This window comes from Podospora pseudoanserina, chromosome 4, assembly GCF_035222485.1.
Source record: "Podospora pseudoanserina strain CBS 124.78 chromosome 4, whole genome shotgun sequence".
NCBI lineage: Eukaryota > Fungi > Ascomycota > Sordariomycetes > Sordariales > Podosporaceae > Podospora > Podospora pseudoanserina.
The window spans coordinates 2,216,895-2,743,064 of record NC_085923.1 but is presented as its reverse complement, the minus strand read 5'-3'; the positions used below and the strand labels follow the sequence as shown (position 1 = coordinate 2,743,064).

General features: G+C 52.4%; 161 protein-coding genes and 7 non-coding genes across 168 annotated transcripts in view; 75 read left to right on the top strand and 93 right to left on the bottom strand.

Annotated features, from left to right (window-relative positions):
• The window catches only part of MET22 (3'(2'),5'-bisphosphate nucleotidase), a gene marked incomplete at both ends in the record, with an annotated part of 1,227 nt that extends 401 nt beyond the window's left edge, over positions 1-826 (top strand). Inside the window, one exon of the mRNA XM_062947001.1 lies at positions 1-826. This exon is cut by the window's left edge and continues 401 nt beyond it. Within this exon, the coding sequence (XP_062800701.1) occupies positions 1-826 (826 nt within the window).
• Positions 1-2,047, bottom strand: part of MRPL6 (54S ribosomal protein L6 mitochondrial) — a 2,526-nt gene extending 479 nt beyond the window's left edge. Inside the window, exons 1-3 of the mRNA XM_062947002.1 lie at positions 1,637-2,047; positions 1,427-1,540; positions 1-1,358 (exon numbers count right to left, since the gene is read on the bottom strand). The exon at positions 1-1,358 is cut by the window's left edge and continues 479 nt beyond it. Of these exons, the coding sequence (XP_062800700.1) occupies positions 991-1,358; positions 1,427-1,540; positions 1,637-1,913 (759 nt within the window). The 5' untranslated portion in view covers positions 1,914-2,047 and the 3' untranslated portion in view covers positions 1-990. The remainder of the gene's footprint in view (positions 1,359-1,426; positions 1,541-1,636) is intronic.
• A 976-nt stretch (positions 2,048-3,023) lies between these two features.
• Positions 3,024-5,115, top strand: QC764_407140 (uncharacterized protein). Its single transcript, XM_062947003.1, has 4 exons — positions 3,024-3,268; positions 3,322-3,801; positions 3,854-4,290; positions 4,341-5,115. Exons 1-4 carry the CDS (start codon positions 3,175-3,177, stop codon positions 4,854-4,856), a joined length of 1,527 nt encoding a protein of 508 aa, XP_062800699.1. The 5' UTR covers positions 3,024-3,174; the 3' UTR covers positions 4,857-5,115.
• Positions 5,116-6,374: 1,259 nt separating this feature from the next.
• Positions 6,375-10,290, top strand: QC764_407150 (uncharacterized protein). The gene is given in 5 exon segments (XM_062947005.1): positions 6,375-7,470; positions 7,483-9,002; positions 9,061-9,169; positions 9,241-9,587; positions 9,646-10,290. The coding sequence occupies 4 exon segments, from the start codon at positions 8,856-8,858 to the stop codon at positions 10,141-10,143; spliced, it is 1,101 nt and encodes a 366-aa protein (XP_062800697.1). The 5' UTR covers positions 6,375-7,470; positions 7,483-8,855; the 3' UTR covers positions 10,144-10,290.
• Positions 6,541-7,449, bottom strand: QC764_407145 (uncharacterized protein; the record flags this gene model as incomplete). Its single annotated transcript, XM_062947004.1, has 1 exon — positions 6,541-7,449. The coding sequence occupies one exon, from the start codon at positions 7,447-7,449 to the stop codon at positions 6,541-6,543; it is 909 nt and encodes a 302-aa protein (XP_062800698.1).
• A 1,151-nt stretch (positions 10,291-11,441) lies between the features above and the next one.
• On the bottom strand, positions 11,442-12,587 carry ALI1 (putative NADH-ubiquinone oxidoreductase 30.4 kDa subunit, mitochondrial). Its single transcript, XM_062947006.1, has 2 exons — positions 12,103-12,587; positions 11,442-12,038 (listed from the first exon to the last, which is right to left on the bottom strand). Exons 1-2 carry the CDS (start codon positions 12,455-12,457, stop codon positions 11,533-11,535), a joined length of 861 nt encoding a protein of 286 aa, XP_062800696.1. The 5' UTR covers positions 12,458-12,587; the 3' UTR covers positions 11,442-11,532.
• Positions 12,588-12,678: 91 nt separating this feature from the next.
• NOT4 (General negative regulator of transcription subunit 4) lies at positions 12,679-19,668 on the top strand (the record flags this gene model as incomplete). The annotated part of the gene is made up of 6 exons (XM_062947007.1): positions 12,679-13,299; positions 13,418-13,484; positions 13,549-13,661; positions 13,715-15,858; positions 16,646-19,384; positions 19,433-19,668. Exons 1-6 carry the CDS (start codon positions 13,256-13,258, stop codon positions 19,666-19,668), a joined length of 5,343 nt encoding a protein of 1,780 aa, XP_062800695.1. The 5' UTR covers positions 12,679-13,255.
• A 97-nt stretch (positions 19,669-19,765) lies between these two features.
• Positions 19,766-20,588, bottom strand: QC764_407190 (uncharacterized protein; the record flags this gene model as incomplete). Its single annotated transcript, XM_062947008.1, has 3 exons — positions 19,766-20,003; positions 20,068-20,141; positions 20,222-20,588. The coding sequence occupies 3 exons, from the start codon at positions 20,586-20,588 to the stop codon at positions 19,956-19,958; spliced, it is 489 nt and encodes a 162-aa protein (XP_062800694.1). The 3' UTR covers positions 19,766-19,955.
• A 680-nt stretch (positions 20,589-21,268) lies between these two features.
• QC764_407200 (uncharacterized protein) lies at positions 21,269-22,517 on the bottom strand (the record flags this gene model as incomplete). Its single annotated transcript, XM_062947009.1, has 5 exons — positions 22,415-22,517; positions 21,970-22,246; positions 21,833-21,915; positions 21,406-21,772; positions 21,269-21,349 (listed from the first exon to the last, which is right to left on the bottom strand). Exons 2-5 carry the CDS (start codon positions 21,979-21,981, stop codon positions 21,269-21,271), a joined length of 543 nt encoding a protein of 180 aa, XP_062800693.1. The 5' UTR covers positions 21,982-22,246; positions 22,415-22,517.
• A 703-nt stretch (positions 22,518-23,220) lies between these two features.
• On the top strand, positions 23,221-26,030 carry QC764_407210 (uncharacterized protein; the record flags this gene model as incomplete). Its single annotated transcript, XM_062947010.1, has 2 exons — positions 23,221-24,748; positions 24,806-26,030. The coding sequence occupies exons 1-2, from the start codon at positions 24,132-24,134 to the stop codon at positions 26,028-26,030; spliced, it is 1,842 nt and encodes a 613-aa protein (XP_062800692.1). The 5' UTR covers positions 23,221-24,131.
• A 539-nt stretch (positions 26,031-26,569) lies between these two features.
• KRS1 (lysyl-tRNA synthetase) lies at positions 26,570-28,729 on the top strand (the record flags this gene model as incomplete). The annotated part of the gene is made up of 6 exons (XM_062947011.1): positions 26,570-26,834; positions 26,908-27,087; positions 27,147-27,527; positions 27,580-28,381; positions 28,438-28,658; positions 28,719-28,729. The coding sequence occupies 6 exons, from the start codon at positions 26,570-26,572 to the stop codon at positions 28,727-28,729; spliced, it is 1,860 nt and encodes a 619-aa protein (XP_062800691.1).
• Positions 28,730-29,869: 1,140 nt separating this feature from the next.
• On the top strand, positions 29,870-34,849 carry QC764_407230 (uncharacterized protein; the record flags this gene model as incomplete). Its single annotated transcript, XM_062947012.1, has 1 exon — positions 29,870-34,849. The coding sequence occupies one exon, from the start codon at positions 29,870-29,872 to the stop codon at positions 34,847-34,849; it is 4,980 nt and encodes a 1,659-aa protein (XP_062800690.1).
• A 1,464-nt stretch (positions 34,850-36,313) lies between these two features.
• QC764_407241 (uncharacterized protein) lies at positions 36,314-37,772 on the top strand. Its single transcript, XM_062947013.1, has 2 exons — positions 36,314-36,678; positions 36,744-37,772. The coding sequence occupies exons 1-2, from the start codon at positions 36,615-36,617 to the stop codon at positions 37,640-37,642; spliced, it is 963 nt and encodes a 320-aa protein (XP_062800689.1). The 5' UTR covers positions 36,314-36,614; the 3' UTR covers positions 37,643-37,772.
• Positions 37,773-51,789: 14,017 nt separating this feature from the next.
• QC764_0068510 (uncharacterized protein) lies at positions 51,790-52,337 on the top strand (the record flags this gene model as incomplete). Its single annotated transcript, XM_062940610.1, has 2 exons — positions 51,790-51,969; positions 52,302-52,337. The coding sequence occupies exons 1-2, from the start codon at positions 51,826-51,828 to the stop codon at positions 52,335-52,337; spliced, it is 180 nt and encodes a 59-aa protein (XP_062800688.1). The 5' UTR covers positions 51,790-51,825.
• Positions 52,338-52,445: 108 nt separating this feature from the next.
• Positions 52,446-53,950, top strand: QC764_407250 (uncharacterized protein; the record flags this gene model as incomplete). Its single annotated transcript, XM_062947014.1, has 3 exons — positions 52,446-52,641; positions 52,698-53,188; positions 53,311-53,950. The coding sequence occupies 3 exons, from the start codon at positions 52,446-52,448 to the stop codon at positions 53,431-53,433; spliced, it is 810 nt and encodes a 269-aa protein (XP_062800687.1). The 3' UTR covers positions 53,434-53,950.
• Positions 53,951-62,922: 8,972 nt separating this feature from the next.
• Positions 62,923-63,765, top strand: QC764_407253 (uncharacterized protein). Its single transcript, XM_062947015.1, has 2 exons — positions 62,923-63,072; positions 63,130-63,765. The coding sequence occupies exons 1-2, from the start codon at positions 63,006-63,008 to the stop codon at positions 63,759-63,761; spliced, it is 699 nt and encodes a 232-aa protein (XP_062800686.1). The 5' UTR covers positions 62,923-63,005; the 3' UTR covers positions 63,762-63,765.
• Positions 63,766-65,692: 1,927 nt separating this feature from the next.
• Positions 65,693-66,184, bottom strand: QC764_407255 (uncharacterized protein; the record flags this gene model as incomplete). Its single annotated transcript, XM_062947016.1, has 1 exon — positions 65,693-66,184. One exon carries the CDS (start codon positions 66,182-66,184, stop codon positions 65,693-65,695), a length of 492 nt encoding a protein of 163 aa, XP_062800685.1.
• Positions 66,185-67,605: 1,421 nt separating this feature from the next.
• On the bottom strand, positions 67,606-73,995 carry MLP1 (the record flags this gene model as incomplete). Its single annotated transcript, XM_062947017.1, has 3 exons — positions 73,563-73,995; positions 68,241-73,499; positions 67,606-68,180 (listed from the first exon to the last, which is right to left on the bottom strand). The coding sequence occupies exons 1-3, from the start codon at positions 73,843-73,845 to the stop codon at positions 67,606-67,608; spliced, it is 6,117 nt and encodes a 2,038-aa protein (XP_062800684.1). The 5' UTR covers positions 73,846-73,995.
• A 294-nt stretch (positions 73,996-74,289) lies between these two features.
• On the bottom strand, positions 74,290-76,119 carry QC764_407270 (uncharacterized protein; the record flags this gene model as incomplete). Its single annotated transcript, XM_062947018.1, is given in 4 exon segments — positions 74,290-74,416; positions 74,424-75,705; positions 75,756-75,911; positions 75,964-76,119. Coding segments are annotated over 3 exon segments (1,581 nt in total). The 3' UTR covers positions 74,290-74,416; positions 74,424-74,436.
• A 1,804-nt stretch (positions 76,120-77,923) lies between these two features.
• QC764_407280 (uncharacterized protein) lies at positions 77,924-78,582 on the bottom strand (the record flags this gene model as incomplete). Its single annotated transcript, XM_062947019.1, has 2 exons — positions 77,924-78,323; positions 78,380-78,582. 2 exons carry the CDS (start codon positions 78,580-78,582, stop codon positions 77,924-77,926), a joined length of 603 nt encoding a protein of 200 aa, XP_062800682.1.
• Positions 78,583-79,028: 446 nt separating this feature from the next.
• QC764_0068440 (uncharacterized protein) lies at positions 79,029-79,484 on the bottom strand (the record flags this gene model as incomplete). The annotated part of the gene is made up of 2 exons (XM_062940609.1): positions 79,396-79,484; positions 79,029-79,334 (listed from the first exon to the last, which is right to left on the bottom strand). Exons 1-2 carry the CDS (start codon positions 79,471-79,473, stop codon positions 79,029-79,031), a joined length of 384 nt encoding a protein of 127 aa, XP_062800681.1. The 5' UTR covers positions 79,474-79,484.
• Positions 79,485-80,642: 1,158 nt separating this feature from the next.
• QC764_407290 (uncharacterized protein) lies at positions 80,643-82,883 on the bottom strand. The gene is made up of 2 exons (XM_062947020.1): positions 82,325-82,883; positions 80,643-82,275 (listed from the first exon to the last, which is right to left on the bottom strand). The coding sequence occupies exons 1-2, from the start codon at positions 82,442-82,444 to the stop codon at positions 81,229-81,231; spliced, it is 1,167 nt and encodes a 388-aa protein (XP_062800680.1). The 5' UTR covers positions 82,445-82,883; the 3' UTR covers positions 80,643-81,228.
• Positions 82,884-83,040: 157 nt separating this feature from the next.
• SEC13 (GTPase-activating protein S13) lies at positions 83,041-84,454 on the top strand. Its single transcript, XM_062947021.1, has 4 exons — positions 83,041-83,225; positions 83,335-83,382; positions 83,454-83,569; positions 83,632-84,454. Exons 1-4 carry the CDS (start codon positions 83,223-83,225, stop codon positions 84,377-84,379), a joined length of 915 nt encoding a protein of 304 aa, XP_062800679.1. The 5' UTR covers positions 83,041-83,222; the 3' UTR covers positions 84,380-84,454.
• An 89-nt stretch (positions 84,455-84,543) lies between these two features.
• QC764_407310 (uncharacterized protein) lies at positions 84,544-87,062 on the bottom strand (the record flags this gene model as incomplete). Its single annotated transcript, XM_062947022.1, has 2 exons — positions 85,823-87,062; positions 84,544-85,767 (listed from the first exon to the last, which is right to left on the bottom strand). The coding sequence occupies exons 1-2, from the start codon at positions 86,147-86,149 to the stop codon at positions 84,544-84,546; spliced, it is 1,551 nt and encodes a 516-aa protein (XP_062800678.1). The 5' UTR covers positions 86,150-87,062.
• Positions 87,063-87,438: 376 nt separating this feature from the next.
• Positions 87,439-88,434, bottom strand: QC764_407320 (uncharacterized protein; the record flags this gene model as incomplete). The annotated part of the gene is made up of 1 exon (XM_062947023.1): positions 87,439-88,434. One exon carries the CDS (start codon positions 88,432-88,434, stop codon positions 87,439-87,441), a length of 996 nt encoding a protein of 331 aa, XP_062800677.1.
• A 432-nt stretch (positions 88,435-88,866) lies between these two features.
• Positions 88,867-94,594, bottom strand: QC764_0068390 (uncharacterized protein). The gene is made up of 6 exons (XM_062940608.1): positions 93,922-94,594; positions 91,940-93,861; positions 90,594-91,253; positions 90,497-90,533; positions 89,654-90,439; positions 88,867-89,593 (listed from the first exon to the last, which is right to left on the bottom strand). Exons 1-6 carry the CDS (start codon positions 94,125-94,127, stop codon positions 89,302-89,304), a joined length of 3,903 nt encoding a protein of 1,300 aa, XP_062800676.1. The 5' UTR covers positions 94,128-94,594; the 3' UTR covers positions 88,867-89,301.
• Positions 94,595-95,057: 463 nt separating this feature from the next.
• On the top strand, positions 95,058-99,333 carry KIN2 (Serine/threonine-protein kinase). The gene is made up of 3 exons (XM_062947024.1): positions 95,058-96,740; positions 96,826-97,462; positions 97,519-99,333. Exons 1-3 carry the CDS (start codon positions 96,333-96,335, stop codon positions 98,979-98,981), a joined length of 2,508 nt encoding a protein of 835 aa, XP_062800675.1. The 5' UTR covers positions 95,058-96,332; the 3' UTR covers positions 98,982-99,333.
• Positions 99,334-102,908: 3,575 nt separating this feature from the next.
• On the bottom strand, positions 102,909-105,875 carry srs2 (ATP-dependent DNA helicase srs2; the record flags this gene model as incomplete). Its single annotated transcript, XM_062947025.1, has 1 exon — positions 102,909-105,875. The coding sequence occupies one exon, from the start codon at positions 105,873-105,875 to the stop codon at positions 102,909-102,911; it is 2,967 nt and encodes a 988-aa protein (XP_062800674.1).
• A 1,166-nt stretch (positions 105,876-107,041) lies between these two features.
• On the top strand, positions 107,042-108,799 carry QC764_407370 (uncharacterized protein; the record flags this gene model as incomplete). Its single annotated transcript, XM_062947026.1, has 1 exon — positions 107,042-108,799. The coding sequence occupies one exon, from the start codon at positions 107,042-107,044 to the stop codon at positions 108,797-108,799; it is 1,758 nt and encodes a 585-aa protein (XP_062800673.1).
• Positions 108,800-109,728: 929 nt separating this feature from the next.
• CPH2 (Clr6 histone deacetylase associated PHD protein-2 Cph2) lies at positions 109,729-113,845 on the top strand. The gene is made up of 2 exons (XM_062947027.1): positions 109,729-111,468; positions 111,531-113,845. Exons 1-2 carry the CDS (start codon positions 110,425-110,427, stop codon positions 113,661-113,663), a joined length of 3,177 nt encoding a protein of 1,058 aa, XP_062800672.1. The 5' UTR covers positions 109,729-110,424; the 3' UTR covers positions 113,664-113,845.
• Positions 113,846-114,932: 1,087 nt separating this feature from the next.
• QC764_407385 (uncharacterized protein) lies at positions 114,933-116,659 on the top strand (the record flags this gene model as incomplete). The annotated part of the gene is made up of 5 exons (XM_062947028.1): positions 114,933-114,962; positions 115,217-115,391; positions 115,453-115,756; positions 115,784-115,979; positions 116,030-116,659. The coding sequence occupies 5 exons, from the start codon at positions 114,933-114,935 to the stop codon at positions 116,657-116,659; spliced, it is 1,335 nt and encodes a 444-aa protein (XP_062800671.1).
• A 423-nt stretch (positions 116,660-117,082) lies between these two features.
• QC764_0068330 (uncharacterized protein) lies at positions 117,083-118,352 on the top strand. Its single transcript, XM_062940607.1, has 2 exons — positions 117,083-117,238; positions 117,296-118,352. Exons 1-2 carry the CDS (start codon positions 117,209-117,211, stop codon positions 118,031-118,033), a joined length of 768 nt encoding a protein of 255 aa, XP_062800670.1. The 5' UTR covers positions 117,083-117,208; the 3' UTR covers positions 118,034-118,352.
• Positions 118,353-121,541: 3,189 nt separating this feature from the next.
• On the bottom strand, positions 121,542-122,694 carry QC764_407388 (uncharacterized protein; the record flags this gene model as incomplete). The annotated part of the gene is made up of 3 exons (XM_062947029.1): positions 121,542-121,897; positions 121,974-122,134; positions 122,218-122,694. 3 exons carry the CDS (start codon positions 122,692-122,694, stop codon positions 121,774-121,776), a joined length of 762 nt encoding a protein of 253 aa, XP_062800669.1. The 3' UTR covers positions 121,542-121,773.
• Positions 122,695-123,322: 628 nt separating this feature from the next.
• QC764_407390 (uncharacterized protein) lies at positions 123,323-124,352 on the bottom strand (the record flags this gene model as incomplete). The annotated part of the gene is made up of 3 exons (XM_062947030.1): positions 123,323-123,906; positions 123,959-124,064; positions 124,122-124,352. The coding sequence occupies 3 exons, from the start codon at positions 124,350-124,352 to the stop codon at positions 123,323-123,325; spliced, it is 921 nt and encodes a 306-aa protein (XP_062800668.1).
• Positions 124,353-125,600: 1,248 nt separating this feature from the next.
• On the bottom strand, positions 125,601-128,448 carry QC764_407400 (uncharacterized protein; the record flags this gene model as incomplete). Its single annotated transcript, XM_062947031.1, is given in 4 exon segments — positions 125,601-126,604; positions 126,676-126,846; positions 126,864-127,469; positions 127,744-128,448. The coding sequence occupies 2 exon segments, from the start codon at positions 126,758-126,760 to the stop codon at positions 125,601-125,603; spliced, it is 1,089 nt and encodes a 362-aa protein (XP_062800667.1). The 5' UTR covers positions 126,761-126,846; positions 126,864-127,469; positions 127,744-128,448.
• Positions 128,449-129,424: 976 nt separating this feature from the next.
• On the bottom strand, positions 129,425-129,504 carry QC764_0068290. Its single transcript has one exon. It is a non-coding gene; the product is annotated as a tRNA-Asp (tRNA).
• Positions 129,505-129,656: 152 nt separating this feature from the next.
• On the top strand, positions 129,657-132,780 carry QC764_0068270 (uncharacterized protein). Its single transcript, XM_062940605.1, has 4 exons — positions 129,657-131,097; positions 131,147-131,191; positions 131,244-131,274; positions 131,325-132,780. Exons 1-4 carry the CDS (start codon positions 130,599-130,601, stop codon positions 132,463-132,465), a joined length of 1,716 nt encoding a protein of 571 aa, XP_062800665.1. The 5' UTR covers positions 129,657-130,598; the 3' UTR covers positions 132,466-132,780.
• QC764_0068280 (uncharacterized protein) lies at positions 131,967-132,551 on the bottom strand (the record flags this gene model as incomplete). Its single annotated transcript, XM_062940606.1, has 2 exons — positions 131,967-132,284; positions 132,516-132,551. 2 exons carry the CDS (start codon positions 132,549-132,551, stop codon positions 131,967-131,969), a joined length of 354 nt encoding a protein of 117 aa, XP_062800666.1.
• Positions 132,633-135,725, bottom strand: QC764_407420 (uncharacterized protein; the record flags this gene model as incomplete). The annotated part of the gene is made up of 9 exons (XM_062947032.1): positions 135,601-135,725; positions 134,519-135,504; positions 134,360-134,465; positions 134,158-134,300; positions 133,951-134,096; positions 133,779-133,892; positions 133,491-133,719; positions 132,794-133,422; positions 132,633-132,736 (listed from the first exon to the last, which is right to left on the bottom strand). The coding sequence occupies exons 2-9, from the start codon at positions 134,851-134,853 to the stop codon at positions 132,633-132,635; spliced, it is 1,806 nt and encodes a 601-aa protein (XP_062800664.1). The 5' UTR covers positions 134,854-135,504; positions 135,601-135,725.
• A 640-nt stretch (positions 135,726-136,365) lies between these two features.
• saf4 lies at positions 136,366-137,490 on the top strand (the record flags this gene model as incomplete). Its single annotated transcript, XM_062947033.1, has 1 exon — positions 136,366-137,490. The coding sequence occupies one exon, from the start codon at positions 136,366-136,368 to the stop codon at positions 137,488-137,490; it is 1,125 nt and encodes a 374-aa protein (XP_062800663.1).
• Positions 137,491-137,661: 171 nt separating this feature from the next.
• ubc8 (ubiquitin-conjugating enzyme E2 H) lies at positions 137,662-140,751 on the bottom strand. Its single transcript, XM_062947034.1, has 8 exons — positions 140,411-140,751; positions 139,438-140,338; positions 139,118-139,250; positions 139,016-139,056; positions 138,769-138,931; positions 138,617-138,719; positions 138,367-138,548; positions 137,662-138,263 (listed from the first exon to the last, which is right to left on the bottom strand). Exons 4-8 carry the CDS (start codon positions 139,040-139,042, stop codon positions 138,121-138,123), a joined length of 618 nt encoding a protein of 205 aa, XP_062800662.1. The 5' UTR covers positions 139,043-139,056; positions 139,118-139,250; positions 139,438-140,338; positions 140,411-140,751; the 3' UTR covers positions 137,662-138,120.
• Positions 140,752-140,972: 221 nt separating this feature from the next.
• ECM31 (cell wall biogenesis and architecture protein) lies at positions 140,973-142,614 on the top strand. Its single transcript, XM_062947035.1, has 2 exons — positions 140,973-141,685; positions 141,745-142,614. The coding sequence occupies exons 1-2, from the start codon at positions 141,236-141,238 to the stop codon at positions 142,354-142,356; spliced, it is 1,062 nt and encodes a 353-aa protein (XP_062800661.1). The 5' UTR covers positions 140,973-141,235; the 3' UTR covers positions 142,357-142,614.
• atg12 (Ubiquitin-like protein) lies at positions 141,033-143,509 on the bottom strand. The gene is made up of 2 exons (XM_062947036.1): positions 142,764-143,509; positions 141,033-142,707 (listed from the first exon to the last, which is right to left on the bottom strand). The coding sequence occupies exons 1-2, from the start codon at positions 143,154-143,156 to the stop codon at positions 142,645-142,647; spliced, it is 456 nt and encodes a 151-aa protein (XP_062800660.1). The 5' UTR covers positions 143,157-143,509; the 3' UTR covers positions 141,033-142,644.
• A 561-nt stretch (positions 143,510-144,070) lies between these two features.
• QC764_407470 (uncharacterized protein) lies at positions 144,071-148,208 on the top strand. The gene is made up of 4 exons (XM_062947037.1): positions 144,071-145,923; positions 146,021-146,448; positions 146,507-147,266; positions 147,329-148,208. The coding sequence occupies exons 1-4, from the start codon at positions 145,870-145,872 to the stop codon at positions 147,518-147,520; spliced, it is 1,434 nt and encodes a 477-aa protein (XP_062800659.1). The 5' UTR covers positions 144,071-145,869; the 3' UTR covers positions 147,521-148,208.
• ICP55 (aminopeptidase) lies at positions 148,184-150,141 on the bottom strand. The gene is made up of 2 exons (XM_062947038.1): positions 149,646-150,141; positions 148,184-149,590 (listed from the first exon to the last, which is right to left on the bottom strand). Exons 1-2 carry the CDS (start codon positions 149,860-149,862, stop codon positions 148,296-148,298), a joined length of 1,512 nt encoding a protein of 503 aa, XP_062800658.1. The 5' UTR covers positions 149,863-150,141; the 3' UTR covers positions 148,184-148,295.
• Positions 150,142-150,158: 17 nt separating this feature from the next.
• Positions 150,159-153,608, top strand: DBF4 (Cdc7p-Dbf4p kinase complex regulatory subunit). The gene is made up of 3 exons (XM_062947039.1): positions 150,159-151,164; positions 151,230-152,564; positions 152,620-153,608. The coding sequence occupies exons 1-3, from the start codon at positions 150,700-150,702 to the stop codon at positions 152,746-152,748; spliced, it is 1,929 nt and encodes a 642-aa protein (XP_062800657.1). The 5' UTR covers positions 150,159-150,699; the 3' UTR covers positions 152,749-153,608.
• A 618-nt stretch (positions 153,609-154,226) lies between these two features.
• QC764_0068180 lies at positions 154,227-154,324 on the bottom strand. Its single transcript has one exon. It is a non-coding gene; the product is annotated as a tRNA-His (tRNA).
• Positions 154,325-164,658: 10,334 nt separating this feature from the next.
• On the top strand, positions 164,659-165,774 carry QC764_407500 (uncharacterized protein; the record flags this gene model as incomplete). The annotated part of the gene is made up of 1 exon (XM_062947040.1): positions 164,659-165,774. One exon carries the CDS (start codon positions 164,659-164,661, stop codon positions 165,772-165,774), a length of 1,116 nt encoding a protein of 371 aa, XP_062800656.1.
• A 3,037-nt stretch (positions 165,775-168,811) lies between these two features.
• QC764_407510 (uncharacterized protein) lies at positions 168,812-171,605 on the top strand (the record flags this gene model as incomplete). Its single annotated transcript, XM_062947041.1, has 7 exons — positions 168,812-169,041; positions 169,106-169,182; positions 169,259-169,344; positions 169,545-169,910; positions 169,981-170,123; positions 170,180-170,837; positions 170,917-171,605. The coding sequence occupies 7 exons, from the start codon at positions 168,812-168,814 to the stop codon at positions 171,115-171,117; spliced, it is 1,761 nt and encodes a 586-aa protein (XP_062800655.1). The 3' UTR covers positions 171,118-171,605.
• A 497-nt stretch (positions 171,606-172,102) lies between these two features.
• On the bottom strand, positions 172,103-174,480 carry QC764_407520 (uncharacterized protein). Its single transcript, XM_062947042.1, has 3 exons — positions 173,833-174,480; positions 172,564-173,762; positions 172,103-172,507 (listed from the first exon to the last, which is right to left on the bottom strand). The coding sequence occupies exons 1-3, from the start codon at positions 174,064-174,066 to the stop codon at positions 172,342-172,344; spliced, it is 1,599 nt and encodes a 532-aa protein (XP_062800654.1). The 5' UTR covers positions 174,067-174,480; the 3' UTR covers positions 172,103-172,341.
• Positions 173,837-176,977, top strand: QC764_407530 (uncharacterized protein; the record flags this gene model as incomplete). Its single annotated transcript, XM_062947043.1, has 7 exons — positions 173,837-174,874; positions 174,930-175,056; positions 175,110-175,215; positions 175,268-175,526; positions 175,577-175,622; positions 175,672-176,045; positions 176,095-176,977. The coding sequence occupies exons 1-7, from the start codon at positions 174,723-174,725 to the stop codon at positions 176,975-176,977; spliced, it is 1,947 nt and encodes a 648-aa protein (XP_062800653.1). The 5' UTR covers positions 173,837-174,722.
• A 709-nt stretch (positions 176,978-177,686) lies between these two features.
• On the top strand, positions 177,687-179,083 carry QC764_407540 (uncharacterized protein; the record flags this gene model as incomplete). Its single annotated transcript, XM_062947044.1, has 3 exons — positions 177,687-178,070; positions 178,132-178,320; positions 178,375-179,083. 3 exons carry the CDS (start codon positions 177,687-177,689, stop codon positions 178,882-178,884), a joined length of 1,083 nt encoding a protein of 360 aa, XP_062800652.1. The 3' UTR covers positions 178,885-179,083.
• A 246-nt stretch (positions 179,084-179,329) lies between these two features.
• Positions 179,330-181,783, bottom strand: QC764_407550 (uncharacterized protein; the record flags this gene model as incomplete). Its single annotated transcript, XM_062947045.1, has 2 exons — positions 179,330-181,642; positions 181,696-181,783. The coding sequence occupies 2 exons, from the start codon at positions 181,781-181,783 to the stop codon at positions 180,504-180,506; spliced, it is 1,227 nt and encodes a 408-aa protein (XP_062800651.1). The 3' UTR covers positions 179,330-180,503.
• Positions 181,784-182,041: 258 nt separating this feature from the next.
• Positions 182,042-183,059, bottom strand: QC764_0068110 (uncharacterized protein; the record flags this gene model as incomplete). Its single annotated transcript, XM_062940604.1, has 3 exons — positions 182,042-182,092; positions 182,465-182,671; positions 182,862-183,059. The coding sequence occupies 3 exons, from the start codon at positions 183,057-183,059 to the stop codon at positions 182,042-182,044; spliced, it is 456 nt and encodes a 151-aa protein (XP_062800650.1).
• Positions 183,060-186,105: 3,046 nt separating this feature from the next.
• QC764_0068100 (uncharacterized protein) lies at positions 186,106-186,665 on the bottom strand (the record flags this gene model as incomplete). Its single annotated transcript, XM_062940603.1, has 2 exons — positions 186,372-186,665; positions 186,106-186,292 (listed from the first exon to the last, which is right to left on the bottom strand). The coding sequence occupies exons 1-2, from the start codon at positions 186,404-186,406 to the stop codon at positions 186,106-186,108; spliced, it is 222 nt and encodes a 73-aa protein (XP_062800649.1). The 5' UTR covers positions 186,407-186,665.
• Positions 186,666-198,638: 11,973 nt separating this feature from the next.
• Positions 198,639-201,298, bottom strand: QC764_407560 (uncharacterized protein). Its single transcript, XM_062947046.1, has 3 exons — positions 199,524-201,298; positions 199,356-199,417; positions 198,639-199,296 (listed from the first exon to the last, which is right to left on the bottom strand). Exons 1-3 carry the CDS (start codon positions 200,701-200,703, stop codon positions 198,835-198,837), a joined length of 1,704 nt encoding a protein of 567 aa, XP_062800648.1. The 5' UTR covers positions 200,704-201,298; the 3' UTR covers positions 198,639-198,834.
• A 2,110-nt stretch (positions 201,299-203,408) lies between these two features.
• QC764_407570 (uncharacterized protein) lies at positions 203,409-204,446 on the top strand (the record flags this gene model as incomplete). Its single annotated transcript, XM_062947047.1, has 1 exon — positions 203,409-204,446. The coding sequence occupies one exon, from the start codon at positions 203,409-203,411 to the stop codon at positions 204,444-204,446; it is 1,038 nt and encodes a 345-aa protein (XP_062800647.1).
• A 724-nt stretch (positions 204,447-205,170) lies between these two features.
• QC764_407580 (uncharacterized protein) lies at positions 205,171-207,015 on the top strand. Its single transcript, XM_062947048.1, has 2 exons — positions 205,171-206,216; positions 206,266-207,015. The coding sequence occupies exons 1-2, from the start codon at positions 205,499-205,501 to the stop codon at positions 206,634-206,636; spliced, it is 1,089 nt and encodes a 362-aa protein (XP_062800646.1). The 5' UTR covers positions 205,171-205,498; the 3' UTR covers positions 206,637-207,015.
• A 1,273-nt stretch (positions 207,016-208,288) lies between these two features.
• On the top strand, positions 208,289-209,254 carry QC764_407585 (uncharacterized protein; the record flags this gene model as incomplete). The annotated part of the gene is made up of 1 exon (XM_062947049.1): positions 208,289-209,254. One exon carries the CDS (start codon positions 208,289-208,291, stop codon positions 209,252-209,254), a length of 966 nt encoding a protein of 321 aa, XP_062800645.1.
• On the bottom strand, positions 208,637-212,125 carry GPI18 (ER membrane glycoprotein subunit of the GPI transamidase complex-like protein). The gene is made up of 3 exons (XM_062947050.1): positions 210,794-212,125; positions 210,051-210,660; positions 208,637-209,978 (listed from the first exon to the last, which is right to left on the bottom strand). The coding sequence occupies exons 1-3, from the start codon at positions 211,191-211,193 to the stop codon at positions 209,588-209,590; spliced, it is 1,401 nt and encodes a 466-aa protein (XP_062800644.1). The 5' UTR covers positions 211,194-212,125; the 3' UTR covers positions 208,637-209,587.
• Positions 212,126-213,496: 1,371 nt separating this feature from the next.
• QC764_407600 (uncharacterized protein) lies at positions 213,497-215,659 on the top strand (the record flags this gene model as incomplete). Its single annotated transcript, XM_062947051.1, has 1 exon — positions 213,497-215,659. The coding sequence occupies one exon, from the start codon at positions 213,497-213,499 to the stop codon at positions 215,657-215,659; it is 2,163 nt and encodes a 720-aa protein (XP_062800643.1).
• Positions 215,660-217,278: 1,619 nt separating this feature from the next.
• Positions 217,279-219,663, bottom strand: GUT1 (Glycerol kinase; the record flags this gene model as incomplete). The annotated part of the gene is made up of 3 exons (XM_062947052.1): positions 217,279-218,130; positions 218,190-219,190; positions 219,323-219,663. 3 exons carry the CDS (start codon positions 219,661-219,663, stop codon positions 217,700-217,702), a joined length of 1,773 nt encoding a protein of 590 aa, XP_062800642.1. The 3' UTR covers positions 217,279-217,699.
• A 685-nt stretch (positions 219,664-220,348) lies between these two features.
• QC764_0068020 (uncharacterized protein) lies at positions 220,349-220,678 on the bottom strand (the record flags this gene model as incomplete). Its single annotated transcript, XM_062940602.1, has 2 exons — positions 220,349-220,609; positions 220,670-220,678. The coding sequence occupies 2 exons, from the start codon at positions 220,676-220,678 to the stop codon at positions 220,349-220,351; spliced, it is 270 nt and encodes an 89-aa protein (XP_062800641.1).
• A 636-nt stretch (positions 220,679-221,314) lies between these two features.
• On the bottom strand, positions 221,315-221,401 carry QC764_0068010. Its single transcript has one exon. It is a non-coding gene; the product is annotated as a tRNA-Lys (tRNA).
• A 1,720-nt stretch (positions 221,402-223,121) lies between these two features.
• QC764_407620 (uncharacterized protein) lies at positions 223,122-224,642 on the top strand (the record flags this gene model as incomplete). The annotated part of the gene is made up of 1 exon (XM_062947053.1): positions 223,122-224,642. The coding sequence occupies one exon, from the start codon at positions 223,122-223,124 to the stop codon at positions 224,640-224,642; it is 1,521 nt and encodes a 506-aa protein (XP_062800640.1).
• Positions 224,643-225,638: 996 nt separating this feature from the next.
• TUB2 (beta-tubulin) lies at positions 225,639-228,106 on the bottom strand. Its single transcript, XM_062947054.1, has 7 exons — positions 227,913-228,106; positions 227,684-227,707; positions 227,591-227,616; positions 227,478-227,519; positions 227,367-227,421; positions 226,505-227,295; positions 225,639-226,440 (listed from the first exon to the last, which is right to left on the bottom strand). Exons 1-7 carry the CDS (start codon positions 227,922-227,924, stop codon positions 226,050-226,052), a joined length of 1,341 nt encoding a protein of 446 aa, XP_062800639.1. The 5' UTR covers positions 227,925-228,106; the 3' UTR covers positions 225,639-226,049.
• Positions 228,107-228,569: 463 nt separating this feature from the next.
• On the bottom strand, positions 228,570-231,337 carry GCN20 (ATP-binding cassette, regulator of translational elongation). The gene is made up of 2 exons (XM_062947055.1): positions 230,061-231,337; positions 228,570-230,009 (listed from the first exon to the last, which is right to left on the bottom strand). Exons 1-2 carry the CDS (start codon positions 230,931-230,933, stop codon positions 228,621-228,623), a joined length of 2,262 nt encoding a protein of 753 aa, XP_062800638.1. The 5' UTR covers positions 230,934-231,337; the 3' UTR covers positions 228,570-228,620.
• A 4,935-nt stretch (positions 231,338-236,272) lies between these two features.
• QC764_407650 (uncharacterized protein) lies at positions 236,273-240,977 on the top strand. The gene is made up of 2 exons (XM_062947056.1): positions 236,273-237,085; positions 237,196-240,977. Exons 1-2 carry the CDS (start codon positions 237,068-237,070, stop codon positions 240,607-240,609), a joined length of 3,432 nt encoding a protein of 1,143 aa, XP_062800637.1. The 5' UTR covers positions 236,273-237,067; the 3' UTR covers positions 240,610-240,977.
• A 2,538-nt stretch (positions 240,978-243,515) lies between these two features.
• On the bottom strand, positions 243,516-245,839 carry GCN4 (General control protein; the record flags this gene model as incomplete). Its single annotated transcript, XM_062947057.1, has 2 exons — positions 243,516-244,623; positions 245,766-245,839. The coding sequence occupies 2 exons, from the start codon at positions 245,837-245,839 to the stop codon at positions 243,516-243,518; spliced, it is 1,182 nt and encodes a 393-aa protein (XP_062800636.1).
• Positions 245,840-247,455: 1,616 nt separating this feature from the next.
• On the bottom strand, positions 247,456-249,132 carry QC764_407670 (uncharacterized protein; the record flags this gene model as incomplete). The annotated part of the gene is made up of 2 exons (XM_062947058.1): positions 247,456-249,013; positions 249,077-249,132. 2 exons carry the CDS (start codon positions 249,130-249,132, stop codon positions 247,456-247,458), a joined length of 1,614 nt encoding a protein of 537 aa, XP_062800635.1.
• A 1,738-nt stretch (positions 249,133-250,870) lies between these two features.
• Positions 250,871-253,605, bottom strand: QC764_407680 (uncharacterized protein; the record flags this gene model as incomplete). The annotated part of the gene is given in 4 exon segments (XM_062947059.1): positions 250,871-251,147; positions 251,198-251,968; positions 252,018-253,215; positions 253,228-253,605. 3 exon segments carry the CDS (start codon positions 253,142-253,144, stop codon positions 250,871-250,873), a joined length of 2,175 nt encoding a protein of 724 aa, XP_062800634.1. The 5' UTR covers positions 253,145-253,215; positions 253,228-253,605.
• Positions 253,606-253,809: 204 nt separating this feature from the next.
• QC764_0067930 (uncharacterized protein) lies at positions 253,810-255,814 on the top strand. Its single transcript, XM_062940601.1, has 2 exons — positions 253,810-254,436; positions 254,642-255,814. The coding sequence occupies exons 1-2, from the start codon at positions 254,332-254,334 to the stop codon at positions 254,840-254,842; spliced, it is 306 nt and encodes a 101-aa protein (XP_062800633.1). The 5' UTR covers positions 253,810-254,331; the 3' UTR covers positions 254,843-255,814.
• Positions 255,815-256,952: 1,138 nt separating this feature from the next.
• SRP40 (jun-like transcription factor) lies at positions 256,953-258,254 on the bottom strand (the record flags this gene model as incomplete). Its single annotated transcript, XM_062947060.1, has 1 exon — positions 256,953-258,254. The coding sequence occupies one exon, from the start codon at positions 258,252-258,254 to the stop codon at positions 256,953-256,955; it is 1,302 nt and encodes a 433-aa protein (XP_062800632.1).
• A 104-nt stretch (positions 258,255-258,358) lies between these two features.
• On the top strand, positions 258,359-260,433 carry QC764_407695 (uncharacterized protein; the record flags this gene model as incomplete). Its single annotated transcript, XM_062947061.1, has 3 exons — positions 258,359-258,370; positions 259,708-260,192; positions 260,253-260,433. 3 exons carry the CDS (start codon positions 258,359-258,361, stop codon positions 260,431-260,433), a joined length of 678 nt encoding a protein of 225 aa, XP_062800631.1.
• Positions 260,434-260,750: 317 nt separating this feature from the next.
• SCT1 (Glycerol-3-phosphate/dihydroxyacetone phosphate acyltransferase) lies at positions 260,751-264,236 on the bottom strand. The gene is made up of 2 exons (XM_062947062.1): positions 263,221-264,236; positions 260,751-263,157 (listed from the first exon to the last, which is right to left on the bottom strand). Exons 1-2 carry the CDS (start codon positions 263,449-263,451, stop codon positions 261,010-261,012), a joined length of 2,379 nt encoding a protein of 792 aa, XP_062800630.1. The 5' UTR covers positions 263,452-264,236; the 3' UTR covers positions 260,751-261,009.
• A 1,074-nt stretch (positions 264,237-265,310) lies between these two features.
• Positions 265,311-267,521, bottom strand: QC764_407710 (uncharacterized protein; the record flags this gene model as incomplete). The annotated part of the gene is made up of 1 exon (XM_062947063.1): positions 265,311-267,521. The coding sequence occupies one exon, from the start codon at positions 267,519-267,521 to the stop codon at positions 265,311-265,313; it is 2,211 nt and encodes a 736-aa protein (XP_062800629.1).
• A 728-nt stretch (positions 267,522-268,249) lies between these two features.
• Positions 268,250-271,592, top strand: HIR1 (HIR complex subunit; the record flags this gene model as incomplete). The annotated part of the gene is given in 4 exon segments (XM_062947064.1): positions 268,250-268,286; positions 268,367-269,623; positions 269,642-271,396; positions 271,456-271,592. The coding sequence occupies 4 exon segments, from the start codon at positions 268,250-268,252 to the stop codon at positions 271,590-271,592; spliced, it is 3,186 nt and encodes a 1,061-aa protein (XP_062800628.1).
• A 227-nt stretch (positions 271,593-271,819) lies between these two features.
• Positions 271,820-274,060, bottom strand: MPG1 (mannose-1-phosphate guanyltransferase). Its single transcript, XM_062947065.1, has 4 exons — positions 273,614-274,060; positions 273,503-273,546; positions 273,162-273,308; positions 271,820-273,087 (listed from the first exon to the last, which is right to left on the bottom strand). Exons 1-4 carry the CDS (start codon positions 273,618-273,620, stop codon positions 272,191-272,193), a joined length of 1,095 nt encoding a protein of 364 aa, XP_062800627.1. The 5' UTR covers positions 273,621-274,060; the 3' UTR covers positions 271,820-272,190.
• Positions 274,061-275,126: 1,066 nt separating this feature from the next.
• Positions 275,127-277,211, bottom strand: QC764_407740 (uncharacterized protein; the record flags this gene model as incomplete). Its single annotated transcript, XM_062947066.1, has 2 exons — positions 275,127-276,765; positions 277,181-277,211. 2 exons carry the CDS (start codon positions 277,209-277,211, stop codon positions 276,422-276,424), a joined length of 375 nt encoding a protein of 124 aa, XP_062800626.1. The 3' UTR covers positions 275,127-276,421.
• A 465-nt stretch (positions 277,212-277,676) lies between these two features.
• Positions 277,677-277,922, bottom strand: QC764_407750 (uncharacterized protein; the record flags this gene model as incomplete). Its single annotated transcript, XM_062947067.1, has 1 exon — positions 277,677-277,922. One exon carries the CDS (start codon positions 277,920-277,922, stop codon positions 277,677-277,679), a length of 246 nt encoding a protein of 81 aa, XP_062800625.1.
• Positions 277,923-277,933: 11 nt separating this feature from the next.
• Positions 277,934-278,842, bottom strand: QC764_0067840 (uncharacterized protein; the record flags this gene model as incomplete). The annotated part of the gene is made up of 2 exons (XM_062940600.1): positions 278,741-278,842; positions 277,934-278,658 (listed from the first exon to the last, which is right to left on the bottom strand). The coding sequence occupies exon 2, from the start codon at positions 278,339-278,341 to the stop codon at positions 277,934-277,936; it is 408 nt and encodes a 135-aa protein (XP_062800624.1). The 5' UTR covers positions 278,342-278,658; positions 278,741-278,842.
• A 2,834-nt stretch (positions 278,843-281,676) lies between these two features.
• On the bottom strand, positions 281,677-283,995 carry RAM1 (CAAX farnesyltransferase (FTase) subunit beta). The gene is made up of 4 exons (XM_062947068.1): positions 283,038-283,995; positions 282,871-282,958; positions 282,659-282,775; positions 281,677-282,591 (listed from the first exon to the last, which is right to left on the bottom strand). The coding sequence occupies exons 1-4, from the start codon at positions 283,725-283,727 to the stop codon at positions 281,981-281,983; spliced, it is 1,506 nt and encodes a 501-aa protein (XP_062800623.1). The 5' UTR covers positions 283,728-283,995; the 3' UTR covers positions 281,677-281,980.
• A 2,170-nt stretch (positions 283,996-286,165) lies between these two features.
• QC764_0067820 (uncharacterized protein) lies at positions 286,166-291,473 on the top strand. Its single transcript, XM_062940599.1, has 2 exons — positions 286,166-290,365; positions 290,423-291,473. Exons 1-2 carry the CDS (start codon positions 287,941-287,943, stop codon positions 290,521-290,523), a joined length of 2,526 nt encoding a protein of 841 aa, XP_062800622.1. The 5' UTR covers positions 286,166-287,940; the 3' UTR covers positions 290,524-291,473.
• A 685-nt stretch (positions 291,474-292,158) lies between these two features.
• Positions 292,159-292,746, bottom strand: QC764_407780 (uncharacterized protein; the record flags this gene model as incomplete). The annotated part of the gene is made up of 1 exon (XM_062947069.1): positions 292,159-292,746. One exon carries the CDS (start codon positions 292,744-292,746, stop codon positions 292,159-292,161), a length of 588 nt encoding a protein of 195 aa, XP_062800621.1.
• A 3,907-nt stretch (positions 292,747-296,653) lies between these two features.
• QC764_407810 (uncharacterized protein) lies at positions 296,654-300,442 on the bottom strand. The gene is made up of 4 exons (XM_062947070.1): positions 299,499-300,442; positions 298,411-299,448; positions 298,052-298,355; positions 296,654-298,003 (listed from the first exon to the last, which is right to left on the bottom strand). Exons 1-4 carry the CDS (start codon positions 300,177-300,179, stop codon positions 296,886-296,888), a joined length of 3,141 nt encoding a protein of 1,046 aa, XP_062800620.1. The 5' UTR covers positions 300,180-300,442; the 3' UTR covers positions 296,654-296,885.
• CEL74A (Xyloglucanase) lies at positions 300,422-304,521 on the top strand. The gene is made up of 4 exons (XM_062947071.1): positions 300,422-301,519; positions 301,583-302,456; positions 302,511-302,877; positions 302,927-304,521. The coding sequence occupies exons 1-4, from the start codon at positions 301,281-301,283 to the stop codon at positions 304,141-304,143; spliced, it is 2,697 nt and encodes an 898-aa protein (XP_062800619.1). The 5' UTR covers positions 300,422-301,280; the 3' UTR covers positions 304,144-304,521.
• Positions 304,522-304,945: 424 nt separating this feature from the next.
• On the bottom strand, positions 304,946-306,739 carry QC764_407830 (uncharacterized protein; the record flags this gene model as incomplete). Its single annotated transcript, XM_062947072.1, has 1 exon — positions 304,946-306,739. One exon carries the CDS (start codon positions 306,737-306,739, stop codon positions 304,946-304,948), a length of 1,794 nt encoding a protein of 597 aa, XP_062800618.1.
• A 1,337-nt stretch (positions 306,740-308,076) lies between these two features.
• Positions 308,077-309,216, top strand: QC764_407840 (uncharacterized protein; the record flags this gene model as incomplete). Its single annotated transcript, XM_062947073.1, has 2 exons — positions 308,077-308,826; positions 308,890-309,216. 2 exons carry the CDS (start codon positions 308,077-308,079, stop codon positions 309,214-309,216), a joined length of 1,077 nt encoding a protein of 358 aa, XP_062800617.1.
• A 518-nt stretch (positions 309,217-309,734) lies between these two features.
• Positions 309,735-311,138, top strand: QC764_0067750 (uncharacterized protein; the record flags this gene model as incomplete). The annotated part of the gene is made up of 2 exons (XM_062940597.1): positions 309,735-310,700; positions 310,856-311,138. The coding sequence occupies exons 1-2, from the start codon at positions 310,624-310,626 to the stop codon at positions 311,136-311,138; spliced, it is 360 nt and encodes a 119-aa protein (XP_062800615.1). The 5' UTR covers positions 309,735-310,623.
• On the bottom strand, positions 309,999-311,090 carry QC764_0067760 (uncharacterized protein; the record flags this gene model as incomplete). The annotated part of the gene is made up of 1 exon (XM_062940598.1): positions 309,999-311,090. The coding sequence occupies one exon, from the start codon at positions 311,088-311,090 to the stop codon at positions 309,999-310,001; it is 1,092 nt and encodes a 363-aa protein (XP_062800616.1).
• A 257-nt stretch (positions 311,139-311,395) lies between the features above and the next one.
• Positions 311,396-312,068, top strand: QC764_0067740 (uncharacterized protein; the record flags this gene model as incomplete). The annotated part of the gene is made up of 2 exons (XM_062940596.1): positions 311,396-312,014; positions 312,067-312,068. Coding segments are annotated over 2 exons (621 nt in total).
• A 1,936-nt stretch (positions 312,069-314,004) lies between these two features.
• QC764_407860 (uncharacterized protein) lies at positions 314,005-314,717 on the top strand (the record flags this gene model as incomplete). Its single annotated transcript, XM_062947074.1, has 3 exons — positions 314,005-314,193; positions 314,265-314,402; positions 314,466-314,717. 3 exons carry the CDS (start codon positions 314,005-314,007, stop codon positions 314,508-314,510), a joined length of 372 nt encoding a protein of 123 aa, XP_062800613.1. The 3' UTR covers positions 314,511-314,717.
• Positions 314,718-315,913: 1,196 nt separating this feature from the next.
• On the top strand, positions 315,914-316,132 carry QC764_407870 (uncharacterized protein; the record flags this gene model as incomplete). Its single annotated transcript, XM_062947075.1, has 1 exon — positions 315,914-316,132. The coding sequence occupies one exon, from the start codon at positions 315,914-315,916 to the stop codon at positions 316,130-316,132; it is 219 nt and encodes a 72-aa protein (XP_062800612.1).
• A 581-nt stretch (positions 316,133-316,713) lies between these two features.
• QC764_407880 (uncharacterized protein) lies at positions 316,714-319,653 on the top strand. The gene is made up of 5 exons (XM_062947076.1): positions 316,714-317,313; positions 317,372-317,644; positions 317,712-318,093; positions 318,148-318,805; positions 318,897-319,653. The coding sequence occupies exons 1-4, from the start codon at positions 317,056-317,058 to the stop codon at positions 318,600-318,602; spliced, it is 1,368 nt and encodes a 455-aa protein (XP_062800611.1). The 5' UTR covers positions 316,714-317,055; the 3' UTR covers positions 318,603-318,805; positions 318,897-319,653.
• On the bottom strand, positions 318,462-319,777 carry QC764_407890 (uncharacterized protein). The gene is made up of 2 exons (XM_062947077.1): positions 319,330-319,777; positions 318,462-319,206 (listed from the first exon to the last, which is right to left on the bottom strand). The coding sequence occupies exons 1-2, from the start codon at positions 319,544-319,546 to the stop codon at positions 318,893-318,895; spliced, it is 531 nt and encodes a 176-aa protein (XP_062800610.1). The 5' UTR covers positions 319,547-319,777; the 3' UTR covers positions 318,462-318,892.
• Positions 319,778-320,056: 279 nt separating this feature from the next.
• On the bottom strand, positions 320,057-322,785 carry MAK5 (ATP-dependent RNA helicase; the record flags this gene model as incomplete). The annotated part of the gene is made up of 2 exons (XM_062947078.1): positions 322,198-322,785; positions 320,057-322,135 (listed from the first exon to the last, which is right to left on the bottom strand). The coding sequence occupies exons 1-2, from the start codon at positions 322,435-322,437 to the stop codon at positions 320,057-320,059; spliced, it is 2,319 nt and encodes a 772-aa protein (XP_062800609.1). The 5' UTR covers positions 322,438-322,785.
• TRM7 (tRNA (uridine-2'-O-)-methyltransferase trm7) lies at positions 322,343-324,414 on the top strand. The gene is made up of 2 exons (XM_062947079.1): positions 322,343-323,283; positions 323,333-324,414. Exons 1-2 carry the CDS (start codon positions 323,181-323,183, stop codon positions 324,385-324,387), a joined length of 1,158 nt encoding a protein of 385 aa, XP_062800608.1. The 5' UTR covers positions 322,343-323,180; the 3' UTR covers positions 324,388-324,414.
• A 46-nt stretch (positions 324,415-324,460) lies between these two features.
• On the bottom strand, positions 324,461-326,254 carry QC764_407920 (uncharacterized protein; the record flags this gene model as incomplete). Its single annotated transcript, XM_062947080.1, has 1 exon — positions 324,461-326,254. The coding sequence occupies one exon, from the start codon at positions 326,252-326,254 to the stop codon at positions 324,461-324,463; it is 1,794 nt and encodes a 597-aa protein (XP_062800607.1).
• A 1,428-nt stretch (positions 326,255-327,682) lies between these two features.
• Positions 327,683-329,443, bottom strand: QC764_407930 (uncharacterized protein; the record flags this gene model as incomplete). Its single annotated transcript, XM_062947081.1, has 1 exon — positions 327,683-329,443. The coding sequence occupies one exon, from the start codon at positions 329,441-329,443 to the stop codon at positions 327,683-327,685; it is 1,761 nt and encodes a 586-aa protein (XP_062800606.1).
• A 15-nt stretch (positions 329,444-329,458) lies between these two features.
• On the bottom strand, positions 329,459-333,787 carry QC764_407940 (uncharacterized protein). The gene is made up of 2 exons (XM_062947082.1): positions 331,016-333,787; positions 329,459-330,960 (listed from the first exon to the last, which is right to left on the bottom strand). The coding sequence occupies exons 1-2, from the start codon at positions 331,403-331,405 to the stop codon at positions 330,772-330,774; spliced, it is 579 nt and encodes a 192-aa protein (XP_062800604.1). The 5' UTR covers positions 331,406-333,787; the 3' UTR covers positions 329,459-330,771.
• NDH51 (NADH dehydrogenase [ubiquinone] flavoprotein 1, mitochondrial) lies at positions 331,723-333,643 on the top strand (the record flags this gene model as incomplete). The annotated part of the gene is made up of 3 exons (XM_062947083.1): positions 331,723-332,369; positions 332,426-333,413; positions 333,474-333,643. Exons 1-3 carry the CDS (start codon positions 332,034-332,036, stop codon positions 333,641-333,643), a joined length of 1,494 nt encoding a protein of 497 aa, XP_062800605.1. The 5' UTR covers positions 331,723-332,033.
• Positions 333,788-334,317: 530 nt separating the features above from the next.
• Positions 334,318-335,391, top strand: QC764_407960 (uncharacterized protein; the record flags this gene model as incomplete). Its single annotated transcript, XM_062947084.1, has 1 exon — positions 334,318-335,391. The coding sequence occupies one exon, from the start codon at positions 334,318-334,320 to the stop codon at positions 335,389-335,391; it is 1,074 nt and encodes a 357-aa protein (XP_062800603.1).
• A 155-nt stretch (positions 335,392-335,546) lies between these two features.
• QC764_407970 (uncharacterized protein) lies at positions 335,547-336,419 on the bottom strand (the record flags this gene model as incomplete). Its single annotated transcript, XM_062947085.1, has 1 exon — positions 335,547-336,419. One exon carries the CDS (start codon positions 336,417-336,419, stop codon positions 335,547-335,549), a length of 873 nt encoding a protein of 290 aa, XP_062800602.1.
• Positions 336,420-336,755: 336 nt separating this feature from the next.
• Positions 336,756-338,014, bottom strand: QC764_407975 (uncharacterized protein; the record flags this gene model as incomplete). Its single annotated transcript, XM_062947086.1, has 2 exons — positions 336,756-337,864; positions 337,918-338,014. 2 exons carry the CDS (start codon positions 338,012-338,014, stop codon positions 336,756-336,758), a joined length of 1,206 nt encoding a protein of 401 aa, XP_062800601.1.
• A 330-nt stretch (positions 338,015-338,344) lies between these two features.
• On the bottom strand, positions 338,345-338,848 carry QC764_407980 (uncharacterized protein; the record flags this gene model as incomplete). Its single annotated transcript, XM_062947087.1, has 1 exon — positions 338,345-338,848. The coding sequence occupies one exon, from the start codon at positions 338,846-338,848 to the stop codon at positions 338,345-338,347; it is 504 nt and encodes a 167-aa protein (XP_062800600.1).
• A 318-nt stretch (positions 338,849-339,166) lies between these two features.
• Positions 339,167-340,102, top strand: QC764_407990 (uncharacterized protein; the record flags this gene model as incomplete). The annotated part of the gene is made up of 1 exon (XM_062947088.1): positions 339,167-340,102. One exon carries the CDS (start codon positions 339,167-339,169, stop codon positions 340,100-340,102), a length of 936 nt encoding a protein of 311 aa, XP_062800599.1.
• Positions 340,103-340,519: 417 nt separating this feature from the next.
• Positions 340,520-342,772, top strand: QC764_408000 (uncharacterized protein). Its single transcript, XM_062947089.1, has 2 exons — positions 340,520-340,787; positions 340,862-342,772. The coding sequence occupies exons 1-2, from the start codon at positions 340,649-340,651 to the stop codon at positions 342,586-342,588; spliced, it is 1,866 nt and encodes a 621-aa protein (XP_062800598.1). The 5' UTR covers positions 340,520-340,648; the 3' UTR covers positions 342,589-342,772.
• A 1,253-nt stretch (positions 342,773-344,025) lies between these two features.
• ACF2 (endo-1,3-beta glucanase) lies at positions 344,026-347,007 on the top strand (the record flags this gene model as incomplete). Its single annotated transcript, XM_062947090.1, has 2 exons — positions 344,026-345,933; positions 346,021-347,007. The coding sequence occupies 2 exons, from the start codon at positions 344,026-344,028 to the stop codon at positions 347,005-347,007; spliced, it is 2,895 nt and encodes a 964-aa protein (XP_062800597.1).
• A 166-nt stretch (positions 347,008-347,173) lies between these two features.
• On the bottom strand, positions 347,174-349,451 carry QC764_0067560 (uncharacterized protein; the record flags this gene model as incomplete). The annotated part of the gene is made up of 2 exons (XM_062940595.1): positions 347,174-348,086; positions 348,383-349,451. The coding sequence occupies 2 exons, from the start codon at positions 349,449-349,451 to the stop codon at positions 347,371-347,373; spliced, it is 1,785 nt and encodes a 594-aa protein (XP_062800596.1). The 3' UTR covers positions 347,174-347,370.
• A 1,184-nt stretch (positions 349,452-350,635) lies between these two features.
• On the bottom strand, positions 350,636-352,482 carry QC764_408030 (uncharacterized protein; the record flags this gene model as incomplete). The annotated part of the gene is made up of 3 exons (XM_062947091.1): positions 352,126-352,482; positions 351,934-352,055; positions 350,636-351,883 (listed from the first exon to the last, which is right to left on the bottom strand). Exons 1-3 carry the CDS (start codon positions 352,199-352,201, stop codon positions 350,636-350,638), a joined length of 1,446 nt encoding a protein of 481 aa, XP_062800595.1. The 5' UTR covers positions 352,202-352,482.
• A 531-nt stretch (positions 352,483-353,013) lies between these two features.
• Positions 353,014-354,467, top strand: QC764_408040 (uncharacterized protein; the record flags this gene model as incomplete). Its single annotated transcript, XM_062947092.1, has 2 exons — positions 353,014-353,721; positions 353,775-354,467. 2 exons carry the CDS (start codon positions 353,014-353,016, stop codon positions 354,465-354,467), a joined length of 1,401 nt encoding a protein of 466 aa, XP_062800594.1.
• A 747-nt stretch (positions 354,468-355,214) lies between these two features.
• Positions 355,215-356,417, bottom strand: QC764_408050 (uncharacterized protein; the record flags this gene model as incomplete). Its single annotated transcript, XM_062947093.1, has 1 exon — positions 355,215-356,417. The coding sequence occupies one exon, from the start codon at positions 356,415-356,417 to the stop codon at positions 355,215-355,217; it is 1,203 nt and encodes a 400-aa protein (XP_062800593.1).
• Positions 356,418-356,906: 489 nt separating this feature from the next.
• Positions 356,907-358,449, bottom strand: QC764_408055 (uncharacterized protein). Its single transcript, XM_062947094.1, has 3 exons — positions 358,278-358,449; positions 357,609-358,070; positions 356,907-357,531 (listed from the first exon to the last, which is right to left on the bottom strand). The coding sequence occupies exons 2-3, from the start codon at positions 357,731-357,733 to the stop codon at positions 357,246-357,248; spliced, it is 411 nt and encodes a 136-aa protein (XP_062800592.1). The 5' UTR covers positions 357,734-358,070; positions 358,278-358,449; the 3' UTR covers positions 356,907-357,245.
• Positions 358,450-358,453: 4 nt separating this feature from the next.
• On the bottom strand, positions 358,454-358,525 carry QC764_0067510. The gene has a single exon. It is a non-coding gene; the product is annotated as a tRNA-Arg (tRNA).
• A 219-nt stretch (positions 358,526-358,744) lies between these two features.
• Positions 358,745-359,887, top strand: QC764_408060 (uncharacterized protein; the record flags this gene model as incomplete). Its single annotated transcript, XM_062947095.1, has 1 exon — positions 358,745-359,887. One exon carries the CDS (start codon positions 358,745-358,747, stop codon positions 359,885-359,887), a length of 1,143 nt encoding a protein of 380 aa, XP_062800591.1.
• Positions 359,888-360,637: 750 nt separating this feature from the next.
• QC764_408064 (uncharacterized protein) lies at positions 360,638-361,543 on the top strand (the record flags this gene model as incomplete). Its single annotated transcript, XM_062947096.1, has 1 exon — positions 360,638-361,543. One exon carries the CDS (start codon positions 360,638-360,640, stop codon positions 361,541-361,543), a length of 906 nt encoding a protein of 301 aa, XP_062800590.1.
• Positions 361,544-371,397: 9,854 nt separating this feature from the next.
• On the top strand, positions 371,398-373,747 carry QC764_408067 (uncharacterized protein). Its single transcript, XM_062947097.1, has 3 exons — positions 371,398-372,841; positions 372,925-373,205; positions 373,256-373,747. The coding sequence occupies exons 1-3, from the start codon at positions 371,833-371,835 to the stop codon at positions 373,661-373,663; spliced, it is 1,698 nt and encodes a 565-aa protein (XP_062800589.1). The 5' UTR covers positions 371,398-371,832; the 3' UTR covers positions 373,664-373,747.
• Positions 373,748-373,767: 20 nt separating this feature from the next.
• Positions 373,768-379,268, bottom strand: DAL81_1 (Fungal specific transcription factor). The gene is made up of 4 exons (XM_062940594.1): positions 378,500-379,268; positions 376,929-378,323; positions 375,853-376,666; positions 373,768-375,679 (listed from the first exon to the last, which is right to left on the bottom strand). The coding sequence occupies exons 2-4, from the start codon at positions 377,300-377,302 to the stop codon at positions 374,558-374,560; spliced, it is 2,310 nt and encodes a 769-aa protein (XP_062800588.1). The 5' UTR covers positions 377,303-378,323; positions 378,500-379,268; the 3' UTR covers positions 373,768-374,557.
• A 1,152-nt stretch (positions 379,269-380,420) lies between these two features.
• QC764_408090 (uncharacterized protein) lies at positions 380,421-383,295 on the bottom strand. Its single transcript, XM_062947098.1, is given in 6 exon segments — positions 380,421-380,830; positions 381,058-381,465; positions 381,480-381,529; positions 381,701-381,919; positions 381,967-382,916; positions 382,975-383,295. 6 exon segments carry the CDS (start codon positions 383,038-383,040, stop codon positions 380,571-380,573), a joined length of 1,953 nt encoding a protein of 650 aa, XP_062800587.1. The 5' UTR covers positions 383,041-383,295; the 3' UTR covers positions 380,421-380,570.
• A 124-nt stretch (positions 383,296-383,419) lies between these two features.
• QC764_408100 (uncharacterized protein) lies at positions 383,420-384,550 on the bottom strand (the record flags this gene model as incomplete). The annotated part of the gene is made up of 1 exon (XM_062947099.1): positions 383,420-384,550. One exon carries the CDS (start codon positions 384,548-384,550, stop codon positions 383,420-383,422), a length of 1,131 nt encoding a protein of 376 aa, XP_062800586.1.
• Positions 384,551-384,733: 183 nt separating this feature from the next.
• On the top strand, positions 384,734-386,735 carry ERG27 (3-keto-steroid reductase). The gene is made up of 2 exons (XM_062947100.1): positions 384,734-385,372; positions 385,440-386,735. Exons 1-2 carry the CDS (start codon positions 385,302-385,304, stop codon positions 386,719-386,721), a joined length of 1,353 nt encoding a protein of 450 aa, XP_062800585.1. The 5' UTR covers positions 384,734-385,301; the 3' UTR covers positions 386,722-386,735.
• A 903-nt stretch (positions 386,736-387,638) lies between these two features.
• On the bottom strand, positions 387,639-389,303 carry mns1B_1 (Mannosyl-oligosaccharide alpha-1,2-mannosidase 1B; the record flags this gene model as incomplete). The annotated part of the gene is made up of 1 exon (XM_062947101.1): positions 387,639-389,303. The coding sequence occupies one exon, from the start codon at positions 389,301-389,303 to the stop codon at positions 387,639-387,641; it is 1,665 nt and encodes a 554-aa protein (XP_062800584.1).
• A 1,968-nt stretch (positions 389,304-391,271) lies between these two features.
• Positions 391,272-392,558, bottom strand: RAD10 (ssDNA endonuclease and repair protein rad10; the record flags this gene model as incomplete). The annotated part of the gene is made up of 2 exons (XM_062947102.1): positions 391,272-391,514; positions 391,728-392,558. The coding sequence occupies 2 exons, from the start codon at positions 392,556-392,558 to the stop codon at positions 391,272-391,274; spliced, it is 1,074 nt and encodes a 357-aa protein (XP_062800583.1).
• A 357-nt stretch (positions 392,559-392,915) lies between these two features.
• QC764_408140 (uncharacterized protein) lies at positions 392,916-394,142 on the bottom strand (the record flags this gene model as incomplete). Its single annotated transcript, XM_062947103.1, has 1 exon — positions 392,916-394,142. The coding sequence occupies one exon, from the start codon at positions 394,140-394,142 to the stop codon at positions 392,916-392,918; it is 1,227 nt and encodes a 408-aa protein (XP_062800582.1).
• A 1,493-nt stretch (positions 394,143-395,635) lies between these two features.
• Positions 395,636-396,833, top strand: QC764_408150 (uncharacterized protein). The gene is made up of 2 exons (XM_062947104.1): positions 395,636-395,973; positions 396,041-396,833. Exons 1-2 carry the CDS (start codon positions 395,647-395,649, stop codon positions 396,767-396,769), a joined length of 1,056 nt encoding a protein of 351 aa, XP_062800581.1. The 5' UTR covers positions 395,636-395,646; the 3' UTR covers positions 396,770-396,833.
• Positions 396,834-397,544: 711 nt separating this feature from the next.
• On the top strand, positions 397,545-400,742 carry QC764_408160 (uncharacterized protein; the record flags this gene model as incomplete). The annotated part of the gene is given in 4 exon segments (XM_062947105.1): positions 397,545-398,417; positions 398,428-398,575; positions 398,580-399,594; positions 399,659-400,742. Coding segments are annotated over 4 exon segments (3,120 nt in total).
• A 4,792-nt stretch (positions 400,743-405,534) lies between these two features.
• QC764_408170 (uncharacterized protein) lies at positions 405,535-407,165 on the top strand (the record flags this gene model as incomplete). The annotated part of the gene is given in 4 exon segments (XM_062947106.1): positions 405,535-405,569; positions 405,582-406,154; positions 406,304-406,604; positions 406,680-407,165. 3 exon segments carry the CDS (start codon positions 406,144-406,146, stop codon positions 407,163-407,165), a joined length of 798 nt encoding a protein of 265 aa, XP_062800579.1. The 5' UTR covers positions 405,535-405,569; positions 405,582-406,143.
• Positions 407,166-408,257: 1,092 nt separating this feature from the next.
• Positions 408,258-408,979, top strand: QCR6_2 (Cytochrome b-c1 complex subunit 6, mitochondrial; the record flags this gene model as incomplete). Its single annotated transcript, XM_062940593.1, has 2 exons — positions 408,258-408,344; positions 408,560-408,979. 2 exons carry the CDS (start codon positions 408,258-408,260, stop codon positions 408,977-408,979), a joined length of 507 nt encoding a protein of 168 aa, XP_062800578.1.
• Positions 408,980-409,001: 22 nt separating this feature from the next.
• Positions 409,002-409,456, top strand: QCR6_1 (Cytochrome b-c1 complex subunit 6, mitochondrial; the record flags this gene model as incomplete). The annotated part of the gene is made up of 2 exons (XM_062940592.1): positions 409,002-409,185; positions 409,259-409,456. 2 exons carry the CDS (start codon positions 409,002-409,004, stop codon positions 409,321-409,323), a joined length of 249 nt encoding a protein of 82 aa, XP_062800577.1. The 3' UTR covers positions 409,324-409,456.
• Positions 409,457-411,006: 1,550 nt separating this feature from the next.
• QC764_408180 (uncharacterized protein) lies at positions 411,007-413,265 on the top strand (the record flags this gene model as incomplete). The annotated part of the gene is given in 5 exon segments (XM_062947107.1): positions 411,007-411,052; positions 411,112-411,134; positions 411,152-411,856; positions 411,980-412,441; positions 412,519-413,265. The coding sequence occupies 3 exon segments, from the start codon at positions 411,518-411,520 to the stop codon at positions 413,263-413,265; spliced, it is 1,548 nt and encodes a 515-aa protein (XP_062800576.1). The 5' UTR covers positions 411,007-411,052; positions 411,112-411,134; positions 411,152-411,517.
• Positions 413,266-414,667: 1,402 nt separating this feature from the next.
• Positions 414,668-417,059, bottom strand: DBP9 (ATP-dependent DNA/RNA helicase). The gene is made up of 4 exons (XM_062947108.1): positions 416,600-417,059; positions 415,384-416,527; positions 415,242-415,329; positions 414,668-415,183 (listed from the first exon to the last, which is right to left on the bottom strand). Exons 1-4 carry the CDS (start codon positions 416,927-416,929, stop codon positions 414,892-414,894), a joined length of 1,854 nt encoding a protein of 617 aa, XP_062800575.1. The 5' UTR covers positions 416,930-417,059; the 3' UTR covers positions 414,668-414,891.
• A 226-nt stretch (positions 417,060-417,285) lies between these two features.
• QC764_0067330 (uncharacterized protein) lies at positions 417,286-418,648 on the bottom strand (the record flags this gene model as incomplete). Its single annotated transcript, XM_062940591.1, has 2 exons — positions 417,286-418,474; positions 418,526-418,648. 2 exons carry the CDS (start codon positions 418,646-418,648, stop codon positions 418,058-418,060), a joined length of 540 nt encoding a protein of 179 aa, XP_062800574.1. The 3' UTR covers positions 417,286-418,057.
• A 472-nt stretch (positions 418,649-419,120) lies between these two features.
• Positions 419,121-420,548, bottom strand: QC764_0067320 (uncharacterized protein; the record flags this gene model as incomplete). The annotated part of the gene is made up of 3 exons (XM_062940590.1): positions 419,754-420,548; positions 419,515-419,643; positions 419,121-419,437 (listed from the first exon to the last, which is right to left on the bottom strand). The coding sequence occupies exons 1-3, from the start codon at positions 419,803-419,805 to the stop codon at positions 419,121-419,123; spliced, it is 498 nt and encodes a 165-aa protein (XP_062800573.1). The 5' UTR covers positions 419,806-420,548.
• A 102-nt stretch (positions 420,549-420,650) lies between these two features.
• TRM8_1 (tRNA (guanine-N(7)-)-methyltransferase (tRNA(m7G46)-methyltransferase)) lies at positions 420,651-425,112 on the bottom strand (the record flags this gene model as incomplete). The annotated part of the gene is made up of 2 exons (XM_062947109.1): positions 420,651-421,112; positions 421,217-425,112. The coding sequence occupies 2 exons, from the start codon at positions 425,110-425,112 to the stop codon at positions 421,052-421,054; spliced, it is 3,957 nt and encodes a 1,318-aa protein (XP_062800572.1). The 3' UTR covers positions 420,651-421,051.
• Positions 425,113-425,580: 468 nt separating this feature from the next.
• On the bottom strand, positions 425,581-426,506 carry TRM8_2 (tRNA (guanine-N(7)-)-methyltransferase (tRNA(m7G46)-methyltransferase); the record flags this gene model as incomplete). The annotated part of the gene is made up of 2 exons (XM_062947110.1): positions 425,581-426,292; positions 426,364-426,506. 2 exons carry the CDS (start codon positions 426,504-426,506, stop codon positions 425,581-425,583), a joined length of 855 nt encoding a protein of 284 aa, XP_062800571.1.
• A 215-nt stretch (positions 426,507-426,721) lies between these two features.
• Positions 426,722-428,199, top strand: HOM6 (Homoserine dehydrogenase). The gene is made up of 2 exons (XM_062947111.1): positions 426,722-426,922; positions 426,984-428,199. Exons 1-2 carry the CDS (start codon positions 426,886-426,888, stop codon positions 428,042-428,044), a joined length of 1,098 nt encoding a protein of 365 aa, XP_062800570.1. The 5' UTR covers positions 426,722-426,885; the 3' UTR covers positions 428,045-428,199.
• Positions 428,176-429,080, bottom strand: QC764_0067280 (uncharacterized protein; the record flags this gene model as incomplete). Its single annotated transcript, XM_062940589.1, has 2 exons — positions 428,437-429,080; positions 428,176-428,388 (listed from the first exon to the last, which is right to left on the bottom strand). Exons 1-2 carry the CDS (start codon positions 428,542-428,544, stop codon positions 428,176-428,178), a joined length of 321 nt encoding a protein of 106 aa, XP_062800569.1. The 5' UTR covers positions 428,545-429,080.
• Positions 429,081-429,376: 296 nt separating this feature from the next.
• On the top strand, positions 429,377-430,450 carry QC764_408270 (uncharacterized protein; the record flags this gene model as incomplete). Its single annotated transcript, XM_062947112.1, has 1 exon — positions 429,377-430,450. The coding sequence occupies one exon, from the start codon at positions 429,377-429,379 to the stop codon at positions 430,448-430,450; it is 1,074 nt and encodes a 357-aa protein (XP_062800568.1).
• Positions 430,451-431,544: 1,094 nt separating this feature from the next.
• On the bottom strand, positions 431,545-431,618 carry QC764_0067260. The gene has a single exon. It is a non-coding gene; the product is annotated as a tRNA-Val (tRNA).
• A 208-nt stretch (positions 431,619-431,826) lies between these two features.
• Positions 431,827-433,661, top strand: QC764_408280 (uncharacterized protein). The gene is made up of 2 exons (XM_062947113.1): positions 431,827-432,549; positions 432,603-433,661. Exons 1-2 carry the CDS (start codon positions 432,219-432,221, stop codon positions 433,562-433,564), a joined length of 1,293 nt encoding a protein of 430 aa, XP_062800567.1. The 5' UTR covers positions 431,827-432,218; the 3' UTR covers positions 433,565-433,661.
• A 219-nt stretch (positions 433,662-433,880) lies between these two features.
• Positions 433,881-437,869, bottom strand: ERG13 (3-hydroxy-3-methylglutaryl coenzyme A synthase). Its single transcript, XM_062947114.1, has 5 exons — positions 436,355-437,869; positions 435,827-436,049; positions 435,621-435,723; positions 434,257-435,344; positions 433,881-434,204 (listed from the first exon to the last, which is right to left on the bottom strand). Exons 2-5 carry the CDS (start codon positions 435,884-435,886, stop codon positions 434,067-434,069), a joined length of 1,389 nt encoding a protein of 462 aa, XP_062800566.1. The 5' UTR covers positions 435,887-436,049; positions 436,355-437,869; the 3' UTR covers positions 433,881-434,066.
• Positions 437,870-438,358: 489 nt separating this feature from the next.
• On the bottom strand, positions 438,359-440,578 carry QC764_408300 (uncharacterized protein; the record flags this gene model as incomplete). Its single annotated transcript, XM_062947115.1, has 1 exon — positions 438,359-440,578. The coding sequence occupies one exon, from the start codon at positions 440,576-440,578 to the stop codon at positions 438,359-438,361; it is 2,220 nt and encodes a 739-aa protein (XP_062800565.1).
• Positions 440,579-441,347: 769 nt separating this feature from the next.
• On the bottom strand, positions 441,348-441,730 carry QC764_408310 (uncharacterized protein; the record flags this gene model as incomplete). Its single annotated transcript, XM_062947116.1, has 2 exons — positions 441,348-441,654; positions 441,702-441,730. The coding sequence occupies 2 exons, from the start codon at positions 441,728-441,730 to the stop codon at positions 441,348-441,350; spliced, it is 336 nt and encodes a 111-aa protein (XP_062800564.1).
• Positions 441,731-443,333: 1,603 nt separating this feature from the next.
• QC764_408320 (uncharacterized protein) lies at positions 443,334-444,095 on the bottom strand (the record flags this gene model as incomplete). Its single annotated transcript, XM_062947117.1, has 1 exon — positions 443,334-444,095. The coding sequence occupies one exon, from the start codon at positions 444,093-444,095 to the stop codon at positions 443,334-443,336; it is 762 nt and encodes a 253-aa protein (XP_062800563.1).
• Positions 444,096-445,549: 1,454 nt separating this feature from the next.
• QC764_408330 (uncharacterized protein) lies at positions 445,550-450,311 on the top strand. Its single transcript, XM_062947118.1, has 2 exons — positions 445,550-448,640; positions 448,699-450,311. Exons 1-2 carry the CDS (start codon positions 447,445-447,447, stop codon positions 450,089-450,091), a joined length of 2,589 nt encoding a protein of 862 aa, XP_062800562.1. The 5' UTR covers positions 445,550-447,444; the 3' UTR covers positions 450,092-450,311.
• A 1,008-nt stretch (positions 450,312-451,319) lies between these two features.
• Positions 451,320-453,257, bottom strand: QC764_408340 (uncharacterized protein; the record flags this gene model as incomplete). The annotated part of the gene is made up of 1 exon (XM_062947119.1): positions 451,320-453,257. One exon carries the CDS (start codon positions 453,255-453,257, stop codon positions 451,320-451,322), a length of 1,938 nt encoding a protein of 645 aa, XP_062800561.1.
• Positions 453,258-455,920: 2,663 nt separating this feature from the next.
• Positions 455,921-460,793, bottom strand: QC764_408350 (uncharacterized protein). Its single transcript, XM_062947120.1, has 5 exons — positions 460,387-460,793; positions 459,384-460,365; positions 459,175-459,301; positions 456,607-459,110; positions 455,921-456,547 (listed from the first exon to the last, which is right to left on the bottom strand). The coding sequence occupies exons 2-5, from the start codon at positions 459,981-459,983 to the stop codon at positions 455,999-456,001; spliced, it is 3,780 nt and encodes a 1,259-aa protein (XP_062800560.1). The 5' UTR covers positions 459,984-460,365; positions 460,387-460,793; the 3' UTR covers positions 455,921-455,998.
• Positions 460,794-461,306: 513 nt separating this feature from the next.
• Positions 461,307-469,315, top strand: CDC39 (CCR4-NOT core subunit cdc39). The gene is made up of 3 exons (XM_062947121.1): positions 461,307-462,641; positions 462,704-468,666; positions 468,721-469,315. The coding sequence occupies exons 1-3, from the start codon at positions 462,296-462,298 to the stop codon at positions 468,763-468,765; spliced, it is 6,354 nt and encodes a 2,117-aa protein (XP_062800559.1). The 5' UTR covers positions 461,307-462,295; the 3' UTR covers positions 468,766-469,315.
• Positions 469,316-469,747: 432 nt separating this feature from the next.
• On the top strand, positions 469,748-469,966 carry QC764_0067160 (uncharacterized protein; the record flags this gene model as incomplete). Its single annotated transcript, XM_062940588.1, has 1 exon — positions 469,748-469,966. One exon carries the CDS (start codon positions 469,748-469,750, stop codon positions 469,964-469,966), a length of 219 nt encoding a protein of 72 aa, XP_062800558.1.
• A 177-nt stretch (positions 469,967-470,143) lies between these two features.
• Positions 470,144-471,154, bottom strand: CCC1 (the record flags this gene model as incomplete). The annotated part of the gene is made up of 1 exon (XM_062947122.1): positions 470,144-471,154. One exon carries the CDS (start codon positions 471,152-471,154, stop codon positions 470,144-470,146), a length of 1,011 nt encoding a protein of 336 aa, XP_062800557.1.
• Positions 471,155-472,024: 870 nt separating this feature from the next.
• QC764_408380 (uncharacterized protein) lies at positions 472,025-472,792 on the bottom strand (the record flags this gene model as incomplete). Its single annotated transcript, XM_062947123.1, has 2 exons — positions 472,025-472,670; positions 472,722-472,792. The coding sequence occupies 2 exons, from the start codon at positions 472,790-472,792 to the stop codon at positions 472,025-472,027; spliced, it is 717 nt and encodes a 238-aa protein (XP_062800556.1).
• Positions 472,793-473,376: 584 nt separating this feature from the next.
• LGD1 (L-galactonate dehydratase) lies at positions 473,377-475,115 on the top strand (the record flags this gene model as incomplete). Its single annotated transcript, XM_062947124.1, has 2 exons — positions 473,377-473,849; positions 473,880-475,115. Exons 1-2 carry the CDS (start codon positions 473,688-473,690, stop codon positions 475,113-475,115), a joined length of 1,398 nt encoding a protein of 465 aa, XP_062800555.1. The 5' UTR covers positions 473,377-473,687.
• Positions 475,116-475,260: 145 nt separating this feature from the next.
• On the bottom strand, positions 475,261-475,331 carry QC764_0067120. Its single transcript has one exon. It is a non-coding gene; the product is annotated as a tRNA-Gly (tRNA).
• A 322-nt stretch (positions 475,332-475,653) lies between these two features.
• QC764_408400 (uncharacterized protein) lies at positions 475,654-476,566 on the bottom strand (the record flags this gene model as incomplete). Its single annotated transcript, XM_062947125.1, has 2 exons — positions 475,654-476,011; positions 476,052-476,566. The coding sequence occupies 2 exons, from the start codon at positions 476,564-476,566 to the stop codon at positions 475,654-475,656; spliced, it is 873 nt and encodes a 290-aa protein (XP_062800554.1).
• A 2,337-nt stretch (positions 476,567-478,903) lies between these two features.
• Positions 478,904-482,648, top strand: QC764_408410 (uncharacterized protein). The gene is made up of 2 exons (XM_062947126.1): positions 478,904-480,908; positions 481,000-482,648. The coding sequence occupies exons 1-2, from the start codon at positions 480,394-480,396 to the stop codon at positions 481,817-481,819; spliced, it is 1,335 nt and encodes a 444-aa protein (XP_062800553.1). The 5' UTR covers positions 478,904-480,393; the 3' UTR covers positions 481,820-482,648.
• Positions 482,649-483,801: 1,153 nt separating this feature from the next.
• Positions 483,802-485,181, bottom strand: QC764_408420 (uncharacterized protein; the record flags this gene model as incomplete). The annotated part of the gene is made up of 1 exon (XM_062947127.1): positions 483,802-485,181. One exon carries the CDS (start codon positions 485,179-485,181, stop codon positions 483,802-483,804), a length of 1,380 nt encoding a protein of 459 aa, XP_062800552.1.
• Positions 485,182-485,574: 393 nt separating this feature from the next.
• QC764_408430 (uncharacterized protein) lies at positions 485,575-487,655 on the top strand. Its single transcript, XM_062947128.1, has 2 exons — positions 485,575-485,964; positions 486,070-487,655. The coding sequence occupies exons 1-2, from the start codon at positions 485,849-485,851 to the stop codon at positions 487,625-487,627; spliced, it is 1,674 nt and encodes a 557-aa protein (XP_062800551.1). The 5' UTR covers positions 485,575-485,848; the 3' UTR covers positions 487,628-487,655.
• A 417-nt stretch (positions 487,656-488,072) lies between these two features.
• On the top strand, positions 488,073-492,922 carry HOF1 (formin-binding protein). The gene is made up of 6 exons (XM_062947129.1): positions 488,073-488,622; positions 488,690-489,163; positions 489,232-489,336; positions 489,400-491,395; positions 491,437-492,071; positions 492,127-492,922. The coding sequence occupies exons 2-6, from the start codon at positions 489,121-489,123 to the stop codon at positions 492,297-492,299; spliced, it is 2,952 nt and encodes a 983-aa protein (XP_062800550.1). The 5' UTR covers positions 488,073-488,622; positions 488,690-489,120; the 3' UTR covers positions 492,300-492,922.
• A 203-nt stretch (positions 492,923-493,125) lies between these two features.
• Positions 493,126-495,190, top strand: QC764_408450 (uncharacterized protein). The gene is made up of 3 exons (XM_062947130.1): positions 493,126-493,409; positions 493,479-493,762; positions 493,831-495,190. The coding sequence occupies exons 1-3, from the start codon at positions 493,407-493,409 to the stop codon at positions 494,885-494,887; spliced, it is 1,344 nt and encodes a 447-aa protein (XP_062800549.1). The 5' UTR covers positions 493,126-493,406; the 3' UTR covers positions 494,888-495,190.
• A 422-nt stretch (positions 495,191-495,612) lies between these two features.
• On the top strand, positions 495,613-496,663 carry QC764_408455 (uncharacterized protein; the record flags this gene model as incomplete). Its single annotated transcript, XM_062947131.1, has 2 exons — positions 495,613-495,969; positions 496,160-496,663. The coding sequence occupies 2 exons, from the start codon at positions 495,613-495,615 to the stop codon at positions 496,661-496,663; spliced, it is 861 nt and encodes a 286-aa protein (XP_062800548.1).
• A 3,425-nt stretch (positions 496,664-500,088) lies between these two features.
• On the top strand, positions 500,089-500,679 carry QC764_408458 (uncharacterized protein; the record flags this gene model as incomplete). Its single annotated transcript, XM_062947132.1, has 1 exon — positions 500,089-500,679. The coding sequence occupies one exon, from the start codon at positions 500,089-500,091 to the stop codon at positions 500,677-500,679; it is 591 nt and encodes a 196-aa protein (XP_062800547.1).
• Positions 500,680-503,368: 2,689 nt separating this feature from the next.
• On the top strand, positions 503,369-506,131 carry QC764_408460 (uncharacterized protein; the record flags this gene model as incomplete). Its single annotated transcript, XM_062947133.1, has 1 exon — positions 503,369-506,131. One exon carries the CDS (start codon positions 503,369-503,371, stop codon positions 506,129-506,131), a length of 2,763 nt encoding a protein of 920 aa, XP_062800546.1.
• Positions 506,132-506,964: 833 nt separating this feature from the next.
• On the bottom strand, positions 506,965-507,069 carry QC764_0067020. The gene has a single exon. It is a non-coding gene; the product is annotated as a tRNA-Glu (tRNA).
• Positions 507,070-507,791: 722 nt separating this feature from the next.
• TVP18 (Golgi apparatus membrane protein tvp18) lies at positions 507,792-508,321 on the bottom strand (the record flags this gene model as incomplete). The annotated part of the gene is made up of 2 exons (XM_062947134.1): positions 507,792-508,216; positions 508,285-508,321. The coding sequence occupies 2 exons, from the start codon at positions 508,319-508,321 to the stop codon at positions 507,792-507,794; spliced, it is 462 nt and encodes a 153-aa protein (XP_062800545.1).
• A 1,225-nt stretch (positions 508,322-509,546) lies between these two features.
• On the bottom strand, positions 509,547-510,663 carry NTF2 (Nuclear transport factor 2; the record flags this gene model as incomplete). The annotated part of the gene is made up of 6 exons (XM_062947135.1): positions 510,417-510,663; positions 510,170-510,190; positions 510,006-510,070; positions 509,878-509,949; positions 509,719-509,817; positions 509,547-509,657 (listed from the first exon to the last, which is right to left on the bottom strand). Exons 1-6 carry the CDS (start codon positions 510,421-510,423, stop codon positions 509,547-509,549), a joined length of 375 nt encoding a protein of 124 aa, XP_062800544.1. The 5' UTR covers positions 510,424-510,663.
• A 1,708-nt stretch (positions 510,664-512,371) lies between these two features.
• QC764_408490 (uncharacterized protein) lies at positions 512,372-514,243 on the bottom strand (the record flags this gene model as incomplete). Its single annotated transcript, XM_062947136.1, has 3 exons — positions 512,372-512,731; positions 512,805-513,169; positions 513,223-514,243. The coding sequence occupies 3 exons, from the start codon at positions 514,241-514,243 to the stop codon at positions 512,372-512,374; spliced, it is 1,746 nt and encodes a 581-aa protein (XP_062800543.1).
• Positions 514,244-516,023: 1,780 nt separating this feature from the next.
• Positions 516,024-520,122, bottom strand: QC764_408500 (uncharacterized protein; the record flags this gene model as incomplete). Its single annotated transcript, XM_062947137.1, is given in 4 exon segments — positions 516,024-516,164; positions 516,184-517,934; positions 517,985-519,530; positions 519,602-520,122. 4 exon segments carry the CDS (start codon positions 519,866-519,868, stop codon positions 516,024-516,026), a joined length of 3,705 nt encoding a protein of 1,234 aa, XP_062800542.1. The 5' UTR covers positions 519,869-520,122.
• On the top strand, positions 520,054-525,514 carry dna2 (DNA replication endonuclease-helicase Dna2; the record flags this gene model as incomplete). The annotated part of the gene is made up of 4 exons (XM_062947138.1): positions 520,054-520,548; positions 520,605-521,944; positions 522,004-522,094; positions 522,146-525,514. Exons 1-4 carry the CDS (start codon positions 520,222-520,224, stop codon positions 525,512-525,514), a joined length of 5,127 nt encoding a protein of 1,708 aa, XP_062800541.1. The 5' UTR covers positions 520,054-520,221.
• Between the last annotated feature and the right edge of the window lie 656 nt (positions 525,515-526,170).

Here is a 526,170-nt window from a genome sequence, read left to right as displayed (position 1 = left end):
CCTCCGCGATCAAATCTGGGAGCTTGTCCGCACTACCAGCTTGGATGACGTCGCTGCTGAGGGGCTTTTGGGAGGCGGGATCAAGGATGCGGATGCAATGCTTGATATCATCGACCAAGGAAACAGCAAAGGTGGAAAAGTCGGGAGGGTCTGGACTATTGATCCAATTGATGGCACCAAGGGTTTTTTGAGAGGGGGGCAATACGCCGTTTGCCTTGCCCTGCTAGAGGACGGGGATGTCAAAGTGGGAGCGATTGGGTGTCCTAACTTGCCGGTTGACGATGCGGCACCTTTGACGGCCGATATCGGGGCTAATGCTACCGACGACGAAGGGAGGGGTGTGCTTTTTTCTGCGGTTATTGGACAGGGCGCAACGAGCAGACCTCTCAAGGCCGGTGCCCTGGCTGAGGGGAGGAGCATCTCTATGAAGCCTCTTACCGACATGTCCAACGCAAGCTTTTGCGAGAGCGTCGAGGCGGGGCACTCGAATCAGAGCGAGTCGGCGCAGATTGCGCAGAAGCTGGGGATTACCAAGCAGAGTGTGAGAATGGACTCGCAGGCCAAGTACGGGTCTATTGCCAGAGGCGCGGGAGATATCTACCTGCGTTTGCCGACTTCTAAGACATACCAGGAGAAGATCTGGGATCACGCTGCTGGTGATTTGATTGTGAGGGAAGCTGGCGGCCAGGTAACCGATATCAAGGGTAACCGTCTGAATTTTGGCGTGGGGAGGACGTTGGCCACCAACAGCGGTGTCATTGCTGCGCCAAAGGCTGTTCACAGCCAAGTCCTGAGCGTCGTTCAGGAGGTCCTGGGTGTAAAATAAAGCATGGCAAGGGAAAAAGCAGAAAAAACCGTCTGAAGTAAATGTACAAGTTCTTATGGCACAGATACAGGCCACACGGTCATACAACTCACCAAGAATCCAATGGTGAATACTACTGCTAGATGTACACAGATGCCCCTTTTCTTCTCCTGATGGCGCATCATTTATTTGATCTTCTTTGCCTTGAGCTTGATCGTTTCATCATTAATGAAAATGCCCTTCCCCTTGTACGGCTCCGGCACTCTCCACCTCCTGATTTTGGCGGCAAAGGACATGATTTGCTCCTTGTCGATACCCTCGAGGAGGACGCGGGTTGGTTGGGGCGCACTGGCCTTCATGCCGAGGGGGAGGCCCATCTCGACGGGGTGGGAGAAACCGAGCTTGAGGCAGACGAACTGCTGGCCGGGGTACTCTTCGAGGGCGGGGCGGGGCTCGACTGTGGCTCTGTAACCGATACCGACGAGGCGGAGGACAGCAGTGTGGCCTTCTGATACGCCCATGATGTAGTTGTTGAGGTAGGACCAGGTAGTACCTGTGGATTTTTCGTCCCAAGTCAGCGTTTCTTTTCCCTTTTGAATGGGTAATGGGGGGAAAGCATACCCCACATCTCCATTTGCTTCTTTTGCTCCTTGTCTTCCACGGTCAAGACTGCTTTCCTGCCCTCGGCGTCGTGGTCGAGTTTGACGAAGGAGGGGATGTCGAGCTCCAGTTGGCCTGTTGATTCCCCCACAGATTGACATGTCAGCCCCTCTCCTCCCACTTTGCAAATCCCAATTTCTCTCAATCATTCTTTTTCCAGGTAAATCTCACCCAATGGCCCCTTCACGACCACCTTCCTCTTCTTGGTTTGCAGGTAGGTGGTCACATCCTTCTTGACGAACAGATCCCCCACTTGAAGCTCTACTCCGGGAGGGATAGAGATTGGATTCCTCCCCAACTTTGACGGCCGGTTCGCTGTGGCCGAGAATGTTCGTCGGGGCGCACTGGTCTGGAGGGCTGGTACGAGGAAGCTGGGGAGGACTGCGGTGGCTGTCGAGGAGGAGGAGCACGAGGCGAGTGCTCGTCTGGTGGTGTTGGAGGCGAGCATCTTGGGCGATTGGGAGACCTCGCCGTGGGGGTTCAGGGGGAGGAGGGATGGAAGGAGTGAATGCGCGCGCAAAGTGTCGCGGAGCTCGGAAGCTGGGGGCGGCGTCGGGGAGTGGGCTGGCTGCCGGCGCTGGGAGGTGGAAATCGCTTTTGATAAAAAGATTGGAGCACGGACCGCGGGAGCTTTGGAGAGGTGTGGTGGGGCGGCTGGCAGGTACGGTTGATGAGTCAGCAAGCCAACGACAGGTCAACCTCAGGGGCATCAAAAGTGTAAGCCTTTTATGGAAGAACGAGTAAATTGTTGATGTTTCTTCTCGTTGGAACTCTCCCAATGTCATATGGTCATGATAACTTTAAACCCGGCTTGACTTCATTGTTTTGGTGTCAACTTGGCGTTCTTTTCACCCCGTCTCGGATGAGGACTCACATCGCGTGCTGGCACTCCAACCCTTACAAATGCTGCACCGGGGAAATTATCGGGTCCTTTGGGGGATGTTCTCAATTGAAGGGAGATAAGAATAATGATATGTCTGGGATAGTCGCTTGCTATCAGATAATGGCATGTTGGAGGATGTAGCCCCCTCTGGAACGCCATGGGCATCCGCATACAGGAGAAACAACAAGAGCACTGCCTGTGGCCCCGTCATAATATCATTTGACATGATATATGTTAGGTATCTTGAATAATACTGGAGGCGGGTTGACCAGAAAGTACGGAGCATGTTCGCAAGGCATGTTTCCCATCATGGGCCCTTCCACAAGAGCATATATTTTCATGGTTTGAGGACAAAGAGGATTTCAATCTGATATTCTTACCCAGCTGGCTACCAGTGAGGCAAACGGCCCTATTCTTTGGAGAATACCCTAGAATCTTGCTGATAATGCGGGTAAGACTGCCATAGACAGACCATCCAAGCAGCCTCTGCTCTTGACTCACGAGACAATGGAATTGTACTTGCTCTCAGGAAAATCGGGACCTTTCCGCTTATCTGAATTATCTATAATTACTTAATTACAACCATTACATCATTGCCACTGGAGCAGGAAGGAGGTTGTCTGAAATTATTTCCAGCCTCCCTCGCACCTTCCACTCTTCACTCCTAACATTCAGAATTTCACCCATAACCTCCAACACTTGATGACCATCCTCTTTTCTTTCTCCCGTCAAGCCCGCAGCAGGTAACAGTCTCTGCGCCATTTCTCACGTTCCGTCAATTTGACAACCGATATTCTTTCGCGCATCCCTCAACGCTTTCGATACCATGCTAAAAATGAAGACCGGTCTGGTCGTACTTATGGTGCTCTTACCGTGGGTCGATGGATTTGGATGGAGGGCCGAGAGAAGGCCGAGTGCTCGTAAGTTTACTTTTGGAGACTCGCCTCCATACGGAGGGCCAACAGTGATACAGCAGCAGTTGATACAAATGAACGCCGCTCTGCGCTTTTGCAGCAAGACTCGAGACACTCAGACATTTACACGAGGGCGCTGAACGAGCTCCAAGAGATGGAATCGGAACCGCTATGCCATCGCGTGGCAGCCCGCCTACTCGTCAACAACTGCGAATTGGTGGATGGGAAGAATGAAGCTACAATGCTGACTGACAGTGGCCGGCAACTGCGAGATTTCGTCGATTCTTACGCGGCTAGCTTGGCGATTTGCGATCTAGAGAGGGGCAGCTTCAAGATACCAAACGAATGCGCCAAGTTTCGTGAGCCATCCTTGACCCAAATTGCGATGCGGAGCGAACCTCAGCTTCATGTCACGCCTTCGGAGATTGGACTGTGTTTGTCGGCGCTGGCAGCTTCGGATGCAGCTTGGAGCACGTGGGTGAGCTATCGTCATAAAGCATTGAGGTTCTGCGAGGCGGCAAGGGCGGATAATGAGAAGGGTAAGAAGATATGGAGCAAGTTTGGAGAGTTTTGGCAGCTAACCTCTGGCAGACCAAAACATCTTGCTGTACCAGCGTCTTACCCAGGTCATTGCCAAACTTACCGACGGCGTCGAAGCCGAGCTGCAGAAACGGATGGACGACCTCGATAACCGTGCCCGGCAATCTATGGAGAATCTTGACCGACTCGTGCCCAAGGTAGATGAGTTAGGAGAAGGCCTGTCGAGGCTTGAGAGTTACCTCTCGGGTGATCTCGACTTTGCGATGCGAAAGGCCACCGAATCTATGCAGGACAATCTCGAGAATGCGGAAGGTCTTCAGAAGCTACTGGGTCTTCTCTTCGCAAATGTTCTCGATGGTAGCTCCCGAGCGGCCCATGCTCATGAGACCTCGCTCCAACAGACCAAAAGGGTCAATGACGGCATGGGTGCCTTGATAGACATCGTCTCAACTGCGATGGCCTCATCCGCCTCACTGAGCCAGCAAATTGTGAGGGACCTCCCATTGTGCTACGTTGACTGGATCGCTAACTTTAATAGCAATTCCAAAATCAACAAGCCGCTGCATTGGCCCAGCGTCAGGATGCCCTTGAACAAGGAGTTGATCGCATCCTTGCCGCCACCGAGAAGCTGTCCGACGAGGTTGAGGACCATACATCCATGCTCAAGCAAGCAAAAAACATTACGAACGAAATCTTGGATGCCCTCGAAGAAACCGCCGCTGCCGCCTTGACCGTTAACGAATCAATGTTCAAGACCGCAACGACAAAAAGCTGGTGGCCGTTTCTTGTCTGTCCCTCGGCCTCGCTGGTACTGGGATCATACGGAATGCCACCTTCGATGCTCCGAAACTTTGGGCTGTTGGCTTTTGGTGAGGCCATCGGCTTTTTGGTGTCCTCATATGGCGATTTGACAACGCAGTTCTCTATCACTGTTGATGCCTTCGGGGATTATGTCATGCCGTCAGAGTTGGCATCAAAGTTCGACGCCAACAACACGGATTCCACGGATTTGACAAACCTCACAGACACAGCAACGGAGGCATCCTCACTCTAATGTACATGATGCACATGATTCGTTTCATGATCTTTATTTTTATTTTTGGGTCTCATCGCTGGCGCAGTGGGATGATGATTTTGACGAAGGAAGGAGGATATGGGACACAATGACTGGGGGCTTTGATGATATAAGCCGGGATATGGGACACGTCCGTTTCTTTTCACGTAGATATGAGGAAAGACGATCATGATGATGAATGGAGATGGATCATTAATACAGAGTTATATGGAATGGTTATGTGCAGCCTCCTTCCGGGTGAGAATATTTTGGGTGAGTTCCTGTCATCAAAGTGGTCGGGTCAGCTTCAAAACGCCTGAATGTTCAGTTCAGCTTTAACTTCCTTGAAGTAGTCGGGTCAACTCTTGACACACTTATGTCGAGATGTTCCCCCCAACTCGGCATGTGCACATACAGACTCGATCCTGACAATGATCATTCCCACCATTGATGTCCATTTTGGAGTATCACAAATGGAAGCTTTTGCTGATCATGTTGACATATGACTGTGGTTGTGTTAACAGCCAGGGGGTGGTCAGGTAATGTTGAGTGGAGTGGTCGGGTCAGTTGGAAGGGATCGACCAGGTGACTCTCAAAGCTCCCATTTGGTAAGTAACATGGTCAGGAGAGTATTTGAGAAGGTCAACAGGATTATCACGGATATTGTATTGCGCCTCCCGGTCTCGGACTCTTACATGATGGCTGTTGGTAGTAGGGGGCCGGTGAGGTCAGGTTTTGGGGGGTGGTCAGGTCAACTTTGACATTCCCGAATTGTCATTGTGTGTCATGGCAGGATTTTACTGCCGGGGAGTGGTCGCGGGCATGGGGAAGGAGGTGAGGTTGAGGTCGGAGGTTTGCACTGGGGGTCATGGATAGATGATAGCTTGATTTGACGTCTGATGTTGTGTATGGGGTTTTGTTGCTGAGTGGTGATATCTTGTAAGTGGCCAAGTCAACTTCATCCCCCCTGAATGGTCAGCTCGACTCTTTGCAAGTGGTCAGCTCAGCTCATCATCCCTGAGCGGTCGATTCGACATGCCATGAGGTGCATCATCACAACTTTTCGCTAAAGGCAATGGTCGCAGATGGTGTGTCAAAGGTTCCTTTTGGTTGTGTCAATATTTGACTGTGACATGGTCATGTCGTCTATCGCCTTGTGAGCGGTCGGGTCAACATCTTGTAAGTGGTCAGCTCAACTATTTGCAAGTGGGTCAGCTCAACTTTGGGTCCCCTGAGTGATCGATTCAACTCTGTGTAAGTGATCAGGTTGCATTGATGGTTGAGCACTCCCTGTCTCAAGGGTTGGCTTGATGGTCAAACCTAAATGTCAAAGAAGTTTTGTGTCAAGATATCATAGTCGCATCAGCAAGGCATTCACACCATTCACTTGATTCACAGCAGCAAGAAAGGCACAGTTTGTTTGTTTCATTTCTTTTCATTTTAACCGAAAGAGGAAGAAAAAAAAAGGCTACCAAACCATAACGATAACCGAATGCATGTCCTCCCTTTTTATGCCGCTCGCCTCAACCAGCTGGCCGGCAAGGCTCAAGATACAGGGTATAAATATACGATGTGACATGTGTGTGTGGTGAAAAACATAAAGAAAAAAACTATGTACAGGTTGAAAGTGTTTCTCATCTCATCTTATAATCATCTCATCAGTACCAAACGAGGCATCGACCATTTAGATCTTGCCCTTGTAGCCCTTGGGAGCAAGGTTGACGTTGTACTCGAGCTCGAGGACGGCCTTGGGGTCCTTCTCCTTGATGGGCTGGAAGTCGACAACGAGGTCGTCCTTGACGGCGAAGACGGTGTCGGACTTGACCCAGGGGTCGTCGTTGGGGTAGAGCTGGGTGGTGCAGCCCTGGTAGTCGGGGTGGGTGACCATGATGTGGATGTGGGCGGGGCGCATGGGGTGGCGGTCCATGAGGGAGAGGAGCTGCCACGAGGGGCCGTCGCGGGGGAGGGAGTAGGCGGTGGGGTGGAGGCAGTAGAACCAGTACTCGCCCTTCTCGTTGGCGCGGAACTTGCCACGGAGGTTGTTGGGGGTCTGGTTCTCGGGGTCCTGGAAGTCGTACTTGCCGTTGGCGGAGGCTTGCCAGATGTCGAAGACGGCGCCGGGGATGGGCTGGCCGGTAATGATGTCGCGGATCACACCGTGCATCTTGGTGACGCGGCCGTTGGGGGGAACGCCGTCCTGGAAGATCTCACCACCGAGCTCACGGAAGGGAGCGTTGGGGGACCAGAAGGGGCCGAGAATGGAGGAGGAGGTAGGGTCGAGCTCGCCCTCGGAGATGATCTTGTGGGCGATCTCATCGACGAGGGACTCGAGGCCGAGAACGTCGCAGATGCGGTGGGTCTCGTTGCGGGTCTTGTTGGAGGTGTAGTAGATCTCGCCAAGGGCGTTGACGAACTTGACACCCTCCATCCACTCGTCGACGGTGAGCTCGACCTCACGAGCAAAGTCGTGGATGTGGCGGATCAGAGCACCGAGAACCTCGCGGTTGCGGGGGGTAGTGGCGGGACCCATGCCCTCAATGACATTCTTGGTGAAGTTGGGGTCGAAACGGTGAGCGGGCTTGTCGGAGGCCATTGTGAAGGTTGTGGTTGGTTGGTTGGTTGATTGGTTGGTTGTGGTTGGTGAATTAGATGAAGATCTGGGGATGAGATGTGTGGATGTGATGAGGATGAGGATGGGGAAGAGGAAGTGGCAGAGAGGGAGAGACGGGATGAGGTTAATATACAAATGATCTGGGAAATCTCGCCTCTATGTCAAGCATCCTTTGCCATATTGCATATCCAGGCAATGTGATAGGATGTGAAGCCCCTTGTGGTGTCATTTTCCCCGCCGCTCCTGATCGGACAGCCGTCGCGGCAGCTTCAGCATCTCCAAGTTCCCCCAATTCGGGAGTGGGGTGAAGGAGGACTAAGGTTGTCCCGCAGTCGCTTTCTCCCACGAAGATCCGACAAGCGCCACGGCAGGGCCAGGGGCCCAGGAACGCCCACTCAAAACCCACCGAACCCACCCCCGGTCCGCCCACCAAACCCCAGAGCATCCCGGCCCATGGCAACGGCTTGCCAGTCAAACTGACGGCCGAGAGCTTGGCATCGCGGCTTTCTGGGGGCCGGTCTGGGGCGACATGGAACCGACATGGAACCGACACTGAATCGCGCTCCGTTGTCCAGCCCGAGACCCTTTGACGAAGACAAAGCTCGACAAAGACATGGCGTGAGCTATGGGGAAGCGCAGCTGCGAGCTGGGGCGCATGTGGTCTCGAAAGCGTCGAAAGAGGCCAGGATGAGCCTTCATCCGAGTGCTCCGGCTGACAAGATGTATCGTGCTCCCGAAATCTGGGGGTTTTGGGGGTACAAGTTGGGGAAACAAGCTTGTTTCGGATCAGGGTCTTCGTATCTCAGTCCCATCACGGCGCGTGCCGTCTGTCTGTGCTTAGTTCAACCTCACACATTGACCTCACATTTCCAACTGCATTCTGCGGTGAGAGCGCAGTACAATCTTCAGCCATCGGCTGTCGTCCACTGGCTGGAATCAAAACTGAAAACCCGGCGCTGTGTGGGCCAAACGTCCAGCCGTCCCCCAGTCCATCCATCTCCCGGTAGCGGCATCCGACCCCTGCCGTTTTGGCACCCCCCCACATCGCTAAATCCCGAGCTTGAGGGCAACGAGGGGTAAAACAATTGTCCTGCACACCATTTGCTCGTGGGAGGGGCCGGCAAGCAATCGAGGAGCTGGGAAAAAGTTGATGGTCAAAACATTTTAAGCCAGATGCGCAAAATGAGCCTAGTTTTCCGTAGTTGCTTGAGTTTCATTCCGGCCTGAGCGAACTATTCCGTCATCGTACGATTGAACAGTGCATTGTCGGTTTGAAACTTTTTTTTCGTCGTCGAGGTTTCACTCTCGAGCTGTTTGTTTCTCCCCAAGCTCCCATTTTGCTCAGAAAAAAAAAGTCCCGGCATCTGTAGCCGACGTCATTTTCAGCCATGCCCCTCCACCACTTGATGTGCGGCACCTGGACCCCTCCAGGGGCCATCTTCACCGTTGAGTTTGACGATGAGGCTTTGACTCTGAAGCTCATCAAGCGCACCGAGATTCCTCACGATGAGCCCATCTCGTGGATGACCTTTGACGTACGATTGACCGATAAGCTCAGCTCCAATTACACCAATTGCTCACCATGAAAAACAGCATGCCAAGAAGAACCTCTACGGCGCTGCCATGAAGAAATGGTCCAGCTTCGCCGTCAAGAGCCCGACCGAGATAGTCCACGAGGCGTCCCACCCCATGGGTGGTGATCGTGCGTATTTTCTTGTTCGACATCCTCAAAATCATCCTGAACCCATCACTAACAGACACCCTCTATCCCAGCCCGCGCCAACGACGCAGACACCAACACCCGCGCCATCTTCCTCCTGGCCGCCAAGCAGCCCCCTTACAACGTCTACTGCAATCCCTTCTACAAGCACGCCGGCTACGGTAACGTCTTCAATGTCTCCGACACGGGTGCCCTCAAGGACAATGTCCAGAACTACCCCTACCAAGAAAACACCGGCATCCACGGCATGGTCTTTGACCCAACCGAGACCTACCTGTACTCGGCCGACTTGACCGCCAACAAGCTGTGGACTCACCGCAAGCTCCCCTCGGGAGAGGTCGAGCTTGTCGGCAGCGTCGATGCCCCTGACGCTGGTGACCACCCTAGATGGGTAGCTATGGTATGTCAGCCCCTTTCCTCCCTGTCCCAACAGGTAAACTAACAGAAACTGTGAAAAGCACCCCTCAGGCAACTACCTCTACGCCCTCATGGAAGCCGGCAACCGCCTCTGCGAATACGTCATTGACCCCGCCACCCACCTCCCCGTCTACACCCACCACTCCTTCCCCTTGATCCCCCCCGGAATCCCCCAAAAGGACAAGGAAACCGGCAAGGGCCTCTACCGCGCCGACGTCGTCGCGCTGACCTTTTCCGGCAAGTACATGTTTGCGTCGTCTCGGGCAAACAAGTTTGACCTTCAGGGGTACTGGTCTGCGTTCAAGCTGAGGGACTGCGGCTCGATTGAGAAGCAGCTTGCGCTGAACCCCACGCCGACGAGCGGCGGTCATTCCAACGCGGTGAGCCCGTGTGATTTTAGCGATGAGTGGGTTGCCATCACGGATGATCAGGAGGGGTGGTTGGAGATGTACAGGTGGCAGGATGAGTATTTGCATAGGGTGGCGAGGGTGAGGATTCCGGAGCCGGGGTTTGGGATGAATGCTATTTGGTATGATTAGGCAGGCTGCCTGGGATATGGGGCCTGATTGGATTTGTCGTGGTATATACGCTAGGTAGAAACGCTGGGTATATTGGAGGTTTAAGGATTGGATATGGAAAAGTCAAGTGTATATCAAGTGTATATCAAGTCAAATATGGAAGAGGATTCTTTCACTTTGATTTAACTGGCTCTCTTTAGTGCTGTTTGTCACGGGTGCATGTTTGAAGCTGAGACCGTGAGCCTTGAAGACAGCCTGAATTCATCTAATGCTCGCTTGACCATCTCAGTGCTGACCTGGCCACCTAGTTAGGTGGCGTAGTCACAAGCATTCCAGGGATAAGACTGGTCATGGACAGACCCATATATTCAATATTCGGTCATAGAACCTGATTCAGTGCAACACGTGGTGTCACATGGTGTGACATTATGTGAGGGTAATGGGTGAGGTTGGGAGGAGGGCAGTGTGAGAGAGGTCAGTTTAAAAGAGAACAGTTGAAGAGAGGTCAGCTCATGAGAGACCAGCTTTGGAGATATCGGTTGGAGACAGTCCAGTTTACATGGAAATGAGATGACAGTGAAGGAGAGGTCTGGTGATGACAATGTCAGCCTCTTTACAAAACTATTCAATTTATGGGCATGACTATCATCAAATATCTCATGCCGAAGTACATAGATATTGGTACTGAGCTATACCACGGGCAATTCAGAAAGTAATTGGACCATTTATGGAATATCCAGGGCAAGAGGTGATGAGACAATACAATGACGATATCGATCCATGATGAACATTGATTCCCGAGTCATCTGCAATGCAGTGTGAGATAATTTATGAAAAAAAAAAAAAACCACAGGAAACCGCCTGTCCACTGTGAAGAGACCGAAAAAAATAAGCTTAGTGTAGTGTGAGATATTTCATAGTTGATCTGGCGTTATAGATTTTAAAATTCGATATCTGCACATGAACTGGAGCTTGGTGTTCTTGTCTGTATTTTAAATCATAAAACCTTGAATGCCGACCTAACATCGGCCGTTTGATGATGTGGTGTACAAGTGAGCTAAATCCCAACCACATGCTGCTCCGAAAGCTGTAGGCTGAGGTTAAGGCAGCTATTTAAGACAACTGGAAGGTTATGTTGGCTTCTGGCTTGCAGCCAGGCAAACAAGGGACCGTAGTGATTTTTTCCTGGTTTTCAGCATTCCTTGTCATGTAAATGGCTTACGCCTCCTCCTCATATGGCCCCTTGAACGAAGGATACATACGAATATAATCATGCAGCATGGACGGGCAACACCAGATTGACACCTCACACATTGCATTTGGCACCCCACAGAACTCTTAACAAGACTGCTGTATGAACGCCTTGGTAACACAAAATATTTACAAAGCCCCCCTCCCCCTCGTCTCCATCTATTTCTTCTCCTCTTTAGGAGGCTCTGGCTTTGGTGTCGGCAGCTTGAAGGTCTCGGGCGTAACATCCACGCCAGATCCAACCTGCTCCCAGGCACTGGAGCCTCCCTCAAAGTTGCGGAACGCCTGCGTGAGCTCCAAGGGCTCTGTGACAATGCGCTTCTTCTCCTCGTCATACCTAATCTCAGTGTAGCCGGTAAGGGGAAAGTCCTTGCGCAGGGGGTGACCCTCGAAGCCATAATCTGTCATGATGCGGCGGAGATCGGGGTGGTTGACGAAGAACACACCAAACATGTCATACACCTCGCGCTCATACCAGTTGGCGCCATCATAGAGGGGGGTAAGACTGGGAACGGGAGAGGCCTCGTCGGCGTAGGTCTTGACACGGATGCGGGAGTTGTGGCGGATGCTGAGGAGGTTGTAGACGATCTCGAAGCGCTGGTCACGGGTGGGGAAGTCGACGGCGGTGATGTCGCTGACCATGGTGAACTCGGCAGAGGTGTTGTCTATGATGAATCGAGGTTAGAGACGGTGGATATCACCCAGGGGGCGTAACGGGCTGCGGCTTACACTTGAGGAAAGAGAAGACAGGGATGACGCCAGAGGGGCAGATATAGATGGTCAATTCGTCCTTCCACACAGAGAACTGCTGGATGTATTTGGGAAGACAGCCCATAAGCCAGGCGCCATACTTGTGCATAGCATCCGCCTTGGCCTGGTACTTGTCGGCAGGATTCACGGGGGCGGCCTTGAGGGTACCGATCTGGTCGCGGGGAAGCTCGCGGGGGTTCGGGGCGTCCTTGGGAACGGCGACATTGCTACGGGCAGTGTTGGCAAAACACCGCACCATGGGCGCCGCAATGGAGGAGGTTGTTGGTCGGAAAGCCGAGGCCAAAGCCCTGCTTCTGCAGAGCTTGCTGGCCATGGTTGGAGTCGAGGGGCTGAAGCCAATTGCTGGGAATCAACCAGTGCCCTCAGTCGAATATGGGTGCTTGACGAGGTCGATTTGCAATTGACGTCGAAAGCTTGGAGCTCGAATCCATGGCTGAGTCAGGTGACCCATCACGTGCCTTGAAGCCGAGAGTGAAACAACAGACAAAAGTTGCTCGAGGCGAGCTACCCCACAATTTCTTTCGTACAAATACATTTATCAACGTGGCTTTCGATTTTACTCTACCCTACCTGACTGATCTCAACTACTCTTCCTGATAAAACACCCAATCAAACGACACCAGCTATCCCCCGGTTTGCTGAGACAAATAGTCATTGACGCTTCATCTGTAAAGTGGTGTCGTTGCTTTCGCGGAGAACCGAGCACAACGCGACACGTGCCAGACGAGACTAACCAAAAGCGGATTAGCGACTCCGTGACGCTTTCGAAGGCTCTGCTCGCCGCTGGACAATCGTCTCTTGTTCTTTTCATTCACCTCCACCAGCGAGTTGGTCCAGCATAAATCAATAAATACAGTACCAGGCGCACCCAGTGGTCTCTTCAACCTTGTTCCGAGTATTTTTTTTTTTTCGACTTGTTACCTCGACTCTTCTAATCTCAAGAAACCGAGTGCAACCCCAGCACCAAGTTTAATTCGCCTTGGCCGTTTACATCCAGCATATTGCCCAAAAGCACACCACCACCTCGTCGTTTCGATCTTGCCACTCGAAACCACATCTCGAGTATCGGAACAAACCCCATCTCGACAATACCACCTCCACATAATTCACAATGACGCACCAAGACACATTCATCGACGATGATGAGGACACTTGGTATGTGGTTTCCCTCCTCAGGGGGCTTTCTGTCCCCACCAGCAGTACCGGCATCCGCAGCTCGGCGCCCCCTCTTCTCGCACCTCCAGCGCAAGTTCCATGCTAACCATGCTACTAGCCCCCTCTGCATCGAGGAGTTCGATCTCTCAGACCGAAACTTCCGTCCATGCCCCTGTGGTTATCAGGTATGCTGCCGTCAACACCCTGCGCGATTTGCTCATCAGATTACTGACCGCCCACTCGCTACAGATATGTCAGTTCTGTTTCAACAACATTAGGAACAATATGAACGGGCTATGTCCTGCGTGTCGTCGTCCCTACAACGAAGCCACGATCGAGTACAAAGTTGTCACACCTGAGGAGTAAGTGGAGTTCATAAGATGATGCCTGGCTTTGGATATTGACAGCAGCCCAGATACGCAGCATTCCGAGCCAATGTGGCCAAGAGCCAAAAGAAGCGTGCCGCTGAGCAACGGCAAAAGGAAGCCCAGAAAAGAGAGGCCGAAAACCACAGTCGCAAGAACCTTGTCGGCGTCCGAGTTGTCCAAAAGAACCTGGTTTATGTGACCGGGTTGCAGCCGACAGTTCGTGAAGACGAGTTGCTCAAAACCCTTCGAAAGCCCGAATTCTTTGGCCAGTACGGCAACATCCAGAAAATATCGATTAGTAATCGACGTGGCACTGACGGCCACAACCAATCTCTGGGTGTTTACGTCACCTTTGAAAAACAGGAGGATGCAACCAAGTGCATTCAGGCAGTCAATGGGTCCATGAATGGGGACAGAGTCCTCAGGGCGCAACTAGGAACGACGAAATACTGTTCTGCTTGGTTGCGGCACGAAACATGTACCAACCGCCAGTGCATGTTCTTGCATGAGCTGGCTGAGGAGGAGGACAGCTACACGCGGCAGGATCTATCGTCCATCAACGGCATCAATGCTCAGAAACCGATACCCCACGCCGCTGGTTCTTCCCGCTCTGCATCAAGACAGCAGAGCCATCCTTCGCCTGCACCGGTAGCCGCCCAGCCCATGATTCGCAGTTCTAGCAAAGATGGATCAGACCACGGCGATGGCCCGGCGCTGCCTGCCACCGCGAACTGGGCACGTAACCCACAGGTTCGTAGCAGAAGGGGCAGCCATGCCACTAGTGGTGCCGCACCAAGCCCTGCCATCTCGAATGCGCTGCCAGTTACGACCGAGTCTGCTGTGGAGGACGAGCCAGTTGCCGATGTACCGGCTCCCACGCCAGGGCCTTCCACCGCAGCTCCGGCATCTGCCCCAGTACCTCCCTCGGCGCCAACCCCAACCCCCGCAGCGGCATCGCCGGCTACGCGAACCAAGTCGGCCAAAACTCCTGCTGAAAGAGCCAAGCGCACCACTCAGGACACCCTCAAGTCTCTGCTCAAGTCGCTCGAAGGCTGCGCTCTGGCGTGGCCGAAACCGAGTGCTGAGCAGGATGATCCTTCCAAGTACCCTCCTCTTTTCGATTCTCGTGGAGGCGAGCGTCGCCGGGCGATGAGGGAGTCCGAGGCCGCGAGCACCACTGGTGACCAACTTACTGCGAGTGTTCGTGAGCCCTCAGAGGGCGAGCCTGAAAGCAGTGGCAGTCTCGCACTGGGTGGCGAACCAGAGGACCGGGATCATGTTCGTGACACCCACGGCTTTGACCCACGGCGCACCGCTCAACCACCCATTCAGAGAGGCAGTGCCGATGGCTTCTTTGGTCAAGCTGTGGGCTCTGGCATGACCCAATCGACATCGAATCTTGGGTCTATCGGTACTGCCAGTCGGACAATGACGCCTCAACAGCGAAGCTTCATGCGCCCCCCAACTGGGTTTGTCGAACACTTGACAGCCCAGACCAACACCCTCTTCCAGGGACAGGGCCACAACCGCCAGGGCTCCCGCTTCAGCTTCGCCAACGATAACAGAGACGCTGCGTCCTCTACGTCGGTGAAGCTCACGGGCAACCCCCGCATCATGGCTCAGCAGTCGTCCATGATGCCTTCAACGTTCCACAACCAGGCTGGCAACCAGTACTATGGTTCCTCCATGCCGCCGCCGCCTCCGGGTCTCAAGTCGACTGGCACACCTCCCGGCATGTTTGGGCAGCACGGATTTGGCTTGACGGCGGCGTTCGGCGGGGCGTCAAAGGATAACGAGATTATGCAACAACTTATCAACCGCAACAGGGGCGGAGGTGCCCAGGCTCATGATTCTGGTAAGCGTGAGTACACGTTCTCTTTCAACCCTAACCAGTACCCACCTTCCAACTCCTCGACCCCGGCTCCTGCCTCGAACCACCTCGGTTCGCTCTTTGCCTCGCAGCCTGGAGCATTCCAAGACATGGGTTCAAAGCAGAAGAAGAAGGGGAAGAAGCACAGAAACGCTAACACTTCCTCCTCTGGGGGGAGTGGCATAGTTGATCTTGCAGACCCGAGCATACTTCAGGCGCGAATGCAGTCGCATCAGCAGAGCTTGCAACACCAGCAGCAAACCCTGCAGCAACAGAGCAATGGCGGACTCGGGCCGGGTGTGTTCGGCGGTCAGTCGCAAGGTGGGTACACCAACCAGGGCATGATGTATAACCAGCCATACCGGCAATGGTGATGACGACTCTGATCCGGAAGTGCCGGCCGCGATTTCACGAAAAATTGGCTTTTGCATCGCATTACACACATATCACTATCATTTTTTTGGAGGGAAGGAGGAGCACATGCGTTTTGTTTGGCTTTTTATGTCACTATATATCACGACAGCGTTGGTTTAGGTGGCTCAGCCAGGGGATTGTTTCTGTTTTCTTTTCTTATGGGAGCGGGCTTAAATCACGGTTCTCGAGCATCGCAGGCATTGGTTCCACGAGGGAGGGACCCGCCTAGCACTGGCGTCACTTGCATTTTGTTGGTGGATTAATGGCCTTGGGATACATCCCAAGGGTTGGGGCGGGCGGTCATGGAAAGACAAAAAACAACATCAGACTTTTTGTGGTCACGTCAGGCAAGCTCTCATCGTCTTCCTTTGGGGTTCTCCTTCATGTACGTTAACTTGGGCCCCAGGTTTTAAACACAGCTGGGGCTGAGGTGGCATCGGTGGATAAAATAAAGCGTTTTTTCTCGCACCATTCCGATAGTACACTTTACCAACCGGAAGACGATGATGGTAGTCTTGATGTGACTTAATTCTCCTGTATATAATGGCGCTGCTTGCTTGTGCTCCTTCTTCTTCCTCCTTCCTCCATCCTCTCTGCCCCACAGGCCCAGCGGTCTCTCTCCTGGATGTATCTTTCATCTGAAGCTTTGCACTTTGAGCCATTCAAAAGATATGGAAGCTAACTTGGTTTATAGAGGACGACTTACTCTCACTCGAAGAGTTTAGACCCAGCATCGACGCGCTTGTGGCGGATGAGCCTATCGATGTCAACATTCGACACCCCCCTGGGGGCTTTGAGATTTTTGGTAGGACTGGAACGCCTTCGGCGCCACCCGGACTTCCAATTCCAAGCGTCCAACATTCACCTGCTATCTCACATGCGTCACTCCACACCATGAACTTTGGGCGACAAACCCCATCAGTGGCGTCGCCCAAGGTTTCGTCTAAATCTGCCCCATCAGCTGCCCCAAGCCCGCTGATAGGCAAACGCACAATTACTCCATCAGCCTCTGAAGCGAAAAATATCATCAAGGCACTGGCCGCTGAAAGTGGTTTATCCAAGGAGATTGCCAAAGCCAAGGCCCCAAAGATAGTCACCTTACAGGACGAAGATTTCCCAGCTCTCAACTCACCAAAGGCTTCAGCTGTGGCCACACCTGTTGCTACACCAAAGCCAGCACCAAGTAAGGCAAGCTCTAGCAAGAAGTTGATAGGTGAGGCCGCACCTGAGAAGAGCGCCAAGAAGACCAAGAAGGAGGAGAAGAAGGAGAGGAAGGAAAGGGAGAAGGCCGAGAGAGCGGAAAGGCTTGAGAGAGAGAAGGCCGAGAAGGCGGAAAAAGAGAGGTTGAAGGCCGAAGAGAAGGAAAAGGAGAAAGAAAAGGCTGCTGCTGCGGCTGCTGCTGCGGCTGCGGCTGCGGCACCTGTCAAGGTTTTGGAGGCGTCTTCAACTGTTGCCACATCCAAGGCCGCAGAAAAGTCTACTGCTGCTCCTGCTGATAAGAAGAACGACAAGCGTCCTGTGCCTGGCATTCTCAATATCGCGGCTGCCACCAAGGTCTCCCAGATTCGGAATCTGGAAGCGCCCTCGGCATCGACAAAGTCGACTACCGCAGAGAAGGACTCGGCGTTCCCTGCGCTGCCTGCTCCGACACCGGTTTCCGTTTCGTCACCACTTTCACGGGCTGCACCTAAAACTCTAAGACTGGTGGCCACGCCCAAGACGGAGACGCCATCGACGCCTATCATGGGTGCGGGTCCGTCTCTCACCGCGCCCTCGGCGCGCTCATCTGCCGCGGCATCTGCCCATCGGCCTGAGACACCTGCTAGCGAACTGATCTCCGACAGCGCTTCCATTATTTCCGCTTCCATCTCAGCCTCGCGGACCAACTCGCCTCCTCCCTCTTCCAGGATTGGGTCCGCCCCAACCCGGACCACAACCAAGAGCCAACAGCGAAAGCAGCGCAAGGAATTGACCAAGAAGGAATCGGCCGTCCTCGCTGCGCAGCCTATCAAGCCAGAGTCCGAGGTCGAGATTGGGCCCATCATCGGCCGCAAAAAGAAGCAAAAGAAGGAAAAAGAGAAGCCAGCTGCTACCCCGACCACGGCGAAGAGCACCTCCGAGCCACCGGCTGCTTCCCCTGCTCCCTCAACAAAGGAGACCAAGGAGTCCAAGGAGGTCAAGGAAGTGAAGGAAGAGTCTTCAACCTACCGCTCTACCGCCAATGAAACTACTACTTTGACTGGTGAGCCTACTCACAAGAACAGATATGACTCCAACACCCCCGATGGTGGCAACCAGCAGAACGCCGCCATCCCTCGCGAGGGGCCCTTGCCTCATGAGATCCTTCAAAGCCTCCACGAGGCCGGCCTAGTTCCTGAGAACCTCGAGAAGCTCGCCTTCTTCCAGCCCACCACCATCCCCCTCGACCGGTGGAAAAATGACATCAACGCTGCGGGTCTCTGGGAGCTGGCAGCCAAGAACACCATGACTCCCACCAAGAACATGGTTACCGAAGAGGACCAGGCCATTCTGTTGTCTGGCAAGCCCGTCAGGAAGGTCGTCGACGGTGTCCGGATCCTCATCACCCCCAACGGTGATTGCGTCCGCAACCTCACCGCCGACGAGGAAGACAGATTTTTGGAGCTCCAAAATGCAATCGCGGAGGAGGCAGCCTCCCCGGCGTCATTCATCTCTTCCCGTCACGACACGGGTTCTGGGTTCTCGCTCGTTAAAGGGAGAGCTGTTCCCAATGGACCACCGAGTTACTTCCCCCAGGGCAAGGGAGCTTTTCCTAGCGATCCGGTGAACAAGATCCAGAGGGAAGAGGCGATCTACTACATCAATCAGTATGTCCTCCCGAGACTGAACCTCAACTCTAGGGATATGAGTTTTCCTAAGGCGATTTCCAACTGGACTGGGGGGAGTGGACAAGGAGGGGGACAGCAGCAGCAGCAGCAGCAGCAGCAACAACAACAACAACAACAGGCGCAAGCTAATGCTGCTGCGGCGGCGAATTTGGGGGCGATGGCGCCGTGGTTGTATGGAGCTGGGGGACCGGGGATGGTTGGGCATGGGGGAGGTGATATGGCTGATGCTGTTGCTCCTGAGCTGAATTATCCTGGTCCGGTCGGGGCGTTTGCTGAAGCTGGGGGTAGTAGTCCGGGTGGGTTTGCGAGTTATCTTGAGGGAGGGGTGGATGGTAGTGGTGGTGGTGGTGGTGGTGGTGGTGGTGCGGAGGGGACAGGGACAGGAACAGGGCAGAGACATGTTCCCCCGGGCGCTGGGGGGCCGGCGGGGCCGTTTGGGAATGTGCCGCTTATGAGTTTGGAGGATGCGGAGCAGGCGCTTTCGGCGGCGAGGAAAGAGGCGGAGAAGCTGGAGAGGAGCTTTGTTAGTTTGGTGAAGAAGAATAGGAAGTTGTTGTTGAGCACTAGTGGGACGGGGTTGGGGGGACATCATTGACTCGTTGGTGAGGAGCAAGAGAAGGAGGAGGAGGATATGGGTGTGGTGGTTCATGATGGGGTTGTTTTGATTGGGATGGCGGTTGGGTTGGCGAGGGCGTTGAGGGGGTTAGGGAGGGTGCATGAGGTTGCTTTTGCGGCGGTTTGGATGGCTGTTGTTTTGGTGGAGGGGTTGGTGAGTGCTGTTGTTGGGTGGGGGGTGGGAGTGGTGGAGGGGGTTTGTGGGGTTCTGGATTGGATGGGGGCTGATTATTAATGGGATGGGAGTTGTTATAGCGTGTTAGTGATATCTTGTCAGCGTTGTTTGTATGGATTAGGGGGTTGAGCGCCAGGGGGGAGAATTGATTGCGGGTATGATACCCCGTATTGTATAAGTCAGAATTAAAAATAAATTACAAGATTATTTTTGACCATGCTGCTATCATAAAGCTGTGAATTCATGATCTATCACCCCAACCAGCCAAAGTTATATACCTACCTAACCTTACACACCTTCCCCGCTCACATACAAATCATGATCGCTGCCTCTGTTCATTCCCCAAATCAAGGCTCACTCTCAACATCAGGCGGGAAAGTTCCAAACAGTGCCATCTGCCATCATCAGCTAACCATCCCCATCACATATGAGGTAATCATCAAGAGTAAGAGAACTCACCAAATGCTCCGTCTCCTCCTTGCCCAACTTCCCCCCCACCAACCCAGCAGTAGCCTTGGACAACATTCTGAAATCTGTCACCACCACCTGTTAGGATCCTTTTTCCCTCTAGGCAAGGCAAGAAAACCCAGGTGGGAAGTTCAGGTGAGCTTACAATCAACATAATGCCCCGGCGTAGCCGTCATGTAGCACTCCCCTTCCTCGCTCTCACTCCCATTCCTGAACGTGTGGATCGCACCCGGGGGCACAGTCATGCAGTCGCCCGTTTTGGTGACGACGTCCCCTTCCGGGGTAGAAAAGACGACTGTGCCCTTGGTGACGAAGAAGAGCTCGTCGTGAAACCGATGCCAGTGCATTGGCGGCCCTGACGTTCCCGGGGGGAGGGTGATGGTCACCGCTGAGACTCTGTTCTGGGTGTTTGACCCGTCTTCAAAAACTCTAACAGTCAAGGGGCCGACTTTGAGGGTTTCTGCTTGGGAGGAGGGGACTAGAGAGAGGGGGACGGGGCCGCGGGTTGGCATGGTGATTGAAAGGGTGGGGAATGGGGTAAGTTGGGTAAGGTGAGACAGCGATGGCGAGTTAATAGGTTGGCAAATGTGGGAGCTCTAATACAATGTGTTCATTTCGCACAACACCAACGTAGGTGACAAAGGGCAGGAGCTAGACAGCTGAGGATGACGGTGTTGCTGGTGGCGGTTCTCCGGTGGACGGTTGAATGATTATATAAGCCCGAGCTCTAAAAGTGCCGTGACAGACGAACAGGGGTTGGACCAAAATATACACAAACCGAGGATGGAGGAGTCAGTCCGATTCTAATTGGGTTTGATTACAGCGAGCATGCTTTGGGTGCAGTCAATATGTTTTCTATGACGGACTATCTACCTAGAGAAGAGCGAGTAGCCAAAATGATAGCAGCGCCAACTTCCAACTGTGTGCCATTGACCGAAAATGTGTGTTGATTTGCGAGGGCAGCTCCATCCGATGTCAATATCTCAAAAGTACTAAACACACAAAGTATCAAATTCCGCAATCGTCAGCTAAACAAAATGTTCCCCTGGCAATCATCTGCGCCATCCCTCTGCTCGAAAAGACCCCCTGAACGCCTGTCCTGGCCTGTCAGAGCCTTGGAGAATAAAAAAACAAATTCGACAAGAGTGCTGTTACAACATGGTTTACAGTGAAGAGTCAAAATACAAAGGACTCAGGAGTTGGCAGGGGGTGAGTCGACCGGTGTCTCTTCCCTCTTGATGATGCGTACATGACGCTCGTAAAACTGCAGCATCTAGACGGAAAACGTCAGCACTTCAATACGGCCATGTGCGGGGCTCTAGAACCTACTTTTTGAGGGCATCTCGAGTAGATGACGCTAGTCTCGTGTTGAGTCTTGTGCCCGTTCTTCCATGTTAGGTACACCATGAGCTTGTGGGTCTCCTCGTCCTCGCATGCGTCAAGGTGCGCAATATGATCTTCCCAGCTTCCTGCTGGTGGCTTCCAGACCGCTTGCTTAGCGCTGGCTGGGGGCTCGGAGTCTGCAGGATGGCTGCCATTTCTCTTGGATCGTTTGCTGGTGGTAGATGCTTGCGGGGTTGACGAATCCTTGCGGCCGCGCTTCTTGCTCTGGACGGCGGTGTGGGTTTCGTTAAGGAGCGCTTCTCTGCCACCAATGCTCTTCAGGTATTCGTTGAGAGCCTCGGAGGCGTTCTCACTATGTTTAAGCCCGTTAGCCCTATTGTTCCAGTCCCAAGACAGAACCACAGTTCCTTACGTCAAATTTTCCTCCGGTTCCCACGTGCGGTCCGACTTCTTTTCGTATCCCTCCCATTTGACCTCATATAGTAATTCGCCGCCCTAAAAGCAGTCAGATGAAAGCCAAGTTGCGATCCCATGTTGCGCTCAACCCACCTTTCCAATCATGTGCGAGAGAATCTTCTCAACAACATAACTATTCGCCCTGTCAGCGACTGTCCAATCCACGCATCATCGTCTCTGGCGGGTCCATACACTTCGGCTTCCCCGTCTCCATCCTCTTCTTCAGTATCCTCATCGTCCTCGGCAACATCCCCATTTACAATCTCGGGCTCCTCTTCGTCGACGGGTTCGGAGTAGCGCTGTGCTTTCTTGCCGCTGCGCTTTGGCGGGGGGCTGAGCTCTCGATCCGAGGGCTCGCTATCGCTCATTGCTAAATTCGAGGGTTAGACATGGCTGGTCGCACGACAAAGAACATGACAAGATGCAGCTCAGAAAGCGGGCGGCGACAGGTCGATTTGCGACGACGCGACGCGACGCGCCACCCCCTCGCGCAACCGTAAATGCATCGAGGGGCTTTGCAGCTGGGATGGAAGCATACCTGGTGGCATTGTGACGTTGGAATCAGACGAAAAAACGAGGGGTGGTTTGTTTGGGTGATTATGTGAAGCTATTTACAGCAGGGGGGTTAGCACGGCGCAGGTGTGCGGTTTCAGCGGTTCCAGTCTCGTCTAGCAAACACGCAGCGTTGGTGATGGCTTCTGCGGAAAAAATGGCGGATGGCTTGCCAACGGCAAAATGGCAGGAGGTCAGGTGATCTGGCGATGTTAAGAACGCATTGACCAATCGCTTTATGGAGAGCTTGGTCTCTAGCTGAAGAAACGATGACAGGCAAGCCAAGATCATCTATTCAATACCGCCTGTTTGGGGTTGTGGCCACGGAAATGAAGACAAACCTGATGAACTTCATAATAACCTCCCCTTCGCACATCGGTTCCTCGGAGAACATGGGACCAACACGAACATTCGGATGGCTTCGAGTCGAGATGCCCACTGGAGCCATGTGCCATGCTGTCATGTGGAGTCACTGCAACGCTCAAATTAAGAGTTGGAGGGACGGACAAGCATCTCCAAATTTCTGATGGAAGATGAGGCGAGGAGTGCCTCCCGCTTTGTACAGTAGTAGTCAATGCCAATTGGGAACCAAGATAGTCATCAGTCGTGATACTAGCCAGTCGGGTACAGTTCCAGGACATCCATCAGGTAGGTAGGTAGTGGTGTTGTAAAAGTGTCACCAGAAAGCTTCCTGTTGATTGATTGATCTCAGGGGAATTCCAGAAGCTTGCCCCAGGCGTGACAGCGCAACCTACAGGCACGACCCCGGTCCCGGCTAGGCACCCCTGCAGTCCCAGCCGATGATCAGCGCCAAGCAAGCGGCGGAACAAACAGCAACGTTTGCCGGTTGTTGCGCTTGTCCCGAGAGGGAAATGACCTTGGGTGAACTGCCAGATGTCACCGACCTCCGGCACAACCTGAGAAAAAAAGAATTGACCTTGATGGATCAAACCTCGACTGGAACTGGCTGATCGGGAGAAGGAAGGCTGCTGCTGTTCCTGCCTCTGGATAATGTCAGTTGGGTGCAGATACGACATGCACATGCAACTTTAAATTTCACATCGCACCCATCTTTTCCGCCCGCCGACGCCTTCAGGTCTTGGATGGAACCTGCATCTCCCTGTCTGCAAGCCAACACCGACTGTCTCTGGCTCTTGCTGAGGTGTCGATGTCCCAACCCCTGCCGCGTTACCTGTACTGTACAATAACCCGGGAAAGGGGATCCAAAAAAGAAATGTGTCTGGGCCTCCTCGCTGGCGAGACGAGGCGATCCATTCACCACTCAAAAAGAGGCGGAACATTCCCCATCTGTCATTTTTAAACCCCGAACATCCCAAGCCTCGTTTGCGATCCTTCCCGCCGCTTCTTCTTTTCTGATCTCTTTTGTTTGCTGTTATAAAACACCGACCCCGTCTTCAAACGCCCGTTGCCCAACACCCGTCACCCGTCACCCGTCACCCGTCAATGGTCTTGTGTCTGCACCAGTCCGGCCGAAGGAGCAACAGACGTTGACCAACTAAAGAAGCTTCCGGGTCTTTACCCCCTGGGGCCCCCCCTTGGATCGCCACGGCCCGCCCTTCTCCAGGTTGCTCTAGAGCTCCCGTTGCTCCCCACCGTCTGTGACCGTTCCGCCGAGCGAGTACGAGCAGCCACCCGTCCCTGCGGCTCACCGACAACTGCCCGAGGTCAGCAAAAAGCCCGCCATGTCCGACGAAGCCCCGGCCCAGTCGGCCGAGACCGGTACAACCAAGGCGGTCAAGGACAAGACCTGTACCTATTGCCACCAAGCCTTCACATCGTCTTCGCTCGGCCGCCATCTAGATGTATTCATTAAGGAGAACAACCCCAAGGCCCCCGATGGGATTCACGATGTGGAAGAAATCAGACGAAATCGATCCAATATCACCCGCCGTCGTCCCAAAGCTTCGACCGGAACCCCCGGTGCTCCTGGGGTTAGAAGACGAGACACGTCAGTGTCAGTCGGAACGCCAACGGCTGCGTCGAGAAGGAGTCAGGGGTCTGTTTCGGTAGAGGTCGACTCTGCATCCATCACACCAGTATCACAAACCAAAGGCAAAGGGACTGCTGATAGGAAATATCCGTTCAATACACCATGGGAAGCCACGGGTGTCATCAACGACCTTGGTGGGCGGGATGCCACGGCATACGAGGGTGGGTTCAGGCAACATCAGCGATCAGCCAGTCGCCAGCGTATGAAGCAACAACTGGACGCCAGACACGTATTGCAAGATGCCGAGGATACGAAAAGAGCCGCTGAACTCGCATTGCGGGAAATCATGGGTTCTTGGAGGGCTGCAAAGTAAGCCAGGCTTTCTCGTCGTGCCAAACAGACTTGTATACTGACGCTCTTTGACAGACAACAAATCGACATGCACTCGATGCCTTTCGACTTTGATCCTCTTGCATTGGACTTTCCGGCACTGACGTTGCAGTGTCTCGAGAAACCACCCACGTTATTTGCTTCTACCCAGCACTCGACGTCCACTTCGTGGTCGATAACACCACCCGGCCCAGTTCAGCTGCAAGCCTTGCGAAATTATTTTGGAGAAGAGTTCAGGAGATGGAAGCTGGCTTGCACCGCGGCAACAACGGCGGTGAACGAAGATCTAACATATCCTCCCTCCCTAGTGCCAGTCAAGCCAGATGCTCGAGAAGCAGTGCGTAAGGCTGAAAAGGCAGCCGACAAGATGGAACAGCAAATATCCGATCACATAACAGCGACGTATTCAGTTTGGTGTTCACTTCCAGGGCCTGAGCGTGCCAAGCTGTGGACCCTCGAGCTGGCAAGAGGCTTGGGGCGGAAGCAAGACGAGGGTGCCAAACTCAAGCAGACCCAAAGCCTTCTCAGGCAAGAAAACAATCATCTCAAGTCTCAGATCGAACACTTGAGCCGGCTACAGCAACCTAAAGAGTACAAGATTGTGCAGCCGACAACAGTGTACATGGATGAGAAGCTGGTCAACCACATGCTGGAGCTCGGTTTCAGCGCAGCGAAGGATGGCGGCGGCGTAGGCTTCAACATGGCCGATAGGCATGCGGATCTCGACACGATTGTGGCAAGGGCGATTAATCGCTGGAAGGATGTGATCGTGTCGTCTAGGTCCGCGGCGGCCGGTCTCTCAGCGCAGCGCACCTTGGAAGCTGCGAGTGCCGGAGTGTCGCCAACAACTACTGGTTCTGGGCAGGGTATGCGACAGTTGCAGCCTCAGAGGCACCAATCACAACATTCGGTGCCGAATAACGACGCCCGGGCGTCTCTTCACCCTTCTCCGGCAGCAAGCAATAACGCTGCGAATTATGCACCATCGACGGCATCTACCACTAAAGCCGGTTCGCCCTCGACTGCCGTCGGTACACCCAGCATCATCACGGCGCCGGCCAGTGTTGGTGCCGGGCAAGATTCGGACGAGGAAATGGGCGGGCAGGACGTGCCGGAAATCTCAGAAACTAACACAGCTGAGGAAGACGATGATGTTGATGCGGACGCGGATGCTGACGCGGATGGGGACGTTGATGCCGACGCCGATGTCGATGCCGATGCCGATACCGATGCCGATATGGACGCTGACGCTGACCCTTAGTAGCTGGTTGAAGGATTTTTGCATTGTGTCAGTCTATCATTGCTTCGTATTATTCGAGTCAGAGCACAGCGGGCGACATCTTTATTTGTACCATCATCGGGAAGGGGGGCGCATTGCACTGGAAGGGAAAACAAGGACAGTCCTCAGCACAAGGTCTTATAGATACTGTTTCTTAGCTTTAGTCATATTAATACCCGTATAGAATTTCTCTTCTTGGCACTTATTTGGAGCCAGAAACCAACAGTTGTTCCCATGCTTGAGCGTGCACAGTACAAGTACTTCATGAAGCGTGAGAAGAGTGAAACCCACAAAGGGGGCAGGGTTAGGGTCACCCCTGAGTCACTTCGACTGATAACAACCCTGACGGTTGCGATTGAGTCACCCCGCCAAAAGCTTTCAAAAAAATTACCCCGCTGTGGATAATTTCCAGCATCTGGGCCGACAGCGGGCAACTTGAACCCCCGAACCAGAAAACCTCCCCCCTTCTTCAACGTTGTTGAATCTAGTGGTCCCTGGTACGAGACAGCACCACTTTCAAAATGGCCGACTCAGCTTCTGCCCCTGCGCCCCCCACCGAGGAGGTTGCCAACCTCCATCTCGACGAAGTGACGGGCGAGAAGGTCTCCAAGACGGAGCTCAAGAAGCGCCAGAAGCAGCGCCAGAAGGAGGCCGAGAAGGCCAAAAAGGCTGCTACTGCTCCCCCCAAGGCGTCGTCCGGCAAGCCCAAGAACGCCGCCGGTCAGGAGGAGGCCGACCTCAATCCCAACCAGTACTATGAGATCCGGACGCGCCACGTCAATGAGCGTATGTGATGTGTTTATGTGGTGGCTGTAGAAGCTATGGACTCGGTGCTGACCCAATGCGTCACTGTGTGCAGTCCTCAAGAATCCCGAGACGAACCCTTACCCCCACAAGTTCCAGGTCACCTATGACGACTACAAGTTCCACGACGAGTTCAAGCACCTCAAGTCGGGCGAGGACGACAAGAACACCGAGATTCGCATCGCTGCCCGCATCTACAACAAGCGTGCTAGCGGTTCCAAGCTCATCTTCTACGGTAACTTCCGCTCCAACATGTTTCACCGGCTGGGGACGCCTTGCTCATTTAGCTCCTAGATGTTCGCACCTCTGCCGATACCAAGAGCATCGGCACCCAGATCCAAATTGTGTGCCAGGCCCAGCTCGTCGCCGAGGGAGCCCCTTCGTTTGAGCAGCAACACGAGAACATCCGCCGTGGTGATGTGATTGGTATCATTGGTTATGCTGGCCGTACCAACCCCAAGAACAGGCTCGCCGAGGGCAAGGAGGGCGAGCTGTCCATCTTTGCGACCGAGATCAAGCTTCTCAGCCCTTGCTTACACATGCTTCCCAGCGTGCGCTTCCCCTTCGCCGACGCTGAGCAGCGCGCGCGTATGAGATATCTCGATATGCTGTGGAACGACAGGAGCCGTGAGACCCTCTGGCAGCGCAGCCGGATGGTCAGGTATATCCGTGACTGTAAGTTTGTTTGAGTCAATCCGGAGAAGAGCAGAACTGACAAGTGGTCAAGTCTTCCATGAGCGTCGCTTCATCGAGGTTGAGACGCCCATGATGCACGCCATTGCTGGCGGTGCTACCGCTCTGCCATTCATCACTCATCACAACGATCTCGATATCGACATGTACATGAGAGTCGCCCCTGAGCTGTTCCTCAAGAAGATGATTGTCGGTCAGTTTGGCAAGGTCTTCGAGATGGGCAAGAACTTCCGCAACGAGGGCGTTGATCTCACACACAACCCCGAGTTCACCTCGATTGAGTTCTACTGGGCGTACGCCGATATGTACGACCTCATGAACATCACCGAGGAGCTTGTTTCCTCTCTCGTCAAGCACCTTACCGGCGGTTACGTCACCAAGTTCACCAACCAGCACGGCGAGGAGTACACGGTCAACTGGGAGGCCCCATGGCGCAGGGTCGAGATGATTCCGGCCCTCGAGGAAGCCACCGGCGAGAAGTTCCCTCCCAGCGAGGAGCTCCACACCGACGAGACGAACGCGTTCCTCCAGAGAGTGTGCAAGAAGATGGGTGTTGAGTGCCCACCACCTCTCACCAACGCTCGCATGATTGACAAGCTCACGGGCGAGTTCATCGAGGAGACCTGCGTCAACCCTACCTTCATCTTGGAGCACCCCCAGATGATGAGCCCTCTTGCCAAGTACCATCGTTCCAAGAAGGGTCTCTGCGAGCGTTTTGAGGCTTTCGTGTGCAAGAAGGAGATTGCCAACGCCTACACCGAGTTGAACAACCCCTTCGACCAAAGACTTCGCTTCGAGGAGCAAGCTCGCCAGAAGGACCAGGGTGATGACGAGGCGTAGGTTTCCCGCCAATGTGATGAACGATTCGTATACAAGGCTAACTTTCCTGCAGTCAACTTGTTGATGAGTCCTTCTTAAACGCCCTCGAGTATGGTCTTCCCCCAACCGGTGGCTGGGGTCTCGGTATCGACCGTCTTGCTATGTTCTTGACCAACAACTACTCTATTCGTGAGGTGTTGGCCTTCCCCTTCTTGCGTGAGGAGAAGAACGGTCCCAAGCAGCCTTTTGCGGCTGAGCTCGCAAATGTCGAGCCCATGCCCGAGGAGGGCATCCGTAAGTCTATCCAATCAAGAGTTGCTGACGCGTACATACCCAATGCTAATATAACTACAGCCCACAAATAAACGTATACTACCAAAAAACAACAGAGATAAGTAAAAAGGCCTGGCGGAGCTGTGTAGCCACTAGTTTCTAGATATTTCTCGGTGAAAAGGAAGAAGTGTACTAGGTATGTAGTGAACAGGACAACGCAATGTTGAGCTGAGGCACTGCAAAAGGACTGTTTGATTACCTGATGATCATATAAACATTATGTGGTGTGAAGATGACGACTGAAGTTTTGCCATTCAAGATGATGATGGGCTGTGCATGTGGAATCAGAGACTCGGCGAACGTGGAGGAATTGTCGGTGTTTGTTGTTGTTGGCCAAGGGCTTATCGAAGTCTTGGGTCTTGGAGATGACAAAAAAGGGAGATGCGATCGGGGTGTGTGGCTTGGCGCGCACAGAGATCGTGTAACGATGAAAGTTCTTGGTTGAGATAACCCTTCAGGAGCACTCATTTCCAGCAAGCTGTTTCGAAGCTGTCGAGGGCATTTCAGCTTATGAAGTGTTTCCTGCTGGCATTCTACTGTCTAATCTATTGATGACGCAAACAAAGCCGTTTTATGGTTAAATCAATGTCACCGAGAGATCTTTCCAAATCCCGATCGGGAGAGAGAATTAAAAAACGTGGGGTTCAGCCAAGGCTGTTTAGCGTGGCTCGTAAGGTGCCAGCCAAGGAGTCTAAGCCCCAATTGGTTTACAAGGCTTCCAGCTTTCAGGGATGGGAATGGGACGTCAGTCGGGTTCGGATTCCAAAGGTGTTTGCTTGCGTATTCCGCTCGTACATATTCGAGATGATGCCCCCTTCTTTGTTAAAGGGTGGGCGATGCGCCGAGGCTTGTTGTTGGAATTTTTATCTCTTTCGTTCTATTAATTTGATCGAGATCGACGTTCTTTTATTTGTTTTCTTCAGGTGACAGTTTTGATAGACAGAACCGGCGGGATTGTCAAGTCAACGTTTCACTTTTCCCCGCGCGCGCAATTCTTCAATTGAGTTTAACGCGCGACCAGACTCCCGGGACGTGTGCATGCTGTAGCGCGCGGCGCAAGCCGAGACAGTTCGACAGTAGTAAACGGTTCACGACAATCACCGACCGAACCGGCCGACCGTTGGACACAAGTTCTTCTCTTTTTAGAGGGCGTGTCCATCGCCGCCGCCGCAATGGCGCTCCTCCGCCAAACCTGGACCCTCACCCGCAAAAACTGGCTCATCCTCCTCGGCCGCCATCCGTTGGCTACCGTCGTCCAGGCGTTTGTTCTCCCCATCATTTTGGTGTCCTTCCTCTCGTTCGCACGGAATTTATTCGTCCCCAGCGCAGTCTTTGGCATCTCCCCTGCGCGCCCGATCCGATCTTTCCAGAATGCTCTCGAGGCCTCGACGGGGAGGCCGAATGTTATTTTTGTTAATAACGGCCACACGGGGGGAGAAATTGAGCGTGTGATTGATGAGCTGGCTGGGGTTGCTAAACGAGCGGGGAAGAATATTACCATTTTGGAGAGGGACGAAGATGTCGACGGGATATGCCGGAGCAGTTTGAGGGGCGTGACGGAGTGTTTCGCGGCTGTGAGCTTCAAGGGGAGTCCGGAGGAGGGGGATGGGAACGGGCTGTGGAATTACACCATCAGTCTTGACAGTGCGCTGGGGCAATTTAGGATCAATGCTGAGAGTGATAGGAATGATGGGCAGATTTACATGCTGCCGCTTCAGCGGGCGGTGGATGAGGTTATTTCTAGGGGGAACTCTGGTCGGGGGAATGAGTTGCCTGAGGATGTGGAGGAGTATCAGTTTACCAGCCAGACGACGGAGGAGAGGGCGGAGAGGATTAGGGTGTTTTACCAGAGCGCGATTATCAACTTTTTGGGGGTGACGTTTATTGCTGCGTTGATCGGGGTGGTGTACCAGATGACGGGTTTTATTGCGACGGAGAGGGAGACGGGGATGAGTACGCTTGTGGAGGCGATGATGGCTACCCCCAGAAGGTGGCAGGCGCAGGCGGCGAGGATCTTCTCGTACCATATTGCGTTTTCGCTGCTGTATTTGCCGGGGTGGGTCATCAGTTGTATCATTTTAGGGAGGGGGGTGTTTAGCAACACGAGCATTTTGGTTGTGTTGTTCTTCTTCATCCTGTCGGGGTTGGCACTGGCGTCGTTTTCGGTGCTGGGGGCGAGTTTCTTCAAGAAGTCGCAGTTGAGCGGAGTGTCGGTGACGATTATGGCGATTTTGCTGGCAGTTATTGCTCAGGTTATCACCAGGCCGGGGACGGGGCCGGTGGTTGCCTTGAGCTTGCTGTTTGCGCCTTGCAACTTTACTTACTTTATCACGCTGATGGCGAGGTTTCAGGAGAAGCAGATTTCGACGGATTTGTTGAAGACGGCGCCGGATAGTCCCTGGAATGTTCCCGGTATTGTGCTGTTTATCTTTCTCGCGGTTCAGATCATCGTTTACCCTTTTCTGGGCGCCATGGTGGAAAGATGGCTTCATGGTACCTCTTCGAGTGGGAGGAACATCGTCATTGGAGACAAGAACAGGGGCGATCTCGGTCCCGACTGCGCGGTTCAGCTGGAAGAGTTCACCAAGGTCTACAACCCCGGCCCTCTGCGACGCCTGTTCTCGTTCATCTCCAAGCCCAAGCCGCCAGTCGTCGCAGTCAACAAGCTCTCCCTCTCGGTCAGTCGCGGCCAGATCGTCGCCCTTCTCGGCGCCAACGGCAGTGGCAAGTCTACAACTCTCGACACCATCGCTGGTATCAACAAGGCCACCAGCGGAAAGATCACCATTGACGGCACCGGCGGTCTCGGTATCGCTCCTCAGAAGAACGTGCTCTGGGACGAGCTCACTGTTGAGGAACACATCCGCATCTTCAACCGGCTCAAGTCGCCCAAGAACCACGCCTCAAAGGAAGAAATTCGCCAGCTTGTCATCGGAGTCGATCTCGAACAAAAGATCAAGGCCCAGTCAAAAACTCTGTCCGGTGGTCAGAAACGCAAGTTGCAACTCGGAATGATGCTTACTGGTGGCAGCGCCGTCTGCTGCGTGGATGAAGTCTCTTCCGGTTTGGACCCTCTGTCTCGCAGGAAAATATGGGATATTCTCCTTGCCGAGCGTGGAAGGCGCACCATGATTCTGACGACGCACTTCTTGGATGAAGCTGATTTGCTGGCTGATTACATCGCTGTCATGTCCAAGGGCAACCTCCGCGCAAGTGGCACATCGGTTGAGCTCAAGGATCGCAAGGGTGGCGGCTACAGGATTCATATCAACAACAACAAGCTCATCCCGCTGCTTCCGGAGGTGGAGGGTGTTACCAAGAAGGCCACCCAGGAAGAGGCGGCTTATGTCGCGGCTACTTCGGCTTTGGCGGCCAAGACGATCAAGGAGCTCGAAGCGGCAGGGATTACGGATTATCGGTTTTCTGGGCCCACGATTGAGGATGTGTTTTTGCAGCTTGCGGAGGAGGTTCAGGCTGAGGGCGGTGGGGTGCCGATTGAGAATAGGGGTGTCTTGAGCTCGACGGAAGATGAGAAGTCGGAGACTGTGCCGGTTGGTGATGTCAAGACACCTGTGAAGGGTAACGGGCTGGAGTTGATGGATGGGAAGCCGATTGGGTTCTTGAAGCAGACTTGGGTGTTGTTTTTGAAGAGGTGCACGGTTTTCAAAGGGAATTGGTTCCCTTCGATTGCTGCTTTTATCATTCCGGTTGCTGCGGCTGGGTTAGTTATGTTGTTTGTGAAGGGTCAAGAGCCTGCTGGGTGCAGCGCGGACGAGCTGTCGTCTCGCCAGGAGGCTGTGAATATCTTTGGCAGTGACTTTGACTTTTGGATGGTTGCTGGGCCTTCGGACAAGTTCTCGCAGTCTACGTTGATCAATCTGTTGGCCCCAATCTTTATGGCGTCACAGGGCTTGGAAGGTAATGGCAGCACTGGAAGCAGCGATGGTATCATTGTCAAGAGACAAAACAACCCGATGGATCTTTTCAACAACATTACCTTGGTTGACACTCTTGATGAGTTCAACAATGCGGTGCTTCAGTTCCGCAAGAATATCACGCCTACCGCTATCTGGCTTGGTGACGACAACACTCCTCCAACTCTCGCGTACAAGGGTAACGGTCCTGAGGTGATCAACGCCTGGTTTGGCCAATGGATCATGAACATGCTCCTGACCAACTCGAGCATTGCCTCTTCCTACACCGTCTTCGACCGCCCTTTCACTCCCAGCACCGGAAACTCTCTTCAGGTCTTGGTGTATGTCGGCTTGGCTTTATGCGCCTACCCTGGCTTCTTTGCCCTTTATCCGAATCTTGAGAGACGAAGAAACGTCCGCGGCCTTCAGTACTCCAACGGTGTTAGACCTCTTCCCTTGTGGCTCGCCTACACCGGTTTCGACTTTATCATCGTCATCGCTGGCGCCGTCCTGAGCATCATCTTGTGGGCAGCTCTCGCCAATAGCCTTTGGTATCACCTTGGCTATGTGTTCCTGATCTTCGTTCTGTATGGTCTGGCTTCGATTCTGTTGGCATACAATATCTCGCTCTTCAGCGCCAACCAGCTGTCAGCCTACGCCTTTACCGCCGCTGGCCAGCTCGTGATGTTCATTGTCTACCTGTTTGGTTACATGTCGGTTATCACTTATGCACCGGTTCAACAGGTCGACAAGCTGTTGATCATTGTCCACTTTGCTCTGGCAGTATTGGCACCGATCATATCGCTCACTCGTGCGCTGTTCCTCGCCATGAACCTGTTCTCTACAGCCTGCGATGGTGATGCCCTGGCCTCTTACCCCGGCGGTATCCTTCAATACGGCGGTCCTATCCTCTACCTCGTCATCCAGATTATTGTCCTCTTCCTCATCCTCGTCTGGGCAGACGGTGGCAGCGCTGGGTTCAGCCTCCGCAAGCTCCTCTTCCGTTCCAAGCCCAAGGCCGCCAACCCCGATGAAGCAGCCGCCATGTCGGATGAAGAAGTCGCCAACGAACTCGTCCGTGTCAAGTCCTCGGCCACCGGTGGTAACACCAAGATCACCGACGGCCTCCGTGTCATCAACCTCACCAAGTCCTTCGGCTCCAACACCGCGGTCGACAATGTCACCTTTGGTGTCCCCCACGGCGAAGTCTTTGCTCTCCTTGGCCCCAACGGAGCAGGTAAATCCACCACCATCTCCGTCATCCGCGGTGACATCAAACCCTCCGGCGGTGCTTCCGGCGGCGACGTCTTTGTCGAAGACGCCTCGGTAACGCAGCAACTCTCCGCCGCCCGCCGCCACCTCGGCGTCTGCCCTCAATTCGACGCCATCGACCAAATGACGGTAGCCGAGCACCTCCGCTTCTACGCTCGCGTCCGTGGCATCAGCGACATCGACGCTCAAGTCTCTGCCGTCATCGACGCAGTAGGCCTGCAACTCTTCCGCGACCGCCAAGCCCACGCTTTGTCAGGTGGTAACAAGCGCAAGCTGTCTCTTGGTATTGCTCTCATGGGTAACCCCTCTGTCATCCTCCTCGATGAGCCCTCCTCCGGTCTTGACGCCGCCGCGAAGAGAATCATGTGGCGCACCCTTGCTGCCACCGTCCCGGGCCGTTCGATTTTGTTGACGACCCACTCGATGGAGGAAGCGGACGCTCTAGCCGGGAGGGCGGGGATCCTCGCCAAGAGGATGCTCGCCATGGGAAGCATTGAACATCTCCGGAACAAGTTTGGGGATCTCATCCATGTGCACCTTGTCTGCAAGGGGGCGCCTCACACGCCTGAGTCTCAGATTCTGAAGATTAGACAATGGGTCGTTGAGCAGTTTGGCGAGGGGGCGGAGGTGGAAGAGAAGACATACCACGGACAGATGAGGTTCAAGGTTCCCGCCTCGGCGGTTGTGTCCGGAGAGAAGGACCCCAGGACGGGAGGGGATCTGAGTCAGAACTCGGCCGTGGGGAGGCTGGTGGTGTTGCTGGAGGAGAATAGGGATCTGTTGGGGGTGGAGCACTACAGTGTCAGCCCCACGACGCTGGATCAGGTTTTCTTGACGGTGGTGGGGAGGCATAATGTTAGGGAGGAGGGGTATGAGAATAAGAAGGTGAAGAAGTGGTGGCAGGTGGGGGTGGAGGTGGCCGAAGATACGATATTCTTAGAGAGGTTAAAGAGGTGGGGTAGATGAAGGTGGGGAGTTATTGGACATATGGGCAGGGGGGATTTCTTTTCAATTGTTGTTATATTGTGCTGCAGCCAGATACCATCACGTTTTGGTTTTCTTTTTTCTTTTTCAGTTATATACATTTTCTTTATTTGTTAATATAGGGGCTGGAGTATGAGGGCATAGAAAGCCAGGAAGAGCTTTTTAGAGCTAGCTTTGGGATTTTGATGGCTATGAGTGTGTAGTGTCTCTACGGCATCAGAAGATACATATTCATGAAAGGTATTTCACTCACAAATACTACACGTTTTTGTTCCAAAAGGTTGCAAGCTAGGGTACATCAGACCACTACACCCCTGCCTACCTCAACCTACATGCCCGGATATAGGTAAGGAACTCATGACTTCTAGCCCTTCGACCAGGCAGTACCCCACAATCCTCTGAAGCCCAAAACAAGCCAACTCCTCAAACCAACGCCGTAGCCGGCTCACTGATTGAAGTCGCCGTGCTTCTTACACACGGTAGGCTGTACTTTGGCCGCCGAACCAAAAGAGCAGCAGCAACAGCGCGTTCGAGGGTGTCACTGGCAACTTTCTTACCAACCCCGCACTGTTCACGCCGGGAGATGGATCAGGCTCATAGCTAGAAGGAGACCCGCGTGTCGAGGGTGTGTGGTATGAGTCTGATGCTCGGTCAGTCGGCACACTGGGTATTTGTGGCAAGGGGATACGATAGTCAGACACATTCTACTGAGACAGAGAGGGTGTAAAAAGAGGGAGAGGATGTCATCTTAACGTGTGGCGGAGGGGTGTTGGGTGGGGAGACAACAGTACAATGTTGCTATATAGTTGAGGAATCTGATGAGCACAAGCACATACGACCATAGACAGCTGAAAATACGGCATCCCGTCCGCTCTGCCCGAGTCAAGCAGCTGATCGCCAGATTAGTACTCAGGTGGGTGACCACTGGGGAATCCCTGGTGTTGTATGTGTTCCAGTCTCTTTTGGTGGCTTTTTTTGGGCTGGGCCCACTGTGGGCCTAGGACTCCACCAGAACCTGACTTACACCCAGGCTTTTTCTTTTTTTCCCTGATTGGGACTGCCTCGACTGGTGCACCCGTTGAAATGGAGGTCAGCAGGCATTTGAAGTGTGACTTGACGTGGCTGAAAGGTTAGGATATCTTGTTGAGCTGGTGGTTTGGGGGGGAAAGGAGAGTGGGAAAAGGGGGAGAGGAGAGTGGGAAAGGGGGTATTCCTGTTTTATGGTGCGGTCAGCATCAGGGCACAAAGGACCTCTTCTAGTGTGACTTTCGGATCAGGTAGGGCCTTAAGAATTGCGTTCAGAGGCTTCATTGGCTTGAACTTACTCAAACAGTCAAGACTCGGCCTCTGCAAATCTAGGTAGAGACGTTGGCCTATCTACAACATTCAGTGGTGGATATGCCAGCCCTTGGTCGCCAGGTTGGTTGTTACCTACCTTACGTACTTGCATGAACTAACTTTTTGAGACAGTATCTGTTCCCAGATGTCTAAACGGTTCGTGGTCGTTGGTTTGGCCCCCATCTGTCCCGCTTGACGTGCAGTATCACCCTCGCTGTTTTAGTGGCAGCCTGGGAGCCTTGCTACGAAGACGCTACCTTATTCAGCTGCAAAGTACTTATACATGAACTCACTACTTACTCTAGATTCTCAGCTTCTTCCAAGTGAAGCTATAAAATCCCCAATAGATTCTTCTAAGGACATCTCGGCGGTTGAAAATTGAGTGGTACACCTCTGTGTCGCCCTCAAAATGAGTCGCGGACTCGACCCTGATATCCACGCGATATTCCCTACATCTTGCTGGAAAGAATGCGGTACGTATTTGGTTACCTCTCTGTATCATTCTCTTCAATGTATTTATCCGACTGAAATCAACCAGACACTGCCCATGAGCTCGTCCGAAAAAACAGAAACACTCCTGAACTGTGCAACTCAACCACTCAATTTGAGTTCCATTACAAACAATGTCATGTTTGTGTTTTGGGCCAAGACAGAATATACTGTAACGTCGGAGCCTGCACATATTGTTCAGCCGATGGTTGCTGGGCTGGAACAGCTTTCCAATACAACCTAAATAATCCCGATCCGGGACTGAAGGCAATCTTTGATGAATCATTGACGTACTGCAATCTTTCCCAGCCAGTACTCGACTCGCCCCCATTCATTGTTCAATTACCGACCGAGACAGCTTTGAGCACCACCACGTACCCTGCAACAACATCAACAACAGCAACGACCTCTGGCTGGAAAACAACAAGTGAAGACAACCCCCCTACTCACGCTGTTGATAATGAACAGATCGACAACCATCAAGGGAGAGACGACCAAGATCTTGGTAGCGGTCATCTTTCCTCCCTGCAACTCATAGGAATAATATCTGGTGCCGGAACCGTTTTTGTTCTGTTGCTGGCTGCACTGGCGTGTTGGAAGCTGGCAGGCTACCGTCGACGAGCATCACAGCTCAGCAAGAAAGAGGAGGCTTTGAACGAAATAGAATCACAAGGGACACAGAAACTGAATGGAATCTCGATCAATGAATTAGACGACCCCCCGGCACCTAGAATCGAGATGGATATTGAACCGGGGGTTTGCGAGATGGAGGTGATGTTTCCACGCGCCGAACTGAGTGAAAGGTCTGGATATGAAGAGCTAGAGGTGATTTCTGGACAAGATCGAAGACAAGAAAACCCCAAGCCAGCCAGGGGGAAGAGGCGAGCTCCTGATAAAAGCGAAAGCAAGTTCGTTGAGATGAGCGGGGACCTGGTTATAGGCAGCTAAAGATTTCATCTAGCTAGGCTGGTTCGAAACGAAGCTGCGCAAAGTTTAGAGAGATGGTACGGGAGATAGCGAGGCAGAAGAGACGTGATATTTCCCACCACCACAATGTTAATATAAAGAGTACATGCTGAGCGTCGTTGCTATTGCGATTGTGACCTCAAACTTCCCTAAATAGGTGCCTAACCAGACCACATCAGATGACAGTGTATGACAAATCCCAGACTCAATGGCATTATTATGTTGGGATCAAAAATCTGTTCCCATCATCTCAGTTGTCTCTGCAGTCCTTGCACTTTGCTAAATACTCCAGTAAGGAAGCTATGGCCAAGAGTGCACCCCCTGACAAAGATCATTGCCCATCATGAAGGCCGCGGGAGAAAATGATTTCACCACACATCAACTCAGAGATTCCGAATCTACTCCCATCGGAATGCTGGGCAGTTTGTGGTATGCAAAGACTCGGCCTCTAAGTATCTCCATCGAGTATTATCTAACATTCACGCTTCATAGAAACCGCATTCCAACACTTAACATTGGGGGAGATCGATTGTGCACTTCCGATTTGAGCACTCTCTATCAACTTTACTATTCCAAATGCGACTCGTGCACCTTTGAGTTCGATCCCGGAACCACAGAGAAATCTTTGCAGCATATATTCAGAGACTACTTCCGATACTGTCAATCGACCCCATCCACACAGCCCTGGCCAGCCACAGCTTACAGCTGTTGCATCCGTTTCGTGACAGCCACCTCAAGGCCAGCAAATACAGCCACCGCACCCATTACCACTGCAGCTAGCCCGGATTCTACCAACAAAGAGAGCACCGGCCCACCTGACCTGACTGTTGAGCCTGCGGGCTCAAGTTTAAACACATCACAATTGACAAGCGCCATTCTGGGTTCCGCAGCCGGGGTACTTCTCATCGCCTTCCTAGTCTCACTTCAAATCTTCAAATCGTCACGACAGCAAACAAGAGCATATCTCAAAACTCAAGCGCTAGCAAATTTGGGATATGAGCCTAGATGAATAACCCGAACTAGACTGGAGATCAGCGCGGGCAACTGACGGAAGCTCGATATGGGAGATATCTGGTCAGGCTTCGCCTAGAGTTAAGCTCGATACCGAAGCGCAGGCTAAGGAAATGGATGTGGTTCCAACACACTCAGAAGTGAGTGAAGATTCTGAGTATAGGGAATTGGAGGTATCATCTAGGCTTGACATTATTGAGGAAGATATTAAACCGGGAGTTGGAGGACAACATCATGCTCGCGAGGTTGAGAACAAATATGTGGAAATGAGTGTAGGTTCTGGATATAGGGAACTGGATAGTGTTAAAGGGGGGACTGACACAAAATGGGAGCTAGGTGAAGCCCCAGATGATAGGATCGAGTGAGCATGGTACTGAAGTCCACTATCACTCCTGAGCTCAAATGATCGTAAGTCTCGCAAGCGGTAGAAAGAGCAATATTCACAACCACAGAGAATGGATCATGGAGAGATTAAAGAATAGATACATAACTGAGATACATTACTTCCAACCACTCGACCTAACTTAGGGAAGTATGCCATGTCTTCAACTTGATGACGCGCTCCTCAGAGCCAGGTGCCATATCAGGGGCTCAGGGGCTCAGAACGCTTGACGTAAGCTTACGGCACCAACTTCATACATCAACATCATTCAAGACGTGATGACTTATGAAAGTGCGAGCTAGAGCGTAGAATACAAGGTCGCCTGAATATAATATAATGGTTCCTCCGGCACCTTACCTGCTCGTCAATCTTGTGTCGTGGGATAAAACGGTCTTTGTCTTCTTGCTTTCTTGATAGAATTCATACCACAAGCTTGTGTGGCCTCACCGAACTTGGCCCCCTTATGCACTTTCTTAACAGAGCAACTATACTCCCAACAGCAGCCTTACTCAAATTAACTCCCTATTTTCAGCATCATCCCCACAAGCAAGTAACGTTTCCTCCTGCAAAGCACCCTCCAACCAGTCCGAGACCCTGCGTTGCCTAACCTTCCTTGCCCGAATCTCTAAAGCAATGCCGTTGTCATCTCGAGCCTGGTCACGGACTCATTTCGCCAATCTAGTTACACAACCCCAACCCCGCGTCAAAACACCACAGCCATCTAGCATTCCCGACCTTTACGACACTCCCCAAATGCCAACTTACCAAGCCTTCCCAAACTGCTTCGTAAGAATCTCATCACGCGGCTCTCCTCGCTTCTCCACACAGCCTCATCCAGTCCCCAAACCCCATCGCCAAAACGCCCGCCTCACCGCAACTTGACATTTGCCCATTCCTCCACAAGGGACGCCGTGACTCAACTCGAACCGAACCGTCTCTGTCTGCCCATCAAGCTGGGTTGGTTACATCCCCCACTGAGCCTGTCACAAGACTATAATCACCCACTCCCGGGAAACCAAAGAGCAACAAAACGGTGGGCAGTAACACCGCATATATTAACCTGCAGGCTCCTTACTACCAGCACTTTTATCTCTCTTTCTCCGTAAACCCATGCGGGATCAAAAACTCCCTACCTACCACAACAGCGACTCAGCCCTGTGTCGTGCCCTCCAGCGGGCCAGTTCTCAGTTCTCGTGGCCTGGGTCACTGCAGATTGAAGCTGAGAGAGCAAGTTGTGATGTAATGCTGTTGATGTACCCGAAAACTTGGTCATAACTTCCGAGACTGTCATGAAAAACAACATCTTGACAGCGAGCGGACGAACGAGACAGCCCTGGGAGAACAAGTTGCGAGCCAGCGAACAGGATGCTTGGGAGCTCAGAGTAGGTGCACGGAAGGACGTTGTGTCCATTTGGTTACACTGTTACGGTTGGGGGCTGCGAACCTGCGATCCATCGGCGAATTTTGGGGGCTTCTCCTCCTCTTCTTTCAGCCGCTTTTCCGACCGAACTACACCGTTGCACACCTTACCTTACCCCCATTCCGACTTTGACGTTCTGCCCCCAAATCATTTCTGCTTTGCCTTCTCCAGCTGAGCTGATGGGGAGATCAAGATAAGATTGGGTTCTGACTGTGAGAAAACTTGGGGTTGGCGTTCCACTGCGTTGGGTCTTACGTTATCATCAGATAGATAGATAGATATATGGGATTCTTACCTCATTTTTGTTAAAAGTCCATCTCTGAGGATATATAGAATGTTGTTCTCCTCGTGATGTCCAGCCTCATGTTTCCAGCTCGCGCTGCCAGATCAAGTCATAAAGCACGAATCCAGCGGAATCCGACAAGTCTCCGTGTCAACTTACTCCGAGGTGGGAGCGGAGCTTCTATTCCAGTTGTTCAAGTCCGAGTAGTCCGCACGTGGCGTCACCACCATACCCAAGGGAGCAATGGGAGCGTGAAGGACCAAGAAGGGAGAAGAGGTGTAGGACAAGTGTTCGGAGAAAGGTCCGCTTCGGATCACAAAGCCGTAGCACATGGGCCCTTGGAGCGAGAGTGCCAGTCAATCTGGAGATAACGGTTGCAAAACTCCATGCCGCGTGTGCGCCCTTGGGACCCAACAGCCTGATTCTGTGAGACCGGGCTGCTCATGTGCATGTGTAACACCAGCCTCGACGCCAACTTGTACTTTTGGAACATTGGTCGAAATGTTGTTTTGGAGGAGGGGCATCATGATAATCATCGGCAAAGGGGCCCTGACATCGGAAACTAGTCGCCTGCTTCCGTCCCTCCCTGATGGAAACATCCGGCGGTCTAGGAGCAATTCATCACCAACATCATCATGGTGATGGTGGTGATGGTGGTGATGGTGATAACAACTGGCGGGGGAATACGGCGAAGATGGCATGGATGGGCTCGGAGGGGGTTACACAGAGGTTCCGGTAGCTGCGGGGTGCTCGAATATCAGATTGGTGGCTGTGACTTTGATATCACATCTTTCTCGGCAAACGGGACAGAGCGGGCGCCGCGGGGCCGGGCGAGGGGCAGCAGCCATGTGCACGTAATTCCCGCCAGCCATGTTGACGTGAGGGTGCGTGATCAGCGGGGATAGGACTCCGAAATGGTGGGTGGTCGTCGTCGTCAGGATTGCGCATTCGGAGATGGCTTGGATTGTTGCTTGGTTGTTCGGAGGGTACGGGCTGTGATCCCTGGTGGTCTTCAAAGCGCCCTTGCAGACAGTCCGTTATGGCAACTCTGAACAAGACCCTTTTTGGTGACCGAGGGGTCAAACCGCACTTTGCCTGATTCGAATATGTTTTCCTGATTGGGAAGTTTCAAAAAGACCTCAGGAGATTCCAAGAACACCCAAGAAAGGTGTCGAGGGCCAAGACATTGGGACGCGGGAAGCAGCGGGCCCTTGGCGTGCCCCACCCCGCTGGCGCTGGCACTGGGCGTGCCGCATTCTGCAGCGATGGACAAGGGGGCCTTGGACCCCTGTCTCTCCGCCCCTTCTGCTGGAATCCCGCTCTTTCTTGGTGGACGTTGGTGCTGGTGCACCCAGAACAGGCGGGAATTGCAAAAGATGCTGCGCCCCTCTGGGGAAACGCCAATGCAGACTGCAACCTGCACTGCGACATGCGACGCCCGCTTCTCTGTCTGCGATCTCCCCTCGACATCAACAGAGCCAGAGCTGTGCAGCTCCAGCCCCGTGGTCCGCCTGAGCCTCGCTGTTGCCAAGCAGCCGCCTAACCCTCGGCCTTTGATACAGCTCTGCCCTGTCTCTGTCACAGGTTCAACATCCTCACGAGTACCACCGAGATATTCGCTTGCTAATTTACCCACGAACGACCCTGGACAGCTGTTCGGCCCTACGACTCGTCGAGATACGGGACTACCCTGACTGTCCATCAACACCCCCTTTGGCACGGAAAGCACTCTGCCCTAGGTGCTCGGCCGACTTTCTGCCGGGTGCGTGGCCATCGGGGATTCGGACAAGTTCACCAGCGGCGGGGTAGACGCGGTCCCTCACGGCGCTTGCCTTCAACGAAGGTCACACAAAAACGCCCGCTTGTGCGATGTGTTCAGGCGCTCCAGAATATTGCCAGTTGCCACAGCCAAGGCTCGCATTATTCCGTCCAGAACCATGGCCCATCAAGAACTGCCGACGACACCCTCTCCTGGTATCACGTTTCACAAGCTGTTGCACAGGCACTTCATATCCTGTCCCACGCAATAGACGCCGCGCTCCCCTCTCGTGGCGTTTGAGTTATTAATGCAGCTCTTTGCTTTCTGGGACTCAAAACAAGAACACTGGTCTCCAGTCACCGCAATACCCGGCTCTGGATGGCCAGTCTGTTGCTCTATCACACTACGAAATGCGCTCAAAACTAACGCAACCAGGAGGGTTCTTGGTCCATGGCTTGGAATTAGTGATAACTGCGTCCTGGTGTGCTGCTTCACGGGGAGGTGCGAGGGCCTGACGCCGCCCTTCCGAGGGATCGGGTACGAGAGCTGTGAGGACGGGAAAGCGGGAGAGGCACAGAAGTCGTTCTTTCTCGCCATATGATTGGCCCCAGCGCTCCGGTTCCTCGGTGGTGGAAGCTTCTTAGCATGGTGTTGCGCGCCGGATATGCTCCCAGAGGTCAGTTCAACTGCACCATCACAACCGCCCGACGGTAGACAGGCACACCCACCTTCTAATGACGCTGCCGATGCCATTGACCGCCTCGGGCGTTACTGGATATTTGGGCCTGCATCCAGGCATCAATTCACCAGCTGCACGGGTCTCGAGAAGGTCCTATTGCAGCCCATTTCAAATTCCATCACCAAGTTTGATATGGCCTCTTCATGATGATAAGCATGAACGTGATGATACTAATGATATACGACTGGCTTGCGCTAACAGCCTTACGCAGGAGGATTTCCATTTGAAATGGCAACAAGATACGCTAGAACACGGGATTAAACAGGAGGCAGTCAGGTACGTCTTGGCATCCATCCTCAGCGTATGTGTAAATTGTCTGGAGGTCGGCCCGTTGGCAAGGTCCTCTTGCATCCAGTTCCTGTCATGGGGTACTGGTTACTTCATCTCAACCCTCTCATGCAACTCATGCACGGTTCTTCATGTAACACCACCCTCCATCATGAATATCCGAGTCGTTTGAGGAACACGGTATTCTTCCACACCGCCAAACCATTATCAAGCATGCCAGATCAAGTTGGAAACTGCGCTGTCCAAACGAGATCTGCACCTCGCTGTCTGTAAATTACTGAGCGCTCGACGCCTCCGTCGTTGTTATCGCCAGCCGTTCGCCAATACAGCCCAAACTGGGCATCAGCCCTGGGAGCCTTCTGGGTCGGCGGAGCAGGCGAGCAATGTAACGCCGAAGAACGGTTGTCCTGGCGAGTCAAACCGCACTCGGCCGCCAGAACTCTGTCACCTTGGAGTATCAACAGCCACGGAGTGGATTTCAAATACTGATACTGCTGCCAGACACTTGTTGCGGAAGTGCATCCGCGTCGTGGGGGAGTGCAGAGCTTACACGTCAAGCTTCGTTTTGTGGAGAAGGAAGCAAAGCCACCCAGCCCTATGAAGGTGTGAGCATGGGCATGATGAGCAACCGCTGTCAGTTCCCAGTCGAGGTACCGCTACATTCTCGGTTTTGGGGGTGGGGTGTTGATTGCACGGATGGTGTGTGCTCATCCCCAACCCAATGCTCCCCTCCGTTATTCATACTTGCCATCAAAGTCCTCGGTATGAGGCCATCATTCTCATGTGCTGAGACATCTGCGTTTCCTGTGGGAGGTTCCAACATTTTGGGTTTGTCAAATCTTTTCGAAGCCTTTTAGCAATTCGGAGCCTCCAGTAGGTATTGTTATCTCCCAAAACGGTGGGGCTATCTTTGTTATTGCGGCGTTTCTGCATGTTTGGCTGTGGTTCAAAAGCGGTGAGGTTACCGAAAGCGGCTATTTTGCCCTCTTTTGCTTGACCAAACGGACATGGGACTGGATTCTGGCCCTGGCTCATTCACACGAGCGAGAGGTTCTGATTGGTGGTATCTTTTGATGCGGACGGCCCCATCAAACAAAGTCTATCAGACGACAATCTGAGTTGAGGACTCTAGTTATTGTCGTCTTGCTGACCGATCCCATTACCGATACACCCTTCTAACTAAAACTCTCGACGGTTACTCGTGGATGGCAAGGGAGTGGCGTCTTTGAGTCTGGCTTGATTTCCTTCCGTCAACGCGGGCAGCCGGGTGTCCCCGTGAAGGGTTGCTGCAGTATCATATCACGCCTTCCCCAACCTCAACGGCTTCCTCCAGTCACATGAATAATGAATTGTAGGGTAACTAGCGTCAAGTGACGGCTTTTGGAGGACCACAGTCACTGGGTAGTAGACGAAGAGACGATGCGGGTGCCTGGACAGCGGTGGGTCCCAACATGATGAGGCTCAAGAATAGCAGCGTCGGCGGCCGCAACATCCATCACGGGCTTCGTTGGGTGCTATGTATGGAAATGTATCAGTAATACATAATTCATCTCGATTCACTCACCGGATGACTCGTGGGCCGACCAACTTTGAGCTGTTACTCTGGCACAGCCGGCCCGCGACGGAAATCTTGCCTGACAAGTAGTCAGAGGTTGTTTTCGAGATGGGTTATGACTTCTAGACCTGACAACAAGGCGTTGGAGCTGGCATGAAGCAATGGCCTTGCGGTCAAGTCGATGTCTTGTCCACCCGACAGGATGGTTGTGGCGTTTTCCCGCCAACCATATATCAGAGCAAGGCATAGCCTCTCACATGTAAACAACAGTTCGGCCCAAGATGAACTGGAGCGGCCGCCCAAAGCTGGGACGACAGAAACTTCGGGTCATCCTCTTGTCTTGTCCTGTGTGGTTCGGCCTTGTTACGGTAACGTTCACCGCCGGGACTATGAACTTCCTCTTCTTTCCTCTTCGTATTGTCTATTTCCCCCATGAACCCCAAGGCTGAAAACTGTGCTTCTTTCTTGGGGTTCAATTAAATCTGCATGAGGTCGAGTCCCTGCAGATGCTGACTGATGCCGTCACCAAGCAGCAGGTTCCGGCTGACACGCACTCACCCACCCCTCCCACCCCCCGAGAGAGCCTTAACCGCTGCAGGCAATAAGCATATCCTTTCGGGAACAAGACCTTTGCAGACCTGGGACCTGGAGATGGTTGTGGTGGCGCAACCCCCTTTTCATTGAGCGGGAAACGGGGTGTTGTTACCCCTGACTGCCAGAACCAGTCTGTTGAACAATCCGAAACCGGTCGAGGGCGCCAACATCTATCCACAATGGGGAGGAGGGACGCGTCGAGTGTCAAGTCTTTGGTTGTTGCAGATCATCAGCCGATGCGCCGTGCCTCGGCCGGTCGAGACCCCTATTTCACCGTCAACGAGAGACAAACCCAACTATCCGAACCACCCACCACGGCCTCCTTGAACCCCTGAATAGCTGGCACGTCACCCATCTAGAGGTTTGCCTTACCGCCTATCACGGGAGTTGGTTCTAGCAAAATGCATGCTCCGTGGTTCCCAGTAAGATATCAACACTTTGTGTGTTTTCCATGCATGAGCGGGCAGATTTCATATCACATCTCTCTAGGCATCAACAATCCGGGGATGGCAGCGGCACAGCTGTTATTTTTCTGCAGAAAGTTTCACCACTTGGAAAGCAGATGGAAAGTCGCTATGGTCCCCGAGGGGGTGGTTGAAGATCTTTACCTGAAACTTGGGGGCAAGAAACACCATTCGATAAATGATGGTCAAGATCCGGTGACCTTACACACTAGCCTGATCTAAAGACCGCAGGATACACCCCTAATGAATTCACCTACCCAGTGGTAAACAAAAAACAAAAAAAACCCACCCTCTCCAAAACCCAACGTGACCAGTAGCCTTCCATGAATACTAAGACATTTAGCTACCGAACATAGCCGCATTTTCATATCGCTTTCTCATTGTCTCTGCATAAAGGCGGGATACTACCCTTCTCCCTCCCGCATTCTGATTTGTCGCAATAAGAGAGCTGCGGAGGGTTTGTCGCCAAGATTTTTGCACTGCTACCAATCCAAGGTGGGACCTAGGTGATCCACAGTTAACGGCCGGCGCACGAACCACCGGTTTGAACCTGGCGGCCGTTTCCCGTTTTTTTTTCTCCACATGATTAGTGAACAAACTTGAGTGGGGTCCAGAGTCCAGGAGGTGAAGTGGGCTAATTTCGGGGAGCGACCCTTACCCAAGAACAAGAGCGCCTCGTTTGAGTGGGTAATTCCAGTTGATGATAGGCAACGAAATTTCTTGTTTTAGGACGGCGGTGTTTGAGGGGTTTTTATGTTAGCGAGTCATAATGCCCCTTTTTTCTTGGAGAGATATCAGGAAGTTGATTGAAGCCTGTAGTGTATGTTCAAGTTGATGTTGGTGGTGGTAGCTAACTAGGTATCTATGTGGAAGTTGCCGGCAATGATGGGGGGGTGAGGGGGGAGATAGTGCCAGCGGTTCCAATTACCTTAAGCATGCTTAGCTACCTATTATTTTCCCATCTAAGAAACTGATCGGCACTCCTCTATAACAGAAGCAATGACAGCTAACCTATGCGCGGGCATTTGCTGCCATTGATAGTTTCAAGACATGCCACCTCCATCAGTAACAACCATACTTCCATCAAGAAGAAGCGCCCACGGCGCTACTGCGAGTTTCCGTTCCACCAACCCAACCAACACACCCCCTGCCCTAGCGAAAAATGTCAGCTCCTCCCCATTCCAAATCTAGCCCACATCCCAAGGTTCAAACATGCCGATATGGCTCAGTACTTTTGTCTGTACGAACTCTGGACGCGTCATCCGGCGTTCTTTTGTACACTTTTCCTGATTTGGTGCTTCGAGGTATCCTTTGTCGTTTCGATGGTTGGTAGCAGGTAGGAAGTCGTGTCAACATACGAGGTCAATGATACCATGGCGTGGGGATTGATGAACAAAACGGCTACTCTGCCACACCATCGGTTAGTCCAACTCGTTTCTACCGACCATATATGTCTCCGATATCAGCACTCGTAAAACAACCCCTCCAAACTGCAACCCTAACAATTCAGGTGCCTATCATCAGTGATGCGATCGCCAAAACACCCCCTACCCACAGACCTCCGGCAAATATGGTTCGTCCGTTCGTAAGATTTTCTTGTCCCCTACTAGTGTTGGAGCCGCAAAACCACTTACTACGTTTCCCCATTGCTCCGTACCCCTCCGGACCCAGCAAAGTAGATTCTGACATAAGCACTTCAACAATCAACCCAACGGCAGCTAGCCCCCTCCCCGGGCAAAGTGCTACTTTGTGCGACAGCCAATTGTTGTGCCTGTCCCTCGAAGACATCGCTCTCGGTCCTTCTTTAGGAACAGTTCACATTTCGGGGGCTACGGAGTCCAAGATTTGGAGATTGGGGGCTACCTAGTGGTTGATGTTACACCCGCTCTTGTCCGCTCGCTAATAGTCGCCTAGTGCAACGAAGGGTGTATGTAACCCTTCCCTGGTGGTCGTTCGACCTCGTGAATCTCTTGCGGGGGGGCGGTTGAACCGTCCCCGTTTGTTGTGACGTGCGTGTGCGCTTGTAACCGTGATATCGCCCGAGAAAAAAAAGTCCGCCTCGTTTTGTCAGGCTGGTTTACGAGGCTGTCCGGTCGAGATGGTGGGAATGCCCAGGTTTTATACGATCCAAGTGAAGGCATTGGCTGCTCGTTGACATGATGTGCGAAGGTCCCCATCGTGGTGAGAAAGAAAATGGTCCAAGGCAACGAGTTAGTAAGTCGCCTAGGAGAATAAGAAGATGGCCACGTAACTGGGCTAATTCTCAAACCTGGGATCGCTTTGAGAGAATGCCAAGAATGCCAGTGACTCTTGCCCGCAGCCGCAACTCGAGATATATCAACCGATCTGAGGTTGTGACTGGCCGAAAAGGAACTCGACCGTTGCTCCTGCTTCATCCCAAACAGACGTCCGCAACAAATAGGTTTGCCTCAGACAGATTGATGCCCCTGTGGCTTTCAAGACGAATGGAGGTATTGGTGGGCAGGTGAGAAGGTGCCTGATGCGGTCAGCACTTTATATATCGAGCTGAAACGTGGGAAGGTATCTTCTTAGTATTAAACGGCAGGAAAGCGGTCAAAATGATACACGGACGATACTTTCTCTACTAGCCCTACGAGCTTCCGTTCCAAGCCGGTGGAGAGACCTAACCGCGCCCTTGCACCGCCGTACGGCTACACCCTGAGTGAGATCTGTAACCTGTCAGCACAGAATTACCCCGTGCATGTGTCGTGCCTGCCAATTTTCTTGACTTCATTAGGAGACAGAGAGCCTCTTCATCACTAGCTGGAGATGTTACGACAGCATCGCTGAAGCATTTGCCATAGATCTTGGGAACTTTCGGAAGCTATCTGCTAAAATCATTGAAGCTGCAGTGTCATATGTTGCAGATGGATGTGTTCAAGATTGTCTGAGTTTAGTCATGTCTCGCTGAATGGCTTGATATCTGTTTGCTGTCGCTGAGAATAGGTAGGTAGCTTCGATACCGCCCTCGCATTGGACGGCATCTCCGCAGAACCATACTTCAGGCAAAAGAGATACTACTCGCTAGAGGAGACCCTGCGTAATCCCCGACTGAGGCACAATCATAGTCAAGTCCCCGGAGAAATTAGCGATAGGAATCGGCCGAGTGGACGAGGGTTGCTACCTCTCCCGCGTGGCACAGCTTCAGCATGAGGTTCGAGCGCCCTCCAATCATATCCATCTGTGGCATGCGTTCTGTACGTTCCCGGCCTGCATTTTTCCCCTCAGGAAACAGGGCCGCATGAAGCTGTAACCATCTCATGAACTGTTGAAACAAGCATCCTGTGGCGTTGGAGGGTATCTTGCGGGGACGGCTAGTAACAATTGAAATGCAACGATCGGCAAGCCGGAATGGTCGGCGGCCGACCTGTGATACTTCAACGGGGCTGATCCGAATTCCTAACGTCTGGACTCGAGTTCCCTTTCTGGAAAGTGTTCCACATCTGGACTGAGCAGGATGTCTAGACACTCGGAGCCGGCCAAGAAGCAGTCGAGTCGGTGATCGGCTTGACTTGTCACTCGGGCGTTGGTAAAGGAACCATGTGATGCTATATCGGGAGAGATGAGTTCCTCCCGGAGGGAAATATGGGTGCCTGTGATCTCTAGCGTCAAGGATGAAGCAAAGTCGTCAACCTCGAGGCCCGTCAGCAAGCTGAAGCGAGAGTTGCCGAATCCTATTGTGAATAACATCACATTGAAAATCGTCGCCTTGCAAACAATTGGCCAGCCACTACTCCAAACTGCATAGGGGTTCGGCGACCACAAGGCTGAGGGCCCTGGTTTAAGGTTAGGCATCGAGACAGATGCCAAGATGAAGGTGAAGCCAAGGCTCTGGGAAAAGCGGGAGATTGCGCCGCTAGGGGATGCTCCCGATTTTACGAGCCATTTAACCTGATTGGATAATGGCACAGAAAACAGCGGGTCTCTTCAACGACCTCCCACGCTTAATCTTCCGTAAAGGCGGTTTGATGGAAAACTGCAGGTGAAAGGAGCACCAAACGTGACCCAGACAGCCTTCCAAGTTGTGATGCCGTGTCCAAAACGAAAGATCAAAAGAGTTGTGGACTCGCCGGCCAGCGTAGTGGCCAAGCAGTATGATCGGACGATGGACACGATCTCAAACAAATGGCTGTGAGGACGAAGGTTGAAAGGGCGATGACTGACTGATCATGACCGCACGCGCGGGGGCCGAAGAGGAAAATCACTAATGTACAGTACTTTGTAGCGGGGGTCGATGCGGGTCCTGGTTAGTTCTCTTTAGGAAAATCAATCGTCGACGATGGTTGAATGCGGGGCGACGGGAGAGAGCTTGGTGATGGAGCCAGGGCAAGATTGAAACGATGATACCCGTCTGCCGTCGAGACCATCGACACTTCAAAACCAGGCAGCAGAATTCGGCCGATCAGGACTGGCTGCACGGACGCCACATCCACTAACCTGGATGTGCCAAGAGGCCACCAGACACAAAACCTTAATCCAATTACCCCCAGTCCTCTCAGCCAATCACTGATCGACAAGGTGCTTTGTCAGGACTCTATTTCTGGGCCTGCCTCTTATCAAGCACAGGGAAGCACGTGAGTCCCGCTGAGGCCGTCAACCTCACCCTCCGAATGTAAAATGTAAAACAAGCAGTTGCAACACTGCGATACCGGCCACCTCACCTAGCCCGATGCTCCTCAGATCCTGCGACTTCATTACTGAATGCCATTTCTTGGAAGCTTGTAGAGTCGAGAAACAAGGAAATCGACTAAACCACCCTTCGACACTGGCCCAGAGAATCGGTTCCAATCACGCAACCACCGGGCCCGACATATGCACAGACGGGCCAAGATTTGTTCTCGAAGCTGGCCTGTGTCACCGAGGGTTTGCGCCGCAAAACGACAGTGTGATCTCCAGCTGCACCATGAGGCTGCAAGCCGCCCCCAGAGATGAGTTCGAGAGGAAGCTCCGGGTTGTCGGCGAGGGACTCATGAGAGAACCACCGAGTCTGCGAGCCTAGTTACAAGGCTAGATAGATTTGAATCATCCTCACTTGACATTTCTGTCACTGCCACATCTGAAGTCTCCGGGGAAGGACCGGTGGATGTTGACTGAGATGGCTGTTTCTCTTTAGGATTGCCCTAAAAGAGACTAGCGCATAGCAACCCAGCCCTACGGTGGTGGAGAGATCCGGGGACGTGAGCTTGGGCCAACCGGCGACGGGATCTTGACCAATAGGAACGCGAGTTTGAGGGGAAGCATTTTCGGAAGACAAGGGACAGGGCACTTGGCTTGTCATTGGTGGCCCACTCACCGCCAGGCCCCCGAAAATAACCCTGGACGCTGCTTTTGCGGTCCTTTGCAGCCACCACCCACCACAACTGGGCTAAATGCGCTATCAGGGCTAATTTTACCCACGCCAACCCACGACATAGAGATTCATGGCTGCCTGAAAACGGGGGGGGGGGGGATGATTGCTCAAACTCCACCGTTTCTTCTCTTTTGGTGCCCGTTGCATTCCACCCAGCTGTTGAGGTGCCTCGTAAACTGGAGCGGGCATGCGGACGACCCCGCTGAACCTCTTCTTTCTCCCTTCCAGGTTCTCTTTTCTCTACATGTGAATGTGTTTCTTCAGCTATCGAGTTTGGTCCAGGATCCTTAGGTTGCAAGATGAGCATCAGGCTAGGAACAAACCGCGCTTCTCTGCCCCATGAAGCCTTTCCTCTCCTCAACCTCAGAGCTCAGTACCAGCCCAGTGGACGGAATGGAGGGAAGGGGAGAGGAGGGGGTGTGCAACACTACACCAGGCTTTGGGTACGTACCTCCACGGTCATGAAATGCTCGAAGTACCCAGGTACATCTTCAACAACCAACACGCCCAGTTCCATGCATGGCCCCATATTCACCCTCGGTCCAAGACACGACGACCCATGAACCCAAGAATCCTTGCGGGTGGGTCTGTAGCGGGTACCTCACAACCAGGCTGCAGAATAACCAGCAAGAGTGTCCAAGGATACTTACCAGCCAATTTGCCGTAGACCATCCATGTAATCCCTGCATGTGGGCTTGTGAGTACCTCGACTTGGTGAATCTTCTTGGGCCAGCTCTTAAAGACTGATCTCCCCCTCCCTCCGACGTAGAGATAGACGTTTGACGCCGCACCCACCAACTTGGATATATAGTTCGTCCCATCCTCTCGGATCTGGCACACAGTTCTCATCTCACCTCACCTCACCACCTTACTTCTTCTCATCCCAAACCTTACCTGGCTTTACAAGACGCCGTTCACCATGGCCAGCATGTTCCAGCTCAACCCCCACACATATACCCATTACCAGCAGGCCCCAATGGCGCCCGCAAGACAATTCTCGCACGGCACCAGCAGCGCCTTCAGCCCCTCAGCCAACCCCGACGAGGACTGGACCAAGATCTCAGACCTTGCCGAGAGGAGGAGGATACAGAACCGCATTGCCCAGCGCAACTATCGTACGTAGCCTCATGGGACGACACTCCAAGTGCAAACACTAAACAGCTGGGTACAGGCAAGAAGTTGAAGAAGCGCATGGAAGAGCTGGAGCGCAAGGCCGGAGTATCAGACGAATCCCCCTCTCCCGGCAGTGAGAAGACAAGCCCAGCACCCAAGCCTGCGAAGCGCGCCCCAGCGACCAAGGCACGGAAGCAATCGCCACCTGCCACCGGCAGACAGGTTGTCGCTCCTCACTTCACAACTCCATCCTATGGACAGCACGATCAGTACCTCTTCAGCCACAGCTACGAGGATGACAGAGATCGATCCACCAGCCCAGTGGGCCCCTACTACCAGACTGGCTACTCTGCTCCTCCCAGCGACGAGATGTTCACTCCCTACAACTTCCACCAAATGCCCCAAGATCCAGTCGTAACACTCGCCGAGTACTCAAACACTATTTCTCTGCCATCCATGCAAGCCCTGGATAGCTACAACAACGGCTTCTTCCCAGGGATGCCCATGCACGGAGGCCACCCTCCTCCCTTTGAGCATCTGACCCCGAATGTGAGTGCCTCTCGGAACCAAGCTACTGCACCTCCTCCACATCTTCCTCCTCTTCAAAACCTTCATCGTGGCCCGTAAAAACTCTCAAGAAGATCACCGTTGCTGATGGGTGCCTGACACAGACTCCGCCTCTGTCACACTCTCTCGAACACTCGGCGGCCTGCTCGGACTCTGGTAGCTACACCGAGTACCCGAAGACGCCACTGTCCATGCCTGGCTCGCCTGGTTATGGTCCACAGCAATAAGCATGGATTTTTTGTTTCGCTTGGAGATTGTTTGGACACCAAGGGCAAGGGAAAATAGGGGTACAAGAGAGGGACGCCTCAAGGCAAAGGATATACACAACACATATATACGCAACCGCCAACATAAAAAACAACAATCACCACACAACAACAGATTATCGGTACAACTATGCCAGTACTGGCGTGGTGGGAAAAGGCCACCACTCTCAGGAGGGGTCGGCATCCCATACGCAACGAATTGATCGGCATTTTCACGGGGTTCAGGGACTTGGGGATATCAGGGACAGCATTCGTCAGGGCCAGGCTGGTTGGGAGGGACTCTGCTTTTTGAGGTGTTTTCTGGGAGGAAAGCAGGTGCTTGCCCGCAGCGTTTTTGTAGCAGCGACTTCTACGTTGCTCTTTTCTTGTAGCCTCTTATCAGGATTTTGGATTGCAAGTCCAAGTCTTCTCACATTTTGAAGAATCAACAAAATTGTTAAAATACCACACTTTTTCCCCCCCAATGAGTGATGATGGATCTTGGCGGAGGAGCTAGAAGTCCAAGTTAAACTGCTGACTGTGTCAGCATTCTCTGCATCAGTGCTTACCTCTTTGCCTTGTCGTTGGGGAGCTCAACGGCTACCCGCCCGCGCGGAAAGCGGACACTAGTGTTAAGACGATGACATTTAATGAGACTAGAGTCCGAATTTCTGCCGGATTTGACAAATGGGAGATATCGTGATCATGAACGATGGTGTTGTGTTGATGACAATTCAGTTTCTGACAAATCCAACACTCACCGTTTCTATCCCACATCTGCAATCATTCATCTTTTTCCACCTCGCAAAAGTTTTCGTTCTCCCAACCATGATGCCGACGCCAAAAAGCCTACCAAAACGGCCAACTGTACCAAACAACCCACCGCCCCGGACACCCCAGACTCGTGCTCCCCGCGGCGCACAAACGTCCACTTGGAGAATGCCTCCAAATCCAGTTATATCCCGTCTCTCTCTCTCTCTCAAGCCCCACAACTCAGAACTCCAGGTAGGTATTCGGCTATGCTACGCCTCTCGCACCAGGCCTTCGCCTGATCTCGCAAAGCTACCACCCTCCAGCTCTCCTGCAAAAATCACAACGAGCGTGCGTAAACACCCGGTGCAGAATACCACCCTCAAGTTGTGGGGCGAATGCACCAACCAGCCTTACGAACATTTGCCCATCCAAGCCTAGCCTCGGCCGGCGCCGGCGGCAACGAAAAAGAAGCTGCGGCGCAGGCTTCACCAGTGTAGACAACCCTCAAAAGTGGGGATGGACGTCAAATTCCGAGTTTGATCGGAGAGAGAGTGGGGAGGAATCTGGGTATCTCGTCTCTGCCAGCCAGTCTGCTGCCCGAAGAAGAGAATACCGAGATACACCGGCTCCCTTCTCATCCCCTCCCAATCTCGCAAATATTTCAAAAGCAGCACGACGACCATCTTCGATTCTTGCGGCCCAAAAATACAGGCCAGGGGCTCGCCTCTCTGAGCAGAAACCCATTTGGGAAAGGTATCAAAAAGCACCACCACCCTACGGAGAAAACTCCACACGGAACAGCGAGGCTCGGCCTTCCGCTTAAATAACCCAACGGCACAGCGAGAACGGACGAAGCGGAGCGGTTTTAGGTGAGCGAGTGTGGGGGCCGACGGCGCCGAACCAGAGCTGAAGCCTTGCCGCCCGGCGTACGATTCCAGGGATATTCTATCGGGTCTTCCATTTTCGCCTGTGCCACGCCTGTGCAGTAAGTGGGTGAAAACAGGCCGATCCTGGTTTGGATTAAAAAAGGGCGTGAAGGAAGCTAAGAAAACGGTTCAGTGTTGGGATGGTTTCCTGCTCCTGGAAACGGTGCCTGATAAATGAGATCTAATAGACATCAAGATACTCGTTGGGTAGAAAAGGGCCTTAACACAGTCTGCTATGCTGTGCGACTTGTCAAGTATAGATAATAATATACCTGGGAAAATACCAACAGAATGCAGTTGGTCGAGTCCGAAATGGTTATTGGTCGCAAAAAGAGGTGGAACTGGGCGTTGGGACAGTTGGAGGAGACGTTACCAGGTTCTGGAACACAAGGGACTCACAAGACCCAGAACCACTGCACGATATCTCTGTCCCCCGTGTTCCTCGGAAGTTTGCGGTTAAATTTGAAGGGGGGGAGGGAGGGGGCGGTCCTTTGAACGAGAACTTCTCGGCCTGAATGATACGTTGTCGTCGTCCTTCACCGTGGATTCGGCCGAGTCGAAGTTGATGTGATGTTCAAACATCGAACTTGCTCTCTCTCGCACTGAAGACCCTTGAAGTGAAGATGAACCCTCGGACCTAACAGACACTGGGGGCTCTGATTGGTCAAAGTTTATTCCCGTTTTGACCATCGTTTTTCCGTCGCACCTCCACTCACCAATTACATGCAGCTTCGTGAGCTCAAACAAACCACAAGTTGGGAATGGGATTCTGGTCCTTGAGGATATGGAGATTCCCGGTTGAACCACGTCTTTTCCTGCGCCCCTCTCTCTCCATGGCCAACAACACAGCACATGAACAACACACGGTCCTGATCGCATGGTTAAGTCCGCTCGCATATCCACAGTCCACGGTCCTATCTTTCCGAGTTGATTGGCTGCGTCGTCACCCCCAAACTCCGTGTGTTGCTCCCCGTCTCTGGTGCTCCCAACAACCAACACAACCATGCCCAGAATGTACCCTCTTTCTACCAACGTGCAGGTGATCCGGCACATGTACTCGCCGTAGGTATGTATGTACCGTCGTTGCAGCTTCTGAGTTGCTGGGCGGTAGCGGCACCCGAAAAAGAGTCTCGAATGTTTCAGCCAAAATCCCAACGGCGTTTTCCACTCTGGCTTGATCCACACCGCCAAACACCGTCGGGAATGTCCTCAAACACTTCATTTGAGCAGACCTGGAAATACTCGAATCTTGTATCTGTAACAGGACACCGTCGGCACCTCGTGCCATCCTTCCGACGGCTTGGAGAAGGATTGGCCGCGAGGCCACAGCCAGGGCCAAAGTCCGAGCGAGGTTCTTCTTCGTTCCCCAGAAAGATCTCTGCATCGCCATTTTCACCCCCTGGTATCCCCCTGGTATCCCCCTACTTGCGAAATAAATCCACTTCAGATGGCCCGAATGTGGGGACATGGCCTTCCTTCCGCGGGTCCCCAGCCGCCATTGGTCAAGGGCCTTTTCAGAGTTCTGTGATCATCACTTTATTCCGACCGTCTATGTGTGTCAAGGAGACCAGGGGGTGGTTGTCGTTGGGGGATGAAAGTCGCAATAACAAAAACAACAACAACAACAACAACGACTGTCACATTACACAGCCTGAGGACGACGCGTATAGTACTGTGCAACTCGTGGGGTGAGTGGCATTGACGAAAGGGCAATGCAGATAACCGGATGTTGTCATTTGCCTTGTTTAGGAAGGACTGCCATCGTTCGAAGCGGTGTGTCTACCAATTTCTTCTTCGTGGCCTGTTCCCTTTCAGTTTCGGTTTCCAAGGTCTGAAGCTGCTTTGGCACAACATCTGCACTCCTATTCAGCAGCAATGCTTCGTCAGTCAAAGTCTTGCAACCAGTGGCTCGCTCGTATTGTGCGATCACCTTCATACCTTCCTATTACGGCCAGCTGGATGGCCTCAAATCCCAGCGGAAATCATCGCGAGGGCGGTGTTTCGTGCCTCATCTGATCAGGCACACCTCGAGGTTGTGAGCATTGTTCGGTCCCAATCCTTCATTCACCCAATACCGTAGGAGTCCTCCGATAAGCCACTGCCACAGATCTTATCGACAGTGAGATGTCAGGCCCCACATTTTGCCTGCCAAGTGCTGACATGGAGAAGCCGTTCAACGGTGCAGTCTGACATCTTGGAACATGAGACTCAGCCCTATGAGAAGGAGAATGAGGGAATGATCCAATAGGAGAACGTAGCTGGTCGACATCAGTCAAACTGACAGACGGCAAGCCCCCTGTCCTGCTGAAAGACATGCTGCGGGAAGGTAATGGGGAGACGCATGTCAGACTTTTACAGCCTTGTCACATGATTTTGGCTCTTTCCTGTCTCTGACGTCGGTTACTCTTCTGTTTTGCTCTCCTTGTATGCCCTACCCAATGAAGGCATTTCGCATTTTGGCCTGTAATATCGAGCATCAGTAGAGACCTTGAGACGCTTGCCGTGAAATGACTCGGAGGGAGCTCAAGTAGCAGATACTTCACCGTTCTGGCACCATCATGGAAGGGTTCGGTCGACAAGGCGGATGCTTACCAATGCTGAGTACGCAAAGACACGGATGGAATGGTGGGCAAGTGGAAAGGTAGACCTGGATGGGTGTGAGTGGCCTGGCATGAATGAGGCTCACTATCAACGGGTGGGTGAACAAGCTGGACAAATCATGAACGCGGGCAAATTACATCTGACACGGCATCAGCATCGTCAAGGAATGGAGGTGGGTTCAGCGGATCGAGTGGAAACGGGCGGAAATGGCAAGTCCATGTCACTGAGTCACTCACAAGTCAACCTCATCAGCCCTTCAGGGGTCAAATAAGTTGGACATGGTGACGTGACGTCGGGCGGGTGGGTGGAAATCGTTTATTCGGCCGTGGGATTTGGATGGTCAGTCATGTCCGCAATCTCGGCATCGTCGAATCAGAGCAACCAAAAGAACTATGAAGCAATGCCAGTCGAACAATCTCCACATGTTGCTGTAGGCAGAAATATATCCGGTCGATGGTCATTCGATCTCAAGTCACCGAAACAGAAAGGAAGGTTGTGGGGGCCTTTATGAGATGGGCCGGCAGACAATGGTTCTGGGCTGGATATAGCACGAGAGCTGTTAAGTTGACATACAACTGGGTTTGACCGGTGTCGATCGGATGGAGCATTGTTAGGGCAGGACTGGGCTGGCAAAAATCGTGTTAGGTCTCAATGGTAGGCACCGGCTGGCCTGGAGAACCTGTGGTAAACGCTCGTCGGGGTGGTTGGGATGTTCAAGTTGGGCTTTGGACCGGACTCGTTAGGTCGTGCGTTGACAGTTGAATCTCGATGGGTGGACTCTCGGGATGGGGGCCTTAAAGATTGCAATCTGGGTGAACTTGTTGAGTCGATTCCTGGTCAAATGTTCTTTTGAACGAATGGATTTCTCGGGGTTAGTGGACTCTTCGGAAGGCCTTGGTTTTGGTTCTCATGACTTGGGTATACGCTTGACCCTGATGAATGCCTGGCTTTCTGTGAGACGTGTCGATAAATGGTCGCAGGCGTAGTCACTGGTATCCATCTCGACACATCGTGGGGTGCCAATAGAATCCGGCTGGGCATCCGCGTGGGTGCAGAAATGGACGGCAAAAAAGCGGGAAACTCGCATCTGTCGCTGTATGTCTCGTGGGGGGACAAAATAACCTGGAATTCAGTTGGAAGTTGCTTTGGGCTGTCCGTGACAAGGGAAAGCTGCTCTGAACGTTGCAGGGCATTCAGGGATTGCAATGAATGGAAACACTACAGGTAAGTGCCGCAAGGCTGAAGAATGAAGCTGGCGGGACCCTGTCGTTGAGAGAATCCAGGGCTGGAGAAAGTGTGGTTCCTGGTAGGGAGCAGAAGACTTCTTATACACATGCTCCCCCAATCGAGACCGGAGGTCCATGAAGGCATCATCGATCAGGAGTGCCGAGGTCCGGAGTCTGTGATTGATACGGGTGTAGTTTCAGTGAACATTTGCGCAATCCTCATGCAATATATCGTCAAGGTGGCGCCAGAGGAGATCACGCATACCATGGATGAGTCCTTACCTGTGGAAAGATTAGATAACGAATGACGATGTCAGATGGAATGCGATCTGTTTTGCTTTGGTGGCTGAGAATTAATGGAGCTGAGAGGATGAGGATTGTTAAGATATCAGCTCCGTTCTGATACATCCAGCACATGACACGCATCCCAAGGACCCCATTTCTTTGGGAATGGTTCGTTGACATACCCTCTTCCATCAGCATTCTCTCAACATGTCGACCCCCTTGCAGTGGGCCAGCTTCTCATGAACCCCTTTTGATAGACTCTCATGATGAATTGCTCTGAGGAAAGCTTCCTAATGACAGTAGTTGCGTGTGAGGTCACATAGAATGCCCGAGTCCATCATATCCTCAACGATCTTGAGCCGTCATTTGTTTGTTCTTAGAGAATTGGACCGCCCATCCAACTCATGCACCGAGCCCAAAGCTGACTACCCCTCAACTTCTCTTTGCCCTAGCTCCACCACCTCTCCCTTGTTTGTAACTCGTTGACTTGCGATCTATTCTCGGGTGACAAAAAGGCACCCTCTTTTTGTTTCCGGCGACAATAGAACCAAACCGCGGAAGTGATTGACAGTAAGAGCATGGCACCAAGGATTGAACCCGCTAAACGGCCTGGGTTGGGGATTGGGAGTATGACGTTGCATTTCTCACATAAACCCAGTCAGCAATCGCTCATGATAGGGAATAATGGGGGTTTCTAAGCAAATCTGGCTTGCCTGGAAGGGACGCTGTCGTACTTGTTGGGATCTGTGTGGCCATTGTGAAGTAGGTTAACTGTCGAGAGGTAGTAAATACTGGGGACGATTCCCAAGTCGATGTTGGTGTGATGATGCTGCTGGGGCTGAGAGTAAGAACAGACTGTTTCAGCAATGGAGTACTTGTCCCACGAGCCTCGGTGTTCTGGGCTTGGAGAAGCTGGTCTAGGCATGGTTCAAGGAAAGCCCTAAACTCAACATCAACGATCTCAACGTTTGGGAGAGGATACAGTTTTTGAACGCAGTCCTTGCATGTGAGGTATCCAGGTTGCCAATCCAGGGCTTTCTCACACAACTCTGTCTGGTTGTCTCGAACCATGGAGGCAGTCCTCCATGGCACCCTTGATAGTCGTTTAGCAGCGAAAGCATATCTGCAGAGGGGAAACCAAAGCTATAGAAGTCAAGGGATGGCCAATTCTGACAGAAAAAGGTAGCGGCGCGGTGTCTCTTTCAGCAGAAATACCATTCTTGGTGACCACAAGTCTATAAGGATATAAGAAACATGAGCCCAGAAAAGAAACATGGATCCATCTATCACCTGAGATCAGTTTGATCTACGGGCGTAGCATTAATTGTCGAGGATTGACTAATGTGGAGACTATCACAAGTCCCTGAGGTCACATGGGCAGCCTTCTTTAACGTTCACACTGGTTGGAGAAATTGAAAGAAACAAGGCATCCAGTCTAAGCGACGTAACTGGTCCTCTAAGTCTACCCGATTCCCATCGATACTGCGCCCCCAATACTGGCTTTTGCGGTTACACATAGTGCTTTGAGGCAACCTTGCGCTACTCGACGCGCCTCTCAAGATTCTGTTGAAGCTCAGCAAATTTCATCTGTATCTAATTCTGTTTGTGGTCCTAGAGGAAGCGGGTACTCCTCTGGAACAGTATGATGGCTGACAAATGCGGGCTGAAGTGCAAGGAGCTTAACGGCAAAGTAGGCACCTATGCAAAGATCATGCGTCCTTCTCCTTGTTATTATCTTTTCCTCTTCCAAAAGTCTCAGGGTTTCTAGACCCAAAGCCCTGACTCAACTCCACGTACCCAAACATCACATCCATTTCACTGGCCCCATGTCCAAGATCCATCTCTACCCTAGACCCCGGTTTCCCATCTACCTCACGTATCGGCGTTCCATCCAGCTCATGGATGGCTAGCGAATCTCCACCCATCGTTGTTTCCAGTTTCTTTTCCACGTCTAATCCTATACCGCCTTTCTGTTTTGCTTCAGCATGGTGTGACGATACCGATCGTCTACGCCTGCATTTGCACCACCACACTGCAACCAGACACTGGTTTATGATGACCGCAGCTGACGAGCCAATAATGACACTTATGAGTTGAGAGTTGGAGAGCGTCCCCAAACCGTTCGCTTCGTTTTGGGTGTTAGCATGGGGACTGAGAGTCGTCGAATTTATGTCATAGTTTGGGTGTGTTGTTCGGACTTGACTGAATTCAGAGTTCATTTTGGGCAGGGAACAAGCTTTACTTTTTTTTGCTTTGGGTTTATCAAAGAAGAAAACCAGAAGGCGATTTTAAGGTCGGGGATGTGTAAAGAACCCCACGAAACCGACAATACTAGGGGCATGCTTGAGTAGAAGGTTTGAGAAGAAGGTCAGAAACTCAGCGAAAGCTATTCCGATATATCAGGCTGTAGTTGACAGCCTGCAGGATATATTACACACCAGGCGCCCCGCATCTACAAACACCAATGCTATCCCTTTCATCACTACGGAAACTTAATGATTTAGTGGTAAAATCTCGGTGACTTGATCTGTTCCGCACTTGCCACACTCACGGCAGTTACCTCCGCGTGCTTGATCTAGGTGCAGCGTGTTGTCCTAGCCCCACGCCACATTCCTAACTGTTTAACCTTCAAAACTTCAAACCTACGTATCATCTAGCTCAGCTTTACTAGATATCTAACACAAAGCTTGCAAGCTACAAACATCAGCGGCAGCAGGCACTTGGCGGACAAAGGTCTCCACTTACCAGTACAATGTGGAGCTCTAACCCCTGACCGCCCCTAAAGTGGAGCACAAACACCAAAAAAAATTGCAAAAACATACAACACCAGGGATTCCCCAGTGGTCACCCACCTGAGTACTAGTCTGGCGATCAGTAGCTTATCTAGGGGAGAGCGGACGGGATCCCGAGCTTTCTACTGTCTGTGGTCGTATGTGATAGAGTTTGTTAGAGTTCGTGGCTATTACTTGATCAGAGAACAAACGGCTACGAGATACAGTCAGACCACCGATATTGAGCAGGAAGGAATCAACATCCACCTGCCTGAATAATAGCACCTCGCCCTGAAAACCCTCGGGTATCCCCAGCCTCTTTGTCTGGAAAAGGGACGTGAGGTTTCTCTGTCTCGGTTACTAACCAAGGGTGTAGAGCTGTCTAAGGTATTTCGAAGCTGAACAGATGCATCTGAAGTAACGAGAATTTGGAAGAGAGAAAAGCTGCAGAATCCTCATAGACTCAGTGCTAGACTAATGTATCCAAACTTCCATATACATCGTCATTCCTTTCCTCGTCTGTAGAGTACTCCTGGCTTTTCTCACCCAGTTAACAGTCTTGCAACCAGCAAGTACAATGAAGCACCGGGCACTAAACCCCTGAGAGATTCTACAGCAGCCACAATTGTATATTTCAGTCAGGTACTGACGTCAGCTGCCCTTCGCCCGGCTAAGCACTACCTACCTACTATATATCATTCGCGATGGTGAACTTGGCCCCCAACTCTTAGATTGCAACGCAACGTCGTGCTGTTATCACTGCTACTTACCTTATCATATCTTTCCCACATGTGGCATCTAGCCTTGTCGATGTGTCTTCGGTGAATGCTTCGGGGCTGAGCTTCCTCTGAAGACCGATAGAGGTTGGCTGATTCATGTGAGCTCCATGGTCCATCTGTATCCGTATGTTCAGGATTGTCCACTCGGCTTCCTAACGCCCACTCCCCATCAAATATTCTTCCTCACTCTATCTCCAAAAGCCTTTCGATATCATGAGTGATCCTAACGGTATAACATTGGAGTTCCGAGATTTGCCGCCCCCATGCTGGGAGGTCTGCAGTATGTCTTTATCCGGCAGTCGTGTTCCTCAACCCCAATTGACCAGAAAACCTACAGACAAAGCCTACCAGCAAGTCCGACTCTTCGAGACATTTCCAGAATACTGCAAACCCGAATCTTCCTACCAGATCAATTACTCGAATTGTCTGGTCTGTTGCTCAACAACTCAGACGAACGATATCCATAAAACAGCCAACAGCATAAACGCAACGCTGGTTTCCATATTTGGAGAGTACACCAATCGTTGCAATGACTTCAATGGTGTCTCTGGGACCAATGCCAACAGACCTGAACCACAATCCAGCTCCGGTTTTACTCTCGCGCATATTATTGGCACAGTTCTCGGCGTGGTGGGAGGGATACTGCTTCTCGCTTGCATCGTAACTGCGTATCGAAACCGCTCTGGAGATAAGGTCGAGCGCACCCGCTTGTTGGAGCAAGAGGCCAAGGGCAAACGGCGGGAGTTGAGGAAGAAAGACCTCGAATCGCACTCTACCACCGCAGAGGTTGATAGGCCCTCAGAAATAAAGGCAGAGGTCTCACCTATGATACGGGAAATAGAGGGAAATCCTAGAACTGAGATGGAGGTTGAGGAGAGGGCTTGCGAGTTGGACTTGGGAAGTGGCTACAGCGAGATGGATGTTCAGCCTCCCAATGAGTATTCGAAACTGAACGCGGGAAACCGATGAATCTACCCTACTTTACACTGTTTTTCCTCTTTACTCCGAAAGTCTTTGCCTGTGCTTTCCTCCATTTCCGTGCCAGTCACCCCTGGTTCCACGCCGCCGGCCTCGTTCCATTCAAAGAGCCCTCCAGCTCTCCATACCCACTCTCTGTACTCAATCCTACCCGTAAACTCATCTCAACGATCATCTCGCCATGACCATTATCCAAGTCCAATTCACAGGCCCCAGAGTCAATATCCATTTCTACTCTTGGCGGCGGACTGCCATTTTTCTCTATCCAAGAGCTACCGTCTAACCCAGCCAAGGTGATTGTATCCCTGATGGAACTGTCATTGACATCTACAATGATAGACTGACATTTAAGAGAGCTCTCTAGATCCTTTTATTTTCGTTTTGCTTGGTGCTCCGAGTGTTGCCCTTGGCTTCTTCTCCGACGGCGCTGCCAGTATACCAGACAACCTACAAGAAGCGCTGCTGCTCCAGAACAGAAACCAGTGACGATCATGTGATGTAAACCAAAGCCAGAACTGTTGGCTGGACTATCGCTGCTGTTGAAATCGGTGCCGTTGGATGAAAGATCGGAGTTGGTTGTCTCGGGGAAAATGGAGCTGTCAGAAACTGAAACAGAGACCTAGGCCGTGGTAGAAAATTGACCGGGAAGAACTGGCTCAGTAGATTTGGATGTCGCAGTAGTAATTGTTCTGGAAATTTTCTCGGTGACTGTAACGCCGCTCTGGTAGTCAAGGCAGTGTCTGTTGTAGCAACCGAAAATTTCTTCCAAATACACTTCCACATCCTTCGACTCGGCGATGTCATGGTACCGCTGGTTCATAGCGCAGCAGAGATCGCAGCTCTTGTAGGTGATTTGATATGCTGATTCTGGGTTGCATATGCTGGGGAAGTTGTCGTCGATTGGGCTTCTTTGTATGCGCTTTCTGGAAATCCTGTTATTCAGTATCTTGCTGAAAACCAATGCAATATGGCCATGAACATACCGCAAACTGCCTAACAGCCATATGGTAATTGCTGGAGATAATACCGTGGTATTGTATCTTTTTTCTCTTGCGACAGAGTCATAGTATTAGTGAAGTGTCTCTCAAAAAAATATCTAGTTGGGTTATTTGAGCTATCTTGTTCAGCAATGGAGTTCGGGCGCCGGTCTCTTAAAAGACCGAGCGGAGAGTCAAACACAATATGCCTGAAGCCCATAGTTTGGTAGATCTCGGACTCTACAAAAACAGAACCAATCGACAGACATCTCCAAAACATAGCCTCACAGGCTATGTAAAGTTTAGGAGTAAAAAGAGTGCAGCCATAGCGATAGAACACTAGGATTTAGTCCATAGGGTGGGGTCCAGGTGCCCGCCGCAAATGAAATCCAAGTCTATGTAGTTAGTCTACCTCGTTTCAGTTGTAGGATTGGTTGCAAGGCCAGGCAGATTTATGCCTGCGGTGTTCGGACTCGATCATAGGTCCTGTAAGGTCCGATGTCAAAAGCCTTCTTTGCTTTCTAGATTATTCCCTTTCCTCGATATTCCTTTCTAAGTGCTGATTTCTCTCAGGATGTCTCCTCCAATATAAATGTAAATTTCATGGGGTATATCTGTCTAATGCTACCAGGTACACAACAGTCTCATTTTCACACTGAACCATCACATACGACCATACCTAGCTGAAAATACGGGATCCCGTCCGCTCTCCCCTCATCAAGCAGTTAAGGGTCAGATCAGTACTCAGGTCGGTGACGACTGGGGAATCCCTGTTGTTGTATGTCTTCGTCTTTTGCCAAAATAGATGAAATCATATCTATTTCTTTTTGCTACTTACTTAGGCAGCCTCCCTCCCAGATTATGCTGATTTTGTGTGTTTCTTGGAGGACAGTAAGCCTTATAAATCTCCTTGTCGCCTTTTATCTAATATTGACCTTCATGTTGTCATCTCTCGTGAATAGTCTGATATGTTATTTCTTCCACTTGTGCGATGTCAGCTGATGTCCTTTTGCTCTTCGTTGTTTGTCCTCCATTCTGATCCATCCGCTCTTCTTTCCCAACCATACCGCCCGCATCATCGGCGTTTTCCTCATCTTCCCTTTCAGCTCTCTCTTTGTTACTGCTTTGTTTAATCTCTTCTCTATCCACGCCGTACCTCTCCCCTTTCTCTGACAATCTCTTCTCCATCACGTCCAACTCCCCATACCCAAACTCCACATCCAGCTCCTTATAACCCCCCTCAACATCCATCTCCGCCCTCTTCGCCACCGGCGTCCCATCCAGCTCTGCAATCACCATCTCCTTGTTCTCCACCTCAACAACCCCAACATCATTCCCAATAGTAGTACTACTCCCCCCACTGCTACTCCCGCCCCTATCCTTCCCCAGAGCCTTCACCCGCCGTTTATACCTCCCCCTCAAAAACAGCACCCCCATCACCGCAACCACAATCACCGCTATCACCGCCCCAACAACCACCCCAACAATAACCCCCGTATTAACCTTCTGCCCCCCATCACCCCCCCCTTCAACCACCAACCCCACCCCCGTAGCCCTAACTCCCACAGTCTGAGTAGTAACCGTAAAAGTAGCCGTCACGACCGCCAACTCAGTGGCCGCATACACCCTTCCCGTCGTAGCAGCACTCCCCACCGCCGCCGGATCAGGGGTAAACACCGCAAAGGCGTCCAACGCCTCGCAATAGTCAAGATACGTCCCAAACTTTTCGTACAGCGCTTTATTCGCCCGTTCGAGCGAGTCAACGTTGGACACGTAGCGGGCGCAGCACGTTTTGCAGTTGGAGTGCAGGGCTCTAAAGTCTGAGCCGGGGCTTTGGCAGAGGAGAGGTTGTTTGCCTGTTTGTTGTGTTTTGGTGTAGGCTTGGACTGGGGACAGGGTTAGCGGGGAATGGGGAGGAAGGTCGGGGGTTGACGTTACGGCATGTGTCTTGACAGAGGGAGGGGATGTCTGATGCTGAAAATACTGGTTCTTGTCTTGTGGTGATGTGAGGGGGTTGCTGCTTTGATAGTCTAATAATCCCTTTGCCCAGCCCATGGTGTTGATATATCATAGTGAGCGACAAGAAGTGAGACGCAAGCGAGAGTGAGTGAGAAAAAAACAACAACAACAACAACAACAACAACAACAACGATAAACATGCCCACAATGGAATCCAACACTGGATATATTCCCCTCTTAAGTCAGTCATTCCCCCAAGGTTGCCTCATTAAACCTCGTGTCCAAACCCCCCAAGCCAAGCCTCATGCTGACACCAAGCTTATGTGACCTTCTTACTCAACCCCTGGCATTCATCACAACGTTACGCTGACATTCGCCCGCTCGTAAACTTCTTACTTGACCCAATCATCTCACAAAGCTAATCACTAGCATGAATGAGCGCATCATATCTGGATTTACCTAATCTTCATCAAAACACTGTTGCACAGCCTACCTACGATCCCAATCAGGAAGGCGACTTACATGATGGACTGACTCAGTCGCGGGTTAGGGTTGACATGCTACCCCTGACTCCTTCAACACAACAGAAAAACAAACAAACCATCACTACAGTCATCCAAGTTAAACAATATGCAACTAAAAAAAAAGTTGCTCTTTTCCCTATCCTCATCAATATCACAACATCCCATTTCACAGCAAAACATGCATTAAACCATCATCACACCCCTCCACTCCTCATTCTCCCAAAATTTTCCCTGTGACCCCATTCCCATGTTAAAAAAAAAAGTGCAAAGAAAATAATACAGGTTTCCTCCCCTTCCCTTTCCCAATCCCCAACACAAGTTCCCCAAACCCCTTCGAAGGACTCAATAATACCCCAGCCGCCCACCGCAATAATACTATTGTTGCTGGCCACCAGCGCCAGCACCACCACCAACATTCCCCCCTCCCCTAGGCCTCTTCCCCCCCCGCTCCCCACTCCCAACCTCGCTATCATTCCTCGGTCTCTTGTTACCAGCCGATGGGTTCGGGTTGAACTCTCCCGCAGCAGGGTTCAAGTGGCCAGCATTGCCAGCAGCCGCTGCGCCTCCCCTACCCTGAAACCCACCCCTTCCGCGATGAGCACCTGGTCCACCACGTCCCGGAGCCTGGTAAACACCTCCCCTTCCTCCGCGGCCAGCGGCAGCGCCACCTCTGGGCAATGGGATACCAGTTCTAACTGCTGGCTGTGGGATTTGTTGTTGTTGTTGCTGTTGAGGTTGAACAGGCTGGGCTTGCGCAGCTGGAGCTGGCTGACCGAAGGGGTTGACCACAGGCAAATTGCTCGGCGCTGGGGTGGTGGTAGTTGCTTTTTGGGCAAGGGCGGGACCTGTCGATGGAGCTGGGATTGCTGAGCCAGGTGCTGGGATGCCTGTGGATGCTGGCTTGGGAATCTGAGGAGCTGGAGGTTTAGGTTTCTCCTCCGTTGGGGTGGCTACTGTGGTGTTAGCATCTTGTCTTCGCAAAACGTCGACGGCATCGATAAGAAACATACCAGCAGGAGCAGCTTGTGCCGTCGCAGATGCAGCCGCAGCGGGAGCCGCAGGGGCCGGAGTAGGCGTAGGAGCTGGCGCCGGAGGCTTCGCGTCCTTTGCAATCTCCCAGACTTCCACAACAGGACGCTGAGGTGTCTCCTTCGCAGCCGTCTCAACAATCTGAACCTTGGCCTGCGCAGTCTTGTGTTGCCTGTCGAGCATGTTAAGACGCAGAGCTGATTTCTTCTCGGTCAGCGCAGACGCCTGTTCCTTGGCGGTGGCAATCTTTTGCTCATATTCAGCCTTGAGCGAGGCCTCAGTAGCCTCCTTTGCCTTCTCCACCAATTTCTTCACATTGGACTTGACAATGTTGGCCACAACAGTATTGTTAGCAATAAAGCTGCGGACTTGGCTCTCACTAATGTTCGCAATGTCGAAGCCAGGAGTACCAACGACTGGTGTTGCTGGTGGTAGCTCACCAGCCGGCTTGACCGGTGTAGATGGAACGCCATTTTGGGGCGGTGCCGAGGTAACCTGTTCAGCCTTGACAATAGCGATTTCCTGCTGCAACTTCAATTGGTACTCGGCCTCTAGTTTGGCTTTCTCCTCCTGAGCCTGCTTTTCCAGGTTCTCCTTGGACTCCTGCAGTTTCTTGTTAAGGGCTGTCTTCATCTTTTCGGACCGGGTGCGAACGATGGCGTCGGATTGCTCCTCTAACTCCTTGGCCTTCTGCTCGAATTCAGCAGCCTTGGCCTCGGCGGCAGCGATCTTCTCCTCCAAAGCCTTGCGCTCCTCATCAGTGAGGCTGCCAACAGGGGCCGCAGAAGGGCCGTCTTCCATTGTGACATCACCACCAGAGGCAGCAGCCCTAGCCTGATCGCGCTCAGATACAGCAGTCGCGAGCTCCGTCTGCAGTTGTTGAATTTGAGCATCGGTGGCAGCCTTGTCGGCCTTGACAGCCTCCAGTTCTGACTTGAGGCTCTCGAGCTGCTGATTGAGTTGTGCAACCAGTTCGGAATTGTCGCCGTTTTCGGTTGGCTGCGAGAATACTGAAACCGGGGCAGCAGCCACTGGTGCTGGAGCCACAACCTTTTGCTCAAGCTCCTTCTTCTTCTCTGTCACGCTGGCCAACTCTTGTTTCGTCGTAGTAAGCTCCTGCTCGACGCCCGCCAAGCGTGCGTTGAGGCCGTCAATCGTCTCCTGCAGCACAGCCTTGTCGTTAATAGCCTCATCGCGCGCCGTCTTCATGGCCTTATAGCGTCCCTTGAAGTCCTCTGCAAACTTCTCTCTGAGGGCCTTCCACTCGTTCGACTTGGTTTCCAACGTTTGCTCGGCCTCCTTGAGCCTCTCCTGCAAAGCCTGCCCCGAAGCCTTGAGAGCGTCACGCTCCGTCTCAAGCTCCATGATCGTGGCCTTGAGCTGCTCAACCTCCTGAGGATCAGACTGGCCATACTTGCTGAGAATAGACTCAATTCTCTTCTGCAGGCTATCCCGGGCTTCCTGGAGCTGCTTGATTTCTTGCTCCTTGAAGTTGCGGTCAAAGTCAAGCTCCGAGATGCGAGCCTCAAGAGGCTGGATCTTGGCCTCCAGCTCCTCAATCTTTTGTGTCTTGCGTTCAAGCTGAGCCTGGGTACGTTGGTTCTCGTTGCGCAGGGTGACATTGCTTTCGCGGATCATGTTGAGCTCAGTGAGTTTATCCATAATCTCCTTGTGCGTAGCCGAGTTGCGTGAGCTATCCGAGTTGGATCTACGCTCCTGGTCAAGCTTGAGACGTGTCTCATCGAGTTGCGATTGCGAGTAATCCAGCTGTTGCTGTAAACGTTTGGCCTCCTGCAGCTTAATGTCGTACTGCACTTCCAGAATCTCCTTTTCGCGGCGCAGGTAGTTGTTGAGCTCTCTGAGGCCTTCGGTAGCGGTGTCGGCGATCGCGCCAGCGGAGACATCACCAGCACTGTCCGCGCGGTTCTGCTGAAGGGCGGCAATCTGGGCAGTGACACTGTCGAGTTGCTGGTGTAAAAGCTTGTTCTGCGCCGCGGCGTCTTCTTTTCTAGCCTTGATCTCAGTGATCTCCTGCTCAAGTTGTACCTTGCGTTCCTCCCAGGATTGTTCGCTCTGGCGCAGGGCCAGTTTAGCCGACTCAGCTTCAGCCTTCCACTTGCCAGACTCGATCTTGAGCTCGTTGAACTTTGTCCGAATATCTTGCAGGGCCTTGGCGGCCTCAGCGTGCTTGACCAACTCGTACTCGTACTCTTGTTGAGCCTTGACGGTGATCTCCTGTTGAGTGCGCAGATCCTGTTGATGATACTTGGCGATTTCCCTGTATTTCTCCTCCTCGCTCTTGAGCCGGGCAATCTCACTGTTGAGAATGCGCTCCTTCTCCTCCGATTTCCGCGCGACATCGGCTTGCGAATCGCGAAGCTTGTTAAGCTCGTTATTCGAAGCACCGAGCTCCAACGTGAGAGCCTCCACGCGCTGCTCCAACTCGGTGATTGTGCTCACCTTAGCATTCGCGTCCTTCTCCCACTCCGCCGTGAATTCCTGTTGAGTCTCGAGCAGAGTGTTCAGCTCGTCCTCAAGGGATTGGCCATGTGTCTTGTATCGCTCGGCCTCCTCCTTGGCATTCTCCAACTGCATATTGACCAAATCCAACTGGTTCTTGAGATCCTGAACCTCGTTGTCCAGCTCATCAATGCGCTCCTGAGCCTCGGCACTGATACCGCCCTGGTCGTGTATCGTCCCTGGTCGGGGAGTCGGCAGAGGACGAAGCCTCTCGGCACGCTCTTGGGCGTTCCTGACCTCAATCTCCAGCTCGCTCACACGAGCCTGAAGATGGTCGCGACTTGTCTTGAGTTGGGCATTGTCCTGCTTGACTTGTGAAATGGCGCTTAGGAGTTCGTCGATGCGCTTCTGGGCTTGTTGAGCGTCGTATTCCTTCCGCTGTTGAAGCCTGCGTCCTTCATCTGTCTCTTCTGAAAGCTTTCGCTTGGTTGTGGTAAGTTCGGCATCCAAGGCATCGATTTGGCCCTGAAGCCTGCGCTTGGTTTCCGACTCGCTAAGCTCCCGTTCATTAAGTAGCGATTGCTGGTTTGACAAAAGATTGTTAAGTCTGGTCTTCTCCTGCGCAAGGCTTTCGTTGTCGCCGCTAAGCCTTTCCTGAATTGTCTTCCACAATGTCTTTTCAGCCTTCAGATTGGCGTTCTCGCTCCTCAAGCTTTCGACAAGCCCGCGAGCCTCAACGAGATCCTCAGCCACCTGCTGCGTCCGCAAGTCTTGCTTGGCAGCAGACTCCGACAAAGATTGATTCCTCTTCTGGATCTCCTGCTTCTCGGTTTGAAGGGCCTTGAAGTTAGACTCAAGAATGCTATAGCGTTCGGCAGCAAGAGTAAGCTGGCTGGAGACGCGTGAAATCTCGCTCTGAAGAGAGGCCTTCTCGGAGGAGAGCTTCTGGATCTGATCTTTGAGGGCGTTTCTGTCAGCAGACTGGTCGGCCCGGTATGCGTCGTACTGAGCTTGCAGATCCCTAAAGGCCTGCACAAGATTGTCGTCGGTTTGAGCAGGTTGCTCAATGCTAGCAAGCACCTCACGCCCACCGTCCCCGGCGATACCAAGGGCTTGTCTGATTTCAGCAGAGTCGGCCTTTTGCTGCAGCATCCGACGGAACATGTCACGTTCTTGAACGTAGCTCCTGGACTTGACCAAAAGAGTCTGGATCTCTTCTTGAAGTTGGCGAATGGTATTGTGCAGTTCCTGCGGGTTCTCCAGCTCCAAGGCCTCTTCCCGTGCCTTGGTGTTTGCTTCCTCATCCTCCATCTTGTTGGCGAGCTCGCGAGTAATTCTGAGAAGCTCCTCGTTCTTTTGCTGGAGCTCAGCAATGTTCTTGAAGACCACAAACCTTTCTGTGATAAAGCGGTGAGTGTCGGACATATCCTCAAGTGCGTTCTCGCTGATCTCTCCACGCTGCATCCGTTCAAACTGTTCTTGTTCGTCCGGAGTCAACATATCCATGCCCTTCTCCTGGGCATGGGCGTTGAAGACAAGGACGTGAACCTGGGTGCCGAGGTCACGGACCTGAGCACGGAAGATCTTGTTCTCTGCTTGGATGGATGCGACAGTAGCCTCAGCTTTACGCTGGGCCTTCTTGGCCGCCTCGGCTGTTTCCCATGCTTGTTGCGACAGTTCGGTGTACTTGTCCAAATCGGCCTTGAGCTCCTCATTTTGAGCCAAGGTCTCCTCCAACTCTGGCGCCTTAGCCTCCAGCATACCAAGCACGTCGTCGAGATCCTGCTGAAGCTTTTGGTTCTTGCGCTGTTCAGTCGTGAGTTGAGCCTTGACCTTGAGAAGTTCCTCCAGAGTATCCGTAGCACGCTTGCCGCGAACCGAGAGTGGCGTGCCGAATGGAGATCCAGGCCGAACCATAAAAGAACCATTGGCCCTTGGAGTTTGCGGCGCTTCGCCATGAGACTGTTCGGATTCGACGACGGACACGCGCAAACGATCGATCTCGGCCTGCAGGTTCTGTGTTTGCTGCTCTGCTTGGGTGAGATCTTGTTTCGCCTGCTCAAGTTCCCGGCGCACACGGCGCATCTCCTCAGCATGGTCGTCCTTGACCTGCTCCAGACGATCCGTTACCTCCTTTAGCCTTTCGCGGTGAGTCTCTGATTGTTGATCCTTGAGGTCGACGAGACGCTTCTGGGACTCAAGCTCCTGCCTGAAGCTCTCTTCGGCACGGGAATTGGACTCTTGAAGCTGCTGGACCTTGCTCAAAGCCTCCTCCGCCTTTGATTGAGCTTCATCCAACCTCTTCCGCAGCTGTTGTTCAGACCGAGTGAGCGATTCGATGGTCGAGTTCGCATCCTCGTTCATTCGTTGGAGCTCGGCAATACGAGCGCCCTTCTCCTTTCGGAACTTGAGGCTCTCGGCGGCCTTTGTCTTGAGTTCGGCATCATACCACTCGTTGTTCTTCTTAGCAAGTTCAAGCTCCTGTTTGAGTGCCTCTTCCCGGTATTTGGCCGAGTTCGCGGCTGTCTGAGCCGATTGGACAGACTGATTTAGCGAAGAGATCTCCGAGTTAAGCTTCAGAATCTTCTGATGCTGCTTCTGGAGCTCTTCAGCAAGGGTGGCATTGGCGGTTGTCTTGGAGTCGACGATGGCCAGTGTCTCGCGGTTCGATGTCTCGAGGGAAGCAATACGAGCGCGCAATGTGTCAATTTCGGACTGCGATGCTGATCCGGATGATTTCAGGGCCTGGAGCTCATTTTCGATTGATCGTCTCGAAGATTCTGGTGTTTCAAATTGTCAGCCAAGCTCAGCCTATCTGGCAGCTGAACAGCGCGCAAACAAACCTTCACTCTGCAGCTTCTGTCGAAGCTCTTCCACCTCCTTCAGTGCCTTCTCGGAGGTCGCCTTGAATTGCTCGCAGCGCGATTCCGAACCCCGGATAGCGCCTTCCAGTTCAATCTCGAGCTGGAATTTCTCTTGCTCCAAGTCGCGTAGCTTGGTGAGGACAGCTTGGAGGATGGAGGTGACAAGCTCTGGGGTCGGCGCGGTGACGACTGTGTTGAGGTCGAGCTCTGGGATGCCGGCGTTGGCCGACAAGTACCCTAAGTCCACCTCGGCCGCGGCCATGGTGTTTCCTGCTCGCGTGTTTGCCCTGGTTCTCAGCGCATAGAAGGAGCTTTGTTGGTTTAAATCCGCCCGTGGTTAAGACCGGTCGAGAAAGAGGGGCCAATCGAAGGCGGCGAGTCGTAGTCGATGAAGGTCGCCGGCGGGAGATGGGTGTTGTTGATTCAGATTCCCCGGATATGCAAATGGAAAGGTCGCGGGTTGTGGTTGGTGACTTCTTTTTCGACTGTTTTCGGAGGAAGGCTGCTGCTGCCAGGAACCAGTCGCGCTTTAAAGTGGATACCTAGTGGAGTGTGTGACAGCACAGCGTTTGGTATGAGTGGTCTGTGCATCGCCCGTTCGACCACAGCCAGCCTCGCCAATTCTTTGTTCAAAAACAGCGCCAAGAGCTCGATAAAAGTAGGCCGTCTTTGAATGGTTTCTCAGCAGCACTCACTTTAAAATTCAACAACCACAGTGAACCATCCCAAAATTCATTATAGAATGGAATTCAACTTATCAACCCAGTTCGCTAAATATCACACATTGAAATAGTCAAAGTCTAACCTCGCCTTCCTCGCATAATAACTTATACCTTATACCTGGTAGCCCAGATCACCTCCCCCGATGATAAGCCTCCCCATCCATCTCATACGTCCCCGGCACAGGGCCCGCTTGCCACGACGCCTGCCCAGTCGGCGCCGGCGGTTGCTGTGACTGTGGCGGCACGTACCCAGTCTGATACGGCTGGAACCCTCCTCCTTGCTGCCCTTGAGGCTGCCCATATTGTCCCCCCTGCCCATGCAGCTCCTGCGTCCCCGGCGCCGCAGGAGGAGCAAACATCATCCCCTGACCCTGGAGCTCCGGCCTGTTCATATTCACATTATGCAAATGTGACCCCTGCCCCTGAAGCTCCGACATGTTCTGTGAGTGAGGTTGCCCCGGGTACATCGCCCCTTGGCCTGCAAGTTCAGGTCTATTGGCCATCGGTGCTCCTTGACCATACAGTTCCGGAGCATGTGGTGGAGGCGGCACCATGGCTCCTTGCCCTTGGAGTTCTGGTCTGTTGACTTGGGGGGCTCCCTGGCCGTACAGTTCTGGGGCTCTTGGCTGTGCTGGGGAGTGATATGGGTTTGGCGAAGCGAGAACTGGTTGAGTGTTCTGCGATTGAAGCTCTGATGTGCCCGGCATGGGTGGGTAGAGAGAGGAAGCAGCTGCTTGGCCGTGGAGTTCGGGTGCGTTTGGTGGTGAAATTGAATTGTATGGGCTCGGTGTTTGAGCGTGAAGTTCTGAGGTGCCTGGCGTTGGCGGGAAGAGCGCGCTGTGGACCGCAGATTGGTTCTGCGGGGGTGAGTATGGCCCTGTGGTCGAGATTGGTGATACGTTGTCTGTTCTTCCAGGTGAATTTACTCGCAGTGTCGAGCTCGGAGCTGGTGAGTCCACTGGGGGAGGAGCAGCAACGACGTCAGACGCAAATGTTGGCTTGTTGACGGCGGCAATGGGACTCGCAAAAGGCCGGTATGTTGGGGGAGCAAGCTTGGGTTCGACCGACGGTTGGGGTGGTGGAGCAGCCAGCGCGGCCAAACGCTCTTGTTCTCGACGGTTCCGGGAGGACTTGCAGAGACGCCAGATCAGAGCACCTAGGAGAACTATGCCTCCGATGGCACCTGCCGCAATGCCGATGATCATGCCGAGATTAGTCCTGGAGGAGTTGTTATCTGTGTTCGAATCGCCACCACTACTCCCGCCTCCTGAGCTACCCGGGCCACCTGTTGCTCTGGGGACGCCGCCAGAAACCCCAGTTGCATATGTTTGGTCAACCGAATTCGTGACCCCGGCGGCCGTCACTTTGTTCTCGGCAGCACTGCAATAGTAGTTGTAAACCTACAAATATGTTAGCGGGCTTGTCGTCTATAAGGACTTTGAAAACCTACCGAGATAGCAGAGCTAACATCCTCCGTTGCTGTCGACCTGCAATATGCCTTCACGCTTGAAGTAATCTCCCTTGAGAGCTCCAGTGTCATCCCCTCCTTTAAGCAAGCGCACGAGGCCAATGCTTTGGGGCCAGCAGGACACAGCCCTCGCGTTTGCTACCAGCCATGGTCAGCACCTGTTCTGTCTCGTCCTATCCGATCTACCTACCCCTTGGAGAGCATAGCTTAGTCCTGAGGCGGCACAGGGAGCGAGCGTCTGGAATTGCGGCAAGTCGGTGACATAATATGTCATAGCACCAGGCGGGTCTGTCGGCTTGGGGAAGTTCGAGGTTCCGTTGTTCAGGCCGCAGTAGCCAGCAAACATGGCCTGGGCAGACGACACATCGGCCGCGTTGGAGGAGCACGCTCGCCTGACTGAGGTGTTGATTTCCTGGCTCACCAAGAGTGAGTTCTGGTTCTTGAAGCACGCGCAACTCGCATAGCCTGCGTTATCTGTTGGGCATTTCCCTCTCTATTCACCGGTTATCGTTAGTATCCAACTGCGTTAGAAAGACTGTGCATTTGGCCTACCAGGTCTCTGTTCACAACGACATCAGCAAAGCGTCCTCAAGCAGCACGAGGAAAGTTGAACGTGCGATGAGACTTACCGAACAGCATAGCTTAAGGCCGTCCTTGCGCATGGGGCCAAAAGATCCATCTCAGCGATATCAGTGATTGCCACAGACACGGCAGTTGGAGAAGGGAACGAAACAGGTGTTGCCTGGTTGCAGTAGGCACTCAGGACAGTCGCCGCAGAGGACTGGTCCTCGGTCGCTGTTGATCCGCATGTTAACCTGACACTAGAGGATATATCCGACGCTATAGAGGCGAAGTTGTTGTTCTTGCTGCAAACACACGATTGAAGCTCTGTCACGGCTTGGGGGCAGGCGTTTCGCGTTAGACCCTGGATGTTGTAGCTCACAGCCCATGATGCGCATGGTGCCTGTCGTGAGTCGCAGTTAATCAGATATGGTCCCTATTCATTGGGAGCTGAGATAAGATGCGCATACAAGAGAGTTGAAGATGGTCAAGTCTGTCACGTAGACAACCGACTGTGACACCACGAGCGTGATTGTCTGAGAGAGCAAAAGGGCGAGCAGCATCGAGGCCGGGGGATATCGGCGGCCCATCTTGATAGTCGACAACAAGATAAGACAGTATATTCAAAAAGATGGAAGCTGGAGTCGCTAATGCTCTCCCAACAGAGTGCCACCAAATCCCCTCACATGCAGATGTGACTTCTGCTATGTGTGAACAGCCGAACGGGTACCACGGTTGGTCAGGTCGAAAGAAACAGAGAAAAGGAGACCGTCCAGATTAGAGAACTTTTGCCCCATCCATGTTCATGTCACGAGGGAAGCGAGCAAATGCTACAGGAAGGGGGCCGCGTGGGGACCAGGCTGCTCCCCATCTTTTCTCAAAAGGACTGGACTGGCTTCGCACTGCAGACAACGCAGGTACCGTGAACCGCGGAGAGGGGGCGGTTTGGTGTTGAGACCCCTGCAAGCTGAAAAGCCCAAACCGAACTTCAAGCTCATGCTCTTGAACGAAGCCACCAATGGGAGACGAGGTCCGAAAAGGCGGCAGCCCAATGGGGGATCGGGCGGGAAGCGATAAGACATGGGAAAATGTGTGGCTTGAGCTTTGGGCTCAACTTTTCGATTGCGGATGAAAATAGTCTGTGTTCCAAGAGAAGACATCATGACATCTGGTCTTGGTGATTATTCTGTTCGAAATGAGGTTTCCACTGAGCTGTTGGGAAGGCTGCTGCTGTGTGAGTTGAGATGCCCAAAAGACCCCAGTTTCCCCATGCATGAGCGTGTCGATCTTTGCCTGTCAGCTGCGGGGGAAATTGACGCCGATAGAAGGAATCTTTGAGAAGCCAAAGCTGGTGCAACATCGAGCGGATGGGAACTCTTCAGCAGCTGAAGAGATCGGATTTCTGCAAGAGCACAGTCGGCAATACCCGCGCTTAGAGAAATGGCAGGAGCACCGTATCTGCAAGCCCTCAACCTGCAAGCCATGGTTATTTTTGTCCCATTCCCTAAAACCTAACCCAAGATCATCATAACATAACCAACAGTCGTTCAGTTCGTCAAAATATCCAACCTCGCTCCTTACAACACCGCTTACTCCCCCTTATTACTTTCTGCTCTCTTGAATGCCGCCACCAAACTCTTGAATCTTCCCACGTCAAGCGGAATCCTCTCCCCCAGCCAAATCGCCCTCTCGGTATGATTCTTCAGCTCCCTCTCCAACTCATGTGGTACGTCATCCTCGTGAGTAGTGTTGGGGTGCACCAACACGGACAGAGGCCCTCTCCAAATCGCTAGCCACGGAATGAAGGCTCCAAACTGTGCAGGAGTGAACAAGTTCACCTCAAACATAGCGACCGGATGCGGTCCCACGGGGCGGTCCCAGAAGGTATAGATACGTAGTTCTGGGAATTCATGCCGGATTCTCTGCCAGAGCTCTCTCGCATATTGGGTTTGTTGAGGGTTGTTTTGGAAGTAATAGACATGAATGTCGCTGGGGATAGTGAGTGATGAGGTGGGTCATGGTGAGGGAACAGAAAGAGAACTTACAAACCACCCCGTCGACCGTTATCCAACGGCTCAATGAACCTTTCGTATGCCACGCTCTTCACACCCGTCTGGTTGTTGACATAGCTCTTGCCGTCATCGGTGCGCTCATCGGGAAGAGGAGGGGCGTTCTCATACCCCGCCAAGGGTGATGTGTAGTTCCATTCGAGTGCGTCTGCCATTTTCTGTTCTGATGTCTCTGACATTTGCAATTGAGTGTAGAGAACACGATCGATATTCTAGAAGGTCGGCAGAAGGCGGTTTTATACTGGATTTGTAAGTCGACGGTGAAGCTGAGTGAGGATAATGCGTGGACAATTGTGGAGCCCTTCCCCGTGGGATCCTAGCGAATAATGAAAGTCTGCCATGACGCAATCCGTCCAGATGTTGTGCAACAGCGTGGAGAAGGACAGTTATTTGATGTCAAGGATGCAAATTCTGGCGAGATATGCGTTGGGACCTGATTTTGTTTCTGTTGCAAAAGCCTGATGGTTTGTTTTGTTCTGCGTAGCTGTTTTGATATCTCACAGAAAAGCACCCGATGGTCGGACCGGTCCTCCGTTGCGGAGCGGGAGCAAGCGGAACCGATCCGGCCCGCCGGGTTGGGACCGCCAAGATGCCGGGCCGAGACACTTGTTCTACACTTCACTACCTATAGAGGTATCTCAAAATACCCATCTTCCCTCTGGTACTGTTTTATGCCGTACCTTGGGCTCTGGACCGAAAATTCCAGTATAGCCGTCACAACCGCCTCGTAGGCCTCGATGGTCTTCTCGACCATCTCCATAACCTCATCTCCATGCTCTTCTTTCGCTCTTGCTCGGAAACGAGTAGCGAGATCCCGAAACTCACAGCCCCAATGCCCATAGTCTCCCAAAATCCCCCCCACAGCACCCGCGAGATCACGGTTCCGGTCGTGCATAGCTATCGATACCAAATTCATAGCCGCACCATCTTTCTGCTCAACATCTCATATCAGCAACCTTTTCTCGACCCATCCAAGCACCCTCTCCACTCACCAATTCCTTCTTCAACGAAAACAGCTCATTCACCCTAGCCCCAATCATTAGCCTTCCCACTCTTGATCCATCCCACATCTCAAAACTCACACAACAAAAGACTTGATAACCATCATCTCCATCCCCCTAACCTCCTCCCACCCCCAAACCTCCCCCGATAACCCCTCACCCCCATTCATCACCCGCCCCATCAAACAAAAAGCCCCCACCCCACTCGTCCCCGTCCTCCAAGCCCAAAACTCCTGCTCCCCTACTTCATCCCCCAATAACCTCAACTCGGCAACCGTTGTTCCCGACATCCTAACACGATATTCCACCAAACAACCATCCATATAAAACTCCAACACCCCCCACAGCCTCCTCACATCCCCTCCCCCCACCCATTCACCCCCCTCAACCTCCCCCCAGCACTCTTCATCAACTCACAAACCTTCGTCGGCGCGTCCGGTTCCTCCTCCCCCTCCCGAAGTAAACACCACCTCACATACCGCTTCGACACTTCCACATACTCCCTCGCGTTTATACCCCCAGAAGAGTCAGAATCAATAGCATCATCCCAAAGCACAATCCACACCACCCATACGGCCACAGTTTTCAGCTTTTCAAAATCTTCGGATCCGGCCGCAAGAGAAGGGTACAGGCCACAGACCAACAAAGCGGTGTCATACTCGATAGCCTTTTGCAGCGCTTTTGGCTGGGGGATGAGGGAGGAAAGGATGGGGTTTATGACTTCCTCTGTCAGGCGGTTATGCAAGGGGTGAGGGGCGGGAGGAGGGAATTGGGGAGGTGATGATGATTTCCAGGTGCGGAGGAAGTGGGTTGTGGGAGGGAGGAGGAGTGTTTGACCTGATAGAGATTCCATCTTTGGTAGGTAGTGAGTGGTGGTGAACTGAGACAGGAGCAAGTGTTGATGGAAAGGGGAGAGGGTCTCCACCACAGAGATGTTGGGCTGCAGGTGGGGCCTCAAACAAAAGAGCAGTGGTGAATCCCATTCTCTGTCATTGTTTTCACGGCACATGGGATATAAGGTTTCGAGAACTGTTATATTCAGTCGGCGATGAAGCCTATCATCTATCCCTTTATCCTGTAAGTAGTCCAGGTTCACAATCCACCCTCATTTCTTCCCCTCTTGAGAACAAAACGCCAAAATCCATGCACCCCCCCTTCCCCCCCCCACCCATGCCATTTCGTCTACAACACAATGCGCGCGCGCGAGAGAGAGAAAGAAACCCAGGAGTCAAGAGAGTCGACAACAATAACAACAACATTTATCCTACCGCCATCAGCAACAACCAAACCACCATGACCCTAAAACCACCACCACACCCACGACCATAACAATGCTCCCCATGCTAATGCATACACTTATCAAACCACACCACCACCGCCACCGCCACCTCAAATGCAATATCTAGTACAATACGATGCTAATGCTCTTCTGTAATGATGCTTGCTTGGCTGCTCATCATCATCATCATGATTCCCCATCGTCATCAACAACACATGCTCATCCTCTCATCTCCCATCGTAACGAATACAATAAACAGGAAGAAAAAAATACAAATGTTTGATTTGAAGAACGAAAAAAAGTATCAGGAAACAAACTATGAAAAAAGAAAAAAAGAAGCCAAAAGCATGAACTCGCCTAGAGATAAAAAAAACAAAAACAAAAAAACCATAGGCAAAAACGTAAAATAACACTGCTGTAAGAACTATTGTCGTCAAAAGGTCGTGGGTTGTCGTGGCGGTGGTTGGTCATGGGGTCATGTCGACAGGACGTTGTTGTATGTTGTCAGTAGATCATCAAAGTTGTTGTCGAAAATAAAAAGGAAATCAGGCGCTCGCCGGAGCAGTCGGCGGCGGCGGCGCATCACCACCACCACCCACCGCACCACTCTCCCCCTTCACAGGATTGCCGCCACCGCTGCTGCCGCCGCCATTCACCGGCCCCTCAGCAACCAAATCCCCCGTCTCAATCTTCTCCCCCGTATCCGCATCGATGAAATTCTCCTCATTCACCACAATCTCACTCGCCGCAATCCGTCTCATCAACTCCAAGAAATTCGAGTGCTTGAACTTGTCCGAGTTGTTGCCACTAACAGCCCTCAGGATGTCTTCGGCCGCCCGAGCCAGGTCCGCATTTTCCCTCCGACGGGCGTGTTCCTCCTGCTCGTCGGCAATCCGCTCCATCTCCGAGTTGATCGCCGCCATCTCGGCATCGGTAGGCGGAAGGGCTTTGGGTCCATGCTCGGCCATCCACTTGGCTTGCTCCTGCTCGAATTCCTGCTCCTGACGCTGGTAGTCGGTCAGCTGGTCGGCTTGCTGCTCGTACTGGTCGAATAGATCGGCAAAGGCGTCCTTGACCTCGGCGCTTTCGACTTGTACAGCGGCGGCGGCGGTGGCTTCTTGACCTGGGAGTTGGCTGTGGGTCATGGGGGCGGAGAGAGCAGGTAGGTAGCTCTGAAAGGTCATGCCAGTTTGGTAAGGGGCGAAACTGTTGACACCTGTGGTGGGGAGCATCATAGGCTGCTGAACAACATGCACACCAGGGTGGCTCATCGCCATGCCTGGGGTTTGACCAGCTTGGACCGAACTGCCGTTCGCAATCTTCATGCTGGCAAACTCGTTGATCCAGGCTTGGTTCCCGACTCCACCGGTGGCGGGCGACTCGAGGCGCATAGCTGCATGATGCTCTGCGGCCAGGCGGGCAGCCATCGGAGCAGGAGACATGGCCATAGGAGGGCGATGAAGGGCAGCCGGGTTCATATCAGGGAGCAGAGGGCCGTTCTCAAAGCCAGCGTTGACCGGACCACCCTGCTGGAAACCCTCAAAGGCTCTCTGGGCAGCGTTGCTCGGACCGGCATTCTGCGACCGGAATGACTGTCGAATGGTTAGTAAAATGTCGATAGCCGTTGATGGAGACACTCACAGCTCCGGGACCAGCCTGAGGAGCATTCACGAGCCGATCTTGGTGCAGGGTGCGATCGCGGTCGGTATGCGCGAGCAGGTTCTTAGCCCCGTTGGATGGGCCGCACATGGAGTCAGCCATCTTGACGACTAGAGGGAATAGTCGCTGAGTTGAACGGTCCGGAACTCGGATTTGTTCTGGAGAAGAGCGACTGGCTTGGAGAGAGAGAGAAGGAGAATTGACGATGTGATATGGGAACCCGGGGGGCGAAAAGCAGTGGTGAGGATATTCGCAAGTTACAAAAAGAAGCCGAGGTCCCTGGATGTCTTAGGCAAAAAGGGAACCTCTATTTGAGAGGCGGTTATTACTATTGATGCTGGGATGAATAGGAAAAGAAAAATAAGGCATTATTCTATTGTTGTGGTTGACCAAACCGCCATTGAAAGGGACCCACTTGGTCACGAGACTCCCCTGGGGCTCTGGGAGGATGAGAACAGTGTTTTGGTCCTTCCAAAGTCGGTGTTTCGTGGTGTTGCGAACTCTTCGAAGAGAAAGGTCGGTGGCTCAGTCAGCTTGTGAACGCATGCGGGGAGTGGAGGGCGAATTCCCGGGCCGGGATGTGTGTGGGGTATTTCGGGTGGGGCAAGGCTGCGGTGAGACCAACGCTGAGTCAAGGTCAACAAGGCCATACCGAGCTCACCTTGATTTTCTTTGCCAGCTGGACAGTGGGACACAGGGGTAAGTTCGAGCATTACGCTATACGCAGGGCACCAGCTCCTGGGCCTCCAGCGACCGACCTGTCCTCTCGATCCCATCTGCGACCCCAAAACAACCACAACACCTCCCGCATTCCTCTCATTTAAACAATACCTGATTGGAGAACAATAAATACCCCGACAAACAATAATAAACCTACAAAATGGTTCGCCCGCCCTCTCCTCCGCCCACCGCCCCTCTGCTGTTCGCTTCGCCAGCCAAGGGAGAGACCCCAACCCAGTGGACACATGCTAACCATGGCCGGAGCTATTCAGACAGCGGGCGCCCAACTTATCACCAACACCGGTCACGATGACATGATCGTACGTACCCCGCGATTCCTCGATTAGCTCTACCGACTACCCTAAATTCTGGAATTTGACACGCAAGGCAGCACGATGCAGTCCTGGATTACTACGGCCGGAGGTTAGCGACCTGCTCGTCGGATCGCACCATCAAGATCTTCGAGATTGAGGGCGAGTCACAGCGGTTGATCGAGACACTCAAGGGGTATGTTTCGCGTCACGAGCACGGGCAGTTTCCAATTCCCGATGCTGACAGGTGGTGGTTAGGCACGAGGGCGCAGTGTGGTGCGTGTCCTGGGCGCATCCCAAGTACGGCAACATCCTCGCGAGCGCGGGCTACGACGGCAAGGTGCTCATCTGGCGTGAGCAAAACGGCTCGTGGCAGCGCATCTTCGACTTTGCCCTCCACAAGGCCAGCGTGAACATTGTGTCTTGGTCCCCCCACGAGGCCGGCTGCCTCCTCGCATGCGCTTCCTCCGATGGCAACGTCAGCGTTCTCGAATTCAAGGACAACAGCTGGGAGCACAGCAGCTTCCACGCGCACGGTCTGGGTGTCAACTCAGTTTCTTGGGCGCCTGCCATCACACCCGGCAGCATCGTCAGCAGCAACCCCGGCCCAGGGTCGGCCGGCAACAGACGCTTTGTAACTGGCGGTTCCGACAACCAGCTCATGATCTGGGCGTACGACCCGGCTACGAACAGCTATAAGCAAGAGAGGGAGCCCTTGGTGGGTCATACCGATTGGGTCAGGGATGTGGCATGGAGCCCAACGGTGCTTCAGAAGAGCTATATTGCCTCTGCGTCACAGGACAGGACAGTGCGGATCTGGATGAGTGACTCTGCCAGCCCCGGGCAGTGGAATGTCAAGGTCCTGAACTTTGATGCTGCTGTCTGGCGCGTGAGCTGGTCCCTGAGCGGGAACGTTCTTGCGGCCAGCGGGGCGGATAACAAGGTTACCTTGTGGAAGGAGAACCTTAAGGGCGAGTGGGAGTGCGTCAAGACCATTGAGGAGTAATTTTGCGTGAGATGTAATGATTATGGCGGGCGTTGTGGTGCGTGGTTTAGAAATATTATTATTTACTGGCAGTGCGTTTGAGATGACAGCAAAAGTCAGGCTTGGAACGTCGTGTCGTGTATGTCAACCATCAACAACAGAGAAAAAAGGGGGGTGTCACCCCTCTAAGCAACAATCACAAAGATCCCCCCCACAAGCGACAACACAATTGTCATTCCCATCACCACCCACCCCTCTGTCCTTACTGTTCCAGCCCCCTTCACTGCAGGATTAGAAGTCTCAGCCGGCTCCTCATCATCTGTTCCTGTTCCACCATTCCCACCACCATTCCCCTCTCCATCATCATTGCCATCATCCCCCCCATAATTCACCTCCTCCCAACTTTCCTCCTCCACATCCCCCGTCTGCTCCAAAACCCAAACCTCCCCTCCATAATCATTGCTAACAAACACCCTCCCTCGACCATCCACCTGCAACCCAACAGGCCTCAGACAAATCCCATCCGGCCTGCACCGGTGTATATCCCCCGTATTCAACAAATCCCTCGCGGCGTTCAAACTCTTTGCGCTATGAACTGGCTGCCCCGTCCCGGCATCCCACTCCACCTCTGCGACTTTATACCCCTCCGGCTCATCCCTATTCCAGCTCCCATGAAACGAGACGTAAGCCCTCGTCCCCTCACGGTTGAACTTGATATCCAGCGGTGCCATGTGCGCCTTGAATGTCAGCCGCGGGGGGACATACTCCCGTGCGCAAGTCTCATCGTTCAACTCGGCGGTTTGATTCAGGGAGAATTGATCCCCCGTGGTCAGGGTGTTGAGGTCGGGGAAGTCGGTTCTGTTGTACAACGGGAAACAGAACGGGTAGCCGTGGTGTCGGTTTTCTGGTAGGGACCCGTTGAGGAAGCCGTGAAAGTTGAGTTCTTCGCCTGGGTTTTCGTTGTGGATGTCGGTGCCGAGGCGGGTGGTTTGGTCGATGTTGTTTTCCACGCTGAATACACCCCCGGTGATGGGGTGCTCGGCTATTCCGACTGAGTTGCGCAGGCCGGAGCCGATTAGGAGGCCCTGGGAGGGGTAGCTGTAGGGTGGGCTCGTGGAGGTGAGGTTGGAGATGTTGAAGGCGCGGATTTGGGAGATGCCGTTTTCCAAGGGGATGGATAAGGGGTCGATGTTGGAGGCGCTGCCGCGGGAGACTAAGAGGAGGTCGGGGTGGGAGGGGGAGAGGAAGAGGGTGCGGGAGACGTGGTCGGTGTTGGTCATGTTGGTGATTATCTCGCGGCGGTTGGACACCGAGGCGGTGGAGGGGTCGTAGTCCCATGCCCAGACGCTTTCGCGGGAGGAGGCGTAAAGGGTGCGGCCTGAGGGGGAGAGTTCAATGCCATGGTTGAGCTGGAGGGGCTGTTAGTGATGGTGAGGATGGAATGGGAAAGATAAGGGGGCTTACTCGTTCGTCTTCGATGACGGTGGTGTTGTTGATCACGTAGGGGCAGGTGCTTGCTCTGTCGGTGACGTTGAGGTGGACGATGCCGCTTTGGGCAGAAACAACGAGGAGACCGCCTCTGCCATCAAGCTTGATGCTACGGGCGAAGCCGAGGTTTCGAGCAAGCAGATGCGCTGTCCAGCCCTTTGCTATGGTAACATCATAACTCGGCGTCAAGCTGATGGCGCATGTCTCCGACGATGACGTTTCAGTCGGCGGAGGTGGCAGCGTAGTTTGCGCTTGAACACCGCCCAGCAGCAACAAGGCTGCGGTGGTGGATTGGAAACGCATTGCAAGTGAGTGAGGCTATCACTTGAGGCTCGATTGCAGAAAAGCAAGAGCGTGGGGGAGCAACAAAGATACAAGATCCATAGTTCCAGCCTTGTTCAGCTAGTGCTTATTATACTTATTCCAGGTAGCAATACAAACACAAAGGCAGTGCAAGCCAAGCTGTGTTTGTCTTGGTGGGTGTATGCTGTCGTCGTCAGCCACCTTGCCCATAAAGATATGGATTACCTGCCAAGGACAACATTGTTGGTTGAAATCTCATGGCGCCTTACGCTCCCCTCTTTTCTCGTGCATGATGAAAGGATGTGACTGGAAAGGATCCCGTCTGCCACGACGCCCAGAGTCTTGGGATCTTATAAACGTTTGTTGTTGCCCAGAGTGTCTTTCCACGTCTTGCCTCTCATGTCATCGAGGGAAGCTGCCGCATAGCCGAGGTGGCCACAACTTGTCCTCACGGCCTCCGACAGCTATTTCTTCAGCTTCTCCTTTATGCCACAAGCCAGTATGTGATTCTTTACGAAAGCTCAGTTCTAGAATAGCTGATACGACCTCTAGTCGGCCCATGCTAGTAGTGGAATTAGTGTGGGTTCCTGGGGTAGCTAGATTATTCTTCAGACGGCAAGACAATTGAACAAGAAGTCGGTTTATAGCTCTGATGTCATCGGGTGCTTGGTGGTTGCTCAGCTGCTGGAGTGGAATCTGTCCCGCCTGTACCTTTTTTTTTTATCTCCTAGCCTCCAAGATCCATTCCTGCTAGGCTCATGATAACCTCATTTCCTAGGGGGCCCTGCAACCTCCGAGACTCGACACATCATCTCGATTTGACTCTACCAAAGTTGCGGTCAGCACTACATGCCCAACTGGAGCATGTGACGTTGAATAGTGAAACATGATTAGAACATAGATGAGATGAATAAAATCAGGACTTGGAGTCGCAAGAGATCAAAGACAACAGAGGAAGGGACTGCCCGGGCTGTCAAACTCGGTGTTAAGCCAATGCCGCGGGGTAGCATGCGGGGGAGTTTGGGCTGGCCCACCAAAAATTGGATTTCATTGTCTTGGCATCAAACAGGGGTGTGCTTCCTTTTGACCTTCCGAGAACTGTGCCAGTGTCTGCAGAATCCATCACACTATGTCGACAGCTAGGCGACTCAATTCTTATCTTCCAATTGTAAAGCTAATTTGACCGTTTATCTATATTTCTTCTGGGCATTAAATTCCCACCACGTACTGGTCATTTCCCATCACAAACTCCACCCACCCTCAACACCACCCCAAAATCTCTCGATGTCTCACAACCCCTTCTCAATCTCATCCAACCCCTTCAACCCCTCCCAAATCCTCTCCCTCTCCCCCTTTCCCAAAGCCTCATAGGGCGCCCTCATCTTAAACCTCTCCTCCACCCCCTCCATACCCTCCTGCACAACCCCAGCCCTCACCCCCGTAAACATCCCCGCCGCCAGCTTCGTCCCCGCAACCCCTAGACTCTTCAACACCTGCTCCCCCAACGCCGCCCTCCTATGCAACACCAACGCCTCCTCTCCCCTCCCCTCCTTCCACAACCTATAAACCCGTCCAATAACTTTGGGAAAAACATTCCCAAACGCAGCAACGCACCCCGCACTTCCCACACTGAGCCCCCCAATCAAAAAATCACTCTGCCCCCCAAAAACACTAAACCTCTCCCTCCCAAACTCCGCCGCCAACCTCGTCACCTTAGCCACACTCCCACAAGTCAACTTAACCCCTACCACATTCCCACTCTCCCTCACAACCCGTGATATCATCCCAGAATCCATATCAACCCCATTCGTCACCCCGGGAAAGTTGTACACCACAACCCCCATCTCCCTCCCCCTTTCCCTTCCTAGTGTCCTCACATACTCCCCCACCTCTTTGAAAAACCCTTCCACAACAGCTGGCTTCGCCCCAAAATACGCACACGGCAAGACCAGCACGTAATCTGCCCCTGCGTCCTGAGCGTCGGAGATATACTCCTTTACCTGAGCTAGACTGTGGCCGGAAACGCCAGCCATGATGGGGAATCCCGGGGGGCAGACACTCTTTGCGAGGTGCAACAGCTGGGAGCGTTCCTCCCGGGTGAGGAGGAACGGCTCGGCGTTTGTGCCGAGGACTAAAAGGCCTGTGAGGCCGACGTGGGAAGAGGTGAGGTATTGGAAATAAAGGGATTGGGACTCTAGGTCGAGGGTGTCGTCGTTGGTGAAGATTGTTATCGAGGGGACCCAGAGGCCGGGTGGCGGTGGTGGTGGGACGGTTGCTTCCGCCATCGTGGTCTTGGACAACACACAGGAGATGAGTTGGAAAACGGAACTTGCTGTTGGGGAGGTGCAGAATGACAGTGACATGAAAGAAGGGTCAAGGTTGATGAGAGACAGTGTAGGTTGGAAAGATGTGATGGGTTATCTGTCAATATCAAGAAGTAAGTCAAACGTGTAAGTGAGTGGAGCACAAGCAACTCCAAGTGTCACCCTATCCCATACAGGAAGGTGCCCAATCCTATCAACAAGTTCCCCTCTTCTTGACAGAGAAATTCTATAGCGAGAATACCGACGACACAGGAACAAGTTTGAGCCGTTGGGATATTAGGCAACCCGAACAAACAGCACCGTCCCGATGCCGCATGCCGAGGGTTGTTGTATCACCGGAAACAACTCGGACATCCTCTGTCCTTCCATCCGGGTGCTTCATCCGCTTGCCTACCCTTCACCACTCACCATAATCCCCAAAAGCATTGCGCCATCATAGATATTATTACCAAAAAATACACTATCTTTTTCTCGCTTTATAGGACTCACCCCATCCTCCCCCCAAACTACCTAGGTATACCTCCCATTTTCGCATTCGGGATATAAAAAGGAAAAGGAAAAAAAAAAAACAATTGTGTGTGTGTGCTGTTTCGAATCTGGGGAAAAAGAACGAAGAAAAAGTAAAATAAAAAACCAACAGCAAACTTCATTACAAAAAAAAGAGAAAGAAAACAGAAAACACCACACAGCAACCCGCAACCTACACTCCTCAAGAGACTAACCAAACCCAACCCATGTGTCAGCAAGTTTTTAACAGAATCATCTCCTCATCCCTCCCTGCCTCTCATCAGTTTACTGGGCGAAACACCCTCCTCATACACCCAGGCCTCAACGCAACCCAATCACACTCATCTCCAAAGTCCAAACCCTCCGAATCCAAACCTTCAACTTCTGCCCCTGCGGCACACCCTCCACCCCCTCCAGCTCAACCCCCTCCCACCAACACCTCCTCGCCGGCTTCCGCCAGAAAAGCAGCAGCTTCTGCGCCATCCCCACAGCATTATTCCCCATCTCGTTCCCCCTGATATCCGACCTCAGCCTCGCAAGCGCCAAGCTGCAGATGACCGCCTTGTTGGGCTCGCCAGCCCGATGACCCCAGTGATCATCATGGTTAAAACCACTGTACCTCATCATTAGCATAATTTCTTGATCGCATATCAAAGGGGGGGGGGAAACACACCCGGCAGTCAACATCTCAATCAAATGCGCCTCCGTCGTCCCCGGCTCATCACTCTTCTTCAACCCGCTAAAGATCCCCCCCTGCTCCAGCAACTTCTTCGCCGCCGCCCTCTTGACATCCATCATCTCTTCCTGGCCGATGTCCTGCTTGTGCGGGATCGCATAAAAGTCAAGATCCTCCCTCAAGACAATAATGCCCGCGCGCCTGCTGCTGTCGTCCCTCTGCTCTCGCGCAGCAGGATCAACACCCACCACATCGCTGCCGTCTTCGCTGGTGGTGGCAGGAATCGAAGAAGCGACACCCCGGAAAAAGTCAAGCATGTACTGCAGGGAAGCCGGGTCGTACTGTGTGTGAGTGTAATGGTCAGCTATGTATATTTCTAGATTGCGGAGGACACTGCGGATGTGAGAGGCATTCTGGCTGGTGGGGGTTGCGACGACTGTGACTGCGGCACAGGGAGCGGATGCGCCTATGTGATCGTCGTCCTCGTCGTATGCATTTCCTTGACCCGGCGGTGGTGGCTGTTGATATATCGGAATGGAGAGAGCGCCATCCCCATCACCGCCATCATCACCAACAACACCAGCACCGTTGCCATAATAGCCCTCGTCGTTCCCGTAGTAATAATTGGAATCGGTGGTACCCACATCAACTTGAACGGCGTCGCCGTCTTGGAAGCCGCCGCCCATGTGCCCTTCCGGGAAGAGGCCATTGGGGAAAAGCGAGAGCAGGACGAATTCAGGTAACGTCAAGAGCTCATCTCGGGACAGCGTGAAGCGGGTGCCCCTTCGCAAAAGTTAGTATTCGATGCCCATCACCCCCAATGACCGTGATCAATCTCACCGCAGGTCCATCGTTATCGTCTCATCGGCATTGATGTCTACAATCCCATGTCAGCCTTCATGTTCCATCTCATTTTCTAAACCCCCAAAACACCAACCTGACAGGGTATTAATCGGCGGCCCCCCTTGCTGGACCTGAGTAATAATACTCGACTCTCCTCCTGCGGCAGCCATGAGGTAGGTAAAAGAGTGGAGAGGACTGTATCCCTCCGAATAGGCTGGTGGCGGTTCTGCTTCTTCCTCCTTGCTGCGCGAAGATTCGCCTTTGCTGTCCCGTGGGAGCGCGCGTTTGGTTTCGTCTTGGAAGCGAGAGGCAGCGGACGCGCTGCTGTGGGATGATTGAGCTACCTGGTTGTCGGGCGGCGCATACGCTGGGGCGGCGGCAGTGTTGGGATTGGCTTCCTCTTCGTCGCTGTCGGGGGCGGACTCCTTGTGGTTTGCCGCCTCGGGGTTGGGAAGCGCAAAGAGAGACTGGAACGAAGGTGGCGGTCGAAAGTTGGAGCCGCTGGCCGAAGCCTCTGAAGCTGGGTACTGGGGTGGCGGCGACCGTTGGCCTGATGCTAAAGCTTCGTCGGGTGCCTGTCGGTGGTGGAGGATTTCAACGTTGACTTCGTCGGTGAAGCAAACCAAGTCTGGGTCAGCCACGGCGTCGGATAGCTTGTCAATTGCTGGCGACGGTTGGGTGGGTGAGCGGCTGGACGGCCGTGAGTCGGACGAGGTGGTGCTAGTGTTGGTGTTGACGGGGCGGTCTCGTGTCACTGCCGTGGTGTTTGCTGGCCTCTTGGATATGACTGTGGGGTATTTGTGCTGCGCTCGCGCGGCTCTATGTCTCGACACGGTGCAAGGTGAGGTCCCTGGGGATGTGTGGGCGCGACCTTGATGGAGTTCTGTCGTCGGGAGGTAGCAGTGGTTCGGTTGGGGTACCTGGTCGCCTTGCTCAGGAGAGATGGGCGGATGAATGCTGGAAATTGAATGGATGGTATGCCCAGATTGGTGGCCCGCAACTGTGTAGCTTAACAAACCAGCCGAAAGTCTTATCTAACAAGCAGACGAGAAGGACGACTCATAGGAGAGATCAATACAATGGATCAGCAGAATAATTGTTTCTCTTCGAAGTATAGAACAAAGTAAAAAAGGTCGTTTGGTAGCTGAAAGTCCCCCGTTCCATGTCAGGGATTCCCAACATTAGGCCGCTGGGGCCCCTAAATTGCTGCTAACAAATTTCCTGGCGACTGCATTGAGCATTCACGCTGCAGGTGGGGCCCATAGCCGCCCACCAGCACTGACCAATCAATTTGCATATCTGATCACCTCAACACAGGCGACGTTCCATATTGGACCAGGATCACTGTGAATGCTGGATAGCTTCAGTCCGTAGTGGAACATATAACGTACAAGATTAATAGTAATAGGTCTATCTAGTCATCGTCTTCATCACTGTCACCAAAGATGGCTTTGAACACATCCTCTCCTGCCCTTTTCCCTTCCAGCGCTTCATTTCTGCTGGGATCTATTACCATCGCTGGCTCAGGAGCAGGAGTTGACTTGCCAGAGCCCTCGCCATTGGAACTCTCTCGACTTATCCCCACACCACCACCTGTTGTCAAAATCTCAGGCCTAAAGACCGGTTGATAGGGATATACATCAAACCTTGACCAGCCGCCAGGAGCCTGTTTGGTGGAATGCTCCTCATCTGGCTGGACATGCTCCGGTGGTCTGACGTTGAATCTCTTACACAGAAGGCGTGTAGGATAAAAGTCGGTAACAGACCTCGTCATGGGTCCAAACATACCAAGCTTCGCTGCTTCCTCGGCAGGGTCCTGGGGCTTTGGCGGAGGCTTGGAGAGGATATCCTTCTGACCAGCCTCACCTCTGCTGCCTGGTTTCGTTGTTGAAGATGTGGTAAATCTGCTGGCCATGAAGCCAGTCATCGGCTTGAAGATTCGAGCGCAGTTATAAAACTCGGTCAGCTCTCTCAGCCAGTCCTCGCTGTTCATTTTTGGAGGCTGGGTTCCTGGGGTGGGTTTGAATCCAGCCTGATACTCGAGGAAAGCAATGTATCTCGCTCGTTTCTTCTCGTCGTCCGCATATGGCGCTCCACTGCTGACTCCCCTGGAAATAGCAGCGACAGCTGTCTCCTTGTCGAGTTTCGGAACACGACTCAGCAACTCGTTCATACGCTCCTCTTCATTCAGCGCATATTCCGCTGGGACTTCGCCCTTGGCTTGAGGGAGATCGGCTCGGCCAGTAGCAGCAACCAGCCGTTCTCGAGCGGCAGGAGACAAGAAGTCGAAAACTGACTTTCCAGGTAGTTGTTTCTCTCCGAGAATGGCTGCGCGGGACTTTGGATCAAGCGTCGAGGCCTTTGCGGCATCTGCTGCTGATACAAATTCCGCCGGACCGCCCGCTGGGGATTTGGGTTTCTTCGAAGAGACCCAGCCTGGCGGAACCTGAGGAGGCGGGTACTTGCCTTCGCTGCTGATAGCCGAGGTCAGCGCATCTGGCTCCTTGCCAAACACAAAGCCATCGAGGGGCAGTCGTCCATCGTGACATTTTCGCACACCTAGAGCGATTTTCTCTAAGGCTGTCTTTTTCGACGGCCTAAACAGGGGCGCTTTGACAGCAGGATTGATCGTGGTCGTCGCCTTTTTCTTCTTTTTATCACCCCCTACCACTCGGTTGTAGGATATCTTGGGCCCAATCTCGTAGGGATCCTCATCATCAGAGCCCGTGTCGTTCAGGATGCCTATGCCAATGCCACCTCGCGGCTTGTTGTCCTTCTTCTTCTTGCGGTCTGTCGGCAGTGTAAATCGAGGCTTACCAAAGCCACCCATAGTTTCGTCGTCATCCTCGTCATCTGAATGACTGGCGCCATTGTTTTTGTTGGAAGATTCAATAGGTGTCAGTCTAGCATGGCCTCCATAACCTAATCCCTTGTGGTCTGTTTTGCGCACAAAGGAGATCATCGGCACATTCTCAGGAGCAAACAAATATGTCTCTCCAGGGCCGCTAGAATCGCTACGAAGCTCGAGGCGAGCTTTCCTTCTGATCTTGGGACCTATGCCTTGCCCTTCTTTCCAACCCATTTTCTTCAGTAGCTTTTCGCCCATTGTCTCCCCGGTAGCTCGGAACAGGCCCATAAGCCCTGTGGCTCTTGACGCGTCATTTTCGGTGGAGCCCAGGCCAGCAAAGGCTGCTTTGGTTTGTATTCTCCGATCCTCTTCGGCATCGGCAAGATCTTCTTCGTCCATGAAGTCCTCGGGACGTTGTTGAGCGGATTTCGGGTCATCTTTCCGGCGGTTCGTACGTGAAGATACAAATGTCGAGGGCGTCCACCCTTCTTTGGAGCCAACTGTATTGAAATATCTGAGAAGATGGTCGGTGCCTGTTGGGCATAAGGGAACTGGGTAAGGGCTGGACGCTTACCCTGCACTGAAGCCTCCGGTGAAGGCGCCATGGAGCCTCTTGCGCCCGCGCTCATCCCTCACCTCCTGCTTCCATATTGGCACGTATGAGCCGTCGTCTCGCACATCGGGATCAAGTGGTGGGAGCGGAGTCCCAAAGAAGACGTATGGGGATTGCTGGGTGGTGAGGTCGGCTTCGTAAGCGGCGCGCGAACGCTTGTAGGACATGGGGATGGTGATCCTCGTTTATCGTTAAATGGGGTTGACTGTCGCAATGCTGTGTGTTGTGATGGTCAATGGCTGCCGAATGTTGAATGCTGAAGGATTCGATGGTGCTTGGAGACTGGCAATAATTCGACTGCGAATGAGCACATGCTGGCCGATGCTCTAGGCTGACTCCAAAATGACAGAGGGCCAAATATGGAAGGCGGTGAGAGCTCTCGAATAGAGATTGTGGGGCATTTACCAACTCCAGAACGCGGGAGTTTAGCGCATCCGATCTCTTGGATTCCAGTGGAACACTGATCTCCTTTATTTTTTGGTTTTCTGGAAGCCAAATCACCAAGTTCTTTTGAGTCTTTCGGTGGGGATAATGGCCCGGCCGTCTTACAGTACTTGTGAGAAGTCTTTGAGAATCTCTGACACCAGCCACAGCATGAGCCATCGAGCACTGCTGTACCATTATCTGCATAGCGTGACATCGGCAGATCGCTCTAACTCATATCGAGGGTTCAATATGGGACTTTTTGAACAACGTCACCGCGACAGACTGAAACATGGAACATATTATCGTGACCCCCACAGACTTTGATTGATAACGGGTGGCTCGCTTGAAATGATCGGCCTCATGATATCATCTCAAGCGGGCGTCCTGCTGTGCTCAGGGCCTTCGAGGACTCCTTGCAAGGCCCCGTGTCACCTTGTGCTATCCACACGAAAATTGAAGAATCCCCGACGGAGGACCTGCATCTTATTAGACCCGGGTGATTTCTAGGTTTCACCTGTAGGCCTTGCTGCTCAATAAAAGGCCCAACCGGCCGATTCGGGTCGCCGAACACGTGCAGAAGAAGCTGACGACGGACCCGATAGGACAGGAGAAGAATTGCGTCCCCCGCATATTGGTTTTGGTCTGCTGGCGCCACCGCAGCTGGTGTGCATACGCATAACCAGTTAGAAAGGCCCCCCCCGGCCTTGTGCTCCTGACCAGCGATGGCCCGCAAAGGCTTCGAGAACAACGACTCGAGTGGTACCACCGTTGGCATACGTTCCTTGAGCAGGCCGACGGGGTCTCGCTTTTGCTGGTGACCCGTTGGAGACAGACTACTGGACAAGAGCCGGTCGGCGGAAGGCTGCTTGCTATGAGAATTCCCAAGCGAGCTGTTGGTGCAGCACACACACCATCCCATCTTTGACCTCGCCAATCAGGGCCGGTCGGGCAACCTGAAAGTCAGCCCTGCAAACCAAACTGCTGAGGTGAATTAGGTTGACGGTGAGCGAGCAACCAGTACCATCAGGCTGAGCCGTTTGTTAATACCACTCGCGAGGGTTGCTTTTCGAGGTGAGGGTGGGTTGATGAACATGGAAGTGCTGAGTGGGTCGCCGCTGTCTGCCCAGACATCGCCCAGCCCCCCTCCCCCCCGGAATTGACATTGGCCAGAGCGGGGACCAACAGCAAAAAGCTACCATCCATCTTGACTGTCACGGACGCTGATATCACGGGTGAGGCGAGGATAGTTACCTAGACAGTAATAGAGTAGTCGGGGGATGAGTAAAAGAAAGAAAGGAGCAAACAGAGTAACCCGGATTGTGCATAAACCGGGCTGGAGACGCAATGCAATGCCATCATGGAAATGCCAGTTCACACCTCAGCTAGGTACCCGCTAGAGAAGGGCAGCCAGCCAGTCCAGCCAGTCCAGTCGAGCCCCTGGCTCCAGCCCAAACACCGACTTGTTCCCCTCAACTCACTAAAAAAGCTGCGTCGACTGCCCAACCTTGGAACGACACGCTGCAGGCTGGACACCACGCAGCCCACGCTTCTCCAACCAAATCCCGACCCCCAATTCCCGTCTTTGTCCACCCTCGCCCTCGCCCTCCCACCGCATCTCACGATCAATCCTGTCTGTTGTCTTTTTTTGTGTTGTTTATCTATTTTGCACCGCAACAGCAGACAAGAACCTCCACCGCCCCGCTGCCTGTCTGCCTCCTGACCGATTAATCGACTGACCGAAACCGTTGCCAAATCAACCAACCAAGCAAGGCACCTGAAAGCCAACCACCCACCCTGGACGACTCGACTCGACTGCTTCTCTTTGTGAAATTGTCTTTGCATCATCATCACCGCCTCCACCAGCGCGCCTCCCTTCTACCGACGCCCTTCCTCTTGCAAGACTCTTACTCACCGTGTTCAATTGCCCGGGCTCCGGGAGTCCGACCATGACAACCACAATGCCAGCCGCTGGCACCGAAATGCCAATCCGGTCGCAGTCTGTCCGGACACGGCGCCCGCCCACAGGCACCCGCCCCGACCCTCTGCCACGGTCCGAATCATCTACGAGAGCCGAGGCGTCGCGCCCGTCACGCACGAGAAGCCAGCGCTCGACAAATGCCCCGTCTCCTCGTCACCCCCAGCAGCCTGACGCCTCGGCTGCTCCCCCAAGCCACCACGCCGAAGAGCACCGCGGCGATGGCACTTCAACCGACCCCCGGAGGCACCACACCTCCAAGCACAAATACCGTACCATGATTCCCGCCCCTTCGGGCAATTACACCTTTATCAAAACCATTGGCCAGGGGAGCATGGGCAAAGTCAAGCTGGCCAAAAAGGAGGTCACAGGCGAACTGGTCAGTTATCACGGTTTCCCCACCGCCATCCTCGGCTACATTGTGGGTCAGCCTATCTAACCTTGGATCCTTTACTTGTCAATAGGTTGCTTGCAAGATTATCGAAAGAGTGTCACCCGACGATGGTCGCCAGAGCAGGGAGGAGAGAGAGAAGGCGGATGCTGCCAGGGAAGACCGAAATGCGCGCGAGGCTGCCATCGTCAGCCTGCTCAACCACCAGTACATCTGCGGACTCCGGGACAACCTGCGAACGAGATGGCACTGGTACATGCTGTTTGAATACGTTAATGGCGGTCAAATGCTGGACTACATCATTTCTCATGGAAAGCTCAAAGAAAAGCAGGCTCGGAAATTCGCCCGCCAGATTGCAAGCGCCGTCGACTACTGCCACCGAAACAGCATTGTCCACCGGGACCTGAAGATTGAAAACATCCTCATCAGCAAGACGGGCGACATTAAGATTATTGACTTCGGCCTCAGCAACCTTTTCTCGCCGGACGAGGACAGGAAATTGAAGACCTACTGTGGCAGTCTGTACTTTGCCGCCCCCGAGCTGCTCCAGGCGAAACCCTACACTGGCCCAGAGGTTGATGTCTGGAGTTTCGGTGTCGTGCTTTTCGTGTTGGTGTGCGGAAAGGTGCCCTTTGATGACCAGTACATGCCCGCCCTCCACCAAAAGATCAAGAAGGGTGCTGTTGACTACCCAAGCTGGCTGTCTAGTGGTGCGTTGACCTCTGTGTCTACCATGTTTCACTTATCATGCTGATATTGTTTCTAGAATGCAAGCATCTGATCTCGCGGATGCTGGTGACGGATCCAAGACAACGTGCTACCATGCATGAGGTCATGAACCACCCCTGGATGCTCAAGGGTTACAACGGGCCACCCGAGAATTATCTCCCGCAGCGCGAACCCCTGTCGCTCCCGCTCGACAACGAAGTTATTGCAAACATGACAGGCTTTAAATTTGGCCCTCCAGAATACATCAGGGAGGAGTTGACCAAGAGAATCAAGTCTCCAAAATACCAAGCGGCTGTCAGACGACTCGAAAGGGAGAGGGAGCAACCGCAGCCCACACCCAAGGACGTCGAGAAGAGACGTGGCTTTGGGTTTGACTTTTACAAGAGGAGGAACTCAGTCACCAGCCGGGACACACTGACCACCGCCAGCTCCGAGGGTCTTCCGATTGGTGATGACCCGCTGAACGCTTTTGACCCTCTAATTTCCATCTATTATCTCGTGCGGGAGAAGCTAGAACGCGAGCGTGAGGGCCAGGCCGCCCAGGCTGGTCCACTAGCGGCGCCACCCAAGGTTCAAGTCCCGCCATCACCACAGCAGGCCCAGCCCCCACCGGTGCCCCCATCTCCAATTGTACGACCCAAGGAGAAGCACTCTCTTGCCGAGATCGTACCCCCAGCACCAGCTCACACCGACGGCGGACGTGGAACCCGAACCAGGGCTAGGTCCCACAGCGAGGAGCAAACCAGAGAACCCGTCAAGAATGGGCTCTTGTCGCCTGACATGATCCCCCAAAAGAAGGAGAGCACTGCTGCTGGCATCTTCCGACGACTCAGCACCCGCGACAGAAAGAAGGACGTCGGCGATCCTACTGGCAAGTCTATTCAAAAGTCGGTCTCTATGCGCGCCAAATCGCTCGGCCACGCCCGCAGGGAAAGCATCCAAGCGCGGCGGGCGAAGCGGGAGGCCGAGGCAGCCCGAGGCGATGCGGCGCCTGCCACCGCGCTACCTGTGCGGGAGGAAACCGACGCTGAACTGGGCGAGCTCGACAATGACAACGGCGGCGAGACAAGCGGCGGTTCCCACGAGCGTCTTGAGCCAGAGGATCCCGACCTTGCCAAGCCTGTCTTCCTCAAGGGCATTTTTAGCGTGTCGACTACCTCGACAAAGCCACTGGTGGAGATTAGGGCGGATATCAAGAGGGTCCTGAGGGCGCTTGGGGTGGATTACAAGGAGATCAAGGGTGGGTTTAGATGTGCGCATAGTCCTAGCATTGCCGAGCGTCAGCCTCAGTATGACCGGTCAAGGTACAGCCATCAGAGCAGTGATGAGAGGAGAGGTGGTGGAAGCAGGGGCATGGACGATGGGGAGATTAAGTTTGAGATTTTGATTGTCAAGGTCCCTATCGTGAGCTTGCATGGTGTGCAGTTCAAGAGGGTGGGCGGTGATACTTGGCAGTATAAGGCGATGGCGGAGCATATTGTGAGGGAGCTGAGGTTGTAGATGGGGGAAAACATAACACGGGGTTAGGATAGAGTAGTTTTGGGGGTATATATGGACGCGGGTGGTTTGAATGGTGTAGGAGGAACGAAACAAAGAGGAAGGAGGGGGAAATTGTGTTTGGCTTTTGTTCTCTTCTTTGGCATGGCATACGGTGGCTTGGGGGGAAAGCGGCGGGTAGGGACTTTTTTTCTTGGTGGCTTTTGAGAGAAAGAGAGAGAGAGAGATCCATTTGCAAGTTTTCATGATTTGAGAATTTTTATTATTCTAATTACTTTTTATTAATACGAGACTTTTTTTTTTACGCCTGTATGGGATGTATAGGCATGCATGTAAGGTTTCTGCCCTCACTACACTCTCTTGCCCTGGCCGTCCTACCAGAACGTCACCGCCTGACCGACGTTTCTACTTCTTTCATCAGTGATCTACCATGTGAGGACAGCCATCCGCCTGATGGGATTTGCTGATAGTTACTGATGACATTCCCATCAACAACCTCAACCACAACCACCCCTCTCCTCCACGCTTCACCCAATCCCCAATCCCACTCGCGTGCAACCTCCCTCAGGCATTCCCCCTTCATTTCTGCCAGCTTAAACTCCTTCAGGTCTTTTCACCGCCCGTCCCCCATCCCGCTGATCCGGTCTGTTTGCTCCTTGAGGTTTTTGATCCCTTTTTGCAGTTTGAGGTGTTTGCAGGCACGGGTATATAAAAGATCGCTGGATTGTTGTTGTTGGGTATATTCTATAGCGTAGAGGAAAAGGCCGAGGGGGGTGGGACCGATTGGGAGGGAGACGTCGTTGTTGGTGTTGTAGTTATGGAGGGCTTTGGTGAGGAAGGGGGTGTCTTCAGGGGAGGATGGGAGGGGGGTTTTGGTTTGGGTTTGGGCGGTGAAGCTTCGGCAAAGGATGGCTGGATGTTGTTGTTGTTGTTGTTGTTGTTGTTGTCTGGTAAGGGATGGTGGTGGTGATGGTTGGAGGGTGGTTGGGCGTGGGAGAAGGCGTTGTGAATACCTGGTGATGAGATGGTTGCAGCGGGGCACTGGGGGTGGGAAGACGGGGAGGCATTATGCTGTGATTTATCAAGGTGGTGGAAATAGATGTGCTGGGTAGATAGGTAGGTAGGTAGGTAGGTGGTGAGGAAGAAGTGGAAGTTGGAGGTAAAGTGGTAGATGAGTCCGAGACATCAGGGCGGGTGAGTAAAGGCAATCGATAAAGCTGCGGATGTGGGCTGGTGTCTGCACTGTTTAAAGTACCTTATGTTCCCAATCGTTTCATTAGCGGTGAATATCAAGTATTAAATTGTCATAGAAATCTTTGTTCATGTTCTGGTTCGTCTGGCAGATCGTTTTAAATTACGCAGCTACAGCAGGTTTTACATTATCCCACTTCTCTTCTACCTTCACACCAGTCCCACCCAGCGGCCGCCCCTCCAGCTCCCGCCGCCGTTCCAACTCACGATCCCCTTCAGTCTCAACCAGCAACTTCCTCTCCTTCATCTGCCTCTTCATCCGCTTCTCCCGCCTCTGTCTCCGGGGTGTTTGACAAGCGCGGGCGTAAGTTGGGTCGTAAGAGCGGATGAACTGACGGTATAAGGCGAGGACGAGCAAGAAGGCTAAGATGACGACCAAGTCGAAAATGCTGGGACGCCGTCGTTTGTAGGGCCGGAGGTGGTCATCATTATATTTGGGCGAATTTCCGTGGTTCCGGTCCTCTGCATTTCGGCGGTGATTTTATTGCCCAGCATTGCTTGGTCTTGAAGGCTCTTGGTAATGGGAATGCTGGTCGAAGGGAAGAGGTGGACAAGATGGGGATTTCGAAGCGGTGGGTGAGCCGGTGTAGCATGATTGTCCTTAGAGAAAGTCAAAAGGGAAAATATCCGGGATGATGATGGGGAATCCTGGGTCAGAGCTCTTATCATCAGTCCTTTTTTCTCTTCTCCTTTTCGTTCGACTTGTTGTTGGACTTGTTGTTGCTGGAGGTAGATGAGTCGCCGCCGTTCTTCCGTTGCTCTTGTTGTCGCAGAGTTTGGTAGATAAAGTGTGATTTTGTTTGAGAACGCTGTTTCAGATACGCCCCTCTCTGGGACCCATGCTGTCTTTTCGACGAATATGCCCGTGACAGTGAGAGCGATAGAGCGTTGGATGGTGGTGAGGATACCTGGTAGGAGGAAGTAGAGGGTAGAATGTGGCGAGGATGGAGACGGTGAGGCATGCTCAATGTTGGTCTATTTTGGTAATGTATGAGTCGGTTGGTGTTGAGATGATGTATGCCCTGAGAATCTTGGATCAATGTTAAAAGTCGAAGTGAGGGGAACTATGAGCAATCAACACTCATGTCTCAACTTCCTATCAGGCCCGAGGATAGTTGCTTGTGATAGGCTGATGAAACCTCGAGCGGTGGGCTGGTCTGCAGGATGCCGTATCCGGATGCTCCTTCACACAGTGTCAACTATTAGCGATCACATAAAAAGAAGTTTTACAGATAATGAATGATAGATGGATGCTGGCGACGTGCTTTTCCAGATCTCAGAATATCTACTGTAATGCCAATTCAGACCTGCCAGCAGAGCCCCCTCTTACCCAAACAACATCCAATACAGAAAGCTCAAGACTCCAGCCACCACTTCATAAACAAAGTTCCAAAGCATCCCGAACCTAAAGTTAATAACCTACCAAAGCACTAGGTCCAGAACGACCAAAAAGATTCCTGGGAGCAAAACTCCAACTCCCAAAACGACCCATAAGCAGAGCTCCTTGAATCCCTCCCAGGGTCTCTTCTCTGGCTCTTGCGTTTTCGGATCATTCCTGCGGTAGAGACCCAATTTGATGGCATCCTTGAGTTCTTGGGACTCCTCTGCATCTTCAGTCCTCTTCTTTGGCTTTGGCTCTGGCGTTTTGATTTAGTAGAGACTCTCATCTGCCCTGATTTGAGAGAGTAGGAATCATATGCTTCTTTTTGCTTTCGAGATAGGGGATGCTGCGGTTTCTGCCAGCGGGAACCATATGGCTTGGAGTGCTGACTTGAAAGGTATGACCGTGGTGGTGGTGGTGGTGATGATGGGAATGGGACGCAACAGCGGATATTGTATGCGAGCAACCGGTATGAGAGGGGGCGGGCAAGGATAAACCGTGGGATTGGTTGGTAAGGCATGGTGCGCTTTACTGTTTGCTGTGTTCAGTTGCTCGGTAGGTCATGAGACTGGAATGACCATCCATGAAAAGTTTTGCCAGGTTGCAATCCCCTCTTTGGAATTTCTGCGTATCAGAGGTGGTTTTGGTCGGCACAGTGTTGAAACAGCGTCGTATGCGAGTGCGGTGGCGGGTAGCTCTGCTATTTTTCTCCCCAAGTTGGCTTCAACCTCCATCCGCTTTTTGCTGCCACTTCTCGTTGTTTCAGCTGCCTAATCACCTCCTCGATTTGCTTCTGTAAATGAACGGTATGAACTACTTCGAAACCGCATAACGGGATTCCCAGCATGAGCGCGATTGTAGTGAGCTTTGGATCGAGGGTCTACCTCACGCCCCGGGTCCATTTCGAAGAAGAATAGGCCCATATCGGCGAGGGATTACTTGTGAATAGCGGTGGAAAATCCATGAGGTAACTGGGAAGACATTTTGGGTCACAAGCCTGGTTGGAAATAACCGAGTTGCGGAGGAAATGAGTTGAGAGTGGGAGACGAAACGACGAGCCATGCTTGTTGGGTTTGATGGTAGAGTTGTCTTTCGAAATGGCCCCCGTTCACAGAAAAAAAATGAATTATTTTCAAGAGCGAAAATTCTCTTCTTAGGGCAGAGCATAAAGGGAGCATGCATGTTTCACCTGCCTGATGGAAGCGAACAAATCATGGCAACTTGCACAGTGTCCAGAAACTTCAAGCCAAATTGTGAGCTCAGATCATAAGTCATAATTCATCATTATGTACATGCCCTCAAGGCCGCTTAATCGTCAATGGCTTGAACGGTTTGCGCAGTCTGTCTATCGGTGCAATAGGCGTTCTTCCCACTTTACCCACCGGACTCGGTCGTGTCAGACCTCCTGATCCTCTCCCTGCCGTCAGTAGAGTTGGTCTCGTGAAGGTTGTGCTGTGAAGGCAAGCAGCCACTCTGGTGGGCTCTGGTAGGGGCTCATCATCTTCATCTGGACCCGGTTGGATGGCGTCGGGCTTGACAGGAGAGCTGGAGAAACAGGGATAGGCCGTTCCTTTGGGATTTTCATCAGGGGCTGGAGCAGGCCGGGCAGGACGAGAAAGCAGCGTCCCTTTGGCAGGTTTGTGTGTGGCCAGGCTGGGAGGAATCGCCTGCTGGCCTGGGTTGGCCGTCACTTGCGGAGGAGCAAGACTGGCTTGAGTTAGAAGGCCATTATGAGAGGTTGGCGCTGGACTGGGGTCGATACTCGGTTTAGTTGTAGACTTCACGAAACTTAGAATGCTCTTCTGGTCTGGAGGACGTCGGTTGGCAAGTCTCTTCTCCTGTTCAGCCTTTTGCCTAGTCTCGGCCGCGGCGTTTGCCGCTGTGATAGCGGCCTGGTGCATGCCAGCACTGACGAACCCAGGTAGCGATGAGACTGTAAAAGAAGAAGCCCCCTCCATAGTGGTTGTGTAGTCTCTGTGCCACTGCGCGTCTTCGCCTGAGTTCTTCTGGCCAGACATATTAGAGAGCCTGGGCCGCTTTGCTCGTGGCGCATCATCAGAAGTACGAGCCTCAGTACTGGCAGCTGGGACCTCTTGGGATTCTTCTGGGTCCACCGGAAATATGTTGTCTTCCGGGTTGAACATGGACGGCAAGGCTTTGAAGACAGCATTCTCTGGTGGTAATGTGCGACCGAGCACCTTGGCTATCTCCAGCATGACCGGTCGATCGAAACACGGCCCCTTGGGTGCAAATACTCTGTGCAGAGGCTCCACAAAAGACGATAACTGGTTGCGCTCCCCATTGCCGTTGGTGCTAAACAGGGAGCAACTCAGATAGAGTAGACTTTGGGCTCTTGTCATGGCGACATACAAGAGTCTTCGCTCCTCATCGTTGTCGTCGGACCTCATATGCGGGATCGAGCCGTTATAGACGGCAGGGATAAACACGACGGGCCACTCGAGGCCCTTGGCTGCGTGAATGGTGGATATGGTGACAAGCGGCTTGTTTTCCCCGTCGTCCCCAGTCTGGACATCGGATGCCAAAGAAACATTGGCCAAGAAACGTGGCAGAACCTCGTCCTCTTTTGCCTGCTCGAGCCCCTCGAGTTCTGGAAGGAGCTCCTCATCACTGGACTCTTTCAGATCCCGCACGAAGTCGCCCGCAAGAGTTACGAACTCTTCTACATTGGCCCATCTCCCCTCGTGCTCGTTGGGGTGCGTATCCTTCAGATACTTTTGAAAATTGAGGGCTGCCAGAAGTTGCTCAATCATTTCCACCAGTCCAAAGACCGCACCACCAGACTTAGCAGCCTTCTCCATTTTTCGACGGATATTATCCAGAGGACGAATGAGACCGGCTGCTATTCTTTGCTCCATGGGTTTCGGAATCTTTGTCTTTGCGATACGATCTCCTCGGCAGTGCTTAGTCAATACCGCCCAGACACTCAACGACGAGCTCTCTGCTTCCTCTAGTAAACTCTTTATGGTCACATCTCCGACTCCTCGTTTCGGTACGTTGATGATTCTGGCCAAGGCATCGTTGTTTTCCGGCTGGTAGATGACGCGCAAATAATCCAGGATGGCTTTGATCTCCAGACGCTCGTAAAACTTCTTGCCGCCCACCATCCTGTAAGCGATTCCCGATTTGCCAAGAGCAGTCTCAACATGTCTTGATAGTGAAGCTGAGCGGAGCAAGATGGCAACATCATTGAAGGTCAGCATAGATCCAGACATCATGATGACTCTCCTGATCTCGGAGACGATCCAATCTGCCTCGGCGGAAGCACTTTTCAGCCTCCGCAAAACCGGACGAGGACCTCGGCCATGGACAGGCTTCAGAGCCTTCTGATATCGCTTCTTGTCCTGCTGTATCACCAACAGGGACAATCTGAGGATGGCGTCAAACGATCGATAGTTCTGCTCCAGTGAGATCTCGTCTGTGCCGGGGAAATCCTTCAGCATTCGCCATAGATTCTGAATCTCGGCAGAACGCCATTTGTAAATGCTCTGATCCGGATCCCCCACAATGGTAATTCTCTTGTGTCGTTGAGCGAACAACTTCATGAGCTCATACTGAACCCCGTTGGTGTCCTGATACTCATCGATGAGGACGGTCTGGATGTTGGAGACGCATGACGGAAACTCGCGGAGAAGTTCAACACAACGAACAAGCAAGTCGTCGAAATCCAGCAGGTTTGACTTCTTCAGGTGAGCCTGATACTCCTCATAGCATTCGTCGAGGTCCTTCTCTCCTGACGTTTTTGTGGCCTTCTGACCAAGTGGCTTTGTCACCACTTCATCTCCCTTGGCCTTCTTTTTGCTGATCCAGGAGCGAACGGCCACAGGATCGAGATTGACTTCTCTTCGCTTGCATATCCGAGCAATGATGGAGCGCGAGTCGCCGTCGTCGGCAATGCCAAATTTCTGATTGATTCCGATTTTCCGGCCGTAGGCAGCAAGATAGCGCCGAGCTATGCTGTGGAAGTTGCCCAGAACAATCTTCTTCTCCCTACCATCTCCGAGAGCCTTTCCGATACGCTCCTTCATTTCCCGTGCAGCCTTGACGGTAAAGGTAGCGACGACGACATCCTCGGGTCGGTATCCGACTTGATCAATGAGCCATACCACTCGAGAGGTCAGAGTGTGCGTCTTGCCGCTGCCGGGTCCAGCAAGGATGGCGACAGTAGCGGCATCTGAACTTACGGCTCGGCGTTGGGCATCATTGAGGCTGTTGAGGATGGGGTGGTTTGCTAATGGTGGAGGCATGTGCTGCAGTGGATTTTTGAATGACAAGCAAGGCAATGAAATGTCCTCCAATTGGTGCAATTGATGAGATTTTACAGTTTGGCCATTTGAGGAAAGAAAGTTGGTGCAATTATTAGGCTTCGAGATACAGAAGACGCGTTGATACAAAACAGAGAGCGTGTGTCGAGGTGGGGCAGTCGCGGAAGCACGTGAAGGCAGTCCACCAATCTCTTGCTTACCTAAGGGTGATGGCCTAAAGGGTTAGGGTTAACAGAGCAGGAGTGAAACCTCTCCTCGAAAAGCATTTGGCAGCTGCTAACACGGACAGACTCGTGGCAAGCAATCAATCTGTCGGAAGCGTGGTCGATCCGTTCATGCGCCGAGAGGTGCCCACCGGCGGGCGGCACACTCAGTGACACCTGTTCTGTCACTTTATGCCCCGTGCGTGACGGGATGTGATGTTTATTCAGAGAACGGACCGAATCCACTGCTTTTCAGTGATCAGAGGCTGATCACCGATATCAGAGGTTAATATCACAGCGAGCTAACACAGGCGCAACTTGGCTATCAAGGGGGAAATGTGAAAGTTGACGCTGCAAGTGGTGGCCCATCCTGCATTTTGGGAAACGCTACTGCAGCACCAGTTGAGGTGAACTCGCTCTCGCATGAGAATCACCAAAAAAAACCTCCTATTCTAGCACACACCAGCACTCTCATGGCCTGTGAGGTCTCTCATCACAACCCAATGGCAGTGGGAGGGTGATGGGAGATGCGGGGTGGATCCCTTGACAGCCAATCAGCAGGCCAGACTTAGCGCGAGCGTCGGCTCGCTCATGCAAGTGGTTGGGCAAGACATCAACGGGAATTGAATACAGCAACCAATCGAGGGCCTCACCGTGAGATGGATCCAATGCAGGTCCAGAGTCGGCATGGGCTGCCCCCCCGCCTCCCCATGTCGGTTCCGTCGACTCTCGTCGCAACAGGCGCTGCTATATACCGTGATTGCTGCCATTTGCACCTCCTCTTTGTCCATCTCAATCACAAAGTGTTTCGGCATGGCGGATACTACGAGGCAGCCGTAAGTTAGACAGACCCTTTGGACGACACCACCAACTGTCTATCGCCACCCGTGGCCTCGGATTGGACCTCCCCCGACCCTCCCCCGACCCTCTCCCACCCCCATCATCATGCTGTCAGCTGGTGTGTCTTCATATAACAAAGCTGCCTTCGCTCTTCTCTTTGCGACGACATCTTGGCCTTCTTTTTGCGCTGCCTTGCCTTCTATTCAACAATTGCTTCGTCGAGGTGACCTGTGGCTCGACTATTCCTCACCCACCCCTTCCCCCGAAGACGGACCTCCGCTATCCGCCAACGCCGTCCGGGACCCGGCCTACCTCCCAATCCATATAGGTGCCATTGTGGGAGCGTATGGTTTTTCGTTGGTGATTGTAGCTATCCTGTTGCTGGCTCTCCTCAAGACCAGACGAACACATATCAGGAACGGTGAATTACCCGAGGAGGAGAGGGGACTACTGGCTTTCAACCCGTTCACACAACAATTCCTGTCCGAAGAGGAATACAAGAAACAACTCGAGCAATACCAACTTCAGGCCGAACAATACCAGGCCGGGCAACAACATCCTCAGCAGTTCCAGCAAGAACAATTCCAGCCAGAGCAGCAACAGCAGTACCTTGGTCACAACCTAGGGCAGAAGCTCTCTCTCCAGACAGACCTCCCGGCGCACACAAGAAACTATTCTCTTCCTTCGGCTTCGCCCTTGACAGCAAGAGACAGACTCGGCGGCCCACTCAGCCCAGCCAAGTCACAATTCTCCATCGCAACAGCGCACTCGCCGACTTCGACGATCCTTGCTTGCGGCATCGACCTCTCGGTTGACCAGACAGTCGTCGGTCGGGACAGAGCCATGGCGCAAAATCAGCTAGAAGAGATGTACAGGCATGTGATGGAGCAGGAAAGAGCCAAAGCGGAGGGTAGGGCATATGAGCCTCCTCCAATGCTCACCTCGCCATCCACCAAATCCGTCAACACCATGCCGCCCACCCCCGGAAGCACCAAAAGAGAGAGGAACAAACCTTCCAACCTCAACCTCGCCCAGGACACCAAGAAGGAATCCCGAAGCTCATCACTTCTCAACTTTCTCAAGTCCCCAAGGAAGAACAAAGTCCAAGGTTCAGGAATGGTTATCTCCTCCCCCATCTTGACCCCAATGTCAGGCACCTTCCCTCGCCAAGAGGAGCAAGAATTGAACACCATCCCACCCCGTCACTACGCTCCCCTAGCCCCTCCCCCATTGCCACAAGGAAGCTCCTCCGACCTCCCCTTCCGCCGCAACAACCACGCCGGCTCTTCTAGCCCACATCTCCCCACCCCAGACATCTCCCCCGTCTCCACCCAATCAATCGACTCTCGCATCGACGCCGCCGTCGCCGCCCCCCGTCATCATCAACGCGACAACTCCAACGAAGAACCCCCCTCGGCCACCTCCTCCACCTCGGGCCTGGTTGGCCTCCCCACCTCCCCCAAACCAGGCGTCAACCGCTTCCCCTCAATGGACTCCCTCCCTGCCTCTCCCCGTCCAGGACAAACATCCTTTAACCGACCCAACCCGCCTTCTGCCGTTCGCGCGGGTGGTGCCCTGCCTTTTAGAGCCTACGAGCCAGCAGTGACTAGTCCTTCTGCTGCGTCGTTTGGCACGACGAAGCAGACTGTTTTCACGAGGCCGGACAGGGATAATGGGTTGCCGACGGGGCAGAGGACGCCATGGACGGGGGCGCCGGTGCCTTATACGCCTTATCAGCCGTTTAGCCCGGTGATTCCGGTTACGCCGAGTTTGTTGAGTAAGAAGGAGAGGAAGATGATGAGGAAGTTGGAGCCGAAGACACCGACGCTGGAGATGGTTCGGGATACGGATGATGTTTGGTAAATAGTTGAGGTGACGGTATGATGTTGCGTGATGTGTTGGGTGTTGTTCAATCTTCTTCGTAGATATCCCGTGTTTTGTCTTTTTTTATATTTTTTTTTCAGCTTTGATTGGTGTGTGTACCTGGCTGTTTTCTTTTGTTGCATTGATGGAGTGGATGGGGCGGTTGGCTATAATGGGAGGACGGGTTAGTTAGCCTGGAAAACTCATTTTCTCTTTCTTTTACCGTTGGGTTTGTGTAGGAAGTGATCAGTATTGATATCCATGACGAGCGAGCGAGAATGAATTCAGTTCGTTGGCTTGGGCCCGTCTAGAAACGTTGGACGGCAATTTCTTGTATTGGGAACACCAAATAGCTTCATGCGAGTATCTGGGAAATATGTATGACAGATATGATGAAACCTATCGGCTCCTTGGTGAGTGATGCCTGCGGGCATTGTGTGGTGATGTTTCAGAATGCGGTGAAACTGAAAGGGTTGTGCTGGGCTGCTTCAGATGCTTCGCCGGCAGGCCCCTCGCTCGTTCACGTGCTTCTCCAGTGGATAACAGGGGTCCTTCTCGTCATCAGAAATCCCGTCGTTCAAAGGCAAGCTGGAAGGAGGTAGGGATTCCATATCAAAAAGGCTCAAAGTGCCATCGATCAGACGCAACAGAATTCTGGCGGCAAACCCGACCTTCGGCCGATGCGTTCGGCAATGGTCCTGAGCCTACGGTCACCATTCGCCAGACCCCGCATCCGCCTGCATCTGCATCCGATGAAGACCTTGGGTTGGAAGCTTGGAACCAAGAAAACGGAAAGCTATTGCTATAAGGCCCTCTCCACTTAATCCAAAAGAAACTTGGAAGAAAAACAGGATTCCCGACTCTTTTCTATCCACTCAGGCCAAGTCGATTGAGTGGGATAAATTACTAAGAGTTACGGTTAAGTCTGTGTGCCTCGTCAGTCCCACAGCTGGTGGTCGCACTGATTCAGATAGCGAGAGAGGCAGATGAGAGATGGCAATCGGGCTGCCTCTTTGTCTCGTGTTCGTGATGTCGGTTGAGTCGACTGTGGCTCTTTCTTTGGCCGCCCGAAAGAAACGACGCCTTCCTCTGCATGCTCGTCGAAATAAACTTTTCTTCTCGACGGGTCCGTACAGATATCTGCAAGCTACTGTGCCCGACGAAGAAGTGGTTGAAGATGGCAAATTCAGCTTTCTGAGGCTAGCGAGGTGGGGTGGTTAGTAACATGGCCCGTGCTTCTGTGCTGAAAGGGGGCCGCTGAGTTCCGGGCGGGAATCATTCGATTCTCTCAATCGCATCGTATGTTTTTTAAACCCACATTCCCTTCCCATCGACAATCGAGAACAGCCTCCGCAGCCATCAGCAGACCAGGAACGCGGTCAGCACTCCCCCGATACCGAATTACTCACTCTACGCCGCGCGACACCTCCGCGCGCAATTGGTTGTCGGCATCTGCCCCGGCCGCCCAGTCTCGCCAGTCGGCCCTCGACCCAGACTCGCTGTCACTGACCTGCGGCACACGCACACTGCCGGCCAGAGAGAGAGAGAGAGAGAGAGGTCCCGCATGCAACACCTGATCGCAAGCCCAGGGAGTTTAGGGCTCTGAACCTCGCAAAAAAGGAATAATGGCCGACCCCGACGCCGACTCACCCGTGCTCTTTGCCGACCTGGACACCTTCGACCTCGATGGTAGCCTTACCGGCAACTTGGTGAATAGTGGCCTCGGCACTCCGGATCCCAACAACAACACCACCGCCGCAACCGTTGCCTCCTCCCAACCAGGTGACACGCTCGCTGCCACGCCTGGGTCCGGCCCCAGTGGGACTCCTGTATCAGTCTCGCCTTCCATTACCAACACCCACGCCCACCCACACGCCCACCCACACCACCTCCAAACCACCCAACCCGAACAGCAGCAATTTTTCAACCCAGTGCCCTCCTGGAACTTCCAGGATACACCCCCCTACGACCTCAACGCCGGTGACAATCAGTTTACTGTTCCTCCTGTACCCCATACCTGGGATCTCCCGGTCCACGTCAACCTGGGCCAACCAGTGCTGCATCAGCAGCAGCAGCAGCAGCCACAGCATCAGCCCTTGTATCTCCAGTCTCCCGCTGCCTCCAGCATCGATCCGGCCTTTGATCACACTACCGCCGCCGCCGATCCGGCCAACATCTCGCTATCACAGGCTCAGGCCCACTCCTTCTCGAACGACCAATTTCGACCTGACAATCGCAACATCCAGAATACGCTGACCCCTGCTCAGCAGGAGCGGCTCAAGAGCATCGCCATGCCGCCTCACCTTCAGTATCACTCCCCCAATAGTGCCGGGAGTCCCGACTCGAGCGTCAGCGCCGATAAGAATGCTGGCTCGTCCCCAGATGCCCAAGGCAACTCCAAGTCCAACAGTAGAAAGAGGAAGTCGTCGGCCGAGGTCGACGACGATGACGATGATGATGAACTCGACGGACAGCACCCCGTCAAGAAGACGGCACACAACATGATCGAAAAGCGGTACCGGACCAATCTCAATGACAAGATAGCAGCTCTGCGAGATAGTGTCCCATCACTGAGGATCATGTCGAAAAGTGCTCGTGGTGAAGACACTACTGAAGATAGGGAGGAGCTACACGGCTTGACTCCTGCCCATAAGCTCAACAAGGCCACTGTATGTCCGACCTATGTCGTCGTCCAGAACAAATCTAGACTTTATACTGACTATCAATCTAGGTCCTTGCCAAGGCTACCGAGTATATCAGACACTTGGAAAAGCGGAACAATCGCCTCATTGACGAGAACAGTAGTATGCAGGCGAGGATCGCTGCTTTCGAAAAGTTGTTCATGGCTGGCGCCATGACTGGTCAATTACCCAATCCTCTCCAACAACCGCCCACACCGGTACAGTATCCTCAAGATGCTATGCCCTATATGAATACGCCAGTAGCAACCACAAGAGGACCAGACCCAGCGGGTATGATTCCGATCCCCGACGACATCAAACGCATCTTGGCTTCACAGCAGATGAATGCAGGACGCCCTTATCCAGTGCCAGGTCAACATTTCCAGCAAAACCCTGCCATGATCCGCCAGCAACAGCTTCAGCAGCAGCAACAGCAAACTCAATCCAGCAGATGGAACCCATATCTTGGAAAGTTGATGGTGGGATCACTGGCTGGCTTGATGTTGGTCGAAGCCTACGTTGAAAAGGAACAAAACCCCGAGACCACCGAGGGTCGTGGCTTGATGGGCGTTCCAGTGCATCTCTTGGCATCCTTCATCCGATCAACTCACTTCAGCATTGGGGGCTACTACGTCTCTGCAAGCCAGATTCTATCCCAGCTCAGATTTTTCGGATTGCTGGCGGCTTTCCTCTGGGCTACCTGCGCTTCCTTATTCAATATTGATATCTTCAAGCCATCCGAGAAGCCCAAGCATGCTACCTCGGCTCCTCAAGCGGTGCCATCTCTTGCATCGCCTATTCACGTCAGGAGGCAAGCCTGGCTCACCGCTATCCAGACCGTCTGGGTACCCCAGCACAACTTTGTCCTGGAAGCCGCCGCGCTGGTCCTAAAGTCGTCCAAGTACGCCCTCAGGAATGTGATCGGACCTCGTGGTTATCTCATGCTTGTCGGCCTCAGCGAAGAGCAAGAAGCTGCGCGGGTCAAAGCATGGTCAATTGCGTTGGATGCCCAGCTCGCCGGTGGTGACGTCGAGATTAATAAGAGCCGTCTCACGCTCACCTTGATCGCTTCGGGCACTTTGCCGGATACTCCGCTTCGTCTCATGATGAAGGCGCTGCACATCCGGGTATTGCTTTGGAGACTCAATGGGGCTTCTTGGATCACCAACTTGGTGGCTGCCAAACTTGCCAGGGCGCGTTGGAACGACGCACGGGAACTCAACCGCATTCTCAACTCACTCGGCGAGAACAACAAGTCTGCTGACGAAATGCTCCCTGAGCATCTGGCAGTGCTTCTCGAACAGGACTGTGATGAGGTGCTCAATGACGATATTATCCAGAGAGCCCACAACCTGGCCTGGAACCAGCCCACCACACACAACGTTGATGAAATCATTGATGGTATGGACGCCGTGGTTGAGGATGCTGCCGTTAGGTCGCCCATGGATGCCGTTGCGGCCTGGTACTCCAGCCTGCAGCTTCACCATGTTCTGTGCAACAATCTGCCCAAGACCCGTGATGAGTCCGGAAGACTGGCTCTCGAGACTGAAGACAAGCTTAACCTGGCGACCAAGGTTGCCCCCATTGGTTCCAACGCGCACGTTCGCGTCTTGGTCGCTCGTGCGGTCCTCGGTGAGCAGAAGCGCGGTGCTGCCATCGTCACTGCTATGAATGCCCTCGGCCCGTCTCTGAACCCTGACAAGCACCCCAACTACAGCAGGGGTGTGCCGCCTCTTATCGACTCTCCTGTCACCCCTATCACTCCTGACCCCGACGCTCAGATGGCTCTTCGCTGCGCCATGGGTATTGCTCAGCTGCAAAGGTTCTCCGATCCTCCTCCAGCCGCTTTTACCGTCATCGACTCCATCCTTCCCGCTGGTGCCGACATTGAGGGCATGTCTCTGTTGGGTTACACCGCTGCTTACCACCTAATGGAGCGCCTCCACAGACACGCCGTCGGCCGGGAGACTTGCTCGCGTTCTCTTGAGAGGCTTGCTGGCAGTTTGAGAATATGGATTGGCAGCGAGGCGGGCAACGAGGTGGGCTTTGATGGGCCGATGAGACAAAAGATGATTGATAGGTGCTTGGCTATTACGAAGAGCGTGGTGGGTATGGAGGCTGACCCTGGGTACGCAAGCATGGAAGAAGAGTGCACTGAGGATACGGCGGGTGGTGGATGCTGAATTTTTTGCAAGTGATTGTTTTGGAGTTTTTAGTTTTTGTGACAAAGGTTTTGAGCGATGGGTTGTTTTTTACATGGTCTGTTTTTGCTATGCTATATCATCTCTGACCAGAGGCTCTCAGTTGCCGTATATTCTTCTTTATCTCGATGCGATTGCGTTTGGCGCATGATACCTCTACTCCTTGCTTTTTTCCTTTTCCTTTTATAGGTTTATATAGTGTACGTTGGAAGGGGGTTGGGATGATGGAATGAGTGGAAGTGAAGCGATGATAGCATGGGAAGAGGAGGGATGAATGAATGGATGGGGTGTTTAATGGGGATGGCGTATTAGTGGGGAAGTTATTTTCTTTTGGTTTTTGTTATAGTTTACCGTGGGTGGAGGGAAAAGAATCGGTTATGATTTATATAGTGGCTTTTTTTCATGTCTGTTAGAGACGATTAGCCAAGGGGTAGGGGGTTAAGGGGGGGATTTCGAAGAGAAGAAAGAGAGAGAGGGGTAATATTGATTTGCTCTGATTTTGTCTTGAACTGATGGAAAACTAAGAATTGCTTGCGTGTGATATCCTGATTTTCTTTGATGTGCAAGGTGGTATGTTGCATGGAATATACACTGGTACACCAAAATCTCTCACTGATGCATTTAGTTCATGCCTTGGACCCCTCGTGCTGTGATACAACGGATATTGCATGAGAAGAATGCCCTGGGTGATGTGCCACGGGGGGTAGAATCGATAAGATGGTTTTATCGTTGCAGTTTGTTCATATAAAAGTTCGGTGAAGGCGGTGATCAGTGGGATGGGCAGCCTTGTCCGAGGCCAAACACTAGCCCTGCGATTCGCCTGTTGTCTTCACTGTCGGCTGGCCGCATATTCCTGAGCCCTCTATGATGGCTTCAAAGGCAGTGGTTGGCTTCAGAACGACACTGCCAGGGGCGCAGTACCTGAGCCCTTTTTTTTCTTTATTTTTATTGACGGGCTTGAATACCTAGGTAGGTAGGTAATATATCAGGTATCAAACATGCGGGAGGGAGGACGAAGCTGGGGGTTAGGGGGCCATGAGGTTATCAACGAAAACTGATCAAACATGTGTTTTAACGCAGCCAGATGAGCATACATGGCATCGATCAGAGTATGCATTCAGATATATATATGTTCCTTGAGACAAGGTCCTAAGCATAAGCCGCCTTGATCCTGCTATTCTTTAACCATCACTACCTTGAGCTTTGAAGACTTTTATTGTTCATCGGCCCTTGGACAGCGATCCGGCTGTCATGGCACATCAACAGAGGGCAGAGGTTGCGGTTCGTGCGATTACAGGCACCCCTGGAACCTTCCCTGACGATACACCTGATCGCAGCTCCACCGACAGACCGAGAATTCCCGCCGATGACCTCTCACGATTACCAGATAGCCTCAGAACTCCTTCATGTCCCGGCAGTCTTCTTCAGCCTCGAGTGAGCTCTTGACCCGAGAGGCCGATCCGAGTTTGAGTCCTAACTTGGCGCAAGCTGCTAACCCAACCGAACTGTTGGGTGAAGACGACTCCGGCGATCAGACTTCTGTCCCGGGTCCTGAAAGTAGCGAGACGCTGAGCCCCAGGTCAAGCAGCATTGAAATCGATATTTCCCTTGACGAACCGCCACCGACTGGTCAACATACAAATAGGACCCTTTGGAAAGTCTGGGCCGTTGAGATCGTGTGTATGATTGTCGGCTTTCCGTCATTCATTGGTATGTTGAAGTTCCATATTTATGTGTACCGAGGCAAATGCTAACATGTTAATTCTCTTAGCAATCGTGATTGTCCTTGCCACTTTCGACCAACAACAGCTTCCAAACTGGCCCCTTAAAATCTTACTCAATACGTTCCTAGCATTCCTGACTATTGTCGCGAAAGCAGCCTTTATGTTCCCGGTCTCGGTAGCTATCAGCCAAATCTCATGGAGCTGGTTCTCACACAGTCGACCACTTTACGACTTTCACCTCATTGACCAAGCAAGTAAGGGACCCCTGGGGTCCGCTCAACTTGCCTTTCGAATGCGCCACAAGCATTTCATCACTCTAGGCGCTCTTCTCAGTACAGTCAGCGTCATTACGTCCCCCATTACATAACTTGTCATTAGCTATCCCTTACGAACGGTTGTAGGTACAGAAGAGGCTTTGGTCTCAGCGTTACAAAGTCTGAACCACCTGACGGATGACCCGGGCCACGCAACAAGCAATGCAGTGGTGGAAGCTTCAAATGGATGCCAATACCGTACGGAGGACTTTGCCCGACAAGAAATTGCACCTTTGATCTTTACTCTTCTCTTGTTGTCTGTATGAAAATGGCAGATGTTACTCCACATCTCATCATCCGTGAATTCCAGGCACCAGGACCTGACCAAGCTCCGATGGTGATAGTCAACAGGACGATCGGTTTGGGAATGGGGACTGAAGCGTTTGCGGGAGCTACACTTTGGAATGTATCAATTCCGGACAATCCTACCTCTTTGGTACATCAAAGCCGTTTCGCAGCCGCCGTGGGGTTATTGAACGGCCAATACAGCCTCGCTTTCCGAGATGATAAAAGCCTCATGCAAACCAGAATCGCCAGTTTCGTGCTCATACACACTGCCCCGGTTATTGAGGACGAAAGCCACCGATTAGAAATTCTCCAGGCAACAGATGGCGGGCCGGAGCTTGCAAATACCTTCCGGGACATCGAGCACGAAGCTTTCGAGGTCATATTCCACCTCTGCGTTCAAACATACAACACCGCTGTCCAACACGGTGTGGCAAGCACAGCATTGGTTAATGCACTGGCTAAGCCTGTCCCCAATCAAGATCCGGATTTCTCTGTGCAAATGAACTGCACTACCCCCCTCGAATATATAATTTTCTGTCACCATGGAGATAAAACAAAATGGAATAAAACGATAACCCTTCAACACCCGATAGAAAGACAACGGCTTTACAGCTCAGACCTTGGTTTAATGGAGCGTATTGCAGCGCCATAGTCAGATACTCAACATGTACCACAACCATTGCCTCGGCCATCTCGTACAGGTAAAGGCCAAAGACCTCCCTATATGTCTCCTATCGTTGGTTTTTCTCAAGCTAATGCCTTCGACATACGGGCTCCGCGACGCAACTCCTGACCTCAAAGCCGCCCGAAGTGCCTTCAATATAACGGGCAAGGCCTTCAAGGATGAGTCCTACGTCGACATCACCTGGGGCTGGATTAGCTTTCTCGCTATTGAGCCCCTACTAGCCACAATATTGCTTCTTTTGACAATATACACTCAATTCAGAGAGCGCAGACGGCATGCAAAGGATGATACAGCTACGCCCATGTTCCACGACTACAAAGATGGCAGGCTAATTACCTAGCCTCGGGTTTTGACATCTGTAGTTTCCGCATAATTTAGTTTTGGTGCCTAGAAAAGTGGATCCCACTCGTTTGCTTGTGCTACCTTCTTTTTATAAAAACCTTAAGCTAATTCTACCTCGCTTAATTTTCCTGCGACCATTCTCCTCTATCACTCTACCCTATCAGTTACTTCAAGATGGAAGACGATGAAGACTGCGGAACTAAGGTATATACTTTAACTTCTAAATACTAAAATTTACTATTATTAATCGTAGTTCTATAGGATATACAGTTTGGCTTCCGACGTTTTCGAGCACCTGCAAAACGAATCTACGGAAATCGGAATGTCTTTCTCTTAGATGTCCCGCCGAATCCAATTGCTAGCTGGCTATTATTTTGGATGCCGCAGCTCGTCCGCTGGCTACAGCGATTACTACCAGAGTGGTTCTTGCCGACAACTGTCATTTTAAAGGAGCGAAACCCCACCAAGGCTGATAGCTACGAAAACGAAATCGATACATACCTGCATCTTCGATCTCTCCAGGGTACCCACATCCCGCGTTTGTTTGGTGAAGTAACCGTTAGCGACCCCCACGCGCAGAAATACCAGATCAGTAAGCGACCCACTCCTGCTATCCTCCTGGAAAACATCGAAGGAGTGTCGCTATACAATCTTCCAACTGAAGAGCTAGGGAATCCTCGCCTTCTTGAGGAACTCGAGGATATATATAACCTACTTACGGAAAAAGGGGTTGTTCATGGGGATCCAAAGCTCCACAACTTTCTACGTGTTGATAAGAGGATCGTTGCTATCGACTTTGAGTTGTCCTACCCTCTTCCTAGTGATATAACAAATGAGCATGAATTGGAGGACTTAAAGAGCGAGATTAAGGAACGGGAAGAGCAAGCACAGGAGGCAAAATTGGAACGTCTCGTCCCGGGCCCTGTTATTGTAAATGGTTTACGGGTACGAAGGAGGACGGATTTGCCGCGTTCCGGCACAACGACCTATAACGAGTAGAGGAGTGACGAGGGGCTGTTTACCCTGAGAGCTCAGCTACCTAAGGTGTGTTCTCGGCACGGGCGTGTTAGGCCGCGGCCGGGAACGACATATAGTAGATGAGGTGGAGAGGTGGTGTGGTGAGAAAGAGGGGGGGGAAATAGAGGTTAGCGGAAAGTAAGACGTGGGGGGTGCACTCGGGAAGGATGGATGGGCACTGACGGGAGTAGGAGGGGTTTCTATGTAGGAGCCGGGCGGCCGGGCTTATCTGCCATTTAGCTCTTCTTCCTTAGTCAAATCATATGTTAGGCAAGGCCGAGCTCCGACATGCCGACAAGAGGAGTGTACTCGCGTAGATCTTTAACTATACGTAACTGCTTCTGGCTTTCGTGTTCGACGGGTACTACCAGATTCTATAACACATTAGTAAAATATCTCAGGAAGGAAAGGACCGTCTCACCTCTTAATGTAGTATCCTAACCTTCGGGTATAAGTGAAATTCGGCGTGACCTGATCCCGCTTACTCTTATAACGTGTACTCCCGCGCCCTCGCTCTTCGAACTCGTTCCGCTCGAGGCAGATTACTCTCCATAGGGTTATCGATCTCGTACTTCCTTAAATGCGGCTCGCCAAATATATTTTCGGTAGGGGGTGTAGAGGGTACCCGTTATCGCTTTTAGGCTGGGCGTAGTCTAGGCTCAGACACGTCTAATTGCTTGCGCTCGCGACCTCTACTCTGGACTAGTTAGTATTTAACATAGCTTAGTTTATAATCTATTATAATACAAGGGTAGAAGATTTACTTATTGAGGCCAATTTTTGTTGACTGTAGACGAAAGTGGGCGATTGCGTTCAGTGCGCTTGGCTGCGCGCTGCTCTTGGAGGCGACTACGCTTTTTAGGTGCGCATTAGTGCGACTGGATACTGTGGGGTCGCTTTCCGGTAATTTGTTAGCGGTAGATGTCTTTTTCGCGCTGCGAAGAATAAATACCTTGATATTTTAACACCGGTGATGGGAGCCCCTGTTGGGCCGCCGTCTGAGCTCCAGTGCGGGCCATGGCGCGGATAGACGGAGATCGGGAGGGAATTATAAATGGAGGGAGGGGCAAATAATATATAGAGGGGGGTGGGCGTAAGATTTTTCGAATTATTATTAATTTGTAAGTATCGAATATAAATATATTAACATCTAAAGGAGATAATAGAGCTAGGGCGGAACCTAAATTTTATAAGTAAAAAGACCAAGTAAAATGTAACCTGTTACTTTACAGTATATCGGAAATCTAATAGTTGTATCTAAAGCGTATTTAAAAGGAAAATAATATCGTTAAATATTAAAACTTTTTTTGAATATTTATTTCTTAGATAAGTAAAGTTTATCGCTTAATTTAATTTTAATTTACTATATACATAATTAATATTCGATCGAAAATAAAAAAATATAAAAACCCAATCCTAGATATATCGGCGATAAGTCTAGACCTGAGATTACCCCCGGCTTCTACGTCCGCCTATTTTAACTTCTAGTTATATTTATTGTTAAAATTTAGCTTTTGTTCGCGGATTTTACAGTGTATTTGAGCCCTGTATATTACAGGGCCTTAGAGGCAAAACGATGGCTTGAATCAGCAGTGTTTAGGGACTGCGGTTACCGGAGCGGAGGCTCGGCCCCCGGAAGCAATCCGAGGTCTCGGGAAGCCAAGCGCTAAGGCCGGTGCCCTGCAGTGGTCAAACGGTAGCGGCAACGTGCCCTGCAGTAGTCAAACGGTAGCGGCAACGTGGCCTGTAACGTGGCCCCTAACCTTATATTTGGTTAGCGCACTTAGCGGGCGTTCGGGCCCGGGAAACGCGCGTTCAGGCCCGGGAACGGAGTCACCTTCGGGAAGCAAGTAAAAAGCCAATGGCCTATAAGACCTCTGCCTCACACCCTATCCACTGTGGTATTTTTTAGTCTACAAGGTTCAATCAATATATTGGTTCACCACACTCATCAGTGCCTCACAAGCCTATGTTACAGTGATTCTCTTCTATATATTACAGGGCGCCGCCCCTGTAATCCTCCTTCCTTCAGTGCCACGGCAACTGTCGAATGCTGCAGTCAAAGTCTTCTTCGCTCTTAGTGTACTGCGCCGATAGCTATTTGAGCCTATATTTACAGGCCTCAATAGCACTTATTTTAATAGAAGGCGTAGACGAAGATATGTTTAACGTGATGCTGGTGGATGATGGTTGATGGATGATGATTAATAGATAGTGGGTTAAGTTGGCTAATTAATGTTAACCCGTAACGAAATGATGGCGGGAATCCATATAGATATTATGGATTAAAATTATTTATCCAAAGTAGTGGCGCTGGCATAACGGTGTTTTGGACGTTATGATTACGCCATGTAAAACAGGCACAGCCGTTAATTGCTTAATATGAAGATCTGTCGCGGCCATTTTCAGCCCTCGTTCTGTCACAAATTTGGGTGGTAGATATCTCAAAAGATAAAACTGGTATCGCTAGACTAGTACTCAGGTGGGTGACCACTGGGGAATCCCTGGTGTTGTTTGTTTTTTTGGTGCCTTTTTTCCCCGGGGGGATCCACTGTGAGACTCCAAGCTTGCGACTAGCACCGGCTTTTTTTTCCCGATTAAGGTTGCTTATATTCCCTGATAAGGTTGATGGATATTTGGAAGAGTCGATTTGATCAATATCGGCAGCTTGTTTGCGATCTTTGCTTGTCTTCACGGCTCGAGGGCTTTTCATTTTAGGAAAGTAAGATAACCAGCTGACAACCATCATGCAGCAGAACTTGTTCATTAAAGACCCTCGCGAGGCCCTCTGTGCCCCGCTTTATATGGCTTTGAGATTTGTTTATTGCTAGGGGGGGAGAAAAAAACCCAGGAGTTTCTCCAGCTTGGCATTTCGGCTTTCTGCAGCGGAGTTTTTGTGCTGCTTGGTTCACCTTAAGAAACTCTCAAATAACTACCTTGCTGGTTTTGCTGCAGGTCCAGGGACCCAGGGGTTATAAAAAGATCAACGTCAGTATCTCTCTCCTACATCCCTGCAAGTAACCCGCGAAATCGGGTGATATTGGCAAAAGATAGTTCTTTGTTTACATCAACCCCTGAACCCATGAACAAAGGCCCCGCATAGCAACCGTCACGGAGTCAACAGTGGAACCCAAAAAAAAGCATAAAAACATACAACACCGAGGATTCCCCAGTGGTCACCCACCTGAGTACTAATTCGGCCCTCAGCTGCTTGACTCGGGCAGAGCGGACGGGATGCCGTATTTTCAGCTGGGTATGGTCGTATGTGATAGTTGAGCTTGAATTTCTGGCATATGTTTGAAGCACAATTGAAGTTCCAGAGCGTCTTGACCAGAGACAGATATTCAGAAGAGCACAGTAGCGCATTTGGGAAATACCCTTTCGTGGAGCTTTACGCCTGTGATGTTGATGGGCAGATACTGGGGTTAATGTCCATGGGTACAGTATGATTGTTTCTTGTGACTAGCAGGTTTAATACCCGGGAGGCTTGATGGAAAGTATGGGTTTCTGAGAAACTTTGCAACTTTTGTGGAGGAAAATACCGGTAATCTTTTACAATGTGAGAAGGCTTTGGGGGCACTGCAATCCGTTCCCTTTTCTTTTCTTTTCTTGTGTGCGCGAAAGATTCCTTATTTTTCGAACAATGCTACTTACCTTATACCCTACACCTGGACAACTGTGAACCATCTCCATCCCAGACTTTACGATATTCCTCTAGAGCCTCAGACTCCACTGATATTGATTTGCATCAACCTGTTGGTAATGCAAATCTCGCTGCCCTTGACTGTGTTGTCCGCTCGGAAGCAGCTGTCAAAGATCAACCCGCCCGTGCGAGCGACATCCTGGCTAGATCACACACCATATCAGCCAGCGTCCCAGAAAACAAGGAAACAAAACATCGATAAAAACAGCATGGACATACCAATTGACACTTTGCGCCGCCAAACCGCCCCTGCTGGCAACAATCTGCGCACCACCAATTCGACACATCTCAATTTCGAAGACACGCGTCCCCATAGCACAGTGTTGACCATTAGCGCCCTTGCGAGCGAGATCATTAAGGCAGGCTGCTGCGTCGGGTGCCTATATATGCAGCCAGATCCGTTAGATATCTTGGTTCTTGTGCAAACTAAGTCAAGAAATAGGAGAAGGGAGGGGTATCATACAGGCGCATCTGGAAATGTCGGCTGACAGTTGGCTCTCTTTTGGAGACCGCCTGCCGTGCTGACAACCTCAGTAGCATTCGCTGCCGCGATTGCTTCGGCGGGTGAGAGGGCTGTGTCCGGGTTGGCGATAATATCTTCAACCCATCGAGCGAAGGAGAAGGTGGTTGAAGAAGCGTCAGCTGTGGCTGGGGCCGCTGCCACTGAGGCCACCAGAGCCAAGACGGCGACGTTAAGGGTAAAGTTGACCATTGTTACTGATAAATCGATGCTGAGGTAAATGATGATGATGATGAGATGTGAAGTCGGCCCCCCAAGCTGGTTGACGACCGAGTTTGTAGAGATGTATTGCGATAGCCCTGGACCTTGAATCTCCGAAAGACGGCAAAGGAAAGCAAAGAGGCAAAGTAAATCTATCTGCAACAGAGTCAAGCCGAATTCCAAAGGCGTTGCTCTGAATTGCAACAGCGATTCTGCCATGATGACGTTGTGGCCTTTCCAAGATACCTACCTGCCCTTCCCCAATCCTCTGACCCCGACTTGCCCCAGTATGGCAACCACGATAGATGACCTGTTACCGAGATAGATTTCCACTCTCATGTAATGTCGTACCATCTTGAATCTGGTTTGGGGGTGAAGAAAGAGCCTATGGTAGATACCACGCCTACCTCATTTGGTTGTCGTTGATGGAAGCAGCCGACTGCTGTAGAATGGACAATCGTCCATTCCATTGCAGCCAAGCGGAAAGGGTGCCTCGGTAGGTAGTTTATGCAGTTAAAAAGTTCGAATCAACCAAGACGAGGGTCGGAATGCACTCGAGACTCTCAAATTACGTACATTTGGAGTTTGTCTGGCACCGGGGACTCTCAAAACCGTGATTGAGAGTGACTTCCCTGTATTATTTCTGTTAGTCTGGACTGTCTTTGAAATCCCACAAGTCGCCGATACTCCAAGATGCTAATAGGTCTAAACAGTCTCACCCTCTCTTAGAGTCTGCTTCATTAGGTCGGTGCCAACACTACTGAATATTGGTTCACGAAATAGATTTGAACATGGCAAGTAGACCTTAGTTAGCATTCAACACAGCACCCATATACCCACCCTAAATTTACCCCTCCAGCTCCTCCTCCTCCCCCTTCACCTCCCCAATCACCGGCCTCAACAGTTCCGGCAACAACAAACTCGCATCCCCCTCAAACCCAAAATCCCCCTTCCTCATCCTCCCCCAGTCCTCCTCCGTAATCTCCAAATTAACAGTCACCACACTCGTCCGCCCCTTTGTCCTCGCCCGCTCAGCATACCCCGCCGCAGGATACACCGCCGAGCTCGTCCCCACGACCAAAACCATATCCACCGGCTCTTTCTCAATCCACTCCTCAATATCATCTAACATATCCTCATCTAGCATCTCCCCAAACCACACCACCCCCGGCCTCTGCAGTTCAGTCTTACAATCCGGACAATGCGGTAATTCACTCTCCCTAATCTCGGCCAACGGCTGGGCCGGATCTAGCAAAGGAAGCGGCTTTGTCGGGTCAGGATTGGACTCTGCCGCCGGGGCAAGGGCAGGACATAATGGATCGGCGATATTATAAGGGTCTTTCCAGGAGCAAGTGGTGCACTTGAGCGTGAAAAGCGAGCCGTGAAGCAGAGAGAGCTGATCGCTTGGGTGGTTGGCTCTGACGTGGAGGTCTTGATTGGGGTTAGGAACAGGGGACGGAAAGGGGGGAGATGGCTGACATACTATCTACATTCTGAGAAAGACATTTAAAACCAGGTCTCTTTCTCGCCAGCTCGGCCAGGGAGTAATGAGCCGGGTTGGGCTTGGCTGTCAAGGCCATGTGTCGGCGCTGTTGATAAATATCAGACCTGTACATCAAAGGAAAATGGGGATGGAAATGGAGTACGTAGGCGTAAAACAGCCAGACCAAACCGGGATCGGCGTCAAAGGCTTCGGGGGTGGCGAGGTCGACGGCGTTGTGGTTCCTCCATAGACCTCCGGCACCGCGGAAGGTGGGAAGGCCGGAGGCTGCGCTGAGGCCGGCGCCACAGACGGCGAGGATGCGGTTGGATTTGAGAAGTTTTTCGTGAAAGAGGGGGATGGAGCTAAGGGCTGCTCGCGAGGCGGAGGAGGCCATGGTTCTTGGTTTGGGGTTTGTGTGCTTGAGACTGGTGAGATTTGTTAGCTGGCTGGTCTTTTTCACGTAAGGAGAAAGTATGAGATGGGCAATGTTGGGTAAAGGCTTTGTGTTATAGACGTGTAAGTATGTGAAAAAGCGGCCCCTTTTCCATCAAAGGTTTAGACAAAATAGGAGATCTATTAAATAGTTCTCTACATACCTCTTACAAGCACAACTGGTTTCCGGCTTTCGTGTCTTTGTTTCCGGGAGATGACTCCGATCCAAGCCTCTCGGCTCTGGAGTCACAGTAAAAAGTCGTACACTCCAGTTACTGATATAAACCAACGCCTGACAAGGCAGCCTGTTGCCTTGCTTCCTGGCTCCCAGCCTTCTTTGTCCTGTGTCTGAGCTGAAGGGCTAAGGGGGTTCAGGTTCGGTGAGAGGTTCCCCGCATTTTGGAGCCTCACACCCCCCTTCAATCTGAATGGAGAATAGCTGCACAAGGCCCCCCAAATCGGAAGCGGGATGACCTCATGCATCTCACCGTTTTGCCAGGCATCTCGGATGCATGCAACGCTGATTGGAGATCTTGCATTGCCCCTTTGACCCCTGAAAATATTTTCCGATGAGGAACCCGGAATAGAGCCACCACTTTTACCCCTGCCGTCTTGGGATCATCAACACAAAACACTTGAAAAAGAGCCTCGTCAACTTCAATCCAATATGTCGTCTTTCCAATCGAATACATACGTTGAAGTCTCGGTATCTATTTACAACAAAAACGCTTCCAAGCTATCAAATAACAAGCAGTCATGCCACAACTTCTAAACACGCCAAAAAAAACCATAACAACATGCTCGCTCAGTATACAGACGTGCCCCCAAAAATCTTCATCTAAAAAACATTGCCTTGTCTCATCTAACAGATGCCATGACTGTTTCCTATCCGTGTCGACATATATATCTCCCGGGGACCACCGGTATTAAACTCGTATAAACATTGGGCATCGGTATTTGCTCAGCCAGCAACAAGATCCGTCAGGGCGACCGTTCTCATCACAATGTCGTGCGCACATCTCGGGGGACCACTGCTCCGCAAGGACCCAAGAGAAAGCGCGCAATGGGGGGATTGCGGAAGCGTACCCCTGCTCTTATTGCCAGACGCAAATGTAAGGAGTGTGGCGAAGACGCAAAATAGCTCCGGTGACGGGAGACAAAACTTGAAACAACCTTATATCCTCTTATCGTGTCCAAATGGCGTGTGCGTTTAGAGAACAAGGTAGCCGAGAACAGCGGCGGCACCCATGGCGGCCATGTTGCTGAGGGCAACCTTGCCGGCGGCACCGGTGGGGATGGCAGTCTCGGTCTCGGTGACCTCCTCGGTGGTGCTGGTGGGTGTGGTGGTGGCATCAGTAGTGAGGGTACCATTAGTAGCGCCGAGAGCAGTGCTAGAGGTCACGGTCTGAAGAGTGGTGGCAGAAGTGGCAGTCTTGGTGGTGGCCTTGGAGGTGACGCTGCTGCTGCTGGAAACAACACCGCTGCTCCCAATAACCTTGATGCTCTGCCAGGTGCCAGACTTGTCGCCATACTGGTACTCGGTAGCCTCCTTGTGGCCACCCATGTAGTCGATGATCTTGAGGCTCTGGTAGTACCCGTCAGAGGGTCCGTTAGAGAAGTCGGCAAGACCACCAGCCCACTCGATAGTGCCCTGGGGAGCATCCTTACGACCGGCAACCCAGGTACCGAGCTTGATCTGCATGGGGGACTGAGGATAACCGGCGCAGCCCTCAATGCCGGTGTTCTTGAGCGTGCGGACGACCTGGCCGTCAATGATCCAGTCGAGCTGCTCCGAGGTCCACTTGATGGTGTAGGTGTGGAAAGCGCCAATGGGGTCGGCGACGGGGGAGAATCCACCGCGGTCGTACGTCTCGGTGCAGCCCTTGCTGAAGTAGTTGTGTTGGACCTGGGCATTATCCCCGCCGAGCCACTCCCAGTCGATCTCATCAAGGTCGTCAGACTGGAGCACGAAGCTGGTGACGACACCGGGACCTGGGGCAGCCCTCAGAACAACATCGACCTGGCCGAAGAAGATGTAGGCGTCGCTGCCGACCGTGGGGGCCTGGTTCTCATTGGCAATGGAGAAAACAGCGCCGAGATCCTTATCGTAGGTGAGCTTGGTACCCTCGGCCTCCTTAAAGAACTTGTTCTTGCCCTGACGGAAGTCAATGTTGACGGGCTTGGACCCAACGGCCTTGCGGGCAGGGCAGTCGGCTAGATCGGGGGTGTCAGCGACACGTTCATGGCGAGATGTGGAATGTTGTCTTGAGACAGGAACTACTCACATCTCTTGGTGGGGTCACAGTCAGTGTAAGTCTGGGCAGAGACCATGGAGGCGGCGAGCGCCAGAGCGAGAAACTTGGAAAGCATGGTGTGAGAGTGTTGTGAGTGTAGGTACAGTTGAATATTCCAAGAAAGATGAGTGTGTGTTGTTGTTGTTGTTGTTGTTGTTGTTGTTGTTGTTGTTGATTAGTAGTTGGTGGTGATGTATGCGCTGATGCGGGTCAAGTGATGGCTGATGATTGAAAAAGAGCACGAGGCAAGTGGTGATGATGAGCGAGTGTATAAAAGAGAAAAGTGCCAGTGAGGCTGTGAACGAGAGACTGAAGAAGCGTGGGCAACACGAGCCTTGGTGTTGGCAGTTCGTGTATGCGTGAGTTTGTCTGCTGACGATGGGGGATGGGGATGGGGAAAAACGAGAGAGGTTGACAAACGGGGACCCATCATCGCTTTCAATGTTCCTTCCAGCAGCGCCGAGCCCCTTTCCCACCGGGGTCCCAACCTCTCACGCCTTTGTTGGCCGCTGGGGGCATCTGAGCCGCCGACGGCCGAAATTCAGCAATGTCACCTGCCAACCCTGCCAAGGGAGCGCATGTTGTCTCCGTTGACAGGCCAATCAGGCCAATCAGAGGCGCGTATGCAGGGAAGACCCCTAGATGCTGCCCAGCCAGTGGCACTGCTGAGGCACACGTCCCAGGAAGGAAAGCTAGCCTTGGCATTCAAGGGGTGTCGGACGCTACTAACCCCATGTTTTGGGATTTTGAAGTGATGGCGAGTGGCCTGCCTGGGCTAGCCCAGTCTGGGCAAGATGATAATACGAGAGAGTTAGTCACCACCATGATCTAGAGGTATTGAGATAAAATAAGGTGAGGACTGAGGATGGCCCAGAAGAAGTGGACAAAATGTCGTGTCCCAGAGATATTGCTCTGCGTTGTGTAACCATTTTTGTGCTCACATCAGATCGTGTGCAACGTGGGCGTGCTTCCCGTGGAAAAAGTCTTGGAGCCAAGCACTCCAAGATGAGGCGGCAGCGTTGCTTATGAAAATTGAAATGAGAAGGAGTTGTTGCCTACCGAATTTCCCAAAACACGAGACTCGGACCCCGACGGCGGGTGAAAAACTACCGGCCACGTACCGGCGCTATCGAATCGCCTTTTCCCAGCTGATGGGAAAGCTGGAAGCAAAAGAAGCACTTGGCCGTGTCATATCAAAACTCGATATTGTTCTTGTTGTCATTATTTCAGAGGCCGTGGGCCGCACTGGCGCAAACAAACATCAACGCCGCATGGTCGATCCGGCCCCCGTGCAATGCCCGTGCTCGAAATGTTGTCTATCGACCAATCTAGTGGCAGTTCGTGATCGATCTCCCAGCGCTTGGTGGTGGAGGACGGTTGGGTTGACGAGGTTGGTCGCTGCCGCCCCACGTTGCCCGCATCCAGGCCCGCTCTCCGGAGACCGACGCCCCCGCCGGCGTCCTCCTGCACGCCATGCAAACAACCTCAAGTCAAAGGCCAGCGGTGAGACCAACAGGAAAAGCGTTGATCCCGCCCATTGCCACTGTACCAGTCACCGAAACAACATCTCGCCCTTGTACGAAACGGTGAGCGAATCTGCGGTGGTTCTATGGTGTTCGCATCCTGGCCGCTGAAACAGGAGAACAGCAAGGGGCATCTTCCTTCTTGTAATTTTTCCTCGCATTTTTTTCCCCGCGGCCGAACGGTTCGTACGACGTTAGCGCGCCACCTATGGCAACGGAGCCGTTATTCTGGATGTCGGATCACATCCGCCCAGTCTCCGGTTTCATGGTTTCATGGACTTTCTCTTCTTCTTTGGTGCCCGCCGAGGAAACATGATTTATTTCAGAGGCCATTTCCGTCATAGCGAAGAGGGTCAGATGGCGAGGAAGGAGGCCACTTACAACGTTGCATATCCCTTTTTTGGCATATGACAAGAAACATGTCTCGCTCGCAGCATGTCACTTGGTGGCTCTAGAAGGGTTGACTGAGACACCGACTTTTGTGCTCACTCAGTCAGCAACAAATTGTCTACCGACTTGCTGTCACTCATCACGCGTTTAAAGTGTGGCAGTGCGCTTGGGTTCGCATTGAAAACCTTCTTGGACTTCTCAGCCCAACCAAAATACGATGTCGCATTCAACGCACAAGATCTCGGCAGTTCCCAAGTCTGTTTTCGACTGCGCCTGTTGCTAACATGATGCTAGCTCGGAGCATGCTTTCTGCTATGATTATCGACAAAGGTTTTTCGAGAGCTCAGCCCTACGAGACGGCAAGAAATGAAGTCTAGACGAGAATATGGAGACAAGAGCTCTCCCGGTTTTCTGGGCCACTACGGGACGGCCGTTGCAGCGGGTGGATAACTGCCTCGGCGGGACGTTGTGAAACCCGGACTACGAGTGAACACGGGTAGCTCAGCTCATCGCATCTCCATCTCCATAGTCTCTATTTTTGGGTTGCTATAACAGGTTGAGTGTGGGCTGATATAGATGCCTCAGTATCATATGGTTCCAATATTTTCTATTTACCCGGTGCGGCCTCCACGCCTTCTTGTGACTGGAAAGAAGAAGATCCTGAGACGCATGCCAAGATGGCAGGCGGTAGGAAGTTCTCCATGAGCCAACCGCCGTTACTTTTGCAGCGAGCAGCACATTCGCAAATTTGGATGGATATGGGTTGTGAATTCTGCAATGGCAAAAAGACAGAGCAAGCTAGTAAAAAGGCAAAAGGTTGTGGTTAACTCTCCCGCCGGGAATTGAACCCGGGTCTCGAGCGTTGTTGGATGACAAGCTCACATACTGACCACTATACTACGGAAGATTTACAGATGTGATCATCTGTCGTAGCTGGTTTGCTGAGAATGGATCGAGGATTTGGCCTCTATATCAGGAGTCATTCCAACAACACTAGGTAGTTCACATGCATAAACTTCGGTCCCTACCCAGACTGACATCATCGTCAACGACTTCAAACTCAGGTCGTTCTCACTCACACAATGAGCTCGGCAAGCATCAACCACCCGACTTCTCTCTCACGGGTGCAACAACACTATCCAAATATCTCTCGGTACAGCCCGAAAAACCACCTGTCACATCACCACCACACCTTTTCCAGACCAACCACAGGTGCGCGTCAGGTTGCCGTGATGTCACAGATATTTAAACCAAACGACTCTGGGTGCTGCAGAACTTCAGAGATGTTACGCAACGCAAGACATGCATGGAGCCTGCTGATCGATGTACTGCAGGATCACGACCGCCGCATGCAGTCTGTCGTGACCGTTTGTGTGTCACAACGCCTTGCCTGATTCTCTCTGAGGAAAAAGGCGGGGATTTGAGGGTTTGAGCATAAGACATAGCTGGTGATATCGCTATCTTTGCTCCCTTGGGTAGGATGAAATCATTGAAGGTCGTATCGCGAAAGTTCCCCCATTCTCACCTCACGGACCGATTCGGCCGGGTCAGGAACTTGGGATCAGGTACCACAGATTCAGTGACGGATTGACATTGGCATGATTGAGCTATCTATGACCGCAGCAGTTCAAACCATCGAAACCTTGTCTTCGCCTGTCCTTTCGCCCTTGGCGGCAAGATCTGGCAGCTTGGATGATACCACAGCATCAATCTCTGTTCTCCAAGCCAGCGCACAGCTGTCAGAAGAACCAGAGATGGCAGGTGAGGCCAATTGCCTGGACGATCATCACCATCACTATGTTTGTGTCGGTCGCACACATGCAGCGGAACGCTGGGTGAGCTTGTCTTTGGATGCCAATGTGTTTGCCCGCACACTCCGACTTTCCCCTCTCTAAGGTATCTCGCTGTTGTCTGGCTGGTGGTCGTTGGTAGTTCAACGTTGGAAGACAAGCTGCTCAACCACACTGTTGACAGCTAACCCCCCACCGGCTCTTCTCTTTCATGCCTCCCTTTTTCTGCTCGCCCGTCGAATTACCCGGGTTTCACCGTCGGAGCAACTCCGTTGAGTTGAGGGAAACCAGCCACAACACGGCCATCTCCACCAGAAAGTACCAGGACGATATCAACATGTCCGTCGACAGAATAAGAGCAATTGACAAGATTGAAAAGCTCCCACCGCCTGTAGACGACGACGAGGATAAGCATGAGCTCGGTGTTTCTCTCCAACCTTATACTTCTAGCCAACATGGACCCAGAAACCAGGATAGACGAGGCAGCACCTTACTGGGCGACGTCATTGTCGAGATCGACCCTGTTGTTGAGAAGCGGGTCAGGAGGAAGTTTGACAAGACGCTGGTCGTGCTGGTGTTTCTGGCTTATATGCTTGCCTTTCTTGATCGGTCCAATATTGGGAATGCGCAGAATGCGGGAATGGGCAATGATCTTGGGTTTGACGATGAGCACTATCAGTGGCTGCTCACCATATTCTACATACCGTATAGTAAGTGCCTTATGCTCGTTTCTTGGACTTGGTGCTGACAGCTTCTCAGTCTTGTTTGAAGGCTTTGCCCTCATGTGGAAGATCATGCCTCCTCGTATGCCTGCCTCCTATTTTCTCCTAACACATCAGATCCTAACCCAACCCAGATATCTGGGCCACCATAACAGTAGCAACCTGGTACTCCCCCCTCACCTCCCCCCTTTTCCACCCGCTAACCGTCTCCCCAGGGGCCTTGCCTCAACCCTCCAATCCGCCGCCCCCAACTGGCAATCCCTCATGGTCTGCCGCTGGTTCCTCGCCATGGCCGAAGCCGGCTTCGCCCCTGGCGTTCCCTACCTCCTATCCTTCTTCTACCGCCGCCGCGAACTCGGCCTCCGCTGCGGCATCTTCCTCTCCGCCGCCCCCCTCGCAACAACCTTCGCCGGCGCCCTCGCTTACGCCATAACCAGCACCCCTTCGCCCCCTCTCCCGCCCTGGCGCCTCCTCTTCCTAATCGAAGGCCTCCCCACCCTCATCTTAGCCATCATCCTCTACTTCCACCTCCCCTCCTCCCCCACCACCGCCCCGGTCCTGACCCCAACCGAACTTTCCGTCGCCAAAGCCCGTTTATCCCTCCACACCCCCCAGCAAGGTCAAACCCCCACCGGCTGGCGAAGCATCTCCCCCCGCGAAATCCTCTCCACCTTTGAAAGTCTGCAAACCCTCCTCCCCTCTCTAATGTACTTCTCCCTCAACGTCTCCTTCTCCTCTTTACCTGTATTCCTCCCCTCCATCCTCTCCTCCATGTCCCTTTCCCCAAACACCTCCACCGCACAGGGTCTCACCGCCCCGCCTTACTTCCTCTCCTTTCTCATCTGCATCCTGTCCACTTACCTCGCCGACAAAACCCAGCAACGCGGCCTGACAATCATTTGTCTTTCCCTCGTCGGCGGGGCGGGGTACGTGCTACTAGCAACCCTGCCAGAACACCTCGTTTCGGTCCGGTATTTTTCTGTTTTTTTGGCTGCCGGGGGTGTCTTTCCTAGTATAGCCAATGTCCTTCCGTGGACGTTGAATAACCAGGGGAGCGACACCAAACGGGGGGTGGGCATCGCGGTGCTGAATATGGTCGGGCAGTGCGGGCCGCTGTTGGGGACGAGGCTGTTCCCCGAGAGGGACAGGCCTGGGTATACAAAGGGGATGGTGGTCTGTGCGATGTTTATGTTTGTTAATGCCGGGCTGGCGGCGGGGTTGAGGTGGCATTTTGCGAGGAAAAATAAGAGGCTGGAGGAGAGGGAGAGGGCTCAGGTGGTGTTGAGGGTGGGGGATGGAGGGAGGAGGGAGAATGGGGAGAGGGAGGGGATGGTTGGGTTTAGGTATGTTTTGTGATGAGGGGCTTGTTGGAATACCCCAAAAGGCAGTGATTGGGGTATACTGACTTGCAAGGGAAATAATGAGATGTGATGAGTTTTCATGACGGTAGGGATGGTATTGTTTCTTTGTTTATCCAATGTTTATCTGTTTGATGACAGTGCCTATGCTTGGGAGCCCAATCCTTAGTCTCTGAACTGCCCCTGAGGCAGATACTGCCAGTTCGAGACATATGCCGGTGTCGTCCCATTTCTCCCGTTATTCGTGGCATATACGCCAAGGAGCACCCCTATTTCAGCGAGTTAGCAACACAATGATATCCCCTAATCTTCCATGGAGAACCTACCAGTAAAACCCCAACTAACAGGCTCATTACTCGCATACAACAACGTCTGCATCAAGCTCTGTCTCCCCGCTGGCCCAACACTGAAGCTGTAATGAGTCCTATTCGCAGCCTTGATCTCCAACCTCAGTTTTCCATCTCTCCAAGCCTTGGGCACAGGGGCAATGATGGGCTTCGGAACAGGCACGTAGGATTCCCCCCTGAACCTGATCTGCGGAATCAGAGCCTCCTCTTCTTGTCCCGCGGGCTGTCCCGGCAAGAGAGTCGCAGTGCTGGCACTTGGAGGCAGCAGCACGATCCCAATGTCGAGATGGTGGTTCTGTGTCAAGAAAGCAGATACACCGGCTTCTTCTTCGATGGCTGTGGGAGAAAAGTCAAGGTCGACGGAGAAAGTAAAAAGTGTGTCTTGCTGTCGGCGCGAGATGAAGCTCTGACCACCTGGGCCGGCGTAATTCCCATTCAGAGCGGTCAGGTTGATGTTCGAAGGGTTGATTCGCAGAGTGTTTGGCTTCTCAGGCGGCGAGATGGTAAAGGAGGATGGATTGGGGTAACGCCAGTGCGTGATGTGGGCTGGGAGAGCGGTATCGTTGGAGAAGGTGAGAATCTCGGGTGTCGGATGGTTGACAAATGGCCTAAAGCATGAGGAAAATCGAGATTAGCTAGGCGCATGACGAGCAGAAGTTGCGAATTCACAACTTACCCCACCCCTTTGATATCCCGTGCCGCAGGCGGCAGAGGCCAACCGCTCACTTCACCGCTGATGGGTGTCCAAACTGGGTACTCTCCCTCAGGCCAGGATACAGCCGTCATGATAGTTTCCCGTCCCATGGGATAGTGTATGTATTCAGGACCTGAGCGAGTGGACAAAGCAACACCCCACCAGTTTCCATTGCCATCATGAAAGAGATCCGCATGGCCTACGGTTTGGACTGTTGACGGGGGTGTAAGTCAATCGAACCACTGCTGTTATGGGTTATTCGGCGCTTACAAAGACTTGAGGTATTGGCATTGGACAAGACTGGGTTGTTCACATATGACTCGTAGGGTCCAGAAACATTCTTTGAGCGAGCCATCGTGACCATGTGGTTAACACCAGTTCCACCTAGAAGAGGGTCAGCTTAGTCCACTTGGACAGAATATATGGGTTGCCGTATTCTTACCCTCTGCAGCCAGGAGATAATACCATCCATCCTTGTGGTAGATATGCGGTCCTTCAGGGGCAAGGCCGCCGGTTCCGTTCCATATGACGTTCCATTCGCCAACTTCTCCCGTGTCAAGGTTGACTTCCGCTTGTTCAATGTAAGGTCTTTAACAGCCATGGTCAGCCCACACCATTTCAAAGTTCAAATAGTTAAAGCAGTACATACCCAACTTGCCATGCGTGGGCGGCGTTGATGTAAGCCTTTCCATCCACATCCCAAAAAGGCTCAGGATCGTAACCAGTAAGATTGAAGTGGATGGCATTCGACCACGAGGCTGGGTCGTACGGATCCTTGCCCTTGAAGATAATCTGCCAAGCAGAAAAAGATAAGCATCCTCTTCGAAGAACAGGTGGTGGGGAAGACATACGTTATCCCATCTGGTAAAATCTGCCTGAGGGCGGTCATCATCTACCAGTGTCGTGACAAGCCAAAAAGTGTCATCGTGAAATCTGATGGTCGGTGCCCAAATGCCACTTCAGGCTGTCAGCCATGATACTGTCCTCAGTTAGATCGATTCAATTCCTACCTGGTTGATCTATTCGTCTCCGCCAGCCTGGGGAGTTGCTCCTTGCGGTTCAGCACATGCCCAATCAGCTTCCAGTTCTGCAGGTCCTTGCTCGCGTGAATAGGAATTCCTGGAAAGGCATTGAAACTCGACGAAGCACAAAAAAAGGTATCATCCCACTCAGGGACAAAGATACAACTTGGATCCGGATAGAAGCCCGGGAATATCGGGTTGTAGATGGTGGAGTTGGCCGCGTGCCCCAACGAAGCTGAGAGACAGGCTGACAAGCCCAGTATAAAGAGTGACTTCATGGTAACCAACTTCAACGTTGTCCATCTCTCTGAGAAATGTCTCATGCCAAAGACGATACATGGTCAATATGTACCCGAGTCGTCACCAGCAACCTGGTAGTTGGGCCCCGCACGTGGAGGAGATCAACGTGGGGTTGCCGGATAAAGGGGGTAAACAGCGGGATGGCCCATCGCCGGGTATAAAATAGGTACCGAACGTTTAGGCAGCTGGTTAAGCATAAGGACTGTTACCATGCCAATCTGTGGTGTTTTGGTACATCTCGTCGATGTAGAGAGATTGCTGGTTGTTGAATGAGGGTACGGTTTCCAAGATGCTGCCATGGTCGGTGAAAGCTGCCAGGCATCAATAGCTCTGCCATACTACAGAAAAAAAGAATTGAAGTTTCAGATACTCCACAACTAATTCTAGTACATGTGATGGGGTTGCCCATGGGAATGTAGGAACGTGAGAAGTCGCAGGGCCGCTGCGGGGAAGGAGCCATGCAAGGTACATCAATATGGAAAGGGAACGCCCGCCTTGGCTATGCGTCATGAACTACAGCAGATCCGGATGAAAGCTCAAATCATTGTTTTAAGAGCTTAACGTGATCCTACTGGCTGTGTCATCCGGTTAGCTTAAGTCGCGTGGTGTGTGTGAGTTGAGGTCTCACAGAAGCTCAAGCATGGAAGCTCATGACAGTGCCCAGTGCAGACGAACTCAACCATCCCATGTCAGCAAGAGATACCTCATTCAAAACTTGATGGCACATGTTCCAGCGCAGGAAATACAATGATAAGGGAGCCTTCACTTGCCAGAGAACCTGTTGGTTTTGGCCAAGCTCGCCTCACTTCTATCAAACCTCTTGCACAATACTAACGTCACCTTCGAGACCTAACATGGGTAAAATCCTGTCAAAGTTGTCCCGGTCGGTATCCGAAATGAGCTTTGGCAAGGAAAACAAAATCTCAAACAGCAACGCCAACCACCACTCCGACTCGGACAACACCTTCGCCATCCACCCTTCCGTTCCTGGCAATCTCGAGGTCAAGTACCAGAAAGTCAAATTCCGTGGTTCATGGCCTGATGGAGGATCCGGTTGGGGTGGAGGATATAGTGGGGGTGGAGGAGACGAAGAGGGTGGTGACTGAGAAACAAGCTGGACACCCGACGTTATATAGCAACTCAGGAAATTCAAATTTGGTCGAGACACCAATGTTGAAGATGTCGAATACACTACAGACAAAGGGTTAGGGAAAGTAAACATAAGTATTCCATGCCAAGATATATCTACGCTAGAAGCCCACTAAGAACGCCACCTTTGCACCCCGGCCGGCAACTGGGTGTCAGGGGTCTGTTAGCTGCGTCACTCGCTAAACTCCCGCGCTCCTCAACATGGACGGAACCTCAACCTTTGATCACGGCGCGATCGCCCACCGTCGAGCGCGCTGACCATCTGGAGTATTCAACCGTCAACTAACACAATCATCGAGCCTATCCATCCATCGCGCCTTCAAATAACCCACCAGAATCCCCTTACGCACCTACTCCCTCCAATCAACCCCCCGCCCACCTTCAAAATGCAAGGCTTCAACATGGGCCGCTACGTCCCCCCAGACCTCGAAGGCCTCCTCACCTCAGGCAACCCCCTCCACAAAAAACATCCCCTCGGCTCCCGCGCCTCCAAACCCGGCCTCCTCACCGTCCGCTTCGAGATGCCTTTCCCCATCTGGTGCGCCACCTGCCCCCAACCAACCCTCATCCCCCAAGGCGTCCGCTTCAACGCCTCCAAGTCTCGCTCCGGCTCCTACCACACCACCCCAATCTACACCTTCACCCTCCGCCACCCCCCTTGCTCCGGCACCATCACCATCCAGACCGACCCCAAAAACACAGACTATGTCGTCCTCTCGGGCGCCCGGAGACAAAACGTCGCTACCTCGACTGATGATTTAGTCACGACGAGCATCAAGACGCAGAGGGAAAAGGAAGAGGAGAGGGAGACGGCGTTTGGGAAGCTGGAAAAGACGATTGCGGATAGGGAGCAGGCGAGGGATGCGACGGTTAGGATAGATGAGTTGCGGGATAGTAATGAGAGGCTGTGGGAGGACCCGTTTACTGCCAACAGGAGGCTGAGGGCGGGGTTCAGGGAGGGGAGGAAGAGGCGGGAACGGGAGGGGGAGAGGGATGAGGGGATAAGGGAGAGGATGGGGTTGAGGATCAAGTTGCTTCCTGAAAGGGAGGAGGATGGGTTGAGGGCGGGATTGGTTGATTTTGGGGGTGTGTCCGAGGGGAACGAGGGGATGGGGGTGGAGAGGGTTTTGGCGAGGCCGTTGTTTGAGGATGGGAAAAAGAAAGAGGGGCTTAAAAAGGAGGGAAAGGGGAGGTTGAAGAGGGAGATTAAGGCTGACAGGATGAGGGAGAGTTTGGTGGAGGAGATTAGGACAAATACCAGGGCGATGAAAGACCCGTTCTTGGTTGCTTTTGGGAATAACAAAAGCAGCAGGGACAAGGGGGGTGGTTTGCTTCCTGGGTTGAAGAAAAGGAAGCGGGGGGCAGAGGACGAGGGTGAGAAACCGATACCAGCACTGGCACCGATGCAGCCAGAAGATACCCTCGCTGGAGATGGCAAAGGGGAGCTTAAGCCGACAGCACCTGCAGGGCAGCGTGCTCTACTCGTGAGTTACGACTCTGACTCGGCTTAACTCCCGGAGGGACACGGAAAAGGTTTGCATTTTGTTTTATCTGCATAGCATAGCGATGATACCTCATACTCATGAAAAGATTGATTGTTTTTCGCTTTCCCCATTTGTCGGTACCTAGCGGCTTTGACTACAACTGCAACTACAACTACAACTTGGGATACTATTAGTCAAGTCATACTCTGTCTTATCGGCGCTGATTGACTGGCTGCAGCTTGCTCCAGATCTGTAGCTGCTGCCTCACTCTACAACACTAGCAGTCGTTGTAAAAGTCGCTCTATAACTTGATCCTGAACATATATAGTGAAGTCGCCTAAACTGTGTGCAGTCAGGTTCACAGTCTGACTGTTTCTCACACAAGCCAACCTCAAACTCTTTGTTGCCGGAAGTCCGGAGCCAAGCAAACCAAACAACACATTCACAGCCTCCGAGTGTGCATCAACCTCCAAGAAAAGAAAAACAATGGATATCAAAACCAGGAACCAGAACCGTTAGAAAACCCTTAGTACCGTACCAAGCCATTGCAACTCCCTTATCCACCCATACCTGTAGTCCATCCATGATTTGGTCAAGACGAAAAAGCATTCAACACACCACTGGAGTACCCCTCAAAAACAAACGACGAATCCAACCCTATACATCATCCATCTTACCAGCTGGCTGCTGTTCCTCATCGTCGTCGTCGAAACTCGCCACCGAGGACAGATCGTCGTCGTCTTCGCTTTCGGCGCCGGCATCGTCGGCTGCTTCTTTGCTGGCGTACTTCTGGACGTACTCTGTCATTGGGATATCGTCAGCAATTTCGTACTTGTCCATTTACGACCCGAGGATTCCGGTAAAAGCGAGTGACCGTAAAAAGAGAGCAGAAAGGCTACTCACCCTTGACCTTGATATCATAGCTTTTCGGCTCCCTCATCAACAGCGCTGCCGCCTCCCCATTCAGCGGATCCGTCGGGTTCGGGTAGCGCAGCAGCTGCGGGAGGAAGACTTCGAAAATATTGATCATGTCGAACATGGGCGACCAGGTTTGGTTGATGACGTCGAGGCAGACCGATCCAGACCTATAATCCCCCAGTCGTTAGCCTCTCATTCCAATCTTGCCTATATGCTTCCGTGTGGTCAAACTTACAGCTCATCAATATTAGGGTGAAAAATCCTGTTCACGAACCCAATACTCGGCGACTTATACGGGTACTGATCAGGGAGCTCGACATGAACCTTCCAGACACCACCTTCGAAGGGAGCTGCACAGGGTTAGCTATCCCACCTCTTTTATCGAGCAGATATCACATACTCTCAGTAGGCCCCTTGAACCGCACGTAAAACTCCTGCCTATCGTTCCACCACTCGCATCAGTCATCAAGGTTCCCATCTTGCAAACCATCGCACCGTGTGGAGTATCGGGCCGCTGTAGCCATCGTCGTGGCGTCGAGCTTGACTTACACTGCAAATTAAAGCATAACCTGTTAGCATCCCACCGCATCAAGTCCCTTGCCCCAAGCTGTCGGGTATATGTATGTATACGTACTATTATCATTGACCAAGGTGACCTCATAATCGCTCATGAACCTATCGACCCATTTCCCATCAGTCCTGGTTATTTATCACCCTCCCTCGCAGGTAGACGTACAGCTTCATGACATCTGTCTCGATGCGGCGACGCGGGGAAGCCATCTTTGCCAACTGGGATCGCTACGTTACCAGTCGTTTGGGATGGTGTGGCTTTCAAAGGGACACGCCCGCGTGGAGTTTTCGGCGTCGGTCTTGTCAAAATCGAGGAGTTTGAGTTAGCGGGTGGCAACTGGCAGGGCGTTCGAGGTTTGAGGGATCGGTGTTAGGAAAGGAAGAGAGGATGTAATATACTAGTAGCAAGCAGAGCCACAGCAGGATAGGTATAGCGTAAAAGGAGGAGATCAATCCCAAAGGTGTTTTTTTTTCTCGCTGGCCTACCTTAATGGTTTTCTTTTTGGAGTTGGCAGGCGCGCACTTGCGAAAGAGGCGAGCGAGGGCTGCTGCTATTAGGGGTCGACGATCGGATCGGTTGACTCAGCTGGGTGGTGGTGGTGGTGGTGGTCTTATGGTGTACTAGCAGCGGTGGGTGTGGCACGTAGTGTTAATGCGGGATGCGGGGAATGGGGGGTCTTTTATCTGTAGTTGTTTGATGTGTTGTACCTGAATGGCGGCTTCTTGTTTCTGCCTTATTAGGTGCCGTTTTATGCAGTTACAGAGAGAGGCGTTGAAGGGCTTGCGATTTTATTGGAAAGGGGGCAAAAGGGGAAGGGAAATGATTGCTTCATGAGGTGGTGGTCCCTTTCAAAGGTCACGACGTCAGACAGTGGAAGTCACCCGCCTGCAGCAGCCTCAAGGTGGATGCGTTGCCCGCCCGCTCTGGGCCTCTTCCAGCCGCTCGGACAATTGCCAGTTGCTCCGAGAGAGAGAGAGATTCGATGAGGCCACCCAAGTACAGGAGAAGCCAAAACCAAGAGTATCTCGCAATGGTTGGCTTTTAGGCCATCACACCAATTTTGCAATCAACAACCCAACTGCCCGATATTGCCGATCTCTCTTGTTCCTGGATTCCATTTGGATGTATGAATGGACATTCATGAGTGTTCGATGAGGTGTCAGTGATCGGTGGAGACAGATGACGCCATGCGATTGGAGGGCCTAAGCATTTGGGAAGAGTTGATGTTGGCCCGATGGCGGTCAGGTCTCAGGCACGCCTTTGTCTTCTTTCAACGGGCCCCTTAGTCCGGACTGACAGTCAAGTTTCCAACATACAGAATATCCAGGCTTTGATCTCATGTATACCGATATCTTGTCAAAGAGACCACTTTAAAGCAACCCGGGCCTGCCGGGTAGTCCACTCGGAGTTAAACAGACAAGTACGGCGAAGCGGGGTAGGGAACAGCCATCTCCTCACCTTTTGTAGATGGGCATACGACACCATAACCCAATGGGCGGTAGCTGAGGGCGAACGGCAATGGCACAGGCGGAGTAGTCACGCGTGCCTGGCCGGTAACATTTGATCCTCAGAGCTGACCCGGAATCGGGCATGCAAATCGACGGCTTGGCTCCGGTTTTCTGGCTTTTGCTGTTGCAAGTCCAAAATGTTGGAGGGGTAAGAAATCTTTGAACTCCGCTCACAACATAGTCTTATTAAAAGACTCAATATCAAAAGTACATCTGACACCAAAACAACCACAATGGCCCCAAGGCTGAGAGTAGATAACACAATCAATAACAAGGCTGCCACTTCAGCTGATCGATGCATGGAAGTGTTGAAAGATGTCTGATGGAAAAGCACTCGGCGAAACCACTGCCTCGGCTCCAGCGGCCCCAGTTCCAGCTCACCGTTCATGACCAATCATGTTCCACCCCGATCGCCCGAACCGCTTGCAAAGAGCCGGCCTCAACCTTTTTTTCGGGGTAAGAAACCCGCCCTGTAGTTTTACTGGGCCTCTGGGTGGAGGGGCGCCGCAACAAACAAAACTCCAGCGGATTCAAGAGAGATACTCAATTGTACGCAGCAAAAACCATCATGACCCTGCTGATTAAAAACTGCGCGAATTCGCCCCAACCATGCTGATTTTCAGATTCCCAAAAACTCTTCTCTTTCTGTTCTTTGCAGAGGAAAAAAGAGAGCTGAGAAACAACCACCACTTTTTTCCACTTTGAAACAAGACGTCACCGTGCAGCAAGACGCACACGCACACACACACCTCTTCAGTGACAACAAGTACACCCTATGTACCTATCATCACTGTCCTCAGTTGCTCGGAGGTCGTGCGCTACCCTTTCCAGGGGCACACGACCACCACCAACAACACTATTAACAACATCAACACTCAACACCACAACACCCTTGGCCTCTGTATTCCGCCAAAAACATGCATCAAATCAACAAACCAGAAGCAGCTCCCACTCCCCCATGGGCACGCCACCCACCAATCCCCGCAAAAAGGTCACCATCGGTACCCTCCGAGCCATGCACAAGAGGCGTGAGCCTATTACCATGATCACTGCCCATGACTTCCCCAGCGCCCATGTGGCAGATGCCGCCGGCATGGACATGGTCCTCGTTGGCGACAGCCTTGCCATGGTGGCCCTCGGCATGGAAGATACATCAGAGGTTCTTTTGGAAGAGATGCTGTTACACTGTCGATCCGTTGCACGTGCCACCCGAGCTGCCTTTACTGTATGTGTTCTATTCTGGTCCCCTCTACTCTGCAATAGACTGGCTGACATTCCTCCTAGATTGGTGACCTTCCCATGGGCTCATACGAGATCGCCCCGGAACAGGCTCTCGAGACAGCCATCCGGTTTGTCAAAGAGGGCCGCATGCAAGGCATCAAGCTTGAAGGCGGCAAAGAGATGGCTCCCACCATTGCCAAAATCACCAGAGCCGGCATTCCAGTACTTGGCCATGTAGGCCTCACTCCTCAACGGCAGAATGCCCTGGGTGGTTTCAGAGTCCAAGGCAAGACGTCTGACGGTGCTATGAAGGTGCTGGAAGATGCACTCGCCATTCAAGAAGCCGGGTGCTTTGCCATGGTCCTGGAGGCAGTCCCTGCCGAGGTGGCATCCATTATCACTGAGAAGCTCTCTGTTCCAACTATTGGCATTGGTGCTGGAAACGGCTGCTCTGGTCAGGTGCTTGTACAGGTCGACATGACGGGCAACTTTCCCCCTGGAAGGTTTCTCCCCAAGTTTGTCAAGAAGTATGGCGATGTCTGGTCAGAGAGTCTCCGGGCCATTGAGACTTATCGAGACGAGGTCAAGAGTCGGCAATATCCAGCCCCTGAGCACACGTACCCGATTCCAAAGGACGAGCTCGAGGCGTTCGCGGAGACGGTCAAGGATGTGTAAAGAACATTGGGATTTGGGGGTGTTGGATGCTTCGCATGGCGTGGTTGTCCCTTTTGCACTTGGGTTCAGCGTTGTGGTTTATTGTATGCATTGGCGGTAACTGGTTTTCTGTTTGGCCATTTGATTGCATTTTGGCGGATACCATGTTGTGTTGATAGGTAGTTAGGATGCCTTTGGTGCGTTTCATCAGAGGACTCTTCAAATAATACTCAAGGATAATAGCTTCATGCTTTTGACTGGGACACATAGCTCTGTCGCGGTTTCGGTCATGCCAGCATGATAGACTTACTATCCAAACGCAGGAGTAATCGAGTAGGACACATTCAGTCTGTTTTCCGAGTCTTTGAAGCACTGCAGCCCGTAGTGTTAGCAAAGTGTCATGTCGGTGCAAGTCGAGTATCGCTTACCCTCCATAGATTGCCCACTACCTCGTCTAGTGACGGGGCAAAGGTGCTGTTAATGTAGAGAAACACACTGTCTGTATCCCTGACCTTGAGAGATCTCCTCAGATGGGCTACAACATTCTCAAACTTGTAGCTGCTGGAAACCTTGACCTGCTCTCGAGGTACGACCGGGGCTGCTCCGACAGGCCGGAAACGCACGATGACTTTCTCCTGAGGGAAGGCTCCGGCAGCGGCGAGGGCAGTTGTGGCATCACGGGGCAGGGTCATTAGAACTGTGGATGCTGTCATGGTGAGGGGCAGATCCGGAGAGTCACGACCTTCCAAAACAGGGGATGCTGGTGGTGATGTATTGGTGTCGTCCGTTGTCGGGCGGGAGGGTGAAGGTGAGGATGCCATGTTGGCTAAGATATCGGTTGCTGTTCTCCGCCCTTTGGCTATTTGTCAGAGATGATGGACAAAGCGGAGTGGCGGCTGAGTAACGAGCAAACGGATGAGTATCTGTGTTTTTTGTGAAAGGTTTCCCAAAAGAGGAGTCGTAAGCTTTGAGGTTGTCCAGTGCATCAGGGCAACAAGGCAGCCCCACGATCGATCATCAATCTTGGCATGTGCCTCTTGTGGGGGACCCCACCCCACCATGTGCTATTCTCAGGGTTAGGGTATAGGTGAAGCTGTCAACAACCACACGCTTTGCCGTCCATTTTGACGACAATGGCTTTGGAAATGTCAGCGGGCCGGGCCGACCTTACCAGGTTGGCCGGTTTTGATGTATAAATATCAAATCCACGCTGCAATAGCTCCGCGACGCAAATGGAACGAAATGGCACGGCAGTTGCGGCTCCCTGTTTCCATCAGGCTGCCGAATCGCCCGACTTTACTTACCTAGCTAAGAGGTCTTTGCTTTTCTTCTTGCCGCTGAGTAACAAACATGCAACGCAACCTTGACCGCTTCAACACCCCAGACAAATATATATATATATATATATATATCAAGTGGCATCCGATGCATCCATGACTTCGAGAATATCGTTATTCGTGATGCGGCAGCCCTTGCATTTAGAGCAGGAAAATCCATAGCCCGGCGCAGGTCCAGGCGGGACCAGAACATCCAGCCATGTTCCTTGGAGTTGTCAATATCAGGGTCCAGACCCCGTCAGAACTTTTTGTCGTAGGTAAGGCTGACACCCAGCAGAGGGGTTGCAGCCAATCACAGCACGGCGCCGATCGAGCTACTGCCGGCTTGGCTGGTGGAGAAGCACGCACCCGCAGCCTTCTCCAAGACAAAAAGTGGCATGATTCTGCTCTCAAATCAGCCCAAATCAAAAGAGTCTGCGTCAGAGCTCCAATCCCCCGATTGGCCTCTGGCCGCCTTCCCAAAGCTCCCCAGAGAATCCGTAAAGTGTCTGAGTGAATTTCCCAAGCCCAAAAGTCAGGCCATCTCGACAGCAACAGAGATCCAGCAGCCCAATCGGCTTCTAGCAGCAACTCCTAGCGACCTCCTGGAATACCAGGGTGCCACACCCATCGAGATCTTCAACGATCCCAGGCCCCAAGAAGCCATTTGCAGTCTCACTCACTTCACGAGGAGTGTTTGTTGCTTGTGATCACTGATTTTACCCACCTCCCACACGTTATCCCGCCGCCACGCTACCAGCAAAAAAAAGTTACAGCCTCCCTCTGGTGTCCATCTGTCTGTGTGTATCTTCGGCCCGGTTCAACAACACCACCATCCATTTTCACCCTCTCTGGCGTTGCTGCCAGTTGCCGAGACCGAGATCGTCTTCCTGCAAAGTCGTCCGTTACTGTCAGCCCGCCCCTGTCTGGCTCTAATAGGAAAGGAGATTCTGCCACTGGACCGACATTCAGGCTTCCTGATGCTGCTCTTCGACATTACTCGACAAGGGCCCTAGGTACCTCCCATATTCTCCTCGAGCCCACTTCCGACTTCCCGCGCTCTCTCTGTCTGTTTTCTGTACACTTCCTGTACATAGCTCTCTCACACATAGAACCCGACAACATCACCTCCCGCTCGTCAGCTACCGGCCTCCATAAACCGCATCTGGAGCGATACCTTCCGGGCCAGGTACACAGAGGCACTACGCTCGAATACGGATCTCGAAGGACTCGACGCCATAGGCGCAACAGCCCCCCTTTTCACTCGTTATCGCCGCTAAAGTAATACTAGACCTAGCTGGTGTCGACTCGACCGTCACCTTCGTTGTGTATTTTTTTTTTCCCTGTCTTCTTTATCACTCCTATTCCCCTGTTGGAAACCCTTTCCGGACTGCTCGCAACACGGCTACTTGCATTGCAGCATTTGTCCCACGATAATAATTCGCTGTTCGCCACCCTGCATTTCCCTAGAACCCCCGACTGGGACCTCTTAATTCAACCTACCTGTATTTGCCATCTTGTGGTAGCTCCAACAGCCCTTGGCTAGGTGCTGCCATATCCGTCAGTGTTCGTGGTCTTACTACATCTCGTGACTATCGGCACCCGACTCCGACCCTCACCGTCGTCCGCTGCTGTGTTCAACCGCCAGCTCATGAACATCTACCCACTGCTGCGTCTCTGTGGCTGCTGATCTTCTCCTCGGAAACCACCCGCCGCGCCTCAAGCATCCAAGCCAGCCCCCGCGCTCGATTACACAACACACTCACACTCACATTCACACTCAGTCACTCAGTCACTTACCTCACCGGTGATTTCAACCAACTCATTCTGTCGGCGCCTGCGCACCCTTCTTGAACTCCTCCGAAGCAAAGCAACCTTTTCAACCCAATCCAGCAACTTTGCCACTCACTTCGGTCTTGGCACAGATCGCCAAAGTCTGAACTGCGCACCTGCAAGCATCCCGTTGTTCGTCTGGAGGCCAGACAATACCAAGACCGAAACGAGGCTTGGAGTAAGACGCCTCTCGTCTCTCGATTTGGGTAGACCTTTCGGCCTTGCCATCACTTGACGGACAAGACCCCATTTCTGCTGAACAAATTCCCACCAAAAAAAACCGTTGAACTTCTGGACGAAAAGTTTCAACACCAACTGGATCCCGTCCCGGCGACTTCACCCCTTTTCTCTCATCGGCCACGCCAAACGGCATGCACACGCAACCATGGACTCGGACCCGCTAAGACATCTCGAGTTCTTCTCGATGCCCAATAACCAGGTATGACTTTATGAGCACACAAGACACTTTGCTCATCACTCCTTCTGGACCTGACCTGGTGGGCCCTTGGCTCTCTCTTGCTGACACATGGATTCAGACGGTCAACCCGGTCGACCAGCCATTCATGACCAGCACCTCGTCTCAGGCACCACCAATATGGGACACCACCGGTATGGGCCTGGATGGTGGCATTTCTATGTCACCTTCCACAGCACCAACCCCTCTGTCACTGGATTCCATCGCCCAGCCCTCCTCGCTCACCGGCTTCAACAGTATCTCGCCAGGCATTTCTTCCGCATCCCAAGCTTCAGCCCACAGCAGGCAGCCGCGGCCAGTATTACCAGCACGAGGCGTGCGGAGGGACGCCCACGAGCGGAAACGGTCAAGGCTCAGTATGGACGCAACGCCGCTAGATTCTGTGGATTACTGGCTAGATTTCGACAAGGATGAGGGCTTGGCCAGTATTCCCGAGGGCGTTGAGGCTTCTAGACGTGAGGGAGAACTAAGACCACCTGTAAAGCGGAGGTGAGTGTCGGTTGGATGGGCGTAATAGCAGGCAGGGTACAGTGACTGACACGAATAGTTCCAGAAACACTGCGCATGCGGGGGGTAGGCTAAAACACGAGGAGACGATGGACGACAGCGCGTTGGACAATGCTCTCTCGGATGACGACGACGACGATGACGGGTTTTCTTCGATTAATCTTGCCGACCACATGTCCAAGATCGAATCTGCGCCACCACCCGAGGTTCCGCCGCGGGAAGGGCTCTACTCGACGCCGCTTAGCTGGGAACGACCGCAGCCGGGCCTGCGCATGGACTCTTTGATTGGTCTTAACAATCAGGCTTTGAACGAGGCGGAACAGAGGAGGCTAATAGCGATTGCCATGAATCCGGGGTCGAGTATGGGAGGGTTAGGGTCGAATCTGAACTTGAATTTTACGGGATTGAACCCGGGGATGAGCACACCTTTTACGGCAGGGGGTTCGGGTAGTGGAAGTATGGGAATGGGAATGGGCATGGGGATGGGAATGGGGATGGGTGGCGGTATAGGTGGTCCAAAACCAGTGTCACCGCCCCATTCGACGACACCTCACCCGAAACCGGGATCTTTGCACCAGCTAAAACGACAGGGCAGTGTCAGTGACAGCAAGGCCAAGGAGAAGGTCAAGGCAGCAGGAGGGGACCGGACGGCGCATAACGATATCGAGAGGAAATACCGGACGAATTTGAAGGATAAGATCTCGGAGTTGAGAGATGCTGTTCCATCGCTGAGGACGATACCTGAAAATGAGGAAGGGGAGGACCCGAATCAGCCGTCGAGGGCGCCTAAAGTCAGCAAGGTGGGTTTAATATCGACCATGATCAGGCTCCTACCAATAAAACTAATCACTACTGCTTGTAGGGTGCGGTCCTGACTAAAGCAACCGAGTACATACACTGGCTCGAGCGTCGAAACAAGCAGATCGTGCAGGAACACCGCGAGCTCTCGAGACGGTTGCAGGCCTTTGAACAACTTTTGAACGCGACGGCAAGACCGCAGTACATGATGCCGACGTATAGTAGGACGCTTTTCGATCCGAGAGGGTTCTGTTGACATACAAAAACTATCACCCCCAACATCATCACCAATTAAGCTTTCTTTTATTTCTTCAAGAAACACATTTCTTGTATATACCACTTTTTTTTTTGTTCTTTTGTTACTTAATTCCTACTCCCATCAAAAAATTGGCGGCAAAGCGGCTTTCTTTCGTCATCTGTGTGTTTGTTGATTGAAAGGGATGTGGCGTTTTGGGGTGGGAGCATTTACATTTTTTGGAGGAGGGTTCATTTTGGAAGCATGCTTAAAAATAGGGGTTAGGGGGTTGGATGGGTTGAGAAAATTACATGTTGATGTTGGGGTTTTTGGGTCGATTTTCTTTTGGGTTGGACAGGCCAGGTCTTATGCTCAGGCTTCATTGTCTTGGGAACTTCGGTCCCATTTTTCATGATACCGATGATAGTTTACTTGGGATGAATCGCCATGAAGAGAATGGAGAATCGTATCTCACATTGGTTTCTTGGTGTCGTTGAGTCGAGTGGTATGAAAATTGTGTATGTATGCCTTGTTAATGACGGCTCATGATCGGCAAGAGCAAGAGATTAATAGCAGTAATTGGCAAACCGTCAAACTAGGCAGAGCAAGTAAAAGGGGGAGGTCCTTTCTCTGGCTCTGGTGGAGCAGCACCTTGACTTAGAATACCTACCCATGAATCAAATGTTAATATCAAACATGGCCTCTTTGTTTCTACAGCTTAATGCATGTGTCACCTTGCTTTTATTTACCCCCTTTTACATACCCTCATCACCTATCGTACAACAACTACACCACCCTACCTCAGCGCTTCAATATCCTCCACCTCCTTAACCGCCTCGGTCGTCAGCACATGCGGCCCCTCCTCATCCACCGCAACGCTATCCTCAATTCTGACCGCCAACCCCCTAAAATGCTTGGGAAACCTATCATCATCCGGTACATACACCCCCGGCTCCACCGTCACGCAGTGTCCCTTCTTCAACGCCACCGACCGTCCATACCCGGGAACATCATGAACATCCAACCCGACATAATGCCCGACATGATGAGGAAACAGCACATCCATCAGATCCTCCCCTCCCTTCCCCGTCCACCTCTTCGTCCCCGCTGTCAATCCCTCAAACCCCAACAACGCCAGCTGCTCCCTCAACCCATTCTCCGCCGCGCGGTGAATCTCATCTAGACTAACCCCCGCGTTCTCCCTGCACAGCGCCACGCACTGCCTCTGAACGGTAAGCACAGCATTGTAGAGGTCTTTTTGAGCAGGGGAGAATTTTCCAGACACCGGCCAGGTCCGCGTGATGTCAGTGACGTAGTACCCGTACTCACCCCCCGCATCGACCAGCACGGTGGAGTTGGCGGGCAGGTCGGACGTGTTATGCACGTAGTGGATCATGCAACCTCTGCTTGCGCCAGCAACAACAGGGACATAGGCTGGCCCGCTGAGGCCGTGCTGCGTGAAGCCGTAGTCGAGGTAGGCGTGGAGGTCTTTTTCTAGGGTCCAGGGGCGGCGCATGGCCGAGGTAATCACCCTGCCCGAGACCTGGCCGGCGTGGCGCATGGCGGCGACTTCGGCGGGGGATTTTATCGCGCGGAGGGTGTTGACTAGGGTTTGTAAGGGGGAGGTGGGCAGGGAGAGGGATTTGAGGAGGGGCCCGATGTTGGAGGGGGTGGTGAGCGAGGGGGGGATGTCGGTGAAGATTTTGGAGGCGCCGCGGAGGAGGGAGGGGAGGGTGGTGGAGGCGCGGGAGATGTCGTAGCTGTTGTCTGCGTTGAAGACGTCTTCTGCTGCCGAGAGGCCGGACCAGGGGCCGGACCATTGTTCTGCGCGGGGGTCTTTGGGCCGGCAGAAGAGGGAAAACAGATAGTCGTCGGGGCCGGGACCGGTTTTGCGGATTACGGCGAGGGATTCGGGCTCGAGGAAGCCGGTGAGGTAGAGGAAGTTGGAGTCTTGACGGTAGGGGTAGAAGACGGCGCCGGAGCGGTATTTGAGGTCGGCGGCGGCGAGGAGAGCCACGCCGTCGGGAGGGAGGGAGAGGGCTAGGCGGGAGCGGCGGGAGGCGTATTCGCGGGCGGTGATGCCTTGGGTTACTGAGAGAAAAAAGTTAGTGTATATGTTTGTGAGCGTGTGAGGTTGGTTACATACTTTCGCCTGGTTTGAGAATGTGAGGGTGTGTCTCATAGACGGGTTGGCCGAATTCTAGATCGGCTGCTGAGACTGAGGTGGCATAGTTGCGAAAAGGTTTTAATCTTGCACCGGTAAGGGTGAGGGATTGTTGGAATGGTCGGTATATTTGCTGTCTATTTGGGGATGAGACCAGACTCAGTTGCCGCAAGGCAGCTCTGCCTCTTGATAATCTCATGATGTCTCTTTTTTTTAAGTGGTCTTGTGAGCTTTGGTGGATGAGATGAGGCTTTGATAGGCGAGAGAGAATTTAGTACATCTCAGCAAAATGAAATCCACACAAAGAACGTGGGCAAATCTCAAAATTCCACACCCAATGCCTTCTCACAACACACTATTCCTCGCAACTCAAGAAATTCTCAAGAATATCTCACAGCCCAGATAGGAAAGCTGGATCTTGAACAATGTCGTCAGATGGGCTGTGCCAAGCTTGAAGATGTCGAGGTTGGCAGTGCCGACAAGTGGCAGTGGATATGCAACTGGGGGGCGTTGCCGTGCGCGACAGAGAGGGGCAGCTGGCAGCCGCGTCGGTGGACCCAAGTTTGTTGTGCTGAACTCAAAGTGGGCTTAGTCGCGGGAAAAGCTTGGACACTGATGTTGACTTGCCGCTGCTTTTGAGATTGCGCAACCTTTTCCACATACACCGAGAAACGCCCCAGTTGCCGACACACCTTCACTTTGATAGACCTTGGTTTGAAGACTGCTGCCGGGCAATCTTTGAGCCATTGAAGGTCTGTGGTGTTTCCTCATCCATCCCTCCAGCTCCAGGGCTTTTCTCAAGTCCTCAACTCCCAACGCGTCGCCATTTTCCGGCTCCATCAGTCGACGCGTCCATTTTTGGTGTGCACGCACGTCCACACTCCAGCCCGCGTTGGACGGTCGTTGCTGCCAGCACCCAGCCCCTCCACATCCGGCTCGCACTCGCACAAGACCGCGACCACGACCGCCCTTTTCCTTCCCATACCTCCCCTAACATCAGACAGACTGCCCCTTAGCATGTTGAGTGGGCTTTCGTATGGCCGCAGTATCTCTATCGCCTGCCCCCTTCCACCAGCTCTCTGCCATGTCGACCGCCAGGAGAGTTCCTCTTTCGAATAATCCCAATGTCGCCAATTCGCCTATGCGTACCTCGGCCGCCCTCAATGGTGCCAAAAAGGTTCGCTCCCATGCCGAGCTCCTTAGGGAGGAGCCTTATGGCCAACCTCCACCAGCAAAGCGCCAGATGATCGAGCGCGGTGTCGCATCCCCCAGCCGAACGAAACCATCCCGAACTATCGTCCACAGAGGAACCACCACCCGCGCTGCTGTCACCACCTCGCAAAAGACTTCACAGGGAGCCGTTGAAAAGGCTTCTCAATTGGAGCTCGCCGAGTGGAGGGCCACCTACAGCGCTCGCTTCCCAACCTGGGTCTTTTACTTTGAGAGTGTTCCTGATGAGCAGCGGTCCAGATTGGCCAAGCGGGTCACTAACCTTGGTGCTGTAAGTGATGGTGTTTGAGCCTCGGATCAGTTGAGCCTGAGAGACTAACGTGCCACTTGGAACAGCGCGAGGAAAAGTTCTTCTCGATCGATGTGACTCACGTTATCACCACCCGGCCGATCCCCCGTGCCGAAAAAAACTCGGCCCACGATCAGGAAAATGCCGCCGAATCCCATGGCTCCGAGCAGCCAAAGACGATAGACCCATCGCTGTTAAATCGTGTTGCGGAGGCACCTCCTGTGAGGAGGAAGCTTGTGTTTGATACGAGTCGGAGGATGCAAGTCCCAGGGCAGGATGCCAAACCACAAAAGTCACGCAGCACAGACATCTTGCTCCGCGCTCAGGACATGAAAATGAAGTTATGGTCGGTCGACAAGCTCACGAGATTTCTTGAAGCATTGGAGGCGGAGCCGCACAAGAGCACCAACCATGGCCGCACAGGGACCGGCAAGACGACGGATCGATCTAACCTTCGTCAACTTCTTCAGCAGGAGCGGGTACATGGCCCGTCAGATCGTGATCCGACGGTTGCTACCAAGGAGATGCATCACTTCAAGGGCCCGTATATCTACATTTACGATATGGAAGAGAAGACGAAACCGGTCATGGCCCGCGAATATGCCAAGGTTGCCGATAAGAAGGATGGAGAGTGGCCGCAGTTCCGTGTAGCTTCTGCTGGCCGGTGCCCATTTGTGCAGGATTATGAGGTCCCAGAAAAGGAGAACCGTGAAAAGACGAAAGCAAAGGAGCGCGCCGCCAAGGCAGCTGCCGCCGAAAATGCTGCCAAACTTCAGCCTCCAGAAGTGCCAGCACCCAAGCCCGCTACAGGAAAGCGGACTCTCGCCGTGATGGAAGACGGGCAAAACAGAGGCACCCCGCCAGTCGCCGCGGCTGATGCGTTGGATCGATCTAGGGTTTCCAACCCTCCCCAGATGGAGTTCCGTACCCAGAACGCCTTTATGAGCCATGCAAAGGCAGGCCGTCTCCTTGCTGGCGAGCCCGTTGCGTCTGGTCTCCAGCAATCTGCCGTAACATCGGCCATCCGCTCCCAGATGATCTCCTCCACTAGTGGTGTGCTAGGTGCCAAGGCGGGCACCAGTAAGGAGATCCACGGGTTGCAACGTAAGGTGCTGGCGAAGGCCGGTCCCCCTGCTGTGTCCCAGGACTTGAGCTCGCGCCGCATGGCTGAGATGAGCCACGATAGCACCACGTTTGTCCGGTCTGCGAGTGCTAGCAGAGCTACACACCGCAAGCTCGAAACTGTCGATGAAGAGGAGGCGGCGAAACAGAGAGAGAAGTTGCGTAGAACAGTCAGTTTGCCCGTTGCACAAAGACAGAAGCGTGATCCCAAGCCAGGGTATTGCGAGAACTGCATGGATAAGTTTGATGATTTTGACGAGGTAAGTATTTTATTATGATGTTGTTTTGCTGTGAAGCAATGCTGACGCAACCTAGCATATTCTTACCCGCAAGCATCGCAAGTTTGCAGAAAATGACGATAACTGGGTTCAGCTCGATGCCCTCCTCGCGCTTCTCAAACGCCGTCCCCGTCACAGACACGAAGTTGACAACGACGAGTGGTAATTTGGTTCACACTCTCATTTCGTTCCGCGCTCCTCCTCCGCGTGATACCCATTTCTGTCTCGATCCTCTTCTTCGCATATGGCACATCTTGGGCCTTTCTTTATGGGTCTTGGGTTGGGTTTCTCTTATCTCCTTTCTTTCGACGGGCTTGTGATCGACGACTCTAACATTTGCATGGGGCGCGCTGTCTATCTCATCCGCAAGAGACACCATTGGTAGGAGGCAACAATAACGTTACGAGCATATCTTTCAAGAGGGGGGGTGGGGGGGTATAGCAAGCCAGGGTGGGAAGGAGTGAGCGGGTGTTATGTGGAATTTTTTTGGCTTGTGATGTTTGACTTATCTGTAGTTGGTGTTTGGGTTGGTTGGCTGTCCCCCCTTTTTTTCGTTTTTTGTTATCCAACTGGTCAATTTGGTTTGATCGGTTCGCGCGGTTCGTGTCCAGCAGTTGACGGGACAGAAAAGGGGGCAATCATTATCACGGGAAGGGGAGAGGGGCGCATGAGACCAGACGACGGGATTACTATGGCAGGCCTTTTGCTCTGCTCATTGGGCTTGGCTTGCCGGTTGTTGGATGTATTGGGAATGAGCTTGCCCATTGTTGTTGAGCGGACAAAGCAAAAAGGCAGAGGGATAGGACGGTGACGGAATAGTAAGGAAGCCAGATGATGCTGTCGATTGATGATGGGTTGACAGCGAGGAGACGAGAAAGACTTTTGGAGGCTGCGGTGGTTGCGCGGCTTGGAAAAAGGAGGTCTCGTCGAGGATGGGTTCCGCAACTTACTATCTATATATTATGCTTTGGGCATGTGTATAACTGTATGCTAGGATTATGACAAGGAATTAAAGGGATTACTGTATGTTTGGATCGTCTGAGTGCTTTGTGTGATGTGTTGGAGGTTGCGCCACGTTGTCTTGAATCTTTCCAACTCTGAGGTAGGCATCCCTTTAGATTCAAGCTATGCCATCATGGTCTAGAGACAGGCCCGAGGTCAACCAACGTTCAGTATCAACCGTCGTGTTTCGCCATCCCAAGATAGGTAGTTCGCTGCATTTTGTGATACCCGTCTTCGGCGGCTGGGAAAATGGGTTGCCCCTTACAAGTGTCATCTAGTTGCGGTAGTTGGAAAAGTCTTTTCCACAATAAAATGATTCACCATGAAGTCTGCCGTTTTGTCCATCCAGCATGCCTTGGTTCTAGCCATCGATAGAGAACACATAGGAAGGTAAGATTGATCATCTTGTTCTCCAAAGCCCCTGCCTGGGCTTCCCATTCGATGCTCTTTCAGCTTCCTCCTGCTTGTTGGCTATGGAGTAGGTAAGAGTGATACGTCACCTCCCTCTTCCCGGTCGGTCCAGGTTTATGGCATTGCTGAACGCAAAAGTAAAAGTTCTCACTGATGTGAAAACAAAAACGGAGAGAGAGAGAGAGAGAAAAAAAAAAAAGGCTAATGTGAGGCAGAATTGCCAAAAGATATTGGGCGACCCCGGAATCGAACCGGGGTTTCTTCGGATCGTATGTGATGTTCTTGCGAACAACCACAACGAAGCGTCCTGACCACTAGACTAGTCACCCGGTGAGGTATTACTGGTTGATGGTGGGGATAATGGAAGATGGGCATATGTAAGGGTCCGGCTAAGGACAGGCGCATTGTTTCCCTGAAGATAGGCAGCTAGCCACATCTGGGAATAAAGCTCCACAAATGACCTTTAAACTCTCACAAAAGTCTCTAAGCATTACTATAGCCGCAAAACGTGGATAAAAACAAGTGTGTATCATGCAATCTATTTCTTTTCTACATCTCTTTATATTTTATCACTTACTTATGCGCTTTGAAGTAGGTAGCTTATGGTAAAGGTTGTGGTAAAAGTTGTAGTGAGGGTTGTAATGAGACAAAGGTAGTGGTAAGAGTGGTAGTATAAGGGTTATTAGTAGATGCCTTATTTTTAAAATTATAGTTTAAGTAAGCTTGCATTTCTGAGGCTAGTTTTACAATATTTTTAGTTGATTTGATATTTAAGAGCTTTTGCAAGAAAGCTTTTTATTTTAGTAAGCATGCCTGTCTTCAGGAAAAAATAATGCCTGCTCCTAGCAAGGCCCCATATGTAAGGTAAAGTTGTGTGTGTGTAGGTTGAGTGGAGTTTGGGGTTGAAGGTTGTGTATGAAGTAAGGTTAAGTGTGGTGATGCAAAGTTAACGCCTCTTCATCTGCAAAAAAAACATTTGACTAATTGAATGTAATAGAAGGACTTGAGGCCTCTAAAAAACTTGTAAGAATAATTGCAATTTGGAGGGGTTGTTAGCATCGTGTTGTAGTGATAGGAGATGTGCTCTTCCAGGTGGTTTCCGAAGTCGACTAGGTAGGTTCGCATATGAGAACTCAAGATTATTTGGCTGACTCGAAGAAAAAATCAAGGATAAACTTTGGATGGGTCCGTCCATAGTAGAATTCAGATATGAAACAATCTGCCTGTTGTTTGCTGCCGTCTTTCTTAAAACTTGTGGACATGATGACTGACTTAACGGTCGGCAAGCTCACAGCGGTGGCAGTGGCTACGGCAAGGAACACTGAGAACTTCCAAGTGGGAACTCATTACAAAAAATAAAAGAGTAGTAAATATGATAAAGAATAATGATAAACAGATCTATTGTACATTCACTAGTAATTTGGGCACACCCGTAAAGTTAGTGTGCTTTGCTTTTAAAGCGATTCACCACTCACCACCTCCCACACTCCACAACTACTTTAACCCCTTTTCACCCCTGATTCCCTTATTTATTTTGCTCTCTCCCCTCTGTTGCCACAGCAAGCCTCCCCAACCAATCCCAACCTCCCCCCTCCCACTAAGCTTGGTACCCACCTAAATAATTCCTTGCTCTGACCTGTCTACTTCTCTGACACTTCCTTATCCCGACCTGTCATGTCCTCACAATGTAAGACCGGACAGAAGCAACACCCATCAGCACATCCCCCATCCCCAACAGCACAATAATGCCGTGTCACAATTTCTCCCTTTCAAGATCGGCACTTCCCACACTTGGCCCAAACCTGGTTCCGGCAGGCTGAGTACCAAGGAAGATGCCCTAGTCACAGGGGACACAGCCAGTCATGATGACGGGACTAGACAAGAAATTGGGGGTCACCGGACCTGCAGAAATGGTTACGAGTTTATTCTCTTCAGGGGCCGGTTTTCTGGGAGGTACTTAGAGAGACTTGTCGGCTACGGTAGGTACCTGGGCAGTACTAGATGTAAGTAGTGCGGTCGTCCCACGCAAGGCTGAGGGAAGTTGTCGTCCCAACAAATGAGCCCAACTACGCTCTCGATGTAAATAGGTAGTGTGTACATCCAACCTACCACAAAGTGATGATGAAAGCCATCATCGGCGATTGACTCCCAAACCCCCTTGTCTGATGAGGTGATCATCATTCTCACCGGTGAAGAAAACTTGCTTCCCCCTTCTGCACACTCCCATGTGTGATTAGATTGACAGGAACCCGCAGCCTCATGATAATTCTGACAATGGGTATCTCATAGCTAAATGTCAATGTCAAGTCCATATCCCTGTCCCATACCCGGCCCTTTCTGCATTCTTGCCCGACGAGAATATTTCGAAAGAAAAAAAAAATAAGCACCAACCCACGCCCCATGACGTCGGCTCCCGTCGGGCATTCCTGTCGTGACCGTGGGGGCGGTTGTCCTAGTAGCACTTCCTTGGCTGAAAACATCTGAGATTAAAAGAGCAGCAAAAAAAGACCAACTTCCTCATTAGGAATATCCCACAGACTGACTGCCTTGTCTTGCTTACCCCTGAGTAAGAAAAGCGGCTGCGCAAGGGGGGGTTGAAGAAAGAAAAAGTCTAGATGCCGATGTTCACTTGCATGATGCACTCTTTCACTAAAGAAAACAAAAGAAAGAAATTCACGTTTGCCGCCGCCGCCAGTCTCAACTTTGACGACGGCGTTGATGAATGAATGTGCTGTAAGAAAACCCCCACACTCTGCCCAGAGAAAACTGCCGCCCCGATGCCGGTGGGCAACAAACCCGTCATTCACAGGGGTCCGGAAGACTCGGGTCCAGCCCGGGCCTGCCGTGTCCTGTCATCAAATTTTTTCTTCCTTCTCCCTCTACAGTGCAAACAACTTTTCCCTCTAGCCCGTAAACATTGAAAATAGGATCGGGTATTACCTAACTATTCCCCGTCATCAAATATCCCCGGCCGTCATCGCGTTAATCTTAGTCATTACCCGTCAAACTTGCGGAGGGGAAAAGGTGGGTACACTTTCGGCCCCGATTCAGCGGAGCCCCCGAGTTTATTGTCTATCCACATTCTGTGCGAAACCCGAAGCTTTTGTCAACGTCAGCCGGCCTGTGGGACATTAGACGCCGAAGCGGGGCGCGGTGGGATATAGTGTACATAGACAAAGCGGGGAGCAGTTGTTCGTGACAAATTGCCTGCCGGTGGAAGGAAATTACCATATAAACTCGAGAAATACATCTTTTCTCCTCAGCTAAACCTGCTTTTATATATGGGACCTATATCAGCTGAGCCAATTGTACTGCCTTCCGGACTTTTTATAGTTACGCATCGGTAAAAGTTCGGCTAGTTACGCTAAAAACTCTATAAATACTAGCTGTAAGTAAACCTATAAGTAAAAAAATAAATAAACTAGACCTATTTATTTTAAAATATACAACGCTATTAATAAATGCTTAAAAATAAATTTTATATTTAATAATACTACATACTCCATAAATTATAGATTAATAATAAATAAAATTCAACTATTAGCTTACAATGAAAAAAACCTAATAAAGAAAATTAACTATGTATCAAATTTTAAAAAAAATATAACTAGATAAATTTACTTGATATTTTCTAAAAGTAATTATATTTTTAAACCATTTTTCTAAAATTGTCATAATACTACTTACTAATAATAATTTATGGTGTAAATACCAAAGGCGTACAAAAGTAATGTTTTCAAGAAAGTTTTTAGTAAAAGAAAAAATAGAGTTATCTGAAAGAGTTAATTTTTTTATAGAAATGATAATTAAGGTAGGTTATTAAACATTTTCCATTATTGTAAAAGTATAAAACTCAATAAACAAAATTATAATATGATATAAAAAGCAATACAAATTAAAGTGTAAAGTAATTAAAAAAAATAAGGAGCTCTAAAAATATTATTGAAGTAAGGCTTTTTAAACTATAATTAGTGGAAGTCCTAAACTTGGTATGATTACCTTAACTATAGCTTAAAAACTTATAATATTTAGCTTTAGTACTTTAGTCGTTATATATTATACTTTTAAATATACAAAACTTAATATTTAAATTAATTAAGAGGCATTTTATTAATACAATTCTATATAAATAACCTAATTAATAAATTTAGGTAAATCCACTTATTTTAAAGCTATGTATAACTCTACGTAGTAGTATTAAAATAATAAAAACAAATTATAGTAGCAGTAAGCTAAAGCATCAAGTGGGTAGCTGTAGTAGTTTAATACTAAGAAAAAGTGAAATATTAGTCTATAAAATAGTAGCCTGAAAGGTAGTTTGATTGACTCGGTTGACACAGGTCCCATATATAAAAGCGGGTTTGGCTAGGGAAAAAAGACATATTCCTCAAGTTTATACGGTACTACAACTAGGTAGATTTGTTGGCAGCTGGTGATACTATGACCCCCAAGAGAGACAAAACCTACGCATAGTGGTATGGTCCTCCGCGGAAATGCATAGTGCTCTGATCGATCAGGGGTAAGATTCAGCAAGTTTTCCTGCCCAGCTATACGAATAGCAACAAACTACTATTGCTGGGAAAACGCAGCCATTCCCCCGCTGAGGGGGCCAACGACATTGTATTGGAGGGTGGGAAAAAAAGAGCCGGGACTCATCGAGCGAGACAGAAGCTCCTCCCCCGCTTCTTCCCCCTCTCCTCCCTCTCCTGCAGGCCATGACAAAGGGCTTCCGGATTGTGTTTAGCTCCCGCTTTCCCGCCCTCGTGAAAATGTGCGTATTAGCAGACACTACTGCGATGTATCGAATAGTTGAGACGGGTTGTCCTGACAGCGTTTTGCTGCATCGCCCTGCAAACTGCACGCCGGTGGAGCCTCCCATGCGAATGGCAAAATTTCTGCGCGACCCGTGACAGCAAGCTGCAGATTCCTTTTGCAGATGCATTTTGGGCTGGCTGAAAAAAAAGGTCCTTGCTCTTCCCCGACTCGATGACTTCCATGAGAGGGCGTTGTAAAGAGTGGCGGTGTATCCTCGATTGTTGGCACCACATACCTAGGCACCCGCTGCTCTGTGAATCCTGCCGATTCTCTATGTCCGGACCGGTGTGTGTGTATACAATAACCTTGGCCAAAGGGAGCTAGTGGTGTGATGCATTTGCATCAATGACCCTTGGGGAGCACCATGGGTGCGTGGCCATGGTGGACTTTCCTTGGAAAGCTGATCTGATCAAGGTCAACCGTACACATGCACTGTGCAGCTCTGTAGCAGTACCCCAGAATCGCGGCATGGTTGGCAATAGTGATCAACAGGACTTGCAGCTGTCAGACATGGGAAGACTTGTGAGGTCTGTCAAGAGGGATTGGTGAACTTGCAGTTTTGCTGGCTTTACGGTGAAACCTCACGTCGCCGAACGACGTGTCACTGGCCTCCCGCTCGGTGTGCAGCCGCGTCCCAGGTTAGGCAACCCTTACATAAGTCCGGCCTGACGACCTGTCATCCATGAATGTATTCTCTGACCGGCGTGGGTAGCTGTTGGGTAATGTGCAGAAATCGAATTGACAAAGTGAATTGGGTTCAAGTGCAGTCAACCGAAGAGATCAGCCTGGATGTGACAGACCAGAGGTGTTTCTGAAAATCTTAGAGCAACAACCAGCACGCAACAGATGCCCAGCGTCAATAACGACGTACCTGGAATAGATGCCAAGACGTAAAGAATTCAAGAAAAAGCTGAGCCGTGCTTCTTCAGGCGAGGCCCAACCGGGCAAAGGAAACCCAGCGTACTCCGTGCCTGATACATTACTCTCCTGAGAGGCAACTGGCCTAGGTCTCGACCATGACTGCTCCCATGACAGAATGTTCGCTCGGTCTAAAAGAACAATGTGTTTCCCGAGTCCGCTGGTAGCCCGAGATTACGATATATCAGCTGATACTTATGTTGGCGGTGGTACAAGGTCCAAATTCTTTCCGAGTGAAGTCTTGTACAACATCTGATGGTGGGTTGGGTTAGGGCTCAGAGTAAGAGGCGTCCTGTCTCGGTGGTCGTCGGATACTGGCGTTCCCGATGTTCGTCGTTCTGTGATCCGGTTCGTGTAAAAACTGAGCCATCGGATGAGGGAGGCGGGCCGCCCTGGTCAAATACTTTTTGGCCACACCAGATGTCAGCCCGGACCCAGACTGCCACGTGGAATCGAGTCTTGGTTGCAGAGGAGAGGCGGCCAAGAGGTTGAGGAATCCTACCCTGCATCACATGGGCCTCAACCTACTCTAGTCATTTTGGACATCTTTGGCTGGAGGACGTCCAAGCCCAGAGCATTCCCCGCGTCAGCGTAGCCAATAAAGGTGAAGAAATGGCCCGTCAAGGTGTGGGTGATGCCTCCTTTGCCCCAGGGGCGTCCTCCATCTTAGCGGTGCTGCGGTACATGGCTCGTGCCTCTTTCTAACCTTGTGACCGAACGACTGATTCCCAGTCAGCCAATTCCATCCCTTCTAGCAACCCAAGATCGAAAAAGCTGCATACGGCTAAGCAGAGCGGGAGGACTGTCTCGGCCGGGAAGACCGATCATATTGTGTGCCCGAGGCAACAAGGTGGACAGACAAGCCATCACCAAAGTATGTATGACATTGCTCTTTTCTCCCATTGGCCTGCCGAAGACTAGTGATGCTTTGACTCCGCAAGTGAGGGTATACGCTATGAGTTGACGGCCAACGAGGGATTGGAAGCCTTTGTCGATAGGCGAAGACCAATCTCTAGTCTCTTGGAATGGACCCAAGGTCGATCCATCTCGGCAGCTTGAACTTGGTGGTTCTGGGCCACCATCGAAACAACCTAAGAAATTGATTAGCTCGTCTAACTCTTGCAATCTGATTTCTAGTTGGCGAAGGGTCGCCACAGGCAGTGTATGACGAGCCTTGCATGACAAGGTGAGATCGGTGAGATCGTGGGGAAACCCTGACAGCCCCAGAGTTGGAAACGCCACGTCCAAAAAAAGGGCTGATGCATGTTCCATCGGAGGAATTTTCCCAATGTATTTGCGAACAAGAACGATTCATCTAGGAGTGCTCGAAGGGCTGCGTAACAAAAACGTAACAAAAAGAGAGCGAGGCCAACCCGCTCTTTTTCCTTGATTTCTCCTGTCGTCATGAACAAGATAGAAACAGACATACAAAACGACACGGCGTTTTGCTCCAGGTACTCGGTTCTTGGTACATCACCGGGTACTGCTCCAGAATTCTGACTACCATCAGCGTAAAAGCCAGTCTGGTTAATCGGATGCTAACACATCAGAAGAATTCTGCAGCTCAAAATGGGCACAACCTGTGAGACAGGTGACCATCCAGTCTCAGGCACTCCGTTATCCCAGACCGCCGGATCAACCGTCAACAATGGTGGCTTGCATCTCGAGGTGTTGGTGATGATGGTTGCCTGTCTTGGAAGGCCGCTGGATGACAGGACGTCGCGGTTGCACGACCTTGAATTGGAAGGAAGTTGGAAGTTGGTGTGAGTGACGCACTGTATGGATCCATCCCACGGCACAGTGGGTCATTGCTTCGGTCTGAGGGAGTGTTTAGGCGAACGTGGGGGGTCAGAACCTCCGGTCCGGGAATTTCACCCTCACGGCAATTGAACGTCAACTCATCAAGAGCCAACGCCACCACAAGCTCAATATCAGATCTCAATCGTACCTCGATCTTCTGTGCCTATATCTCAATCTTCAGATATCAAATTGTACATTCAGCGGAACAAACACTTCCACCTGGCAACCCGTTCTGCAAAGCTTCGGCTTAGAAACCGATCCAACCCTAGTCACGCGATCTTCGTACCCTCGTACCCCGGCTGTGTGTGGGTCCTGTCTGGCTGCATGAAATACCTCCACAGTGCAAGCTGATATTGACTTCCACACTGGCCTGGTACGTTGTCTTGATGAAGGGAGGAATAGAATAATTTGCTCCGCGAGTTTCGAATTGAAAAGGTATGTTTGTGCTAGCCAACATCTAGACAGCAATTGGACAGACAGACAACCGCCGGGACTCCCCACGCCGCGATTTCGGAGCGACCCCACCAAACCGATGGCCCTTGCAAAAGTGCCAAAGATTCAGAACCGAGCTGTTGGAACGTGGAGTTTCAGCCCAGAGTGCGGGAGGGCGAGTTGGGGGTCTTCTTTTCCGAAAAAAAAACCACCCGACCACTTCCCCCACATCTTCCCCATCGACAACATCCCATCACAGTGGATATCCTGATACGTCCTCTTCCTGTCCCCCGCTTACGGCAGGTCGTTTATTCCTACTACGATCCATTGCGATTATTTGAGGATGACACCAACCAAGACCTTGCAAGACCAAAGGCAACGTCAGCCACCTGCCCTCACAGCTCTAATGCAGACCGAAGGCCCACCTCGCTGTCGAAAAAGTGTCAGGTGCCCCTCCAAGAACCCCTCACTGCCCCTCCATGGGCGCGTCGTTGCACCCCAATTGATCCAAAAACAGCCAGACGCAGCACCCGCCATTTGCTATGGACGTCGTCTGGCCGTGCCTCATTGGCGCCAGCAACGAGTCCAAGGGTTGGCCAGACCGAATGGGTCTCCCAGTGCAGACGGGCCGCTGAGTTGTCGATTGCTCTGCTCCTCAGCCAAAGGGCTACAGTTGCACCCCAGCGTGCCACCGGTGTTTATATCGCTGAGCACTCGAAAGACAGATCGCATGATTAGCCTCTTGTTGCATCCCTTGCTGCTGCTGCAAGGCTGTCCTGATGACCTCGAGCTGGACTGCCAGCCGTGATGCTGCTAACCAGTCGACATTCGCCAGCATCGTCGTCTCGCCATTTCCCAATCAGGCTTTCTGAGCGGCGCACATCCGGGAATGGCGCATCGCAAACTTGGACCTGGCAGTTGCTGTGCACCAGTTCCGTGGTTGAGCCTCTTTGGACCGCCGCCGCTGTCGTCGACAGACGCCGGTAGGTACAGTGCCGTGGGGAGGTCGAAAGGGCCGGCCCATGATGTAACACCAACTACAAGGCCAATTACTGGGTCAACGAGCCAATAGGAACCGCACCACCAAGCTTTTGCCCGGTGCTCCACGATACTGTAGATGAAGGACCTCGAAGGGCAACGGGACCGCGGCAAAAGATATTGGGAAACACTTCGTCGATATCTATTCGGCAGAATTTCTGACCCATGCAGCAGACGCCGTGCTCCCAACATAACGTAGTAGATGCAATTAGCAACAGCTGGAACCTCTTCTCTATCTGGGACAGCGAGAAGTCCGCACTGCAACCTGTTGCCGCCAATGCTACACAGCAAGTGTGCACGAGGACACGGCTGTCCCCGCGTGAAATGCTACCGTGGTGCCCGTTGAAATATGGTCTCAATTGAAAGGATGATTTACATCTCGGAGCAGGTCTCGTTGTCAAGCAGCATACGTGGAATTTCACCACACGGCCACATAACTAATCAATTCGCGTTGGCAGGACAAGAATCGATCTTGCAGTGGACACCTGATCAACCTAGAGATATCGTGTAAATGTCGTCGACAGGGCACTTTGGGATAGGATCTTACCTGGCTTTTGGCTCTTCATACTGACCTCGCTTGCTCGCCCTCGGGACCCGAGGCAACAAAAGACACCGGACGAGGCTTAAAGGCGTCTGGCGCCACCCGATGTCATAGGTGCTGACCAAAGGTGTGGTTGCCCGGCAGATGCACCTCGTCCAAGTAGGAAAAGGGGTTTCTCTCTTTCTCTTCTCTTTCATCAAGTTCTGCGGTAGAGGCTCCTTTGCATAACTGCCTGTCATACACTGGCACACAGATGGATGTTCTGGAAACTAATTCTCCGCATCGATACCGGCCAGAGGTCTGTCTATCCCAAGGCCCAAGGGAAGTATTTCCCGCCTGGGACTAGCGCCTTGACCATGCCCTGACCATTTCCCTGCCGAGACTCTAGTGGTACCCGGTCAGTTTGGCAAGCTAACCCCCACACAACACCCGCAAATCATTCGCTTCTCCAGATCCTGGGACCGCTGGGCTCCAGAAACACCCCAGGTTTTGCTCCTGGGGGCAGCCCGTCAGTCCGCACTGTGCTCAGGTACATGGTCGGGCGAGCCAAGAAAAGTGACCATTGACGAGCCCATCATCCTTGTCGACGACGCCGAGTGGGCGTGCCATATGGTCTTGCGCAGCAAATCATAGCCCGCCAATTCGAAGTCACTTCATGGCTCAGCTTGCTCACATCCAGCGCGGTTTGGTCAACGATCAGTACCTCGGGGTTGGTGCCCTCGCAAGTAGCTAGTATCCTGGGCGTTTTCTGCAGCAGGCGTCCGAGACGACAGTCAGAGGAAAAGGAAAGCCCATAATCATCACCGCCCTGGGACATCGACCCATCCATGAGCCATCCGTCACTGGGCCCCCATTCCCTGCCTCATCTCTCTTGGCCTTGACCAACTCTCCACCAAGCGGATCCCATTACGATCAGCCTCTACATACATATATCAGCCTCCTCCCCAAGAACCACCATCTTCCCTTTTCCATCATCCTCCCAGACCTCACCCAACCACTACCAACCAACCCTTACACACAATCATATCAAGATCTTCCCCTCATCTCTTCTCTTCTACCCTCGCTCACCATCACAACCATATCACCCCGTCATACCATCATCATATCACAGCCCCCACAATGGCTCCTCACAATGACGCACCTTCGCCCAGTGGCAGCTTCACTGCCGGCTTCAACAGAATCCCTTTCCGCCCTGTCGGGTCCTCATCCCTCATGGCAGGCCACGAGTCGCCCCTCAGTAGCTCGTACAGCACAACTTCGGAAGCATCCGACCTCCATATGACCCGACCACTTGTGCCAGGCGTCTATGTCCCAACCATGTGCTTCTTTGAGGAAGGCTCGGAAGATGTAGACACGGACACCATCGCACGCCATGCAGTGCGACTCGCCCGCGCGGGCGTCACAGGACTGGCCACTCAAGGCTCCAACGGCGAAGCGGTCCATCTCACACACGCTGAGAGACAGCTGGTTACGTCGACCACACGGAAGGCCTTGAACGACTCGGGATTCTCCCACATGCCCATCATTGTTGGCTGCGGCTCACAAAGCACACGGGAGACCATCCAGTACTGCCGGGAGGCGTGGGAGGCTGGCGGCGATTATGCTCTTGTGCTCCCGCCCTCGTACTATGCCAGCCTCTTTGCTCCGGCATCCGAGACCATCATCGAGTACTTCACTGCCGTGGCAGATGCCTCGCCCATTCCTATCATCATCTACAACTTCCCCGGCGCCGTGGGTGGGCTTGATCTCTCTTCGGACATCATCGTACAGCTTGCCGAGCACCACAACATCGTGGGCGTGAAGCTCACGTGTGGCAACACTGGCAAGCTGAACCGCGTGGCTGCGGCCACCCGGAAGAGGTCCAAGACCCATGACCCCAAGAACCCGGAGTTCCTAGTCCTCGCTGGTTCTGCCGACTTTTCCATCCAGGCCTTGGTGGCTGGTGGCCACGGCATCTTGGCCGGCCTTGCCAACATCGCTCCTAAGGCCTGCACCCGCACGATCGAGCTCTTCAACCAAGGCAAGCATGCCGAGGCTCAGGAAATGCAAGAGATCGTTGCCCAGGGAGACTGGACAGCCATTCAAGGCGGAGTCGTCGGAGTCAAATCCGGTCTTCAAAGCTGGCTAGGCTATGGTGGCTACGCCAGAAGCCCTCTCCCCAAGCCAACGGCTGCCCAGGAGAAGAAGTGGAAAGAGGGATACAGAGACCTGGTCATGTTGGAGAAGTCGCTGTAAGGTACACGGCACTACCCACACAACACAGCGTCAGGGATGCGGGCATCCGCCGAGTTCAACCGGGCCAAGGCGCCCGCAGTTTCTCCCGTCTCTTTCTGTCAGACGGAGCACAGCATGTTTCTTTTTTATCGCTATTTTGAGGGGCTATGAACAGGGATATACCATTACTACTGCCTCTGCTGGATACTTTTGTTGTTGGGACACAAGTTGGCGCAGAGGAAGCCTCCTGGTATGGGATAAAGAGGCATACGCGGGCACATCAAGGCAGCTGGCGTTTTCGGGGCGAGATATTCACTTGGGACAATTGGCTACCGGAAAGAGCTGGGGAAAAGGCAAGATAGAGATCATCATCTCTCGGCGTCATAAATGCACAGGGCACTTTGCAGGGGTTACTTTATGGGAACTTTTCCTTGGATATCATATTTCTTTTCATTTCTCATCACCACGATTTGGGTATTTTCTGCTATGGAAGCCAGCAAAAAGTTAATTGATTGCTTTACTTGTTTCTTGATCCATCATTCTTTGCTCTTGCTTACGCTCATTGGATTGTCCCTTTTACCCTTGTACCAACTATGAGGGCTGCAGCATGAAGAGGACAGACTCTGCCTACTCAACTTCAATCCTGTCAACTTACTCCTCTCATTCCGACTTTCGAAATATTGTTGCCGCGTTGTTCCTGATGCCAACTTATTATTAACAGGATGCCCTTTGGTCACATCACACAGCATGTGGTGGGCAGGAAGACGCCAAGATCCGTGTCACGGGATTAGCAATCTATCTTGCACCGAGAGTGTCAGTTCATACCAAGGCGATACAATATAACAGCACGATAAAAAAGCTGCAGGTCCCGCTGCTTTCGACCTGGTTGGACAACGGCATCCATGCTCAACACTCGCCTTCACGACATGAAAAGTGGGCAGTCGGTTTTGGACTCGGATGGTCGGCACCGAACACGGCGAGGGAGGACTATGGGCTCATGCTTAGCAGAGGAGTCTTTTTGACACCGGACACGCCCATGAGCCCCTCATTCAATATCAATCACATGGGAATTGTATGGCAGCCCGATCTCTTTCTTGACCCCGCATGGCAAGTCACTCCAGTTCAAAGGTGACAAACACCCTTCTTGCTCCCCCTCAAAAGTACCACGCCTTGGGACGACTCGGTGCTGCGCAAACTTGTAGGATCTGGGGAATTTGTCCGAGTCCCGGAAGTCAACAACAGATTAACTTGGTCGGTAGATAGATACAGGAGATATCCGGGTGTCACAGACCACGTATCTGTATACCTTGAGGCGAGCCCCCTCCCTCTCTGGCCACCACCGGTAGGCATCAACACTCCGAATGTTGCATTCACCACAAGCAGCTAAACCCACGCGTTTTCGGCCCAAAAATCACAAGTACATTTGCAAGTGCATTGGGAAATTAAAGGCACAGGGGTAGGTATATTTTTTCCCTGACATTGAACCCCCGAGCTAGGCGCGGATGCCAAAGCGGGAGAGCTAGGACTTCCCCGCGTTGCGGGAAGGGAGGGGCAGATGGGGGGAAGGGGGGGAGCTGCTGCTCGACGACAACCAAATGGCGGGGCAACTTTGGGGCCCCTTTTTTTGTTTCTTGGCCTTGGGTTTAAGGCGGCTAACTAGGATTTTGACTTCGGTTCTTCATGAGGAAGGAAAGTTCAGTGCCAAGGTGAGGTAGATACAGGTCCCACAGAGACACACAGCGAGTATTGTGTCACTATGTTCGCATAATGAGCGGTGTCGTTGCTGAGAGAAGACCGAGGTGCTGTGTAAAACATTTCAGACATAGGTAGCGAACTGGAGAGGATGGACTGTTCGGTCTCAGCGGGTTTCGCCGTTGGTGACTGACTCTCATGAGAGGCTGATGAGAGAGCTGATGTGCTCCTTCCATTCCTGACTCCGCTTCAGCCTAGACTGTTGAAGAACTTGGGAAGGAGCAAGCCACACTCACGCTTCCCTGGCATTGTCGGGGAGTTGGGCTAGCACACGGCATCTGCAAAGGCCTTCGTTGGGCCCCGTGTCTTCTCTTATTTTTCTTGTTCTTAAATTTAGTCATTCCCTTACCCATCATGGCGTGGCTTTCCACCGATACAGACGTACAATGACGACGGGCCGAGCCCGGACCTATGGCCTGGCACAGGAAGCAAACTTTGTCGCCGTCACCCCCACGCTGTCAGCATGGTCCATCCAGCCTAAGGAGCTATCACGGCAGATGACGCCCGACGACAAGATACCAAGACGCCGGAAACACGACGGGGGAGAGCAAGGAAGTCATGGGATGTGATAACCCGTCTTCCATGTCGCCATGCCGCAGGTCCCGCCCGCCTTCTATCCAAACACCACCTCGACAGGAGAAACGGTCGGCCTGCTTTCGTGTTGTGCCCTCGTGGGTCAGCCGTGGCCTTATCCTGTCGGCAACCAGCAGAAGGAGTGTGATGACAGCGCCGTGCTTGTTCTTTTTGAAGCGCACAAGACATAGAAAGCGATACGAGAGGCCTGCAGCCTCTGGATCAATTATCCTCTACGAAAACCCCATTGCCGCGGGACGCAGACGCCCGTCCTCCCGGGGCCTGGTTACACTACACACCCCATAAACAACAACAAACAGAGACGACAGCGGCGAAACATCGACACAGCCTTTCTATTCTCAGACATGCTTCCCTTTATCGGACATCCCCCACTACTGCTGCTCGTGGCTACCCACCTGAAGTTCGGACACCGGAAGAGTCACTCATCCGTATGGCATGTATGATTCAGCGAGAAGGTCCTGTGCCCAAGACCACAAAGTTGGTGATATTGTTACAGTTTTCCCTGCAGAAGCGGACCCCACAAGAACTGGCGTCGTCCAGGAGGGCGGGTTCTTCGCCACTATGATAAAGCGGAAGAGGCAGCCCGCTTTCTCTCCTGAAAGGGCTTGGCGGTATAGTTGCCGACTCCCCGCCTTCTTCTCTTTTCACTCCCTTTTGCAGTACTTTCATGCCTGACTGAGTCATCGGTGTGGTTGTATCTCTCCTGGAAGCAATGCGGAGGACCGCTTCACTCTGCATGGTGGCCGTGGCCCTCCCATGGGCTGCGGCTCAGTCGACAACCCCCGCGTCCTCGCCCCCATCATCACCCTCATCGTCACCTGCGCTAGCCTCCGCGACCCCTATTCCTGTGATCGGCGTCAGGACGGGCATTGACAAGGTTACAGGGAAACCTCCAGCCAGACTCAATATCAATGGGCTATGGGCAAAGGGAGGGGCACAATGGTATTACCATGACACAGAAATTTTGACAGCCGGGAGTCTGGGGATCTGATTTGTCAATGTGTAGGCATCTCTACATTCTGGCCCTATCAGAATTACAGGCGCTCAACGAGACGAACGAGTTATCGTACTTCGCGGTAGCAGGTGGGTAATACATGACACCGTCTCGGCATCACAACCTCCCAAATTCGGCAATAGCTTGCTGACGGCTTTTGCCCAGGTATTCATGGTTATCCCCACAGTGCGTGGAACGGAGTAGGGCATGTAGATGGGGCGCCTTCTAATAGGGGGTTTTGTCCTCATGGTGTATGTATGCCCAACGAGGCTTTCGGTTTAGGATTGTGGGGGGTACTGAGAGTGGTTTGCTGATCTGTGACATAAAAGGAACTTCTTTTTCAAACTTGGCATAGGCCATATGTAGCTCTGTTTGAGGTACGTTGGTGGCATTGCATTTGCCCTGCTTGATTCCTTGACCCCCACGAAACTCACATGTTTTCTCTCGGTAGCAAATATTGGTGGCTCGCGCGGTTGACATCGCGTCTAGATACCCCCCAGATCTGCTTCCCGAGTACATGGCAGCGGCAGAGTCGTTGCGGCAGCCATACTGGGACTGGGCGATGAATCCAGCGTTGCCTGTAGCAGCTACAAGGCTCAACATGACGGTGCAGGCACCAGAGGGACGAAGAGTCATACCGAACCCGCTATACACTTACAAGTTTCAACGATTAAAGGTTGAAGAGGGATTTGGTGATAGCGCCCTGACGCACTACCCGCAGACAATACGATGTTCTCGATCTGGGGGTGTGCTAAATGATGCCAACGAGTCCAACGAGGGGTTACTTTTGGCGGCGAGGGATTTGACAGGGAGTGTGGTAAGGCACCTAGCTTCAGATGGCTTGATGAGCATGGTTGGGCCGGCGGCTAATGGGGAAGTTGTCGTAGTATGATGTCTTTACTCGGGTCAACACCTATGACGGGATGAGCAGCTCGAGCTTTGAGAATGCCCACAACTTGATTCATCTTCGTGCAGGGTGCAATAACGGGACCATGGCCGATATTAACTGGTCGGCCTTTGAGCCGCTGTTGTGTGTTACACCCTTTTCCCTTTTTCTTTTGTTGTCGTTGGCTAACAAGTCTCCAGTATGCTACACCACTGCAACGTCGACAGGCTGGTGGCCATGTGGCAAACAATTTACTACAACAACTCGATGTTTACAAGCAGCGCTTTGTCTGGCGGGCAGTTTGGAACTCCTGCCAACACGGTGATCACGGCTGACAGCCCACTCAAGCCCTTTTTCCGGGCTCCATCTGCCGCCACCACCAATGGCAACAGCACGCTACTAGAGTTCCACACGAGTAACACTGTCGCTAATGTCAGCGTGTTTGGGTACACGTATCCGGAACTGCCCGATTGGAGTCTCCCGGCTGAGACGAGGGCGGAGCAGGTCAGGGCAAAGGTGAATGCGCTTTACGGGGACATGGCTGGGGATGACGGGGCGACTACTCTGGAGACGGGACCTTTGAACCGGATGGGCAAGGGAACGACGAGGGATTATTGGGTGGTGGAGATGAGCGTGGAGAGGGGGGAGCTGGCGGGGAGGTTGCCGGCGACGGTGAGTTTGTTTATCAGGGGGGAGAGCATTGGACGGATGACGCTGCTGGGGATGCCGTGTGAGGGGGTGGCGAGGGAGAGCGTGCCGGTGCAGGACATTAGGGTTGGGAATGGAACTTTGAAGGATTTGGACAGGGAGAGTGTGGTTGGGTATTTGAAGAGGGAGGTGGGAATTGGGATCAAGGGGGTGAGTCACTACCCTATACTTTTTGAGACTTGTGAGGGAAGAAGAGAAAGATGCTAACTGATGATGATGGGGGGAATAGGCGGATGGGGAGGAGGTATCGGTGGGGAATGTGCCTAGTTTGGGGGTTGTGGTGTTGGACATGGAGTATGCGCCGCGGACGAATTTGTCGAGTTTTCCGGTGTTTAATGGGAAGGTGACGAGGTGGCCTGTGGAAGTGAGGCAGGAGTTGGGGGTGAATGAGACCAGAAGTTTGAGGCGAGGTGTGGTGCGGTGGAAGTGACGATGGTGGTGGTGTTGGGCTTCAACGATGAGTGGGATGAGGCGAGAATGTTGTGTTACCGGGTCGGTCTGGAAGTTTTTTGTTCTTTTTTTTTTTTTTGCGGGGAGGGGAGGGCTTGGTATCACAGACTGAGAAAGAAGGTGTGGTTACGCAGGCTGTCACCCTGGTGGTGGTGGTGGTGGTGGTGGGTGTGGAAAGGTAGTTGCTGTTACTCATTCTTTTTTTTATTTGCCGTTGGGGGCGGGCAAGGAAATAGGAAGAGATGAGGGTGCGAGCAGATTACCTAGTTTGGAGGGTGATGGTTGTTGTTGTTGTTGTGTTACAAGGTACCTAGAATTTGACGGAAGGTTTGGGGCTCTGGGTAGCATTGATGCTACTGCCATTCATTTGAACTCTGATGAGAGAGTAAGAGGGAGGAACTGGGTCAACCAAGGGATATGATCAGTGATTTAGTAGGTTGGGTGTTCTGAATTGAAGTTGTGCTTCTTCTTTTTTTGAAATGCTACAGTTTGGTGAGGTTTTAAGACTGTTGTGGTCTTTCAACTTACTGTAGATATTTTGAACTTGTTGCAGTCTTTTAGGCTTTCTGTAGCCTTTCAAGACTGATCAGCAAGTCAAAAATCATTTCACGTAATTCGGGCGGAAGATCCATCAAGTATCTCCTTTGACCTTGGGGTGCAGGAGGATTATTTGGTCCTTTGACTCCCAAGATAATCTGGAGGCATGGGGGCCCTTTTTGGCTATTGACGTCCGGTGTTGTGAAAGATGTCCCGTCCTGAGCTCTAAAGGGAATGAATAAGGGTGCATGGTCAAAAAGACCAGACTGAAAGGACCCTCGATTTCGGCGATGCTCTAGACAAACAACGGGAGATGGTATGTGGCCTTGTACCTTACAATATACTGTTCCGCCTCATTGCCCTCCACTCTCTCCGTTCCCTTGTGCATCACCGCCATGGTGCCGAAACTCCCCAAACACTATCATACCAAGGGTGAAACTGTATATATATATTGACCTTGTTGCTGTAGTTCAAGTCGTTGGTTGTGATGCTGTAAAGCTTGTATCATAATAAATATCGGTCGTTGCGGAAAACCTCATCCCTGAATATCCTAAATCAATCTAGATATCCAACCCAACGCTGCGCTCATCTTGAAAAGTGAAAGTCGTGAAAGTCGTCCTGTATATACCCAAAGATAACCTCCAAGTACCCAATGTAGAAGCCGCAATCAAATCTTCCTCCTCTTGACCTCTAACGTGGCTGCCATTGGCGGAATAACAGTGGCGCCCACCCAGTCGTTCTGCGGCCTTTTCTCTATATGCTTGATGTCGTAATTATTTAGTAAATACGCCAGGATCATCTTCAACTCATGCGCGACAAAGAACCTCCCAGGGCTATTCTGAATGTTAGTGCATGCCGATACATAATTGCCACAGGATAGAAAGCATACCATGCGTGCCTCCCATGGCTGAAGGTCAAGTGTTCCGGGCTCGTAGTTACCATCCCCAGTCTCTTGATCTTCATTGCCTCCTCAGGATTCTTCGGATCAAGCTGCTCTCTCAACTTCACAAACCGGAAGGCATCATACTTCTCGGGCTCAGGAAACGCTTCTGGATCAAGATGTACTCCAGCAAGGTCCAGGGTGAGAAATGACCCCTCGGGCGCGTGCCATCCCTCTGTTGGATTCGTCACTCCTTCAGGTGCAATCACCTTCCTGTGGGTCAAGCACCTGGCGAAATAACTAACGCGCATGCTTTCCTTGATAGCGCTGTCTGTAAGATGGAGATTTGCTAGGCTGTCCTTCGTCCAGTGACCATTTCCTTCCCTCAAGGCCTGGGAGGTCTCTTTGCGAATGGCGTCGATGTAGCCCAGAGATGGGTCTGATGATGCGAGGTCGAGAAGAACATTCGAAGCTGTTAGCACCGTTGTATGAATAGCGGCAAACTCGACGGGTAGCAGGCGCTTGGAGAGCATGACCGGGCTGAGTTCTTCTGCTGCGCCTTCGGCTTTGGCCTGTCGGATGAGCCAGGTGAGCATATCTTCTGGAACTTGCACGTCAGCGCCAGAGTCTATGCGTCCCATGTCCCGGAGACGTTGCTCTATGACAGGCTTCCCGATTTCGTAGGTCTTGCGCCATGCTCGGCGGTTTGTAATGGTGACAAGAGGGCCGACAATGGGGTGGAACACCTTCGGGAAGAAGTTCATGATCAAGCCATTGCGAACGATAGCGTCAGCGAAGGCCACCTGGTTCTTGAGGAACTCTTCATTATGGCAAAGCGGATCGCCGACCAGCATTCGGTTTGTAACTCTGGAGACGATGCCAATCAAAGAGTTCCAGATATTCAGCGTCCTCCAGTTCTCCGTATCTGTCCCATAGACATCGTCGATGGAGGCATGAACCTCTTTCTGGATTCCAGGTAGCAAATTGACAATATTGCGGGCAAGGTGCTTGTGTATCGTGCGAATCGGAAACTGATCGTCAACTCCAAACTGGTAGTCGTTAAATAGAGAGTCGCGATGAGCTTCTTTTGTAGAGAGCACTCGGTCTGGCTGTTCGAGCATCCACGCTGTTTGGGACTTGGGAACCACAATCTCTAGAGGGCGGCTCGGGGAATTAGGAGCCACAAAGGCACGACCCTTCTTGTTGTACTACCGCACGTCTATGTCAGTAGGACGCCACGCAGACGCCTCGCAGTAGGGATAAGAGTACGGTGCGCACCTTCTCATAACCATCGGCAATCCAATCATTATAGCGCGAAACATAATACACCCAGTTCTTGACAGACGCGACCAGGCCTCGACCAAATCCCACGCGAGGGAGAGAGTCTGGACAGCTGGGTAACCGGGAAATGTCGACGATGAATGAGACCACCACAAACAGGACGGAAAGAAGAACCAGGCGCCCCGGGGTTAGCAGCGACTCCAGGACCTGGGAGCTAAGAGCGACAGCCATGACTTGGGGGATCAAGCGACGCGGAAGCCCAGCGATGGAGGGGCAAAAGATGCAGTGATTGGGACGGGAGTTTGGATGAAATGTAGCATGGCGATGATGGATGGGCGGGCGGGCTGCTGTTCCTTAACAGCGCCGGATATGAAACGGATCGGTGCCGCCAGAGAGCCGCCAGCGATAGCCCAGGGGTTGAAGATGACGCTGATGCACCGTTGGCTGCCATCCTGGGAATAGCGGGGGCGCTTGGGCCAATGTCTGCTGGCCGTTTCTCCAATATTTCATCGGACATGCGTCATGAGTGCAACGCAGTGCAATGCGAGGAGATAGGGAAATATCCTGATCTAGCAGTGTGTCTCTGGAGTAGGAAATCGTGGCAGTCCAACAGATCATCTTAGCCACTCGGTGGCTTGACAGAGCACAGATGCCAAGTTGAAGACGAGGAACTTTGGAAGGCCAAGACTGTATTGGCAGGCGACACCAACGCGGGGGCGGGGCACGAGCCGTTTTTGGCGTCGATAGCTTGTGTGGGGCTGGAGCTTTAACGACAAGCATCATCCTTTCCTGTCTCGCCTGGAACTGCCAGGGGACACTCAGACGGCCACTTTGGAGTAGCAAAACAATCATGAGGCAGTTCACTTCTTCAGCAAGACACAGCAGTCATGTCGACCTTCAATGGATTAGTAGCCGAATTTCCGGACATCAGGGTCGACTTCTTTCGCCCCCGCCCAGATCTCCGCCCTCCACTCGCCTGCTTTCTTAGCCATATCCACAGCGACCACCTCGCTGGTCTGGAGACTTTACGGTCACCATTGTATGTTTCCCTATGATTGCGCTCTCTTGGATAATTCTAACTTGGAGATGTCCAGTGTTTATTGTTCCGCGGCCACTAAAGAGATGCTCCTTCGACTTGAACGATTTCCATGTCGCATCAACTACGCCAAGGGCATCTTAGAGGCCCGAGTCCAAACATACCGTCACCTCAAGACCCTATTGGTATGAGTCTCGAGTTTGTCCACTGGGCGGCACGATTACTGAGTGAACTGTAGAAGCCGCTACCTTTAGAAACACCCACTGTGTTGGAGCTCGAGCCAGGCAACCGCATTCAAGTTACCTTGTTCAATGCGAACCACTGCCCCGGCGCTGTTATGTTTCGTACGTCTGCCAGAATGCTCCGCCATCTTATTCATAATACTGACAGTCGTAGTGTTCGAAGGTGGAGGCAAGGCAGCGCTTTACACCGGTGATATCAGAAGCGAGCCGTGGTTCGTGAGTGCCATAGCAAGATCACCACCGCTAATTGAGTATTCTTGTGGGCTCAAGACATTGGATACAATTTATATTGATACGTCTTTTGTCGATGACGTCGACTTTCCTCCAAAGTCTGAGGGCATTCGCGAACTGCTGGAGAAGGTGTCAAAGTACCCTACAGACACCATCTTCCACTTTCAAGCCTGGACATACGGGTACATCTTTTGACAGGAGCCACTGTAATACCTTGCTGACTCAAGCACAGTTACGAAGACGTCTGGATCGTATTGTCCAAAGCCCTTAAAACCAAGGTACGAGCTTCTCATCGTCAGCAAAAGGCTCTTGCTGATGCTAGGACAGATTCATGTGGATGACTACAAGATGTCAATTTATCAATCTCTCGTGGCCAAGGATACCGACAACAGATTCGGGACACAGTTTCACCTCTCCCATGAAGCCCCTGCCCTTGTCGGATTCATGTGTGGAAATACCTACCACTCAGGTTGTCTCACACTCGATCAGAACGTCCGACTGCATAGCTGCGAGAAGGGAAATTACTGCCCAACTGTGCAGAAAAACCTCTCTTCTGTGGTCTGGATCCAGCCCATAGTTACGCGTCTCTCCAATGGACAAGATATTGCAGAGCTCGGTGTCGGTGGCGGCGGAGAGGACCTGCAGAGGGAGGCAGAACTAGATTACCTATTTCTGGAAGATATAGGATCTCTTCTGGAAATGTGAGTCGTTCTCTTGTGCTGAGAGCCGAGTCTTGACTGACATTTGAAGACTTTGTGATACAGAGGAGGTGTCGAATTCGATGCAAGAGCAAATACGTCATTTTCTCCTGGGTGCCGTTGCGAGTGGGCGAAAAGTACCTCTTGATCTTGAACGGTCAGCTCTCGATGACAAGGACGAAATCAAACTTGCCGATGGGCTTCATGCGATCACGAAGAAACTGAAGCCACAAAACAAACAGCATTCACTGAATGAATCGAATGCAGTGGCGCTTCCAAGAACCATAACATTCCCATACTCTCGCCACTCATCATTCCCTGAGCTCTGCGAGCTGACAGATGCCTTCAAGCCCAGAGATATTTGGCCTTGTACTGTCGATTTACGCCGGTGGATCGAGGAAGACATCACCATCGAGGGTCTCTTTGGGGCACAGTGTTCTGACAGTGTGTTTCGACACGACAAGGTTATCCTCGGAAAACGTGCGAAGCTAGGATGTGCCAGTCAAGATATGCTGGATACACAGGCCACGACCGCTTCCACGGAAAGTTCGCAACGACATATACTGGAAGTGCCTGCTGGAGAAACAGAATTGTCAGCAGTTCATCAACAGCTTCCAGTTATGGATGCCAACGGACATTCAACTTCAGCGCTTGATACCCAACCCTCTCCTTCTGGATCAAACTCGGACGATGATGTTGCAATGGACGACGATATCGTAATCAGGGAACATGCGAGCTTCGAGGATTTCGATGGAATATACCCCCACAGCTCCCAACAGTCAATAACATCTGAAAATGCACTCGAAGCTCGTATCAATGCCTTCCAGGCGATGCTGACTAACACCCGAAAACCCGGGGGCAAGAGGATTGAACTGATATCAACGACAGACCATCATACAGTCTTGGACGAGGAACTTGGATTTAATCAAACATGAATTAACGGCTATCTTTTATGAGGAGTTGGTGTCGGAAACTCAATCACATGGAAAATGTCGAAAAATACAAAAGCAAGAACAACTATTGGAGCGCTTGTAAGTGGTCTTGAGACTTCGTCAACACGATGATCTCCAACTGCCGACCCCCGCATTGCCCCCAGCCATAGTCAAAACCGACCCTCAAATACAACTCGACAAACCCATCGGAAAATTATTCCACGAATCCATGCGGTCCACAGTACCAAATCTGCCAAGGATTCTTTCGATACATGACGAACCGTCCATTCAACTGTGGTTCAGCGCGCAAAAAAAAGTAATTCCAGCAATCGCAAGAGGGGAGATTCGTCAGATGGGCACGCAGTCATACCAAAGCGGGAAAAGCCGAAACAATATGGAGAGACTTTAGCCATAAGGATCGAGTCGTCCTCCTCCTCAGTAGATTATGGCTAAATGTTACCCCATCTTTTCCCCGGACCACAGATTGTGGGGAACATGCTCTATACCGCTGACGGGAGCGGTTCCAGAACCACATGATGGGAAGACATGGATGGGAGCGCTTGCCTTGAGCCCCATATAAAGACCGTGGTCCAGTCGCGGCCGGGTTCCTGCAGGTCTACATCTGATCTCACCCGGGTATCTGGGACTCTTTATGTACGCCGGTCGTTGGGTACTTGTTTCGTGGTAACACTGTACCCGCCCCACGATTACCATGGTGCAGGCAACGCCCAAGGCTCTTTGGGCACTCGCTGCTCTCCTCTTTACTTGGTCATCTCTTGCGGCAAGCATCAAAAGCCGCGGTTCTGGGGGGCTGTTTCTCGACCTTGCCGACCTTGGAGTGGATGTAACAAAGCGACAAACCAACAACCTGGCTGGATATCTGGGCGCCTTCTTCCTTGGGGCCGACCCCTATGTCTACTTTTACCTCAGCAACGGCAACGATGCTCTCTCCTTCAGAGCGTTGAATAGAGGACAGCCAGTTATCAGGCCGACCAAGGGGACTACTGGTGTTCGAGACCCTACAATTGTTCCTGGCGGCGGGAGCGAATTAGGGAAGAAGTGGTATATCATCGGCACTGACCTTCACATTGGGAGAGTATGTTCCAGCAAATAGGACACCAATATGCAAGTGCCTCAACAGACTGATAACAAACCAGACAACCTGGGATGCGGCCCAACGAACCGGCTCCCGAGGCATTTTCGTCTGGGAAAGCACCGACCTGATCAACTGGACCAACGAGCGACTCGTCACCGTCGAAGACGCCACAGCGGGTATGGTCTGGGCCCCAGAAGCAATCTGGGATCCTGCCAAGGGGCAATACCTCGTTCATTGGGCTTCCAAATTTGTACCTTTCCCCCTTTTCCCCCAACAAAATAAACTTCATCCTCACCACTCATAGTACCCCACGTCGGACCCCCGCCACACCGGCAACCCAACCAACATTCGCATGCGCTACGCCTACACCTCCGACTTTAAAACTTTCTCGGCTCCACAAACCCTCATCGACAAGAACCCCACCAACATCATCGACCTCAACTACCTCCCCTTATCCCCCACCTCCTTCCTCCGATTCATGAAAGACGAGACACGAAAGACGGTCTTTGTGGAGGTGTCCAACAATGGGTTATTCGGCACGTGGACCAGACCGGGGGGTGACGGGGCGATTATTCAGTCGGGGGTGGAAGGGCCGGCGAGTTATCTGGACAATGTCGACCCGAGGAAGGTGCACTTGCTGTTGGACTTTTACGGGAGTGATGGGTACAGGCCGTTTGAGAGTACGAACCCGGGGAGTAATTCGGGGTGGGTGGGGAGCAACAGGAATAACTTTCCGAAGAATTTGAGACACGGGAGTGTTTTGCCGATTAATGGGACGGTTTATGAGGCGTTGAGGCAGAGGTGGGGGGTTTGAGTTGGGCGATGGATCAAAGTAATGACTTGGGGAAGAAAAGGCAGAATACGAGCAGAAGATGACGGGGGCGTTGATATACGTGAAACTCTACCAATATTTGAGACTAGATGAGATATTTCCTGATGAAAATACATACAAGCCCAATGATAACGTATGTACTATCACTAGAGCAACTACTAATTCCTACTTCCAAATCCATCCCATCATATTCACATGCCAACCTGGAAACCATCAGCCATCATCCCAACCCCGCCGCCGCCGCCGCCCCGCACCCCCACACCTAGGTTTGACAACCCGTCGTCAAAAACTTTAATTCAGCCTCCAAAAGCCCGGGCGCCCCCTCGTGAAATGGCTTTCTACCATGTGGGGAAAAAGGACCGAGTCCATCCAAAGCAGAAAGTTCCAGCCCTCGTGACTCAGCAAAGATAGGAAAGGCTCGTACAGTATCGGTCTCGGTCGATAAGTTGGATCCCCATCTACATATCTATCTATCGCCGTTGATAGAAGAGAAAAGCCCCATCCTAGCCGTCCAATCAGAGCTAGCTAAATTACATCCAGCCAATCACATAACACGGTTTTCTTTTTTGGGGTGGGGGTCATCATGTGCCAAACACATCTGCATTAAGCACATATTCCGCCTTTAAAAACGTCACATCACCAGGGCACCAAGCTGCGATTTTATCATATATAAGCCCCATGCATGCGGTACCATATTTCTTACGGTGATTCCACCAGGTACTATTCTCTAATACCTACCAACGCTGACTAGGTATAACCCAACATGCACAGGACAACTTCCTCAAAACAAGAAACCTCAGCCTCGGAAGCATCACCATCTTCCTTCCCCCTACCCACTAATTACCTCCCCCTGATAGCTCTCCCTCTCTGGTAAGCATAATCCTTTTTCCCTTTCCCTTTTCGCTTTCCCTTGCCACCAGAAATAACCATAACCAAATTCGCGGAGGGGTATCACTCAAAAGCCAACGACCAACCCAAACTCGCAGCTTACTCGTTTGCTTCGCTAACATGACCATGCTCCCTCCGTTCTCGGGAAACAGTGATCTCTCATGACTTCGTAAAAGCGGTGGGCGGAGAAAGAGTGGGAGAAAGAGGCAGAAGCGATGGTTCCTTGGCGGAAGAAGTCGAAGAATGCCATGAACAAAGTGAGGGTGTGCGATGTTGGCAGTGGTGTTGAGTAAAAGTGTAACAAGAGAAGATGAAATATGAACCCTGCAAGAAAATTACACCGTACCCCGGGGAATCGTGCTTTCTTTCCTTTGCTCTCTCCAATGCCCATTTGCTTGACCGAACCCAAGACCCAACAACCGACAAAAGAAACCGATAGAGAGGATATCGTTTGCCTTTATAACACCGAGAATTCCAGACAGCCATTCAGTAAAATAAAAGAAAAAAAAAGAAAGGGAAAGTCCCAGCTCAAAAGCTACCCTTGCACTTTTCCCACTTCCAATCTCATATGTGGTAGAACCGTGCACTCAATTTTCTTTTCCATCCAATGCAAAGAGTCAGGGAATACGGACGCAGTGAAAGGGGGATTAGTGGGCGATATGCTCGCTGCTCAGCTCCGCAGGAGCAAAAGGAAAAACCAGGCGGGTGAGCCCTTATTTCTCAATGTCGCCAAGGTCAATACCTGGGAGTGGAAGTGACAACCCCATGTCACCATGCTGAGCCATTGGCTGCTGTGCTGAAGTCGTCTGGTAATTCATATGAGTGGGCGAGCCATAGATGTTGTGATGTGTGTTCGGGTATTGGTATGCTGAGAGGGGAGACCTTCTCGTGCCTGGAGAGAAGCTCGTGCCTGGAGAGAAGGTTGACGATGCTGAATTCGGGCCGGCAGAGTGTGGCGAGATCTGCGTGTCAAGCGGATGCAGAGGCGGGAAAGCTGCCATACTAGGGCGCATAGAGATTCCAGAGATGGCAGGCTGTGTATGCACTGGGTAGCTGGTAGTCATGGGGATGCCGTTGGAAAAGGCAGCCGACACCATGGGCTCTGGTATCGTCCTAGGGTTTGGGTTATGATGGGTGTAATAGCCGCTGTCGTAGCCGGGGTGATTGCCGGCCGAGCTGTTGTGTCGTATGCGCTTGCCGCCTCGGGGGTCATATCCAAAGTCGTAGCTTCCATTGTCGAACTCCAGAGCGCTAGTCCTTCTGCCGTGGTGCTGCTGGCCATTGGGACTCAAGTCGTGGTTTCCGCCATGCATGTAACCAATCGACTGCGGCTTCATGTCAACCTGGGGCGCACCGCTGGCACCGCGCTTTCTGCTCTGAACAACCGTCCTCGAGTCCTTTCGTAACCGTAGCCGGACACCCTGGTCGCTGAAGGTCCTGGTCAGAAATGTCGATTCCTGCAATCCAGGGAAGGCCTTGTTGGCATAAACCTGGAAAGTGTCCGAAATGCAGCTGGAGAGCTGCCAGCAGTCTTTGGTCTGTGATCTGAGCTCGAAGAGCGTGAACTCGAGTCGAAAAGAGCCCTCTCTTTTCACTGACAAATCCCCAAACACAAAAAATCCACCCTGGGTATTATCGGTATCCTTGAGGTTGTAGAGAGAGGAGACGACTGTCCCGGCCAAGTCGCCCCCTTTGGTTTCGGTTCGCCGTTGGTGCTCATCATTTTCGCCATCCTTGGGAACCAGTTTAGCGATGAGGATAAGGTAAGGATTCTGGAGAAACCTCTGGGTGGGATCCAACCTCGGCGAGACCTTGAGCTGGACGATTGGAGGAGGATCCAGTGGTCGGCGATCTGTCACAACGAGTGTAAGCTGCGTGTTCAGAGCAGCGCGCAATTTTCCATACCTTTTCCTTTCGTGAGAGCCACGCAGCCTGCCTTGGGCTGTTGTCTTATTTCCAGCTGATAATCCTGGGCTGCGAGTCCTGCCATCATCTTGTCGGTGGCCGGCCTGGCTACGCTCCAGTGCGGTGCAGAGACGGGGCGGGAAACTAATTGAGAGTGGTAACAACGTCGTCCCAAGGATGGGTTGTTTCTGGTCGAAACTTGGTGGTTGAGTTTGGACGGAACCACAGTCAACCCGTGTGTGCGCGAGAAAAGTGTAAGGAGCGCTACGGTTCGGTGGAGTAGGGCAAGCTATCGCAATTGTTTGAGCTTGTGATGTGGAGGGAGTGGTCACGAGGGGTTTGTTTTTTAGAGTTGGTAGTGGCTGATATTGTCGACGATGCGGTGTCTGAGAAACTGCTGCTACACTGTGTAAGTCGGGGCAGGAAAAAGAACAGAAGAACCACGGAAACGAAGCCACAGCTCTGTGATAACGGTTTTGAGCCTCCGACACAGCCCAGACTGGATCAGAAAGCAGCGGTACTGTCTACAAACTGGAAGGCGGGGGTTGGCAGGAGAAAAGGAAGGAGGAGAGGGGGGGGCGAGGGAGGGAGGAGGTATAGGTATAGGTATGGTATAAAAGACACATACGATACGTGAAGCCAACCTGAATGCTGGGATGCTTCAGGTGTATGCAGGTGGGCTGCAGAAGGTGCAGATGGGGGGGTACTTGAACGGTTGAGAAGGTAAGGTAGGTGGTAGGTGTGAGTGGGTGAGTGGATGCAACCAGACGGAGTCTCGTTCAGTGTGTGTGTCGTTCAGTGTATCGCTCAGTGTCGTAGCTGGCCAGGCCCTTCCGGGTTCCTTCCCTCGTTTCTTCACGCCTGCACCCCTTCCGTCCCGTCTTGGTGGTCTCAGGCTGGGAAGTCCCTCCTGGCCTAATTCCCCGATATCCGCCTCTCCAGAGTTGTCCTGTTTTCGGATTCTGGGGCCCGTAGTCTTTATCACCTCTAGGAAGTGTCCCACATGCAAGCCAGATCAAGACAGACAATCTCTTGACAATCTTTTGACTGGCGTATATGCCCCGAGACCTGGACCGGCCGAAGTTAGTATCGCTTGTGGCGGCGGCGAGGGATGTCGATGTCGTCAAGGCTGGTTTGGAGAAAACCCAAGATGGAAACACACACACCAGGTCGGGGTTCTTGGGGAGGGTGGGAGGGGGGGCGGGGGTGAATAAACTTTGAGTGTTCAACCTAGCCGAGTCGTGGATGGTCCAGCGATGCAAGTGAACAGCGGACACTTTTGAACAGATGGCAGAGTGAAAATCCGGAGAACGGGACAGGCGAAGCCAAGGTGACAATGCCGTGTGTCTGATGTGGGCTGGCATATAAGGTGAGTCCAGTGGGCAGGGGACGGTCCGGTCGAGATGGGGAATGATTTTCTGGAACCGGTCACACGATGGAGAATGATGCGATGGGACAAGATGGGAAGATGGGACGGGGGAAGGGACCGGGAGGCAGATGAATTACATATAGCTACATATCTCAGCATGCTAAGTCGTAGCGGAGGCACGACAAGAAAATACAGGGCCGAAATGCCACCCACTTAGAGAAGAGCAAGACGAACAAGGCCCTTGAAGCAGGCAAAGCGAGGTGGTGGTGGATGTATAGCCGGGCATCAGTGGTATTGCCCATCACTGACAGCGTGGATGACCTGGGATGCCCGTCTGGGAACATTGCTTCAGGGGGGTACCCCAGCAATTCGTTCCCGGCTTGATCGCGGCCGTTCGAAGAACTCCCAGGCGTGCCCTGTCGCTGCCCTGTCCTGCTTGGCTGTCACCCTGGCCTGTTCGTTAGCAGGGTCTCATGGGTCTCACCACCCCAACGTAAATCGAACCTGCCATTTCTTCATCTGCCATCAACCGCTCGCCAGTCAGGCAAGCATCCAGGATCGAGTAGTTCGGCGCACGGGAACGGGAGACCGAGCAGCGAGATAGAGCTGGACACTAACGAAGCGACATGGCCCGGTCCCAGACAGCCATTCTAACCTCCCGTCGCGAACGAACAAGACTGCCCTGCCGATTTGTCATAATTGACCTCTGCCTGTGAATCGAACGCAGGGCCAGGGTCACAGCTTTAACCTTGGCTACCTTGCCAAAACCACCTCTAAATACCAACCTTGCCCTACCTAGGAGGAGGGCGGGAGGTGGGAGGTGGGAGGTGGGAGGTGCAACAGTGTGTGTGTATCCACGATCCGTAGCGTAGACCGGGGTGTCTGATGGGCGGACGGGTCAAGATGCCAACGCCGCAGTGGTGGTTGATTGACGATGGATGGAGTGCCATCTTGGCGCCGTTTGCGGTCCTGAATCTCGTTCCTCTCTGAGATGAGCTTTTTTCCATATTTTTATTTTTTCATGTCGGTTCCTGTTTACCCCCTCCCAACTCACCACAGTCCCGGGTTCAGGTGAGCTGGCTTGCCCTCCCGTGGACGCATTGAATGTGCAGCCGCTAGTGGCTGGCAAGGAAGTAAAATATATTTTTACTTTTCCTCTTTTTTGAAGTGATGCTGTGAATGAGTCCAGGGCATGGAGCTCTGAATGCAACCTTGGCATATCTGCGGCCACCGTGGTGGCAGAGGTGCGAAGTACCTGGTACCGCCAAGAGTCCAACGACATCTGGATAAATGTGCCGAAAGTGGTCTGCGTCTGCTGGTCAGAACCCTTGGCTTGCGGTTAGAGCAAGCATTCGACATGGGGGGAGGTACAGCTTCAAAGTCTCTTCTACCTCGCCTGTCTCTTTCATCAAACCCCGTCAAAATCTTGCAACGGCACAGCTCCCAAGCATCATCCTGTGGATTACATTCGCTTTTCTCCCTACTCTCTTGCCGGTCTGCTGCCGGTGCTGGGAACAGAATGTGACCCAAACCCCTTTGATTATTATTTGCTTTCCTTTTCTTTCATCATCGATTCATCGTGGCATTGATATAATCCTCGACAAAATTCCGAGGAGACGGTCAGCCGCAAGAGGAGAGGTCTGTGTGTGCTGTGCTTTGCTTTGCTTTACTTTGCTTTGCTTTGCTGTGAGCTGCTTCTCGAACAACGGCCTGTCCCGGCATTGAAAACTGCAGGATGCCCGACAGTTCCGTTCTGATCTCTGCTGTCGTCTGTGCGTTGCAGGTTGGCATAAACACGGAGTGGGTGCTAGACTTGTTCGGGCCCCCGCAACTGGCTTCCCGCCTCTTTTTAGACAGGAACAGGTTCACCAGAGTCTTGTCACCCTGATGATCGTTTTCGTCTGTATGTAACAATGCCGAACTCGAAGGCTGCAGTTTCGACACATGGGGTTACTGAGATGGCAGGTGAACACTGGCAATTACGGAAGGCTTCGTCGCCGGCATCACGGAATCGGGGCTCCGGACACGTTGGAGCTCTCAGCCTGTAACTCATCGCATCAGCAGCATCTTCGCTCTCGCACAACGCCAAAGTAGGTAGTGTGATCGGCCGAGCTGTTAGTGCAGTTTATGGTGGTATTCCCCAGACGACGTGCCTCTTCATTCGCTGTAGCCAGACAGAGGCCAGAGCTGCCAGGCCCTTCGACATGCCTCCAGCCCAGGACCGGAACATACACTATGTATGTAGTGTAGCAATCCTACAGCACCCCCTCACCTTAACCGGGCATCATCATGTCATCTGAACTTGGTGAACAGCGCCAGTGAAGAGCAGGCATCGAGTTCCACGTCAACCATGTGGGTGGCTCGATCGAAAAGTCGTTGGCAAGATCGTCGCTTCTTTGCTTGGGTTGGAAAGTTAGCACAAGTCAAAGTTTCATGCCCAGCCTTCGAGAATCATCACAGAATCCTTCCTTTGCTCCCTCTCGCTCAGACTGTCTGTCAAAGCGTCTGCATCATCGCACCGGCCTCCATAAAACACATGGCAGATTTTCAGGAACAGGCAGAGGCAGTCCGCTAATGCAGGAGCGGCACTGTTGAGGAGCGGAGGTCCAGTGTTTCGTCTCGCCTTCTGCTCCTTTTGCGGTTGTGTTGTGGTTGTGCAGTCGTCCTGTTGGACATGGCAGCAGCCGTGTCTGTTCCTTGCACACCACCTCTCGGCGATGGCTTGGAGGGGGTTGATGCAACATCAACAGCAGCCTTCCAGCCTGTAAATGGAACCAATACAAGCTCTCCGCAGGAGCTGTTATATTAATTGGTGCCGGGGCGTATCAGCGTGCATGCGACAGCTGGAGGAGGTGTTCTCGCGTCCAGCTATCAGGCTTTGAACAAGCTCAGAGGCACAGAGCATCTGCTGACTCTCGGTGAGCCAAGAGGGATCTTGGAGTTCCGCGGTGGCTTGATGATGGAATGATATGTCATCAATGCCGCCGCCGGTCCATGATTGGCGTTTTCGAATATCTCGAGGAAGCTTCGACAAGAGGGGGTCAAAGCGACGACCGTCCAGATGACATATTGCAGGGGTCGGGGACAGGTTGACAATGGCCCTGCTGGAGATGCATACGCACGCACTCGATCCTGCCGCGTCGACCGGTGTGTTCCTCGTTCTCGTTCTCCAAACGAAGCTGGTTTGCTGTTGCTATCGCAAACGGAGACGTTGTTGATGTATATCTTCTGATTGCTGCGGGTGCCGTTCAAATGTCAACCAAGGAACATCTCTGGCCGTTTTCTGGAGAAGGTTGCTGCTGCTCACAGGTTCGACCCTTCAATGCAAATCTTGGTACCCATGTGCCAGGTCCGTCCGACTAGGGGAGTTCAAGGTGGCATCCTCCACAACACCAACAGACGCGCGCCGTTCAGCCCGCACTGCACCAAACCACGCTGACGGCGGCAGTCAGCTGTAGCACCTCAACCGCCGGCTGCAGTCACCCGTCCGAGTGCCGACGACAGTGCTTGATTTCCTGACAACTTTGGCAGCGCCGTTTTGCTCTCTTGGCATAAGCTAAAAGTCCCTTCGTTTTCGTGAAGACAGGCGCGAGGTGTGAAGTGATTTGATAGATAGGCACGATACGGATAGGAGATAGGTATCTGTCAACTTCATCCATCGCCCTAAGCTGTCGTCATAGACAGGGGAAGCTTTGACCAGTTGCGGGGAGACATCTCAGACACACGCTTGCCACTTTGGGAATCTTTGAGTGGATTCAGACCTACACCTCAAGCAAAGATGAGATGAGATGGCATGTCAGTGCATGTCAACTTGGAATTTCAATGGAGGACAAGGCGTCAACACCAATGCAGTCATCGGCAACTCTCCGGGACCTCTTCCTGCCGTTCGGCATCGAAGTGAGCTTTTCGGTGGGATCTAACCGAGCACCCCTCTCCGAGGCTTGCAGCCCTTCCAATCGGCAGCCTCCCGCTCCCTCCATGCACGCACACCTCTATCGGACAACACACAAAAGCAACGAGGTGTAAATATTGTCTTCCAACAAGAGTCTTGCGATCTGCAGAGCTTCATGCTCATCACTCCTCCCTCCTTGAGAGCGAGGAGAGGTAGCTTGTCCTCTTGCTCGCCTCTTCCCGTCCGCTACCACCAATGGAATCATACCGAGTCCATCATACATCTTGGGCGGCCCGGCTACCTGAGCCGTCCTTCTGGCCGACATCTATCGGGTTCTCATGGCAGCGACACACCACCGATATGCACGTTGGATTCGTCAGCATACGTTCGCAGAGTACAGGAATGAAGGATGAAAATCGACAACACAGCTACCCCTCCTTCCATCGTCTCCGAAATCCACCATGTTGCATTCTCTGCTCAATACAGTTGTGTGCGACGTCTTACCATGCCAAATTCGGCCTTGGGTGTGGGCTGCAGGAGCCAATGGGAACGAGGGTCCTTATCCCTTGGGACCTATATCACAGCTATTAAGACCACATCAAACTTTCGAACCCGCCTCAGTCAACCCCTCCATTTGCTGGACTTAGCCGTGCCGCCCTTTCAAGCTTCCCCGGTTCATGCCTGCTCGCTCTCTGTGCCCATTCCCAAGGCATACAGGCTGACAATCGAGAGGGGGGGCGGATCCGCCGATTCCGTCGTCGAATGAAACCGCATTTGCGAGCTCCCTTCCGGTCGACAGATGTCAGTCTGCTTTTACGTCGGGAGTAGATCGCTGAGTTTGGTGATCGTCGGCTTCCCAGGCCATTACGGTTTCAGATGGCTGATCTGATCGCTGGAAGGCATCTAGAAGACCCGTACTGGCTACGCTGAGAGCCTCAACTCTTGGCTGGGTTGTCCCCTTCATGGCATCAGTTTTGAGCCCTAGACCACGCACACGATGGCCAGGAACTTGTCTGCCGGTGTAAATTTGTCAAGTGTGGAGTGTAAACACACACGCTCGAGTCCTTCATCAAACTCGCCCCCGGAACCACAACCTCCCGTGACATGTACCTTGTACATGCATTGCATATAGGGTCTTTCTTCCGAGGATGAGATGAAAACCACCGCCTCGAAATGACTTTATATCGCAAGAATTTATGGGCATTGACTAATAGTGCTGGAGAAACCACGCTCTGTATTCTATCCCTGAACGGGGCTTATGCCGGGCTTGCAACACATTACAACAGTCAGCTGATCTGGCAATGGAGCTAACAAAAAACAGTTGGATCCATTCTGAAAGAGTCAGCAATCCTTATTCGAACCAGGGTATCCATTCCGTGGGACATACGATATACTACTGGGCACCATAGCCACGGAACGGCCTGGGATGGTGGCCATGGCAAAGACAGTCTGAATGCCTCTCCCCCAGCTTGCCTACGGAGGTGGTATCGCTCCGCACTCTAGGACTTGCTGCTGGCCGGCCTTATACTGGCCACACTCAGAGCCAAGACCCTTCCCGCCTATCTCGAGGTCACTAAGCTGTGATTCAGCAGAGCCTGGGGAAAAGAACAAAGAGTCCATCAACCATTCCGGTACTGACTTTCCCCAAAGCCGAGGCCTCTTCTCTCGCCTACGGCACAACCTTCATGCTGGGCAATCTCGTCTACCCAAGAGGTCGTCGTCCTTCGGTTGCCCACTCGACTTGCCGCTCATCTTATTGCTGGGCATTTCAAAGTAATCGAGGGTGCGTCCGTCTGCCTCGTTGACTGTTCGTCTTGGCCTTGCTGATTCTGCTTGTGCGAGTTAATTTGCGTCCCGCGGTTCACTACCCGCCTCGCGTCCAAAATACCGCTCATCTAGGGAGCCAAAAATATCGCCATGTATAGGGGTGACGGGGCAGTCCTGCATTGCAACATCGATATATTCTTGAGGCTCTTGTGGGTATAGGTGTAAGACGACACCTTGCTTGCGTGGTGGACTTAGCAAGTGAGATACGGTGGTGGCGATTATCAGAGAGGCGAATGAGTTTTCTGGACATGGTGACCGCACCGCTGGATGTTGCGTGTGGCCTGCCATGCTTATTTTTGAGCGCAGGGTTCCGGGCTCCATCAAAGGCCCATCTCCATCACTATCTCGTTCTCCGGGTTGTGGATATGATGGCATATTCCAACCATGCCGCCGAAGGTGCGCCCTTCACCGCATTCCCAGCACCCCTGAACTTGGCAGAGAAGGCCGCGAAGCTGATGAGGCGAAGATGCTCACTGGATCCGGGCTGGTCTTCATGCCAGTCGGTCTCATTTGGCCCGATTGTGTCATCCCAACAGCACCACAAAAGCTTCGGCGGAGCAATCTTGCACCGAAATAGCTCATCATTGGTGCCAGTTCGACACCAATGGTCCTTCAGCAGCTTGGCCAGGCCCTCGATATCTCGGTCGACAATGGTGAACTCATCACCAGCAGCCTGACTATCATCATCTCGGACATCTCCCCGAACCCAAGTTGGCGAAGAGCTCGGGTTCTCTCGTCCATGGTCCACCACTCCTCTCAGGCCCCTCACCCACATGGCTCGATCTCATCTGACAGTCGGCTATCTCTGCCGATATGTCCACTATCTTGAGTTTCTTGTGATCAATCAGGGCGGCCTCCTCGTGCAAAGCCGGCCAGATCGTGCCGGTTATGTTGGTGGCGTTGTCTAGACCCGTGAAAGTCAGGCACAGCAGGCAAGTCGTCTATGCATTGCAGCAAAAGAGGAGGTGAAAAATACAGACCATGGGATACAGAGTTTATCTCAACGTCGGTGGCAGTGCCGGATGACGGATTTGTTTACTTTTACCATTGGCCATCATCGCCCTGGAGGGGGGGTCCTGCTCAGACGCCTTCCCTTACCCCCCTTATTCCCACTTTTGGGTTTGATCTTTGTTTGAGTTACTTGCTGTTGCACGGCACTTCTTCTTCGCTCCGTCTTCACGCTGCTCCTTTGACTCCTTTGTGCCGGTAGTAGTTTGGACCTGAGCATGGGCTCTTCAGGGGAGACCAACCACCCACTACTCTTCTCTCCCCCAAACACTCTTGCTCCCTCACCAGGCAACCCAGAATCTTTACACACATCAACGATTTTGTGTGAAAGAGGTGTCAAAATCTGATCAGCCAAGCCAAGCTTTTTTTTAGTGCTTCTTCCATCAGGGTAACATCGGAGCGATGAAGGCTTGGGGTGGAACGGTGGTGGGAAGGTGTGTGTGCGCACGTCCTTATCAGATGGATGTTATAGACTTGTCTGGACCAGTCGAATCCAGCATTCTCCAACAAAAGCAGGAAGGCGTTGCGTTTTTCCCACTCTCACACCACCCAAAACCAAGAAGAAGATTGGTCTGGTTGCGGTTCCCGCTTTTCCGGCCGGCCCTTTCGGCTGGCAGTGCCGCCTCCGCAACAGATGTCCCTTCCTTCCCCAGAGATTACCCCCAGCAGTTACAACCATGGGAGAAGAAAAGCAGGATGCGATGACTGGGGGGCGATGAATTGCAGCGCAGCAGTTGGAGAAGCAAATATCTGGGGAATGCCTGGCCATTTGCAATCTGAACAGGCATGGCAGTCTGAATGATATGATGGAGGGTGTTTTTCAATGGTACGCATATATCAGAGTCGAATATGATGGATGTCTGCACGTCCATAGCGGATGATGACAACGTGAATGTTTGTCATTAGGTACCATGGCAGCAAATCCTCCAGCAAAGAAAAGGATTGTCAGTATCATCATAACTTAGTAGTTCTAAGATATACCTACACTACACTATAGCCTCGTATCAGTCCTTGTGCATATTCTGCCTGTTTTGCTTTACCTTCCCATCAAGCCTGCATGTTTCAGGTATCGCTCGCTGCACGAGAAGACCCGATGCAGCCACACGCCAACGGCAACGTCAACGGCTCATCAGAGATACACACGTGGTTTTTTCCTTGCTAGGGCGGCACACGCACTACACTACACCAAGTTGAGAGAGAGTATTGGAGAACAACCATCCGTGTATGTGTGTGTGTGTGTGTGCTTTCCGATCTTGCTGGTTTCTAGCTGCAGAATGCATGCAGATTAGACAGATGTGTGTTGAAACGCATTAAGTGGTTGTAGTAAGCAACCCCATCGCCACTTTTCTCACAGGAGAGTGGCAGCGCTGACAAAGGCAGGTCGGTCGTTGAGAAAGGTTGCTTGCTTGCTTGCTCTGCTTCCCTACCTGTCCGGCAGCAGCAGGTTGGGCTTCGCTACCAAGTTTTTTATCCCCCCACGATGCACGCGCACAGACACACACTCTCTTTTCTGTCTCTTTACAGCTAATGGTGGTGGTGATGATGTAGGGCGTTTTGTTATTGTACTCAGTGCCAAAGAGACAAGTCGATGATGTCTGCAAGATAGGAGGTCCGATTTAGGAATAAGGGACAGGAGTAAACGTCTAGACAGACACGCCACATGTGCAGGCCTGCATACCTACCTACGCTCGGACCCCGCCTTACTACGTCTTTTGGCTGTTTACGCTTCGTTACGACACGCCTTCTTTGGGGATAGCAGGAAGGATTCTGGACACTGCTAAAAAGACGTTGAAGATAGTTGGCCAGAACGCACCTCCTCTACTCAGTTCACCCCTGGCCGTACAAAAACACCTCGATCAGGGCCCCCCTGGCCCTGGCAGCAGCAGGGCAGACAAAACTCAGATCCCAGCCCAGCCTCATACCTAGTGCAGGATAGAGAAACGTTATCACCGGTGAGAAGGAGATCCGGGGCTTCAGTGCCGGGCCAAAACTGGACCAGTTCCCAAGCTGTGATTGGCAAGAAATGACAACGGGGAGCTCACCGGTCTATGACTGCAAGTTCTCCAGGGAAGGGCATCCTTCTTGCTCGGTGCCTACACTAACAATTGTATACTACCTGTGGTGAACCTGCTGCTACAACTCGCTGACCCTTGAACAGACATTCAACCCCCCACCCTTGTCCATGAGGCTACTGCAGGATAATGGCAACGTCTGGCAATGAACGAATGGTACAGCGGTAGTGCGTGCATTTCCCGTTAAAACAAAACATTCCTTAACAAGGGGTGATCTCTACACTCGGAGTTGAGAGGTACCGAAGGGGGCCGAATTGGGGGGGGGATATACCGCCCTTATGGTCCCCTTTTTGGAATATTCTTGACATCTATGATTATCTCCCTCCCTCTGGACTCGGAGTTGACAGGTACCGAGCGGCATTTGCCTTTTTCTCATTTTTCGGTCTTCTTCTGAGCATGAAACTTTTTTGCCAATTAATTTATCTAGCGCCGCTTGTCGCTTGTCCCTTCCCGTTGCCGCCCATATGAATCCTGCCAGGAATAGACGCGCACCCCCTTCCCCTCCCTTGCCCATTAGTAAAAAGTGGCGAAACGGTATTTTTGGGTTCAAGGGAGGCAGCCCAGCAGGGCTTTTTGGTGTTCAATTCATAAAAAGGATCTTGAACACATGCACACAACGAAAAAAAAGTTATGCGGTGCAATGACAGGTGAGATAGATGTTTGAATCTGGAAATTGCGGAGGTGCGGTTGGCGCTATACCGGTGTTGATATACCTTCCCATTCTGGGGTGGCCTGCCTCGCTGGTTAGGAAATGTGTCTGTCAGTCAGAGCGGTTGTCAAAAGTGCCAACTGAGGTGTCAAGAGGTGTCAGATGTCGTAAGTGTTTACGAGTTCCTTGAAGAGAAAGTTCTTTGGGGACAACGGTGTCTTCTCAGACATCGATCGAAGAAAGATACTCAATACTCTTCGAACATGAAAGCATTCTGAGTCTATTGATGACGTTTATTTAAGAATTGTCTCACCTTCCACTGATCTAGAGATGTGACACATGATAGAACTCGGAGCAAGCGAGCCGTGCGTATTGTTACCGAGTCAGCCAGCACAGGCATGCCTACTGACATACGAGCTCCTTTGAAAACACTGAAGAGAGGCTACTCACTGAAGACTTTCATGACACAACAGAGACAATTACTTGTTTTCACCCTTAGGTGTGCCACCCAATCAAACCCCAAGAGCCCCGAGCCGCCCGCGGAGAGCAACGGAATGTGGGAGCCAAAAAGAGATCTTCAAAGATTCTCAAGACAACCAAACATTACACTTCACTGTAAACTCTCCAAATGTCAATCCACGTCTATCCCTTTCTCCCGACCCTGAAGACGATCAGTCGCACAAAATCTGCTTTTCAGGCTTTCCAAGGAGAAATCATACCCCAGAACCATTTTGATCCCCCAACTTCGCCACCTCCCATATTAAAAAAATCCCCAAAACCACATCCATCAGGATTCAGGTCCCTCCTCTGTTTTCCCCCTTCCTCCTCCCAAACCAGAAAATAGACGATCCCAGTGCCACGTCTCGCCTCCTATTTCTGGTTTTCGACTCCTCATTTTCAATATAAAAACCACGTGGTAATCATCACACTCTCCCATTCAAAGTAACCTGAAATCCACTGATTTGCTGGTTAATTTGGAGAGACGCACCCTTTCCACGCAGCAGAAGGCAACCAAAAGCGAGCGGATAAGAAAGCCAAAGGGGAAGGGAAAGAAGAAAAACACCGCCCAGGCTGACATCATCACTGGATTGATGCTACACTAGAGGTGTACCTAAGCCCTTTTCTCCGCCCGTCGCGGCCCGCCGTGCTCCTGTATCTCCTTGGAGTTTGACTCTTCGTTTTCATGCCAACGGTGGAGAAAGCTAAGCCGGCATGGCTTGCATGGCCGTCACAGCGAGCCAGCAGAAATGAGGCCGAATGCCGTAAACACCGACCGAAGCACAACAGGAAGGGAAAGGACACAGGTGAAAACCTTGATGCCAAGTAAACGTCAATCGATAAATCCGTCTAGGCATGCAAAATCGGACCCTAAATATGTTGAATCTTGGGCGAGAGGTTTCGTTCCAAGCCCAATTGTTGTTGATGTGTCTCGGACCATATCACACCTGATGACGGGTGAAGTGTGGGGAGTGATCACTTCTGGTACCGAACATGGGGCAGTTGATGGTTGATGGCTGGCTTGCTGACTAGTATCGACACCAACCTGGAAAAGGCTTGGTAGACAGACCAATCAAAAAAGCCGTTGCAACACAACGGTCAAGACAAGGGGCCAGAAAACTAGCATCTTACCCGACCGGACCAGTTCTGGACAGGGGCCGGTACTTGGATGACGGATCGGGCTGCCTAGCTGTCAAGAAACCTGTTGGTTTTCACCAGACCAGACCGGACCAACGAATGAACTCGCAGACTGTGAAAAATAGAAACAACAAGACACCAAGAAAGAAACAGCTTACCCCCCACATCATTGCTTGCCCGTGACCTTATCACCCACTCGTCATCAAGTGCAAACACGGAACTTCCCTTGTCCTCACCCTCTCGGTCGCAGTGAAATAGGTCAGATGAACAAGAGACAAGCCTGCCGGCTCTGCCTTACTGGTTCCTCTGGGCACGGTGGAAGGCGAGGGGTTGAGGGGGCCTAGTTCGGCAGCCGTGATTGGGTTTTTTCTGCGGTCATGACGCGATGTAACAGCGGCACACGGAGCTCGTTGAAGGTGGAGAGTTCAACCCCTGGCCGCTTTGGCGGGAGAGGAGATTGGACCCGATGTTAACGGCACACCACACACCCCTTGCCAATCTGCCAGGTGGTGAACATCGTCTCTCCACTCTTCACTATCGGCTGTGCAGGGACCGCATGTTGAATCAGGTAAATTTAGCATCACCGTGTCCGATTGCTAACATTCGAGATGAGTGCTTCGAGCTGTATATGAAGGGATTGGAGGACATTGAGTCATGTGGCTAGCCGAAATGGGATGTCCATAGATAACGTTCCTGCACATCTTCAACGGTGGAGGGCGAGCGGTGGGTGAGGAGAAGACAAGAGGGCTTGTTGGATGATGAATGAGGGGAAATACTGATGTCGTCGTGCGGAGAAAGTTGACCGGACCTGTCGGGGGGCTTTACGCAGCGGCGTGGGTGAGCAGGAACATGGCGAGGACGCTGTGAGGCTCCTCGATGGCCCAACACCGACCGTCTTCTTCACACCCTCTCGTGATGGGTCCTTCCTCTAGTGGCCGATGTCAGCAAGCACTCACTGACTTGATAACTGGAAGTGGGTGTAGTAGGTGTGCGGATGAATGCCGGTCGGCAACCGTATGTCAGCGAAAGGATCCGGGTTTGCGCGTATCATCCCGTATCGAACCCACCAGCATCGGACCTCAATATAAAAAACCCTGGTCATCTTTCACCAGCTGAGTTCAAGTAGCGAAACTCGTTCAATAAAGGTCCTAGAGAGATAACAAGCCTGGGTGTCGGAACCGAGCTGGCATCCGACATTGGCCCTGACTGAGGAACCGAATGTGAACATTCTTCAAAGGGCCGTGTACTCGATGGTTGACATCTGTCGTCTCTGGTCTTTTCCCCCTCGATGGTTGACATCTGTCGTCTCTGGTCTTTTCCCCCTCGATGGGGTCGCATTCAAGGTCGCATAGACACGAGGATGTGGTAGCCGTGTGAGACGGAGGGCCGTATGCGTGTCTTCCCCGTTCCCTGCCTTGGGTAGTCTAAGCTGTTGCGTGCCGCAGTGACATCGTGGGCGATGGCGAAGGCGAGCGTTACGGCGAAGGACTATCGTCTTGCCACCTCAACTATGATTTGGCGTGAGATGGGCCGAGCTCGCAGGCCTGGTGTCCCGATCTGGCTTTGGCACGCAGCCCTCGCCAGCATAAGTCCGAATTAGGACTGCTTCGAGGTCCTGAACGATGCCGAGAGTCCAAGTTGGCTACGCTCGCGTATGCAGGCACTTGAACAAGCTGCAGGCCAAACCCCGTTCAGTCTTTTGCAGCCAGTAACCAAACGTCTTCATTTGTGGTTCCTTTGTGACGGGCCAGTATTGTTTGCATCTGTCAGACTGTCAGAGTCGAGGGAGTCGAGGAAAGACAAGGGTCGTTAGGTCAGTGGCAGCCAAGACAGGGCTCGCAAGCAATCGCTATGTTTGGAGCCCGAGTGTAGGTAGCTTGGGTGAGGGCTCTGGTTCCCTTCTCCCGAGGAGGGCCTTGCAGAGACAGACTAGGAGCTGTTGACATGGTCTCTGATGTGGTAACTGGCAGTGTCGTAGTACTGTAGTAGTGTATAACCGGACGAGGGGAGGGTGTGAAGGGGTGGCACGGAAACAGTTGAGGTGTCAAGAAACAACAAATCGGCCAAGGGCCTGCCCCGCAGATCGGATTCGGGTGGTGTCTTCCCTTTCCAGACAGCTTCGTTCACCGTGCAACTCTTTTGGTCGGTGACGAGACTCTGAAGAGTCGTTGCCAAGCGTCGCAGTGGGAGCTTGTCTCTTGACACCTGCTGGCCAGTGTCATCTCGCACAGACCGGGTGTTCATTGGTCCTCATTTCACACCCTGTCTTGGGTTGCTTCCACGTCCCCTCGAGGACACAACCCGCGCGCTTTCAGCCCTGAACCCTGCCCATGTTGCGCCAGTTTCAAGAAAGTGCCGTCTTGATGGGTAGTGAGAACTGGTGATTGGCGATAAGAACCGATCGATATCGTCTCGGAAATTTGTTTCAAGGAATTTGCCCGCCACTAGGGAGCTTGAAAGAGCCGTTTGCAACACTGACCACCAGTTCGCGATGGTCAACATTTGCAACCGTGACGTGGTGACTACTGATCCACATAGAGAGTGGATGACGGGAGCATGAACCGGGTAGCATCGGAAATCAAGCTTCAAACAGACCACAAGCGAGTGCGAGCAGCTTTGGGGGCCAAGAGCGAGCGTTGTACTGCGGAGTGCGACATGTCAATATGTGGATGAAATCTCAAAGAGGATGTCATGATCGAAGCATCAGGATCATGGCTGTGTACCTAGGGGACCACCATCACATGGTCGACGCATTCTATCTGGATGCCATGTCGATGAAAAGAGAGAGGGTAGATGTAGGAAAGCAATCTGACATGTGAGCTACTCATCTCTTGGTTTCCTATCTCCAAAGTAAGTTGAGAGTTCTTTGATGGGTTCTGAATCCAGGTCGAGAAATATACATGTCTGCTAGTCCAGATCTCTAAGCCAAATGGTCGACTTAGTTCATTCAAACCTGCTCGTCCATGGCAATGACCGCGACGAAGTATCTAAGTTAACTATAGCCGGAATTAAAACAATGAAACATGAACTATACTTTCCATCATCAAATGAAAGTGTCTGTTCAAGACTATCTCTTTACGGCATTTCAAGTCCAAAATATCGACGACTGGTGAGCTTTACCACTCATGGTGTAAAGACAACAATCGTCCCTATTATATCTAGGGTTCCTATGGCCAGACACCGACTTTCCATTCCGCTTGAGCCAGATACAAGTTAAAATCAAAATCAAGCTCGTTGGAAGTGCTAAACCAAAGACAGGAGTCACTACATGAAGCTCATCGACAACTCGACTTTGCAGATTTCAAGTTATTTCATATGATAAGTGGGTAAAAGAAGTAATATCCGGAGCAAAGCAACTATCAGGACGATCCTTTCTAAAGTCTGCTGCAAGTATATACCAGACGCCTTCTGGTGAAGGGCGAAACCTCACCTGCTTAGTCATGATTGCTTTTAGACATACAAGACTAAATCAATCAAAAGAGTATAGGCTGCATGATCTCTCGCATCAAAATATTTCTCGCACTTGAGCCGCAGTGTGGTGTATTGTTGTTCTTCCTTTTTCCTGTAATCATTCAAAACAGCCCCTGAAAATATAGCTTTCAAACCCAACCTTTTCTACATCGACTTCAAAGACAGCAAGGAGTGTATAGTGAGAGACAAGAGAACACAAATTAGAAAATATAGACTGAGGAAAAAAGGCAAAAGCTCACCTGCCCCTCGAGGGCAGGTGCCGAAAACCCAGTCGTATAGGGTTTTGCGAGGAATCGAACGGTCAGCCCTAATACCTGTACCATTTAACCACAAGGATCTTTTGATGAAGGTGCCGGGGTTGGTTGAAATCTATCATGGTTGATCTAATACATTAACCATCAAACAGCTTTGCAGGCCAACCCGGTGTGTTCCCGACTCGAGCGGTACCATGTCACCATGCAACCGTACTCGGTGTTGATAAACTCGCCCCCTCTTTCAGTTTTGCGGCATTTAGAGACTCACATTTTAGACTTGTCTTGACATACTCTTGGTTATCAAAGTCTTCTGGTCGTAGGTCGTGTACGCGTGGGTCGGGTTAATGATGAGGCTTTTCATGCTTGGTACCCAATAGATTTCTGGCATCTTTCGATCATTTTTCATGACATATCATTCTACAAGTTGAGAGACCATTAAAGGATATGCAGTCACGTACCTTAGGGCTCAGACGTCAAAAAAGAAGGACGAGAGAAAAGCTGAAGATTATTCTTGGCCAGTTTTAACCCGACAGTCTTACCGTGACCAGGCCACCACTGCAGTAATCAAAGTATATCTAGTTCTCCCGTACGCCTGATGATCTTCTTGAAATCGTACGATTGATACACTCTCAAGATATCACAATCGTTGAGGCAGACTCCAGGCCTCGCTTTTTCCTTGGCCACTGTAATCACACCATTTCCTCTCATTAGCTTGCTGATGAACTACACTTAATGGAACAGGAGATGATGGAACACGTCAGAGAAACAAAAGTCTCCAACTTGATCATTTTACAGGGAGGGCAGTTGTGGCACTTTAGAAGGGTTTTTTTATATCCCGATAAACACAATGTTCTGCCTCACATAAACCAACACCTTGTATAAATCAACGCTGTTGTTTCCCCCCACACTATGTGTACAAGCTTTTCCACACCTCTACCGCATCCGGATTTGCCCCTCTTTCTCTAAGTGGACGACTCACGCTTCACCATAGTCCCATGGTGATAATCCTCATCCCTCTGGTAGTCCGATACCCACCTACCGCGGTGATCTTCGTCCCACCTCCGCTCCCGCTCCAAATCCATCTCATTCAACAGCTCGTGTCCAACGCTGGTCTCAATTTCCTGTCCGTCTTTGCCCACAAAAACCGGCAAGCCCTCATTGAGCGGGTTTGTAACTCGACGGACTCTTCGAAACTCGAGGGGTGTGGTGCTCAACCATTCCAGTTTGAACGGCTCGCTGGTGCCCCAGGGCAGGCTCTTCATCCAGCAGGGGCGTGGGATCTTCGACGACGGTGCGGTTGTCATCCGGGCGTAGCCTTGAAAGTGGCCAGACTGGTTGATCGAAAAGAACAGGATAACGTTCCTACACTGGTTGAAGGCCTCGGTAAATGTCGAGCTGTTTTTGGCCTGCGTGGTCCAAATATTCTGCATTTTGTATGGTCAGCATGGCCTTCTGAAGCCATTGGATTGGGATGGGGACCTACATCTTCCATACACTGTTCGACATTCTGCTCATTAAAAGACTTGACGATGAAGAATCGAGTATCTGTACAACACAACACCAGGTTAATCAGTCCCATGGATCAATGACCGCCAGACAAAGACCTTGCTACGATGGGGACCAGGGAATGGATGAGACATCTTCTACTAACCACCTCGACGTCCAAAGTCCAGACGTCGTGATCTTCTGTTCTCTCTGTCATGATGAGCCGAATCCCAACGTCCTTTGTAGCTATCGTACCTCGACTGAGGCCGGTCATCACCATATTCCCGACGGATTGAAGGACCTCTCGGCGGGGTCCGAGAACGCTGGAAGTTGGACGGCTCCTTGTAGTTATGCCAGCAGGGGGGCGGGCGCCCAAAATCATGCCGAGGGTGGCTAGGACGACTGTCCACAAACTCTAGGCGTCTGCTCTCATCCACTGGGTTGTTGTCTTCTCTCTGGACATCTTGGTGGTTAGTTCGAGGAAGCTTATCTCTTCCTTGCGTGTCAGCCCCTTCCTCAGGGTGCGCTCTCTTTGTCGCCGTGTGCATGATGCCTGAAGTCAGAAACATTGCGCTAGTGGTTTCTTTGCCCTCAGGCTCGGGTTTTTTGGGGGTGATGGGAGTAGGTAAGCTTTGTCTCGTCTCTGAGACACTGTGTACGCGAGTAACCAAAGGCGCGGGTGTGGCCTTGTTCTGAGGTTGCCGTGGCCAGGAATCATTCTCAGCTTCTTCCAAAAGCTTTCGTTCCTCCTCCTCGAGTCTCTTTTTCTTGGCCGCGAGGTCTCTTAAGCGCCGAAAACGGTCCAACTTTACTGTGCGAACCTCTGTGTTGTGGTACTCGGTCATTTCAAGCCAGTCTTTGATGTCGGGAGCAAGCTCGAGTAGCTCTTGTATCGCGTGGGAAGCTGACGATGAGACTTCTACATTGCCTGTGTGTGGCTGTAAGCCGGTGGAAGACGTTGTCCGGGTGACCAGTGTCTCTTGACAGTTTGGTAACCCATGATGGTTGCTCGTCATGGCATTCATGAATGAAAGGGGCTGTGAAGTGTTCGTATAGACCTCATCTTGTGAGGTGTACTTGGTTGAGTTAGCAGCATGGGCCTGATGGTTTCTTGACAAGGCATCAGACGACGACGATGAGGGCTGTGGGTTATCATCGTTGGCTCCAGATGTAACCCGTATCGAGGTGATCAAGTCCTGAATATCGTCATCAGTCGCACCTAACGACACCTTGCTCGACTCTTTAGAAATGGTCGTGCTGTTCTGCCGGCGACTTCGACTGAGTTTCTCTCTCAGCGCAGCGGAGCGAGCATCCAGGCTGCTCAGATCAGCCAGTTGGCCTGGCATTTCGACTGAATATCGATTTCCTTCATTCGATATGTTATATGTCGAAATAGGGGCAGCTACTACTGCGCAAGATCAGCACGTGAAGATGGGACCGTGATATTGAGATGACTGAGGATTACCGACGATATGGTACCCAAGTCTGTGTTTTGCTGCTTTCGCCGACCAGCGCTGTCGAATACGGTTAGAGCTGTAGACGATGTGCTGTAAAACTGCTGAGATATCAAGAGACCGCGAGTTGGCGTCGGATGCGAGTCAAGCGTGGGCAGAGAGTGTTCAGGGAACCCAACTCGAGGTTCAAATTCTTCAACCTTCGCAGAGTGGGGCGCTACTTCCAGTCATTGGCAAAACCAAGCACTGGTTATGACAGGTTGGGTTCAACTGGGAGGAGCAATCCAGGACGCAGACGGGAGCTCTGTCTGCTTTCCTTTTCCGCCACAATAAAAGTGAAGTTTGGATGGAAGCTGAGTGGAAGGCACAGAGAGAGGCGGGGAAACTTCATCAGGTAGGTAGGGTGTTGTGATGGATACCTATGCTGCTGTACAAGTCCGATGAGCTGCAGCTCGGGACAGCAACTGAGTCAGTGTCCAATAGATCATTCCCATCTTTTCTGATTTCGAGTACAAAACAAATGGAAACCCAAAGCTTTCACAACATGGGCAGGTCCTCCTCGTTTTGTGGTCTTCAGCATCGATATATCAATTCGATGGATCTAACCCATCTCTGAACCCTAACCCCTCACTAGAGATCAGATAATGGAGCCGCCCCGCCCCGCACTTCAGCAAGGCAGTGGCACGATGTCCCCTTCTCATCTCCGTTGCTCCACACACGAAACCTCAGCAGTTCCTCCACTTCGGCCGGCGGCTTGCGGTGGTGATGCTTGAACATGGATGGATGATTTCGGACGACAGATTCTTGGAGAACCTGTACAATATCACGCTAGGCTATGCTGCGTAACGCACCACCTCGCCCATAGGATCGCTCGCTGCGCCCAGCACGACCGCTCCAGTCCTTTGTTGCCTGGCGATGCGCGTTGATGAAGTCAGCTACGGTGCCTTCACATGGACCACTACCGGTAAGGCGGCGCCGATCGACATGGCCGTGTCCTGGGAAGCTGGTACCGAATATCCGTCGAACCCCGCTTGACCGTTGAAACCAGGACGGCGGATATTGGGCATTGGCAGCCGCAGACAAGAGGCGCTTGAGTGTTTCATGTGACAGGCCAATACAGAGAGATTGCAAGCGCTGGCTGATGAATGGCATCATCTCGCCCTGTTTGCTCTCTGTACAAACATCACGACCCTCTGCAGCAGTTCTTGATCCGAATCCCTCGCGGGCCGGCTTCCCGCAATCTGGGTCATGTCGCCGTGGCGGTCAGACAACATCCCGGTCTGTCAACGGCGGCTACTTTTGCGCCTCCATCACAATCCCTGCCACCGTTGACCAAGAGCGTCTGGAAGGGCTGTCGAATCTCGCAAGCTACGGTGACGAAGTGGTCTTCGTGGGTTGTGGTGGGGTTTTCGGCTCGAGGAGACACAAGCGAGACACTGTGCCTGCATAAGCGTTCCCCTAATTCAACAAACCGTTGCCCGCCGCCGCCCACAACCCGTATCTAGCTTTCGACGACGTCGACGGCGGCATCACAACCGCCCCAACTCCCCGCTTTCGTCCCATAACCAACCTTCCCCCTTGTTTCATGCCTTGACTGCGGGATCCCAGCCGAGCCCGCCAGTGGTCCCTTGAGGTCAGATCATGCGCTGCCAACCACCACTTCTTTGGATCTACACACATCCATGCCTCACATCACTTCCCAGCTGCATGGGCACACACATGGGCTGACCCCACCACTCCCTCGAACGCCCACACCAGAGACGACGTTGACGGTGAGCATCCGCTTGAACTTACCTGAAAGTGTGAATGCCTGGGTTGTCAATGTTCCTTAAACTCCACCATGGGAGATCAGCTCCAGTCGGGATGTCTCGTTGTCAAGGGCGTCAATCCTGTTTGCTTGCCATGCCGCCCTTGGCCGTCGCTTCACATGCCGCGGGCTGGTACACAGCGCCTTCTGGACCTGGACAAGAGATGATTCTCTGGATCTTGGGCGTCGATCTGACCTTGACGATAACTGAGGTCCTAAGAGTCAAGAGAACGGAAAGAGGGGAGATCCCGCCAGGGTGGGTTGGCTAGGTAGCTAATTTTGCTGAAACAGTATGAAGACTCCTTTCTCAAGTCCATGGGTGAAGCACTCTGTTTGCCTTCGTCATCACCGTTTGACACCGGACGCACGATGCGTCCACCATTGTGGGCTCATCCTGGTCCCGGCGCCCACCCCCTAAAGTAGGCAAGCCACCGTTCAGGGGTCTGACATCCATCTTCGAGCAGGGAAGCTCATATACGGTCATGGGATAATCTTAGGATTGATCAAGTATATAACATCTCGACTGCTTCCCTCCAGCACTCACCTTTTCTCCTCACCAGGCGCAACGCGACCTTTCTAGCAAAGCCATTCATTTTTTGAGCCATTCCTTCGTTTTCTTTCGAACTACATTCATTGTATACCTACACTCACTTCATTGACTGAAGACATTTCTTCCGATCTCTTATCATCACCAACCAACACCAAGTTACAATCCACATATCCCCGCTAGACGGACCTGCTCAACGCTTTTAGCACAACCATCCTTACGATTCGAAATCAACCCTTCAAGATGCCTTCCTTCACCTCCAAGACTCTCCTCGCCGCTTTGGCCGGTGCCGCTGCTGTCAACGCCCACGGCCACGTTAAGAACGTTGTCGTGAATGGTGCCTCCTTCCAGGGCTACGACATCAACAGCTTCCCTTACACTCAGAACCCTCCCAAGGTTGCCGCCTGGACCGCTTCCAACACCGACAATGGCTTCGTTGGCCCCGAGTCTTTCGCCTCTAGCGACATCATCTGCCACAAGAACTCGGCCAACGCTCAGGGCCGCATCGTTGTTGCCGCAGGTGACAGCGTCTTTGTTCAGTGGGACACCTGGCCCGAGTCTCACCACGGTCCCGTCATTGACTACCTTGCCTCGTGCGGTAACACTGGCTGCGACAAGATTGAGAAGACTGCTCTCGAGTTCTTCAAGATCGCCGAGGCTGGTCTTGTCAACGGTGCCCAGGCCCCTGGCCGGTGGGCTTCCGATGTCCTCATTGACAACAACAACAGCTGGATGATCAAGATTCCCGCCAACATCCGCCCCGGCCAGTACGTCCTTCGCCACGAGATCATCGCCCTTCACTCCGGCGGCGACCTCAACGGCGCCCAGAACTACCCTCAGTGCTTCAACATTGAGGTCACTGGTTCCGGCACTGTCCTTCCCCAGGGTGTCAAGGGTACTTCCCTCTACACTCCCACCGACGCTGGTATCCGCTTCAACATCTACCGCTCCCTCGACAGCTACCCCATCCCCGGTCCCGCTCTCCCCGCCGGCTTCGCTCCCGTTGCTCAGGGCTCCTCCGCCATCGTTTCCTCTGCCACCGCTATCACCGGCGCTGCCACCAACGCCCCTGCTCCCATTGCCACCACCACCGCTGTCAACGTTGTCCCCAGCCCTACCACTATCGTCACCTCTGTTGTCCAGACCTCTGCTGCTCAGACCTCTGCTGTTCAGACTGCCGTGCCTGTCCAGACCAGCACTCGTCCTATCAGCACCCGCCCCCAGCCTACCCGCTGCCCCGGTCTCGGTCGCCGCCACCTCCGCAAGGTCGCCCGCGCTTAAGCGGTCAACCTCTTTTCGAGAGAAGGAACTTTTTCGATTCTTTGATGTGCATACGAAGCAAACATTTTTAAGCCTGGTGCACCACAAATTTATGGGCCCCCGGCTGATGGCTTGCTCCCATTCTTGAGGGATCAGAGGCTGGGGATCCCAAAACAAAACTACAAGTTTTATTCTCATGTATATATGGCTTTGCTACTTTCTTCTTCTTTTCGTACACTATTTGGTTTCCTCCCGGGGACTTTTATCTGGGAGTAGACGGCATATGTAGTCAACGATTGGCTCACATGGATGACCCTGGGTTAGACAAACATGACTTTTTGTTCAAAGTCTTTTTCCTTGATGCATGGTGATTGTTTCTGTGACCTCGACGACGTTTGACTCCGTCAGTGATATCATCGAAATGTCTAAAACATGTTTACTAAATATATCCACGATGGCAGACCAATCCAAAATGCCGGGAGTCATCGCCAGATTCACCCGCAAATGAACCCGCATTGCTTCTGTCAAGATGTCAGGTACCGAACCCATACCAAGAGATCCCAAATGTCCGGATGGCTATGTACTACATAGACGTAGATGCGCACCAGTCGTCTTCCGGCTAAACAGCCGCTTCTGACGCCATTACTTTGGCAGCAGATGGCTTTGGATAGATGTTAGCAAAGAGGGGGCATTCCGTGGTTGATTTGACAAAAGTCACGCTCAACAGACAGATCCTTCAAAATTAAGAGTGAAAGTAACTAAGAGAAAACAACAAAAAAGAACAGAAGAGTACACGGAACAAAGTGGAACAGCCCTATGATGCGACTAGAAGGGGGATTGTAAATGTCCACCAATCACCTCCCCCGAATCTTCCCAATTCGGCATTTCTCCGACTCGACGACCTCCCTTCGCCCATCTTCCGCATACAATTCTCCAGCAAGGTGTTCGGCGGCGGTAGCATTTGATGGCCCATCCGCCAAGATAGGTAAGATTCAAGATTTTCCGCGCCTTCATAAGATCTATCTCGCATGTGATCTACGGAGTACCGGCTTGTGTCTCTATAATACCACCCCATGAACCCTCCCGTGCAAATCCCCCTCCTCTTCACCACCTCCCCTTTCCCACCTTACCCAACCGCCAAAATGCACCTCCTCCCCCTCCTCCTCCCCGTTCTCGGGCTGATCCCCTCAACGGCAGCCCAATCTCGCACCACCCCCCCATCCTCCTCCTGCATCCGCGTATCCAAGACCCCCTCAGCCCACTCGGCCCAATTCTCAACCCTCTCCTCCGCCATCACCTCCCTCTCCACAACCTCCACTTCCCCCGTCTGCATCTTCCTCTACCCCGGCACCTACCAAGAACAAGTCCTCATCCCCGCCGCCATCAAATCCCCCATCTCCATCTACGGCTCAACCACCAACTCAGCCTCCTACACCTCAAACTCCGTAACAATAACCCAGTCCAAATCCCAAGCCAACACCGGCGCCTCCAACGACGAGACGGGCACCGTCCGTGTAAAAGCCAACAACGTCAAGATCTACAACCTCAACATCGTAAACTCCTACGGCAAGGGGTCGCAAGCCGTAGCCCTGTCCGCGTACGCCGACAGCGGCTACTACGGCTGCTCCTTCCAAGGGTATCAAGACACCGTCCTCGCCAACCGGGGGAAGCAGTATTATTCCCGCTGCGAGATCGTCGGGGTGACGGACTTTATCTTTGGACAGGAAAGCCCGGCTTGGTTTGAGAGGTGCGATATTAGAGTGCTGTCGTCTTCGGTAGGATATATTACTGGTAAGTCCCCTCCCTCACCTCCCTTGAACAGGGCTGACATCGGGGGTAGCGTCTGGGAGATCAAACTCCGCCTCGCCAAACTTCTATGTCTTCAACAACTGCAACATCGCAGCCAAGTCAGGGCAGAGCGTGAACAACGGGGCGTTTTACCTGGGTAGGCCGTGGAGGGAGTACGCCAGGGTTGTGTTTCAGAGTACGGCCATGAGTGGTGTTGTCAATGGGGCGGGATGGAGGATTTGGAATGCGGGGGATGAGAGGACGTCGAATGTTTACTTTGGGGAGTATGCCAATTCGGGCCCGGGGGCGGGCGGGACGAGGGCGAGCTTTGCGAGGAGGTTGGGGGGTCCGGTGGCAATCGAGACGGTGCTGGGGGGGGACTATAAGGGGCAGGGCTGGTTTGATGGGAATTATGGAATGTGAGAGAGTCATATAGACGTGTTGCTGGGACCTGGTTATAAAAATGTTTTCGAGTTGGGGGGTGCAGGTTTAAACGCTTCTGTATCGTTGAAAGGCAAAGCAAGCTCGATAAATATCATGTCATCATGTTGTGACAGAACGGCAAGGAACTTTGACGACTCTATCACCTATAAATTTATTAAAGAGAAGAGATAGGAGAGAATTTGTTCCCGAGGGGGGGTCTATAGTCGTCGCCAGAAAGAGGAAGGAACACGGTATGGCAAAGTAGCTGCTATTACGCAAACATCATATGCCTCCGCAGCAAGCAGTGTTTCGCCTGACCGACAGCCTACGGAAACGGCAGTGGAAAGGCATGGTGCGGTCGCACCTATTCTGTAAGGGGCTGCAACCTCTAATGACCAGGAAAGAACGGGCAAGCAGTTGAGGAAGGATGGGTGATGGTTGCGGGCTTACAGTAGAGGAAGTAGCCTCACAGCAAGCTTCTCTCCTCAAGTCAGGAGGCAAAAAGACGGCCGCTCCAAAAAGAGATCGAACCCTCAACCTGTGGCATTCCAGCCTCAGGAATCACTGGGATGGGAGGTGGGTTTCCGAGAGATCAGAGCGACCGGGCAGCAGGTGTAAAGGAATCCACGTTGCGTCGCGGTTGGACCGATAGGCCATACTGCCTGTCCACCCACTCCTTTGCTCTCAGATATCAGGGTGCGCGAAAACCTTGGTTATGAAGGGAGGGAAGGAGTGACGTCGCATGTGGCATGATTGGCAGGCACAACCGCTGGCTCTTTCCTACATTGATGTTGTTACTAGCCGATGCCTGTCTTTCCACGATTGCTTGTTTGGGTTACTCAAACTCTCAAGGATATCTGCATATTTCCGACACGCAAGACTTTTCGAGAAGGTGATATGATCTCTTATCATTGTTAGCTGCTACAGTCCATATTTATATCTCCCTTGGAGGATGCAGCGTGTGGGTTGGATGAGCTCCAAGATGTACTTTCTATATCCTCACATCATCTGGTTTTGCCTGTGTGGTCTAACATAACTCTATTCAGAACGATATTCATGACAACCCTCGAGATGGCCAAGAAACGGCACGTCCAAGACCCCTGGCGCTATCCCCAAAATAAACAGCAATGTGGATCGCTTGTCCTCATTCCAACCAATCGGCCGCCGAGCGCATGAACTGGACCCTGATCAGCAACGCCCCACCGCCCAACCTTGGCGTAGCGTCGCCAACGAATGCGCAACGGCTGAACCATTCAAACTGCTCAAACGGCGCATTCATCTCAGACAGGTTTTATGTTGTAGGGTTGGGCATTGGGTGGCCTAGGCCCCTAGTGGCTGGGAGAAATTTCGATCGAGAAAGGGATGGGTTTGGTTTCGTGGATGGGAGAGAAAGAAAGACGCGTTTGTCATTTGGCATCACTCAGTCGACCTGTTCACGGGTCTCACATCATCGCATGACGGAGATTTTGGGACACACACCGCTCTTCATTCCTCGCTTTTCAGTTGTCTGGTAGACAACCATCTTCAAGTATCTTTCACGATTTAAAATTTTAGTGATATGATCTAGATCTTGTTTTTATCTTTCAGTTTTCCTCCTCAACCTCACTCACCATCGCGACTTTGACGAACTCTTTCCATCACCAACAATCACAATGACACTTCCGAACCCCTTCTCCCGCAGCTCACCACCACCACCACCAACAACAACAACAACATCCAACATCACCACCCCCAAACCTGACATTGAAACTGCCATCCGCCCCATCTCCCCTCCCGACAACGCCAGCCTCCCACCAAGCACAACCATCACCCTCTCCCCTCCTGCCCTTCCCCTCCCCCCAACAAACAAGCTCACAACCCCCCAGTTCATCTACCTCTTCCTCCTCGACGGCCTCGGCGCCCTGATCCTATCAGGCGGCATCAACTTTGCAATCGCCTACGCAATGTACACCGCCCCTCAGTACACCACCAGCCCTGGCACCAACCCAGACGGAACCCCCCAGCCCCCAGACAAGATCACGTTATGGTCCTTCCCCTCGACGCTGGCGGGCGACGCGGCGGTAACCATCATCCTCCAATGTCTCGTCACCTGGCTCATTGAGCTGTTCCTTGTGAACCGTGACCTCAAGACCGGGGGTGTGCCTCCCATAGGAATGTTCGGCTCTTCTTCTCTGCTCAGTAACAACAGATTGGTCAGGTGGCTTTGCTCGTTACCGGCGACGGTGCCGGTGGTGTCATCTGGGGGTGATGAGAAAGGGGGTAGGGGCCGTCCGGAAGAGGTTGTCGTCTCTGTGTCGCCTTACCCATCATCGGGGGCCGGAATTCTTGGATGGGGAGGGTTCCTCTTGGGCCAGGCGGCGAGGAGCATGCTTGTGGCGGTGGTCAGTTTTTTGATCTTTTGGGGGCCGACGGTGGGGTTGTTGATTGCTGCCGGGAAGGCAAACGGAAAGGGGGACTGGGAGTATGATGCTACTTGGACGCCGCAGGTGTTTAAGCTTGTTTTGGGAGGAGTGTTGGGGTTGGTGACTACGCCGGTCATGGCCGGGGTTTGGCTTGTTAGGGCTGGGTTGGTTATGGGGGAGGGCGATAATGAGGAGGAGGAGGGCGGAGAGCAGTGAACGGGTTGATAATTGGGATATTGGGATATGTGAATACATGGGACTATTGGGTATGATAAACAAGAGATGGAAGTAATGAGGGAAGAGAGAGAACGGCATCCAGCTTAAAGGACATGTGAACAGAAGAGATGGAAATAATGAAGGAAGAAACGAAAACCAGGCTTGGAACTGGCTGGGTACGACAACAACGGCAACAGGATATAGCTTTCGAACGAAACGCAAATATATAGACGTAGGATCAAACACTACTGGATACGAGACTGGATATGGACGGTATATATCAACTAGGTAGATACATAATATAATACTGATAACTCCCCACACACAGCACGCTCATGCAGGGGGCAAAAACGAAGTAAACAACACCCCCTGAATCAAGGCATACAAAACCATAAACTTGACAATATATCCACCCACCTTCTCGCCCCGAATCAAGCTCCCGGCCACCCACCAATACCACAGCGGATACCCAGACGATATCCTCGTGATAATCTGCACATGGTACATGGCAATAGCAAGCACAGCAAGCACTACTTGAGCCGCCGCTGCAGACTGAATAAGCGACGTCAGTTGGGCCGACTCGACGGGTTTGGCGGCAATCACAGGCTGCCGAGCCGATGTGGGTTGCTCCACTCCCGATCGAACTAGGATCGCCAGCATCGGGGTGGCGAGCAAAAATAATGGGAGATTAGAAATCGTCCAGTAGCGGAGGAAGCCGACATTCCTGAACGTCAAAGGAAAAATTTGAGTAAGCAGGTGATGTTGGCGGAAAATACCGGGAGGCAAGAAAACTTACCAATAGTGCTCCTGGACAAAGGTGAAGATGCTCGGTAAGTAAGCCTCACACCATGGCCGAGGATCTACCCCGGAAGCACCGGAGCAAAACTGCCCATAAGCGATGGCCTGAGGGATTATGGACCCTAGAGCTACGCAGATACCCCCGATGCCCAACGCAACAAGGCGGCGGATGGTGTCGAAAGGCTTATGCGGCAGATTCGGGAGGTGCCGCAGAACTTCCCAGGCAAATGGGATACCATTCAGAATGCCGTTGCTTCGGAAGGCTGTGGCCAGACCAAAGAAAATCCCTGCGAGCACCAAATACACATCACGAGTAAGTGCACGACTCTCAGCTTGGCTACTCAGTGCAAAGAGAAGATATCCGGTAAAGGCCAGAAAGGCGTAGGAGCTTTCCATGTAAGGCGCCGTGAGAAACATGCCAGCAGGCGAGACGATGTGCAGCAGAGCCGCAACCAAAGATAGAGTGCGGTCCCGCCACACAACCTGTCCGAGGCGGAAGAGCACAATCACCGAGAGAAAATGTGCCGTATTGGCGACAGTGACGCCAATGACAGCTTCAGGGAGAACACCCCCTTCTGCTGGGGGAGCGATGCCAACATGTCTTGCACCTACCAGATTGTGAACACCATGTGTCAGCATTCCATATTGATGGAGATATATATGAATGTAACCAACAAAGATCACCAAACGCTTCATGGCCTCTGCATCGCGGTCCCGTTGACAAGTGTCCCATCAACTTACCTTGAAGAATCCCTCTGACCACGATGGGCAGGCCAGCACCAAAGGCCCATTCCTGTTCATATATATATCCTCGTTTTGCAGAACTGAGAAAGTAAATGGCATCCCAGCTGGCAAACCGCGAGACCAGACCACCAGAAAGACCTAATGGCTGCTGAGCCCGTTGTTGGCCCGTCGTTGCCGCTTCCACGCCACCGTGCACCAAGAGGTCGGCGGACGTGTCATAGGCGTCGCCCACGAGGGTGCTTCCCAGGGCAATGGCAAACAAGACAGCTTTCCATATCAGAAATGCGGTCACCAGCGTTCTGTATGGTTGGGCACTACTGATGATGCGGGTGCTGGGCGTCGTGGTGGTGGGGGCATGAGCACGGGGGCTCTTGAAGCTGGGGGATGAGGCTGTCATGGTCGGGTGAACTAGAATGCCGGGTTCAACGTCCAAACCCACATGTCTCCGAAGATGCAAGTCTAAAAACGAAAATTAATTTCTCCAAAGACAACGCCACAGCAAAGCAGAATGCGAGATGCTGTGCCGGTTTCTGCTCGTTGTTGTAACGGCCGGCCTTTGGTTCATGAAGGACGTTTTGGCAACTCAGGTTTCGGTTGGCAGCACTGGATGTGGGGCATGCAATTGAAACAAGGTGAGGCTGATGGGTCCCACTCTGATGTTCAAAGGGTGGCTTGGAGAGGTGGCTTTCCACGTTTTTCTCGAAACTTGCCAGTTGAAGATGAGCGGCCCTGAGCGCCGATCATTCGTCAGCCGTTCGGATCATGACGGCGGCCGTATTCTTCGGGTTCAAATAATTCACGTCAGGCCTTCCTTGGGATATCAGTCCTTCCAACAGAATCGCAAAAATGTGGTTGGTGTCTCCCACCTCAACGTCATAATCATATCATAGTTTTGGAATTCCAAAGAATCCATCTTGAATTAATCATGATTCGTGTGATCATGGGTGTTCGAGGCTTTTTCGTCGAATATCTCGGCAACATTACAAGACTGCGAACGGGTATCGGTGTCGTGAAAGCTCCGGGTCCCGGGCGGGGCGGGTGGGGCTCCCGAGCCCGTACCAAGCATTCTCGGCACAGGAACCCGATGAATGACTTTGCAGGTTCATCCGATGACAATGATGAGCTGGCCGGGAAAGCTCGATGTCAATAGAGTGCGAAATACTTTTGACAGGCTGTGGCAGTGTGGGTGACTTCTACTTCGTAGGAAGTCCTTAATGCTTCGGTTGTCATTCCCCAGGGGAGGGAAAGGTACTCCCGCTTCCAGATGTCACCACACCATGCCGACTTGCCAAGCCAATGCAGCAGAACAACCTCCTGTGTAACCTGGAGTAACCTTGCTTCCCACGCTGCCATCAACTTGTTCCTGGTCTCGAAACAAAGCTCAGCTTCTTGTGATCGCTTCTTCCAACGTCTTACCTGCCCAGAAACATCGACATGTTTGATTGGAAGCCAAAAAAAAACGCATTGGTTCATCCGATGCTGCGAGAACAACACACCTCGCCGAAGGAACCCACTTTCATCCCTAGACTGAGACCCGGCCTCTCTGGGTACTGCCCGGTCTCCCTTGGTCGAGCAGGCTGACCGCCTCGCAACCTCTTCCCAAATGTGCTTCTATTTTTCTCATTGTCGCGCAGTTGATCAAGTCTTTGTCGAGGGTATTTGAAGTCTAAAGATCGGCGCCTCCCGGACTGTTCAACATCAATCAATATCGAAATCGACCCGGCCGCATGGTACCGTGGCCCTTTCACACTTCCCAAATCATCGGCACCTTTTGATTGCCCCAAACCCGTTCCAGCAACCAGAATCTCCCGCGCTGTGCCCCTCCACCCGCTGATTTTCATGGTCCCCACGAGCTGCAAAGAGCCCACAACGGAGCCGGGAAGCACGAGGTTTTCCGCTCCTCCCACAGCTTTAGCTTCGGCCTTATTGGCCACGCGCCAAATACACTGGCAGCCGCGCCGACTGGGCGTTGGACGGCGTTCAGCTAATTAAAACCAACGCCAGCTCCTCTTGCAGCGACTTCGTGGTTCATCAATTCGGCCTCCCTCCTCTGAGGTGAACCATTGACCGCTCAACTGCTTAACACCTTCTCCAGCTTTCTCTATTCTCAACATTCTTTCGCTACTTATTAGCAAGCAGCAACCACGCCATCCCGAACCCACAAACAGCATTACGCTCGCTCTCTTTCAACCACCAGGCTCCCACAGACCCATAGGCGCGAGATCAATTGCGAAGCCGGCATTGACTTGTGATACTGTCAGACAGACACGACAGTGGCACCAAAAACGACGGGCAGCACGCTACATCTCGCACCGCTCGATCGATCGATGGCAGTTGCTGTAGCTTGCCGGCTACTGTTGTGACTTGCAGATTCGCTTGCCTCGGCAGCTTGGCTTGCCGCTCGTCACTCCTCCGTCACAACCGGTTGATCCTCCAAGAAGAGGAGGCAACTTCAACCAGTGGAGTTGCCCACTCCTGACGTCGACGCCCGGTGGAGGTGCTATCGCGAGCACCGCCCCAGGGTAGCTGGAGCTGTTGGATCACAACAGCTGGAACAGCCTCCAAACCACCAACCCCACACCATCTAACGCAGGGCCGGTCCTTTGCAGCTTCCAATCCCAACTCCACGTTAATTTTCTGTTTTTGTACTTTGCGCCGTCTTTTATCCTTTTCCATGCGTGTAGGAAGTAACGTATAATAATGTTTCTTCACTCGGGCGCGAGCCTCCATGGCCATGAATATTCGAATCGCCCTTCACCATCTACACCTCCAGCCGCCACCCACAACCTACGAAGCCCATTATTACGCTCCGCCTTTGCGCCACCAAAACAACGGGTGAACGTGGATGGCGCCTCCGCCCCCATCCGCCAACGTCCGGCGTCTGATTACATCCCCCGCGCCCTTTCACCCGTTGTGCGCTTTCGCGTGGACCCCGAGGAGGACGCCCCTCCTCAAACGCCCGCCATGCCAGAACCACCATCGGATTCGGAGCTTAGTGATGTAACGAATCCGAATGCTAGTACACTAACAACCCGGTCCACACCACGGCGGCATCGCCATAGAGTCCAGCGCAAGAGCACCACTTACGGCCTTGGATATCCCACCCCGAAGCTCCTTGACAAGACCAAATATGTGCGCAAGGTGTTGCCGAGGCTTCTTCTCCAGCTTCAGTTGGTATCGGCTGATGGACGGTCAAGACCAGTGCTTGAAGTGTTTCCTTCGAGCCGAATCGCCGGTCCGGTTATAGCTCCCCGGTTGGCAAAGAGGTTTCCAGGAATATTTGGGGTCAAGCACTCATTGGCTTACGATGACATTGTTTTGGTGAGGAGGGACGACGATCATGTGGAAAGCGACAGCACCGAAGGTGACAGCGACGACGCGCTCGAGAAAAGGAGACTCGTTGCCGTCTATAGCCCCTTGCGCCATTCGGACGAGGCTGAAATCGTGTTGGATGACGGGACGGTGTGGGTTGCCAGGCCACTGCCAAATGGCTCTTGGGACTTTGCGCACACCGATGATAATGGCAACACCACCACAGCCCGATGGGCTCGCAGGCACAAATCGGCACCAACATCGCATCCGACAGAGCCGAGTACACCATCGTCTACAACAACGCCGCAAACCCGCTTCACATTCAGCATGATCAACCCCCTCACTCGCAGGCATCCAGTCATGGCATCTCTTACGCCTTCATCTCTAGACATCCGCGACTCCTATGCTTCTGTTTCGAACCCATCCAATCGATATCAACCCCCGCGGCACGGCCGCGGCCGCTCTCTCTCCAACGTAACCTGCAGCACTGTTCCAAATTCTCCATCTCAGCAATCATCATTGTGTTTCTCCACTGACGGTGAAAGCGACTCCGGTCTTGGGATGCCGGTTTCTCTCACCCAGGAAATGGCCGAGGGACCAGTTCACCTAATCGATGAAGCGACCAAGAATCTCATTTCCGTGACAGCTCTCTGGGTGGCTCTTTCTTCAGGCTGGTCACCAGCCCACACACCCACTAACAGCGGCCCAGAATCCGCAGCGGCCACGCCATGTACAGCGGTCACACGTGTTGGGCGCAGCCGCAGGAATACCTGGGGCAGCAGAGCCTCCAACGCATCTGACGCCGGGCAGCGATCCGAATGCGCAGACCTCGTTATGGGGATCACCAAGCGGAACTCGCTTCCCGCGCAATGTCTGATTGAAGAATCGGACCACAACAAGCGATCGGCTACACCTACCAGTACCCCGGTTATCTCCCGCTCGTCAACGCCCGTATCGAACATGTCCACCAACAACCCCAAAGCAGCCCCCCGCAGAGCGACAAGCACAGGCGCGGCTTACATGCAGAGGCGGCTTCAAGCGAACTCCACCTCTGAAGCTACGGTAGCTGAAGTAGCAGAGATGAACGCGGCTAAGAAGACTGCGGTTTTGTCCCAGGCCCAAGCCCACCCCGAAGCACCAGTTTCCGCGCCCCAGCCAATTGCTCCGATCCGTCCTTCACTCAAGGCTGAGGGGAGCAACATTCATAGGAACAGCAGTATCACCATCAAAGTTGTCTCCTCGCCAGATAGGGAGACGCATGGAGTGATGGTGAAGAGGAGTAGGAGCTTGTTTGGCTCTTCCAAGAGAGCGAGCAAGTGCACTGTGACGGAGAGGAACCTGGGGGAGGGGTTGGATTCTCCTGGGAAGGAGAAGAAGAGGTTGAGGGAGAGGCTGTCGAGGTGGATGTGTAGACTCGGGGATCTTCTTCGCGCTAGAGGATTGCGAAGAGGAGGGCAAGGAGGGCGTTTAGGGGGGTTGCTGCTGGGGTTCATGCTTGTGATGTGTTGTTCTGAGAGTGGATGTCAGGATGGCGGTTGTCAGTGTGAGTGACAGTGTGTATGTCTTGTGTCTGCATGTGTACTGCAAAATACCCACCTTATTTTGGCTCGTGCAGAAGGGATAGAAATGAAGGAAAGGAAATTAGTGAGATACCCCCATACAGTATAAGGCTGTTGAGTAGAAAATCCAATTGACTCAGGATACCTATTCATTACTGTTCTGTGGATACCGGTGTTGCTGTGCGTGTGTGTTGTTGCCCTGTAAAGACAACCAAAAATGGAAAGAAAGTAAACAAATAAAGTGGTGGGATAAGGGGGGTTAGTGCCAAGACTTGACCTGGTCAGCTTTGGCAACCACTGTCAAAACAACTCTTGAAACTTGAATCAAGAAAAGGACCATGTCCGACTCTGTCAATCATACGAGCTTTTTATAGTCTCGATCGCCCTCTTCCCACTATAGTGCCAGGCAAACCTCACAATCGCCGGTAAAAGACACTTGTGATACAGTGCCGTGCATGATAAACAGCACAGCACAAAGAGAACTTATCAAGACCGTCCTGCCCGGACATTGTGAGGATCTGACCGGGCAACACAGACTGTAACTTCCTGTTTTGTTTCCTTTACTATCACAGCATAAACCATACCTGAGAGGCATATGAGAAATCTACCCGAATGCTTTTTAGACAGACTTTTTCAACTCACTTTTTGACTATTTGACCAAGCCCTCTGCATGTAAACGTTCTTCACAAAGCCACTGGGCATCAAGTAGGCAAATATAACTGCTTGACCACCACCTTGCTGAAGTGGGTAGGTATCCCATCCAAAAGCCCCAGCTCCGCTCGGCAGTACGTACCTGAGCCCAAAACCTCGTATCTTGGACACCTCCCGTCAAGGCTTTCTCCTCCTCCAGAGACTCACCTATTCCTTCTACTCCTTTCTTTCTGCTGCTCTTATTCTTTCTATTCCGTCTGCTGCCCCTTTTCGACCCCCCCTTGCTCGTTTCCTATCCAACGCAGCAAATCGACGAAGCATCTCATCCATCTTATCCAGCTCTGCCTCGTCGAGGTGATCAGGTACCTCGGCTCCGTGCTCCACAAGCGCCTTCACCGGCCCCGGCCAAATGCCAGGACCAATGCCCCTCCACAGCCCTCGCCGATGCATCGCTCATCGCTTCCCTTCTTCCTGCCCGACCAGTTCTTCTCCGTCGCCTCCTCTAGCAACACCTTCGCAAAGAACCCTTCAGGATCCCATGATGCCATTATGGAATCCACTGCAGACGACAGCAGAAAGCCCGTCTCCGTCTCGCTGCTATCCGGGGGCGTAAGTGGCGCGTCCAGCTTGATCCCGTCCCCATAATCAAGCAGGACTTTCAAAATGTCGCCAAACATTCGGAATGCCATGTTGTAATAGGTGATATCGGCAGCGGCGCAATTGCCAACAAAAGTCCATCTCGTGTCGTGTTTCCGTCGTGGTCGTTGTCTTCCTTGCGGGGGAGGGTCCTAAGTCTTAATCGCACAGGGTGCACGACACCATTCTCACCTGCGATTGGGTTAATCCGTGCTGGGACAAGCTTCCATATGTGGTTATTCAAGCTCAGTTATCTCACCAAGTACGCCTTCATCCCCGTCCCTGGTTGTGGAGCTGTGGCTTTTAAAATGTTTGCTCATGTGGCCTTGGAAGGCTTAAGGTTTTGACGGCTGGGAGGAGACAACCCCTCTCACTGATAAGCATCAGGCATCGAACCCCAAAGTTGATTTATCGAAGCAGTACTCTTCATTGGAACTATCTCTCAAACACCCAGTTCCCTTCAAACCCACCACTCCCGCAAGGTTATGTACGTACAAGCCACCTCCCCACCGCATAAAAATACACACCAAGCCAAAGGGTATCCACACAATCGTGATCAGTATATCCCTTTTTCTCCCTTTCCATTCCATTTCGAGTCGAAATCATTGACCCAAACCCAAACAAACCATGATGCCGTGCCGCTTAGATTCACCAACCCAGAATGCCGCCCAAATTGAAAGAAACAACGAGACCTCCGAACCCCAACTCCTGCAATAACACCTTTTGAAACATCATATCCTTCCACTCACTCCTCCTCACCATCGGCAACCTCATTAACCCACCCTCTGCTCATCTCAACAGCTTGCTCCCACTTCTTGAACAGCTTCTCTGCTTGTTTCCTCTCCATATTCGGCTTGAACACCTTCCTACCGGCCTGATTCACATCCTTCAGGTCATTCAACTCCTTCCAGACACCTGTTGCCAGCCCAGCAGCAATGGCTGCACCCAAGGCTGTCGTCTCTCTCATGCCTGGACGATCAACCGGGATGCCCGTGATATCGGCCTGCGTTTGCATGCAGAGGTCAGAGTTTGACAGGCCACCATCAACCGCAAGAGACTCGAGTTTGGCATTGGAGTCCTTTTCCATGGCGTCCAAGATGGCCTTCGTCTGGAAACACGTGGCTTCCAGTGTGGCCCGAGCAATGTGACCTTTTTGTGTGTGTTGCGTGATGCCAACTAGACGCATACGTTAGCAATTAAGGGGCAATGCAGAGCGGGGAGAGAGGTGTGCTTACAAATTGTGCCCTTGGCATCATCAATCCAATAGGGGGCAAACAGACCACTGAAAGCGGTGACAAAAACAACACCGCCGTTATCCTCGACTGATTCGGCCAGCTCAGTGATGGCGCTTGACTTGTCAACAAATCCCAAGTTGTTCATGAGGAACTTGACACCGGATCCGGCGACGGCTATGCTTCCCTCCAAGGCGTAGACGGGCTTGCGGCCACCGCCAAAGTCGTAGGCGACTGTTGCCAAAAGACCATATTTTGAAATGACCGGCTTGGTACCAACGTTGTAGAGTAAGAAGCAACCGGTGCCGTAGGTGTTTTTGGCTTGACCCGGACTGAAACCACACTGGCCGACCAACGCACTAGACTGGTCTCCCAGGCACCCGGCAATCTGCACTCCCGACAATGCGCCCTTGGCAATTTTTCCAAAGCAACATGGATCTGATGATGGAACGATCTTGGGAAGGTGGATCTTGCTTCTGTCGATACCAAAGAACTTGAGCAGATTGTCGTCGTACTGGAGAGTGTGCAGGTTCATAAACATGGTTCTGCTAGCATTTGTGCTATCGGTAACATGGATGGGCTTTGCCGCCTTCGCCCCGCCGTTGAGCTTATATATCAGCCATGAGTCGACTGTTCCAAAGGCGAGGCGACCCTCCTCATAGGCTTGTTTTACGGCCTCGACGTTTTCGATGAGCCACATGAGCTTGACACTGCTGGGATATGTTGATAGCGGCAGACCACAAAGGTCTGTCAATGTGTCGGCCTGGTCACGGGACTTGAGGTCCCTCACCAAATCTTTGGTTCTGGTATCGGGCCAGACAATGGCGTTGTAAAGGGGCTCGCCGGTGTTGTTGTCCCATACTACTGTCGTTTCTCTTTGATTGGTGATGCCAATGGACCGAATGTCTGATTTTCGGTACCCCAGATCGACAAACTTGCGCATCGCCTCATCGATGCATTCCTCCACGGAGGCGAGAAGCTCCAACGGTTCGTGCTCGTGCCATCTGTAGATCAATACTGTGTTAGCAGAGGGGTCTCCGCAATGAGCGACACATGCGGAGGTGGAGGCGGATGAGGCAGGGAAGCGGAGACCAAAGCAACGGGATGCGGGTCAGGTGGCGGGCTCTTCTACATACCCGGATTTAGGATACAGGTTCTCGAACTCGAGTTGGTGACTGGCAACTGGGTCGCCTTCTCCGTTGAATATTAGGAACCGAGATGACGTTGTTCCCTGGTCGATACTGCCCACAAACCAGTGGCGCCGCTGTTCCTCAGGTGTCTCCTCAATGCCCCGCGGCAGGTGTTTATCATGGTGCGGATGTAAGTTGGGCGTCTCGAGGGTGGGAATGTGGTCGGGGTACAGAGGGGTGATAGTTGCTTCGGGCTTCTTCAGGGAGTCGAGGTTCAGCGTGGGTATGTCTATCACCATGCCGCCTTCTTCGAAGCGAATGGGGTTGAAGTCGCCAAGGTCACCCATGCTGTGTGCTGTTGTTGTTGTTGTTGTTGATGATGATGATGATGTCTTGTTCTTCCGGGGCGACCAGGCAGTAGAGTGAAAAGGTCGAAGGCGCTTCTGCTGCAGAGGATTGAGTCGAGGGGGGGCGATAACAGGATATGGCGGATGAATAGGATATGAATGCGGTACCGAACGGGGCACTGTAGGGGGTGGTACTGCCGGGACTGATAAAGGAGAGACGGCGCGGGGTTGGAGGGACGGAATGCGGGCAGGCTGACAGACCAGGAGGGGTACGTCATCTAAGGCCTGGCCCTAGCTATTCTCACAACTCTGTTTAAGCCGAGCGCGGGAGTAGTAGACGGACAGCGCCCCAATGGGAACAGTACTTCGATTGGCTTTGTTGCTGTTGCTACTACAGCTACGGCTGGTATGGCTGATACAGCTGGGACGGCTGGTCCATGACCACGACCACGACCGCGAGATTTGCTGCTGCCACATTAGGGGCGTGTGTTGTGTAGACCTGGTCAGGTAGGTAGTAGTTTTAGTCCCCGTAACGGCGTTCCGGGGGCGGTCGCAATGCAATGCGCAATGTTCGTTTCGGCTCACCCTTTTTTTCCCCTCGTTGGACAACCTGGAACTGTCGTCGCACTTTTTTCCCATGTGTGTTCTGTGTGCTCTGTGCATTTTGCAAAAGCATGTGAGCACCTCACACAGGGGTCGGCAAAGGGCTAGACCATTGGTGGAACATCTTTGCGGGGTTGACCCCTCTGTCACGGGGATCCTGGTCGGCCCTGGCAAGCGAGAGAGGCAGCGAAAGTTGGTGATAGCTCCCCCGCAAGTCACAAATATCTTTTTCACTGATGAAGGTATGCACGATGCAGAGCCAATACGAAAAGGCCCGAGTTTCGAACCTGCCCAAGTGGCTCTCTCCTTTCCTCCGGCCTGCATATCGGACACAATCTCCGCCCTGGACGCACATCAGTGAAATGCAACTTTCGGAGCCGTGTCCAGCCTACATACAGCTCACCAGGAGCATGTCCGTCGCCAGGCGTTTCCTGCCACTGCATACCACCAGAAAGTTAAATCCGAGCAAGTAGAGCGAAATAATAGATAAAAATCCGAGAGGCCAGGGGATAACTCGGGGCTCCTTGTTTGGACTCGCACACTCGGTCTGCTATTCTTGCTTCTCTCGGAATGCCCGGTTGCCTTCGTCGAAGCCAACTCCACGTGTTTGCGGGTTTGATCAACAACTATGATGAAAGAGATATTGTAGCCGCCAGTCTCCCTGCGATATGACTGCTCTTGTTCGATGTCAACCTTGGAGCAGTGTGGCAGTGTGCCACGCGTGTTTTATGAATCTCGATCCTGAACTCTACAAGGAGACAGGAAAAGGTCACCTGATGCTCCTGGCTAGATGATCGTCGACGTTTTTGTGGAGTTTGTGTCATCGAACTAGAGAGCCGGTTTCCACGTTAAGAAGGTGTCTATGGTGTAAGAGAGCATACGGGAGTGGATAGCCTTCCTGTCAGACGCAAGGGATTGATCATATGTATGGTCCAACACAACCCTGGACGGATATCTCCAAGCGTTGTGTTGTGAAATAATACACACAAGCAAGAAAAAAGAAGCGAAAGATGAATCTAGCAAAAATAGTCGTCTGAGACGGGAATTGAGCCCGACGTGGGGGTCGAACCCACAACCTTGAGATTTCGGAGTACTCCTTAAGAGTCTCACGCTCTACCGATTGAGCTAGCCGGGCGGCTAGTTCCAATTGATGCTACAGCTGATGAGATTTTGCTTTTCCATAGGAATATTTGCAGGCCCAAACATCCAAACTATCCTTACATAAATCCGCTTATTTTCCAGCGGCATAACCCTCCAAGGCCCTTATGACGGCATGAACCAGTTGTGTCTCAGGCAAACTTACCTCAAGCAGAACCGAGCAGACGGCAGGCTCGTCAGAGCCGAATCTGACAGACTGGAACCCTGCACGCCACCACAACGAGAACACTGTGTGGTGTGCAAGAGCCCTTCACTGACTTCACAACATTCTCACATCTCATGAAAGTCTGAGGCTAATGAAATAATGTATAGTCGTATCTATTCTTGACAGGCTCACATTCCATCATATTTCTCATTGCTCGTATTTACCAACAGTTCTGGGAACCACTTGCCCGGCTCACAGACAGCACCCATACTGTGATCGAAAGCCTCGGCCAACACGTATAGCGTAGGTACTTAGTTTGGATATCTGACTTCGGGTTTAAGTTTATGAGCCTCGTCATTTCTCGTGATAAAGAACCCGCAAGAGTCATGATGCTCAAAATCTCAACATCTCAAAGCAATCGGGGTGGAACGCCTCCGGTCAGTGGAATGGGAAAGCCAAGATATACGTTCTTTCCAACATTGTACGAGCGTTCACAGCTGCAAAATTTCAAGCCAACTATATACGTGGTCATATGTCAAAGTTTTGGGTCACCTGCCTTCTCGGTGTGTATTTCGGCAGCGAGCAGAGCCCGTGTAAGTCGAACCACATTATCTCGCACCCTAACCCTCTACCCTTTCACCGTCGTCATCCAGGCCGGAGGAAGGTGCACTCTACTCAGCACCCCTCCGATTCTGGGGCATGGCTCATTTTAAAGTTTAAGGTGTGATTCACAGAGCTTATTTACTTTCCACGTGTGACTGTTTACTACCCCGAACTTCCAAATCGATGGCGACTACCACATCAGGACATCGGTCAGGGTAGGCGTCAGATGGACCCCACCATCAGGCACCCATGAACAGCTTCAACTGCCGCTGCCACGCATGCATTGCGGGGCGTGCCACAGGGCGACAGACTTAGGCTGCGCCCGGCCCGTTCCTTTTGAGAAGACAGTCAGATTCCAACCCGGTACCGCGCTGGACTTCCTCACGCATCTTCCATCCGGCACCTCACTCCCTGTAGGACAACCCAGGTACGCTCCAACACTTTTCATTGGTCCCCCAGGGCGGCCCTACGACCCAAGCCGCATTGCGCAGCATGCTGAATCACGGCGTCGATTGGATTGGTGACATTGGCTAAGGCTGTGTGTCCTCTCCAAAAACAGTGCCAAGCGCGTGTTTAGCTGACCACTGTTGTACACACATCGGTGAGAGCGAACAGACTACTACACAAAATCTGCCCAGCGAATTCTTGTCCGCCTCCCTCCAACCCGCCTTTTCGACTTCATTCGCCAGTTCTCCCTATTTCCTTACCAATTCTAACCGTTCAGTTTTGCCAAACCGGCCACTCCTCCTCCTGTTCGTGCACCCTCACACAAATACTGAGCGCGGCTGTCACTGCATCCCCATTTCAGATCTTTTCTCCTCCTCCTGCTGCTACTACTACTACTACTACTACTACTACTACTACTGCATTTCGTCACTCAACAGACACCCACCGGACACAGGACCTGGTTGTGTCCTGCGTTGCGGAGCCTGTCACACAGGCACTTCCCATGTCGTTCGATTCGGCCAACAGTAGCCAGTCTATCACCCAGTCACAGCCTATTACGCTTGATGAGTTCCTAGACTGGCGAGACGACGAGCACTTCATCTGGGACGAGGACGGCCGTGAGACGGGCGAAGCTTGGATCCGGCCAGTGGAAAGAGCAGGGCTTGATGATAGCAAGCACAAGGTCTTCCACCATGCCAATAAGGAATATATCAGGGCCCCCCATCCGTTCATTCAGATCGGCGAGCAGCTTGGAGAATCTGGAACCACGGTCGTATACAAAGTCAATGTCCCTGAAGGATATCCATATCGGCGGCCACTTGCCTTGAAGATTATCACTTGCAAGGATAATTTACGGCCACCCGGGCCTGACAGCCACGTCAGGATGCTGGCCTTGGAGGAAGTAAGGAACATGGCCTCGATCAAACACCCCCATATCGTCGTTTACGTGGCCAGCTTTGAAGATTACTGCATCTCAACTGGGGTGAGGAGGCAGCAGAGAGCGAAGGTCAAAGCTATCAGAGTTGATCAACAAATCAAGAAGCACATACTGGGCATCGCCATGTACCCTCCAGCACAATGCAACCTCCGCTTCTTCATGAACCACATCATCAACAGTCGCGAGCCGGAAAACGAGGCCGCCCTGCACACGTATTTCGGATGCTTGTCACAAGCCGTGGCATTCCTCCACAGAAGTAACATTCGAATCCGGCACAAAGATATCAAGCCCGAAAATATTGTCATTGACGATTTTCTTCTTCCCGTATTAACCGATTTTGGCTTATCAAAGCACTTTGAGACCGGTCAGCACTCGGAAGGACCCACGCCCAAGACACTCAAGTACGCCGACCCCGAGGCCATCAACGAAACCCAGCGAGACGAGCGGTCTGATGTCTTTTCCCTTGGATGTGTGTTCCTAGAAATGGCCACCACATTGCTGGGGCGACCGCCTGATTTCGCCGAGCAGCAATTGAGGACGGACAACCTGGGGGAGTTCAAGTACTCGGAGTCCCTCGAACGTCTTGATGCCTACCTCTTCCACCTGTGCCAGATTGCGGACCGGCTCATCGACAGCAACCCCAAGAAGGCCGAGTCGGCGGCTGCGATCAAGGAGATATTGCCTGTGATCCGAGCCATGATGGATGCGGATTTTACTAAAAGGCCCATGGCTCATGACTTGTATCCGTTGTTTAGACGGTTGGCGATTGCAGGGGGCGCGGGCGCGTGTGGGAATTGTGAGGCGGAGCGTGAGACTGGGAGGGCCGTACCGAGGCTGCGACGGACTCGCACGGGGAGCCCGGTTATGACGAGGACGGCGACGATGAACACGACTATTTCTCTGGTTAGGAGAGGAAGCACGATGAATGGGTTGACTGGGATGGTGGTGCATGATAGTCCTACTGATGTCCAACACCAACATCACGGGTATGAGAATGTTCCACCGCAGAGTCAGGCGAATGGGAACGGGGTGAATGGCCAGGCCAACGGGAATGGGACGTATGTAAATGGAAGCCAGGCTCGTTGACGGGTCCGGCAAATGGTTTCATGGCGTTTGGTTTTTGTTTCTGGGTCGAGATAGTGGAAGGAAGGAAAACGGTGCGCGCATTTTGGCTTCTTATAAACAGTTGTGCATAGGGGCAAGGCAAATCACTTTGGAGTTTGAAGGGGGAAGGGGATTAGGGGGGCGAATTGCATGGTGGACAACCCAAAACATGAGGATATGTACCGGGATGGAAAGTAATAGCATAGGTAGCCTGGGATGGGCTATGAAGGGAAAGGGAGGTGGAGGGCATGGAAAGGTGGCCAAGAAAATGTCCATGTAAATATCTTCTTAGACAGGGGGTGTATATGTATGTATTGAATAGTACCACAGAAGGATGTTGATGATCATGGGTCTCTCACGCAAGATGGTATCCAGAAACCGCGCCTTGATAGATAGTTGATAGACCTTGAAAAGTACCGAGTAAATAGGCTTTGAAAGATAGCTGAGAAGTGTTTTAGAGAGAATTAGTTTGACCATCTTTTAAGCCCCCAAGCTTTTCTCCCAGCATCTTTCCCCCTCTCCAAAAAAGCGCGGCCATCAACCCAAGTGAACTGCCACCCCGTATCTTGCACACCTACCTGAACCTCACCGCAAAAACTAATGATCTCCAGTGACCCCCCTCCCCCGAACACCATAATAACTGTCCTTTTCCAAGCCACACACCCTACCGCTTTCGAGCTCCTCCCTCCTCTGGCCAGAAAACTCACAGCCGCTCATACTCTCTCCTACCTCCAAGTCTGTCCCATTCCCGAAATGATACCATAAACAAGTACCACACATCCTAAGGAGGCGGTCAGAACCCATCTCGTTGGCCACCAGATGAATAACTGTAGATCTTGACTCAAAAATATACACACACCTAGCCCTCATGCTAAGGTATGTCCACGTTAGAGACCACACCCAGCAGACCCCCAGTAATCACAAACATCACACAGCAAGATCACACGAGTAACGCAACAGGCTAAGCAAACAAAAAAACTCCAATGGTAATTACCACCATGCGTGCGCATATATTTTCTAATGTACTATGTTTGAAAAAAGGAGGCCATCCCAGACGGACCCTGCCTCCATGTCAAGTATTTTGACCGGATCAACCCCCCACCGACGAAACTCCGGCTCCATCGCAACAAAGAACTGAAGGCACGGGGCAAAAAGAAAGATGTCACAAAAGCAGCTTTTTCAACGGCGGACCCAACTGATATAATCAATAATCCATTATCCACCAACAAAAAAGGGCTACACGTCAAGAACGCTTCCAAACAGGGTTAGTCATCCTTAAGCCAACAAACGATCCGTCGACAAGCCGCCTAGTGGATGATGCTCAATATCAACGCCAGCATGATCCTGTGGGCCAGCCGCCGGCAGTAGAGGGGACACGTCGTTGGTGTTCTACTCCTCCTCAGCGGGGGCCTCCTCCTCGTACTCCTCCTCCTCCTCATCAACACCAGCATCCTGGTATTGCTGGTACTCCGAAACGAGATCGTTCATGTTGGACTCAGCCTCGGTGAACTCCATCTCGTCCATACCCTCACCAGTGTACCAATGCAAGAAAGCCTTGCGACGGAACATGGCAGTGAACTGCTCGCCAATGCGCTTGAAGAGCTCCTGGATAGCAGTAGAGTTACCGACGAAGGTTGACGACATCTTGAGGCCACGGGGAGGGATGGAGCAGAGAGCGGTCTGGACGTTGTTGGGAATCCACTCAACGAAGTAAGACGAGTTCTTGTTCTGCACGTTGCGCATCTGATCCTCAACCTCCTTCATAGAGACCTTGCCACGGCTAGAAACAGAGTCAGTATACTTTGGAACTTGCTGGTTAATCAATGAAGCCTGGCAAAACTTACAAGATGGCAGAGCAAGTGAGGTAACGACCGTTGCGGAAGTCGGAAGCAGCCATCATGTTCTTGGGGTCGAACATCTGCTGGGTCAACTCGGGAACGGACACGGCGCGGAAAGAGTGGGCGCCACGGCTGGTCAGGGGAGCGAAGCCGACCATGAAGAAGTGGAGACGAGGGAAAGGAACCATGTTGACAGCCAACTTGCGGAGATCAGAGTTGAGCTGGCCGGGAAAACGGAGAGAAACGGTCACACCGGACATGACGGCGGAGACGAGGTGGTTGAGATCACCATACGAGGGGTTAGGGAGCTTGAGGGTGCGCATGCAGATGTCGTAGAGAGCCTCGTTGTCAATGCAGAAGGTCTCGTCGGAGTTCTCAACAAGCTGATGGACGGAGAGGGTGGCGTTGTAGGGCTCAACAACGGTGTCGGAAACCTTGGGCGATGGCACGACGGAGAAGGTGGCCATCATACGGTCGGGGAACTCCTCGCGGATCTTGGAGATCAAAAGGGTACCCATACCGGCACCGGTACCACCACCAAGGGAGTGGGTGATCTGGAAACCCTGGAGGCAGTCGCAGCCTTCGGCCTCACGACGGACAACGTCGAGGACCTGGTCAACGAGCTCAGCACCCTCAGTGTAATGACCCTTGGCCCAGTTGTTGCCAGCACCGGACTGGCCGAAGACGAAGTTGTCGGGGCGGAAGAGCTGGCCGAAGGGACCGGCACGGACAGCGTCCATGGTGCCGGGCTCGAGATCGACGAGGACAGCGCGGGGAACATACTTGTTGCCGGAAGCCTGAAGGAAGAAAGGTGTTAGCCATGATATGGTGATGTGACAGCGGTGAAGGCATCTTGTTGGGTATGTACCTCGTTGAAGTAGACATTCATGCGCTCGAGCTGGAGCTCGGAAGTGCCGTTGTACCTATGGGAGCGGTGAGTGGTTATTCGAATGATGCGAGGCCCGACGATAACACATACACGCCATTGCTGTCCAAGCCATGCTCGCCGGAGATAATCTGCCTGTAGAAGGTGTCAGTTTCAATCACTTGTGATATTATCAACTCCCAAGTCGCAAGCGTGGTTTGACATACCAGAAGGCGGCACCAATTTGGTTACCCTGAGAGGGCAGTGTCAGTACGGTCAAGCTGTGGTGGTAGACGGATTCGAGTCGACCGGTTACTTACGCACTGACCGGTCTGAAGATGGACCTGTTGAAGAGAAGACAACGGTTAGCTATCGTCGTCATGATATTGTTTACTGCACCATCGCCATGGCAGCCCTCGGTCGACCTGAGGTCGTCCCAGGAAGCTCTGCTGCGGCGTGATCCCGAGGGTGGGGTTTTGGGTCAGGGACCAAAAAAGCCACAGGGACGTGTCTTTTGGGTTCTCGGGCATGGAGCTGGTGATAACTTACAATCTCACGCATTTTGGCGGTTTGACTGGGATGGTGGTTTACGACTTTGACGATAAAGAAGTGAAGAAGGCCGAAGGTGGACAGCAGACGACGTCGGGTCTGAAAAGCAGCCGGTGGAGATTTTGGTAGGGGAAAGGAGAGATTTGTTGATTTTTGGGGGCAAGGAAATGAAAGGCGACGACTGTTCACCGCTGCTGCCACTGCTGCCAAGTGGGGATCAGGCACCACCAATGGAACGAAGAATCGGGGAAAGCCCCAGCTGCCGGGTGGTCCCTGCGTGGTCCATTGTTTACTCTCATTCGCCAGTTCCGGGAGGGGGAACCACGACGCGCTAGTCGCGTTTGGCCCAAACTAACCTCACACACCAAGCCTTTGAGAACATCTTTGACAACACATCACCAGACTGGTTTTGAGGGATATGTTATTATTGATATCAGATGCTGGCTATGTGGATAGGAATTCACCGTCATGCATGGATATGGCCTTTATAATCCGTATCACAAGTTGAGCAGCGGAAGATGTCCCAGCCAGGAACGACTCAGTTCTTTCGCCCGAGAGCAACATGGCAAATGATTGGATCTGATAATTGTTCACCCATCTCAATATCATTCATGATTATCCATATCAAACAAACTGCCCGATATAAGGCACACAATGCTTCAAAAAAAAACTTCTGATGTTCATATCATTTATGCTATATAATCAAACTTAAAGGAGTTGCTTCGCAACACCAGCTGCATCGGCTTGTGCAGTAATCCTCTTCTTGTAAGCCTGGACATCACCAGGGAACTTCTCCACCGTGCCATTATCACACACCCACAACGATGTGCACACTGTCTGCAACATCGTAACGTCGTGAGAAACCATCAGCACACCGCCCTGGAACTGCTGTAGAGCCTCGGACAAGGCATCCATGGCCTCAATATCCAAGTGATTGGAAGGTTCATCCAGAACCAAGATGTGAGGGTTGGTAAGCGCCAAACAAGCAAAAGCAACACGAGACTTTTGACCACCAGAAAGAAGTTCCATCTTTTGCAGACCAGTTGTGCCAGTGATGCCAAAGGCACCCAGCTGGCGACGGTACTCTTCATCCGTCCTGCCAGGGTAGGTCTTGGCCATGAAGGTGACGGCACTGGCATTGAGATCAAGAGCATCGACGTGATGCTGGGCAAAGAAGCCAATACGAAGACGAGGGTTCTGAGTGATGGTGCCGGATGTGGGCTGTAGCTTTCCGATGAGAAGCTTGAGAATTGTTGTCTTACCAGCACCGTTGGGTCCAACAATACCAATTCTGGAGTCGAGCTGAACATCCAAATCAACATTTCTGAGAAGAATCTTGTCTGGTGTGTAGCCAAAGGTGACCTCGGACATTTGGACGATTGGTGGGGTCATCTTTTCGACATCTGGGAACTTGAAGTGCACGCTGTACTCAGCCTCAGGAGGCTCGAGAACAGGCATCTTCTCCAACTTCTTGATACGGGATTGAGCTTCCGATGACTTGGCGGCATTGTAACGGAACTTGTCGATGAAGGCCTGGAGATGGGCACGCTGTGCCATCTGGTTCTCGTACTCTCTCTTGGCCACCTTTCTCCGCTCCTCCTTGGTGGCATAGAAGGACTCGAAGTTGGCACCACGGTAGTAGTCGAGACGCATGGAGTGTTGATGAATGATGTCGGTTGCCACCTCGTTGAGGAAGGCTCTGTCGTGAGATACGACAAGAACAGTGCTGGGGTAGCCTTGAAGGTAGTTGGAAAGGAAGGTGATAGACGGAACGTCCAACATGTTGGACGGTTCGTCGAGAAGCAAAAGATCAGGCTCGCAGAAAAGAGCTCTAGCAAGAGCCAGACGCATACGCCAACCACCAGAGAATGTCTTGGTGGCAAACTGCTGTCTTTCAGGTGAGAAACCAAGACCAGCCAGAATACTGGCAGCCCTGGATTCCGCTTTATCGGACTCCATTTCGGCAAGCTTGCCCTGGATATCACCAAGCCGGCTGTCAAGGGCTTCACGGTCCTTGTCTAGTCTCGCGGCATCCGTTGCAGTGTCTGCCATACCAGAACGCTGGGCTTCGATGTCTGCCAGTTTCGTTGTGATTTCCTGTTTATCTTGTTAGCAACTGCCCTAATAGGTTGGGAAAATTAAACATACGGCCTGTTCCTTCAACAACACCTTGCGCCAAACATCGGCATCCAACACGGCCTGCAAGGCTGGGGTATCATCACCCATAATCTCTTGCTCGACGTGCAGAATAGAGATATGAGTCGGGATAGGAACCTCTCTTCGAGACAGAGCTCTCAGAAGAGTAGATTTACCCACACCGTTGTTACCAACGAGACCGTAGCGGTGGCCATAGGCAAGAGTCAAAGTGGTATCGGTCAAGATTCTGCTGCCACCAATCGAGACATCGATGTTGTCGATCTTGATATCCTTTGACTTGCCGCTCTGGGCACCACCCAGCTGCAGCGGGTTGACAGCCATGTAGAAATCCTCATACGACTGAGTGTTATCTGGTTGGTTAAGGAGGCGCGAAGCCTCATACTCGACCGTCTTGTAGGTCTTCTTGCTCTGCTTGGCGGCAATCTTCCTCTCGGCCTTCTCGAGCTTCTTCTTATCGACCTTGGACTCGACCTTCCTGACATTGGCCGACTCCAGATCAACACCACCAGTGGCGACGGCAAGAGTCGACGACATGTTCCTTTGCGAGCTCACTTGAATGGTCTGGTCCAGACGCCGGACGGCAGGGCCTCTCCTATCGAGCTTGTCGGTGGCGGCAGCATACTTGTCCACCCACTTCTGAACGAGACCTTGGATCTTCTCTCGCTGAGCAGGGCTGGGGTTGCCAGAGGCAGAGACGAGCAGGTCGGTGATAGCAATGGCAGCCTCGTCGAGCGGAGACGGGCCGGTGGCCTCCTCGTCCCCGGACCCGGACCAAGCTGTGGAGGCATGGGTCAGGTAGCCAGCCGAGTACTCGGAAATCACGGGGTCGATGTTCGGCACGACCGATCTGATTTCGGCGTCCATGGCGGGCGGTAATTCTGGGGTGATGCAAATGTGATTGTGGCGTTGCTTATCAGATAGGGTAAAATCACCACTTGGCCAGCTTCTGATTGATATCCTTCAGTCTCGTTTGAATCGTATGCCACTTGTGCAATCGGGTGCTGTTGCATGCTGAGAATTCTCTGGAGCGGAGATTGTCGTTGTGCTGCAGCCGCCGGTCAGCTGGCGGTCTTGGCCGCTGATTGGTCCATGTTCGACAACGAAGAGCTGTCAGCTCGAGTTCAATCTTCCAAACTTCCAGAATGAGAGGCATCTCCGACATGATCTCACTTTCTCAGTCTTCCGTGTGTTCTCTGCAAGCGAGGTTCTCTCGGTGTTCACCTCATCAAAACCACCATCATCCCCCTAAGCGCCGCCGTTTGTTAACGTCGCAGACAGGGAATCTTCATCACAGCTCCAACCCCAGCTCCAACTCTAGCACAGTACATCTTACTCCCTTGTCGACACTGTCCAACCTGCCCTGTGCCCAGCAAGGCGAGCCTTGGCTTTTCCAGAAGTGGAATGACGCGATCGGAAACGCGGCTCAGGCCGCTTCTCTTCTTTTGCGCGACTGAGCGTGTTGCACCAATCGCTGCGTGTCGTTCCAACCCAAGACCACTCTCTCTATCTACAACGACGGCCCCTCTCCATCAATAGATTCTGCCTCTCTCGCATCTCGCATTTTGACTGGCAGGATCTGAATTAGGATTTCTCCCCATGTTTTCATGTTGATTTTGTTGGCCCGTGAACCCCCCAGAGCCTCCTTTTCGACAAAGCAACACAACTCGGCTACTTATTCTTCCAAGCTCCTTGATGACTGCAGCAAAGACCCTCTCTCAAACAAGGAAACATCATACGAATACTACTACAGTCCTCGGTGAATACCCGGCGCAGGCGGACAACCGAGCCCATATATCAGAGAACAATTAATGTTTCTTGTTCCAACCCGTAAGGCCGGGAAGCAAGCTGTGGTGGCCCGGTTTCACAACTGTCTTTCCTTCCTTTTAGCCATGATCTTTACGAGGGAGGTTTTTTTGACAACAGGAATAGGTATCTCCACCACAACGTTGAACTTCCTCTCCTCCAACAAAGCATTGCTCAAGCAGCATCAGGTGTTTCGTCTCCCCTTGTCCTGCCTTGCCTGCTGGCATGCCCTGGCTTGTCAATTGTTGGATGTTGGCAAGCTCCGGGGAGGGGTTTTCTCCACAGGGCAATCTCTTGGAAGTGTCTGGGGTTGTGACTACAACAACGTCATCGGGTTTTTGGGGTTGTATCCGTAACCTTACCTATACTCACGGATTGATGCCGACAATGTGTGGAAAACCGATGAACTCGATGCCCGCTCCCGCTCCGAGATAGCGGCGGAAGTAAAACAAATCGTACGTAAGGACAATGGACGGGGCTGATGATCCGAGAAGGACGGTAAGCACTGGCTGGCGGTGGAGCCCGACCAGGCATCACATCAAGTCAAAGATCCCACAAACATCGAAAAACGGTCAAAGCACACTAAAATCAACTGTAATTTCGTGCGGGGCTATCCAAACAACGAATATTTTAATCACCTTCCACCGAAGTAGTCAATACTACCTATAACTATCTCTAACCACTACTGTTTCCACCCTGCCCGGCCTGTGTAGTAGGTGAAGGCTTTAAGGCTCGTATTACTAGGCTAGCTGTAATTGCAAGACTAGTAGCTGTAGAATTGGCTGTTGAATTGGCTGTTGAATTGGCTGTTGAATTGGGTGGTAGTTTTGAATTAGATAGTGTGGTGATGCCGCTTAAGTTGTAACCCTGCCTACGTATGCGTTTTAATATTTCTCGAAGCTGCGATGTATATTGAAGTATTTCTTATATTGAATCTCCAGGTTTTCCCCTTCATTTTGCACTTATTTTGGCTTATTTTGACCGACTTTTGGCCTTGCAAATGTGTGTGGTTGTGCATGTGAGCTGCCACTGGTGATTTTGATGTTTTTCGACGGAAATGCCAAAGTAGGTTAGGCCCGTGGCCAACAGGAGGCTACGCCGTGATGCCTAGCCGGGCTCCTGGCGGTGGGTGTCCCGGCGGTAAGCCGTAGTGCTGATTAAACCCCACCTTTCACCGGACAAGGGGGATTTTACGAGAGAGAGAAAGAGAGAGAGAGCCGTTGCTTGTTTCAGATTTTGTCCACAACGGCCGCGTTTTTGCTTTTTCCCTTTCTTGTTGATCTTCAAGGGAGTCTGAGCGTTAACCGTAATAAGAAATTCTAGAAAATGCTCGGCGGTGGTTTGGCATTGACAGATATTGGATCAACCTGCTGTCTGAGGCAGGTGAACACTGAGATCGGTTGTCGAGGTGATGGGGTTGTGTTTTGTATCATGTATGTGTGTGCGTGTGCTACGCCTTACAGAAGGAGGGGGGGTTCTAACAATAGCCCGGGGGAAATAAAGCCTCAATGGTACTCTGAGCTGATGATGGGTGAGGGACCCTGACCCTTGCAGTTGGGTGCTTGCATTTACCTGCCTACCTCACCTGCCGAAAGCCTACACAAGATACCCCGTACATACATATTCGTCGGGCTGAAAAAGGCTGCCGCGTAGTTGCAGTTCCAAGAGGCGAGGATGAGCCTTGCCCCAGTCGACTTGATGGAGGGCAACCACCACAGGCGCCGGAAGTCAGGAGATATCTCCGGGGTGGGTGGATTGGGTACTTCCATTGGGTTTCGAGAGAGAACGAGGGTTGCACCAAAGGAGATATCCGATGGAAATGGGGGGATGGGATGTATCTCTGGGGCACAGAGGAAAACCAAAACAAAAGTGGTCAAGTTAAATAGCTTATGTATGTACGGAGCGAAACGGGGCAATAATAGCTACATATTGAACCCCCCGGGACAAGGGAACAAATGCGTGGGAAGGAAGTGATCTTGTCTGCCGCCCACACCTCTCTCCCGGGCCGAGACGGGGAGGTCAGGGAGGCGGGATCGTCGCTCACTTTGCTCGCATGGCTGGGATGTCATGTCAGCCATGAGGGTAAGATAAGAGTGAGACTAGTACTTGCTGCGTAGCACGACCACATATCACGACCGACAAGGCAAGCACTGTGCACTGTCTGATGCAAGACATATCTCACTCGAGGGAACTTTTCTTGTCTGCCTTCTTCTTTTTTTTTCTTATTCGATCGACAAAAAAGCACTGACAAGGTCTGAGGTTAAAAAAGTCCCTTAAGGCCCCAGCCCACGTTGATCTACGTCGGTGGCGGGGAAAGGGCAGCATAGGGCTCAGATCTCTTTTGTCTCAACGGGTGATCATCTGTCTGTCTCATACAGAGGAAAAAAATTCGAGATGGCATCGACTTGTTGTTGTGCGTGATACCAATACACAACCTCCAAACAGAAGGGTATCACGGAAGAAGAAGCGTACCGCCGTAACCTGCTAGCGTGGTGTTGTGCACTTCGATGCTGTGATGCCTTGTGTATTGGTCAAACCTGTGTAATAGTTTGGTGTTGTGTAAGGGCAACTTGACGGGTTCATCAACTGGCATCCACTGATTTTTCAGACACTAGACGAAGGTTGAAAAGTTCTGGGCGGACAAGAACGGAAAACGGATGGGATGACGCCCTTGTGTCATCTGTCGTTTTCAGACTTGAGATAGTACTGCATGGTTGGGACACTACTGTCCTGCACGGTATTTGGGATGGCGTCTAGTGGTTTGTGTCAATTAATCAAGTTGGTTATGCATTGGAAGATAGTCTCTTTCGGGTGTAGGATTTTGCGGGGTATCACGAACATTTCCAGAACCTCCTTTGCCAATCCATTCTTGTTCCATGTGGGTGGTCCTACGTGTCAGGAGCCCGCCAGTCTGGGAACTGGGAACTTGATAAACCTAGCAGAGAGCAAAAAACGGAGTAGTGTGGAGTGTGGGAAGGAGGGGAAAGAAAGCAGATCATCCGCATGCCTGTTTTCTCATGCAAGCAATGCAGGTTTGTCTGGCTGTCGTTGGCTGGTAGTCTGATCCTTCTTGTCAAGTGGGCTGGCTCATAGATGCAGCTATTCGCTGCAGGTCGCCTGGGCGGAAGCATCATGAAATCAGTATTTGAATACAAGTAGATAATTGTTGCAGAGGTATTAAATAAAAAAGAAAGGTGACGAGAGAGTGTTTGGTACGGCTCAATACTGGCGCACAGATAGTTGAAACCCTGCAGACGGGCGAATGGCTCTCCCGTGCATGTGTTTGGCTGGCTGAGGTCTGGTATTATATATTGGCTGGGTTTGATATACAGCAGGTCAGCACCAGCGGCAAGAAGGCGGCAGTCTCGGCTTCTGGCTCGTGTTTAGTTTCGAGGCAAAGTACCCGGGTTTTCTGCTCTGTGGTGGCGGGTAGATTGGCCAACCGGCTGTTAGATGTCGGGGTCGGGTGGGCAGTTGTCGTTATGGACAAGAGATATGTCCAAACGTCATACAAAGTAAAAGTGGGAAAAGGAGCGCTAAACGGACGAGCCTCAGGCGAACCAAGCAGCAGCTGGGCTGGATTTGCATCGGATCTTGGATCGCCTTGCCTCGGGGCCAGTGCTGTTTTGGGAGCCGTTGCTCCTCAAGTAAGCTTAGCAACGTCGTTGCGTGTGGGGGGCGTTTTATCTGTATATGATAATATGGATTTGATGCGCGTGCCTGTGCCTGACAGTGCCTGTATGTACCTGTAAATGAGTCTGCAACTGCATGATGTTCAGGCGGTCCCGTCCCAGGTGGTCCCAGCTCTCGAGTCCCAGCATCCTCCCTGCGGCCGGTTGTGAGGCCGGACGGCGTTTCTCTGTCTCCGGTGCTGTGTCTCTGCTTCAGAGGAGGTGTTCTCGTTCGTCCGTGGTGGTTGGATGGCGTACATATAAACCTGGGAGTCTCGGCCAGTTCCGCAGGTGGTCGGATGGCCAGAAGAGGGGAACACAGACAGACGAGAGCCATGAACCAGGTTTCCCCAGTTTCAGACGTGAGGGGATCTCTTATCCATAAGCCCCTTTGACTGGCGGTATTTGTTGTTGCATGAGGTTGGCTGGCAGTCGGCCAGTGGCTGACTGAACTGCGCAATGGCGTGCGTCTAGGGGGAGTTGGAGGATGCGCGTACCCCAAGCAACCAGAGGCCAGTAAAAAGAGTGTGCACATCGCTAGGCCTCTCTGAGTCGCTCGTGCCGTACGGTACCCGAGAATGCTTGAGGTAGCGTGTTGCAGCAAGGACCTGGAGCAAGCCCCCCCAGGAAGCGACAGAAACGCCCGCACTGTCCGAGGGCCCCACAGTCGCAGCCCGCCCCAGTCCCAGTCCCAGTTCCTGGGCATCGCAGCAACAACCTACCGTCTATTTTCTCCCTTCCAAGGTTCTCTGCTGGCTCGGCGTTCGTTGCTGCCGTCCCCAGTACCGTCGTCGGTTGCTTGTTTTGACACGACCTTTAATCTCTCCTTACTCTCTCTCTCTACCTCTACCCTATTCTTTCCTTTTCGTCTTTTGTTTTCCCTTTTCCCTGAAGGAGGAGGAATTGCGCCTGCAGCTGCGCGTGTTTGGGACGAGAGAGAAGCTAAAGGCGGTGTTGTTTTGGCAAACGGCCCTCCACTCACAGTCCTCCCTTACCCTCACTCGGGTTGCGATAGTCTCCTCTCGACGACCACAGCAACGGCCACAATCACGACCCGGCCACGGCCCATTGCGACCCCATCCTGACGAATTCAAAGGCTGAAAGCCCTTGTCACGCTGTGCTGTGGATCTCATTGTCAGCTGCAGCCCGCCCGCGTTGACTCCACGACAAACGGAGTTGTCCTCGCTCTCCCCGTGCCGGGCTCCGCAATAAGTGAAAGCGACTTCGCGTTAGTTAGGAGGAGCAGCTTTCTGCGCGCCGGCTGCCTTCCTACAGGCTCGGTATTGTTTCCCCAGGTGAACAACGGCGAAGCTGTTGACGGCAAGGACGCGACAGTGCCATACCGGGCCCGCATTCCACATTCCGCATTGCTTCAGCTCAATTTCTCCGACCCCGACAATCTACTCCCGCCCTCTAATGCCCTGACGATGCGAACCACGACCCGAACTAAAGCCGACACCCTCCCCGTCCTTTTCTTCTCTCGCCACGCTTCGCCGTCGAGATAACAGTCCGTCCGCAGCCAGGATGCAGGCTGTGCCGAGTGTAAGTAATCTGAACGACGAGGAGCTCTGGCGGAAGGAAACACAAGCACATGGATGGGACTACAAACAGCTCTTGAGATGGACTTGGCAACTGACAAAATTGTGTTATAGCTTGTGGGAACCGGCACTGCCATCGCGGCCGCCGCTGCTGGTCTGGTATTTGGTCAGCCGTCAGAGTCGGAAGTGCCGCCATGGTCCAGCCCGAACCCAGGAGTATTTTCTGCCGACTACGATGCCTTCGGCTCTCAAGCCTCGAGTGCGAGGCCTAACACGAGTGCCACAGCTTTGCAGCAACGATGCTCTTCACCAGTCCAGGAGTTTGCCTACGGCTCGTTTCGCCAGCTTGTCGACCCAACTCCAAGTCCTCTGATGTCCCCTACCACGGAAGCGGCTCAACCTCAGCAACCCGGCAGCGCTGTACCGGTCACATCACCGAGAACCACCAGCGGGAGACAGTCCTTTCTTCGCCAAGATACCAAAGAATCAGTGCCGCGGCAGGATGTAGAAAGTGCTCGCGACTCCGTGTCTTCTAGGGAATCGTGGATTCGGCGCTTCTCATTGCGCCCGATATCACAACACGGGAGCCCAAGGTCAAGCATGGGACCCGACTCGTCATCCTTGACATTCTCACATGGCTCAGGTGTCCCGATGCTTGGGCAACAATCACTTGCCAGCTCGGCCCCCAACAAGTTGGTAAAGAGGAATGCCCCTGGTTTCGGTGAGCCACACGGATCTCACCAACGGCGGGGCTCCAAGTCGCAGGTGTTGACCCTCCGGAGACCGGCTACTAGCCACCAACGGACAGCAACCATGCAGCAACAATCACAACTGCAAGGTAACTCGGTTGACCCTCCGCCTTCCGCTGGAGCTGGGGCCGGGCCCAAGTTTTCATATGAGCCTTCGAGTGTCCCAGAGACAGAAACACCAACGTCTTCGTCATTTGGCGGCTCTAAGCGTTCCTCCAGCAGATGGACGTCGTTTTTTCATGCTCGGCGGGCGGCGGGCCTTGGTCGTGACGCTTCAGGACTTACGAGTGGACAGAGCGCTAAGCTCGCTTCCCTGTTCCCCAAAAGACGAGTGTCTCTAACCCCAGGCCATGTTTCTCGAGCATACCTCACCAAGGCAGATTGCATAACAGACATTCCTGTGTTTGTGGATGAAGCTGAGCAGCAGGAAGAAGATTTCGGGCACATCGAGGACCTAGAGGTTCTGCAGAGTCCAGTCAACCCCACCGACTCGCCCGAAACATCTTCCGAGAAGCGACCGAAGAGGTCAATGTCGATGCATTTTAGTTCAGCCCAAAACTGGATCGCGAGAACCTCGAGCGTTCGGCGTCCTAGAAGGAGTACCGTTGACGCCAAGGGCGGAAATGATAATCGATATGCGACCGCCGACCTGGCCGGCATGCTTCGCGACCCAATGCAGTCTCCGGGCAGCCCAACCACACATGAAATTGTTGTGCCACCCAACTACCAGCCGCAAGCACCACAGCTTGAGCCTGCACCAACCCTCTCGGATGCTCCACGGAACCGCAAGAGAAATTCACCCTCTCCTCTTCCGCCATTAAACCGTCTATCCAGCTTCAACATCGACGTTTCACGACTTGGGCTGTCAAGTTCTTCCTCTTCCACACCGCCTCCAAGATCATTCCATACCCCGATAAACTACATGAACGGCTCCCAGAACCCTCCTGCTCCCACACATAGCCGAGGTCCTTCGGGGGAACGATCAATCACGCTGGCAGGCTCCGACTTTGAGGTCCACGATGCAGATGACGAAGACACAGATGTCCGGAGTGATGCCTACGATTCCTTCCGCACCATCGCCTCTTCCAGTCGGGTTCGGTCTGTTGAGACACCGCTAGACTCGATGTTTGATGAATCGCCACCGAGCACTGCCAGCAACGGCAAAACCAAGAGGTTATCGATTCAAGAGATGCTGGGACGTGGATGGGATGGCGAAACCAAGATCACTGAAGAGGAAGACAGTGCAGCCACGCCTGTTCGGAGCACTCACCTGGATGGCACAACAAAGCCGATCAAGTTGGACGGGTTTGGCTATGGTGGTCAGGGAGGTCTGATGCTGGTACACCGAGAGTTTGCGGCCAGGTTATCTTTTGATGATGACGACGACGATGACTGGGCACGAGACGACGATAACACTTTGAGCAATCATCTTTCGCCACCGAGCTCGACGAATTCAAGACGTGTCAGTCCGACACTTCGGCATGCGCTCAAAAATTTGGGTGGGAATGGGAGCCCCGATCTGTCTCGTGATAGTATGAGCGACCGGCCGAGGAGCAGCATATTTGACTGGTCAGAACCATCGATCCATGACAAGCTCGATTCCGATACAACCCGACCCAAAACGGTTCATGGGAAGCAGGAGATGGATTTGAGGATTGGTCGTTCGACAAGTCGGAAAGCCCCGAAAGCCGGGCATGTACGGAGCCAGAGCGTTCCTGTTGTTCCAGAACCTACTGATGAATCCAAACCGCCTCCAAAGTTTGGAACATGGGGGCTGAGTACAAAGAATGCCAGCGAGGACTGGGATGATGATTTCGATTTTGACGAAACCCCGCTTGATACGACCGGAGGAAAGGACTCTAGCACGAGTTTTATGGTCGTTCCCCCGTCGATTCAAGCCAGTCAGCCGAGTGTAAAAGCCCATTCGGGTCAAATACGGGAACTTTCCTTGCTCGTCAATGACTTGAAACGACTATGCCGCCATGGCAAAGACCTCAACATTATTCACGGGGCCATACAACCAAAATGGGTCGAGGCGGAAAATATTATTGCCTTGGCATCGCCCGATGAGGACGAAGCTGATGAGTTTGGTTCAGTCAAGTTGTCACTGGACTTTGATCGAGATGATCTTGATGAGATTGATGAACGTTTTATCGACGAGGGGTTTGATGGCTCCATTCTTGATGACATTAACGATCCTTTCGAGATTCCCGAGCCGCAGATGATGACCCGGACAACAGTGGTACGAGAACGAGCGACTGTCCGAAGACGGTCGGTGTTTTCACCTGACGACGATATTTTCGGCGGTCAGTGGCCACTGCCCGACGAGCCGCTTAAGCCTCCACGACCACGAACACCAGACGGTTCGGTAAGCCCCAATGGGAGCTCTGCCGTTCTGGCCACCGTGATCCAAGCAATGCAGCAACAGCGGTCTACTTCCGATCCCATCGCCGCCACCGCCACCAAGACCCAAGACACCAAGCTGTTCTTTGACACAAACAGTCTCCAAGAGCTGGTGAAGAGGGCTGGTCACCTGCGAGACTCGTTGTCGGATGCAGTACGCAAAGCTGAACTGCTTACCCAAAGCCCGGCCGCCACTCCTCGTCGTGAGCGACTTTCGCATCTCAATCTGGATGGCAGCCCAGCCTTTACGCGAGTGTTTTCGGATCCTGCTGCGTCTAGTCCACCCAGGAGGCTTCCAAAGAGTCACAGCAGCAACTCTATCTTGGGCAGGGGGTCTGCTGACTCGCCTCGGATGCAGATGATGATCGTAAGCTAGATGGATGGGAAGTTTAGCATGGTCGGGACCCACAAACACAAACACCCACCCACTCACTCACCCACCCACACACACACACACACACACACACACACACACACACACACACACACAACACACACACACACAACATTGTTCACTACGATACCAAAACACGATACCACAATTCTAAACCCGCGGAACTCTTTTTTTTTCATCCCCATCAACATCAACATACCCACGAACCTTTTGTGTATATGTACGAGTATTATTGGAGACGCCATCCATTCATCCGTCGATCCATCCGTCTTGGTTGCTTAAGGGGAGATGATGGAGATGGTTTACATATTGAGTTGGGGAAGAGGGGGGAACAGAGAGGAGTAGGCACATTAGGGGGGGTACAACAAGAAGAGAAAGAAGAGCAGAAGAGAGAGCGAGTGGCTTCCCTTTATTTTTTTCTTCTATTAAACAAAACGGTTTTATTTTATTTTACTATTTTACTACTAACTTTTTTTTCTTCTACCATTCTCTTCGTTAAAGGGGGTGGTTCTTCTTTCTGGGGGTTGGGTGTTTTTCTCTCGTTGTGGTTCGGCGGCTCTTGGTCTTCGGGGGCATTTGATTCTGCCCATTTTTTTGGGCACTCAAGACAGAGCAATGATTGGGTGTGTGGGAGGGGAGGTATACAAAAGGGGGGTTTTACGTTTTCGTGGTAGAGGGGAAGGAAAGAAAGAAAGTAGTTTCATGTAGTAGAGCATACTGTGAATCGGGAGCTTTATTGTTATGTGGCTATGTCCTTTTCTTGTGTTGGTTTTTTTTTTCTTATGCGTGGTTGTTGGTTTGTTGTGCTTTTTGTGTATGAGTGATGGTGCAGGGGGATGATGGGTTATGATTGGTGTGCTGGTTGGATGGAATGAGAAGAAAGATGATGAGGGGATGGATGGGGTGGTGAAGAAGGGGGAAGAGGGGGGTGATATTATTACTTTTTTCTTGAACTGGGATACGATATTGATAAAAACTATTTGTGATTAATGCTGGCGGTTGATGATGGGGATGGGAGGGGGGGGGGAGAGAAGGGGAAGGGGTTGTATGGTAGTTTGAAGATAGGGGGTTAAGATAGGAAAGGGGGGCCAGTTGGAGAATACAAAATGACATGAGGCTATGCGCTACTTTTCGGGACTAATGATATGCCTGACTTTTGAATGTGACTGGTGATATACATACAGGAACTGACGGATGGATTGGCAACTACTGGATGGTTATGGCTCGTTGCTCGTTGCTGTTGATATGTTGACGTTGGCTGACTGGATATTGATGATGACTCAGTTGTGAGTCTGCTGCGTGTATGCTGGCCGGTTATGTCTTATGAAAAACTATGATGATTATGGGCGAGTAGTAAGTCGAAAACGAGTCAACTTGAAGGAGACAGCTTGGACAAAACAAGTGAACAGCGGCAACTGGAAGATGGACGACCAGGCACCCTCACCACAAAATAATTAGCACTCAAAAGTAGGTTAAATCCACATTATACTATAAACCATACCTCGAAAGATAGGCGTTAGTCTTTTAAAGATAGTTAATACGCTGTGAAAGATAGTTAATAGTCTTTAAAGACAGTTAACAAGCCTTTAAAGATAGTAAAAATAAAAATAAAAAACCTATTACTTTAGGTATGGTTCACAGTATAATAAGGGGTTAGCTAACTTGCTGTGCTAATCATTTCGTGGGGAGGGTGCCAGGTAACAAACAGCACCTTGGGAGGGGAAAATGGAGATGGAATAGCCAGAAATCGCTAATGGGGAGGCGGTTGGAGCAGGTAACGAATAAGGGGGCTGTTTGAAAAGAGAGTACTCGGAAGAAGGACCATGTAGGAAAGAACAGCCACAAGAAGCAACCAGAGTGTAGCAGATCAGAGCAAGGACGAGTTAATACCCGGAACAGCAGATAACACAAGGCTGCAACAAGAGCAAGGTATGCATAAGTAGGCAAACATACACATTGCCTTACCACCACCTCTCATAATGCTCACTCAACCCACCATTGCATTTCGGAGCAACTCAGCATACATCTACCTGCCATGAAGCCTACTTTTATCGTATCATTTTCGTTTACTTTAACTACTCGTGAGACTAACCTTCCCCAACCGTCTAGAATTTCCCTCATACCTTCTACGCTACCAACATCTCAATACACACACAAAGTCTACCCTTCAATTTTGTTCATGGTCCTTCTGCTATGAGCTATTTCAACTCACCGAACAAGTCCACATGGAGCTTACCAACCTGGGTCATTTTCTGAACAAACGAGATGGCCTAGGCAACCATCTGTCCAAATTGGAGACATCACACCACACCATAGTTGCCTTGCGCAAAGTCCATCAGAGAAGCTACCTGGACTGGTGGAAGAATGAGTCTCACCAGGCATCTGTTTTACAGTGGAAATAGTTGGAAGCGAATGCATCAGCAACATATTCTTGAAAGCTTGTCCCGTGTCACGGAGCAGTCAGGAGACACAAGGTTTGAGAGTATCACTTACGAGAGCAGTCACCAACAGTACCACATACCATCTCAGTCACAAAAACTTCTGTCAAAGATAGTCACGCCAGAGAAATCAGGAGCACAAGTTCATAGGGTTTAATTGAGTCTATAAGAACACAATGAACCGGAAAGGTCAAGGGGAATGGTCAAAAAACAACTAGTTATTTCCTTCCAAGGAGACCAGATACTGAACGACAAATAACATTGCCTGGTCCGCTGACAAAGCTGACGACCGGCTTCCCAAGTAAAAAAACCATAGAAAAGACAGAAAAAGAAAAATGAGAATCCGATGAAATCCCCTCCCCAATGTCCATTACAATGGGGGATAATGTGCCGTACGACGAAGCCGATTGCCTATTATTTTTTTTGGTTGGTTTACTCCTGAGCACCAATTTACTCCTTTGCACCTAGTTGCAAAGCCAGCTGCTTCCAATGATCACGCTCAGCAGAGAGCTTCTCAATCTTCTCCTCAAGCTCATCCAAGCGAGCGGCCTTGCGCTCCCGAGACTTGCGAGCCGCAAGAGTGTTGCGAGCACGCTTCATCGCGACAGTATCCGTGGGATCGTCGACAATAATGGGAGGAAGGGGCTTGTCGCGGCGGCGAGAGTTGACACCGGCGATGGACGAGTGGCGGGTTGGTGGAGAAGTGCTTGACTTGCGACGATGTCCCGATGCCGGCGACTTGACTTCGAGCTCCTCGGCGGTAATTACTGGGGACTCTTCAGGCTTAGGCCCAACAAGCGCCTCCTTGGGGGCTTCTGGTTCCGTGTTGGTTGTTGGGAAAAGGGGGAACCAGTTGTCCGGGTTGGAGTCGAAATCACCTCCTCCTCCAAAGTGAGGAGAGGTCTCATAGCTGTCGCAGAAATCGGGGGAACCGTTATACAGCGATGGCGAAGTCAAAGCGGTGAAGGCAGTGGAGTTGGGTGCTGACATGAAGGGCTCGTTCATCATGAGCTCTTGAGGAGAGACGGTGGCCAGGTTTTGCCCCGTGCTCGAGACGCTGGAGCTCAGATCGAAGACAGTCGGGAGAGCTGGCGACGAGTACGTGGTAGACGCACCGCCCTCAAAGGCGGTGAAGTCGTCCAAATCCAGGTCTGATCTCATGTGTGAGCCTCTGTGGCGAGCAAGGTGGTGTTGCGGAGTGAAATTACCTTGAATGTTCATCTTGCCTGGTGGCACGCCGCCGGGACCTTGTGGGAACAGGGGAACGGGTGGGCGGTGCTGGCGGTGCTGGCGTTGCTTGGTAATGTTCAGAGCAACAGACGAAGATGGAGCGGACGAGGCGTAGAACTGTTGCGGCGATGGGCGCGAGTTCTGTGTAGTAAACCGATTGGTGAATGCCGATGAAGTCGTGGAGTGGCCGGTTGCCTGGATGATGTTCGCAACTCGCTGATTCTGCAGTGATGGCGATGGGATCTGCTGCGGGAAGAGCGGCTGATTACGATATTGCTGTGGTTGATTTACACCTCCGTGGGCGGAAGGTTGCGATGTAGTACGGCTACTATGTGGACGATGATTGATCGGCGAATCGAACAAGACGAAGTCCTGTTGGGGCAAGCTGAGATTCTGTGGGGGCTGTTGATGCGCGGAATGTGCCGGCAGGCTCGAGGTACTGGAGGGAGTCCATGATGACTGATGTGAATCCGTGGTGAAGACTGAAAAGTCTGGGCCGGGAATGGCGGTGGTGGGATGTGAACCGGAGCGCGAGCTGGAGAGCTGGGTGCTGTAGTTCAGTTCAACCTGTGAAGGTAGAGCTGAAGGGGGGGGTTGAGAGGGGAGATTGTTAAAATTCTTAAAAGAAGAAATGTTGACGAGGCTCAAAGAGCAGTTCCGACGAGGGGAGGGGGTGATTTAACGCATCTTGGTAGATGCCTTGGGTTGTTCTGAAAATTGGTTGTTGTGAGTGGTTTGGTGAGAGAAAGAGAAAGCAGGACGGAAAAGTGGGCGCAGAGGACGTTTTAATCAGGCAGCGAACTGCCTGGGCAAGCAGAGCGGACGCCCCACCCCGACGCCTGCCCCAGGCCGCAGAGGCTTCCAAGGCGGCAGCGCGGTGGGATCTGCCATCTGATTGGCTGCGCCGACGGTCAGCCGAAAAGGGCAAGTGTGAGTCACAAACTTGAGGACCGACCGGCTCCAAAAAAAAGCGCAGCCTTGACAACGTTGCAGACTGCGGGGCTCCAAACCGCGTAGCGTCGCTGCTAGTTTTGAAGCCCAGCTTTGGCTTCAACACATTCGCGAAAGCTGATCTCCCATTGGGTTTGTGTCGGATTCGTTAGCTGACACAAATTTCATAAGAGCCAGTCTTCCTCGCACCTTCTTCAGCTTCTCCCGACACATAGACTCCAATCGGCCCCAAGATGGTCCATTTGAATATTCTGTACCGTGGTACACTCTGGTGTAGCACTGCCCCACCGTGGATCTCATCACAAGGCTCCCATCCAATAACACGGGACCAGTGGGATTTGGGCCCACTCTGCCTTTCCGGTTGAACTGCAGCAAAAGAGCGACGCTCGGACGGGCTTACGCCGGCGGCACGGTTCAGGGTGTCTGCCAGGCCTCCCAAGGGCGCGGTGGGCTTGACATGTCAAAAAGTTGACATAGAACCCGAAAGCAACAAGGAGATTCGTAGAGCACACCGACAACTAGACACATATGAGCTGTGAGAAAAGAGCCGCATGGAACTGCAATGAATTATTGCAAATCGTCCATGTGGACATGTGGGTAATTTCCATGGGGGCGCACAAGGCAGGGCTGCGTAACCGTCAAGGGACCGACTGCCCGGACGCGCAACGCCTTGCGAAGTGCTTGCATGTGTAACATCGTCCAATTGTCGAAGAGCCGCTAGGACCGCGCAGCTACGGTGGTAGTCCTATCAACTTGCGGTCCTTTCTCCCGGCTGAAGAAGAAAAGGAAACGTTTCCAGACAGATGTCCTCGAGGGCTGTGAAGATTGGGCAACAACAGCGAGGCGGTCGGTCGCACAGCATCGAGGATGGAAAAACAGCAGCCCTACACTACATTCGAGGCACAAGACACGACTCCGCCTCAAAGCCCACCCACATCTGGATATATTGATGATAGCACACACAAGACCTCTGCAGTTCCCTTTCTCTTACAACAAGCTCACCTCTTCTTTTTGCGCCGTCGAATCAAAACCCCCAATTGCTTTGCTGACCACTTGCAACCGTTGTGTTGAACAGCAATTGAGTTTTGTGAGTCACTCGCTTCGGCTAATTCCACCTTAGCCCTGCCTGCCCTTGCAGGGTTTCGTATTCAAAATCCACCTTATCCACTTCAACCAGCCAACCCCACCTTCAAAACTTTTTTGTTCAGAATCCAGATCCAGGAAATGGAGATGCGGGACGATGGCGCCATCGGCTGAAACTTGAGAAACTTTGCAGAGATCCCACTGTGATATCCTCAATTGTGGAGGATGGGACTGTGATTTGAGTGGAATACTCCATAAATCCCGGTGGCATTGAGGAGGCCACAGGAAGGAAGGGGAAAAAAAAAAAACTTAAAAAAAAACTTTGGGGAAATATCCGGTTTCTCTAACCGCAACAAGCGGATGTGGGATGGGATGGATGGATTCAAAACTGCACGTCAGCACTTATCAGCCATCATCAAAAAGTGATCGACAACATGGAACCTTGCAGTGAAAAAAATGACGCTTCTGGGTTTCCAGGCATGTTCCCTAACAGCTGGAAAATCCCAAGGGAAACAAACCTGTGGAGTTTCTTGGCCAGCGCCGAGGTGAATATGAGGTTCTTAGCCGGCCGAGACCCGGCCGAGATCCGGTCCCACCTCCGATGTCTCCGGGTTTTGGAGGTACGGCACGGCATGCCGCGGCACGTTTTCTGCTTCCTTTGTATTCCGAGGCTGGGCTACTTTGTAAATGGTGACAAGACAATGCCGGGGAGATTCCGGGGAAGAAATGTGCTCCTGCAGGTTAGTAGGTACATCTGCCATGTGAAGAAACGGGAGCCTAGTCAGTCTTTGAAGTAGATGAGGTTCATGAAAGCTCGAGCCAACTTATAGAAAGCTTGTCGCGGGGTCCCAAGCTCTCGGGATTCAAGGGCCAGGCCCGGGTTGTGCTATGGGGTTCGGATGGAACCAAACGTTAACTCCAGCGTCGACGAAAGATTGTTTCACGTTTTTTGAAGGCTAGTGCTCGTGTTCGCGATCCACGTTTGACGACATCTCATGAGAGTCCTAGTATTTTGACCCTACCCAACCTTTTTCTATGATGATGGTCATTATCCTAGATCCAAACCAATGCTACGCCCAAGGCATCATGATATTCATACAACCCAACACCCACCACACAACTTCCCTCACTCCCCCCTCACAGTCCCCCTCCTCTGCACCTCCTGCGCAGGCGCCATCTGTTCCGCATCATCTTCGGCCCCCTCCTCCCTCATAATCTCCCCCTTCCTCCTCACCGCCTTCCACCCTCTCTCTCCCTTCTCAGCCATCTTCTGCGCTTCCTCCAACCACCTCTTCCACTGCTTCGTCTTCGGCATCGCCCCGCTCCTCTTCACCCACGCCACCTGCCCCTTCGTCTCCCTGATCGCATACCACATCGTCCTCGTAAAACTAGGAATCTCATCATCCTCCAACCGATCCTTCTCCCACTTATCCTTCCCCTCCGGAAAAGCATGCGCGCCCTTTGAATCCTCCTTGGTCACATCCCGAACGGTATACCTCCTATCCACATCCCAAAACCTCTTCTCCTCCACCAACCCCATCATCCAATACAGCCCGTTCAAACAGATATAACCCCCCCCAATCAGCACCTGACTGTTCCACCCGCAGTTCCCCAGCAACACCACGCTCACCATCAGCAGCACCATCCCCAACCCCATGTACAGCCTGTACAGATCGCTCTCCACCACATACTTGCACTCCTCCGTCCCGGAATACAGCTCCCGCGCCACCTCCTCGGTGCATTTAATCAGCAGAAACGCCCCCTCCCTCGTCCTGATCACGACATCCCCCTCGGGCACCTTTCCCGAAGTGGTCCTGTTCATGAGAACGGGCTTCCACAGCGAGGCGTAGCAAACCACCGACGAGGCCAGCGACATCAATACTATGGCCAGAATGGCCGTGCCGTCTTCCCAGAGGGCGGAGAGGATGATGATTGCCAGTGTGAGGGCAAATGAAAAAATCGAAAGTAGGTGCACGGGGGAGCATAACGTTGCCGGGACGGAGGGTCTGATGGTTGATGTTCGGTGGTGGGGGAGGTGGGGGTGGTTATTATCAGAGGTTGTGAGCGTGGTGGTGGAGGAGCCGCCTCGTTCGAGGTCATCGTCTGCCGCTGCTGTGGCGAACCGAACAGTGGGTTTACGGGTGGGTGGTTTTTCGGTTGGGTTGGCGTTGGTTGGGCCGAAGAAGCTTGGTTGGGAGGGGGTGAGGACTGTGGTGGTATCAGTGGTAGGTTTGATATGCAGTGCTGTTGGTTTTTGCTGCCCTCTCCAGCCTCTTCTCCACCAGTTGCTGCCCTTGGTGGAGGTGGTAAGTCTCCCCTTTTCCTCTCTTGTTTTGCCCGCTTTGATGGCTTCCAAAGCTTCCTTCGTGTGCTTGATCTCGAGGACTTTGAAGGAGAAGGGCTTCATCTCGTCGAGGGGTTGTAGGATGTTTGCGAAGAAACCTACCGTGTCGAGTACCACCCCGCTGTGTACGCCTGTCATTTTGGCGTTGGCTTCTGGGAGTCGTTGAGGCCGCACTGGTTTGAGGAGGGCTTGAGGGGCGGGGATGATACGTGGGAGGAGGCAGAGACGGGATGCTGTGAGGGTTTGGGCGTGTTCAGCGACGCTGGACTCGCCGATGATGGCGAGGAGGGTGATGACGTCGAAGCGCCAACCTGGAAGATCCTGACGGCCGTATGGGAACCTTTGTTGAAAGTTAGTTACTCTGTTAAGGTAAGTTCTGAAGGGATTCGAGGGAAATACATACCAAGCAAGCGCTCCCGTGGGAGCATCCTCATCCAGAGGCAGCGGAAGGCTGGTCATGGCGACGATGCTGTCCAGAATAACGTATAATACAGGCGCTCAAAGTCTCCTAGATACGACTCTGAAGAACAAGAGTAAAAGAGAACCTTGACGAGACCAACACTGTATTGTTTACAACTATTCAGAGAGAAGAAAAAAGTTCGTCGCGCGGCCACGTCGTCGACGCTCGAAACGCCCAGTCAGGGATGATTGAAGGCTCAGCTCTAGTTCAGCTTGGCGCAAACAATCTAGGTGCACCATATGGTAGCTGTGTGTTACACCTGTCTCGTCAATCGGTGGGGTGAAAACAGGCAATAGAAGCGATGATTGGAAAATGCGTGTGTGAGAGAAACGCCCGACGAGTAAGGCAAACTTTGAGGTTGTTCGCTGGCGGTTTCACCGGCACCTAGACATAAGACAAAAAGAAAAACGCTGCTGACTTCAGTCTATGTGCTAAATGAAGAAGATGAAATGGAGGTGAGCTGTAGTGGGTTTAATACCACATCTTCAACCAGGGGTTTCATATTCCTTCGTCCCTGAACATCTCAGCCTGATCCAGCTCCACGGCAGCGGTACCCAGTGATAGTAAGATCTCAGAAGGCCAAAAACGGGAGCGGAGCGGGTGGAAAAGGCCCCTGCATAGAATGCATTCTCTAACCATCCTCCCCGAGAATGATCTTTCATGTCCTGGAAACAAAGTCGATTGTTTACCGTAGAGCCTCTGCGGCGCGCTTACAAGCCTTGATTTGGGCCCAGTCTATCGCCGACCTTGTCCAATTACGCTGACACACATACCTCAGGTGGAACGATAGTGTAGGCTTCTTGTTGTAGGAAAGGGAAATTCCCCCCCGGTCGTTCCCCCTTCACTTTCCTGAGGGATGGTGGGATGGGAACTATGTAATGCGAGCGATGTTGCCTGAGTGGTTGAAGTCGTGACCGCGCGCACGTCTCAGCCCCCCCTCAGCCTGATGGGTGATGGATAGGTGGATGGCTTGGTCCGCAAATCCGAGCGAAGGTGCAAACATGATGCAACCAACAGTTGTATGGCAATGTAAATGCGGGGCGGCCCAAAATGGAGACGTACCTGATTTGACGGACTGCTCATGAGGCTCTGGCAGCCTGATCGCTTTGTCGATAACAGGCGTGAGAGATCAGGTGGGAATTGAGTAAAGGTTGACAGTGACAAAGGGAAGAGGGCCGAAGAAAGGAGAAAAGTTTGATCTGTCATCTCAGTCATCCGGGAATCGCCTTGAAACTGGTTGCTGGCTGTGAGAGATGACCAAGGTGAAGTTAGGTGATTGAACGCCATGAACTCCAAATCCATTGCCATTGTCCCCGTCAACCGTTGTTTTGCCCTTCTAACAACCCAGTGTGTAACTCGCCCAGTAAACCAGCCCAGTAAACCCATGAACCAACCCTGCCTCCTAAGAAGGACTCACGAATGTGACATGTATCGCTTCTTCCATCCCGACCCCCAAACATGGCCTCGCGGCCCGTGAGCAGAGCCTGTCATACTCAAACAAAGAAGGCCCAGAAAATCTTAATCCGTTCCCAAACATGGTATCATCATCGTCATATACCCCCTGTGCCCTGTCCTACCGTTTAAAATCCCGTTTATAACCGTGAACCATGACATGATTGCAAAACAAACCCCAGCCAGACACATTGCTGTCTTTGTCATATACCTGTCATATTCTACCGCCCGAAACCTTTCTTCCTGTTTCTCCATGTCTCTACTGGCCCTGGGAGAGGCCAAGAATCATGGGCCGGGCATAACAGCTGTCTTTTTCTCGTTTCCAGCCACCCCCAAGGTAGCCTCGCCGTCTCTTCGCTGTTGTGGTTGGTCAAATTCACCCTTGACAATCCTCAGACAAAACTTCTCCCACATGTGGAGCCAAGCGGTATGCACCTTTTCCCTCTCCTTTGCATCCATGCACGAGTGCTCAAGACTCCACTCAATCAGCTGCCGAAGTCCATGGAGCGTCATGTCTGCCTTTCCTGCCAGTACTTGGTAAAAGTCGTGTGATAATCGCGATCTAGAGCACGTCAGCATACCTGGCGAGAGACAATATCAAAGGAAACCTACCTAAATAGTGTCCCGTTGTCGGTGCTCACAGTGCAGTGGACATTGTTAGCCAGCAGGTTGTACACAGAGTGCCCGCTTATTCTCGGCGTGAGTCCCAGTATCTCGTTCGATATTGGGCACACTTCCACACAGATGTTGTGCTGTTTCATCTGCTCCATAATAAAAGGATGCCGCGGCAGGGCAAACCCGTGGCCGATCCGCTTGGACCCGAGCAGGAGAGCATCGAGCAGGTTTCTGTCCGTCTCATCGCCATGATCCAGAGTCTCACCGCAGTGCAACAAAAGCGGTATGGAGGTTCCTGCTAGCCGACAGGCCTTCTGGAATCGAAGCAGCTGCTTTGTGAAGTAATGTAAGGGGTGACCTTTGCCTTCTTCGCCAACCAAGTCAAAACCGGCAATGTAGTTTGAGTACTTCTCTTTGAGCTTGAACTCGAGACACTCGTGAAGCGACTCTTCCACCTGCTCGGTGTCGAATGACCGTGGCGTGCAATAGATGATCTTGAGCCCCTGAACCACTTTTCCTTGATGCTGGCGTTGGAATTTCTCGTATTGATCGATAATCAGATCTGTGATTCCTTCGTTGTCAAGTTTTTTGGACCCGTCATCTTCCCATACTTGGTTTGTCGACATGAAATTCACACGGATCTCGGCGTACTGGATGTTGTCATCGGCGAACTCCTCTAAGCAATGGCGTGTATATCTTGCGTATGCACTTTTATAGTTGAAGAGGCCCTTCATCATTTGCGTTCTCGCGTTGAACTTTTCCCATGCCCTGTACTGCTGATTAGCAATGGTTTCACAAGGAAACGGAGTCCACGTACCCTTTTGCTGTTTGAAGCAAACCGTGGGCCTCCTCTTCTTCAAAGACCAGCTTGTTTTGTAGCCATTTATCAACTCTGTCAATGTCCTCCTGGGCGTACCTCCGACGGAATTCTTCCCGAAACCTAGAGAACTGCATCACAGTCCTGTTTTGGTAAGCGGCATCAAAAATATTGCCCTCGCCTCGCTCCTTCACTGCCGCTTCGTTCATAATACTGAACTGTACCCGGCACCGATCCAAAGCGGTCCGGTCTACCTGCCCCCTGTCATTCACCAGTGGCATGTTGCACCAAATATACATGCGGGTCATCTCCTTCGCAATATCAAGTAAAAAGTTTGGTAATAGGTTAGCGTTGAAGTGAATATGAAGATGAGCGCCTTTGGGCATGGCGCGGAAGAGACTGAAAAGTTGGGTTTGTTGAATTAAGTCGATGTTGGAAAGGAAATGATCTCCGTAAAAACGAGGATGCTCCTGGCCCTGAAACCCCTGCCTGGGCGGAGCTGGCGTGTAATAGCGTTCGATGTCGTCCTTTTTGAGAGCCTGAAGCTTAGCGTTGGCCTTGATCTCGAGCACCGAAGCGTTGATCGTGCAGGTATTCTCAAACGAAAGTGCATCTTCGTGGTCCTTGAGTGCCTTCCGTAGCTCGTCATACGTCGTGATAGTTCCCTCAATGTCCTTATCTGCTGCGTCAAAGAATTCTCTCGGAGCTGAGAGCGTCACATTTCTTGAAGAACTCCGTAACGACCATGGTTTTGGTTTCTTTGTTTCTTCAGACGTCCGTCCAGTGAAAGCATGAAGCTGATCTGTGAGACAGGGGCTTGATGAATCGATTTCTGGATTCCGTCTTCTTGCAGCAGCCTCCAGTGGCCCAACGCAGTCATACTGAGCCATCCAGCCTTCACCTCGAGTTCCATTACCATTAGACACCCCGTTGAGCCGAGTACAGGACTCAGCGCCAGAGCCTTGAGCCTTTCTTACAGCCATGCTTCTTGCGCTAGCTTCACTCACAACGTCGGGCCTGTGGACGAACAGGTCAGCCATCGATCTTGTAAACCAGCGCCGTGTGGGTGATATTGACTGAGTGCGGGTGCGTTTCCTCGGGGACTTGCGTATTATTTTTTTCAGCATCGCTGTCAGACTCGACCGTGTCTATGCTGCAAGTTATACCCATGTGGACCTCGCTTGCCACCATGAATCGCCTTGATGAGCGTCTTGATGAGCGTTGATGAAAGAAAAGACAGTTGGTTGTGTGAATGAGGTGAGTGAGATGGCGGGGTGAGATTTGGAGAGCGAGCTGAATGAACTCACAGCCGCCAGGCGGGCACGAGGAGAATGGATGCCTTTTGGCTGATGGCGGGGGGGACCTGAGCGTGCAGGCGGTGATGTCACGCGGGGACGGCCAGACCAGGCCGGAGGGAACTGATGAAGGTATTCACAGTCACCGGGTCGGTCACCGGCATGGTGAGGGAGTTGGACGGTTTTAGCAAAGAAGCGAAATGTTAACACCATCCGCCATCCGAGTAAATCGCCAACGGCCAACGGAATGACCAGGCTCCAACAGCCCAGAGGCGCGGGGAAGTTCGCGACAGTGAGCGCGCCCTGGGTGAGAGCCCTACGGCGGCACAACCGACAAGGGTACTTTGGGTACTTGCAGTGCCACTTTCGACCCACTGTTTTCTGAAATGGACAGTCCCCATTGGCTACCGACGATAAGGCTGACTGATTGGCTCTCTCTCATGACAGAGCCAAGAGTGTGGCCCTGTCCCTGTCCCTTTTCGTCCTTCATCCAACACATCTCAAAGCTTACCACGTGGAGAGACGCTCGTGGTCTTACAACACATGGTTGCTTCGGTTTGATCATACACTATCATTTCAGTGCCTCAATCTACCATAAAATGATGCTCTCACCCAAGATGAACCGCTCTGGGAGGACGCCGTCCCATACCAGCATCAACACGAGACCCGAATCTCCAGCCCAGTGCTAAATTCCGAAGGGCGGTATCTAATTCCTCCGCATTGCCTCATCGCCCTCATAACTACGGATTAGGCATTTCCACCCCATCGAGTTTGAGGAAATGGATCTTGGCAGGCTTTTCGCTAAAGCCCCTCCGTGAACCGGTGCCCTCTCCTCGGGTGCATATCCCGTTTGTCATAGGACCAGGCCTCACATCTACCGCACTACGGTCAAGGAGTCATGGCCATCCCATCAGCCACACTCGGGTCTTTTTTTCGTTCATTCGTGCTAGCATCAAACTGAACTGCCGGTTCTAGGACATTTCCCCTGGTTCCAGTTCCTTGGGATATCGCCCGTGCCCATGTTCCATTTGGAACCGTTTAACATCGGACCAGGCCAGGAACAGCCAAGCCACCACGACATCCATCTGAACCGGGATCTTAGTCTGATCTCTATTCCACAAAAGGTATGTCTGGTCAATGCTTGACTGAACTTTAATTTTTTTCTTTTTTTTTTTTTTTTTGGAAGTTCAGGGCCTCCGATATCAACTTGCCTACACCCTAGTGACCCTCATCTCCGGAATCATGCAAGCCGGCACCGAACCAGAGTTTCAATATCGAACTCCATAAAGTCTCCGCAGCGTTCGTACCGTCACCTTAAGATCTTTCTAGGCCCACATTTCGAACATGGACATCCAAACCTCATTAATCTGCCTCGCCAGCTCCAAGCATAGCAGTTCTCCGTTCGGCCTCCGCTACCTTGATTCAGGGCCCAAGTCCCTCGGTGGTTCTCAAATCTCGCCCAGATATGGCGAACCTGTGGAGTACACCATTCGCCGCATTTCTGTTATCGAGTCTAGTCTGATGGCTTGACTGAAGGTGGCAAGACGACCAGACAGCCATATCACCCCTACCTCGACTAACGTCCTCAACACTCGGCAGACCTTGGTGGCTGTTCCAATCCGGTCACCTTATGGGGTGCCTCGCCTTTTCCAACTATATTCTAGAAAATCATCGTCTTCTCACCGCCTCAAGAGCTGGCAGAGGTGTTGCTACACGGGAGATGTTCCAGGCTTCGCCTTTGATCAGATGAGCAGCCTTCACCTCCCCAGTTCCACAAAATCAAACACTTCCTCTCTAACACCGTGTCAACAGCTAACATCAGTAGTTTCGATCAATAGACGTCTTCTAGTGCAACTTTCAGCCCTTCAGCTGAAAAAAATAGCACAGGGACCTCAGGTCTCACCGCCAGATATCTGATGACCGAGGAGAGACCAGCATCACACCAGCATTCCCGGTTTTCCCTCGTAAAGAGCAGCCATGTCCCGTCAAGAGATTTCCGCCCAAGGCACAACTGCTCATGCCTAAACCTGAGATTGGTGACATTTTTCATTCCTAGCTTTTCAGACACTCCACCTACAACCCCAACCCTTAACCCGGCGAACCACTTACACACGTTCAAACTCCCTTGTTTGAAAGTTCGCGGACAGGTGCCCCGCAAAAATGGACCCCTCTTGATGTGTCCCATTGCACTGTTGTAAGTTTGTCTCTTGCTTACCGCTTTTTTGACGTGTCATCTGAGGTGACCTCGGTCGGAAAAGGCACACACTTCAAGGTGAGATAAAGTCGAGTGCTGTTGAAACGAGCCTCACCGAGGGAAAGTGTGGCTGGTTAGTTTTGCTTGTGGAACTGTGGGGAATGAGACTGAGCTGCGGGAGCATGAAATTATGAATGTGTAGCAGTCCCCAATATGGAGGTGACAGGCCGCTTTGTGTAACCGTGGGCTCTGAGTATGAACACAGATAGGATGGGAAGTTCAATTAGCCGCCTCAGCCACGATTGCTCACCTGGGGGGGTCACCTTACATACCTCACCTGCCCTTTTTCCATTTCAAGGTAGATGCTAGGATATCGGACTGTCTAGTGTACAATACAGGCTGTTTTGAGAGGCACTTCTGCCGCATTTTCTGTCTTAAATTCTTGAGAGGTTGAGCACTGCCCACCTCCCTTACTCATTCAACTTCTGATGTCTTATTTCGTCCACTATTAGAAGCAGCTTTCTGTCTGTCACGAAGCCCAGCATCCCGTTTGTCCGGATTGCTTGACACAGGTTCACTGGAGAACAGGGCTTTCAAGCATTAGAGAATGATCCTCCCGAAATTGGGCACCCTCCTTTCGATTTCAAGTCCCATCGAGAGAACTGTTTATGAAACAAACTATCATAGTACTCGTCACCACACAACGTCGATGATTCTCTCTCTTCATCCACTTGACCTAAGAAACTCTTCATATGTGGAATTGCTTATCACGTCAGTCGCCATCTATCTCTTTCTCACCCTCGGCTTTTTCCATCTCTGCCAGCAAAGCAGTGAGCTCCAGTCACCTGTGACCCCATGATCCAAGCTTCCGGAAGCATGGTCTGCTTGAACATCACGTATTCAATCTGTGTGCTGCCATATCTTACATCCCCTACCTCTTTTTCTGTCAATGGAAAAAGTTGGGCTACCCATTTGATTCCAAGCTACACAGCTCGATGTACATGCCTTGGCCTAGTTTGAAAAAGCAACACGAAACCGAAACAGACAGTCGCCATTAAATGCAGACACATCAACGCCTCATCAAAGCTCAATATGTGTACACAAAATAAAAACAAATGATTTCCCAACTCCTCAAAGTATGTGCCCCTAATGGATATTGAGAAAACAACACCTTTTTCTCTAGGTAACTGATAGAAAAAGACAACATAAAGTGATACACTAAAACCAACATCTACCGCAAAAACACCACGCCTTATTTTGCTGGCTCGCTTGCCAAACACCCAAAGTTCTATAATATCATCTCTTTATCCATCCATTTCTCTTGATAGAATTATCTGGTTGGTTTCCCATACACCTTGCCTTCTGACCACTCGACCTCTCCTCTGTGCCTAATTATCAACTCCTGAAATCTTTCTGCGTCTATCCATGTACGCCCCATTGCTGCCCTTAGTTTCCGTCATCGTCGAACTTGATGCCCAATTGCAGGCCAGTGTCGATCCTGCCACCCCTGTAGCTGCCCTTCTTCTTCTTGTTCTTCTCCTTTGTAAAGCCCTTGCCCCTCGTGACAATGAGGTCCTCGTGCGCCTTTCTTCCCCAGTCCTCACCCGCAAACGAGTTGTCGGCAAACTTAGGGTCAACCTTGATGTTCCGGTTTACACGGGAAAAGGGAACCTTCTCCTCTTTTACTGCAGCGCCCTTGCCGCGGTTGTTGGTCTTCACAAACGGGTCGGGAGGAAGAGGGGCGAAGGTGCTGACGGGGAAAACCTTAGGCGAGGTGCTCCCGTTGAGGGTTGCAGAGCTATTGGAGGAACCGCTCGCGGAGGTGTCACTGTTCGCCTTGGTCTTGGTGGACTTCTTTGTCTTAGTCTTGCTCTTGTTGTCGGAGTCGCTGTCCGAGTCACTATCGGAGGAGGAATCGGATGATGAATCGTCGCTGGAGTCGGGAAGGGGGACCTTAGCAGCCTCCTCGGCTACGTCTTCGGAATCGGAAGAGTCGGAGTCAGATGAATCAGAATCGGACGAGTCAGAGTCTGAAGAAGAGTCGGAGGACGATGAGTCGGAATCGGAAGAAGAATCAGAAGAGCTGCTATCGGAGCTCGAAGAAGAATCCGAAGAAGAGTCGGATGAAGACTCAGAGGAGGATGACTCGGCCTTAGCGGCGGCAGTCTTCTGCTTCTTGGCAGCTGGCTTCTCCTTCTCGGAATCAGAGCCGGAGGAATCCTCAGACGACGAGTCGCTGCTCTCGGACGTGGCCTTGCGCTTCAAAGGATTGGTAGCGGCAGGCTTCTTCTCCTCCTCACTTTCGCTCTCACTTTCACTGTCGGAGCTGTCACTGTCGGAGCTCTCAGAGCTACTGCTAGAGTCAGAGCTCTCAGAGTCGGCCGGGGCGTCGGCCATCTCGACATCATCACTGTCGCTCTCGGAGTCCGAGTCCGAGTCCGAATCACTGTCGCTGCTGGAAGAGGAATCGGACTCGTTGCTGCTGCTGGAATCGTCGTCACTAGAAGCCTTGGCCTTGGAAGTCTCCCAAGCCTGGAAGACGGACTCCAGAGTGCTGTCGGTTGCCTCTCCCTTGGCCTTCTTCAAACCCTTGGCCTTGCGAGCCTTGGTGAATTCGGTGTGGGCCTCGGTGAAATCATGCTCAGAGAGAAACTTCTCTACAAGGTCGAGGAGCTGGGCAGGCAGCTGGGTAGCGGCAGGGGTCGACTTGGTGACTTTGTCGGCCTTGACCTTCTTGTCTTTGGCCATTGTGGTCTTGTCGTTCGACTTGGGAGACTGAGTTGTTGTGGTTGCCGCGGAGTTGTTAGAGAAGAGCCAGAATGGAGCTGACATGGGCAGTATTTGGTGAAAAGATGGCCCAATTGGTGAGGATTGGTGAATTGGGTGTCAAACCTTGAACAATCCGAAAGAAGGCGTCGCGGGGTCAGAGTGGCTGTCGCAAGAAAAAAATATGGCTACGTTCCAGGCGCGATTCACTTCACCGCCCTTTTTCTGCCGCTCTTGTTCCACAAAATTTTTCAATCCCTGCAGTAGCTACCGCACTGACCACTCCTCCACAAGCACCTGTCAAGGGAATAGCACCAGGACATCCCCGCCATTCACGTGGATAAGATGAACCACCTTCCATTGAGCTTCGGTTTCAACCATCCCGTTCCAATGTTCTTCGATATATCTACAACATGGCCAGCCTTTACTTTAATGAAGAGAATTTCTCACTGATTTGCTGTGCAAGTGCATGCTGCCAGAGGGCTGTACCCCAAGATTCATGCAAGAGATGATGCCATGGTCATTGAACGATTGCTTTCCAAACAGATTGCACATTCAATCTCTCTATATTCAATCATCGTAGGTATCACACTTTCAAATCATTGATGCTCTTCCTTTGCTCCTGCCCTCATCTCATGGGCAATCATCACCAGCATCACACTCTTCACTTCTCGTTCTGTTGCCTAACACACGTTGCCTAGTTACACCACACATCCTCCATATCCATTATACGTGTAGTCTTCCCCCATCTTCCTCAAAGCCTTTGTTTTCCAACAAGTGCTGAAGCTCTGTGTTTCCTCTAGAGCCCATCCACAAATCCCTGGCAGATGTTGCATGCATGGGCTTGGCCCAAGCAAGACCAGCATTACCGCTGCAAACCTGTAGGTGACGCGTCCGCCCCCCCCCTTTCTCACCTTTTGAGACGATATCTTTCCTCATGTTCGCCAACCGCCCACTTTTCGTCCAATCAATGAGTGTTTTGCACGTCCAGGCATCAGAATAAACAGCATTGGCATGTCGTCAGGACCATAGGAAACGGTCGACCACTCATGCTTTGGTCTGGATTTGAATGCTGTGTGTAACGGTGGGGGCTCAAGGGCTGGGTTCTTGTGTTGTTGGTTGTGAGCTCTCTCAGCGAACGTGACCGAGGGTGCCGGGTTGATAAAAAGAGGATATCCCCCTCGCTGCATGGGTAGAAGAATAGTTTGAGTAAACACGTTCCAACTCATCAATCTTCTCTGTCCGTCATGACCACCAAACCTGGGACCGAGCCTCTAATGTCATCCCCCACCCTCTCCCCCGGATCCTCACGACCTACCTCCCCCTTCATAACCTCCTCCCCTCCCACCATCACCACCGCAGGTCTCAACCCGGCAATGGCAAGCCCTCCCCCCCTTTATCCCTTCATCACTGCGCCCCAAGCTAACCCCCCCAGGTCTACCCACCCCCCTCCTCCTCCCTCACCAGTTCCTCCCCCGATGACACAACCTCCAAACATTACAAACTCTCCACCCCCCTCACCACCCTCCTCAGAATAATCATCATCATCCTCACCATAGCCTCCATCGCCGTCTGGCTCGCCGCCGGGTACTTCTCCGACGGCCTCCTCGTCTTCAACCACATCTGGCTCTGGTTCCTCCTCCTCTCCAACCTCCTCCACCTTCTCTTCCCCTCCCATCCCCCACACAACCATCATCACAAAATCCCCTGTCTACCAACAATCCTCCTCCAAATAGGAGACTGCAGTTGCGTATTCAACGGCTCTGACAATGAAAAGAAGCCAAGATACGGCGTGGCCTGGGTGACGGATATCATCCTGGGCATCCCCCCCATCGTCATTGCGAGCATTGATCTGGCCGGCCCGTCTTATTATTATAGATACTCGGAGGTAGAGTTGTCGGTTCTGAGTGAAACTATTGGGTATGTCCCCGTCCCCGCAAACAACTGATGATGAATTTTGGCTAACATGGTCGGAAACAGAGCTCTGAGCATCTTTGTTGGTCTCTTCTCCCTCCTGGCGGCCAGGAAGCCAGTCATTTTCGAGATGGGGCTTCTGATCAAGGACGCTGATGAGGAAAGAGGGGGGAGGTACAGCAGGATTAGACTTCCTGTTGATGCTGATGATAGAAGGACTGCTGGGGCTGTCTCTGTTTCGGCTTAATCGGGATGATCGCATAGAACGGAAGAACCTGTCGTGAACAGAGAGAGCTGAAACCTTTGGATAGTGGACTTAGCCCGACACGAGCCAGACGTGCCAGGGAATGAATGAGACTACACAGGGACGAAACAATAGGCAGGAATACAAACTCTGGGGTATCATCAGCTGGGAGTTTTGAGTTAATTGTCATTATTCATCATTTCTACATTAGAAGAACAGCCTTGAAGCATGTCACCCAACTCTTCATTACAAGCGTGATTCAGCATAATCATCACACAACCATCACCAGATAGAAAAACCACCAAAAAAGTAAATACAAATACACATCAATATAAACAACTAGAACCATCTCAGATTCAAACCGCAACCACAAAAAAAAGACTAACCCATACCAGATATTTTCCTTTCTCTTCCCCCTTAACACCACCAAAGAGCGGCCACCGGCTTGCCAGCCATCCGCCTTCCTGGGGGTATCTTACTCCCAGTTACAAAGTCTCCTGAGTAACGAATAAAGACCAAAAAAAATAAACAAAAGAAAACTTAACCAACCCAACCTCTCGCCCCCCGCCCCCCTCTTTCTCACTGCCCCTTCCTCCGATCACCAAACTCAACCCCATCACTCCCATCCTCCTCACTAGTCCCCTCATCCCCCATCATAAACTGCCTCGCCTGGCTCTTTCGCCGTCTCATCTCCCCCCTCTCCTTCATCGCAGCCCTAATCTTTTTGCTCGCCTCGTCAAATCCCTCGGCGCTATCCAACGTCGTGAACCCAGCCACCGGGAAACCAGCCGATCCCGGCCTGCCCCCCGAACTGCTTGCCCGACTGTGATTAGAAGGCGTCGTCGGCCTGGTAGCAAAAATCTGCGCTTGCGCGATGTTGCTGAATGATTCGTTGTAGGGGATGTTGCGGCTGGAGGAGGTGGTGTTCCTTCTTGTGGGTGCCTGGAATGGCGGGCTGTCGCTTCCGTTGACTGAGACGCCATAGCTGGAACGGCGGTCGTAGGAAGGCCGGTTGGGTGAGATGGGCGGGCTGTTGACACCGGCTTCCCTGCGAGCTGCTGCCCGGGCGGCGGAATCAGCTGGAGCCAACAAGCGACTGTGCTCAAAGTCGGGGAACATCTCGGGGCCAATCGTGTTGATGATGTCCGTCACCTGCGCCTTCAGCTCGGCGCGTCTCTCCCGCAACTTGGCCACATTGTAGCTGGACGCAGGGTTGATGCAGAGGGCAAGTGGCCGCAGCGACTTCAGAATATCCATCCCAACTTCTCCAAAGCGCAATGCGGCAAAGGTGAGTAGGATGAAAAAGATGCAGCAGGCGATGTACACAGCCCAGAAGGGTACCCATTCAGGGACCCAGCCATAATACCGGTGCTTGTGCACCATGTATAGCGTGATGATGGCATAGGTGTTGTAGCAGAGAGGAGCCAAAGCCAAGGCGACCAGCAGTTTCCAAGTAGCAATGACGTCCTTGCCCTGGACTTTGACCACAGAGCCAGCGAGGGCTTCCTTGGCCTTTTTGTGACTGATGACCTTGCAGGCGATGAACACGGGCGCAAAAAGCAGCAGACCCGGAATCACACCCGCAGACAAAAGAAACAATATCACAACGCGCTGGAGAAACGTTGCGACAACGGTAAACCACGAAAGCTTCGCCTTTTCAACCTGGTGGTCCCGGATGTCGAGGTACCGGAGCTGCTTATTGTACTCGGTGACCGCCTCTTTGAGCTCCTTGACGCGCGGATCTTCCTTATACTTCTCGTAGCCCAAGGCCAGCCGCCTGTTAAGTTCGACGACCACAGGAAGCGGCAGTGGCTTGCCGGTCGGGTTGTAAAGCCGTCTCGCAGCCTGAATAACCATCAAGGTGTCATAGTCGGGCACCGAAACGGTGACAGCGCTCAGGGCTTCGTGTACCATGTCCAAGACCTGACCCACCGCCTCACGTCTCCCCTCCGTCCCGCCGTTCGAATACGCGTCAACCAGGTTCCGCGGAATATCCAAAGGAGCCCCAAACTCCACAACGGCTCTCGAGCGGAACTTGTGAGCGTGGAAGTAATTCATGCCCACAGGCACAATCTTGAGGCCGCAATCAGGATGATCCGCCAGTGTTCCCAGCGCCATCAGCGCCACACCCGCCTTCAAAGGCAACAGCTCAGTCCGATCATGACTGCCTCCCTCAGGGAAGATACCAACGCAACCCCCAGACGCCAAACGATCAAACACGGCCTGGAACACTTTGGACTGGTCCACATGCGGCGCGATCTTGTATTTGATGCCCTGATACCCCTCCCTGGGCTTCTTGTCCTCCTTGTTGAGAAGCTTGCCATTCGCATCCACATCATCACGGCCAGTAAGCTGTGACATGGCCAGCTTCCCCTTGGGCGGCCGCTTGATGCGAACCTCCTCGGGTCCAATAACTTCGCTAATATCCAAACTTTCTCCGCTCTGACCCTTAGCCGAAGGGAGGAAGATGATACCGCCCACCTCTCCAAATTCAGTGAAATTGGTACCGATCCCACGAACAAGCGTAGGGTCATCCACTGGATTGGGAAGGTAAACAGTGCCCTGACCGGGCTTCGCCGAGTCCTGCGGTCGTCCTACTGGCACGCAGCCCACCTGGCGAGATGCCCATCCGATGAAGCCAGACACTGACTTTTGCGCGATAAGCAGCGAAACTCGCCTTTTGGCTTCCTTCTGTAGTGTTCTCAGCAAAACGAGAGCATCGACGAACTGCACCACATAACTTGTCAGCTATTGCGATTAGCCACTTCAAGAGAATAGGGAGAAGCTCACCTGGTTGGCATGCGGGGCAGCCACGAACAGAACAGGGCCATGTTTGGGCACTCTCCAAGCACTACGCGGATGCACCTCTCGAAAGAACGTGTCCTCCAGCAGCGACATTATCCAGAGGAAGCTGTCATACTTCCAGCCCACCATCGGATAGAGCTCCTTCGCGGGCTTTGGGTTGGCGGCACTCTGGGGTGCCACCGCTTGCTGCGTCTGCAGCTGTGTTGTTTCGGACATGCTCACTCAAGCAATCCTGTTGTTGTTGTTGTCCCTGCGCCAGGACAATGAGTTTTTATTTCGGGTCGCCCGGGGGAGAGCACGGAGGTGGGGTTGGGTTGGACTTGAGATTGCGCGCCGGTCGGTGGGTGGGATGTCGGTGCAAGTTACTCGGACAAGAAACGTTTCACCTCCCCCCCGAGGTAGGTTATGAAGTTGCCTCGTGGCTTTTGCTCGTCTGCCTTTGTGAAAAATGGCGTTTAGCCGTTGGGCCTGGTAGAGCTGCCCGCGGGGTACAAGATAAAATGGAGGTTACCCCAAGATCAATCGCTTGCTGCTCGCCCTGTTCGAAAATAAAGTGCGCGCTTCTGTTTTCTTATCTAAATGCCAGCGCGGGGTACAGGCATTTATGACGGGAATTGTTGGGTGTCGTTGAGCAAATGTCGATGAAGCTCGGGATCGCAATTCGGGGTCCCGCAGATTAGGCCGGTCGGACGGATGGGTCCCTCTCGGTGTACGGGGTAGGGAAGGGGGAACAACAGGAAAGAGATGTAGTCGTGTCTTGGGGTATAGGGTATCAGAAGATCAAGATATGTTGTGTGAGATTTCAGAGAGTCAACGCTACATAGGAAGAGAGGAAATGAAGAAAAACAAGGGAACCGAGGGATGGCAAGATACAGGTTCGAGCGAGGGAGAGGTTCTCGAAGGTGCCCGTAGGTACACACAGGGCACACGACAGGGTGACAGCACCAGTCCGGAAGCATGTGCGAAAAAAAAGAGAAAATCAGCGACCCCCCTTCAAAACGGTGGGGCAAAAAGCCGATGTCATCCTCTTTCTGGAACAGCGTCGACAGGGGTCAGGTTGATGCCCGCTGCTGCTTTGCAGTGACATTTCAACACTAAAAAGACCCCTCTTATTGGCTGATCGGCAGCTAGAAGCTGTCACGATTGATAAGAGCTACCTATCCGTGGCCACATTTCCAACCTGCAGCGCAGCACGCCCGCATGCAGCCACCGAAAGCAAGAAGCCAGCTTTTTTATCTTTGCAGTGACATATCCGTCGTCGCAGTGGCATGCAGAAGATACAGATACAGTAGCAATCAAGAATATGTACACACGAGATGAGATTGACCAGGGGCATCAACACTGCCCTCGCTTCCGATCTTTTCTTATCACCTTTGAACCCCTCCATGACGATTGCGGGGGTGTGAAACCTCCAAAAACACGTGCTTGCTGATCTTGTCCTACCCCAAATCTGTGTTTGCTACCGCAGTGCGTAACATTCCTTTAATTCCAACCTTCCCACTCTGGAAGCCTCATCAAGCCACCGAGCCACCCAACTGCCCTAAACCATTTGTTTTAACAAAAATAGCTTTGACGACCGGAGATCGAGCGGCCATACGATCGAGCAACATGTCCGAGTCGGCATGCAACCTCGCCATCTCCCCTCGGCTCTCGGCGTTACCGCCAAGCTGAGAAGCACCAAGCCAGCGGGATCTGGACCCGGTTTGGGAGCTAGGCGCTGACCGTGTAAGCCGTCCAGAGGCCAATCAACATCCCAAGCAGACGATAGTCTTTGAAGAGTCTTGCGGATGGTAATATCTTCAGAATGGGTTGCATGTGAAGACGCAAGATGTCTTGCATTACCTGTTGCTTGACAGCCAAGACATGCATCATGCTCTGCATCACCTCAGACCGGGGTCGAGACACGGCTGTCATATGGTAATTAATTGTAGAGTCAACACTGTATTCATATTTTCTCTGATCATGCAAGATGCTGGCGCCGTCTCACACCTGGTCATGCCTCGTTGCTGCTACAGGGCTGAAAGTACGACAAACGTCCAACTATGTCTACCAATCGTTGAGAAGCCCCTGAGACCCTACTTCTTATTCTTCCCCTTCTTCTTCTTCTTACTCCCCTCAGCAACTCCCACCGTCCCCTCTTCCAACTCGCCCTCCTGTAGCTGCCCCTCCTTCTCCATTTCCTTTAGCTTTTCCTGCCCACTGATAAACATGGTCAAATCGTGATTCATCTCTTTCAGGCCCTCGTTCTCCCGTCTCAACTCCTGCACCAACGCCGCATTCTTCTCCCCCTCTTTCTTCAAATGTTCAATCCTCTCCATCAACCCCTTGGTGACCTGCTTCTCCTCCTGCAAAGCCTTGCCCAAACTCCTCGCCAACTCCGCACTCTTCTGCCCCCTAGCATTCTCCCTCGCCAAATCCTTCTCCAAACCCGGCACTGTCTCCTCCCTCAAAACCCTACACTCCTCCCTCAGCTCCCCCAACTCCCTCAACGCCTCCTTCGCCTGTCCCGCAGCCTTCTCCGCCGCCGCCGCCGCCTTGGTCGCCTTATCCGCAGCCTTATTCACCATCTCCTCAAAATACACCCTCTGACTCTCTAACTGACTAGTCAGCAAATGCGTGTACTCCAACCCGATATTCTCCAACTTCGCCCTTGGCACAACATCCATATCCTCCCCCCTCCCACTCCCAGCAGTATTGGTATTACCACTAGGCAGCTCAACCACCTTCCCATCCCCCTTATCCCTAATCAACCTGTGCACCCACATGTCACCCGCATAATCCCACACGTGCTGCGTCACCAACTCCAGACTAAAACTGTGCGCCGTCTCCTTCCAATGCTCCTTCGCATGCCCCCTCTGGTACCTCCCGCACCCAACATTGCCGCATATCAGGCAGATCCAGAGGTTGTCGGGCGCGTCGCACACACTGCACAAATTACTAACCCCGTGCCCAAACGGCTTCGCGTAGGGGTTCCCTTCATCATCAAGCTCCTGCTGCTGCTTCGTGAGCGGGTTCGTCGCCCTGCAGATAGGGCAGCCCCTCGTCTTCCATGTCTGGAGACACGTGCAGTGAAACACGTGTTGGCACAAAATCGTCATCAACCCGGCCGTGTCGTCCATTCTCTCGAGACAAACCGCGCAGGTAGGCAGCTCGACTAGACTTGGTGTTGGTGGTGGGAAAGGGCGAAGGGAATTGATCATGCCCGTCTCTCCCTTTCCCACCCCGGCGCCTTCGCTCCCTTTTCTTCCTGGTGTCTCGACAGTGATGCTCTTGATAAACGTGACATGACATATCTCGCTCTCCGCCAAGGTATCAAATGGCCGCCCGTCAAACTCTTTTCTCCATTCCGTGGCCGTCTTTTTGTCTTTGAACTTCATGAGGACCATGTACCGGTTCATCCTGCTTGTCGAGACCATTCGGTAATGGCTTACGCTTCCCCTCCAGGGCTCACCAATGAACCCCAAGAAATCCGATGGTGACATGTAGGATGGCACCGCTGGGATACACAAAACTGTTCCCTCCTCGCCAACCCCGCTGTCTTGTAGTCCTGGTGGGGGTGGTATTGGGGGTGGTGAGTTCAGCGCCGAGAACTCGTTGGCTTCCCGGTATAGATGCACGATTCCCCAACCAGCTTCCGTGTTCTTTGTGTTTACTGCTGGGATGTAACGGCCTTTGGTGTTTTGTCCCATGCCGCCTAGGTTAGGACCTAGGCTGGCCGCCGGCTGCCTGCCGTGTCCCTCCATGATGACTTCTTTCGCCTTTCCGTTGTTTGATGGGACAGACGCGGGATCGAAGCTCTCAATGTTGATGCGCCCGAATCGCCAGTCTTTGGTTGCCTTGTTGGGCCCTATCCCTTGAATTTCGGGTTTGAGAGGGATGTCGGCTGAGGTCTCCCTCTCGCGCCACTGACGCTCACTTACGTGAACGATGTTGCGTCGCTTGGTGGCGGGGTTCGGGGTGATATCTTGGTTGGGCTCTACGTTTGTTGTTCCTCGGTGGCGGCCGCAGTCGATTACCTTGCCTGACGCGTAGGAAAAGTCTGGTGGAGGAACGGAGCTTGGTCCGGCTTCGTAGAGATGGTGACTCTGATGATTCGGTCGAAATGGAAGATGTCGAGGAGAAGGCGGGCGAGCGCTGCGTGGAGTGTGAGAGGGGAGATCGTCAAAGATTGTCGGGCAGGTTGGGGTGGGGACCCAGATGTCGTTGATGGTATCGGCGACGGCAGAGGTGGTGGGATCGGGCGTCGCATAAAGCTCGAAGATTAAATGATAGGAATAGGACGGCATAGTAGCCACTCGCTAGGTGATGGCTGTGCTTCGTTTGAGCCCAGCCTGGAGTGGATGGTATGATGTGCCAGCCAGGTCCAGGAACCCAAGGGGTAAGGGCTTGGGAATGAGAGAGAATGTCGCAAGCGGTCTTTTGTCCGGATGGCAGGTGAAAGAATGACGATGTAGGATGGTGGGCCATCAAGGTGCTGTGACAAGGGAGGGTGAGGGGTGATGGCCGCTGCACCCCACGTTAAAAATAAATTTGGCAGCAGCTCAAAGGCGCTAGCCCGTTTTGGACCAAGGTTTTGGAATTCCAAGCTGTTGGAACTTGGAACGAAATCAGCATCAGGGATTCATGTGAATTGAATAGCGGTTAATGAATACACCGTCAGACTGGAAATGTATCCTTTGTCGAACCCCATCAGGAGTTAACCTGATCAAAGTCCTACGGATGCGGAAATCCGAGAAGCTTATGGCCTACACGAGACGGGTCTTGCAGCTCCAAATCGTGTACCCATCTTGACGGTGATGCAAATGTCCGATTAGCCGAGATCTCGATAAGAAAAAAACAGGCCCAGCACTCCCCTCCGCTGGGCGCGCGCCTTACGGCCTTCTAATTAGACTTGGCTAGCGGACGCGGTCCGGCGCGCGCACGCGTGCTTCTTTCAACCATCACTATCCATATCGCCAAAACTTCGTCATAAGTACATACGTCCATCCTTAGTTACTGGCACACCCAACACAACATGTACATCATCAAGCCTTCGTGGCTTCGCCATAGTGGTGAGTTTTCTCTCTTGAATTCCCTCTGCACTTGAAACACCTCGGAATTGCTGACCATCGCTGCGCGCGGCTGCCTACAGGCGAACAGAAGGACTTTGAGGTTTACAGTTGCCACGTCTCCCAGGATGGAAAGAGACTGGCCACCGCTGGCGGAGATGGCCATGTTCGCATCTGGTCGACCGATTCAATCTACAATGGTCATGTCGAAGGCTACTCGGCCCCGCGACAGCTCTGCCACATGAGCCACCACCTGGGCACCATCCATTCCGTCCGATTCTCCCCAAATAATCGCTACCTCGCTTCCGGCGCCGACGACCGTGTCATCTGCATCTACCAGCTCGACAGCAACCCTCCATCACACGCCACCACATTCGGCACCAACGAGCCACCGCCCATCGAGAATTGGAAAACCCACAAACGCCTCGTAGGCCACGACAGCGACGTCCAGGACCTCGCCTGGTCTTACGACAACTCGATTCTCGTCTCAGTTGGTCTCGATTCGAAAGTGGTGGTATGGTCAGGACACACATTCGAAAAGCTAAAGACACTTGCTGTTCACCAAAGCCATGTCAAGGGGATCACCTTTGACCCGGCCAATAAGTTCTTCGCTACCGCCGGTGATGACCGGACCATCAAGATTTTCCGGTTTACCCCTCCGGCTCCGAATGCCACCGCCCACGATATGGTCAACAACTTTGTTCTCGAGACTACCATCAGTGCGCCGTTCAAGAGCTCCCCGCTCACCACGTACTTTCGGAGGTGTAGTTGGTCGCCAGATGGCAATCACATCGCGGCCGCGAATGCAGTAAACGGCCCAGTCAGCAGTGTGGCCATCATTGAGCGTTCAAGATGGGACAGCCAGATCAACCTGATTGGTCACGAAGGCCCAACTGAGGCGTGTATGTTCTCGCCTCGTTTGTTCCATACCCAAAACCCGGCCGAGAAGGGCGCATCCGGATCACTGGTGACAGTCATTGCCTCTGCTGGTCAGGACAAGACGTTGAGTATATGGAACACAAACACCTCTCGGCCAGTTGTGATTGTGCAGGATGTAGCATCCAAGTCCATTTCAGACTTGGCATGGGCCCCAGATGGCCAGACCTTGTTTGCCTGCAGCTTAGATGGAAACATCGTTGTGGTCCAGTTTGAAGTTGGCGAGCTGGGGTGGGTAGCAACGGCAGAGGAGAACGACAAGGCTCTCGAGAAGTACGGGGTTGCCAGAAAGGGAATGGGAACTGCAGAAGATGTTGATGGGCTACACCTCGAGAATCACAGCAAGGCTGGCGAGTTGCGAGGGGCCGAGTCCCGGATGGGGGCTCTGATGGGAGATCTGCCTGCTGCTTCTGCTGCTGCTGTTGCTGCTGCTGCTGCTTCGAAGAGTGACACGGCTGCCACAACAAATGGCACCAAGTCAACAAAGAACGGCGAGGCAAAGAACGGTGACGCGGTCAAGAATGGAGAGACAAATGGCACTTCTGAGCCCAAGTCAGGCAAGGAGACACCGGCCGCAGAGAGTGCCGACAAGGCTGCAGAGCGCATCAACGAACTGAAGTCCCGGGTGCAGGTAACGAAGGATGGAAGGAAGAGGGTTGCACCTCTGCTAGTCTCGTCATCCGGCACTGGCTTACTGTCATTACCACAATCGCAGCTAGTGGGCGCGAAGTCCAAGACTGCGATACAAAGCGAGACACCTCAGACGGTGATTGATCTTTCAAAACCCTCCCATGGGCTACCAAAAGGCGGTATCGCCGCCTTGTTGCTAGGCACCAAGAGAAAAGCTGTTGTGCTTGACGGGGAGGAAGAGGATGAACCCAACAAGCGGCTGGCAACAGGTCCTGTACCAATCATGGCTGACACAGTCGACGGCCTTGAGCCAGCAACCCTCACATCACCCCCTCAAGGCCTCGTCCCAACGCCAGAGTTCCTCCGCTCAGCCGTCGTGAGCCCCTCGGTATCCTTCTCCCAAGTACGACTAGCAGTTCCCAAAATCCGCTCTCACATTGTCCGTGCCCTCGAAAAGGGAGTCCTTCAAGGGGAATCCACCCTCGAAGAAGCCTCCAAAATCCCAGAAAACACCATCCTCGAGGCCAAAAACCCCGCCCGCCCCCGCGAACCCTCCCATATTACTGCCACCAAGCGCGGTGCCCTCCTCTGGCAAGACTACCTCCCCCGCGCCATCATCCTCCTAACAGGCAACAAGCACTTCTGGGCAGCCGCCTGTGAAGACGGCACCCTCCACACCTGGACGCCCGCCGGCCGCCGCCTCTTGAACGGCATTATACTCGAGTCCCAACCCATAATCCTCGAGTCAAGAGACCACTGGCTCCTATGCGTAACATCAGTAGGCATGTGCCACGTCTTCAACATAAAAACCATGTCCGCTGCCCACCCACCCGTATCCCTCGCCCCCATCCTCGACATTGCCATCACTTCTTTATCTCCAGACGGACCAACAGCTGCCCCGGGAGTAACCTCCGCCCACCTCAACAGTCTCGGCACAATCGTGGTAACCCTCTCCAACGGCGACGGATTCTACTACTCGCCCACATTATACACCTGGCAACGCCTCTCCGAGTCCTGGTGGGCGCTAGGATCCCAATACTGGAACAGCAACGACTCGTCGCTTACCGCCCTCTCCTCAACAGCAGTTGGCCCCTCGGCGCCGGCGAAGAAACCAAAGTCAGGTGGTGATGATAAACCCGACATTTCGGCGGGTATAATCCCCCACTTGGAGCGGCACACGACAACAGAATTCCTCGTCAAGGGACGGGCGTACACCTTGCAGCGACTGATCAAGCAACTCGTAGCCAAGGACGGGTTTGAAGGGTTCGAATCGGTTGTTTCTGTCGCCCACTTGGAGAACCGCATGGCGGGGGCTCTGGCCTTGGGGGCAAAGGAGGAGTTTAGGTTGTATCTATTCATGTACGCCAAACGGATCGGTGCCGAAGGATTGCGGTCAAAGGTGGAGGAATTACTCAACACGTTGGTAGGAGGCGTGTTGCAAGACAATAAGGATGGGGTGGAAAAGGGAAGGGGCTGGTTTGATAAGGGGGAGGTGATTTGTGGTTGGGAGAGGAAGGAGTTGCTGAAAGGGGTGGTGTTGATTCTTGGTAAGTTTTTCATCGCCTTGCTCTTTTTTATGAGAACAGGGACTGATATGACAAAATAGGCAAATTCAGGGATTTGCAGAGGACGACGGTGCAATACGCTAGGATACTGGGGTTGACGGCCGGGAATGAGGAGGATGAGGAGGATGGGGAGGATGGGGAAGAGACGAATGGGGTGGTGGACCAGATGGAGGAGTAATCACTACCTACCATCACAAGCATCAACACGACGACGTGGCTTCGCAAAGGAGTTGGGGATAAATGCCTAGGACACCTATAGCAAGGGCTTTTTTTTTGTAGAATTATTCAGCAATTATTTATGGGCTTTTATCAGCACGGGAAAGGACGGGTGGATGGGTGGGTTTGGAGAATTGGCGCAACAAGGGCGGGGTTTTGCTATCATGGGCTTTTGACATAAAAAGGGGCTGGTTGCTGGTAGTGGTGGTGGTGATATATTACCATACTATTCTTTGCTAATCCTTGCCCTCCTATTTTCACCGTCTGTATACATTGGTTCTTCAACACCCAATCACCCATCACCAAATAGCTTGAATATATCTCAACATCAAATGTGTGTGGAGTGTTTCCATTTCTCTCTCTCTCTCTCTCTCTCTTTTTTTTTTTTTTTTTATAAAAAAAATCTTATAACATCTCAAACAAAAAAACAATTCTTCTTTTCACAAGAAAAAAAAATAACCTGGGCCCCTTCCCCACCCAACTGCTCCCAGCCTTCCCAGAATATCATGAATTACAATCCCATATAAATCCCCCATTTCTGTCCCCTCAAAACCCCGCCCTTACATAATAATAGCCGGCACATCCACATTCGCCTTGATCGTCTTGTGAGGCAGCACACTCCCCCCATTAACATAAACCTCATCACTAATCGTCACATCATCCCCCAACACCGTCACATTCTCCAACCTCGCCCACCTCCCCACCACACTGTTCCACCCCACAATCGTGCTCTTCACCCAAGCGTGATCCTTCACCTTGGCCCCCGAGAGCAGCACACACCTCTGCAGCCTCACCCCATCCCCCACCACCACATCCGGCCCAATCGTCACGTTGGGCCCTATTCTGCAGTTCTTCCCAATCTTGGCGCTCGGGTCAATCAGCACGTTCCCCCCGTACACAAACGGCTCCGTCGTCGGGGTCAGCAGCTTGCTCTGCTTCTTCGCCAGGCTCGACAGGTACAGGCACGTCCCCGTCAAGAAATCCTTTGGCTGCCCGACGTCCATCCAGAAGCCCTCCAGGTCAAAAGAGTGCAGCTGCCCGTCCTTCACCATGGCGGGGAAGGTCTCCTGCTCGATCGAGGTGGGCCTCAGCTCGATGCGGTCAAGGACCGACGTGTTGAGGATGTACATGCCCGCGTTGATCCTGTTGCCCACAAACTCGACCGGCTTCTCGACGAAGCGGTCAATCTTGGTCGGGTGCCCCGGCTTGTGAACCACGACGCCGTACTTGGAGGGCTCCTCCACCTTGGTCACGACAATGGTCCCCTCATCGCCGTGCGACTTGTGGAAGGCGGCGAGCTCCTTGAAGGGGTAATCGCACGTCACGTCCGAGTTGAGCACGAAAAAGGGGGTGTCGTCCTTACGGAGCACCTCCTCGGCGAGCTTGAGCGGGCCGGCCGTGCCGAGGGGCTCGGATTCGATCGAGATGGTGATGTTGATGCCGAATTCTTTTTCGTACTGTGTTTTGAGAAAGAAGATGCATCTTAGTGGGCTTGTCACTTTGGTGTGTAGTGGTGTGGGACTGGACAAACCTCGGCCAGGTACTTCTCCATAATCTCGGGGCGGTAGTTGACAGCCAATACAATGTCGGTAACACCAGCAGCTGCAAGGGCCTCGATCTGGTGCAGGATCATCCGCTTATTGCCGAACTCGACCAGAGGCTTGGGGAGGGTCAGAGTCTGATGAGCGATACAAAGGTTAGCTACTCGAGGTTTCCTGAACGGTGAAGTCGCAACGGTCTCTCGTAATCAATGGTGAAGGCCCGCCGGTGTGGGAAGGGAGGGGGGATAGATCGCCGGTGTTGGTTCGTGATGTGTTGGGCACCATCGAAAGGGAGCGTGGAATGGAGGGAGGGGAGGGCAGCAGAACGTACGAGAGGGCGAAGGCGAGTGCCAAAGCCGCCGACGAGAATTAGGGCTGTGAAGAAGGACAAAGTCAGCTTTCCCGTCCATCTTGAATAAGTCCGTCTAGAGGAGGCACTTACCCTTCATGATTGCTTGTTGAGGGGGATAACTCGGTGTAGGTTTGCTAAACCGTGAACGATGGACTCGACGTCTGACGATTGCGCGCGCGCTCTCGGGTAGTGCGTAAAGCGGGTAGTTGCGGTGTATTAAAAAAAAATGGTTCGACTTTTACAACGAGCGTAAGAAAGGAAGTTGGTGAACGAGAAAAGCAAGCTGGCCCCTTCGAAGTTCTTGTTGCTCCTCTCAAGAAAGCAGGTTATAATTGGGAATGACACGCTCCAAGTTGGGTAGGTAGGTCACGAAGCTAAGGTCCGAGAAGAGTGGGGGTGGTGAGTTAGGCCCAGACTGCAACTTGAGAATGAATATAATACGCGCGGATCACGAGAGACACGCACACGACCGCACAATGAAAAATTAAGGCCGAAGGAAGTTCGTGATGAAGATGTCGAAGATGATGAAGAGAGGACAGGAAGCACAAAAAAAAAACTAAGGACACCTACTACTACTGACTGACCATGCCACAGCTGCTGCCACAACACAACACATGGCGCCCCTCCCCCTGGCGGGCAAGCAGCTAAGACAACACAAAATGGGGCCTTTGCTGAAGATTGGTCCGTGCTTTTCTCCTCAGCTCTGCAACCAATTGTCTGGGGTACTCCTTGGCCACATGCCAGCTGAGCAGCCAATCAAGCCGTATAATTTCCCCTGGCGAAATTGGGGGCAACATTCATCAGCTCAACCCTGTGGGAGAGATGGGGAATTCAGGGGAAGGGGGTTGAGCTCTTTTCTTCAGAGCAAGCTGGAGCTATCAATGAGACTCTGTCTGCTCTTCGAGTGTTGCTCTCCTCTAGCTACTCCTTGCTCTCCCACATGTTATATACTCCGCTACTATGGGCGTCTTCAACACCTATCCCTCAAAAACCCATAAACCTCCCTCCCCAGCCCTGCCCTGATCTACATCAAACACCCAAAAACCTGGTTCATACCTTCACAGATCCCTCAAATCATGCACATCCCAATTCTGCACAGCCACCTTTTGTTGGGGGACCTCGTCGCGTACCTATGAAACAAAACGAAAGCCCATGTTTGACATAAGCTTCACCACGAGGTCACCTGCTGCTCCCCAAGACCTTGTGACCTTGTGCAACCAACAACATAACGTGACTTTCCGTCCCAACAACATAAAAAGCCCCCATAGCGAGCTCCGTATTCTCATTCGTCGGCCGGCTCCGGTTCCCGGTCTGACACGGCGTATATACAGCTAGTAACACTGTTGCGCGGCGCCGGGTTCGGACCCCGTTCCGGACCGGTCGGATTGGAAAGGGGTTAAATTTTGGCATCCGCCACATCACCATCACCATCATCACCATCACCATCACCATCATCACCATCACCATCACCATCACCATCATCACCATCACCATCACCATCATCACCATCACCATCATCACCATCACCATCATCACCATCACCATCATCACCATCACCATCATCACCATCATCACCATCACATACTGAAACAATGCAAAGAAAATCAGGAGAGTCAGCCATGTGCTCAAATCCGTGTATTCATTTCTCCCGTGATAAATCTTTCTTCTCAAGTCATCAAAATTGTCTCTCTGCTTTCTCTGATCAATCCACCTCTTTTTGTCGTCATAAACGGTGTCGTTAAAAGGGTCATCATATTCATCATCATGTCGTAAACGTAAAAAGAAAAAAAAGGAACAGACTAAACCACCACCACCACCATCATCATCATCATCACCACCACCACCACAATCATCCAAAAAGGGGGCATAGAAAAGGCGGTCCTTAACGGTGCCTCCCGCTGATGCCAGAACGTGAATTCCTCCACCTTTTTCTTTCCAGTCTTTGAAAAAACTCCTCGCGACTCCAACAGCGTCCAATGCCCCCCTCCGCTACATAATAACGGCCCTCTCCAGAACATGCGGCCTAAAAAAGCGCCCAGTGAAATGGTTGTGAACAGGTTAGACGTTCAAAAAAAATCCTCTGTCCTCCTCCTTGTGTGAAATAGGAATCCGGCATTGACAGAGAGAGGCTGAGCCCAGGGTGTGAACAAGGAACCGAGTGCGCAACAAAAAAAAAAGAAAAAGTAGAAAACTCCAGGCCAAATCGCAAGCCAGGTCCCTGGTCCAAGAGTAATAGTCCATCCAGAGGCGAGAAAACTCGATATGTTTGCTGCCCAGTGAGGTGTTTGCGGCCACCCAGAGTTGCCCCCAAGTGTCCGGTTAGCTCAGACCTTCTCCCACAAACCCAACCGGCTGGTCCTGTCATACCCAGCTGGAAAAGTGTGTGAAGAAAAAAGTGTCTCCGTGTCTTTTGTAAATGAAGCGAAAGTCATCAAAACAGAAATCCAAAATATGCACCGTGGATATGATCAGGGAAGCCAAGGCCGGAACCAGGCAGGCTCTGGATGGGGTAAAAAAAGGTCGCTAAAGCTCGAGCTTGTCTATGTCGTCGTAAATATCGTTTCGTCATTTCGTGAGAATGCAAGAATGGTTTTTTTTTGTGGAAAATTCCATCAAGTCCGCTGTGCCGCTGACCAATTCAACGATCCCGGATGAAAACTGGACAGTACCATCCAGGTATCATCTGCGGGGTCTCGCTCACTGTGTTTCGCTGTGAAGCCTTCTCCGATTTTAATTGGGGGAATAACAATCAAATGTCCAGGTGGTAGGGGTCGCCGGGGATCTGTTCCACAAGCTGGGCAATGGTTCGGTCCAAAAGGGGGCAGGCAGACATGGCGATTCAGCGAATCCCAACATCCACCCTGCTCCCGCCACGCAGAAACGCGGCTCCTCTGGCAATCACTCCAAAGAGGTGGTCGAACTGCTGCTGGAGTGGTGTCCAGACCTGCGGTGGCTTGTAGACGGGTGGTGCCGGCTGCTCTTCCGAGACTTGCGAACGCTGCTGTCGTCGGCAGGCAGCCCCTGGACGATCCCGTTGCGGGCAAGCATGCCGCCATTGACTGAAAAGTTCCGGCAAACCATAAAAGCACGCATGGCTGCGTTTTCCTGGGCCAGGTTCCCGGATTCGTATGCAAGGTCCGTCTGGTACTCACGGCCATTCACCAGAACCAGGCAAGTGTAGCCGCTGCTGTCGCGGTAGCACTCGTAGCTGGGGTCGTGCCATCCACGCCGGCGGCAAAGACCTGCAAGTCATCCTCGATTAGCACGGCCCTGGAACGATCCCATACTCAGCCGTTGGACATTGTCGTTTCCTACAGGGGGGAGAGTATTGGAGGAGGGGGAGTGGTAGCAAGAACGGCCTGACATGAAGTGATCTGCATGACAGCCCAACCTGAACCCCCTCAGCCCTATGGGGTGCAGCAGGTATACATGGTGTGCCGGATCGAGGGATGAATGACCAGGGGGTGGATGGATGCTGTGCCAGGGGATCTGAAGTCTGAAGCAGGAACATAGGTAAGGTGTGTGTATGTTGTGGGAAGATGTCGTGCAGGGGGGGTGGTCAACAACGACATGCCACCACAACAGAAACAATGCGGGAACGGTGTTTAGACGGCAAGGCCAGAAAGAGAGCTTCCAGAAAGTCAAGGAAGAACTTACTCTCCAGGTACTGCATGTAGAAGCCAACCATGGTGACAAATTTGCTCGTAATGAGACCCCAATGTGACAAGCACGGCAGGTTCAAGACGTGGAACAGACGTCTGGCAGGTCCCGGGAAGCCAAAAAGAAAATATGGACGATGCAATAAAGCAAGAACGGACGGCAAGGCTGGATCCGGGACTCGGTGCGATATGCGATGCAGTCGAGCCCAACCTGGCTGGGGGTGGAAGTGGTATAGAGAGAGGTAGAGAGTAAGAGGCCGGAGGTGGAAGCTTGTCCTACAGACGAGAGGGTGGTGTGAGTTTGGTGGTGAGAGAAGTCAGGGCTGATAGATATGCTACGTATCAAGGCTCGGACGCAGGAAGGGAAGTCGTGGACCAGAAACGGCGAGACATGTGTGCTTTATTGCAGTGACGGGCGGTGGTGGTGCGGGGCACGGGGGGGATGGCAAAAGTCCAGATACAGACACCAGACGCAGCAGGGAAAGGACGGAAAGCTAGACGGACAGAGTGGAAGGGTTGTCGAATGCATGTCGACAAAAGATGCGGCTCAAAGTGTGACCCTCTTGATGTGTTGGCGTGTGTCGTTGCCAGTTGATACAACCGCTGAGACCGGACCAACTCCACCCCATCAACATGGGGGGATGCATCGACTTGGAGGGGAAGATCTCCTCTGATAAGTCCGACCAGTATGGTATGGGGAAAGGATATGGGTCCTGTTGGCCCATGATGCACTTGCTCATGCTTGATGTTGCTATTCTTCTCTCAGGCTTGGCCCTGCTCCGGCCTCCACTCCCGCACCTGTCCAACCCCCCTCCGCTCTTCCCTTTTGTTTTGGTCCGATCTGGGCGGGCCCGCGGGCTTTTTCTGGGTAAAAGGCGCGTTTGTATGCAGACATGGCCTTCTCAGAAGGTGGCAAAAATGGAACCGCCGAAGGCCAATGTCTCTGCTTCTGCAGGTAGACCGGAAGGGGAAACGGACAGGACGACTCGTCCACCTCGGCGGCACTCTGGGGGATATCGCCGCTGGGCTGGTGCCGCCGGGGCATCCAGACAGACAACGGTGCCCTGTAGCTTCTGGAGGGAAATGCCGGCTCATCAGAGCACCGCAGTGACGGACGGGGACACAAGGAGGGACGAAAGGAGACTTCTCCGAGATCCATATGCGCGGCCACTAATGCAGCTGCAGTCGAATCGACCAAGTAGCGGTTGGTAGTGTACACAGGAACAGCGTTGGCCGTGGACAAGCTCTCCGAAGAGTACCTACAGATAGATACATTGCAGGGGGTTAAGCATCTGTGACGATATCTCGATGTGATGATGCCAGGTATCCCCGTAGCCGTCGCTGGCCGTCACCCGGGCCATGGCGATTCGCCCACGGCAGGTTTCCGTCATCGTCAGCAGAGAAAACAAAGTTTTTTTTGTTTTTTTTTTTGATATTTGATGCGGCGCCGAAGAGTGGTGGTTCGAGAAACAGTTTCTGTGGGGCCGCGTGTTAGTGCACGGTAGGACGGACGAATCAGGGACGGGCAATTGGATCTTCGGGACGACAGTTGACAAACAAGGTCGGTAAGAAACGAACGGCGGCGCTTCGAAGAAGAGAAGAGGACATTGGAAGTCGGTGAGGGAGGGAATGTGGTGCATGAACAGTGGCTGGGGGGGCCGGCAAACCCTTGCATCGCCTGCGTCTGTCGGCGTCTGGCCCTAACGACAACTCGGCCTTTTGAGTGGTCAGCGACGTCGCAAGGCAACTAGGCACTGGCCGACCTTGACACTCATGCAATGATGAGTTGGCAATGCTTCTTGATATTAAACAAGAAGCCAAGTATGGGTCGGGGCGCCGAGGGGGCAACTGACGAACGAATCGATACCGGCGACAGCAACAGCGTGCAGCATGTACATGGCTCGTACAGAAGCGGGGGGGTTCGTGAGAAGGGAATGGAAGGTAAGTGTTTTTTTTATGAGTTATTCTAGGGAAAAGCTGTACCTGTCTGACAGGATAGGCAAGAGAGCATTAATAGGTAACCACAGCCTTATCCTTATCGTACCTTCCATTAGCCACGGGCAGCCAGATGAGGAAGGCAGGACAGGACTTGTTCGACTGCCCACCATATTCAAGGCAAGAACTCAAGAGCCTGGAGCAACCAATTGGGAAGGCTGGATGGGTACCTATTCAATGACATGAAATGAATCCAATGTCTTCACCACAAACCCAACCCCAATCCGGACAACCGAGTCCCATGTGCGGGATGAAACTGAATGGTGTGCATCTCCAAGCCGAACGAGACGGATGGCCAATTGGGATAATTCTGGAACCTCCAGCCTTCGGCACAGAAGGCAACGGCCACACATCCAACATCCAGCACCGTGGTCCTTGTATTGTGCCGGCGGAATCACCACGGCCGGGTCCGTGTTTGACAAATTGGGAGACAAGACCTGAGCAGGAGGAGGAGGGGTCCTTTCACACCCCGCAGTAATCAAGGGAAAAAAAAAAGATGTTGGTGAGGGGGAGGGGCAAAGCTGACCCCTCATCCTTCATGGAATGTCCAAGCAAACGTCATCTCGCAACAGTGCAGCCTTTGCCGGCTCTATGTACCAGACGGCGTATTGACAGCCCCTCCTTTGTTCGGTCTTTTTCTCATGGCGATATCTGGGCTGGGCCTTCATTCGGGCTGCATACTGGGTCTGGGTCCGGCTCGACGTGACAGCGAAGGTGAGTCCTTCTGTTTTTCTCTGCTCACATAATAACCAAAACAGATTACACAACAGAATCTGAACGTCCGAATGCATGAGAGAGGCCCTGCCATGCAACCTTTTTTTTTTCGTTGTTCTTGTTCCCCCTCGGGCGACTGGTAGCCATCAACTGATATCGTCCGGGACCCATCTGGGGGAGGGCCCATTATCGAGGCCCATGGACAGATCCAGCAAATCGACAGGTCTGGGACGCCGGGAGAAAGAAATGTCAGCAAGGACAATCCTCCTCTCTTTCTCCTGCTTCCCCCGGAAGAGCTGATGTTAGACACCGCTAAACGTTGGGCTCTCAGCTGGATTCCAAACGGGCATCCATCTGTCCACGCCCAGCATCCAACTTGGGTCTGCAGATGAGGGGAGTCACGATGAGCGACCACTCACTTCAACTCTCAACTAAACCATTGACCCACAACCTGAACATCCTTCTCTTCGTTTCCAATGCCGAGCTTCCGCGTCAGGCGTCGTCAAAACATGGGCGATGGAACCAACCAACCATCTGATTCCAGAAACCGAATCACGATGAGATCTCAGACATCCAAGCCGGTGTGGATGCTTCAGTCCCAGCTTTTCTCACTTCCCCAGGCTTCGCTGACCATCCCTCTGAGCCGATCCCATGGGAACATCAAAAGAGGGGGAGGTACTACCAGTACCAGTCGGGCGCGGAGAGGGTGGTAAGACACATTCCTTCTGTTCCCATTTGCTTGACACGGCTGGACGAGGAAAGAAGCAAGAAGCCCATATGTCTGTCCAGGGCGTCGTGCATGAGATAGACATGCAATGGTAGTATTGGGTGCGCCTCAGGATTGCCACGTCTGTCCATCGCTCGCTCATCTTGACCGTTTCTTGCTCTTTCTAGGTTTCAGATTTGCCGGCATCGATGGGATAATGAGAAGGCTAGAGATAGATGGGCCTGCAGTGGCGATGTCTATCTATCTTGCTATCTCATGATTCCTAACATCGTCCATCAGCCTCTGGATCTGGACACAGAGTAGGACAGATAGCATGAGCACGTGTGACAATTCTGTAGGCTTCACCGTCAGTTCCAGATCCAGAGTCGGGGGCAGATTGGTAGATGCAGGTCATCCAACAGGCAATACACGGCTACCATGGCTCGGGATCTTTACAAAGTAAAGCATTGGGGGAACACCAGTGACACCATCACCTCCTCCGCTGCCGGCAGAAGAAAGAAGCAGAAACATGAGTAAACCTCCGAGGCCTCCTTTTTGCCTCTGATAGCTAGCTGCAAAATGCACCACCTATGTCATACGTGCATTGTGCATGTCCCCCGGCCCCAGATGGGAAGGCACGAGAAGTCAGGAAATACCTGCATGTTATTTTTATTCTAGACTTGAAGTAAGATCGTAACTACTCATTTCTCATCTGACCATCATGGCGACAGGTTGCTGTTGCCATCCGTATTCGTCCGGCGAGCTAACGATTCTCACATGTACAGAGAGGCCATGAAACAGCCAATCAAGTACCCTTGTTTCACCGGATTTGGACATCTCTCTCTTGCTTTGAGAGCGGTTGGTTTGGGGTGGTCACGGCGGAATAGATGTGATTAGACACGTGATATCTGCTCTGCTCTTCTCTTCTCTTCCTCGCCAGACTGAAGGTCAGCTGCAAGCAACTTTAGATTTCACTGCACTTGACAAACTCTTTGACTTCCTTCCACATTCTCTTGGAATTTTGACGTCCCCTACTTTGCAACATATCATCAACCTTGTTTGCAACAGGTTGCCGATAGACAATCCAAAGAACGTTTCCACTCCGAAGCCAACAACAAGCAATCCACAATTTTATCTGCCCTCGCCATGGCAACATGCGCGTTGTTTCTCGACAGCATTTTACTCTCATTCCTCTGTTCAGTGACCACAAGCAGAAAGCAACTAGAATAACTTTTTGACACCGTGTTATACATTTGCCAACGTATATCCCAGTGGCCCAACGACCTACACCAAACATGCACATATCCTATTTTATTCCTGTACAAACCCTTCCAGACTCAACACACATATATCTTCCAACCACACCATCATCAAACACAAGACTCAGTTAAACCCCCCCTTCCCCCTAAAATACCCCCTCATCGCCCTCACCGCCCCTTGCGGGATCACATAAACAGGATGCACCGGCCTCACCCGATCCGCATTCTCAAAAACCTGTTCCCCTTCCAAATAAGGCAGCACCATCCACTCCTCGTCTTCCAACACCCACTGATGCATCCCCGCGCTCAAACCACTCAGCACATAACAGCTATGATACGCGTCACTCATCTTACCCGGCTTATCCCTCAGCCCCCCCCTCTTAGTCTCATCCTGACAGCAGTTCAGAATATAACGTATCAACCCCTCCCGACTGAACAAACTGTCATTCACCGGAGTTGGGGAATTGGCCAGAGCGGCCTCAATCAAGGGGAAGCACGCCCCGACCCAGTGGGAATAACACCCGTCAACGAGCTTGTTGGTCCGCCCCGAGAAGCCTCCTTCGGGGGCGTACTGCCGGCTAGAGAGCCATGACAGCAGGGAGGGGAGGTTGAGGGTTTCGGGGATGGTGATACTCGGGGGGCCGAGGAGGGAGAGGCACCCCAATGCGCAAAAGGCGTAGGCGCCGTGGGCTTCGGCGGAGGGGGAGGAGGATATCCCGCCTTCGTAGGTTTGGCCTAGCAAAATGATGTTGGTAAAATTCATGTGGGAGAGTGGGGGAGGCTAGAAGAAAAGAACACTCACATCGTCGAACGTAGTCAGCTACTCCAGACAGGAGGTTAAAACTCGGGTCGTCGGGTTTATATGCGGGCGATTCGGGAGTTAGATCGAGCGGCAGATCGAGCAGCGTGATGATAACAGCTGCACAGTACGCCCCTCTGTATCCATCATCAGCCCTTTACCCCTAATCCATTCCCAGCATAGCAACAACGTACCTAATGTCCTCCTCCCCCTACAGACCTCAAACCCACCATCCCTCTGCTTCAACCCCCCCAGCCACCTCCACATCTGCCTCCTATCAATAACCTCAAAGCCTTCCTCTGCCTATTTTTTTTTAAAAAAAAAAGTTTTTTCATCATCAGCAAACAAAACCCTCTTTGATTTTCTATCCAGTAAAACTCACCCCAACAATCGCCAACGCCAGCACCACCGCATACGACGTAGCAAGATGACTCAGCTGCCCACCCCCACCACCAAACCCCCCACTCCCATTCTGCATCGACCTCGCCGTCTCTTTTACACTATCCCTATACCGGCTCACGTCCTCCCCCAACATGGCCAACCCACTAAGACACCAGTACAAAAACCAGGGCCTGCTCGCGTCCGCGGCGACAAACTTCCCTGGCAACCTACCAAGCGAGGCATGAAGAAAGGCAATGTGAGCCTCCCGGCGGAGGGAGGGGACGTTGTAGGCGTTGTAGGTGAAGAGATCGGGGGGGAGGGGGGAGGAGGAGAGGAAGGGGAGGATGTCGGATAGGGTCTCGTCTTGGAGGGTGGAGGTTGGGGTGATGAGGGGGTCGTGGAGGGGGGGTGGGGTTGTGAAGAGGCTGTCTATCATCATTGTGGTCATGGAAGGGGGGAGATTGGGGGTTGAAAAGGGGATTTCAGAGTCGATGGAGGAGTAGTCGCTGTCGTTGTCGTCGGTTACGACTTCGAGGTCGTCAGGTTGTGATGAGGTGGTAGCTTGGGGTGGTGGTTGTTGGGAAGGGCCCGGTGGTGGTGATTGTGAGGTTGGCATTGTGGTCGAGGTAGTCTTCTTTTCCTTGTTCTTCCAGCTGAATAATACTCTTCTTTGTTGCGATGGGGGGCTCATTTGTGAGTGAGAGCCCGGGTGTTGTGAGTGAGAAGAGTCTTTGTTGTTGAAAGCGTGGTTTTCAGGGGTGTGCTCAAGTCGAATAGCGGGGTGAGCGAGGTGATGAACAATCGTCTGTGCCGGTAATATTGTTCACCAAAAAAAAACTACACCGCTTTTGAATTCATCACCGGCCGCATAACGAAAAGCCACTGATCGTTTGCGGCGTTCTCGCACAACGGTCGATTGGGTATGTAGGTTCAATGTGTGTGAGGTTTTGCCTTGTGGCTGCCAGATGCCAAGAACGTCAAAGTTGGGGATGGAGAAAAGCGGGTCATTCTTGTCACTTGATTCACTTGGAGAGCTTGGTATCTGTGAACGGCGGAGAATAAACGTCTTCGCCTTCGTCTGGTAGATCTTCTGATTGTTTGAGTGATGTTTAAGCCAACTGACTGAACGTATCCAATGCTGTTTGGACCTTATTTTCTCTCTTGGATCTTGGGGCTGTCCCACCGGCCGAGGCGTGCCAAGACCACCGAGCCGAACAAGCCGGTAGTCCCGGCCCAAGGCCGGCCGGAGCGGAGGGGAGCTCCGGTGCTTAGTCAACTCCGCCAAACGCCGGCCGCAAGCTCCGGGTAGCTTCTCTCTCATCTTCGATCTCTACACTTGATTCAACGTGGCCTGGTATTCTGCCCATCTCTTATAAGATAAACATCCGATGTTAGTTACAGTACAAACCGTCCAAATATCACATCAAGTTAATCTTTTACAGCACCTAATCTTTTGGTGGAGACTGAAAACAATCTCTACCACCGTCTTCTTAACCCAAGCCATCGTGGTTGTTGCTAGCAGCAGATCATCAACTGAGGAGCTGAACACATCGGGGTTATCTTGTGTGATCGCCAACCTCTCCAGAGTTTGTCCGGCTACGAAAGCCAACTAGCGGGTAGTTCCGCCACCATAGACCAACTGTCGGCGTTGTCAGTCAGTCAGTCAGTCTTCTTCCCATCACCCGTACCATCAACCGACGAACGACACGAATTCCCGCCAGCAAAGCATGCGAACAACACCACGAAAGTGGCGAGGAAAACCCCGGCATGCCCGGACGACTTCAGACGCAAAGAAAAAGTCTTCATCGAGTACGAACAAGCTAGGACGAAAACGACAACGTCTTGGCCTTCAGTGGAGTCACGTCGCGTTCTTGACTTCAACCGTCCTTGGAAGACATCCCGGCAGGGTTAGCAAAACAAGCATCGCGTCCGGCCGATGGCACAGATCCGGATAGATCGGTCAGGGGTGGCCCGGGTATCCCTCCGGTAGACAGTTGCCGGCCGTCAAACACCCACACCTTTGCTGCAACCCCTCCTTTTGGAAGCACAAGAAACAATAGGGGGATTTCCTGATTTGGCTCAAAATGCACCATTAGCATCGACTTCGTCCCTCGAAAAGATATTGGGTGCTTGTGGGACAGAACAAGCGCTTGCTCGGCGTCTCGCGGTCGGAGTCGTGTGGGAGTGTGGCTGATCCTCTTCCTATCGCTTGTCCAAAACCGGCGGGCCATGTGGCCAGGGTGCGGTTTCCCCTTTCTAGACGCATATGTATGTGTTGGACAGGAGTTGTGGCGGATATGGCACAAGAATCCCATGAGCACTGATCCCAAGCCTCAGCGGTCAAAGGATGTCCATTGTCTCCTGTGTCAGAGTTGACTTCAGCGTAACTCTACAGGAGAGCACGGAGCAGGTCACTGGAGATCAGTGGAAAGAATTCCGAACCAGAACCCCCTTCCGGAGTTTTTCGGTTCGTGGGGGCTGGTGTGGAGTTCAGAAAGAGGAGGAGGTTCTCGACCGAGCATGGGTTTTATTTTCTTTTTGAAGACAAAGCATGGGCGATCGTCAGAAACGTGGCTTGAACTTATCGTTTCTGCTGCCTTTGTATGGAGTGATGAGGTCGCGAGCCGGCCTCGTTCAACGCCTCTTCCGATAACCCTGGGCCGGATGCTGATCCCCGGCGTCGAGGTGAGGACGTTTGGCGAGAGGGGCCCATGTCGCTGACCAGGATAGCAAAGGGGTCGACGAGGGTTCTGGCGAGAAGGAACGGTTATCCCCTGTATGGAATGTTTGTTGAATATTCCCAAAGTCCATGTTGGCACAGGATTGTTCGGGGTATCACGATCCAATCCCTTTTGAACTTTGATATCAAAGCCCCCAACGGCCTTGAAGTCAATTCAGGGTCCAAGGTGTTTGAGAGAAGAGCTGGGGGCCCCGCGCCCGCACTGGGCAGATCAGATAAGCGTGGGGAAACGGCGTGGATCAACGATTGGCCCCTGCAAGGACTTCGCTGTGCCCTGACCAGCAACCCTCATGACCGTCCACCATCCATCATCAATTCAACACTCGCCATCAGAGCCGAATGCTACCATTGGGCCCGAATCGCGCCGCAGTGCTGCATACGACACGGGACCGACTTCTCACTGTGTCTGTACTTCCTGTGGGATATCTCTGGCAGCTGGCAATTGGCATGGCCGCAGACTTGTGCTTGTGCCTCATGGTGTCCTCATGCCACGAGATGTTGTACAGAACTATTAGGAGCCACGCACCACCTTGGACATGACGAGGCGCATGCCAACGATAAGTAATCGCCCACTGCCTGCTGTAATCCCCTCTTCCCTTGCGTCCGGGGGCTCACCGGACTCGCTTCGCCTGAAAATCCAGCAGTTTTATGCCAGTCCAGTGAACTGACATGGAAGCCTGAGAATGTCTCAATGGGCCAGCGGCGGGCGCGGGGTCTCACCGATGACATGAAACAACCATGCTGGGAAGACGAGCAAGAGAATTCAGCCAAAGCCGGGCGAAGGGTATGACGAGGCGGATGGCAGCATGAAAGCCATCTGGAATGCTCTCATATCGCAGCACAGCGCCGGGGAGAAAGAGAGTAGCCGCCAGTCCGGGCCATCAAGGAGAGAATTGATTCGGTAGAAGCCGAGATAGCACGTTTGCATCGTTACTTGCCACCACTGCTTGTTGCAGTGCATAGGAGTCGTGATGCTGTGCTGGAGCCCTGCCTTGCTGATGAGCGTCCGAAGGCTGTCTGTCAGTGACAGGTTGTTCGACGTCCATGGCAGATGGCTCAACGGGCCAAGCCGCCGGGCCCACAAGACCATATGGGCGACACCTGATGCTGGAAAGCCGGTCTTGTCGATAGCGCAAGCACCAAAAGAAAACTCCGACCTGGATATCGACTGGTTCGGCTGGGCACCTGGGCAGCCAGCCTCTTGGGATCTGCGAGAGCAAACTGATCATCAATATCAATGGCTGTGCTGGCGTACGGGATATGTATGTCTTGCTTTCCTCTCGATATCGTGAGCGTCATCTCCTAGGCATAGGGTGGTCAGCATGGTCCATACGCTTAGCTATCCCGTCCCGTTCCCCGTCCCTTCGATCCCTTCAGGGTTCTGTGGACCTCGCACCATCTTGGACAAACTCTGAGATGTCTGGAGCTGGCAGCTGGGTGAGGGGTTGGGGATCCAGGCTCTTGGCAAGGCGAGGAGGTCCCTGTACAGTGCGGGAGGGGGTTGACAGGACGGAGTGGTGCTGGCAGCAGCCCACTGTCAACCAGGTTTAGCGCCTCAATGATTGGCCGGCACTTGAACTTGTGCCCACCTTATCCGTGCACGACCCACCCAATTAGCATCGCCGACGGGACCGGGGGTCGATGCATGCTCACCGCCTCTTCAACGGACTGCTGTGGAGCGGGTTGCGTGAGAAGAGAAGTGAGAAGAGGGAGAACGAGCCACTGGTCTTGTCTTGGTGGTGGTCCCTCCTCTTCCTGCAACTCCCCAAAGACAACCACCAACAAACACCCTCTGGCTCCCAAGGACAGGACAGGACTGGACCCAAAGGACGATAAGGCCGTGCAGCACTCATACTCGGCCTTCACAAGCTTCTCGTCCTCTACCAGCCTCACCTCTCCTCTTTGTCACGACGTTACGACTGGGAGTCTTCGAGAGACCACGAGTACAGCAGAGGAACGACAAGCCGCGCTTGATGCTTGTTATGACATGAACCTTTCCTGACCGACAAATATTGATACGCCCAAAAAGAAAGAGCGGTGGCGGTCTGTCCACGCCCGCCCCTGGCACTCACGCTACAATTCCATCCGAACAACCTCCAATCCCCTCTTTGCCAACCTCTCTTTTACAATTTCTGGTTCCTGGTTCCGCTTCTGATTAGCCACCATGAACTTCGAGTTCAACAACACTGTTGGGGGGGACCCTTTGCTGGAGCAGCTCAGATATGATCATCGCGACCGCTACTCCTATACCACTGCCGTCTCCTCCTCCGCTCCTCTCCAGAACATCACCTCCACCGCCTTGACAACCATGTCCCAGTCAAGTCGTCAAAGCCTGAGCCCAGTTACGAGCTGGCTTCCACTTGACCTCACCGGCACCATGAGCGCGCCTGTGTCGGTTCACTCTCCCAACTCTGCCAGTGGAGCAGCTTCATCGCCCGATGACCACAGTGCCCATTCACCGACTCACCAGAGCGCCATGTCGAGCCCTCTTCAACAGCAGCACTCCCCATACCACACAGCTGCCCACCAGAACCCAACAGGTCTCATCTCGGACTGGCCTCTTCCCACCCAGCAAGCGACTACTGATCTTTCTCAGTTTATCCAGGACTCGGCTTTGATGCACTTCAACCCTTTCATGACCGGCTTTCAGCAGGGCGCCATCGAGTATCTTCCAGCGACCACTCAGGGCTTGGAGAATCAAGGGTTACAGTTGGAGCCCGCGTTTGCCATTTCACCAGTCGACGACGGCTCCCAGGCATTGCAGTGGGGGACCTCTGGCATGGCAAACTGGCAGGATTTTGAGCCCATTGGTTTCCACCCCGACGGTCTTCCACGGGGCGTGACAAGCAGTCTGGGAAGCCATTCGCCCACGGGGACATACTTGGAGGTTTTGTCGCTTGGTGGCAGCAGCGACAACGGGTGGACAACAGTTGACCCGATGTTTCCGAACTACACCCAAAACGCTGCAATTTTCAACCCAAGTCAAACCCTGCACTTGCGCAGCGAGTCGGGGTCATCTACATCTGACAGAAACTCTCTCGAGTTTGGCAGCTACGAAGAGGTCTCCTTCCCACCATATTCCCCTTACTCGCCTGGTTCCGACAGCTATGTAGACCCATCATCGAACCACCGAAACTGTCCCCCTGGTGACCACCACCATCATCACCAGCACAACCACCAGCACAGCCACCAGCAACATCACCCTCATCAGCCCACATCAACCGAACTGATCAGTCCAGCCGCTGCTGTTGCCCCCATGTCTATCAAGACCGTCGCCGCCACCAGCAGACCAGTTGCCAGCGGTAGCGGAGCTGGGTCCGTCTCACCTCCCGCCAGAAGAAACTCTGGGACAAGAAAGAGCCCCATTGCCAAGGCCACCAAGTCGGTAATTCGGAGAACGTCAACCGGCAAGAAGGATGGGACGGGCGAGAAGAAGGTTGGCAGGCGTCGTGGGCCTTTGCTTCCTGAGCAACGCAAGCAGGCCAGTGAAATTAGGAAGCTTCGCGCTTGCCTTCGCTGCAAGTTCCTCAAGAAGACCTGTGACAAGGGCGAACCTTGTGCTGGTTGCCAGCCATCTCACGCGCGTCTCTGGCAAGTTCCTTGCACTCGTATTGACATCAAGGATATCGGCTATTTCATGAAGGACTGGAAGGCTGATTACGAGCGTCATCTTGGCCGTGGAATGTCGGTTTTCAACGTCAAGGGTTTCGCTCAAAAGGAGACCCTCATGTGGATCACCCATGGCTATGGCTTTGCTCTTCCAGTTATGGTCCGCGAGGTGTATGTGGCTGATGACAGCTGCTTCCAGGTTGACTGGGTTGAGTCGACTTTGACCGATCAAGAACCTATTGAGTTTGACATCCGCACGGAGCACCTTGATGTTGGCCAGGAGGGTATCTCGTCTGAGGCTCTCTCTGAATACCTTGACAAGCACATTGACGAGGGCTTCGAAAGATTCATTGACGACCACTTTGAGGGCACTCCTTTCATCACCGACATCTTCAAGACCGCATACCGCTACTACGCCAAGGAAAGATCGCCCGTCATTCGCAAGGCTCTCAAGCTTGTTGTGGCTTACAACCTCACCCTTCACATCACCATGATCGAGCAACCACAAACCGAGGCTGCTATGGAGGGTCAGATTGATGACGAGGACTCAAAGTACTATGGAAAGGTTGTGGCCCCTGTCATGATCAACTTCCAGATCAAGTGCGCCATGGCCGATTTGTGGCGTGAGCTTCAGAAAGATGTTCTGGAGGAACTCTCTGCGCTTTACTCTAGCGTGTACAGTGGTGAGCGCTTGAAGAACTGGCCAACCATCTTCATGCTCGCTTCCATCCTTCTTGCCGTCTGGGAGGAGATCCAGTTTGACTGCCACTACCGCGTGCCGGATCCAGTTGCTGTTGAGAAGTTCTGCACCGACATGGAGACTGTCCCAGTGGGTGTCATTGTTGGTCTTTTCCACGCCATCTCCCAGAAGCTTCCATCATTCACTGAGTGGGACACCCGGAGACACGGTCAGCTCTTGAATAACAACCCTGCGGTCTGTGACGCCATGACCGAAGTCAGACAGCACGTCATCAAGCATGGTGAGAATACCCCTATCTTTTATATCCGTGACACAGAAGACTAACTTGATTCCACAGAGTCTTACCTCCGGACGCGTGCGGACTCCAAGTTTGACCGTTATGACTTTGATTCATTATCAAACAAGCTCCTCTCAAAGCTCGTCATCCGTGCCAACTAAGTGACGTTCTGCCTTTTGAACACGCACAAAAAACGTTCCAGCATCGTCTCAGCATGGACAAAAGCGTCCCATCATGCCATCACGATACCAACATCTGCGGTGGTTGATCCGGATCTTACATGTGGTTTTTTGCTTTTGGTGTTGTTTTTCCTGTTTTTTCATCTGATGATTTTCTTTGGGGGTTCTTCTCAAGCTAAGCGACGGCGTTTATTGCTTTTTTGTACTGGCTTTCTGTTAACTCATGTCAACAACACCCTTACGCTTCCAACTATTTTTTTCACGACGGCACGGGCAAAACGACGTTACTCTCATTCTCACGAACGAAACTTTCTTCACAAAACTTCTTTACTGTCTTTTAGAGAAAGGCCCTGCGGATGCGGAAACGAACACAACGCAATGCGATTATGACTCTACATCTTTTTTTTTTCATTCGATTTTTTTATAACGGAAATGACTCCTCCTCAATGCGATCGAATTAAGTTAATCACAACAACAACATTCAATACGACGGGGCGCACATCATGAACCAATTGCGATGAGTTTCCCCCCGTCCCCTCCCCAACAATGACATGCTTGCAAGCGAGCACAAGAGCGAACTGCTATTACTGGGAGGAAGAGAAGAAGAAAATGGGCAGGTGTGGGAGGGAGTTTGGGAGTTTCAAGGGGGTTTCCAAAGGGGGCGGTTGAATAGTTGATGGAAGTGTGGCAGGACGAGGGTGAAGATATGTAGCTGATGTTTTTTCAAAAGAGGAGATGATGAATGGAAAGATAAGAGGTTTAAATTTTTGGTACCAAGATCTGCTTCGCGCAAGTGAGGTAGATGGGGGGAGATGTGCTGCTGGGGATGATAAGCCATATAGAGATGAAGATGTGATGTGATGTGATGTGGTATGTGAAATGGGACAATGGGACAATGTGAATTTTGGTATTGATCAAACTATTTCCATGCGCTCTTGGTGATGATGGTGACTTGAAGGCGGTGTTCAGCATAAGAGGGCCTGAAGCCAACGCTGCCCCCGATTTTACTCATTGGGGGGGTGGTCGAGGGGGAGGAATAGGTAAGAGCGAGGCACACTCATTCACTGACTGAGCAGTGACAAGGTGTCGTATCTACCTCACCCCTCCGAACCTTTTTAGCCTCGCCGTCCATCCCGCCTTACTGTACAACATACACTAGCAGGATCCCACCGCCGCATCCACGCCTGCAAAATGACGGGTGCGGCTTGAAGTATTGGCAAACGTTAGTAATCGCCCGATCATGCTGCAGAAACTGGGCTTGACTAGAATTTATCTCGGTCATTGTGTGTTTCCGATTCTGGAGACCAAGAATGAGGGTCTTGATGGGTGTGGTTGAGGTTGAACCAAAGGGGGGTCAAGGGGGGGTGTTTAATGAAGGGTTAGGGTTCGTGGGCAGGTAAGGTAGCTGATATTAAGGCATAGTTGCGTGATATGCATAGACATGATCAGGTTCACACTAACTGTAAACAAACAATGTCGAGAGGGTAAAGGAGCGTGTTATTCAGCCTATCCAGCTATCCAGTACTGGGTACCAGCCTTAGTACGGTTCATACCAATCCCCCAATCCACCCTTTACTTCAACCCCCACCTCAACTATCAACCACATTAACTTAAAGCTTAAGCATTCGTCCCCCGTCCTCTCCCGGCTCCCTGCCCCTGCGCACCGCCCCTGCCCTGCCCTCCATCCCCCCTTCCGGCACCACCAGAGGGAGCGACATAATTCGAATCCGGGCTCCCGATAGCGTCCGCCTCGGAATCAGTCTCGCCGATAGCGTCCGCCTCTGAATCTGTCTCGCCGATGGCATCTGCCTCGGAATCTGTCTCACCAATGGCATCCGCCTCAGAATCTGTCTCGCCAATGGCGTCGGCTTCGGAATCCGTCTCGCCCTCGGCGTCCATATCGGAATCATGTTGCGGCTGCTGAGGGGAGGGAGAGCGGTCGCTCCCCGAGTCGACCTGCATGGGTGAAGAACGGGGGGAAGACCCATCAGAAAGGGGCCCGGCCGGTTGTTGATATGTGGGATCGGCGGCTTCCGAGGAGCCGCGTTGGGCGCGCTTGGAGAGGGAAGGGGTGATGTGCCTGGGATGAGCAGGGGCGCCGGAGCGGCGGTTGATACTGGAGTGGGAAGACGGGACGGGGGTGGCGACCGAAAAGGAAGCGAGGGAGAGGGCGAGGGTGAGGAGGAGGGGGGTGTTGGTCTTCATTTTGTTGGGTTGGATAAGGGAGGTGTTGGTTATGGTGGGCTGGGTAACCTGTTACCGGAAGATGGATAGTGTGCTGATATTGTTTTTGCTTGAAGGAGTGCGTGATGATGAAGTGGTTTGCCAGAAACCCAAAGAGAAATTAAGATGAAGGAATGCTGAATTGAAAGACACTTGACCGGCAAGTGGATGAGTTGAGAAGGAATGTTGTGATGATGAGAGAAAATCTTCCACTTGAAAGGGGGTGCTGGATGCCCTTTATAGAGATTTCGAGACTGTTCGGGAGTCTTCATCTTGCCTTATTCTCAAGGGCTTCAGAATTTGCTAACGGAACTCAAAATCCGAAACAGCATGGCACGCCGAATACTGGCCGCTACGGAAGCTATCAACATGGTTGAATCGGAGATGATTGTCTCGAGAGCTGGTTAGTGGGAGCAGGGCGCTGATAGATGTGTATCAATTTTGAAGCTGTCCTAGCCCGTTATCTACCGAACATCTGGTGGTCATCATGGTTGCGACTGGCTTCTGAAATCTGGGGTATCGGAGATAAAAGCGACCTAAACCTGACTTTGGTAGCTATCCCGAGAGGACTACGGCAACGGTCTTGTCAAGGCTGTAGGAGGCTTGGGCCACAGAGCCGCCCAAAGGCAGTAAGTGACCGGGATCACTAGGAACTGGCTTTGCTTTCTACAAAACGTTACTACTTGAAATCGTCAACATCAGTTTGGTTGAGAGAATGGTGTATCACAGCAAACCATGTCGAAACACCGAAAGCTCTTGAAACAAGATCTGGTTTACCGGAATAAACAATTAGTCTCGAGTAATAAGTTATTCGGAGGTCTGGTAAAAATAGTGTTTCATGTGGCCTTGTGGCCAGCTCCTTTGACGTTTTTGGTCATGTTGGCGAAGGAAGTGTTGTTAGCTGACCCCTGTCGATCTGGCGTTGTGGGTCGAGGCACTTGTGGAGCAGAAAGAGGGTCCCGGCTGATGACGTCGTTGGAGACAACTGATGATGGTGACATTTCGCTCTCTCATTGCAAGTTGATGATGCTATTTTTCGAAGGTTTTTTGGGAAGGACTTTTCGGCATGAAATTCGGGTACTGGAAACTACACCTGTCACTTGGAGTATGCCTTAAAGTTCACAAGGCGTCGGGCGTTCTGGTAGCCTCTCTGTGTCAGGAGTTGGAGCGGCTGTTGTGTTGGAGTTGGTGGAGCAGGACGGGCGATCGCCAGTGGATATGCATAAGAAGGCTGAGGTTGTGTGTCGACTTACAAGAAGTCGAAAGCCTTCTCATCTGCTCATATTCCGCACCATGCGAAGCAAAAAGCTGCAGGGAGTAGGCGATGTTCGATACGACGGGTACTGTATCTCTCCAGATCCGGCAGAGGGCCGAACCTCTTGTGATCTGGCCATCAAGCACGGCAAGGCCCGGGTTGCACGCTCACCGCCTGCCCCGCTTTTCGGGAAGGTCGGGGGTTGGCCTCAGCTGACCGATATTCAGTGATGGGAAGTTTACAGATATTCCTCAAGAGGCTTTAGATGATTCTACTTACTCAAAATCTGGAGGAATAGCTGATTTCGACAGTTCGATAGCCATAACAGCAGTAATCCTCAAAGGCATCTGTTTGTCCTGTCTGTTGCAGGTCAGTCGTCATGATGCCATGCCAGTTGGATGCACCAACTCGTCCACGTCACAAGGACCCTGGTCTTATCGATAAATGCGGGGGAGGGCCCAGCTGCAAGGTTGGAAGGGCTTGGCAAAACTGAGGACGAAGAGTGTCGGTCACGAAGGGCAAAGACCCAAAGGCTTCAACCATGTGGAATTGAGACAAAGGCGAAACATAAAACCGTGACCATCACGGACTCATTTGTTGCACAAGTCCGCAAAAGTCGAACCGGAACTTCCAGTGCTTATTCATCAACTCCGGTTGTGGCAAGAGCTGCGCGGCGAGGCTGGTGTTATCAGACGGACCTGATTGCCCTTGTTCGCCCCACAGCAACAAACCACCGAACTGGCTCTGACTGGCCCGTTCTGGCGCCTTCCCTGCACTTCCCTGCCTCTGCCTGGGCCAGAAGGTGGCTCCTGCCCCGGCCTGACACATGAGCTCAGCCACCCCGCGCCCGCCTGCCTTGAACCGGCAGCCCGACTCTCTCTATCCTGTTTGCTCATTGACCGACCGACCGACCTATTTAACTTCCGCCCGCTCCCATCCTCCATATCTTTTCTCTTTTCCTAAAACCATTACACAACTCACCCTCTTGAGCCAGCCATCAAGAAAGGCCATCTCCCTCCATCAACGATATCAACTCTCATCACACAAGAAGCGAACCATCAGTCGCCACGATGCAGATCTTCGTCAAGACTCGTAAGTTGCCTTCCCCGCCCTGTCTTTGACGACCCCGCGGTCGCTAACTCATCTCCCACAGTCACTGGCAAGACCATCACCCTCGAGGTCGAGTCGTCGGATACCATCGACAATGTAAAGGCCAAGATCCAGGATAAGGAGGGCATTCCCCCTGACCAGCAGCGCTTGATCTTTGCCGGCAAGCAGCTCGAGGATGGCCGCACCCTCTCCGATTACAATATCCAGAAGGAGTCTACGCTCCACCTCGTCCTCCGTCTCCGTGGCGGTATGCAAATCTTCGTCAAGACCCTGACCGGCAAGACCATCACCCTTGAGGTGGAATCTTCCGACACCATCGACAACGTCAAGGCGAAAATCCAGGACAAAGAGGGTATCCCACCCGACCAGCAACGTCTTATCTTTGCCGGCAAGCAACTTGAGGATGGTCGCACCCTCTCTGACTACAACATTCAGAAGGAGTCCACCCTTCACCTTGTCCTTCGCCTCCGCGGTGGTATGCAGATCTTTGTCAAGACTTTGACCGGAAAGACCATTACCTTGGAAGTGGAGTCGTCAGACACCATTGACAACGTGAAGGCAAAGATCCAAGACAAGGAGGGCATCCCGCCTGACCAGCAGCGCCTCATTTTCGCTGGCAAGCAGTTGGAGGACGGCCGGACTCTGTCCGACTACAACATTCAAAAGGAGAGCACCCTGCACTTGGTGTTGAGACTTCGTGGTGGCATGCAGATTTTCGTCAAAACCCTCACCGGAAAGACGATCACATTGGAGGTCGAGTCTTCGGATACGATTGATAATGTGAAGGCCAAGATTCAGGACAAGGAGGGTATTCCTCCTGACCAGCAGCGCCTGATTTTTGCTGGCAAGCAGTTGGAGGACGGCCGGACTCTGTCCGATTACAACATCCAGAAGGAGAGCACACTCCATCTGGTGCTCCGTCTCCGTGGTGGACAGTAAGCGGGTTATGGTTATGCATCTGGGATATGAATGAGGCGTTCAGCGTTATGGGTGGTTGACCGACATGGCAGCCAATGGTTTTTTTGGGTTCATCTAAGCACATGACCATCATAATCCATGCCTCAAAAGAAGGCTGTGTTGCAATAAATTATCACGTTTTGGTTTATTACCTTTTGGCCCGATTGCAAGTGAGAATGCCTATGCATAATTGAAATTGTGTCCAGACTTGTCCTTTGATCCCTTCGCGACGATTGCTGTTGGGCAACATGTTTGTTCTTGGAGTCGCTACGTGTCTCTCAGCTGATCCATTTTGCCACCGATGACTGACGACAACCTCCCCCTAATCTCCACACCACTGACCTCCATCATTGTTCCATGATGCTATGATGCTATGATGCTTCGATGCTTCAGTCGAGAAGTTGCTTCCAATGGGCCCCGGTCGTGAAGCGAGCTTGGAGAGATTACCCTTAATAACACCCGTCACGGCGAAAGGCAAGTAAAAAGAATGGCGATAACAAGCGACGCAGGAGCGGTCGATGGGTGCTGGCCATGATGGTGAACAACATTGGGGCAAGGGCTCCATAGATTGGATCAAAGGCTGACCTAGATGATAACATCGAGCACATCAGCATCTCAGAGCCTCGTAAGAAGCATCAAACCAGACATTTCGACACACATGTACCTAAAAGGACTTTGGTAAGACTAAACAAGGAATGAATCTACATCTCCCCGATCAAATACCTTCGCCCCACCTTCATCTTGAACCATAAATACTAAGGATAATCACCCTTCACCAGCACATATCCCTCCAACCACCTCAGTACAGCAAAACCTCCATCTCATATTCCTTCCCAGCCTCAAGGGTATACTCCCTCAACGTCTCGGGCCCACAACTCCCAGTCCCCAACCCGTGATGCCACCAATCCAAATGCACCACCGTCTCCCCTTCCTTCCCCTTATCCTCCAACTCAAAAGGATGCTTCGCCTCGTCCAGCTCCCTTGTCGAATACCTCAGCGCGCTAAAATCCCCCATCTCCCTTCCTCCCTTCTGGGCCTGCCAATTCTGCCAATCCACACTCAATAAACTCTTGTTCTCCTTGTTCCTAAACCTGACCCATCTCACATCCGTCCTGTTCCCCGTCTCCTGCGGGAATTCATAATCCGTCATCAGCTCCCCTACCTTCGCACCCCACCACCCAACCAGCTGGCTCATCTTCTTGTCTCTGTACCCCTCCCCTGGGCCCCGTCCAAACCACTCCACACTCTCAACCCCCTTGAGCTTCGTCACCAGTCCCAGTCGCCCCCATGCTCTGGGGAGCAGGGCCCCTGTAGGCTTCGCCTCCACCTTGATAGCAACATCATGCCCGCCCAACATGTACGTAATCTTCAACTCCAAAGCCCAGTTCAACACCGGAGGCGCCATCCGTCCCTTGACCACAATCTCCGTCGCTGCTCCCTCATGCAACTCCTTCCACGTCGCCTCCACTAAATGAAACTTTGCCTGGTGCAACCGTCTGTTAAACCAGTTCCTGCCGAAGTCGCATCCCCGATCATTGTCCGTCATGGCGCGATAAATCTCAAACCCCAGCGGCTCGGCCAGGATATTCTCATCAGACTGCTTCGGATTTTTCCAGCTCACCAGTTGACCGATAGTAAGGTCAAAATCCCACGAGATCCCCCCCGACCCAACGATGGAGAGCAGTGACGGGTTGATCAAACTAGTCTTGACAGCCCCAATCCGCTTCATTTTCAGGGGCAGCGTCTGCAACTGCTTTGGAGGGTGAACCGCAACTTGACCTGTGGCAACAAGATGACCGGCATCTCCCCACATGCCCCTTGGCGCGGCCAGTCGAAACTCCAGTGTCAAATGAGATAATGGTCGTGTAGAGGAGGGGAGTTCAATGCGAATGATGCCTTCAGAATGGGGTTTGATGCCTGATGACAGTCAGCTTGATTCGCCACCATACAACCAAAACTACTCACCTTTTGGAACTTCTACCATGCCGAGGTTATAGGAGCCCGAGCCGTCTACCCACGACAAATGGCATATCAAATGATCAAGGGTAAGGAAATCGTATCGGTTGACAATTCGGACGAGACCACCCTTCTCAATGCCCAATGTTTGGACAGGTTCGATGGCTTTCTTGTACTCAATGAGACCGGGGGTCGGAGTATGGTTAGAGAAACAGAGTCCGTCAAGAACAAAGTTGTAATCGTTGGGGTCGTCACCAAAGTCACCGCCGTATCCCATGTACTCCTTGCCGTCCTTGGTCTTGGTTCTCAGACCCTGCGTGGATGTTAGGTGTTTGTGAAGAAACATATTAAACCAGGACTGCACTCACATGGTTAGCCCACTCCCACACAAAACCACCCATGAGTCTCGGGTACTTGTAGAACAAGTCAATGTACTCCTTGATAGCACCTGGCCCATTTCCCATCGCATGAATGTACTCGCACAGAACAACAGGCTTGTCCCACGAGCGGTCTTTTGCATACTTCTCCGTGTCTTGTATGGAGTGATACATTCTGCTGATAACATCTGCGGACTCGGCTCTCCAATCACCCTCGTAGTGGATAAGCCTACTCTTGTCAAGGCTCTTGATGAACTTGTACATGGCCTTGTGGTTGCGGCCATAGCCAGACTCGTTGCCCAGAGACCAGAGGATGATGCTTGGGCGGTTGAAGTCCCGCATGACCATCTGGCGAGCACGATCAATGTAGGCTTCCTCCCAATCCGGATTGTCGGATGTGAGCTTGTTACCATCCACACCCACGACAAACAAGCCATGACACTCGAGGTCGCACTCGTCCAAGATCCACAAGCCAAGCTCATCTGCCAGTTCGTACAGCCGGGGGTCATTGATGTAATGAGAAGTTCGGATGGCGTTGATGTTGTGCCTCTTCATGAGCAGGAGGTCCTCCTTCAAAAAGTCAAAGGGAACTGCCCGTCCATGGTCAGGATGATGTTCATGTCTGTTGACACCGCGGAGCTTGATAGGTTGTCCGTTGACACAAAAGACTCCATCAATGAGTTCAACTTTGCGGAAGCCAACCCGTTCAGCAAGGGAACAACCAGGCATCGAAAGAACGAGCTGGTACAAATAGGGGGTTTCGGCCGTCCATTTGTGGGGATTCTTGACATGGACATCAAAGTGTATCGTTCCCTCGCCGGCCTTTGTCTTTCTCACAACCTCGACATTGTCCGCATCCAAGAGACTCAGGGTGACATTAGCGTCGGAGTTAAGTTTGACCCCCACATGGAGTGTTGCATCTTTGTACTTGTTGTGTAACTCAGTCTGGATTTGAACGTCCTCAAAGTGCGTCTTGGGAAATTTGTGCAGCCAAACATCTCGAAAGATGCCACTGAGCCACCATTGATCCTGTGGAGGGGTTAGATCACAGATTTGGGAGAGATATAGGGACGACTGACTTGGTCTTCGATGTAGCTCCCGTCACACCGTTGGTAAACCTCGACCGAGAGAACATTGATGTCTTCAAAACGGACAAATTGTGTGATATCAAATTCACTTGGATTCCTGGAGCCCTGGGAGTAGCCAACCTGTTGGTGGTTGACCCAGACGGTAAAGGCAGCATCGACACCTTCGAAACGTAGCCTAAGCTGATGGCCCTTATCATGTTGGTCAAGCGAGAATTGGGTTACATAGCGGCCACATTCATTGTCATCAATTGGTACGTGAGGAACATTGACAGGCCAGGGAAAGTTCAGGTTGGTGTACTGTGGCCCTTTGCCGTGGCCTTGGAGCTGCCACATTCCGGGTACAGCGACGGGTACCCATTCGGGTGTGTCTGCCAGCTGCACGGGAGACTGCTTGTGGAAGTCGACAGGACCCTGTAGTGGTGACCTGGCAAGATTGAAGAGCCATTTTCCGGACAGGAGCTGTGCTTTGGAGAGAGAGACATCGCGAGATAAGGCATCCCAGGCGTTTTGGTACAGGAAGAAGTGGGCTCTGGGCGGCAGGGTGTTCCGGTGGATGACCCTGAGGTTATTCCAGTCCGGAGTAGACGGCGGGAGTTTGCGGTCTTGGTTTGGCCCCAGACCGGAGGAGGGTGCCTCTCCCAGGGGCGCGGAGGGGACGTTTCCATGAGACATCGGAGCAATTGCCTCGTCAAGATGCACCGGGCATTCGATGTGGGGGATGGAAGCCAAGGAACAGTGGACGTTGAGTATCTTATGGAGTCATGCAAAAGGAGAACAAAGAGACGATGGCAAAGGACTCAGTTGAATGACGACAGAGGGGAACGGAGGTCACATCTCGAGCTTGTCACTGGAAGAAGCTGTTGTCCTCCAACGGGTTTGTCCGAGGAAGGAAGCACGATTCAGGTCACCTGGCACCTGCAACCATTGCCCCACACCTTGATCAATCTGGGGAAGCAGCAAATGCGGGGGATGCTTCATGTGAACCACAGTCTTGGCGGCCATGGCCTGCGGGTTAGGGTTGTGCGTTTCTCCCTCATTCAACCATCATCACCACCACTCGCCAACTTCCGTCATCTTACATGTACTCTGTCATCTCAAAGTGTCCTTAATTCTGGGCCTATTTTACATGTGTACTGCGGCTTGATAATTCGATCTGTTTCATACAAACTGCTCGCCGATATTGCCTCCCATCCATCGCATGTGTTGTCGAAAACCGTACATTTTGCAACACCAGACCTCTCTTATTTCACGCTCCCCCGGATCTAGATCCAGCTGCTTGTCCGCTCACCGTCTCTCGGCCAGATGATCTCGATGAGGCACCGTCCGCCACCGTTGTACCGCAGATTCTCGCCGCTGCACCAGGGCACCCTGGAAACACGGAGGGAGATGCTCCTGGTGCGCCTAAAGCAGCGTCGTATCGACGGCAACTCGGGAGTGGTAGACGACAACGTCCATTTCCAGGTTCGATCATGACTGGCGAGCGGGACTAGCTGGGGTTGGTTGGTATTTTTGGCCTCTCCACCACAAACCATGGTCCTGGACCACAGCTTCAATTTGCACCAAGTGGTACGTCCTGTCGGAATGTCGACGGGAAGACGGCCAGAGCCCTCGGATGGTCCTCGATGGACCGCCAAGTGGCCCCATATCCCTCGGATGGAGGGCAAGAAAGTGTTGATATATTAGCTGCCATGCATCCCGCCTCTGTTGACGTGCTTGGGGCTCTGCTCGGTGCGCGCCTGCAACACTTCTTCAACCGACGTCCTCTCTGCGGCCATGAAGGTCTCGTCGCTCGTCCACCTGCTTGTGGCTGCTGTGGCTGCTCCTGCTGCCGCCGAGTTCTCGTGGAAGAATGTCAACATTGGTGGCGGTGGTGGCTTCGTCCCCGGAATCGTCTTTCACCCGACTACTCCTGGGGTGGCTTATGCCAGGACCGACATTGGTGGTCTTTACAGGCTGAACCCCGACGACTCCTGGACTCCCATCACCGATAGCCTTGGCACTGATGAAAGATGGTAGGTTGTCTTCCGGGACTGAGTGTTTTTAGAGTCGGAAATATCTGACATCTCGTGAGATAGGGGCCATTGGGGCATCGATGCTGTCGCCCTGGACCCTCAGGAGCCAAACAGAGTCTATGCGGCGGTGGGCATGTACACCACAAACTGGGATCCCAACCCGGGCGCCATAATCCGCAGTGACGACAAGGGAGCCACGTGGGTGTCTACCGACCTGCCTTTCAAGGTGGGCGGCAACATGCCTGGCCGTGGTATGGGCGAGAGGTTGGCTGTCGATCCCGCCAACTCCAACATCATCTACTTTGGTGCTCGCAGTGGAAATGGTCTGTGGAAGAGTACCGACGGTGGTGCCACCTTCTCCAAGGTGACCTCTTTCACCAACGCGGGATCCTACATCGTGGACCCCAGCGACCTCTATGGTTACAACGGAGACAAGATCGGTCTCACCTTTGTCACCTTCGATTCGACCTCGAGCGTCAGAAATGGCGCCACCTCGCGCATCTTCGTCGGTACTGCTGACAACATCACTGCTTCCGTCTATGTTTCCGACGATGCTGGTGCCACCTGGGCCCCGGTCGCCGGCCAGCCTACGAAGTACTTCCCTCACAAGTGCAAGCTTCAGCCAACCGAGAAGGCTTTGTACTTCACTTACAGCGACGGAGCTGGTCCGTATGATGGTACTTCTGGCGGTGTGTACCGCTACGACCTCACCACTAGCACCTGGAAGGACATCACCCCCGTCTCTGGCGGTGATCTCTTCTATGGCTTTGGCGGCTTGGGTCTTGACATGAAGAAGCCCGGCACGCTTGTCGTGGCTAGCTTGAACTCCTGGTGGCCGGACGCCCAACTTTTCCGTTCTACCGACTCTGGTGAGACCTGGTCTCCCCTCTGGGAGTGGGCTGGGTATCCCGACATGAACCTGTACTATAGCATTCATGTGAGCTTATGCGTCTTTTTTTAACCCATTCGCCTCGGACTAATAATCCTCCAGACTGATAAAGCACCCTGGATCAACACAGGCTTTCTCTCTCAGGACAGCAAGCGCCTGGGATGGATGATTGAGGCCCTCGAGATCAACCCCCATGACAGCGACCACTGGCTGTACGGCACTGGTTTGACCCTTTTCGGTGGCCACGATTTGACCAAGTGGGATACCACCCGCAACATCACCATCCACTCTCTTGCTGCCGGTATCGAGGAGATGGCTGTCCTTGGCCTTGCATCTGCCCCCGGCGGTTCCGAGCTTCTCGCCGCTGTTGGTGACAACAACGGTTTTACCTTTAAGGAGGCCGCTGATCTCTTGACTTCTCCTCAGACCCCCTGGATGAACCCCATGTGGACCAGTGCCACTGACGTTGGTAAGTGGCAGAGACCATCCATACAGGAGCTTCACTAACAAGTAAACAGACTACGCCGGCAACAAGCCCAACCAAGTCGTCCGTGTGGGCAACTCCCCTGGCTCTCCCCAGATCGCCATCTCTACCGACGGCGGTCTCACCTGGTCTCCCCACTACGGCGCCAGCAACACCGACCACAGCGGCACCCTCGCCTACTCGGCCGATGCCTCCACCGTCCTCTGGTCCTCTGGCAACGCCGGTGTCCTCCGCTTCCACACCTCCACCGCAACCACCTACAACCCCGGCTCTGTCGTCCCCTCGGCTGACTCGGCCGAGGGCGTCTTCACGCCCGTCGACTCCCTCCCCTCGGGCGCCGTCATCGCAGCCGACAAGCGGAACAACTCCATCTTCTACGCCGGCTTCGAAGGGACCCTCTACCGCAGCTTGGACGGCGGCGCCACGTTCTTGACAGTAGCTGTCGACCCCAGAAGCAGCACCACATCCATGACTGTCGTGGCCATCAAGGATATGGTCGCCCACCCCGTCGTCGCTGGTGAAGTCTGGGTTTCCACCAACATCGGTCTCCTCCGCAGCACTGACTACGGCCTCAACTACGCCCAGGTTGGAGAGGGCAGCATCACCAACACGGAGCAGTTCGCCTTCGGTCTCGGTGAGGGAGGGTCGAAGTGGAATATTTATGCTTTCGGCTATGGCTTGAATGGACCGAGGTTGTATGCCAGCTCAGATAATGGAGAGTCGTGGGTCGATATCCAGGGGCTGCAAGGATTTGGGGCTATCAGTGCGAATAGGGTTGTGGGAAGTGCCAGTGTGGAGGGGCAAGTTTATGTGGGCACCAATGGGAGGGGTGTGATGTTTGCAAAGGGGGTTGTGGAGGGTGGTGACCCGGGTAACGGAGGTGGGGAGGATAGCGACGATGATGAGGAGGAGTGGTGTGATGCTACTACGACGACGAGTGCTGTGCCGACGACTTCGTCCGTGGTGATCCCTACGACTACAAGCACGACGTTGGTTACTAGTGTCAGGCCTACGACTGTCTCTACCTCTTCGAGGGTTACCACTGCCAGTACGTCTTCCACCTCGACCAGAAGCAGCACCACCAGCACTTCCACCAGATTCACCACCACCAGCTCGGCGCCCATCACTCAACCGACTGAGCGTGCGAAGAGGTGGGGACAGTGCGGCGGGATCAACTGGACTGGACCGAAGGAGTGCGAGGCCCCATGGACGTGCCAGAAGCTTAATGATTGGTACTTTCAGTGCTTGTAAACACTGCGTCGTTGTCATCATGAGGGAGGTTTTCCGCATTTAGCAGTAAAAAGAGTGAGTAGCAATGGTGAGATGCAATGAAATATAACATCTCAGTTGCAGTATTTTGGGAGTCTGATCTGATGAATGACGTGAGCGGGGTGGATGAAAGATAAGTCAAAGATGGGATGGCAGCTGCACGCCAAGGCCCGGCCCGATCTGCAACAGGGGTTCCCCAGATTGGTGCCAAGAATGACGTTCGGGGGGGAGGGCGGGAGAGAAGAGTAGATTGAAGGCACATCAAGTGCAGGACACTAGACATGTAGGAGACAGTAGCGTGCAGATGGATGTCAGCTAAGGGGATATATATATACATGATTGAAGGGAGTAGAAGGCTCGATTAAAAATATAGAAGATGAATTGTAGGTAAGGAGCTGTGCTCCATGATAAGCTCTGTGTTGAGGTCACCAAGGGACTTTTGTTCCATATCACACTTCACGAGATTCCTGCCGCAAAGTAACACATCTTCAACCTAGAAGTGGTTTCTCATTACTGTTATTTACCATCCAAAAACCAAGCCAACAGGATATCCAGCGACATAAAGTCGTTAATCCCCCACTATCCTCCGCTGTATGCTGTGATGTACCTAAGGCATATGAACTATAGTACTCTATAATATGCAAGTTATTCGTCCAATGTTACTTCCCTCTCCGTGTATATATATCCAAAAATGCTGCTGCTCTCGTGTGATCTTGCACACAATCAATCACATCACGGCGGGTGACCGGCCACGTGTATATATGTACACGTGTGTGCCACCCTATCATTTATCCCAAGAATACAACTTGTAAAAAAACTCGTCTTTTTCCTCCTCAGGGGTATCCTCATAATCCTTTCTCCAGCTCTCGGGCAAGATCTCCCCCCACCACGTCGCAAATTCCATCCTCTGCCCCGGCGGCATTCTTGTATTCGCCCAGTTATTCCCACTCTTCCCCGCCCTCTTCCCCCCAACGCGCAGGACTTGCATCTCCCTCACACCGCAAAACAACCCCGGCCTCCCAACGCGAGTAACAACCTCCCAGTCCTTTCCGTTCCAAATCTCCTCCTCGAAGGTCTCCCCTGGCTGCACCGTCCTCCAAGGGTTCTGCGCCACCGGCTCAAACAGCCTGGTCTGAAGGTCATAAATGATCCTGATCAGCTTCTCCCACACCCTCACGACATGAATCATCTTAAACACCCCCTCCTCATACGCCACACGAATATAAGGATTGACATAAATCCCGCTCTCACTCCCCTTCATTGCCCCAGCCGGTAAATCCCCCTGCCTCTTCGCCGCCTCGGTCAAATCCGCCGAAAACAAACAACACTCACACGCATCATAATACGCCCCGGGCTCATGCCTGAACCTCACCGGTCCCGTCACAGCAGCACCAGCATCAGCATCAGCATCAGCACGAGTATGATTCCCCGGATCAATCGCATGTCCCGCCACCACCCCCTCCTCCCACGCTTTCCCTCTTGGTTTTTCCTCCTCCACATTCTGAACATACCTCCCCTGCATAGCCATCATGCCCCCCCAACAACTCTTCACTCGCACCGCATCCTTACTCTCGAGAACATCCTTCCGGGACAGCCCCCTCCCCCTCTCCCCAAAAAAGGGATAGATGGCCTGGTAGCTCGCGTACCCGTCCGCGTCGCGCATGGCGTAGATGTCGTACATTCTATGTCCGAACCAGAAATCCATCGCGCACGCGGCGACATAGGCCGCCCGTCCAGTTTGCTTGTCTACATTCGTCCCGAACAGCAAATTCGCGGCGTCAATGGGGTCAAAAACGATGTCGTTCAAAAACAGAACCTTGTCAAACTTTCTGACCCCGTTGATCCTATCCTCCTTTGTCCTCTGATCCAGCGGTCTCAGGGCCCGGTTTCGAAGTTCGGCTAGGTAGGCGACCCGCTTTACTCGGGGTGTGCCGTCGGGGAGGAGGACGGTGGGGAAGTTATCCAGGGAAACGTGGTCGTCGGATGTGACGGCGTGTTTGCAGGGTACACGGGATTTGAGCTCCTCGAGCGCGGCTTTGCCCTTTGGGCCGGAGTCGTTTTCGTAGATTGACAGGAACACGTTGTCGGGGCCGAGGATGCGGATGAGGCGGAGGAGGCGGTCGGAGAAGGGGCCTGAGGCGAGCTTGCCGTTTTTGTCGTAGAGGATTGTGGCGATGAAGACTTGCTCGTTGAAGAGGTTTGCGCAGCCTTCGCGGGGGGAGGTGCCGCGGCAGGCGTGGAGGGTTTGGGAGTAGTGTATTGGGGGGTTGTTGTAGGACGGCAGAAAGATGGGGGTGAGGATGAGGATCGAGGTGAGGAAGAGGAGGAGGGATTTGAGGAGGAGGATGAGGGGTCGGGGGGTCGCGCGCCAGGCTGTTCGGCGGAGGAGGCGGAGGCGGGAGAGGAAGCGTTGGGCTTTGAGGAGGTAGGGTTTGGTGGGGGTGATGTATTTGGTGTGGAGGTGGGTTAGGTTGCGGTGGTGGTTGTCCCAGCTGGAGCGGCGGAGGAATTCGTGGGTTTCATGGTCGTCTGAGTCGGTGTCGTAGAGACAGTGGTCGTAGTTGATGGGGTCTTTCATTTTTTTTTGCTTTTGTGTCTACTGGGTGAGGGAGAGTAACGAGGGCATGTCGTTGGACATGGGAGGCGGGGGGGCGGGGGGGGGCCAAAAATATTTACAGAACAAAAAAAAGAGACTCTTATAAAATCGAGTCGAGGTAAGGGAGAAAGAGGAAATGCGGCGGTGGAAAAGGGAACGGGTCTTTTTTCAGCGGCTGTATAACGGGGATAGCCTTGTCCAATTGATCGCCAGCTGAGTCGGTTTTGAAGGTGAGGGGAGTACAAGGCGGACGAGATGGACTATATAGTAACTTGGGCGCATCACACCGCTTGGCCACCACCACCCAGCCAGGTCTGCCCAGTGGAGGATCTCGTAAGAAGAATTGGCATCACTTTCCGACATCCGATCATCCCCCCAGTTGTGGTTACACGTTGGGCACGACGCGTAGCCGTTGTTCTTTCTCCACAAAGAACCAACATCTGGAAAACCGGCACTCTCTTCTTTTCAACATTGGCAATTGGAGCATTTTCCTGCACTGCCGCCGGGTACGCCACTCTCTTCCTTGGGCTGGTGTCTTGGCATTAGCCGAAACATCCAACAGTTTGCAGCAGCGGATCCCCTTGTCGGGGAGAGACAGCGCTATCCCCTTCTGGAACTAGCCGAGAGAATGCTAAGCTCATGCGGAAGCACGGGCCACAGAAGCTTTGGATGGACCCTTGTGGCTGGTCTGGACTGGCCTATGCTAGATGGGTAAATTATGAAGTGGCTCCAGAGGGTGAACGACGGGGACCAGGTACAACATTTGTTTTCTTTTCCAGTTGAGCAATCACAAAGGCGCGCGGCCATGGAGCGCCAGATGAGCATCTCGCGATAGCTTTCTAGAGCTGGTCCTCAGTCTTTTTTTCTGTCTTGTCGTCCCCTCTCTCTGTCATTCTCCGCCAGTTCTCGGCAGATCGATATATACCCCTTCGCTACCGGGTGACCGCCAATTACGATTATATACCACTCCTCCCGACGACGACGACGACGACGACAACTACAACGACGACAGTTCCCTCACAACAAAACCAGAAAAAAAATCCCCCCAAAAATCCTCAAATCCCAACCTCCTGACCCATCAAAATGCTCTTCCCCCCATTAACACGCCCCCCGCGGCCCCCCCGCACCCTCCTAACCCGCCTCCCCCCCTACCGCATCCCCTCACCCTCCTCCTCCTCGCCCTCCTCACCGAAGTCTACCTCCACAACTCCTACTACACCATCCACCACCCCGCCCGCGACCTCGACGTCCCCTTTTACACCTCATGCCAAGAACCCGACCTCTCCCCCTCAGCGCCCCGCGAAGCCGCAGCAATAGTAATGCTCGCCCGCAACCACGAAGTCGAAAAAGCCCTTCGCACCGTAATCTCGATAGAAAAACACTTCAACCGCTGGTTCCACTACCCCATCGTCTTCCTCAACGACGAGGACTGGGACCCGGAATTTGTCTCAACCATGAACGAGACCGTCTCGGGCGGCGCAAAGTTCGAGGTCATACCCAAGGAAGAATGGGGCTTCCCCGCGAATATAAACCAAGACCGCGCTCGAGAGGCGATCAACAGACAGGGTCAACAGGGGGTGTTGTACGGTGGGCTGGAATCATACCACCACATGTGCAGGTTTTATTCGGGCAAGTTTTACACGCTAAAGGCGCTGAAGGAGTACAAATGGTACTGGCGGATTGAACCGGACGTGGAATTCTACTGCGCGCTGACGTACGACCCGTTTGTGGAGATGGCCAAGCATGAAAAGGTGTACGGGTTTACCGTCGCGCTGCCTAAGGAGCCGGCGACGTGCCCGGGGTTGTTTCGGGCGGTGGCTGACTGGAAGGAGGAGCAGGATTATCGGACCACCGAGCTGTGGAAGGCGATGGTGAGCCCGAGCTGGCTGCCTTGGCCGATCAGGAAAATGATGAGCGGGTTGGGGCATAGGGACGGGCGTGGGGACGGGTGGAATTTGTGCCATTACTGGAGCAATTTTGAGATTGCGAGTTTGGACTTTTTCAGGAGTAATGCTTATCAGGATTTGTTTGAGAGGTTGGACGAGAGGGGGGGTTTTTATGAGGAGAGGGTGAGTACCCTAACCCCCTTTTTCCGACTTGGAAAGAATTTGATGCTGATCATGAGAAAACAGTGGGGAGATGCACCGGTGCATTCGCTCGCGCTGGCGATGCTGCTTGATTCGCACAAGGTCCACCACTTTGAGGATATTGGGTATAGGCATGATTGGTACTTCCAATGTCCTGCCAACGCTCCGGGAGGACAGTTACTGCAGAGCGAAGTCCTGGGGGCCGCGGCGTTTGAAGTTCGAGAAGAGAGGGAGGATGGGATTGGGTGTCGGTGTGAGTGCGATGGCAGCCGGACGAGGAACCATGCGAGTTATTGCCTGAACCGGTTGACGCAGCCAAACAAGAGCAGGAGGTTGGGGACGTTGGGGTGGGTGAGGAGTTGGTGGGCTTAGGGCAGGGGGGGTTGAGAGGTAAATATTGTGTTAATGTTTGATGTACATGAGAGAGAGCATGGTGGTTTCTTTTTCTCGTTGAAAAGCGATGGCGAGGAGTTTCTGGTGTTGAAGCAGGGGATGGGGGGCATGGATGAGGAGATGTAATATAAAGGAGGCCAAGATCTCATATAAAAAGATCAAATCCTGTAATTAGATAATACCCAGAAAGAAACCGCCAATCGCCCGTACCTTCGGCCGATTTGATGATACGGATATTTTCTCGGACTTATACCCTACCTACCCATCAGCCCACACAAGTACCATGCAGAACCAAACCTCAAGCCTACCCAAGTTTTCCCATCACTCCAATAGGGGTCAGGAACAAGAAACATTCCCATCTTGGCACAGGCCTCGACCTACTTGTTCCTTCTTCGTCAGAATATTATATCATTATCATTTGTGTATATGTGCTCTGCCTTCCAAAATGTACCAAAAAAAAAAAAAAAAGGCCAAATAAACGAACGAAACAGTTCAATGCCATACTGTATATAAAATCTTCGGAGGGTTTATAGACGCGCGACATAAACCTGGGGTATCTTTATCAAGATTCAAAAAGAGAAAAGAAACGGAAGAAGAAACCAACCGCTACCATGCTCCTTTGTCCCAATGTCCAACACCGCCGCTTCCCATCGTCATCAGCCATTAACAATACTCTTCTTCCTCCTTTGCCAAATCGCTCACCTCCCAAAAAAGACCAAAAACGCCGTTTCATGATATACACAAACACCTCCTCAACCCCATCATAAATCATCCTCCAAAAACCTCCTCATCAACAAATTAAACCTCGTATCCCTGCCCCGCACCACCTCGGGCGTCAACTCCCTCAAATACCTCTCCCAGGCCATCTGACTCCAGGCATGATACGCCAGCTGGTTCGTAAACAAGCTGCCGCCATGCCTCTCAATCTCGCCCTCCCAGTACTTTGCCTTTTCCTTGTCCAACCTCTCATGCATCCAGTCAATATGCCTCCACGTCCATGTCGGCCAGAAAAACGCATCGGGCGCCAGGGCGCAAACCTCGCTTGGGTGCTCCTCGGCGAGCTCCTTTGGCAGAATCACAGAGTGGTAATTCCATTCCTTGGAGAGGTCGGTGTTGTTATAGGATTCTAGCCACCTGGTGAGGAAAGTCGAGTTGGGCCGGGCGGCGATGACGGCGTTGCAGAGACCCCAGCGGTTTCCGCCTTCTGCGCCGAGGATTACATCGTGAGGCGAGGGGTTGGCGAGGATGTGGTCAAAGGGACGGAGGGCAAAGGCGTCGATGTCGAGGTAGATGCCTCCGTCTGTCAGGAGGGCTTTGAGGCGCAATGTGTCCGAGACGTGAGCGTAGTGGTCGGATGAGGAGGTGGGTGGGTGGTGGATTAACGTGATGTCTTTTGACAACCGAAGAATCCAAGGATTGGTTAATGGGTCGGCGTTGGGGTCCGGCGAGGGTGGTTCGGAGAGGTAGGTATAGTGAAGATATACAGCGTCCGGTTTGAGAGATACGATGGCTGACCTGACTGCGAGGTAGCTGAGGAAATCAAAGTGACCTGCGCCTGGGTTGTACAGTGGGTTCTTCAGCCCGTAGTTGAAGTGGACAATGTTTGGTATTGGTTCAGAATCGTCGGTGGTATGGTGGTTGTGATGGTGTTCAAACGAGGAAGACTGGCCGTTGAGGCATGCCAGCTCGGCTTCGGTCGGGACGAAGGCTTGCTCGATCCATTTCTGACCCGAAAATGGGTTCGTCTGTCTCACATGGTCCCCGAATCGGTAGAGGTAGGGCGCGGATATGTAGATGACTATGCAGCCGTAGACGATAGCGACGAGACGGTAGGCATTGCGCGACACGATCATCTTCTCGGTTTTTGGATCGCGTCGTCGATGTTAAAGGTCGTCGAGTGAGGAATTGGGTCGGAGCCGCAAAAACGTTATGTTGGCGGCGGCGGCAGCTTTTGCAACCCCGACGTTCGAATGGTTGGGAAGGTCAAAGCCGAGACCGAAGAAAATATTAGGTATGAGGAATACAGGGGGGGGAAGCTGAGGTGTCAGGCAAGGCTAAAAGGGGCTAGGTCATGTCTCGTGGTGGGCTGTTTGTTGCAACCGCATGTGCCGAAGTGAAGAGCAGGAGGAGTCGATGATGTTGTAGGTTGAAAGTTTGGATGTTGACGGGACTTGGTTGGGTGGGAATAGTGGAGGCCTGGAGGGGCAAGGTTTTATTGATTTTGGCCATTCGCCAATTCTTCGCGGAAGCACTTCTTCTTCAGACAGCCAGGAGGTGGTCGAGTTTCTGGGCAAGGCATGGCATCGCAAGGCACAAGGCAAAGGTCCCATCATCTGTGACAGCAAGAGCTGGGGCCAAGTACTCTGGTACCCAGTCCGAGCTTGAGCCAGGAACCAATGCAAGCCCAAGCAAGCCCCCGGTAGGCTGGACCCACCAACGCCCTCCCCCGCCAATCCCGTCAAAAGAACAAGGCTTGGCGCTGTGCGGTGTAAGGCGCGGGCGGCGGCCCACTCCTCGAGCCTGCATCTCGATGCCCAAAACAGCAACACAAGAATGCGGTGCTGTCATCCAAACTGTTTCATCGCCCAGGATTTCTTCTAGATCTTTTTTTCTTAGAGTCATTGGCGTCTCAAAACAAAACACCGCGGCAGCCAGCCTGGGCTGTCGACACTCCACCGTCACTCCAAGCCCCATGTGGCATCGAGTACAACCTGGAACTAAATATCGCACGAGTGCGAGTGTCGTTTGGTCCGTGGCTCGGAGATATTGGACCGGCTGTAACTATTATGCTGCAATACCTACCTTTGTCCTAGCGCTGACGAGGCTCAGAAACAGGAAATAGACCATAGCCAAGAGCGGCTGGAAATCGGCATACTACAGCACGTCGGACAGTGACATTCTGCCTCGGTAGTACAACGACACCACCAGAACTGGGACTATGCAGTGCGTGCTGCGCAGTTGGGTCACTGAGAGCGTGGCTATGCTCTTGTGCTGTTCTGATGCAGCAACTCGTATGGCTGAAGCCAGTATAGCCTCCTAGCGTAGCAATAGTGCAATGTAACTCGCGCATAACAAAAGGACCTCGAGAGTCGTGTGATGTCTGAAGATCTCTTGTCGGATTGGGATTGGGATTGGGATGTGTGTGATGCGAGTGTGCAGAGTATCGATAGGTAGAGCCCAGAGATGTGACGTGCCGGGATGCCGAACCCCGCCTCCAACACCACCTTGGGAGAAATATTGAGTGTTGGGCGAAGAACAAAAAGAAAATTGGATAGAATGTTGGTGGGTTTTCCTGTTGCCTGCTGTCTTATAGCTCGAGGTTACGCGGCAGGCTACGTAACGCAGACTTGTGTTTGCTGACACACATTTTCACATCTCACGGCCGTTGAAACACTGACACGCTTGGTGATCGAAATCTGCACCCAGGCCATCTGCACGGAAAGCTGCCGCCCTCGAATTGGCGTGGGGGATATGACTGAAACAGACATTCGGCAGTTTTGAATTTGATATCAATCAGAGTTGTGATCAAAACATGCATCTCCTCCGCATCATGCCAAGCTCGGACACTGGAGCTCTGATCGAGCTCTGAATAGCTTCAACCGCCAAGTCCCACCCTAAATGCGGGGTGGCCAAACGGCGTTGTGGCTGGCCGCTCCCGAAGGTGGGTGGTGGGTCCGATCTCCACAGCGGTTGACCCACGCGTTATGGCGTGCATTCCCAACTCACAAGTTGACAGACGCAGGGAAAGTCAAAGTTGGAAAAAACAAACAACTCAATCTCCTTCTTCCTACGATTTTTGGAAATTTTGGGCCACCCGCCGTCGAGTTTCGTCTTGACAACCTCAAGATGCTCATGAACGTCACCACTTCAGTTTAGGCGGCCTCAACGTCCTGTACCACCAAGCCAGTCCACCATGGTCGATTGAACGCCCGCCCGGAATGCTGCAACTGGCAGAGAGAGTCGGGCAGAGCCTGGACTCTTGATCCTGTCTCTCTCTCGGCGGGAGCGCTGTCTCGTCGATCGCCACGTGTTTCTGCTCCTTGGAACAATATCGTCAGCAGACCTCTCTCCATCTTCCTCTTCAGCAGGCGCGCGGCAATGCCGAGCAGCACTTGAGCAGCAGCACAGCATCCGGCAGGCGGGCGAGATCCACTGGTTTGGACAGCTTAACCTAGGACGGCTCTCTTGTTTATGCCCTAATCAGCAAAGCCAGCGCTCTAAACACACGATGGAAGCCCAGTGGTACTGTCTGGCCCCTGGACGCTGGAGATTGGAGGTTGGAGAGATTGCTGGGTCGGTACGGAGTAGCGGTTGCGGCAGAAAACACAAAAAAATGATAATGGAGGTGTGAGTGGTGTGTGGTGTTCTGCTTGCTCACCCACCGCACCCCAACCCCGTTGTTTTTGTGCCGCCCACCTTTTGTTTTCCTTGCGACATTTCGACCTTTGGCCCTTCCTATCGTTTGCCCTAGACAAGTCTCTTATCTCCTCTTTTACGCCATTTTGCTTCATTCGCTGCGCTGCGCAAGTTCGTCGCGTTTTTGCTGTCCAATTTTCCACGTAAGTTGGGCTGTCCGAACAGTTTGCGCCGCGAGAAAAGCTGAGAGCTGCTGCCCGCGCATGTGGTCTGCCGAGCGCATCGTGCAATTTTTGCTGCTTTCGCGTCGCATACACACAGTTGAAGCTCTCGCGGGATCGCGCTTCACTTGTGTATCCATACTGACTTTTTTGGAGCAGATAATCACAGGTTAATTCCACATTATCAGCCATGGCTCGTGAAGGAACCCGTTCGTCCACCGGCAACTCCAAGCCGCGTGTCTTTCAGACTGTCGACACCGCTCCTGCCGTGAAGAGGACCACCAAGCCCAAGGCTGCGAAGGGGGAGACCAAGGGCGCCAAACCCACCGGTGTAACCAAGAAGAAGGCCGCCCCCAAGAAGGAGACTGTTGCGAAGAAGGTATGTCGGCTGCGCCTCAGGTTGTGTGGAGGACATATCAGGCACAATCGGGCTAACTTTCTGACTTTCAGGCCAAGGCTGCTGTCAAGAAGGCCGCGCCCAAGAAGGCCGCCGAGAAGGCCGAGAAGACGGAGAAGGCCGACAAGCCCGAGAAGGCTGAGAAGGCTGAAAAGGCCGAGAAGGTTGAGAAGGTCGAGAAAGCTGAGAAGGTGAGACAACTCTCTCTCCTCCTGGCATAACCCAAGACACAACTAACCATATCTTCCTGATAGCCCAAGACAACAACCAAGAAGAAGGAGGCTGCTGCTGCCAAATAAACGGTAAACCGGCGTGTCCCATCTCTCTTCCTCTTCCCTGTGCAAAGCTACATCAACACACGGGGAACTCTTCAGTGCACATTCTTTGGATGTCAGGGTCTCTTATCTTTCCCGAGTATTTAATCCCCTTGGCTATATATATAGTAACTGGCTTTTCTCTGTGTCTAAGGAGCGTCTTGGTTATATATTTCGGTTCTTTTTCATCTGGTTTCTTATTTTGTAGTGTAAAGGAGCGTGGTTTGAAGAATAGGCAACAGAGCTGTCTTTGCTTTATCTTAAACTTGGGATCCTGTGCTGATGTTATGGTTGACAATTGTTCCTAGAGCTTGCTCATGTCAGATATTGACGATTATGAGAAGACCTCCATCGAGAAGCAGCCAGGTGGGGATTGAATCCATCACGATAGCTGAACTTGGCTTGGCCCAGGCTTCAGAGACGAGCTGTCATGGGAGCTATCTCGGCACAGACGAGATTATCACCCATCGAAAGAAGTATTTCGTCAAGATACAGACCCCCCCGGATCTACAACCGATGACAGCATTAGTTAACCTACCACCGCCCAATTTTCTCCTCAGTTAGTAGGCCTGGTCTATTTTCTATCGAGAAGTGTTTCTTTCCCTTGATAGGTAAAATGGTCAATCAGGAGCTCTGCACGAACGGCACTCTGTTGACCACATTCAAGCCATGTCTCGATAGGTAAGTTATACGAAGGAGATAAGCCTTGCGGCGTCTGGAACGTCATGGAATTTTCAAAAGGTTTGGTATGTGGCTTGAAGCATGTCTAATCATCACGTCAGTTGGAGTGTGGGGTGAAATAGGAGGCAAAAGCCATGGCTCGAGACTCGGAGAGGAATGAATGTGAATAACCTACCCCCAGAAAGCCAATAACCCGGTTGCTGGAAACCTAGTTTTGCGACATGTCACTGCGTCTGACCCAGTGTGCAGAGAGAGGTGAAATCACGGCGTTGATGATACTAAGAAGGATCATGGTATGCGGGGCACTTTCAGATGGGGTCTAGAGTTCGGGAAGGGCAGAGAGGTGATATGAGAGGGCTGAACAGAATTATGCCTACTTGCGTTACGGAGCGAGCTGTTGAGTGTTTTGTGGTAAACCCTCGAACCTGCGGAAAGTTTGAAAAGATGGGCCATCGATTATCTGACCTTTGTGGTGGAGGGCAAGCTCAAAAAGCAGCTGGTCAGCCCCCTCTGTTGATTTCTGCCCCTCCTCTCCATGTGAAAGTCGGATGGATGTGGCATGGAGCACGACAGAAATAAGCGGGCAGCGGACCGTGACAACCACATAAAATTGCTACCCTCCCCTCTTTTCTTTGCTTCTTCTCTGCCCTACCGTCTGACACTCGATCCGATCTCTTCTGGACGGGGGTCTGGAACAGGTTCGTGACATGGCAGCTGCAAGCTTTCCCCGCCTTGGTGTGGCTCGCGTGGTTTGCTGGGTAGGGTTGCAGGGCAGAATTGTGAGGTTGCAGTTCCTGTTTACCCATGATTATGTGATCGAACCTGTGAGAGAGATGGATGTCAACGTCGAAAATAGACACACTGCGTGGGATGTTGAACAGCGTGGACAAAAAGGACAAGCCACCTTCTCAGGCCGGTCAAGATGAGCCAGTCATGGAGAAGGCTCTTGATCGGGTGGAGTTGGAATTTGCCATACATTATACATATGCAAGGGAAGCACGACCTGCGCACCTATAGCATATCTCTTCTTGAGGCAGCGGAGGAGGTGTGATCCCGTGGGCATCCCGTGTCCATCCCTTCCGAAGGATCAGATCAGCCGGCAACATACAGACCGAGTCGCGGATAGTGTGCACCCAAGCGTTTAAAGATGTAGAAAACAGAAAGAACTTGGACCAATCCAATAACACGATAGCCGAGAGCATGACTCTTTTATTATCCAGATGAAGAAAGTTACACACACGTCTAGGTGGTAGACGACTCGAGGGTTGCTATCAGGGACGGCGAGCAGGTGCATGATGGTTACACAGGAGGCTCCGTGTGTGTGTGCGTGTGTGCGTGCGTGCTGCCGTCGACGCTGCTGCCCATTGCCTTGCCGGTGGGCGAGTGGGTGAGTGCATCGTGTTTGCTGTCGAGGGGAGCCTATCATGTTGGAGATAGTGAGACGTCATGTGGTGGTGATGCCGTTCCACCATGTCGCCCCTCCCCCATCCGACTCACTCGCGCCGGCCTCTAAAAGATAAAACGGCGGCCTTTCATCCTTGGGGAACCGGAGGTGTTGGGGGGAGAAGCTGGACATGTCAAGCCTCACATCATCACATGCTTTCTCGTGCCTGCGGCCTGCCTGGCGCCATCTCGTGCCAACCTAAAAAGAGGACCCCGGGGCGTCTCGTGTATACCGGTCGTGGCTTCCTTATCTTGGTCGCCAGCGTCACACATCGCCATCATTAAGGTTTCTTGTGTGGGGAGGCCCACCACAAAAAGCTACCATTGCTCTTTCCCCCTTCCTCCCACTCTCTGCTCTGCTCTGCTCTCGGTGTCCTCTGTCATCTGGAAACATCGGACAGCAGCCATGGAGCGCTCTGATTGCCTGATACCCAGATGGGACGAGAACAGAACTGAATTTGACAAGTTCGAGCTCAACTTCAAAGGATGGTGCTACCTTAGGCCCGACAAGGTTTACTCCGCCACGAAAATTCTCGCCGACTACTTCATAGATACAACCTGGACTCCGAGTGTCGGCTGGGAGATCACCGTTCAGGAACCCACCCCCGAGACCCCAATTTCGCCCCTGCCTGGTCGAGAAGGCCTGGCCTATGTGGCCCTCAACGTAAGTACCAAACCCCTCAAACTCTGTCGAGCAAAACGCAGACCTGATGTCCTGTCAGCTTCTCTTTACAACCACCGACGGCGGCTCCGAAAAGCTCGCAAGCGAGAGCAATTGCCGCTCATACTTCAACGAGCTATCGAAACAGCTTTTATGGCCCTGTCTTGATGCATCTCGCAACAAGATTCAGATTGACTTTGTGACGTGGAAGTTGGAACCCAGTTGGGGCTATTCCACTGCCTTCTCACGGTACTGGCTCAAGGGTTGGTCGCATAAGCCCACCCAGCAGCAGATGGAGCTCCCAGCTTACAACATCAGTTACGTTCTGCGCGATGTAAGCCGATCTTCTTATGCTCTATGCTAGTTCTGTATGCTATGCTGATATTCGATCCTCACCCCAGCTCACCAACCTCGAGGGCCTTCGTAAAGGGGATACTTGTCACGATTCTTGTCCCAAAGGGGCCGTGGTGGAGTGCACCAAGCACCTCTTGCGCCAGGCTCAGCAGGAGCTCGCCGAGGTCCGCAAAACTGCCAGCGGCGCATTGAGGCAGCCGTTTGGTGCAGAGGAAGAGGAGAACGTGGAGGCTCTGATTGAGGAGAGCATCCGTCATGCACTTGCCACCAACAACTCAATTAGAGCCATCCTCAACATTCTGAATCGGAATGTTGGCCTGGGCCGCAGCCGCTTTTTCTTCATGCGGATCCTCCGTCGAATCCTCAACCGGCCCAAGTACTTGAACATGGTCATAACCGACAAGACCTTCGGGAGCAAGAAAGAGTCCAGTAAGTCCGCCTCCAAAAGGAGCATGTGAAGCTGTACTGACTCGTATCACCCAGTGTCTGGTGATGTTAATTTCTTCGAATGCATAGCCAGGACTATGGCTGGCCACATTCGTTTGAGGAGTGCCGCTACTCGTCACAAACTCCGAGGCCATGTTCAAGAGGCCGTCTCGGGAACCCTCGAGGAAACACAACTTGTCGGCTACTTTGGCCTGGTGGCTGCGAAGGTCGGTCAGCAGGCTCATCATGATGCCGCTCTCGACAAAGTCGGCCAGCATTACTTTGACGCATTTTGGGATGTTGAAGCGGATATCGAGGCCCTTATTCAGATTCTGGACAATGAGTATGCCGCGAATGGCGAGAAAATGTTCAGAAAGAAGAGAAAGGCTGTCCCGGAGGGCACACCCAGGTGTCTGTTGGAAAAGGCTGCTCTGAATGAGAAGCTGGACAAGCTGGAGAACGACTCGGACTCGGAGCTGGAGATGGACGAGGAGTACGATGAGAAGTACTGATTTTGGGGTGGCGATCTCTGGTGACATGGAACGGAGTTTATTTACCGGGCTAGCTTTGCGTTGATATGCTGCCGAGCGGCCAAGGGGCAGCTTGAGGAAGCCTGGTGCTCGTGCTGAAGATATTGGGCGAGGTCATGTTGGTTGCTATTAATCTCAATTTAAGATGGGCGGCCACGCTGGCAATGTTGTTCGTTATTTGACAAGTAAGTTTGCAAATTCGAGACAGGTAACATTTTGTTTACTCATCAAGCTCACGCGAGATTACTGATTGTTTTTGGTGTACTATCATCTCAGTGATCTGGTGCCTGGAAGGTGTTTCCGCCACCGACCCTCTCCATGCAGATTAGCTTTCCTGTGCCGGTCTCCCTCACGTCTTGTGCCCCGAGGGTGTGTTTGTAGAGCTTGGCAGCTTCCTCGTCTCGGGTAAAGAGGAGTAAGCGTCTCAGGTGCTCGTCCCATTCGGAGACTATCTCGTCCAGACAGGACATCATGAATCTGGCCAGTCCTTTGCCTTGGTGGGAGGGGAGGACGTAGACGTCTGTGAGGTAGGCGAAGGTGAGTCGGTCGGTTATCAGGCGGCCGAAGCCTATTAGTTCTTTTTCTTCTATATAGATACAAATGGTGTCAGTTTGTGTAAGTCTCTTTTTTTCTTTCTTTTTTTATTATTTAAGTTTTACTTTTTTATAAAAAGAAAACTTGGGATTGTGAGGTGATTTTGGGGTACTACCATCATAGAGACCGAGGCAAAGTGAGTTTTGGACTAGAGTCTGGAGATGGGCGTGGGTGAGGGGTTTGGACCAGTAGATGAAGTCTGAGTTGAAGGCTGCGGAGAGGGCATCGAGGGAGATGAGGGTGGGATCGGTGGAGACTGTGCATGTGAGGCTCTTGCTGCTTGTGGTGCCGACAGTCTTTGTCCATGATTTGTGCTCAGTTGGTTGAGACATCTTGGAGGTCGGTGAAGCTGATGAGACTGGATGAACAATAAGATGGGATGAGTGGGGATGGCAAGTTCAGAGTGATGAGAGAGTCAACTGTTGAAATGAGATAAGACCAAAAGTCTTTGTTAGTTGAAATTCCAAAGCTTTTATAGTTGCAGATATCAAGCTGGAAGGAGTCATATATCCATCACGCCCTAACATTGACAAGGAAGGTGGGAGGGTAGCGAATCTACAAAGTATGGACCTGCATTCATGCATGATAAAGCCTTGGTTGTTCTAGAAGTATTCCACATTCCCGTTAACCCGCCGGGACGGGCCTTGGTGACTCACCCTGAACACCGGCATCGGGCCGGGGTCTTGGCAGGATTTGCCGGAGACAGTGAGGTTGATGAGGCTTGACTTGAGGTAAGTGGTAACTCTTGGGAAAATATCCACAATTTTCAAAATTAATTCCAGAACCACTTTGCTATTTGATTAAAGGACACATTATCTTTCAACTAAAAAAAAAAAAAAATATCAAAGCCCCAACCCCTCCACCTGCCCCAAAAACTCACTCCTCACCCCCCTCAGCAACCCCTCCACATCAACCCCATTCAGATACCTCTCACTAACCCCCGTGTTCACCCGCCTCTTCAGCAACTCCTTCAACTCCCACCTCCACTTCTGCACCTCCTGCTTCCCCACCGCCCTCGCCTGCTTCTCCTGCTGCTTCTTCCCGCTTCCCTTCCCCTTCCAGCTGCCCACCTTCTCAAACTCATCCTCGTCCAGCTCGATCCCCAGCTCCTCCGCCGCATTCTTCAGCCAGTCATCCTCCTTTGCGCCCTTCTCCTTGGCAATCGTCGTCTCGGTGATCTTCTTGGAGAGCGTCACGCGGGGTTTGAGGTGGGATACCAGCCGCCTGTCGATGTCAATGGTCTGGACGCCCAAGAGGTCCTTCTTGGGCTTGCCGCTGGAGGCAGCAGTGGAGGCGTGGACCTTGGTGATGAGGCGCTGGGTGGGGATGTCCTCCTTGGGGCCGCAGAGCATGATCGACACGCCGGATTGAGTCGCACGAGCGGTGCGACCGGAGCGATGGACGTAGTCGTCTGCGCTGCGGGGGACGTGGTAATGGATTACGAGGTCGACGTTGGGGATGTCGAGACCGCGGGCGGCGACGTCGGTTGCTACCAGGATGGGAGCCTGAACGGAGGAGCCGGGGTTGGCGTTCTTGGGTGGGTCGGCCTTGAACTTTTCGAGGGAGCGGAGACGGGCTTTTTGCTCCATGTCGGAGTGGAGAGAGATGGCGGGGAGACCGAGGTTTTGGAGGAAGGGGGTGAGGCGGCGGACGGTGTTGATCGCATTGGTGAAGACGAGGGCACGGCGGGTGGGTTGGAGGAGGAGGACGGCGTAGAGGTAGAGGTCCTTCTCGAGATCACCGCAGTGGATGAGACCTTCTTTCAGCTTGTCGGCCATCTGGGAGACGGGGTTCGCATCGATGAACTTGGGCTTGGCCTCCCGGAAGTTGAGCTTCTTGAGCAAGTGCTCGAGGGACTCAGCTTCTCCCATGAGGTTGTAGCGGGCCTTGCCGGCGAGCTTCTGCTGGAGGGCCTTGTTGAAGGTGGCAGAAAAGACCAGGGTCTGGCGGTTGTGTTTGGGCGTAGGCTCTTCGTCGGAATCCGAATCTTCCTCAGCCTCCTCACCGGGACGCGTCCGGTCCAAGGCCTTGATGATGTCCTCTGCTTCCTTAAACTGGCCATCCTTGAGCAGGCGGTCAGCCTCATCCACCACGAGGAAGTCGATCTGCCTGATCGAGTTCATTACGGCAATTTCTGTGCTGATGACCTCCCACAGACGACCAGGTGTTCCGATGATGATATCTGCCTTCTCCAACTGCCTCAGCTGCTTCTGAATAGCCAAACCACCAGTGACTGAGCAGATATAAGGCGACTCGGTAAGACCATCGCAAAGCTTCTTCAAATGATCCGAAATCTGATGAGCCAATTCTCTTGTTGGTGAAAGGATCATGGCGATTGGGTGTTTCTTCTCGTCCTCCTTTCCCTCTGCCTGCTTCGCAAGCCACTTTTCCACAATGGGAATCCCAAAGGCCAAGGTCTTGCCGGAACCCGTGGACGCTTTACCAATAACATCGTGACCGTTGATTATTTCTGGAATAGCGCGTGCCTGAATCGGTGTTGGCTTGCCGAATCTGAGGTTTCCAATCGCTGCTACCAGGTCAGGCGACAACTCAAGTGGCGCCCATTCGGATGTATCAACGTCTTCCTCTGGTTCGATATCAGGTAAGGTGTCGAGGCTGGTGAACAGATTCGACTCCAATTCGGGATCTTCCGTAGGTTGTGGCGCTGGTTTCTTTTGCTTCTTGGCGTCTTTCTTTCCATCTTTCTTTGCCTCCTTTGGCTCCTTCTTTTGGTCCTTGGCGTCCTTCTTGGTCTTGGGTTCCTTCTTTTGGTCACCGGCCTTGGTCTCTACTGGAGTTGACTCCTCCTCAGGTGTGTCGTCAAAGCCTTCGAATTCATCTTCATTGTCCTCCATTTTTTGGTCCTCAGCCTTCTTGTCATCCTTCTTCTTGCCAGCTTTGCCTTTAGGCACAGCAGCCACCTAAATGAGCGTGAGTAAGACTTCTTATGAGCCTCAAGATGAACCAGGCCATTGAAACTCACAAATTTGACAACATCGCCCTCTCTGACGACATCAACACCCTGGATTTCTTCCAGGCCGTAAAACCCTTCGGCGTCATCAAACATCTCAGGAACTTCAACAGTCTGCCATGGCAACTCATCGACGGGGACAAAGTGTTTCTCCGTATTTTGCGTCTTTTGGCGTTTTGGGCCGCCTTTTGATTGCGAGCGCTTGGCCTGCGCCTGCTCGCCGGAGTGCTTTCTCTTCTTGTCGAACGCCATTGTATGAGACTGGCAGAATCGGTAGCGCGGGAGTCAGGCAAAGTTGAGAGAGGGCCTCGATAAAGGTTGGAGCTGCTGTGCGATGTTTTGCTTACATCAACAGAATAAGACCGCCTTGATGATATGTGAGCGACCGTAACGTACCTATCGATGTGTTTTGAGATGTGATGCCGAAGGTGAAGTAAATATCCCTGCGAGAAAAGTGAAAAATCGATGATGGGAAACTTACAATTGGCGGACCCACTTTTTAGGAAGTTCAGTTCAGCTACCGAACAGAAGGATGGCTCTCAGCCCGGCAGCGCAAAATGGTCCTCAGTGGAGAGCATTGCATTCTCATCCCAACTCCTGGAAGATTCACTTATGAGATCTTTCAGTCTCGACATGAGCATTTATATGCCGTGGCTGACAACTTGCAACTGTCATGCTAGAACCCTAACCCTTATATTACCTCACCGCCTGCCGGAAACAGCTAGCTAGAATTTCAGTTACACAACTACCTGCCCCGCGATGCACTGAATTTGGCATCAAAAAAGTTCAAGCTTCATGTAAGCCTGCATTAAACACTCACATCCCAACCGGCTACTTCGTGAGGTCCCAAATCGAATCTCACTCGACTCTCCAATTCTTCTCACAAGATATTTTTATTCTGGATCTATCTCCAATTTCCTGGATTCTATTACCTTACTTAAACTAAAACTCACCTTCGGTGACACACACATTGCGGGGTTCATATTTCTGCCAGAATGGGAAAATCGTCAAAAGACAAGCGCGACGCCTATTACCGGCTCGCCAAAGAACAAGGCTGGCGCGCCAGAAGTGCTTTCAAGCTCCTCCAGTTGGATGAGGGTATGTTCAACGACTTGGTACCCAAACTCATAACTAACTTGTGTCTCAGAATTCAACCTCTTCGAAAATGTCACCAGAGTTGTAGACCTGTGTGCTGCCCCGGGCAGTTGGTCTCAAGTTCTCTCCAGAGTCCTGATCAAAAATGAAAAATTCGGCCGCTGTGCCTGGGAAGACCGTGAAGCCCAGTTCCGTCAGAGGATGCTCAACTTAATCCCATCAGCGTCCTCCCAAGAGGACAGCCAGCAAGAAACGAAGCAAGACGTTGAAATGGCCAACACACAAGATGAAACCACCGCCAGGCCAGACGTCAAGATCGTCTCCATCGATCTCCAGCCCATCAGCCCCCTCCCGGGCGTCATCACCCTCCGAGCCGACATCACCCACCCCGCCACCGTCCCCCTTCTCCTCAAAGCGCTGGACCCATCTTACGACCCCGAAACATCCACCAACCAACAAGCCCAACACCCAGTCGACCTCGTCATCAGCGACGGTGCTCCTGATGTCACCGGTCTACACGACCTCGACATCTACGTTCAATCCCAGCTCCTCTTCGCCGCCCTCAACCTCGCCCTCTGCGTGTTGAAACCAGGCGGAAAGTTTGTCGCCAAAATTTTCCGGGGCCGCAACGTGGACCTCCTCTACGCCCAGCTCAAGGTCTTCTTCGAGAAAGTCCACGTGGCCAAGCCAAGGTCTTCCCGTGCGAGCAGTGTGGAAGCGTTCATCGTCTGCATCAACTTTCAGCCGCCAGAGGGTTTCAAGGCCAGCCTGGAGGAGCCCTTGGGCGTGGGTAGCCGGCTGGCTGAGTTGCAAGAGCAACAGCAAGACCCCATCTCGCAGTCTGAGCCATCAAAAGCGGGTGATGATGGTATCACTGAGGTTATCCTCGAGGACCTTTCCGGAAGCGATAACAAGAACAGATGGATAGCCCCTTTCATCGCCTGCGGTGACCTTTCGGCTTTCGATTCTGATGCCTCTTATAAGCTCGCAGCCGGTCACGTTTCTCTGCCTCCTGTGCAACCACCTACTGCGCCGCCTTACAAACGGGCTATTGAGTTGAGGAGGCAGAATGGAGGTGCCTATGGGAAGCCGGTAGTTGCCAAATAGACAGCCACAAAAGCATCACATGCCAAGACCAACTCATGAGCTTCGAATGACTTGTCCTGCCTATTATTTTACTTCAAAGAGCCTTGATCTTCATCCACTCCGTAGTACCCAGGCCCAAGTTCAACCCGTTCTCCGCCCACCATCTCCTGACCTTTGTCTGGTCGCCAAGAGAATCTTCCAGCGCCTCTTCCACATCCATGGTCTTGTATTCCACCCTCCTGCCCTTCTTCCCATTCATCCCCGGCAGCTCCCCATGAGCATACTTCCTCCACCACTCCAGCACATGAATATGCGCATGATACGTCGCCTCCATCAAGATCTGATTATCAAACTCCAGCTTGTCATCCCCCCTCAGCCGCCTCCAACACTCCAGCACCTCCACCTGCCCCCACCGACTCGCCATCTTGCAAACCGCCTCGTGATATCCCGCCGGTATACCGCTCTCCTCCCACCACCTAATCACCTCCACCATCCCCCACTGCGCCGCCCCCAGCAACGCCTTCCCCGGCTTCAGCGCCACGGCCGAGTTCTGCAAGCTCGCCTCCCTCCACCACTCCAAAACATGAATGTGCCCCTTCGAACTCGCCCCCTCAAACGCAGCCTCGCTGTACTTGAGCGGCAGTCCGCTCCTCCTCCACCACTCTAGCACGTGCACGAACCCCCTCATCGACGCCTTATCCACCGCCTCACAATCATACTGCTTCTCCAAAAAGCTCGGGCTCTTCCTCCACCACTCCAAAATATCCGTCCTCCCATAGTAAGCCGACGCCTTTGTCGGTATCGTCTTTCCGTCAAAACACTTGAACAAATGAGGTGAATTCCCCTCGATCCAAGTCAAGACCCCCGTCAAGGAAAACTTGAAGATGAGGTGCACAGCCAACGCGCTCAAATCACAAAACCCCGCCGGAGCCTTTGCCAGCTTCCTACAGATCTCTTCCGTATCCGCGCCCAGAAGCGTCCACTCCAACTCATGCATAAAAACGCCCACCAGATCCCCCTTATCCCTCGGCTCCCTCCTCCACCCCTCCCCCGTGGGCACCTCGAGGGTAGTATAAACCCCCAAACTCGTCGCCAACTCCCAATCCCCCAAAAACTCAAAAATCATACTCCACAGCTCCGGAGGAAGCTGGCTCCTTGCCTTCTTCTGTTTCCCCTTCTTCACCACCACCACCGGCAAACTACCACCCCCAACGTCAACATTAAACCCCACCTTCAACAAATCCGCCTGGTTCTTGATGATCCCAAGCAGCTCGTTAAACCCCTCCCACTCCACCATCCTCTTCCCACTTCCATCCCCGGCATACGACCACAACACCGGCGGCAGCACCCTCACCCACCCCCACTTCCGATGCAGCTTCCCCATCTGCCGCCTCGTAACCGGGCTCTCCCACATCTGCTTCGTCATCCCGGGCACCATCAGCACCCTCTTGCTCGCGTCCCACCCCCTCAGCACCTGCAACAATAAATTGTCCGCAATCCCGACCATCATCTTCGCCAGTGTATCAGCATCTATCGGTGCCAACACCAGCAAATCCGCCCATTCGATCAGTTCCGAAGCTTGCTGCTCATTCGTGGCAAGGGAGGCGGGTTTGTTTTGGTGAACCATGATCTCCTGCGCCAACCGATGCGTCAAATCGTCGACGATGGCGCGGGTGGTGATTTGCGTTTCTTTGGAGAGCCGGACGGCGATGGTCTGGGCGTAGGCCACGTCGCGGGGGCCGTTGGAGGCGACGAGCAGGTGGAGGGAGCGGGGGCGGGGGTTGAGGTCTGCGATGATGGGGGTGTCGTCGAGGTGGTGGTGATGTCCCAAGCGGCGGGAGGTGTAGTAAGGGGACGGGGAGGGGGTGGAGGGGTAGGCTTCGGACATTTTGACCGTCTGTCTCTGTTCGTTGACTGTGATCAATTCCCCTTCTGATGTCCCAATCCCAAATCGAGTAAATAAACCTCCTCCTCCTCCTTCTCCTGTGGGAAGTTGAATTTGTTCTTGGCGAACTGATCCCCAGGCCTGGGTTCTGTCGTTCTGCGCTTTCCGTTCGAATACAATTTCCTCTCTCTCTCTCTGTCTCTCTCTCTCTCTCTCAGGTCCCAAGTTGGAAATAACTTTGTCGGCTGCAGTTGATCAAACGCAATAATCGCCGGCCTGAACAAACATCCTCTTGTTCAACACAACAACCTCTTGTCAATAAACAAACAAATCTTTCAAAAAGTCGAAAAAGTGAAACCAGCGCTGGGATGGGATGGAATTCTTAAGCCTGACGTCTATCTTACCCCATCACCACTCAACAGGGATCTCACAAAAACCCAATCGTATTCATCCAAGTGGGGTCTACCCCAGATAAATAAGTGGGGTCAATGAGGCGAAAACCCCCATCTGGACGGCTTGGCTGTTTCTTTCCAGGTGGTGACATAACCAACCCCCACCTAGCCTACAAAGTAATCGAAGACACCAGACAAATCAAAAAGCGGCACTAACACAGAAACCATCAATTTTAACCTACAATATATCATCTATATCACCACCAAACCCCCTGAAGATTTTCAAGGGAAGTCCTTCCAAAAGCCTTTGATAATTGATATTATTTTGGACTTCATAATGCTAGTATTTGGGGATAAAGTTGTGTATTAAAGGTGCTCTGTAGTTATTTGCAAGTCTCGATTAACTTGTGGGCCGGTTGTCCCCCACCTGCCTACACTTCCCCAGCTGGTGTCTTTGCTCCGGGACGCAGGGGCCCTACTAAACAATACACGTCAAACTTTAGGGCCTGCCTCAAGACTCTTCATAAAGCTCAAACCTTCATGAAATTTATGATCCCATGAAACCCTCGCAGCAAAGTATATTTCTACCTTCCCCGCTCCAGCCATGGCCTCATCAATATGCTCAACCATTGCCCGATCCTGAAGCTTGACCATAGCTGCCTAGTCTACCACAAGAACCCCCCAATCTCGGACCTCCCTCCCACTATCAATTGGCCCTCCGTCCGTCTAACCGCCCACACAATTTTTTCCCTCTTTCCCGCTCATTCACGTGCTCCCACATTGATTACCTCCCCTACTCCATGTCAACACATCACCAATCACAGCCCTCACAATCACTGGCCAAAAGCTGCAACCTCAAACATAAAAAACAAATCAAAACTTTTTTTTCATCAACCCACGCTGATGAATACTCTCTCAAACCGCTATTTTCCTTCCCCCACAAACCCTCCAACCCACGCTTCCAACAACCTCCCCAAACAAACCATATTCACACCACACCTCACTTACAAAACTCCCTTGCCGTTAATCTCTCCAACCTTCAGATAGACTTCTTCCTACTCCTATCATCCTTCGGACCCTTAGACCCAGCAAGCCCTGCAACCCCCAACCCATAAGAAACCTTCTCCCCCATGCTAGCTATCTTCCCAATCCAGCTCTTGCTCTTAGTAAGCTTTGGCCGACAAGACCTGCTCCCCTCCTTCGCCTCGGCCGCCTTCCGCTTATTTTTATCCTCAGCGTTCTTGACAGCCTCTTCCTCCTCGTCCCCCCCAACAGTTTCCTCAATCTCCCGGTTCAGCACCCCTACCCTCCCATGATAGGCAGCCTGATCCCATCTGGCCATCTCATCATCGTCCCCCTCCAACAAACCCAACAACCCAGGCGGACAAGGCGTGTCCTTCGCCTCCATCTCGGGCGGCGCAATCCTTGGTGTATACGTTTCAGGAGCCTGCCAAAAACCCTCCTCTCCCTCCTGCTCTCCACCCCCCTCCCCTTCATCCCGCTCCCCGCTCCCGCTCCCCTCCTTATCCTTCCTCCTCGGGCTCAGCTTCAACGAATCCAACAACCCCTCCACCCCCTTCCTTCCCTCCCTCTCCCTCCTTCTCTCCTCCTTCTCCCTCTTCTTCTCCTCCCGCCTCGCCTTGCCCTCCACCACCAAATTCTTCCTCATCGCCTCAAAACCAGACGCCTCATTCGTGTACCCCCCCTTCCTCGAAATCGCCGCCAGCCTCTTCCACAACTTGTGACAAATCCCCTCCCCAATCACCGGCGCGCGCACCAACTTCTGACACTCCTCTGTCCCCTCCTTCTCGTCCAAATTCCCCAGCTTCAGCAGGTCCGTCCATGTCTTTTCGCACTTGATGGTGATGTGCTCCCTCTCTTCCTCGGACAGCTCCTCGTCTTCTTCAAACACGACAGAGTGGATGAATGCTCGTGCGCGCTCGACGGGGAGAAGTTTCTGGAAGGCGGGTGTCTGTTCAATGGGCATGGAACCCGAGGGGGTTGGGGGAAGGGACGAGGATCTGCTGCCAGACATGGTGGTGACGTAGAAGTGGTTGTTGGTGTGGGAATGCTCGGTGGAGTAGTAGTAGTGGTGGTGGTGGTGAGGTGTGGAGAAGGGGCTTGGGTGGCTGTCGTTGGAGGGCGTGATGATATTCTGTTGTTGTTCTTGGTAAAGGTAAGGCGAGAGTGGAATGGTGCAAAAGTCGGATAGCTGGGTGGTTGTGTTGAAATGTGCTGCTAGCTGTAGGCTGGAACAAGAGAGGGTGTCGTCAGAGAGTCTCCAGATAAGTTGGCTGCTGGTGGTGGTGGTGATGGTGGTGGTGGTGGAGGAAGATCGTCGGCTGGTGGGTCGAGAGTGAGGCGACGACCGAGGGGGAGGAGGAGGAGTCGGATCTCGGTGTTGGTGGGAGGATGAAGATGCAAAAGATGTGCTCGGTGGTGGTGATGGTGGTGGTTGCTGCTGGGTAAACGCAGATAACAAAATTGACTTTATGAATATTTTCTTGAAAGGCTTCTTGATGAGCTGTCTGGTTCGTGCTCTTCTGTGGCCTGACAGAAAAACCGAGCTTTGGTTTGGAGTAGAAGCCATCGTTTTCAAAGCGTGCGGTGGTCTGAGCCGGCGGCTGGACGAGGGGAGACAGCAGTGGTTTCCGCTGGGCCTGTTCCGCTCTTGCCAGTGTCCCGACCGAGGGTGAGGGGACTGATGGATGAGAAAGGTGTGTGGTGGTGGGCTGGTACCTATGAAAGCAACGGCGGCCGAGAACATGCCGGTATTATAGCAACAGTCCCGCAGTCTCATACGAGTACTGGGCTACCCCGTCCCTGTTTGCTTCCAATGCCCTTTCATGCTGACTTCTTCGGTTTTCCGACATTTCCATGCTCTCTATGTCGTGGTTTGCCTCCATGGTGAGTGTCTGGAGGTGAGGTCAAAAGAGCCGATTAGATCGGGGTCTGAAGAGATGATGTGCATGAGCAGGGCGGTAGGGCTGACGGTGCCTTTACGCTTACTTGGGTTCTGGCCCCCCTGCTAGGGAATCGCACCCGAATGGTTGAGGATTGTGCATGATGGGCCAGATTGCATGCCCTGGTGCCTTTCGAGACGGCTCCCAGCAGCTGCGAGCTTCAATGTCTCTTGCGGAAGCTTGTTCCGACGGAAGTCGGCCGGGGAAGGCAGCTGTCCTTCCGGGACCGGCCACAGATGCCAAAGGCCGAGACTGACTGGTTTTTCCTTCCACAGCGACTGAGAAGTGAAGAAACCCACAATAACAAAGACTGTCCGGATGGAAACTTGCACGATTTGTGAAAACTGACACAATTCCAGCTCTGGTCCCAGACTCTAATCAAACATGTGATGTAAGTGGGTGCAGGCATGATTTCTGTTATGGAGACAAGTACAACCTGGGGGAGAGAGCAATCGGGCTGTTGCCAAAGTCGATTTGCTTCCTGGTCCCACCTGCCAACCCAGATACCTACCTAGGTCGTGAACGGTAAGAGATATATGCCTTCGCCAGTCTGTTTTAAGACACGTGGACAATGTGAAACGTTGCAAGCTACACCTAACCCTGATGAAGGCATGATGAAGCCCTGATCCTGTTGCCGGAACGAGGCCGGCAAGTAGACCGTACTAAAATAAAATAATCAGTCAAGGCTTTTCTTGGGCTCCAAAAAACCATGGGATTGTGGGATGAGAAAGTTGATTTTCCCCTGACACCCCTCGCCATAGAGTTATAGCAGGCTCCAGCTGAAGTAGAGACCAAAGTTATTTGTTCATTTTTCATCACACCAAACAACATCAGCAAGAGGCTATGATCTCCAAGTGACCGAGGTCGTGTCATGCCCTATACACCTTATCCATTCCACTTCCGGACCTCCGTGATAAGTAGCCGAGTCAAAACACTGCTCGTTTCGATAAAAGGGCAGTTCCATCGCACTCAGGGCTGCCTTGTCTTCTCTTCTCTTGGGTGGCCTTCTTTTTGGTTTCTTTCAAGGTCGTGAAAATAATGCGCCCAAAGACAGAAGCTGAATGCGAACGGGCATTCTCCATTTCCATGATCATCACAACGGGTATTGTACCCTAGCAAAAAAAAAAAAAACCTCATCATGTATAACAACAAAAAAAAGAAGTAATCAGGCAAACTTGGCCGGATTAGTGGGTATCATCCTCCTCAGCACATCAATCTGCCTCGCCTGCCCCTTGTTCTTCAGGTCTGCCACCCCTCGCTTGTCTATCCTCCTCATTCCGTTGGAATAGATGACTGTGAAATCGGGGATGACCTCGCCGGCTGGGACTTCGGTGTGGGGGGTTAGGGTGCAATGCTGGTTTGCCTGTCAGCATCTCCTCTGTGTCTACCTGTGGGAAGATGAAACAGACCTTTCCTATTACCGCGCCCGCCCCAACTTTTGAGCCAACTCCAACTGTGGTTCCCTCCCCGATGATGGTATTACCAGCTTCGATGGAGGCGGCCACTTCGACGGTCACGTAGTCTCCGAGGGTCACGGCTTGTTCGGTTACTTTGCCCGATGTTCCAATGGCACCGATCATGGTGCGCTCGTGAACCACACAGCGACGGCCAATGGTGATGCGCCCGGCGAGGGAGTCGAGTTTGGCGCGGGGGTGGATGACGGACTCGGAAGAGATGGTGATGAGGTTTGTACCGGTGAGGAGGGCCGATTCGGCGATGGTGATGGAGGAGGAGAAGTGGACTGGTGGTTTAGGGCCTGCTGAGACGGCGGGGAGGATGGAGTGGCGTTTGGAAGACATCTTTGCTAAAAGTCGAGAGTTTTGTTTTGTGGTGATGTTTGGTGGTGTTGATCACTGGCCAAGGCTGACACTGCTAGATTGTCGAGAGCTTGGGCGCATGGCACAGTATACGTAGGTGCAAGGAAGGGAGTGGTAGCTGGACCAAAACAATATAGCATTGACTGATAACTAGAGCCACACGCAGCTCCTCGTCCGGAGGGCGTTGTGGGCGGACGGTCGAGGCTGGAGCGCAAGGCTGACGATGGTTTGTCGAGACAAAGAGATGGTGTTGTTCAGGGAACTTTTTGTTGAAGCTCTCGGAGCTCTTCAGCGAACAGCTTCCCCCACACTGCGTCAGCGATCTTGGCAGCTCTCGCCACAGGCGGCCCAAGTGCCTGCCCGCCACATCCCGGTAAATTTCAGCCAATCATCGACGTTGCGAAACCAAATCTCAAAGAAGCCGCTCACAATCGCTCAATTGAGCCACAGGCCAACCTCAACCTCCCTCGTCGTGGTCGTCCCCAGGAACGAACGAACCCCTCGACGACCTCTTCTCCCTCTTCTCAACCCACCACCCCCCCCGGCCCCGGCCCACTGGCATTCCGCCTCCCTCTGTCTCTGCCGAGCAGAGACACGAATCTATACCAACATGTTGTCCCGCACTGCTGCGCCCACCAAGGCGTCGGCCAAGACCCTCACAAACGCTGTCGCGGCCGCCACGACGCAACAACAATGCCGTTCGTTCGCTACCGTCCAGGACGGCGCTGCCCCTAGCCGTACCTATGGTGGCCTTCGCGACCAGGACCGCATCTTCCAGAACCTCTACGGCCGCTTCCCCCCCGACCTCAAGAGCGCCAAGAAGATGGGCGACTGGCACAAGACCAAGGAGATCCTCCTCAAGGGCCACGACTGGATCATTGGCGAGATCAAGGCCTCCGGCCTCCGCGGACGTGGTGGTGCTGGTTTCCCCTCGGGTCTGAAATGGGTGCGTTTGGAGCTTTGGACGACAGAAGAAGTAAGCTTACTAACGCTGTTATGCAGTCGTTCATGAACTTCAAGGACTGGGACAAGGACAACAAACCGAGATACCTGGTTGTCAACGCCGATGAGGGTGAGCCGGGAACCTGCAAGGATCGCGAGATTATGCGCAAGGACCCCCACAAGCTGGTGGAGGGCTGCTTGGTCGCTGGCCGTGCCATGAACGCTTCGGCTGCTTACATCTACATTCGTGGAGAGTTTATCCACGAGGCTGCCGTTCTCCAAAACGCCATCAACGAGGCTTATGCCGACGGTCTTATTGGCAAGAACGCCTGCGGTTCCGGTTATGACTTTGATGTCTACGTTCACCGTGGTGGCGGTGCCTACGTCTGCGGTGAGGAGACCAGCTTGATCGAGTCTCTTGAGGGCAAGCCTGGCAAGCCCCGGTTGAAGCCTCCTTTCCCTGCCGCTGTCGGTCTTTTCGGTTGCCCTTCCACTGTTGCCAACGTCGAGACTGTTGCTGTTGCCCCTACCATCTGCCGTCGTGGTGGCAGCTGGTTCGCCGGCTTCGGCCGTGAGCGCAACCAGGGCACCAAGCTCTTTTGCATCAGCGGTCACGTCAACAACCCCTGCACAGTCGAGGAGGAGATGAGCATTCCTCTCCGGGAGCTTATCGACAAGCACTGCGGCGGTGTCCGTGGCGGCTGGGACAACCTCCTGGCTGTCATCCCCGGTGGTTCTTCCACCCCTATCCTGCCCAAGCACGTCTGCGACGACCAGCTCATGGATTTCGATGCCCTGAAGGACAGCCAGTCCGGTCTCGGCACCGCTGCTGTCATCGTCATGGACAAGAGCACCGATGTTGTCCGCGCCATCTCCCGTCTCAGCCACTTCTACCGCCACGAGTCTTGCGGCCAGTGCACTCCTTGCCGTGAAGGCAGCAAGTGGACCGAGCAGATCATGCAAAGATTCGAGAAGGGCCAGGGTCGCGAGCGTGAGATTGACATGTTGCAGGAGCTGACCAAGCAGGTGGAGGGTCACACCATTTGCGGTATGTTTCTTCCCTTCTCCTGATTGATAAATAACTACTTTTTGCTGACCCAATTCCTAGCTTTGGGTGAGGCTTTTGCCTGGCCTATCCAGGGTCTTATCCGCCACTTCAGGCCAGAGCTTGAGGCGCGCATGCAAAAGTTTGCTCAGGAGAACGGTGGCGAGGCACTTGCTGGTGGGTGGAAGCGTGACTCTAGGGAGAAGGGTGTGCTTGTCTCTCCTGGTATGTAAGGGTATAGAGTGTACAGCTGGTGGGAGGCCTTAGATAAAAGGAGGCATGAAGTTTGGAATTGAGAGAGAATTTGTTGCAGCCATTGTGTACATGTGCATCATTCTTTCGCTGGGCGGTGTTGTATTTACTTGAAGATTAGGGGGCATATGGAAGGCAACGAATACATGTGGTGTTTGAACATTTGCGTGTGTTTATCCCTTGCCACAGGAGTCAGGGGCTGATTCGAGGGAGCTGAACGGATGCGCGCTAGGAAATGCACCAACCATAAACAGCAAAAACCAGCCACCCAATGGAGCGACATTTGTGCCTGAAACCTGACAGCTCATCTCACGATTTGTCGATTTTGTTTTTCACCGACGCGATTCTTCTTGAGACCTGAGCATTTTTTCATCTCAACTTTACTTTTGATACCGACTTTAGGACGACCGTTTAGTTCTTGCCAAGGACACGCATACTTTTCATGAGTGAACAGCTTGCCCGGCCCATCTCGCTCTCGTAAAAAGATACACCGCCAAGACATTGAATCACCCACACTTCACGTCTCACTCTCACCACCATCAGAACAACATCTCACAACAACCACGTCCAAAACAAGCCATCACAATAATTACACGACACAACACAACCGATTCTTACCGCCCACCCCCGTGACGATCCCCTCCCTTCCCTCAAAATGTCACAAAACACCTTCCACCAATTCATCAAATTCTCCACCGACGCCTACGGCCTCGAACGCACCCTCCGCTTCCTCCAATCCCTCACCCAGCTTCTACTTTCTTACCCCTCCCTCCCCCTGGCCCTCCTCCCCTTCCTCGGCTTCCCCGCCGAGAAAATCCCCCGCACCCTCTCCCCTCGAAAGAAACTCACCCTTACCGAACTCAAATCCCGGCTCTCCCTGGGGCGGCGCTACTTCCGCCTCTTCCGCTTCCTAGAGTCCTTCTCCCAAGCCTTTGATAAATACATCGAGGCCTCGGCAAAGTCGAAAGCGGAAGGGAAGCCACCATCCTCGGGCGCAGCAAAGGCCAAAGCCGGGCTGGCAGTCGGCCTCCTCCTAGGCGGCGTCGGCATCGAGAAATGGCTAGAGATACTGAGCAAATCCTTCAACGGGGTCTATTACTGTGCTGAGACGGCCACGTTCGTTGACGAGCTCAAGGTCGACGGGCTGGGGGTCTGGGGCAGGGAGCTTGCAAGGAAGGTGATGAAGGAAGGGAACAGGATGTGGTTTTTTGCGTTGATTCTGGCTGTTCTCGCCGGGGGTTGGAAGGTCGGCAGGTTGGGGGCCGAGATTGCGCAGACGAGGAGGGAGGTGAGGCACCTTGAGAAGGAGGTGAGGAGGGAGAGAGGTGCCGCAGGGCCGACGCTGGTGAAGCCCCCTCCTCCCCAGACGAGTAGCAGGTCGAAGGGGGGGCACGGGGGGTGGGAGGAGCAGCAGCAGCAATGGAGGGAGCAGGAGATGAGGTTGGGGCGGGTGAGGGTTGGGGAGGAAAAGTTGGAGGAGTTACGGACAAAGTTGGACAAGTTGTTGGACACGAGGTATAAGGCGGGGAGACGGGCGGTGGCGGATGTGTTAGATATGGCTGTGCCGGGGAAGGCGGTGGGGTGGGTGCCGTTTTCGACGGGGGTGGTGTCGGCGTTGATGTTGGCGAGTACGTGGTTGACGGGGTTGGAGGTTTGGGAGAAGTGCGGGGAGAGTGTTGCCAAATCGGAGGCGAAGGGGGAGGCGAAGGCTAAGCCGAAGAGTGAGTGAGTGAGAGGAGGTGGTGGAAGGGATGGTGTATATATATACGTGGACAGCGTAATCACAGGGAGGTCACAAGGGGGTGGTAGAATAAGGCAGCAGGATATAGACATCATGGTCGAACATGATCAAGCACCAAAACTTTCAAACAGCCATCATCACCCTCAACCCAATATTTCTTTGTAAAGATACCACAACCCAACCACAACCGCCACCCCCACCCCCACATTCCTCAACGCCCCCAGTATATACCTCCTCGCCAACCTCCTCTCATGCCCAACCCACCCCTTGGCAGCATTAACATGAGGAAACTCCTCCTTCGGAACCTCCTTTTCCAAAAACTCGCAAAGCCGCCCCCACCCATCCTCCACGCTCCACTCCAGCAGCCTCTCCTTGGGTACCAACCCCCGAACCATGGCGTAATGTTCCCTAGCCACCCACCTCCCATTTCCTTTGACACCCCTTTCCACATTCCCGTCCAAACACCTAAACAAACCGGGCCACATGAAACGGAGATAGACGTGCCAGCTCCAGAAACAGGGTCCCGAAGTCCAGGACATGAGCCAGAGGTGCCAGAGGGACTCGCCGCGGGCGATGGTGGTGGAGATGCTGTTGTGCCAGGCGTCTTCGTCCGGGCGGTGGTTGAGGATTACTTTTGCGGAGGGGTAGGCTTGGATGAGCTCGGCGGCGAAGACGGAGGCGGCGGCGTCGGTGAGGGCGGTGGAGTGGCCGATGAGGGGGTCAAAGTCGAGGGGGGTGAAGGTTGTGCGGCCGGAAGGGGGGCCGAACCATTTCTTGCGGCAGAGCTTGACCCATTCTTGGGCGTAGTTCGGTTCTTCGTAGATGATGTCCCAGCCGTGGTAGGTGTGGTCGTAGCCGAGGGTGAGGAGGGCGTGCTGGAGGGATTCGGTGCCGCTTCTGGGGAGGCCGACGCAGATTACTTCAAGGGGTTTTGTGCGGATGCGAGGGGGGGGAGTGGGGAGGGCGTAGATGTAGTTTTCGAGGATGTACCAGATTGGGTTGCTTAGGGGTATCATGTTGGTGGTGGTAATGAACTGGGAGATGGTGGGATTTGAGAACAATGGGTAGGAGGAGCGGGGTGCTCAGGATATATGAGAGAGGAAATGTGGCTGTGAGGATCATGAGGCGTGAGAATGTGGTTGGACGAGTCGGTCTTGAGTTTCTGGCTGGCCAATCGTTTCTCGCGGATATGGTACTTTTGATGATGGTTGTATCATTGTATTGTGTTGGTGCTGACTGCCTGCCAAGTTGGTTGTGTAGATCAGTCACAATCAAATATGTAAGCAGGAACATGTTCCTTGCATAGGTACCTTATGGTATCTCGATGCTTTTGGGAATCTAGAACTCGAAACTCACTGCCCATCTTCTACAACATACATCAGACTTATCCCCATCACCGGCGCCAACCCTCCCCCGTGTACCATCGGCGCGTGCTTCGTAAAGTCATAGTTCGCCTCAACAGTCCACTCGTCTCCCTTCTCCATCCGGCCTGGGAGGGTGCAAGTGCTGATACTGGAGATGTGAAGACCCTGTCTCGGAGGAGTGGAAAGCTCCTCGTCACCATCTTCATTATCAGGCACTGTCCCCTTGCCTTTTCCCTTTTTCTTCTCCCTGCGCTTCCCTTTCCCTAGAGCTCTCCACTGCCTTCTATCAACATGACCATCATCTCCATACCCGTAGCCTCCTGAATGACCTTCGTCAGAGATATACCCCTCCGTCTCCCCATACTTCGCCCTCCCATCACAAACAACCCCCCCATTCCTCCTCACCTCCACCCCCGTCCCCCCATCGTGGACATGCCCCACGACATACACAATATCCCCACTTATATCACTCCTCCAAGCCGGCTCCATCTCCAGACTAAACCTCTCCCCTACCCCCCTCGGCACCGTGACAGCTCCCGCATCAGGCGAGCAAGTCCCATCTACATCCAGCCATACCGGCGTGACCTTCTTCATCCCAGCCTCAACAGACAGATCAGACAAAGGAACAAACTCATAATCAACTGCAATGACCGCTTCCTGTGTGATGTGGGCTGTGTTCATCAGTTCAGGCAAGAGGAACAACAGATCGTGGGGGTTGATGTAATACCCCGCGGATACCGTCCCATCAAGCGAGATCTTTGCCTCGGTCCTCTCATTCCCGCTCGCGAATACGATCTCTGCTCCGTCTGGGCAGGTGGTGGAGGACTTGACTAGGTTCATGATCGCTACGTGGTGCAGCCAGAGGGAGGTGTTTGTGTTGGCGGTTGTGCCGTTGGGGTACTGGAGGGTAGCTTTGACGGCCGTGAGGTAGCAGTCGTAGCATGGGGGGTTGGTGCGGAAGTAGGTTTTGAAATGGCCGTTGTTCTCGTGAGATGGGGGGGTGGTGAAGGGGCCGTAGGAGATTCGGAGGCGTTCAGACTCCAGCTCAGGGAAGAATCGTGGTTCGAGAGAAGAGACGTCGTAGCAGTAATCCCCAGCTGAGGTGTGGAGATTAGCGGTTGTTTGAAATTTGTGAAGTGAGGGCACTTACTGCATGGTTGATAATGATATGGCTCAGGATCACGGGCTACCAGGGCTGTGGTGGTTGCCGCCCATAGCAGTGTTTGCGTATGCCACGATGCCTTCATTCTGACGATAACCACACATCAGAAAACAACAGCATTGCAGGAATAGACAAAAAGGTGGTGAAACGCGGTTTATATATAGTATCGTTCCTCTCTGATCTCGACGTGGTGGGTGGGTATCATCAAAAGTGAGACTGGTATGCAGCCGTGGTGATATTGCTTCCCCCATGCCAACACCGAGGCGTGAGACTGAGACCTGTCTCGTCATTGTTTGTTTGAAATGCGGGACAGTTCCTGGTCCATTGTTTATGATTCCCATGCTAGGAAGAAGAAATAGCCCGCAAGTCTGATTGGTGAGATAGCTGGTCTGAGTATAAGTCCTTGTTGGCCCGGTCAGCTTTTGATATGTCCGGCCGTGGCAACCTCGAGGATATCTTTCTCGAAGCCCTCAACGGCAACAACTTGAATGCCTGCATCTTGGAGACTCTTCTTGCCCGTATTCTCGGCGACAAAGGTCTCGGGCTCCAAAATACCGACATGGACTGTCTTGATACAACCCGCCAGCCTCTTGACTCTTTCCACACAGGGGAGGTTCCCGCTCAGCCGCTTGGAGCATGGCTCGACTGTGGTGTACAAGGCCAGGTTTGTCGGCAAGACATCTCCCAGATTCTCTTCAGAGACACCATGTTTCTCGGCCAGCTTCAAGAGACAGCACTGTTCGGCATGGGTGTTACCCGGAAGCTCCAAGGTGTAACCAGTTGCGAGGATCTCGTTGGAGGCTGTATCCACGATGACAGCACCAACCCGGTAGTTTGTGGGTTTTGGTGGTGATTTCTTGGCTTGCTCCAGCGCGAGCTGCATGTAGCCATTGTGGTCAGCGGGCTGGATGTCGGTCATGTTGAGGCTATTGCATTAATTATTGTTTTTTTCTGGCTGGCAAGAGAGGCTGGGAGGAGGAGATGCTCCGTGATAGCTTCCAGCTTGTCAGTGTAAGATTGGGGAAGATACCAGGTAGCTTGGAGGGGCACCTGAGATCTAGCTTGGCAGCAGCAGATGTTACAGTGCAGATAGCATGTGCGACACCGTGTACATCCCACCACCGACAGCTGACGCGACGCGACGTGTGCTGGGAATCCATTAAACATTCCACCATCAGGAGCAGACAACCGAATTCAAGACATCACAATAGTTCTTTGTCTCCCATCACAATTCAAAATGCCCCGCCCAAAACGCCCAGTCCTCCCCTCCGACTTCGAGTCCGACGACGACAGAGTCGACGACCTCACCACCGACGAGCCCCCAAGCATTGACCCCTACGAGGTCCTCTCCCTCGAGCGCACTGCCACCCTCGATCAAATAAAGTCTGCCTATCGAAAATCAGCCCTAAAGCACCACCCCGACAAAGCCACTCCCGAGAATCAATCCTCTGCCAAGGAAAAGTTCCACGAAATCGCATTTGCCTACGCCATCCTCTCCGATCCCGTCCGTCGGAAGCGCTATGATGAAACCGGCTCGACCTCTGAAGCAGTCGTAGACTCGGAAGGCTTCAGCTGGACAGAGTTCTACGCCGCACAATACCAAGATGCCATCTCCGAAGAGGCCATCGAGGCGTTCCGCGAGAAATACAAGGGGAGCGAAGAGGAGAAGGAGGATTTACTAGCGGCATACGAGGAGTTTGAGGGTGATATGGACGGGGTGTATGAGAGTGTGATGCTGAGCGATGTTATCGAGGATGATGAGAGGTTCAGGAAGATAATTGACGAGGCGATCGAACAAGGGGAGGTGGAGGCTTATAAGAACTATACCAGGGAGACAAAAAAGTCACGACAGCAAAGGCAGAAGAATGCGAAGAAGGAAGAAAAGGAGGCGGATGAACTGGCGAAGGAATTGGGCGTGTATGATAAACTGAGGGGGACTGGGAAGGGGAAGAAGGGCGGGAAGAAGGAGGATGATCAGGCAGGGCTGGCAGCGCTGATTCAGAGGAATCAGAAGAATAGGATGAACATGTTCGATCAGTTGGCGGAGAAGTATGGGGCGAAGCCAGAGAAGAAAGGGAAGAAGAGGGTGGTGGAGGAGCCGGATGTCGATGAGGAGGCGTTTCAGAAGCTGCAGGCGGATATGATGAAGAAGGCCAAGAAGAGGAAGGCTTAGTTGCTTGATGCGGTTCGCCAGGAAGGATGGAACATGGGAGCTGGGCGTCTAATGATCATCGGGTATGGGTATGCTATTCAGGACATAAGCAAGGCGTTCACATGTAGGTTATTGTACGGGAACAATCAACATCAGCCGCAGAACACTGCGATGCCTTTTTTCTTTCAACGCGGTCCTGCACACGAGACCACTTCCCCAGACTTCGGGCCGATCTCGCCAGTCCCATGACGTTGGATCTCATGTATGTATGTCTTGAATTTCTTTAATCAAGGAGGGCATCGTCAGTCAGTCATCTGGTAGATATGCTGCGCCAGGGCAAGTGGTGGGCTGTGATTGGCCAGGTGGCGTCACCTGGCCAACCAATCTGGGCTTGGCAAATGTTGGTTTCTGTCCTGCGGCGCGCTCTTGGAAAATGGCACGCGTCTTGCCGGCATTGAACAATGACGTTGGGCGTGCGTGCCGCATCGACCTCCTTTTGATCAGGCACCGGGTCAAGGGATAGTGCCAGGCTGGGTGAAGCCATCTACATCTTTTACCACATCGACCATGGCCGACTCGGGCAGCGCGTCACCAGAGTTGGAGTTCTACCCGCAGTTCTGCTTCCACCTGTCGCCAACAGCAGGTCGTTGGTGTCACTTGCAGGCAACAGACATTGCAGCCTTGACATTTAACCCGGGTTTCGAAGGTGTGTACCAATTGTCGCAAACAATTGCAGTCAGCAGCCTCCTCGTACAGTCGCTTACCCAACTTCCCCTCCAGGCCAAGATGTCTACTTCTACCTCAACCATCCCATAAAATGGGCGCGCATTGCCGGCGTCGTGGTCGCCATACAAGAATTTGCCCACAGGATAATCTACACCATTGACGACAGCAGCGGTGCGACCATTGAATGTGTTGTCGCAACCCCGCCCCAGTACCCAGCCGTTACCAACTACAAAAACCCTAGAGACCCCGATACCTCAGCCGATGGGAAGCCTCTTCCTAAAACCGATGGGCCAATTGATATCGGCCACGTAATCGACATCAAAGGTGGCATATCCGTCTTCCGCGATGTGAGGCAAATTCGCGCCGAGAAGATCACCCATCTACGCACGACAGAGCAGGAGGCAGTATTTTGGCAGAAGATTGCCTTGCTAAGGAAGGAGGTCTTGTGCCGACCATGGGTGGTTGATCCGAAGGAGGTCAGGAAGCTCAGGAGGGAAGAAGAAGGAAGAGTCAAGAAATCGAAGCTGACGGGGCTCGAGCGGGAAAGCAAGAGGAGGAAGCTCGAGGAAGACACAGTGGTGGAGGGAGAGGGTAGGCCATCACGGGTCTCTCGCAAGACCGGTTTGGAAAAGGGCACGAAGAGCGGTGGTGTGCTGGTGGCGGAGGTGGCGACGGATGGCCGCCACTCTCACCATCACCGGACAGGACTCGAGCGGCGAGCAACGACGAGAGCGGAAGTGCTGTATCACGAGTCCGGCAGCCCTGACCGTTGTCGGCGGAAGACGGGATTGGAACCGCGGCGTCCGTCGGTTGGTGATGGAGGACGGCCGGCAGCCCGGCTTAGGCAACCGCTGGAGCGACCAGATCTTGATGAGACGATGTCGGGAAGTCACAGTCAGCTTAGAACAGGACTGGAACGACGAAGCACTCGGTCAAAAGCACAGGATCCGATACCTAGCAGTCTTCGATCCCGCCAGACTGGCCCGGAGAAGACAAGCATCTTGGAGGTTGCTGACCATGATACAGCTCTGAGCACAAGCCGGTTGACTGGTCTCGAAAGACGCACCTTATTGAGGAAAGCAGAGCTCGGGCCAGCAGTCCGTGAAATCAAACACCGAAAGACTGGGCTGGAGAAATCAAGCATATTGGAGGCCACAGACGACACGACGCTGAGCACAACACGGCCAACTGGTCTTGAAAAGAGGAGCTCCCGAACGATCGAACAGGCGCCTGCATCTGCTTGTCGGTCCCAAAAAACCGGCCTGGAAAGGACGAGCAGGCCAAAGAGGCAAGACATGACAGAAGACGCCACTGTGATATCAACCGGCAGCCGCCCTTATAAAACTGGCCTCGAGAGAGCAGCAAGTCAACGTACAGGAGACCTTGGTCACAAGACTGGTCTTGAAAGGCAACGTAGCAGAGACCTTGAGAAACAACCAAATACCCATTATCGCGCCGCTGGGCTAGAACCACGGAAACAGGGCCAGCACAGCTCTGATCCCAGTCAGGCCCGGATCACAGGTTTGGAAAGGCAGGGTTTTAGGAGAGCTCTCGTGGAGAAAAACTCCCAAAATTCCCAAAATTCCCAGTCTGATCAGCAGCTGCAAGAAGAAGACAAGTGTGAGCCTGGGACTACCACACTGCGCTCGAGCAGCATTAAAAGGCCCGAGAGCCCGGTTTTGGTGAGGGGAAAGATGAGGTTAACTGGGTTGGAGAGGGTGACAAAGCCTATCACAAGGAGCTCTCCTGTGACAAGCAAATACAACTCTATGGGTCGGTAAAAGAGTGAGAGCTCACAATGTACAACAAGACACTGCAACAATAGTATTGCATCGTTACAGACAGCTCGACTGCACTGTTGGTATCCCTTACCCCATAACTCGGGAGATATTACTGCTAGAGGAAGCTTCCACCACCAACCTGACCCCTCGTTGATCCTATGAATGTCACCAGCAACACGCACATGTTTTTTGCACCCTTCTTCTTCTTCCATCTCATCAACATCAACACTCGAGATGGAGGTGACCATCCAGCATTCCGGCCCCAACCTTTTTCTTCTTTTCTTTTTTCCTTGGGAGGTGATCACTTGAAATGTTCTCTCTCTCTCTCTCTCGGAATCCTGGGCATTGCAGGCTTGGCGTCTGGGCTGGGCCTTAGTCATTATGTTTTCCGAAGGAGTGATCTGGTGAAGAGTCTGATTTTTCTTATTCATTTCGCCGTCTGAAGTCGTGATACCAACCTCCCACATGGCAGCTGTTGCAGCTTGAATCCCTGACGTATCCGCATCCCCACCAGCTCGGGAATCGCCTGACAGGGACGTCCTTCCTCGCGAATCTACAAATAGTAGCTCCACTCCAGGCCCGATGAGAGAGAAGGCACCAAGAGCACGCAAAGAAGAAGTTCCACTCCCGCTCGGGAGACGAGTGGAATGTTACCTTTCATCTGCAAATCATCATTGACTGCCGCAACTCTATTTTGTTGACCGTGTTTACAATAATCTAGCTCTGGACGACCGTCATCCTTCAGCATCACTACACGCCGCCACCTCCCACAGCGCCACCTAAAACCCTCGAAATACCTGGATCACTCGAATTTCATCATCTACAACCGCCCACGACGCCCTCATCCTTCTGAATCGAGTCATTCTCGCCCTTCTAGAGCTGTCTCGCTGGCCAGCTGAAACCCAGGACCTTGCCTCCAGCCATTCCGTTGACTCTCGGTTCCACCGCGAAGCATTCCAGCCTCACAGTTCAACGACAACACGCAAACATAGAGACTCCATATATATATATATATATATATATATAACGAATAGGTATGAGGTCCAATGTCTCATTTTTTTTCTGGGTCCTCCTCCACAAAGACAGCACACTCACTATCCCGCACCATCACAACATCATCTCGCTTGTATCATATCTGTCTCTCTCTACACATACCAGTGACGGAGAGACCGCTTGTTACTATTTCTTGTTTTGGGTCTTCCAGCCCAAGTGACGCACATGGAAGACATCTTTTCCAGACGGGAAAGCATCCTTGTTATTATTATCACTGCTACTTTTTGTTTTCTCCATCATTTATAGCCAGGTTGGGACTCTGCTGTCAACCACCACTGGCTTTTTCGAGGACTATTTCCTTTTCTTTCCCTCTCTCTTTTTTCCAACATATCCGACATCTCCATTCTTTCACAACCGATGGTGGAGCGGATGGATACCACCAAGATGAGGTTTTTCTTGTTCGCGTGGCTGACCTTACTTCAGGTCGTCCTAGCTGTCCCACCACCAGACGGCCGGAAGTACCCACGACCTTGGTTCCCGATCTGGAGGACGGTTACCGTCACTGCTCAGGGTCAACCGGCAGCTGCTACTAGTGCTTGCGTGGCGGTGACAGGAGATTCGAGCTCTTCTACCGCCAGCAAGAGGAGCCACTCTATCCCCTTTGGATCGCCTGGGTGGACAACGGAACGTCCTTCGGTCATCATCAGCACACGTTCTGATTCGGGGGCGGAGGCGGAGCAGACTATCCAGGCCGTTTCCGAGGAGAGTCCTGACGGGGACACGACTCTCTTTTCAGACGAGACGAGTCCCGCTTCTGGTCAACAACCTGCCAGCAGCACCGGCTCGGGCGAGGTCGCCCCTGAAGTGACACCAACCCCTGAGATTGTCACAAAGCCAGCTTCTCCTACCAGCAGCACGCAACCAACATCGACAACTGACCTCGGTGACACCACCACTGTCAGTGTCATCACCAGTGTCAACCCCTCGGGAACGCTTCAGATCCTGCCCACGGACGTTCCTATCGAGTCGACCAACACAGGCACCATTCCTACCGACGCTCCGTCGAGCGGGTACCCTACCTCTCAACCGCTTATTACTTCCCCTATCCCGTCTCCGACAGAGCTCATCTCTGCCACGGCGTCGGTTCCGACCGATCAGCCGTCCGCGCCCTCGGAAACGGTCAGCATGATTGTCCCCAACATTTTCGCGGCGCCGATTTCTACGGACCCGCCCCCGTCTCAGATCCCCCAGAGGAAGGACCACCCCGCCCCTAGGATCGGCATCAAGTCGGCTGGCCCCATTGGGACGAACAAGTTTTACAATAATTTCTTCTTGGGGAATCAGACCTCGCCTAGTTACCTGTTTCCCTACAGTGTCACCTGGGCGAGGGGAGGTGGTGCCTCGGGGACGTGGGGCATGGCCATTTCGCATGTCGATGCTAGCCAGAGGGTGTACGGGCAGAACGACCCTGGTTCGGGAGCGGCGAGGTATTACATCAATCCTATTGGGATCCACTCGGTGTGCTTGAGCGCGAAGGAGCTCGGGCCGGGGACGGTGTTGACTAGTGACAACCTGACGGACTTTTCGAGCCTGGTGAGCTTGAGGGCGCGAGAGGGGGGCCAGGCGGTGATCCAGTTCCCGCTGGTTCAGGGGGCGGGGTTCGTGACGGCGGTGTACAACGGGGGCCAGCCGGTGGTTCAGACGGGGATCTTCTTCAAGACCGTGACGAGGGCGTCCAAGGAGGCGAAGGAGGGGGTGGTCAAGTATAGACTGCATTTGGAGGACGGGACGACGTGGTTGGTGTATGCTTATCACACGAAAGGGGAGGCCTTGAACTTGCAGGTTGTGAACAATGGAAGGGCGGAGTCGACGGGGCCGTTTTATGGCATCGTTCAGGTTGCCAAGACGAGCGATGGGGAGTCGGAAAAGGTTTACGACCAGGCTTGTGGGACGTATGCGGTGGGGGTTGACCTGAGCGGGGGGGTGAATGGGAAGACGGGGACGTATCGGTTTGGGTTTAGGAAGCAGGGGATGTATCAGAGTCCTGTCGCGCAGTTTGCGCTGCCGCATCATCTGAGTTCTTTTGATGATGGGACGAGGGGGAAGGTGACGGGGGTGAAGCTGCAGACGCCGACGAAGGGGGTAGCGTACCTGGTGCTGGCGGACAGCTGGACCATGGTGGAGACGGAGCTGCCGACGGGGATTGGGTTTTTGCCATGGAGCCCCGAGGCGGGGGAGGTGAAGGGGTTGAGCGAGGGGGTGAGGAGTTTTGTGAAGGGGGTTGCGTTGCAGGAGGTGAGCCAGGATATGCTGCAGCAGAGCGATCAGAATTCGATGTATTTCAGTGGGAAGGTGAGTTTTTTGTTCTTTTTTTTTCCCCTTTTTCTTCTTTCCGATACTGGCTGGTGAAGAGGAAAGGGGTGCTAACGGGTGAAATAGGCGTTGGCCAAGTTTGCTAGCATCATCTTGGTTATTCGGGACATGCTTGGTGACGAGGCGCTGGCGTTGACGGCGCTGAACCAGCTCAAGCAGGCGTTCGCACGGTTCGCCGAGAACAGGCAGCAGTTCCCGCTTGTGTACGAGGGCGGTTGGGGAGGCGTTGTCTCTTCGGCGAGCTACGTCACGGGCAACTCTGGCGCCGACTTTGGCAACTCCTACTACAACGACCACCACTTCCACTACGGGTACTTCATCCTCACCGCCGCGATCATCGGACATCTCGATCCTTCCTGGATCCCGGCCAACAAGGCCTACGTCAACATGCTGGTCCGGGACGTGGCCAACCCGAGCGCGGCGGACCAGTACTTCCCCGTGTGGAGGAATTTTGACTGGTACCACGGCCACAGCTGGGCCCATGGGCTGTTCGACACGCTCGACGGCAAGGACCAGGAGTCGAGCTCGGAGGACACGATGGCGTCGTACGCGCTCAAGATGTGGGGGACGGTGAGCGGCGACCAGAACCTGGCGGCGAGGGGGAATCTGATGCTGGCTGTGCAGGCGAGGTCGCTGAACTCGTATTACCTGTACACCGAGAGCAACACGGTGCAGCCGAAGAATTTTATTGGGAACAAGGTTGCGGGGATTTTGTTTGAGAACAAGGTGGACCACACGACGTATTTTGGGACGAATATTGAGTATGTGCAGGGGATTCACATGCTGCCTCTGTTGCCGCACACGCCCATGGTGAGGAGGAAGGAGTTTGTGAGGGAGGAGTGGGATGCGTACTTTTCGGGAGGGAGGGCGGAGCAGGTCACTGGGGGGTGGAAGGGGATTTTGATGGGGAATTATGGGACGATTGATCCGAGGGGGGGGTATGACTTTTTTAGCGGGGGAGGAAGGGGAGGGGAGTTTAAGGGGGAGTGGTTGGACGGGGGGGCGAGTTTGACTTGGTATCTGGCTTATTGTGCGGCGCTTGGGGGGTTGTGAGTGATGGGATGGAAGAGAATGTGAGATGTGAGGGATGAGGGATGAGAGATGAAGAGTTGAGGCGAAGGGAGTTTAGTTTTGTTGCTACTTTTTTTCGCTTGGTGGTTTGAAGGATACACACACATCATTGTTGGATTGGGATGGGAGTTTGGGTTTTGCTTTTGTGTTTTGGACAAAGTATATATTACTTATTCTCATGTATTTTATTTTGTTGGGGGGATATGGACAGAAGTATATACAATATGAATATGTCGAATATTATTATCGAGTTGGATTAGTGGCTGTGAAGTGGGTATCATAGATACATGTTCATCATGGTAGACAAGCCATAATGCTTGTCTTTTGTCTATGTGGTGGGTGGTTCTAGTGAGCAGGAACAACCACGGCGCTCTTTTCTCCTCCTCCCTCTGAATCATCCGCTGCCTTGGCTTTATGCCGTTGAATCTTTTTCCAACTCAGACCGCACGCCGCCACAAAGGCACCACAGGCGCAACCAACGGCGATGTAATACGTGTTTCTCAACCCCTGGAGGTAGGCGTTCAAGACGATATTCACATCATCTGGTCTCCCCAGCCCAGCGGGGGGAGGGGCGGAGACCACTTGGCTGACCTGAGAGGCGCCAATATTGAGAAACAGTTCCGCTGGCAGGCCAGGCGCGTCTTTAGCCAAGGTGTCAATGAGGCCGTTCTGGAAGACTGCCTGCGCAACGGCGATGAAGATGGCGCCGCCGATGGACTGGAAGAACTGGATGCAGGCCGTGGCGACGGGGATCCACTCGAGGGGCATGACGTTTTGGACTACCAGAACCCCGGTCTGGAAGCCGACGCCGATCCCGAGGCCGGCGAGGACCTGGTAGCCGAACCAGGCGCTGAAGGGGGTGGTGAGGGAGAAGGTGGTGATCATGCCCGCGCCGGTGGCGAAGAGGACCATGCAGGGGAGGATGAAGGGGTTATAGTAGCCGACGACGGTGACGAGGCCGCCGGTTGCGACGGAGGTGATGACGACTGAGATGAGGAGGGGGAGGAGTTTGATGCCGGCTGTTACGGCGGTGTCGCCTTGGACAGCTTGGAAGTAGAGAGCTTGGTTGAAATGGAGAGTTAGCCCCCTGAGCCCCTGAATAGATGTAGATACTGTCACAACAACAACAACACAAGATAAAAAAATAACAATAAAAAAAATACATAAAAAAAAACATACAAAAAAAATAAAAATATAACAAAAAATAAAAGTAAATAACAAAAGGTTTTTTTTAAAGAATACAAAAATTTAAAAAATATCCAAAAAATAAAAAAAAATAATCAAAAAAACGCCCAAAAACAAGATAAAGAAAAAATAAAATAAAAGAAAATTTAAAAAAATAAAAAAGGAAACTTACCAAGATAATAAACCAAAGGAAAAAACCCCGCCCCAAAGAAAAACGCAAACAACATCGCGCAGACAACATCCTTATTCTTGAACAACCTCGGCGGCAACGTCCCCCTATCTCCCTTCCAAACCTGAATCACAGCAAAAGCCCCAATCATCAGCGCAAACCCGACAAACAGCCCAATAATCACCGAGCTGTTCCAGGCGTGCTCGGTCCCGCCCCACTGCAGGGCGAGCAACAAGCAGATAACAGCCGGGATGAGCATCGCCGTCCCCGCCAGATCAAGCCTCAAGATCCTTTCCAGAAACGTGAGCCCCTCAGGGTTATCAACCCGGTTGATCTTGAGGAAGAAGAATATCGCCGCCATGGCGAACGCTCCGATGGGGAGGTTGATGTAGAAACACCACCTCCACCCCGGGTTGGGCGCATCACTGAACGCCCCCCCCAGCAACGGACCGGCGACGGAGCTGATCCCCCACATCCCTCCTATCAGCCCGAACGCGGCCGGCCGTTTCCTCAGTGGCAAGGTGTAGCTCAAAATCACAATCGATCCCGAAAACAGACCCGCGGTGCCCATACCGGCAACGGCCCTCCCAGCGATAAAGGCGTTGGAGGTGGGGGCGATGGCGCAGATGAGCGAGCCGATTTCAAAGATGAAGACGGCGACGAGGTAGGTGTACTTGACGGAGAACATGCGGTAGAGGGAGCCGTAGCAGGGCTGGAGGGCGGTGGTGGTGAGGAGGTAGCCGGCGCCGTACCAGCCAATGTCCCTCACGGAGGAGAACTCGGTCGTGATGGCGCCGAGGGCTGGGGCGATGATTGTTTGGTCGAGGGCTACCAGGAAGACGGAGAGGCAGAGGGAGGAGATGATGAGGTAGAGTTTTGGGCCGGTGGGGTAGATCATGTTGGAGTCGTCTCGGGGTGGTGTTGGGGGCTTTTCGGCATCTGAGGGGAGGGCGGCGGCGGTGGCTTGGATAGGGGGTGGGGAGGGGGCTCGGTCAGGGGATTTCGAGGAGGTGGAGGGTGGCTTGGTGGAGGATGTGGTGATGGCGTCTTTTTCTTTGTCTTTGTCGGCCATTTTGAGGTTTGATGGAAGATATCGAGAGGGTGTGGTGATGTTGAAGTCAAAAGTGAAGACGAGCCTGGCAAGGCTGTCAGTTGGGTTGAGATGAGAGTTCAGCTGTTGCTGTGTCGGCACGCTTGCATACGCAATGCTCGAGTATCGTCAATCTGATTCCTTGTCGTAAAGCAAACCGAGTAACTCAAATCGAAGTCTCAAGTCCAATCGTCTCAAGTCGTGCCAAGGATCGTGATGCTCACACCACCATCAACCAATGGTGTTTTGCTGGTCTCGCGTCTAAACTCTCTAATCAGAGTTGACAAAAAAAAAACACTCGCATTTCAAAAACGTCACAATCTTTTCGTCAAAGACGGGAGTATATTCTATGACTTGTTCCCAAGCAGAAAATAAAAAAATAAAAACCAAAAAAAACCCGGGCGTGTCAAGCTCTTTATTCTTTATCCCTTCCCCCTGTCAACCGTGACCTGACGTGCACGTCAGATGTCCAGGCGGGCGGCAAACGCCAAGGCCAATTACGGTAGGCACTTCGCCGGCCTAGCGCAGTAGCAACAGCAGCAGTGTTGTATTCGGGTGTCCTCCCTGTCGGGTTCTAGATCTGTGCCGAGAGATCAGATGAGATTTCCGGGAAAGGGAAATCATAGCCGTCAAGGTCGAGGAGATACTGGAGTGCTGATGTCCCTTGATCTGAAGCCCAAAGCTCTGAGCTTTTCGTCCCTCCCCGAGTCCATGACGAACAGAGTCGAGAGAGAAATAAATCGGCACAAAACGACCTCCGAGTGCCGAATGCTGCAGCCACTCAGCAGTCACTCAACTCATTCAGCCGTCCCAAGTCGGAGTGGTGCATCGTGCAGTACTAATTCGGATGCGGCTCGAGCGAGGGCGGGTGGACCAGGGTGGCCACGAGCCCCCGTCAGCCAATGACATGATTTCTCGATCGTGGTGACAGCTGCGTGGAGACGTGAATCAGTGTTCCTGTGTCTCCCTTCCAGAAGTTCCCAGCGTCGTGGTGATCCAAAAATAAAATAAAACGCTCCATTCGACCGCTCTGTTCAAATATTTCCCTCCTGGTATCGTACCTAGTCAGCCATGATATAAAACCCACCATTCCCATCAATCCAGATGTTCTGTATGTACACCAACCAAACAACCTGACCAAAATATCAAACAAACAACAGACAAGTCTACTTTCTGTTCCTCGTCTTCTTTTGTGTCGTGCCCACATCCTCTTCCACTTCGTCCTCTCCCTTCTTCAAGTCTTCTGTCAGGCCCCACTCCTCCTTGTCGTACCAGTCTTCCCCGTCCGACATGTGGTTGTTTGGTCCGCAGTGCGCCTCTGCCTTGGCCCACATCAACACCTGTTTCCGCAGCCTGTCTGCACGAAGGAGCTGTTCATAAAGCTTCTTTGCACCCCGACACACTTCTTCCTGTTTTTGCACATATGCTTGTAACCATCGCCGCAGCTCTTCTGCCTCGTGCTCGGCCAGTCCCATGTTGCGATCCTGGCGAACTTCTCGAGGAGCGATAAACATGGGATGTATAAAAGGGGCGTCTGGGCCGAACGGGTCGCTTGTGGGCGCCACGGCTGGTGTACCATTGCTGCGCGGCGGTTCTAGTCGAATATCTGGTCGGTTCAGAATATCTCGTCTTTTTGGCGCCTCGGCCATGACCACGTCTTCGTCGTCTTCTTCATCCTTGGTCGTGTCGCCCGAATGCGCCTCCTCCGCTGGCCTTTCATCTGGTTTGCTGTCGCCATTCACTAGTGGAGGCTCCTTCGGGCACTCTGCTGGCTTCGGCGCCTCTGCATTTGTCTCGCCGTTTGTAACAACTGGGGCATCTGGTAATGTTTCTCCATCGACTGTGTCTTCCGAAGCTGGAGCACTTGGCCCCGAAAGAACGCCCTCGATCCTTTCACGTACAGCCGACTCGGCAAATGTGCCTTCATGAGCCGACATTACCCCATTCGTAAGGGCCGCAACAGGGGGCGCTGCTGGGCGAAGACGCTGCCGGTCGGGGCGATTGAAGAACCTTGTAGGATCTGTAAAGAGGGAAGCGTCGCTGGGACCGCTCATAAGTCCACATGGAACCCAAGTATTATCCCCAACCAGCTTGGTTAACAGAGGCTTGACCTTCCAAAGCGCCTTATTTTCGCTCTGCATGATGATGCGCGCCTGGTCAACCAATTCGGTAAGGGCTTTCGAAGTGAAGGGTTTCGACATGGCCGGATGTGTAGGCAGGTCGGTAACCGAGGTTAAGGGGGCAAAGATCTGTTCGAGGTGAACATCAGAGTACGGGTTGTCATCCATGGCGCTCGCGATGGCCTCCTGCACCTCCTGTTCATCGTCGTCGCTCGTGATATCGTAGCCGTCCTCGTCAATCAGCGGCGGGTTGTGGTTAATGATGGCTCTTTGGTAGCCTGCGTGCTCGGCGGTCTGTATCCAGTCAGCCTTGGGTTGCGAGGGCTTCGTCTCGTGGTGTGCACCTCTTTATATGCAGCGGGGCCCGCGGAGCCGGTAAGCCTCCCTCGCGCGACGAATCTCGACCTCTTTTTGAGTTTGTTTCCGCGGTTAGTGGGTTGGTCAATCGAGGAGTCGGAGTCGGAGTCTATCAACATGATGGTGTTAGCACATTGTCACAGCAGCAGAGGGAGTGTCACTCGGAGGGGGGGGGGTACCGTAGGATTTCCTCTTAAGCTTTTTCCGGATGCCTATTATGGTCTCCATGACCAAAGCTTGCTGCTGGTTTGACATTTTGGCGGTTTCTGGCCCTGGGGCGCCCTCCTTTGCGGATTTCCGGTTTCTGTTGGCCGAAGCTCCCTGGGACCTGGGCGCAAGCAGTGTATGGGGAGAAGATGTTGGTAGTAAATGAGATATTGTCGTGCGGTTTCAATTTCTTTTGTTTCTTTCCAGAAAAGGGCTCTGGGTGTGGTAACGAACGTGGCTGGCGAAGCTCAAATGCTGTCGCGAAAATGATGGCGACAGGCGACGACGGGAACGGGGATGCCCAGAACCCCAGCTTTGGCGCTTGTTCCTGGAACTGACGGCGGGCAGCCACGGCAGAAAGTGGGGAAAGACCTGTGCCGAGTTCACCGCCTTTGGTTGGGAATTTAGGGTTAGGGTACTCAGCTTTTGTACTCATTTATCCACCAACCCTGAGCCTTCACCAACACTGACAACCCTGACGAGTATCAACCGCACCATCCAAGGGAGATCGAGAGACATCACAGGAACCGCGGGCGGTTTTGTTCGCTTCTTGTACATATATATCACCATCAATTTTATTTCCCGTTCATATTTTCTTTCCAAGAGATCCGTGCCGTTGACCAACCAGAAACTCCAAACACGCAACGTCACAGCCTCTCACGTCTTTGCCGTGCCTTCAATATTCAAGCCGGGTAATTGACCACCACCACCACCACCGCCACGTCTACAATTTTCGAAAAGGCCACTTGTTTTGTTTGACCATTCGGTCATCTCTACCATCACATATATTCATCTTTCATCATCCCAATTGATGACACTCAGCCCTCATCCTCAGTCTCACCAATGCCAACCCCCGCAAAATGTCCTCCATCTACACCCTGAACCTAACCGCCCTCCTCGCCCTCAACGCCGCCCTCTTCTACACCCGCCAAAAAGCCCACCCCACCCCACCAACATCAACACCCTCCCCCAAACCCAACCCCAAACCCCAAAATGCCTCGCCCCTCCAATCCCTCCTCACCTCCCCTCTAACCCCCTTCCTAACAGTCTACACCCTCACCATGACCTCCGATTGGCTCCAAGGACCCTACCTCTACCCCCTCTACACCTCAACCCACCTCCTCTCCCCCTCCTCCCTCTCCCCCCTCTTCACAACCGGCTTCCTCTCGGGCGCCATCTCGGGCTCCTTCATCGGCTCCCTAGCCGACACCTACGGCCGCAAGAAAGCCTGCCTCGCCTTCTGCGCCATCTACGCCCTTTCCTGTCTCTTAACAACCATCTCCCCTTCTTTACCAGTCCTCTTTCTCGGGAGGGTGCTAGGAGGGCTAGGAACAAGTCTCTTGTTCACCGTCTTTGAAAGTTTCTTGGTTTCGGATTTTAAAAACAGGGGGTTGGAGGGGCGGTTAGGCGAGACGTTTGGGGTGATGAGCACGTTGAATAGTATGGTGGCGATAGCGAGCGGGATCGGGGGGGAGTGGCTTGTGGCGGGGACGGGGACGAATAAAGCGCCGTTTTGGTTGGCGGCGGGGGTGTTGATGGTTGCGGGAGGGGTGATGAAGATGACTTGGGTAAGCTGCCTGTTTTTGTGGTTGTGGCATGGATTGTGCTGACCTGATAGCAGAAGGAGAACTATGCCCTGAACGGGGGGCCAGATAAAAAGAGTGATGAAGAAGCCAAGGAAGAGAAGTCGTTGTTCAAGACGCTGTCTGACCCGAAGATACTGGCTCTGGGGCTGTCGACTACCGTGTTTGAAGGGTCGATGTATCTGTTTGTCTTCTTCTGGGCTCCCGCGTTGCAGTCCTCCTCCTCCTCCTCCTCGTCCTCCTCCTCGTCCTCCGCATCAGGGACGTCACTGCCTTATGGTGTCATTTTCGCGGCGTTTATGGCTTCGACGCTGGCGTCTTCATTGATCTTTGGCAAAATCACAGAGAGACTGCCGTTTGGCTCGCTGTTGCTCTCCCTTTTAGGGGTGTCATCGCTTTGCTTTTTCTTAGCGGCGTCGAACACGTCCTCTTCGCAGTTCACCTTCTGGGTGTTTTGTCTGTTTGAAGCTTGTGTGGGGATGTATTTCCCTACTATGGGGTTTTTAAAGGGGAAGTTGATCGATGATGGGGTCAGGAGCCAGGTGTACGGGTTTCTGAGGATACCGCTCAACGTTTTTGTGGTGGTGGCTTTGCTGGTTACGGGGAGGATGGAGAGCGACAAGGCGTTTGTGGGGGTGTTTAGGGTGTGCTCTGGCTTGCTTTTGCTGGCGGCGGGAGGGTTTTGGGGGTTGGTGGTGAGGAAAAGCGGAGTTGATGTGCAGGTAGAGTGACTGATAAGGGGGGTTGAACAAGCCGTTAACATGAAGACTTTCTCAACTCAAGTCTCCAGGGACGAGTATGTCTCACTCCTCGATATCTGCCTCCAGCTTGATGACCTCTGACGATCTCAACGACTGAGCTTCCTCCGGGGTGATAGTCAAAAACTTGACAAAATCTCCCCGTCCCGCCCATCCCCAGAGGTATCAAGAACACTGCAAAGGGAATCAAGCGTCCAGCCCCCATTGAGCAGTTTCGTCCACGTCTCCAAGGCAGCCAAAGTTGCTTCGGGGCTGTCAAAACGGCTTCGTACCATCGAGAAAAATCTTGAAAAAGCGCAAGCAGTCACTCGGCGCTATGGAAAGCATTTGCCCTCACGCTCCAGAGGGCTTATGCTCGCCGTTCTTTGGCTGGTGGAAAGCCGTGGAGAGTCGCTCAGGTGCGGCCGGAGGGAGGAGTTTGGTGTGCAGACATGACCTTTCACCGAAGAAGTCCATGGGGTCCCCAGAGAGGTGGCAGCGCAGCGCGGGCAATATCATACTGAGCGTCTAGCTTGGCAATAGCAGACAGGCTCTTGATCACAAAGGGGGTGGCTGCGGAGAGTTCAGGGGTTCGTAGTGGCGCTGAAGACTTCCCGGTGGCGGTTTGTTGAAGCTCAAGATTTCTCAAGCAATATACTGCAGCATCCAATTCCTTGATCGAACGCCCGAGCTTGGATTTGAGACGGATGGAAGCTGCAATCTCCAGCACCAAATCATCGGTCAGTGGGTTTGGTCCGCTAGCCAGCAGACGCAAGTCTTCGATAGAGCCGGTAAGCTTCGCAGAACCATCTTTGCTGACAACGGCAAGGTCCTGGGAGAAAATCTGTGTCTTGACGAGGTCTCCATCGCGAAAAGTCTCGACAAGCCTGGGAGATAAAAGTCCGAAGCTGCGGAAGATCTACAGAGCTTCGTGGTGGGACTTGTTGAAAGGGAACACTGAGAAGGGTACAGTTGCTGAGATATCACCTTGTCATACACAAACTCGTCGGTGTTGCCCGTGTCACGGTAGGCTGGAACTGCCCGTGCATCACCATGGCACACGATGTCTGTAGGGATTGAGGGCTGCCAGCTAGCGACCTGGAATTTGGTCGGAGAGTCCTTGTCGGCTTGGTAGCGGATATGTGATTCCAGAACCTCGTTGACGAGACTGATGTGAGGTATCTTTGTCCGAGAATCGGCACATGTAAGTTCGAGAGATATCACATCTCGTCTTCTGTTGCATAATATGTCGAACATAGTGGGCACCTGCTTCAGATTGCCCATCATGTCTGCAAAGTAGGCTGACAGGCTATTTTCGTGGTGGCAAATCTCACACGCCCCGCCCTCCATGAGGAAGAGATCTGTGAGATTCTGCCGAGCATGGAGGCCCCCTTCCATTGTCATTCTGGGTTCGAATATGTCGTTCCCAACACCCAACCCAAAGGCTGGAGGGTGCGGAAACTGGGGGCGAGCCTCCATTGTGTCCATCCACAAGTGCTGGTTCTGGCTGCTTATTTGCTGTGCTGAATCATGTATTTTCCTGATCCAGCAATCATCGTCTCTGGAGGAACTGTTTCCTTTCCATTTTGACGGCTCAAGCAGAGAAGCTTTGAACACTTTGAGCGATGTCATTGCTATGCTGGGCATTGTATAGAATTTCTTGTCGCACAGCAGGAGTATGTCTTCCGGCTCTTGAACATGGAAAGAAAGGTCCCGGAGTTGATGAACAAGCTGTGCAGCGCAGGTAAAGTCGAGTCTGAGGTTTATTGAAGCCGGTGCTGTCTGTTTGTGTTCGGCAGCCACAGCTCTAGAGAACAGATCGGGATCCCCAAAGTGAATAGCCCAACCTGGCGGGATGCAAAGCTCGCCGAGAAGCCAAGCGGTAAACTTAGCACAGGCAACGGTCACGCCAGATGGTGTAAGTTCGTCGGCGTTCCATCTCATCAGCGCTTGGAGAGAAAAGAAGGTTTCTGCTTCGAAATTCTTCTGAGAGAGCCTTGCCCTCCCGAAGAATCGAGTCTACCAGTCTGACGGCAGTATCGAGTGTGCCGTCTTTGTCAACCTGGCGAGATGACGGTCATAAACGGCATGAAGGTTGTTGGTTGCCATGAAGCCGGTTGGCGTGTGTCTCCAACAGACTTGGGGGGTTACAAAGATGGTAGAAAGAGGGTATGAAACGGAAATGTTTGTTCATGCTTGTTCAAAGAGCTTGGGTTTGAAGGAGTGTGGATATCAGGCAGGCAGAAGTACACTCACCCCACACATACATAGCACCCATCTCAGCTGAAAACATGTTCGTGAAGTCGGAGCATGCCACATCGAGCATTGGGAAATCGATAGTGCTCATGAGAATGTCAGGATGGGACTAGCACCTTCCTCCCGCCTAGGTACACTGCCCAAAGTGCAAAAAGGTGAGGTGTACCAAAACACTGTATGGACATAAATAACCGCGCTGTATATTTTCTGGCTGGTGGTTGCTTGGCAATCAACCTCGTCAAGTTGAGAGCAATGAAAAGAGGACAGCGACAATGCCCGAGCATCAAAGAGTCGATTTTAACGAATGTGTGGGGTAGTCTGGGCTGCAGTTCCCGAGACCACACCTTGACCTAAGTGAAAAAAGGTACATGAGGTACCTAGGTGGCTATTCCACCAATCTCCCCCCATCGGCGACTCGACAACAAGGTTCCCGATGACCCCCAAAGCCGTACGAAACCAAGCACCACAGCTACTTGATCGAAGCACCCCTTCCTCTCATTCCACTTCCGTCACCAACTAGCATGTGACTCTGAAACTCCAAAACTCCCATCCGGCCCAGCAAAGAAGGCCAGTGGTGGTGGTGGAAACGACAGTGCCGGGATTGCAGTTGGTCGACGAATAGAAGGTAACAGTGGCCGAGGAACCACTCCACAAAGCACGTCTGAAAAGTTGGGCGGCGCCAGAACCGTGGGTGTAGCACTGGCCGCTGTTAGGGTTGGTGATGACTTGACCGGCAGTTCCTGTGCATGTTGTAGAGGATGAGGTCCAGGTACTGAGGGAGCCGGAACAGGTGGCCCGCTTACTGTGCGTGCCGGATATCTGGTCAGTTACGTGTATTCTTCGGGGGGAAATCTGGGAGGAGGGAGGGCGGAATCCTACGCAAGCAACTCGTCAACCACGGTGGTGTTGCTGATGGTAGGGTACTCGGGTTCAGGAGTCGGGGAGGCGATGCTGGGCCCGCTCAAGACCAAGAGGACCGGGGCGATAACGCTGAGAAACTTCATGATGGCGGAGCTTTGGGTGTCTGTGTTGTCGTTGTTGTATCTGGTGTGTGCTGATGATGGAAATGAGACATGTTGGGGAGGACCATTTCTTCTATTTATGCTTCTCCTAACACAGCAAAATGCTCAAAGACAACCCCGAAGTAGCTATTTGGCTCAATTAGGTATTAGAACCAATTCTGCACTTCCCTTTTGACTGCAAGACGCTGAATCATTGAGATGTTTGTTTAGTCAACATATAAACACGCACACGATGCCGACATAGGTACCTAGATGGTTCATGAACCTCGCTGCCCTTGAAGGCAAGTAGGCTTGCAAGAGCAATGTCTTCCCTAAGTTGCTATCCATTGATCAGTATTCATGCTCTAGCTTGGATTAATGACGCTGCAGTGCCATGTCCTTAGTATCACCCAACTTATGCGGGCACCGTATATTAGAGCGATGCATGTCATCAACACATGCAATATTAACACCAAGGCGAAACGCTTGAAGTCATAACCAGGCTGAGGATGGTACTCCGATGAGTACTAGTGCAAGGTACACTTACTCAGCGTATGACTTCCGAGACAAGGGGTCCACACACAAGACAGATCATTTTCATCCACCACATCTCCTGTGGAGACAAAAAGGAGATCTTTCTGGTGGTTCTATATCCAGACACAAATATATATATATGTAAAGAAGATGCAAAAGTGATAGCTGATACCAGCTGGAACCAGTTTGCACCCGACGTGGGACTCGAACCCACAGCCTTAAGATTAGAAGTCTTACGCGCTACCATTGCGCTAGCCGGGCTGAACAATTGCTCCTTGTTGGAAGTTAGTACGCTGGAGATAGTATACTTAGTGGAATCAAATAGGTGATGATCGGCTAGATCTCAGAAGCTTGGGCCACTTTACCGACGTCAGACCAGATCTCGGTGGGGCTGGAGGCTTGGAGCTCTCAAGAGCTCTCCCTTGCATCATCAAATTGATTCAAGCAACTTCACTCAAATTTGCTCACCGAAACTACAAAATGCCTCTACCAGACGACTCCGTGGCCGACATGGGCTCTTCAGACGATAACAACCAATTCGATATGGGCGATGGCACCCCAACCAAGCCGTTGCTCGACAAGAATGGCATGCCAAGGATAGTCATGACACCCGAGGAAAGGCATCGCATCCTCCGACAGCTTAGCTTCCCCGTCGAGAACCTCACGGCCCCGTTCTGGGTGAAGAGCGGCGGCGACAACTCTCTTTTGGCCAAGCAGATCTCCGTCTCACTCAACATTGCTCACATCATGGCAAAACGCCCTCTGAGAACCGATGAGGCCAACGCTGTTGCCAACTTCAGGACCACATATGTCAACACCATGGAGCTCGAGACACCTGTATGGATTGCCACCACCATTGCCCTTGAACGCCGGGGCCGTGACAAGCTCCGTTTCCCTCATTACACCCCAAGCCCGGAAAAGTACAACATCAATGCCTTCCCATCTCTGGCCAATCCCAAGTGGACAGGTGAGGCTGCCGTTCGAGCTTGGCGCCTGGCCCGTCTGGCTGCGTATGGTTTTGTGGTCAACATCTGGACCACTGTTTTGTTCGCAAGCTTCGCCAATACCTCCTACAGCGTCAAGCTGTTGAGGATGTTCAAGGAGTCAGACGAGCAGCAGAAGCACCGCCCGGAGATGGGTGATGTTTACGGGCAGGACCGTGCGCCACAGCAAGACTATCAACGAGGGCAACAGCAAGAAGAGACACCACAGCAGCCAGCCCAGTATCAACGACCAAAGTGGGCACAACAGGCGGCCCAGGCAGCGTCGAAGCCTGAGCCCCCAAAGAGCTGGGAGGACGACGATGGCTTCCTCTTTGACGACGCCTCACCTATTGCACCTGTTCAAAGAGATGGCGCTCGTTCATCAACGGGTGGAAAGACTGGCCATTCCCCTCCGAAGCTGACCAACTCGTGGGACAAGATCAGAGAGGCGGCAAAGTCGGGTGAGAATCCTGCCTCGTGGGGCAAGGACAATCAAGCAGCGCCGGTGCGCAAGTCAGAGTCGTATACTTATACGGAGAATGAGAAGGACTATGCGAAGAATCAGGCGCAGAAGGAGTTTGATGCCATGTTGGAGCGTGAGAGGACAGGTAAGGCAGATGCTGGGAATCGGAGGTACTGAGGGGCGCTGAGGGCGGTCGAGTAAGGGAGGTTGTACGATATCATGGTCAACAGTTATTTGGGCAGTTGCTTTTCTTGATGTCGGCTGGCATCCACATAGCACTCTGAACAAAACGTAGAAGCATTTCTTGGAGAAATCTCAAAGCGATCAAAACGAAGTTTCTGCTCAACCCTTATAACTGTCAAAAAAGTCATCTGATGTGATAGGTCAGACTGGTATGAAACAACGCATGGCACTTCACCTCTACACTTTGAGCACTGATTAGATCTGCTGATGTTTGCCGAGAGATTGAAGAGTAAGGGAGATGCGCCAGGTGCTCACCTAGACAAAGGTGACGGCTGCAAGCCCCCCTTTCAGGAGCATTGGGCTCAAGCTTGAAGAACAAAGAATGCTGCGAATAATGTTGTTATTGAGCATAACAATGCGGTTGTGTTTGACTAGTTGTGGTTGAGAAACTCTAGGGGATGCTTTTGAATCAGCCGTAGACTGTATCCTCGATGTATCAACACAAGGTGAAAACAAGAAGTAGACTCGGTGTATAGCACAGGCTGGTTATAGAAGAGATGTATTGTCAGGTTAATCTGATTTAGATGAGTGCAAACCACTACTACAATCAGTGAAGACCGGCATAGATCAGGTGCTGAGTCTACACTTGAGGTATTGTGATCCAACAGAGCCAGTGTATATCAACATAAACCAGTTGTGGTCAACACACACTCGCCTTGTTCCGCTCATGAGAACCTCATCATCATGGTCTGTTTAATCAGGCTTCATCCTCAACAGCCTCAAGAAGACCTTTCCTTTCCTCATCGGACTACCATCATCCACACTCACACATCACCAAAACAACACTCACCACCACCACCATCACCACCATCCACCAAAATGGCTTCCACAACCCCCAACAACACCCGTGAGATTCTCACCCTATTCTCCCAGCTCGTGGCTCACACCCACGACCCCAAGGTCACCATCAACCCCCCGATCGTCAACTGCCACCTCTGCCTCGAAGACCCCGAGATCCTCACCCCCCTCACCCCCGCTCACCTCGGAGCTACCACATTCCCGGGCGTGGTTCTCCTCTGCGGCCACATGGTCTGCAAGCCCTGCTTCAAGGGCTGGCACGACTCCATCCGCAACCGCCAAACAAACGCCACCCCCGCCAACTTCACCCCCTCCCCTGGGGCCGCCCTCCCACAGATCCCCGCACCCCACGTGGTGCCCTGCCCCATCTGCCGTGGTTCCCTCTCCTTCCTCAACTCCTCCCACTGCAGGCACCTCCTCCCAATCTCCGCCGTGCCGCGCACGCTGCCGGACGGGGGGCGGGCCCCGAAAATCTGCTCCGACTGCAGGTTGCTCCGGGGGAGGAAGCTAGGGGAGCTGGTCCACACTTTCAAGGAGTTGAACGTTCAGGCCGACGAAATCGAGACGGAGGTCAGGTCTTGGAGGTTGGGGGGTGGACTCCGGTTTACCGAGGAGGAGGTCAGGCTTTGTTTTCCACACGTGGTCAACAGCCGGGATCCGGCGGGTCATGCGATGAGGGTTATTAGAGGGAGGATGGTACAAGAGGAGCTAGCAAGAAAGACTTGGGCTGTGAGCAGTTGGCAGGCGATGGGGAGGGATTTCGGGGAGGCGAGGGAGGAGTATATGAAGTAAGGAGGTAATCGTGTAAATAATGTACATCTTCGCTTGTCATTGTGATGGCGGAGGAAACAACATGCATGATGATGACTCTCTCATCATATTCTCATTGGGATAGGGAGGAGGAAGTAGGTTGGATTGGAAAGAATGGTAATGTTCGGTAGATGATAATTGGAAATGGTTTTATGATCACCAAAAAAAGAAGGAAAAAAAGAAAGAAAAAAAAGGGAAAAAAACACGAAAATAAAACCATTCACAATCTCAAAGATGTTTTTTTGTACTCCTTGGGAGGTTTTGTTTTGGTTTCGGGGTTCGTGTTGTTCAGTGAACAATAGGACAACGGGACAGCAGAACAATGGCTTTGTGTGAGACTGAAGCTGATTGCATCGCTCACTTACCTCCCTGAGTTCTCGACAGGACTTACCCAGTCTCTTCCTACTACCTCTCGCTAGCCACCACAACCTTCCTTAGTTGCCTCAAAGCTTCAAAGTATGAACGATCATCAGGGTAGCACTAGGTCCCTAGATATATATATCCATCGGGTAGGTGCCAAACAAAACCATGTCTCCAGTGAGATCGATCCCCTACCCCCATTCCATGTGCCTACTACCTACCTATCCAAATCCATCCTCCTATTTCCCTCCTCTTCATCAACTCAACCCTCATCCTCCAGGTCTCAGAACTAACACAGCATCTCTGGCAAAGGCAAGGTGCGCATGCCAGGACGGACCCAAGTACTCAGAATCAACTGTTGTCTCACATAATACCTAAAACTACCATCAACCATCACATACTATAAACTTTTAAAATTATAATATTTATTGTTTATAAATTATAATATTGATTGTTTATAAATTATTTCATAGTATTTATATTAATTTTTTAATATTATTTACTAAATACGTTTTTTTTATACGAAGTTATTATCTTTAATAACCCCTATAGTAATTTCTTTAAAAATCTATTTTCATTTATTTTATAACTAAAACTTTTTACGAAACTTCAAACTTTACTTTTCTAATACCTAATAATTATTAGTTTGGGGTGCGGCCACAGGCCTGACGGTATAAGTGAAGAAGTAAAGCTCTCGGAGAATTTGGGGGGTCAGGGGTCATGTATATATGTCACGGTTCTGGAAGACAGTGGGGCCACGAGGGACCAATCAAGACTGGACCGCGCCGTCGAGCGGGGCTCACGGTCCAGAAGGGCAACGGACCAATAAGATGGGGACCGGGGACCGCGGTGGGGCTTACGGTCCACGGTCCGGCATCGGCTAATCAGGAGCGGACCGAGGACCGTCTATAAGTTAACGGTCCACGGTCCACGGGTCTATATATACGGAGGAACTGGCCGGCGTAAATAGATAGTTCCGTAGTATATAATATAAGTTATAATTATTGGTATTTAGACTATTATAATAGAGATAAGTTATTATTGTATATTATTTAGCTATACCGGACTAAGATTATTTAGAAGTACCTTTAACTAGTGTCCCTTTTAGAGGTTCTAAATAGAGGTTCGTTATACGTTATATACTTACTTTAACTTTATTACGGATAAGTTAAAGGTATTTTTTTATTATTATAGCTAGACTTAAAAATATTTAGATAGGAGGTGTCTTGCTTAGCCTAGGTACCGAGGGACTTTCTAGATATATATCCTTTACCGTAGAATAAGTTATTAAGCGCCTTAAAGAACTCGAGGACGAGGCTTAATAGACTCGGAAATAGATTTTTACTATTTTAATTACGTTTAAGTCGATTATTAAGTTTCTGGTACTAGAGCGCTATAAAGGAGAAAAGGCCGAGCTTAGAAGGTTCTTAATTTAGTTTAAAACCTATTTTCGTTAATACCTAAACTAATTTATTAACGAAAAGTTAAAAATAATTTTCGCGGCTATTAGGCTTAAGGATAGGGCTTTCGCGTAATTCGAGCCTATCCTTAACGATTATTATAAGTAAAAGCAGGAATATTAAAAGAAGATTACCGTAAAATACTTCGAAAGCTACTATACCTTTAAGGTTAAGTTTAAGGAGGTATTTAAGGAGTACGATAAAATAAGGCGTACGTAAAAGAAACTTTTAAACTTACGTTAAATACGTTTAGCGGCTAACTATATAATTTAATTTAAAATCGATAGCCTACGTAGTATTATTAATAATAAAGGATTAATATAACTTTTTTACTATAGTTTTAAAAAAAAGGTAAAGGATAAATTATATAAAGAGTTAAGGCCCGATACTATCGATAAATATATTACTATAGTTATATAAATCGACGATCGGTAGTTCGAGCGTCGTACGGAGAAAAGGAATTATAGTAAAGGTACTTACGGTAATAACTATAAAGAATACTTTAATAATAACCGTTTTAACGATAAGTATAAACGAAAATACTTTAATATTAGTTACTCCGGTATTATATATTCGGGACCGATAAACGTCGATACTATATAATAATAAAGGCTATAAGGCCGAGGTTAGGGTAAAAATGACTTTAAATATTTTAATTACGGTAAAGTAAAATACTTTAAAAAGGACTATAGGGTACTTAAACGGTTTAAATAAAAGAAAAAGATTATATTAATTACTATATCGAAAGGACCGAGGGTTATAGAGGTAATAGTTATTAAATATTAGTAAGGCGGAGCGGTAAGCTCCGAAGAAAACTTTAATTAATATATTAGATAAAAAAATATAAAGTTCTAAAAAGTAAAGGAAGCTTTAGAAAGGCTAAAAGCAAAGTACGAGGAAAGAGATTTTTAAATATAAATATTATAGGATTAATTAATATAGATCGCTACGGAAATTATTACGGATATCGCTAAAAATAAAGGTTTTACGTAAGGACTTATTAAATAGATAATATTAAAGAAGTAGTATAGTAAATACGGAATTATTATTTTATAAAATATATTATAGCCTATAAAGTTTTTATATAAAAATTAGGAAAAGTATTAAAAAGGTAGGAAAGTCGCTAGTATTAAAATCGCGAAGTTATTAAAGAATATACTAATATCTATATAGTATATACCTTATAAAGGAAATATAATATAGCTTTATCTTAAGTATTTAAAGTATTAAAAAGTACTTTAGTTTTAATATATTATATATAAATATATAGAGTATTATTAAAGTAAGTCGTTATATAGTTATTAGCCGGTATATAAAGTAAATAAAAAAGGTAAACTATAATTAATTAGAAGGACTATAGCCTAATAGGAAAAAGCTTAATAGGAGGACTTAAATAATTACGTTTTATAAAAAGTTTAAGACCCGGTTAAATTAAAGGATAGCCTTTAAGTTATATAAATCGTATTAAAGTATACGAGGTACTACGTTAAATATATAAACGGTTAAAATATAAATAATAGTATACGCTCGTAGAAGGAAATAATATTAGGATAATATTTAAGTTTAGATTATATTATATATTTACGGGAGAAGGTTAAGCAATATTATTAAATTAAAATACTTAAAATTAAATAGAAAAACCGCTATCGAATATAAATACGAAAGAATATTAAAGATAAAAGATAGAAGGAAGTTAGGTAGGTATAATTAAAAAACTTTATATTATTAAATAACCTAAGGTAAAAGGACGCTTTTAAACGATATAACCGCTTAAGAAACGACTCGCGGCCCTTCGCGGGGGCCGTTAACCTCTAACGGACTACGAACGATATTTTCGAAGGTATTAGCGTAAAGTAAAGGTATAGGATAACGACCCGGCGCTCGTTAACGAAATCGCTATTATATAGGGAAAAAGTAAGAAAAATAAATACCTTTAGGTTACTATACGATAGAAAGATCTTTAGGTAATAATATTAATAAACGGTAGTACGGAAATAAATTTAATTTTATTATAATTTATATATTAAACCTATATACTATAAAAGAAAAAGAAGAAATAAATAATTATATAAGGTTTATTTTCTACGTAAAAGGTCTATAGGGAGACACTACCTTTAAATATTATAATCGAAGGAAAAACGATATTAATTATATTTAATATTATAAATATAGGACCCTCGAAGGATATAATCCTAAGGTAACTATAGTATAAAGACTATAATTTAAATATCGATTAAAGGAATAATAGCTACTTACAATTAAAAGAGCTTTAAAAATATTTAATTAACGATAGAAGATTAAAAGTATATACGGAGTAGAATATAGGACGAGTACCCTCTATAGTACTATTATAAAAAGTATAGAAAATAATAATATATTTTATTAATATAAATAATAAGATCGAAGAAGTAAGGTTAACGACGTTAGTAGAAATATCGGAGGTTAATAAATATATTTACTATAATAACGTAAAAAAAGGTAAGAAAAAGGCGATATTAATAAAATATCGAGGATACTTAGCCTTTACGGTTAAGTATTTAAAAGGGTTTCTAAAGTAAAGATTATAGGATTACGAAATTAAGTTAAAAAAAGAAATTAAGCTACGGCTATTTAAGGTTTACTATACTAACGATAAATAAAGTAAGAAGCTATAGAAGTATTTAAACAAGAATTTAAAGAAAGGATATATTAGGGAATCTATATTACTAGTAGGATACCCTATATTCTTCGTACCGAAAAAAAATAATAATTTACGACTATATATAGATTATTATTAATTAAATAACGAAATAGTAAAAAATAGTTACCTACTATTATTAATATTTAGATTACGGAGTTAATTAATAGAAACGCGATACTTTATATATTTAAATATACCTATCGGGTATATCTATATATAAATTAAGGAAAAAAATAAATAAAAAACTACGTTTTATATATTCTATAATTATTTTAAGTATTTTATAATACTATTTAAGCTAATTAATATACCTACGATATTTTAATCTCTCGTTAACTATATAATACGGAAATACCTCGATAAAATAATAATATATTATCTCAATAATATTTTTATTTACTTATATACTTTAGAGAAATATAAACGGTATATATAAAAAATACTTAACGCGCTATATAGAGCCGGACTTTTAATTAATAAAAAGAAAAACGAGTTTTATATATAAAAGATAGTATACCTAGGATATTTAATATTACTAAATAAAGTTCGTATAGAATTAAGAAAAATTACGATAGTAAAGGACTAGCCTATACCGTAATTATAAATATATATTAAGGAATTTTTAAAGTTTATAAATTTCTATTAAATATTTATCCGGAATTACGTAAATATTATAAAGCTATTTAACTACTTAACTAAGAAGGACGTAGAATTCCGGTAAAAGTAAAAAAAGGAGTAGGCCTTCTAGGAGCTAAAAGAAGCTATTTTAAAGGACTTAATACTTAAACTACTAAACCTTAATCGACTATTCGAGGTCGAGGTAAATATATTAGATTATACTATTAGTAAATAACTAAAGTAACGAGACGATAATAATAAGCTATACCCAGTAACTTTTTTTTTAAAGAAGTTTAATAGAATACGTTAAAACTATTTAATTTATAATAAGGAACTACTTATTATTATCGAAGCGTTCGAGGAGTAAAGGCTATACTTTAACGGTATTAAATATAAAATATAAGTCTATACGGATTATAAAAATCTATAGTACTTTATTATTACGAAAGTCCTTAACGTATAATAAATATAATAATTAAAGTTTCTCTCGGAATTTAATTTTTAAATTAATTATAAAAAGGATTCGGAGAACGCTAAAGTAAATATATTTAGCCGGCGAGCCGACTATTATAAAAATATATTTAGGGAATTACTATTATTATTTAAGGAGGCGCTAAATAATACCTTTAAGTATTTACTATAGCCGTAAATAAAGTATTATATAGTATATCGTAAAAAAATTATTTCTAATAAATATTAAAGGAAGTTAAGTAATAATATTATAAAGTAATATTAATAAAAAAAGCTAAAGCTATAGGGTATCTAAAAGGATAATTAAAGAAAATTATAATATAAAAACTAAATATATATAAAGTTAAATAATAGGACAGTATTAATAATAGAAATTTATATATTAAAGCTCGGAAAATATATAGGTATTATTAAGACTATAAAAAAGATTAAATAGTATTTTAACTAGTTAAAGATTAAAAACGACGTTAAAGAAACTATTTAATTATATTATATATATAAAAGAATAAGGGTTATAAGGTATAAGCTTTATAGATTTCTAGAGCTATTACCGGTAGTAAAATAGCTATAGAATTTAGTTATAATAAACTTTATTATTAAATTATTAAAGTTTAAAGATATAGTAACCGGCGTTAAGTATAATAATATATTAACGGTAGTCGATAGGTTTACTAAGTAGGTATATTTCTTGCCTTATAAAGAGACTTAGTCGGTAAAATAATTAATAAATATAGTATTACAGTATATTATATTAATATATATATAGTTAAAGGAGTTTATTATAAACTATAATATTAAGTTCGTATTAAAGTTCTAAAAAGCGTTAATAATAAAGCTAGGGGTAATAAGTAAAGCGTTTTCGGCCTATTACCCTTAAACGAACGGTTAAACGGAATAACTTAATTAAATTATAAAATAATACTTACGGAATTATATTAATTTCGAATAAAATAATTAAGTTAAACTATTATTTACGGTATAACTAGTATATAATATATTATTAATTAAAACGATTAAAGCTATATTATTTTTCGCGAACTTCGGTTACGAGGTAGACCTACGGTAGGGACCTACGGTTAAGGTATTTAGGGCTAAAGTTAAGGTAAATAAAATATATATACTTTATAATAAACTTAAGTAAAAACTAAAGTTTATAAAGGAAAAAATATAGAAATACTATAATATTAAAAGGCTCGAAAGACCTTATTTTAAAGGAAAGGATATAGTATTTCTTTTTATATATAATTTACGTATTAAAAGACCTAGTAAAAAGCTAGACTATAGAAAAGTAAAACTATTTAAAGTTAAAAAAAAAGTTATTAAAAATAGTATTTAAATTAGAGCTATTTAGTACGATACGTCTACGGTTATATACCTTTTATATCTTACTTTTAGAATCCGTATTATATATAAATAAGGCTAATATATAAGTAATGGCGGAGGACGAAAAAGAAAAGTACGATATAGAAAAAATACTAAATTTACGGTTTAATAAAGACTAATTAAAGTATTTAATTAATTAATTAAGATATCCGGCTATAAATAACTTATAGAAACTATAGGTATACTTTAATTACCTAAATAAATAAAAAAAATTCTATTAACGATATCCGGACCGACTAAAACTTAAATAAATAAAAAGACTTGGCCCCGGCTTATAGCTAAATAGCTATAAAACGGAGCTAAAAGAACCTCGACGGGAGTCGAACCTATACTTTCGACGTAATAATCGACGTACTATATACTATACTACGAAGTTAAAAAGTATAAAGGGGATTAAATATAAATAATATTATATACTTTAGGTACTTTAGGAAGTAAAAAGCGCGTTACTAATAGTATTTAGCGCGGTTAGAAAGGAAGGACCGGCTACGTTAAGATTAAAGGAAAGGTCGGAGGGCTAGTCTAGGTTTAAGGAAGGATCTAGGGTATAAGGAGACTACGGAACGGTATCTTAGGCGGCGTCCGGCCGTATAGAAATACCTGGCGAAAAAGCAGGAGGCGCCGTAGTAGTAAATTACGCTACCTAAGTATCCTCCTCCTAGATACTCCGCGCGAAGAGACGCTCTTTACGTACGCGAAGAAAGTAACGTATTTGTTTTATCCGGATAAGCTTAGTAGTTAGTTACGAAAGTTAGTTTTTAAGCTTTTATTCCTTACGCTCGAGTCTATCTTACTCTTCTATCGTTCGGGTTACTATAAAATAGTTAATTACAGTATAAAAAAAAAAAGAAGATTTACTTATAGGTAAAACTAATATTAGATTTATTATATAGGATCTTACGGCGTATATACTTAGCGTACCGTAAGGACTTAGGGGCTATAATATAAGGGGATTCGGCGGTAAAATAAATAAAATATAGTATTACGGTAGAATTACGGCAGTAGATTCGAGAGGAAAGGGCAGAAGCCTATTTAGTTTTATAATAACGTTTCTATATACGGTTAAATATAATAAAGGTAAGGAGAAAAGGGAAGGAAAAACCTATAATATAATTAATAATAGAAAAAGATTAGGCCGTAAGGGCTTTAGCCTGGAAAGGGAGTATTATATTACGGTTCTGGAAGATAGTAGGGCCACGAAGGACTAATTAAGACTAGACCGTACCGTCGAGCGGGGCTTACGGTCTAAAAAAGCAATGGACTAATAAAATAGGGACCGGGGACCGCGGTAAGGCTTACGGTCCACGGTCCGGCATCGGCTAATCAGGAGCGGACCGAGGACCGTCTATAAATTAACGGTCTACGGTCCATAGGTCTATATATATAGAGGAACTAGCCGGCGTAAATAAATAGTTCCGTAGTATATAATATAAGTTATAATTATTAGTATTTAAACTATTATAATAGAGATAAGCCATTATTATATACTATTTAGCTATACCGGACCAAGATTATTCAGAAGTGCCTTCAACTAGTGTCCCTTTCAGAGGTTCTGGATAGGGGTTCGTCACAATATAAGCTATCTGCTTCTGACATTTGATTTTAGATAGGACATCGACTTCTATTTTCTTCGTATTTTGCCTTGCATACGTACAGGCAATTCTGGCCCTCTGATTAGGCTAATCCGGTGCTTATTATGTGGCCTGGGAGCCCATAGTGTCTTTTCTTTGTCCTGCGGGAAGTGCGGCCTGCGAGCAAGTCACTATCACGGAGGTGTGTTCATTCAGAGACCTGTTGAGTGTACATTTGTGGTGTTGTGGTTGGTTGTTTTTGTGTGTTTTCTCACCATTTCATTATAACTTTTATAACCCTCGGTCTTTTTGATATAATAATTATTATAATTCTTTTTTTTAACCGAACTATTTAATATTTTATAAACCTTTTAAAATTTTTTACTTTACTAGAATTAAAATACTTAAAATTTATTTTACTTTAACCCTAATTTTATAACTTTTATTATTATATAATATTGATTTCCTTCGGTTTTATATATATAGTACCGGAGTAGTTATGCTAGAGGTAGGACTAACGCTAAAGATATAACTAATACTAACTATATTTAATTATAAACTGGCCAAGAGCTATTAGCGCGATCTACACATCTAGAACACCTTTCACCTACTTTAACACCGCGGTATGGGCGTATCTATATTCTCTAATCTATAACGGTTAAGACGGGCCAAGCCTCTCCGTTCACGAACCGTTTAGCAGTACGCTTTCTTCCACATTTTGAAGTAAACAATATACCCTTTTTAGAGTCGCCCATCCTCGCAGTCATACTACATGACCGCTGAACTAGTACTCAGGTGGGTGACCACTGGGTAATTCTTGGTGTTGTATGTTTTTGGTGGGATGCTTTCACTTTGGGTTCCACAGCTGATTCCCGCCCATGTTGACTGACGTCTTGGCATTGCCCCCCTTTTTGCCCCTATTCTCACCACTCATGCTGTGACTAAGAAACGGGAACTCAAAAGATGACCAGCAGGTCCTCAAAAGAGTACAGAGGTATTCGGAAGAGCTAACTAATTACGAAAGCCATTCTTAGGAACCTCAACCCGCAGTCTCCGTTTCCTTAGTTTGACAGCTACCGTTGGGCGTTCGACGAGATGCCGTCATTACCACAGTTCCGTGGTTCATTCCTCTATGCGTGAAACATTTTTTCTAGTGTACCTTGCAGTAAGATGGCGATCGGAGACATAGGTTGGCTATCATCTGAATGGTGAAGCTCGAGTGAAGCTGGCTGGCTGGCTGGCTCGATACCTACCTGGTCGTTTCTTCTTTAATGTCGTTGAATTGTTGTTGCGGGAGTGAGGGTGATACGATGGAAGCAGTTTTTGTATTGTATACCAATTTCTCTGACGTGCCTGTTCCTGCATATTTCCATACCTCCTGACCAGCATAGTTCAGGAATGCTGGACAGAAAGTCGGGCCGCAGCTCACCTGCTGAACAGTCGGCAAGATCTGCAGGGATGAAAAGTTGGAAGAGTGGAAAGTGAGGTTGGTCACCGAATTCCACGGCATATTATATGGTCCGTTGGTCCACCCCTGAACCGATTCTCCATCGTGAGCTCGATGGCCCGGTAACCACGAGGGATATGGGATTCTGGATAGTGGCTGGTCGCTAGCTTGAGTGAGGTTGGCTGTATCGTGTACTCTGCGGTCGTGATGGCAACCATTCCGTACCCGTGATAGAATAGTCAGAGAATAAAACCCATACCTTCTTTCCTTCCCCCTCGTTGATGCAATTTTCCTCTCCTGTGTTGTCATCGGTCATCCTTTTCTCTTCCAGACCGAGCCCCGGGCTCTCACTCTTCGCAATGAAGTCCCTCACCCTCCTTTCCCTCCTCTCCTCACTCACCGGCGCCCACGCCGCCGTAGCCTCGGAAGCCAACACGGCAGAGGTCGCCGCCGACGCCATCGCCCTCAACACCTTCAAAGACGCCATCTGGTCGGCCGAATCCCTCCCCACCCCCCTCCGAGGACCAGGCTACAGACCCCTCATCCCTCCCTCGTACGAACGCTGCGCCGTCGACCCAAACGGGCCTCGTGACTTCACCTACCTCACCCCCAACGGCCTCGCCGTCACCCGCGACCGGCGCACCAGCCGCGCCATCGAGGAGACCGATCCCGACGACCAATTCCAAGGTCTCGTCTTCGAACCCCCCAACAACGTCTTCTCCCCCAGAGGCGTCTTTGACGTCCGCCTCCCCGGCCGGGGCGACAGACCATCCCGCTACCTCGCCATCTTCAAAAACGGGGAAGTAGGCTGGGTCCTCCGCAGCACAAACGGACAGACCGCCCTCCGCGATGAACGGGGCCAGCCCTACGTCACCACAGTCTTCTCCGTCCAGTGCGACGGTCTTTCCACTGCGGGTGTGATCAACGGGCTAGAGTTTGAGTTTGCCGTCAAGGACGGCAAGCTTTACGCTCGGGGTATCCCCCCTACCAAGAAGCACTCCCACGTCTTTTCCAAGAGGCAGGAGAACGGTGGTGTCCAGGTTTCCGAGAGCAGCGGAGGTCGGCTGAGCATCACGGTGGGATTGTACGTCCTCCCACGACTCCCAGACGTCATCGCCGACCCCCCCGTCACCAAGACTTGCCCCAAAGGCGCAGACTACACCACCCGCGACCCCGCCCCCCCGGTGACGTCCAACGGATGCGGCCCGACAGATTGGTGGAGGTGGTATTTCGCGCCAAAGCTGCACGAGACGTTTGAAGATGCCTGCAACTGGGTGGATGTCTGCTGGAGTGAGTCTTTTTCACCCCTTTTCTCTTCCCTTGCCTCCCCCCCTCTCCTTTGTGTTCGAGATATTAACCCACCCACCCGACAGCCGACTGCACCCAAACCTTCACCACCTGCAACTCGGGCTTCGCCGCCCGCCTCCTCGACCGCTGCAACGAGCGCTTCCGCACCGAGTCCTCCCTCTCCTCCTGCCGCAACCTAGCCTCCGCCTACGTGGCCCACTACAGTATGGCCAACGCCGCCCTCACCTACGAGGGCGTCAAGGACAAGTACTGCGGCTGCCAGTGCGCCGATCCCGAGCAGCACCTCTGCGGTGACGTCTGCATCTACAAGAACGACCCCAACAACTGCGGTCGCTGCAATAAAGTAGTACGTCTTACCCCCTTCCCCTTCCCAGTCCCCTTACCAACCTTATATAGTGCCCCTCCGGCTGCATAAACGGCGTCTGCGCCTCCACCTGCCAAAACCCCTGGTCCTGCAACACCCCAGGCGACCTCTGCTCCGCCGACGGCGCAACCCCCAACCCGGAAACCATCGACGACTACACCGACCTCTGCCTCTGCGCCGAGGCCGCCGAGTCGGCAGGCAACGTCTGCGCCTGGGCCGGCGACGTCTGCGGCGCAAAGGGCTGCGCCGTCAACTCCGACTGCGAGTACGGCTCCGCCTGCATCCTGCTGTCCTGCTGCCGCGGCACGCCCGGTGTCTGCATCAGCGTGAGGGACGACTACTGCAACAACCCTGCGCTGCCCAGGAACGGGCTGTTGAGGAGTCAGCCTGAGGGGAACAGGCTTTTTGAGGGTGCGTTCGCGAAAAAGGTTGTGGGTTGAGAGAAAAGAAGGGGAAGAAACTATGGATGGGTAGGTAGGTAGGTAGGTAGGTAGTAAGTTAGTTAGTCTAGCACGTCAGCAAACATCTTTCTTTTCCTTCGGAGCAGGAAAATAAATCAACATTGTAACAATAACACGACTGACTCTCTATTCTATTCCAATTTCTCATAAAAATCTAAACATCGTTGCCATAACATCATGCCAGTCAGTCTATCCTAATCCTTCCTACCTATCATATCAAGTTATATCAATCTTTACCATCCCCTCCCTTGCCATGATACCCTTCGCAAAAAACCCAAAGAAAATTCCTACCCGCAACCTTCTATAAAAACATATAGAACTCGGGTATCAAAAAGAGAATCATAACTTGTGTTTCATCAAATCATCCAAGAAAAGAAAAAAAAAAGCCCTCCCTTACTCTCTCATGTGATGGTGACAGTTCCCCTCACACCTGATGCACCTAGGGTCCTCCCTCCCCCAAAAAAAAACAAAAAGAAAAATGACGCCATTACCCGCTGGCACATGACATTCCCCACAAACTGCCCTGTTGGTACAGAAAAAGTAGAACACGTAGAAAGCGGGTAGACCGCGTGCTCCCCATCGCGCAATCTTTGCATCTCCGCGGAAGTTTGAGGGGATCAAATAAAGGCAGTTTCCAGCTCTCTGACTGCATCGTCAAGCTGAAAATCTGCCAATATTGTGTGTTCCCAAATGGGAAGTCGTGGCGACTGCCACCTCTGCACCACCACCCTCCACTTCCTTCTTCCCCGTATGGCAGGAAAATTCCCGTCTTGAACCCGAGCTCCCCCATATAAAGCAGAGCGCAACTCAAAAATCCACACACGAATCCCCCGTCTGACCTCTCCCCCCAGAGTTCAAAACCGTCAAGCAGGCTCAGTTCCCAACCGAAAAACTCCCATACCCCCCCTCCCCCTCCCCATCATCCTCACTGTCCATCTCCTCCCCCTCCTCCTCCCCAATATCACTCCTGGGACTCTGCATCCCCAAACTAAAACCCCCTCCCGGCCCCCCCCTCCCACCACCCCCAGCCATGCTGTTCAAACTCGCCGAACTCCCCCCCGCATGCCCCAAGGCAAACAAGCTGCTCCTCCTCACCTGATCCACCCCTCCTGACCCTCCAAACCCAACCTCACTCCCGCTCCGACTCAACAACGGCTTCTCCGGCAGCTTCTTCAACAACCCCGTGCTGATATCCAGCATCCCCATCGCAAACTCGGTCAACCCCTTGCTCGTCCCCTCCCCCGGCTTGCTTGACACGCTCAGCGTCCACCTGTACTCGCCCAGCCGCCGTCTATACCACTCCGCCTCCTCCCTCCCCGGGCTCGTCCCCCACAGCAGGCTCCCAAACGTCCCGATCAGCGCAAAGTTTGTCTTGGAGGCAAAGTACCAAAACGCCCTCAGGTGGGACGGAGTGAGCCGGTTGACAAAATCCATTGCGGAGATGAGTCTGGCCTTGGCGGCCGAGCGGCAAATGTGCTGGATGTAAGGGTCGATGGACGGCGTGTTGGGGTTGTTGTCCTCCGGAAGGGCGGACATGGACCTGATGATGCGGCGGTGGAGCGTGATCTCGGTTGCAAAGTAGGCCAGGTGCAGATAGCCGATCGGGGAGAACCTGCTCCCCGAAGAGGACGAGGGTGTGGTCTGAAAGGTCGAGTCCATCCTGACGAGAGCCGGGAGAGCGGAATACCACTCCTTGAGCTTGAGCTGGATGGGCTTGGCGAGGGACAAGACGAGCTGAGTGCCCTGCGGGCCGGCGTTGGCGATCTGAGAGGTTGCCTGCAAAGTGTAAAACGTGTCCAGGATTTCGGCCAGGATTTGGGAAAGCTGGACCATTTGCCTGAAAAGGACCCGACCCCTCTCAAGCTCGAGCCGTTCCTCGGCGTCGGTCTCGTCGCATTCAATGTCGGGAAAGTCGTTGGGGTTGAGCGGCTGGACGGCCCAGTTGGACGCAAAGATGTGGGAAGGTCGGCCGTGGACGAGGGCGCCCCATTTATCCTGGACACCAGAAGTCAATATCATACAAGTCATACACTACGAGAATGAAAAAAAAAAATGAAAAAGAAGAAGAAAATGAAAAAAAAAAAAAAAGAAAAAAATGAATAAAAAAAGAAGAAGAAAAGAAGAAAATGAAAAAAGGAAGGAAGAAAAAGGAAAGTAAAAACACTAACCTGCAAATACAGAGCCCAAGCCAGCCTCTTCCTCAACCCCCTCTCCCAAGGCGGAATCTTCCAGTTCGTGCAATCCAAATGCAACCCCAGCTCCTGTCCCACCGCCACAAGCTGCGCAGTCGGCGCCCACTGATCCCCCTCCGGCCTCTGGCTCAACAGCAACCCCGCCTGTATCGTCGACAGCTTCGGCCTGTACATGGCATCCGCCAACGTGGTCCTCACCAACCTCTCCAGCTCCCTCACATTCGGCTTCGGCAACCCCGCTAGCTCCTCCTCGTGCTCCCACCAGTTGATGGCCAGGATGTACACGGCCGCCAGCAGCGGCGGCGAAAACTCGCGGTGGCTCCTCTCGTACTTTTCATAAAACACACTCCGTTGAATGATGGGAAAGCCCGGGTGCACTACCCGAAAGTAGAGGTCGATCAGCCTCCTCCCGTGCGGCGCCACAATGTTCTCAATCTCGTCCGCGTCCTCGATGATGTGATCATACCCCGGCGTGTTGTTGTCCGGCAGCAACAAGAACGTGTCGTTGTCGCTCACCCTCCTCAACGTCCCCCTCGCGAGCAGACTCTCATCTTGCGGGTCGAATGATGACAGGTTGATGAGCGAGGGCTCAAAGTCAGTGGTGGGCCCAATGTACTGGCAGTACCGATCCGCCTGCAGCCCCAACGTGCGCTTGAGCAGCGTGGGCCCGCCAAAGTTGGCCATGTCTTCGATTAGGGAGCTGCTGGTAGTGGTGCACGAGACGCTGGGTTGCTGGTGGTGCTGGTTTTGCCGCCGACGCTGCGATCTGTTATCAGACCGTCCTGGGGAACTATTGACCAATCAACATGTCAGGTAAGTCCTGGTAGAGACACAAGATCTCGATGGCCTATCTTGGCCTTTGGTGGGGGTGGGCATAGATAGGTAAGAAGTAGAAAGAAACAGAAAGGAATGTGATGAAGAAGAAGAAGAAGAGGAAGAAGAAGAAGAGAGCCATTCACATAAAACGTGGCCCCCCACCCCTCCCATCCTGTCATCAGCAAAAAGAAAAAAAAAAGAAATTTTTTTTTAAAAAAAAAATTGTTCTGTCTCACCTCCTCTTACTCCTCCCTTCCTCCGCCCCATCCCCTCCATTCAACTTCCTCTTCCTCGCACCCAAAGGGCTGCTACTCCCACTGCTCTCCACCAACGAGCACTCGGTCCCAGTATACTGACAAGCCACGCAGTGCTCCTCGGTATCCTCACCCATAACGCACTCACTCCTCCTGTTCCGGCAAGCCTCACACGGCGGCGTATTCAAGCTCAGCACCGACCCCGAATCAGGCGAGTTGAACCCGCTCCCGTAAGAGTCAAAGTTGTGGCCGTGGTGGTGCACACTGCCCTGTCGACTCGGTGGGAAGCGTGCCGTGGGGGGTTTTGGCGCGATAGCTATGGGGGCCGTCCTTGGGACGGCGATCGAGGTGGACATGGCTGCTTGTTAAAAAGGGACGTCTATGTTCGGGAACTCCCGAATGTTCAAAAAAAAAAAAAATAAGTCCGGGCAGCCCCCAAAATCAAAAACTGCGTGTTCCAACAGTTCCGAGGAAAAAAGACGGACGGGAGGGGGTGGTGGTATCGCAAGCCGTGTCTGGTTGGAATATGCACGAAAATGACCTCTCCTTCCGCTGTCAGCCTCTCAGAGAGATGGATGGACAAGAAGACAGTACTTTCCCCCGCGGAATATCCAGTCAATGACGGCGGCCCAGAGAAAAGACCACACTACTCACAACTCCACTTTCCTATCCTCAAATCCTTCAGCCCAGAAAAGGATGATCAGACGGTATGTCACCACCCCGCGTGGAGAACCAAACAGATCGATCGAGCTTTGACCGAATTCCTTAAGCCGAGAGAGAGAGAGAGAGAACAGGGTCCGCGCCTGTGGTCGTCACGAGATGGAATCACACACACCCCAACGAGGAAAACCGTTATGTCAGCAGTTTCTCAAAGAGGCAGGCTGGTAAAAGGTGTTGCTGGTTGGTGGTTGGGCCGAAGTCGATAACTGATAAGAGATGTGTAATGAACAACAGGGCCTTTGTAGATAAGGTTGCCTTGCCTTGCCTGCTGCTCGGTTTTGGCACAGTTATCGCAGGGGGGCTATAGGTACTCGGAAAGTTTCCCTATCTCTCTATCAAGAAAGAAGCACTTGGGTGGGTTGGTTGAGCTGTTGCCACTGCTGTTGATGACACAACACAGGGGCGTACCGTAAACACAGAGGGGGCGTGTTGATGACCGAAAATAGTCGTCCCGATGTAAGAAAAAAGCCGTTGAATATGTGAGCTTATCTCTCGCCAGTCGATTCCAAGGTTTTCCGTGTTCCCGTCCGTCCCTAGACGACGTTCACCTCGGTATGGGGGTGGTTGGTGGTGTAGTAGTACTTCCGTCCGTATGTATGCGGTGGTGAATGATGATGTCTCGGGAAAGATAAAGAAAGAAAGCACGGCCACCTAGCCCTGTAGATGAGGCAGGAATATCAGAGATGTGGTGTTGTCTTCAAATTGATGTGGGGGATAAGGATAAGAAAAGGGGGGGGTAAGGGGAGGATCTAGGTGATGATCGAGACTAGGGCGAGATAAGCCAGGCTTATCTGCGTCATTTGCGTAGTCGTCGAAGAATGGTTCAAACGTACACACACGCGTGGGAATCCGTTTTGAAAGTGATGTGGGCAGGGGTCCCAGTTTGAACGTCGTAATTAATAAAACGTTGTGGTTTTCTCGTTGTTGTTGTTGTTGTTATTGTTGTTGATTGTTGCTGTTTGTTTTTCCCGAGCTGGTGGTGATAGTAGTGATGGTGGTGGTGGTGGCTGCTTGTGACGTTGGAGTCTTCCCCACTGATGGAGAATGTAAGGAACAACGAACGGGCGGTCTGTTCTGGAGCCAGGCCAATGGGTAATAAGGAATGGCTCAGACAGCAGCAAGATGGAAGCTCGAGATGTCCCAGAATGTGTGAGGTAACGAAACGCAGAAAGTGGACTGTCAGAACTGGTGCCCAGACATTCGGAGACGATCAAGGCGGAATTAGCGATGGACCTCTGTGGACCAGGATCCGCTGCGGCGGTTCTTGGTGATGGAAACGTCATTCACTAACACCTACACTACAGCGTACGACGGGAAGAGCACCCACCCCCTCCTTTGAAGACTGGACTTCCCGTGAGATAGGTAGATGCCGCCTGTAATAGGTGGTAGATAGGTAGGTAGGTAGGGTGATAGTGTAGGTGTGTCCATCACCCATCTATTCCCGTTTCTGTGCTCGCTTGTGCTTGTGTTCTCTGGCTGTTTGATGATATGCATGTCCAAGCGATAGCGAAACGAAACAAACAGCCTTATCACAGGGCCCCTCTCCGAGATTCAATTGCGAGAAACATAATTGTAAGCCGGCGATAACGGTCGCGTGTGTACGTACCCCTGGGGAAAAACACTCGCTGCAGCCCGCTGTGGGGCGGCCAACGGTAAGCCCAGATCGAAAAAGAGCCGGGCCTGATGACTGCCCGGCGCCGGAACCTGGAATGTCTTCCGCATGTAGCTGCGGGGCCCCCTGCTGCTGTCCGCCCGTTTGGGAATACTTGTAACGTAATGGTTCGAGTCAGTCACTCGCTCTCTCCTCCAGAAAGACAAAAACAAAATAAAAATGCCGACTTATGCTGCTGTCGCAGCCAAATGCACGACACACACGACACCGACACCACACCAGTTTTGAATCGGAAAAGGCGGTCATGAAACCAACTTGGCAAACGCTTGGGGATTTCTTGGATGGCATGGCCCTCTGCCGATTATTGCTGATTTGACGAGGCTGGTGTTACCATCCGACTCTTTTTCGTTGTGGTGTTCCATTTGTTGTCTGCGTAGTTCTGTTCGTCAAACATTTGCTGTCAGTCCCGTCTCTATCATCATCATCATCATCATCAGTCTTCCCCCACAGAACATCATGTCACAACCCCCTCCAAAAACTTTGACACCGCCATGTTGCCTGCCGGAATCTCTAAAAAACAATTGGATGAACAACAATCCGATGTGGTGTGAAAGAAAATTGACGAGCATTCGATATGCCATGTGCCACCCTTCCCTTCCCACTCATCATCATCATTCCGCTGAACCCCTCCATCCATCCATCCATCCATCCTGCCCCCCCCCCCCACCCCGCAATGCGGAGAGGAGACATCCACAGGGTCCCCCCCCCGGCTGCTTTGTGCGGTTACACGCACACGGCAGGGCCGCGGGGGTTCTAATTCTGGGGTTGAACAGGAGGTCTTGTTCTACCCCAAGGCTGAAGCTCAAAAGAGGTCAAGTGATGCAGAACATATAACCCGTCCTGATCCTCTACTGTCGTGCGACACATGTGTCGGGTGGAACCTTGTTTCTCTTTTGTTGAAGGAACAGACCCTATATTGGAGAACTTGTTGTTGGAGTCCCAAAAGCACGTGTCGAGGGTGGAAATCTGGGGTTGTTTTCCCAGGATGAAGCCCGTCATCAAAGTGTGTGTGTGTGTGTGGGGGAGGAGGGGTTAGTTAGCAGCCAGCAGCCAGCAACCGTTGCCTTGATCCGGATCTAGTGTAAATGTATCAGTTGGAATCTTCTTTTTGTTCAACGCTTTCTGAAATTGGCCAATCCGAGGCCGGATAATATTTTTGCTACTATCGACTGTAATGTATGATTGACATTGGGAAAGGACCGATTCATTGTGTGTTAGTCGACCGGGAATTGCTATCTTTGGCCAGAAGGGTACCATATCATGCACACCTCCTTGTAAACCACCCTCTCTGTCTCTTGTCGGCCCGGAATTTGCATTTCGAAACTGTCAATAGCACGGAATCCAAGTCGTTGATAAATAGAGACAGCCACATCGGTGCTCTCCAGGTAGACCGCCAGGTTGTCCTCCTCGGCCAGCTCCAACACCTTCCGAGTCAACTGCGTACCTATCCCTCTACCCTGATATTCAGGATCCGCACAGACAAAACTCAATCCTAACCCATACAGTCGATTAGCTTTGCCTGAAAACATCGGAGGAGGCGGCCCGGCCCGGGTGACGATTATCATGAAAACGGACGTAAACAAGGCTCCCCTCGGAGATTCTCGGAGCCAGATATTGATGACGGCATTGCAACTTCCCCAGACTTTGCATATCTGTCTAGGATACACCCGCGCCGCCAAGCAACGCCAGCACGGGATAAGCTGGTGGGAGCACACTTACGGTAGCAAGGCGGCTCATCTCGCACCGATCTCTCCTTGGCTTGCTCGGCGAGCGAAGCGTATTCATCCAAAAACCGACGGCAGCATCCCTCCAGGTGAACAATATCGCCCCTTTCAAGCTTGACATCCTGGGGATGGGATGGGGAGGTCCATTTCACGAACCCAGTCACCGGTCCATCTGGGCCATCCCGCGAGACCAAAACACCAGACACTGCGTCGCGAATCTCGTCAAGCGTCTCGGCCTCGAGAAAGCGGCGAAGCGCCTGGAGACCTTCTGGCGTGGGAAACTGTGCATGCAGGAGTGGGTTCGAACCCATGGCGGAGATGTGGATTTCTGCGATGCGCCCGGCATCAGCCTCGGAGGGCCGGGAGATGACGATATCGTGACCCATTGCGGCGGTACACACACACGCACACACACACACACACACAACGCTGGTCGTTGAGGTTGTGGTGGAGCGGTGGGTGACCGACTGGTCTCAGGCTGAGATGGTCCAGTTTGCCCAGAGAAATCATGTGACATAGGGCACTGTGTAGCCACTCATGGATCGTCGAGTCCTGAATGGCTCCAGGTTGGCAGGGGTGAAGCCGAGGCGATGCTGGTGGCAGAGGACCGGGTGTTGAGTTTGTCCTCCTCCAAAGACTCCCGCAGCATTTGACATGGCTTCTCCAACCAGGCCGACCACTCTGGGCCGAGCTGGTTGAGGTGAGTGGCGACCGACGTCAACAGAAACTGGCCCGAGTTTCCAATCAGCCAGATGTCACGACAGAAATGCAGGGCGACATAAAAGTAGGCGAGTATGGCCAGCGCTTCAGGCTTGCCTACCTCGACAGCGTCGACAAAGGGTCTAGGAATCATCACACTGCTAAAGTCAGTCATTGTCTCACGATTCGTGCGAAGTCAACTTACGCAAAACTGCACAACATATGAGCTCGGCTGCGATAGTTGGGCGTGGCATCAAACACCCACTGGAGATACTTGAGGACCTTGAAAAACGCCTCCCGCTGCCCGTCATCCAGATTTGGGGATTCCCGAACTCGTTGTTTGATGTCGTCGCAATCCGAGCCCCCGTCATCATCACTGATCTCATACCAACGAGGGACGATGTGGTCAAAGAGGATGCTAAGCTCCGTCTTCTTGAGATCTTCCCAGTGGCCTTCCATGACGGAAAGAATGCCTCGATGGAGACGAAAGTATCCTGTAAGCCTGGCCAGGTTGGAGGGATAGGTGTCGTCTTGGTACGCCAGCATGTCGCACAAGGCATGGAAGCCTAGGATCGCAGAGAACAGGAAGACGGGCACTCGTCGCTCGATCGACTGGGCAAAATGCTCGACATCGAAGCTGTTGAATAGAGACAAGGCTTGCGTCTGAAGCTCAATGGCAAGGTCGTGGTAGTAGGCCGTGTTGCCGGTTCCGGTCATGCTCAGATGCCGGCTTGCCATTGCGAGGATCGAGTGCAAAAGAAACGGCTCTCGGAGGGCAACTTCGATAATGATGCGTTTCAGTCCACCATCGTAATCGACAAACGGATAGATGACCGAGTGGTTGGTCACGTAGTGATAAAACAGCTGCATGTGCACGATGTCGACTTTGCCGTTCATGTCCCCAGTGTGAGGAAAAGTTCGCACGTCCAGCATAGGTGGTGCCGGTGCCTCCGGCGAGAGAGCCGGAGCGGGCATGCTGTGGTCCGAGGCCGCCACCGAGGCAGGGGTCGAGACGGAGCCTGGGAAGGGCGTCTGTTGAGATACCGGCGCGGGGCTCCCTGAGGTCTCGGAAGGTGATTGATATCCAGGGGTCGAGTACTGGCACTCCCTCTCCACAGTCGTGCAGTTGATGCACCGTGGCCGGGTTTCATCGCACTGCAAACCGTTGTCGGCGGTTGAACATGTTTCTGTATAGTGACCGAGCACAACTCACCTTGATATGCCGCTTCTTGCACTCCAGACATCCCCGGCGTGATTTCTTGTGGCGTCTGCGCATCATTTTTGAAAGCTTTCTGCCAAGGTAGACCTTGTAGGCGGGATTAAGGTGGTCAAGACTTGGCTGTGTTTGTTTGCGGCGATTGAGCTTCGTCACGAATGCTTCTATCGTTATATGTCAACGGCAGCCAATCCCTGTGGACCAAAGCCGCGTAGTCGTAATTTCCCCTCTGACGCGGAGGCCACGCAAAGCATGTTCGAAGAATCCATTCACAGCCACGGGAGGGTCTCAGCAGCTGGACCGTGCCGCCAAGACCGGCGTTGACAGGGGTATGCGCGCCCAGCAAATGGAACCACCTCCGGCGGCCGTCGATATCGTCAAGAGCTTTCGATGACAACACCGCACAGACAGGAAATACCTTACTGTATTCCAGGGTAGAAGCCTAAGGCAGCTGGGTATCGTCGTCTGGTGGTCGTTCCCAACGACGCTTGGGGTTGGCCGGCTTGTTCTTGGACTTGCCCTGGTGCCGGGCACCACCACCGACAAAGTTCAGAACCCAATCTCGAACCTGGCGTGTCTTGTCCAGCTGGGGATGCCGATTGGTCGTGGACGCCAGATCCGATGCTGCGTAGTGGCCGCCGCTCTCTTGGGAGTCGAGTTTCACGCGGTAGAGAAGGTGGACCTTGGAGAGATCCTTGCGGAGACTGGACCCATAGACCTTTTTCAGAAACACATTCAGCCCAATGTTCTGCATTAGGACAATGTCTCCGGGCCGCAGTCCGGCAAGGCAGCTTTTCTCAACATCATCTGATGGTAGCCAGTAGGTAACGGTGAAACCAGCTCTGGTCTCGTCACCAACCAAAATCTCCACCAGATGCTTTGAGCCCCATCGGGTGTTGACAACTCGAGGCCGGGCAACCGAGATGATACCTACAATCAAGTTGACGCTCGCGGTCTGCGGCATGATCTTGGTAAGACACGAGGCTGGTGGGATATCTTTCAGGTCGGTGAGGTGAGAATCTCCCCGAAAAGGCAACGGCCCCCTCGCGGGCTCGTGTTGGCTGGGGCCATCAGACAGAAAAGAGGTAGTCTCGTTGCTGATACAAGAGTCTGACTGGTCGCTTTGGCTGTGGTGATTGACAAGGTGGGAAGAGGGCATTTCCTGATGGATTGCTATTGAGTGCTCGTAGAGCTGTGACAACGCATGGTTCTGGGACTCGGCCCGAGACTGAAACTGAGATTGAGATTCTCCGTTTCTGGTCGATGCGAAAGAGGCAGTATATACTGTTGTGAAGAAGTCGGGTCCCGTCCCTGGAAGAAAGTCTGCTGATTCATCGTAGCAGGGGTCAAGAGCGACCTGCTTCTGGCGGTCGTGTGGGATATCAGTCATCTCCAGTGTCAACGATCTCCAGGCAGCGTGACCCTCGATTGCTGGACGAGGCTGTTGGCTGTCTGTTGCGATTCCTGCAAACCGGGCAATCGGATCGGAAAAGGCTGACAGCAGCCCGGATTCCCAATCAAGCGTGCTACTCTCGGGAGCGCCAGTAAAGATCAGGACTTTTGACGGCATCATGTCGATTGGATGTTGTTGTCAAGATGTCAGATGTCAGATATCAGTCTTCAGTCTTGTTAGATTGGGGGCACAAAGTTAAAGTGGGGATGGCACGGGTAGTGCCGCTGAGGTAACAGGGTGTGATGGGAAAGCGGGGACAACAAAAGTCCAGCTACACCAGATGCCGATTATCGAGGAATTGTCGAGTAATTGTCAAGGAGTTGTTCGAGGAGTTGTCAATGCGGCCGGTCAGACAAAACCTGACTGTCTGCTCAGATGGTCTCGGGCGGTCTCAAAGCTCTTTGACTGTCTTGATCAGGGAACGTTGCTCGGTTGCTTGATCCATCGAGTGATCCGTGCTCTAAGCTGAAAAGTCCGAACTAAAGAGAACACTCTGGGTTAGACTGATGATGTCCGCCTTACCTTGCTCCAGCTGCTGATCGATCCACCGGGAAATTTGGCAGTTTGGATATCAACAGCTCCACCGATTCGCCCAGCAAACTGAACTTGTTGTGTACTGCACCACCACCACTGCTGACCTGACGACGTATCACCAAGGCAAAAAGAAGCCATAGCTTTGCTGTCACGGCGGCATAATATTAATACATCATTCTGAACCAGTGGTTTTCAGCCACCAACCCACTCCAAATACCGGATTCTCTCCACCTTGTACCGGATCCAAAAAGGCAACCCGACCAGCTCTTATAGCTCAGCGGGCCCCCCGATACTTCTTCGACCACGCTTCAAACACTGTTCATCTTTAATCGACACCATGGTACCACCACCTTGGGACCGAGCTCCTGAAAAGGACACCTTATTTGTCCTGGTGACAGGTGCCAACAGGTAAGTCTCAATCCATCCCATCTCGAACGTTTAAGCTCCCAGCGGCCCCTGACATCTGCCCCAACAGCGGCATCGGCTTCGGCATCTGTCAACGCCTCATCGACGATTACCTCTCCACCCGCTCCCTGACCTCCCACCTCATCCTCATTCCCACCACCCGCTCGGCCAAAAAATCCCAAGAAACCGTCACCGCCCTCCGCGCCCACGCCCAACAGTTCGCCGAATCCTCCCCCGCCCTCCGCTCCCGCACCGGCCAAAACTACGACCCCCACCAAGCCACCCGCCGCATTCACATCCTCTCGGTCCAACTCGACCTCTGCAACCTCCCCACCATCACCGCCGCCGCCGACCAGCTCCTCCATGGCACCCTCTCCTCCCCCTCCACGTCCCCCGACTTTGAATCCCTGGAAGACGTCAAGATCCCCCGGTTGGACTCCATAATCTTCAACGCCGGCATCGGCGGCTGGTACGGTCTCAACTGGGGAAAGGTCGCCCACAACATCCTCACCAAGGGCATCGTCTCAGCAACAACATGGCCGACCTTCAAGGGGGGCAACTCGGGCCAAACCATCGCCCCCGTCCCGGGGAGCAAGGAGACAATGGGAGAAGTCTTTTGCGCAAACGTCTTTGGCCACTACCTCTTTGCGCAGAAACTGGTCCCCTTGCTCTCCCGCCCCAAGCCATCCGCCCTGCCCCCCGGAAGAATCATCTGGGAGAGCAGCATCGACGCAGACTGGGACACCTTTTCCCTGGACGATTTTCAAGCCCTCAAAACCGACGCCGCCTACGAGGCGACCAAACGACTGACTGACGTTTTGGCGCTGACGTCGTCCCTCCCGACGTCGAAACCGTACGTGGATCAATATTTTTCTGTGGCGGAAGACGAGACGCCACCCAAGATGTACCTAGCGCATCCGGGCATCGTCCAGACGACGCTTTTCCCGCTCAACGCGTTCATGTTTTTTTGGTATCAGGTTGTGCTTTATCTGGTGAGGTGGCTGGGTTCGCCGTGGCATCCGATCACGGGATACAACGGGAGTATGGCGCCTGCTTGGCTGGCGCTGCAGGAGCAGGAGGCGTTGGATAGTGAGCGGGCCGAGAGGGTCAAGTGGGGGAGTGCGGCGGATCGGTGGGGGAATGTGTATGTCAGGAAGACGGAGGTGGATGGGTGGGGGTGGGAGGGGAGGGTGGAAGATGTTGAAGAGTTGAAGGAGAAGGGGTTGTTAAGTGGACGGAAGGGGGGGATGGAGATGGTCAAAGAGGAGAGGTTGGTGGAATTCAAAGAGTTGGGTGGAGGGGTGTGGAAGAGGTTGGAGGAGTTGAGGGGGGAGTGGGAGAGGAAGGTTTGATAGTTGATGAGTGATGGGTGCAGGGGAGGGAGGGAGGGTTATTTTTCTTGGATATTTACTTTGTAATGGTAATGATGAGCCGGTTCTTGGTGGTTGCCGAGCAAGTCTTTCCGGTCAAGACACGCTCCAATATTGTGCTTTTGACGAGGTATGATGTGCCTTTGATGAGGTGTGCTATCAGAGCGCGTCTTGACCGAAAAGACTTGCTCGGCAATCATTGGTAACCGGTGTTTTGGAGGTGATGGTGGTGTTTTCTCTTCTGATAATTATGAGAAGGAAGGGGGTTGTTGGAATATATGAATGACTATCAAGATGGATGAAAGACAGCGGCATCCTCACTGCAAAACTGTTGATACACACAAGTAGGTTGACCCCACGTCATGTTGTAAAACTATGCCTTCAACGATGGTCATTGCGCCTTTTCAAGATAGTGGTAGTAGGGGGGGGGATGGGTATATGCCCGGTTTGGGACATTGTACCGACTAGGTAAGGTATGCCAATGACTGGTGTAACCTAATGAAAGAAATGCGGCCAAGATGGATGGAAAACTGAGTTGGGGAAATGTTGCTGAAGAGAAGAATGGGAGAGAAAAGTTTTTAAATGGGTGAAGGGGGGTTTTGTTATCAAGTAGAGCAAACCCTGAAACGCCTTTACTTTATTATTTAGAACGGCACCGGAATTGTCTACCTAGAACGGGACCGGTGCCTCCTCTTGTAAACTTAATACTCCACCATCTCGGCCGCACTCACTCACACTCACCACCCCCCCCCACGATCCAGCATCACCCCTTCTTTCCTATCTATATATCCCTTGTTGCCATAACAGCCTCATTCAATCCAATCTATACCTCCCCCCCCCCCACCGAGACCCGTCCTCAGCCCAACCCTACCTATCACTCCCCCCTCTTCTCCCTCCCCTTACCCCCCTCCACCCCCATACTTCTCCCTCCCGCCCGCGACCCTGATCGGATGCGCCTCGGTATTAAACACAAACCGATTCTCAAGCCCGGCCTTCACCTGCCACGGCGCCTCCTCCGCAAAGACCAAATAAGCATACTTCATCACCTCCGCAAACCAAAAACTCTCCTGAAAATCCGTCCACCCACCCCCCTCCGGCAAGTTGACATCCATCAAACTACTATACCCGCTCCCAACCCTGCACGTGGCATTCACAGCCAAAAACGCCTCCCAAACCCACTCCTGATATTTCTGATTGCCAGTCGCCCGGTAGGCGTAGTAATAGCTCTCAATCACCTCAGGACGCAGTTGATACCCCCCGTTCGTAACCCAGAACCCAGCCCGGCTGTACATGAGTTTCTGATGGGTCGGGGGAGGCGAGTTGTTGCTTGCGTTCAGGGGGGCGGTGTTATCCTGCCATTGGAAGATTTCCGGTCCTATTCCCGTGAGGGTGCTGGTGTAGGTTGCTCTGCACCCGGCGACGAGGTCGAGGCCGAGGCCGAGGTAGGCTGGGGAGTCGAGGGTCAGGCCGCCGAGGATGAAGTTTCCCCCGCTGAAGCAGGCGAGGTGCTCGGAGAAGTAGTGCAGGGTGCGGTTGCGCCACATGGCGAGGAAGGTTAGGTCGGGCCGGGTGGTGGGGTGGGATGTCAGATACCGGATGGAGCTGTCGGCCGCCAACACCCAGCGGTCGCGATAGACGGAAAAGCGGGAGGGGTCGTAGAGGTACATCTTGATGAGATATTCGTAGAAGCTATCTGTGCCGCCGCCCCAGCCGCCGGCGCCGTCTTCAAAGAGGCCGGTGTCGAGGTTGAGGGAGGAGCCGAGGAGGCCGGGGAAGGGTTCCCCCATGGCTGGGTTTTTGGGGTGGAGGAGGTACTTTTCTGCCTTTTGGGCCAGGCGGGCGTATTGAGGGTCGCCGGTGAGGTCCGAGAGGCGGGTCCATTCGAGGACCAGGGTTCCAGCTGTGGCGAGGCCGTTGGAGGTTGAGCCCTTTTTGCGAGGGGGGGAGAAGAAGAGGTCGTTGTCGGGGATTCCGGTCGGGGTGTCGAAGGCGACTTTGAGGTTGTCCGCCAGGCGGACAGCCTGGTGGAGGATGAGGGAGGTTTGGTGGGTGCTGTAGTCGAAACGGGGTTTCAGGGGGCCGGTGAGGAGGTCGTAGGCAGATAACAGCCCACCTAGATATCGAATCGTCGTCTCAAACAACGACACCTCACTGTCGGTGTGGTTGAAGTTGATGTCGGGGATGTAGCGCAAGATCTGGTCAATGATCTTGTGTTCCCCAATGATCAACGCCGTGCTGAAGGCGTCGACAGCACTGGCTCCCCATCCGTTCCTGTCATCCTCGAACGAATTCGACACAGGCCTCAGCGAATCATGAGGAAACGCATGCTTGTAGTAACCATCCCACGAAATCCTGAAAGCCTGCTTGACAGCATTCGCCCTCTTGCGGTCAGGGCGGTACTTTGGTTGCCGATGAGATGGGAGCTTCTGGTTTGCTGATGCTGGCTCCGCTGAGGGCCAGGCCATATGTTGTCGTTGTTGTGGTGCTTCTGCTGCAGCCACCACCACCACCACAACGGAGTGGCTTGCCGCCAGAAAGGTGGCCACTCCACAGAGGATACGCATGGCTGTTTATGCTTATTCCTCTCTGGGTTCTGTGAAAGGAAAGGTGACAGTTCAAAAGGGAGGGAGGGATGTCCGTCTGACCAAGGGCGAGAAGGCGAAGGTAGGTATAAATCGCCAATATAGCCTCATGAAGCACTGTGGTAACAAGAAACAAAACGACGAGGCTCAATCAGCAAAACCAAAACCTAAAGGGAGAGGAGTGCAGTATGATATAATAACCCACCACCGCAAGAAACACACCCATCCAAAATCCCCCGTTGGCAATGATGAGACAAGAGAACAAGACCCAAATTGTGCGAAGGGAAAGGAAAAGATGGTGGTCAGGAATGCCACCCCGGGGCAAGACATCATTAAAACCAGAATCAAACCACTCACTCCCCCCTCCTGCCCCTACCTTACTCAAGGCAGGCAGACACATGGCTATCTACCTCCCCTACTCATGGTAGTAAGCAACCTGACAAAAAAGTAGATTGCCCATACCATCCCATCTCACCCACCCAACCTCCTCCTCCTCCTCCAAAGCACCCACGCACACACACACATGCTGGCGAGTCGGACGACATATGTGGACCAAACACTGTCCTGCAATGCAAGAATGGTTGACCCATTGCTCGCATGCAGCAGGTAGGAGGCCGTTGCACACTCCACCACACCAAGAGCCAAGGTGAAGCGTCGAAGTTAAAAAAAAAAAAAACTGCTGTCCGGAAAATGCCATGTGTGTGTTTCGGTAGAATCTTTTTGCGGCTCGTCGATGTTGTCGTTGACGATGATGGTCTGGCTCTGTGTAAGTCAAAATAAATGCCGAAGGGTGTAAGAGTATAGCTCAATGGAAATAGATCATGATTGGTCAATCCTTCTCAGACCTGCCTAATCCAGCAGGAGCTCAAAGAGTGAGTGAGACACAAGCAAGCATACACGATAGAATTCGAATGGTAGCACTGAGTGGTAAATGATGATGATGATGATGAGACAGTCTTCTGACCTAGCCCATATGACGAGATTGCGCCGTCCGATCTACCAGACGAACTCGATGAGATGACCAAAACTTGAATCCCCCGGTGCCTGACTAGACAGCTAGGTCCCATCCCCTTCGGATGGTGGTTTTTTTTTCTTTTTTTATTTTCTTTTTTTCGCGGATTGATTTGACATGACCTTGCTGAGATCCAGGTACCGCAGCAAAACAAGCATTTCAGGTATCAAACTCGCCTTGGATAGAACATGTGAACAACGCCCATCCAGCCGTGTCACCCTGCGTGATACATTGCTGATCAGTACCCCCCCCAAAAAAAGTGCTTATATTCCAGAGTTGTATGACTGACAACATCACCCTGCACCTTTCCTCCTTTAAACCCGCCTCCCCGCAGCAGGAATCCGACGTGAGCTTCATGCATGAACAGCGTCACAGGGCGTCAACCATGTGGACCACCCTCTCGATACTACTGCAGCCACCCGCAAGCCCTTCCCGTCCAAACTGCTACTGGGCAGATGATCAAAGTCTCTTTTCCAAGACTCATGAACTCTCCCGAGGCAAACCCAAATCCGTTCCAAAAAAAAAAAAAACCGATGTTTGCTGTCTAAACCTGATGCTGTCCATTCTTTGAGCAACACCAAAAACCCCGTATGTATCCCAACATAGTTCCCAATCTCACATATCCACGTAGCTGGTCTCAGATGTGGGACATGATTACTCCAAGATGGGCAAACCGCCGATACGGGACCTCTCACGGCAGGTCCGACCTGAAGAATAACCCAACCTACTTTGGTTGTTCAACAGGCACCGCACCAAAGCAGAAAAACCTGAAAAGCACTACCATGCCCCTGACTAGCAAAAATGCCGAACAACACATTTCGGTGCTAGCAGCATGCAGTGTCGAGGTGTACAAACCCAGGGTTCCGCCTGGTGCTGTGACGTGTAGTGCTGTTGTCACCGAGGATGTTCCAACCCGAAGCCACCCGAAGCTCGCCCATCTAACCATTGTTCCTGAGCTTTGCCAACGCAGCAGCAATCCCCTCACTGAGCTCAGGCTCCTTCCTCTTCGCAGCGGGAGCCGGAGCCGGAGCCAGAGCAGAACTCGAACTCGCCGCAGCCTGACTCACCCCTTGCTGCCCCCGTCCCCCCCCCTCAACCACCCTCATGGCCTCCTCCCCCTCCTCATCCTCATCCTCATCATCATCACTCCCAAACCTCACCTCTCCCACCACCTCCAAGCTCTTCCCCACCCTCCTCACCCCCCCCACTCGTCTTCCTCACCCCACCCCCCCCCCCCCCTCACCCCTTGCGTCCCCTTCCAGCACCACCACCACTCGGCACCCCCCGATAGAAACCGCCCCCTCAACACCCCTTTTCCCCCTTCCTTTTCCTCCCCTTGAACGGAGCCTCCACTGCCCTCCTCCAAGCCTTAACCTTCCTCTCCCCCCCCCCACAGTCCCCAGCGTCTCCACATCAGCATTAACCGCTCCCCTCAAACTCCCAAACGTCCCCACCAGCGCCACCGCATCCGCCTTGTTCACCGCCCTCGGCACAGTCACAAACTCAACCAACCTCTCCGCATACCCCGTCGCCTGCTGCCCCTTTATCCCCGCCGCGCTCGCATGCTCATAGCTTTTATACAGCTCGAGATACCGCCCTGCCTCGGCCGCCGACCAACATAAAATTACAGTGACGTTATTCACAAGGGAAGTCTTGGAGAGCTCGCGGAGGGAATCCTCGTGGTTGGGAATGTCGACAAGCACCAACAAGATCCGGAGGAGGAACCTTTGTTGGAGGAGGCGGATGCGGGTGTAGATGTATTCTGGGTGGAGGCGGTGGTATTTAAGGCTCAGGAAAAGGGCGCAGGTGGTCGCCCCGAGGGCATAGTCGGCTGGTATGTCTGAGTACTCCCACGGTATGGACTTTATGCAGGCTAGCACTGGGTTTCCTTTTTGCCGCGGGGATACGAGGATTGAAGACCCCGAGCCGCTGGCTCGGGAGGGGAGAAGTTGGGGGGTTGGTTGGACTATTTTTGGGGGACCTGACGCGGTGGAGGCGTGCCGTTGCGGTGGTGGTGGTTTTTCTACTCGCTGGGGGGTGGGTTGTTGGATTTTGAGTGGGAGAAAGGCGGGCGGGCCCGGGGGTCGCTGTTGTGGTGGCGGTGGTAGTGGTGGTGGTGGTAGTGGTTGTTTGTTGGTTTTGTTGCTATTCAAAGAAGTGATGGCATCGGCTGAGGAAGCCAGGGCATCCAAAAACTCGGCGTCGGCGCCAAAATCGTCGTCCATTTTTGTGGTGGTGGTGGTTGGTGGTGTTCTCTCTGTCTGGCGATGGACGATGGCTTCGTTCGTTCAGTGACGCGCCGGGTGGGGCTTGGAAAGCCGCGCTGACACGTGCCAAGGATCGGGGCTTCGGCAGTTGGCCGAGCGAGAGTGGAGACGACGTCACAGCAGTCGCTAAAAGCGGGGGGTTGAAGGTGCGGGGGCCATGAGAATCATCACCAGTGTCACTCTCGAGATATTGAAGGGCAGTTGATATCCTAGCAGAATATTTGTGCTTGTGATGTGATAAAACATGCCCAAAATGCCTCGATATCCAACCATTCCCAGTGCATCACTTTCCAGTTCTAATCCAGGTCCTCCGTCTCAAAGCTCCTCCCCATAATCGCTCTCGCTATTTCGATCAACCCCCGTCAAATTATCATGTATCGAATACAACGCCCTCAACCAAAAGTTCAACATGCCCTCCAATGCACCATACTCCTCACACCCCAGCCCAGCACTCCCCAACTGATCCCTCAGCCGTTCATAAGCCTCAATCATAACCCAAACCTGCAGCGCCGACGTCTCCGAATTCGTCCTGCTAGGCCGACTAGCCAACGCAGAAGCCAGATCCCTCGTAAGCAAATCCAGACATATCTGCAGACTCAGATTATCAGGCGCCGGCGCATTTGCGATGCTGCCGGGCGGTGGTCGGGGTGATGGTTCCGGGGAGAAGGACACAGGCTTAAAGTACACCGTCTCCTCCTCGAAGCTCACCAGCGTCCCATCGTCTGATATCGGTGAGCCAGAAGCCGTATCCACCGGGCGGGGGGCTCTCAATTCATCCCGCAAATGGTCTGAACTTTGTTGGCGTCGGATGGATAACCGCCTTTCTTGGTGAGATGGAGGCGGTTCTGAATGGGATTCGGAATGTGACGCCTCACGAGCTGCGTTGTCTGATTCCAAAAGGGCCCGGTATTGTTCTGCGATGAGTTCAACGGTTGATGCCCTGGCCAGCGCGTTGCTTGGTCTGGGAATGCCCTCCAGCTGTCCTATTGAGAATATGGGTGTCTTGGCTCGCCGTCTCATGGCCGTCATGGGACTTGCTGGTGCTTCCGAGTTGGAGCACATTGACATTCGCTTCTGGGCGTCGCTGTCGCTAATGACGAGGTGCGAAAGTTCGGGAACAATCTGGCCTTCGTGTAGGGTATCTCGTGATTCTGCTGGCTGCAAGGCCTTCGAGGGCTCTGAGAGCGAGGGTTTTGAAGCCTCCGGGGACTGTGAGGGCTTCGAAGACTCCAAAGACACCGAAGTCTGCGATGTCTGCGCGGGTTTCACGGATTCATCCTGTGGATAAAAGCATCCCCCATTCTTGAAGAACTCTGACCATTTTGGATCGCTCAGGTCGGGAGATGGTAACGACAAGACAGGCGGCTTGTCTGCGGTTTCGGATTGATCATTCTTGGTGGATGCTGAGTTCGAGAAGCCGAGCCGCCAGGAAACGGCGCTTCGTTGTTTTGACACGGTCTTTCTGAGCTTCTTTCTGAGTTTCGGCCCGGTATGTCCTCCGGCGGGTGAGGCGACCAACAAACCGCCCTTGAGTTGCTCCATTGCTGATCAAAAGGAATTTCCAGTTTTAGGCAGTAGAAAACGTGAACAATGCGGGTTGATATCAAGGCAAGTGTGTAAGAGACACGGGTAGAACTTCCAGAATGACGGGTCAAGATGAAGGCTCATCTATGACTTATAAACTTGGACGGGAGTGTGGTGGGATTCGCATATGACGTCCGCACCAGCCCGGGGTCCAGCCCACTGACCCACCCATCAAAGTGGTCTACTCGGGACTTGGGGCCCGATTTGGATTCTTGGAACACTGGACGAGCAGCCAACACCAAAACAGGATGCAGGCATAGTCCGTGCAAATCATCATGAGATTGAATCGTGGAATTATTCTTGTTGGACCCCCAGAGCGTCTGAGAAAAAGCCAAGACCCGCATCATGGGCAGGTGGCCCTGCCGCTGCGGGAGCGATCATGGTAGAAGAGTAGCCTGCACACAAAGTCCAGCCTGTCTCGAGTGTGTTGATGGTGGCGGGACTCCATCATCCGTCAGCGGGAGGGGTGTGCTCTGCACAAGAGCGTCCACTTGACTGCTGCAGACTGTCGGCCGAGATCTTAATAAAGTTTCCGTTCTGAGCCTTATAGGGCGGGACGCGACCTTCAACCCGTAGTGGAAAAGGGGGGGGGGATGCATAGATGGATGGTGGCAGGGAACATTAGAGCCATCCATATATGGTCTCGCGAGAAGCTAGGGATCTGAGTCGAGGAAAATGGCACCGCCGATGTTTTCTGCCGTCCACGAGACACTTTCTGAAAAAGGGGACGAAGGCTGGGGAACCCATCGGAATATGTCGTTAGATCTTTGAAGAGGAATGTCTTTTCTGGAAGCCTTCAGTTCTTCTTCGGGTCTCAGGGTTCTATTCGCTTTAACACTACAGGGCTCAAAATGCGGGGAAAGAGAAACCTCTTGATGGAAAACAATGGTTGGAGCCAATGCCGGCCATTTGCTGAAACGCGGAGTGCATGCATGCATTTTACCAAACTTGGGATCTCAAGGGCTGGTGATGGATAGCTTGTTGTTCACCCTAACCCTACGACTACACTTGTGCAATGTCGCTCAAGGGGCTGACGAAGGAAGAAAGAGACCGATTCGGTGCCGGGCATCCCGTAACCACAAGGAATATTCCGATGTCTCGCCCGGCGGTGACGTCTTGTACCGCTTGTGGATTTCTGTCAGCACCTTACTGACCGCAAATCTCAAGACCGACCCCGGAGTTCCCGGTAATCAACTTTACGCTTGAACATCTGACTCGAATTCCTAGACATCAGACTGTTTTCAACACCAACCCAAGGAAAACACATAACTCCGCCCCCGCCAAAAGCCTGGCCACTGGGACCAGCTGAAGGCCAGCCGCATACCGGGCACCCTTACCTCCGAAAGTCCGACCCGCCGCCGCCGCCGGGAGCTCACACCCTTGGCGCCTGTCACCCTTAGCTCATGCTTGACAGGCTTCTTTATTCGTTATTCCAACAGCTTCGCAACGGTCAACAGACACGATGGCGAGCGGCATCAAATCACTCATCAACAGCGCCAAGGCCCTCTACATAGGCAACTCGGGCAGCAAGGCCGAGCTCCCGGACCTTTTTCCCGTCGTGGACAAGGAGATCGACGGCGAGGATTGCGACCGCGACTGCAGCAGTTGCGTTGTCCAGTACCCAAAATCATTCAAGATTGACGAAACTGATGCGCTCTACGGCTTTGTGAAAGGATGGAGCACGCATGTTCTGGTTGCGACGGGCAAATCAGACTGGGTGCGCGATGTTGCGGATGAAAAGGGGAGCATCATGCAGGCCATCTCGCATGCCAAAGCTCCCAGCAATGGTGTACGCTCCCAATGGCTTCCGTCAGTTGATGGACAAACTTACTGACACGCATGTGACCATCTTCCAGCGCCTCATGGTCTCTGCCTCCAACATTCCCACACCGCATCGGACCACCTCGTACTCTGAACCGACGACCGTCCTCGTACTGCCTGCCTTCGCCGTCGTCGAAAACGTCACACCTGCTACTGTGCCTACATTGGTGTCCATAATCAACGATTCACCTACCAACACCTCGCCACTCGAGCCAATTTCCATCCCCCCATCCATAACAGCCCATCTTCCAGAACCAACGCCTGCCATGCTGAAGGACATCACAACACGGCCGTCACCACATCGCGCTCTTATCCTGCTCTGCTCTCAAAAGACCCGCGATGCACGCTGCGGCCAGAGCGCGCCTCTTCTCCGAAAAGAATTCCAGAGGCACCTAGCACCACTAGGTCTCTACCGCGATTTAGACGATGAACGACCAGGGGGCGTGGGCATCTACTTTATCAGTCACGTCGGAGGACACAAGTACAGCGCCAATGTGATGATTTATCGGAGACCAGACGCATTCGGTTTGGACGAGGTGGAGCTGGGCAAGCTGACCGAGGAGGAGAGGCAGCGCGTGGTGCCAATCAAGCCACAGGAGGGCGAGGACGACTTGGGCGCAGCGCAATGCATCTGGCTGGCGAGAGTGAAGCCAGAAGACTGCGAAGGCATCGTCAAGTTTACGGTTTTGCAGGGCAAGGTGGTGAAACCACAAAGCCAGTTGCGAGGAGGATTCGATAGAGGAAGAGGGTTGATGAGTTGGTAGTAGAGCTTGTAGATGGATGGATGTTGTTTGTTTACTTTTGGTGCTTGTCTAGAGCGGTGGGCCCTTGTCTGCTAAATCCAAGTTTTGTTGTTAATTTGCTTTGAAGTCAAAGGGTATACAAGGGAACAAAACCATGGTGGGGTCAAATCGCGGGGCATGTACTCTGTATCTATCTTATCAAACGGCCTCGGCACGTCCAAGTGGTTCCGGTGTTTCGGGCCTTGATTTCGAGGCGCAATCACCCTGGCAACGGGGCGACCCCCGGTAAACAAGCACACAACCACCCTCATTGGGCCTACCAGAAGCCAGAACTGGGAAACTTCCAGCCAACCTAAGCGCAGGAAACATCCCTACTTTGTCCGCACCCACTTCACCCACTCACTCTCCACGCGCGCGTTCGACGTCACCCGAAGCAACACGCAGCAGCAGCAGCAGCAGCAGCAGCAGAAGCGCAAAGCATGGCATAACTTATGACCACGACCAGCACCGACACACCACACGACACGACGAGAGTGTTTTTTGTTTTTTTCTTTTTGTGGGCATTTTTTCTAGTTGTCGTCGTCGCAGGAGAGAGAAATTGGCATTTTTGCATCGCGAGCGACCTAAACGGGGTGTGTTTTCAAGTCAAGCCCAGTTCAAGTCGAGTCGGTATTTCACTACCTACCAAGCATTTCTTTTCCATCTCAACGAAACGCGGGCTTTCAGGGAGAAGGATACAGCATTCCGAGGAACGACCTTGAGTTGATTGAGAGAGACAATTGGGCATCTCCATACCATGGTGCCCCCGCCGCTGGACAACAACAACAACAACAACAACAACAACAGCAGCAGGGGAGAGGCATATGATGCTGCTGCTTACCCTTCCTCCCAACACCACCACCATCACCAGCGCAACAAATCCTCCGTCTTCCGCTCCTTCATCAGCGGCAACAGCAACAGCAACAGCAACAGCCACAGCCACAGCACTCCTACCCCCCCCGTCCACGGCCACCACCATCACAAGCGCAACAACTCCGACGGCACAACCACCCTCCCCCCACCAAACATAGCCACCAACCCAGACTTTTACGCCTCGGAGCAAAACCTCGCCGCCATCAACCGCGCCGGAGTGTACCACGTAGGCTGGGAACCGCCCACCTCCCCGGTCATGCCCCCGACAAACCCAATCAGCACAAGCCGCTACCCCCCCATAACCCGGCACGGGTACGCCCTGGAGGAATTGGTTCAGAACCGTCAGGATAACACCCGCTCGCCCGCTGCCGAACGTCCACCCCCCGTTCCGAGAGGGCGGTTCGACCCGCAATACACCTCCAACAACCCCCCGCCATCCTCCCCGACAAAACTCTCTTCTTTTTCTACCCTCAAGGCGCTGGGGACTTCCAAACCGCCCAAATCATCATCCTCGCCGGTTAAGCCGAAAAAGGCGAAATCGGCCACCAATCTGGGGGGGTTGCTCCTCCGGCCGAAGAGTTATAAGAACCTCAAGAACGGGGAGGATGAGAGCGGGCAGGGGAAGGACAAAGAGAACCGCTCACCGGGGGGAGTGGAGAGTCCGCCCCCGATCTACGCCCAGTTTGCGAGCGGGGGGTTGAGCACCAGTCCGCCGGTGGAGTTGCCTATCAGGAACAGCAGCTCGGGGACTCATTCTGTGATTCCAGGTGGTGGGGATAAAGGAGGAGGGAAAGGGGAAAGGGGGGGGGATGGGGTCTCGAGACCGCCGATCACGACGAGGCCGGGGGATGGGGGTTAGGCCTCGGCCGAAGAGCTTCACGAGTTATGTTACGGGGAGTGGGCTGAGGGATAAGAGTAGGGAACGGGGGGAGGAAGAGCGGGGAGGGAGAGGGAGAGGGAGAAAGGGGTGGGGATCAGTTTCAAGAGGTTGACTTGGGGACGGGGGGGATAAGAACAAGGATTCTGGGGGGTGGTGGTGGGGAGAGGCCGCCGGCTGGTTTGAATAACCATTTGGGTGGAGGGTCGGGGAGTTCAAACAGGAGCAAGAGCACCACGCGGGTTCCCAACGGCGGGAGCGGCGGGAGACCCAGGGGACGAGCGGGGAGCAATACTGCCGACTTACCGGCTATTGAGCCGCAAGATATTGACAGGCATCTGGAGGCTATGCTTGACAGGAGGAACATCCCTGAGAATCAGCGGTACAAGATGAGGAATTTGTCCGACACGGTGAAGATGGAGTTTATTCGTCAGGATTGGGCCGAGATGGTGGCCAAGAAGAATGAGGAGGTGGGGATGGAGGGGAGGCAGAGTGTGAATCTCGCGCGGGGGTCGATGGATGTTGGAGCGAGGGGACGGCCGACGGAGAGGGAACTGGATGAGGCAGCGGCCGGGGATAAGTCGACAAAGAAGAAGAAGCACGGGAGGGGGTTGTCTTTGACGCTTGGGAGGGGGGGAGGTGGGAAAGGGGATGGCAGTGGTGGTGGTGGTGGTGGGGAGAAGAGCCCGACAAAGAAGAAGGGGGATAGTAGTCTCGGGAGGCATTTTAGGGGGAAGAGCAGCAGTGAGAGTTTGGTTGGGGGTGGGGAGAGTGGGGGGGAGGGACAGCAGGGGGGAGGGGGGGATGGACAGCAGCTGACGGGCGGGGGGCTGTATACTGGCTTCATAGCCAAGGTGAAGGGCCAGCAGCTGCCGGGGGACTTTGTGAGTTATTTGCGCAAGGTTCAGAAGCCGGAGCTGGTGGAGGTGGGGAAGCTGCACAAGTTGAGGTTGTTGTTGAGGAATGAGACGGTGGCGTGGATCGAGGAGTTTATCAGGCAGTGCGGGATGGAGGAGATTGTGGATTTGCTGAAGAGGACCATGGCGTTGGAGTGGAGGTTTGTTTTCCCCTTATTTCCCGCCCCTCTCGGTCATGTTACTAACACTTTTTTGACTCGCAAGAGAGGAACACGAAGACGCGCTCCTCCACGAAGTCCTCCTCTGCCTCAAGGCGCTCTGCACCACCTCGCTGGCGCTGAAATACCTCCACACCATCCACGCGACTCTCTTCCCCTCTTTGTTGCATCTCATCTTTGACCCCGAAAAGAAGGGGCCGTCCGAGTTCACCACGAGGAACATTATCACTTCCATCCTGTTCACTTACATCCAGCACGCGCCCTCTCCCGGCGAGAAAATCACCCGCGCCAGCACCGTTTTGTCTTTTCTCCGCGACCCTGACCCGATAAAAACAAGCCAGACAATCGAGTTCATCGCCCAGATGCAGAAACCGCGACCTTACCGGGTCTGGAACAAGGAGGTGGTCAACGTCACCAAGGAAGTCTTTTGGATCTTTCTGCACAACCTCAACATTGTGGCCTTGCCCCCTCCACGGGATGAGACCTCGCCTGAGATCGTGTTTACTCACGAGGGGTACATGGAGCGGCATTTCCCACAGGAACGACCTCCCGTTCCGGCGGCGCCCTATGTCGGGGGTGTGGAGTGGGACGCGACGAATTATTTGGCTTCTCATTTGGACCTGCTGAACGCGATTATTGCGTGTACGGGGCCGACGAGGGAGGAGAGGAATCAACTGAGGGAAGAGCTGAGGGTTAGCGGGTGGGAGAAGGCGATGGGGGGCACGATGAGGATGTGCAAGGAAAAGTTTTATGGGGGCGTTCACGATGGGCTGAGGACGTGGGTCAAGGCGGCGGTGGAGGACGGGTGGGATGTGAGGGATGTCAGGTTTGGTCCGCCGGTGGAGGCCAAGTCGAGGGGGGCGAGCCCGGCCAAGAAGCAGCAGCCGCCTGTCCAGCCGCCGAGGTTGGAGATGCCGAAGTTTGACTTTGGGCCGTTGCCGCAGGTTGTTCCGGCTGTTGTTGGGGATGGTGGTAGTGGGAGTCAAGGGGTTGGGTTGGGGATTAATACTTCTGTTGCGCATGTTGGTAACGGTGGTGCTGGTGGTGGTGGAGGTGGAGGGATGACGCCAAAGATTGGGACGCCCAGGGTGGGGGGGGTGGTGAAGGCGGATGATTTTTGGTTGTCTTGAGGGGGCGTTTGTACAAAAAGTTGTATGAAACCGAGGGTTAGGGGTGTGAGATCAAGAAAGGGTCAGGGTGGGATGACCTAGTGTTGGAACAGCAAGGAGGAGGGTTAGGGGTTGGGCATGAAAGACCAGGAGATGGACAGAGACGAGGAGGAACAGCACCACACACACATCCGCATCTCACATCACGAAACGACATGTACATGAACTGGAGTAAGGCTAGGGAACTTTTTTTTTTTTTTGTTAGGATTAATGCAAACCGGTTTATTGCCAACCTTAGGCTGACTTGGTATGGACTTGTCTGTAGAACTGGGCTCCATGTGTTGGCCAGCATGTGAATGGGCAGGTTTGCTCGTCCTCTTACTGTCACTGCTATTGTTGTTATTGCTGCAGTCGTGGTTGTGGTTGTTGTTGTTGCAGCTGTGGCAGCGGTGCTGAGTTGTCTCGACCTCGCCTACAATTTCATGATTTCTTTTTTTTAACCTTCTCGCCCCTCTCTACCCCCTTCGGCAAACATTCGCCTCCCAAGACGTGCGTCTCAAGGCATTTCCCGTATGCTCGCCACGGAAAAAGAGACACGGCTCCTGTCTGATCTAGACATCAAGGCCCATCATATCATACATGATCCCAAAACGGGAAGGGGTATCGAGCCGTTCGCGTACCGGATTTGTGTCGTCTGGGTGGTGGGTGGCTGACACAGACCGCTGCTTGTCTACGCCACAATCGATGTCCTTGTGTATTTTTGAAAAAGTCCTAGAGGAGTGGCGAGATGGCAAGGACGGCAGACCTCCCCGCTGCTAGGCTCCCAAGTCAGCAGTATTGTCCGCTCTATGGGGTTGCTTCCGGGTATGGGGCACGAAGGCTGGAAGGTGTGGGCCACAAATAGGCTCTGGGGTGAGAAGATAAAAAGGAGATTGCACATTCATCGGGGATGACTATGACTGGATTGACCTTGTTTCCTTCCCCACACACCCCCTCCCTGATCTCCAGATGCCGGGGATGTTTCTCTGTGTCATCGATATGATCATGGTTGGGAGTTCGGAGAGGCGTGTTTGGCTAATGAAGCTCTCGTCATGACTGTATGTTTGATGAAAATTTCATCATGTATTTACCACAAGAACCATTTTACCGAGACTCATCAGTACAACGCGCTCACCTGCCTCTTTCGATGCTCTTTGATCCGCTTTCCAGGAGGATGGGCCCAAGAAGCTGACCTGCCCGTCGAGGAATCCACATATTATGCTCTTGAGCTGGTGTCCGGGATAGCCGATATTCGAGTGTCCATAGGTCGCTAACGGCCTCGTCGGGGAGCAGGGACAACCGCCACATGCGTTGACAGGGAGGTCGGTGGGGAGGAGATTCTGTAGGTGCCCAAAGACCCAGCCGGATGTTTTGACCCCCTTCTGAGAGTCAGCTGAGCCGACAACAGACTGCTCTTGCTGGCCCGCAGGTGCTCCCTTCGCCATGATGCCCAATCACACCGGCAGGTCGTGTGGACGGGAGTAGAGAGGGTGTGCTTGCGATTCCAATCAGTGTCTGCCTGGGGTGAGTTCGGTATCACCAACTCGAACCACCATCCCCCTGTTGCCCATGTCTGCCCGATGCTATAGGCTGTCTTGACCCTTGGCAGCCGGGAGAAGGGCCGGAGAAAAGGCAGGCCTTCTGGGGATAGAAGTGACTGATCACCCCCTCCTGTGGGAAGCCGAGCTGGCTTGCAGCTGTCGGAGAAAGATGTCCTGACTGAGGCGAGTTCTTGACAACGGCAATGCCTCCCGAGAGTCCCCTATACTTTCAGGCAGCATCGATCCCAGGCACAAGCATGCCCCAGCTTCTCTTTGTGCTGCTCCCTCTGACAGCGGCAGGTACGGAAACCACTTGACGCCCGATGACTCGAGACAGACAGGATCTCCGCGACTATCTTCTGTCGAATGCGTGCCAGCTCAGTAAATCTGTTCAGCCGCCGCCTATCAATCTCGGAGAGTGTTGTCCTTGAAAATCCTCTGGACGCAGTAGATTGTTCTCGACCGTCTTGGGGGACCACGCACCCTCTTATAAGGAGAGGGATCCCGAAGCGAGGCGTCTCTTTTGATGATCAATACATCCCGATGGGGAAACACACCAGGCGAAACGGCTGTCGGGCTGCGCGGTCCTGTGTAGCGGATGTGTAGTGTGCAGGCACAGTTACGCAAGGATCCGCCTCCCGACAGCCCCAGAGCTAAGAGGCGATGTGCTGAAGATCAGGTCTGTGTTACTGTCAGGAACGGTCAACATCACGCTCTACTACTGCCGCATAACACTTAGCCACGAGTCTTACCGCCCGAACAACAAGATCGTTCCAGGGGGGTGTCGACAAGCAGTCCGGACGACCGCAGCCCGGCTTTCCACATTTGGGGGGGTGAGCTGGTGAGTCCGACGATGAACGAACGTGACCAAACCATCAAGATGCAGCCATGTACAGCACGGTCTTTCTCGAAGCACCGAGGCAGGTTCTCGCAAAAGCGGTAGGAAGACGTTGGTGCATGAGCTTGGCAGCGGGTCTCCCCCTGAATATGATGAGGATGTGGAAAACCTGACGAACAGCGTCTAGGGCACACGGAGACGTCGCGCTGGCGGCCATCATTGGAGTACAGAGGATGCAGGTTGGATGATCCTGCGCATATCTCAGGAACCATGTCAGACTGGAGAGGCCGAGCTTGCGAGGCGGATGAGCAGTGATGAGGTGTGTCGTCGAGCGATGCGACATGAGGCGCCGGCTGATTGCATCTTCTAGCCGTACCCGGGGATAAAAGTGGCTCGAGTCTGGTACGAAAAAGAAAAACAATGACAAAATCATGCCCGGAGAAGCACTAGAAAGTTTTGCATCTTGGACCCTGAGACGATCACTGACAGCAGGGCTGAGATCTCCAGACACCTCAACACACATTGTCGTCAAAAGCGTGGAAAGAAGAACATGATCGGCCGGAAGGCTGCTGTCGTCCTGCTGCAGGAGAAGAGGAGAGAAAACCTGTACGTGTGTGCAAGTGGCACGGTGTTAGAACCGCGGTAGTTCATTGACCCGGGCCAAGCGCCCCAGACTAGGTATCTATTGGTCCGAGCTATGCTCAGTTGTTGTAACGGCGGTGGACAGGACGTGGGCGAGACCGGACGGGTCCCCGGTTGGAAGACAAAAAGACGTCATGCTTCAATGGGCAGGCAGGCAGTCGGCATGAATGATGAAGAAGAGGTGATCGGGAAACGCCCTGGAGAGCCCCACCAAAGGTACCGACATCGTCGTCGGAGCTGGGCCCCTTGCGGGCCTCATGGCAACCGTTTCACTGGCTGGTGATTCGGGCGGTGAGCCTTCCATTGGGTTGGAGAAGGCCGGGCCCTTCGGGAAAGCGCCCTGCGGCCCCTGATACTCGGTGAGAGATCCGCAGTCTTGATAGGTGGCAAGGCGAGGCAAGCAGGGACACCAGCGAGCCCAGCTAGTTGGTACTTACTTGGCAATGCTAGCCCTAACGCAAGGTCTGCCAGGTCTGCCCTTGGCGGTGGCATGGTATGTACTCCGTACTGCAGAATGTACTCCGTACCGGGACAACAGAACAGCCGGGGGCAGCGACGCTGGATATTTGACGAGAGGGTGCAGAGGTCACAGCAGAGCAGAGCATTGACAAGTGGCTCCCCTCCCGCGGACTTGCAGATTGGGGGTTCTGGTTCAGATATGGGACAAGACGGAAAGGGGGGTGCCCACCAGTCCCGTCACCCCCGCGGCGCACCGAGAGGCTGGCCCGTGTGGGCGTCCCGGCAGCCAGGGACAGGGGTACCTGTGCAGCTCTATCAGAGATCTGTTTCGGTACAGTATTTTTGGACGACCACCACCTCTCTTCTTGGGGCTTGGCCCTGGATTGTTTGTAGTAGCTGTCCAACTGACCACTTGACCACTGCCTGGAGAAAGAAACGACAAGAGGCTCAAACAGCAGTGGATTCCCAACGGTCGCCGGGGACAGGACGGGAAACGGGAGAGATGATGGAGGCTCCATTACGAAACTCAATTGACGATAAGCAGGGGGACGACTGGGAGTGAGGTTACATTCCAACAGCAGAGAGGCGGCGTGTACGAATAACGACGGGCGAAGTGTCGTCGAGCGCGGGGAGCATGAGCAGGGCACCTCCAGTCTGACTTGCTTCTCCTGTCCCTAGCAGCCGGTACTCTATTAGCTGGGAATTGGCTGGGACCCCCAAAGAGGGGAGTTGACCTGCACGTCGCGCGTCGCCGGCTGTCCGTACATACGTAGATGGGCAGGTAGTAGTGTAGTAGTAGTTCGTTGGCCGGCAGATGGCGTTCTTGCTTGGGTTCGTGGCCATCGTGCGACGAGAAAAAAGCATGGAACTTGCAGGTCTGAGATTGGACTGACCAAAGAGAGCATTGTCTACTCTAAGGCAGATACCGTAGGTAGATATCAGATCAGCAGCCTGGATGGAATAGGTGCCCGTGGTGATGGGAAGGTGGGTTGAGAGAATGACGTGGGCAATGCAAGGTTGACTATATCCCGCCTTCCTTCCATTTTTATCACCGATTGTCAAATCAGAGAGGGACCTGATGGCTTGAGCCTGAAACAATATCGTGAAATTCAAGCCAGGCCTCTGACAGGTTGATAAATGGCTGTAGTGCTGTGGTGTACTGTAGGTACTGTATCATCGGTTTTGTTGCGGTCAGGCTGAAGGTGAGAGGTCCCACTGGTTCCCGCCGCATTGGCCAGCGCGGGGTTCTAATGTACCCAGCGGGCGGACGGTTTTTGTCTTTTCCATGCCGCGCCTCACATGAGACCCTACTACTACCAAGCATTGTAGGTAGTTGTGTAGGAAAGCTCCGTTGTATCATCGCCGTCCGCCTTCTCGGGAAGATTTATCAAATACCGCCCCCTACCTTTTTTAGCTCCCGCCTCCTGAAGCCGATCTGATCTGGCAGCATTTTTGCCATCACTGGGCCGACTGACTGCCTCTGACCTCTCCCGTCTTCCCGTCTGGCGACAGCTCACCTCACCTTGACCACCCACCTACATACACCCATCCATCTGCCAGGTTGGCTTGCCGAGGTGCATCGCAGCATCAAGTCGAGGAAAGAAAGCATAGGCTAGCAGCACCTACAACAGGCTGGGCCCGGTCCACTCAAAAATACCACGGCAGCCGTACAGTAATATTCTTTGACACCATCCATATAGGTAGCTTACCAGATCGAAGCCGCTAGTTACCATTAACTGTGTAAACCCTGCTGCCTGCTAGCGACCCAAAGCAACGAATCGAGGCCGAGCCCCATCGAGCTCTCTGCCCCCTACCTTGGACCTGGTGTGGGACGCACCCAAGACCACCATCTCTGCGGGTAGCGGGCCATCTGCAGCCGACTAACCACACCCGCCTCCTCATCATGTCAATAAAGTAAGTGTGCTTTGCCCTTCTGACCCGAATCAAGCCCCCCTCGTGTCTTCTACTCTTCACCTACCTCCCCCCCTGCCGCGCCCCCTTACCACCTCCCTCTCACCCATCCATGACACCGCTGCCGTCTCCTTCCCACCTGTCGTGAACAGTTCTAAGCCTGTTCCTCGCCAACCCCACATCCAATACACATTCTTTTCTTCTCGCCTAATGGATCAGGCCTTGGCCGAGCAGCACCAATGGACCATCTTGCGATATTCTCGGTCTAACGATGAGGACAGCTGGGTCATGCTGACCCGTGACGGCGAGATTGTGCCTATCCCCGGGGAGAAAATCCTGCACACCTCACGGCCACGAGTCTCGTTGGAGATCACGACGCCGAAAGAGCTCAATATTGCCAACCCATACACTCTCAAAGTCGATAATGGCATTGCCTACATTACCAACGAGCGGGTAAGACCATCCATCCCACCGCCCCCTCTCCTTGTTAGGAAGTTGCTCAGAGCTCACCGGTCCCCCCTCTCACAGGTGATATATCTCCCTATTAGACCTAGCGAGAATTTCAAGTCGTTCTTTGCACCCGCCTTGAACTTTACCGACACCCATGTACAGTCGTCATGGATTGGCCCCTGGAGTTGGGGTGGCACCGTCAGGCCTGTCCCCGGCGGCGGCATCCCCATGCACATCCCCCGGATCGAGGTCAAGTTTGTCTTCAGGGATGGGGGTCACAGCGACTTCCAGAACAAGTACGAGTGGCTCAAGGAACGTCTTCACCATGCCCGGGAAATGGGGCTGAACCCCGGTTCGAACTTGGAGCCTCCTCCGCCCTACGAGGACAACGCGCCCGGACCTTCCTCCGGCCCGGCCGGCAGTGCCCCGGCCGGCACTTCTGATCAGCCTCAGCCGCCTCCACCCGTTCCCGACGAGCCGCCCCCGGACTATGTCGAGGCGCAGACTCAGGCTATTTCGACGCAGTATGAGGAGAGAGTGAGGCAGGATGCAGAGCGGCAATGAATTTCGAGCTAGGGAGTAGCAAAGGGACAGGTGGGAAAACGTGGTGAGAATGGGACAACTTCTTTGGACCGCATTCATGCTTTCTTTTTTCTTCTTGTATTTCTTCTTCTTGTTCTTCTTCTTGTTCTTCTTCTTGTTCTTCTTCTTGTTCTTCTTCTTGTTCTTCTTGTTCTTCTTGTTCTTCTTCACCTGCGTCTTTTTTTTTTGGTCAAGCCCTGCTGAAAAACGCAATCCCTCTTCAACCTTTTCTCGATACCAACAGTTTACGGATACTCAGATTCTTTTGTGGTCTTGTAGGGTTTTTATTCTAATGTGTGATTGCTTTGTTTTGGTGCTTGATGATTGGGGGAGTGAGTGGGTATAGGAGTGTGGAACAGAAACAACCCGGAAGGTTTTTTTTTTTATCTGCATTGCGTTGGGCGTGTTATCCTGTGTTTTTGTCTTTTTTAGTTTGATGATTTTTTCATCTACTTTTCTTTTCCCCTAAAACAAAGAGGCCTCTGGTGGATGGAGGGGGGACGTGGAGGATTTGGTATGTAAGCTGGAGTCGGAAGAAGAAAACATTGCTTTTCCCAATCATCTCAGAGATCCGGGAAACCTGCGGCTTACTCGCTTGGAGATTGCGTCGTGTGACTTGAGAGAAACTGGGTTATTCCCGTTTGGTATTTGTACATAGTCTTCGGTACAGCAAAGGTATGAATAAGGTAAGAGAGGGCTGTGTAAGGTAGGCTGTGCCTTTTGCAGTCACGGAGTCACAGTTACAATTACGAGATCCTTCAGGCTTCCCCTGGGTTGGTTGCCTTGCTGATGATGGATCTGATCAGGAGGGCCTCTCTGCTGTGCTCTCGTCAGTAAAGGTCACAAATAATTACCTCAGCATCTCACGTGATCGGGCGGAAGTAGCCGGGTGCAGCTCGTCACTCCTCCTCGGGCGGGCGGCCAATCAAAATCCCGCAATTGCAAGCCCGGCCGGTTTTCGATGCGGCCGATTTTTGCGAGCTTCCAACGTCGCGCGATACCTTGGAGGAGGCACTTGACTGCTCACGCCCATTCTTGCCATTGACTATCCACCAAAGGCCCCGGCTTGCAACAATGGGTTTCTGGGATACCATCACTGACCTCGTCGAGGCTGCCACCCCTTGGTCGGTGGCCGAGGCCGAGGCTCCCGCTCACGAAACGGTATGCGCCCTTTCTCCTTGAGCCCTGAAGGTTAGCTGTTTGCCGGCTGCCCACCACCTCCGGGGGGTTGCTGGCTAACCCCGGGTGATATGGACCGACAACAACACTTTCATGTCATGCTAGAGAGGATCGAAAGCTATGGAAGCTATATATTTTTATTGTTGCTTGTTTGAAACAGCTGACTGACTAGCGGGGTCATTCGACGACGTATACAGACCGAGGAGACCACCGCCGAGACCACCCAGGAGGACACCAAGACCAAGGCCGAGGCTGCTGCCGCTGAGGAGGAGCCCGCCGCTGAGGAGGCTGCTGAGGAGGAGGATGAAGAGGAAGAGGAGGAGGAGGAGGAGGAGGAGGAGCTCCAAGATCCCAAGGATGTTTTCGAGGAAGGTGGGTACATCGCTGCTGCTACCCCCGTCGCCGTCGCCGCCTATGCCGTCACCAACAAATCACCACACACCACCACCACCACCACTACCACCACCACCACCACCCAAACATGCACACCACGGAGCCGCCAGCAGCAGCGAGCTATGGTTGTCGAGGAGGAGGAGCAAGAGATGTGGCGTGCTGCCATGTCGCTCTGCGAGCTGAGCGGGCAGGCGTGGGCCCGCAGTGGCCGACCGACTCGATGACACATCTGCCGCTTCTGCTGGCATGCTGTTGTGCCCTTGCTTTTTTGTGAGAACAACTGCTGACGCTGGGGGTTGTTTGATGTATACAGAGTGCCGGAACTCCAAGGAGTGCGCCCCTGCCAAGCACCACTTTGACGAGTGCGTCGAGCGTGTCACCGCTGCCCAGTCCGAGGAGGGCGGCGCCAAGGAGGACTGCGTCGAGGAGTGTAAGTTATATGTCTTGATTGTCCATGAGTTCTACATGTCCACGGCACTGACTTGGCTGGTTACACAAAACAGTCTTCCACCTTGCCCACTGCGCTACCGCCTGCGCCGCGCCCAAGCTCTGGTCCGTCCTCAAATAAATTCACGCAAATTTATCAACCCTTCTCGATGGTCCCCCTCTCTGTTTACCAACCACCAATCACGGACCCGGCTTTCTTCTTCTAGACTCTTAGGATACGGATGGGGCGCCCTTTTTTTCTCGGCACATTGCATGCATGGCTTTGATAGAATGGGTTACGGTGTTCCGATAGACAAATGTGAGAGAGAGGAAGGGAGAGGGGTGAGGGGGGGGAAGGGGGAGGCACGAGAAGGGGGGGAATTTGGGCCTGGAAAAAATGGCTGGGTGGAGGGAGGGAATTATCTCTCTCTCTCTCTCTCTCCCTGTATAATCGAATGATGTGTGTGTACCTTGGGGGGATAGGTGGAAACTGCTCCAGCTGTTTGTTTGTATCATAACTCTCTCTCTCTCTCTCCCTCCCGACATTGTCACTTTACCATGACTCACATCTTGTAACGAAAAACGGAAAACACATTAGATTTTTGGGGGTAAATGATTGTTTTATGAGTGTTTTTGCAGGTATTGGCAGTGTTGATGGTCTTTACTGAACCGCTTACATAGCGCATACGACAGCCAAAATTGGCCAAGCAGCCCAAGTTTAGGATACAGGCAGAGAGCACACCTGCCGTCATCGATTGGGAAGAGCAATGCCGACTACCTAAAAGAGAACTACCACTATCATGGCCCGAAGGACCGGACCAAAAAAAACCCATCAGGGAGCATATGCAGTGTCACACACATATTTGTCCGGTTTGTGCTGTTGACCGGGTCTGACGTGCTCTGTGAGATGAGATGAGGGGACCCCCACGGTTTTGGGATGTATCTACGCGCATGTGTTTGCTGGTACCACAAGGCTTTGAACAATTGAGTAATGGACGAGGCCACTGTTGACGCAGTCAGCACCTGGGCTGTCACTATCACTTGAAGTGAGACGTAGATGGTCCCGGACATGTACATTCGACCACATGACTTTTACATCGACTCTGGGGTTTACCCTGATGGGGTTTTGCGAGGTGGGTATGATCTGCTTGTGGTTACACGGGTGTGGTTACACGGGGCTAGACATGGTGATGGTTGCACGGTTACGGTGTTTGGGTGAGCATGACGGGATCGTGGAGGTTGTTTGTGCAGCGGTGGCGGAGTGGGTGAGTTAACCAACACCCTGGGAAAGCTGGGAGTTGGGATGAGAGCCATCGCTCTGTTCAGTTGGGGTTTTTCCATCTCATCTCAACTCGGATCGAACAGGGAGCAAGCTGCTTTAAAATCAGAGAGCTTTTCGTCTCATGATGGTAGGGAGCAGCACTGACTTTGTATGTAAGATCTCGTTGTGTGCTTTCGTCAATTGATTTGAGAACTTTACTTTTATTATCATCAATTAACAACTGAGCAGTGAAGCAAGAGAGGGACACTGCCCCATGAAGCGTACTTTGCCTCCTCTCTTGCCCCTTGCAGCAGCTCAAAGTCTACGGCACCTGGTTTCACATTTTACATTTTGAAGGCTTTTGGGGTCCCATTGATGGATATCTTGGAGGTGGAATCTCAAGACCATACATATACACACTTGTACCACAAACCACATGAATTACCCGCAGTTCACTCATGCACAAAACATCCCAGCCAATCACCACCCCCTTATAGAACCACCTACATACTTGATAAATAAACCATGATTTCTGTTACTATTGAGGATATCACCCCGTCTCAGGTGGTGACCACCCCCCTCCTTTGACCTCCTAGGTCGAACAAAGAAGGTTAGACACTCCCCTCCGTCTCCAATGTCACCCTTCCTTCTTTCCACACAATCCCTCAGCTCAACCTGGTTTAGTCGCCAAGACATTTATCCCAGAGAGAGGTTTCCCCCCTCCCCTTTCATCACCTGCGCACCTTTCCCATGTGCAAGGAAGCGACGTCGAGGAGGGGGAAAACCGTCTCATCTCTCCTCTAATCCGTATCTATTTCCCTTCTCCTTCTCCAACCTCTCTCGCGCCTTTTTTTTGACCAGACTGAAACCCCACGCACCCCGCGGACAGCGACTGAGCCCAAAACACATTCGCAAATTTACCGACCCCAGCCAGTCAGAGCGCAGGAACACGGTCGTGTGCCGCGGCCGCCGTTTCCATCCTGCTGTGCCTTGCATACCGTACACTACCTACCAACTTATTGTTGGGCCATAACATTTGGCGATATAAGGGTCGCGCGTGCCCTTCTTTTTCGTAATGGCGAGGAAGGAGGATGGATTGACGTCGCCGACCACACAATCGACGGCGGATGAGAAAGAGGTTTTGACACCAAACAACGACGCGATGAACACCACTGGGACTGGGTGGCGAAAGCTATCAGAGGGGGATGAACGACGAGGGGCTGCATCAGGGGAGGAGATGCAGATTGAACTAAACGAAACTGTCGCGACAACAAGGGACACAGCAAAAAAGGTGGATGCCGGGTCGGGGGGCGCGAGTGTGAGCGCGGCGGAGATGGTCGAGTACAAAGTCTACAGGAGGAGGTGGTTTGGGCTGGTGCAGTTGACGTTGTTGAATGTGATTGTTAGTTGGGATGTAAGCCTATCTACCTCGTCGGGGCCAGATCTGACCGTGTCGTGACCTTGAATTGAATCCCGCCGTTGGGTTGGACCAAGCATGTCCTGAGCTGGGTAGAATGGGTTGCTAACATGTCACCAGTGGCTCACCTTCTCCCCCGTCGCCAGCCACGCAGCTCGGTATTTTTCCACAGACGAGAACACCATCAACTGGCTCAGCACGGCGTTTTTGTTTGCTTTTACGGCCATCACCCCGCTGGTGATTTATGTGTTGCATCTCGGGCCGAAGCCGTCGATTGTCACCTCGGCGGCCTTGATTCTTGTGGGCAACTGGATCCGCTATGCAGGGTGTCACTCTGGTGAAAAGGGGTTGTTTGGGGTGGTGATGTTTGGCCAGATCCTTACCGGTCTTGCTCAGCCTTTTGTCCTTGCGGCTCCGGCGCGGTATTCGGACTTGTGGTTCACCAACCGGGGGCGGGTGGCGGCTACGGCCTTGACCTCGCTTGCGAACCCGTTTGGGGCTGCGCTGGGGCAGCTGATTATTCCGTTTTGGGTTGAGGGTCCGGGGGATGTTTCGAGGATGGTGTTGTATGTTTCTGTGATTGTGAGTTCCACCTTTGTATCCTCCCTCCCCTCCGCCGCCGTTTGCCTGTTTATATCTCTAACCCTGAGGTGGCACAGTCGACGGTCTGCGCGCTCCCCGCCTTTTTTATTCCTGCCCGCCCCCCTACACCGGTGGCACCTTCTTCACAAACACCGAAACTGTCGTTGATATCGTCGGTCAAGTTCCTGCTTCGCCAAACGGAATTTTATCTCTTGTTCGTCCCCTTTGCGATTTATGTCGGTTTGTTTAATAGTATCTCGTCCCTCCTCAACCAAGTCTTGTTGCCACACGGTTACAACGATGAGGAAGCCGGTATTGCTGGGGCACTGCTCATCGTCGTCGGCCTTGTTGCTTCGGCCATCACGTCGCCTTTGATCGATAAGTATAAATCATACCTCTTGGCCATCCGGTTCGCGGTCCCCATTGTTGGACTTTGTTACTTGGTTTTCATCTGGATGCCTGGGACTAGGGACAGCGGGGGGGTGGCAGGGCCGTATGTGGTCATGGCTACGATGGGGGCGGCGAGCTTCAGTCTCGTGCCGGTGGTGGTGGAGTTTTTGGTTGAGCTAACGCATCCGATCAGTCCCGAGGTTACGAGCACGTTAGCCTGGAGCGGGGGACAGGTGTTGGGGGGTATATTCATTGTTGTGAGTGGTGCGCTGAAGGGAGAAGGAGGAAAGATGGAGAGGGCGTTGGTTTTTCATGCGGTTTTGGCCATGGTTGCGGTGCCGTTGCCGCTTTGTCTGGGGTGCTTTGGACGGGGGGAGAAGTTGGTTTTGAGGAGGGTGAGGAGTGATGAGGCTGAGGGGGAGAAGAGGGGCTGAGGCGTAGAGTGAGTGGGTGTGGGTGTGGGGTGGGGTGGGGGTGTGGGTGTGGGTGTTGTGGTTTGTGAAGTTGAGCGTGTACTTGTTAATGATGATACCCCCTATCTTATGATATCTCTTATTCTTTTATGCTTCAATTCATGTTTGGTTTCGCGGAGTATATAAGATGCGGGATGATGATGATGATGATGATGATGATGATGATGATGATGATGATGATGATGATGATGATGATGATGATGATGATGATGATGATGATGATGATGATGATGATGATGATGATGATGCAAAAGAGACGGAAACATTCATGATGAAACATAACCTCTTATCTATATCCCCTTTCACTGCCCCCTGCCCACTGTTCTCCTCTCTCTTTTCCTCCCCTCTTTTTCACTGAGCACCCTGCACCGAAATCATTGACAACACACACGAAATCGGTTGGCCCATATTTTATTGCGAACCATACCTTGAAGGATGACTACCAGACTTTCAACGATAGTTAATAGGCCTTTAAAGAAAATTCAAAGGCTTATTGACTTTCTTTAAAGGTCTTTTACTACATTATTATAGTAAAGGTATGCTCGGTATGGGCGGGATATTGTACCCGACTATGTGAATGACTGTAAGCTGAAGGAAGTGTGGCCACAGTTGATGGAGATTGGATTGGCGAAATGTTGCCGGAGAGAAGAATGGGAGAGAAAATCTTCAAAAGGGTGAAGAGGGGCTTTCATCAAGAGAGAACCTTTACAGAGCCCCTTACATGTCTTACCAGCGCCCCCCCACCCCCACTACCTATTTACCTACCCATCCTCCTCTCGGTGGCACTCCAAGGGCACAAGCATCGGTACCAATTCAATGCCCAGTACACCCGCCACTCAGCCTACCTCTCAGCCTGTCTCGACTTGCATTAATGGCCAAGCCATCTCCGCCCTTACCGTGACTCTCAACACGGATAACGGTTTGCAGAAACTGCATGACGGGGTCGTGATAAAAGGCAATCAATGAGACCTGTTAGCTCCTGTGAAATGAACTGAAGCCGTCTTCACGTGTTCCGAGGTTGGCCTTGTTGTTGGGACATCCCCCGTCTGGAGGTGTTGATCAATGGAAGGCTGGTGGTTGGTTTGGGTCGGGTGACCATGGAAATGATGGTGGTGGTGGTGGTGGTGGTGGATTGAGGAGTGGGGGGTAGTGGGATTGGTAGGCTCGTTGAGGGGGGTCATGGTATTCTTGGTTTGATGATGGTGGCATTGTGTTGAGTGGTGAGAGCGAACTTTCTGATTTGGTTTGATGTGTTTGTTCTGGTCCCGAGTCAACTCAGATGAGATTGTGATTGATGGTTTGATCCGATCCATCCATGAGATGAAAGAGTATCAAGTTCAAGTCCAAGCAAAAAGAAATGATTCAAAGAACAGACGTCTTATATGCCCCCTCGGACTTCTGTGCCAAACTTACCATACCCCTCAAAGCCGAATGAAACCTGTCACAAAATCTGTCTTGATCCTGTCAGAAAACAAGAGAAATTCCCATTATACACAGAACCCAACAAAATGCCACATGGTATAAACTCATCTCTTTTTTAACCACATAGCCCTCAGCCTCACCCACTCGCTCGTGTCCTCGTGTTCATCACTTTTTCCTCCTGACCTTGAACGTCTTCAACGGATCCCCCTTCCTCCCCCCACCAACCTTGAACGACCTCCCCTTCCCCTTCGCCCCAAACTTGCCCCTGTGCTTCTTGTCCTTGTCCACCTTCTTAAACGGCACAAACCCGACCGACCCCTTCGTGATCTCTTTCTTTGCCTCCTTGGGCAAAAGATAATCAGGGACGTGCTTCAGATGGGCCTGCTGTCTTGCCTTGTGGCCCAGCTCGCCGTCGTGACGGAGGTGGGAGAGCTCGGCGGGGTTTTCCTCAAAGTATCTATCAACAGAAAATTAGCAATTGCTACTGATTGGGGGAGCAAAGGGGCAATACATACCTCTTCAAAGTCTCACTCCTCAACAGCTCCTGCCTCAGTTCCCTCGTCCTCGCTTCTCTGATCGCCACCTTTGTTACCGCGCGGAGGGCTAGATAATGTCAGTGTGATGACTTTAGTTAGAGCAGAAAGAGGGCAAACACACCATCGTTCATCCGATACCTAAACGCCTCCATCTGCTCCTTGCTGAAATTATACGGCTCCAACTTCCGATTCATCTTCCCCTGCGCCCTCACAATCTTGGCCAACACTTTCTCATCCTTCTCACAGCTCTTTATCGACGTCGGCTTGTGCTTCCCAAACAGCTCCTTCGGCACCACGAACGACATCGCAATCCCCGTCCTCCCCGCTCTCGCCGTCCTCCCAATCCTGTGGGTATATGATGACGCAGACGTGGGCAGGTCAAAGTTGACAACTGCAGCCACATTTTTGAAGTCGATGCCTCTCGAAACACCATACTCCTCATCCCTCTTCCCCTTCCTCCCCCCCTTCTTCTTTCCCTTCTTCTCCTCCCCTTCCCCCTCTTCCTTCGTCTCCTCCTCCTTCTCATCCCCAAAAACCTCACTCCTCTCATCGCTAGCAATAATAATATCATAAATTCCCTTGTTAAACTCCTCAATCACCTTGATCCTCGTGTTGACCGGCAGCTCCGAGTTGAGGATACAGCTCCTGATAGAAAACTGCTCAAAAAACAGCTTCAGCCGATAACTCCTGTCAATATCCGCCACAAAAATCAAGCAAGGTCCCTTGATCAGCTGCAGCTTAAAGATCAAGTAGCTAATCAGCCACTTGTCATCCTCCCCGGTCCTGACATAATACTGCGTCAACTTCTCATCCTCCTCCCCAAACTCCTCCTTCAAATCCAGCAGCGTCGGGTTCCTGCAGAAAATCCCCTTCAACGTGTCCAGCTCCGCCGACAAAAGCGTCGCAGACATCATGGTAGTCTGCACCCCCTTCGGCATCGACCTCGCCAGATTCTCCATGTCCTCATCATACCCATAAGACAAGACAAGATCCGCCTCGTCAAGCACAAGGTACTGAAGATTCGCGACCGAAAGCGCGCCCGAGTCGACACTCTTCCACGCCCGGGCAGGCGTGGAAACAACCACATCCGGCACGTTGGCCAACAAGCTCCTCTGAACAGCATCAGAAACATTCTCCGTCAACTTCGCCGCCGTCACATCCTTTGCGCAAAAGGCCGAAAACTCCTCGATCGCCTTGTGGACTTGGTCGGCGAGTTCGCGCGTCGGTACGAGGATCAGGCCCGCCGTGGTGGGTGTGTTATCGGTCTATCATCCCCCAACCCCCAAGATTAGCATTCCCTTCCAATCCCTCCTCCCCTTTCCCCCGAGAAAACGTACCTTCTTCCTCCCCAAAATCCCCTGCAACACAGGCAGCACATACGCCGCCGTCTTCCCACTCCCCGTCTTGGCCTTGCAGAGAACATCCTCCCCCTTGAGCGCAAGCGGGATCGCTCTCCTCTGCACCAAGGTCGGCTTCTCAAACCCGAGCTTCGCAACCGCCTGGACCAATCTGGGATCTAGTCCCAGCTCGGAAAAGCTCAGCTCTTTTTCTTTCTCGACCGCCTTCTTCTCTTTCTTTTCCTTTTTTTCCTTTTTCTTTTCTGGTTCGGCAACGGCGGCCGCATCGGCCGCTGGTGGCTCGTCGTCTTGGTTGAGTTTGCGCTTCATGGTTGCGTTGTGAGAGAGTTGGTGTTGATGGATGGGACTGGTTTGCGATGCACGGCAAAGAACGTTTTTTTTGGGGGGGGGGGAGGGAGGGAAGTGTTCCAGCAGCAGCGCGCAGGCATTCGCCAACCAGAGGGGCCCCGAAAATTTTGGAGCTGTCAGTCCTCTGAATTTCTCTTATCGCGCCTGGCCGATAAGATAAGATTACACAGTTGACCCACTAAAGTGCATGCGGTCCAAGCCTGTTCCCCGCAAAGCTTAATTAACCCCCTGTCAGCTGGCCACCAGGGTCCTCACTTGATATGCACTGCACGGCTGATGATGGTCTCATCGACTACAGAACATATATATAGATATACATGATATCGAATCACTGACGATCACTACTGTCACTACTATCACAGCGCAAAAGTGAAAACTACAAAATCAATTGAAAACTACCGAAACCCATCGCCTAAGCGTACATGAAAGACCAGGACGAATCCCATCAAAACTATCATTACCACACGTTGCCGCGTTGCGTTTCCGATAACTCCACCGTCGTCCAGCCGGTCCCGATCCAGGCCAAGGAAAGTCGAGGGTAACACGAACAGTGTGTGACCACGAGAGAAGCCATCGCCGATAATACTTTTCAAAGACCGACCAAGAGAAAGACTCCCACAATAACAAACTGATCCAGAGCTCAACCGTGCAACGCCTTCCGAATAACAACAGAGAGCTTCTGAGCCGAAACTCGCCCAATTGTGCCGCCTCTGACCCAAGCCAAAACCATCCAATCCAATCATGACTGCTTGCCGAAAGGGCTGCACACCACTGACCAAAACAACATGCTCCATACAATTGCTCAAGAAGACTTCAAGGAGAGATATCACCGGGAGGAGTTCCGACTTTTGGAAACTCAGATCTGATTGTCAAAGATTCAGATCCAGATGACCGAGGACTGCGTCGAGGGCTATGTCGAGACGAGACAGGCGACACAGGCTTCTTCAGAGGCGCCTTGGGCTTATCCCGAGGTGGGCTATATTGAGGGTTCAGGGGACCTATATCCATGCTGGGAAGATCCTACATCGAGCTGTTTAGACCTATCGCGAGGTGATGTAGGGTCCATGGAAGTTGGTGTGACGGCGTCGCCTAATAACGCCGATCATACTCCCGAGGGTAGGGCTCCCGGACATAGGGGTCCCGCGGAGCAAAGTCCCGAGGAGGAGGAGGACGATCATAGGGCCGTCCGCCGCCATTCATGTACGGGTCAGGAGGAGGGTAGTCCCGGGGCGGTCCACGATAGGGGTCATCGTAGCGGCGCGCCGGCGGGTAGTCATCCATTGGGGGTCCACGGCGGGGAGGGGAGCGGTAGGGCCTGGCACGGTCCTCGTAGTAATCGCGCCGAGGAACAGGGGACCGGTCGCGGTAATCAGGCCTGTAGTCCCCGTTGCGGTGGGGACTGTATGCGCGAGGCGGACCCCGGCGGTCGTAGTCATTCATGCGGCCCGGCCCGCGACGAGGTGACATGGATCGCCCGCGGTCTCCACGGGGAATGTCAGCCTGAGTCTGTGTTTGTTAGCAACCAGCGCAAACTCGGCCAGCGGCAAGGCTACATACGTTGGCAGTGCAAGTGACGCGAACACCTTTGAAGTCGCGCTCGTTCAGCTTCTCAACAGCTGTGCGGAGGTCGGCAGCCGTCTCGAACTCGACAAATCTGCACGTCGCGTTAGTCACTTGCATTTTGCGTGATGTGTGCGGCGCATCGGAATGACATACCCTTCGCTACTGCCGTTGCGCCCCGTTTCACTGTAGACGACATCAAGGCCGGGTGTGCGAGCAAAGTCTTTGAGATCCTATAGAGCCAGTCCCATGTAAGTGGAAGTCCAGGTAGGTGCATGCCGGGATTTGTCAGGTTCGACGCGGAAAGACGAAGTCCAGAAAGCCCGGTGCCGCCAGCCCCGGTTTGATCGTAGCTTTGGAGCTCTATGCCATCCCCAACCGCAAAACAGACATTGCAAACAAAAACAAGAGTGCTCGGGCAGTGAGTGCATATCCTTATTATGCAAGGACGGGGGGCTGGCCGAATGGGAACATCACCATCCAGGAGACGGAACCATGCCAGGGGGAAGGACCAAGCGGGGGAGGAGGGGCAGAAAATGCACTTCGAGTCCAATGCTGACCAAACCGGTAAACTGAGGGGCAGAGGAGTCCTTCATGGCCAGAATTTTCGGCCCGGTCCAAATGTGTCCAAAGGGGGAGCAGGAGAGAGGTAACAGACCTGCCAGCTGGTGTCTGGGGGAAGTCCCGAAATCTGCAAGCGGTGCGGTGTGCGGCGCGGCCGGGGGGCACTGCTGCGGTCGTTGTTGAATCCGCCGCCGCCGCCGCCGCCATTGTTTTCGCGGTGTCGGTTACCACGGGCGAACTGGACAGTCAAGCGCTCGCCAAGGAAGGTCGAACCATCTTGCACATTATCGTCGTTAGCCACAGCAGTACGAGGGTCAGTGGGGGTGATGGTGAACATACGGAATGCTAGAAGCACGCGCAAGACGTCAGCATGATGTTTACGACTATGTCAATAACCTTGGGCGAGGGTGTGGGTAGCTTACCTGGAACAACATCGCGTGCATCCATGGGATCCTTGTACTCGATGAAGCCGAAGCCGTTCATGAGCTTGATCTCAGCAATGTCACCGGTGCCATGGGTGGAGAAGTGAGCTTCGATATCGGCTTTGGTAGCTGTCATGGGCAAAAGTGTCAGCAAAGCACGCCCAGGTGGCCACCTCGCGAGCAGCTCGCTGCGCCGCTCGAGTTTGTCGAGGAGGAGCGCGACGCGAAAGCAAACTTACCATTCCGAGGCAGATTGCCCAGGTAAAGACGAGTAGCCGATACCTCAGTCATTGTCGCTGATGAACGACCGGTCGCGTGCCAAGGTGAAAGCTATTCAGACGGAGAGAGAAAGAGTGAGTTGAGATGAACGAGCAAGAGGAGGGAGGAAGCTCTCGGAGCGTGGAGTGAAACGGAGGTCTTGTGCCTGTGTGTCAAAGGGAAGGCTCCGTCCAGCGGGTGGGGTTGACTTGGCCTGATGCCCGGTGGTGTCCTTCTGGCTGGCTGAAGTGTAAATAAATGCGCCCAGGACCAATTCCTCCCAGCACCTGGTAGCTTTCGGGGTGACTGGGTGGGCGGGCGATGCGGGCAGACTACAAACAAAAAAACGAGGCGCGCGTGGGGAGAGACGCGATGAAAAGGTAAGTACGGGCACGATGGATTGGAGGGGTGGTGAACGATGATGCGCAAATGTGGAGGGGAGAGAGTGGCGATGACAGGCCTGGGGAAAAAGAGATGGAGAAAAGCTCCAGCTGATGGAGAGGAGATGGGTGGATGGAGGGCGGAGATGGAGCGAAGTGGAAAAGAAGAAAAATTGGCTCGAGCACGAGCATGAATCGCTTGAGAATGACGGGGGGTTTCTGGGGGGGCTACGCAAGACCTCACATGCCCCCCCCCCAAACTTCCAAACGCACACCACTCGACACACTGTGTGGGAGCCAATCACATGGCCGAATCCCTCCAGAGCCTGCGCCAAGTCCTTCGCTCACCCAACGGGAGGCTCGCCGCGAAAGATCCCTGACACAAAGCTCCCGTCTGGATGGATGGTCCAAGCGATACAGAAGACTCCTTTCACTTCTTTCTGCCTTTTTGCCCATAAGGTGCTGTTTTTGTTATTGAAGGGTGCCACGGCATAATCTGGTCCGTACAACAGTTTCTAGAGAAGCAGCCTTTGTGGCACGATCAACACTCGGCTGTATCACTTCTCACACGGTACAAAAAACACTGGCTGGTATGCATCTCACTCAGGACACAGTTTCCCCAGCCTCGAGTCTCAGATCTGCGTCTTACCTGAATTTTGTCTGATAAAGTCTTTGTACAGTTCTGTCTGCCGCGTTGCCCGTGGCGTGTGTTATGGAGATAGATATCTACCCTCTACTATGAAGCAATCGACAACATCATAGCCGCCAAAATAGTAAAACGCCATTGGCTATGCAACTAAGCCAGAAATTCCCAATGCCGCATGACCTCTCCTGACCTGACCAGTCCATTACTACTGTGTAATAAATCATATGCAGGACATAAACCATGTTTTCAAGTCCTAGGCTCCTTCGAAAAGGATGTCGATGATCTCGTCCAGAAAGGTAAATGCCAGATGCGCGCTACAAGAAGCAGAATGCATGTTAGCATAGGGTACTCATTCCTCAGCCTCGTCCATGCATGGGCTGCAGCCTTCCACCCAAAAACACTAGAAAAAGAAACTTACTTCAACCTCCCATTATTCAACGTAGCAAAAACCCTCCTGCTTGCCGCCTGCGCATTCAATCTGCCCACCACACTCCCCGCCAAATCCGGCACCAGCGTCGCCAGCATCAAGCTCGCCTCCGTCCTCGTCTTCAACTTCTCCTGCTTCGTCCTCGGAACCTTGTCCCTCACCATCTCCCCTCCAGGCCACATCACCCCCTTGACCATATCCACATACCGCAGTATCTGCTCCTCCCCCACCAGCATCTTGACATTGTCCCTCAGCTTCCTCTCAATCGTGCCGCCCAGCAACTGATGCAGCACCACCACCACCGCTCTCCCCCTCAGCCAGTTGTTCCCCTTGTTCAACTCAAACACCTCCAAAAAGATGTCGCAGATGGGCTTGACGAACGGTTCCAGTTCCTTCCCTGCCCCAGTGCCATTCTCAAAAGCGTTCAGTTCCGCCTCCGCTTCTGCAGCATTGAGCACCACCCCTGTGCCCGAAACCGTCTCGTCGTTCAGAGGCAGCTGTGACAGTTGACTCGTAGCAGCAGCAATGAGGTTCTGTCCCGCAAGACTGAGCTGGTCCAGAACCGGAATACTCCCCAAAATATCCTCCATCCCATCCGCCACACTGTCATACAACCTACTGATCATATCCTTCCTGCTCCCCTCCCCATTACTCCCCCCATCAATCACCCTCTGGCTCAGAAACGCCCTCAAGTCCCTGCTCCTGCAAACATCCGGCAGCAACAACAACTCGCTCAGATACCTCTCCAACCCCGCCCTCCTCTTCTGCAAAAACCCCTGCTCCAGCTTCATCACCATCCTCCGCCTCGGAAACTCCAACCCCCTCACGCTCGGGTACCCCCCCCTCAGCTTCTGATGCAGCTCCAAAAACTCGCTATACCTCCTCTTCACCACCCACCTCGCCGCCGGCATCTTCTCCCCCGCGTTCCTCGACACCTCCACCGCATAAACCGCAAACTCCTTCCCCTCCTCGTCCCTCCCCACCTCAATCTCCCTCAGGATCCTCACCGTCGACCTCCCATACAAGCTATTATCGCTCTCCTGAATCACATACTGCCTCCTCTGCAGCTCTTTTCGTCTCAGCTCCCTCTGCAGCGACGCCTTGCTCTTTCTCAAGATCCTCAGCTCCGCCGTATTATTCGTCAACTCCGCCTTCCTCAGCAACGAATCCACCACCGCCTCCTGCGTGACCAGCTTGTCAATCTCATTCGTCAGACTGGTGATCGCCTCCGCCAGGCCCAAATCCCCCGGAGCGGCCAGGTGAACAGCAGCAACGTCATCCTCCGAGTCTTTAGCTTCGTCAACGTCCGAGGGCTCGTCCGACAAGAACCTGTTCTCGTCACCAAACAAGTCGTCATCCACAAACACCCCTATCCTTGACGCTGCCGACACCAGACCCAACGATGCGAGTGACGGTTTCTCCATCTTGTTGTTGTTGTTGTTGTTGTTTGTAGTAATAGTAGTAGGAGTAATAGTAGCAGCAGTAGTAGTAGTTGTCGTGTCCAACGACCCACGTGATGATCGGGTAGCCAAGTCCATACTCCCACGCTTGTTAGCGGCAGACCTATCGTCTGACGGAGCCCGCTGTTTCCCTGCTGCGGTGGTAGAAGTTGTCCCGAATAAACCCCCGTCCATGTTGCCGTTGTCGGCGTCTTCGTCCCCAAATAAACCGCCGTGTAGGTCCTCCACCTTTAGTGGTGTCTGCTGGCTGTCCTCAAGAATATTATTCAGCGCCCTCTCCATCGCTTGCACGACTTTTGTGTCTGGCACATTGTTGTTACTGCCGCTGTCTTGGTCCAGGCTCGCGATCGAGTCCGCCATGGGGTCGTTATCCCCTGTTCCTCCTACTTCGTCGTCAAATAAGGGGTTGGGTGAATAAGACCCCCGACCCTCGTCCAATGAACCTGACCGGCGGATGTCGCGGAGGTCAGGGACCGAGCTCATCAAAGGGCCGAGGTCGCTCCCTCCGTTAGAGTTGAAGGAAATGGCCCGGAGATCGGTTGCCGAGCCCGCTCGTCGGTTGTTGTTTTGGGGGTTATTGTTGGTTTGTAGCCTAGGGGCTAGGCGAGACACGGGGTGTGGTTTTGATGATGATGATGATGATGGGGCGGCATATGAGGCCGCTCGGGGAAGTGCTGTGGTGGGAACAGAGGCGGTAGTGCGTCTTGAGGCCTCCTCTGCAGCGAGGGCCTTGTAAAAGATCTCGGACTTGCGGAAGTTTTGAAAGTGTTTGACGCGCATCTCTTCCAGAACCGCGCTCTGAGCCCGTAGAATCTCACGACGAGCGCGGTAGTATTGCTCCGGCGTGGCCCGCTTCCCAGCCTTGAGGAAGTCGGAAATGATCCTCTTGCTAGAGTCGGGGACCTTGAGCTCAGGCCGGCTGAGGTAGGCAGCATCAATCTGTGCAAGATCAAGGCGATCCGACTCTGTCCATGGCGGTAGCTGCAGCGGCAGCTGTTCCCCCTCAAGCCCATCATCCTCGAGCGGATTCCGAAACCCATCCACCACGAGCCAGAACTGGACCAGCGGCATCAACCGCTGCCTATCCATATACTCCATGAAATAAGACAACCCCGATGGGTCCCTCAACAAATCCGTCAGAGAAGCCTTCTCCAGCTTGGAATCACTAGGCACGACATTGCTCCCCCCCTGCTGCGGCTGGAACCCCCTCCTATCCCCAGGAGTAGCCAAATGCTGCACCTTCTGATCCAACAACCTCTTCCCCATTTCCAGCCGTCTCATATAAACCTGATCCACCCCCTCCTGTTGTGAATCCCTCTTCAACTGACTAGCAACCTCGCTCCTAAACCTCCTCGCATCCGAAAGGTTATTCACCTTCCTGATCGCCCTCACAAACTTCTCAAACCGTCTCTCGCTATCCCCCACCCCCAGCCTCGGAAACGCAATCACCTGCTTCCCCCCCGTCTTCGGCGCAGGAGAAGCATGCTGATCCAACGCCGCCCTCAGCTTCCTCACAGTCGACCTATCCTGCAGCATACTCCTCCCATACCCCTCCATCAACTGATTCCACGTATCCGGCTCCGCCAACAACCCCATCACCGGCCCCAACACCGCACAAGCCACAATCTCCCTAACCACAATCCCCACCGCCCTCGACCCCAACACCTCCCTCCCCAGCACCTTTGGCAAAACCCGTCCCATCAACCCCCTCAAATAATCCTGCTGCGCCGTCTTGACATCACTAAACCCCAACCCCACCGCCGGATGTAGCCTCCCCTCCCGGTACTTACTCGCAATCGCCAAATCCAACTCCTCCGTCTCCGTCACACTCCTGTTCAGCTTCCTCCCCCTCACCGACTTCTCCGCCTCCCCAAAGTCCCTCAAATGCGCCGTCAAAATCGGCACCAACCTCATCGTCACCACCCCCGCCAAATCAACCTCTGCCAAACAATCCCTAACCCTCAGCAGCGCCCCCCTGATCACCCTGTCAACCTCATTCTCAAACACCGGGTTCGAACTGATACCCCCGTACCAAACCCGGATGAAATCCCTAATCACAAACCCCAGCACCTCATCCACCGCCGCCGCCACCTTGGGACTGTCAGGGCAAAGCGAGGTTTTCTCATAGCCCTGTCGTTGTCTCAGAGCCGCAACTTCCCTCCTCCAGTTCTCTCGTCCAGTGAATAAAGCGCCATTCGGTCGGCTGGTGATACTCCGCAGTTTTCGCAACTGGTACCCGCTCCGGGATGTCAGCACCGTCAGGGCCAGCAGTGCCGCGAGTGATAGTGTGACGCCAGCGATGAAGGCGTACCCGGCCCATCGCAAGGCAGGGAGGAGGTCGACTGCGTACCCCCAGGCGACGAAGCTCGCTGTGGCGGCGAGGGCTAGCTGTTTCTTCTTGCCGATGCCGTAGTAAAGGGCTGCCATGGCCGATGTGAAGACTCGAGAGGGACAGAACCAGGCATGTGTATTGCAGTGGTGTTATCGTCGTCGGCGCATCGTATGTTGTTTTCGTTGGATGCTTGTTCGAGGGGTGGTGGTGGGAGAGAGACAGAGAGGGGAGGGAGCTATCGATAGCAGCGGGCAGGAATGCGGGTATCGCGTCAGTGGTTGTCAGTAGCTCCATGCAGGGTAGCAGTGACAGGGGTCACCTTGCACCACGGGTCGTTTGTGGCTGCTCTGACATCAGATGTTAACCCTAACCCTTGGATCATGCTAGACGATCGGGAAAAGGGACATACGACCAAGTTATAGATGGCCTATATGTCCCGGTCCAGGGCAGTATGATCCAAGAAATGATGAATTGCCTGTCCACAATGTACAACCGTCCAATCAACACCCACAAGTCACTCATCATTGGGTATCAAAACAAGCCTTCTTCTGTTCTATCCCTTCCTAAAACACAGGATCCTCCAACCTCCTAAACAACGCCACAAACTTCTCCCCCTTGTTCCTCTCCACCTTCTTCCCCTCCTCCGTTGCATTCCTCATAATCTCCACACACGGATCCCCCTCCTGCTCCTCCACCCCAACCCTCTCAAACATCGGATGCGCCTCAAAATGCTGCACCATCCACCCATGCAAATCCGGCACGTCCGTAATCGTGTACACAACCCCCCCCGGCCTCACCGCATAAGCATACTCCGAATTCAGCGTCGTGCTCACAATCCTCTGCTTGTGCTTCCTCGCCTTGAAGTGCGGGTCGGGAAAACAGATGAAAATCTTGGACAGCTGCCCCTGCCTGAAAAAGTTGGGCAAGAACTTCATCGTGTTGGCGCGGAGAACAGACACGTTTTGGTAGGCTTTGCTTTCTTCGTTTTGCCGACGGAGGACCTTGATTCTGTCCTCGACGAACTGGGTGACGCTCACGCGGATCTCGAGGCCGAGGACGAGGGTCTGGGGCATGACGGGGGCGAGGGCGATGAGGAGGCCGCCGAAGCCGCAGCCTATGTCGGCTACTTCGACGTCTTGGGTGAGCTTTTTTACTTTGACTGGTGCCGAGAGGTCTTCTGTTGTTGATGATGGGGTGGCTTCTGGCTGCGACTCTTCTTGGGCGACATAGGCTGGATAGAGGGTGGACCAGTCCATTTGGTCAGGGTGTGGTGGGCTGGTTGTGTGTTAGTATTTAAAATCTCAATTTTTATTTATTTTATTTTTTACAAGGTAGGAATGGCTCACTAGACTAATTGATGGTCGGAGAAGGGGTTGGCGTGGGCTCTTTGGCGGTAAAACTTCTTGCGAGGCATGGTGAGGACATCGTCCTGCTTCATGGCGGCGCGATAGTCCTCGCGCTTTTGCTTCTTGTTCTTTTTGGCGGCCATTTTGACTAATTTTTGAGTCTGGTTGAGTTTGGGGATTCGTTTAATAACAGATCACAAGGGTGCTGTGTCTTGTCGTCGGCGATATCTTGACTTGATAGTGTCGCTGTATGAGTTTGATGTAGAGCGCAAACTTGTGAAGCCAATGACCGGGAACTAGCACCTAAAAGTTCAACAGTGGGGCGCCATCCTACCTCCAGGGCTCCACCCGGCGCCATGCAAGGATCACGCCCCGCGAGTCCGCTATCGGGCCAGAGCTGCATGGCGACATTTTAAAGTACCCCGCGATGCAGTGTGAGCAATTGTTGTCGTATTTTGGGTCCCGGCCTGTAGAATTCCATCTTTAATCCCAAGAACCATCCCGTTCCTCGCTCAATTCACAATGGCTGCCGCGAAACAGGTCAACATTGCCATCATTGGTATGTGTACTCCCTGTCCAGTGTTACTCCTGACCTGATGCTTACAGCTGTGACCCTTCAGGCGCTGGCGGGGTAGGAAAGTGCTTCCTCGGCCAGCTCGAGACGCTCGCCCAGCGCAGACCCAGCCCCAAGCTCGTCCTCACCTACATCAGCACCAGCAAGAAGGCTATCTACAACTCGGACTATGCCGCTATCGCCATCAACGATGTCTCCTCCAAGCTCGCCTCCTCCTCCCAGGTTCCCCTCGCCCCTCCCAAGTTGATCGAGTACCTCAAGTCATCCGGCTCCCAGACCGTCCTCGTCGACAACACCAGCTCCCAAGACGTCGCCGACGCCTACCCACTCTTCCTTGGCAATGGCATCAGCATCGTCACTCCCAACAAAAAGGCCTTCTCTGGCTCCTACAAGCTTTGGCAGGATATCTTCAGCGCTGCCGAGCAGTCTGGCGCCAAGGTCTACCACGAGTCCTCCGTCGGTGCCGGTCTCCCCGTCATCTCGACCCTCAACGACCTTGTCAACACCGGTGACGAGGTCACCAAGATCGAGGGTGTCTTCAGCGGCACCATGTCCTTCCTCTTCAACTCTTTCGCCCCCACCTCCGGCAAGGGCGGCCAATGGTCCGCCGAGGTCAGGAAGGCCAAGGAGCTCGGTTACACTGAGCCCGACCCGCGTGACGATCTCAACGGCTTGGACGTTGCCCGGAAGCTCACCATCCTCGCCCGCCTTGCCGGTCTCGAGGTTGAGTCTCCCACGTCGTTCCCCGTCCAGAGCTTGATCCCCAAGGAGCTCGAGTCTGTTGCCACCGGTGATGAGTTCCTCGAGAAGCTCCCCGCCTTTGACTCTCAGATGGAGGAGACAAAGGCGGCGGCTGAGAAGGAGGGCAAGGTGGTTCGGTTTGTGGGCAGCATCGACGTCGCCTCAAAGCAGGTCAAGGTTGGACTCGAGAAGTTCGATCTCTCCCACCCCATTGCGGCGCTGAAGGGCAGCGATAACATCATTAGCTTCTATACTAAGCGGTACGGAAGCAACCCCTTGATCATCCAGGGCGCGGGCGCCGGTGGTGAAGTCACGGCCATGGGCGTCACCAGCGACCTCATCAAGGTGCTCTCTCAGATCGCTTGAGCAAAATTCCAGCAAAATATTTCAAGCCACATGGCTGTCGAAAAAACAAGGTTGTTTTGTGCTTTCTCTGGCTATGCTGTGTCTCCTCCTCTGCCCCCTTATCCCGCCCTATCCAACTACTTGGGCCCTTGTTACTGTGTCTTTTCGGACGGTGCATGACCATTGGGAGTCGATCCATTCCCGTTTATAGGTAGTTTCGATTGTTGTGGTTGGGTAGCTTGGCGAGCTCGCAGCGCATTCGTAAATGTTTCGCAGGCAGAACCGGTGAGTCTGAATACGTAGAGGGTGATGTCGTAGATGACGAGGCAGATGATTGGTACGATGAAGAGAGAACCAAGGGTCATCTGGAACAGGTTAGTATGGTACGAAGGTCCAGCGGTCCCTGTACTTACAAAGAAGCCAGAAATGCCATGCAAGAAAGGATGAAACTGCGACGGGATCCAGCTCGGCTCCGTCATGGCGTAGTAGATCCAAGCTATTACGTCCAAAAGGCCAGCCATCGCGGATGTGTTCCTAAGACTGGTGATGGAGATGAGGTAGATAACACGGAGGTCCGAGTAGGTAAGAGGGTAAGCAATGGGGTATCGTAGTAACAATGGACGCTCGAATGCCGGTCGCGTTGTCAAGAGGATGAGCTATGCAGTAGGGGTATATCTAGTGTATTATATCGTAAAAGGAGCGTAATCGTATCGAGATTCAGGAGGAGCAATGCGTAGGTAGGGAACTAGCTGTTGGGATATGTGCCGATGGTGTTCTTTCCTCGGTCGCGATACACTTCCATCAGGGCCACCTATGTCAAGCTTATAAAAGAGAAAGGGAAGAATGAAAAAAGGAGTGGGCAGCGCGTGGGGGTTAACGAAGGGAGGCCACGAGGCACCAAGGTTTATGCGGGTTAGATACCGTGCCGTTCTCTTGGGTCTAGTCTGCGCAGTTGCTAGGGATGAAAGATGGCGTGCCGGTGCCAAAGTCAAGTCCGGACGACGGTGGAAGAAGAGCTCCGAGCCGAAGCATGGTTGTGCGAGGTGGCCGAGATGCATGACGACGGAATGTCAGGCGCACGCTGGGTGAAAGGTGCCAAGATGCGCCAGCAGTGCTAGCACCCCTGTTTTAGTGCCAGGCCCACTGTCTGGGGAAGCTGACGGGAGCTGGGCGCGCACTGTGCGATCTCACTTCATCTGAAGATTTACTTCGACATAGCTCACCTCATCAACTCATCAACATCTTTCTGTTCCGACAAGTGACGATTCAACTCATACAGTCACTCACCAAATAAATACCCACCTCTCACACCGTTCTCACCACTATCAGTCACGTTCTTACACCACCACAACCATGCCCCGTCCCCAAGACCCTCACTTATACGGCCAACCACCCCCCAAAAAACAAAAGACATCCTCCCCCACCGACCTCTCCGGCTCCCTCGCCTTCACCTCTCAACTCACCTCCCTCCTCGCCTCGTCCTCATCCACCCCGTCCACCGGCCGCTTCCGCCCCTCCAAATCCAAAACCGAAGACCTCTTCAAATCAGTCAAAATCAAACGCAAAAACCGCCCAAAAGACCAAGATGAAAAACTCACCCTCAAATCCCCCACCACCACCTCCTCCTCCTCCTCCGCCGAACTCGAAGACTTAGCCCGCTCCCGTCAACGCCTAGAATCCAAATCCCGCCTCTACGCCGCCATGCAAAGAGGCGACTACATAGGCAAAGAATACGGCCTCGTAGATTTCGACCGTAAATGGGCAGAATCCAACCCCGGCCCCCCAGAAGACCTTTCCTCCTCCTCTTCCGAACCAGAAGAAGAAGAAGAAGAAGCCACAATCGAATACACCGACACCTACGGCCGAACCCGCCTCCTAACCCCCTCCCAAAAAGCAGCCCTCGACCGGGCGGCCGCCTCGGAAATCGACCTGGAGAAAATGGCCGGCCGCCCTGTCGCTGTGCCCTCTGATCTTATCTTTGGGGATACCATCCAGGCTCGGGCGTTTGAGGAGACGAATCAGATGGAGGAGTTGGCGAGGAAGAGGGATAGGAGCGCTACGCCGCCGCCGGAGACGCATTATGATGCTAATTGGGAGATACGGACCAAGGGGGTAGGGTTCTACAAGTTTAGTCAGGATGGGGAGACGAGGCAGAAGGAGATGGAGGGGTTGGAGGAGGAAAGGAAACGGACGGAGAGGGAGAGGGAGGGGAGGGAAAGGGAGAAGCTGAGGAGGAGGGAGGAGATGGAAAGGAGGAGGAGGGAGATTGAGGGGAGGAGGAGGGAGATGGGGGTGAAGAAGGCGGAGAGGGAGGCCAGCAGGTTTTTGGAGGAGTTGGGGGATGTTCTTGGGGGAGGGGGTGGTGATGATGGGTGTAGTAGTGTGACGGAGAAGAAGAAGGAAGCGGAAAAGGAGGGGCAGGTTTAAGCAAGAGGCTTGATTCAAGGCTTGGGAAAAAAGAGCTGTGCAGTCTAGGCTGTTTAAGCGAGTAAATGAACAAGCAAGCAATTATCATATCAACTATGTGAGTGTTGATACTTATTTGAACAATTGGAGACTTTTGTATGTGGCTTTTCCTGTCGACAAATGGATCAAACAAGAGTGAGATTGAAAGCACCACACATGGACATTGCAAGTCAGTAGAACAACAACACAAGAACTGTAAACTACTACAGCAAGAGAGGTGACTCTCTAATAACCAGGTCGGCATAGCGTAATATTTTATTATGAAAAGCAGGTGCATGCAATTCTTCTCCTCTCTCCCTGTGCCTTCAACATCTCGACATTCAACTTCACATACAACTTCACGAGCAATAACTACCTACAGACACCAACCCAATCTTCCTCATGGCCCAACAAAAGTCACGTCCATAACGAAAAAAACAAAAGATAAAAAAAAATTCCAAAAAAAAAAAATTCATCTCTCCTCAAAGGAGAAAAAAGCCAACAGAAATTGTAGCCTTGAAATACACCCTCCCCAAAGGTCAGAGCAATTCAATAACGACCCCCCATTTGAAAGGAAAAAGGACAGAAAGAGCAGATGGGGGTACCAAAAAAAAGAAGAAAAAAAGAAACCAGTATCATCATGCAACGCCCAAGAAAGTTCTTGATCTCCTTGGGTTGCCGGCCAGTAAATCTGGTACAGGATACTCCTGGTATATGAGGACAAAAGGAAAAAAGAGAACGGTGTGGGAGGAACTTATAGGAAGGGGGGTGGGTGGCCCTTGCACGGTTGCTAATTTGGAGGAGGTATGTAGAGGGGCCGTGCGTGAGGAGGGGAGGGTGGTGAAGAGGAAGGTGGGAGGGTGTTGAAGAGGAAGGAGCGTGAGGGTGTCACAGAGGAAGGCGTGAGGACGTTAAAGAGGAAGGAGCGGGGGAGGGGGAGGAGCCAAGGTATAGGTGGAACAACTACAGTTTGGAAGGAATAGCAAAATCGAGAGTCAGAATCATCTCACGCTGGCTGGCTGGCAAAAAGACAAGACTGGTCTCCCATGTAGAGAGGAGACAAAAGAAATGTGGTTTGATTCCGTCCAGGCTCGAACTGGAGACCTTCAGTGTGTTAGACTGACGTGATAACCAACTACACCACGGAACCTCATAATTCGTTGGAGACCAGTGACGGTTTTTCAATCCAAGTCTGTGCTATCCTTGCTGTGCACTGCTCTCAAAACTTTGAGGAACAAAACACCCCCAACTGACAAAGCAAACCCATCGGCTTCACAAGTCAAGTCCCTTATGCCCGTTTTCCGGCCCCGGTCCCGTTGCCGAACGGAATTCAAATCCGGGGAAGCGGCCGTGGGTCTTGGTTTTCCCGTGGGGAGTTGCATGCCTCGGCACTTTCCCAATCTGGGGTCTCCCCAAGCGAACCTCACTGTTGGCCGGCACCTATAACAGCCTGCCTTGCATTGATGCATCTCAACCTCACATGAGCTTCATATGAGAGAGAGATACGGAATTCGCGTGTCGATTGAATCATATCTCAATTGAATCTCTCTTGTGATTTTACGACTGCCAACCAGTACATAAAACCACCCTCTCTCACTCGCGTAGACTGCCGTCCACCTTGACCAAGCCACATAACCGAACTAAACTGAACGGGTAAACTGATCCTTGACTTACATATGCAACCTCACATCTCACAAACTCACCCTTCACTTCTTCTCATTGTTCACTTCCAACCCAGCCAACCGCCAAAATGGCCTCTTCATTCCTGATCAAGAACCACACCATCGAATCCCAACACATCCGCGAATACCCCCACGCCACCGCCCACTCCCAAGAAGAACCCCTCCTCCTCGCCGTCAAACAATACATCCCCCTCAACAACCTCACCCCCTCCCCCGGCGACGTCTCCATCATCGCCGCCCACGCAAATGGCTTCCCCAAAGAACTCTACGAGCCCCTCTGGGAAGACCTCCTATCCCTCCTCAACAGCCGCGGCGTCCAAATCCGCGGCATCTGGATAGCAGACGTAACCCACCAAGGCCAATCCGGCATCCTCAACGAAGCCAACCTAGGCAACGACCGTATGCCCACACCTCCACCCAATCCATTGTTCATGGTGCTAACAATCGCATAGCCTCGTGGATAGACCACACCCGCGACCTCCTCCACCTGACCAATCACTTCCGCCACTCCCTCCCCCGCCCCCTCATCGGTGTCGGGCACTCCTTCGGCGCAAACATCATAGTCAACCTCTCCCTCCTCCATCCCCGCCTCCTCTCCTCCCTCATCCTTTTGGACCCGGTCCTCTCCAGGTTCCAATCCAAAGGCCCCAAATACGGCTTCGCCCCCATGAAAGCCTCCGCCTTCCGCCGCGACATCTGGCCCTCCCTCGCCGCCGCCAAATCAGCCTTCCAATCCAACCCCTTCTACCGCACTTGGGACCCCCGCGTGTTCAACTCCTGGCTCGAACACGGCCTCCGACCAACCCCCACAAGAATCTACCCCGACGCCCCTGCTGGTTCAGTCACACTGTTGACAACCAAACACATGGAGAGTTTCACCTACTACCGCCCCATCCGTCAGAAGTTGATGGGGGGGGGCAAACACGAACTTGACTGGGATCTCATCCCCGACGCAGACGAAGTCGTGCATAAAAACCCCGACTTCCCCTTCTACCGCCCCGAAGGCGGCCCAGCAACGGCGAACAAGCTCCCCCATCTCCGGCCGGGCTGCATCTGGATTTTCGGCTCAGAGTCAAACGTCAACCCGCCCGACGTCCGGCAGGAGAAGCTCGACCTGACCGGAGTCGGTCCGGGCGGTTCTGGAGGCGCGAAGAACGGAAGGGTGAAAGCTGTCACCATCGAGGGGTACGGCCACCTTGTCCCAATGGAGAGGACGACCGAGGTCGCCACCTACGCCGCTGACTTCCTCGTCGAGGACCTCAAGCACTGGAGGAGGGAGCAGGAAGAGTTTGAGCGGTGGGCCAAGAAGAGAGACGAGGAAAAGTGGGTGATTAGTGAGGAGTTTGAGGGGTGGATGGGGGGACGGCCGGTGAGGAAGCCCAAGAAGGAAGGGGGAGACAAGTCAAAGTTGTAGTAGATATCAGAGGACAAAGAGGTTTAATGTTCCCATTTCCATAGAACAACTCACAATAGATATCAGGACACTTCAAACATACAACCGTTCCATCCCATCATCCATCAACACAACATCCGATCCTGACCGTACATTCAACAATATCCAGCAACACCAAACGTCCAGCCGCCCCACCACCACCCCCTGAACGCCGGCTCAAACCTCAGGCAACAAAACACTCATGATACACCAACAACCGCAAGAATGAAACCATGGTATTAAACGCTCTATTACGTCCTCCCACCCCACCTTTCCTATCCCGTCCCGTCCCGTCCAACCCGTATCCCAGTACCATTCCCAATATAATATCCGACTACCGGCATCCGGCCGGTCCTCCAGTCGTCGTCTATGGGTATGTAATGCCGCCTCCCGTCTTTTGTCTTTGAACACAAAATATTACTTCCTCCTCTCTTGGTATATATTCATCATCCATGCTTTTTGTTTCGTTTTACTCCTTCTTGGTTTACTCCTTGACGGCATAGAACCTCTTGAACATGTCGTCGACCTTCTCGAGGTAGTAGGTGCCGGGGGCAATGGTGGACACCTCGCCGGTGGGGACGTAGTCCTTCTGGAGATGGGCCTTCTTGCGGAGGTCGCACATCTGAAACAAGTTAGCAATGGTTACCTGACAGTCAAAAGGTGAGGAGACATACCGAGTCGTAGGTCTCTGGGGGGACGGCGCGGCGAGCGACAAGTCTCTGGGGAATGTCAAGAGTCTTGGAAATGGTCTCGGTGCTGCCGTTGATGCGGAAAGAGAAGAAGGAGGCGGCAAGACCGGAGCCGTAGGAGAAGAGGGCGATGCGCTTGCCCTGGAGGTTGGCGCTGTCGACGTGGCCGATCAAGCTGGCAAGACCGCCCCAGACGCTGGCGCAGTACATGTTACCGCAAAGAGTAGCAACCTGGATGGCGGGGTTGACGCGCTCCTGGAAGCGCTTCTTGGTGAGGGTCATGAAGGTCTTCTCGACAACCTTGTCGGTCAGAGACTTCTTGTAGTCCATGTCGCGGATGTCGGCGGGAACCTCGGCGAAGGCCTTGTGCTCAGGGTCGGCAAGGTAGTCGTGGTAGAGGAGGCGGGCATACGACTTTTGCACGAGCTTGCAGGTAGGGGCGTGGAAAGCCATGTAGTCGAAGCGGTCAAGGGGAGTCTTGAGGATGTCGTCTGTTACGCCGTTGGCGTTGCCGTTGGCATGGCCGTTGACGCCCTTGGTGAGCTGGGCCTCGCGCTTGCAGTAGGCGCGGTAAGCACCGTCGAGGGCCTCGGAGTAGCAGTTGATGGAGTAGTGGCCATCAACATAGGGGTACTCGGAGGTGAGGTCGGGCTTGTAGAAGTCATAGGCGTGCTGCATGTAGCTGCCACGCATGCCGGGCTCGAAAACGATGGGCGCATCAGGACCAATCAAGAGCGCAACGGCACCGGCACCACCAGTCGGGCGGGCATTGCCCTTGGCGTAGAGGGCAATATCACCGGCAACAACAATGGCATCGCGGCCATCCCAGGCAGAAGACTCGATCCAGTTGACAGAGTTGAAAACGGCGTTGGTGCCGCCGTAGCAGGCGTTTACTGTGTCGACACCCTCAATGTTGGTGTTGTCGCCAAACAGCTGCATCAACACCGACTTAACCGACTTGGACTTGTCGAGGATGGTCTCGGTACCGACCTCGAGACGGCCGATCGAGTTGGTGTCGATGTTGTACTTCTTGAGGAGGTTGGACACGACGGTCAAGCTGAACGAGTAGATATCTAGAAAGGCGGGGCCCGCATGTCAGCCCCTGAATACCACCACCACAACACAACGAGCCCCCCACTGCCATGGATACCCCACTGTCCGACGCCTGCCGCCCAGGGGCTGGGGAACAGGAACCCGGTGGTGGCGCAACGCAATAAAGACAAGGCACCACACACCACAGCAGGGGGTAAAATTCTCTGTGTAACGATGGGGTGTTGTTGAATTTTGTTGGGGAGGCAAAAGCGAAGTGAAGTGTTGTGTTGCTAGAGATGGAGATAATAAAAACATACCCTCACGGTCGTCGCAGAAGCTCATCTTAGTCTGGCCAAGACCAATTGTATACTTGCCCGTGCTAACGCCATCGAACTTTTCAAGCTCGGTTTGCTCCACATACTATGCCCGTGACAGCTGTCAGCGATATTGGGTCCAAAGCCAGAGCCAGAACCAGAACCAGAACAGTTTGTTGACTCGTCGTCTCTCAGTAGCGTAAACTGACCTGGCTGGGGAAGTAGATTTCGATGGCCTTGATGCCAATGTTCTGGGGACGGGAGGCCATGGTGCTGAGAGGAGGTGCTGGGAGGTAACTGGAAGGTGTTGGAGGGTGCTGGAGGGTGCAATTGGGTTCGGCGAGCGTTTGTTTGTTTGGGGGGGGGGAGTCGTGTCGTAAAAAAAAGGGACGAGGAGATGGGACGTGAGGCGGGAGACGGAGGGTCTTTAGACTTTTGGAGGGGTAGTCAGCTAGCGCTCAAAGTGGGCTCATCTAATTGTTTTGCTGGAGCTGTCCTGGTCACCGCCTTTTGTTGCCCATTGAGGAACGAGGAACCACCTAAGCAGACCCCACTATCTCTTGCCCCAGCAGTCTTCCCAATATCTGTCCAATATTGGCTATCGATTTTTTAGGAATGGAACAACAGATGGCGGTGATGTGGTAGATCTGCATATTCGACAAACCAGAGTGTCACGAATGTCTGTGGCTGTCTGAGGTGACAGGAAACAAAAAAAAAAAGAGTGGGGGCAACTGTACCTGTCTCTCGTCTTATCTCTATTTTTCCTCTGTTGGGGTTGGGGATGTTGGAGAAGGGTATGTATACAACAACACAGCACCAGCAACTAGGATTTCGAGAAAGAATAAAAATGATAGGGAACACAAGAGACAAGGCACAACACCGACAGAAAGAGGATGCGGGAGGTTCAAATACTTTGACCACAGCGGGGACGGCGACGGGGACAACGGGGGGTGGACAACGGGAGGTGGACAACGGGAGGTGGACAACGGACAGGGAACAATACCTCCTGCCGGGTTCCAACACAATACTAGCAAGGACGTACGTGGGCGTCTCCCCGCCAGACACGCCATACGATATTTCTTGGGGACGATGTCGGACGCGCAACCACCACACACATGTCGTCTCGAGTGCCTCACCAGTCACCACCAACCCTCGACTCTCTCGTGGTCCCTCTCTCGTGGTCCCTCTCTCGGCCTTCTCCCCCCGCTGTGGGTTTCCCTCGTCGCCCTTGCGCGGATCTAATCTCTGAAGTGGAGGTTTCATGCAAGATTGATAAAGAAAAATCCCCACCAGCCAGCCCAGTTTGACGGAGTTGAACCCACTGCCCAGTCCGACGACGTTGGAGCTTGCGGTCGTTTTTCGATGTTGGAGAGGCTTGTGACTGACAAGCCTCGCCGGTGACTACTAAAAGAGTCTCTAATTACTAGATACCCGTCTTTGCTCTGGTGGTACACTGACCAGACAGGTCGAAGAGCACAGCAGCTGATCCGGTGTCGTACTCCAAAACCATCGACAGCCGTTGAGGTTCACACCGTCGATATTCCTCTCTGGAAATCCCTCCTTCGGGAACTGCAACGGAGAAAATAACCGGAGACAACCCAGAACGGGCCCACCATCACCATGTCCCAGTCGTCCGGCCTTGAGTTTTCGTGCTGGAGCATCAAAGAGGGAAAAAAAAAAAAATCTCATTGTACGTACGTATGTACAAGGTCCCTCGGGTCGTGGCAACGGTAACCGCGACAAGAGCCCCTTGTGCCCGCCCCTCGACCAACTTTTCCTTGTGATTCAGGGTCTTACCAAAAATACTACAAAACCCTCCCATTCGCCAGATCGACACGACCAACCCCCATCGTGTCGTTCGCCTCTGCAGGAACAACCCAGCCCGCCTCCCCCGATGCATCCCACCATCCCCTCCCCTTCAGGTGGCTGAGTTGGAACCGAACCGGTCGGTCAAGTTCCCATTTGGGAGAATACCCGCCGTCTCGATCACCATCATCAGAGAGATATTCACCGAGCATTTCGAGATTCCATGATGATGATGATGATGATGATGATGCGTCTCTCCTACGTCCTCACTGTGGCTTGGCAAGGTCAACCTTCACCAACCCCACTATTTATCGTATCGATCTTGAGGCAGCTCAGGCGAGCACGAGCCTTTTCTTATTGCAACCACCCTCGTGAGGCGGTGGAGCTGATTGCGTGACATGATGGTGGTTCCCTGGCAGAGATAATCTTATCAATCTACAGGGGGGGCACCGATCACGGAGGGTCTTCCAGGCAGCCCTCATTTTCATTTTCGTCAGAGACTGTCACACGCAGTGTCACTTGGTCATTCACACTCACTATACACTCTTGACATTTACAACCCTCTCTCACACACTCATCATCTCTCATTCCACTGATCCTATTACACACTCACACACTTTTCATCCTCTCACTGCCCTCTCACAACCTCTTACACGCTCAGCACACTTTTCTACACTCATGCTCACAAAAACATATTACTCACTCACGATTGATCTCTACCATCTATTGAATCATTTTCATTTTTGTTCGTAATCTTCCAGCTCTTCTAGTAGAATGCTCAACACTCGACGCACTTAAACGTAATATGTATGTAGTATGCTAAGAAACGCCCCCTAGATGCACATAAAAAGCCCAAGGCAAAATAAAGCCTTCCTTCCTTACCCATCCCATATCACAACCCATATTATATCATACATCATCCTCCCTCACCTTTCTCAAGCAACCACCTCAACGGGAGCAGCAGCATCCCTCTCAGCAGCAGTAGCACCATACCCCGAATCCCCCGACACCTGCGCCCTTTCCACCTCCTCCTCATTAGCCTTTTTTGTATCAATCGTCATCGCCTTCGCCGGAGGAGCAGCAACAACAACAGCAGCAGCGGGCTTCTCATCCAGCTTGAGTTCAGGCACGGCCCCCTTGTCGGCTTCAGAGCCGCTCGGAGGGGGTGTATCAACCCTAACCTCCACCGCCAGCTTCTTCTCCTTTTCCTTCCCCTTCTTCTTCTTCTCAGTCCTCTTCCCCTCCTTATTCTTCTTTTTCGTCTTCTCCTCCTCACTCTCGCTCCCCTCACTATCACTCTCCTCCGCCTCACTCCCGCTCTCACTGTCCGTCCCGTCCTCACTCTCAGTGGTATCATCCCCCCTCCTCTTCTTCCCCCTCGCCTTCCTCTTCGCAGCCTTCTTCTTTGCCTTTTTCGCAGCCTTCTTCGCCGCCTTCTTCGCCTCCTCCTCCTTCTTCTTGGCTTGTTCCACCTCTCTTTCTTTCTGCTCCTTCCTCGCAACAACAAGCCACTCCTCCACCCCCTCGACGGCCTTTTCAGGGTTGCGTTTATTTTTCAGGAGAAAACCCTGGATCTCGGCAGGGGAGAACTCCATGGTGGGGATTTTGGAGGCGAATTCTTTTGCCAGGGCGTCGACTTTGTTCAAGACCTCTTGTTTTTTCTCGTCCTTTTCTTTCCGGGAGGCGTCGGAACGGGGGTTGAGTCTTTTCTCGAGCGCGGCAAGAGCAGGGGATTGAGATGAAGATAGCGGGGCGGGGGCGGTGTCTTCTTCAAGGGGGGCGTAGATGGCACGGAAGATGGCGGCAACCATGGAGGTGTCCGCCTTGTCGAATTTGACTTGCATGTCTACCCTGCCGGGGCGGATGAGGGCCTTGTCGAGTTTCTCGAGGTGGTTGGTCGTCATTATCAACACGCGGCCTTCCTGGCTGGCGACGCCGTCGAGGATGTTGAGGAGGCCTGAGAGGGAGAGGCGGCCGGGGAGGGAGGTGGGTTTACCTTTCGGGTCTGGGACTGGGGGGGCGGCGAGGAGGAGGGGGGATTCGCCGCCGGGGGAGGAGGAATCAGGTTGGGAAGCAGGGTCGCGGGTGTGGGTCAAACCGGCCGTGTCAATGTCCTCCAGCAGCACGACGCACCGCCGGGGGAGTTCAGCGAAGAGGGAGGCGAGGTTTTCTTCTGTGGCGGTCATGGACGACAAAGAGACGATGTAGATTCTCATTTTGAAGAAGCCTGCCAACGCGAGGGAGAGGGATGACTTCCCTGTGCCTGGGGGGCCCCAGAGGAGATACCCGCGGCGGTAGGGGATGCCTCGGTTGGCGTACCACCTCCTCGTGGCAGGGTTGAGGTAATCAGTCACATCGTCGATGAGCTTCTTCTTTACGTCCTCATTGAGGATGACAGTGGAGAAGGGGCGGGAGGTGCGCGCCATGCAACGTTGCCAGGTGGGCTCCAACCCGGTCCCCTTAAGTGCGCCGCGGTAAATGAGAGTTTTGGCCTCGTCGCGCTTCAGGTACATGCTTCTCGCTTCGTTGAGCAACTCCTTCAACACCCAGGGGTTTCTCCCAAAGCAAGAAATGGAGATCTCTTCCCTCTCGCTGGTGGTGTAAAAAGGGCTTTGTGTCGCGGGCTGCTGGCGCTTGAAGATGAGCAGGCGGCGCTTGTAAATAAACCAGTGACTCCCAAACGTGGGCGTGTAAGCTAGAGCCTTTTTCTTCTTCTTGGTGACCACACAGCCGGATTCGTCAATCTCGGCTCCGTCATCTTCGTCGTTGTCGTCGTTGGACCCCCACATCCACCAGTACATCCTCGAGTTGAGGTTGGTGTTTGCCACGAACCGCCGGGCCCCTTGGGAGAAGGTCTGCTGGGCGACCCAGCCCATGAGCATGTTGTAGATTTCGTCGTCGGTGCGGACGTCGACGACGGACATGAGGTAGGATTCCATCAGGTCGTTGAGGTATGATGACAGATAGCGCCATGCGGCGGCGACGAAGGAAAAGGACATAATAACGGGGATGTAGAGGTTGAGGTTGATGCCGAGGTGGGATTGCAGAAAGTTGGCGAGGAGGGTGAAGCCGGGGAAGAGGTAGTCCAACATGGCGATGGGGCTTAGGGCGGCGGACTCGCCGCCAATCCCCGGCGGGATGAGAGTTTCGTTCATGGTGGTTACAATGTTGAGTGGGAAGATGGGTGTGGTGACAACAAAGATGAAGGGAGGAGAAAAAAGGAGGGAAACAACGGTAAGATATAGACAATCAATTCGACACCAAAAGGGGGAACGTTTGATAAGGTGTGTGTGCGTGTGGTGTGTCAAAACAGAACAACGTGAAGACTTGAATCTTGCAGACGAAAGAAAACAAGACTTGTCCTGTAGAACTCAAGAACTTGTGTGATGTGAAAAGAAGATGAAAAGCACCATCTTATATATAGCTAACCAACCCCCTCATGCCCCCTGTCCTGTCTAGACCAGAGCCTCATCATTGTAGATCCCCGGTCGACTCACAAGGCAGCACAGCCAGGCCGGCAAGGCACGCCTACTTACGTTGAGCATGCATATGATACCTCTCCAAAGGTGCAACTTTAATCCCTGCCCCGTTCAATGCTTGTCAAAAGAGGCATCCGCCATGTGCATCGTCAACCCGCCCATTGGCTCACCACCTCCATGCAGCTTACTTTTCTCTCGGTACAGGTCCCAGGAAGGTGAACTAAGTAGGTAGCCAGGCTGGCGGCCTTGCGAGGAGAGAGAGAGGGAGCGAGGGGCGCAGGCGGGGTAGTCCAAACCCGTAGGATTGGGAGGCCACAACCAACAACAAATGAGGACAAAAAAGACTACCTAGCATCCATCACGGTCTGTCTGTCTGTCTGTCTCTGCCCTACGGCCCGCGCCCTGTAGGGAGATCCACTCATGGTTTCAACACTTCGAATTGAGACTAAGAACCAGTTGCCAAGATAGGTACCTTGAGTTCGACGCCACCAACAACAAACTTCTTGTTGATAACGCCGTTGACATGTTCCACTCCCTTGCACTTGAACACATTTCCTTGGAGCTTTCTCTCATCCTGTGTCTCCCTTCCCTGTCTTGTGGCAAAGCGTTCGTTGGCTGTCTTACCAAATCCCTGGAATGGAGTTGTCCTCAGATCTAAACAAAGCCACCTACCCGGCCAGATGTGTAACACGCCGGGATATACATAGACTGGTAGTATCCACAAGGCATCAGTGCTATTCACGGCGTCAGTCACCGGCAAGAAGAGTATAGCACAAAGAGTTTGGGCTATAATACCTACAAACAGCATTTGAACAACCATTGGTCCATGTTTGCGAGGACAAATGCTTGGTATGCTTGGTATGCTTGGGTTAGCAAGAGGTAGCTGAGTGTTAGTGAGAATTATAACTCAGCCTCCTCCCCCACGTACTTAGTTACGCTGGTTGCAAATCAAAGAAGACGTCACTTCCAACCAAGAGGACTGGAAAACAACGCCCTCGAAATCGCCTTGCCGCAATGCGCAAGAAGTCAAATCAATGTTGGGGAAAAAAGAAGAAAAAGTTCCATTTCAACCCATGTCGCGCTGGGAATCTTGTCAGATCCGGCCATTGCTGTAGTTACAGTCTTTCTGGTAAGTCTGGCTTTTGCGCAGCTGTCAGGCATCAACGGTGCTGACGGTTGAATTGGGCAGGTTTTCTGGTTGCAGAGAGAAGACGAGTTAGTTGATAATCTCGGGGAATACCTACTACTTACCTGTTCACCCACAGAAGCTGCCATCAAGGTATCCCACCCAGAGCGGGTGTAACAACATCACAATGTCTCGCACACGCCAGCCCAGAACGTGGAGCCGGCCGCCCCTGCTGCTGTGCAACAACTCACTCTTCCACATCCAGTTCGGTGCCTGCTTGTGAATGAAGAACAGTGAAAAGCCTCGTGCAAGTGCGGGAAGGATATGAAACCATAGCTTTACCCCGCCATAGAAGATCGATGCCTGTGAAAGATGGTAGTAGACTTATCTTGAAATGCAGGCACTTTCATCTGTCTGCCTAGAGAATCGAGACCGTGGTGTACCTCAACGGCGGTTGCGGGGTAGCTGCTAGTCTTGGTCCGCGAACTGCGGACGAATGCGGGGCACACCACTTCCTGTGAGGGCGGTGGTGAATGAATTGGTGTGTGGCTTGCTGCCGCAGCATCTCCAGATGGTTGGCTACCTACCCGGATGAACCGGTCGGTGGCCGTCGCAAAGTTCAGATCATCAGCAGCTGCCGGCTACGCCGACAGTGCCCCTCCTGCATAGTCATTGACTCTCGGGATGCACTCTGAAGCAATGCCTCAATGGCTGCCTCATCACTTTGAGTGAAGTGAATGATTCCGTGACGCAAAGTCCCTCAATTGGAACCGTGGTGATGCTACAGCGTAAGCGCTGTGATGATTGGCCACATGTGTGTACCCCTTGAAGCCTTGGATGGCGCTTATGAGATGCTTAAATGTGATATCGAAAAACTGCAGAACCCTGGTGTCGCGTTGGTATCCTGAGAGATTAGGGGAGCTGTCAGGGTTAGGGCTCAGTGATGAGAGCATCAGGATGTCATACAAGACAATGAGCAACGGCAATGGAGCGCAAAAGAAGTAACTTCATAGTGCATCAGAGACCATAATCGTTAACCATAAATAGGTATGCTCCAAATGTCCAACCGTCGTCGGCCCCCCCCTTCAACTCCAGAAACGCCACGAAAACAGCACCCGGCCTTTTTTTTCTGAATGCAATTCCGAGATTTGGTCTTCGAAACCAAGTACGTCCGTCCTGTTGTCCAGACCAACCTGTGATATGATGTTACCAGACACCTAAACGCCGTTTCATAACTCATATTCCATGCTTGTAAATGCCTTTCCTGTCACGTTGATCACCACCTCCCGAAAAGGTAAGAGATCCTTAGTGACCGCCTGGGAAAGGTCCAGGATGACCAGCTCCTGGAGGTGGAGGGGCCATCCCCATTCCCATCGGGGGTCTGAATCCTTGCGGAGGCGGCATACCATGTCCTGGGGGAGGCATCTGCGGATGAGGTGAAGGTCGCGGCATTCCGGCAAAGCCTGGTGGAAATCCTCCAGGTGGAGGACCCGGAGGACCGCCCATCGGAGGGGGGCCGCCCATCATGGGAGGGCGACCCATTGGAGGAGGACCGCCATTGGGCATTCCCATCCTCATTGGACCTGGAGGTTGGGCAAAGGGGCCGGGTTGCTGATGCCCATACTCAGACTCACTGCTGTCGCTGCTGCTCCCGTCGTCTGAATCGGAATCATCACCCCCGTTGGCATCCCGAACACTGGCGTTTCTGGCCCAGGCAGCTGTGGCACTCGGCTGGGAGACTCTGCCACTTGGCCTTGACTTGGTGTTTTTGCTTTGCTCTGGGTACTCAGCGTAGTAGAGCCCTTTGGACTCGACGAGATAGTATTCGACATTGCTGCGGTTGCTGGTCCACGAGGACCACATGGAACTGTATGAGCCGTTGCTTCGAGTCTCAAAATCATCGTCGTAATAGTAGGCCCGGACGCCCTTGACTTTCCTGGGGTCCCGCCCAGTGAACCATATCAGAGTGTTGACAGCTGGGGTTTTCGGAAGCATCCGCTGCTTCATCCGCCGCGAGCTCGAGCTCGAGCCGGCGCTGGAGCCAGAGCTGGAGCTGGATCGAGGCATAGCGAGGGGGCGAACTAAAATATATGTGACCGAAACGTAGAGAGGTGGGGGGCAGCTAGGAGCCTTGCTGCCTAGATTTGATGTGTGGAGAGTAGGACAACAACTGCCCTACACCGAATAGATGAGCCAAGCAGTAAGACAGGCAAACTTGGGCAGCCTAGAGTGAGGGCATCACCGCCAATGGGGAGCGTCAAGAGAGTTCGAGGTGGAAGAGAGTTTGAAGTTGGGAATTGGAATTTCCAAGAGAACGGGAGATCGACGGAAGAGACGGGCGTAGAAGTAAATAGGAGACGCTCGGGGAGCTTACTCCCCTGAGAGCATAGGCGCGTGTCTAGGGGTGAGAGAGAGACTATGGGTGACACTCACATACGAGGTGGTGCTGCACATTCCTCTCTCTTGGAGTCTCTCCTGCAGCTGAGTTGGGCAAAGCGTGTGCTCGAGGCTGCAGAAGTGCATGGTCTCACACATAGAAACCGGGCCCAGGTGAGAGGATGCTGAGCTACTCAGCGCTGGACCAACAGGTAACCAACCCTGTGGGAGGCCGGATCCGACTGGTCTGATCTGTCCCAAAGCCATGGAGCCTCAGAGTCGTCCAGCTGTGATAGGCTGTGGCAGATCGGAAAGCTACAGCTGGCGCACAAGCCGGGCAACGATGAAGTGGCGATCCATCTGTAGAGCGGCATGCTCGGTGTGTCTCGTGCATGTTGGATTCCAGCAGGCGGGTGCCCCGGTTTGCAGGCGAAGTGTTGTGACAGGCATGGGTGCGGGCATAGAGTGCTGTGGTTGGTGTTCACACTGCATCACAGCTTGGCGGTCAGGCTGCGGCTATCCGTCGAACTTGCTTCTCTCACCTCAGTCAGCTTGGGCGAGGTCGTGAGGGGCAGGAGAGTGAGGGGCAGGAGAGTGAGGGGCAGGAGAGTGAGGGGCAGGAGAGTGAGGGGCAGGAGAGTGAGGGACAGGTCATGTCGTGTTCGGTTTCGAAAGTAGAGGAGAGCACTTTGGGCATCAAGGAGCCTCTCGGAGCCTCTCGTCTTATTAGAAGCCAGCAAACATGTTGACCAATTTTGAGCCGCACCAGACACAGGCTAAGAGGTTAAGAGTGACGCTTTGGTTGAGGTTATGGTGATGGTGCAAAGCCGGGCGTATCCAACGACGGGAGCGGGGCAAGATGGGTTGCTGACAACCACCAACCATCCAATGCCAGTTCTGGACACAGAGTCGGAAGGGTGCAGATGATCCTCTCGGCCATAATTGCCCTCAATGGACCTGGCGGGCCCAGGGTTTCGCTTCCTTGATCAGAAATTCTGCCATCTGCCTTTCTAAACAACTGTACCACGACGATGTGTTTCGTAGAGAGCTCCTGCATTCGCCCGAGATGTGGACGAAGTACAGCAGATGCAGCAAGACAGAATGGTTCGATTTTGACACTCGTAGAGGAGATGTAGGTCGGGATTGTTGATAAGGCTGTCAGACCAAGGCCAGCACCGTCCCAGAGATCGAGGCCATTCCGTGTCACGATGACTCGGGGATGAGAACCCGGCGATAAAATTGTGCGGTTAACATCCAAGGCTGTTTTGAATCCGACTACCCCGCATTTCCGCTGGTCGTGGAATAACAAACCACTGTGTAGTGTAGAACGATTCGCAATTGAGGGCGGAAGTTTGTCGAGATTGTTGTGATGACCGATCAATGCTAATGAGACTCTCCCCCCATGGCCGCCACTGCTCTCTCATGAGGGTAGTCTTCAAATATCAACAATATACTGGCTGTCAAGATGCAATATCTGATGCTGTTGGCGGGGACAAGACACTAGAAGCAACCGGCAATCGTGGCACCCCTGCCAGCCGACAGGGGAGTGGTAACTGCCGCGGGCTCTGTACCATAACCGTGCAACGGCCCGGCAAGCCCACACTACCACACGATCGAGCTTGGCCGCAAAGAGGCAAGCTTCCAACGTTGATAATTGACCTTCCCGTCTGGATATCTCTCCGTTTATTTACAAGAGAACGCTCCAGACCCCTTTCCCCCCCATTTAATTATAGCAGCCACCTGCCACCTCCTGCCTTCTCTCCTGCGGCCTGCGCATATCAACCGAACGAACGCTCTGCATCAGATGCTCCGCTCCGGCAGCACGAACCACTGCGTACACAGGTACCTAGCTCCTAACACTAGCATCGTCTCGGATCCGGAGTGGCCGCCCCATTGGGCATGGACAGCCAGGAACAAGCTCACGATGTCATCTCTCCTGATCTCTTCTCGTGGCTTTGCGCAATGCCAAACGTTTCCTTCACACTTCATTTCGCCATAGCACAAATCTGACCAGCCGCCTCGCTTGTCCCACACTGTCCGGTGTTGCGTCCAGCTTGGGAATACTACCCACAGGCTCAAATCATCCAGGCGAATCCCGATGCTGCGAGATATTGCCCTCTCTGCGGCCTGTAGATTGCAATGTCTACCCCAGATTTTTTCCATTTCTCTTGCGAAAATGGCGGTTATTCACTGACATGACCACAGTCAGTCCCAGGAATGGATGGGATGATGCCCCAGGGATACCCAGGACTGACATCAGGAATTGGATGACTGTCTTCGGGAAAGCGGCAAGCTTTGGCCTTTTGGATGCTCCAGACGAACTGAGAGTTCGCTCGAGTTCGTCCGACGACCGGTTTTTGCTTGGGCACTCGAGACGAAAACGGCTCTGCCAGGACGCTTGTTATAGCTGCAGCCAGACACTGCCGGACCGTGAGGTTCCTTGGTTTGTCCGATGAAGTGATGAGGAACGGGTGAGATCCAAAGTCCCAGCCAATGGCCATGGTCCACTCTGCACATCCCTGCCGCACACAGTAGCTTGCCAAGCGCCTTGATGCTCCCGCCAGCGCAAATCCGCCCCGGAAGGCCCTGGGGTGGTGCCAGGGCATGTCCCCCGTGAACAGCCGACCAATGACAACATGCGCCTACGTGCCCCCCATATTGAGTCCGAAACGGTGCCAGTCTGTCTTGTTCCTGGCCAGTCCGACAACCTTTGGATTCTTGCGCGCTGTGATTCCGGCTGTTGACCAAGAAGTGGCTGGACCTCTTGCTGCAGAAGCGCACCTCTGATCCAGCTTGTCCCTTTTCAGCCGGAGGACTGGAACCTCACCTGCCAATCACCCTTGCAACTATCAAACAACCAACATCACCTCTGTCTACAAACCTTGAACGCCACATCCTAGGACGATCCGAGAACCAAAGGAGTCGATGACTCCGCTGGTCACCCTCGCCAGTCAATGAATAGTTGACGGTGCTGGCAAGCGGTTCATCTAACTCTTAGACCCGGAACAGCGCCAGTCATCGAGATACAGAACCCGAAACCATGGATCTTCCACCAAACAAGACTGACGAGCTGGAGAGGAGGTTATCGACGAGGAACTCGCTGAGGATATCAGTCATTAGTGCGGATGAGGACCCAGAGTTGGCCGCCATGGGAATGGTGGCAGATGGGTTCAGACCAGTCAACTCCGGCCCCGAGATCCAACCACCATCGACGCCATCACTCGCCTCCGGATCCAGCACACTTCTTGGCGATGGAAGTCCAGAGTCGGCACGAATAGGTCGCTCTCCCAGCATATCGAAGCCACCCAGGCCAAGAGATGCCTCGTCGACACGGCAAGATGGGGGGCCAGAACAGGCTGACGAGTCCTCGAGTTTGAGCAGGCAATTGAGCGGGTCTACCGAATCCACAGCCTATCTAGCACCCGAGAGCCCGTACAGGGGACCGTCTGGACCATCGCATCCCTACCAGATGTATCCGCAGAACGTAAGGATGGCAAGGACAATGAGCACAACGACGACCTCGTCGACGCTACCGGCGTCGGAATTGTCGTACACTGGGCCTCGTGGACCAAGTCATCCGTATGGCCTCTATCCTCAGAGCGACGGGGTCGAAACGGGCGCTATGCCAGACACCGTTCCACTAGGTTTTCACGGTCTTCCCGATCAGTACCGGCGACGAGTTGGCGCAGACGGGGAGGAAGCTGGCGACATCATCGGCCCAGACGGCCATACCGAACAGCTTCCGCCATACACGCGATATCCGGATGAGGCATATGCTCGCAAGGTAGCGGCTGCCGATGCCTCGACCCCAACTGGAGTAGCACAAACAACGACGAATACGCCAAATACAGCGGCAGCCGCGGTAACCGCACCACCATCCATCACAACGTCCGGTTCCACCATTGTCGGTGCGGGAGGGCTTGGGTTAGCCACACGAAATCCCGAATTTGATTCAACAGACGATCTCGGGTCTCCCCAGTCCCGCCACTCGTCGCGAAGTTTCACCTCGGACAGCACCAATCGGGTCATTAAGCCGTATGAAGAGGTTGTCAACGAAAAGGGGCAATTGCCAAAGGGGTGGAAACTGTGGATGAGGCGGAAGCTATGTGGTATCGTCCCATATTGGGTTATATGCCTGACGTTTCTGATATTATTGGTGGTGGGAGCAATTTTGGGCTCAGTTATCGGCACATTCTTGTCCAAACAAAAGCGGCCAATGCGCAAGGATGGCACATGGTGAGCATCTCAACAAGATGTGAGTAATCGTGGTTTGGTTTGTTAACTCGGTCTATAGGTCACCATTCAACTCGCCAGCCCCTGTACCAACGTTTGGTGCCGTTCCAATACCAAAACCAACCGATCTTCAGCCACTACCGGTGGGCACCTTCAGCATGCCACTTACAACGAACCGCGTGTCCAATACTTGCTTTCAAGACCCGACTCTCTCGCAAGCATGGAACTGTTTTCTCGTCATCGCCGGCTTGCATCTAACAATAGCTGAGAATCACGGCGAACACAGCATGATGCTCAACTTTAACCATTCGTTCACGTTGATGAATAACGTATACTCGTATGGTGAACAGCCACCACTGGTAGAAAAACCGGTTACTCTGATACTGGTCAACGACACCTTTGAGCCAACACGGGGCCCGGCATTCTACAACATGCTGACCTACGACAAGACGGTCATTCTCCCCGAAGCTGCCCTCTCACCGACGACTCCTTCTGTGACAAGAAGAAACATTCGCAACCTGGCCGGCATGACCGACTTTAAGCGCAAAAATATCGCCAAGGTCGGGGACAAGCCGTGGGTGTGCAGATGGCCAGACACGTACCTCGAGATGTTTATCTATCCCCACCAAAACTCAAGCTGGTCTGGGATCCCGCCACTGTCAGCAGGGGGCCCCGGCGGTGGCCCGGGAAGTCCAGGGCGAGGGCCATATCAGTCCTTTCTCACCTCGACAACAACATCAACATTGATCGAATCATATTCCGCCACACTACTGACACAGACATCACCGCCAGGTGAAACCCCACCACCACAGACATCGACACTACCAGCCCCCATCGGTGGTGAGAATCCCAACAACCAACCTCCTGCCCCTGAGGGAAACCAATCACCACCACCACCACCACCACCACCACCACCACCACCAAGCGAAGGCCCCCTCCCAACAAACACCAACAAACCAAAGGGTTACTGGCCTGAGCCACGAGACTCGAAGACGCTTGAGTTCCCCCCTTTTCCCACATCAACAGGGGGGTTCGGGTTAGGGTCAGGATGGGGACCGATAGATGAGAATTTTACGCCGCCACCACCGGGGTATCCAAGAGTTATCAAACTAGCAGAGAGGAGAGTTCCAACCATAACCACAGGGACGACGGCGGCGAGAGTGCCGGAGTGCACCCAGATGGAGATTACGGGTTATGCGCAAGAGGCGAAGGTGGTGGTGGATGGGAAGGGGAAGGCGGTGACGATTAGGATTGTGGAGAATGAGCAGACTGTTGTGGGGCCTTTTGGCGGCGCTGGCCGGCCGGGGGGGCAGAAGAGGAGGAGGAAGAGGGAGGGAGAGGAGCGAGCGGGGCGTGAGGGCGGCGGGACGGAGGAGGGGGTTTTTACTCAGCAGGGAGGAGGACCGCCGGCTGCGGATATGAGTCCTTGTGGGTGTATGTGGTTTGTCACCTAAACAAGTCGGCTTTGGATATTTTTGGCGGACGGGGCACCCCCTATCGTTTTCATGAGGCATTGTGGCCTAATGGCGGTTTATTATTTCAACTGTCGTTTTTTTTGTACTTTTGTATCGGCATCAAAAAACGGCATTTTCTTTCCCACCAAGGTGGTTGGGTTGGGTTGGGTTGGGTTGATGGCGTTTTATATCGGGGAAATTCCGTGGTGGATATCTGGGACAAGTATATAAAGGATATCATGGACATTTATGGGGAAGATATGGGACAAGTCGGTGGGAAGGAAAGGAGGGGGGGGAGTCAAAGACAACTCTCAACTGTCGCTTTTGGATCTGTTGATTATACAAGATTTTTGGCATATGCTCTATTTCTCTCTCTCTCTCTCTCTTAGTTAGAGAAGCTCTTATGGCAATGTTTTCTTTTTGCTATTTGAAAGTAGTTTTTTCAACTCGTGGATACCAAATTACTTTTTCATCTTTTCTCTTGATACGAAAGACATTTTACCAGAGAGCAAAATTATTTACACATACACGCAAGCACTATCTCATTCCGCAACCTGTACTTGAGCGTGGTGATTGAAACGGAACATTTCACTTCAGCCCTCTTCTGGTTGACGAGTTTATTGACAAGAGAACCTTTACGGAGCCCCCTGTTTATCTTGCAAACACCCCCCCCCCCCTTGATATAGAATTGACTATATTTCAAAGGGTGATTATTAAGGGTTAAAAGATATTTAATAGGCTTAAAAGACAGTTAAAGGGCGTTAATGGATAGTTAAAAGGCTTTAGAAAACGATTCACAAGGCTTAAAAGATAGTTCAAGGGTCTTAGAAGATAGGTTAAAGGTCTCTTATGATAGTATAGGAAGGGTAAATAAATCGGTGGGTAGGGAGGGGGCGGGCGCTGGTCAGGCAAATAGGGGGCACCGTAAAGGTTCTCTCTTATTTACCTACATACCCACGTTCACAGTTGTTACATGTTGAAATGTATTCAGTTTCTTCTATCCTTCACTTGATCAACACCTATCAGCATACACCAACCCCCAAAAACACTAATGACCCCCAAAAAAAAGCTTTTGTAAAGGCCATGCCCGCCAATGAAAAAAAACATATAATACATCATTCCAACCCTTCAATCTAGATATAACCTTTTTATATTCAAGTAACAGACCTCCCCCCCCCTCGCACCCCTCCCTCAACCCCTCCTCTCAACCCCAAGAGCAACCCCTAAGTCATATAATACTTCGGCCCCTCCCCTGCGGCACCTGCCAATTAATATCCTGCCTCGGCGCCTTAATATCACAGGTCTTGCAGTGAATGCAATTCTGCGCATTGATCTGAAACCTCACCCCCTCCTCCTTCCCCTCGTCCTCCACATACTCGTACACCCCCGCCGGGCAGAACCTATTCTCCAACCCCTTCCACCTCGGCCACGTCTCCCTCGTGTGCTTCTCCCAGTCCTTGACCTGCAGATGCACTGGCTGGTCCTCCTCATGGTTTGTCCCCGTCCTGCTCACACTGGTCAAGATGTCAAACGTAATCTCCCCGTCGGGCTTGGGGTACTCAATCTTGCTGCAGTCCTTCGCGTCCTTTGTCGCGGCGTGGTCCTGCGTCTTGTGCTTCAGCGTCCAGGGGACACGTCCCTTCAGAACAAACGCCTCGAGGCCGGAATACAGAATCCCGCCGTAGATTCCCAGAGGAGAATGAAAACTAGGGCGCATGTTCCTCACTTCTTTCAGCTCCTTCCAGATGCTCGACTTCCTCAGGGCATCCTCGTAGTCATAGAGGAAAATGGAGTTGTTATCCGGAACCTGCAGCGCGTTCCACGCCGCTTCGGCAGCCAACATACCGCTCTTCATGGCATTATGCGTCCCCTTCACCTTGGGCACGTTAACAAACCCAGCCGTATCCCCAATCAGCGCCCCTCCTGGAAAAGCCACCTTGGGAATCGACTGAAACCCCCCCTCCACCAACGCCCTAGCACCATAAGAGATACACTTCCCCCCCTCCAGCACACTCCTGTAAAGCGGGTGCTGCTTCAGCTTCTGAAACTCCCCATACGGCGACAGCCACGGGTTGTTATAATCCAACGCAACCACCTGCCCAACCGAAACAAGATTATCCCCAAAATGATACATCCACGCACCCCCATACGTATCCATCGGCAGCGGATACCCCATACTATGCACAATTTTCCCCTTCTCAAACTTCTCCGGCTTCACCTCCCACACCTCCTTAATCCCCAGCCCATAAGTCTGCGGCTGCGACTCGGACCTCAAATCAAACTTCTTAATCACCTGCTTGGTCAACGACCCATGACACCCCTCCCCAAAAAGCGTAACCCTAGCATGAAACTCCATCCCCCTCTCAAAACTATCCTTTGGCTTCCCATTCCTCCCAATCCCCAGATCATTCGTCGCGACACCCTTGACCGACCCATCAGCCTTGTAAAGAACCTCGCTAGCCGCAAAACCGGGATAAACCTCCACCCCGACCTCCTCCGCCCGCTCCCCTAGCCACTTGGTGAATTCGTTAAGGGAAACGATGTAATTCCCGTCGTTATGCATCTGAGGCGGAGTAGGGCAGGGGATGGCCCATTTTTTGGTCAGGAAGCTCATCGAATCCTTCCCCGCGGGTGTGGCGCCGGTGAAGCGGTTTTCATTGTCTTCAGAAAGCCAATCGGGGATGAGCTCGTCAATGGCGGTGGGTTGGATGACGGCTCCGGAAAGGATGTGGGCGCCGATCTCGCCGGCTTTTTCGAGGAGGAGGACGCGGAAGTCGTCGTTGCCGGCGGCGTTGGCTAGTTGCTTGAGGCGGATTGCGGCGGAGAGGCCTGCAGGACCGCCGCCGATGATACAGACGTCTACTTCGTCGGATTCGCGGTCGATGGAGGCTGGGTCGAAGGAGTCTTCTTCTGCGGAGGTGGAAGAGTATAGACGGGTTGAGGGGAGCGTAGGGAGAGTGGCGGCTGTCCTTTGGAGAGGATAGGTTGGGCGGGAGAGGGTGGTAGGTCGTAACCTGCTGGGGGTTGTGGATGATATGCCCCTAATCCCGCGCGCGAGCTGTGGTGTCTGTACCCTTGTCGTCGAGGTAGCTGTGAGAGAGGGGGGGGTTGCAGTTGCGGCTGCCCGCCGGCAGAGGGTCGAGGTGAGTCTTGAAGAGGCCGACATGATGACTGTGTCTTTTGGTCTATCCTATTCAAATACAGTGTCTGTCTCGGTCGTCGAAGCGGGGGGGCAAGGGAGCAATTTCGGTCGAGAGAGTATAGGTCTATGACCACATACGGCGTTCTTTCAGTCAGTCTCCCCAAGAAAAATTCCACAGCCGCGGGCAAACAAGAAACAAACAAGACAGCAGCAGAAAAGACGAGGGAAAGGATTGCACAGTCAGGGGAGGAGAAAAGAATCGGACTTGGTCACTCCGGCTTCCTCTCACACACAATTCAACCCGCTTGTCTTGTTCCAGCACTCACTCCACTCTCCACTTCGTCTCGAGGGCCGGCTCCGAGTTCATTTTTCGGCCAAGAAAGCAGCCGTTCAAATGACGTCCCGCCCGAGGTGCAGCCACTCAAGCCTCTGACATTTGAAAACAGGGTGGGGCATCATTTTCGTGGGGTAAGGGACCCGCCCTAACCCCGCTCAGCCGAGGAAAGCCGCACATGGGAATTGAGGGCATTTGACGGCCAGGTCAAAAAGCTGCAAAGCAAAAACATACAACAGCAGGGGTCCCCAGTGGTCACCCACCTGAGCACTAATCTGCCGATCATGTAGTATGGCTGCGAGGATAGGCGACTCTAAGAAGGATATATCATTTACTTCAGCATGTGGAAAAAAGCATGCCGCTAAACGGTTCGTTAACTATGGCGAACCTTGATCCGGAACCTCTGAAAGTGATACTTAGTTAAAGGTACTTTTAGACAATGATTCAATGGTAGCTAATCAGTGCACAATAATAGCTTATCCTATTTATAATAGTCTTTAATACTAACGAATATAATTTATATTATATATTACAAAACATTTTTCTGTATATATAAATTATTACTCTTTTAAATTATTATCTTTCCTTAATAATTTCTAAAGCTAAATCGCTAGATGATTGTAATGATCTAATAATCCTTTTACTAAATTATACTTTTAACTTAACAATTTTTTTAATAAGTTTATTTCCTATTTCTCTAATTATTTATTCCGATTTTCTTTCTAATTAGCTGATATTACCAAAATTTTGTATTTCAAAACGTAATATAGTTCACTTTTTCTTTAAATCCACGCCTCAATAACTTTAATTAAAACTTAACTAATAACTATTATTTGTTGTTTTTAATAAATCCCTTTTTTCCTATTTTTTTAATAATGTTTAACTATATAAATAATTAAAAATATCTTAAAACACCAAGTTAATAAAGCTTTATTATCACAGTGCTATCCAAAGACTAAAATAAGTATCTTGATACTGCGCGAAGAAGAGAGAAGGCGGAGCGAAGCTCGATCTCCCAGTCTAGCCTTGATTGATTCCTCGTGTTTGCATTTTCTTCTAAAACCACGACGATATACTAACTTCCCGATAACTTTTCCTTAATTCTCCACCGTATAAATTTAATAAAAAGAAGGATAAGATTATTAAAATCCTAAGAAAAGAAATTTAACCTTAGTAATCAAGAAAGTTAATATAATAAAATAGAAAGTTATTAAAAAAAAAGGGATTTATAATATTAAACTTAAAAATAATATAATTAAAAGAAAAGATTCAAAATTGATATATAAAATAAATAGAAAGTTAAATATAAATATACTAAAAAAGTTTTAATACCGTTAGGACGGCTTCTTTAAAATAAAAAAGTCGAAATGAATAATACTTATTATTTTTTTTTAAAAATACTTAATAGAGTATTATTATAAGTTTTCCATACGTTAAATAAAGTAAAGAAATTTTATAGATTAGAAAATATATATAAAAATAGAGGGAATATAAATATATAGCTAGTAGTTTGGGTGCGGCCACAGGCTTAAGGTCTTTCTAATCAGATGGTGAAAAAGTGGAGCTTTCGGAGGATTCGGGAGTTCAGGAGTCATATATATAAGCGGTTTGCTTCTAACATTCTATTTTAGACAAGACGTCGATTTTTGTTTCTTCGTATTTTGTGCCTTGCATGCATGCAGGCAATTCTGGCCCTCTGATCAGGCCATTCCGGTGCTTATTATGTGGCCTGCAAGCCCATAGTGTCTTTTCATTGTCTTGCGTGAAGTGCAGCCTGCGAGCGAGCTACTGTCACGCAGGTATATTCATTTAGGGATCTATTGAGGATATATTTGTAGTGTCTTGGTTGTATTTGTGTGTTTTCTCACTATTTCAGTAAAGACGACGAGCAGGCGGAGGCGGGAAAGTAAAGCATTAATTAAGGCGTATAAAGACGACAATAGGTAAGAGCGGAAAAATAAGTAATGCTAGGCAAATAATAGGTGAAAATACTATACTACTCTATATCGGGCCCAAATTATACCGGCTATAATAGGCAGCTGCGGCATAAAAGTAAAAAAAAAAAAGTAAAGCTAATAAGACCGTGAGATCCGTTATAATTGTAGAAGATAATACTGTAAAGTCTTTGCGGAAATTAATACGTTTAGATACTAACTTAGCGAAAAAGTAAAACTAAAGTTATCCTAGAAAATAATATTACGATTAAATATTTGACTAGGGGAGAGCGGACGGGATCCCGTATTTTCGGTTGTCTATAGTCGTATGTGATAGTGCGGTGCTGAAAACAGCCCTATATGAGGCGTTGGTATTACCTTCTGTCAAAACCCTAGTCGCATAGGCCTTAAAGATTTGTTGAAGGCATTTCTGTGAATGTATTATTTTGGATTACCATTACCTATCTCTATCCATCTCTTCATAATCATCATACATATCACCCCCTCAACGTCCTCCTATTCTGCTCCGGAATCTGATACCTAATCTTCCTCTGATTCTCCTTCACCTTGTCCCAAAAATCATACATCCCATCCTTATCCCACGCGGTCTGCTTCTCCACATACTTCCTCTTCTTCTCCTGTCTCCTCCTCCGTTTCTTCTCCTTCCTCCACATCGGCTCCAGCTTCTGGGTATACCCCTTTTTAACCTTCTTATAGCCCCCCCTTATAATCTTGTATATCCCCTTGAACCCTCTCTGGACTCTCCAGCTGAATGCTGCAACCAGCGAAAAAATGATTAGGAGGATCGAGGTAGGCAGGGAGATCCAGCCGACTTGCTCGAGGTCGGGCATGTGTTCTTCTTGCCAGTTGGTAACGTTCATACCAAATAGTCCGGTAAAAAAGGTGAGCGGGAGGAAGATGACGGTGAAGGTGGTGAAGATCATGACCGAGAGGTTTTGGGACGAGGCGAGCTCGGCTTGGAGGCGTGACCAGCGGACCTCGTCGACTTGGGCTTGGCGTTGGACCATTTCGAGCATTTTTTCATACTTCACATCATCCGTCAGCTTACTGTTTGGTCACGGTGTTTGAGTAGGGGAGAACTCACATCATTCCTCGTCGTATTAACCCTTTCAATCATCTCATTCACCGTCCCCTTAAAATCATCCAAATACTCCAACGCATCATCCAGCGGCTCCTGCCAATTCTTCCTTGTCTCCTTGCAATGGATCTCGTAGAAATCCTTCATTTGCTTGACGGTTGACTCCTGGTTCTTAAACAGGGTCTGCAGTACCGTTAATTCATCTTTGAGATCTGCCAGTTCGAGTAGAGCAGACGTGTTCTCTCTGTTTTCCCTCTCGGACCTTTCAAGCTCTTTTCTGTGTCGTTTTTTTATCGAGGCTGGGCTCTCCCCTTCCCAGTCAGAGTAGTCGGTGTCCTCGTCGTCTTCGTCATCGTCCATGCTGAGAGATTGGAGCCGGAATTGTTTCATATTAAGCGTCATCCTTTCGGCCAACATGCCAATGGCTTCGTCAAAGAGACGGAAGATCTCCAGGTCTGGGTGGGTGGAACGGTCGAGGAAGACGATGACAGCGTGGTAGACTATCAAAGCAGCCAGGTCGAGAGCGTTTTCGGTACGGCCGGTGAGGTCACCGTTGAGCTCGTTGTATACGCTGTTCCGTAGGTCGGCCTGGTGAAACAGGGTGCCCTCTGTTGGGGTCGAGTACCGGCGAGGGAAGAAGGTGGTGAGGGTGGTCTTGTCAATGGACCAGAGCCAGAGCTGGTCAACCATCAGTACGTAACCGTCTCGAAGCTCGGCTTCGGTTTCTTCCTCGTATTCATCGTCGTCATTGTGGGAGCCGGCGTTGCTCCCATTGGAACCTTTGTTTGAATACATCGAGCTGCCAACCGGCCCAGCCTGGGACTTGGTGGCAACACCATTGAGCTGTTTCGTCAGGGAGAAGGCATCCTTTTTGGTGAGCTTGTACAGCATTTGGTCATCATCGCGGGAGTTGGTGTCTCTGAGGGAATGGTGGCCGAACTGGTCCAAGGTCCTACGACAATTGAGAGGAGGATCGAAGCCAATGTACTCCCAGATCATCTTGAGCTCAAGGGAGTCCTCGTCAGCCACATGCTTCGGAACAGGTTTCGCCCTGCCACGCTCCCGGCGCTCTCTGATGATCTTCCGGCGCCTGATCATGCTTCGGTAGGTGTCAAAATGAAGGTATGGCATGTAGACAAACAGGCAGTTCGGTGTCAAGAACGATGAAGATGGTCCAACAAGAGGGGTAGGGCGTGGCGAGGTTATGCCTGTATTGGTCAGGTACTTGCAGGTTGGTTTGAGGAATGCTGGCTGAGATTCGGAATGGCGGTTCTGAATGTGCTTCGATTGCCAGTTGTCATAGTCAAAAAGCTTGGAAAAATCGTGCCCTTGGATGTCGGAAAGAACATTAAAGATCTCCTTAACCCAGACCGGGTTGTTGAAAGGCATATGAATCCACGTGAACTTTTTGAGTTGGGGATTCGGCCGGGAAAAGCCAGCAGACGCCCCGAGTTCATGCTCCTTGAGCATAATTTCTGCTTGTTGCCTGGCCAGCAAATCCACGGTCAAGGGCCCGTCTCCTGCAAAGTCCTTCCCTTGAATGAACAACGGGTCCGACGCCGTGGTTGATACACTGGCCAAGCTCTCGGGGCTTGGAGGCCGTAGCTCAGGCATAGTTTGAGCTGGAACCCTCAACAGAGCCGGTCTTTCGAGAGCGACAGGTGAACCTCCACTGATGATGATTTCTGGGCCGATCCCAGCACCACCCTGATGTCCAACATCGAGTTGGCCCTGCGTGATACCGAGGACGTTGGCATCAGCTGTAGTTTCCTGAGGCAACTGAGGTGGCCGCAAGTCTGTCCGCCCGCCAGCCCGATTCGGGCTTCGTACTCTTCTCCTCTTCCTTTGCGATCGATCATGTAACCGTTCAGACAGGCACTTCTCTGGGCCTTTCTTCAAGAAATCCTTGTAGGGGTATTTGGTGGCATACAAGCGTATGATAGAGCCCGATTCGGCACTCGCGTCCGACCCTTGACCAGCATACTGCTGTGTGGCAGCCATCCAGCCATCTGGATCCTCATAGAACCCAATGACTTCGACTTGGACATGGCTCTTGAGGTATAGTGGGTGGTGAACATGATCCCGGCTAAGCTCTGCCGCTTTCAGGACGGCGCCTGCCAAGTCCCCAAGATATGAATGCAAAATCTCCTCATTATCGGGACCAAAAGCGGCGAGATGCGCGTGGTCACTTTCGACGCCAAAGATATCTTCTTGCCAGATTTCGAGTATAGCAGATTTCACCGAAACCAAAGGGGCAGTAAACTGTACTTCGTTTGTGAACTGGGCACCAGATCCGGAAAGCAAACACTCCCGAGTCTCGTAGAAGGACCAAAGACGGAGCTCGCTGGCAATGTCCACGAATTGCTCGTGCAACTGTTTTAGCTTCGGATTATTGACGAGGATTTCATCTGTAAGGGACCTGGGGAGTGGCGATTCAAGCTGGAGAAGGTCTTGAATAGAGTCCTTGAGGTTGGGCATCGACATGTAGCTTGAGCCGCGATGTGGTGTTCCTGTTGCTTTGTCAGCCTGGTTTTACCAAACGCCACAATATCGACATCATCACAAGAAGCCTACCAAAGAATGTGACACCATGACAGTCGTCCATTATATCCTGGTACTTTGTTTTCTGGCTAGCTCTCACCAAGGCACTCTTGACGACCAGCCCGCCAATGCTATGCGCAATGAAAAACAGGGGCCGAGACTATGAGATATTCATAATCAGCATCTGATTTTTGGGAAATGCACACACGGCAGAAACGAGACAGAAAGATGCATGCACTTACAGATCCCTTGCGAATGTCCTGCACTTGCTCAAGGAGATCATTCGCCAACGACTTCAAATTCATTCCCTCCTCAAGATGCCGGTGCCTATACAAGAATACCCGAGCAATGTTGACGCGCTCCCGCAGCCTCAAAGTGACCCATGGGCTTGACCTGCGAAGAGAACTCTGGGAGCTGCGGGTGCTCTGGTTGCTGCGGGTGATGTGCGATCCAACCTCGACATGATAGTGGGATTCGGCACTGCTGGAATCGCTGTCGTAGATCCATGTCTGGATCGGATCCGCTCCAGGACAGGGGACGGCAATGATATCTACCTCGGTCTCATCATAGCCATGGCCGCCCACATCACCCCTATACTCTGCAAATCCAGCGCCAAGGTTGATACGGGGCGGGCTGGGGCTGCGTCCTTTGCTGATGCTTCGGCCGCGTTCCGTAAACTCTCTGGAAGACCGACTGGGAAGGGAATCTTTGAACTGAATCCGTGTTGGTAGCACTTCGAGGGCTATGACCTCTTCGGCCTCGTCTTTCTCCTGACGTTTCTCCGCCCCCCTGTCGATGTCAGCCTTGTCTGTGGGGTTGTTTGCACCAGTGTTTCCGTCCATCGCTCTGTGGACCCTGAAAGATGCCGAGATGGGCTCAAGACGCGAGAGGGAGCTGGTCCAGCGTCCAGTCGGGGTGGTGAAAGTCACTAAACCATGGATCACCAGAAAGATGAAAAGAACAAGAGCATGGGAGAAGCGAGAAGTGATTAAAAGCCTGCCAAGGGCTCCGCCAAGCACGGGCAGGCTGATGAGGGGACAACGGCCAACGACGCTACATATTTGAAATGGACCTTGCCATCCATGAACATCGAGACCGAGCCTGGAAGTCTGTGCCGGACAAAACAGACGAGGGATCTCCCGCTTCTAACTATTGGGCCTGGCTGGCCATTGTTGCTACGCAGCGAGGGCAATGCCATTGGTTGCTGTACCACACCATGCAGCCGGGGGGTGACAGAATTCTGGGGGCGCTAGGAACAAAAGAAGCAGCTCGTGAGCCGCCTGTAGGTGGGTTATGCTGCAACACTGGACCAACAACCATGTCGCAATTATGGTAGACTGGGTCGGATATAGCGGCGTGTGGCAGTGCGAGATGGATAGGATCATGCGTGTAACTGTGCTGTGCTGTGTATTGTGAACCAAAGACAAGCATTCTGATCAAACCAACTGGCGTAAAAACAAAAGAAAGCTTGACTGGACGACTGGATGTCCTGTGGAAACCAAGAAACGAGGAAGAAAGCTTGACCTGTCAGGGGGCATAGTCGGAGGACCCACTAAAGTTGGGTATCAGCACAGTATGATGCGGTGAGCACAGGAACTTTGCAGGTTGCAGATATTGAGTGAAGCCGTCTGCCATAAAATCCAAATAGACCATACAATTTGAGATGGTGATTGAGGAGGGATGAGGTGGACGGGTATTGGTCAGCAACTTTTATGCAATGCCTTTCTCAACCGGGCACACACCCTCACCACAAAATAGTTGACTCAGAAAAGTAAGTTAACCTATGTTACGCTGTAAACTATGTCTCGAAAGTAAATCAATAGGCCTTTAAACGATCTTTCAAGGCCTATTAACTATCTTTAAGGGCCTACAGACTATCCTTCAAGGCATATCAAAACCTACTTTAGTGTCTCAATTACTGATTCAAGTGGCCCTACCTTTGCAAATGAACTCTCACTATACGATTTACACCTCACGCAAATGCGTCTCTTCCAAGAGATGTGTCATGTCGAATTAGCATCTGCCACAACTGTATATCAGGCTTGCCCAAGTGTAAACAAGGCCATTGGACATTAGTCGTGGCCTATCTACCTTGGCATTAGAACATACCTTTGACTGTCTTGCAAATGCCCTTTTAACACAATCTTATTCCTCACACTATGGACAGGCCTCTTGAACGGACCGACATACCATTGTAGGCCTCGGGTGAATCCGATGCGTGCAGCCGCCTAATTCCTCAGGCACCCAACGGTCGGAGCCGTGTCACCCCACATTTTGCTCAGTGTCTCCAGGTACACTCTCACGTGATCACGCCGGTTCCGTCGCTACGATTGGCCGTGGGTGCCAAGCATCTCAGCGCCCCAAACTCAAAGGGATACCTAGCTCGGCAAGCAACACTTGCCATTCAACAACGTCGTAAAAAAGCGACTTTCGATCTTCTATCACCATCCCTATCTCACCCACCACCGTCCCTGGCCCCCTGCCGAGAGCCTGCTGCCAATACCATCCACGATATTACCAGCCCGCGACCACCGTCACAGGCCTTACAAGCAGCGGCCCTCGTTACTTCGTTACCCCAGCAGAGATCCGCAAAGAGACGGGAGAGAGACAGACCCCTCTGCCGTACCACACACGTCTACAGAATACCTAGTGGCGCCTCGCGCTCCCCCCCTTCACCACCAAAAAAAGAGTCGCTCTGTCCCGCCTTGCCCTGGATAGCAGCACCGGCGATTCCACACATAATTCTTACCTGGTAATCCATGGTCCCCCACTCCAAGAAGGGAACCTTCACACCCAATCCCAATTCTGCCTCCCAGCCCCTCCACACTGGCCTCGCCCACTCGCAGAGTTCCTCCCATCATCACGGTGCGCTGAGTTCGGGTGCCAACCCCAGTACCAGCAGCCCCACTGGCTCCAGCTCCCTGGCCAAGATTGCAGTTGCCCAGGTTCTCCTGCTCCTGAGCACCATCAAAGAGGACAAGGGCGATCCGAGAAGGTGGAAGTCACAGACTGACGCTTTGCAAAAGGTGCGGTGCCAATCGCCCTTTATGCTGCTGTCAGCCTTCTGTCCTCCGCTGCCCCTTCTGCCCCACTGTCAACTGCCATATCCCATACCTACTCCTGCACTCTATTGATTGACTGCTAACCTGCTGTTATGGCTTCTCCCCAGCTTATCCATGAGCACGGCATGGATGTCTATTCGAGATACTTCACGCGCCTGGTGGCCTCCAATGCCTCTCAGATCTTCCCCAGCGCGGGGCGGCCAGTAGCGAATTCCAACAATAACAACATGCAACTCCTCGTTGCCGAAATGGAGCTGCTTGCCAGAGACTTCAGCCAAGCGAGGAAGATCGCCGAGTCGATCGAGACCGGCACCGAAGATATATTCCACAATTTCGACTTGTCGACTTTTATGGAACACTTCCAACTCGATGCCCTCGAAAAGACACTGTTGGCCCTGGCCTTCAAACTAGGTAGCAGGACTGACCTGAAGACCAAAGGTAAGACGCCCTTGCCCAGCGTGCCTACTCCCTCTGTTACTGACATGGTTTCACTGTCGCAGCGGATGCCATTTTGTCTACCAACTACCCAACCTTTGTGAATATCTTGAGTCGACCGACTGGGGAACACATGGACATGCCCGCCGAATTCGTTGCCGAACTGCTCGACCGATTCATACAACTTCACCCGCCAAACTTCAATGCTGCCGCCAAGAAGGAGTTGGAGTACAAGGTGTCGATGCGGTATTCACAAGGAGGAGACGGAAAGCCGCCCCCCTCTCAGGTTCTGGCGGCCCTGGACCTGATTCGCCTCCTCGCCGACAGGCCACCGAATGCACTGGCCCTCTACATATACCGTGTCGGGTCAGCCTTCACCAAGGACGAGGAGACATGCGTGAGCTACCTCCAGAACCGACCTTCCAACATCCAACTGTCCGAAGAACAAGTATCTGCCGCGCTTCTGTACACCACCATCAGCCAGACCCCGCCACACAAACCCTCGATTCTCGTTGCGGCCCTGAGGCGGATACTGCCCGACAGCTTCCAGTGGCAGGATGTCGTTTCGTATTTCGACCATGCGAATGCACGCGTAACTTCGGCGCAGTTTCTGCGGTTATACAATGCATTATTACCCATCGCGCTCGAGCATCTCGACAGGTTCAACATTCAACGGCTGTGGGGCGGAGAATGGGAGAATCCCGAAACCCAGCTGTCCTTTATTTGCGCCTATGCCTCACTCACCCCGGAGCAACTGGATGCCACAACCATCCCAGGCCTCAAGCCGACGTTTACGGTGGACGAATACGTACAATCCGACCGGGCAATTCAGGAAATAGCTGCCCTCGCTGTTAGACACCCACTGGTCTCCGAGGCTGCTTTGTCTGCTGTCTTCAATGTGGCTCTGCACTCGATGCATGCCTCACAGAGCACAGAGGCGAAGCGCCTGTTTCAAGACGTCGTTGTGCCTAATCTACATGTCTTTGTCACCTCAGCCTTTGGGGTTCCTAAGCCGTGGCCCACAATGGCCGAAGAGACGCTGGCGTCGCTATTCGAGGGGTTTCTGATCAACAAGACACCGACCTCCGACTTTGTGATGGAAAGCCTCTGGAGACGGGACAAGGTGTGGGTCATGCAGCGGCTGGAAGAACAGCATGCTCTCAAGCCTATTGTCTTGCCAACCATCTTCGAGTTTGCGGTGAGGCACAAGTGGCTCCAGGAGCTGGTTTTCCTTCCCACTGGCTTCGGGCTTGATCTCGTTGCCTATGCGCATGCGCAAGGTTTTCTGAACTTGGAGCAATGGGCAAGCCAGAACGCTGAGCGACCCGGCGAGATGGCCAGGGCCATAAATCAGTTTCTGTTGATAAAAACGAACCTGGAGCAGACGTATCAGCGGAGCGGAGACAATGGACAAGCCCACACACCCTTGCAGGTCAAAACAGTCTATATGATGCTCGACATTTTGGACAGGTTCAACCTGAAAGCCCCTGTTGTGGATCTGATTAATGTTCAGAGACACTGCATAACAGCTTACCCCCGCCTGATTAACTATGGGGAAGGTTACGACGACATCATCGATGACAATGGGCGGGGCGGGAATATGCTTGCACCAGCAGCCACAACCAGGATGGAAGAACACTACAAGAAAATGTACGGCGATGAATTGCAGGTTCGCAGTGTGGTCGAGGTTCTCGAACACTACAAACATTCGCGTGTGCCGCTGGAGCAGGACATTTTCGCGTGCATGATTCATGGTCTGTTTGACGAATACGCCCATTATGTCGACTATCCTCTCGAGGCCCTCGCCACTACAGCAGTGCTCTTCGGTGGGATAATCTCTCACAAGTTGATATCGAGACTCCCCCTCAAAATTGGTTTGGGTATGATCTTGCAGGCCGTCAAGGAGAATCGTCCCGAGGAGCCCATGTACAAGTTCGGTCTTCAGGCGCTCATGCAGCTCTTTGGCCGGCTGCGGGAATGGCCTGCGTTCTGCAAGGACTTGATCCTGATACCTGGACTACAGGGAACGGAGGCGTACAGGAAGGCGGAAGAGGTGGTTCGCGAGCATGACGAGGAGTTGGCCCGAACCCTTCGCAACGGTCTTCCAGCCATCGCCGGCAGTGACAAGCAACTGACCAATGGCGGTCTGGAGGACAGTCTCAGTTCGGAACAGCACCCTCCCCCGTTCCTGTCCATTAATGTTGGCCCACATCCCGCCGGGATCAACTACGAAGACCCCACGCCCGATGCCCAGGGCAAAATCCAGTTTGCTCTCAATAACGCCACCGACACGACCCTGCAGTCGATATTCAAGGAGCTCCAGAAGATGCTGGATGTCAAGCACCAGCAGTGGTTCGCCAGTCACCTGGTGGAGGAGCGCGCCAAGATGCAGCCGAACTACCACCATGTCTACCTCGAGCTGGTGAAGCAGTTTGAGGATAGGCTGCTGTGGACCGAAGTTCTGAGGGAGACCTATGTCAGCGTCCAGCGCATGCTCAACTCGGAGCAGACGCAGTCGAATTCGACCGAGAGGACTCACCTCAAGAATCTGGGTGGCTGGCTTGGCCTGTTGACCCTTGCTCGTGACAAGCCTATCAAGCACAGCAACATCGCCTTCAGGCAACTCCTGATCGAAGCCCTCGATACCAAGCGTCTCATTGTCGTCATCCCCTTTGTCTGCAAGGTCTTGACCCAGGCAGCCAACTCGAACGTGTTCAAACCGCCGAACCCCTGGCTCATGGACATTATCCACCTCCTCATTGAACTCTATCACAACGCCGAGCTCAAGCTCAATCTCAAGTTTGAGATCGAGGTGCTCTGTAAGTGCCTCGATCTCGATCATGAGGCGATCGAGCCATCTGGTGAGATCTTGAACCGGCCTCCTCTCGAGGACGTGGGTGACTTGGTTGGGCCAGATAATCTCGACAGTTTTGAGAGCCTATCCCTCAACGGCATGACGGGAGTGAACAGCTCACTTGTCTCGCACCCGGCTCTTGCCATCCCCGACTTGGGGCCCAACCTGAGCGTCCCGTCCACCGAGGTTGTCAGCGCCGCGAAGCTGCACGACATTGTCCGTCAAGCTCTCACGCGCGCGCTGCAAGAGATCATCCAGCCTGTTGTGGATAGGTCTGTGACCATCGCCGCCATCTCTACGCAGCAAATGATCCGCAAGGACTTCGCAACCGAGGGCGACCCGGACAGGGTTCGGATGGCTGCCGTCAACATGGTCAAGTCTACTGCTGGGAGCTTGGCACTTGTGACCTCCAAGGAGCCATTGCGCGCCAACTTCACCAACTATCTCCGCCAGCTCGCCTCGGAGCTTCCTCAGGGTCTCCCAGAAGGTATCATCATGCTGTGTGTCAACTCCAACATGGAGCTGGCTTCCAGCATCATCGAAAAGTCGGCCGAGGAGCGCGGTGTCCCCGAGATTGAGGACTTGCTCGCAGAAGATCTCGAGGCGCGCCGCCATCACCGCATCAACCGACCCAACGACCCATTCATGGATCCCCGCCTGAACCGCTGGGCCTGGACTATCCCCGCTCCTTTCAAGCTGCAGCCCAGCTTGAGCGGCCTCAATGATGAGCAAATGGCCATCTACGATGATTTTGCTCGACAATCAAGGGTGACTGCTGCTGCGGCTGCCGCCGCCGCTGCCGCCGCCGCCGCCTCTGCTACGCCTTCACACGTTCCTTCATCGTCGGATGCGAGATCAATTGCAAACGAAGTCCTCGGTGACCAGTACAACTCGGTGTCCACCATTCCTACCCCTGCTGAAACCCCATCGCTTCCCCACATGGGCGTCCAACCTCAGCATTACCCTCCTGTTCATGCTGGCATGGTCAATGGCCGACAGCCTGGCATCAGCCCTGTCGACGCTCGGAACGTGGCGGAACGGGTGAACAGCTTGTTGGAAAAGCTGGCGACTGCCGTCAGCAACACGGCCGAGGAGCACTTTGAGGATCTCCCTCGGACCCATGAAGTTATCAACATTCATGACGCCGTCGTCCAGCTTACAATCAAGACTCAACAGACATCTGATGAATTTGCAGTCTATGTGGCGACCCAAATCTCCGGGCTTCTCTTCCGCCCGCAGCCCGAACCTACTTCCCTCCTCTTGGAGACTCTGGTCCACGTGCTGGAGACGCTGCGAAAGGTTGCGGGCCCGGCGACGAGTCAACAGATCCGCTGGCTGTTTTACCAGCAGTCAGGTAGTACTTTTTTGAATCTGCCCCTGATCTCGGCGCTGCTCAGAACGGACCTCATTGATTGGCACAGCATCGATGCAGCCATGGCCAAGGCGTTGAATGAACGGAGCAGCGGTTCCATTGAGTTTCTGGAGTCCTTGATGGATCTTACGCTGTTCAGTGAGGCCCCTGTCAATCTCTATACCGATTTCGTTCAGAGCTTGGAGGAAGCCTGGGCGTGGATAACTGAAGAGCCCGAAGTGCCAGGTGGCCAGCGGTTCAAGGCCAAGGTGCTGGGGCCTTCGCCCGAGATTCATCCTGACCGAACCCCCGAGGCTCAGTTCGAGCAGTTTGACTACATCTTTGAGGAATGGGTGCAGCTATGCAACAACGACTGCGCCTCGGAAAAGGCTGCTACAAAGTTTGTGCAACAGTTGAACTGGCGGCGGCACATTGTCACCAAGGAGGACTTTTTCGTCTTTGCGAGGCAAGCAATCGACAAATCCGTCGACCGTGCTGAGCAAAGTGGCCACCTTGGTGAAGGCTTCAGCAACGAGAGCTTCCAGGCAGTTGACGCTCTCGTCAAGATGATCCTCATCTTCACTCAGTCCCACGACGCTCCTGGCACCAGCGAATCATCGCGTGTCGCCTTCCTGGACTCTGTCCTTGCTCTTGGTGTGCTTGTGTTGAACAACCACCACGTTAGACGCGGGGACGCTTTCAACCCACGCGTGTTCTTCCGCTTCTTCTCCAATCTCTTCCACCAGATCATGAACCTGACGGAGAGATTCTCAGACAGTGAGAGCGAAAAGATAGTGCTCAACTTTGCGGCACGTCTATGGGACCTTCGGCCGGTTGTGTACCCTGGCTTCTTGTTTCAATGGATGGGTCTCTTGGCTCACCGCGCCTTTCTCCCAGCGATCATGCGCATGCCCAACCAGGCAGGCTGGGAGCCCTTCACCAAGCTCCTTACCCATCTCTTCTCTTATCTCGGCAACATGCTGAAAGCTTTCGAAGTGTCCCTTGCCGCTAAGGACCTGTACTCGGGCACGGTGAAGCTTGTGGCTGTGCTTTTCCACGACTTCCCGGAGTATCTTTCTGCCAACCATGTGCAGCTATGCCAGTGCCTGCCCTCGCATGCCACACAGCTCATCAACATGATCTTGTCGGCGTCCACGACGCCGTTCGACAAGGTGCCCGATCCCTTTCGGCCGGGACTCAAGATTGATCGGATCCCCGAGATGAAGGACCCGGTGGTGAGCCTTTATGACTGCGCCGGCCAGCTCAAGGAACTAGGGCTCTATGACATCCTGGAGCAGTCATTGCAAAACGGACCCTCGGAGGACGCCATCGCCCAAATTACGCACGCGATGCACCACGCCGATACCGACCTGACCACGTTTGGCTTTGTGCCTGTCAATGTCGACCGCCGAGTTGTCGACGCCGTGGTTTCCCACATCGCCAACGCGGCCTCCCAACGCGCTGTTAACAACAGTGACGCGCCCGTGTTCGTGTCCGGGGCTCCCGACGTCAAGACTCTGCACATGCTGGTCACCGAGGTGCCGGCCGAGACACGGTACTATCTTCTCAGCAGCATGGTCAACGAACTCCGGTTCGCCAACGCGTCGACAAACTATTTCAGCCATGCCATCGTCGAAATTTTTGGTCACGATCTTGACGACCCGGAGGAGACAGAGATTCGGCAGCAGATTGTGCGAGTTCTCTTGGAGCGCATGGTTGGGTACTGGCCCCAGCCATGGGGTCTCGTGGTCACGATCCTCGAGTTGCTCAAGAATGAAAAGTTTCATTTCTTTGAGCTGCCGTTTATCAAGGCGGCTCCTGAGGTACGTCATCCTTTTTCCTCCACTCTTGAATCCCTTCTAACATGGGTTTTCTAGGTTGCCGCCCGCTTCGAGGCTATCCTCCGCCCCGTTGTGGCGTAGAACGTTGTAATGTAGTACACAACTCCGGCTTTTCAAACCTTGACGAAGGAGGAACCTCGTGCTTCTGCACGGCCAAGGCAGAGTTGCATTGCACGGCTGGGAGGGATATTTTCCAAGAAACACCCAGGCGGGTACCGGAGGGAGTTGTCACTTGCATAATGACATGGCGTAATATTTTTTTTCATCACGGATGCGCGCGTTTATGGTCATTTTGGGGCGTGTCTTAGACGAGGTATACGTGAATCATGGATTGGGGCGTCTGGGCTGGGAAGAAATGTTTAAGGGCGGGGAGTTTGTTGTGGCTGTGTAGTATTAGGCTTTAGGGTTGAGCGCTCATATAAGCGGGGTTTTTGCGTTGAGGTTTTGAGGGGTTGTGCCTGTAGAATTATGTCAGGAGAGGAAAAAGCGAGTGAGAATAAATAGTCTTGTGCTGTGCTGGAGTGTCGGGTGGTGTGACTGATGATGTGAGGACATGATGGCTGTGATGAGATGCTCTATATTCAAGTAAGTGGTGTATGTAGTCTTTTGAATCTTCCTTGAAGGGGTTTGAAGGTGAGGTTGAGATTCGACGAACAAAACCAAGCCCACCACCCACCATCTTGATTCCCATCTCCGCGAAAAAAGAGACGACACTCGAGTGTTTTTGGATATAGCTTCTACCCAAGTGAGGTACTTGACAGGACAAACAGTTCTACCCAACAACCTGCTGTGGATTTCTGATTTTGGTCCCTGAAAATGCGGGATCACCCGCTATAACCCACCCCCTCGGAGTCATCTTCAGCGCTCCGTTCCAATGCTCAGTTGGGCAATTACGCACGCTGTACGCCACCTTTTGCCACCAGCTCTCCCTCACAAAGAGCTATAAGAAGACTTCACAACTCACTACGGCTTTCACAACACATCATCCATCCATCACACAATACACAAACTATCTGCTACCTCTTTTCTCAAAACATTACAAACAACCAAAGAAAGAAACATCATGTCCGACAAAATCACCTCCTCCACCTCCTCGGCCCCCTCCAACAAGCCCTCCTCCCCCAACATCAACCCCCAGCAAACCTCCAACGTCCCCACCGGCGCTGGCGTCAACACTGGCGCCGGTGTCACCCGCCCCAAGACCGAAGCCGAAAAGGAGGCAGACAGGAAGTACGAAGAGGCCATGGAGGAGGAGTACGCCAAGCGGGAGGGTGGTGCCTAAGCTTTCCCTCGTCACCATATCACAACCCTGGAGAGAGGTCACACATGTGTAGGATATGCAGGTGTAAATGAAATTCACACAAACACCTTGATAACAAGAATACCCCCTTTTTAAAACCCACTTTATATCTCTGTACTGACTGTCTATATGAGCTCCGATTTTTTTTTCTCTCGTACATCATGGCCCAAACGTCCCAACCCCTTCAAACACTTTAACTAAACCCATAGCAGCCCCGGCCGCCATCCCCCCTACAATCACCATCTGCACACCCCCTAGCACACTCTTCTTTGCGTGCTGCCTTCCAAACCCAACCACCACAGCCGTCTTGACATAGCCAAACGTGAACAACGCTACCCCCATGACTCCGATCGAGATGTACAGCCCCGCCATCAACTTTCCGATATGTCCGGCCACGAAAAAGTACGGTATAAGCGGTAGGAGCCCACCGAGGAAATACCCGGCCGCTATTGTGACGGCCGATTGCATTGCTCTCGTCCTGCTGTCATCTCTCTGTCTCCTTCTCCTCCGTTTCTCCTCGGCCTTTTGGTCATGACTTTTCGTACAGTCGTCGTCGGTACATGTTGAAGGAAGGGAAATGCCTTGTAACCTCAACAGTAACCCCACCCATGCTTCACTCTCGCCCTCGATAAGCTGGTGTTTCAGGTCCAGTCTGTGTACCTGCAGAGGAAACAAGGCTTGCTGCAACGCCTCAATGATAGCGTCTTGGCCGGCGGTGATGGCGGACTTGGTAGGCGGCCCAGGTTCTTGCAGGAGCGTCATCAGCCTAGAGTGTGACTCTTCGTATGCTGCCAATTCTCCCCTTGCTCCAAGATAACCTCCTAGTCCCATTGAGATGGCGCCTGCTATCAGTTCTGCCAGACCACCATAGATGACTGTGCGGGTGTCTCCTAGCGCGGTAAGTCCTGCTGTGAGAGCGAAGGGGACAGTGAGGCCGTCTGAGAGACCGATTGTAGCGTCGGATATTAGACGGGGGTTGATCAATGGCTTGTGAGCGTCGGGCCCCTGGGCATCATCTATAATCGAAGAAGCGGGAAGCTGAAGCTCTATATCCGTCGAGACATTGTCGAGACTCGGTGGTGGTGGTGGTGTTGATGACTTGGTCGATGTTGCCAGCTTACGCCTATTTTCCCTTATCTTTCTGAATTCCTCTATCGGCACGGCGAACATTTTGGTCTGAGGTCTCGAAAAATATCAAACCGAGAACGGGAGGACAATCTTTCACTTTGGGGACTTTGGAGGCATACTTGAATACCGACCTGACATGGCCAGCGTCGACGGCTAACCCATGGAGTCTTGGGTTATGGGGAGTGTGCAACTTGCGTACTTTCGAACAGGACAACGGGATTGCCAGAGCTGAACAAACGACGTGAAGATATTGAGGCTTCCCGAACTGTGGGGGTTACTGTTGAGCAGCGTAAAACAGAGCACGGTATATGGCAATCTCTGTGGCTCGGTAGATGGGGTGGACGTGTGTACGGCAAGACGAAGTACGTGTCCTGGTGGTTCAGGTGGAACCTGTCAGTTCTGAGTAGATGAGGAGTGGCCAATCCTGCTCGAGATCGGTGTCTGGAATCGATCAACCGCTTGTTGGTGAGAGCGTAAAAAGGGACATGCCAGGTTTGAAGTGTGATGAAATTTCTCGTTCGGACGACGTACCGTTGTACGTGGACGACTGTCATGGCTTCCATGATATGACGCGAAGATGGGATAGCCGAGTGCACCGTTCAACGAACATGGTGATAAATGTTGGATTCGTTCAACGAACACAGTGATAAATGTTGGATTCGTTCAACAAACATGGTGATAAATGTTGGATTATGGTGAAGGGGCATGCTGCAGCCTTGGATGTGGGAAGGGAGAAAGGTTTTGAGAGAGTGTGATCCGATCAGTCGTGACTATTTGAGCGAGTGGAACGTGACATCAGCCCTCAGCTGCTCCTTCTCCCATTGCCTATCTATCGTCATGTGATACCTCCACAGCAAAGCACGGAAGCTAACACGAATTTCTGAAGCAAACAAGCCCAAAACGTCCAGAAGATCACAGCTTCCAATCCACATCCTTGTAATCAACGTCTCTCACGGGAACGCCTCCCACCCTGGCCATGAACTCAACCAAGGAATCCTCCTCTGTAAGCGACTTCCCACCCCAAACCTCCCTCTGAAAGGCCGCCACCATATCCGTCCCGTTCAGCAGAGCTCCACTCGTCCACAACTTGCCATCGCTCGCCCAGCGTTTCTCAATCCAGTTCGTTCCTGGTGCCAGCTGTCTCAGAATATCCAACATAAATCTCGGTCCCGTGGCAGTCTTGCCCTCCAAGATGCCAGCTCTCAAGGGGACCTCAATGCCGCCGCAGATGGTCATAAAGGCAGAGCAGTTGTCGTACGCCTTGCGGACATAAGCCAACTCTGTCTCAGTCGGGTTATACCCAGCGTGGTAGGCTCCGATGAGGACAATGTCCAAGACAGGACAGGTTGCAAAGGAGTCGGTCGGCACGATGGTTGTGCGCGCGGTAAGGTTGCTGACTGAAGGGGTTTTGCCTGTCTCAGTCACCCAATGAAATTCCATGTCTATGGCTTGTTGCAAGAGATGGGCCGGAACGAAAGCGCTTGACAAGGTTTGAAGAAACATGGGCGTGAGGCTGTTGAAGAGGTCGACAGGTGCCACGTCGAGGAATTCGGTGAGACTGATACGATCTTGTCAGTGTCAGATTCTAGAACTGTTACAAGGGACGTACCCGCCGAGAAGGATCACACCGACTTGCACAGTTCGATCTGGCTTGGAGAGGTTGAAGGTCTTGGAAGACATCTTGAAGTAGGTTTGTGCAGTGAGTAGTGTGATCTTGGTGCGGTAATGAGGTGAGTGACGGCATTCTTAAAAAGGAGATGATGGGGCTATTTAATCTTACTCTCGTCGAAATATCACTGCCTACATTGTCATCTGGCCAAATATCGTCGGAACTCGACCAGCATTGTCTCTGACCAGGACGCTCCGATCTGAACACGGCTTATACACAAAGTCCGAGGGTCCACGCGTCCACCCTCGCAATATTTTTCTACCACCAGCAAAAGAAGCTGTGGTTCATCTCAGAGAAGTTTGCTTTCCTTGCCCTTGTAGGAGCTCAAGTTTTCCACTCTGTTTGTCCCGAGTCGCCTTCGGAACTTAGCCTACTGGTGTTGCATCCGCAGCAGCAGCCCCTTTTGACCAAAATAAACTCCGTAAATATGTCGGACTCTACTTTTGCTCACTTGGAGTAGAAGCAGCCGTCCATCCATGTGCTATTCGGTAGGATACCGAGATCACGCTTGGGACTTACTACCCCTGAATTGAAAAGGGGCAATCCACAATCACAACCTCGTAATCAATTGACCCGGCCCCCAGTCAACGGTTATGTCATGGAGCAGAGTACCACCCCCCCACGATTTATCCGTCAATCAAACGGCGCTCCTTCAACTGGTATTTCCCCAGTTCACCCCACTGTTCCCCTCACAAACCCGAGCTATCCCCAAGCTGCCCCGCGTTCCTGGATCGGAGCTGTATTATGATGAGTTTCTGGATATGTTTACTTGGCTTTCTTCTTTAACTCTTCAAGAATACGCTCTTTTAGACCTTACATCCTAGCCACCATCTCACAGCCTCGTACATAGCTCAAAACCGCACACTCAAAGAGCCGGATATAGGATACAATCTACACACCCCCAAGATGGCCCCCAAAGAAATAACCATAACCTCCTTCTCAACCCGCGATGTCCGCTTCCCCACCTCCCTAGACAAAACCGGCTCCGACGCCATGAACGCGGCAGGAGACTACTCAGCCGCCTACTGCATCCTCGAGACCAACTCCGACCTCACCGGCCATGGCATGGTCCGCTCCCCCCCCCCCTCCCCTTATAAGCCACCCTTATTGCTAACCCCCATCACAGACCTTCACCATCGGCCGCGGAAACGACCTCGTCTGCGCCGCCATCTCCCACCTCGCCCCCGCATCCTCCACACCCCCCTCTCCTCCCTCGTCGGCACAAACTTTGGCGCCACCTGGCGGCACCTAGTCAACGACTCCCAGCTCCGCTGGATAGGCCCAGAAAAAGGAGTCATCCACCTCGCCCTAGGCGCGGTAGTCAACGCGTTGTGGGATCTATGGGCCAAAACCCTCAACAAACCCGTCTGGAGGGTAGTAGCAGACATGACCCCAGAAGAATTCGTCGCCTGCATCGACTTCCGCTACATCATCGACGCCATCACCCCCGAGGAAGCCCTCTCCCTCCTGCAGTCAATGCAAGAGGGTAAGCCCGAACGAATCGCCCAGGCGGAAAGAAACGAAGCTGTACCCGCGTACACCACCTCCGCGGGCTGGCTTGGTTACGACGAATCCAAAATGAGGAGATTGCTCCAGGAAACAGTCGCACAGGGGTACAGGCACTTCAAGCTCAAAGTAGGCGGGTCACTACAGGAAGACATCAAACGGTTGACCATCGCCCGTCAAGTCCTCGACTCATCACCCACCCCGGGAGAGAAAATCCTCATGGTGGACGCCAACCAGATCTGGAGCGTGCCCGAGGCGATCGAGTACATGAAATCCCTTGCGGGTTTCAAACCTTGGTTTATTGAAGAGCCGACTTCTCCTGATGATGTCCTGGGGCATCTGGCTATAAGAACTGCGCTGAAACCCTACGGCATCAAGGTCGCCACGGGGGAGATGTGCCAGAACAGAGTCATGTTCAAGCAGTTCCTCATGTCGGGCGCCATAGACGTTTGCCAGATTGACGCCTGTCGGCTGGGTGGTGTCAATGAGGTTCTTGCGGTGATGCTGATGGCGAAGAAGTTTGGGGTTCCGATCGTGCCGCATAGTGGTGGGGTCGGGTTGCCGGAGTATACGCAGCACTTGTCGACGATTGACTATGTGGTGGTGAGCGGGCAGAAGTCGGTGTTGGAGTATGTGGATCATTTGCATGAGCATTTTGTCTGGCCGAGTGTCATTGAAAAGGGGTATTATGTCACGCCTACGCAGCCGGGGTATTCGGTTCAGATGAGGGGGGAGAGTATGGAGCGGTTTGGGTATCCGGGGGAGGAGGGGAAGAGTTGGTGGAGGGGGGGGGAGGCGAAGGGGATTTTGGAGGGGGAGAAGATTTGACGGGGAGGTTTTGTGGTCAAGAGGGATCAAGGGTGGGGCTTGTGGTGTGGTTGAAATAAAAGAAAAAGAAGGTGAGGAAATAAATGCCCCTGAAGGAGCGTAGAAGATGAGAGAGGTAGAAAAAAATGCAAAAGAGAAGTTGAGTTGCATCAGCCGTGAATCGAACACGGGGCCCATCGATGGCAACGATGGATTTTACCACTAAACCACTGATGCTGTTACTTGATTTGTTGGAGAAATTGCTCGGAAAGTGGGTTCATGTGTGAAGGTATGCGGAACACACCCTACTCGCACCAAGAAAAGGGGCAAGGTACGGGGGATGATTGAAGTTCACCTGGGGGAAGATTTGACATAAGGTATAAAGGCCTTGAAAGATGTTGCAAGAAGCCCAACTAGTAGTAATAGTCCTGTTGAATTATACATGCCGAGCTCTCTTGGAGGGCCTCTCGTCCGGATCATGATCTTCCAACCACTTGCGCACCTTTTCGCCTTGTCCCTTATAGGCTCTCTCTCCCAGAACCACTCGTCTTTGATCGGCTCATACTTTTTCTAACTCCTTCTCCGAGCCGAACGTGTCAATCAACCACTCGTTTGCCAACTCCTCGTTCTTTTCCCAGGCCTCTGGGAGCCAACGACCGAAAGGTTCGAGGAAGCATTTAGACCAGTATCTCTCAATCGGAGACTTCATCAGCCTCATCTCCGCCGCTGGTACGCCTGAGTCCCACCGCCCATCATAAATCTGGTTTGGGTGATCCTCCGTCTCGTCAAGATAGCGGCACACCTTTGCCTCTCTAAAAGTGATGAACTTGACGGATCCGTTGTTGCAAACAAAGATATTCTCCGTCTTGAGCCTCGCATTGCAAGGTGTAATGCTAATTTCGACGTTCCACATCATCCTGATTTCGGTTTCGATGATTTGTTTCATGATGGAGAGACGGTCTGCTTCGGGGGGGAAGTTTGCCGTAGTCGAAGGTGTATTTATTGTTTGGTTCGCTGTAGTCGTTGTCGTCGTCGTCGTCCTTGGGTATGACTTGTTTGCCCATGATTTTATCCATCACTTCCCCTTCACAATGCTCCACCAGCACCATCCTCACCCACCGAGGCTTGCCAGCCTGATGCGTCGGCAGGGCAAACATCCAACTGCCATGGTACGTCGGGACGATGTGCTTGAATTTCTCGTTCCCAGGCGCAGAAAAACCCTCATAAACAGCTGCTTCCATCGCGTAGTCCAGATCTGCGCGCGCTGTGCAATCCATACACTCGACGCAGGTTTCCCGGGGGCGGAGGTCACAGTTTGGATCACCCATCAAAGGGTGATCCAAAGCGTCGAATATTTTGGCCATGCGCTTGATTGTTGGGTCGTCATCCGAGTAGCTGGTGACTACACGGGGGCCTCCTTTACGCTCGACATCCTTGAAGTCGCGGGTGCTCAGGTCGCCGGTGATGGTCATGACGGCCTCACCAGGAGTCTCGGGGGGGTTCGGTTACCAACGGGGGGTTGTGAAGGGTAAAGTTGACACGGCCCTTGAGAGTAAATTCGTCATCGTCTGGACGGCCAGACCCTCGACATATTTCGCGCCTGGGGCGTGGTCCCCTGTAATTCGAGCAAAACGGCTCAGGGGCGCGATGTTTGTGGAGCTTGAGTCTGGTTCCCGCAGCATAACGCTCATGCGAACCAAGGTTCGCAGTTGGGGTTGAACTCATGGCGATGGATTGATCTCGGAGGATGCTGTGTTAGTCGCGCCCTATTTATTGTTTGTGCGTGTAGGGTCGAAAAGCTTGATCAGATATCGGTTCCCTTGTGGGATGTAGAGCAGGAGACGATTCGATAGAGAGAGAACGGCAAGGTCGAGGTTTATATAAAGGAAGTGACTGTTTAGAAAGTTGTTGTTTCAAAGTTTACAGACCTGCAATCCCAACTTTCCACATCCGAATCGTGAACAAAACTTAATGTAGAAGCCATCCAGAAGAAACTTTGAGTCTTTCCCGGCACGTGCAGGCAGACGGGATTTGTTCAGTCAGCCCAGCTCAGAAAAGATGACGTATAAACCTGGAACCCAGAGTTCATGACAACCTCAACATGACAGTTCAATGGCTGTAAGTCAGAACGACGCTGGCGTCACCTAATTCTCATGAGTACTTGGGTGTCACATTTCCCAAATGTTTTCCTGTCATCATGGGTTTCCCTTTGGGGGACTTTTGCCTGGCATTTTGTGCTTCAAGTGTGCCAATAACTTCCAGAGCGAGGCTTCAGACTCAGACATGAGAACTGCTGTTCCAAGGTTGTGGCCCTACACGGGATGTCTGGTGTTATCTCGACCACAAGTCTGACACACAGGCGCTTCTGAAGTGTAAGTTGTGAAGACTTGCATAGACAACCTTACTTGAATGTATAAGTCAAGTGCCGTGTGAGCCGTTGGCTGGAGACAAGATGCAGCAAAGCCAAGACCACACCATGAGCCTCAGGCTTTCCCTCTCCATAAACTTGCCAAAATGAACCATCGCTTGCAAACTATCATGATATTATCTCTGCCGCCACAAGCGACTCAAATATCTTGTCCTGTTTTGTTTACTTCCTCGCTGTCCTCTCCCCGATCACATGAATCCAGACCGTTGGAGTTCATATTGCCACGACTACCTACATGCGCATACTACTTTAACCGACCCTTATTTAGCTAAAGATACTTAACCCTAGCATTAGCGCTTAAACAAGGAAAAAAAAGACCGGATTGTTGTCATGCACCAACTAGCCCAATCGTCTTGTAAGGCGGTGAGCGAAGGTGGTGTGAAACTTGATCGATGTGTGGAAGCGGGATGGATGGTGAGGGGAAACCCAAAAAAAAAAAAAAGATGGATGAGGGGGAGGGGAAAAAGGTCCAGTTCCCAAAGGCGGTGAGTTTCCGAGAAAACCCCAAATTGTTTCGAGCTCGGTGTAATGTAAATTCCTACCCAATATTTGGCCGGGTTGATTGGTTCCCCGAAGCCGGGACGGGCTGCGAAGAAGAATTTGGGGTGCAGTGTCGCGTGTGGTTTGCTGCTGTCACTGGCTGGGTAAAAAAAAAAAAGTTGGGGTTGCCATGCTCTCCGTTTGTAGGTGTAAGTGAGTGAGCGGCACACCACTCCCAGCCATCTCTTTTCTCTCTCAGCTAAAGTGATCAGTTTATGAGATCATTCGTGTAGGGGATTGGAATGGGCTAATTGGGCTCGAGAGATGAGCGAGAGACAAACTTGATTCTCGGGTCTCGAGAGACAGTGTTTGATGTGGGTATCCTTGAAGGTGGGTTACAGCTGGGACGCTCTGGGTCAGACTTGCATCTGTTGCCTCTGATTGCTCAATCTTGTCTATCGGCAACAGACATATTCACACTGATCAACTGGTCGAGACTCTGACTTGGAGTTTAGGGATCTTGGGGTCTCTCCTCTTTCTGAATCAGGGTCGAACATCTGGAACGGCAGTGGGAAATGTCTCATGATGGACGTAAGGGTGGTGGTCGGGTCTCACGTAACGACATCGGCGGTGGTCGGTGCGTTGAAAATCTGAGCGGGGTATGATTGGTGCCCCGCGGCCAAAAGAGGAAATCCAGTCCAATAGACGTGCCGTGATTGGCCAGATCTAATTTTCTCGCCGTTCTCTAGCCGGGCCCACTTACCGCAAGAAGCGCCATGGCGGAGGTGGGGGTCTGTGTGTGTGTAAAAGTGGGGGGAAGCTGTTAATAAACTGTGGTCCGTGGCAACCAGGCAAACGAACGGTTGACTGGGGGAAGAGGGTTGGTTACAAAAACTTTGGCGCGGCTGGCGCAGTATATGCCACCAAGTTTATCAAAAATATATATATATAAAATTAAAAAAGAGTCATCCGGGGAAGGCTGGTGGTGCTTGTTGCCTGCTGGTGTGACCGAGTACGGCGTTGAAACCGGTGCTGTGTTGCGGACAAATCGTCGTGGCAGAATAATGGAGCGCCGTTGAAGAGGCTCGGTGACGGGATGGAATTGTTTGCGCTTCGCGTGGTCACGACAACCAGAGTGAGCGAGCCCGGTCTAGTCGGCTTCTGGGACGTTCGTTTTGTGGAGAAAGTCTGGGATATTGCATCAGGGGCGAAGGGAACACTGACAAGGACAAAATCCACCTGCCATCCACTCCGATGCGGCCTTTTCGTCAGTTTTTGGACCCCGAAAAGTCTTATCATTATCAATCATTCATCTGTCCACCCGGGTCCCGGACGCGAAACACACGACAGCACGTGAGACTCTCGCGAGATTTTGGTCGAGACTGCTTGTTGTTTGGTCTGTCGAGATGGTTCTGCCGGTGCTCTTTGTTGATGGCGGGGTCTTGATGTCACAGATCAACGCCAACAACAGGCTATGTATGTAATATGTCCACTGATGCTCTGATGACGGAGCAATTCTGCCTGCCATCGTTCGCCGTGCCTCGGATGAGCGAGAACAGGGTCCTTTTTTGTTTCGACGGGGGGCGATCAGAACTGCCTTTCCTGGTTAACTGCTTCATCTTATTGGCGGATGTCCATTTTCGGCGTGACTGCCCCTCGGAGGCCATGCGATTTCCCCGCGATAACCAACAAACCCAGTCGACCTGAGTTGGTGGTGGTGAGCTCTGACATCGCGAGGGAACACAGGATTCGTGACAGTCAGAAAAATTATGTGGGCCCGCGCAGCTGGATGATGAGGAAGAGCGCAGTCGAGCGCAGCATTGCAGGCAAGAAAGTGCATGCGACTGCAGGTTTTTGCGCACGTCGGGGAGCTTCTTCTTTTTTTTACCCCACCTCTAGCGCCGATTCCCTAGCCCCATACCGCCTTTTTAGACGGATTGTGATACCATCCCTGCCGTATCCTGCTGTGGCCCCCCTGTCGCAGCGGTCGTCTAGGGACTTGGCTGCCACTCGCTGGGGTCGCATCGACTGCCGTTGCCCCTTCCATCATCCAAACAGAGCCGGGGAGTCCCACCAACTTTTTTTTTTTCTGCCGTTTTCAATGAAGGGTTCATCCACCACATCCACCACCTCCACCAGCTTCCGAACCCTCCGCCTCTCTCCGCCCGCCCATTTTGTTGTCTATTGTCTTCCCTTGCTCTTGTCTTGTTCTAACAAGTGACGGAACGGGTATTTCGTGCTTCCTGCAGGTAACGAAGTGTGAAGCGCGGTTGCAACAAAAAAAGAAAAGAAAAAGAAAAAGAAGGTTTGGTCTGGAGATAGCCTAGTATCTACTACCTACCCACTTCAAACCCTCTCGTTATCTTTTTTAAAGTCTCGCTGTTGCCCCCGATGGCCCCAACCACAATCATGCGCCCCGAGCGTTCGGAGCGTCCATACAACACTCGTCGCAAGTCGTTGTCGTTGCACTCGTTGGGAATCCACGTTCCTGTAACTCACGCTGCCCGCGCCGCCGCTGCTGCCAGCCGAGCTTCTTCTTCTTCCTCCAACAACAACAACTCTTCTACTCAGTCAAGTATGGCTTCATCAAACACAAAGGAAGCCCCCTCCAGGAGGCTAAAACGCGCGCACACTCAGGATGACGATGATGCGCTCACCTCAGAGCCGCTGCCCAAGAGGCGCGATAGCCAGACAGTCAAGTTCGAAGACACTCCCCCGCCATCCCCTCCTGCTGCCCAACAGTCCATCGAGATGGACGAGGAGGACTCGAAACCAATCGACATGGACGCCGTCAACGATGAGATCGTCGAGGCTGTCATCGTTCAGCTCCAAAACACGGGCAACAGACCACACTTAGTGAAGGAGCTCGCTGCTGTCCTCATGCAGCAGCTCAAGATCGTTCAACAGTATGTTTCCCCCCTCTTCCTTTCTCTGAACCGTTTAGAGTTTCGGTCTCCCCCACCTCAGAGTCCCTCTTGCTCACCATTTTCCTCTCAGGTCCGCCAACCCGTGCGCCATCATTTCATCAAGGTTAGCCACCTACTTGAAGCGCAGCGGCTGGTCAGCTCAGTCGCCTTGCCCGCTGGCCAAGGAGCTCGAGTCTGTCCACCCAAGGCGCACATACTTTTACCTCACCACCTGCCCGCACCAGCCGCTCCCGGACCCGGCGCAAGCGGCCACCTTGAGCCACCTTGCGCACAGTCGCACCATCATCTCTCCCTCTCTGTCCAGTGGAGCTTCCAACTCTGAAGACGCCGACTCCGACGCCATTCGGCGCCGCGAGCTGTCGCCCAGCCCGGAGGTGGATCTCTCAAGCCCAGAGTTTGATGATATGGATGACGAAATGCCGAGCACGCCTATCGGCTCTTATTCGCTTCCCGGCTTCTGCCTGCCCCCAACCTCTCGCTTCATTGCCCACCACAGCAATGGCCGCAGCAGCAGCCGTCGTGCGGCCTCGCCTCCTCTCGAAAAGGACGAGAAGGAGTTCACTCAAACGGCTACTGGCCTGCAAAAGAGGAAACTCAATGGCGATCTGCTCAGGGCCAACCCGCCTACCATTGTCGAGCCATTGCCCGTCTTGGATCTTGAAAAAGAAGAGGGATCGCTCTTTGGCGGGAACAACACAACCAGCAATAACAATGCGACCAATCTGTCGTTTGTTTCAAGTCCCGCGATCCGGTCTACAATGTACTTCCCCGTCAGCAGGAAAGACCTCGAGACCGAAAGCTGGAATAAATGGGACAGCATGCTGGAGTGGGACCGCAGCCCTGAAAATATCGAGCTTGACGAGCTTGATGGGCTATTGAGCGATTACTGAGCGCGAAGACGCGCAAGGCTCCGGTTTGGTGTACGTATGACAGGATGGGAGCATGCATGACGTTGTGTACGATCTGGGGGTTGGCAGTATTGGCTGTATCCGGGTGATTGCCGGCAGCATTTCCTTTGGGTCACATGTGGCCTGTTACGACTTGTCCGCGATGCTTTTACGTTTTTTACCTTTTCATTATTTCTTTCTTGTTTTGTCTCTCTTGGGCGGTTGGTCGGGAACGGACGGCAAAAATGGGCCAGGTCTCCCCATAGACGAAGCTATGTCGTTTGGAACGGTACCATCATGGCGATATTGCATGGCATGGCGTTTTATGACTACTTAGCTGATGTGGGTTGCATATGGCGTTACAGGGGATTTTTATTATCTTGGCTTTTAGTTGGGGGTAGCTTTGCGATCGGTTTCTTTATATCCGGCGTTTATTGTTGGCTTTTTGACGTGTGCTTATGCAGTTTCGACTCTACTCTTTCTGCTCAATCTGGTACCACAAAAGGGGGCGATGGGATCAAAAAAGGAGGGTTTTGTTACGGAGCAGGAAAGGGAGATGGAAGAAGCTCTTGATCTCGAACTCAGCTCTCTCCGTTATTTTGTATTATTATTCAGCCCTCCGAGCAGGACGATGAGGATGGAGTCGTTTTTGGGAGGCAGTTGCTAGATACCACCTACTGGCTATAGACGACAGAGGACGGGAGTGCACGGATCCTTTCTACTCATTGGAGTGATGATGATAGAAAGGAGAAGAAGTGAGACCTAGATGTTCGGCTTGGCTGGAGGCCGTTGGTGCCAAGGGAATGAGGGCGTTAGAAATACAATATAGTCTCCTATCACTTTATCGTTCTCTCAATGACGTCTTTTAGTCGGAAGCAGTACTGCTACCTATCGTTGGGGAGTCTCCTTCCAATTTCCGACGGGCCTTATTCTTGCTGCCCATTTTGTTATAGGTCTCTTTAACATGAGGCCCATCAACTGTACGCTTTCTTTTCCAACTTTATAACAGGGTATGGAGCACCCAAGCAAGGCTTGGAAAAACAAGTTTGGTTGCATTCTTAAATTAGACGGGCATCTTTAGAGTCGGAGTTGATGATTGGGCACGTCAATGATATTGCCCACAAGCATGTTGACCAGAATTCTTTGGATCATTAACAACTAAAGCATAACCAACCCATCGCCTTTGCAGATTACAAACGGCTTGTTTGATGACTCGAAAACTATGTCCCGTCTGAGAAACCCATACATGACAGCGCCAGCGGGGATGAAACTCCCGCGCGCCTGCGAACGCTGATCGAACAGGAGCTGTTTGTGAGCGTTCTGTGGCCTCCGGATCCAGATTGACGCAAGTAGCTACAACGGGACCAACTCACCCAGCTCAATTGGGCTCTATTATCCGAGGATCCTACCGTGATGCAACGAAAGATAACTACCGCGTTCGCTCTCCAACCAGCACTGCCCTAGACTACGAGTTGACGGCTTTTACAACTATGGCAGATTCACTGTCCGGGACGTAGTAACAGGAATAACCATGCACATCCTGAGAGGATTCTTGATGATGTGTGCTTCGTCCATGACATGGAGGCCAAACTTGAAAGGGTGGTGCGGCGCAGTAACCAAGATGAGGCGGAGGCGTGGACCTAGAGAGTGTCATGTGAGGGTCAGAGATGCCTGATCCCCTTTCACGACGACAGTTGCTTGGTAGCTCGGATGGTGGAAAAGCGTCGCTGAGATGGGGGATCTTGGGCTGCTGTTTGGTGGATGGTGCGGGTTTGCGGGTGGTTTTGGTGGATGACTTTGGTTGGAATGAGATGGTGATATATAGGGGATTTTATCCGGTTTTTTTTTATTTTGTCTAGCTCAAAAAGCTTTGGATCGTTTGTCTATTTGCCAGTGATACAAATACACGAGAGTACTCCATCACACATATCTGCCTTTTGTTATTCAGATCGTACACATTTGCTCATCACTCCCAATCCTACACATCACTTCCCCTCCCCCTCCTCCTTCACCCTCAACTCCAACACCACCGTCGTACCCGCATGATACCACGGCCTATCCATCCTCACCACCTCCAACCTCCCCCCTAGCTCCTCACTCGCACCCTTCACCAACCCCTCAATATCCCTATTCCACCAACACCCAAACTTCTGAAAATGCCCTGGCGCGTACTTGTCTAGCAGTCCATTAATCCACCCAAACCAACCCCTCCCATGCTCCAGCAACAAAATCCTCCCCGTCCCGGGCACCACCCTCCCCGCCATCTTCACCAGCAACCCCTGTGGATCCTTCACCGAACAAAGCCCGAAACTCTGAATAACCGTATCATACCTCTCCCTCCCCCTTGGCAGTCCCGCCTCTGCATCCCCAAGCAGTAATTGAACCCTCCCATCCAGCGCAGCAACCACCGGCACGACCTCCTCAGGGTTCGTCAGTTTTGGGTAGGGCTCAGCCCTCTTCTTAGCCATCACCTGCCTCAACCCCGGCACCGACTCCCTTAGTCGATTGCGTGCAACAGACAACATCTCAGGCGAGACATCCACCGCCGTATATGACAAAACCTCACCCTCCATCCCCCCCACCCTCCTCTCACCAGCCGTAACCTTGGACTTTGTCCCATACCCCCACGAACTCCCCCTTTTAATATCCAATATCTTCGCCATCCTACTCTTCGCCTTGGCGAGCTGCTCCTCGGGGGAGTATTCCTCGAACGGGTGAACTACATACTCCCAGCTGTAATACGGCAGATTTCTCCCCGTGCCACAAGCTACTTCCAAGACGTGGCCTTTGGCGCGGCTGGCGAGGTAGGATCTGTTGGCGGTGATACGGGAGAGACTTTCGGAGGTGTTGAGTGAGGTGTCGAATTCGAGGGCGGAGACGGGGGTTAATGAGGGGGGTAGGCCAGTTGGGGGGCAGCAGGAGGGGTGGGGTTGGGGGAGGGATGGGCCGAGGGGGGCGAGGTCGGAGACGGGGGGGGTTTTGAAGGTGTTTGTTACTACTGCCGAAATGTACAAGGAGGCGAGGAAGGCGACTGCGAGGGCGCCGTAGAGGGGTATTTTGCGGTGGCGTTGGATGTTTTCTTCTAGGGTGAAGGGGGGTTTTGAGGTGGGGGTGTCGTCGCGGTAGAGTGAGAGTTTTGGTTTTGGGGGGACGAAGTTGTTGGGTGGGGGGAGGGGGGACTTTTTGGAGCGGAGGGGGCTTTGGGGTGGCGAGGGTGGTGAGGATGGGGATGGTTTTCGTTTGGCGTATTGGAGGGCTGAAGAGAGGCTTAATTGGCGGGAGTAGCTGGGCAGGTTGGAAGGTGAATAGAGGTGAGGGTGTAATGAGAAGGGTGTCCTTGAGGACAGCCTTAGTCGGGAGGCCATGGTTGTGGTGTGAGAGAGGGGTAATGGGTGTTGCCCAGCTCTCATATAAGTCCGGGTACGGGATCCGGTGGTGGCCTGGGCGGGTGTGGTGTGAGCTCTCACTCACCCTTGATGGACATTTGTGAAGCTTGAGTGAGCCAGAGCTTTCCAGCCAATCAGACTCTTGTTGACTGTCGAATGTGGAGATTACATAATCAACGCTCACCACGGTGAAGGCCCCACCTTGTCAGGTCATGGACAAAATAATTAATGCCTTGAAAGATAATCAACAGACCTTAGAAGATGGTTAGCGTGCCTCTTGACTGTCTTCTAAGGCCTCTCAACTCTATTGAAATGCCTGTTAATATCTTGGAAAGCCTATTAATATGTTTTGAAGGCCTTTCTAATATATTTTCAAGGCCTTCTGATACGTGTTCAGGGCCTATCAACTATCCCTAAAGGCCTTGCTATCTTGTTGCAGTCTTTCTCTGTCAACGATGCCACCCCCCCACCTTCCCGCACACGGCTCCACAGGTGCCTAGATTCCCCACACAAAGCTAGCCAGGGGTATCCTGATTCGCCCTTTCTCCTGGCACTCACACGCGACCATCACTTCGTCTTCACGACATTTCTCACGAAGACGTCTACCGGCCTCATCATTTTCCAGGCAGTCAGTCACATTGCAAAGATGGCTACCCAACAGGATCTCCAAGACCTCATACGGCTCATGACCGTCACAAGAAAAATGCCCATGCTCCAAGCTATGACATCAATCAAAGCCCTCCAGGCAGTTGATCTCAGGAGGTGAGCTATCGGCTTGATTTTGAGCCTCGACCTCATATTCTTTTGGGAATATACGACTTTATCGACATCTATACCAATTCAATATCAACTAACAAGTCAAAACAGCATCAAACAAATATCCGAAGCGTCCCTCTCCACCGTTCAGGAAGCTCTCAAAGACGATAAAGTCGCACGCGCTCTCCAAAACGCCTGCAAGGCCGTCATCAGGAGAAATGCCACACAGTCATCATCACCACCCTCTGGCGGCGGTGTTCTCAAGCGTGGATCATCAATATCATCCACATCACCGGTATCCAAACGCGCCAAAAGCGACGTTTTCATGACTGGCCCTGTTGAAATGACCCCCCAGGAATTGGAGGCTTCCCTGGAGCTGCCAATATGCACAGACGAGGATACTATAAAGAAGACGGTCATCGAAACTAACCGGGCGCCACTCGTACTTGCCTTTGCGGTGGAGATGCTTAGATATACCATGCCTGAGCAGCCGTTATCGAGTAGACTCAGCCTCGGTCAGGCGGTGGTGAGCGCCAACTCTCGGTCCAAGGCTGTGAGTTTGGGACTGGACAAAGGCCCTAGTGCGGATCAGGAGGGGTATGGGGAAGGTCAGCCGAGGGTGAAGGTAATGGGTAGGGAGGTTGCGGTTCTCAAAAGGAGTGGGTATGAGTGGAAAGGTGAGGAAAGGTCCGGCGACGAAAAAAAGGATAGAGCGGGAGGGTCACAGGCGACGAGTGCGACGACGGCCTCGACGCTGGACCCGGCGCCTACACCTACGGCTACTTGGTCTACGAGCCCGCCGATTATTATGAAGGACTCCAAGTTTGTGGCGAGGGCCATTCATTTAACGTCACCGTCACAGAGGAAGTACTTGATGGAGAGCTTGATGCATAATCACCCTGAGTTGAAGAGTGCAACGCATAATGCCTGGGCTTTCCGGCTGAAGCCGCCAGAGAATGCGAATTGGCTCACTCAGAGGACCATGAGGGAGGAGTCGTTTGATGATGGGGAGACTGGGTGTGGGGATCTCATGCTGAAGGTTATGCGGGAGGCTGGGGCGGTCGATACACTCGTCGTTCTCACCCGTTGGTTCGGAGGGGCGATGTTAGGGCCGGACAGGTGGAGGTTGATGAGAAATGCGGTTACGTCTGCGCTCGGTGAACGAATGCGAAAGACGGGAGGAAGTATTTCACTCGGAGGCGAGGCTCTTTGGGGCCTGGATCTCGAGGCCATGAGAAAAGCCCAGCCTGGGACCACAGTTGGAGGTTACGGGTCAGGCAAGCAGCTGCAGCCGCTAACCCATGTGGTGGGGATGCATATTCACCGGCCCGAGGCGGCCAGATCGTATCTGCTGAGGAGTTTTGGGAAGCCATCACCACCGCCAGCCGACGAAACAGCGACGAGCCCTTCAAAGAAAAAAGCGGTGCATAAAACGGCCAAAGTACTGGAGGCGGAGAGAGAGGAGAATTTGGGGTTGTTGCTTGGGGCGTTGAGATTGCTTTTTGATAGCTGGGCGGATCATCTTGATGTGGCAGAACTCGATAGGAGGACGTGGGCTTGGTACTGCGCCATTCGTCCAGAGGTGGATAGTGGCCCAAATGGCTGGGGTGGGAAGGGGTCGGTGAAGTTGGTGGATCTTCTAAAGCTGAGACGAGGGGATCAGTCATGAATTTTAAGATCAGGAAAGAGAATCCCAACTTGAGGTTTGACCATACTGTGTAATTGTATTGGGTTTTGGCAGAGCCCCCACCTCATATCCTGAAGATTTCATGATCTGATCGACCATACACATACCAAATCAATGTCCAAGGCGCCTCTCTCTATAGTCCAAACATCTCTTAAACTAAACTGGACAAGTCCTCCCGAGCCCTTCAAAGCCATACTATACTAAGTCTTAAGCTTTCTTCATATAAGTAGTAAACAAGGCTGAACGGGAGAGTACGGTTTTTTACGGCCTTGACCAGGATGATTTGGGGGGAAGAACGAACGAAGGGTCACTCTGGGAAAGGAACGAACAAGGTCGTATTTAAAGGAAGGAGCGCACTGTGAAAGCCAAAAGCAAACAAAGAAATGCAGTCGTACTCTTCCCTCTTTTCGTATTCTGCAGCTATCACGATTAACAATCGCCCGCAAGCCCGAAATTCCTCGCCTGCAAGCCCAAGATGATGCTGTTGGGGGTTGCGTTGACCCGATTGTTAAAGGCCTGGGCGACTGCAGTTAGAGACGATATAGTGGGCTTGCGGGCGAGAGATCTTGAGCTTGCAGGCGAGGGATCTTTTGCCATCCGCCCAAGCACCCATAAGCCGAGCGACTTGGTTGCTGCGACTCAACTACCAGTGATGTTAATTGAGCTGGAACCCGAGCGATAGACGCTTAGGACCCGTCAATACCTAAAGAAGCACAATTTTGACCTTGGATAATGTGCCCCTTTCCGAAGAGAAGGCGGATCTGAGCACCACGTTGTTAGCGCAGGACAACCAACGAATAGGGAGCAATCGAGCAAGGCTTTCCCAGCCCCTCCTTAACACATCATCAGCTTGTGAGGGTCTTCCCACTTTTCTGTCTGACCCACGACGACAATTCCCTCTCGAGAAACCATCCTCAATCTTGACAAAAGGCCTTGAGCTTGGTTTACCGTCGCCAAAACACCACAAAAGCAAGAAAGTGAGTAAAAGTCCCCCGCTAACCATCATTTCTTCAATGGTGGGGGAGGGCTGATCATGCAAGTCAGAGCGGCTCGGTGCTTGTGCAGTGTGGTTGCCCCTCGCGACCAATCCATCCAACCCGGCGTCAGCGGCAAAGGAAGTCAACACTTGTGCAGCAGGAAACCAAGAACTGTTGCTCTCTTTCCTTTTCTTCAACACCCATTATACATTCCAGATCCAACCCCCCCTTCTTAACTCACCCGGCATATTGAAACTGTCTTTACCAGCCCTTTTACCGCAGCGGCAATCTTCCTTTTGTGTGTCTTGTCTCGCTGGCCGACTTGGCGCGCGGGTTTTCCATATCGATTTTTGCAACACTATATCAGATTGAAGAGCACATTGCCCGCGACGCTGCGGCGGCAAAGCAAAATTTCCTAGTGTTTTCCGGGGATTTTCACTTGAAGCAGAAAGGAGAAAAAACTAGGTCAATCTCAGTTTCGCTTCTCCGTCAGGCGCCATGACGGCCGATTACAACGATGGGCCGGCCGTCGCCCTTTCTTGTAAGTTTGATGGAGCTGGACGGCTTCGGAAGGGGGATTCAACGACTGACTTTTTCCGATAATAATAGTCGCCAACAACTTCTGGGGTAAAGACGATGCCGGTGTCGGACCCCTGCTCGAGCGCATGGCAAACGCCAAGCTCACATGCGATGAACTCAAGAACTTCTACAGCGGTGAGTTTCTCTCCTTTTCAGGCCAGGTGAGAATCGACTGACAGTCGGGGGGGAAAAAAACAGCCCGCGCATCTATCGAAGACGATTACGCCCGAAAACTACTCTCGCTATGCCGCAAGAACCTGGGTTCGCAGGAGACGGGGACTTTGAGACAGTCGCTGGATATTGTCCGGGCTGAAGTCGAGTCGATGGGCAAACAGCATCAGCATATCGCGCAGCAAATGAAGAGCGAACTCGAGGAACCCCTGGCTGCGTTTGCTGGTGGGATGAAGGAGCGACGAAAGATTGTGCAGAACACGGTGGAGAAGCTGCTCAAGACCAAGGTGCAGCAGACGCAGATGGTCAACAAGACGAGAGACAAGTACGAGCAGGAGTGTCTCAAGATCAAGGGCTACCTCGCGCAAGGGCACATGGTCATGGGCCAAGAGGAGAGAAAGAATAAGGCGAAGTTGGAGAAGACACAGATCAGCTTGGCTGCCTCCAACGCCGAGTACGAGGCTGCGGTCAGGGCGCTGGAGGAGACAACGGCGAGGTGGAACAGGGAGTGGAAGGCGGCGGCTGACAAGTTCCAGGATTTAGAGGAGGAGCGCTTGGATTTCACCAAGAGCAGCCTCTGGCAGTTTGCGAATATTGCGTCGACTGTCTGCGTTAGTGACGACTCTTCCTGCGAAAAGATCAGGCTGTCCCTGGAACATATGGAGGTGGAGAAGGACATAATAACGTTCATCACCGAGAAGGGGACTGGTCAGGAGATTCCGGATGCGCCAAAGTACATCAACTTTTGCCGGGGGGATATGGATTCCCAGTCGGATGTGTCGGACGATGATAATTATTCGGTCGCGCAGTTTTCGAGGAGTATAAACCCGGCTTTCCGCTCTTCGTCGCCACAACCCTCGACTTTTGAGTCTCATCACGATCCGAACTCGGCATTGGCACGGAAGCTTCATGGTGATCCTGAGCCGGCACGAGGCCCAGCGGCGGCGTTGCCTCAGAAGGCGATTGCTGCTGCGGTCCCGGTTATTCCCCAGCAAGACTTGAAACAAGATCAACGGAGGGTAGCGCCTAGAGGCTATCAGTCTCCTCAAGCCAGCAACATGGACTACGATCCCAACGAGTTCGCGCCTGTTCCTCACGATCCCTACCCAATGGATGGCATGACCATGCTCTGCCGGCCCACAGCTTCAGACCTCAGCACGGCGCCATCTGCCACATCAGCCCGACCCTCTAGCAGAGGCTCCCACAGCGAGACGTCCTTCTCTAGTCAAGAACCGCCCCAGCAAGCCATGGCGCCCGTCAAACAGCAGCAGCAGCAGCAGCAGCCACCAGCCCAACAGCGCCAACCCCCTGTCCAACAACAACAACAACAGCAACCACCTCAACAACTCCAACAACAGCAACAGCCCCAACAAGGCAGTGAGTCCCCCGACAAAAAGGTCCTCAAGAAGAAGAGCGGGTTCTTTGGAAACAACAGTCCCTTCCGCAGAAAGAGCACCAAGGAAGTCGCCCCCAACAGCAGAAACACCTGGCACCCCACCAACAACCAGCGTCCCCAGCTCACGGGGGCTTTCAACAAGAGCAACGACCAGGTCATCACCCCCGACCGAAGCGTCAGTCCCGATCCCATTGCTGCCAATGCTAGCCTCGCACTCAACGTGGGAGGAAACGTCTTCCAGGTTGACGACACTGCTCGTCAAAAACAGCAAGCTTCGCCGGCTACACCAGAAGACGACCCAATTGCTATGGCGCTTGCGGAGCTGAAGGGGGTGACGTCGGGGAGTAACAAGATGAATGGTAGCGGGGGCGGGGGAAGGGTGTCGGCAGATCACTATCATGGTATTGCCACGCCCGCTCCTGGAGGGAGGTCGGGAGCGATGAGTGTAAGCGGGAACAGCGCTGTTGTTGCTGCCATGAGGGGGACACCGCCGCCAAGTTATGATCAGCAGGTTCAGGTTCAGCGGTTGGGGGTGCCGCCGCCGGCGGTCACCTCCAAGGCGATGAAGGCGGCTTCGGAGAAGTTTCAGACGCAGACGAGGAGCTTGTTTGATGGGGGACGGCCGGGGTCTGGGGGGGTGGGGGGGATTATGCTAGGAGTATGTCGAGGCCGGGGACGAGGGGGAATGATACGGTCAGGGCGGCGAGTCCGGCGCCGACGAGGAGTGCTAGTCCTAGACCGGGGTCGAGGGCTAGTCCCAGTGTCGGGTATGGGAATGGGAGTGCGAGTCCGAATATGTTTTCGAGTTCCACGGGGAGTCAGCATCAGAGTCAGCAGCATCGGGGGTCTGTGTCGTCGCAGCAGCAGCATAGGGGGAGTTATTCTGGTCGGTATGAGCAGCCCGGGAGGGGTTCGCCGAGCGTGATGGGTGATGGGAGGAGTGCGAGCCCGGCGCCGTATAGTCAGAGGCCGGCGAGTAGTATGTCGGGACACCAGAATCATTCGATGGCGCTTTCGGTGGCGGGGTCGATCCCGACGGGTGGTGGTGGGGATGAGGGGAGTTTGTATGGGGGGAGTCAGAGGGGGAGGCATGGGAGGAGCAATACGGCCGGGAACGTCAGGGCGGGGAGCAGTGGGAATGTGGTGGCGAGCAATATGAGTTTGTATGAGGGAAGTGGTGGGAATGGAGGGGCGAGCAGGGCGAGGAGCAAGAGTGTTGCTGCTGGGGGGGCTGGGGGGAGGGATAGGCAGGTGGGGGATCCGGGGACGTATACTAGGGATGGGAGGGCTATTATGCATTTTGGTGAGTTTAACGGTGACAAGTTCATTTGGGGGATGTTGGCTAACGTTGGTTGTAGCTCGAGCACTGTATATGTACCAAGCGGCGATTCCGGAGGAGCTGGGGTTTGCAAAGGGGGATGTTTTGGCTGTGTTGAGGCATCAGGATGACGGGTGGTGGGAGGCGACGGTGCAGGGTGGGAATGGGCAGGTTGGGTTGGTGCCCAGCAACTATTTGCAGCCTTTGAGTTAGGGGAGTTGCAACAGGGCAAAGGGGATATGATGGGGAAAGAAGAAGATGGCGAGAGGAGGATAGTAGGAGGTTATGGGATGGAGGTGGAAAAGAAGATGTGGGAAAGGGGTGAATCCCTCCGACTTCTTCACGGCGGTATGGTTGGGGTCGGGTTGGTTTGGTGGATCTGTCATGGTTTGTTTTATAATGATGGGGGATACCAAGGGCTTGGGTTGGACTTAGGAAGGGGATGGTGACGATTTGGGATGTCTGAAATGTGTACATGGAACGATGGGGTTTGTATTGGGGATTTTTGCTCGAGCGAGCTTGTTCTGATTTTGATTGATGGATTCTTTTTTACTTTTTTTCTTTTCAGCTTGTTTTTTTCTGCTTGGGATCATTTTCCGGTTACTACTACTACGACTACCCCATTGCTATGTTGTTGTTTAGTTTTAAGACAGAGATGGAAATAAACGTTGTCTACCCAGTTGCATGTGCGTCGGGAGAGATATTTATGTTTCCTGCTGCCAGGCCGGTAGTAGTTCGTACCATATGAGTCATCAGTTGCTGACAGATGGGCGTTTACGCCATCTGCTCGTGTTCTTTGTACACACTCAGACGACCATGTTCCAGTTACGCCTTCATTCAGCCACACCAAAAGGTTACCGCAAAGACGTGAAGTTATTCGCAAGACCCAAGTAGTGGATATCGGATATCGGATGCCAAGACCCATGTGAAGCGCCAAGTTGGGATGACATCAGGCGCTGCAGGGATGCCAAAAAGTGGGTTGGGGGGGGGTGAAGGGGGTGAAAGCTCCTGGTCCCTAGCTCTTCCCCCAAACAGCCAGCTGCAATTTCGCACTTCACATGCCAATGAGAATGCGCCTGACATTTTTCGTGTGTGAGTGAAGTTACCTCAGTTGGGCAGGAACCACGGAACGGACACGGTATGTGGTAATAAAGAGAGGGCAGCGAATTCCTCTAGACGATTTCAGCATCACATCTTAATATTACATCCGGAGAATGAACCACGTTTGGTAGAGAGAGCGACAAACACCACAAGCTGGAGATACACTAGGTTTTTTTTTGGATCCACGCGAGGCCATTGGATCCAGGTAATTGTGACAAGATGGTACGCGTCGCCCTCCCTTGAGTTTCATAAGTTCTCTTATCTGGATCGCTAACCTTTTGATGTGGCCAGGCCCAACGCAACACTGTTGCCGCCGGCGAAGACGACGAATTTGCCCTCCTATCCCACCAATGGAGCCAGATCACGACCGGGCTCCGCGCGTTGTTGAGGGAGACGAAGAAGGGGGTTGTTTACCTGTTGACGTCTAGGACTGTTCAGAGGAGTTTGATATGGTCGATTTTGCTACTCACCGCGGCGGTCATACTATATCTTGTTGCTGCGGTGGTCTACGTGGCCTCTTACTATGTTTACCTGCCCAAACAGGTGCATGAGCAGGAGGTTTATCTGCATTATGGGTGTGCTCTCCCGCCTCTCCCTTCTCCCCTGTTTTTCTTAAAAGTCTGTGGCTGACTGTTGATGGCAGATACGGCCAAAACCCGGTCGCGTTAACAAGCCTGAAGCTCCTCCCTGACCAACCGTACGATATATCGGTTTCGTTGACGCTGCCTCTGACGCCGGAGAATATAAAGAGGGGGAATTTCATGGTGCTGATCCACTTGCTGGATACGGACCTGACGGAGCACACACCTGCTGGGGGGGCGGGGATGTACAATCCTGTTGTGTTGATGGATAAGACGACCGGGCAGACGGATTTGGTGACGAGTCTCAGTTTGGGGCCATTGATGAAGTCCTCGACGGTGTTATTGACAAGTGCGAGGCCGGCAATTATTCCTTATACTGATCCGTTGGTTTCGTTGGCGAAGAGGATATTGTTTTTGCCGTATCATGTGTTGTTTACGCAACGGGCGGATGCGACGATGTTGAAGGTGAAGATGGTGGAGGGGGTGGCTTTTGGGAGTGGGAGGGGTGACTCTTGGTTGAGAAAGGGGCAGGGACAGGGGGAGAAGATGCCAAGGAGTATGGTGGTGGAGGTGCAGGCTGGGCAGGGATTGGGGGTATATGAATGCCGGGTCGAAATTGTGGCCAGGTTGAGGGGATTGAGGTGGGTGATGTATGAATGGCGTATCCTGTCGTTTTTTGGAATCACGGGGCTGTTTTGGGCGGTGGAGATGGGGTGTTTGGCGTTGGGGATTCTGCTTCTCGGGGGTATTCGTGGTAGCGATCAACAAAAGCAGATTGAAGACTGGGAACCGAGGCAGGAACCGACGCTGGAACAGAGTCTGATTAAGGAGGAAGATGAGATGTCGGATACAGAAAGAACATTTCCTACTGGGACGGGAGAACCGCCGTTGAGGTATGAGAGTTCGTCGGGGCTGGAGGGGAAGATTAAGAAGGAGGAAGGCGAGGAGGGATTGGACCTTTTAATGACCAAATTGCCAGATTTTGGTGAACAGGGGGATGATGAGGAGGATGGGGAGGGGAGCGATTGGAAGGACTCGGGCATTGGGACGAGTACGAATTATAGTGATGCTGCAAAGGGGGAGGCAGGGCCGAGGAGGAGAAGGGTGAGTAAGTCATAATGGGGGCTTATCATCTTCATTCATGGAAGATTAGGGGAGGTTGGAGCTTTACGGTCAGACCTATACACAGCCATACGAAGTATAGCGATACTCTTCACATAGCGATATGATCGGCCAGACGGTAGTTCAATATGTGGCCAGAGCGATATTCTAGGCATTCAGAGAGTCGTTAGTTTTTAGTGCCAAGCCCCCATAATGATTTATCTTGGTTTAATTGAAGAGGTTAGGAACCAGGTGGCCTGCCGAAGTGTCTGCCGCTTATTTATACACTGGGATACTAAATGGCAAACGAAATGATACCCATAAAGTTACAGGTGTTTGCAAAATCATGTAGGTTTATCAGTCTAATTCTAACATATTCTAGCATCTAAGCTCAAGACAACAGTGCGGCGAACCAAGCCATCTTTTCCACCACTGAATGTTTCCTCTCTTCCTTAGACTTTGATTCTGTGTTGAACTTTCTCTCATGTGCTGAACTTTCCATAGTGGCTTGAAGTCTTTTGCTCTCTGTAGAGTTTAGCAAATCTATAAAGCCACCCTTCCTCACACCCAGCCCACACTTTTCCTTCTTACCCGACACATCACACTCAGCTGCCTCTCTCAACTGCCAATCTTTTTCATACCTGACATCTTCCCACACTATCTATCAACAAGACAAAACCCGTTCGTCACCATGAGCACAGACAACACCATCACCACCACCTCGCCCGACCGCCTTGGTCCACATGGACGCTACCGCCCCGGTCGCGCCCTCACCCTCTTCAAACATCGAGCACCCGGGCCATGAGGTACACACTACAACGGGGAACCTCCCCGTCGTTACTCCCACGTCGGCCACAACCACCAGCAGCACCCCGGCCCCAAAAGCAGCTCCCTCACCGACCGTATCGACTTTGCGCTTGACAACTCCCCCCATGGAGACAAAACCTATCGACTTTGGGGATATCTACGAGATCACCATCCCTCAAGACATCGCCACCCGCAACTTTAACGATTTGGAAAACGAAGGGAGACCGCACGTGGTGATTTGCTACATGGACAACAAACCCAACAACACGTTCGTCGCGAAGATATACGACGGGGTGGATTACCCACCCCACGGCAACCCAGGGTGTGATCTTCGGATGGAGGGGAAGGCGTGCTACGAGTATCTGGACTGCATGGCGAGGGTGGAGCTTGATTACGCTACCGAGACGCACGCGTACAAGTGTTTTTCGTCTTTTTTTGGGGGGTGGGGAGGGGGGGAAGGGTCTGAAGGTTATCGTCCCCCAGTTTAATGGGAGTTTTACTTTTGAGGTGGAGACGCACGTCCCGGAGAGGACGGCGAGGTGGGTGAGGATGGTGTTGATGGATCATTACAAGGGGGTGGAGACGATGGAGGAGAAGATTGCGAGGGCTCGTACCATTGATGGGACGGTGGATCATGGTAGGCTTCCTGATGAGAAGACTCGGTTGGATATCCTACGGAAGGTGTCGGAGGCGAGTCATAAAATGTGGTGGAATGTTGAGATTGGGATCAATGCTCTTGGCCCGGGCAAGGTGTTGATTCTGAGTGATGGGAGTGTCAAGCTGTTTGGCTTTACTTGTGCGTTTGTGTACAGATGGGTGGACCAGAATGTTTTTGCTCATCCTAATCACGGTGGAGATAGGTCGATGATGGGCCTACCCGCGGAGAGGTTGAAGCCTGAGTCGCCGATTATTCGGTGCTGGCCTGATAGGGGGACAGGTGCCCTCGGTCCGGAAGGTGCACTTCGGCGGTGGGTTCCCGAGAGGTAGCTTGGGAATGTGAATTTGGCTGCCGGATGGTTGTTGAATACGTTGCTGACTTGAAGGGAGAGGTTTTTATGCCGCTGCCTCCTTGGCTTTTCTCTGCGGAAGTCTTACAACGTGGGATTGGCGAGGTGGTGAGGAAGCGGGTGGAGGGGATAAAAAGGAAGCAAGTGCCAGGGGCTAGTTTCCCTTCGCCTAGCCCCAGGGACGTTGACGAGTCTGCTGAACGGCTGGCACGGCTGGAACGGCTGGCGGAGGAGGATGGGCAGTACGAGGAGCGTATGGCTCGTGAGTGTGGATATGGGGGTAACTAGGAGGGCGGCTCTGACTAGGGATTATAAAGAGGACTGGTATTTGGGGAAGGGGCACGCCCCGGATAATATCAGCAGTGCTGCAAGTTAGCAAATGTACTTAGATGGGCGATCGACTTACGCCTCCTAACGATGCAGATAGGCCTGTTCACTATCATTTAATGGTTATTATTTATTATTGAATGCATCCTCAAGACACGGATAGGCATGTACACTATCTTGAAAAAGCTATACACTATATCTGGAGGAGTTTTGGCCAACCTTTGTCACGCAATCTAGAGGACGATGACATGTCAACTTACTTTGCCACCCCAGTCTTTACATCCAGAGTATTGCAGGCCAAGTTTGACATGTTGACGATCTCCCTTCTTTTTCTCATGCTGCCCAGAACGTATAAACAATCGGCATTCCCGTGAACTCACAAGGCAGACTTGGCCCATAACACACATTCAAGTGCACATCCTCTCCACCCCCAGAATACGAGCTACCCTTTCTGACTCCATCACCACCACAAAATTACCAGTCGGTATTCCCCGACAGCAACCGGAGTTTACCAAAACAGCGTATTCCCTCCATACACCTTCTTCTCTTCGCTTCTTAAAAGCATCGAGATCAACCCATTCATTGCTCCCCTTCTCCGCAACGTTGCGGCCTCAGCTCGAAAGATATACCCCAAATCGGGCTGTAGAAGCCAAGGCCAGGCTACAATACAACCTTCGTGTGATGCTGTCAGCCAATTCAACGCCAACCGCCGTAGAGATGAGTAAGCTCGCGGGCAGATAAATGTAAGGATGAATCATATCTGCATTTCAAACACCCATGTCCTGTAGAGAGTTTCTAAATCGCGTTGAAAAAGTTCGTGTATATTGTTGTTGATGACTTGGTTGTTGGCTTCTTGTTTGCTCGCCGCCTTGTTCCTTGTTTCCAGTCTTGCCCCACCCCCCCAAGTGATATCAAGTCCTGACCGTATACCTCGCCGCCTTCGGGCTTCGCCCCCCTAACTAACCAAATACCCCAAGAAACACCACCCAGGAATAAGAAATACGCCTCTTGATCCTCCCGTCAACCCAATCAAACGGGCCATGCATGTCTGCTACCACCACACTTTCCAGGAGGAACCGGACCACCGGTGACGGTGATTATACCCGTCTCCGCCGCAGAAGCGTCCTAGAGTCTCCCTCCCATCTTTTGCTTCTAGAAGTAGTTAGAGTTTACCAACCCCCGCCCCCCCCCAACACACACACACACTCCGCCCTTCCCTTTGCCGCCGCTCAACCCCACCGGAATTGGTCTTTCCCGTGATGATTCTTGCTCCATCCGGCCTCGAGATTCGAAGAGTTTCGGCGAGAAATGTGTGTGATTGTGGTGAGCTTCGTGATGGTGATATCCAAACCATTGGACCCTCTTCAGTCATCCTCCCCCCAACTCGGATTAGGCCCTGTCCCAAAATAAAAGAAACAATTCCAACTGGAGAGTAACTCCCACCCTGAAACCTATAACCAAGTGCCAAAAAATCGCCCCATAAACACCCAAAAAAGAACTTTGCCTAAGCGAATGAATTAGTCCCAGTACATCACTACTGCTGACTTCTACCCGATTCAAAACGCAGCAGAGACACAAAGCGTAGGGCTCAATTGATGACATGCAGCAAAAGATAGACTTTCTCTGCAGTGTAGGCCGCATCGAGTGGTCACGTCTCTGGCAGTCATGATTGGGTTCTGCCACGCACCGGAAAGAAAATGAGATTCGATTAGGTACTGCCAAGTATGCCGTCATCTGTCCACACCCGCTGGTGCTATAGCCCTACGGACGGGAAGAGGATGTCACTTGTGAGGAGGAACCCGGTGGGCTGGATGACCCCGGTGGCGTCGAATAGAAGCTTCGGGCGTAGTTACTCAGATGGTTCTGCAGATAAGTCTCTTGAGATGTAGGGGCTTCATTGCAGGCGGAGAGAAACACGATGCCGAGTGGTGAAGCTGGTGAGGATACCCATTGCTGCTGTGAGATTGATGGCCGAGATGAACCAGAGGAGTTTGTGGTTTGGTCAGTACTGCCGCTCATTGTGGTGTCGCGACGAGTGGGTGGCTCCCGGGTAGTAGCGGGCGTGGTGGTATGATGATGCTGATGATGCTGGCTGCGTTCGATGTGATGCCTCTCGATGTTCTATTATCAGAAACTTGCAATTCGATTTCCAAACAAGGGAACAAGTCAGCAAAGTATCTCGTTACTCATCCCATCAGATCCCAGGAGCAACGCCCTTTTAGTACTACTGCCCTTGTCACCCATTCTCAAAATGCTCCATTTTGAGACTAACATCTCGGACTTTGGTAGTGTCCACAGCTCGGATTATAAGCCAGCTGCAGGCTAGTGAAGGGTGCTGCGGTAATGCGAGGTTGCTTAGGTGCGAACGAGACCAACCAATGTGACCCTTTTCCGCTGGCGGCCAAGCGTCCAATCAGATGTCATTTCCGCGGTACTTGAAGCTCAAGGCGTAGTCCTAGAAGCTTTCCCCATCTTCGATATCAGGGGTTCAAGGTCAACAGAGAAGTAGATATATATGCAGAATGCTTCCAAAGCTGCCCAAGACGCATAGCCTGTCAGGGAATCAGCTTCTCTTTTCCTATTTGAATCGAGCGTCCCTCGCCCTATCAGCAAACTCGTCGGCGTATTAGTCACTTACACCGAACCCGAAATCATGACAGGACCGAGTCAAAGAATGCATTGTTTGGTACTTGACCGGAAAAAAGAACTATCCGAAGTGCGTTGATGCTGATGTTTCCGACTCCAAATTGCTGCCTGGGCTAACACTGAATTGATGACAGGCTCTCGAGATCACAGATGACTGGACTGGAGTAACTGATCCGGCAGAGCGTAGACGTCGTCAGAATCGGCTTCATCAGCGGGCATGGCGTAAGTCTTCAGAGTGGTGGTCCTGGCTCGAGGACAACCCATATGCTTTGAGTGACTGACACAAGGCTTTTGATATGTTGTGCAGGCAAGCGTAAGGCAGCCGCAAAACAAAAAGACCAGGACCAGACAGGGGTACCACGTGAGGAGACGGCTGCAGAATATCCATTGCCGGCAGATGCGTCCGATTTCTTCGTTGCACCAAAGGCCCCGATGACTAGTCCAACCGCATTCTCCGACTTCAACCCATCCTCTATCGCCGAATTCATGCCATTTCCGGCCACCTGCATCCCGTCAAGCAGCAGAGCCCCAGTTCAGGCGGCACCAACAGACATCTACAATGCGTCGTTCCCTTGGTCTTCGCCGGTCTCTCCTGATTCCTTCCCGCTTGTAGACTCTGGTTTGGCGGACCGTTCCTGGATACCGCTGGATCAATATAACTCGTCGAGGGCGTATATGACCGACGTGGTCGTGAGCGTCTTTCTCATACCCCTAAATATGGACCGAAGCTCCCTGCGGCCGACATCATTGCAGAAAAGTGTTCAACACGAGAGTTGGATCGACTCGGTGCCTTTTCCCAAGCTTCGAGATAACTTGATCATGTACCAAGACGTGTATAACACGACTGAATTTTACAATGACATCGCGAACGGCGGGTCTCAGGGGTATCAGGATGACGAGGTGGACATGGTGCTGTGTGATCCGTGGGGCGAGGAGGGATGGGAGATGAGTGAAGGCTTTGTAAGAAAATGGGGCCCCCTACTTGAAGGCTGTGAAATGTTGGTGAGGGTAACACAAGTATAGACTGTCAGATGAGGTGGGATGCAATGGATGGTATCTGATTTTAAAACGCAGAAAAGATGGAGATGCACTTGCATCGTCTGAGGTGACCCTGCAATATCTGATAACTAATCAAGCCTTGATCTTAGTTGCTGTAAGTGGTGATGCTCCTTGAGCGTGTAAGTGAGATGGTCCGTGCGTTCCTTCTAGAAGGATAGAAATAAATCCTGGGCAGGTGCAAGGATGGTGGTTGGTGGTTGAATGAATCGCTCCCTGTGTGACATCAGGAGGACATCCCACTCGGGCTGCTGCTGTTGTGTTCCCCAAGGTCCTGCAGGATATCAACAATGTGTCGTTTCTGTTGCTAATTGTGTTGCCACAGAGTACAGTATATGGCGTGGGCAACATCTGCCACAAACACAACGAAGATTGCGTCATGAATCTGTTGAGCTGCTTGGATGGACGGGTGCGGTATTTCTTGGCACGTTAGACTGCAGTTCTCCGCAGGGACTCGAAGGAGCACGAAGGAACAGGAGAGAGAAGACCGGTCGGCCCTACGAATATTGTCGTCAGTTCGATGAGATCTGGGTGGAGTTTCGATTTTTTCGACCTGCTGAAAACGCCCAGGCTGGATAGGAACGCCAAGCGGACTGGCTTGGATGCCGGCGGGTTTGTGAAGGCCTAAAAATGATGCTGGAAAAAAATGGTGTTGTATCGTGGAAAAGGCGGTCACCGGGAGACGAGGCCGGTGGGGTTGCCGTGATTGGCAGGAGTTGGAAGAATTCTATGATTTTGCATTAGCAGACTGCAATATTATCAAAATAGTAGGCAACAATGCAATATGCCACAAAGATGATGGATGGATGGCCCGGAGTCTTCGTGTCTTCGTCTCGAGGGAGGCATCATCACACGTGGATCTCAGAGCGGGCCAATCACATCACGTGAATATCCAAGCTCGATCGCCCAGCGGGCCCCGCACGTCAGTGAAAGATTCAGATACCCCGCCATTCTGGAGAAGCGGTCCTCTACAGGCTTTTTTCCAACGGTGTATCTGCTACGCTAGAGGGAACAGCTCATCGATCAATCGAGCAGGTCTCGTCGGTGAGAGGAAATCTCTTCTGGTCATTTGCATATTTGGGCAATTCCAGAACTTCTGTCAGCCATCTTGGCCAGCACGCCAGGTGGATGCCCATCGCGAGGTGGGGAAATGGTGGGGAAGAAATGACAGACCTCAGCCCAGATGCCAGGGGAAAAGGGCACCTGGGTCCGTGCTGCTAGACTGTGTACCTTGATGACTTTTGGCAATCTGGATTATTATTCGATGTTCGTTGTGTTAAAAGCGCGATTGTAATCTGTTATGCTGTGTCTCGAAAGCAAGCAAAGGAAACAAGCCAGCTCACCATCCAGATTTAAACTTGCGGGATCAAAGACGTTGGCGGGACGAGAGACTATGATCGGGCGAGGAGAGCTGAACTCTAACATCGCCTCAAAACGACGTGGCTGCTTCAAGGTACGAGGTGGTACGTACAGGTACATACATGTCTCTGCTGTTGACTCCTGAGGAGAAACAGGAGTAGTCACTGGGTCGAATCAATTGCGGACGTGCTAGCCGGTTGAAGCGGACAAAACAGACCACGAGGTCCCGGTGGTGCAAGCGTCTGCCGCTTTGGAATTTGGAGAGCTTCTCTCGTAACACAGTACGAACTCGAGTCCCGCACCCCACAGCTGGAGACCGGATTTGTACCAAATGACGAAGAAGGCATCCAAATAGCGATATAAGTGGCCCGCCAGCGCCGCCCAGTTTGAGAACACAACAAGTTTCACGTTCTCATCCAACACCGCTGTGATTCTGATAAATCATTCAATCACATTTTCTGTTCTCTTTTTAATCAACGGCAACCTCACCGCCGACCTCCTCCAAAGTAAGTTTTGACTCGCGGCCTTTCCCCACCACCTATGAGGCAGCTCCTTGCCCCTCCATCAGCCCCTTTTCTCCCAGTCAGATAGATGCAAGCGGTCTGCCAAACCACCATGCGCCCAGTTGGGGATGGACGAGTCGTTGATCTCCCATTGTGCGACATCGTGGGCCATTCCGGCTGTTTCCTTGGTTGCAGCAGGTCTGAGGCACACTTATATCCGCGATAGCAGCATGCCGCTTCTCCAGCTCGCTCTGTAACGCGGAGCCACATCTTCCTGCCATGTAACCGCATTAGCTAGAAGCTGTTTTTTTCTCTCCTCACTATCTCTACCTGTCTCGCTTCTTATCGACCCGCCATTCGCCTCGGTCTGGCGGTGACTCGTTATCTGCAGGCACAAGGCTGCGCGGCTCATGTACCGTGTTATCACGGCTGTCTGGGGGGCGGTCGAACATCTTGGGTCGGATTGTCGAGAGCTTCAACCGTTGGGCGCGCTTATCTCGCATCAGCTCCAAGCCTTCTCTCTACACACTCACCGATCCTCCTGCTGCATGTGCTAACCTAGTCTCTGCCGTTGTTCCAGACGAGCTACCCTAGTGTACTTCCCCAGACACCACACACAGGACTGTCTTCGTGGTACCGCACTCCGCACGAACCCGATCCTACCCATCCTCTCCGTCTTACCTGCTCGTTCTCCCTCTTTCCGCTATCGCAACCGAGCCACCAACGACACCTCCCTTGACACCACCACCGCACAACATATCTACCAGCCCGACCCTCCGCCGAGCTTGCCCACCATGTCCGCTACAACGGCTCAGCAACCTCCTGTCATACCCCCGAGACCCTCGAGGAGTCAAGAGAGAGCACCCCTTCCAATGGTCCCTCCACGCCCTGCCAACCGGCGCTTCCAGCGCTCAATAAGTCCCAACCCGGACCGATTTGCTCCCTCGCCGCTCAACGAGAGCCCCCTCGTCAAGTCCAAGACCCTCCATCCTGGCGGCCGCACCCATGGCGATCCCATTCCCCGTTCCACCTCCGTCGACCTCCCCTCTCTCGGCGAAGAGGGTGCCGAGTATGCCAACCTGGCCCAAGAATCGAGCCCTTCCAATGAGGAGAACACCAGTCCCGAGCACACCCGCACCGTCGGCGAGGATGTCAAGCTTCATGCGCCCAAGCCATCTCTGCCTGCCGCCAGCGCCAAGCAGCGCGTGATGGCGGTTACCCGTACCGACAGCGACCGTGCTGCCGCCTTTGGCATTGGCAGACCCAGCAGCAACGACGATTCCGCCGGCGCCTTGCCCTCGAACCGCAGCCTCAAGAAGAAGGCCAGCACAACCAGTCAGCTGTCCGCCAAGAGTGATATCGATGACGAGCATGGCATTCCCGAGATTGGTATTCAGGTTCCCATGCTCAAGCATGCCGGTGATGTCCAGGCTCCTTCACCTGCTCCTTCCACCGTCGAGAAGAAGCACCACAGTCGTCGGTCGTCCAGTCGTGGCAACCTGCCCCCTGGTAGCTACGGCTTGCACGGCCATGGTGTTGGTCCCCAGGACAAACTCGACAAGGCCTACTTCGAGAAGCACCCCGAGCTTCTCAAGAAGGAGCATGTACTACACCACTATGATCGTGTCAAGGACTTTTCCATGAGCAGTGAGGAGCTGAACAAGATCGTCCGTGAGACCATCACTCGTGGTTCTGGTCTTGGCGTCAAGAACTACTCTGGCACCCCCACCGATCAGGTCGCCTGGCAAGCCCTGGAAGAGTCGACCTCCCGTGTCGCCTCGCCTGGTCCTGCTTCTCCCAAGAAGCCCTCTTCAGTGATCTCCGACTCAGACAAGGACAAGGAAGCCCGTCGCACTTCTTCCATCGGTGACGTCATTCACGTCGAGGAGCCCAACCGCCGGAGGTCTGTGATGTTCAGCGACAACGAGTCGCCCGCCGTTGAGGAGGAGGCTTACGAGGCGCCCATCCTGGCCGAGGACGAGGTTGCCAAGGACCCGTCACCCTATGTTCACCAGCCTGCTGTTGAGCTTCCCAATGAAGATCAGCCTACTAGCCGCCCCACCAGCAGGCCTGCCAGCATCTACAAGGAGCATTCCTTTGAGCACCGCTCCACTCCCCTTGAGGATGTTGAGGAGTACGAGCCCCTTTTTGAGGACGATGACAAGGTTGTCAAGAAGGAGCCCGTCAAGGAGGAGAAGCCCAAGAGCGTCAAGAAGCAGCGTTTCCCTAGCGCGGATATCTGGGAGGACGCACCCAGCTCCGTCTACTACACGGCTGAAGTGTCTACCCCGGATCTCTTTGAAGGCGAAGACAAGTCAGAAAATGCCGCCAGCATTGTTCCACCCACCAGAGATGGAGAGACTCCCGCTCAGGCATTTGCCCGCCACCAGGAGGAACTGGCCGAGAAGGAGGTCAGGGAACGTGGAGCCGATGGCTTCATCCCCGGCCGGAGCGCGAAGCCGCTCTGGGTCAAGCACCAACCCCATCTTGCCAGCGAAACCAAGGCTGCGGGCCGTCCCGGTATGCACAACCGCTTCCCTAGTCGGGACGTTTGGGAGGATACCCCAGAGTCCCTCCAGCTCGAGACCACCGTCTCCACTCCCCAGCAAGACGACTCTGTTCCTTCGCCAGTTGAAACATCTTCTCCTACCACTACCGCCAAGAAGCCCGAGATCCCCGCTCGTCCCAAGCCCAAGATCTCCGGTGACGACAACAAGCCCGCCATCCCCGAGCGTCCCAAACCCGCGATTCCTGTCCGCCCCGTCAAGGCCGGCCCTACCTCTGGCGGGCTAGAACCTGCTGAGGCGGCTGCCGCCCCAAAGCAAAAGCCTGCTGTCCCGGCTAGACCAGTTGGTGGCAAGATCGCGGCGTTGCAGGCCGGGTTTATGAATGATCTTAATAGACGTCTGCAGCTCGGCCCTCAGGCGCCAGTGAAGAAGGAGGAGCCGGCGGAGGAGAAGGAGGAGGAAGAGAAGAAGGAGAAGGCGCCGCTTGTTGATGCGAGAAAGGGGAGGGCTAGGGGTCCGCAGAGACGGGCACCCAGTGCCAAGCAGGAGCCTCCCAAGGAAGCGCCTAAACCTACTGTCATATTTGGTGTGTCATCGGCGTTTACTTTCTTTGAGATTGATCCTGAAGAGGGTGAGCTCAGTGTTGGTGGTGGGCATCCCAGTCTTGGAGAGCCTGAGTCGCCGGTTGAGAAGACGGTGGAGGAGCAGGTTCTTGTTGAGGAGAAGAGGGAGGAGACTCCTGTTGTAGAGGAGAAGAAGGAGCCAGAACCGGTGCCAGAAGCCAAGGTTGAGGAGACCAAGGCCGAGGAACCTAAGGCTGAGGAGCCCAAGGAGGAGCCCAAGGCTGAAGAATCCAAGGAAGAACTGGAGGAGAAACCAAAACCTGAGGCGGAGCCTGAAAAGGAAGAAGAACCCGCCTCGAAACCGGGCATCATCGAGACGGTCAAGTCCCTGGTCACCAACATGGCCGGGGAGACGATTGTCCAGGAGAAGGTGGAGCAGGATGAGGAGAAGAAGACGGTTGAGTCTGCTACTGCTGCGGAGAAGTGATTTCTTCTGGCAGATGATTTGTGATGACTTTGTGATTTTTGAAAGCTGTTGAAATCCACTCCTTTGATTGCTTTTGTTTTATTGTTTTACTCTGAGCTTTAGCGTCGAGTGGTATTTGGTTGTTTTGGGGAGGGGATTTTGAGAGAAAAGAAAGGCTTCGGTCGCTGATTTGTGTGTGTGTGTGGGGGGGTGGGGGTGGTATAAAAAGTTGATATAATGAAGATTATTCGTTCTTTTGTGAGACATCAGCTCTTGTTTGTTCTGCGTGTTATATGTGTGATGTGTGAGTTGCTTATGATGGGGCTGGGGGTGTAGGATGGGACTGGATAAGCTGTTAGGCTAGCAATGAAATGTCGAAGGAGTATTTGGATCGATGAGATTTGGTCTTGAATCTTGGAACAAGCCTTGCTTGCTGCGCCCGGTATTAAAACGTTGATATTGCTGAAAAGTATATGTATTGCCCACACAGTAAGGTAGAGACGTCTGAATCTCTTTCACCCCTGGCCTTCAACATTGCCACTGATGAACCCACTCTCCATCTCAAAGCAACATCGAGCTACCCACCGTACCGTCTTCCCTCACATCTGTGATCGTTTTGCCATTTCGCAGATTTCTTTAGCAGTCTTCTCCCCTCTCAAATGGCCCAAACTCGCCGGTAATGGCTCCCAACACCCCTCACCCAGGGAAGAACCCCCCCCTTCCTTCCTTCCCTTCCTTCTCCCCCCCACCCAGGCAGCCAGCTTTCTCTTCCTTCCCTCTCTCCCTCAACAACCCCATATAATCCAATCCTCCTCACCTCCTTCCATCCCAAAACCAAGAAGAAGGCCGCAGAGTCCCACATGGTGTAGTGGTCAGCATATCAGGCTTTCAGTCCTCCTTGAGATTATCTCAGGATCTGATACTCCCTGAAGTCCCGGGTTCAATTCCCGGTGTGGGAAGTTCAATTTTTATTTTTTATTTTTTATTGCTTTTCTTTTCTCCCCCCATCGTTTATGCTTTGCGGGGTTGAGGGATAGGTTATGAAATCTGCCAAGATAGATTGATATACTCACTATATAAGCCGTGACCAAATGATTCCCAGACACAGATAGATCGATATATACGCCTGAAAACTGGCTGGATTGGCAAGTCCCTTGCTAGGTATTATTGGGTGGGCATTGAACTCTGATAGACTCGTTGAACAGATCCAGCTGAAATATCACATCTTCAAACACAGTACCTGGCAGAAGGTAATGGGAAAAAATGCTTCCCCATTACCCTAAACAAAAAAGCGAAGGTATTACCCTAACCGTACAAAAAACAACTCAACTCAAAACAACAAACAAAAACACGAAAACAAAAAGCCGGCGCCAAAAACACCAATATTCGTTGGTTCCCTCTTTCTTTTTTCCTTGCCTAGCGAAAAAAGTAATCCATATTTGAGGTTGTGTCTCTGCTTCTTCTTCGTCTTCTTCTCCATCTTCTTCTTCTTCTTCTTCTTCCCTCACAACTAAGCATCTCGATAGTAGTAGCAATAACAATAAAAGACAAGGAGCGGCTCCTTCATCAACATCACTTTACCATCCCCGTCCCCTCTTCTCATCCAACTCCCCTTTAGTAATCATATTGAACTTTCCGGCCCAGCCAGCTTCTTCCCCTCCCCCATCATCCTTCAACAACCTCACACAATCATCTGCGCCACCCCCTGCCCGCCAAGCGTCTTACTCCCAACAAAAGCCTGCCCCTTCGCCCCCGCCAACCCATAACATGCCCCCGTCAAGGTCAAGAACACCGCCGCAGCGATCAAGCTCGTCCGGGTGCTGATGCAACTCAGCCAGATCACCAGCGCCATAACCCCGTACGCGCCCGCACGCATGTAGTTTGTCGAGATCTTGCGGATTGCCGCGTCAAAGGAGGAGGAAGTAGGACAGATGCGGAGGAGGAGGGGGACTTCGACAAAGAGGATAACAAAGGAGAAAACCATGGCGAGGATGGAGAAGGCGATGATGACGATGTTGAGGGAGAAGATGGAGGAGATCATGTTGGAGAGGCCGAGGGCGAAGCAGAGGATCATGGAGAGTATTCCTAGCCATTGGCCGTAGATGCCTACACGGGGGGGGGAGGGTCAGTAAATTGGGGAAAGAGGGGATAAGGCGGAGGGGAAAGGGACGGACTGAAGTTGCGGGTTTGGAATTCTTCTTTTAGGGTCATTTTGACGGCTGTTGGATCACCGGGTGGTGATGTTGAGGATTGTGGTGGTGGATAGTGGTGCTTCTTCGCGGTTCGAAGCTCGGTAGCTTGCTTGCTTTGGCGGGTAGTTGCAGTAGCTATTCACGAACTATTCTTGTCCTGTCTTTTTTAATGCGCCTATCCCTTTTCCTGTCGATACAAATCGTGCAGTTGGTTATGCCTCCTGAGAAGGTATCTATGCCCTTCGTCGCTGCTGGCGGTGGTAGTGGATTCGTGTTGCGACGGGCGACGGCAACAATTGACGACTCGTTCGATTGCGCCTCAATCCAGAAGAAAGATCGATGGGATAATTAAAACGTGGCTTCGTTGATCGCGTTTGTTCGGTCGTTGAGGGGGGGGAAAACTGCTCTCCTTTGTCTGTCTAGCAGAGGGAGTGAGCCAGTGTTCTAATGGTAGGTAGGTAGTAGAGCTAGAAAGAGAGAGAGAGAGAGCTATTGTCGTACGTAACAAACTCCTTCACACTTTCTGAAGCGAAAGCACTGACACACACACCGTTGGTCTTTTCGGATTCCCGGTACGCAAGAAGAGGTCCAAAGTGGGGCTAATGGTGAGGTTCCGCAAGCGCTGATTGGATAATCTGTGGCTGTAACACTGGTTACAGCAGGCCTGACAGGGATCGGTGCAATGCTGCCGCTTCTTCTTCTTTTTCTGTTGAGAACGGAGACGGAGGGAGCTTCTATTCTTCAGAGGTATTGATGAAATAGTGGTGTGCTGTTTGGTTTGGGTGTTGGTATTTACTCCACAGCGTTTTCTGTGAGGAATGCTAGCCCTGACAGCGAGCCAACTGACAAAATCCTTTTCGCAGACCAGACCAAATGGCCAGCTTTTAATAAGTGGCCGCCAAACAGGCACCCGATTTCCGAGGTCCCCTGCTGACGTACCTACCTGGCCATGAGGCTCAAGAGGTTGCGCGGCATAGCTCCATCAATGCGAATTCACCTCTTGACGTTTAAAAGGTTTAATTAACCCCAAGGTGTAGCTACTGCTGCTTAATGCTGGCGAAAAAATCAAAGTCCCCTCCCTCTTTCCCGTCAGTCCATCTCCAGACGCCGCCCACAGCAAACGTTCAGATGCCGCCGCTTCAATTTCTGGTATCTTCACGTGTTTTTGGTGTATTTGGCTATGATATGCTCACGGCTCCGTCTAAGTGGTGTAAATATCGCTCCATTATACTCGTCGCAACCGCTTAACCGAAAACGAGCTTGAAGATATCGTTGAAAACGAACCACTGGCCCTGAGGATCCTGAACGAGCTGGAAAGCCTGGGAGAACTTGAGAGGGTTGGCCTCCTCGTCAACCTGTGTGAGAAATTCGTATCAGTATTCAGCCTCGCTTCTACATATCATGTTTGAAGCATACCAAGAGCTGGCCGGTGACCAAGATCACAATACCACCAGTGGCGGTGGGCTGGGCATCAGCAGTGTCGAAGTGGTGCTTAACCTTCTGGAATGGGAGGTTCTGTAACAAATTGAGTCAACGACCGTCCTCATCGTGTCGCGTAATCAGAGCATCTCTTACGGTGAGCTTCTCAGCAATGTTGGCGGTACCGAGGGCTTGCGAAGACTCAAAGGTCAACATGGAGTTCTCTCTCTGTTTACTCCATTAGTCACCAATTCCCCCAACAGCTCGCTCGATCGAGAACATACGTAGAGACCAGCCAGGGCCTTGCGGTCGGTATCAAAGGTGGTGTAGTAGTGGGTGACGAACTGCGCTGTTGCGGGGGGAACACAAAAACAGCGCGCGTTAGCTTCTCTTCTCGCGATCGTATGTAACAGGCTTCATTGGAGCTCTGGTGGTGGTGGAAACTCACTAGCAATTCCCTGGAAATCGACTGTTTACCATTTTGTTAGCTTTTGCTTCATTTAAATCCGTAAACAAGTTTGCGCGCGCAAAGAGGAGGGCATCGCAAACACATCCGCCCTCTCCTCCTCGATAGCGCGATGGCGGGGTAACCCGAACATCTTCGATTTCCCAACCCCTCCTCCAGCTCTCCTTTTGCGCGCGCACACAACACAGCCTTGTCATATTTCCAGAGGGGAACTCGGTATAAAACTTACAAGCCATCTTGCCGGTATTAGATTGCTTCGCAGCAGGCTTCAACCTTGTGATTTTTTTGTGATAATGTAGTTGGCGAGTAAAAGAAAAAAAAAAAGGGCGGCAAGTTCCTCACGAAGGGGGAAGGAGATATCAGAAGATCACTTTCGAACCAGGCACCCAGCCAGCAGCAGGAGCCCAGTCCCACCACCCGCCGCAGCCCAAGTTCAAAAGTGGGGTTTCCTGTGTCACTCACAAAGTGAATCTGACAGCCTTATCGATCAGGCACCGACCGAGAAAAAAAAAAGAGGATTAAGCTTGGTCACCCCTCCTCCCCGGTCCCCCCCGTCTGCACTTTTCCATTGGATATAAATTTCCACTCCAATTTTTTTGGAGACACTTTCTTCCTCTCTCTTTCCTTTCTTTTCACGCACCCGCATCTTGAATGGTAAGACAGCACCCTGTTTCCTTTGCCTTTGCAACAAACAAACACCATTTACCATGATGACAAAAACTGCTCTTAAGAACGGCCAACAGAATAAATCATGTTGATTAAAAAAAATCATCAAACTCAACAGTCTGACATTATACCCAACACACACTACACACTTCACTGTTTTCACATTCAAAACAGGAGCGCTAACAATTGGATCATTAGATCGCATATACTTCGGCATCTTGACACCGCCGGTTTGGATTGGGACTTTGAGCAAGGCAGGAGTTGGGTTTTGGAGGAAAGAGGCAATCGAACCAGCCCAACAACCAACCGCCGCATTGGGCCGGCCCATTCATCAGCTTGTGAAACCCTTCACTCACGTGGGGTGGACATCCAAGTCAGCCTTGGTTTTTCAAGGCGGAAGGGGGTGTCCATTTGCTTGTTTTCTTGGGCTTCATCCCTGCGGGTTGGAATTTTTCACTTGCTGGTGGTGGGCTGGATTGGCGTGTGGGTGTTGGGCAAGTTCGATGCTCTCCCGCTCGTGTGCTACACCATGGGTAATAATATACCAAATTTTTCCACACTTCCATGTCTTGTTCGCTTTGCCTGGCCGTGACATTGTTCTCTTGTGCAGCCCAACGGCCAGAGCCATACCTGTATTGCTGATTTTGGAATCGTCCTGGATGAGGTGTTCAGGCCCATGGTACATCGGCCTGGTCAAGCTCAAGCACCCATCAAGGCCCTCGTAAAACTAATTACAGCACTCTTGATCATGCTTCAGGAATCTCACTCGCTTCCTTCCCTTCCTAGTCTCCGGTCCTCAACCTTTCTTGATACAAGAGGTTGAAACACCTCTCCCGGATAGCAAGCCTCTGTGCTTACAAGATGGTGTCGAGTTCCAAATTAATCAAAGTTTCTAGTCATGAGAGCCAGCATATCTTTCACACATCACGAGTAGCTACATCACCAATGACATTCAACCCCCCCTTGATATTCTCTTTTACACACACAACAAACTACTCTACATAAACCCAATTCCCTCCCCATTTATCAGCCCAACCCCTTCCCAAATCCCCAAACCGCAAGAAAAGAAAAAACCGCTATGCCTTCCCCCCCAAAACATACACACCTCGACCAACCAACCACCACCACCATCAAAGCAATTTCCCAGCATAGCATAGCAACCCTCCCAAACTCCTGTCCTTGCAATATCCGCTTATTCTTATCTCAAGATAATATCTCCTAATCAGTTTGTGATATAACGTCAACCTCCCCCCCACCTCCTCTCCCCCTTCCCCCACCCCCCCTCATGTATTTTCAATTTCCTTCCACTTCATCACACACACCCAACTGTCGTAATATATGCTCTCAAGAACAAACTGAGATTCGCTGGGTCGTCTTCTTTTATATCTTGTTTTCCCTTTCCTAGTTTGTCCCCACCCCTCACGCAGACAGAACGTACACACACTCGCTTACAACCACAAACGCTCATATCCACTCAAAGCTCCTCCTCCTCCTCCATCAACATCGGCGGCGGCTGCGCTACCTGCCCCGCCACAACCCCCGTTTGACCCTTGCTTGCCTGAGCAGCCTCAGCCTTGGCGAGTATATCACCGAGCGCAGACGTGAACCCTGCTCCGCTTGTCGTCCCTGGGCTTCCACTCCCCCCCAGCCCCCTTTTAACTCCCCGATATCCCCCAGACTAGGCCTCGCCTTCTTCATCGGGCTCCCAATAATATTCGTGTCATCCGGCAGACTCTTCCCAAACATGGCCGCCAACCCCGTAGGCATGCTACCAGCGGCAGCAGAACCAACACCAGTTCCGTCCGGAGGGGTTGCGGCTCCCGTGTTGGGTGATTTGCTGGGGCTTGAGGCGGCGTCTGGTTCGGCCGAGTGGGCTCTCTTGAGCTATTTTGCGGAGAATAAGTCAGTATAATTCAAGAAAGGAAAATGCAACAGAGTGGGAAAAACATACCCTGATCCTGTTTACACCATCCGCCAGCTCGCCCGTAAACTTGGCGTCCTCCGGGCCCAACTTTGACTTGTCATACTTGGTGTCAACATCCTCCATCTTGCCCAGGATCTGCTCGCTCAAGTCCTCGTCGTCGTCATCGTCATCGCTGTCGGCATCTATGCTCATACCCCCGTTGCTCTTCGTCCTCGACTTCTTCCGTCTTGCTGATTGAGAGTCCCTGTCCCGGAACGCGGAAAAGCCCACAGTGCCGCTTGTCTTCAAGGGCCCAAGGCCAGAGAAATCGAGCTGGCCAGAGCGTCTCTTGAGGTTGGGCGAAGTGACTTGGGGCTTTGGAGGGGCGAGGACTCCCATCTTTTGTAGTTGACCTGTTTCAGCGTCAGCGCCACGACCATACAAGTCAGAACAGCCAAATACTCACGTTCGCCTCTGTAAAAGAAAGTGAAGACCGCAAAAGGCTTATCCGGCCCGTCGATACCGGTCACGGTCTGAGTACTAATAGTCTTCGGATCAAGTGTCTTGGGCTTCGCGAAACTAGTCGTGTGCTCAACATCGGCATCGACCCCATTGTTATTTCCCTTGCCCTCCTCTTCCGAGTCGTCGTGAGCATCAAACTGAGGAGAATACTCCCCCTTCTTGATCTCGCCCGACGCAATCACCCTAAACATGGCCACCTTGATCTGGCCAGTAGCCTCGGGCGGCTCATCATCCGAATCACTAGACGAAAGAGAGTCGTCGACAGCCTCCAGCGGGGCCTTGTCATCAGCGCCATACCTAAGGGCAGCACCACGAGACCCATGGTGGGAAGAACCCGCCTCCTCCTCGAGCTTCTTTTGGCGTCTTCTGCGCTTCTCAAACTTCTGCCTTCTGCGCTCCAGCTTCTCGGCAGCATCATGTCCCTGAAGATCAAGACCATTCAGCCAGCGCTCAAGGCCAACCTCGCGGAACAAAAACTCCCGTTCAGCCAGCCCGCCGCCTTCCGACTCAGGAACTTGGACCCATCTGCTGTTCACCCACGTTTCCTCACCGGGGCGAAGAAGCGTAGCGACCTCCTCCTTGGCACGACCATCAAAGTATATATAGGCGGCAATTGTCTCATTCTCGCTCTGAGTCATAGGAATGTAGGGAGCCACGATGCCGTGGAACTTGCCCCGCTCCCCAGTGCTCGAGGGGAGAGCGCCGACATATTGCGGCTTCGGGTACGGGTTACTTTCGGTGGCTTTGGGGGCAGAGTAGGGTATCGCGAGGCCGGGGGTCAGGAGGGTAATGGAAATGGCGAACTTGGCCGGCTCAGGCTTGTTATTCTCTGGGTTGACCTGGGGCTGCGGGACCGGGATGTAAGTGTTGATACGTGACAGCCGAGACTGTTTTTGGATGCCGTATTCGGGCACCGGGGCACCATTTGCATGGATGCTCACCGCGATGCCCTTGTAGCAGGGCATGTTTGCGGTGGTAAAGGTGGCGACTCTTGTAGAAGAAGACGAATGAGGCCCCGAAATCCGGAGTTGGTTACTTTGGTAGTAGGTAGGTAGGTATTGGCTATGAACCCCGCACACGATCTGGTGGTCGGAATGGTCGGGAGAGAGTCGCCCTGGTATTCTATGGTCCGACTCTTGCTAAATTGGTTTTGTCCTGTCTATAATTTCCTCTAATTTGTGTGCTTGCCCGTGTGAAAGCGGTGACGCTATCGTCCAGTCTGGGCGTAGCGAGGGGTAAGGGGAAGCGGTCGGTCGGTCGTCGATCGAGGGGTAGGCTGGATCTGTTCTGTTGTCTGTAGTAGTCGGTCGCCGAGAAAGAGTGGCTCTGTCGTCGACTAATCAAAGTGGTTCGCCGAGAGAGAGAGAGAGAGACGGTGTAGGAAGTAGAAGAGGGGGGGATATGCTCAAGCTGAACCAAAAGTCGGCCGAACGAGATCAAATTTCGGAAGAATGGTCGCCAGCAGAAGAAAATAGGACCTGGCAGGTGCACGGTGCCGAAACTGGATCTGGCGGGGGTCTGCGTTGGCAGTAATGGAGGGCGGTTGGGCTTGCTGCTGCAGGCAAGGCGAGCTGGATGTGCTGACCTGGAGGGGATGGCGGATGGTACCTGAGCAAGCCGAGGAATTGATACGACGGTGTTTCTGATATCTTGTCGATCCAGAAACTAACCACACCTCCGATGTCGCGATTCAGTTGGCAATTTTTCTCTTCCTGTCGTTGCCAGGTTGAGGGGTGTCCAGATGAGGCTGACTACTCAAGCAGCGGAAAATAAGAGCCCGGAGTGGTGACGCCTGCGGCTTGGGTTGCGCTGTGTTTCTCGCTGGCCGTGCGTTGGCTCTCACACAGGTAGCAGTCGCGGCTGTTAGCGGCAACGCACGGCCCACCAGTGAATGTCTGGCCCTGTGTTTGTTGGCATTCAGGCACTGTCAATCACCTACCTGTTAAGGTGTTATTGTCATTCGCATTTGGGCAATATCTCAAGTCCACAAATTGCTATTGTGGAAGAGTGAATGGAAATTGCCATCGGATGACTCCCTTTGAGGTGGTGGAATTGGAATGTGGTTCGAGGACTCCATGTTTAATTACGGTTGAAAGAACGATGAGCATGTGGCAGTGTGGATAGCATCTTGTTGTCTCTCACCTGCAAACAGCAACAATTTGTGAGAACAGATTCCTGAAGAAAAAGATACTGGTCTGGTGTGCCAGCTGCACATCCAAAGTACTAAGGGGTTATTCAGGGGTATAATTTTGGCTGGTGTGGATAGATATGCATGGAAGTTTCTAAACTCACAGGGCATGATGAATTACGTCTACAATTATATATCGCGTAGAGGACTAAATAAAAGAGACCTTGACCTAATCTGAAGACCTCAAGATCTCATAGACATGCCTCCTGATTGTCCTAAAACACCTGTCAGTTATGTTGTAAGGCCTATTAATTACTTTGAATGGCCTATTAACTATCTTTTGAAGCCTATCAATCATGTCTAGAGGCCTCTTTGATGATTTTTAAAGGTCTATCACTTATTTATATCGAAAGGCGTGTTGACCATGTTGAAAGGCATATCAATCACGTTAAAAGGCCATATTATACATATTGAAAGGCCTCTTAACTACACTTCAGGCATCCATTCCACATAGCAGTTTCACTTCCGTGCCCACAACCTGCTACGCAATATCTACATCTACAAATCTCACTAACATGTCATTCATAGGTATCTCAAACTAACACAAAACCAAACATCTACACCATCACTCTCTCTAACCCCTTACTCCCCTTCCCATCCCCCCTCCACCTCCCCGTCCTGGAATCCAAACCTCCCCCCCCTCCTTCGTCCCCTAACCCCTCACCCCCGGGCACAACCCTCAGCACCTTCTGATAATACTTATCCCTAACCACCAACCCAACACCCACCCACCTCCCCACCTCCCCCCAAATCATCAAACGGCACCAACCTATACTCCACCCCCCTCCTCTGCACAGGCAACAAGCTCAGACTAGTCTGCTTCGGCCCCGAAAATGCAAACTCGTCACTCGGCTCCATCGTCAGCCCAAACGTCAACAGATGATTCGACGCATTCTCAATATACACCGTCAAGACCACCAACGGGTGCGGTGTAAACATATGCGAGACCGTCGCCAAAACCCGCGGTTCCGTACCAAACAGATTGAACCGTGGCACTGGTAAAGTAGTGCTGTTGAGTTGATCCGAGACCTCCGGACGAGACCATTTGATGACGAGGGAGACGTCCAATGGTGATGGACCTCGCTCGTCGAGGGAGGCCTTTTGGGCTTTGAGCTCAAATGCTGCTTCCTCGATGGTTTTGGGGGCGACTAGTCGGCCTTCGCCCGAGGAGGGGAGATTGTTGTGCTTGATTGCGTGGCATCTGACTGATGGGAGGGAAGACAGCACCACGTCGATGTCTACCACCCTTAGTGGCTCTGATGCAAAGGAGGCATAGCGAGTCAACAGACACCAGGACTGAGATAGACCCTTGAAGGCTAAAGGAACGTCATCGTCTGGAGCGGCACTCCGGACACCATCCGCATCAAACAAGCTTGGCCATGGATCCGGGTGAACCCGCGGCAGGAGATCATAGTTTGCTTCAAACGGGTTGACAATGTTGAGTTGAAACGCCGTAGTTTGGGTGATCGGCGTACCAGGGTTGGTAGGGAGAAAGTAAGTGACCTTCAAGGTGAGGTCGTACTGACTGGAGCGATCAACTGGTGGAAGTCGAAGTTGAACTGATGAGGTCTTGGAACTTTCAATGGTGCCCAGGGGTGCCCCTATCAGTTTGCTCTCTTCGCTGCGGGAACTGGATGATGTCTGAGACTCATGGCCTGCAATATCAACAGTGAACGCTGGGGGATTCTCGCCAAAGAGTGTAGCATCAAGTTTGGCCAGCGCCTCGATATCTTCGCCATTGGTGAGCTCGAATTCGAGGACGATGGCCTCATCCGTGTAGTACTGATCCTTCCAGACCGGGCACTTGATCTCCAGCTTCGGTGGCCTAGGCTGCACCTTGATCGCGAGTGGATTCGGACGCGCAATGCGTTTCGTGGCAGAGCCAGAAAGATACCAAAAGTTGGTTTTTGGCGTCTGATGAAACTTCAACTCATGGTGCAAGTCGAACTCCTCAGTGTCCAGGTTCACCACCAATGACTGAGCTTCCGTCTCGCCTGGTTCCCGTAATGGAATTTCAAGGTTGAATACCAAAGTCTGGCCAGGGGCAAGCGTCAGGTCAGCAGCGCCTTGAAGTATGACGCTTTTGTTGGTTGCGCCCAGGTCTGTGACTTCGGCCTCGGCATCATCGCGCGTTAGCGGGACCGCAGATATTGATGTGTTGCCCCTCTTTTCCTGTACCGCAGCAGCATCATCATGCTCTATAACTACCCGGTCCAAGCTGCCGCTGAAGTTGAGGTAGAGACTGGTCAGAGAGACAGGAGTGGACCCCTGATGCGCATTGGATTTGATCGTGAGCTGACTTCGCACGTTCTGGCCCGCTTTGCCTTCCTCTTCTCGGAAAAGAAAAGATGTCCAGATGAAGGGGAGTATTTGACCGTCGGCTAGAGACACTATTGGCTTGGACTCGGTATCGATTTGGTCAAGAGCTTTGGTAATGTCATACTCCCAGTTGGGACGTTTTTGGAAAGCTGCAACAAAGTCAGCACAACGTAAATGTGAACCTGCCATAAGAACGTACTCTGGTTCAACAGCTCCCAATCAATAGTCACCACCAACTCAGCATCGTCAAGTTCCACTGCGGCAGCCCGGAGATTCCAGCTCAACAATTCCGCAATTGTGGTCCAGCCCTCACTTCTGAATGGCAAGTCTTTCCACAACGGACGCAGCAGCTTGACAATGCCGGACCACTCCTCAGTCAGGCCGAGTTCTCGGGCACATTCCAGGGACACTTCTGCGGCCAGACGTACTTGTTCCCGCTTGAGAAACTCCGAACGTGCCTTCATCAACCTCTCCACCACAAACCGGCCGTGATCAAAGCCACCACGATGTAGAGGATACTCTTCAAAAGGATCCGGACACATGTAAGTGTCATAAGCAAACGCTGATTTGGCCACAAAAGACGCCGGCGACATGCTGGGAGACCTCCTATCGTCTTCGGGTATCGCATGTGCAAAGTCCCTCCTAGCTTGCATGTGCTTTGCCGACAGACGATACCAATATCCCGTGTGATGCAGAAATTCCCATGGCTGCAACCGCTCTCCCATCACATTCTTCTCCGGCTGGAGGTACAGCTTGTGGGTCACCGGAGCCAACTCGGGGATGCTGGCCTTTTCCATCAGATTGGCCATGAGAAGCGCCCATCGAGATTCCCAAGCTTCCCATCCATAGTTTCCGGTGCCCCGACCTCGACGGTCGAGAAAGTCGGCTATCCTCTCCCGGTGGGACTGCCATCGTCGAGCAGCCGCGCTGTGCTGACCGTTCCACAACAGACATCGAAGACAGCGCACAGCCAAGACATCGGCGAGAAACCTAGCCTCGTTCCACCGTGGACTCCAACTTGGAATCACTTCCATCAGCTCCGAGCTGAGCAGGTTCTCGTAGGCCTGCTCATATGATCTTAGGGCAACATCCATCTCCTGCCGATATTCCGCGAATACGGCGCTTTTGAAGTCATAGCGCACATTCCATCCCGCCAGCGAGAGTGTTTGTGATGTGCCCGAGGTCGGTGGTACCGTCGGCTGCGGTGCCACTCCCCTGCCCCGTTTCTTCCGTGAATGCCTCCCAAGGTCCCGGTAGTAGTCCAGTGAGGCTGTGTAGAGCGTTGTCAGCATGTTCTCAGCCATGCGCTCAAGCTCCTCCTTCGAATCACCGGGCGGTACAAGAAACAAAGATTTTGCATCTATGCCACATCCCCTTCGGAGACTCTCCAATCGGTCCTGCACATGATCACCTGAGGCAGATGTCTTGTCACTCAAGAGCACAACAGCCAAGCGCGTTTTATAGCCGGACTGGCTGAGAAGGGCCCTGATGTTGTTCACATCCGTCTTGATTTTGTTGTCATTAAGCGTCGCAAGTGTTGGGTCGGAAGTAAGGGTATAGAAGCACAGTAACACACTGGGGACGAGGTCCTGGTGTTTGCGAATCCACTGCGTACCGATCAGACCGTCGGGGTATAATGGTGAGATGGGACTCAGGGGAGAGTAGGGAGAGTGTAGCACAGCAGTCGGTGAGGGCATGTCGATGCCATCTGGGAGGCGCGCGCGGCGAGGCGGTAGGAGTATTGACTAGGTATGCACATAAACATCAGGTCCCTATCTTGGACAAGATAGACATTTGCGCGGAATCGTCCACCTACCCTCTCGGCCGTCTTGACGTGGAATCGGTGCTTCTTTGGCGCATCTCGGCCATTACAGGGCAGGTCTGACGCATCGCGGTTCTGGATATATCGCAAGAGGGCATGCGCCTGGTCTGAATCGAGAGGTGGGAGCTCGGAACGGATCAGGATGGCCTGTTCCTTGAGCACTGCACTCAGGCCTGACTGGTAAGTTGGATCGCCAGATGTGCCGAGTGTGAGCAGGAACGGAACACTATGGTCCAGACTGCCAGCTGGGTATTCGTCCATGGTGTAGTGCTGTCGTTTGGTGCGCGAAACGAGGTTGACTAGAGTGGAGGTTTGGTATTTCCCCTCAACATGGAACCCCTCAAATTCGCCCACGAGAAATGACCCTAGAAGCTCGGCGATGCAAGTCTGGTGGGTTTCATCGGTAGCGTTTGATGTTTGCAATGTGTCCCAGATTTTCTGGTAACCTTCAGCAGCCACTGTCTTCAGCCATCTTCAAAATAGAGGAACCTTGAGGGGTTGGTGGTGCACACGGGGCAGCTGTCCCTGCCAGCTTCTGTGGAGTTTCCAGGGACCCCTGGTATTTGCTTATCTTATCAGTGGCATTATACCTGGCCAAATGTTAGAGGGGCAGCATGGCAGCACGTCAACACACGCGACCCCGACGCGTACCGTCTAAGTGCGTCGTCGAAAAAGGCACTTCCTTCCCCCGGTCTCCAGGCCACCAGGACAAGACACAGACAGGTCCTGTCGACTCAATTGCTAGATACTTTGAACCTGGCTTTGCTCCATACACTTTTGCATCTCCAATTTGGTCCTCCATTCGTTTTGTCTTGCCCACTTCCGCACTGTGCTTTTTTCTGGTCTTTATTTATATCATCCATGTGGTGACGCCCCTACCACACGATACCATGCCTCCACTACAGAAATCCTATTCGGACAGCAACAAGTTACCCTCCAAGGTTGGTCTTCCATCCCAACCGCACATGATTGCAGATGGTAACTAACAGGTGAATAGCGATCGCAATGGCAAAGATCGAAGACGCACCCCAACCCTGCTCCACCCAGACCTGCCCTCCGGGTCTCCTCCAAAACAAAGACCAAGCTCAAGGCATTTCAGTTTGATGCCAAAGATTGCGAGTCAGCCGCCGAGTCCGATTCTACCGTCGACTTCCTCAAAAAAGAACAGATCGTCGACTCGATTCCACAAGTAGCTCCTCAGTCCTCGCCTTCCCTGGATGACGTCCCAAAAGCCGCCCCAAAAGCCGACCAAGAGGACTCCCCTAGCGAACGGCTGATGTGGGCAAACGATATTAACCCCCACGAATCTGGAATATCGACTATACTGCTCTATCAAAATCGGAAAAGGCGTGCTAGAAGCTCGTCACCAGTCTCTTCGCCCATCACCAAGGGTACCACACCCGCTGCTGGTGTCAGGAAGACCTACCAAGGCCACGGACCTCTTCGTGACGACCCAACATCAGCGCTCTGGGGTTCCTACAACATTATTGGGACAGACGCTAGTCCATCTCGCCTTGCGAATCCATCACCTGCCGATCTGATGGTGTCTTCGTCTCCTCGCCCCGCCCGGGATGGCATGGCACCTGGCAGCCAACGGTCTTTGAGGAAAACACTCAGTCTGGGTCGGAACTGGCCCAAGAGACGGAAGCTTGGGGGACTGGACGAAACAGAGCTTGGCACCCGAACGAACGCCTCACAGTCCAAATCGGTCATGGTTGAAGAAATGTTGAAAACCGTTGGTGGTGAGCTTAGTAGATCATTCGAGGTCCAAGCCCGAAAGTCGTCCTCACAAGGATCGCAAACTGTCGACACCAGCAGAAGCCGATCTCCTTCACGAGAACCTCCTGCAAGTTCTCCACTCGCCCAGAAGCTCTCCAGAGTCGCCCCGGACGCCGCCCCCGCAAGAAGTAAGACTTCCTCGGACTACGGCGATGACGATTTCGACGATGATACTCTCATGGAGCTTGACGCTACAATACTTCCTACGAAAGAGGTCGACCCTCCAAAGGAGGAAGTCCCAAGCGCCAAACCACAGCCAAAATCCGCAGCTGACGGATTCGACGACGACGAGTTTGATGATTTTGATGTGGATTTTTTGGAGGGCGCAGAAAATCTCATTACACAAATAGAAGCACAACATGCTTCCCAAAGTCAAGCCCCAGCGCAGCAGCAAGCCCAGCCCGTTCTTGATGACGGTGGGGGGGATGATGATGATGATGCTTATGGGGGTGGCTTTGATGACGATGATTTTGATGATGCCGACTTTGATGCGATGGAGCTAGCCGCCACACAAGGGGCATCTGCCCGCGCCCTGCCAACACATGTACGTATCATACGGTAGCCAATATCAAAACACCGCGACGAGGTATGCTAAGACTTTCTTTGGTGTAGCCAAGCCAAAAGCCCAAAGCTATCCAGAGGTATTTGATTACAAATGTGCTGGAGAGCTCCTATGTCGATGACCGTGGACGTGAATCCGAGGAAAAGGTATGCCATGTGCTCAGAAAAGGTGATTATATGCCGCTAAGACAACAATAGGTCCTTTGGGTAGAGCATGAGGGCACCAAGACGACGTACATGGTCCATCTCAGGGGTGACTGGGTTGATACGCAGGCTAACCCCAAAGCCTATGTTCATATCATTGGTGATTTTGAGCCTTCTCGCCGATGCATCATCGACAACAACCACAACATCATCATTTTGCACCCAGACCAGCTCATTTCCTCGACAGTGATTGCGGATTCTTTCACGTGCATGCGACGTGCTGTCCTCCAGGATCGCGTCAAGGCAACCAGCGAAGCGACGCCTGCTCTGGTCTATGGTACCATTCTCCACGAGGTGTTTCAGGCGGCTCTGATGGCCAACGAATGGACTATGGACTATCTGCGGGATGTCATCGACAAGACGCTCCAGAAGCACATGGAGGATATCTACGTCATCAAGGTCAGCATGGACGATGCCCGCAATCATCTTGTTTCGAAGATGCCGGAGCTCAGGTCCTGGGCCCAGGCATTTGTTTCTGCGGCACCCCAGGCGAATGCCAACGTTCAAGGACGAAACGGCGAAAAGATCAACATGTGTGTCAGCAAGCTTTTGGATGTTGAGGAGCATGTCTGGTCTCCCATGTATGGCCTCAAAGGCAACATTGATGCGACAGTGCAGGTCACAATGCGCGAAGGCAATGTCTCACAGACGTTGACTGTACCTTTTGAGGTCAAGACCGGAAAGAACGCCACCGCCAACCATCAGGCTCAAACTGTCTTGTACAATCTGTTGCTGTCGGATCGATACGATATTGAAATCGCCTACGGTATTCTGTACTATATGGAGACGTCGCAGACTCTCCGAATTCCCGCCATCAGACATGAGCTTCGGCATATGATTATGCAGCGCAACGCGCTGGCCTGTTATATCCGCGAAAGAAGTGTTCAGCTACCGCCCATGAAGAGAAGCAAGAATGCTTGCGAAAGATGTTATGCTCAGACGTCCTGTTTCATCTACCATAAGCTTGCTGATGGTGGAAATGGCGACACGAGTGGGCTGAACGAGAAATTCGAGGCTGCCGTTCAACATCTTTCTCCGAGGCATCAAGAGTTCTTCTTGAAGTGGGAGGATCTCTTGACCAAGGAAGAAAAGGAAAGTCAGAAACTCCGCCGCGAGCTTTGGACTATGGTCAGCACCGAACGCGAGAAGGTCGGTCGATGTTTTGCTAATGTCATCATCGAGGAGGGCTCGGCGTTTGAGGATGAGAACCAGGCCAAGATTAACCGGTTCACGTACACGTTTATCAAGGAGAGTCCGGCGGCTGGGTTTTCTTTCATGGACTCGCAGCTTCAGGTTGGAGAGCCGATTGTTGTGTCTGACGAGCAGGGGCATTTCGCGCTTGCGTTGGGGTACGTTACGGCTGTGAGGAAGCAAAGGATTAGCGTGGCGGTTGACAGGAGATTACATAATGCCCGCATTCGACAGCCTGGGTTCGACGAGGTGGATAATCAGGTGTTTGCGAGTATCATGGAGGTGGCGCCCGAGGGGGCAGCTCCGGCACAAAGTCAGGGGAAGATCAAAGAGCCCCCTATTCGGTACAGACTCGACAAGGACGAGTTCAGCAACGGAATGGCGACGGTGCGGAATAATCTTGTTCAGATCATGACGAATGGTCCTCAGGGCTTTCAGCGAATACGTCAGCTTGTGGTAGATTTGATACCCCCCAGCTTCAAGTCTGCTCCCACTCAGTATTCCGTTCCGGGCAAGAACAGCTTGAACGTCGACCAAAAGGCAGCCGTGGAGAAGGTGATGAGTGCCAAGGACTACGCTTTGGTTCTGGGCATGCCCGGTACGGGCAAAACCACTACCATCGCGCACATCATCCGGGCTCTCATCGGTCAAGGCAAGACGCTTCTTCTGACGTCGTACACCCACACCGCTGTGGACAATATTCTCCTCAAGCTGAAAGACGACAAAATCCCCATTCTGCGTCTGGGAGCGCCAGCCAAGGTTCACCCCGAGGTTCGCGACTTTGTTACCCTCGCCAGTCAACCCATGTCCTCGTTTGACGAGATCCGCAGAGCCTGGCATGGCACCCCTGTGGTGGCCACCACCTGTCTAGGCGTCAACCATCCCGTCTTCAATGAGCGGGTATTCGACTATTGTATTGTGGACGAAGCATCTCAGATCACCCTGCCCATCTGCCTTGGCCCGATCAGAATGGCCCGCACTTTTGTTCTCGTCGGTGATCACAACCAACTCCCGCCTCTGGTCCAAAACAACGAGGCCCGGATTGGTGGTCTTGATGTCTCCCTCTTCAAACTCCTCTCCGACGCCCACCCATCCTCAGTGGTCAATCTCGAGCATCAATACCGCATGTCAGAAGACATCATGACCCTTTCCAACACGCTCATCTACAAAGGCAGACTCAAATGCGGGACTGAATCCCTCCGCAACGCGGAACTTCACGTTCCTCATATCGAAACCTTGAAGCAGCGGCATCATGACGCGGAGACCTTCTTTCAGAAACCCCCCGCCGGCACCCACTGCTGCCCTGCGCCGAAACCAAACAGCTGCTGGCTACACGATCTCATCACACCCTCCACCCGGGTCAAGTTTATCAACACTGATCTCCTCCCCGATAGCCAGGAGCAAGCAAAAGGCAACCGCATCGTCAACCCCACCGAAGCCAAAATCATCACCCAGCTGGTCGATTCCCTTGTTTTGTGCGGTGTGCCCGCGGAAGAAATCGGAGTAATGACTCACTACCGCTCTCAGCTCGCGCTGCTGAAGTACCACCTGAGGGGAAGCACCGGGGGGAGAGATGTCGAGATGCACACCGCCGATCGTTTTCAAGGTCGGGACAAGTCTGTTATTTTACTTTCTCTCGTCCGCAGCAATGACTCTGGCTCCATTGGCGAGTTGTTGAAGGATTGGAGGAGGATCAATGTTGCGTTTACCAGGGCGAAGGTCAAGTTGTTGGTGGTAGGGAGTAAGAAGACGCTTTTGGGGGAGGGGTCAGAGCAACAACAGGGACAAGAAGGGGAGAAGGACATGATCAAGCGGTTTGTGGAGTTGATGGTGCAGAGGCAGTGGGTGTATGATTTGGGGAGGGAGCAGTTTGAGGGGCATTATTTTTCGTTTGTGGAGGATTATTTGAGTCCGGCGAAGGGGAAAACGCCGGTGAGGAGGTCGGCGGTGGTGAAGAAGATGGTGGAGGAGAGTCCGTTGAAGGGGAGGAAGTTGATGGAGAGGTTTGTTGCTGGGGGGCTGGGGGTGAATAGGGCCGGGGATAGGAATAAGGAGAATGTTAGGGGGGGGGTGTCGAAGCAGCCGACGATGGGGAGGAAGAGGATTGGGGAGAGGGTGTTGACTAAGGGGGGGCCGGTAGTGAGGGATATTTTGAATGAGTTGATGGGTTAGGATTATGGGTATGGTTTGGGAGGGGGTTTGTTAGGGTATACTGTTGTTCAGGTTTGGTAATCATTATTGGGGATACAGTCTAGGATGGAGGTTATCAGGTTAGAGTTTTGTATTATATAGGGTGTTTGGGTGTCATTGGCAACAAGGCAAGGGAAACAGGTATAGCAAGCGGTCTCATGGGATATACTAGAGCATGACAGCATGACAGCATGGCATGAGCGTGGAGGAAGCATATACTGGCATGAGAATACCCTCATATATCGGAAGCATTGTGGTGTATAGTGAGCATACCTTAGGAAATGCATCATCAGCTTTCGACAGCCCACGTATGTCTTTGTTCGATGTCTATACCTACTAGGTATTTTCCTTTACAGATACTTTTTCAACAGATGAATACAGCCTTGGTTTTACAGGCACCCCGCAGAAAGTCAACATCGTCATCACCATACAGAGAGCTTGGAAGAACCGCGAGTCTTACTTACCCCAACTTCTCCAAGTAGGTACATCATGGCACAGTGCGATGAAGTAACCAATCATTACACTGAATTGAGGAGGAGGAAAAATCCAACTGACCTTGTGACCACTCTCACATGATGTTGAGAGGGGAGTTCAATGCTGTGGGAGAGGACTGTGAGCTGGATAGAAATGCAGATTAG

Excerpts from the sequence above, each read along its gene's own strand:
- HOF1 (XM_062947129.1), top strand. The coding sequence starts at position 489,121 with ATGACGGCCGATTACAACGATGGGCCGGCCGTCGCCCTTTCTT. Across the intron at positions 489,164-489,231 it reads GCCGGCCGTCGCCCTTTCTT|TCGCCAACAACTTCTGGGGT; the intron begins GTAAGTTTGATG and ends CGATAATAATAG. Across the intron at positions 492,072-492,126 it reads GAGGGCTATTATGCATTTTG|CTCGAGCACTGTATATGTAC; the intron begins GTGAGTTTAACG and ends CGTTGGTTGTAG.
- TRM7 (XM_062947079.1), top strand. The coding sequence starts at position 323,181 with ATGGGAAAATCGTCAAAAGACAAGCGCGACGCCTATTACCGGCTCGCC. Across the intron at positions 323,284-323,332 it reads GCTCCTCCAGTTGGATGAGG|AATTCAACCTCTTCGAAAAT; the intron begins GTATGTTCAACG and ends CTTGTGTCTCAG.
- ubc8 (XM_062947034.1), bottom strand. The coding sequence starts at position 139,042 with ATGAGGTCACCTTGGTCAATGATAATA. Across the intron at positions 138,932-139,015 it reads CACCTTGGTCAATGATAATA|TGTAAGTCAAGCTCGACGCC; the intron begins GTACGTATACAT and ends TTTAATTTGCAG. Across the intron at positions 138,264-138,366 it reads CTATGATATCAAGGTCAAGG|AGTACGTCCAGAAGTACGCC; the intron begins GTGAGTAGCCTT and ends TCCCAATGACAG.
- QC764_0068270 (XM_062940605.1), top strand. The coding sequence starts at position 130,599 with ATGCCTCCCTTTTTCTGCTCGCCCGTCGAATTACCCGGGTTTCACCGT. Across the intron at positions 131,192-131,243 it reads GTGGAAGATCATGCCTCCTC|ATATCTGGGCCACCATAACA; the intron begins GTATGCCTGCCT and ends AACCCAACCCAG. Across the intron at positions 131,275-131,324 it reads ACCATAACAGTAGCAACCTG|GGGCCTTGCCTCAACCCTCC; the intron begins GTACTCCCCCCT and ends CCGTCTCCCCAG.
- QC764_408450 (XM_062947130.1), top strand. Across the intron at positions 493,763-493,830 it reads GAGGTTTATCTGCATTATGG|ATACGGCCAAAACCCGGTCG; the intron begins GTGTGCTCTCCC and ends TGTTGATGGCAG.
- RAM1 (XM_062947068.1), bottom strand. The coding sequence starts at position 283,727 with ATGAGCCCCCCATCGCAACAAAGAAGAGTATTATTCAGCTGGAAGAAC. Across the intron at positions 282,776-282,870 it reads GGATGGTGGGTTTGAGGTCT|CTGTTATCATCACGCTGCTC; the intron begins GTAGGGGGAGGA and ends CGTACTGTGCAG. Across the intron at positions 282,592-282,658 it reads AGCTGACTACGTTCGACGAT|GCCAAACCTACGAAGGCGGG; the intron begins GTGAGTGTTCTT and ends TCATTTTGCTAG.
- QC764_407940 (XM_062947082.1), bottom strand. The coding sequence starts at position 331,405 with ATGTCTTCCAAACGCCACTCCATCCTCCCCGCCGTCTCAGCAGGCCCT. Across the intron at positions 330,961-331,015 it reads CGGGCGCGGTAATAGGAAAG|CATTGCACCCTAACCCCCCA; the intron begins GTCTGTTTCATC and ends CAGGCAAACCAG.
- MPG1 (XM_062947065.1), bottom strand. Across the intron at positions 273,309-273,502 it reads GCACTCGCCTTCGCCCTCTC|ACTCTGACCCTCCCCAAGCC; the intron begins GTACGTTCTGCT and ends ATCGCTCATCAG. Across the intron at positions 273,088-273,161 it reads TGGAGAAGTACCTGGCCGAG|TACGAAAAAGAATTCGGCAT; the intron begins GTTTGTCCAGTC and ends CTCAAAACACAG.
- QC764_407580 (XM_062947048.1), top strand. The coding sequence starts at position 205,499 with ATGAACCCTCCCGTGCAAATCCCCCTCCTCTTCACCACCTCCCCTTTC. Across the intron at positions 206,217-206,265 it reads TTCGGTAGGATATATTACTG|CGTCTGGGAGATCAAACTCC; the intron begins GTAAGTCCCCTC and ends CATCGGGGGTAG.
- QC764_407290 (XM_062947020.1), bottom strand. The coding sequence starts at position 82,444 with ATGGCTGACTCCATGTGCGGCCCATCCAACGGGGCTAAGAACCTGCTC. Across the intron at positions 82,276-82,324 it reads CTCAGGCTGGTCCCGGAGCT|TCATTCCGGTCGCAGAATGC; the intron begins GTGAGTGTCTCC and ends ACCATTCGACAG.
- QC764_407560 (XM_062947046.1), bottom strand. The coding sequence starts at position 200,703 with ATGCCAGGCCAACTGGCTGATCTGAGCAGCCTGGATGCTCGCTCCGCT. Across the intron at positions 199,418-199,523 it reads GGACTTTGGACGTCGAGGTG|ATACTCGATTCTTCATCGTC; the intron begins GTTAGTAGAAGA and ends TGTGTTGTACAG. Across the intron at positions 199,297-199,355 it reads TCGAACAGTGTATGGAAGAT|AATATTTGGACCACGCAGGC; the intron begins GTAGGTCCCCAT and ends TACAAAATGCAG.
- CEL74A (XM_062947071.1), top strand. The coding sequence starts at position 301,281 with ATGAAGGTCTCGTCGCTCGTCCACCTGCTTGTGGCTGCTGTGGCTGCT. Across the intron at positions 301,520-301,582 it reads CTTGGCACTGATGAAAGATG|GGGCCATTGGGGCATCGATG; the intron begins GTAGGTTGTCTT and ends CTCGTGAGATAG. Across the intron at positions 302,457-302,510 it reads ACCTGTACTATAGCATTCAT|ACTGATAAAGCACCCTGGAT; the intron begins GTGAGCTTATGC and ends ATAATCCTCCAG.
- TUB2 (XM_062947054.1), bottom strand. Across the intron at positions 227,617-227,683 it reads ATCTTCAGACCGGTCAGTGC|GGTAACCAAATTGGTGCCGC; the intron begins GTAAGTAACCGG and ends CTGCCCTCTCAG. Across the intron at positions 226,441-226,504 it reads CTCACTTGCTCTGCCATCTT|CCGTGGCAAGGTCTCTATGA; the intron begins GTAAGTTTTGCC and ends CTCTGTTTCTAG.
- ICP55 (XM_062947038.1), bottom strand. The coding sequence starts at position 149,862 with ATGAGATTATCAAGAGGCAGAGCTGCCTTGCGGCAACTGAGTCTGGTC. Across the intron at positions 149,591-149,645 it reads CATTCTCAAACCAGGCGAAA|TAACCCAAGGCATCACCGCC; the intron begins GTATGTAACCAA and ends TTTTTCTCTCAG.
- QC764_408430 (XM_062947128.1), top strand. The coding sequence starts at position 485,849 with ATGGCTACCCAACAGGATCTCCAAGACCTCATACGGCTCATGACCGTC. Across the intron at positions 485,965-486,069 it reads CAGGCAGTTGATCTCAGGAG|CATCAAACAAATATCCGAAG; the intron begins GTGAGCTATCGG and ends AAGTCAAAACAG.
- QC764_407150 (XM_062947005.1), top strand. The coding sequence starts at position 8,856 with ATGCCCCTCCACCACTTGATGTGCGGCACCTGGACCCCTCCAGGGGCC. Across the intron at positions 9,170-9,240 it reads CCACCCCATGGGTGGTGATC|CCCGCGCCAACGACGCAGAC; the intron begins GTGCGTATTTTC and ends CCTCTATCCCAG. Across the intron at positions 9,588-9,645 it reads ACCCTAGATGGGTAGCTATG|CACCCCTCAGGCAACTACCT; the intron begins GTATGTCAGCCC and ends AACTGTGAAAAG.
- QC764_407890 (XM_062947077.1), bottom strand. The coding sequence starts at position 319,546 with ATGTCTCAACCAACTGAGCACAAATCATGGACAAAGACTGTCGGCACC. Across the intron at positions 319,207-319,329 it reads TTGCCTCGGTCTCTATGATG|AAGAAAAAGAACTAATAGGC; the intron begins GTAGTACCCCAA and ends GTATCTATATAG.
- QC764_407810 (XM_062947070.1), bottom strand. The coding sequence starts at position 300,179 with ATGTCTCATGGAAACGTCCCCTCCGCGCCCCTGGGAGAGGCACCCTCC. Across the intron at positions 298,356-298,410 it reads TGTGGGAGTGGGCTAACCAT|GGTCTGAGAACCAAGACCAA; the intron begins GTGAGTGCAGTC and ends ACATCCACGCAG. Across the intron at positions 298,004-298,051 it reads CATGGTAGAAGTTCCAAAAG|GCATCAAACCCCATTCTGAA; the intron begins GTGAGTAGTTTT and ends GACTGTCATCAG.
- GCN20 (XM_062947055.1), bottom strand. The coding sequence starts at position 230,933 with ATGGACGCCGAAATCAGATCGGTCGTGCCGAACATCGACCCCGTGATT. Across the intron at positions 230,010-230,060 it reads TGTTGTTGAAGGAACAGGCC|GAAATCACAACGAAACTGGC; the intron begins GTATGTTTAATT and ends CAAGATAAACAG.
- CDC39 (XM_062947121.1), top strand. The coding sequence starts at position 462,296 with ATGGCTTCTCCCCAGCTTATCCATGAGCACGGCATGGATGTCTATTCG. Across the intron at positions 462,642-462,703 it reads GACTGACCTGAAGACCAAAG|CGGATGCCATTTTGTCTACC; the intron begins GTAAGACGCCCT and ends TCACTGTCGCAG. Across the intron at positions 468,667-468,720 it reads TTATCAAGGCGGCTCCTGAG|GTTGCCGCCCGCTTCGAGGC; the intron begins GTACGTCATCCT and ends TGGGTTTTCTAG.
- QC764_408350 (XM_062947120.1), bottom strand. The coding sequence starts at position 459,983 with ATGGACGGAAACACTGGTGCAAACAACCCCACAGACAAGGCTGACATC. Across the intron at positions 459,111-459,174 it reads TCATGGTGTCACATTCTTTG|GAACACCACATCGCGGCTCA; the intron begins GTAGGCTTCTTG and ends ACAAAGCAACAG. Across the intron at positions 456,548-456,606 it reads TTAATACGACGAGGAATGAT|TATGAAAAAATGCTCGAAAT; the intron begins GTGAGTTCTCCC and ends GATGATGTGAAG.
- QC764_408280 (XM_062947113.1), top strand. The coding sequence starts at position 432,219 with ATGGCCTCTTCATTCCTGATCAAGAACCACACCATCGAATCCCAACAC. Across the intron at positions 432,550-432,602 it reads AGCCAACCTAGGCAACGACC|CCTCGTGGATAGACCACACC; the intron begins GTATGCCCACAC and ends ACAATCGCATAG.
- SEC13 (XM_062947021.1), top strand. Across the intron at positions 83,383-83,453 it reads CCGGTCACGATGACATGATC|CACGATGCAGTCCTGGATTA; the intron begins GTACGTACCCCG and ends CACGCAAGGCAG. Across the intron at positions 83,570-83,631 it reads TTGATCGAGACACTCAAGGG|GCACGAGGGCGCAGTGTGGT; the intron begins GTATGTTTCGCG and ends GGTGGTGGTTAG.
- ERG27 (XM_062947100.1), top strand. The coding sequence starts at position 385,302 with ATGGTACCACCACCTTGGGACCGAGCTCCTGAAAAGGACACCTTATTT. Across the intron at positions 385,373-385,439 it reads CTGGTGACAGGTGCCAACAG|CGGCATCGGCTTCGGCATCT; the intron begins GTAAGTCTCAAT and ends CTGCCCCAACAG.
- QC764_407140 (XM_062947003.1), top strand. The coding sequence starts at position 3,175 with ATGCTAAAAATGAAGACCGGTCTGGTCGTACTTATGGTGCTCTTACCG. Across the intron at positions 3,269-3,321 it reads CGAGAGAAGGCCGAGTGCTC|CAGCAGTTGATACAAATGAA; the intron begins GTAAGTTTACTT and ends ACAGTGATACAG. Across the intron at positions 4,291-4,340 it reads CCTCACTGAGCCAGCAAATT|CAATTCCAAAATCAACAAGC; the intron begins GTGAGGGACCTC and ends TAACTTTAATAG.
- GPI18 (XM_062947050.1), bottom strand. The coding sequence starts at position 211,193 with ATGACAGCCTCATCCCCCAGCTTCAAGAGCCCCCGTGCTCATGCCCCC. Across the intron at positions 210,661-210,793 it reads GGTCAGAGGGATTCTTCAAG|GTGCAAGACATGTTGGCATC; the intron begins GTAAGTTGATGG and ends ACAATCTGGTAG. Across the intron at positions 209,979-210,050 it reads TTTGTCCAGGAGCACTATTG|GAATGTCGGCTTCCTCCGCT; the intron begins GTAAGTTTTCTT and ends TTTGACGTTCAG.
- QC764_408410 (XM_062947126.1), top strand. The coding sequence starts at position 480,394 with ATGGCCCCAACCACAATCATGCGCCCCGAGCGTTCGGAGCGTCCATAC. Across the intron at positions 480,909-480,999 it reads CAGCTCAAGATCGTTCAACA|GTCCGCCAACCCGTGCGCCA; the intron begins GTATGTTTCCCC and ends TTTTCCTCTCAG.
- ALI1 (XM_062947006.1), bottom strand. The coding sequence starts at position 12,457 with ATGGCCAGCAAGCTCTGCAGAAGCAGGGCTTTGGCCTCGGCTTTCCGA. Across the intron at positions 12,039-12,102 it reads TGTCTTCTCTTTCCTCAAGT|ACAACACCTCTGCCGAGTTC; the intron begins GTAAGCCGCAGC and ends GATTCATCATAG.
- QC764_0068390 (XM_062940608.1), bottom strand. The coding sequence starts at position 94,127 with ATGTCCTACAAGCGTTCGCGCGCCGCTTACGAAGCCGACCTCACCACC. Across the intron at positions 93,862-93,921 it reads ACCGGAGGCTTCAGTGCAGG|ATATTTCAATACAGTTGGCT; the intron begins GTAAGCGTCCAG and ends CCATCTTCTCAG. Across the intron at positions 89,594-89,653 it reads ATTGAGATGTTGACTGCCGG|TGGTTTTAACCATGATGATC; the intron begins GTGTGTTTCCCC and ends GATGAGGTACAG.
- QC764_408150 (XM_062947104.1), top strand. The coding sequence starts at position 395,647 with ATGGCGAGCGGCATCAAATCACTCATCAACAGCGCCAAGGCCCTCTAC. Across the intron at positions 395,974-396,040 it reads CCAAAGCTCCCAGCAATGGT|CGCCTCATGGTCTCTGCCTC; the intron begins GTACGCTCCCAA and ends ACCATCTTCCAG.
- ERG13 (XM_062947114.1), bottom strand. The coding sequence starts at position 435,886 with ATGGCCTCCCGTCCCCAGAACATTGGCATCAAGGCCATCGAAATCTAC. Across the intron at positions 435,724-435,826 it reads AAATCTACTTCCCCAGCCAG|TATGTGGAGCAAACCGAGCT; the intron begins GTCAGTTTACGC and ends TCACGGGCATAG. Across the intron at positions 435,345-435,620 it reads CTTCTGCGACGACCGTGAGG|ATATCTACTCGTTCAGCTTG; the intron begins GTATGTTTTTAT and ends CCGCCTTTCTAG.
- QC764_0067930 (XM_062940601.1), top strand. The coding sequence starts at position 254,332 with ATGTTCCATTTGGAACCGTTTAACATCGGACCAGGCCAGGAACAGCCA. Across the intron at positions 254,437-254,641 it reads TGATCTCTATTCCACAAAAG|GCCCACATTTCGAACATGGA; the intron begins GTATGTCTGGTC and ends AGATCTTTCTAG.
- QC764_407520 (XM_062947042.1), bottom strand. The coding sequence starts at position 174,066 with ATGGCTGTCGCTCTTAGCTCCCAGGTCCTGGAGTCGCTGCTAACCCCG. Across the intron at positions 173,763-173,832 it reads TTGCCGATGGTTATGAGAAG|TACAACAAGAAGGGTCGTGC; the intron begins GTGCGCACCGTA and ends GACGTGCGGTAG. Across the intron at positions 172,508-172,563 it reads AGCCATGGGAGGCACGCATG|CCCTGGGAGGTTCTTTGTCG; the intron begins GTATGCTTTCTA and ends CATTCAGAATAG.
- QC764_408067 (XM_062947097.1), top strand. The coding sequence starts at position 371,833 with ATGCAATTTTCCTCTCCTGTGTTGTCATCGGTCATCCTTTTCTCTTCC. Across the intron at positions 372,842-372,924 it reads CTGGGTGGATGTCTGCTGGA|CCGACTGCACCCAAACCTTC; the intron begins GTGAGTCTTTTT and ends CCCACCCGACAG. Across the intron at positions 373,206-373,255 it reads GCGGTCGCTGCAATAAAGTA|TGCCCCTCCGGCTGCATAAA; the intron begins GTACGTCTTACC and ends AACCTTATATAG.
- DBP9 (XM_062947108.1), bottom strand. The coding sequence starts at position 416,929 with ATGAAGCGCAAACTCAACCAAGACGACGAGCCACCAGCGGCCGATGCG. Across the intron at positions 416,528-416,599 it reads GGATTTTGGGGAGGAAGAAG|ACCGATAACACACCCACCAC; the intron begins GTACGTTTTCTC and ends GGGGGATGATAG. Across the intron at positions 415,184-415,241 it reads AGGAGTGAGACTTTGAAGAG|ATACTTTGAGGAAAACCCCG; the intron begins GTATGTATTGCC and ends TTCTGTTGATAG.
- QC764_408000 (XM_062947089.1), top strand. The coding sequence starts at position 340,649 with ATGGCCGACTCGGGCAGCGCGTCACCAGAGTTGGAGTTCTACCCGCAG. Across the intron at positions 340,788-340,861 it reads ATTTAACCCGGGTTTCGAAG|GCCAAGATGTCTACTTCTAC; the intron begins GTGTGTACCAAT and ends CTTCCCCTCCAG.
- ECM31 (XM_062947035.1), top strand. The coding sequence starts at position 141,236 with ATGTACCTATCATCACTGTCCTCAGTTGCTCGGAGGTCGTGCGCTACC. Across the intron at positions 141,686-141,744 it reads CCACCCGAGCTGCCTTTACT|ATTGGTGACCTTCCCATGGG; the intron begins GTATGTGTTCTA and ends CATTCCTCCTAG.
- QC764_408090 (XM_062947098.1), bottom strand. The coding sequence starts at position 383,040 with ATGATGCGCAGACGCCACAAGAAATCACGCCGGGGATGTCTGGAGTGC. Across the intron at positions 382,917-382,974 it reads GCAAGAAGCGGCATATCAAG|TGCGATGAAACCCGGCCACG; the intron begins GTGAGTTGTGCT and ends AACGGTTTGCAG. Across the intron at positions 381,530-381,700 it reads CCATGTCAAATGCTGCGGGA|TCGGTCACCCACCGCTCCAC; the intron begins GTCTTTGGAGGA and ends GCCTGAGACCAG.
- QC764_408330 (XM_062947118.1), top strand. The coding sequence starts at position 447,445 with ATGGATCTTCCACCAAACAAGACTGACGAGCTGGAGAGGAGGTTATCG. Across the intron at positions 448,641-448,698 it reads ATGCGCAAGGATGGCACATG|GTCACCATTCAACTCGCCAG; the intron begins GTGAGCATCTCA and ends CTCGGTCTATAG.
- DAL81_1 (XM_062940594.1), bottom strand. The coding sequence starts at position 377,302 with ATGTCCACCTCGATCGCCGTCCCAAGGACGGCCCCCATAGCTATCGCG. Across the intron at positions 376,667-376,928 it reads GAAGGGAGGAGTAAGAGGAG|TTCCCCAGGACGGTCTGATA; the intron begins GTGAGACAGAAC and ends ATTGGTCAATAG. Across the intron at positions 375,680-375,852 it reads CTTGGGCTCTGTATTTGCAG|GATAAATGGGGCGCCCTCGT; the intron begins GTTAGTGTTTTT and ends TCTGGTGTCCAG.
- KIN2 (XM_062947024.1), top strand. The coding sequence starts at position 96,333 with ATGACAACCACAATGCCAGCCGCTGGCACCGAAATGCCAATCCGGTCG. Across the intron at positions 96,741-96,825 it reads AGGAGGTCACAGGCGAACTG|GTTGCTTGCAAGATTATCGA; the intron begins GTCAGTTATCAC and ends ACTTGTCAATAG. Across the intron at positions 97,463-97,518 it reads CCCAAGCTGGCTGTCTAGTG|AATGCAAGCATCTGATCTCG; the intron begins GTGCGTTGACCT and ends TATTGTTTCTAG.
- SCT1 (XM_062947062.1), bottom strand. The coding sequence starts at position 263,451 with ATGTCCGAAACAACACAGCTGCAGACGCAGCAAGCGGTGGCACCCCAG. Across the intron at positions 263,158-263,220 it reads CTGCCCCGCATGCCAACCAG|TTCGTCGATGCTCTCGTTTT; the intron begins GTGAGCTTCTCC and ends TATGTGGTGCAG.
- CPH2 (XM_062947027.1), top strand. The coding sequence starts at position 110,425 with ATGGCCGACCCCGACGCCGACTCACCCGTGCTCTTTGCCGACCTGGAC. Across the intron at positions 111,469-111,530 it reads ATAAGCTCAACAAGGCCACT|GTCCTTGCCAAGGCTACCGA; the intron begins GTATGTCCGACC and ends CTATCAATCTAG.
- HOM6 (XM_062947111.1), top strand. The coding sequence starts at position 426,886 with ATGGCTGCCGCGAAACAGGTCAACATTGCCATCATTG. Across the intron at positions 426,923-426,983 it reads GGTCAACATTGCCATCATTG|GCGCTGGCGGGGTAGGAAAG; the intron begins GTATGTGTACTC and ends GTGACCCTTCAG.
- QC764_407880 (XM_062947076.1), top strand. The coding sequence starts at position 317,056 with ATGGAGCGCTCTGATTGCCTGATACCCAGATGGGACGAGAACAGAACT. Across the intron at positions 317,314-317,371 it reads TGGCCTATGTGGCCCTCAAC|CTTCTCTTTACAACCACCGA; the intron begins GTAAGTACCAAA and ends ATGTCCTGTCAG. Across the intron at positions 317,645-317,711 it reads TCAGTTACGTTCTGCGCGAT|CTCACCAACCTCGAGGGCCT; the intron begins GTAAGCCGATCT and ends TCCTCACCCCAG.
- QC764_407470 (XM_062947037.1), top strand. The coding sequence starts at position 145,870 with ATGGACTCGGACCCGCTAAGACATCTCGAGTTCTTCTCGATGCCCAAT. Across the intron at positions 146,449-146,506 it reads AGACCACCTGTAAAGCGGAG|TTCCAGAAACACTGCGCATG; the intron begins GTGAGTGTCGGT and ends TGACACGAATAG. Across the intron at positions 147,267-147,328 it reads GGGCGCCTAAAGTCAGCAAG|GGTGCGGTCCTGACTAAAGC; the intron begins GTGGGTTTAATA and ends TACTGCTTGTAG.
- QC764_0068330 (XM_062940607.1), top strand. The coding sequence starts at position 117,209 with ATGGAAGACGATGAAGACTGCGGAACTAAG. Across the intron at positions 117,239-117,295 it reads ATGAAGACTGCGGAACTAAG|GATATACAGTTTGGCTTCCG; the intron begins GTATATACTTTA and ends GTAGTTCTATAG.
- QC764_407241 (XM_062947013.1), top strand. The coding sequence starts at position 36,615 with ATGAGTCGCGGACTCGACCCTGATATCCACGCGATATTCCCTACATCT. Across the intron at positions 36,679-36,743 it reads ATCTTGCTGGAAAGAATGCG|ACACTGCCCATGAGCTCGTC; the intron begins GTACGTATTTGG and ends GAAATCAACCAG.
- DBF4 (XM_062947039.1), top strand. The coding sequence starts at position 150,700 with ATGGCCGCAGTATCTCTATCGCCTGCCCCCTTCCACCAGCTCTCTGCC. Across the intron at positions 151,165-151,229 it reads GGGTCACTAACCTTGGTGCT|CGCGAGGAAAAGTTCTTCTC; the intron begins GTAAGTGATGGT and ends CACTTGGAACAG. Across the intron at positions 152,565-152,619 it reads AGTTTGATGATTTTGACGAG|CATATTCTTACCCGCAAGCA; the intron begins GTAAGTATTTTA and ends GACGCAACCTAG.
- atg12 (XM_062947036.1), bottom strand. The coding sequence starts at position 143,156 with ATGGCATCCTCACCTTCACCCTCCCGCCCGACAACGGACGACACCAAT. Across the intron at positions 142,708-142,763 it reads TAGTGGGCAATCTATGGAGG|TGCTTCAAAGACTCGGAAAA; the intron begins GTAAGCGATACT and ends TACGGGCTGCAG.
- QC764_408055 (XM_062947094.1), bottom strand. The coding sequence starts at position 357,733 with ATGAAGTTTCTCAGCGTTATCGCCCCGGTCCTCTTGGTCTTGAGCGGG. Across the intron at positions 357,532-357,608 it reads GTGGTTGACGAGTTGCTTGC|TAAGCGGGCCACCTGTTCCG; the intron begins GTAGGATTCCGC and ends CGGCACGCACAG.
- QC764_407253 (XM_062947015.1), top strand. The coding sequence starts at position 63,006 with ATGAGTGATCCTAACGGTATAACATTGGAGTTCCGAGATTTGCCGCCC. Across the intron at positions 63,073-63,129 it reads CCCATGCTGGGAGGTCTGCA|ACAAAGCCTACCAGCAAGTC; the intron begins GTATGTCTTTAT and ends GAAAACCTACAG.
- QC764_0067820 (XM_062940599.1), top strand. The coding sequence starts at position 287,941 with ATGAACTTCGAGTTCAACAACACTGTTGGGGGGGACCCTTTGCTGGAG. Across the intron at positions 290,366-290,422 it reads ACAGCACGTCATCAAGCATG|AGTCTTACCTCCGGACGCGT; the intron begins GTGAGAATACCC and ends TTGATTCCACAG.